General features: G+C 38.1%; 5 protein-coding genes, 4 non-coding genes and 2 pseudogenes across 14 annotated transcripts; 8 read left to right on the top strand and 3 right to left on the bottom strand.

Annotated features, from left to right (window-relative positions):
- The first annotated feature begins 134,678 nt into the window (after positions 1 to 134,678).
- Rhoj (ras homolog family member J) lies at positions 134,679 to 220,432 on the top strand. Its single transcript, XM_047539555.1, has 5 exons — positions 134,679 to 135,409; positions 194,567 to 194,625; positions 204,224 to 204,388; positions 206,222 to 206,317; positions 214,955 to 220,432. The coding sequence occupies exons 1-5, from the start codon at positions 135,232 to 135,234 to the stop codon at positions 215,099 to 215,101; spliced, it is 645 nt and encodes a 214-aa protein (XP_047395511.1). The 5' UTR covers positions 134,679 to 135,231; the 3' UTR covers positions 215,102 to 220,432.
- A 9,383-nt stretch (positions 220,433 to 229,815) lies between these two features.
- On the bottom strand, positions 229,816 to 234,547 carry Gphb5 (glycoprotein hormone subunit beta 5). The gene is made up of 2 exons (XM_047541445.1): positions 234,344 to 234,547; positions 229,816 to 230,004 (listed from the first exon to the last, which is right to left on the bottom strand). The coding sequence occupies exons 1-2, from the start codon at positions 234,545 to 234,547 to the stop codon at positions 229,816 to 229,818; spliced, it is 393 nt and encodes a 130-aa protein (XP_047397401.1).
- Positions 234,548 to 249,824: 15,277 nt separating this feature from the next.
- LOC124973776 (mitochondrial import receptor subunit TOM6 homolog) lies at positions 249,825 to 250,050 on the top strand (annotated as a pseudogene).
- A 30,460-nt stretch (positions 250,051 to 280,510) lies between these two features.
- On the bottom strand, positions 280,511 to 441,459 carry Ppp2r5e (protein phosphatase 2 regulatory subunit B'epsilon). 3 transcript variants are annotated; one of them, XM_047538891.1, is made up of 14 exons: positions 440,866 to 441,459; positions 438,250 to 438,410; positions 351,663 to 351,859; positions 325,899 to 326,000; positions 319,261 to 319,353; positions 298,293 to 298,423; positions 298,076 to 298,135; positions 296,952 to 297,060; positions 295,296 to 295,349; positions 295,130 to 295,180; positions 293,177 to 293,296; positions 290,163 to 290,290; positions 287,321 to 287,422; positions 280,511 to 282,380 (listed from the first exon to the last, which is right to left on the bottom strand). In XM_047538891.1, the coding sequence occupies exons 2-14, from the start codon at positions 438,404 to 438,406 to the stop codon at positions 282,281 to 282,283; spliced, it is 1,404 nt and encodes a 467-aa protein (XP_047394847.1). In that variant the 5' UTR covers positions 438,407 to 438,410; positions 440,866 to 441,459; the 3' UTR covers positions 280,511 to 282,280. The 3 variants fall into 3 exon arrangements, with proteins under 3 accessions (XP_047394847.1, XP_047394848.1, XP_047394845.1); XM_047538892.1 differs by having other exon boundaries at positions 287,336 to 287,422; positions 438,250 to 438,413; XM_047538889.1 differs by having other exon boundaries at positions 438,250 to 438,413.
- On the top strand, positions 373,565 to 373,985 carry LOC124976127 (40S ribosomal protein S26-like). The gene has a single exon (XM_047538893.1). The coding sequence runs from the start codon at positions 373,569 to 373,571 to the stop codon at positions 373,914 to 373,916; it is 348 nt and encodes a 115-aa protein (XP_047394849.1). The 5' UTR covers positions 373,565 to 373,568; the 3' UTR covers positions 373,917 to 373,985.
- LOC124973998 (60S ribosomal protein L29-like) lies at positions 397,274 to 397,744 on the top strand (annotated as a pseudogene).
- Positions 417,715 to 417,835, top strand: LOC124978525 (small nucleolar RNA SNORA40). The gene has a single exon (XR_007107505.1). It is a non-coding gene; the product is annotated as a small nucleolar RNA SNORA40 (small nucleolar RNA).
- Positions 441,460 to 482,703: 41,244 nt separating the features above from the next.
- Wdr89 (WD repeat domain 89) lies at positions 482,704 to 514,905 on the bottom strand. Of its 4 annotated transcripts, XM_047540357.1 has the most exons (3): positions 514,313 to 514,741; positions 505,604 to 505,741; positions 482,704 to 484,977 (listed from the first exon to the last, which is right to left on the bottom strand). In XM_047540357.1, the coding sequence occupies exons 2-3, from the start codon at positions 505,660 to 505,662 to the stop codon at positions 483,783 to 483,785; spliced, it is 1,254 nt and encodes a 417-aa protein (XP_047396313.1). In that variant the 5' UTR covers positions 505,663 to 505,741; positions 514,313 to 514,741; the 3' UTR covers positions 482,704 to 483,782. The 4 variants fall into 4 exon arrangements, with proteins under 4 accessions (XP_047396313.1, XP_047396314.1, XP_047396315.1 ...); XM_047540358.1 differs by lacking the exons at positions 505,604 to 505,741; positions 514,313 to 514,741 and adding an exon at positions 514,822 to 514,905; XM_047540359.1 differs by lacking the exons at positions 505,604 to 505,741; positions 514,313 to 514,741 and adding an exon at positions 514,835 to 514,885.
- On the top strand, positions 499,239 to 499,343 carry LOC124978410 (U6 spliceosomal RNA). Its single transcript, XR_007107436.1, has one exon. It is a non-coding gene; the product is annotated as a U6 spliceosomal RNA (small nuclear RNA).
- Positions 510,895 to 510,969, top strand: Trnat-ugu (transfer RNA threonine (anticodon UGU)). Its single transcript has one exon. It is a non-coding gene; the product is annotated as a tRNA-Thr (tRNA).
- Positions 514,906 to 521,395: 6,490 nt separating the features above from the next.
- Positions 521,396 to 521,499, top strand: LOC124978357 (U6 spliceosomal RNA). The gene has a single exon (XR_007107392.1). It is a non-coding gene; the product is annotated as a U6 spliceosomal RNA (small nuclear RNA).
- Positions 521,500 to 558,906: the final 37,407 nt, after the last annotated feature.

Genomic DNA, 558,906 nt, shown 5'->3' on the forward strand with positions numbered 1-558,906 from the left:
TTCCCTCTAGTGGGTCTTAAATGACTTGGGTTAAAAGGTCCTAAGCTAATCAGTTATTCATTGACTGAGTTAGTAAACAGACAGGCTTATTTTAAATATATATATATATATATATGTATATATATATATATATATATATACACATATATATGTGTGTGTGTGTGTGTGTGTGTGTTTTCTCACAGATTGCTACCTAGATGTCTAGCATGGTATGATAATTCCATCGTCATCATTAACAGGGGATATTTCAAATCTATATGTTCTTTTGCACATCATCAGCTGCCCACATCTAGCCTCTGGGTACTGATTTAAAATCTCGGCTTCCCAGCATTTCCCATCTAGTATAAATATCCCTGTTCCTAATCATTCCTCTGTGGGTGTATTAGCTCACACTTCCCAAAGAGGAAACTCTTGTGGACTCCATTAAGACACAGTCACACAATTACTGGTAGAACGTCCTCCTTTATTTCCATCTGTAGATTTAATTACAATGACATTTGTCCTTTCTTCTTTGTCCTTCATAACTACCCAGCATTGTAACTTTTGGATTATTTTAATGACCGTAAAAAAAAAAAAAGCCATTGGTGGTTATAAAGTATCAAATTATTGGATGACACACTTTTCTTCATCTTACAGTTTAAATGTTCATTTTGTAAAGAAAGAAAGTGAGACATGGAAAGATGAAATGCCTTGTGCTAGATGACTCAGTGCACTGGAACACTCAGCATAGAGGCTACGATCAGGTCTCCTGATCCTGTGAGAGTGGGTTAGTTTGCAACAATCATCAATATCCAGCGATCTCTATTGCCACCAGTGCTCCTGCAGCACAAGAAAGGAGAAAGCCCTGGCAACAACTTGCAACAGCTCCCAATCAAAACAGAGTTAAGGAAAATGGAGCATCAACGCCGTATGGACTGCCTGACCCTAAGGATTGTACTGGCAGATTGCAGCAAGGTGCCAATACAGCATTTTAAAAAGTGTTTTGCAGACTGAGTCCATATGTTACAACCAAACCACAGGATTGAACAGGTGAGACAGGAATTTAAAAGCTTCAATGTCACATAGAGGGCTTCTTTTTGTTTATTTTATTACCAAAAAAAAAAAAAAAAGTCCATTTTAAAGTGAAATCATTCATCCTTTTTTTCTGTCTTGATGTATGGCAATTAGAGAAGTGTTATCAATGAGAACCAAGGGTTCCAATCCCTGGAAGTATTTTTCTGATTCCAAAGACACAAGAGAATGAAGGCAAGCTGAACTGCAGGTTTGTTCCAGTTTAACAGGAACCAATATAAAAGTGAAGCTTAGAAAATCGATATATTAGGATCTGCAATTTGCCAAATGATATTTCTTATCAAACACTCCTCCTTTGAGGATTTGGAAATATGCCTTATTTGACAGTAGCTATAATTATACATCCATTTTCAGAAATATCTGTTAATGTTTGATCCCTTATGTACAAATGGCCCAACCACTACTCTCTAAGGGAATGATTTTTCTCCTTGCCCCTGCTCTCTTTTTCTAAGCAAATCCAGTGCAGAGCCAAGGTGCCATCCAACCGGCAGATGCTGAATGGGTGACTCTGGTGGAGGAATGGAGGAAGGGAAGAAGGAGGGGTCAGAAGTCACTCTCCAGGGCTGGTCTCAGCAGCAGCAGCAGTCCATTCCACTTCCTCCTCCCCAAACCTTACTCTGAGCCTCCCTCTGGAGCACTCGCAGTGACATATACAAGCATTGCTTTGTACCTTTGCACACACAAAATCCTGCCTTATTCTTACACTTCCACCTCCACACTTTCCCCTGCCACCCACAGAGGATCTAAGCTAACAGCAAGCAAAATAGCGAGGCTCAGCAAAATAGGGTCTCAAACTTTGACTCTGGACCTAGACTGCCTGGATTTCAATCTCATCTCTGCTACTTATGTGACTTAGAACAAGTTATTAAACCTCAATTTCCCCTTCTGAAAAAAAATAATGGACATAAAATCACCTTTTTAATAGGGCCGTTATGAGGTTTAAATGAGTTCCTATTTGAAATCCATTAAAATGATATCTGGCATGCAATAGGCACTAGATAAGGGTGTGAAAGTAAATACATAAGCCTGCTTCTCCCCTTCCTTCATTTCAATAAAAGCTCTATGTAGGTGGTGGTTATTACTAATGTTCACCAATATCCAGTTGCCTTTTCTTCCTCCTTGAAATTAGCTGTAGCCGTGCAACTAGTGCTGATCAATGAAGGATGACTAAGAGGCGATGGGTGTTACTCCCTGGTAAAAGGGTGTAAGAACTGTGACTCAGTTTCCCATGCTCCTTTTCCTCTGCCTCAGAGACTAAGGAAGGCCAAGCAGCACAAGAACTGCTGCCCCTGTGAGTTGTCTAGATCTGCAGTAGACATTAGGTAAGCAGAAAACAAACTTTCCTTGTGTTAAGACACTGAGATTCTGCAATTTGTTACTGTCTTGTGACATAGCCTATCCTGGATGATAGAGGTTCTGAACTTTCTTTGGGCATAGAAAATTAGTGGAACAAAACTTCTCTCCTTGACTGACCTTAAGAATCATCTGGGAAGCTGGGTAGTTCATAAAATCCTAAAGTCCAGGCCATATCCCAGACCAACCAAAGTAGAAGATGAGATGCAGATGTCAGGGTTTTTTTTGTTTTGTTTGTTTTTTTGTTTTTTTAAGTCCTCAATGTGTTTTCAATGTGCATCAGGATGGAGGGTCACTATCTAGAGCAATGCTCATTCTAGAAGTATCTCTGGGATTTAGATATTATGCCAAGAGCCTCAGCTTCCAAGGATCAAATCTTCACTAACAAAGACTCAGCAAAGTCCCAACCCTAACATACCCAGGTCTTTCTATATTTGTAGCTGCTGAGAATCTCAGGAGAGAATCAGAAAACCTCCAAGACCGATGAACTATAAATTCCAGACCTCCAAACTTAACTAGACCCTTTCAACGCACTCAGTTCTGAACATCCTCTATCAGCTGCATCTTCAGTTCTCTGCAGTAGCTTTCCCAGCGCTTCTCTCTCTTCACACTTCAGTTGTCACCCTCTCACCTCCCGATCTCAGAAGATGACTCACAGAGAAGAGATCACGCTATTAATCCTTAGACTCTTGGCTTTGTTCTTTTTTTTCCTTCTCTTCTTTCTTCTGAGCAAATAGGAAGCCACTTTGGTCTCCGTCCCTCCACCTCTGCTCTGGATCCTATTCATTTGTGCCTCTGGAGAGACCTCACTTTACTGATTAGCCCCTCTTTTCTCTCTTCAATTTTTAACATGCTTTGCAAGTGCTTTCATTGGGATGGAGATGTAGCTCAGTGGCAGAGCACTTGCCTAGTACATGCAAGGCCCTGGGTTCCATCGCCAGTACCGCCAAAATAAAAACAATTTAAAAAAAAGAAAGTAAATTTTTCATAACTGGCTGTCTCCCCCCCCCCCCCCCACTTCTTGGACAATCTCAGAAGCGGAGTCTGTACAGGGTGTTCCGATCCTTGCCTCCTAATCACCCCTCAACCCACCATGTACCTGTGTCCACTCCACTTCTTCCTGAAATTACCCCCCAAAAGGGCATTTTTTTTTAATTTGGCAAATCCAGTGAGGCAATTTCATTCTTCATTTTACTTTACCTACCTATGACATTTGACCCTAATATCACTCCCTTCTTCTGGAAACCTTCTCCTACCTTAGACTGACTGGCTTCAAATACTGATTATGTGACCTCAGCACTTGAACCTTTCTGTGCCTGGGTTTCCTTATCTGTGAAAAAGGGAATAGTAATAATGCCTCACATGACTAATATAAGAATTAAATCAGATAGTACAGAGAAACAATCCTGTGTCCATATTTACAATGCAGAAAATTTTGATTTAATTTTTCAGAAATTTGCCACAAATTTGTTTGCCAGAAAAACCTGACCTGAGCTGTCATGTAGGTATCTATATTCTTTCTTTATCCCATTTGCTATGAATATTGACTCTTAATTCCACTTGCTGTGAATATTGACACATTTTGCTGCTGAAATATTAATGTGTTTGATAACAGGAATTTCCACCCCTAACCCTGAAAAAGGAGATACGAATATACAGAAATCCACAAATTTCTTAATTCTAAAACACAGACCTCCTTCCTACAATTTAGACCCCCATACCTATGTCCTAACTCCCAACCCAATTCCACAGGGATCCCTAATTCAACACATTCAAAAAAAATGCATCAATTGTAGCCTGCCCAAATTTTCTCCCTCAGGATTGCCCCCTCTATCCATCCAGGTATCAAAGTCAGTAACTTCAAGGCTTCTGCAACCCTGCATCTGATCCTGTTCCATTAAACCTCACAAATGTCTCTGAGAATTATCCCTGACTCTCTCCCTCGATTGGTGCTGCTCAAGGTCAGGCCCCCTCATCTCTCCTGTGAACTCCCCAACAGACTTCTCACTGGTCTCCCTGCTTCCCGTATGCTCCTGCATCCTCCACTCTAACTCCAAACTTCACCCAATTAATTCTTCACCCTGCATGGGGGCTAAAGTGATCCTCCTAAAGCACAAATCTGTTTACATCACTCCCCTGTTTCAATACCACTAAGATTCCTTTTTTTCCCTCAAGTCCAAAGCCCTTACCCCATCTTTTTACATCCTTCCCTACTGACTCCTGCTTACCTGTCCAGTCTTGACTCTGGCTGCCACTCCAATCCCACACCCTCATCCTTCTTTGCTGCCTCTTGTCCTCTTTATTTCTTCCACTCTCTTCTCCTCCACCAACATCCTGTATTACTAGCCATACCCTTCAGATCAGAGGAAAAAAATGTCACTTCCTCCAGGAAGACTTGGGTTCCCCAAGACATGGCAAAAAGAGCTTCCTTTTTCTAGTTCTAAGGCCACCCTGTGCTTCCTCTTCCAGCATTTGCTTCACTGCTGATGAGAAAAGTTTACAAATACAGTTGAAACTTTATGTACCTCCTTCACCAGAACTGCCACTGGCCCCTGTGGCATCTTCATGAGAATTAGGAAAAGATGCCCCTTACAGATAGTGGTAGGACCAAGTCAGAGCACGCTGATCTAGGAGAAGATTGGGTTTCAGAATCTATTTGCCCCCTTTCTGGGCAAACTCAGGGAGAAGGGGCCAGGGTGGGGGGTCTAGGTAAAAGAACAAGGAAAAAAGAAAAATCATTATGAAAGAAAAGTTTTTCATATGTGACAAGAAGTAGAAAATTTATATTTAAAGTGAGAGAGATGCTTGGAGGCACAGCTGGGGGTTTGTCAAGTCAACGTAAGGAGTTTGGGCTTTATTCTGTGTGCAATGAAAGGCATGTTTTCAGCATGAGGTGACATGGAATTTTAGGAAAAGAAATCTGTATGAAATTGGAATACAAGATGCTTTGGGGAGAGAAAAGTCCAGGATTAGATAAACCAGATAACAGGCCAGTGCATATGATGAGTTGATATTTTTGAAACATTAAATGTTCCCTGACCCCCATATTTACTGTTACCCTCTTGATATCACTGTATTTCCACTCCTCGCCGCAGCTCACCTCTTCCTGGCATTTGAATCTCAAAAGCCTAGGCATTAGACTAACAGAAATGCAATAAGAAAAGTATTATAATAAAGGCCATGTACATTCTTAGCAGGTGTTAGACATTGTTCTAAGTACTTTACATGCATTTTCTCATTTAATTATAATAGAGTAAAATTGAATTTAATTCAACTCAACAAATTCTTATTGTACATCTGTGCACCAGGCACCATAGCAGGTGTTTAAATTATCCCTATTGAGCCAAAAATAAAACTAGGGCACAAAAATGTTAAATAACTGGCATAAAGCTGGTATGTGATATAGCTGGTATGTGATAAGGTATTCCACCTTCAGAGCCCAAGTTCTTACTCATTCTATTTAACCACTGCACCATAGTGTCACTCAAAAGACAGGAAAATATCTAGTAAGAAACAGCTTTTTCATACTCTCCCACTCCATCCTGGATGAGAACATTTTCCCTGGGCTGAAGGAAGGGAGACAAGTTGGAGAGGAAGTACAGAGTAAGGAAGTTCTGTTCCTGTCCCACCTCCAAACCTTGACTTCCAAACCTTGGATCTACAATGACAATAACCCAGATACAAATTTTGGTGAGACATAAACATTTAAACCATAGAAACATTGTAAATAACAAAAATATGTCAAGGAAATACTATTTTAATATTCAAAAACTATTATCCTACTCAAGAAAGAAATTGCTGATAGCATTGACAAACATATAAATTTCTAGCACATAACTTTGTTTCATTTTCAGCATTAAGATAAATGAAAATACTAATCCATGTTCAGGTTGGAACAAAATCTGTATCCCTTGTAACCAGAGGTTGACTATAGATCCTGGAATTGGGCAAAAATCAATGAAAGTTTCCCATGAGAATCAAAGAACTAGATGAAATATTCAAAAGAGTTGACTATTTTGATATTATTTGAAAAGTATGTGTTATACATCTTTCTATCAGAATTTATAATGAATTTAAGTATAAATGTGTATACATACATATGCATTTTTTTCCTGAAAGTCAGTCATTTACATATTTACCTACATACCACAGCCCAGATCCACCACATCTAAATTTAGCTATCTCAATGTAAAAAGAAACTTCTCTATTTCTCAAATCAAATTATAAAGAGAAATGTTTACTTTGGCTTACAGTTTGGGATGTTTCAGTCCATAACCAATTGACCCATTGCTTTTGGGCCTTCGATGAGGCAATATGTCATGGTGGGAGACTTGTTGGATGGGGGCAAAACTGCTCACCACATAATCAGGGAACAAAAAAAAGAAGAAGAAGGAGCTGGGAAGTCCCACAGTCTCTTTCAAGGGCATGCCCCTAATGATTTGGAGACCTCCCAGTAGGTCCCATCTCTGAAAGTTTCCACTACCTCCCAATAGCACCAAACTAGGAACTTTAATACTGGATCATTGGGGAACACCCAGATCCAAACTATAGCAATTCCATCATCTAAACCTCAGTCCAGAGAAGACCCTGACTTATCCTAATGCAGTCACATGTCTACACATCAATGTCAACACCAGGAATGGTGCAAAAGATATGCAGTGCTATCACTAGCTTAGTCTGGGCTACGTACTCTGTCCTGGTTGCTGAGCAATACCATATCGATAGTCTCACTGACTTTGGAGGCAGGCCCAGTTCGCCAAATGCAAGAGAGAGTTAAGCAAGCAAAAAACAATAGACACCCATTATAGGAGGTTCTCAAGGAATGGGAACCACTGTAATCTCTGATCATCTCCAGAAAAGAACCTAGCAAAAATAAATTCACCCTGACATTTTAAGATTAAATAATCCTGAACTCATTTAAATTTATAGAGTTCTAACCATTAGTTGTTCATGCATTCATTCTTTCTCTACCAACATTTATTAAGCTTCTGTTGTTTAAGAAGCCGGGGTAGCTGCTAGGGATCTTCTTCAGTTTACTCTAAATTTGATAAATGGCAACAGAGCCTGATTACAAGTTCATCTAATGTGTCACAAACATTCCATCCTGAATATGGTACCAGTTCTTTAAAGAACAGTTCATATTACCTCTTTCAGTAGATTAATTAAACTAAACATGTTCAAAAGAGCAAACTAAGAAAAAGTTCTCAAACATCAACACTATCTAGGAGGGATTAAGAAACATATGGAATCCCAGTGATTCTTCAAGTTATGCATGCCAAGGTGTCTGAGGGGGTTGAGCTCCAGAGAGCAGTTTTATGCCTTCCAGAAAAGTTCTATGGTCATGTAATTCCAATTGCAACTTTGAAAAAAATAGATTGTGCATATAAAAAGTCATTCCAAAGAAGTTTCTTATCACAGTCATTATGTTGCATTTCATTTGGAGAATAAAGTCATTATAGCGTTAAAATTCATCCAAAAATATCTCCAATTTTAAGAATGACCTTCTCATATGGATGTAATGACTGATGTCCACCCTGTACCCATCTTTGGGGAAACCAGGCCAACATCTTCTCTGTCTACAGGGTTCTTTGAAAAAACTATGGCATGTATCTCACTTCCAAAGGTGAAAAATGGCTCTTATGCTAGAAAGAAATAGATCAAAGTGGCTTAGATGTATGAACCAGAGCTAGGATTTTTTTTAAGAGCTTTTGTTTAAAGGATATGTACAGGCCAAAAGAAAACAGAAACTCAGGAAGTTAAAAAAGTCAGCTCAGTTCACATTCAGAGAGAAAGAACAACCTGAAATAGCCAATGTGACTCCTTGGACATAGGCCAAAACCTGCATCATGGGCTAGTGGGATGGGAAAGGAAACTGGGAACACTTTCTTCAACCAGTTCTGTGCTAGGTTCTGACCAGATGCTTGTCATGGGCAATCACTTATTACTTTTCAATGTAGACATTATTTACCACTGCATTACAGATGAGAAAACTGAGACTCAAATAAGTCAATAATTTGCCGAAGATCATGCAACTAATAAGTGGCAAAACCAACATTCAAATCCAGGTCTTTTCCCATAAGTTGCCTCCAATGAAACTGGGCAGCAAGCAATTCAAATCCCCAAATCCAAAATGACAGTGGTGAACTTGAGTCCAGTTTAGGCTGTCATCCATACCTGGGGTGAAGCATGGCAGAAGTCTCTAGAGAGTGGCAATATTCTCAGCTAGGTGAGTGTAACAGGCAGGGAGGGGTAGAAAAGCAAGGAGAGGAGACAATCTGTCTGATCAGAGGCACATCCTAGCCAAGGCCACAGATAAGCTTAGGAACAAGTCCAACTTTTGGAGAGGGCCTGGTATGTCCTCAGGTAAGGAACCAGGAGTCTTAGCCTACAACTTAACTTCAAACCCACACCAGAGGCAGAAGACCCATGGTTGGAACAGGCACTAGGAGGAGGGAACGAGACAGAAAGGGAGATGGGTGGAATGGAAGTTGTAGCTCAAAAAGCTGCAAGCCCTTAGCAATTCATCCCCAATCACTGGGCCTTGAGCTTTGGGTAGCAAGACCTCATCTGGTAGGGACATTTCTCCTTAGGGACGAAGACTGCCTCAGCGTTGGAGTGGGGTTGAGCCTGCAGTTAAAGCTCTTTGACTCTGCTGTCCAAGTGTGGTTGTGTAAGAAAACCCCCAAAACAACAAAAATCACCAGATTGGTTTTTGAGAGCCTGCTGTGTGCTTGGCTCTATGCTGCAGTCCAGAGGTGCATTGGTGAATGAGACGGACACAGCCCTGCCCTCATGGAGCCACCTGCAAGTAGAACAGTTAGACAGCCAACAACAACAGCAATAAAAGTTAACATTTGGCACCAAGGAGGCAAAGCCCAGAGATGGACACCAGGCCCGGCTCAGCCCAGCCCCAGCCTGCGGTCTAGTGCCCATCTGTCAACACGTGAGGGGGTCTCTGCCCACTAGCAGGAGTTATACCCCACCTGGAGGCCACCATCCTTAGAGGGGCAGCTCCCTTCCTGGGATTCCACATTATCAAGTTCCTCTCAGGCAACAGGCTACTGAAGATTAGGAGGTTTGAACAGTACTGTATAGTTTTATTGTAGATTTTCTTTATTAGTAGTAATATTTTGATTATTTCTATTATTCCTACTATTCTTTTCTTTTATTAATATTTTTCTCATCCTCTCTATTTTCCTCTTATCTCTCCCCTTGGAGACTCTCTCTCTCTTTTCACATGCTAACAACCAATTTCTTTTAATTTCATTTTTACTACTCCTATGACATAGAACCTATATAGATGCACTTCTTATCTCATTATATCCTATACCCCTCCCCATCCTCTTTGTCCACCATTAGAAATCGTGGAACTTATTGCAAACCTATTGGCTAAACTGTAGATAATAATTGAACTCATAATCTCTGTTTATTAAGACAATATGGTTAATATATTAAAAGGGACTATTTAAGTTAAGGATGCATATTGTTTCTATGGTGTGCTGCTAATATTGATTTCTCACTTCAAGGTGAGGTATTGGAAACCTACAGGGACACCATAAGTCTATGGGGGGGAAACTACAATACCTTAGATTCGCATTCCTAGAGGGGAAGATACATTAACAACATGAGAAAACAAGGGAAGAAGGTGTCCCAAACAAACCTAGATGTTATATCAATAGAATCCAATGACAGCACGGCAGAAAAAATGTCAGAAAGGGAGTTCAGAATGTACATAATTAAAATTATCAGAGAAGCAAACAATGAGATAAGAGAGCAAATGCAGGCAATTAATGATTGCACCGATCAATAATTAAAAGAGCAAATGCAGGAAGTAAAAGACCATTCAATAAAGAGATAGAAATTCTGAAAAAAACAAACAGAAATCCTTGAAATGAAGGAAACAATAAACCAAATTAAAAACTCAATAGAAGACATAACCAATAGGCTAGATCACTCAGAAAACAGAACCTCAGACATTGAAGACAAAATATTTAATCTTGAAAACAAAGTTGATCAAACAGAGAAGAGGATAAAAAATCATGAGCAGAACCTACAAGAATTATAGGATATCATGAAAAGACCAAATTTAAGAATTATTGGGATTAAGGAAAGCACAGAGATACAAACCAAAGGAATGAACAATCTATTCAATGAAATAATATCAGGAAATTTCCCAAATCTAAAGAATGAAATTCTCAGTAGCATCAAAAAAAATCAAATACTTGGGAATTAATCTAACAAAAGAGGTGAAAGACCTGTACAATGAAAACTACAGAACATTAAAGAAAGAAAATGAAGAAAACCTTAGAAGATGGAAAGAACTCTCATGTTCTTGGATAGGCAGAATTAACATTGTCAAAATGACCATTCTACCAAAGGCACTACACAGATTCAATGCAATTCCAATTAAAATCTCAGTGACATTCCTCATAGAAATAGAGAAAGCAATCGTGAATTTCATCTGGAAGAACAAGAGACCTCAAATAGCCAAAACAATCCTGAATAGAAAAAGTGAAACAGGAGGTATCACAGTACCAGACATTAAACTATATTACAGAACAATCGTAACAAAAACAGCATGGTATTGGCACTGAAATAGACAGGCAGACCAATGGTACAGAATAGAAGACACAGAGACAAAACCACATAAATACAGTCACCTCATATTAGACAAAGGAGCCAAAAACACACAATGGAGAAAATATAGCCTGTTCAACAAATGGTGCTGGCAAAACTGGAAATCCATATGCAGTAAAATGAAATTAAACCTCTCACCCTCACAAAACTCAACACAAAATGGATCAAGGACCTAGGAATTAGACCAGAGACCCTGCACCAAATAGAAGAAAAAGTAGGCCCAAATCTTCATCATGTTGGTTTAGGATCAGACTTCCTCAATAAGACTCCCAAAGCACAAGAAATCAAAGCAAGAATCAATAAATGGGATGGACTCAAACTAAAAAGCTTTTTCTCAGCAAAGGATACAATCAAGAATGTGAAGAGAGAGCCTAGTGGGAGAAAATCTTTTCCACATGCACTTCAGATAGAGCACTTATCTCCAAAATTTATAAAGAACTTACAAAACTTTACAACAAAAATACAAAGAACCCAATCAATAAATGGGCCAAGTACCTGGACAGACACTTTACAGAAGAAGATGCACAGGCAATTAATAAATATATGAAAATGTGTTCAACATCTCTAGCAATTAGAGAAATGCAAATTAAAACAACTCTAAGATTTCATCTTACTCCAATTAGAATGGCTTTTATCAAGAACACAAACAATAATAGATGTTGGCATGGATGTGGGGAAAAAGGCACACTTTTACTTTGCTGGTGAAATTGCAAATTGGTGCAGCCACTATGGAAAGAAGTATGGAGAATCCTAAGAAAACTTGGAATGGACCTACCTTTTGACTCAATTATCCCACTCCTCGGTTTATACCCAAAGGACCTAAAATCAGCAAATGACAGTAACACAGCCACATCAATGTTTATAGCAGCTCAGTTCTCAATAGCTAGGTTGTGGAACCAACCTAGATGCCCTTCAACAGATAAATGGATAAAGAAACTCTGGTATACATACACAATGGAATACTATTCAGCCATAAAGAAGAATAATGTGGCATTTGCAAATAAATGGATGGAATTGGAGAATATCATGCTAAGTGAAATAAGCCAAGCCCAAAAAAACCAAAGGCTGAATGTTTTCCCTGATAAGTGGAGGATGATATATAATGGGGGTGGGCGTAGGGAATGAGAGAATAATGGGGGAACTTTAGAATATGTAGAAGAAAATGAAAGGGAGGGGGTTTTAAAAACTGTGGAATGAGACAGACATCATTGCCTTATGTACATGTATGTTTACATGAATGGTATGAATCTGCATTGTGTACAACCATAGAAATGAAATTATGTACTCCATTTGTGTACAATGAATCAAAATGCAGTCTGTAAAAAATTAAATGCTAAATAAAAATAATAAAATTTAAAAAAAGAATGAAATGCAAAATCAAATACAAGAAGTTTACAGGACACCAAATGCAAAAAATTACAACAGATCCACACCAAGGCACATTATAATGAAAATGCCTAACATCCAAAATAAAGGTAGAATTTTAAAGGCTGCCAGAGAAAAAAAATCAGATTACATTCAGGGGGAAACCAATATGGATATCAGCAGATTTCTCAACCCAGACCCTAAAAGCTAGAAGGACCTAGAACAACATATTTCAAACTCTGAAAGAAAATGAATGCCAACCAAGAATCTTATACCCAGCAAAACTTACCTTCAGATTTGATTACAAAATAAAATCCTTCCATGACAAACAAAAGCTAAAAGACTTTACAAATAGAAAGCCTGTGCTACAGAACATTCTCAGCAAAATATTGCAGGAGGAAATGAAAAACAACAATGTAGATCAGCAAACAGAGGAACTAACCTAAAGGAAAAGTCAATCAAATGAGAAATCAAATCAAGTTAAAAACCAAAATAAATGAAAATGACCAGGAATACAAATCATATCTCAATAATAACCCTGAATGTTAATGGCCTGAACTCATCAATCAAAGGACATAGACTGGCAGATTGGATTAAAAAGAAAGACCAAACAATATGCTGCCTTCAAGAGACTCATCTCATAGGAAGACATCCAAAGACTAAAGGCAAAAGGATGGGAGAAAAACCTACCATGCACCAGATTCAATAAAAAAGTGGGGGTTTCCATTCTTATATTAGATAAAGTGGACTTCAAGCCAAATTTAGTTAGAGAGGATAAAGAAGGACATTTCATACTGCTTGAGGGAAGCATAAATCAGCAAGACATAACAATCATAAATTTTTATGCCCCAAACAGTGTCTCATCCATGTACATCAAACAAATCTTTCTCAATTCTAGGAACCAAATAGACCACAACACAATAATACTAGGTGACTTCACACACCTCTTTCCCCACTGGAGAGATCTTTCAAACAAAAATTGAACAAAGAAAACATAGATCTCAATAACTCAATCAATAATTTAGACTTAACAGACATATATAGAATATTCCATCCATCAATGAGCGAATACACTTTTTTCTCAGCAGCACATGGATCCTTCTCTAAAATAGACCATATGTTATGCCACAAAGCTAATGTTAGCAAATACAAAAAGATAGAGATACTACTTTGTATTCTATCAGATCATAATGGAATGAAATTAGAAATAAATGATAAAATAAAAAACATAAACTACTCCAACACCTGGAGATTTAAAAATATGCTATTGTATGATGAATGGATAACAGAAGACAACAGGAGGGAAATAAAAAATTCTTAGAGGTAAATGAGAACAAAGATACAACATATCAAAATCTCAGAGACGCTATGAAAACAGTACTAAGAGGAAAATTCATTGCATGGAGTGTATTCAATAAAAGAGGAAAAGTCAACAAATAAACGACCTAACATTACACCCTACAAAAAGAAGAATAGATAAACATCAAAAGTACTAGAAGACAGGAAATAATTAAAATCAGAGCTGAAATCAATGAAATTGAAACTAAAGAAACAATCAAAAAAATTGACAAGACAAAAAGTTGGTTCTTTGAAAAAATAAACAAATTGATAAATCCTTAGCCACACTAACAAAGAGAAGGAGAGAGAAAACTCAAATTACTAAAATTTGTGATGAAAAAGGAAATGTCATGACAGACACTATTGAAATACAAAAATAATTGGAAGCTATTTTGAAAATCTATACTCCAACAAAACAGAAAATCTCAAAGACATCAACAGGTTTCTAGAGACATATGATCCACCCAAATTGAACCAGGATGACATACACAATTTAAACAGATCAATTTCAAGCAATGAAATAGAAGTCATCAAAAGCCTACCAACAAAGAAAGTCCAGGACCAGATGGGTTCTCAGCCGAGCTCTACAAGACCTTCAAAGAAGAGTTCATTCCAATACTCCTCAATGTATTCCATGCAACAGAGGAGGAAGGAACCCTCCCAAACTCATTCTATGAAGCTAATAATTCTCTGATACCAAAACCAGGCAGAGACATCGAGGAAAGAAAATTTAAGACCAATATCCCTAATGAACATAGATGTAAAAATTTTTAACAAAATTATAGCAAATCACATACAAAAACATTAAAAAGATAGTGCACCACCATCAAGTGGGTTTTATCCCAGGGATGCAAGGTTTGTTCAACATCCGGAAATCAGTAAACGTAACGCACCACATCAACAGACTTAAAGTTAAGAACCACATGATTATTTCAATAGATGCAGAAAAAGCATTTGATAAAATACAGCACCCCTTCATGCTCAAAACACAAGAAAAAATAGGGGTAGTAGGAACATTCCTCAACATTGTAAAGGCTATGCTAAGCCCACAGCCAACATCATTCTAAATGGAGAAAAACTGAAAGCATTCCCCCTAAAAACGGGAACAAGGTAGGGATGCCCTCTTTCACCACTTCTATTCAACATTGTCCTCAAAACTCTAGGCAGACCAAAGAAATTAAAGGGATACAAATAGGAAAAGAAGAACTCAAACTATCCCTATTTGCTGATGACATGATTCTATATTTAGAAGAGCCAAAAAATTCTACCAGAAAACTTCTAGAACTCATAAATGAATTTGGTAAAGTAGCAGGATATAAAATCAATACACATAAATCTAATGCATTTTTATTCATAAGTGATGAATCCTCTGAAAGAGAAATTAGGAAATCTACCCCATTCACAATAGTCTCAAAAAAAAAAAAAAAATACTTGGGAATCAATCTAACAAAAGAAGTGAAAGACCTCTACAGTGAGAACTACAGAACACTAAAGAAAGAAATTAAAGAAAACCTTAGAAGATGGAAAGATCTCCCACGTTCTTGAATAGGCAGAATTAATATTGTCAAAATGGTCATACTTCCAAAAGTGCTATATAAATTCAATGCAATTCCAATTAAAATTCCAATGATGTACCTCATAGAAATAGAGCAAGCAATCATGAAATTCATTTGGAAGAATAAGAGACCCAGAATAGATAAAGCAATCCTTAGCAGGAAGAGTAAAGCAGGTGGTTTCACAATACCAGAGGTTCAACTATACTACAGAGCAACAGTAACAAAAATGACATGGTATTGGCATCAAAATAGACAGGTAGATCAATGGTACAGAATAGAGGACACAAACACAAACCCACATAAATAGTTTTCTCATACTAGACAAAGGTGCCAAAAATACACAATGGAGAAAAGATAGTCTTTTCAACAAATGGTGCTGGGAATACTGGAAATCCATATGCAGTAAATGAAATTAAACCCCTATCTCTCACCCTGTACAAAGCTCAACTCAAAATGGATCAAGGACCTAGGAATTAGACAAGACCCTGCAACTAATAGAAGAAAAAGTAGGTCCAAATCTTCATCATGTCAGCTTAGGATCAGACTTCCTTATCATGACTCCCAAAGCACAAGAAATAAAAGCAGGAATCAATAATTGGGATAGATTCAAACTAAATAGCTTTTTCTCAGCAAAGAAAACAATCAACAATGCAAAGAAAGAGCCTACAGAGTGGGAGAAAATCTTTACCAATCATACTTCAGATAGAGCACTAATCTCCAGAATCTATAAAGAACTCAAAAAACTTTACACCAAGAATACAAATAACCCAATCAATAAATGGGCTAAGGAAATGAGCAGACATTTCGCAGAAGAAGATATACAGGTGATCAACAAATATGTGAAAAATGCTCACAATCTCTAGGAATTAGAGAAATGCAAATTAAAACCACCCTGAGATTTCATCTAACTCCAATTAGAATGGCTATTATCAGGAATACAAGCAACAATAGGTGTTGGTGAGGATGTGGCGGAAAATGTACACTCATACATTCCTGGTGGGGTTGCAAATTAGTGCAGCCATTCTGGAAAGTGGTGTGGAGATTCCTTAGAAAACTTGGAATGGAACCACTATTTGACCCAGCTATCCCACTCCTCCATTTATACCCAAAGGACTTAAAATCAGCATACTACAGTGACACAGTCACATCAATGTTCATAGCTGCTCAATTCACAGTAACTAGATTGTGAAACCAACCTAGATGCCCTTCAATTGATGAATGATAAAGAAACTGTGGTGTATAAACACATTGGAATATTACTCAGCCATAAAGAAGAATAAAATCATGGCATTTGCAGGTAAATGGATGCAGTTGGAGAATATCATGCTAAGTGAGATAAGCTAATCCCAAAACCCAAAGGCAGAATGATCTATCTGATAAGCAGATGATGATACATAACTGGGCATGGGGAGGCAAGAATGGAGGAAGGAGGGATTAAAGAGAGGAAAAAGAGGGGTGGGGAGAGTTTGGGGGGAAGGAAAAATAACAGAATGAGACAAATGTCATTATCCTATGTATGTGTATTATTACACAAATGGTGCTGCTCTACTTCATGTACAACCAGAGAAACAACAGTTGTACCCCATGTTGTACAATAAATCAAAATAAATAAATTTTAAAAATTTTTTTCAAGAAAAATAGTTCTAAGATGGCAGGGACAAGAGGCTCAGATCAAAGAAAAAAATAAAGGTGGGACAGAACTTAGACTAGATGCTCCATAAAAGTATCTCTGTGGAGGGCACTAGTAGCAAACTAGGGGAAAGAAAGAAGTCCAGAAGAAGAGCAGGCCAGGCAGTGGAAACCACTGATTAAATCACATATGAGTGCCTTGTCATTCCAAATTTGTAGACCAAAGGAAAGATCTAGAACTTTTTCTTGAAATCAAAGTATAAAGAGAAACCATTGAGACATTTTAAGATAGGCCATGGTGTGATCTTTTCATTGGGAGAAGTCACTATTAATGTTATTAATATGCAATTGATAAAAAAATTTTTTCATGACAAATCAGTAGTATTAAACATAAAAAGGAAAACTATTCAATGCATTAATTTTTCATTTTTATAGCTGTAAGCACAAGTAAACGTTGTTCACATAAATAAGGAGATAGGAATGAAAGAAATCTTGTGATAGCGGAATGGGTGAGTCTTTATACAGCATGATGGCTTTTGCTGCTGCGTGGAAGAAGCAGAGGGAGGACAGGGAGACCCTAGGAAGGTTGTGGCCCTCACCTAGCAAGGAACAAAACAGGTGCAGAGACAGGGAGAATAGGGCAAGTGGAGGACGCATCGTGGAGGGAAAAAAATATCAACAGAGGTTCTCCGATGGAGTCGGAATGGATGTGGAAAGTTAAGGGAGGAAACAGGGACCACAACTTCATTCCTCTGTTAGCAAATGGATCCGCAGTTGCTATTTTTTTTATTCAAATGGGAAAGGCCAATAAATGAAAGACCTGTTTCAGGACAGACGTCAGGAGCTGCAGTGGGGACATTTTCAATCTGATACAGCCAAGTGGAGGCCTTGGAGGCAATTTGGTGCTTGAGTCTAGAGCTCACAGGGAGGTTCTGGTTTCTGGGAGCAGATGGACATGTGCCAGTCAAGAGGAGTCTGCAAAGATCCTCAGAAGACATCAACATCACCTCTGCAGCCACAAGCTCCACAATTGCTCCATATCTTATAGAGCTTGCGGGTTTGCATCCGTCTTGTAATTGTACCTAAAGAGATTAGAAATGAAAAGAGGGATAATGTGACAAGAACCACAACAAAGAGACCAACTGCTCACAGCACGTTCACATAGGAAAACACAAGAAACAATCTACTTAGCATTAGCAGAGGCTTGGATAAATAAGTTACTGTACACTCCTTAAATGAAATATAATTCAGCTACTTGAAATTGCTACTATAAATCTACATTTATTTTATTTTCTAGGATGAAAAAGTATCTGCACTATATGGGATGGAAAGGCTAGTATAAAAAATGTGCTATATAAATCATGACTTTTTTTTTTGGTTAGGGAAAAATAAGTTGATAACTGTATTGATATGGCCTTCCAGAAAAATCCTGAAGAAAAATACATACCCCAAAACTTGCATAGTGGATACTTTTGAAGCCAGAATTAAAGACAGGCAGTTAGGATAGATAGGTGATTGGGTGGAATCAAGAAAATGGAAACCAATTTGGAACCAGAAAGTTAGAGACCATGCCTGGGAGATTGGAATGTCAGGGTCTCCAGAGCCCTTTGATTACCAGGATTACCTGCCTATACTCCCCCTCCCAAAAGGTTGCAGACAGGGAGTTGCTAATTAATGCCCCCTGGGCAGCTACCTGCCTGGATCACTCCATTTGGCCCTCCCCCTGCCCATCTGCTTCCCACCTTTTGGCCATCCCAACGGCATCTCCTGGGCCTAGTCACATAGATAGGAAGGAGAAAGATAGGGGAGAGAGCGCAGGAGAACAAAGTGAGGGTTCTCTCACTTCTGGGGATACCAGAATACCAGCCATCGCCCGCCTCTCCCTCCCAGGAGAAGTCTGTGTTACTACCTTTAAATAAAACCTGCTCTATATGCTTACCTCTAATAAAAATGTGTGCTTCTCTAATGTTCAAACTTCAACATTTGAGGAAACAGAACTCATCACTGATAACTGGCGGTATCACTTTGGGTGGGGGACCTCTGGGTGAGTTTTATTTGTTCTTTCCCCATGCTTTAATGCTTTACCAGATTATTTATACAATTTTTACAATGGTTTACCAAATTACATTTCTGTATCTGTATGCTTTTACTTCTACTTTTACATAAAAAGAAAGAACAACAACAAACAAGTCATTTTTCTTGGGACAAACCAGACAAGCGATAGTCTGGAAACTTCAGGTGTCAGGTTGGCAGCCAACCACTCTGCTACTGCTGTGATCAAAACATAGTCAGTATTTGTTCAGTTCAATTCAACAGTTCTGCACACCTACCCAGGGTGGGCTCTGGTTAGGTGGGGAGGAAGAAGATGAGTCCACCTTAGTCCCTGACCTCTATAAGCTCAAGAGGAAACAATGTGGCTTTAAACATACATTTATAGAAAATTATGAGGGCTATCATAACAATATACCCCAACCAGGGTGGCTTAACAAAAATCTATATCCCCACAGTTCTGAAAACTGCCAGTCCAGACTGAGGTACCAGCAGGTCTGGTTTGTGCTGAAGGCTCTCCTTGACTTACAGATGCTGGCTTCTTGCAGGATTCTCAATCTGTACACACCTGTGTCCTAACCTCTAGGTAGAATGAGGGCTCACCCTCGGAACTTCTTCACAAGCTAGTCACCTCCTTAAAGGCCCTGTCTCCAAATAAAGCTGCATTCTGAAGCACTAGGTTAAGACCTCAACACCTAAAATTCAGGGGACACAATCTAGCCCATAACAAAGATCCACATGATTTATCTAAGATTCCTGCCTACAGAGGTCTCAAATTTTCTTTGTAAAATCTGAACCAGAGATTCAGAAATACCTTATAAAATAATTAGGAATGATTATATAAAGAAAACTAATCTGTCATCTTATAAAGAGGGTAGGTGCTAGATGACACATTCACTTTTATTATTTACATTCAAAATATGGAAAAATCGACCAAAATACAACAAAGAAATGAAGAAGTTTTCATTTAGACACCTACACGACTTCAAAAAGGAATACTTGAAATGAAATTTCCAGAGGACGAGTTCATGTTTATTAATGTAATAGAACTTTGTAATCTATTAGTAGCTCCTCAGATCACTTTGTCTTGTATGTAACAAAGTGAATAGACCTAAATAAAATCAGGAATTAAAATGCTAACACCACTCACAGAACTTAAAAAATATTTTACATATGTCATGTTCATAAAACCTCTCTTTTTTCAGGAATTCTCAAAATCCATTCTGCTTTAAACTATATTCAATATGGAAGGAAACAGAAAGTAACCCCTAAAACTGGAGAAAAGGCAGCTTCCCAAGGGACTTACTGGAGAAAACACCTAACAGCTGACAGTGATGTCAAAAATTAAATGAAAGAAAAGGACTCTATTCTAAACTAAAAGTAAGCTCATTCTTTCTTGGTAATATCCAAGATGATGCTAGCAACAAGTCCTATTTAGTACACATAAAAAAGAAGAAGAAGAATACCCCTTCCCACACCCTTGGCATTCTCTTTTTTTCAGGTGCAAGATTCTACCTGAGAATTGGAAGTGATATTGCCAAAAAATTCAGTGTTTCCACCACAGTTCCAGGTAACAGGGTAGGTGGTCAACAGATGTGTACAGGACATACGTTGGTGCTTTCTAAACTGTATCCCCTGTTGCCTCGTGTCTTTTTGGAATTGTACCCAAAATTTCTTTGGCACCATCCCTCTCCCAATTTCAGTCACACTGTGTAGATTGCCTCTACCCTACTGCACCAGGAGAGGGATCCATTGGAGCTGAAGTTAATCAACATTTTCTACCCATTTTCTCCACGATTTGATTTAAAGATGAGCACACTAGTTAGTCAGAACAAAGAAGATACAGAATGATTTTATAGAACATTCTTGGGAAAGAGAAGCTTTCTCTCTCCCCTAGTGAGTGGATTACAAATAATTAAAGCAGTCGTTTTGTTATGTAAAAATAAAGAGACTGGAACTTTGTAGGTCACTAGTCGGAGTTTCAAACTGAAGTCCATGCATGTACCCTTAGGATGTGTTAGGATGACGTATCGTATCGTTCCCTTGAATGTTCAAACTAGTTTGAATTTTGTTTTTTGTCCATTGCAACCAAAAGATTTGTAACTGGTTAAAGTGAAAAACATGATTGAACTAAGTGAGAAACCAGACATCTAGCCCCAGTAAGTACACAAGGGAAAGATTGCTATAGATGCATCTTAAATTCAAGGTACACAAGGTGACAAATCTAAATCTACCCAAAAGTCCTAATTCCCACCTCTTCCCTTGAACAATTTCCAATTAACGTATGGATGCCTCATTTTGTAAACATACAATAGCAACTATTTAATCCCAGAATAATTTTCTTTTTTCCCATCCCATCATCAGTTCCTGAATTTGATTATTTTGACATAACTGCACACATATTTTGCAGTTAGGGATAGAACTACTTTTATCTAGAAGAAAAATAAGCTCTGTGTTAGGGACTTCACGTATGTAATCTCATTAAATTGCATAAATAATCTTCTGTGGGGAAGATTTTAACATCCTCATTTCATAAGTAATGGAAGGAAGGTACAGAGAAGGCATGTAGCTTGCCTAAGATTACACAGCAAATAGGCTGCAGAGCTGAGATTCCAACTTAGGCCTAATTACTAAACCTGTGCTTTTGAGTCATTTGTTAATTCATTCAATATCTTTTGCATGTTGCTGTAATAAGCAATGGGAATGCAAAAGAGAACTATTACAAGATTCTCTCCCCGAGGAATTTATAGGAAAAGAAACACATGTATGTAGTCCAATTATCACAATGCACAAAAAATTGCTATTACAGAACAACAGACAAAGTTTGGTGGGAATGTAGAAGATGGAACCTGGGTGTAAAAGCAGAATGATACTAAGTAAAGAAGAAAGAAATAGCAAAGCAGAAGTCAAGGCACTGAGGGAAAGAGAAGGAAAGAGGCAGGAAGGGAGGGACTAGCATCTGGACACCAAATACTCACTGTGATTGACAAACCAGGAAGGGTGTGGGCAGGAACGAGAGGGAAGAAATGAAATTGGAAAGATCCACCACACAACGGACAGAAGAGGTGGGGAAGTATTGATGCTGATGTATATGTTTCCTCTTTTTAAGTAGGTATGGATCCTGGGATGAGCCTAAACCAGTAAGACTTTAATGTATGTAATCATTTTTGCTACCATTACCGTTTTAGAGAAATCCATCTGTCAGTGGGACAGGAGCAAGCAATGGGTATTGTGAGAAGGGAGCATGGTGCTGTGGAAGACACCAGACCTTGGCTCTAGGGTCTGCGCCACAGTGGAACGTCGCCAACAGGGACAGCACGTGCTTTTCTTTGCTAAGAAGAGAGAGCAAAATGATCAGATTGTGTGTGTTTTCTGCTTTAAAACTTGGAAAGCAAACTGCATAGTTTTGGAAAACACTGTTGGAGATGGAAGTTTTCAGGAATATTCAGCAATTACTGGAAATTTTCAAATGCAAGAGTTTCTGCCAACCATAAAAGTGTCTACCTCTGATGTATTAGGTGGTAAAATAATGATTCATTTAATTCGATTGCAACGGAAATAGTCAAGTGTTAATTCACCCATGTAGGCAAAGCTTTTAAAAAAATAAAATAAAGTGATTGCAGGGTGAGTAGATAACACACTGCCTCTGGAGCTCTGAAATCTCTGATACACTAGATCTGCTTCTCCTTGGAATTCTTAAACCCAATGATGCAGCTTCCTCATATAGATAGTGATAAGAGGAGATTTACAAAAAAATAAAATTATTATTCTGCTCTCTTTGCTGCCTCCTCTGTTGAACAATAGCACAATATTTTCAGTTACCAACATTTAACAATGCTTATCTTCGTGGGATTATATTTTCTCAGAGATAGCAAAAATAAATTACATGACTAATAAATGTCACCAGTACCTATTTTAAAGCTAAGATGAGGTAGTCCTAGAAAGTAATTTGATATGAAAGTAGGAATGCCAAAACATGAGCAGAGATAATAATATTTCATTTCAATAAACAGTTATCACCAGTCTACTATAAGGAAGACGTCATCTCAGGTGCTGGGGAGCCATTACACTAGCTTAATTTATAACTCATGTTATTTGCATGTGTTATAGAAAGACAAGTTCAATAAAAAGTGCTTTTAAAACACAGAGTTTGGAGAAGTTAGTGCCAGTAGGTGGAGGGAGAAGTTTAGGGAGAGCCTCATGGAGAGATACAAAATAATCTGGGCCTCAAAAGATGGGCAGGATTTCAATACATCAAGTACAGCGTGTGGGCAGTCAAGAGTGGACTCAGTGGGACAGAGTTATTAAATCTCTGCACACTACAAAGGAAAGACTAACCCCTGGTCAGTTCCTGGGGAATAACCTCTGAGTTCTTAGAACATCCTATTTGATAAAATTGTCTCTGTATACCTGGGGCCTTGGGAACATCAGGAAGTTCAGGCTAACATTATGATTTATGGCGAGGGCTTTGGGCCATGCTGCAGCAGGGTGACCTCTGCGTGAGCCAAGACTGAGTAAAGCCAGCCCCATGGGTGCCCCATGCTGACATAACTGACCCACAATGAAAGCTCCTAACAGCCAGGCTCAGTGGGCCTTCAGGTTGCCCATGCTCTGTACGTGCCATCACTCAACGATCACGGGAGAAATAAGCCCTGTGCATCCAACTCCATCCTTGAAGTTCCTGTTCATTTGTCATCCTACATCAGGGGCCCCAAGACTTCACTCAGGCTCAGGGATTCACTAAAAACTACTCACAAAACTCAGAAAAGTACAACCATGGGAACGAAAAGTTGTTCCCCATTTGTGTACAATGAATCAAAATGCAGTCTGTAAAAATAAATAAAAAATTAAATTAAAAAAAGACAACTCAGAGAAGCTGTTACATTCACAGTTGCAGTTTATTACCATGAAAGGATACAAATTGGAATCAAAAGAGATAAAAAGTGTGCATGCTGGGCAGAGGTGTGTGCCAAGGGCAGGATTTCAGCATTTCAAATATGGGGTAAGAGGCAACAGGAGGCATGAGAGAGACACCTGTGAAAAACAACACTGTAACTATTTCTATGTCGACACAGTCTCAAACTGAAAATGACTTTCAAGCATTTGAGACATATGGATCTGTGGGCACTATTACCAATCAACAAATCAATTTTTAGCAGAAAAAGATATATAATTTTTAATTATTTAAGAACCATCCTACCAGATTTTCCTTCATGCTTTACAGATCACAGACATTAGTTCTTCTTATTATTAAATATAAATCATTAAATATTTTTTCTATAATTCTCATTTTAAAACATGATTTTCCTTTTTGTATAGGATTAATGCTTTTTTAAAAAATTCAGGAAAATTATGCTCAAATATTGATAAATACGTATTTAGCAATTTCAATGAAAATTAATGTGCAATAAAGATTTATATAATGTGATAAAAATACTTTTCCCCAAATTAGGTCTGCTTTGCAAATCAATAAGAGTAAGTTGGGCAATGCATCCCATAGCTATTCAAATTATTTCCTTAAATATAAAATGTATGGTCCTTGCTTTAGTTGATACTAGTACTTTATCAACAAAAATATAATCAGGTGTGCTAGAATAAAAGTTTAGCTCAGTGTTTGGCTTTTAGTGAGCCCAACAATATTTAATGAATAAGTACATAATGGACGAGAAGAGGGGAAAATTAAAAATATACTTTGGAAAGAAAGCTTATGAAGTTTATTGAAGGAACTCAAAACGGGATGATAGTCTACAAAAATAATAACATGTAGTGGGAAAATGTGTCTTGGTAATTATTCTAAATATTATATGACAAAGAATTGGAGAATAAATTATCTTCATGGTTGTATTTTATGATAATAAATATAAAACACAAAATGATCTATTTACATCTTAATTATAGAAAAATAGATTCATGCCATAAAATTCACATGGAATCTTGAGGGACCCCATAGAACTTCACTGGACCTGGTGACTTCAAAGAATGCATAACGAATTGCTCCAAAATTTAGTGACTTGAAGCAACATTTAATTGGCCTATAGATCTTCCATCTGAGCAGGGTTTGGTAAAGCCAGCTCATCTCTGCTTTACTGGGACAACCTGAAGGATAAGGGTTGGTGTCATCTAAAGTTCATTCATTTCTTATCTGATGGTCTATACTGACTGTGAGTGGAGATGTTAGCAAGAAATGCCAGTCGGAATGCTTTGCATATGGCCTGGCTCACAACAGAGTGAGGGAGGGATGGAACCTGTTACAATCCCTCACTCAGATTCTTTTTGCACATTCCAAGTCCTAATCTTAAATTAGAGAGCTTTAGGTGAATGTAATGTGGTGATCTATTGCACAGTGTGGTGACTGTAGTTAATAATGTATTGTTTACTTCAAAAAAAACTTAAAGAGAATTTTAAAGTTTCTCATCAAAAGGAATAATAAATATCCAAGGCAATGGATATATTGACTAGCTTGATTTGATCATTCTACAATGTATATATGTATCAAAACATTATATTATACCCCATAAATATATTTTTATCATTATTATTTATCAGTTAAGAATGAAATAAACCAAAAATAAAGAGCAGAAAGCCCTGCAAACAAAAAGATTCAATGATCTTGTTAATTTATTATAACACCTGATAATATCAGAATGAAGAATAGAATCTTCGACCAAGCTATAAGACAAAATCAATTATATAAAGATTTAGTCACTGATTATGCTGAAAGAAAGATTATATTTTAGGAGGTGAGAAAAAGACAAATTTCTGGGTCTTTAATCTTTCCATAAACTGTATTATGTTTATCCTTGATTGGCAAGCATATTTAAACCTACAAACAAAAACTTTCTGGAGATAATGGGTCAGTCTTTATAAATGAACATGCTAATGTTTATTTTAATATGAAAGATGCACAATCATCTAATCTATTCATATTAACATTTTATTTATACATAAATATCTCAAGAAGGCTGAAATTCTATTTTGATTCATCGGTTTCATATATTGCTCCTTTGTCCTGAGTTTGGCAAACAAAAGCACTTTCACAATAAGCTTTGAATTAATTAAAATCTGAAGAATGCTAAGCAAGCACAATAAGAATAAGGGGGAAGAAATCTTTGTGTTTCCTGGGGTCCATTCCAGGAAGCTCAAAGATATTTTAAACATAAGGGTCATCCTATCAATTTTATCATTGTAAGTTTGGGGTCTACTTTTGGGAAAGATAAAATCAAGAAGGCTGGGCAGAGAAGATAAGAACATAAGTCATAAGTATCCAAAAACAAAATAAAATAGTTACATATGATATTTTCTTAAAAGTAATGATTTTAGCATTTTTAACCTTAAGAAAAATAATCTTTTTTTCAAAATAACTTGCATATCCAAAAACAATTATTTAATTAAAGAAATCTCTGTTATCTTGATACAGAATAAGTTTTCTACATAAAAAAAGGCAGGAAAAACCTCAAATTCTAGTTTCAGTCTTTGTGAATACAATCTATTTGTCAATTTGCAATTGAGGATTTGTAAACCTCTCATCATTTATATATAAATCCTTTCAAGTTTGTCAAAAATTTTAACACATTTCCTTACTGTTTTCAATTCATTAACTGTAGACATTATAAATCAACACTATATTATTGCTTCAAATTTCTCCTTTTTAGTATTATGGTTTAGATATGAGGTATCCCTCAAAAAACTCATGTATTAGGCAATGCAAGAAAGATTAGAGTTGAAATGATTAGGTTGTGAGAGTCTTAAACTGATCAGTTCATTAATCTGCTTGAATGGATTAACTGGGCAGGTAGGGTATGGTTAAAGGAGGTGGGTCACTGGGAGCATGTCTTTGGGGTGTACATTTTGTCCTTGTTGAGTGGAGCTCTCTCTCTGACTCCTGATTATCATGTCGTGAGCTGCTTTCCTCTACCACACACCCTTCCACCATGATTTTGTGCCTCACCTTGGGTGCAGAGCAATGGAGTTTGCCATCTATGAACTGAGACCTCTGTAACTCTGAGTCCCAAATAAACTTTTCCTCCTCTAAAATTGTTCTTGTCAGATCTTTGGGTCATGACAACAAAAAAGCTAACTAAAACATTTAGCTTTATCAAGGCACACAGTCCTCAGGAGAATAGTTGCAAAATTCTTCAAGAAAATACTACAAAATAAAATCTATGATACATAAAAAGGAAAACACTGAATCATCACTCAGATTGTGCCCCTGAAACGTTTGGTTTGTCATGCCAAAATCAATTGATGCAATTCATCATGTTAAATGAATAAAGAAGGAAAACCACATAATCATTTTAAAAGGTGCACAAAAATAGCATGTAACAAAATCCAATGGTCATGTATAATAAATCTTTGCAAATTATAAACAGAAGGGAAATTTTTAACCTAATAAAGGGGTATCTAAGAAAGACACTTACCATCAAACAAAATTGATTGCTCTCTCATAATTGATCAAGAAAAAAGCATACGTGTCCACTCTTACCACTTCCATTCAACCTTTGATGGAGGTATTAACCAGGGAAAAAAGACATGAACAGAAAATACAAGACAGGATTAGGATGAAAGGAGTAAAATAGTCTTCTTAGACTACATGACCGTTTAGATAGAAAATTGTAACAATTATAAATGAATTCAGCAAAGTCTCAGGACAGAACATTAATATACAAAACCAAAGTGAATTATTTACCATTGGAAAATATATTTTTTAATATCACTTACAAGAGGGGAGATCCAATATGGTGGAACAGAGGAGGTCACAGTCCTGGCTACTCCGTAGCATGAAACCAAGAGAGCAGACAGGCAACTTCTCCACAGGTGGGTGAACAAAAAAACAGGGTGGACCAACTTTACTGGAAATGGAAACTAAACATTCAAAGCAGAGCAGGGACACAGGAATTTGGATATAATAAAATAACTAAAAAATCCCCAGTGACACAGTCACTATCACACCCAGCTGGAAGCTCCAGCCAGAGAGATTCTTCTGTGAGCATAGTAGAGTGATAAGGGAATTAAAGGAACCCACATTTTTGGGGCCTGAGGCATACAAACCTGAAGGACCTGCTGCACAATATCCACATATGGGGAAAGAAGCTGCCATCTTTCCAGGTGGTATGAGGAGGACACAGGAAGGAACAATTTTGCAGCTTCCATCCTGGGGGCCAGCATGGGAGGAAGCCAATTCCTGTCAAACCTGACTTTGGCCCAAAATACAGGACCAGGGACATAGAGAGTGCTTAAGTGACCAGAAGAAAATGAAATGCGGAGAGAGGTTTACACAGGGGACAACTGAGTGCAGAAACCCACCTGGCTCGACCCCTCCTGCTCCAATCCAACTGCTTGTAGGACCAGCCGAGAGAGACATTATCTGGCCTAGAACTTGGAAGGGTGCGGGAGGGAGGGATTGTTTACACTGAGGAAACATGGGGTCTGCAGGTGACATAGGGAACTAAGAGTTGGCTCCCCCACTACACCAGTAGAACCCAGGGGAGATCCCTGGGGTAAAGTCTTACAGTGTGAACCAGCAAGTACTGGGCGCTAGAAGTGCACTGAATTAAAATCTCCAGATCAATTAGCATTCAGGAAAGAGCCTGGAACCTGCCTGAGCCTAAACCCTGCATCAAGGAACTCTACCTGGGGGACTACCTCTCTCACTCCAGCCATCCAGAGGGCGGAGCATCACACTCCAGACCCCACCTAAAACTGCTGAGAAGCTGAGAATATTTTGAACTCCAATGGAAAGAACGCTTTAACTTTTCCTCAAGATTTTTTTCTTTTTCTTTTCTTTTATTTTATTATATATTTTAAAATTCTTTTTCACTGTAATTGTGACCAAGAATCCTATATCCAGCAAAATTAAGCTTCAGTTTTGAAGATGAAATAAAAACCTTCCTTGAAAAGCAAAAATTTAAAGAATTCACAACCAGAAAGCCTTCACTTCAGAATATTCTCAACAAAATATTCCATGACAATTTTTTTTTAAAGTGAAAACCAGCAAAGGGAGGAACCACACATGAAAGGAATAGTAAATCAAAGGAGAAACTAATGCAAATTATAAACTAGAAGTAAACCAAACTGACCAGGAACACAAATCATATCTCAATAATAATCCTGAATGTTAATGGCCTAAACTCATCAATCAAAAGACACAGACTGGCAGACTGTATTAAAAAACAAAACCCAACAATATGCTGCCTCTAAGAGGCACCTTATAGGAAAAGACATCCACATGCTGAAGGTGAAAGGATGTGAAAAAACTTATCACTCACATGGATTATATAAACAAGCAGGGGTTTCTATCTTCATATCAAATAAAGTGGACTCCAAAGTTAATCAGAAAGGACAAAGAAGGACATTTCATACTGCTTAAGAAAATTATACATCACAAGACATAACAATCATAAATATTAATGCCCCAAACAGTAGAGCCTCTGCATACATCAAACAAACACTTCACAATTTCAAGAATTAAATAGACTACATCACAATAATACTGGGTGACTTTAACACACCTCTCTCACTACTGGATAGATCTTCCAAACAAAAGCTAAACAGAAAAACCATAGAACTAAATAATACAATCAATAATTTAGACTTAACAGACATCTAGTATATTTCATCCATCAATGAACGAATAAACTTTCTTCTCAGCAACACATGGATCCTTCTCTAAAAGAGAATATACTCTTAGCAAATACCAAAAAAAACCAGAGATAATACCTTGCATCTTATCAGATCATAATGGACTGAAATTAGAAATCAACAATAGAGTAAAAAAATAGAAGCTACTCTAATACCTGGAGACTAAATAATACACTATTGAATGATGAATGGAAAATAGAAGTCAGGGATGAAATAAAAAATACTTAAATGTAACGAGAATAATGACACATCATATCTAAATCTCTAGGACACCATGAAGGCAATGCTAAGAGGAAAGTTCATTGCATTGAGCTTATTCATTAAAATAAAAAGTCAACAAATAAATGATCTAACATTACATCTCAAAGTCCTAGAAAAAGAACAAATCAACACCAAAAGCAGTATAAGACAGGAAATAATTAAAATCAGAGCTGAAATCAATGAAATTGAAACAAAAGAAACAATTCAAAAAATTGACAAAAATAAAAAATTGACAAAAATAAATAGAAGTGATAAACCCTTAGCCACACTAATGAAGAGAGAGAGAAAACTCAAATTACTAAAATTTATGATGAAAAAGAAAATACCATGACAGACACCACTGAAATGCAGAAGATAATTAGAAGCTCTTTTGAAAATTTATGCTCCAATAAAATAGACAGTCCTGAAGACATCAACAAATTTCTAGAGACATATGACCTACCCAAAGTGAACCAGGAGGACATACACAATCTTGATCAAAGGAATAGAAGACACCATCGAAAGTCTACGAACTAAGAAAAGCACAGGACCAGATGAATTCTCAGTCAAGTTCTACAAGACCTTCAAAGAAGAATTAACACCAATACTTTTCAAATTATACCATGAAATATAAAATTAGGGAACCCTTCCAAACTCATTCTATGAAGCCAGTATCACTATAATACCAAAACCAAAGACCCAACAAGGAAAGAAAACCTCAGACCAATATACCTAATGAACATAGAAGAAAAAATTCTCAATAAAATTCTGGAAAATCTCATACAAAAACACATTAAAAAGATAGTACATCATGATCCAGTGGGGTTCATCCCAGGGATGCAGGTTTGGTTCAATATACAGAAATCAGAATGGAGGAAGGAGGGACTATATAGAGGGACTATATAGAGGGTGGGAGGGGTAGGAGGGAAGGAAAAAATAACAGAATGAATCAAAAACTATTACCCTATGTAAATGTATGATTACACAAATGGTATCCCTCTACTTCATGTATAAACAGAGAAACAAGATGTATCCCATTTGTTTACAATAAAAGTAAATTTTAAAAAAAGAAACCAGTAAACATAATTCATCACATCGATAGACTTAAAGGCAAGAATCATAGGATCATCTCAATAGATGCAAAAAAAGCATTTGACAAAATACAGCACCTCTTCATGTTTAAAACACTAGAAAAACTAGGGACAGTAGGAACATACCTCAATATCATAAAAGCCATATATGATAAACCCAAGGCCAACGTCATTCTACATAGAAAAAATTGAAAGCATTCCTTCTAAAAATTGAAAGAAGACAAGAATGCCTCCTTTCACCACTTTTATTCAACAATGTCCTTGAACCTCCAGCCAGAACAATTGGACAGAAGAAAGAAATTAAAGGGATACAAACAGGAAAAGAAGAACTCAAACTATCACTATTTGCCAACATGATACCATATTTAAAAGATTCAACAAATTTTACCAGATTAGTTATAGAAAATCAATACCCAAATGTATTCCTGTATATCAGTGATGAATCCACTGGTAGTTAGGAAAACTACCTTGTTTACAATAATGTCAAAAAATAAAATATTTGAGAATCAATCCAACAAAAGAAATGAAAGACCTCTACAATGAAAACTTAAGAACACTAAGGAAAGAAATTGAAGAAGACCTTAGAAGATGGAAAGATCTCCCATTCTCTTGGATAGGCAGAATTAACATTGTCAAAATGGTCATACTTCCAAAAGGATTATACAAATTCAATGTAATTCCTATTAAAATCCCAATGGCATTTTTCATAGAAAAATAAAAAGCAATCATGAAATTCATCTGGAAAAATAATAGTCAAAGTAATCCTTAGCAAGAAACATGAAGCAGAAGGCATCACAATACCAGAACTTAAATTTTATTACAGAGTCATAGTAACAAAAACAATGTGATATTGACACCAAAACAGATACATAAATCAATGATACAGAATTGAAGACAGAGACAAACCCACCCAAATACAGTTATCTCATACTAGAAAAGGTAGTCTTTTGGCAAAATGGTGCTGGGAAAACTGGAAAGTCATATGTAGCAAAATGAAATTAAACCTTTATCTCTCACCCTGAACAAAAATCGATTCAATGTGATCAAAGACTTAAGCACTAGAACAGAGACCCTGCACCTACTAGAAGAAAAAGTAGACCTGACTTCCCTAATAAGATTTCTAAAACACAAGAAGTGAAATCAAGAATCAATAAATGGGATGGAATCAAACTAAAAAGTCTTCACAGCAATGGAAACAATAACATGAAGAGAAAGCCTACAGAATGGGAAAAAAAATCTTTACCACATGCACCTTAGATAGAGCATTAATCTTCAGGATACATAAAGAATTCAAAAAACACCAAAACAATAAATAGCCCAATCAATAAATGTACTAAGAAACTGAACAGACACTTCACAGAAAAATAATTATGATCAGTCCACAAATATACAAAATAAAATGCTCATCACCTCTAGGAATTAGAGAAATGCAAATTAAAACTACACAGATATTCCATCTCACTCCAGTCAGAATGGCAATCATCAAGAATACAAGCAACGATAAATGTTGGTGAGGATGTGGGGGAAATGGTACACTCATACATGTCTGGTGGGACTCCAAATTAGTGCAACCAGTATGGAAGGGATTATGGTGACTGGTTTATACCAAAAGAACTTAAAAACAGTATACTACAGTGTTGCAGTCACATCAATATTTATAGCAGTTCAATTTCCAATAGCTAAACTATGGAACTAACCTAGGTACCCTTCAACAGATGAATGGATAAAGAAACTGTGGTATATATACACAATGGAATATTACTCTGCCTTAAAGAAGAATGAAATTATGGCATTTGCTGGTAAATGGATAGAACTGGAGAACATCATGCTAAGTGAAATAAGACAATCCCAAAGAAACAAAGGCCAAATGTTTTCTCTGATAAGCAGATGCTAATTCACAATAAGAGCAGATGGAAAGAATAGAGGTATTTTAGACTAGACAGAAGGGAGTGAAGGGAGATAGGGGGAATGGGGGTAGGGATGATAATAGAATGAATTAAATATTATTACACTATGTGCATATATGATTACATGACCTGTCTAACTCTACATCATGTACAACCAGATGAATGAGAAGTTGTACTCCATTATGTATCATATGTCAAAATGCATTCTACTGTCATGTAGAGCTAATTAGAACAAGTAAAAAATATATTAAAAATATATCATAGGGACTGTATAGAGGGAAAAGAGGGGAGAGGGGGTGGGGGGAAGGGAAAAAAGTAACAGAATGAGTCAAAAACTATTACTCTATGTAAATGTATGATTACACAAATGGTATGCCTCTACTTCATGTATAAACAGAGAAACAAGATGTATCCCATTTGTTTACAATAAAAAAAAAGTAAAAGAAAAAAAATGGTATCTACTGATACAGAAAAATATATATGTATCATTTAAAAGAGCATCAAAAATAGTAAACAAATAGGCATGAACAAAAGATATCGACAATAAAACCCACTGATATTGAATAAGTCCTAAATAAATGAAGCAATACACCATGTTCATGTATTGGCAATAATATTGTTAATATGTTAATTATGTCCAAATTATCTACCAACTCAGCACAATTTCAATCATAATCCCTGAAAGTATTTTGCAGAAACTGAGGCAGTTTTTCTAAAATATATATGAAAAAGCAAAGAACTTTAAATATCCAAAGCTATCTTACAGAGGAAGAATAAAGCTGGAGGACTTAAATTACATGAAATTAATAATAATAATAAGCACTGTAATCAAGACTTTGGTGTAGTGGCATTCAGGTAACCCAATAAATGAATATAAGAAGGAATCATAGAAACAGATGCAAAATTTTCTCATCATTTGATTTTAAACAAAGATCTAAGCAATCCAATGGGCAAAAGGAAGTTTATTTATCAAATAATGCAAACATATGTATATGTAGATGTAGATATATGTATGTATAAATATATACACACACACATATATATATAAGATATCATCTATGGAAAAAATAAGTCTCAACACACCTCCTCAAGAATATTTTTAAACGGATCATAAACTTAAGCAAAAGGCTTTGCCAATAAATCTTTAGCTCTAAACCTGCTGAAATAAAGAAATGGAAAAATATCTTTGGAACATAGACATAGGAATAGGATATTGAAAATAAAAATCATAAAAATAACCTTAAATTAGACTATCAAAATGAAAGATTCTCATCAGATGATACTATCAAGAAAATGAATAGGCATGCCATATAACAGGAAAAAATGTTTGCAATACATACTTCTGACAAAGAATTTGTATCCAGACTACATAAAGAACTTCCAAGTTAAATAACTTTATATCCAAGTTATTTCTTTAGATGATGTATACTGTCAAATAAGGAGGTCAATCCACCAAGAAATCATAGAAATTTTAAAAATGTAAATTTAATAAGCTTCATGATTCTGAATTAGGTGTGATAGTGGTGGGGGGATAACTATAAAGGTCATTGTCAGAAGAATAAAATTGTATCATCAACTGTGAACTAGAATACCACTTAATCAATGTTACATTTTTGATTTTGATATTTGCACTGGAGTGCTATAGGGAAAACCTTCTTTTTCTTAGAAAATATATTCTCAAATATTCAGGGGGCTTGACATGCCAAATTTTACATTTACCAGAGATGAGTGCAACCACTCTGGAAAGCAGTACGGGGAGTCCTCAAAAATCACATATACACAATGGGGTTCTCCTCAGTCATAAAAAAAGAATGGAATCATGACATGTGCCACTACATGGATGGAAATGGAGAAGATCATGCTAAGTGAGATCAGCCAAACTCAGAAACTATAAGGTCAAATGTTTTCTCTCATATGCAGAAGCTAAAGTGAGGAAATGGGGAGGGAAAGATAGGATAACACAAAGACAAAGGAAAGATCAATAATGTAGAAGAAAGAGATCAAGAGACAGAGTGCAGGGGAGGTGATGCAGAATGAGTTCTTAAAAATCATGTTATGTACATATATAAATACATGGCAGGGAGCTTTACCTTTATGCATAGGTAGAAAGAACCAAATATAAATTAATAGATGAGCAAAAGGAAGTCTAGGAGGGTAAAGGAAGAAGAATGAAAGAGGGAGGGAGGACCCAAGGGAAAAGGGGAAGGGAAAAGGGGAAATCCTGAACTGAAATCAAATTCCACACCTGTGTGAGTTTGTGAGAATGAACCCAACTATGATGGGTAACTATAAAACTCTAATAAAAAAAAAAGAAAAGATAAATGATGTGTGTATTTTTTATAGAGAGAAAAGATAATGCAAGGGAATAAAATCAAAATATAAATGATCAGTGAATCCAAATAAAATGTTTATGGGAGTTCCCTGTACATTGCAACTTTTCTGTAAACTTAACATTATATCCAATTAAAATGTTTTAGGAAAAATCAATGACCTAGAAGATTCTGGAAAGATAGCAGAGTAAGAACCCCTAGGAATCTCTCTACCAACCTAGAATTCAGTTACACTGGCAGAATGTGTCCTGTGTAACTATTTTGGAACTTAGGAGTTATTGAAGGTTTGCAACTTCTAGGGGAAGACTTGGATGTAAACAGTGGCTAATTTTAGTCAATTAACAGCACAGTAGCAGATACCCACACCCCACCCCACCCCACCCCATCGCAGACAGCTACAAGTATACATGTTCTTGGTGTAACCTGCATACATTTATTAGTACGAACATACAGAGAAATGGAGAGCTGTCCCTAGGGCAGAGGGAGAAATGATTTCCAGAGTTAACTACATTATTTGATTCACATGTCCAGCTTTCGACAAAAAAAAAAAAAAAAAATCACAAGGCATACAAAGAAATAGGAAAGTGGGAAAATATCAATAGAAATTGTTCCTGAAAAAGACCTAAGGTTAGCTGGGTGCAGATGTGATCCCAGCCAACTAGGAGGCTGAGGTAGGAGGCTCACAAGTTCAGAGCCATCTTCAGCTATGCAGTGAGATCCTGTCTCAAAATAAAAAGGGCTGGAATGTAGCCCAGTGGTAAAGCACCTCTGAGTTCAATCCCCAGTATCGAAAGGAAATTAAATAAACAGAACATTTTAACAAAGTTTTTAATACCTCCTCTGGGGAGGGAAAAGGTGCTAAAGGTTAAGGTTAGTCAATAGCCAATGGTTTGATCAACCACACCTGTGTAAGGAGACTTCCCTAAAATTTCAAAAAGACTGGGTTCTATGAACCTCCATGTGTTGAACATATGGAAGTTTCTAGAGAGTGGGGCATCTGGGGAAGGCAGGGAATCTTGTGAAGCTCCCTATGTAGCTCTTCCACCTGGATGTACATCTGTACCTCTTACAAGATTCTTTACAATAAACAGGGAAACAAGCAAGTATTTCACTAAGCTCTGTGAGTGACTCTAGCCAACAAATCAACCCCAAAGAAGAGGTGGAATCCTGAATCAACAGGAAGTGTGATTATAAAAGGGGGATTTATTAGATTGGTTTACACTACCAGAAGCTGGATACCATAGTCAGTTGGTCACAGACACAGATCACAACCTGTGCTCCCAAAAGGTTTCTGAGGGTGAGGGAGGGAACAGCCTTGTAGGACTGAGCACTCAGTCAGTGGGAGCTACCACCACTCCAGGTAGCTAGCATAAGACCTCAGTTGAGTTAGACAACATCTAGCTGGTGTCTGCTGGAGACTCTAGTAGAGCATTGCTTGGCAAGTATATTAGTCAAGGTTCTCTAGAGGAACATAATCAACAGGAAGTATGATTATAAAAGGGGATTTATTAGATTGGCTTACACGACCTGAAACCGGATAGTTCACAATGGCCACCTGCAGCCTGGAGAGCTGGAAGAACCAGTAGCTGGGCAGTCCAAGAGGCACAGCCCCAGAACAAGAAGGATCAACGGTGCTTCCCTAGTCCAAGACCAAGGCTTCTGAAAACTACCTAGAGAATCACTGGCAGAGTCCTCTTTGAAAGAGTGAAGAAGCGAGAGTCCAATATCCTTAGACTATCAAAGCTACAATCAAGAACCCGTTCAAGAAGAGTTGCGCTTGAATCTGCATCTGCATCTGCATCTGCTTCCTTGTTCTTCCAACTTTCATTCCATCCAAGCCACCATCCTATTGGGCAGTGCTGCCCATGCTTAGGGAGGGGCTCCACTTCGGTTCACTATCCCACATTTCAATCATTCCTAGACTCCTCCACACTGACACACCCAGAAGCCTCTTAATCATCATCATCTCTTAATACAATCAAGCTGACAATTCAAATTAACCATTACAGCAAGTGAGGAAAAAACCCACACACATCTTCTGTCAGAGCATTCTGTGTTGGTTGTGTGAAATACAGTAGAGAAAGAACAAACACTTTGGTTTGGTTTTTCCTATAGTCTTTCATTTAGCCCAACATCTAAATTCAAATAGAAGTTCTGTCATCTAGTATTTTGTTTAGTAGGAAACTGGAACAAACTGTCAAAACTTTCTGCTCTTTGTTTTGTTTTGTTATGTTTTTCACTTGGATAATGAGGACAATAGGTCATGCCTCATAATATCCCTCTATAGATTAAAGAAGATAATGTAGATAATGCACCTAGCATAGTGACTTGCACCTGGCAGGCTTAATAAATGTTCAGCCCCTTCAACTAAGAATAGAAGGCACTATTAAGTTCACAATGGTAGGACTCTGCAAAGTAGACCACCAACTGACATTTGAAAAATATACTGAAGAACATATGGAGGCAAAAACATACAGCAACAGTACAATTCACAATAGCCAAAGTATGGAACCAGCCCATACTTTGGAACTAGCCCATACTTTACCAGAAGATAAATGGATAAAGAAAATGTGGCATATATACAGAGTGGACTTTTACTCAGTCATAAAGAATGACATTATAGCATTTGCTGGCAAATGGATGGAAACAGAGAACATCATGCTAAGTGAACTAAGCCAGACTCAAAGTAAAGGCTTAAATGTTTTCTCTCTTATGCAGAAGCTAGAGCAAAATAAGGCGGGGGAGATGGGGTGGGATTCCATGAAAATAGAAGAGAAATTAGTGGAGTAGGGGAAGGGAGTTGAGGGGAAGGGAAGAGGGATGGGAAAAGGGAAGAATCATAGAATGAAATTGACCAAATTATGCAATGCACACATATGAATATACGACACCTTTATGTATACCTATAAAGCACCAATTTAAAAAAAAACATTAAGTAAATAGTAAGAAGAGTACAGTAGAGTGGAAGAAGAGGAACAGGGAGAGGGAGGAGGGGAGGGAAAGAAGAAGTACTGGGACCTGAAATGGAGCACATTATAGTCCATGCATATATGATTAGGTTAAAATGAGCCTGAATATTACGTATAATCATAATGCACTAATAAAAACATTTTCTTAAAAGTAAAAAATAAAATAAATATACAGCAAATACCTGGAAAAGCATATAGAATATGTAGAAACTCAGAATAAAATGATCGAAAATCAAAATAACCCCTGGCTCTCTTTCTATGAAGAAGAATTATAAGTTTCAGTTTCAAATGTATCTTTCTCAGGAATTTCTCTCTCAGCTATTTTTGCTTTAAGGCACAGATTTAAAGAGTTTGGTTTTCATCAACTTGAACCTTGCAGCATAAGCACCTCTTAAATTCAAGCAGGAACCCAAAGAATTTAACTGTAAATGTTCCTTACAGATAGATCATAGAGAAAGGCCGGTCTGCAAATTCACAATATTGAAGATGAAAGGAAACAGAGAGTATGGCCATGCCATGAAGTGTTTCATTTTCCAGGTAAGTATGACGTTCTTTTTTTAAAGTTTTTTTTTATTGTAAACAAATGGGGTACAACTTGTTTCTATTTGTACATGAAGTAGAGGCATACCATTTGTGTAATCATACATTTACATAGAGTAATGGTGTTTGATTCATTGTTATTTTTTCCCTTCCCCCACCCCTCCCACCCCTCTTTTCCCTCTATACAGTCCTTCCTTCCTCCATTCTTGCCCCCCTCCCTAACCCTAACTCTAACCCTAACACTAACCCTTCCCACCCCCCATTATGTGTCATCATCCACTTAGCAGCGATATCATTCGTCCTTTGGTTTTTTGAGATTGGCTTATCTCACTTAGCATGATATTCTCCAATTTCCTCCATTTGCCTGCAAATGCCATAATTTTATTCTTCTTTATGGCTGAGTAATATTGCATTGTATATATGTACCACAGTTTCTTTATCCATTCATCAATTGAGGGGCATCTAGGTTGGTTCCACAATCTGGCTATGGTGAATTGAGCAGCTGTGAACATTGATGTGGCTGCATCACTGTAGTATGCTGATTTTAAGTCGTTTGGGTATAGGCCAAGCATGTATGACATTCTTTAGGGGACCATATAATTTCTAGACTGGGCAGTGTCTCCAGGCTGTTGTGGGTTTTGTTGCTCTCAGGCCTGGACTCACTCAAAACAACTCAAATAGGTGGGAACTCTGTCATTCTAAGTGAGCATTGTCCTTAACACCTATCAGTTCACAAACCTAGATCATAGCAACAAAAGTCCTAAGAGCAAGCTCCCCGAAAAAACCGGATAAGGTCATTTGAACAAAATAAAGCAAGTGGTAGTGATGTAGATACTTTTGAAATGCCATTTGTCCTGCAAATAAATTCAAGGAGTAAGCAAAAGTGGACCTTGGCAGATGAGGGAGTCCAGCCTTCAGTGTGCTTCCTTTGTAGCACGGTCACAGACAAGGGCAAGCACGGTGCACGCCGGCCCACTTGAACCACGTGACTGTGAACGCGGGACCCACGGTGGGAAGATGAGTTTGCAAAACCATCGGTGGACATCTGCTGCCCTTCGTCTACGCTGGAGTCTTGATGATCCATCTAGGAAAATAAATCATATAGTCATACTTTTTGGATTCATAAAAATAAACAAATATGGGCATAAAGGTCATTGATTAAGAAGGACATTTTCAAACATTGGTCAATACTGAAGACCGGTCCTGGGTGTGTCATGTAGGGTCAAAGTTGCTCTTCCCTGAGACTCTTCCATTGGGAGCTACACCACTGAGAAATAAAAAAAGCTAATTGTGAAAGCTAAACATAGAAAGAAGTAGGGGCTTTTAACACAGTGAAATTTTGATACCAAAGTTCCACTGAATCCTGATGGAGTGTTCTAAAAACCTGATTATTCAGTAAATGATAGGAACATGTTTCTCTAATGACTGTAATCATTATCTCATTAGGGATAATTAAAATAACTCATGTCTGTATTTTGCATCACATGGTAAAACCTATTTTCACACTCATGACTTTTCTCAAGTCTCCTAAAACCTCTCTCCATGTGTTGAGCATCAAGAGTCCCATTTTACACATGGGGTTATGGAAGCAGAAGGAGTTAATTAGCCTGACCAAGACAACACAGCTAGTAAACGTTCCAGCTGACATTTAATGTTTTATGTAGTCTCACAAGTACACTTGAAAAGCATAGACCTGACATATATGATAATTTCATTTAAAAATGTCTTGGGATAAGAAATATAAACACAAAAGGGTAACAGAAATACAGAGGTCATCAGCTGGCTATATAAGATCAGTATAGAACAATTATTATCACTCATTAAGGGAAAATAATTATTCTCTGGACACACCAAACATAATGTTATGTTATTAAAGATTAGAAAACCCCAAAGATGGTTTATTGTGTAGAAGCATTGTGCATTACACATAAAGCAAGGGAATGTTCTTGCCTTGGTTGCCTGGCTTTTCTTTTTAAAATTCATTGTCTTTGCAGGGCTCAGTTAATTACACTTTGAGGTTCCATAGCTCAGAGAAGCTGATGTTGCAACTAAGCGGATTCCAATAGGTTTTTCATTGTTTCTCATAAAGACATGATTTGCGGTTGCAATGTTTTCCTTTACACAGTGCTTTCAGATGATCAAATCCTCCCCTCAAGAAAAGAAACAAAATCAGCCAAATTGCCAGCATTTGTCACCTCTGCCACCACTCCATACAGCTAATTTGCATGTTGCAATGAAAGCTTTTATTAGCTCCTTTTTCTCCAAGAGTCTTATCTTGACTCCAGAATACTTTAATGTGATCTTAAAATAAAGAGACATACCTCAAGTTCTATGATTTTGATAATGCCCATCCTATAAAGTTTGTTTTGTTTTGTTTTGTTTCATTTGTTTTGTTTTTTCTCTACTGGGGATTGAACCCAAGGGCGCTTAACCACTGAGCCACATCTCCAGTCCTTTTTTATATTTCATTTAGAGACAGGGTCCCGCTAAGTTGTTTAGGGACTTAAGTTGCTGAGACTGGCTTTGAATTCACGATCCTCCTACCTCAGCCTCCCGAGTCACTGGGATTACAGGCCTGTGCCACTCTGCCTGATCTATCCTATGAAGTTTAATGCAATCCCGACACTGTCATTTTAGTCAAACTAGACTGTGAGACAATTTATAAGTATTCTTCCTCATTTTTTAACAAGTTATGAAATATCTCTTTAGTACTCAGAATGAGCACCTGCTGGAGTTTCTCCTTAGCTGAAGTTTCTCACCCTCCCTTCTTTCTTAATCAATGTAACCAAGAGTCTACAATATTAAGTAGATGCAGTCAGAATCAAAAGACCCATGCAAAAATTAAATTCTCCAATAGCCTAAGTAACACCCGAGCAAAATGGGACACTTCTGAAGGGAGATGGGAAAGGATGGTACATGCAGTGCTGGCTTTCTCATCTTTGAACTGAGCTTGGTGATGCCCAGACACCAGGAAGAAGTCAGCAAAACTCAGAAAAGTAAAAGCCAGGGGAAGTCTCTATGAAGGTACAATCTGGAACCTGAGGCAGCAGGAAATGGGAGCAGAACAGACCCTGCCACCATGGACAGAGAACAGGCTGGAAGAAGTTATTTTCCCTCCTGATAGGCTCTGGAGGTCTAGTAGGGCTCCCCTGGGAATAGCCAGCTGCAGGAGGAAGCCAAAACTGCAGGATGGGCCAGTCCCTCCTCCCACCTCCGTCAACCTGGTTATTGCAACTGAGGGATGCAATTGTTAGAAAAGAACAACATGGGGGACAAAGGTGCAAGGAAGTTCCCCAAGAGGAAGGATGCAATGGCATAAGTTCAGGTAGAGAGCAACAAGGAACTGTTAATATCAGATTGAACACAGGCATTTCTCTGCCTTCATGCATGTTCAATGTAAGCAGAGGAATGGTAATAATGAAGATAAGAGCACAAGAAAAACACAATAAAAAAACAAAAAAGAGAAAATAATAAAAACAAAAGTTAACCAACAAAATTAAGGTCTAACCACACTAATCAAGAACATGAAAGAGAAAATTACCAACATCAGGTTTGAGAAAGGATCATAACTACAGTTCCTACTCACATTCAAAAGAGAAAAAGGGACTATTATAAATAATTTAATGCCAATAAATGTGAGAACTTAAATCAGATATGGTAATTATTTGAAAGACACAAACCTCCAAAGTTTATCCAAGAATAATCTCAAAAGTCCAGTATCTATTACCTACTGAATTTCTGCCAATATGGTTCAGATTCTGGTAAGGGCCCTCTTTCTAGCTTGCAAATGGCTGCCTTCCTGCTTTAAAACTTTCCCCATAAAGAAAAATAATCCCCCAGAGGAATTATTGATTAACTCTGACAAATATTTAGAAGAAATCATCACAAGCTCTTCCAGAAAAAGAGGAGGAAACACTTTTCTACTCATTCTATGAAGCTAGTCTTACCTAGACACCAAACCAAAGACAGTGCATAAAAGTAAATTACAGACAATTCCCCCTCAAAAATCCACAACAAAATCTTATCTAGTTGAATCCAAAAATATGTGAAAGGGAAATGACATCAAGACCAAATAGATGTCATGATGGCTTAACATGTGAAAATCAGTAACTTCAACTTATTATATTTACATGATTGACTCTTGGTGCAGAAAAATATTTGACAAATGTCAACATCAATTTATGATTAAAAAAACTTTCAGCCTACTAGGAATAGAAGATGACCTCAACCTCAAAAAAAAGAATATTTTGAATGTTTGAGAAGGTTCTGAATGTTTGGATGAAATTCTGGTGACATTCTGAATATTTGAATGCTTTTGTCTAAGATTTGGAACAAGTAATGAATATCTTCTCTCATTACTTCTATTCAACATTGCACTAGAGGTCCTAGCAAGTAAATGTTTTTAACATATAAAAGACATGCAGATTAGAAAAGAAGAATTAAAACTTTTTTAATCACAGAAAACTGATCGTGTATGTAAGAAATCCTAAGGAATCTCAGAAGTGAATTTAGCAAATGTCAGCTCAGGCTACCATAGCAAAGTACCACAGATTGGGTGGCTTAAATAACAAAAATTAATTTTCTCACAGTTCCGGAAGCTGGAAGTTCAAGATCAGCATGCCAATATGGTCGGGTTCTGGTAAAGACCATCTTTCTGGCTTGCAAATGGCTGCTTTCCTGCTGTGTACTCAAATGGATCTTCCGCAGTTCATGCACATGGAGAGAGCAAGCTTTCTGGTGTCTCTCTCTGAACGGGAACTAACCCATCATGAGAGCCCCACTCACAGGACTTCACCTAAACTTGCTTACCACCCAAAGAATCCATCTTTAAATACAATCGCATTGGGGCTTAAGGCTTCAATATATGAACAGAGACGGGCATGAGACAGTATGTAGCAGAAAAGTTTCAAGCAATATAGAAAACTCAATGGCATTTCTCTATAATAGCAAAGAACAGTTGGAAGTTAAATTTTAAAAAAATACTAGTCACAAACAACAATGAAAGAAGTTCTTAAAAACTTAACAGATGTGTAAGACATGTAGCTTGAAAACTATTTAAAAATAATGAAATTCTAGAGACCTAAGTATATGAGTAGATTATCATTTTATGGATCAAATAGATCAATATTAGTAAGATTTCAGTTTTCACTAAGTTGGTTTATAGATTCAACAAAATGCCAATCTAAAAGCCCAGTATATACATATTTATATGTATTTTTCCCCAGAACTAATAGAGTACCAAAATGAACACATACATATATGATCAGATTGTTTTTGAAAAAATGACAGGGCAATTTGATGGGAAAAGACTATTTTTAACAAATAGTGCTGGAGTAATTAAAGAGCTATATGCAAAACAATGTATGTGTGTGTGAACATTGTCTCACGCCTCATAAGATATAAATAAACTAACTTAAACAGGATCAGAGAACTAAACATAGAGCTACAAAACTTCTAGAAGAAAACAAAGGAGAAAATCTTAGTGACCTTGGGTTAGACAAAGATTCCTTCAAGAGGACCACAGTAGCACAAACTATAAAAGAATGAATCAATAAACTAGAATCCACCAAAATTAAAAACACAAAAACAAAACTCAAAACCACAAACAAAAATCACACACATTAAGATGGCCACTACCAAAACACACACATGCACAGAAAAATAAAGTAATGTGTTGATGAGAATGTCAAGAAATTGGAAACCTGTACATTGTTTATGGTCATGAAAATAATGCAGTTGCTATGGAAAATGGTATGGAGACTCCTCAAAAAATTAAAAATAATTAAAATTTAACCCAGAAATCCCACTTTTAGAGATATATCCAAAATAATTGGGAACAAGGTTTCAAAGAGACATATGTAAAGCCATGTTCATAGCAGCAATATTCATAATATCCAAGAGGTGTAAACAACCCAAGCATCTATCAAAGGGTAAACAAACAAACAAAATGTGACACATGCATACAATGGAACATTATTCAGGTTTTTCTTAAGAAGAAAATTCTAGCACATGCTCCATCATAGATGAAACTTGACGCCATTGTGCTAAGTAAAATAAGCCAGTCACAAAACAACAAAGAGTGTATGATTGCATTTGTATAAAGTACCTAGAATAGTAAAATTCATAAAGACAGAATAGTGATGACCAGGGGCACGGGAGAGGGAGTAAAGAGGAGTCACTGCTTAATGGATGCAGAGTGTTAGTTTTACAAGATGAAAGGAGTTCTAGACACGGATGGCGGTGGTGGTAGTCACATAATAATGTGATTGTATTTAATACCACTTAACTGTGCCCTTAAAATGGTTATGACAGTAAATTTTATGTTATTTTACCACAATTTAAAATGAATAAAAATTTAAAAATAAAACATTTCATCTTCAAAAGAACAAAATGAAATGGCAAACTACAGTCTTGAAAAAATATTTGCAAACCTGTATCTGACAAATGACTCGTATCCAATAGACATAAAGAACTCTTACAACTCAATAACCCTCCAAAAACATATAAAATATTTGAGCAGACACTTCTCCAGAGAAGATATATAAATCGTGAATTAAGTACATAAAAAGATGCTCCTAGGCTGGGTACAGTGACACACACCTATAATCCCAGCAGCTTGGAAGGCTAAGGCAGGAGTGTAAAGCCAGCCTCACCAACTTAGTGAGGCCCTAATTAACTCAGTGAGACCCTGTCTCTAAACAAAATATTTTTAACAAGGGCTGAGTATGTGGCTCAGTAACTAAGTGCCCCTGGGTTCAATCCCCAGTACCAAAAAACATAAAATAAAATAAAAGGATGCTCCAACATCTTTAGTCATCTGGGAAATATAGGCAACAATCACAACGAGATCCAAGTGCACACCAAAACTGATTAAAATTTAAGACTGGCCATACCAACTACTGGCAAGGATGTGGAATGAGTGGAACTTACAAGGGAATCTAAGATGGTACTACCTCTTTGAAAAACAGTTTGGCAGTTTCATACAAAGTTAAAGATATACTTAGGATATACTGACCTGTTTTACTCCCTATACATTTACCAAGTAGAACTGAAAACATGTCCACAGAAAGACTTGTTACATAAATGTTCAGAATTGTTATGGACAAAATGCATATGTCACTCCGTCCCACTGTGATGGTATTAGGCTGTAGAGCCTCTACCAGGTGATTAGGCCGTGGGGTGAAGTCCTCATGACTAGATTTAATGCCCTCTTACAGGAGACCCAGAGTGTGCCAGTGTTCTCTCCCCCTCCTCTCTCTCTTTCTCTTTCTCTCTCTCTATCATTCTACCATGTGAAAATGCAATAGGAACTCAACAAATCTGCAACTCAACAGACTTCCATCCTCCAGAACTATTAGAAATAAAGTTCTGTTTTGACAGGCCACTCAGTGTATAATTTTTTTATTGCAGCCTGAACTTAAACAATAAAAACACTATTTGTAATAGCTAAAACCTGGAAAAAAACAAATATCCATGAACAAGTGATTAAACTTGTACAATGTATGGTACATCTATACAATGTAAAAAAATTGACAATTGAAAGGAACAAATTAATGATCAAACCATTATGCTGAGTAAAAGTCAGAAAAGATTATATTACAGCATGATTTCATTCATATAAAATAACATATCATTTAAAACTAGAATTATAGAAACTAGACCTGTAGTTGTCTGTGAATGGAATGGATGGTGTTATGGTTCAGCTTTGAGGTGTCCTCCAAAAGCTCATGTGTGAGACAATGCAAGAAAGTTTAGAGGTGAAATGATTGTATTTTGAGAGCCATAACATAACCAGTGCATTAGGACCCTGATAGGGATTAACTAGGTGATGACTGTAGGCAGGTAAGGTGCAGCTGGAGGAGGTGGGTCATTGGGGGCATGCCTTTGGGGTGGATATTTTGTCTATGGTGTAGGGAGTTCTCTCTCTCTCTCTCTCTCTCTCTCTCTCTCTCTCTCTCTCTCTCTCTCTCTCTCTCTCTCCTTCGTGGTCTGATGTCCCGAACTGCTTTCCTCTGCCACACACCTCCAGCATGATATTCTGCCTTATCTCAGGCCCCAAGGAATGGAGTTGGGCATCTATGAACTGAGACCTCTGCAACTGTGAGCCCCAAAATAAACTTTTCCTCCTCTAATTGTTCTTGTCAGGTCTTTTGGTCACAGCAGTTAAAAAAAAAAAAAAAAAGTTGACTAAAACACATAGAGCCAAGGATTATAAAGGAAAGTGAAGAAACTCTGGGGAACAATGAAATGCTTACTGTTATTTGATATAGTGAGTTCATGAGTCCCACTTCAGTTAAAATTCATCATGCTGTAGTTTAAATATGTGCATACATTACACATTGCTTACACCTCAATATAACTGTATTTTTTTACAAAACACTAAATGTGAAAGGGTAAACAATAAAGCTAATAGGAAGGTACGTAAGAGAGATTCTCTCAACTTTGATGCTGGGAAGTCTTTCTAAATTGTTACCTTTCCCCAAAAAAAGCACATACCAAAAGTTGAAAGAGTCAAAAGTTAATATATCAAAAATGTGAATTTTATTAAACAAAGACACTACAGGCAAGTTAACATACCTGAGATGATAATTGCAATGTCAAAAACCGACAAGAAATTTCTATATGGAATGTAGGAGGAATTCCTTAAAATCAACATGATTAAGTTAAGCAAATACTTCACAGAAGGCAATCAAATGACCAACGAATATGAACAGGTGCTCAGTATCACTCGAATCAGAGAAATGCCACTGTGGCAAAAATTCTAAAGTCAAATAGTATCAACATGGGCCAAAATGTGTGAGATGGGAGCTCTCTCACATGGTTAATAGGAATGAGAATTAATATATAATCATCCTAATGAGAATTTTATAGTATTTAATGGAATCAAATACCTGTTTTCCCTACAACCTTCTAACATTCTTTTCAGGATTCTCAAAGAAACTCTTGCCCATGACCCTAAGGAATATATCCAAAGATATTTATGATACAGTGCCTCATGAGATTGTTTGTGGAAGGAAGAATTGAAGGCCAAATAAGAGTCATCAAAAAATATTATTTGTTCTCAATTTCACTTGTAACCAAAAATAATAGTAATGATAGACTGATTTCATTTAATCAAGGCAAAAACAGGATTTAGATTGGAAAAGGAGGCGGGAGTGAGAAAGAAAACATTCTGATCACTTTGAAAATAATAAGCATTGTTTTTCTTTTCCTGGGTATGTTGCTAATGAGCTGTGGGTGAGGAATGAGGTCAGGCAGGGAAGACAATTTCAGTTGTTTATGTGTTCTCTAGAAGGCTCTGGATGTTTAAATGTACATACAACTGATTCATGTATGGATTTATACATGCTGAATCTGTAAAGCACCTGTTGGCCATCTTCACTGCAGGCCCAGGTCTGGGCATGTCCCTTACTAAAACTCTTGAGTCCACCACCATAAGGACAGGTAAATAAAATGTGGACAATAACATATTGCACAGCAACCAGACTGTGACCTAGATCTATATTTCTTAAGAGAAACCTACTAAGAAATAGAATTTGTAGAATGTTAGCATGAGGAGAAACTATAAATACATACACACAATATATATCCATGGTATATATGAGAAGAACCTGGAGTGGGAACAGAGAATAAAATAGAGATATGAAATAAAACAGGACTAGAGACCACATTGCATAAACAGCCTTGAAGGTGCACTGTGAAGAGAGAAGTGGGTTTCAGCAACACCTGAGGTGTAGACACCAACACAAAAACCAGAAACTAAAGGGAGATGGTCTCTGCCATGGAAAAGGACTCTGGGTATGAATCAATAATGAGAGCTCCAGTAGCTAGAGAGAGGAGGAAGGCTTGAGGGGATCTGTAGAGAATCCTGCTGGAAGGACAGTTGGCAAGGGAAAGGACCAAAGACTTTGTGGCAATATCAAGAGGGTTTTAGGGGGTCCAATGCTACCATGTAGTAGGCCATGGGTCCTCAGTCAAGAAACCTTAGCTTACTGTGCTTCCAATTCTCTTCAAAATAGATACTCAAGACACCTCACCTTGAGGGGAAAAAAAAAAAAATTACAAAGGATTTAAGTGGTTCCTGAAACTAAGATCAATATTTTACCTAAGTTCAGCCTTCGTGGCTACAGGAATTTTTATATCTGATTTCTGCTTTCTACCAAATGATGTCCTCAGAACATTTTTCTGAAATCTCAGAGGTAAAAGATAAATGCAAGCCAGGTCCCCCAAGCATTTGTTTAAATGTTTTGTGTAATCCATTCAGTTTATTCAGTACTCTTATGGAGTATCTATCTCAACATGATAATAATTAAATGAAATAATGTATTTCAAGAAGGCTTCACAGTGTCTGAGATATCATCAAAGTTGAATAAACAGATTAAAGATCCAAATGGCAGACTAGAGGGAGGCTGTGTTCCTTGTCACTCTGTAACTCAGGTTTCGGGCAGAGGAAAATCTATTTCTCTGTGAAGCAGTCTTTGTTGCTCAGCAATCCCCTGCTGTTTACCCCATTTGTCCACCTCCATCACCCAAAGTCTGCCAGCATATCAACTACATTTTGAGTGCAGATCACTCACTGACTGCAGCCTATCATTCGCCAGTGACCATTTGCCGGCCTCTTGCCGGCCCATCTCTTGTTTTTCACCTACCCATCACCCACTGCCAGAGATCTACCTGCCAATCATCCACTGGTAGCCTACAGACCACCCACAGACCATCAATGGATCACCTGCTGCCTGCTGTTGCTTGGAAGTCCACTGTCACAGTACCTGCAGGTTTGGTTACACATGGCTGCTGCCATTTTGGGGCAATAGTCAGGAACTGCAGGACCCCAGACCAGACTGACCGAGCCCTGTCTCCAGGACCTCTCAGTCCAACTGACCCCACTCCATATGGACTCAGTTCCCATGCCCCATGCTGCAGTTCCCCATTTGCCAACAAATTCGAAAGCCAGTGTGACCATTTGGATTATCCTGAAAGCAGAAGCTGCCATCTTTAGGTGGGGCCAATCCCATCCTGAGATGCCTGCTGGAGACTGGAAGCTCATGGTCAGGTACCTCTCATGCATCAGGCTACTAAAGACTAGGAGGTTTGAATACTATATGAATGTTATAGTGTAAATTTTTTTCTCCTTTTTGAAAAGGTTTTTTATTTCTTTATTTTTCTCACTCTCTCTATTTTCCTTTTCTTTACCTGTTTCCTCAGAGTCTCTTTCTCCCTTTTCTCATGCTAACAACCAACTTCTTTCAATTCCACTTTCATTTCTCCTATGATCTAGTACTTCTATATACTCTTTTCTTATCCCATTAACAGTTACATCCCACACCCACTCTCCATCCTCTTTGTCCACCATTAGAAACTGTAGACCTCATTACAAATCTATGTGTTATGCTGTATATAATAATTGAACTCATTCTCTCTGTTTATTATGACAACATTGTTAATGTCTTCATAGGGATTATTTGGTTTAGGTCTGCATATTATCTATACTGAGTGTTGCTAATATTGATCTTCTCCTTAAAGAAAAGGTTTTGGGAAAACTGCAGGGTCACTATAAGCCTATAGGGGGGAAACTGAAATACCCCAGATCTGCACTGCTAGAGGGGAAGATACATGAACAACATGAAAAAGCAAGGGAAGAAAGTGTTTTAAACAAACCAAGATTCTATATTAATAGAATCCAGTGACAGCATGGTAGAAGAATTGTCAGAAAAGGACTTCAAAACATACTTAATTAAAATGATTTGTGAAGCAAAGGATGAGATAAGAGAGAAAATGCAGGCAATGAACGATCACTCCAATAAAGAGTTAAAAGAGCAACTGCAAGAAGCAAAAGGTCATCTCAACAAAGAGAGATTCTGGAAAAAAAAAAAAAAAACAGAAATCCTTGAAATGAAGGAAACAATAAACCAAATAAAAAACTCAATATAAAACATCACCAACAGGGTAGATCACTTGGAAGAAAGAACCTCAGACAATGAAAACAAAATATTTAATTTTGAAAATGAAGTTGAACAAACAGAGAAGATGGTAAGAAATCATGAACAGAACCTCCAAGAACTATGAGATATCATGAAAAGACCAAATTTAAGAATTACTGGGATTGAGGAAGGCACAGAGATAAACACCAAAGGAATGAACAACCTATTCAATGAAATAATATCAGAAAATTTTCCAAACCTGAAAAATGAAATGGAAAATCAAATACAAGAAACCTACAGAACACCAAATGCAAAAAATTACAACAGATCCACACCAAGGTACATTATAATGAAAATACCTAACATCCAAAATAAAGATAGAATTTTAAAGACTGTGAGAGAAAAGCATCAGATTACATTCAGGGGGAAACTAATATGGATATCAGCAGATTTCTCAACCCAGACCCTAAAAACTAGAGGACCTAGAACAACATATTTCAAGTTCTGAAAGAAATTGAATGCCAACCAAGAATCATATACCCAGCAAAACTAACCTTCAGGTTTGAAGACAAAATAAAATCCTTCCATGACAAACAAAAGCTGAAAGAATTTACAAATAGAAAGCCTGCGCTACAGAACATTCTCAGCAAAATATTCCAGGAGGAGGAAATGAAAAACAACAATGTAGGTCAGCAAAGGGAGGAACTAACCTAAAGGAAAAGTTAATCAAATGAGAAATCAAGTCAAGTTAAAAACCAAAAATAAATGAAAATGACCAGGAATACAAATCATATCTCAATAATAATCCTGAATGTTAATGGCCTGAACTCATCAATCAAAGGACATAGACTGGCAGATTGGATTAAAAAGAAAGACCCAACAATATGCTGCCTTCAAGAGACTCATCTCATAGAAAGACATCCAAAGACTAAAGGTGAAAGGATGGGAAAAAAAACCTACCATGCACCCAGATTCAATAAAAAAGTGGGGGTTTCCATTCTTATATCAGATAAAGTGTACTTCAAGTCAAATTTAGTTAGAGGGGATAAAGAAGGACATTTCATACTGCTTAAGGGAACCATAAATCAGGAAGACATATTGATCATAAACATCTACACCCCAAACAATGGTGCATCCATGTACGTCAAACAAATCCTTCTCAATTCCAGGAACCAAATGGACCATAACATAATAATTCTGGGTGACTTTAACACACCATGGTCAGAATGCATGAGAAAAAGCTTTCCCCTCCAGAGTCCTATCAATAGATTATGTTAGCTAACTTTGAATTTTGCCAGTGGAGAGAGAGAAAATGGTCCTTCATCCACAGTTTTAATTTACATTTCTTTTTTAATGAGTGAAGTTAACTATCTTGTTTATTAATAGCAGATTTTATTTCCTTTTTCTATGTTTTGAAAGAGTTATGATTTTGTCAATTTACATGTTAGGAAGGATAGCTGTTTGTAATTTGAGCTGTAAAAATCTCCCTCAGGTGTCTTTTTTTTAAAGTTTGTTTATGATGCTTCTTTCCATAAGAAATTGATTTTTATGCAACAAAAAGTACCAGTGAAATAATTTATGACTTGGGGATTTTGAGTCATAAACAGTAAGATAGTTCTTGCTAACTCCAGATTTGTAAAGAAAAAAATTTTCAAGTTTTCCTCTTATTTTAATGGTTGTGTTATTTAAAAAATATCTTTGGTACATATGGAATTTATCATAGTATATGAAGTAAGGCAAGGATATTACTTACTTATCCCTATAACATTTATTGACTACTTCTTTTTACCAGTGATTCGAGATGATGTCCTCTTTATACATTCAATTTCTATACGTATCTGAGTGTACTACATCTGGGCATTCTGTTTTGCTAACAGACAAGTAAGATACTCTTAAATTATTTAGGCTTTTAAAAAACCTTAATGTGTCTTAATGCTGGTCCCACTTCTATGTTTATTTTTTTCACTAAATTTAGCATCAGGTGATATAGCTTTAAAATGTTAAGATTTCATTGAGATTTTGTTAAATTTACAAATTAATTTACACAATAATATGGTCCAATTTCTAAAAAGATTATTTTTTTGGCTTCAGTGGTATTTTAATTTTTGTTATCAATAGAACTCACATTTTTGTTGACACACATATTAATTTATTTTTGTTACTATTATATATGAAAACTTTTCTTCCATTAAATCTTCCAAAACATTGTTTGAATATAGGTAAACTACTGATTTTTGTATGTTGATTTTGTACTTGGTGATCTAATTGAGCTGTCTTACTGTTTGTAGTAGCTGGTAATAAAATATCTTAAATTTAAAAAGTTTTTTTTTATTTTTTTAAAAAGCTGAATAAACATCGTTGTTGAAATTTTTCATAGTTGCATTAACATGGTTTTTAATTGTATTTTAATAGGCTGGAGAGCACACACTGGTTGTGTGCCTTCTGGGCTACCTCCCCTGTTTCTAGAGCTCTATCTTGGTTTTTTCCTTTCCCGTGTTGTTGATGTTTATTTTTGTTGCTGTTGACCCTTTTTAGTTATACATGGCAATAGAATATACCATGACATAATTATGAAAGCGTGGAATATACATTTGTTCTAATTTAGTCCTCAGTACTTCACCCTCCCCTCCCTTCCTCCTACCCCCTGTTCCTTTCCCTCTACTCTGTTGATCTTTCTACTGACTTATAGTTTTATTTTTAAATTAGTTCCTTGTGGATGTATGTGATGGTGAGAGTCACTGTGGTATATTCATATATGTTCATTGGAAAGTTAGGTCTGATTCATTCCACTGACTTCCTATCCCATCTCTCCTCCCTTCCTTACATTCCCCTTTGTCTACTCCTCTGATCTTACTTTTATTCTTTTTTTATTCACCCACCCATCCCCCCCTTATTTTGGATTAGCCTCAATCAGGAACAGAAAAAGCAGTCATGAAATTCTTCTGGAAAAATAAGAGGCCTAGAATAGCCAAAGCAATCCTTGACACACCATATTCTTATAGGAGCTCAATTAAGTGATCACTGTGCTACGTTCTTATAAGATCACTGCTATAATCTGATGTGTTAGAAAAGCCACAGCCAAGTCCCAACCCCCATTCCTGTGAATGTAAACTGATTTAGAAATGAAGTCTCTAGACCTAATGAAGGTAAGGATCTTAGATGAGATCATCCTGGATTAGAATGGATCCTAAATCCTAAATCCAAAAACAGTTGTCCTTAAAAGACACCAAGAAGTAGAAGATTCTCAGAGGCACACAAGAGAGAGCCTCCTGGAGATAGAAGCAGAGACAGAAGCCACGCATCCACCAGCCAAGAACATCATGGATTTTCCACAGCTACCCAAGCCAGAGCAGGTATGGGGCAGATTCTTCCTCAGAGCCTCCGGAAGGAACCAGCCCTGCAGACACCTTGTTTTTTGACCTGCAGCACTGGAAAAGAATAATATCAGTTGTTTGGAACCACCAGGTCTGTGCTAATAGGTTAAAGCAGCCCCAGGAAAATGATAGAGCAGTGTGCCAAAAATCCCCTATTGTGATAAAAATCCAGGCCACAGGGTGTTCCTGCAGCCTGCAGGGCCTCCTTCTCAGTCGGTCAAGAGGAAGTGATGTCTTGGCTAGAGGATCAAGGAAGTTCCTCTGTGCTGCTATGGGCCCGCCTTTATATTTCCTTCCTGTTTTCACACTGTGACCAGATAGCCACCTGAACCTCCAATGTTCAGACTTCAGTGTTTACTTCACCTCAATGCCAGTACAGAGCAGGGAGAGCAGATGATAATGAAGGTAAAATGGAAGAAGGAGAGGAGAGGAGAAATGGATGAGCCACCTCCCATGACTTCCCCTATCTCGGGTGAGCGTGTCCTGGACTTTCACTGGAGAAACCCCATCTGCCAGTATTAACAGAAACCACTGTATGCTTCATACCTGTCATGTACCAGGCTCAGGGCCCCTTGATTGTCAGATAAAATTCAGTACAAGACCTTGGGCAAGCATCACTGTCCTTAATTCAGAAATGGGGAGTCAAACTTTTTTTTTTTTTTCCTTAAAATTTGGCCAAAGTCATACACAGATTCTATCTTTTCAGATCCAGTATTTAAACTCAGGTCAGGAGGGCCCTAAAGATTATTCTCTAAGTATGTTCTTTACCACCGAGTCTGGAATTTCTTTTGGGAATAGCTGACAAGCAGGATCCATGGCCAGATATAATTCAGATGCATTCTGAGAATAAGAGGTTGCTGTCTTGACCATCTCCCCTGAGGTAGGACCAAGCAGGAGAGATCATAAGAATCGCTTGGTCTTTTCTAGCCCCATTCACTCTGTCCTCCCAGTTCTGTCAGAGAATGAACATAACTCCTTTTCTTTGATTTCTATCCAAAATACAAGACATGAAGATTGCTACAGATTGAATCTTAAATGTCCTTCAAAGGTCTGTGTGGTAAAGGCTTAGTTCCCAGCGTGGCACTACTGGGAACTAGCATAAACTTCAAGAGTTGGAGGTTTTAGGTTATTGGGAGTGCTTCTTGGAGAGAACTATGGGATACCAGTCTCTTCCTATTTCTTCCTATTTCTCTCTCTGTCTCTCTCTGTCTCTCTCTGTCTCTCTCTGTCTCTCTCTGTCTCTCTCTGTCTCTCTCTCTCTCTCTCTCTCTCTCTCTCTTTAGCTTCCCCACCATGAAGTGAATGACTTTACTCCTGTATGCACTCTCACCATCATGCACAGCCCAAAGCAACAGGGACAACCAAATCATAGACTGAAATCTCCAACACTGTGAGCAAAAATAAACCTTTTCTTTTTTTTAATTTTAATTATTTTTTTTATTATTTTATTGTAAACAAATGGGATACATGTTGTTTCTCTGTTTGTACATGGCGTAAAGGCATACCATTTGTGTAATCATAAATTTACATAGAGTAATGCTGTTTGATTCATTTAGTTATTTTTTCCCTTCCCCCCGACCCCTCCCACCCCTCTTTTCCCTCTATACAGTCCTTCCTTCCTCCATTCTTGCCCCCCTCCCTAACCCTAACTCTAACCCTAACACTAACCCCTCCCACCCTCCATTAAAGAAGAGCTCATTCCAATACTTCTCAAAGTATTCCATAAAATAGAAGAGGAGGGAACCCTCCCAAACTCGTTCTATGAAGCCAATATCACCCTGATACCTAAACCAGACAGAGACACATAGAGGAAAGAAAATTTCAGACCAATCTCCTTAATGAACATCGACGCAAAAATTCTCAACAAAATTTTAGCAAATCGCATACAAAAACATATTAAAAAGATAGTGCACCATGATCAAGTGGGTTTCATCCCAGGGATGCAAGGTTGGTTCAACATCAGAAAATCAATAAATGTAATTCACCATATCAATAGACTTAAAGTCAAGAATCACATGATTATTTCAATAGACGCAGAAAAAGCATTTGATAAAATACAGCACCCCTTCATGCTCAAAACACTAGAAAAAATAGGGATAGTGGGAACATTCCTTAACATTGTAAAGGCCATCTATGCTAAGCCCACGGCTAATATCATTCTAAATGGTGAAAAACCTTTTCTCTTTATAAGTTGATTACCTCAGGTATTTATTACAGTACCAGAAAACTAACACAAATATTAAGTAACAAATATTGAGTATGCATGACAAATTTTGAATATTAGTCATCCCCTAAAGACTCCAGACTTCTCTGATTCTCAAGCAGCCCTTCCTCAGGGATTCTTTAGAAATTCACCTCCCAATTCAATGTGCAGAACACTTTAGCTCTCCGCTCCCTGTGGCTGGATTTGGGCATATCACTGTTTTTCTAAGAGTGGTTTGCTCATCCTGGACAAGAAGAATGATGCAGGAGTTATCACAATACCAGACCTTAAACTCTACTATAGGGCAATAGTTACAAAAATGACATGATATTGGCACCAAAATAGACAGGTAGACCAATGGTTCTGAATAGAAGACACAGAGACAAACCCACATAAGTACAGTTATCTCATACTAGACAAAGGTGCCAAAAACATACAATGGAGAAAAGATAGCCTATTCAACAAATGGTGCTGACAAAACTGGAAATCCATATGCAATAAAATGAAATTAAACCTCTATCTCTCAACCCATACAAAATTCAACTCAAAATGGATCAAGATCTAGGAATTAGGCCTGAGACCCTTCACCAATTATAATAAATAGTAGGCCCGAATCTTCATCATATTGGTTTTGGAATCCAATATGATTAACAAGAATCCCAGAGCACAGGAAATAAAAAGCAAGAATTAATAAATGGGATGGATTCAAACTAAAAACTTTTTCTCAGCAAAGGAAACAATCAATAATGTGAAAATAGAGCCTACAGAGTGGGAGAAAATCTTTCCTACACACACTTCAGACAGAGCACTCATCTCCAAAGTTTATAAAGAACTTAAAAAACTTTACACCAAAAATACAAAGAACACAATCAATAAATGGGCTAAGGAAATGGGCAGACATTTCACAGAAGAAGATATACAGGTGATCAACAAATATATGAAAAAGTGATCAGTATCCCTAGTAATTAGAGAAATGCAAATTAAAACCACCCTCACCCTAAGATTTCATCTAACTCCAATTAGAATGACTATTTTCAAGAACACAAGAAATAATAAGTGTTGGCATGGATATGGGAAAAAAGGTACACTCATACATTGCTGGTGGAGTTGCAAATTGGTACAGCCATTCTGGAAAGCAGTATGGAGATTCCTCAGAAAACTTGGAATGGACCCACCATTTGACCCAGCTATCCCACTCCTCGGTTTATACCCAAAGGACTTAAAATCAGCATACTACAGTGACACAGTCACATCAATGTTCATAGCTGCTCAATGCATAATAGCTAGATTGTGAAACCAACCTAGATGCCCTTTGATTGATGAATTGATAAAGAAACTGTGGTATATATGCACAATGGAATATTATTAGTCATAAAGAAGAATAAAATTATGGCATTTGCTGGTAAATGGATGGAGTTGGAGAATATCATGCTAAGTGAAATAAGCCAAGCCCAAAAATCCAAAGGCTGAATGTTTTCTCTGATAAGTGGATGATGATACATAATGGGTGGGACAAGAGAAGAATGGAGGAACTTTGGACTGTGTAGAGGGAAATGGGGTGGGAGGGAGTGGGGGAAGGAAAGATAGTGGACTGATACAGACATCATTACCTATGTACATGTATGATTACATGAATGGTGTGAATCTACATTGTGTACAACCATAGAAATGAAAAGTTGTACCCCATTTGTGTACAATGAATCAAAATGCAGTCTGTAAAAATTTAAAAAAAAAAAAAAGATTTGCTCAACACTAGACTGACTTTTCTAGGTTCCCTGATGTAGGTGTCCAGAAAATGAGGACAGAGTCTCAATTGCTTTTTCTTTCCCTCCCCTCCATCAGTTCCCAGTACAGGTTTTACTCCCTCACCTTTATCAAGTATTCTACCCACTTAAAAAGTCAGCTGATGCTCACTGTAATTTGGAAAAGTTTTTTTTTTTTTTTTTAACTGACTTAGACCTTAGTATGTGTTTATACCTTCATCTTCCCAGAAAGGAAGTAGGAAGAAAAGCTCTTACTAATTCTCCAGGAGCACTGGCAAGTCAATGCTGTTCTCAGGTTGTAACATTTTGGAGGGAAAGCTTCATGTTCATTCCAACCAATGCTGTCAATACACCCTACAGTGAATACTTTCCCACAAAAGCTTCAGAGATAACTGATAACTGTTCAGTTACAGAGGGGCTGCTGTATATGCTGGCTAGGTTAGATGAGAGGTAGTGTCAGAACTTTGCATCCGACAGTGGAAAATAGGATGCCCCCATGTCCCCGGTGTGAGGAGAGCTCTGGAGAGACTATGGCTGGGAAGCTCAGCTCCTCACTTGTAGCTTACAAAGGGAAATGGGGAGGGGAATGAGCTCCTTTGAAAGAGAGGGGAGAGTTGAATATGGAACAGAACCTTAAAGTGCCCTATTTCCCCAACGCAGGAAGAAGTAAGACTATTTCTACTATCTTAAAAAAGAAGCCACACGTGGTGGCGCATGCCTATAATCCCAGCAATTTGGGAGGCTCAGGCAGGAGGATCACAAATTCAAGGCCAGCCTCAGCAACTGTTTCAAAATAAAATTAAAAAGGGGTTGGTGATGTGGTTCAGTGGTTAGGCACCCCTGGGTTCAATCCCTGGTTAAAAAAAAAAAAAAAAAAAAAAAAAGAAGAAGGATTTAAGTGGTTCCTGAAACTAAGATCAATATTTTACTAAGTTCAGCCTTCACGGCTATAGGAATTTTTATATCTGATTTCTGCTTTCCACCAAATGATGTTCTCAGAACATTCTTCTGAAATTTCAGAGGTAAAAGTTAAAGGAAAGCCAGGACCTCCACATTTGTTAAAATGTTTTTTTGAGTAATCCATTCAGTGTATTCTGCTCCAGGCAGGCTGATTTTAATCCTCGCATGCAGTCCATTGTGACCCTTCTGCCCACAAAGATAAGAGGAGCAAAGCTTTTACAATAATGTAATATCATATCTGGAAAGGATTCCACAAATCCTCCTGTAAGATTGCTAGGAAAAAAATCCAATTTAGCAAAAGCTTTAAACACACACGCGCACACACAGGATATGGTATACCTCCAATCTGTGAAGCTGATGGCTGACAGAGGTCGGGGAGAGACACCAACCTATATCCCCCCCCAAAGCAAACCACTTCAGCAGACAGTCCTTACTGGGCAAATTTTTAATACACATTGAACAAGTTATTAAAGAGTATTCAAATCTTTAGATTTTCTTTTTTCCCCTGTATGTTCTAAATATAAATTGGGGGGATTTACCCGAGGGATTTCCCAACTTTTTCAGGGAAAACAAACTAGCTTTGACAAAATCCATTTTGTTTTCTCTTCTTCCTTAAGATATATTTTCACGATTTCAGAGTAAATTCTGAAATTTTTCTGATTTTTAAGCTTACAGTTTTATGCTGATGGCATTATCCAGATTTAACACAGAATTAACAAAACACATACAAAACCAGTTTGATGGTCTGCAGACTGACAGCAGGACAGATAAAAGCGGTTTGCCTCTCCTGGGCAGATTTTGACCAACATTAGTCTTAAAACAAAGTGATCGCCTTCCCCCAAAGCAACGGCCCTACTACCTGCTCAGGCTGATCATCTCTTTTCATTACCTGCACTTTTAATCCACTTTGTGCATATCCATAGTTACCTTTGAGCTGGTGGAAAAGAGCTGTAGCCATATAGCCACGTGCACCCAAGGAAGAAAGAAAGAGCTGGTGCTGTGTGTATGGTGGGGAGGTTTGGTTTGGTTTTTAGGGGAAAAAAACCAAGATCCTAGAACCTTAGCTTCTCGTGACAGCTGAAGAGTGGCATAAACATCTTAAATACAATTCTGTCTTATTTTTGGAGAAAAATGCACTGCTTATTTTTTCTATAGTGATTTCTTCCCTGAAACCAAGTATTATTTGGTAACAGGGCTAAGGGCATCCTAACTGATCTGTTGTAGGTCTAGATCTTTATTGTTGGTAAGGTCTGGTTTACTCACAGAGCCAATCTACATCTCTTTTGGATTCTATCACCCGTTCTACTGACGATTTCAGTCCCATCCTCTTCCTCACACACCACAAACTCACTCACTTATTCACAAATCTATCTCCAGGGCCTTGGTTCTTCACCGGCCCTTCCCTGGGCCGTCTTCACTCCCCAGGCCTCCTGACCTGAAGCCCTCTGGCTCCGTGTCCCACTGTGTACTGCCGCCAGAAGTTCCTGTGTCTCATTTCCCTTCCAGATGACGGTCACCAGCACCAGAGCCCTTATATCACCGAGGGCTTACAAATAGGTTCTTAGCGTCACAACATGTAGAGACCTTGTGTGGCATGTAAGGCTGACCAGGTATTTGCTCCAAGTCAGCCTTATTATTAATCTCTCTTATCCACCACCAACTACCCATGGACCCATACATATTCTAAAGACCTGCTTGTGTCCCCTGAGGCAGATGACTTATCTAAGGTACAAGCATTCTGTCTGTGGCTAATTGTGCTCAATGCTAGTTTCCTTTTTTAACTGCTCGCCCTCCCAGCAGTTCTCTCTCACACCTCCGTGCTTTTGCACACTCGCCCGCTTCTTGGAAGACTCCCTGCCTTGACTACCTGTGCACTGACCCCTCCCCCATCATTCTAAGGACCTAAGTTACATCTCTGATCCAAATTCTCTCCTGACCCCCAAACCATGCCCCCAGCTGCCTTCTTGGCAGCTCTACCAAAGGACCCTAGAAGCCTAGGGCACTGCTCTAGATGAAATATGATCGTGACCTCATTTAGGACTGTAGTCGTGAAGACGGTAAAAGAAATAGAATCGGGCACTCGTGAATGTACGTACTGGAAGGAGTTACGACAGGGGAGGGGTTCTTAATAACAAGGTCTACCTACCCTGAAGTATTTAACAAGTTCCCACCCCTTGAAAATATACATGTTTATAAAATGAAAACCGTAATAAATGTTTTGAATATAAAAAAATTAACCTACAGAGGAAAATTAATGGAGAAAGCTATTTGCCTTGTACTTTTTCCACAACTGTTGCTGTTAGTTGTTCACATCTCTAGTCCAGCTCTTGCCCATGGGATACTCATCAATTAGGTTTTATTTTTATTTCTCTCCTCTACCCCCAGAAACAAGTCTGTTATTTTTTTCCCCCCTTTTCCTCTGGCGACTGTGTGGTGAATCCTTTCTTGCATGATCAGGTCGCGGATAGACTTATAAGGGTGTTTGCTACATACGGGGTAAGCATTGTGACCACCAATAAACTTCAGTGGTTTCTACTGGAAAAAAAAAAAAGAAAAGAAAGAAATAGAATTGGGGATCCATTCTGAGAGTCGTGTCGACAGGTGCTCTGGTGACATATGGATGCAGATTAATTCACATTATCTGCAGCCTGACAAGGACCCTGAGAACACAGACTCAATCCCCTGTTAATTTCGCTCCTCGTTATGTTTTAAGATCTGTTGAGATTCCATGAACACACATGTCTTTTTGGCATGCTTTAGGCACAGAAATTTGACTACAAATCACAAATCACTATGTAATGGAACACCAGATCATTTAAATTCTTGGTCTTTTTTTTTTTTTTTTTTTTGAGATCTAGGCTCACATGCCCACTTAGTATTTCCACTTGAATGTCTCACACTTACCTCACAATTAACAGGTCCCAAACTGAACTTTTGTTACTTTGATTTGCTCCCTTTCCATTGTTCCTTATCTCAAAAACCGTACCATCATCCTCTGGGGGTCTCTCCAATGCAATGCAGGTCCAACCGATCACCATGACTAATAATTCTACCACTAAATTATACCTTGAAGTGGCCTCATTACCTCCATTTTTATGCTACACCATTTTTCAAGTCAACTTCATCTCCCCCTGGACTATGGTGAATTACTGCCCTTTCTGCCTCCACGCTAGACTTCCTTCAATGCATTTTCTATACAGAAGCCAGAGTATCTTTTAGAAGTGCAAATCTGATTATGTCACCCTCATTTAAAATTCTTCGGTGCTTCCTACCCTTTATAGAATAAAATTCGAAACCCTCAACCTGACCTACACTACTGTGCATAATTTGGCTCCTGTCTCTCTAACTGAACCTCACAACACGACTCCCTATGCTCCAGCCTCACCAGGTGTCTGTTTCTACTCTGTTCCATGATGTCAGCTCCTTATCTGTGCTCTTCTCCACGCTCAGCACCTCAGCAATGCTTGCCACGAACAGTTTCCATTAATATTTATTGAGTGTATAAAGGAATGAATGGGTTTTCAGGATCATAACCTTTATGACAAGAGAAAAGTTAAATCAGTTATGATCCTTTTAGCTGCAAGTAATGGAGGATCCAACTAGCAGAGATCTAAACAATAAAGAATTTTATTATATCATGTAACTAGAAGCCCAAGGATAGGGCAGCTTTGGGTCAGTTATTTCAGCTCCATAATAGCATCTTCAGGCCTCCAGGCTCATCGCTTCTCTCTGCTCTGTGATTCTTAGCAGGCAGCCACACCCCTGACAGGATGGCTACAGCATGGACATCACAGGTAGACAACAACAGCCCGCTAGTAGCAGGTGTGCTCACTTCATGCAGCTCTTTTTATGAATGAGAAAGGCCTTTCCCAGGGCTCCTCAGCACGATTACAGACCAAGATGGGTCACACACCCTCTCCATTCCCAATGAGAGCACCATAGCTGACTTAGAGCAGGTGTGGTTTATGCCCTGGAGATGGGAGAAAGTGGGCTTTTCTTTAGCAGTCAAAGAAAAACAAAGAAGCACTCTCAGAACTCTGCCAACTGTGGAAAGTTGAAGGGTGGGGAGAAATGAGAGGAGAGGGACAAGAAAGGCTGGTGGGCAATGTCCATCACAGAAGACCAGCATTGTCGTCACCGTCATTGTGCTCTGGTTATGGATAGCGTTCCCACAGGTCCGTGTGCTGAAGGTGTTGTTCCCAGGAGGTGCGAATTGGAGTGGTGGCCCTTTAGAAGGCTGGGCCTTGGCGGAAGTCCTTAGGTCATTGGGGAAGAGGCATGCCTTCCAAGGGGATTAGGGGACCCAGGCTCTTAGTCTTTCTCGGCTTTCTGGCTCATAACCAGAGCAGTTTGCTCTACCACATCTCCCCACCGTTGCTGTCTGGCAAGCTCCCCAGAAATCCAAAGCAATGGAGCCACCAGATCTTGGACTAGAATCACCAAAACTGTGAGCTAAATGAAACTTTGTTCTTTATAATTTCATTTCATTTCATTGCAGTAAAATAAAACCAACTAATACCACCATCATCAAATATATGATATTGGCCCAACCATGTTGCTCTAAATGAACCATCAAGACTTGGGTCTACTTAAGCAAAAACTTAACATTTAGTTCTAAAAAACTTTATTGAGATAGCATGCTATTTAAGAGTATAGGTTTTGGTTACACATGGCCCTATTTCAACCAAAGCAACTACAGCTTTTTCTCTTTAGTGTATTGAGGTTCTCACATAATATATCATTTGAGGGAAGAATTATATGACTAAAATAAAATTACTGATCCAGTTTGTCTAATATTTTTTGAAATGAAAAGTTGAGTCCTGGAAAGGTTATATCTTTTGTTTAAGTCACAGATTGACCAAATATCCTGGTAAAACAGGATATGTACCGAAGTTCAAGTCCCAGAGCAAAACAATATACCAGACTCAGGACCAATAATCAAAGTCAATACCTGGTAAAGGCATATATCACCCCAAATTTGCAGGATGGCTCATGTTAAGCTTCCAGATGATCATAACACTGAATCAAATGGGAATATTTGAGTGTTAAGATAAACATGGATATCCATCACTTCTTTCCCAAGCTTTGGACTTGAACTTGCAATCACCTACTGTTTGTCTCCAAGTGACCCACAAACACCCCACATCCATACATCTAAAGATTACACCCAGAACATACAGTCTCCCTACTCCACCCAGACTTGTTCTTCCTCCAGGGATCCCAGAAGTATTAAAATGTCTTCCCATCAATTAACATGCAAGTCATTGTCCAGTCCCCTCTTTTCCTTACCTACACATTGAAAGTTGCCAATGTTGTCACTTCACACACAGATTTCTCTCACATCGATTCCTTTCCACACTATCTCCCACAGGTTACTTTCATCATTGCTTATCTAACTTTTTGTAGTAAATCTTCTGGCAGTACATCTACCCCTATAATCCATCCCGCATTATAGGTGCATTATTGTGCATCATTAACCACAGTAATATTTCTTTCTTTCTTTCTTTCTTTCTTTCTTTCTTTCTTTTTTTTTCTTCCCCCTTCGGTACCAGGATTGAACCCAGGGGCACTCAACCACTCAGCCACACCCCCAGCCCTTTTTTGTATTTTACTTAGAGACAGGGTCTCACTGAGTTGCTTAGAGCATCAGTAAATTGCTGAAGCTGGCTTTGAACTCACAGTCCTCCTGCCTCAGCCTCCCAAGCTGCTGGGATTATAGGCATGCACCCCACGCCCAGCTCCCCCAGTAATATTTCTAAAATAAACATGCAAAATTATTTTCTGTCTTGAAAGCTTTTTCCTCAACTTCAAGATAAAATTCAAATTCCTCCGAGTTCCCAGCAAGCCTCTTCATGATTTGGCTCTCATTTCCTCTCCAGTCTAACTAATCTTTCAGCCTTTCCTATTCATGGCAAGAGGTAGCCTTACCTATTGATTTAGGGCCTTAGCCTAAGTCAGACTTCCTGAGCATGAATCTTCCAGAGCATGAATCTGTCATTTACTGAGTTACCTATACAATTCATTTAACCTCTCTGTGCCTTTGACTTCCCATTGGTAAAATGGAGATAATAAAATTCTCAAAAAATTAAGTGATACAATCTTTATTCGTCAGGGTTCTCTAGAAGAACAGAATCAACAGGAAGTATGATAATAAAAAGGGGATTTATTAGATTGGTTTACACAACCAGAAGCTGGATAGTCTATAATGGCTGTCTGCAGCTGGAGAACCGGAAGAACCAGCAACTGCGCCGTCCAAGACGCAGAAACCCCAGAACAAGAAAGATCAACAGTGCTACCCTAGTCCAAAACGGAGATTTCTGGAAACTACTTGGAGACTCACTGGCAGAGTCTGCTTTTCTCTGATAAGTGGATGATGATGTATAATGGGGGTGAGGGGTGGGGGCTAAGAGAAGAATGGAGGAACTTTAGATTACCTAGAGGGAAATGAGAGGGATGGGGGTATGAAAGATGGTGGAATGAGACAGACATCTTACCCTATGTTCATGTATGATTACACAAATGGTATGAATCTACTTCATGCACAACCATAGAAACAAAAAATTCTACCCCATTTGTGTACAATGAACCAAAATGTAGTCTGTAAAAAATTCAAAAAATAAATTAATTAAAAAAAAATAATGAAGAAGCCAGAGATCAATATCCTCACACAATCAAAGCAGCAATCCAGAACCCATTCAAGAAGAGTCGAGCTTGCATCTGCATCTGCTTCCTTGTTCTTCCAACTTTTATTCTGTCCAAGCCACCATCCTATTGGGCAGGGCTGCCCACGCTTAGGGAGAGGCTCCACTTCAGTTCCTGTCTCACATGCCAATCATTCCTGACACACCCAGAAGCCTCTTAATCATCAGCACCTCTTAGTTCAATCAAGTTGACAATTCAAATTAACCATTATGCAATCCATATAGAGTATGTGGAAGGGCGCTGGCACATAGTCAGTGCTCCACTGCAGTCACCACCGCTAACTTTAAAATCATCAGTTATCTATAAACCTGATGCTCTGCTCCTGTCACTTCATCTTCCTAGGATGTTTTGTTTGCTAAGCAAAGAGCCCTGTTCCCTGTTCCAAGTCACTTTACTGGAATCTCAATACTTCAGGAACAAATTATTGAGACTGTATCTCCAATCGGTTTTTTAATATGAGATTAAAAACTTATGGAAAACTTATTTCAGACTGCTGAAACATCATAAAGAAATTCTTTGTCAATCTTTTTCCATTCATTTATTCAACAAGCATATATTGAGCACCTATTAGAGGCACTACACTAAGGGAAGGGAAAACAAAGAGTATTAATACAGGAGTTCACAGTCTAAATTCTAGAGTAGAGCTGACCACAAGAACATCTGTGATTGTAGAAATGCTTTGCATCATCTCTGACCAATATGGTAGCCATAAGCTAGATGTGACTGTGGAGCATTTCAAATATAATTTGTGTAACTGATGAAATGAATATTTAATTGTATTTCATTCTAACTAATTTAAATATAAGTAGCTATATGTAGCTAGTGGTTAGCTTATTGGACAGGGCAATCTAAACCAATATATAAAGAAATGGTTACCAGGTCACTGAGGTAAGATAAAAGAAATTAAAAATAGGTAGAAAATAGATACAAAGGAGGGAAATAAAATTTTAATTCAGAATTTCCACATAAATTTTCTAGGCCTGTCATTCCCTAAGTCAGTATTATTTCTAGATCTATCACTCCCAATTTCTTGGGAAATCTTTAAATTTACCTGTGTACTATTAATTAACCCCCCCAATAAAGAGATTAATTAAAGAGAGATATGATATTTTCAGAAACCTATAATTTAGGGGACTTTCCAGTACTATTTACTGATCAGCTAATTAAGATTACATCAGCCTAAGAATTCAGAGATTGACCAGACCATCAGAAACTACCTTAAGATGGCCAGATTGATATTTCTACATACCTCCCTATTCCCCCTCTTCATGAAGTTTCCTTTAAAAGAAGAGTCAGGAACCCCAGAACATCATCTCTCACTCTCAAAATGGCCCACATGCTCCCTTGAATGTGTATGCCTTACTTTACCCCAAAGGCCTCTCTCTCTTAAGATTCCCTGCATTCTTTCTTGAATATGTGTCTACTTTCCCAAATAAACTTCTATCTCTGCCTCTGAATGGCATGTGCTGAAATTTTTTTCCATCACATAAACAAAGGACCCCACTGGTCCTGAGCCAAGTTCCCCCTTCTCTCCAGGAGCTCCTCAGACATTTCCTTGGAGACACCTCTTCTCCCATGACATCACCAGGACCATAGAGGAGATGTATAAAGTAACGTTGGAGCACAGAGGAAGGATTGTAAGAGTTGGGGTGAAGCTTAAAATATCTGGTCATGAAGAATGAGTAGGTTCCAGCATTATGTATGAGTGGCACAATTAAAAAAACTAAATTCCTCCAGCTCAGGTAGACTATTTTTTAAAAAACAGTTGGTAACTGAGAACTTAACAAAGCCCTTAGAGCTGGGACTGTGTCACTGGATGCTTTCTTTAAGAGCTATATTATTTGCTTTGTTGTGATCGTCCATGGTATGGAAGGGGCACCATTTAGAGGGAATGGAGAGGAATGAATAAAGATGAGTAAACTATGTTTTGCTTGATAAAGTGAAATATTCAGTTTTAAAGGAGTAACCTCACAAATTATAATGTAGTTGTGAATCTTCTTCCATCTTGTAGGTTTATATTATACTCTATTGTCTCTGAGAACTTGCATTGTTCTCAGGGGTGAGTGTGCACTTGAGAAACAGAGTGCTAGAGCATCAGAGGGAGAAAGAAAAGAAGCAGTCAATCATTCAACAAGGAGCATAAAGGGTATATCTGCTCTTTGCTATAATGAGGTCTGAAAATGTAGAAACTCTGGAACTGAGTAAGGGGCAGAGGCTGAAAGGGCTAGGGTGGGAATGCTATAAATAGAGGTTATGGGTGAGTCCAGTGAGAAGACAAGGGGACCAAGAAGGAGCTAGAATGTCTTAGAGATTAGCTAAGTAGTCATGAACAGAATACTGATAGAAGTGAGGCATCTTCTACAGAAAGTCGGGGAAAAGGTCATCCTTATTATGAAGTAGAAAAGAACTTGGCTGAACTGTGTGCATACACTAGAGCTTTGTGGAAGGCCACAGTTAAAGCAGTGAACCAGGATATCTCGTGGAGGAAAGATGTAAACAAAGCCTTAAACTGTGGCTCAGCTACTTTTAACTGCATACAGTGGACTTCAGGAGCAGAGCCATGAGCTAAAGCCAGCTTGTGTAATTTCAAGGGAAGCAGAGTGGAGAGATTTGGAGAAGTCTCAGTCTATATCAAGTCTATATCTCATTTAGGAGAGAAGGGTTCCATTTGCTAAAAATGATTAGGACAGATTAAAGGGAGCCAGGTACTAATCATCAAGGGCATCTCAGAAATGCTTGAGGCTGCTCTTCCCATCTCAGACCCAGAGGCTTCGGAGGAAAAAACTCTTTCAAGGAATGGGCCCCGGGCCCTTTCTCTGGGCTCAGTGACCAGGACTACCTAGGGATTCTGTTCCCTGCTTTCCAGAAAAGTGTTCCACAGCTGCTCCAGCCATGTTTCACGCAAGCCCAGGTATAGCTCATGCTGCCATTCCAAAATGAGCAAGTGACCAACTTGGGGACATCCACGTGATTGTAAATTGTGCAGACACACAGAACACAAGAGCTGTATAGCCATGGCGAATCCCACTGAGATTTCAGATGAAAGCCTGGGAAGCCCAGCAGAGACCAGCTGCAAGGTCAGAGTCATTGCCCAGATTCTCCACTGCAATATCTAAGGGAGCTACAGGAGTAGGGCTGCCACTCTGGAGACCCCAGAACAGTGGAGCCTCCTGCAGAGTGTTATGCCAGCTTTAAAAGGTCACAGACATCAGCAAGCCACCCGAGAGAGCAGCTGTATGGGCTGCAACCAGCAAAGCCATGGGGTGACGCAGCCTTAGGCCTTAGGGACCCATCCCTTTGAGGTAGGAGTTTAGGGACATCAAAATGGTAGAGATAGGATACAAGAAAAATGCCAACTGGAGGACAAGAAGACCTAAGAGTCATCATATCCCTATTTACAATGGGACCCAGCACTATAGCATCTCCCACCACAGGTTCTGTATTCTAATTACGTGAAAATAACCAACAGGAAGAAATGAGGCCAGGTAGTCAATCAGGCCCACGTGGAGAGAACAATGCTCAACTCAACATTAAGACAAGACCAAGACTGAGGCAGGAGGACCACAAGGTCAAAGCCAGCTTCAGCAATTCAGTGAGGCCCTGTCTCAAATTTAAAAAAAAAAAAAAAAAAAATTAAAGGGCTGAGGATGCGGCTCATTGTTAACTGCTTCTGGGTTCAATCCCTGGTACAAAAAAATTGTTTTAATAAAATAAATAAAATTAAAATAAGACAAGACTCACCCTTGAGCTTATCTCTAACTGGGTCGCTCCACTCTATAGAGTACTACTTCTGCTTTCATTTTAATAAATCTATGCTCTGCCTGTTATTTCTGTGTGTCTTACTCAATTCTTTAGTGGTGATACCTGGGGGAAGCCATCCTTTTTTAGCAGAATCAGACTAGGTTGAGCCTGGGACACAGAGGCCTAACTTCTAGGAACTGCCGGGAAGCATGTGGCACTGCATGGGAGTGGTTCCCTGTGTCCTTCTGGAATTTTCCCTTTAAGAGAATGGCTCCCCTAACTCCACCCTGTCCTGTCCATCACAGAAGAAGCTCCTCCCAGTCCAGACCTCCTTTACCTGTATATAAATAAAAGAGAGCTGGGCGAGTTGTTGTTAGAGGCCAGAGCTGGTATGGCCAGACCCGGCATGCCCCCTCTCATGTAAAAAGAGTATTGGCTCTTGTGTGTTTATTGAGTAGATAAGTTTTTGGGTAATAGACAGAAAAACTGCCAACATCATCCTCTGGCAGTTAACCTTTTTCTCATTCATTCAGGGCACAGCAGAGAGGTCCCCCATAGATGCCAAGAACCTGAACCTCTACTGGACACCCCACCAGGATCACCCTGCCTCTTTGTACACAGGAAACCAGACCTGTGTACAAAGAAGGTTTAAGATTTAATATCTACCCTGCTAGGTTCAGTCTTGCTTTGGATCTATTGCTCCTTTATACATCTGTATTTCCCCCTTTTGGAATAAGAATGTTTTTTCTACCCTTATTCCACCAATCTATCCTAGAAGATAACTTTTTTTTAAAGTTCACAAGTGGAAAGAGTTCGCTTTGAGCCTCAGATGACATTTTTTTTAAGCAATGCTGGTACAAATTAAGACTTCTGGACTGTTGGGTTTGGAATGATTGTATTTTGCATTGTGAGAAGGATATGAGTCTGAGAGGTAGAGAAGTCTATGGTGTGGATATGGTTTGAGTCTGTCCCTCAAATGTTCATGTGCTAGAAGCTTAGCACTCACTGTGGTAGTGTTGAAGTGGTGTAACTTAAGAGGTGGCTTCTAGAAAAAGGCAATTAGGTCATTGGAGCACTGTCCTTGTCCTCAGAGGGATTCATGCTGGTCTACAGAGTAAGTTAGTTCTTGCAAGACTGGGTTGTTACAGAGTAGGGCCACACAATATACCTGGTCCCTTCTAAATGCACTTCACTCTCTTCCCACCACATTGTGATGTAGTTAGGGAATCTTACAGACTACCAGAACCATGAGGTTTAGAGCCATCAAACTCTAGAATCATGAACCAAATAAATCCTTCATTTTTTATAAAGTCCTAGTCCCAGGATTTTGTTATAGTAACAAATAATGGACTAATACAAAAGTAAAACCCAGGGGAGCAGTGATATCAAGTAAATAGGAAAGGAGGAAACCCAAGACTCTCTTTTAACACACACATGCATATACCTATACATATTCACACTCACAATTATTTAAATGCCCACTGAGGATTATGATCCTCAAGCAGAGAAAGAAATGCTAATACTCTAATAACATCAGAAATAGATTTTTTTTAATACCAGGAATTGAATCCAAAGATGCTTAACCACTAAACCACATTCCTAATAACCCCCCTTTTTAAAATATTTTATTTAGAGACAGGGTCTTGCTAAGTTGCTTAGGACTTCCCTAAGTTGCTGAGACGGGCTTTGAATTTGTGATCCTCCTGCCTCAGCCTCCTGAGTTGCTGGGATTACAGACATGAACCACTACATCCTGAGAAATACATTTCAATGAGCTTATATGCAATACGTGTAATATTTGAGAATTATGCCTAAATTCATATACCATAATACCTAGTTGAAGAAAAATACCCATCTGAATTAGTGAAAAATTTGAGCCTAGTAAAGATATACAATCACATTGCTTTTTACCAAGTTGAACACACCTAGCAATTGACACAACTCTGCCAAGAGAGGCCTCCAAGAGCTACATTAATGGCTAGCTTACTTAGCAACACTGGCAAAACAAAACCATTTACAAGCATTCTGCTAAGGCACTTAAAAATGTACTCTTGCTTCTTGTTTGACTATTCATTTAGTATTCTTTGTTTTTCATAAATGATATACAGGTAAACCAGCATTTGTTCAAATTTACACAGTGGTGGAGTCTAAGTTAATGAGATTTCTCTCTATTTATCTGAAAAACACCACCAGTTTAGCAGTCAACAATGTGATAGGCTGGCAAGAAAAAGTGATTTAGTAAAATTATTTTACTGAGCTGGTGGACAATGCCCAACTGTCCATGTTCTAAAGAATACTGCTGCCTCTCTTATATTCAAAATCAGCTATTACTACAAATTTCAACTTTTTTTATTCATTTTCCTCAGTTTGATCAACCTTAGAAAAACTGGAGCAAAATTAGAGCCAAATAAGTGGGCTGTGATGTGTATCTGCATGCTTGTTCATCAGGGTGTCTGAAAGTGTAATGAGGGGAAGTTCCAAACGCCCCGTAAGTAATGGAGAAGGAATGAGTTAGGAGTAATGGAGTAGGTAGGTCCTCATGACTGTCCAAAAAGCTGAGGTCCACTGCATGGAGATCGAACATAATCTATCAACTACCTGTTTTTTTATGAATGAAATAAAAATAACCTGACTTAAGAAAACCACACACACAAAGGAAGGAGTCAGCAAACACAGTGCCAGGCAAGTTTATTCGAGACTAAGAGGCAGGTATAAGTTAGAGGCAGGGTCCAGCGATGTTGGGTTGACTATTGGTCATGAGCATGATTCTGAATTGCATTTTGGTTTGTTTTGGTTAATGTTAGTAAGACAATTGCAAAACAATTAAACTGTAAGTTGAAACTTCACTAGTCCATCATCCAGGTGAATTACTTCTTTGCTGAACAAAAGGATAAAGTTTCCCAATACCAGAACATTTTCTCACATGGGGGGCCTATACACAACAAAACCTCACATTTAAGTTGAACCCACATTTATTAGCATCTTCTCCATCACCTTCTTAGATTTAGATGAACAATCAACAAAAGAAAAACTCAAGCATTATCTAAGAGCCTTTGCTAATTTCCATGGTATCAGGACTCCCCCCACCCCATGGCCCGTTCCAGTTACCAACTTGATGCCATCAGAATAGGGAGCAAGGGGCAGCAGCACAGCTTTATATAATCTTCACCATGTCATGGGCATTTTAGAAAACACAAGTAAACAGATAAACATAAATAACGTCAAGAACAGAGAAAATACAGAGTGGAACAACCAGGAAGTGATCAGCTTTGTGTGTTTATTTCCTTTATTTTAAATATACAGTCATGCACCACTTAATGATGGGGACACATGCTGAGAAATGTGTTCTTAGGCAGTTTCATTTTGTGCTAACATCCCAGTGCACTTACACAAAGAAAGACAGCTACACCACCACTAGGCGATGTAAGCTATGGTACCACCATCATCTCTGTGGTCCACTGTTGATCAAAATGTCATTAGGCTGTGCAGGGCTGTAATTTATTTCATTGTAAGTGTACATGGTTCAGTTTTCAATGATGGCTATGTTTTTAAAATGGCTTTAAAAATTACCAGAACCTTATAAATTACCAGTACTCAGGGCCAGTAGTTCTACCTCCAGCATACCACTGGTCCAGGTATGGCCTAAATATGTAAAATATTATCCTAATAGAAACACATGATCTCCTTGTATGAATACAGATGAACTTCAGAGATTTCAGAAAACAAGGACCTGTAGGAAAGAGACTCAAGGTCTACCAAAAAAAATTATAGAGAATTTTTTTTTTAATCATACAAGGAAATTTATTTCAAACATATAAAGGAGTATCTACATTTAAATAAGGTGATAAACAGGAGTTTTGCAAAGAAAAATGAATCCATGGCAGGAAGTTTTTCATTCCGTTTTTAAGCAAAAAACAACAACAACGACAAAAACTTAAAAACCTAAGTTGTGATCAGGAAAGGAGAAAGATGAAGAACTAAGGGAAGGAATACAGTTAACTTAGTAACTCAGTTTCCAATTCTGCTCAGCTTGGAGTTTATGAATATGCTTAAAAAATATACAGAGGAAAACTTACACTTAATGTTTAAATTGATATAGCTGTAGTCCCAATATAGTTTCTGTCCTTGACATGGCTTTAGGTTACTGGCTGATCTGTCTCCAAGGTCCAGACTAAGTTGGTCACAGTTTTCAAATGGCAATTTCATGGACCTTCTGTTCAGATTCCAAGGGAGCTTAGGTTCAGTTCTGTCTTTGGAAAATGGTTAGCTTATTGCCATCACTCCACAGGCAAGCTGACCACCTTCTTATGCTCACATGTATCATTCTAGCCTTTAAAAAATACTTTCCCCATAAACATGTGCAGGGATTCAAACAAAGGGGCTTGTAGTAATAATGATAACAAAGATACTGCATTGGAATCACAAACTATTCCTCAAAGGGACATAAAACTACTAGAAATGTCATTCTGGCATTGCTTTGAACAAAATCATTGGACAGGGAAGATGAATTATGGAACAAAAATGAATGCAACATTCAAATGTAAAGCAAAGGGTCGATGCTGCCAAAAATGTCCATGACTTTAGACACTTCATAAACCTTCCATCTGTTATTTAAACCTAAAGATTCTATTGGCTAATTTATACAATAATTTTGTTAATAACCTGAAAAGTTAAAATCTTAAAAGTGGCAAGGGCAAACCAAGAGAGCACAGTTACTTATTGGTACTAAGTTATAAATCATTTTTCCTGGGTAGCCCTAGTTATGAAATCCCCAAATACTAGATTCTTCTACCTCATTCTGAAAATCAATATGCATATCACCTTTGACTGTATTTCACCAACAGGGATCTTCAAATTTCATCTTTGAATATACAGCCCTTATTTTTAGTTTTAATTAACAATAGTCACGTAAGTGCAATAAACTAAAAATTCTTCTCCACTGGAAGTAAAATCCTAGATAACAAGTCAATAATAATTCAGCCTCAAATGGATAACCATCATGTCAAAGGCTACCCGATCCTAGAATTTAAAATATTCATTTGTTGTGTACTCAAGTTCCACAGCATGAATACATACACATACATGTGATTATGTATGTATGTATGTTATATTATACATATTTCTATTCAAGTAATAACATCCCATGTTTGAAAATTCTATCCCAATATATGGAGAAAAGTAAGCAATGCAAAGCAACTTACTTCTTCCTAAAGATGTATTGACATAAGTTCAAAGTCAGGTTCAGCAAAAGCAAGGCACTAAGTAACTCAGTGAGACCCTGTCTCTAAATAAAATACAAAATAGGGCTGGGGATGTGGCTCAGAGGTTGGGTGCCCCTGAGTTCATTTCTGGTACCTAAAAAAAAAAAAAAAAAAAGAAGGGAAGAATATGACTATGACACTAGGTATGAATGCTGTACCATTGCCTAACAGTTTCATTTTTTAAAAAAATGAAAATAAAATGTTTAAGATTGACCACTACTCCCATGGAGAATATTAATAACCAAAAAACCACGGGACTAGATACAAAGCACTAAGGATGTAGAAAAGGTGGGGCACTAAGGACCACACGGGTGAGACTTCCAGTTCCCCCAGCACCTATTCACCCGTAGACAAGCTGCCAGCTGCCCAGTCAAACCCATCCTCACCTTCTTTCCTGCCAGAAGAACTGTTCGTGTTTGGAACCCAACTAAATATTGTACGTTCCAGCCTCCTCTGGAGCTAGGGGAGGTTATGTGACAACCAGAGCTAATGGGAAATAGGAGAAGTCACTGGATGGGGCTTCCAAGGAGGTTCTCTAAAAGGATTCACTCAGCTGGCACCTCAGCTTCTTCCTCGCTCTTTAGTTCTGTCTGTGTCAAGACCCAAAGACCTAGAGGTTGATTACCATGCCTGACACATTTAAGCAGAAAGACAGAGGAAGCCAGGTCCCTTATCACATCCTAGAACTACCTGCAACCCTACAGAACCCACCTTGGTTTCTTCATTTCATGAGAAAAAAAACAATAACAAAAGTAATTAGTTGAAGCTACTGTGACCTGGATTTCCTGCCACATGCAGCTGACCTAAAAGAAGTCTGATTAATAAGGAATCAATGCGTGATGACTGAAAGATTGTCAAAATGAGAACCCCATGAGTGGCTGGGGAGAAAGCTCAGTCGGTAGAGTGCTTGCCTTGTAAGCATAAGGCCCTGGGTTCCATCCCCAGCACCCCCACAAAAAAAAGAAAGAGAACCCCATGAAACTCAGCCATCAGCATCACCGTTCCCATCTGAAGCTTGCCCACCTGAGAATCCCTCATTGACTCTCACACAACTGCCTACTAAACATTTACAAGAACCAGAGAGAGAAAACAGGCTGGCTGTTCTCGTGCGGCAACAATCTGTGAGGGACTTCAGTGGCCCAAAGGCAGCCAATGTAGGGACAAGGAATGATGGATGTCCCATACGTCCTTTAATGTCAAAAGTATACATAGCAAAATGACCCAAAGAGTCACTGCTCCTTTATTTCCAATTGAATAATTAAGTTGGATGATAAAAATCCAACTGAAATGAGCATGATAGTGCAGGCAGAACTCAATCCAAGGTTTGGAATGATATTAAGTCTCATTTCCTCTTCATCTTTTGGTTCTGTATTTTCTTGTATTGGCTGAATGGATCTCAGGCTTCCTGCAGTGGCCCTCGAGGTCTTACTGGCTCCGCTTGGGTCACATCTATTTTTTGAATGAATCACCACAATGCTTTGGCCAGACCAGACCAACCTGCCTCCACTCTGGAGCCAAAGAAGCACAGGACAGAGTGAAACAGCAGCCTTCACCACCAGGTTCCACCAGCGGGGACAGAAGGGATGTGCAAAGCTGTGCCTTTGCCACCATCTCTGTGGATCTCATTTTCTAAAAGAGCATCACTTTGAGCAAAGGTGCTCTAGTGAATATGTAGATCCCTGTTCCCACTTCATATTAGCCCAGGAGAACAGAGAGGGGATGGTTTTCTTTAAAAAATAAATACATAAATCTGGCACCAGAAAACACAGGGCATGGCAAAAATAACGTCAGGTATACAAATATGTTTTTGTAGGCCTTGCATCTCTTTCCTATTGTCTGCACCCCGCCACCCCCCAGATCAGAAATTCAGAGATTGCACAAGTAGAAAACTGAGCAAGTCCCTCTCCCTGAGACACCACTGCCTGGATTTCTAGAACATTACTACATCTCATTCTGCATCTATCAGGCTACTGCTTCAAGGAAACAACTAAATAGATGGAGGAAAGGAGGCAGTATTTCATCCTGAGAGGCAAAACCTTGAAGCAAAGTAAAGGAAGGGAGAAACCTGGATGAAGAAGACATTGGGGATTATAATTCCTCATGTGCCACAATGATTCATTACAGTAAGCTCCCCCTCCACCACACCGCCTCAGCGCCCAATAGACAAGAGAATCCAGCTGGGGCACTTCCTGTCAAAATCTGGAGGATGGTATCATACATATCAGGTAGACAGAAACAAAAGGTAAGCCAGGGACACACACCAATTACAAAGACTTAAGTAACACAAAGAGAGGAATTTGAGTTGACAAATGGACCAAACCACCCTAAATTTTTATAAACCAACTATACACAACAAAAAAAAGTATTATGTAATAGAAGTAAAATTGATTAAAAAGATTACTAACAAAAATAACATCGCCAGCTGGATGGGGTGGCACGTGCTTGTGATCCCAGTGGCTTGGGAGGCTGAGGCAGGAGGATCACAAGTTCAAAGTCAGCCTCAGCAACTTAGTGAGGCCCTAAGCAACTTAGCAATACCCCGTCTCTCAATTTAAAAATTTTTTAAATGGCCCAGGGATGTGCCTCAGTGGTTAAGCACCCCTGGGTTCTATCCCTGGTACCAAGTAATTAATAAATAAATGAATAAATAAATAAATAAATAAATTTTTAAAAACCACTACATGTCAAAACTTACCAGCAATGTGGTGTTAACATAGTAGAGGACTGGTTTAGTTATTTATTCCATGAATGACAGGCTTTTAAACATTCCCAGGACAGACTTTTTAAGTCAGTTCTCTCTCCTCTTTTATCTCCACCGAGTCTTTGTCCCACTGTATTCTTTATCTTCCTCTTTATTGACTTCCAGGCTACATTCTACTTAACGCCTATATCATTATTTACTTAATACCATCTCGCTGATCTATAGTTTTGACTTGAAGACATTTATTTTAAAGGAGAATTGATGGATAAGAAAATATCAGACCAGGGTAAAATATGAAAAGGTCCAGGCCCTTGGAGTTAGAGGACAGGGCTAAAGAAAAGAAAAGGAGGCAGGTGCCAGGCATATTACATTGTTAGCATTGCTTTAACCAACTACCACAACCTGCAGGCTTTGACCACAGGAATATACTGCCCTCCAGTTTTGGAAACCAGAAGTTCAAAATCAAGGTGTTGCCAAGGTTGGTTCTTTCTGAGGACAGAGAGAGAAGGGGCTGTTCCAGGTTTCCCTCCTTGGCTTGTAGATGGCTGTCTTTTCCCTGTGTTTTCACATCTTCTTGCTGTCTACATTCAAATTTCGCCTTGTGTAAGGACACAGGTCATATTGGATTAACACCCACCCTAACTACCTTGTTTTCACTTGATTACCTAGGAAAGGACCTTGTCTTCAAAGAAGGTCATGCTTTGAGGTGCTGAAGTCTAGAACTCCAGGAGATTTTCTTTCTTTCTTTTTTAAAAATAGGGAGACGTCTCAAGGGAATACAATGAGCTCATAACAGAAGGGATGGGTCTTTCTGAGAATGGACAAGAGTAGAATTGGTGCTTCTTGCAGTCCGCTGCCAACACCATGATTTTAGACTTCTGGCCCCAGAACCATGCAGCAATATATTTCTGTGGCTTAAACCATGTGCTTGTGGTACTTGGTTAATAAGCCACTAATAACCATCAAAATTTAGGACACTCCCCCTTGGTTTTTGCATTATCATTTCCCAGTTCACACCACCTATCTCCCCTCTCAAATAACTCAACTACATTTGTATTTTCCTATCATATGATGAACTCTTTGTCACTTGAAGTTACTTCTTTTTGACAAAACAAAAGCAAAAGCATCACCCATGGGCATGAGACCAGTGTGTAGCCTCAGCTGCTTGTTACAAATGGAGCCACTAAGTCTCTCCCCGACTCTGAGACCAATCTTGGTCCTACACAGGGAAGATGGGAGTCTGACCTCCAGTTTTACATCTAGTCCCACTCATGGAAAACTTTAGTTTGTCAGTAATTAATTTTTGCCTTGACATACCAAGACCAGTGACTGGATCCCTACCCTGGCTCTTTACTGTTGTTTATCTCAGTTCAGAACTTACGGTCCAAAACCTCATGGCTAGGGGTTTTTTTTCCCTTCCAACAGTAAGATTTACAATGTCTGAATTCTCTGCCTGCTATCTCAATCTACCCAAGAGATTATATTCTTGCCCCTGGACTTCATTCTCCTTAGAACTGGGTCATTGATACAGTTGCCAAAGTTTTATACTACTGGGGGGCTGGTCCCCTTGAAACTCTACCTATTATTGGTCCTGTCCCCACTTGGATATCATAGCACCTGCATGTGAAAGGCATTAAAATATTTTTTGGTTGCAATTTGAATTGATGTTAACTTTTGTTGGATCTTGAATATTGGTTAATGTCCCTTCTTTCCTATCAAAGGACCAATGCCAACACACACTTTCCTTCAGACTCACATCACTATCTACCCATCCCTAGAAAGTCATACTTCACTCTCATGTACAAATCTCTGGCTTTTGCTGGAATGGCAAATGTCTCCAGACTAGATTTCAGACTTGTTTAGACTAGGATTCATATCAATTCACTTCTGCCCTGGTGAGACACTGGACTCCTGGTGTTCATTATGGTTCCATTTTATGAAGTAATAGAAATTGCTCAGTCCTAAAACAAAGAAAGGATTGAACAGCCACCAAGTAACCTTCATATCTCCTTCTCTTCAAGTGGATCAAAACCCATGATCACAGAATCACTCCAATGAAGTTAAGAGTGTATTCATTAAAGGGTTAACTCAGACATTTTGCATTCCTGGGGACTTTGACCAAGCTACATCAGTTTGACCAGATGGTTTATGCTAGTCATGTGATGTGTAGCGAATGCCTTTTGTAGCACGCCTAAGGTCTTGGGCTATACTGGATCTGTTTGATCTGGTGGAGACTAGAACCTGAGGTCAGTCACATGGGTACTGAGTATCTATAAGACTGACCTAAAACATTGCAAAGTTAAACACCCAGGGTACAAGGCTCAGGTAGGCTCCCCTGGTTGATCTGTTTCCCACACGTTGTCACATCTCATTGCTGGGAGAATTAAGTGTCTCCGTGTAACTCCACTGGGAGGGGCTGCCTGGAAATTTGTGCCTGGTTTTCCTTAGACTTCACCCATTCGCTTTCACCTTTGCTGATTTTAATCTGTACTGTTTCATTGTAATAAACAGGACTTCTCCATGTCCCACAAGTCCTTCTGGCACATCATCAGTATGAGTGTGATCTTGGAGACCTGTGGGCTCAGAGCCACATCGAGTGAAAATCAAGATAAGTCAGAGTGGCCAACTCTTTTAGTGTCTGTATATCTATAAACTTTGTGTACTTAGAATATTCATAACTTTTAGATAAAGCTACCCCTTGCCTTGGATTTCAGTTCTTTATCAAATCCAAAACAGAAAAAAGGGGGGGGGGGGTGCGGAAAGACTGTATCTAGACAAATTTTAAATGCCTCAATGCTTTGATCAAAAAATCTGATCCTCTACAGATTCAGCAAAGGAAAGGTTCACACATGTTCACATGCACATGTATAGAAGGACATTAATTCCAGCTCTACTTAAATATTAAGCCAAAAAAAGGAGGCAATTTATGTGTCCTTCAACACAGAAAGATATAGTACCTAGTAGAATATCCTTACTATGAAACATTGTCCAATTAAGAACAGAATGTAATCCAAGAAAGATTGTTGGGGGTAAAAGAAAAGTATGTAGAATACAGTTCATTTAAAAAAATTTTTTTAATTTAAAAAAATTAAAGTTAAATAAAATAAAATTTTAATGCTTTCATTCACACATTAAAAACAGCCTGAAATCTTACCACTCGGATGCCAGGGGGTACCAGGGAGAAAGAAAGGAAGGATAGGGAAAGAGGAGGTTTCTTCAGTGATATTTAAATGTTTTTCAACCAGCACATCATTTTTTAAAATTTCATGGATTTTTAAAATATTAAAATTTGCAACTTTAATCACTTTGCCTTCGTGTGCAATGCCAAAACTTCCTGGTAGTCGTCAGCAAAATTCATCAAAGTTAGAATTAGTGTTGCATTTAGCTCTCCCTCTCCCTCTGGGAAAATCCCTCCTGAGCTGCACTCCTGGAGTAGCAGATGGGATCCGGCTCACCAGGTGTGAAAACAGTTAACTGGAAAGGAGCTGGCAGACATCCTGCATGAGAAAGTGCTCATTCGACGTTCCGATAACTTGTCGCAAAGATCTCGAAGCCAAGTCCTAGTTTACCTGTGGTCATGGAACAACCAGGGAAAGGTAAGATTTTCTCCCAAGACACTTTCTCTACACCCTGCAGTACTGTGGGACTGAGCATGGGCTGAGCATTCCGGTGATAAAGAGCACCTTTCCTGATTAGTTTCTGCTCAGCCACCTGGAGGTACAAGTCTACTATCACTTTAAATCTGTTTTCCACGTCTGTAACGATGGGATCATGAATGGATGGTCCCCAGTGTCTTCTGCAGCACTACACTTCTCATGTGCTGTCACACTAAGGTGGTTCCACTGACCTTCACCTAGACATACCTTCCCCTCTATATGGCTATGGTGTCCAACCAAAGACCCTCGCCATCCACACAAGAGAAAGAAGAGGCAGGTTTATAGAAAGAAACCTTGCTTCCTCTCAGGCAAGGATCATAACTCACCATACCACCCTTTTCTATCATGAAAATAAAGAAATGAGTTAAATGCTTTTACATATTTAAAATAAGGCTGTCCACTTCTTTTCAGTTGCATAATACAATTCTAATTCTGATGTAGCAATTTGTCTTTTGAAGTCTATCAAGAAGATGAATTAAAACTTTGATTAATGAAAAGCAAATGTTTCATATTTGTATGTCCTCTTTAATCTTTTGTACAAAAAGGGAGGGAACATTAATCTCTGACAAAAGAGGAATCCTCAGTGTGGACAGAATAAGGAATAGATCTTGATGTTAACAGAAAAGTAATTCAAAGAGCTGGTGATCATTTTTAATTTCTAGCACCAACTCCTAGATATTCCTTACATTTATTTTTGTCTCTCAATTTGAAATCTTGTCAGAAAATACAAGAAGAAAAATATTCATTTAGAGTCTTCGATTTCCAGAATAAATTGAGTCTCATTATAAAATGTCCTTATTTTTCTACTGCAATTAATCGGCTCGCAAGAAGGCCAAGGGCAAAAAATTAATGGTTCACAAATGAGGGCTGTTCTGCATGGCAATGACTATCCCACCCCAGACATGACACAGCACAACCCAAGCAACCAGCTCTGCAAAATAACCACAATGCTCATGCTGTGCCACTCTTTCCAAAGAGGCGTAGTGCTATAAATTCTTGCATCCTTAAATGTAATATGTATATATATATATATATATATATATATATATATATATATACTATTTTACTGTTGAAATTATAAGTCCCTGAAGGTGAAGGTCATAGGCAAATGTTGGCAAAACCTGTTCTTTAGCACTGCTTAGGCAGTTGCTGCCATGTCAAAACATTGATGGTGTCCTTGAAACTTTTGTATTTCAAAATGTTTACTGAAGGAATTAATTTTAAGTTAAATACCAACAACACTGGGAAAAAAATAACCTTGAAAAATCATACATATGGCAACTCTGAAGGTGATGTTACTTAAATCCAAAATTTAACTAGTGAGCACATTCATGGAACAGCTGGAACCAACAGACTGTTAACATCTGAGGTAGGCACCAAATGTACATATGACCAAGTCCGTTTCTTGAAGAAATTTACCATTTATCTGGGGCACAGAGTTTAGGAGGTAACACTGCAGTTTGCAGTCAAACAGAATGTAAATGCTGAGTCCATCAAAGGATATGTAATCTACCCTAAAAAGTGCCAAGCATGTATGGCGCCACATTTGGAGTACCTTGGTTAGCGGGGAGAGGAAACAAATGGGAACACTTCATGACAGGTGTTATGGTTTGGATATGAGGTGTCCCCCAAAAGCTCATGTGTGAGACAATGTAAGAAGGTTCAGAGGAAAAATGATTGGGTTGTGAGAGTCTTAACCTAATCAGTGAATTGATCCCTGATGGGATTAACTGAGTGGTAACTGGAGGCAGGTAGGGTGTGACTGGAGGGAGAGATTCATTGGGGGTGTGGCTGAGGGGTGTATATTTTGTATCTTGACAGTAGTCTCTTCTCTCTTTTCTCTCTCTTCTCTCTTCTCTCTTCTCTCTCCCTCTCTCTCTCTCTGTTTTTCTTGATCACCATGATGTAAGCTACTTCCCTCCACCACCCTCTCCTGCCATGATGTTCAGCCTCACCCTGAGCCCCGAGGAATGGAGCCGGCCCTCTATGGACTAAGACCTCTGAAACCGTGAGCCCTCAAATAAACCTTTCCTCTTTTACAGTTGTGCTGGTCAGGTCATTCAGTCACAGCAGCAAAATAGCTGTGTAAAACAACAGGGGAAATAGCAAGGGTCTCAAACTTGGAGACCAAAATTTTAAATGACAATAGGAATGTCAGACAGAGGTAGGAATAAGTAACTTCGTGGTTGAATCTTCCTTAATTGTTGCCTGGGGTATTGAACAAGAAAGATTCTGTCAATGGTATTCAGAGTACCTAGTCTAGACACTTGGATCAAAGATAGGGGGAATGACATTAAACATTCACTTTATCAAGAGATTTTTGTAAAAGCTATAGTGTTAGGGGTGTCTTGTGTGTATATTCACTTCAGGTTTCACTTTGGAAAGTTTAACCATTATAGAATGGTTAAGAGAATACTACTAATCCCTAAAATTTTCTGTGATTAATCCCAATCACTTTTCGAACTGGTTGGTGTGACCAAACACTTGTAAACATTTATACCAGAGCCCAAATCATAAAGGAAAGGAAAGGGGTGAAAATTATTTGTACAAAAATTATTTGTAATCTCAGTTTATTTTCCTATTTCTCTCACTTAAAATGCATTTCAAGCCTTCCAAACACAACTGTAATGGATAAACTGGTATCAAATTAAAAAATCTGCACACAATGTTTTTAAATAGCTATTGGTAAGCACTGGAAGGCAGTTCGCGAAGGCAGTGTTGCCCAAAGCTCGGTCCTTGTCCCTGATGCCGATTCAATAACGAGGACACAGTTTTGAGAAAAAAGAAAAAGAAGGCTTATTGCTTTGCTAGCAAAGGAGAAACACAGGGGACTCCTCTCCCAGAGGCTGTGAGTCTGCCCATCATCAGGAACAGGGGGCTTTTGAAGAGGTGACTCAAAGGCCACATTCCATGTGTTCTCTGTTGGAGTGTAATTCACTTGCTAATTTGGGAGAGAGTCGTTTCTGAGATCTTCTGGTTCCATCCCCAAAGTCTGGATTACTTCATTCCTGTGGTGGGTGTGCTCAGGGACAGATAACTCTGCCCAGAATGGGGAAGAAAGGTAATCCTGTTTCCCCTGAGATTATTGAGGGGGAGAGATTAGGGAGGAGCAGGGAGAGAGGAAGAGAAAGAAACATGTCCATTTTGAAAATAAGTCACAGTGGCAGAGCAGCGAGGACTGTATTCAAAGTATAAAGTGGACCACTGTTACAGCAGGATTTCAGAGACTTAAATGTGCAACAGAAGGAAGGTAGTCTTAATACATTTATGGAAGAATACACCATCAAAACTGAATTGTCAAGAAATAGAAAATCTGAACAGATCAAAAACAAACAAGGAGACTGAACCAGTAAACAAAAACCTCCCAAGGAAGAAAAGCCCAGGACCTGGTGGCTTCACTGGTGATTTGTACCAAGCATTTAAAAAATTAATGTCAACAACTCTGGAACTCTTTTAAAAAATTGAAGAGATGGCAATACTCCCAAACCCATTCTATGAGACCAGCATTACCCTGACTGGACAAGGATATTGTAAGAAAAGAAAATTACAGGACAGTATCCCTGATGCAAATAGATGTTGCAAAATACTTACAAACCAAATACACACAGTCAAGCAGAATGTACTCTTGGGATGCAACCATGGTTCAATATACACAAATAAATAAATGTGATACACCATAGTAGCAGAATGAAGAATATGATTTTCTCAATAGATGCAGAAAAGGCAATTGGCAGAATTTAATACCCTTTTATGATAAAAACTCTCAAAAAAAAAAAATAGGAACAGAGGGAATTTACTTCAACACAACAAAGTCCATTTATGATAAGCCCACAGCTAACATCATACTCAATGGTAAAAAAAAACTGAAAGCTTTTCCTGTAAGATCAGGAGCAAGATAAGGATGTCCAGTCTCACCTCTACTGTTCAACATAGTACCAGAAGACCTAGGCAAAGCAATTAGGCAATAGAAAAAACAAGGGACATCCGAACTGGAAAGAAAGAAGGAAGACTGTCTTTGTTTGCAGATGACATTATGTTATAAATAGAAATTCTAAAGATTCCACAAAATAAAATGTAGAACCAATAAATGAATTCAGTAAACTTAGAGGTTACAAAGGCAACATATGAAAAATCTATAGTATTTCTGTATACTAACAATGAACTAACCATACTCTCTCTCTCTCACACACACACACACACACACCAAAAAAAAAAAAAAAAAAAAAAAACAAGAAAAAAATGCAATTTATAGTAACATCAAAAAGAATAAAATAATTGGGAATAAATTTTACCAAGGAGATGAAAAACCTATATACTGAAAATTTCAAAAACACTGATGAAAGAAATCGAAGTAGACTCAAATAAATGGAAAGATAGCCTATGTTCATGAATTAGGATAATGAATATTGTTAAAATGTCAGTGCTATGCAAAGCAATCCACAGATTCAATGCAACCCCTAACAAAAGTCCACTGTGATTTTTCCATATAGAAAAGAAAAACAACTTTAAAATATGTATGGAACCACAAAAGATTCCCAATAGTCAGCACAGCTGGAGGCAGCCTACTACCTAGCTTCAAAATATACAACAAAGCTGCAGTAATCAAAACAAACAGCTAGACCAGCATAGGGGGACTAGAAACAAATCCATGTATTATATCAATTAACCTTTGATTATAGTACCATTGATACATGATGGGAAAGGATAGTCTCTTCAATAAATGTCATAAGGGTAAATGCGTATCCCATGAAAAAATAAAACTGAACCCTTAACTCACACTATATACAAAAAAAATCAACTCAAAATAGTGTGAAGATTTACATTGAAGGCCTGAAACTTAAAACTCCTAAGAGAAAAAAAAAACAGGGAAAATTTTTGTCATTGGTCTGGCAATTATTTTTGTAGATAATTCCAAAAGTATGGGCAACAAGCAAGAACACACAAACGGGATTTCATCAAACCTTATGCACAGCAAAGGAAATAATCAACAGAATGAATAGACAACCTAGAGGTGGGAGAAAGTATTTGCAAACCATCCTCTGATAGTTAACATTCAAAATACATAAGGAGCCCAAAGAACTCAACAGTTAGAAAACAATTCTATTTTAAAATGAACACAGGGCTTTTATGTTGACATTTCTCAAAAGAAGAGAAAAAAATGACCAACAGATACATTAAGAATGCTCAACAGCACAAATCATCAGGGAAATACATATTAAAACCACAATGAGATATTACTTTTCACCTGTTAAAATGGCGATTATCAAAAAGACAAGGGACAACCAGTGTTGGCAAGGATGTGAAAAGAAGGAAACGCCTTTACACTGTTGGTGGAATATAAAGTAGTATGTCCATTATGGAAAACAGTAGGGAAGCGCCACAAAAAATAAGAAAGAGTACTAATATTTGATCCTGCAAACCCATATCTAGATACATACCCAAAGGAAATATAATCAGCATGCTGAAGAGCTATCTGTACTCCCATGTTCATTGTAGCATTAGCCATAATAGCCAAGATATGGTACCCACCTCAGTGTTGAAAAGGCAAAGAAAATTTCACACATATGAGCACATGCACACATGCATACACACACAGTGGAATATTACACAGCCTTTAAAAAGAAGGGGACCCATTATTTTTGACAAGAATGAACCTGAAGTATTTTACAGTTAGTGAAATAAACCATGTACACAAAAACAAAAAATACTACACGATCTCACTTATACATGGAATCTTAAACAGTGGACTTCATAGAAGCAGAGAAAGGATGAGCGGTGGTTGTCAGGAACTAGAGGAGGCAGAAGGATGGCAAGATCTTGGTCAAAGGGTACAGGTTTAGTTAGGACAGATAAATTTCAGCGATGTATTTTATAGCCTGGTGACTATCATCAGTGGTAATTTACTGTGCAGTTGAAAATTGCTGATGGAGTAGATCCTAATTTTCTACACACACACAAAAGATAACCATGTGGATTGATAGATGTATTAATTAACTTCATTGTATAATCATTTCACAATGTATAAACTAATCATATTATATACTATATATACAATTTATGTGTAAATTATATCTCAATAAAGAAAAAATCAAAGATGGCATTCAGTTATAATATTTTTAATAAAAGTATTGCTATTGTTACTTTGAAAACAGCAAATGAAGAATGTCACTGGGAAATGACATTCAGTGTAAGAGGAAAGAGATACAAACATAAAATCAAAATTATTGCCTTTTAAATTTTAAAACCATGTCATTGTTAGTGTCAATGAGGAATAACTATGAAACCATTATTTATTTTGCTCTTTCCAAAATATAGGAATTATCTAGTTCTAGTCACTAAAAAGAACTAGGACACCAACACCCGATAGAAATATAACACAAGCAAATTTTCTACTAGTTATATTTTTAAGAAATAAAAGAAACAGGTGAAATTTATTAATAATATATTTTATTTAACTCAATATATCCCAAATATTCTCATTCCAACATATACTGCATGTAAAAAAAAAAAAATGTTAGGACTGACATTTTTATACCAAATTTTTAAAACCCAGTGTTTATTTTAAATTTAAAAAACACTTCAACTTGGATTAACCACATTTCCAGTGATCAAGCACCACCTGTGGCCAGGTGTGGCGGCACACACTTGTAATCCCAGTGACTCAGGTGACTGAGGTGGGAGGATCTCCAGTTCAATGCCAGTCTCAGCAACTTAACGAGGTCCTAAGCAACTCAGTGAGATCCTGTCTCTAAATAAATTTTTTAAAAAACGGGGTGGCCTGGGGATGTGACTCAGTGGTTAAATGTTCAATCTCCCTATACAAAACAAACAAACAACAACAAAAAATAAACCACCTATGGTTTCTTTAATTATATTAATTTAATATATAAATCATATTAATATATTAATATTAATTATATTAATAAGATAATATGTTAATAATATAATAATTAATATTAATCAGTTATATTAATTTAATGAGCTTTAATTATATTAAAGCTCAACAGACAATGCAGGTTAAGAAATAAGGAAAACCAAGTAGCAATGAGCACCCCTTGTGGCCGAGCTGGGCATAACACAGTCATGGGAAGAACAGTGAAGAGTGAAAAATGTTCACTGAAGAAATTACTAAGACCAAGGTTGGGTTTATTTTTTATTCCTTATATAGCAATGATACACATATTATATTAAGCATAATAAAAATAGTGCATTTTATGTTAAATGATGTAATTTTGGGATTCGTATTAAACTTTCATCAAAAAAGTAGGAAGACAAATGCTTCAAAAAATAATTGTCAATCTAAGAGTTTTTATTATTTTATCCTCGCTACTTGTGTGTGCTTGAAAATGTTCATATTAAATGGTTTAAAAATAATATAAATTGTTTTAAAATATAAAGAAATGCAAAACAAATTCTAGTTAAGTAGTTCCAGATTATCACATTTTAAGGTTACTACTATTAACTTGGAATTCTCTTTAAAATTAACAGCATTTGGGCTGGGGTTGTGGTTCAGTGATAGAGCGCTTGCCTAGCACATGTGAGGCACTGGGTTTGATCCCCAGCGCCACATATAAATAAATAAGTTAAATAAAGGTCTATCAACATCTAAAAAATTTTTTTAAATAATAAAGTTAACAGCATTTATTATGATGTTGTATTAACCTACATAATGTGAACGCTGTCCTAACAAAATGTCCAAATGAATAATTAAATTATTCATCTAAGACCCTAAGCCAGTTGTTAGCATAGAAATGTAGTAGAAAGCTATAGAATCTTCAAATCTCTTATTTTCTAGGAAGTAAACCAATGTGGAAATGAATGTTAAATTAGGGAGGAAATAAAGTAGGGATGGAGAAAGGAAGAAAAGGAGGGAGGGGAGGACTGGTGGAGGGAAGGGGAGAGGAAGGGAAGAAAAAAGGGACGGAACTATGGAGTCTCAGAGTAGAAAACCATTGATTAGATTTTTCTTAACAATGGATATTGAAGCCTGGAAACTGCCAGGTTTTTCAGAACACTTTTTAATGAAAATAAACTGAGAACTTTGAAGCCCATATATCATAACTTCTCCTTATTAAAAATCAATTCCATCCTTAAACTGATACGAGCATCTTGCTTAACAGTGAGGAACTGGAGGCTGCCTCAGAGTCAGAAGGGGAAAGAATGTCCCCTCTCACCACCTCTATGCAACACTGAGCTGAAGGTTCTACCCTGGGCAATAGGCAAGAAAATTTTAAAAAGTCATCCAAATTGGAAAGAAAGAGGTCTAACCATCTCTATTCATAGATGACACAACATTTATAGAAAAATCCTAAGAAATCAACTAAAAGTCTAGTAGAACCAGTAAGTTCAGCAAGGTTGCAGGACACAAGATCAATACACAAAAACTAACAGTGTTTGTGCACTGGAAAGAAACAATCCAAAAATAATTTTTTTAAAAAAATCCATTTATAATAGCTTCCAGAAGGATAAAATACTTGTAATTAATTTTGGCATGCAGAATTTACAGTCTGAGAATGAAAAGAAGTTACATAAAAATCTAAATAAATGGGGAAACATCCACGTTCATGGGTAGGAAGACGAGATATTGTCAATGCCAATACAAAACTACAAGTCAATCCTAAAATTCATATGAAAATGTAAGAGAACCAGAATAACAAAAAACAATCTTGAAAAAGAAGAAATTTGGAAGACTCACATTTCCTGTTATCAATGCAGTCATGTGTTGCTTAAGGACAGGGATACATTCTGAGAAATTTGCTGTTAGGTCATTTCCTCTTTGTACAAAACATCATAGAGTGTACTTACCTGAGCTACCATAGCTACAACAGCACTAAGTGATTAAACCTGGTGGTAATGGCACTGCCCATCACTTAAGTGTCATTATGCTGGGTATGACTGGACTTACTGCCACTCGACACAACAAAGACAGTACAGAACTGGCACAAAGACATACAGATCAGAGGGATATAATTAGAATCTAGAAATATGGTATTCTAATCCTGTGATCAACTGATTTTCAGTAAGGATGCCAAGATAATTCAATTGGGAAAAGAATAATGTCTTCAATAAATAGTGCTGGAAAATTCACATGGGAAAGATTGAATTTGGACTCTCTATTTCACATCCTATACAAAAATTAACTCGAGGAAATCAAAGATTTAAATATGAGATCTAAACTATAAAATTTTTAAAAAGAGGTATAGGCATAAATCTCTGTGAACTTTTAATCTTGTTATGACACAAAAGCACAAACAAGAAGAAAGAGATAAATTGAAATTTATCATGATTAAAAATGTTTGTCCTTGAAAAGATATTATTAAGAAAATAAAAAGACAATTTAAGAATTGGAAGAAATATTTTCAAGTCATATTTGCTAAGGGACAAGTATCCAAAATATAAACCCCCAACTAAACAATGGGCAAATGATCTAAACAAACTTTTCCCCAAAAAACATATGCAAATAGTCAATAAAAACATGAAAAGATGCTCAGCATCATCAAATGCAAATTGGAAATGCAAATCCCAATTCTGAGGTATGACTTCACAACCACTAGAATGACCACAATAGAAATAAAGTATTGTGGAAGAGATAGAGAAACTGGTACCCTCATATTGTTGATCAGAATGAAAAATAGTGCAGTCACTTTGGAAAACCATTTGGTAGTTACTCAAAAAGTTCGATCTAGAAGTTGGGCGTGTAGCACAAGCTGTAATACCAGCAACTAAGGAGGCTGAGGCAGGAGGATTCCAAGTTTGAGGCCAGCCTCAGCAACTTAGCAAGACCCTGTCTCAAAACAAAATTTTTGAAAAAGGATAAAAGTGTAGCTCAGTGGTAGAACACTTGTCTAGTATGTGTGAAGCCCTGGGTTTAATCCTTAGTATTGAAAAAAAAAAAAAAAAAAAGTTGAACATAGAGCTACCATATGATCATCCAGCAATTCCACTCCTAGAAACATCTAAGAAAATTGAAAGCATATAATCCAAAGCAATTTGTAAGTGAATGTTCATAACAGCATTATTCATAATAGCTAAAAGAACTAAAATCAGCCTACTGTAGTGATAAGTCACATTAATGTTTATAGAAACACAATTTCACAATAGCCAAATTATGGAACCAGTCAAGGTACCTTTCGACACATGAAAGAATAAAGAAAATGTGGTATATGCACAATGGAGTTTTACTCAGTCATAAAGAAGAATGAAATCAGGGTGTCTGCTGTTAAATGGATGGAAATGGAGAACACCAAGCTAAGCGAAATAAGCCAACTCAGAAAATCAAGGGTCAAATGTTCTCTCTCACAGGTATTAGCTGGGACAAAATAAGGGAAAAGGTGGGAGGGGTTCAGATATTAAGAAGATATAGGGAAGATCAGTGGAGTAGAAGGAGGTCAAGAGGGAGAGAGGAGGGACGAGATAGGGGAGGAAATGTGGAGTGAATTTAACAAGATCACATGATGTACGTCTATAAATACACCACAGGGAATTCCAACTTTATGTGTATGTATAAAGCACCAAAGATAAATAAGTAAATGAGTAAAAGGAAGATGAACATGAGAGAACCTTGAAAAAATCATACTAATTAATTAAAAGATACAGAGGACTACATGTTTTATGATTTCATGTACATGAAATATCCAGGCTGGCCAGTCCACGGCAATAAAAAGTAGACTAGGTCGATGGCAGGAACTCAGAGGAGGAGAAAGTGGGGAGTGACCACCAATGGGCGTAGGATTTCTTTGGGGGATGATGGATGTAAAACAGTGGTAACAAGTGCACAATTTTATAAATATGCTAAAAACCAGTGAATGGTGCACTCCAAATGGAAATTCTATAGTACACAAATCATATCCCAATTTTAAAATCAATTGCATATTTACCAGATTATACCTAAGTTCCTATAAAATAAAAAAAGAATATACATTGGTTCCCTGCATGTCCAAAAACTGAGATAGAGTCTGTTTTTGTCTGAATCCTTATGCTGCATTTCTTAAAAATAACTGTTATTCTTTACCTCAGTTGTGGCTTTTGGAATATGTTTGCAGTTCTGGGAAATGGAAATGATATTTGAAAATTGACGAGCACCACATTATACTGACTCTGTTTATCATGAACAAGAACCCAGAAGAATTCTGAATTTGGTAGGAACACAGCCACCATTTAGTTCTGAATCTTCCCTTCCTAAAAAGCAGCAAGGAAACAAAAAAGGAACACTCAAACTTTGTTTTTCAAGAAAATAAGAAAGAAAAATCAGAAAACTTCAAATTGACTACCAAAGGTGGAGCAGAACAGGAAGTGAGAACGGAAGCACAAAGAAGGCTACAGAGTCATCTCAGAGAGAGCTGGAAATACACAGAATCGCAAAGCGGGTGGCCTTTGAAGACTTGGTTGGACTCTATCTCTTGTTGGGTTACCTTGGTGGAAAGTCAAAGGCTGACAGACCCATGCATGTAGGCGGACCGCACAGGAAGGCCACAGGCTAAGAAATCTGCCCGGGCTGGGGTTGTGGCTCAGTGGCAGAGCGCTTGCCCAGCATGTGTGAGGCACAGGGTTCAATCCTCAGCACCAAATAAAAATAAATAAAGGTTCATCAACAACTAAAAAATAAAAATTTAAATGAGGGAATAGGCCCTCCCATCACACAGAGACATGACAAGGGAGATGAAAAAGCAATATCGCCTTCTTACAGACAGTGAGAAGGCCAGAGAAAGCACCGACCGAAGCAGATGAAAAGTGCGGCCTAATGTGACAGCAATGGAAACCATGAGGGAGAAATAGCAAAACTCCAGGAGAGCTAGACCAGAGGAACCGACTATAGATAAGAAACTGAAGGAACTTAGGCAAGGAAAAATACTACAGGGAGTACAAGAAGGAAGACACCTCAGAAAACACAGTAAGGATATAGGAATGTACAGAAATAAGAAAATCAAAGTGCTAATAAAATAGAAATAGGGACAGGAAAGTACTTCGTAATTTTTTAAATTAATAGAAAAATAGGATAAGAAGGAGATTATTTATATCACAAATAAATGGAGATAGAGATTATCTATACACACACACACACACACACACATACACATAAAGCATTTAAAGTTTTTCAATTAAAAAAAAAAACCTTCCCAAAGGACTTAAAATCAGCATACTACAGAGATACAGCCATATCAATGTTCATAGCTGCTCAATTCACAATAGCCAGACTGTGGAACCAACCTAGATGTCCTTCAATTGATGAATGGATAAAGAAACTGTGGTATATATATACAATGGAATATTACTCAGCCATAAAGAATGATAAAATTATGGTATTTGCAGGCAAATGGATGAAATTGGAGAATATCATGCTAAGTGAGATAAGCCAATCTCAAAAAACCAAAGGACGAATGATTTCACTGATAAGCGGATGATGACACATAATGGGGGGTAGGAGAGGGAAAGAATGGAGGAAGGAAGGACTGTATAGAGGGAAAAGAGGGGTGGGAGGGGTGGGGGAGAAGGGAAAAAAAATAACAGAATGAATTAAACAACATTACCCTATGTAAATTTATGATTACACAAATGGTATGCCTTTACTCCATGTACAAACAGAGAAACAACATGTATCCCATTTGTTTACAATAAAAAAAAAAAAACCTTTCCTAAAATGGAATAAAGAAAGGCAGACATGACAGGACAGAGGGAGTCGGGGAGAGGTTGGCACACTGAATTGAATCTACTGATAGGAAGGGCACACAAAGTATCAAGGGAAATTGAGCCAGAATGATTCACACTGAGACATACCCAATAAAATTATTTGAATTTTAAAATAAGAAAAATAATATTTTGGGCCATCAAGTAAAAAGAACAAGTCAAATATAAGAGAAAGAAATCAAGCTGGTTCAGATTTATTGATGAAAATAGCATTCAGTGAATGCTACAGAAGACAAGAGAGCGGCACCTTCAAGATATTTGTGATTAAGAGGGTAAAAGCCAAGGATTTTAAATCCTGTTCAACTCTCCTCTAAGTATTAAGGCCACAGACAACTATAGTTGTACTAATTTGTTTGCTGTTACTATAATGAAATGCCTGAGGCTGAGTACTTTATAAAAGTACATGGGTTTATTTAGCTCACAGTTCCGGAAGTTCAAGGGCATGGCACTGCCTAGACTTGGCTCTGGTGAGGACTTCACAGTGGATGGCATCCCTATGATAGGAGATGGAAAAATCACATGGTGAGATAGGAAGCCAGAAAGGAGGTAATGGTCAGAAATGACCTCTCACAAGGCATCCACCTCTCAAAAATCCTACTGCCTCCAACTATCACTACACTGAGGACCCACCCTCCAATACATGAGCCTTTGGAGGATAAACCACTTTCAAACCATAGGAACAGTCAATTCTACCCCCAGTGTTTTTGCAATAGATATATTTGACAAAATTACTACAAATACTAAACCATTATTCCCAACAGGGTTAGGTTCCTATAAGCCTCCAGTCACATTTCCATCAACTGACCAATACACAGCCTGGTTTTCTGTGTGCTTCTGCTTAAAGACGCCTTACTGATTTGTACAGTTGATTCGTTAACAGTCACTTCATGGCTAACGGCAGTATATCTCCAGCCTGAAGGAAGTTCACCTAACACGCGTATCCATAGGGTACCTCCCTGCTTTCTTGTACTCAGGAACACTAGCAAGCACTTCAGCACGATGCCTGGGGGCCATTTTAAACAGCGAAATCCCCAACAAAAGCACAAAACTGCCACACAAAAAAAAAAAAAATTGACACTAAATTGATCATGCAAAAGATACTTAGCTGCAATATGAGAGTTTGGGGGCCAGCGGGTGGGGACGCAGACCTCAGCTGAGACAATGCCCATTGGACACCTTGGGCGACTCAGACTTTCTGCCACCCTGCACGTGTCTGTGCGTGACCCCAGAGGGATGGACCTGGAGAGCGCCGATGACTTCAGAAAGCAGGTTCGTTCTCAAACACAGAACCCAACTCAAGTTCTAAAAATTCATCAGTTCCGGAAATGCTGCTCACTGGAAAGTTTCTTAAGGAAAAACTCCAGCAAACAAAAATATAAATTGGATTAATTAAAATGTGATGGTAAGTGGAGGGGGAGAAGAAGAAAACAAAAATTAATTTTTGCTATTTCTCATGTGGGAAAGGTTACCATTTTAAATGAGAAGAGAATGAAACCATTAGTAAAGGTAATCCCTGGGTTAAAATCAACACTTCCTGTATATGAAGGGGAAGGAACTAGAACTGAAAATGCAGAAAAGGCACATATTGTAAAATTCTTTTTAAACGCTTGGACATAAGCACAGAAAACATAACGTAACATGAGAGAACAAAGACCAAACAACACATAGGCCTATTGCTGGGCGCCGTGGTGCACACCTGTAATCCTAGCAGGATGTAGTGCAGGGTGGAGTGCTTGCCTAGTGTGCATGAGGCCCTGGGTTCAAAAGGAAAAAATAAAATAAAAACAGAGGTTGAGATTGTCATATTAAACAAGGTAGAATTCAGGTCAAGCAGCAAGAGAGACAAAGAATGGCACCCTGTTCCTAAGGGTACAATTCACAATGAGGACAGCAGCCACGAATATCTGACACACAGCAATCAAGTTGAGTTTATTGATTATTGATACCATTGTTGTATGGGAGACCATTGATTATTGATATCATTGTTGTATGGGAGGCCATTGATTATTGATACCATTGTTGTATGGGTGACCATTGATTATTGATACCATTTTATCTTCTTTTATTATTATACCTTTTTATTTTACCAGTTTATTGATTATTGATACCATCGTTGTACATTGATACCATTGTTGCACAGGAGACCGGGCTCCCTGGAGCACTAGGTACGTAAGATAGAGGATTGGGATCTGTTAGGTAATCAGGAGGCAGATTCAAGAAAGTGTGGTTTTGATCTGAACAAGGTGAGGTCAGAAAGTGGGTCGACTCCTGTAACCAGGCGTCTTGATGACATTTATCTGGAGGCAGGAGGACCAAGGAGAGCTAAAGGTACAACGGGCAGTGAAGCAGCACTCACTCATGCTAGCGGGAAGAGGTGACGTGTGGTCATTTTTCTTACAGGCGCAGGGTTTTTATTTTCATCGTTGCTTGCACATGATAACAGAGCGGCCTTGTTTTTGCCAGTCCGATGTGGCTAATCTATGAAACTAGGGAAGTTCAAAGCAGGACAGGTAAGGACAGGTACCAACTGACATCTAATAGGAACTGCTCTCCTTCCTCGACACGCATACACTAAAAAGCAGAGTAGTGACTTTCCTGAAACAGAAGTTATAGGAAAATGACATATGAAGGCACTAATCAGAGGAGACAGTTTACATCTCTTGGTCTAAGGTAGTTAATTTGAGCAAAAAAGTAAGGCTACAGAATATGCATTAACAACATAATCTATCTTGTAGAACTGATGGGTAAGTGCCAGCTTTTGTATCTGAAAATAGAAAACTTACCTTATCTTCAAGTGTCCCTGGAGCATTCATGAAGATTTATAACAGATCAGCCCACAAAGAAAACCTTAATAAGTTTCCAAAAAGATGAAAGAACACAGAAAACTTAGTCTCATCATAATTTATAAACTGGACTCTGATTACAAATTTTAAAAATGAGAAGACTATTCTAGTCAGAAAACAAAATAAAATCCCTACTCTTTTAAGTCAAATGGAAAATGCAAAGAAAACCTACAAAACATCTAGAAAATAATAGTAATGAAAATAGTAAGGATACTTCAGGATAAAAAAAACTAAAGTAATAATCAGAAGAAAATTCATGGCCTTAATACTTAAAATATTAAAATAATTATACCTTGCAACTCAAACTTTTTTTTTTTTTTTTTTTGGTACCAGAGATTGAATCCAGGGGTGCTTAAGCACTGAGCCACATCCCTGACCCTTTTTTGTATTTTATTTAGAGACAGGATCTCACTGAGTTGCTTAGCACTCGTTTTTGCTGAGGCTGGCTTTGTGATCCTCCTGCCTCAGCCTCCCCGGTCACTGAGATTACAGGCGTGTGCCACTGCCCCAGCTTTAAACATTTTTAAATAGCAAAATAAACCAAAAGAAAGCTATGGGATGAAATTAACAAAAGACAAAGGCAGAAATGAATGCAATGGAACAAAATATCAATTGAACTAATACCAAACGATGAGAATATTAAGAGTTACTATTTACAATCTCTGTACTAAGCCCTGGGAGTAGAGAAATGTAAAACAGTTCCTGACTTTAGAAAGTTTTCCTAATTAAATTCCTTTTCATAGATATGTTTTACAAATATCATATATTGATACTTGATACTTCATAATGACTTTAATAGCCACCAAGGACTCTCTTTGTTTTGATGATCACTATAAAATACTTCTGAGATAACTCTGTAAACTTTCCTATCAGCCTTCCTAGACAGAATCATAGGTTCCATATAAATCTCCCTTTCTCTCGCATCACCAGTTAAAATATATGGAACAAAAACATCTCTCTGAAAACACAAAATTGGCTACTGCCCATGGGGGAAACAGTCCTGCTTTCCAATACCTTAATGTGAGTTGGATAGAATGATAGATAGATACAGAAAGGAAGGAGAGAGTGTTTGAGAAGAGGCATAAATTTATTGTTCATTTATTTTTCCATTATCTGAAAGAATATGAGTCAGCTATACAATTCTTTTAAGCAAGAGAAAAAAAATGAAAGGATGTGAGAAGACCCTGGAAACGAACTCAATAATCAAGAAAACAAAGCATCCCCTTCCACTGGGTGTTCCCCTCAGTCTGTAAACGACTCGTTGCTTTCTTTGCAAGGATCGCTGTGAGCCTCACCAGCAATCCCATGAGGACCACGTGCAAGGCAAGCAGTGCCAAGGGGCCAGAAATGGTACACCCTACAGGGCTTCCAAGCTGGTTCCCAGCTAGTCCAACCAGGGCAGCCAACTGGTTCAAAGAAAGACAGGAAGCCTTGTGAGGTGGGTCTGCAGGTATGAGAGGTAAGAAGAACTCACTGAGCAAATTCTGGAACTTCCCACAGCTTTCTAGGTACCACCTCCCCCTCTAGTGTGGCACGCTGGAGGGGGACAGCTGAAAGCAGTTAAAGCGGCAGGACCCCTCGTTTCTGTCTGGTGCATCAGGAAAAGGCACACTGAGAACCAATATACCGCAGATGTCAAAAGTAACCCACCTGCTCGCACAGAGTCTCGGCAGGCATATTGCCTTGTGGTCCAGAGATAGAATGATTGACAAATAGATAGAGGGATGATAGATGGATAGACGGGTAGATGGACAGAGAGAGAGAGAGAGATAATAGATAGATGATAGATAATCCACCCCCCTCCCCTGCCCCCCCGCCCCCCCCCCCCCCCCCCCCCCCCCCCGCCAACCTCTTCCTCAGCCTAGTGCACTCTGTTCCATTTCCATCAATATCTATCTTGGTTCTCTCTGATATTCTGGTTCCCATTCACCTTTCAACCTGACATGTGATAACCTTTGCCCCCCTTATTCCTTTTTTTTCCCCAGATTTATTGAGGTATACATTGACAGACAAAAATACATTTAAGGTATACAACATGATAGCTCGATATATCCATACATTGTGAAATGACGATCACTGTCATCAAGCTAACACACCCATCATCTCACACACTTACCAGTGTGTGTGTGTGTGTTGAGAATACTTAGACCTACCCTCCTAGCAAATCTCAAGCACACCTGCAATACACCATGACTAACTACCATTACCATGCTGTGCGTTAGGCCTTCGTTCATCTCGTTAGACCTTCGTTCATCTCGTAAATGAAAGCTGGCACCATTTGACCAGCCTCTCCCCGTTTCTCCCATTTCCTTCTCCTCTGTTTCTCCAGGTTGGATTTTTTGGATCCTACCTACAAGTGAGATCACATGGTGTTCACACAGCACATCTCCAGCCCTCTGGACCAGCTCCTCCTCACCTCATCACCCCTCATGTGCTGGCCGGCCTTCCCGGGAACTCACCTCGGACTGCTTCCTACCTCTCATTTCTTCCTGGGTCCTGCATCTGCTCCAGTGACTACAACTATCTACCTGTGGACAATATCCAAATTCACATCCCCCTGGTGCCTGATTTCCATTCGATCCTGTCATTTTGACTTCCTGCAGAGGGTGAGAGAGGCGTGGTAGCCGAGAGGACTCCGAGTGTGGACTCTGGAGCCAGCTTGCCTGGCTGTGGGCTGTGGGGACACCATCTGAGCTCTGTGCCTCAGATCCTCACCTGAAAAATTGGAGAGGGGAGGAATAATAGTACCCACCTCGTATGATGCTTGTTCAGATTAGGTAACTATGTACATATAGAATACCTGAGAGACTGCCCAAAACATAAAAAGCTGCTATGGTATGTTTGGTATTTTTTTAACTAGGCACCATTTTCTAGAATTCCCTGTAAACAGCTCAAGTTTATTTACACACTCCATCTTCCATACACTCATTTCTCTCCATCTCATGTGCCAACACTCTGTCCAGTTCCAACTGTCTGGGATGTCAACGATCAGGCCATATGGCTCTCTCTAGCTTTACTTCTCGCATTTCTTCACTACCCACCCCGACCTTAAGCCTCGACTGCACAACAGAAACTGGAATCCAGAGTTTGGTTCCTTAGTCATGTCATGTTCTTGCCTCAGAGCCTTTAGCTTTTCTTCCGGCCAACTGTGCCTGGAGCCTCTCCCTCTTTTATTCCTCTCTCTGTTGAGCATCTAATCCCCACTCCATAAAGGGCCACTATGTGTGGGTCAGGTTGTGCATTGAAGAACTTTGGGGGACTCCATTCACACCTTAGTCCGTATGACCAGTGTACCTGGAGTTGTGTAGTGGCTGTAGTTAAACATGGTGGCCCTGCCTTATTCAGGTAACTTTTGCTCTTCTTTTAAGTCTTTACTTAGAGGTTCTCTCTCTGGACTTCTCTTCTGGTCAAATTAAAAACCTGTCTTCTGCCCTCCTTTGGCACCCCATGCTATTAGTCACAGCCCTTTCAATGAAATATTGTACCATCTCTTTGTACATCAGCACCAACTAGACTATCAGAGGCTGAACAAGTTCAACCAAACCCCCTAAGGTCTCTTCACCCCAATCCCTTACCCAGTTACCACTCACACTCATCCTTCACCACCCAAATTTACCATCAATATTCTTTATTTAGATGGACTTATTTATTCACCCAATTTTTCAACCCATCCTCTGACAACTTTCTATCTTCCAACCATAATTAGTTAACACAGATGGCATTAATATATAGATTTCATACCACTGCATTCTAACCAGGTTATATTGTAATTGTTTATTGTTTGTTTGTTTGTTTTGGTACTGGGGATTAAACTCAGGGGCACTTAACTACTGAGCCACATCCCCAGCCCTTCTATGTATTTTATTTAGAGACAGAGTCTCACAAAGTTGCTTAGCATCTCACTAAGTTGCTGAGGCTGGCTTTGAACTTGCAATCCTCCTGCCTCGGCCTCCTGAGCCCCTGGGATTACAGGCATGGGCCACTGTGCCCAGCTGTGTAATTGTTTCTTTATGTGCTAATGTCTCCATGAACTTAATAAAGGTACAGCATCAGCTCCCTGTCAAAAGCACCTGGCATAGTCACTAAAACTGTGCTATATTAATATCTCTAAATATAAAAATAAATATGATAAAATAATTCTATGGAATTTAGGATAAACTACAAATCCAAAAAAACTATTGTTAGGACACCTAATTAATCCAGATGCCTTGAGACTTTTACTATTTTTATTATACTTCATTCATTTAAAATAGTGGTTTACATTCAGAAAAATATAGGAATGGGAATTTTTCTATAATTAAATGAACATCTTTCCCCTCTGAGCAAAAATTATTTTAGTATACACTCACATATGTCACTATTTGCAAAATCTATTTCAGTGCTGAACATTTAACTGGTATAAAGTAAATATTGGCAATTATGGAAAGAAAAGGAAGTTGCCTTGAAGAACACTATAAATAGTAAAGCAATTCAAAAATAAAATCCAAATTCTAAAAAGTATTCCAAACTATAAAATGTTCCCATAACTTTTCTAATAATAAAATATTCTTATTGCTTGTAGATATAAAAACATAAATGTTTCTTTTTAACAATAATGCATGTCCTCCAAAAATGAAAGAAAAGGAAAAAACCTACTATGTTTGAGTCTGGGCTCTGACACTAATTTTGGGGTCTTGGATAAATCTTGCAAAGATTCAGTTTCCTTACATGTAAACAAAAAGAAAGTGATAATAATTTGATCTCAAGAAGTTAAATATCAAGATTAAATGTGCCTTGGTATATGAATGTTAAACTCTAAAGTGTTAGAGAACCATTATTACCACTGTTTATTTCTACCAAACAAATCAATTTCCAAAGAATGACTCAGTCCCCAAATGAATCCAGTTCTTGTGTTTCTTTGCCTCTTTATTGCTGGAGTTCACTCTGGAGAATAAAAGTAGCATTGTCTTGAAAGTGAGAAGAAAATGTAATGTATATAAACAAAATAGATGTGTACATTACTATTTAGATGGCTGTCATATTTGCATTAGACATTTTAGTAATTTTTTGAAAACAAAGCCATAGGAAATCAAAGCTCCAAGTCACCAAATAGTATAGAACAGGGATCAGCAAAGGTTTTCTGTAGAGTACCAAATAGTAAACCTTTTAGTTAGGCTTTGAGAGCCATATGGTCTCTATCACAATTACTCAACTCAGCCATTGTGCAAAAACAGCTATAAACAGCTATGCAAATGAATGAGTATGATTGTGCTTCAATAAAACTTTATGCACACTAAAATTTGAATTTCATGTAATTTTCATGTACATTTTAGTATGATCAGGCTACAACAATGTTTCAGTCAGCTTTTTCGCTGCTACGACTAAATGATCTGATCAGCACAATTATAGAGGAGGAAAGGTTTATTTGAGGGCTCACAGTTTCAGAGGTCTTAGTCCATAGAAGGCCAGGTCCATTCCTCAGGGCTACAGGTGAGGCTGAACATCATGGCGGAAGAATGTGGCAGAAAGAAGCAGCTCGCATCATCAGGAAGCAGAGAGAGAGTTTCCACTCTTCAAATACAAAATATATACCCCAAATGCACACCCCAATTCCAGTCTCCTCCGGTCACACCCTACCACTTCAATTAATCCCACTAGGGATTAATTCACTAGTTGGGTTAAGACTCTTACAAACCAATCATTTCTCCTCTGAACCTTCCTGCCTTGTCTCACATGTGAGATTTTGGGGAACACCTCACATCCAAACCATAACAAACAACAAAATACATTAGCCTGGGTAATTTGTAAACCACAGAGATTTATTGCTCACAGTCCTGGAAGCTAGAGAGTCCAAAATCAAGGTGACAGCAGGCTGTGTCTGTGAAGACCCATTCCCCATGGATGGTGCTTTCAATGTATCCTCACATGGCAGAGGGAACAGACAAGCTCTCAGGCCTCTTTTACAAGAACCTGAATCCCATTTATCAGGTCTCCACCCTATGATTTTCCAAAGACCCTACTTCTTCGCACCATCACATTGGGAATCAAATTTCAACATAAGAATTTGGGAGCAGGGCATAAACAGACCATAGCAACATGTCATGAAATATTATTCTTCATTTTGATTTTTTCAATTATTTAATAATGTGAAAACCTATATTTCATGGGATATTCAAAAAAAGGCAGCATATCAGGTTTGGCCTGTGAACCAGCCCACAGTATAAAATAACAGCCCATATTGGACATTTGTACATTTTTTCTGATAAAGGAGTAATGCAAGTTAATTCCTTTTGCTGTGGTAATTTAGCCACGGTTGGTAGTTTTCTAAATTAGAATAGTTTTCAGATGATATTACAAGTAAAATTCTTGATTGCTCCTGGGAGCATTGCCAGAAAAATTTGAAGGTACAATTCTAATGGAAGTCATCATCTATATTAACTCAAGGTCCACCAAAATGGTATTTGTGCATATCCTATAGCACACCGTCTGCCTTCGGTGGCTTATCACGGACCCTAGAAAGGGTTACACATTTTAAATGTTTATTTTAAGTTTGCATCTGCAAAATCCTTATACCCTGGTCATGTATTCCATTTCTCAGGCAACATAAAGAATATGGTTTGGAAAATCACTCAAACCAGGATTGCTATGCTCTGTGTTCTTCCAGAATTCACCAGTGGAAATACAATCACCAAAGATGACCTTAGTAGATGGAAGCCTTTTGTAGATGATGAGACAGGAAGGCAGAGGCTCTAGAGAGCCCTGGCTACCATGTGAGGTAACAGTGAGAAGATGCCACCCATGAACCAGGAAGCAGGTCCTCGCCAGACACCAAATCTGCCTGCACCTTGAACTTGCCAGCATCTAGGACAGAGAAATAGACTTCAGCTGTTTAAAAGCTACCCTATTTTCTACACACACATATACAACTTTATTTCCACCCAAAGACAGGGCTTAATTCCCAGATTTTCTACTTAATAACTGCATGACTTAAATGGATCTTGTCAGATCCTTTAAGCTTAATTCTTCATTTGTAAAGTGAAAAAAGTGATTAAAAATGCTTGCATGGCCACTGAAGAATGAAAGATCCCATAGGTAAAGCACCCACAGCAACACGAGATTCCTTCTCATTCTATTTCCATTTTCAAAAACTCAAAACCTACCTGCCTACCTGAAATTGTGTCTTTTATTTCTCCTTTTGTATACTGTCGGAATGATCATATGAGGAACCACTAATGTTTCTAAAACTCTTATCATACTTTCATATAAATTATCACATTTGCCTATCTTTAAAACTGCCTTTTAACTATACTCCCAGTGGCTCAGGAGGCTAAGGCAGGAGGATTGTGAGTTCAAGACCAGCGTAAGCAAATTAGCAAGGTTCGAAGCAACTTAGCGAGAGCCTGTCTCAAAATGAAAATAAATAAATAAATAAAAAGGGTTGGGGATGTGGCTTGGTGATTAAACACGCCTGGGTTCAAACCTTAGTATCAAAAAACAAAACAAAACAAACTGCCTTTTAACAATGAAACTGAGTACCCATTCTATGAAAACATTCTGGGTACATCTGTCCTTGATCAAGGGAATTCATAAGAACATGTAAGCATTAAGCGTAAGTATACAAAGTATCAAATTTTTCAGAAATCGTGCATATTCCCCTTGTGAAATATTAATATCCTTTAAATCGGTTGAAAGTGTAAGTCTTCTTTGCTTTCTTTTTTAGATGTACCATTCTTTAGAATGTAAATCTTTCCTGTGTACTGGACATCAAACCAAAAATTTGCTGAGAATTATCATACTGAAAAAAGTTGAGAAAAATCACCTCCCGCCATTGACGAGACAGTGTATAGATACGTGACCCTTCGGTTACACGTGCCTAGTGTCCCGCTGGTAACTTACTTGCCTCAGGTCAAGTTGACAAGTGGGTTGACAGCAGCTTCTGAAGTCAGAGGACCTGTGCTCAAATCTCAGCTCTTCAACTACTAGGCTGAATAACTGTGAGAGTGTGGTCACCTCTGCAGTGCCTCAGGCGCCCCATCCCAAAAGGTTAGGGATAGCATCAGCACTCTGGCTCTGTTGCCAGGATCACAGAGTCTTGTGTCTCAATTCAGGTTCTCTCAGAAAAGCCTGAGTGGGGACTTCAATTCAGATGGCTGGTTTGGGAGGTGCTCCTGGAAGATGGGAGAGTAAGGCAGCTGGTGTGTTACCACACCTACCGAAGACATGCTGTTTAAACTGTTTACCACTCTGGCAACTGCTGCTCACTCCCACAGAGGGACTTCTGAGGAGACGTATACAATGGCTCTCAAGCCTCAGAAGGATGGCTTCCACTCCCCATTTGCTGAGGTTCACTCCTGGGAACTTGAACTTCTCTGCACAACAGAGGCTTATTTGCTGACTGAGCAGCCTTCCACAGTTTCTGAGGACTCACTGAGGCAGGAGAGCTGAGACTTGTCCCTCGAGGTGGGATGATGACAATGAGCACAGAGCTTATCGCCACAGCTGCCCTAAAATCAAGCTGAGCTAGGCAGTGTGGCGTGGGTTCATCCATTATCTGGTGTGATGTGCAGAACACTAAGCTTGAGGTGTGGAAAATGGTGACAACCTGACAAATTGTACTAGTAGTAGTAAGAGCAGCAACACTGAGGTGTAAGAAGGATGAAACTGGTGCATCCTTTGGGTCTTGAAGACTGAGTAATATGAACAAACACCCAGCTAGGAAATGCTGACAGGCTAGCAAGGAGCAGAAAGGTCCAAAAATAATGGACTCAATTAATATTGCACAAGGTTCCAGGTGCCCGCAGGATATTGTGGTGGAGATATTAAACAGGAAGACAAATTTGGTTTGGAACTCAGGAGAGAAGGAGCGAGAGCTAGAGGTGGAGACTTGGGAACCATAAGTATCTACATTAAAGTTCAAATATTGACACGTGAGGAAGACAAATGAGGTGGAGAGAACAGCGATAGGGTATTTAAGGGACCTTGAAGGAGTGTGACACTGGGAAGCAAATGCAAAAGAACAATCCTACCAGGGAGGCAGGAGGCAAGCAGGAGAGGGTGGATGTCATGGAAACCAGAGCAGAGAAGAGGAGAAAACTTTCCAGAAGGAGGGAGTGTTCAACAATGTCAAATGCTGTAGAGAACAACATGAAAACAACTTTTAAATGCTCACTACATGTATTTAAAAAAAAAAAAAAGATGTATTCGTCTTTTAAAAATATTATTTTAGTTGGAAACTTTAGAAACAAGAACAGCAATGCATAAAAATTGAGAGACCAGAAGCCCCTATCAAACTCCATTCAATACAATATCCTCTTATTAAACACCTGCAGTGTGCCCAGAGCATAATAGGGACTGATTACCTAAAAATCATGTAAAATTAATAATTAAAGATCCTTTAAATCTTTCCTTCTCATCCCTTTTGCTTCTTGAAAAGAGGGTTCCACGACGTGAACAGTTTGCGATATGAAGCTCACCACGGGCTTCACCAATCGTGAACACTACTTGATCAGCAAGTATTCCGGACCACTCTGTCTCCACTAGAATGCTAAGCATGTCATCTGAACAATAGATGCAAAGTGAGCCAACCTCATTATTAATACACCCACTGCCTTTTCCAAACATATGCTTAAATATATTCTTCGTTCTAGGATTTGCAAAACAAGAACCCTCCCTTGTTTCATTGCCATAATAACCAATTGTCTTTTAGCTTTGTGGTCGGGAAGCTCTGGCCACTAGGTGGAGAAAGATACCCAGGGACCCCCTAGGCAAAGGCGGGAACTGAATTTTTAGCTCCCCAAATTCACTTAGTAACTCTCTAGACAGTAGGTTGGATTCAGTCGGGAACAAAAGGAATCTCTATGAATGGAGATGGCAAGTATTTCATGCACTCAGGGGTCATTACTGTTTTCCCTGGAATGTATGCATTCACTTTCCAAGAATGAGTTCCCTGCTCTTCTGATCAAGATAACCCTCAGAATTTGAATTAATGAGTCTTATTGTTGTGCCTCTCCGCCTTTAGCCTCCCGCACAGCCGCAGGGAGCGGAACTCAAGCTACATCTTTGAAATAAGATTCTGCCCCTTCATCTCCGCCTCCAGTCTGCAGCTACCCTCAGCTACCACCTTTGCCCTCAGGAAACATGAAGGACTGACCATCCCATCCAGAAATAGCTGCATTCTTAACGGGACATCAGAAGGACAAAAGGTCTTAGGATCTAAAGGAATAAAATTCTTAAGGGTAAAATTTGAGAAAACCAGGACCAACCCAGTCCTGACCCCTCCTAAGACCAGCTTCTAATCAGTAGATTTCCCATTATCTTTGAATAACTTATATAAATAATATTTTATGAAAACATCTGTTTCAAAAGACATTTATATCCAACCAAATTTGAGAAATTAATGAAACACCCTCAGCTATAGGTTTTCTCTCTCAACTCTTTAAATCAGAGCATGATCTTGTATTCTTTTTCTTTCTAATCTTTTCCTGATTACACATCTGTCCTGTTTTTAATGCCTCAGTTATTTTCACAAAAGATCTTCAACATAGACTCTAAACTTCTCTTCAAATAAAGTTATACACTTATTATTTTCTTATCTCTCATCTAGTTAGGCATGTCCAAATACGCGCACTTTTTATTAGACAATGTTTTCCTGATTTCTTATTGATCAACGTTGGCAGAGAGGAAAAGAGTCACAACTGTTTCACAGACATGATTATCTTCTTGCCCAAAAATGATCCATTTTATATAAATAAAAATAAAAAGGTAAAAGTGTATGAAGGGATGAATGACATTAGGAAGAGGGATGATAAATCTAAAAAAGGCAATTAAATGAGAGAGAATCTAATTCTGGTCCTATCACCAGAGGACAGGACACTTGTGCCTGGAGAAAGAAGCACCTTCCTCCATGTCTCCTAACGATGCTTGATGGCTTCAGACCTCATTCCTCATGCTTGTCTCATACCATGACCTTCCTGAAATACTGATCTTTCACTGTCAGGGCTTATATGAGAAGGTAGGACAGCTATTAGCCCAGTCTCAAATTAAGACTTCACTTTATCTGCAAATGAGGTCAAACATTTAGTTACACAAAGATAGAAAGACTGAAAGAGCATGCAACTTTGAACTTGGGTCCCTTCCAGGCTTACCTTATAGAGCACCAGGAGCTCATGAATAACACAATCATGTTGTGTGATACTTTGTGTGTGAGCCTATACATTAACAGCATTCACTTGTTAACATGCACTTATGTAAACTAGATATATGCTTTGGTACTTCATTTTTCCATATACCAGAAGATTCAAAAATTAAAGTGTTCTGAGCTTTTTGGAGAAACTCTGCTAGCAGAAGCATCATGTTATTTTGTGGGAAAATAGGGAATTCCTCTAATAAAAAGAGAGGAACCATTCACAAACACTTTCCCTCCACTATAATTTGGAGCATATCATGTGATATTATATGATCTCAGGTGCAATCCTCAGAATACCCTATAGCAATGTCCTGTTATTACACCTAATTCACAGATGAGGGAAGTGATGCTTAGGTAAGTGACCAAGCACATACAACTAGTACATGCTTGAGCCAAGACTAGAGAGAACCTAGTCCTAGCTTCACCAAAGCCAAGACTGGCCCCTCTGGACCACCAGCAGCCAGGGCGGGTTAATTTCCATAAAGCAACACCAGTGCTTCAGGAAAATCACCAGAAGGTCTTCAAACTCCTACTTGGTGATCTGCCAATCACATATTAAGTTCTTCCCCTTGACCCACACAGCTCACACTAATGACATTGAGGAAGTGAGGAGTTCGAATTTGTCCCAGAGGGGAGTGCTTGTGCGAGGGTCAGAATGTCACTCAAAGCCTAATGTACTGATGTGAGCACTGCTATTGGACTTGCCTGTGATCCTACATCCTTTCTCCAAACTTCATTCTCAACTCATTTCTAATGCTAGCCATTTTTTGTCTTTTGTTTTTTATATTATAATCTATTCAATGGTATAGTTACGGCTCATTCTTCAACTTTTCTCCCCGTTTCCATTCCCTTCCCCAGAGACTCTAAAAGACAATGCTTTTGTCCAGTACTCTCTCAGAGTCCACAAATTGCCAGACTACATCAAAACCTAAAGTTATACAAGCTGTCAACCCAAAACCAGGACAAAGTCAAGTCAGAAGACAGGAGGGTTTGTTTTCAGTATCTCTCCCTACTTGACTCTGTATAAGTCTTTTCTCTTCTGCTCCCCCTGGTCCTTCTACACTCCCATACTTCCCTGAGTTCTTGCAATTAGTAAGATAATGATAATACTATCTTACAACCATATGTGCTGAGACCGAATTGTCCCTGTCCCTTGTTCCTTCAGAGGACTCCTGGGAGGAGTAAAGGTATTGGTAGAATTTCAGACATGGTAGAGAGATATTTTCAGGAAAGAGTGTCCACTGTGACATGCAAGTGATGATTTGCTCTGACATCCACGGCCGGTGTGTGCCTTCTTCCCCGCACAGGATGAAGCAAAGTCAAGAAAAGAGCAGACATAAAACCTGACCCACCCAACGCAGAGAACTCAAATAAGAAAAAAAAAAGTTCAGTCCAAGAAGTCAAAGATAGTGTCCAGAAGATTCCAGACATCAGAGAAAGGAAATGGTCCAGGCAAGCCGTCCACTTCAGGAACATGCTCCAATTGGCAGGCAGGTGGAACAATAAGGAGATTCATCCCAGAGCAGGTCACATGCAGAGATCCAAGTGGAAAAGAATCTTCAGGGAAACAAGGAGCAGCAGCCAGGCCAGGAAGCTAGAGCGCTGCTGGAATCTCTGGCATGCCTGTGGCCAGACCAAGACAAATCCCTGGCTCCGAAAGAACCGATGCGCCAGACAGATATCAGAGATGTCGATTTAGCTAAGGAAATAAAACAAGGATCTATCTCTTGAGTGTAAGTGGAAGGCCTGGATCTCAAGAAGAAAACTCCCTGATTAGGATGGAAATACAAGTTCAGGGCCAGACTTGCTGCTTTGACCCTGGACAGAGTCCTGTAGACTCTGATTTGCAGTTAGAATGGGTCCTTCCTTGAGACTGGGTGTGACTGGCCTAAATGAGACTGCAGTTACTCCAGGGAAGAGGTCTGAGATGGGCTCAGGTAGGCCCCACGTAACCCTTTCTGCTACCCTATAGACTTCCTCCTACCCAGGAAAAATAATCCTGAGGGCACAGGGCCTGGTAAGTAGATAGCATCTTTGTGGTTTAGAAATAAATGCCACTCCCATTTGGGCACAGACCTATATGAGGACAGCGCAATGTGTAGAGAACAGGCTGGAAGATGGCCTCCTACACATTCCTCAACCAGCCACCCTTGGTCAGTAAACAACCTGTCAAACCACTCCCAGCAGACCTGGAGGGGACAGTGGATCAGCAGAGGAAGAAAGCTCATTCTAGAAAGAGCAGGGGAACTTCTCTTAAGTACAAAGCCTCCTCCTAGAGTCCTATGGGACCTGAAAAGCAGAATCAAGCGGAACCTACGTTAGAAGCTAATCGCCAGGATTCTTTCCTCCCAGAAAGTTTCTTATAATCTGAATTTAAACTAAGAAATCTGAGACACTCCAGAATAAATGTTTTGGCAAAAACATTAGTACTTCATGACTTTCTTCTCATGGTCGAGTTATGTTCCTGCTGTTTTTTTTCCAGGCCTTCCTAGCAGAGTTTTTGTTATCTAAGACCAAGTGGAAGATAAGTTGGACAGAAGTACCATTCAGAGGCCAAGTTGTGTGCAGCACTTTTTCTTCTAGAAGCAACATCTGGTTCTGTGACTTTCATCCCCCTGGAGACTCCACGGCTGTGGACGTGGCTGGCTGCTTGGCTGGCTTTGCAGCTGTGGGGCTGCGTCCCAAGTCACATTTGGCATCGGCTGCAGCTGTGCAGCATCTGACTTCATCTTTCCACATCCCCGCCTGTCTTTTCAGGCGGACCCTAAAGAAATTACGGGAAGATTCTGGAAAAGACCGGATGGTGTCAGCATTCTGGCCCTCAGCGCTTGGTAGGCATCGAAGTGAGACCTGGCCATGTGGGGACTGGTATTCTGTCACCATGCTGTAGTTGGGAGATGAGGTTTGATCCCTTCCATCAGGCAGGATGGGGGGGGGGGGGGGTTTATGATCAAGTTCCCTTTCACAGGAGAGAGGAAAAAAAATCTTTTATGAGAGTGGGGCCTTTTTTTGTCACTGAAACCAGAAGATAAAAAACAAAGAAAGGAGCTCACAAGGATATTTAGGAGAGAACAGAGAACAATAATCCCAAAGGAATTCAGAAATACCTTTAGATTGGAAGGACTCAGCTCTAGTAACTCTTTCAAAACAATGTTTTTTATTTTTCAGAATTCCATACTCATAGAAAAAAAATATGTCTGTGTGTGCCTGTGTGTGTGTGTGTGTTTGTGTGCGCTCACGTGACTGTGTTCGAGAGAGAGCAAGAGAGAGAGAGGGAAAGCGCCATGTGGGGCATTTCCTTCCTAACCCTTTTTTCTAGTATGCAAAATGGTAAGAATTTTTCCTTTTAGATTTGGTCAGACATGACATTAAATTATATATAATTTTTGCCATGCTATGAACATTCTTTGTAACACTTTCCCATGGAAGCTTAATCAAGCAGTTTGATCAATTTTCTAGAGCATCCTAAGTTAGGTTCAGTGAACATTAAAGAGACATTCTGAAAGAGGAAACAGAATCAGAAAAATTAAAAAATGATTAGGTTTAGACAATAAGAAGGGAGAAAGAGCTAAACCCAAAGGATGATATTGCCTGGAGACTGCAAGTATTGCAATACCAACGGCAGAAATACTGAGGCCAGAGGGAGCCTTCAAGGTTGCCTAGTTCCTGGCTACCCAAAATGTGCCATGAGCCATCAGCATCAGCATCACCCAGGAGCTATTAGAAAGGCAGGATCTCAACCTCCACTCTGACCTACTGAGTCAGAGACTGCATCTTAAAAGGACTTTTCAGAGAGTTTATATGCACAAAAATGATTGAGACTCGCTGGTCTGGTATAATGCTTTCCTTGGCCAGAAAGGTACAGCCTAACCACAGTCACCCAGATAAATAGCAGAGATGGTTTCTGGTTCTTTCCACTAAATCAAAATTTATCTTATTCAAATAATAATAAGAAGAAAAAGAAAGAGAAGAAGAAATATTTATAATGACTATGCACCAGAAATTATTCTAATTACTTTATATAAAAATTATTCTAATTGCTTTATATTTAATCTTTTTAACAACCACATTAGTACCTCTGTTTCACAGATCAAAAAACTGAGTGTTTAAATAACGTGACCAAAGTCATATGGTTAGTAACTGGCAGAACTGAAACAGAATTTGAGGAGTCTGGCTCCACAGCTTTTCTCCCAACCACTAAACTGCACTGGATGGACAGTCAGACAGAAGGATGAACAGATGGACAATGGACCCTCTTGCTACACTTTAGCCTCCCAGCTACACTGACAAGTATCACATTTCAGTGTGTTAAAGACATACTTAATCATGCTAGAGACAGTATGCATAGTGATATGAATTCCAACCAAAGAAGTCTAATTTCCAAGCCCCATCCTGCTCTTAATCAATCACTTCACCAGAACTGCAAAGGAAAACTGTACACGAGGGTGCTGTGCCTAATGATTAAAAATCATTATCAGACAATGTAATGAGTTTTACCTCTCCAAGGAGTTGGCTAAATGTTATGCATCAATCTACAAGGCCTTCTCTTTTCTACTTACCTATCAGTATCTGCTCCCAATTTACTCATTCTATAATCTTCATCCTGCCCATTGTCAGTTATTATGGGATTACTCAGGATATTGTGATACACAAAACAGACAGTCTCTGCCCTCATAGAATTTGCAGTCTAGAAGGAAAGACATGATTAAATAAATGATTATGCAAGCATATTTTCAACTCCAAGTTCACATATAGTTCACCCTCTTCCATTGTTGTCTCTCCATCCAAATATCAAACTACTTGCAAATGTTCACATTCTTCCAATGCCTAACTCCTCCCTTTAAATTCAAAAATGATACTAGTTTCCTACTGCTGCTGTAACAAATCACCACGAGATTACTGGGATAAAAAATTAATTTATTATCTTATAGTTTAGGAGGTAAGAAATCCAAAACAGACCTACTGAGCTAACAGTGAGGTGATGGTAGGACTGTGCTCCCTCAGGAGGCTCTAGGAGAGGACAGGTCTGCCTGCCTTCTCCAACTTCTAGAAGCTGCTCCAGTCCCTTGGCTTGTAGCCTCCCTCTACTGTCCATTTGATCACCCCAATCTCTACTTCAGTCATCATGCCTCCTCTGACAATTCTCAAGCCTCCCTCCTTCACTTCTAAGGGTCCCTATGATTACACTGATCCCACCCAGACAAGCCATGATAATCCTCCATCTCAAGATCCTTAATTTAATCATTTCTATAAAATCCCCTTGACTTGAGCAGTAACATACTCACAGCTTCAGGGGATTACGACGTGGCTCTCCTAGGAGCCATGAATCTGCCTGCCACAGTGTTCCTTTATCTCCTTGCCCTGTTCCTAAACTCTATCAATTTATTCCCTTCATCCTGTTACCCACTGTGTCCTTCTCATTCTTTGTCTCCTAACAAAACCATGTCATGATTCTAGTAACACATGGGCCAAACAGGAAGAAGGAAGTGTTCTGGGTCAACCCCTGAGTCATGAATTCTCCACTGGAGCATCACCTCGCTTCTTTTTTTTTTTTTTTTTTTCCAAACAAAGCTTTTGTCTTGGATTTGATTTTGTAAAAATCAAAACAGCACATTTCCTGGTTCAGAATGTGCCTACAGAACAATAGAAAGGCTGTCATTTTTTCCAACCATTTTTATAGAGGAAAAAGTTACATTGAAATAGTTCATTAGATGGTGTAGCCATTGAGAAGACAATTAGGAAGCATGTATCAAGAGTAAATGCAATCTCAAAAATCTTATTTAAAAATGTAATTAGAAATGGGCACCAAGAGAGGCACAATGGTGAATAATGATAAAGAATATAAAACCTAAATGCTCAAGGTTACAGAATTGTATGCATTTAATGTACATCTGTGTAGTGATTCACTAGGCAGTCTTTAAATAATATTGTAGTACACATTAAGTGACATGGAATGACATGGAAATATGGCAGTGATATTAATTTTCAAAACATTACAATATGGTTGGCTAATATATGTGATTATATTACAACCACCATAGAGATTTGGGGGAGGGACTTTATCTGTGATTTTCTAATTGTCCTGCAATAACTGATATTAGTAAGTTCCATGGTTTACTGATGAAATCATAGAAATATACAAAAATTTAAAATAACAACAATAACTCAAATGCATTTAGTACTTAGCAGTTTGAAAAGCAGAATCTCACTCAAATTTCAGATCTATAAAGTAATTCCTAGTCAGGAATATGTATATTCAAAACAATAGGAGAATCCTTACCACATACATAGCAGATACAAGATTACCTTCTTCCCCTGGCCAGCTGTACTTTTGACATCAGTATTGTGAGATGTTTTCCCACTGGTCTCTAACATTTTTTCTTATCTTGCAGAGAAAGACATTGATTCTCTTTGTTCCAGGCTATCTTTTCAAGGATGTTTGTATAGCAAACAGCCTTGGAAGACAGAGATAGTATATCCACATGGAGCTACGAGCAGGTATGCTACAGCCTATCATAAAAATACTTGAATTCCCTCAGCTCAGCATTCCTTTCCCATAACAGAACTTACTGGCTGTTCAGACATCATCTCACTCTCTGTGTATCACCCTGTGGGAATTGGGACCTGGGGAACTGACACAAACGTGCTGATTCTCTGGCTACTGCTACTGCTGCAAGTAATAAGCTGTTCTTCATCTTTGATCAAGGAGTTTTGTATCACCTATCTGCATCCATGAAACTGTGGCAGGCTAACTTGGTAGTCTGCAGTGGTAAGACCTCAAACACTTCAAGCTCTTAAGAAAACCAGGGAAGTGTTTGGGCTTCATGTACAAATATGTTTTATACACCTGTATATTCAATGCTGGTCAAGCCCTGGAATCAGTGTCACAAGTATGTGTGAAACAGTACAATCTCTCTCTGCTTTCTAGACCCTCATCCACTGTGACTTTCTCGACAATATTCAAGGACCGTAGATGAGGGCATAATTTTGAACCTTGAAGTTTGCTCGCCTTTAGAGTTCTTCCCAGACTCCAATCCATCTCACCAGCCCATGAAGTCATTTAGTACTTGACTGATTTCTCCTCATGCCTACCTCTTCTTCTGTGACAGGTTTTCAGCTCCATTTCCGAAACCTAGGGTGGAGACCTGCCCCAACTACAGAAGCTACCTCACTTCTCACTCACTAAGGGCTTCTCTCTGTTCTCCCCTCTTCACTAGCCCATGTAAAAATAATAATTTTACCTGGGTTTTTTTGTTGCCATGGAAATGAATATCTTCCTTCTTCTCTATCATAATCAGAAGTGGATTTTCTATCCTGGTTCTGATATATACCTTTGTAATAAAACATACAGAAACTCCAAAGGTATTTTATACAAATAGTCAAGGGCTGCACTATTGTTCTTGGGTGCATGTGTCCTACTGCGGTTCAACAATACAGAATCTTTTGATATAACCAGTAGATCATAATAAACATTAGACAATATAAGTAAAAGGTTATTGAGAGCTGCTAGCAATGTTGATCACTAACAGTCCACATGGATTTTTACTTTGCATAAAATGATAAACATCAGTGACCAAAAAGAAGAGAGAAATTTTAAAGTTAGATTTAATTGCATGCTTGAAACTAAGGACAGAAAAGGACTATAGAACCAGTTAAGAAAAGGCCTTTTTAACATTGTCTTACTGAAAAAGACTTTAAAATACTGAAGTGGTTTTTGAAAGTCAATAATTCAACACAGCTGGGATCAGCCACCTTCAAAATTTGGGAATTTATCTGTATGCTTTAGAAAAACCCCTTTAAAATACCTCAATATTTGAAAAGTTTGTGTTTGAGAGACAAATTATGTTGTAGAAATACCCCATGATACATTTAGAGAGATTTCATTTCTGGTCAGATCAGAGGCTATAGCAGAGAAGTATCAAGGCTCTTTTAAATGCCCCTTTCCATAAAATGGGCAAAGACAAATCCCACCCTGATTTTCAAAATCACAAATTCTGACCATCAACAACAAATAAACCTCCTGGCATTTTCATTAGTACTCACAATTTGACTCTATCAGTTAGGAATTTCTCTCTTCTTCCTCACTGTGAAATTCATTTATTTGAATAAATGTTTATGAATGACTACCATATGCAAAGCATTAGCTTGCATCTGGGGATGTGAGAATAAATAGGATACACTTCCTACCCCTGAGGAGTTGGGGACTAACATCTCATGTTTCCATCTGAACTTTCAGTTCTTCTCACTGTCCTCCTCTTCCCACCCCTGATAGTCCACCTCCGCTGTCATCCCAGTGAGCCTCTCTCCCGCTGTGGACTGCCCTCCGCATCCCTATTTGAAACAATACTGTCCCTCCATCTTGCCCTAGACAGCCCAGGTGCCTGATTTCTCACCAACTGTCTCCTCAGAGGCATCCCGGTCCCCACGATCCAGGTCTTTTAATTTAAGAAGGATCTTCCCCTGGTTATACCCTCCATGAAGTCATTCTCAACTTTGTCTACCCTCTCAGGAACTCAACTAACAGGATTCACTAGCTAGGCTCTGAAATCCTTGAACACACACCAGAGGTAACACATTATGCCACAGGAAGCCAAGGGTGTGTGTGTCACTCATTCTGACTTAGTCTCAGTCTAATCCTGCACACTTCCTGTCCTGACCTTCCCTAGAGTAGAATGAGAACGAGACCACAGAACCTCTATACCTCCCATGTGAATTTCCGTTCTGGATCAGAGACTCTCTCAGATTATCATCTCCCCAGGTGCTCCCTATAATCTCCCTAGGTCCTAGAAGATTTTGAGAAGTAGAATAGCCTCGTAGTGGTGAATCGTTGAAAAAGATGGCCTCAACAGTAACTCCCTATGGCAATTCCAGTTTTCCACTACTCTCATAAATCTGTGGAGTTTCCCCTTAAATCTGCACTTTGAATTGATTTAACGAAAAAAGTACAATAGAAGTGAAGATGTCAGGTTTCCAATGCAGGCTCTCAGAGGTCTCATAGTTCCTGGTTTTATGCCCCAAGCACACACCCTCTTCAAATGCTGCCTTGAGAACCCCATCCTGTGGGGAAGCCCATGCCGATCATATGGAAAAGTCACAAAAAGGACAATCCAGTTTCCCCAGTTGACAGTTCCAGATGAACCCAGCCTTAACCAATCTGACAGCTGAACACAGCCCTATGAGTGGGCCAGATGACAGAAGAACTACCAGACCACCTACAGAAGCAAGACAAATAACTACATGTTGAAAGGGTTGCCTTATAGCAATAGAAACTGAAACGGCATTTAAGGGTAGGTTCTCTGGAATAAGACTTCCTGGTTTTGAACCCCAGATCTTCCCCCTTACAAGCTACACAACCATAGGCAACTTCTCCAACCTCTCTGTGAAGTTCAAAGTCCCTCTTGGTCTAAACCCACAACTGAGTAGGTATACAACTGCCCAGGTAGACTACAGTTCCTAGGTTTCCTTACACTAGTGGTCACGTGACCAAAGCATGTAAACCGAACAAATGTGTACCATTTCCTGACCTAGACTTAAGATGCTGGGCATGAGCCTCTTCATACTCTGCCATTTCCAAGTGCTAGAAAATAGATGTGCCCACAACCTAGCTTTAATCATGAGATATTGGAGACACCAGATGAAAGGAACATGGATTCCTGGATGACTACATGGAGTAGACATGCCCACCCTAAACCCACCAGATTACAGAAGAGATGTAAGCCTCTATACTCTTTAAGCCACCGAATCATTCCATCTTGTTGTTATAGAACTTTACTCTTTTTCCTAACTAATATGCTCTCTGTGTCTTAGTTTCAAATAATGCTTGAGGTCAATTTGAAATTGACTGATATTATCTTCATAGTGGAAATAATAGGAACATCATGAACTTATTAGAGTTTTTGATACTCCCCTACAAGAAGAGTATATTGCTTCAATTGAACACAATAAGATAGTGTGACAATGTTATGCAAGAAAATCTCTTATAACTTCTCATGTATTCCAGGCTAAAAATGTTTTTGTAATTTTGACTTTAATTGAAAAATATTCTATGAGCACTCAACCGATTATTGGGCTAAGATTAGTTGCTCATGTTAGCAATGCATATTTCTGATGTGTTCAATCTCAATACTTGACCAAATGAGGTGCTGTTTTCATTAGGATATTCAATATTTTTATCTATTAATGACAAATAAGGTGATTGATTTTTTTACCAGTTGATACACCACTCAAAAGCATCAGGACACCTTCCTCTCTATTTTGTGGCTCCTTTCAGCACCTCAAGGGTCAATCATGGGAACTATTTTTAAAATACTCTCACTCATTTGAGTATTAAACAACTGGAAACATCAGAAAAAATGGATACTTTTTATAAGGGAATTATGCACAAATACTTTATTTACATATTCATGATTTAAAAGAATTCTCTCTGAAATCTCATATTTAGCGTCATTCTTACACAGCAGAGTTTTGGTAAATTTGGTGCAAGCTTTGAGCAGCTGTGGGACAAGACAAAATATGACCCATGTTACCAGAGTGTGAAAAAATTGCAGAATTGTGCTATTTTACACTAGTCTGCCAAAATTCACCATTGGTGACTCACTTGAAGTTTTTAAAATTAAAAGCGGATAAAATATGCATGAAGTCTTCCACAAGTATGTTGTTCCTTCTCATGTTTTTGTGGTTGTTACAAATTTTTTTAGTAACCCATGCCATGCCTAAGAGAGTAAAATGAAAACAAGCATAGTTGTTTACTTCTTCAGCTAGATACACCTTCAGATAGACAGATGTGGATAGAGGTTCTTGATGTTTTAAGGCCCGTTTTAGTACCTTCAAGTTGATAAGTGTGGAAGAGTTAAGGAGGAAAGGTCAATACCTAATTCCAAAATATTTAAAATATTAGAATCCCTAATATAATAAGAGGGAAGAGAAGGCAATGATAATTTTTGCAAAATAATTTGGATCTTAAATAAACTCTTTTAAATTGGGTCATGGGGAGAGCAAAGATGGTACAAAGACTAAATGTTTTCTTCTGACTACCCGAATGGGCTGGAAACACATCAGGAAGATGGTCTTCTCTCACTACCTTCCAACCTCCACCTAAATATGATTAAATAACACACATCAGAAGTTGAACATATCACACCACCATAATCAGTCACCAGCTGCAAGACTTCTAATGCATCCTCTTCCTGGCAGTTAGGAAGCCAGCTCTTAAGTCAGAGATGTTGCTACTGGGGGAAAGGTTTTACTTTAAAAACAAAATCCTTCAGTTTGCTTGATATTTATAAAGGAACAAATTATAACTTTATAGTGAGAAAATTTAGCAAATGTCATCTGATCAAGTGACCAAAGGTAATCATCTTTTTCATAGGAATCCTACCAAAAATACAAGACCTGAAGATAATCTTATTATGCATCATGAGTAAACATCAGATAAACCTAAAGTTAGAGACATTTTACAAAACACTGACCTATATTCTCCACAAATGACAATGTCTTAAAAGGCAAATAAAAGCTAAGAGACTTTCCAAACCAAAGGAGGATTAAGGAGACATGGAGGACTAAGTACGAGCATGATCCTACTTTAGATCCTCTGTTGAGAGGGTAATTGCTACAAAGAAATTTAAATCTGAATTATACAGAATAAAATGGTATTATAAAAATTTAATAGTTCCTAAATTTGATAATTGTACTCTGGCTATATAAGAGAATGTGTTCATTCCCAGGACATACATGATCAAGCATATGGGAGTTAAGGAACGCCATGGTTGTAACATATTCTCAAAAGTTTCAGAAAGTGTTAGTGTTATGTAAAGCAAGGAGGTATGATAACGCAGACGTGGCAAAATGTTAACAATCAGTGAATCTAGATACAAAATTTGTGGGAGTTCTTTTTTACAATTATTTCAATGCTTTAGTTTTAAACTTATTTTACATTTAAAAGTGTTTAAACTTAACTTTTAAAATATGAGGTTATTAAGACTCAAAAGATAAGAAAAACTGTCATTAGTTTCCAATACCCACTATCTTGGTTAATAATGTTGGTAAGTTCAGGAGAAAAAAAAAATGATTTTTATCTCTTAATAAACTAATTGCACAGTTAATTAGAACCATGCATTACACTGACCATCTTAAGTGTTCTTATACTTGCTTGAACAAATATTTTTCAGAGCACTTTTCTTTCACAGTGGTCTCATTGGAAATATCTGAGAAGAGAGATGTTTTGAGTAGACTCTATCCACCTCAAACATCCAGAAAGCTAAACTTTGAATATCAGAAATGCCTACTATAATAAGCACTGTAAATCGGAAGATCCATGGCTTCCCTATAAATTCATTCCTTCTGTACTACTGGGTCCTTGGTATATTTCTGGCACCATGTCCTCTGTGGATCATTCTAAATCACAACCATAGTCTCTGATAACGCTGTGCATCTCAGCCCAGGCCTCTCTCCTGAGCTGCAGATCCACATGGATCACAGCCCACTGTGTAGCTTCACTTGATACTGCATGAACATCTGTACCTCAACCTGACAGGCTGAACTCTTGATCTCCCCACTCCAAATCCATGTCTCTTTCAGTCTTTCAGTATTTCAATACATACTGAACCCGTCTGGTCAATTCAGAGAGAAACATCAGGGTCACCTCTGAGTGTTCCATCTTCCCACTACCCACATGCAATCAATGGCCAAGTTCTCCTGATCCTATCTCTAAATATATCTGTAATCTATTGACTTCTCCCATTTTCATCTAATACTGGCAACTAAGCTTGGTGATTGAAAGCATGAAGTCTCAAATCAAATTAAATGGATTGAAATCCAACCTGCAACCTCATGGCCGTGTGACCTCAGACAAGTTATTTTGCCTCCTGTCATCTGTAAAATTGGGACCAATAATGGTATCTATATTATAGGATTCTGATAGTGAGTCCTCAACTATAAGAGTAGTAAATCTTACTGCATCCACTGTGGTCCAGCCATCATCTGTTCACTAGACTAGCTTTTTTATTGGTATGCTTAACCCCACATTTGTCTTTCTCTAATCTGCACGACTACTAGCAGATCTTTACAAAACACTATTAGAATCATGCAATTCCCCTGTTTACTGCTTTTCAGTGATTCCCCACTACTCCTGAATAAAATCCAAACATTTTTCCAAAGCCACCATGTCTCTGCATGAACTTCTCTAGTATTTCTCCAACTTTTCACTTTTGCTGAAGATCACATCATGGGTCCTCAGCACAGTGCTATCAATTTTAAGTAAAGAGAGAGCGAGGGAGAGAGAAAGAGAGAGAGAGAACACTAAAGGCTCATCCCAATATCAAGTAATGAAAATATCATTTAAAAATAAGAATGATAATGGATGTACAGAAGTGAGAGATAGAATATGGTTAGCCATTTCCAGTGAAAGGCATCCAGCTCCACACAAATTTAGTTCAATTTCCATCCACATGTAGATGGTTTATTTTCTCATATTTTATTTCGAATAAACTGTAAAATCTTAAATCACAACTACAGATCATCAGGAATGCCAATTTAAAATGAATCTCTCAGAGAGTTCATAATTAAGTAGATAACCCAAAAATTACAGGGTAATTTTTCACTGAAGATCACTTTCAAAGCTTTCAGATGCTGAGTCAAGGAGCTTATCACACACAAAAGCAGAAAGGTGAGCAGTATGTGTCAGTTCCCAGTTCACTCTGACAACATTCAATTTTGGCAGCATTTCCTCTGGACCTTTAATAGCATTTAGAAACAGTTTTCAACTGTCCCCAAATAATATATTATCATTTTTTTCTGGGACGAGAGAAGTATATCATCATGTGCCAGGGAGAAAATAATCAAATTTTTAGCAATCAAGCCCTTTTTACGATAGGTCAGTCTTTGTAACAAATCCTGTTATTTTACCCTCCACATTAAAAATCATGACATGCCAGCTTTCCAACAATAGATCAGATTGTTGGAGATTATGAGATCGCTAAGACGCACCACTTGAGCAAACCATTTGAAAACATATTCCAATGACATAATGCTGTCATCAGATCATCACGAAGAAATATTTTTTATCTCTTCCCTCGCTGCACAAACTTGTCAGCACCTTTCTTTTCCCGGCAATTCTCCATCTCCTATTAATTTTTTCCTTTCTATTAGATCATTCACATCAGCATAAAAGCATGCTGTAACTTTTTCTCAAAAAAAAAATTTTTTTTAATTCCTCTGATCCCTCCTTAAGCTTCAATTCTACAAAACTACTCTTGTCAAAAGTACCAGTGACCTCCACATTACTAAATCCAATGATCAGTTCCCCTCATTCTTGAACATCAGCAGCATTGGGTGGTATTTTCCTTTTTTAATTGACACATAAAAATTGTACATATTTATGGGATACCATCTGATGTTTTGATGCATGTATGTATTACTTAATGTTCAAATCAGTAAAAGCATATCTATCTCCTTGAATATTTATCATTTCTTTGTGGTGAAAACATTCAAAACCCTTTCTTCTAGTTTTTTTGAAATATATAGTACTATTGATCACTGCCAACTCCAAGAAACACTTTTCTTCACTTGGAGTTTTTAATCCATTTTCTGCTGGTATAAGGAAATGCCTGAGATATAAATAATAGAGCTTCATTTAGGTTCTAGAAACTGGGAAGTTCAAGAACATGGACATCTGTTCAGCATCTGGTAAGGGCTTTCTCGGTGCATCATAACATGGTAGAGGGTATTACACGGTAAGACAGAGCAAGCAAGCACGATAATTCAGGTTTCTCTTCCTTTTTTCTTTTTCTTTTCTTTTTTTCTTTCTTTCTTTCTTTTCTTTTCTTTTTTTCTTTTTTTTTTTTTTTTTTTTTGTTGTTGTTGTTTCGTTTTGCAGTGCTGGGGATCAATCCTCAGGGCCTTTCACTCTCTATTAAATGTTCAAACTTCAAAACCCCTCTTCTCTTCTGGCCAGTTATCATTAGCTTGCTACAGGCCTCTTATTTTCCCATAGCACTTATCACTATTAAGATAATTTATATATTTACTATGTTTATTATTTATCTCCTTCCACTAATCTCAAAAAGTACAGTGATGCTTTTACTGATTTGTTCACTATAATATCCTGGGAACTAGTAAACACTTGATGAGTATATGTTACGAAAATAACAGGTCTAGGTAAACTATTCTAGATATTTTTCTGAACCTATACTATATATCTGTACTATATATTTTAAATCAAATAAACAATATTTAATTTCATAAAGGCTTAAAGAACATGTGAGATAGGGTCTTAAAATTCAGACTTGGATTGAATCTCTGCTCCATCACTTAACCGGCCAACTGTGTCCCATTGGGTCTGAGCTTTCATTTCCACTTAGGAATAATGAAAATCCTGACTCCCACCTCTCTGATTATTGACAGAATTAAATGTGATAATTGCATAAAATTTCTAAACACAATGCCTAACACCTAACATTTGTTCATTAAATGTTCGTAAGCTTCATTTCTCATTTCTCCTTCCTCTTTGATTCCAGGGGAATTTTTCTGTCTAATGAAAGTTGAGCAAGGATGGCAAAGAATTTTACTAGTTTGAGACGGGTTTGGTGGCCAGGTCCAGATTCAGCCATGATAAACTACCTTGACATTGCAGGAGAGGATAGTAGCAACTGAGCAGAATCTACCATACTGTATTTAAAGGTTCAGCCTACTGCCTCCTAGAAGAACTTTCTCCTCAAAATGCTCATTTGGTTTTTCAGTGCATAATTGTGAGGGGAGCTGTGTTATATCAGCATCAATTGTAGAATCATTTCTGAGATTCAGAATGGCTTAAGGAAAGATAGTGGAAAATCTGTATTTCTACAGAAGCTTATCAAACCAATTGGGCTGTCACTTCATTTTATGGAGTCCCTTCTTTCAGACCACAGAAGGCTAGCTAATCAGGCTTCACAAATCCCATGCCTTCAATAAGATTTGAAAGGCCACATCTATTCCAAGGAAGCTTTACTCAATGACATAAAGAGAATTCCAACACTCTTTAAAAAGATCTTCAGTTCAGAATAATCTAAGATTAAGTTTTATATTGATTGTGCTGGTATAAAAAAAATACTAAGAACGAGTACCTGAAACAGATGCTAACTGAAGAAAAGAATGTCAGACATAAACATAATCATTCTCCTAAGACACTACAATATTCATCAAGTTGACCTCTTCATGGTGTAGAGGATGTGATGGTTTAATTTTTAAAATATATATATCATGTCCAAAATGTATTTTGGAAGAAAGAAAAGTAGATAAAATGGTATTTAGTTCCCCCGAAAAATGTTAACAAAGGTAGTCCACTTTTCTGGCCATGAGCTTTTGTAACCCAAACAGAAGGAAATAAACATTTCCTATTATGTATTAAATTTACGTACCAGGAAAAACAAAACAAAACAAAAGGTTAAATAGCTCCTTTTCTGTATCAACTCAAGAAATATGTTGTTAAAGATGTAGTCATCATATCCAAGCAATGAAGTTTCACACTTACAATCCCAACCCTGTTTTCTTTGTATTATTTTTACAGACTACATTTTGATTCATTGTACACAAATGGAGTACAACTTTTCATTTCTATGGTTGTACTTGACGTAGATTCACACCATTCATGTAATCATACATGTACATAGGGTAATGATGTCTGACTTGTTCCACCATCTTTCATAACTCCTGCCCCTCCTCCCTCTCATTTCCCTGTACATAATCTAAAGTTCCTCCATTCTTCTCTTACCCCCACCCCTATTATGTATCATCATCCACTCATCAGGGAAAACATTCGACCTTTGGTGTTTTGGGATTGGCTTATTTCACTTAGCATGATATTCTCCAGTTCCATCCATTTATCTGCAAATGCCATATTATTCTTCTTTATGGCAGCCACTCTGGAAAGCAATATGGAGATTCCTCAGAAAACTTAGAATGGACCCATCTTTTGACCTAATTATCCCACTCCTCAGTTTATACCAAAGGACTTAAAATTAGCATACTACAGTAACACAGCCACATCAATGTTTACAGCAGCTCAATTCACAATAGCTAGATTGTGGAACCAACCTGGATGCCCTTCAACAGATGAATGGATAAAGAAACTGTGATATAAATACACAATGGAATATAATTCAGTCAGTCAACCCTGTCTTGATTATGTAAAAGATAGCCAGGAAAATGGGGGCAATGTTATTTAAGTGTCATCCTTAATTAAGAAATAGTTGGCATCAGCTACAGAGATTAACATAGCCAACCAAACAGTACAAGGTCTATAGCCAGAGGGAATATTTGAGTCCTGACCCTGCTGCTTCCTAGCTGTGTAAATCCAATTGCTCTGTTTTAATTACCTTATCTATGAAATTATGACTTAAGGATACCCAACTCATAGACTTTTGATGGGGATTAGATGTGTTAATAAATGCCAACACACAGTAAGTACTGGATTGTTAGCCATTATTATCATTGTTATAAATACTACTACTGCAGAACTATTGTTACTATTACTAGTACTATTATTTTTCACTCCCCTCCTAACCTCAATATCATCAATAATGAGAGATGGAGATGAGACTTTCCTCTCCCATCTCCATTCATCATTTGCAGCCCTGAAGTTTGATGGACACCAGAGGTGGGGTCTGATTGACTTAAACTCATCAGCATATCTCAACCCAAAACAGAAGAATCTGGCCCTGTACAGGAAATGCACAATGTATATTCTCCCCCTTTGGGGGCTGAAGATGTGAAACTTACCTCCTTGTGACTGTGAGTGACCTAGAGATGCCAGGGGCCCACTTGCAGAACCTGAGGATAGAGCCAACCCCAAAATAAGAAGTCAAGAATGGATCTTAGTGGCAACGTTGATCAGCTAAACCCTAAGCCAGCTTCCCTAGACTGTCCAATCACAGGACTATAAAACCCTATTATTGTGCGAATGTTTGTGTTCACCCCCACACATGCACAAATTCATATGTTGAAACTCAGTCACCAAAGCACTAGTATTAAGAGGTGGGGTCTTTAGGAGGTGATTAGTTTATGAGGGAGGAGCCCTCATAAATGGGATTAGCATCCTTAGAAAGAGGTCTAAGAGAGCTGGTTTCTCTTCCGCCATGAAAGGACACATAGAAAGTGCCTGCTATGATGAACAGGGTCTCACCAGACTGATTCTGCTAATGCCTTTATCTAGAACTTCCTAGCCTCCAGAACTATAAGCAATAAATTTCTGTTGTTTATAAATTACCAAGTCTAAGATATTTTTATAGCAACCTCAATGAATTAAGTCAATATCATTTAATTTAAGCTAATTTAGATCCTTATATCTTTTATTCTTATAAATTCATGACTATATTCTATATGAATGTAATTAGTATGCTTTTAATAGACAAAAAGTCATTATTTAATGAGAATCTATCAGGAGTATACACAAACCAGGGTTTAAGAGATTTGGATCTAGGTCTTAACCATTAAATACAAAAGAGTAGATTTGAGAAGAAAATCAACTTAGATCATCGTCACATGTGCCAGGATGCTCCCCCAGCTTCCATAGCTGGCTTAAACAAGCATGAACTTGCTAAGCAAGTCATCTCTACATGCATTGTCTCAAATATCACATAGCAAAGTAGAGTTTACCCAAGACGTCCCATTTTTCATTCATGCATTATTCAGAGCTCTTTCAAGTGCAAATAATGGAAATCCATCCCAAATTAATTTAAACCAAAAGGGAATGCATTGGCTCATTATAAAGGGAAACCCCAGACTACGAAAGAAATAGCTGGGTCAAGGGCTCAAATGATGAGATCAGGGATCTGCTTTTCATTCTCTTTCAACTGTGTTTTTTTGTTTTTTGTTTTTTGGTTTTTGGTTTTTTTGGTTTTTTGGGGGTTTTTTTTGTTTTGTTTTGTTTTGTTTTTGTTTTTGTTTTTTCTTTTTGTAGTACAGTGGTTAAAATCATGGACTCCAGAAGCAGGCTGCAAAGTTTAGAATCTTGGACCCATTACCCTCTAGCTGTTTTACACTCACCTTATCGCCTAACTGCACCTCCACATTTTTAATCATAAAAATGAGGATAATAAAAAATGTTTACCTCCTAGGTTTTAAAGGGAGGATTGAATGAATTCAAAAATATAAATTACTATGTCATAATTCATTATTATCCACATTAGGAAAGTTCTTTTCATCTGGTGGCAAAGATGACCCCCAACAATAAGTTTATGTGATCCTTAGTGTGAGAAATTCCATAGGACAAGAAATTCTCTTTCCAGAGAATTTCAGGAAAAAAACCCAGAGATATTTCTAATCTGTCAACCTAGATTGTGGGCCCACTCCCAGATTACAGGGTTGGGCGACAGCCCCAACTGAACAACGTGGACTGAGAGTAGAAGAGATGGGTACCTCAAAGGAACTGAAATGCTATCACCAAAAAGGGAAGAGATCCTGGGCAAAAACAACCAACATCCATGACAGAGACAACTCCACCTTGATTACAAAAACAGTAAATAGTTGTTGTTGCTGTTTTACACAATGAATAATGGTGTTCATGAAATGGGTAAAGCCTATGATCCCTATTTTTTTTTAATTCCTTTATTGCTTGGGAAAATGGATTTAATAACTCTAAAAGAACTTTTAAGATTCAATGAGATTTGGTATTGGCACCAAAACAAACATGTAGAACAATGGTACAGAATAGAAGACACAGAGATAAACCCTCATAAATACAAAGGTGCCAAAAACGTTCATTGGAGAACAGATAGCCCCTTCAACAAATGATGCTGGGAAAACTGGAAATCCATATGTAGCAAAATGAAACTAAACCCCTATTTCTCACCCTGCACAAAACTCAACTCAAAGTGGATCAAAGATTAAGGCACTAGAACAGAGACCCTGCACCTAATAGAAGAAAGAGTAGGCCCAAATCTTCACCATGTCAGCCTAGGATCTGACTTCCTTAACGAGACACCTAAAGCACAAGAAGTAAAATCAAGAATCAATAAGTGGGATGAATTCAAACTAAAAAGTTTCTTCTCAGCAAAGGAAACAATCAATAACTTGAAGAGAGAACCTACAGAAGGGAGAAAATATTTACCACATGCACCTCAGACAGAATATTAATCTCCAGGATTTTTAAAGAACTCAAAAAGTTAACACCAAAACAACAAATAAAACAATCAATAAATGGGCTAAGGAACTAAACAGACACTTCACAGAAGAAGAAACACAATTGATCAACAAACATGAAAAAATGTTCAACCTCTCTAGCAATTAGGGAAATGCAAATCAAAACAATTCTAAGATTTAATCTCACTCAAGTCAAAATGGCAATTATCAAGAATATAAGCAACAATAAATGTTGGTAAGGATGTGGGGAAAAAGGAACACTCATACATTGCTGATGGGACTGCAAATTGGTGAAACCATTATGGAAAGTAGTATGGAAATTCCTCAGAAAACTTGGAATAGAACCACCATTTGACCCAGCTATCCCACTCCTTGATTTATATCCAAAGGACTTAAAATCAGCATACTACAGTGATGCAGCCACATCAATGTTTATAGCAGCTCAATTCACAATAGCTAAACTATGGAACTGTTAAGGTTTGGATATGAGGTGTCCCCCAAGAGCTCACATGTGAGACAATGCAGGAAGATGCAGGGGAGAAATGACTGGGTTGTAACAAAGTCTTAACATAATCAATGAATTAAACCCTGATGGGATTAACTGAAGTTGTAGGGTATGGCTGGAGGAGGTGGGAATTGGCACGTAGCTATGGGGTATATATTTTATATGTGGAGAGTAGAGTCCCTCTCTGCTACTGCTGATGTGAGCTGTTTCCCTCTGCCATGCTCTTCTGCCATGATATTCTGCCTCACCTCAAGTCCTGAGGAATGGAGCCAGCTGTCTCCGTACTAAGACCTCTGAAATTGTGAAATAAAACTTTCTTCCTCTATAATTGTGCTGGTCAGATCATTTAGTCACAGTAACAAAAAAGTTGACTAAAACAGGAACCAACCTAGGTGTAAATGGATAAAAGAAATGTATATATATACACAAGGGACTATTACTCAAATTGAAAGAAGATGAAATTATAGTATTTGCCAGTAAATGGATGGAGCTGGAGACGATCGTGCTAAGTGAAATAAGCCAATCCCATAAAACCAAAGGACAAATATTTTCTCTTATATGCAGATGCTAACTTACAGTAAGGGTGGGGAACTAAGGAAGAATAAAGGTGCTTTGGATTAGGCAGAGGGGAGTGAAGGGAGGAAAGGGGGTAATGGGGAAGGAGGGACAGTAGAATGAATCAGACATTAGTACCCTATGGGCATATATGACTACACGACCAATGTGAATCTACATCATGTACAAGCAGAAAAAGGAGAAGTTATACTCCATTTATGTATGATGTGTCAAAGTGCACTCTACTGTCATGTATACCTAATGAGAACAAATTTTTAAAAGATTCAAGAAGATTAAGGTTTAGAAAGATTTTGAGACATAATAAAAAATGAAAACAGAAATAAATCTTTGGATATCCATAACAAATGATACTACTTTGAGTTTGCTACACTTGGAATTAGCCAATGAATGCTTTCTACATGTAGGCAGTTTTGAAGGATCATCTTTCTTTTGATATGTAAGGATGAAATGAAGGTTGGATAAAAGAGTATATGTGAAATTTACAAAAACCAAAATATTTTTGGATAGGTAATAGCATATTATCTATCCTCCCGTTACACAGTCAATAAAAATTAGATTATCATACAAAATTAAAGCAAAAAGAAGTTACTTCAGACTTCTACAGTAGATAAGAGAGATATTCCACAAAAACAATTACAATTTTTTTTTAATTCTCCAAAAAGTGAGGTAAAATACCAAATAGTCTCCAAATACAATATGGTCTAAAACAATAGAAGCAAATAAAAAACCACTATTTAATATCAAAGTACCCAGAGTGCTTTCAATTAAATAGCACAATAGTAGAAAGAAAAAAAAGAAAGAAAGAAACTTCATGAAGTCATCTGCAAAATAAACACATTGCAAGAATGCTCCTTCTTGACAATAAGGGGTGGGGGAATATTTTCTGGGACTTAGCCTGAACACTATCCATACTAAAAGCCCATCCACCCTCTCTCCCTGGCTTCTGAAGTTACAATCATGGAAATGTTTAATTTTCTCCCTTCTTTTGTCCTGGGAGTTTTAATAAATTTATTTGATGGTATTTTCTTACTTTACCTTTTTCTTTTTCTACTTACTCAATTCCAAAATCTTTGCTCACAGTCCCTATCATGCTCAAGCATAAAATCTGAGATTTGAGCTATAATCTACTTTAAATTTAGATTGTCTTTATATCTCTCTTTCTTCTGATGCAGGTGAATTTTAGATACAGATTAACCAGCAAATGAACTGTTCAGATAGTCTAATCAGACAATTCAGTCCACAGAGACTGTTTTCTTCCATATTTAGTGTTTTACCAAATAGAGGGTTGATAGTGTCATGCAGGTTCTCAGAAGGACTCCTTTTGTGTTTAATCCAGTCATAACTACAATACATCCTTGTATACCAGAGTTTACCCATTTACCCAGCCATTGTTGAGATACTTGATGTTTTCAAGTCCTCATCCTATGTATTATTTTTATATGACATTGATGCTACCAATGTATCCAAATCCAAAGGCAAGTCTGAGTTGTTTTTATAGCAAAAGTGGAAAAATTCCACCAATTTTTCTCACTTTACATCCCACATACAAAAAAAAGAACAATAGACTATAACATGCTGTGTCCACAGAAGTTCAACCTGTGGACGTGACACCATTGTCTACCAAATGACCAATCCAATGAGTCTAGCCTTCTTGGGTACAAATCACTAAATAGACAAAGCAAACACCAAAGATCTTTGTTGATCTCCAAGAGTGCTATTTCTGCAAGCTATTACCGTTAATGGCATTGGTGGAAGAATAACACCACCATCATCCCAACCTCAAATCTTCCTCCTTCCAAAACATCTCTCCAATCTGGAAGATCAAGAATCAGTGGTCGGGTGCCATGGCACACACCTGTAATCCCAGTGGCTTGGGAGGCTGAGACCAGTGGATCACAAGTTCAAAGCCAGCCTCAGCAAAAGCAAGGTGCTAAGCAACTCAGTGAGATCTTCCTTCTAAATAGAAATACAAAATAGGACTGGGGATGTGGCTCATTGGTTGAGTGCCCCTGAGTTCAATACCCAGTATGCAAAAAAAAAAAAAAAAAAAAAATCAGTGGAAAGTTCTCTCTAAACTGTTATTCATCTCCATATTTTCTGGATAGGAGGAATTTGAATGGTTTCCTAATCTCTGTGTTTCTACAGAAGACCAAAAACACCCAATGGATAACCCACAAGACCCTCTTTCCTCTTAGACAAGGTTTGGTAGTCAGAGTTAAGCTATGAAATATTGCAATACACAAGAAACACACACCCAGCCCTTTATCATTACTGACCAAGTGGGCCTCTTTCTTCCTAGAACAAAAAGAAGTCCCATTCACCCATGATTTGTGAGTAACCCATCTCTCTTGGAATTAATATATTAGAAGAGAAAAGGGAAGTCTTCTCAATAGGAAAAAGACAGTCATTTCTAAAATTGTGGGAAGATCCTACCCAAGAAACTGTGGCTGATAGATGACGTACATGACATGATACAATGCAGGGAATGGGCAATAGCCAGAGACTGAGGGCCCACGGCCTGGCAGATGAAAAACAGATTCGTGAGCCTCCCTGAGGGCAATGGCTCACCCACCTTGGAGAGGCCCAGCTACAGGCCAGGCCAGTCCTAGGACGGTCTGTTCAGTTTTAACATCCCCAACTGGTCTTGAAGTTTAGGCTCAGAGGGGAGGTGGATCAACAGCCTTAGAACTATCAAACACTGACCCTCTCAACTCACACCATACCCAACCCACCACCATCAGAGATCTGACTTCAGATTAGGCCCAGAGAGGGTTTTCTCTGACGTGGGATGACTCGTGACTCTGCTGAGCACCCTGGTATCGTTGAAACACAGCACATCTCACTTTTCTAAAACTAAAGGCAAAGCATCCTCTACACAGACGGGTCCAGATTCAGAGTGTCTGATCCCGCTGCATTACTTCCCCCACGTAACTTCTAGTTTTAAGCACAAAAGGAAAAAAAAAAAGACTAGGGAAGTTTAAGCTCTTCTACTAAGTTTTCTCTGAAAACTGGAAGCAATCAAAGGAATCAGAATGTTATTGAAAAAAAGAAAAAATAGCCCTGCTGGTATTTAAATTCTTGGGAAGCCAAAGCTCAGAGGACAAGAGGGATTCAGTGCTTAAGATCTCTTGAGAAAAGCAGAAAATATCACCCAATGCGATTTCACCACATGATGGTAAGCTTGTATAAACTTGGTGGTGAAGTAAACCAAATAATTAATGGCTATGTAACCACCACTCAATCATTTACATGACCCAAGACCCAAAAGTACAGGCATCTGGCAGAGTATTTTACACAGTGGTCTTCATACCACTTCCAAATTTATTTACACATTTAAATCTTTGGAATCAAAGTATATTCTTGACCATTCTACCTGGGCAAGCAAACATAATGCTATGAGCTCCCAGACGTATGAGAACAATGCTGACTTGTTTTTAAGAATTTGTTATTCAGGTTCATGTCCATCTTTTGATATTTAAATATTTCAAATATTTAAAAAGATTTATTCTCATGGACAATGTGATCCACTTTGCAAGCTGAGATATTAAGATTTTAACTTTTTTCATTTTTACTAGGATGTCTCAAATTTTTTTCTCCATAAATATTAAATTTAGGAGGCAGTAAACAATGATAAAAACAAGTCTATTTTGAGATATAGAGCCAACATTCTCTATAGCCATAACCAATCTTTGTATATAATCCAACTGGGCAGATTGCCAATCCTTTGAGTTTGAGATAAAGAACCCATAACTAGCTGCTTCAAATCTCTCAACTGACTCAAATCACAGTCCATGTAGTAATCAGAACAGACTTGAATATTTCTGTCTGATGGTGTAAGGTTTAGGTTATACACAGATACAGCAAAATTTCACCCCAATACAATGTCTCAATTTTTTTTCTAGGCCAAGATCTCAGCACACAGGGGCACATTTGTGGTGTAGGGACACAGGCTTTTAGTTGGCGAGGTTGGGTAGCTATGTTTCAGTGTTCCACGAATGACGTATCATGTCACATTTACTGCCCAAATCTCAGGAGTAAGGTCAAAGTTCCACCAAACACTTATCTCCACACTGTGCTTGAAATGATCCCACTCATCCTCAGGAGGGATGGTCGACGCTGTCAACCACTCCCTCACCTACACAGATTTATTTGGCTACCACCTTCATACTCAAACCTTTTTTCTAAAAATAAAACATGCATTTTCAAATTGAAATTTTATTACCACATATTCCAGGTGTTCCAGGAAGACCAAATTAAAAGAAAATCATATAAATCACATGTAATCACACATCTTCAAATGCTTCAGAATGGCACTGAACATGAACTATTCAACTTTCATATTGCAAATATAACCTCAACTCTCTGGTTGTCATTCAGACTGTTCACCAATATATGGTCCCCAACACATGGCAGGATTAAACTTCTGACCCTCCTGTTGACCCAGTATGGGCACATCACTGGTTTTAGTCAATAAATGTGAGCAGAAGTGTGACATCCAAGAGGAAGATTTACAAATTGATGCCACTACGATATTCATTTCTTCTTCTGCCTCAGTGATCATCAATGTTCTCAGCATGACCACTTTATCAGCCTAGATCCCTGAGTAAACATGACAGTGATACAAAACAAAAATACAAGGGAAACAAGAAATATATGTTATTTTAAATCATTGAGGTGTGGGGGTTGTTTGTTATTGCAACATAACCTAGCTACCACGCCATAACGTAACTGAAACACCTTTCCTTTTTAGGAAAGAAATGTTGGGACACTAAACATTATTGAAACTACTACTATAATCTCAAACAGAAGAAATTTGGTACTATATCTATTATACGATGGTATGCATATGAAACATGGGTATAAATACTATAGATAACCACTTAAGAAAACAGACTTTTCCCACCTCGCTCCCACCCTGAAAAACTTTTCAAAGCAATTGAATAATCTGAATCCTTCAAAATATCAAAGAAAAACTGAGTTCCCTCATTTTAATCCATTTGACAAAATCATTTGCCGAGTGCCACTTCTTTTCCAGGACCAAGTACATTAATCAAATGCAGAACTTCAAAGGGGCTTCATTTTGAGAGACCCAACAGACAAATAAATTAGCTGCCAGTGCCTCCTTTGTAATTGAAGAGGGCCAGGCTGACCAAGGAGAGAAGACTAAATCAAACAGTGATGGTCAAGCCAAAACAGCCCTGGGGACCCAAACCAAGAAGCCATCCTTCACCCTCTTGTTTCCAAGGGTGTTAAAAAGAAGCCAAGCACATGTGTGTTTATTTACTAATAAGAAAATGCAAACATCCCACATCTCATTGATTTCTTCTGGGCTACAACCTTAAAAAATGTTAGTGTCTGGAATACATATTTAAGCATTGCACTTAAATGTGGCAGCTTATAAACCCGATCACAGGTACTGTACATATCTATGACCTATAAAAAATTTTTTCTTTTGAAACTATGTAACTCTGGGAGATTGTCTTCTTTATGACAGAAAAGAATCTCCTGAGGTTTCTCATTTTAAGTAAGTTTTAAAAAAAAAAAAAAAAAACTGTCCGTTTTTAATTTGCGGAGCTTTTCCCTGGTGACTCAGTGAGGGATGATGTCATGTGTTATCCTTCAATTGCTGGTGTGGTTCTCTGCTCACTCAGACCGTTCCCCGGTTTCCATCCTTTCGTCAGCTTCTTCCCAGCCAGCCACAAGCAAACAGCCTGACCGGCAGCGGACAGAACAGGAAGTCTGACGGCTCAGCCTGCAGTGGGACCCCTAGTGTTCTCCCACTCCACGTCCTGGCATCCTCCCCAGAAGTACAAACACACACACACAGAGCTCCCATTGTCGCAGCCTTCCCCAGCCCACTGATCCTAATATGGAATGCAGCAGGAAACCCATGATTTCCTGATACTCGGCAAGCCGGAGGAAGCAGGGGGGAAACTCCATTAAAAACCCCAGCTTTCCTCCATGTTAGATGTGAAGTGGAAAATGGGAACAATTCAGCAAAATTCCGCCGTGCCTTCAGCCAGGTTGGAGAGGGGGAGAGCAGAGTGAAACCCTCAGGCTGCTGAAATTTCTGAACTGCTGGGAAGCCTCTAGAATTCTGTGGAAAGCTGCGCTTCCTAAATGAACCTGATAGGGAAGAGGGATAGACGGACCGTTTTAATAATTCCCCAAGTGTCTGTTACCTTACTTTACTAGAATGGTAAGCAACAGGGCATATACCAGCCCCAGACATGCCTGCATGACCCAAGGTAGCCAAAGTAAGGCAGGGTAAACTCCAGCCTGGAGCTCACTTCCCGCCGCTTCATGTGCTTTGGAAGCAGCAGCAGCAATAGCAGCAGCTGGAGCAGCAAGAATGAACTGCAAAGAGGGAAATGACAGCAGCTGCAGCTGCGGTGGCAACGAGGAGAAGAAGATGCTGAAGTGTGTGGTGGTGGGGGACGGTGCTGTGGGGAAAACCTGCCTGCTGATGAGCTATGCCAACGATGCCTTCCCCGAGGACTACGTGCCCACTGTGTTCGACCACTATGCAGGTAAGAAAAAATGGGACTCCCTGCATCCAGATGCACAGTGTGGGAGGCCGGACCCCAAGTTCAGAGGGGCCCAGCTGAGTTCACTGTCAGTATTAGGTAGGAGCCTGGCAGTCACTGTAGAGACCAGCAAAAAATACACCCAAGGACTTTTGCCAGGATTGTGGGGAGAAGAATTTGTGCATCAAATTGTATTATAACACCCCACCACCACCACCACCAAGGCAAATGAATAACCCTTGGTAAAATACTCTGAACTGCCCTCTAGACTTTGGGCCAGAGATTTTAGTCATTTCTTTGAAGATTCATCAACTTTTTATTGTGAACATTTTAAGATATAGTGTAATCGCATCATAATTTTTCCTTTCCAAAAAAAAAAAAAAAAAAACACCTGATGAAAGAAATGTCTTGCTACATTTCATCTCTTCGTCTCATGCTGTTTACAAGTGGGAATGCTCAGATTAATAAATAAAACACTCATCTTTTCTAGAGTACTTGGTACCAAAATACTGTACTTTCACTTTCTTGGAATTTTAGATGGGGAGAAAAAGTTTTTGAAGTTTTTAAATATTAATTAGGTAATCCGTACCTTGGATTAAAAGAAACATTTTTAATTGATGTGTTTTTTAAAATAAAAGTACAACTAGAATTTGAATATCTTAAAACATGTCCCAAAAGGACAAGATTAAGTGTAAGATATTTTAAAGCATCGCAGTTAAGATATCGTAGTCATGACTTTTTTCCGTGGACTTTCAGTTTTTGAATATTCTGAAGTTTATAGATGTTACTTGTCAGTGCAATAGCATGATTTGAATTTTCCAATTTTGACTCTGACTTGTTCTCTTAATTTTCAAAACAAATATTATGAAGTTTCTCACATGCAAATTCATGAAATTCTTCAAACTTACATTAGTGTTCATTTTATAACTTCTTTTGAACAGTGTTCGGAATGGAGAATTGTCAGAGTTTGAGATTTTGAAAGAGGAATATTTTTTTTTCTTCACCTTGGCTTTGGATCAGTTTTACAAAGAGGAAATGGCCCACAGGAAGCCAGTGTGAGTGTTTGCTTGGCTCTGTGGCCATTTGAAATCCTCCTTCCATAGGAAGTAGCTTCTTTTCCAGAGTTGGATATTCACCTACGTCTTTCCCCACCTTCATGCACATACATAACCACATAGCAGAGGAGGAAAGAGCCACACTGAGTACAGGATCCATTTCCCAACAAATTTTCTACACTTGATACTATGAGAAAATTTTAATGCTGCATTCCTTAAACTTTGCTGAAAATATAATAATTATGCCCTGAAAAAAGCACTTTAAAGAGAGTAGAATATAGAGAAGAGCAGATATACTTTCATCTTGGAGGGAAAAACTAATTATGAAATTCATGGCTGTATGCCTTCAGAAAGTTACTCACAAACTGGTCCTGAAAACATCATAGCAAAAGTTATTTATGCTACATCTTCTTTGTGCCATGAAGAGAAAAGTGGTGAGCACCTTATTTCAGAAACTTTTAGATCAAAGGTAGAACTCAAAATCTACCAAAAGGGGAGGCTTCAAATGCTTAGAAAAATTATATATCCCAAGCCTCATCTATTGGGTAAACCAATTACAGTGGTGTCAGGAAGAAGATAAAACGATCGGGGGCTGGGGAGATAGCTCAGTTGGTAGAGTGCTTGACTTGCAAGCACAAGGCCCTGGGTTCGATTCCCAGCACCCAAAAAAAAAAAAAAAAAAAACCATCGTTAGAAATAAAATCGACCTCTTAAAAGACACATTAGAGATCAAACCAAGACTGAACCATATCTAGATTCTGCTAGGATCCAATTATCTTCTATTTCAATTATGCACACACTGACTGGGGTTTGAGCATCAAAACATATCAGACTTTGGCCACTGTATTATTTAAGCACCCTGGAAACCACAGCCACTGTACCCAGAGCAATCCCTTGCACATAGTAGGCATTCCTAACCACGGTTGCTTTGCCTTACATTTTGTACTTCTTTAAATGTGAAATCATCTCCTGTGCCTTTGGTAAAGTTAACAAGGAAATGAAGGTGTGGACCCCATGCATCTGGAATCATAATGCGCTAGTCACCTCTATCAGCAGAGGACACTCTGTCACAACACTCTTGCTGCTTTTGCTACCACCCTCGTCACACATGCTGTGGTTGAACATAAATCCGTGCACAGTCATGTGGCAATCTACAATCAATTGTTAAAGACCTAAAGGTACTCTTCTCCATTTGGATCCAGCCAATGTCCAGTTCCTGGGTTCCCCTGACCCACTCTGAAATGACAACCTGTCATCAGGGTTCTGAGTCTTAAAAGATTGCAAATGAAATCAAAGACAGCCTATCTCTTAAAGATTTTTCCCTAATAACTAACTGCTCATCCCAGGAACATAGAAATATAACAGTAAGGATGGAGGTACAACATACTGTTCTGGATGCAATATGATAATGAACTCCAAAGTCAGGTGACCAGTTCTAATCCTGGCTCCGTCACTTATTCTGCAGTCTTGAGCAAGTTACTTAACCTCTCTGTGCCTCAGTTATGACAAAATAAAATCAGGGACAATAAAGGTATTTAAATAGGTTGTGAGAACAAAATGAACTACTGTATAAAGTTCTTAGAACCTCACATGTGAGAAGCAATAGTGTTTTTAGCAGTTATTATTTAGAGTAAAGTCTATACACTTGTGTACCCCTGTGAAAGTGAATTAAAATGTAACTAAAAGATAAAGGTCTGACAAGGGAAGATGTAATTCCAAGAATATCCTATAGAAGAGTAGAGTATGGTGGAATGCATTATTGTCCTTACAAAATAATTGTCACATATGCTGATAATTAGCAACTGTTTGTGAAGTTGTAGCAGTAGAATATTAATTTGGGAAAGGAAATACCAGTTTTGTAAAATGATGGCAGAAAAAGCAACAAGCAACTAAAAAAATTTTTTTAAGTTCTATGAATCCTGGTTTTGAAGCCCTTCTTCCTAAATACCCAGAATCCAAAAATACATCTCCTCCATGTGGCTTTCTTTGACTCTCTAGGGACAATCCCTGCTCGGTCTTCAGTCCATCTCCGGAAGTGTGTTTGCATCTCTGAGGCATGACACCATTGTATCACAATTTATGTTTCCTTATTTTCCCATCCTCCTCTGTGCTGTGAACTCCTTTGAGGAAGGGGCCATGCCTTGCCAAATCTAGTCCTCATCTTGGAAGCCATTTGTATGGTTTATTACTCTCCTTCTTGAAACATTTTCTGCGCTTTGTTTCTGGGGTACCGCATTCTACTGGTGTTTAGTACACTCACCAGCAACCTCTCTTCATCTCCTCTGCCTCTGCCTCCATCTCTTTCCAACCACTAAATGTTAGCATACCTCAGTCTTCAGTCCACTAGTCCTCTCTCCTCTATTGAGGTTCATGCCCTAACCAGGTATCTAGTTTCATGGTATCTAGTTTCATGACTTAAAATTTCATTTATATACTCATAACTCCCAAACTGATATCTATACCCCCAGAACCCGGAACACTCAGATACCGAACTGACCATTTAGGATATTTAGTGGGCATCTCAAACTTAATCTGGCAAAGAGAAGTTTTTAATGTCCCCAATTCACTCTTTCCCTACTCCTCCCCCATAAGAATGTGACCATTACCTTCTATGCAGTGACTGGGAACAAGTGCTATCCTTTATTTCTTTCTTCCTTTGAAACACCCTTCTCTCTCTTCATTCAAATCATTAATTTCTAGGCCCTGCTCCTACCAATGAGTTTAACATTCAAAACACAGTACATCTCAAACCTGATCACCTGACACCTATGCTCTTGTCTTTTCTCCTGTCCCAAACCACCACTGTCTCTCACCCAACTACAATGATCACCTCCCGGTTCCCTTCTGACAATCTTGCTCCCCCTATAGTCAATTCTCCACACGACTGGCAGAGGGACCATCCAGAGTCTCACCTCCTCCCAGGGCTTCCCTCGGCACTCAGACCCCATCTTTCATCAGGTGTGCAAGGCACCCCGTGACTCTGTCCCTGATTTCTCTCCCATCTGATCTCCTAACATTCCCCACACCAGCCATCTCGCTATTCCTCAAAAGTGCCAAACTCCTCTTGCCTTGAAGACTTTACACTTGCTCTCAGCCTATCCTGACACTCCCCTAGATCCCCTTAGCTTCATTTATTTAATACATATCACACACACACACACACACACACACACACACACACACACACACACACATGCTCGCTTTGACTTCCTATTCTGCTACATCTTTTTCATGATATAGAATACTACATATTTATTTGCTATCTCCAACTTCTAAAATCAGCACCTTCTGAAAAACAGTAGACTCTCAATAGTCATTGAACAAATTAATTAGTATGTCTTAATTATCTTGGTGCCTTCAGCACTTAGACAGTTCCTGATCCATTTGGACTTTGATGACAAAAGTGAACAAATTGCTGGTCCAACAGATATTTCTTTAGAAATAAACTTATAAAAACAGTTATTAGATGTGTTCTATTTTTGAACTATTTTGTTCACATTTTGGATAGTCATTTTATCCCTACTGTGATTATAATACAGTATTAAATGTCTTGACCTGTGTGGACAGTATCAGATCTGTCTATAGTGAAACTCCATAATGTGTAAATGTCACTTGGTATTCCTCCATTTGCATTTCATTCAAAACCTAGCCTAAACTTTGGATGGACCATTCAAACTCTTGTAGTTTTTTATAGAGAGCACATTTCAGAATCACCCAAATTCAAAGAGGGCTAGGGCTACAGAGTAGCTACATGCAGTGGGTCACTCACGTTTGTTACACATGTACCTAAAAAAAAACATCTCTGGGCCCTGCTTCCTGCTCGCTCCTGGAAAGATACAAGATGTTCTCCCAACTTAAAGCTTTCACAGTTTACCAGAGGCAATCACATTTATCTTCCCACCCTATCCTTATCTATAGCTTTAAATTTCATAGTGAACCCTTTCCTGAAAAAATATTCTTATCTATTAGTGTTTCGTGTGACACATGACATAAGACTTGAATTTTGAGTTTAGTTTGATCATGTGCTGAATAAGTTAGGTTGAACACATGGCTTTTATGTTTGGGCATACAGGTATATAAAATAAGCCAAATCCAGTTGAAAACTATTTATGAGGTTTCTGACTTACCATTGCTACCATCCTTTGAATTAAAATGTATTTTACCTAAGGATATTTCTCCAAAACCCATCCCTCTTAACAGCTCTTTTGTCAAAAACCATCAAATTTGAAAATTCTCATTAAGCCAATTTTTTCAAACCCAGACGGCCTAGGCAGGAAATAAACACAATTCATGGAAAAGAGGAAAATCCAGCTACTCTATCAGCTGAGTGAGGTGTAAAAGGAAGCGGCTCTCATAGGGAGCTGAAAATCAGTGCTAACCTTTTCCACCAAATTGAACAGCAGTCAGCCAAGGTGGATACAGTCACAACCATAATGACCAGAGCAGGAGGGAAAACAATGTCCAGTCCACAGGCTGGGGGCATGGGAAATGACATAAAAATAGTAAGAGGGAATAAAAACAGTGTCCCAGGCCTATAAAGAGCTGTGTCACAGTTCTGCTCAGATGGGAAAATTTATTCAGGAGTTTCACTTTTGTTCTTTCTGAAGACACCAAAGAAATGATGAGTATTTTTTGTAAGCCATAAGAAAACCTAAAGCAATTCTTGCGGACCTATAAAATAAATCATCAGGTTCCTAACCTTAAGTAAAAGTATATAAGAGACCTGGGGTTGTGGCTCAGTGGTAGAGTGCTTGCCTAGCACGTGTGAGGCACTAGGTTCGATCCTCAGCACCACATAAAAAGATGTTTTTTAAAAAAAGTATATAAGAAGTTCTTGAAAGAGAAAAAGAGAGGACCAATTGAATCACCTACTCTGTTCCTTCTAAATGCAATGACACTCAAGAACCCAAGTCTTATAGGTATCCCATCCCACCCCAAAGACCCAAGTGTCTCTTTCTGGGGCAGGGTGATGTGTGTGGAGGCTGTTTCTGGACTCTGGGAGGCAACGCTAAAGACACAATGGCAGGAATCATACAGCAGCTCTTTAGTTCCTTCCACAGTCTACCTTGTGATGCTTAGGAGGTAACCTTCTCCAGAGGCTTCCAGAGTGGAAACTGCACTCAGAAAGTGAACTGTTGCAGAGATGGTACAATGTGGGTTTCTTTTCCTGCTAGTAAGAAAGACAGACTAACAAATGAGGGGGAAAAAGAAATACGTATCTATGACCAAAGTAGCATAAGGAAAACCCACCTCAGGGTTGGACACTGCATCTGCTCATCCCCCTGTGTCCTGCATTCCAGCTTTAAACAGCAGCACACCAAGGACAGCAACCAAGGCCTGGTGGACAGGTGCCCTCTGAGCAAGACTTAACTCTACACAGCTAGGGTCCCTTGACTGTGCAGGTTAGGAACTGCTTCATAAAGCTGACCTTAGGTAAACAGCTGCTGGGAAAGCTTTTATTAAACCACCCTCTTCTTCCTGTGGGGCAAACAGCAAATATCACTTAGAGTCAGCTCAGTACATTGAACCCCCATGTTTTGGGATACAAGTGCCCGGTTCTACAAAGGCAGCATGAAGACAGGCAACAAACATAAGGACAGGGCAGAAAACTCCAAGAAAGTACCTCCCTCATTAGTCCCAAGCACAAAACCCACAAGGATCTGTGGAAGTCCTATCCTCAATATTAAGATGCAGATTCTCGTATGTTTGAAAATCTACTTTCCCACAAACAAATACTATCTGGGTTAGTTAGCAGAAACCAAATGTTTTCTGGGAATAAGTCTCATAGTGAATTCAATAGGGGTCAACTCTGAGTCAGAGTGGCCTGACATTGTCCCTGAGTCCACTCTGAAGTCCACTGACTTTTTAGATGTGCTAATTTTCACAAAAGGATGTGATTAGTGTACTTTTGCTCAGCCTTTTGTTTTGGTCCATAGTACGGCTTTTATCTATGGTATTCTTTGCTCTCAAACACAGTATCCCTTTCATTATTGCCACATATGCACACACAAGCAGTGTGGTGATTTGAATCATGAAACTGTGATGCCAATGGAAAATATGTCAACCAAATGGCAAGAGCTATCCACTTCCACAGTCTGTGCTACGGATTCAGGCATATTTGAAGTATTTTTTAATCTATTAATTCACCGTGTCCTCACAACGACCTTATGAGATGCCATTATTTTCTCAGTTTTACTGTCGAAGAAACCAGTGCACAAAAATATTAATCAAGTTTCCCAAGGTTAAAACCTGTAATGGAGTAAGTGGGGACCAGAGAATAACAAACAACATAAGCAGTAAATTAATTATGTTATTATAACTAATAACATTAATTTAAAAGTCAATGTTAGGGCATACTAACTAGCTGTAACAAACAGACAGAAACATATAGTGGATTTACTTAGTGGCAGGGTATTCCTTGCTAATATTGTGCGTCTGGTCCAATATTCAAGTCAGCAGGGCTACTTTCCTCCTTTCCTTGATGTGGTTACCTAGGGACTCAGAATACTTCCCTCTAATCACCAGGATGGTATAGTTCATCTGCATTCAATGATCCTAATGAGAAGGAGCACAGAAAAACCTAATGGAAGTTTCATCTACCAGGCCTGGAAGTAATAGGCATCATTTCCGGTTCCTTTCCACAAGAGATTCCAGTCAGAAGGCCACACCTCATTTTAAGGGAGGCTGAGAAAAAGACAATCTATGTGCCAAAGAAGAGAGGATGGATTTTTATGGTAATGAGCAATCTCTCCAGCCACCAAATGTCCTTACGCACTTTTCTCACATATAAAACAAAATCACCCTTCTCCCCAGAATCCCACCATTACTGCCACCATGCCAAGTCCAGCATGAGTAGGGATGCACAGTCTTCTCAATTTGATCAAGAGGTGGGTCCCTCTTGTCCAACAAGAGATTAATTATGTAGGACATATGCACAATCACCCCTCATACAATGGTAGGATAGGAATGGAAGGACCAAAATAAAAAGAAATTAAAAAAAAATACCCACCTTTAGAAAGAAAAGACTGGGAGGCACATATCAGTAATAAAATCCTAATGGCAAGCATTGGGATTCTTCATTGGGAAGGTTCTTGAATTAACCCTGATGCTGTGGCCTAGGAGAAATACCTTTCCTCTTTGTCCATTACCCTCTATGACCCACATGTGAATTGGACCTTGGGGACTACACAACTTTCTCAGCCTGCTTCTTGCTTGTGTAATTTTGGGGGTTTAACTGTCATTTTATAGTCATAAGCATATTCAGTCCAAGCTTGGAGATTCTTAGGAAATGTAACTCCCTCAAAATCTTACTAAACTAAAACTCAGAAGGTCAAAGGTCGTATGTTTTCTCTCCTATGTGGAGAAGAAAAAGGAAAAGAAAAGAGGGGCTGATCTCATGAAACTGAAGAAAGAACCATAGACTAGAAGAAAGGGACCAGGGGAAGGGAGGAGGAGAGGAAGAGGGTAACTACAGGGTAATGATATTGGCCAAATTATATTGCTATACAGTGTGCATGTGAGAATAAGTAACAAGAAATCCCGCCATTATGCATAACTGTAATGTACCAATAAAAAATATTTTTAAAAACTTTAAAAGAAATTTTAAAATCTTACTAGGTTAGCTGGGCATGGTGGCCACAATTGTAATCCTAGCTACTCAGGAGCCTGAAGCAGATAATCACAATTTCAGGCCAGCCTGGGCAACTTAGCAAGACCCAGTCGCAAAATAAAAATTTTTAAAGGCCTTGGGGTGTGGATCAGTGATAAAGCACTTGCCTATCCTGGACGAGGCCCTGGGTTCAATCACCAGAACTGCCAAAAATGAAAAAGAAAAAGAAAAATGCTTACCAGGCTTCTGGTAAGTTCCTTGTACCAACAACTGCATCCAAGACCAATCAATGCATGTCCTTCTTAGATGTACTTTTTAAATATGTTTTGTGTGCTTCCTTTTGCTCTCAAATTAACAATAACCACATGGAATCTGAAACAGTAGGCTTAGACAGAGAGCAGATTTAACAGACATCTTCATGGATATTTGATGCTCAAATTCTTTCTTAATTATATCTACTATTTGTGTAGAGCCCAGAATCCATTTTTTTTTTTTTTTAACTCTGTAAGGTCACTAATGTCTATCAATCTCTGCTTTAAAAAAGCAACCAACTCAGCTCTTGCCTTTCTTCAATGTCCTGCTAAACATATAAAGTACCAACTAATACACATTGACATTCTGCTTATTTAATCTTTTCATAGAGTGCTCTGAACTCAGTAGGAACTAAGTTTATTACCCAGGTTTCACAAACAGTTTTACAAAATCATGTATCCAATCATCTGTTTTCTCACCATCTGCCACTTAACAGCTAAGCCAATGGCATGCTTTTTAGGTTTTTGAAATGATGGTATCACACTACCAGGAAAGTGAGGATGCTGTAACAAATAGATCCAAATATATAATGGCTCAAACTATCAGAATCATGTTTCTTGATCATGTAAGAGACCTGAGCAGGTATTCAGGTTAGAGAGATGGTTCTAGTCCATGTGGTCATTCAGGGATCTACCTCTTTCCATCTTTGACTCTGCCATCACTAAGTCCTTGTGGTGCTCTGTATCTAGATGGCAGAAACTGAAAGACGATGGAGTCATGAAGGCAAGGAGTGGTGGTGAGGGCCAGTCCCACACATGGCGTGCCTCCCTTTTGTCCACATCTCACGAAAAGAATGTGAACTGTGGGCCACACGTTTCAAGGGAAGCCAGCTATGTGCCAAAAAAGGGACAGATTTTAACTGACACTTGGTAATCTTCACTAGTCACTAGGCTGAAATTGCTTCTATCAAATACAATTGTCACATATAACCAAGACAAACTGCCCTAAACACCATTTTTTTAATTAGCTACTTACTCAATATAGATGATATATGTGTATTTTCTAGACTTTTCTGGTCATAAAAAAAAATGATTTTCAAAAATGCAGATGCTGAAATCCATGTCCAGGCTGCTAAACTGGACCCAGTAAAGACAGAGCTGTGATGATGAACTTCGACAAGCACCTTGGGCATTTCTTATTAGATAGAACCTGTGAAACTGCCATTTTGTAGTTCAAAACCACTTGAATATCATAAATCTATATAGTTCAAGCTAATTTAATTTGGCAAGTTTGGCGAACCTTTCTCTATGCTATGAAGATGTCTATAAATCAAGCCAAAAGGAGCAATTCTATAATCAAACATCAATCAGTAAAAAACAACTTAAAAACAGAGAGGCATATGAAACTGCTTGACTTGGGAGTTTCTAACAGATTGTGTGAAACAGATGAGGCCTCTAGAGTCTGTCAGAAACAGCCAGCAGATTCCTAAATGAGGAAACAGGGTGCTCTCAAAAAAGATCTGTACCCATTGTTGGGACATGGAGAGAGACCCTGGAAGGAAGTGAACTCAGAAAACAGAATCAGCAAGTATTGGGAGAGGGCTGGTGCAGGGAGGGTAGAGAAGCCTCCAAATTCGGAACAGGGCACATGAGAATCATCAGGCATAGCAGTGAGAGAGTGACCAGGTCAACTCGAGTGCTTGGAGTAAAGTCTTGACCTTCAGCATGACCTGCAAAGCTGCATGAGTGTGGATTCCTTTTCCCTGAGACTGCGGCACATAAAAAAATCAGGGCAACTGTAAAATCTCTGGAGGGGTCACCAAGGGAAGTTAGAAAACACTTACTCTCCTGGGAAGAAGCAAAGGAGTTTTAAACAACAGGAAAGAGCCTGGAATCCTTGGGGCAGTTTGAGTGCGGTTCTGCCTTGGAAACTATTATTGTTCTTCCATATCCATCCAGCCCTGTGATTATGAAACGAACAGTAAACATCTGTTTCCCCTCTGCAAACCCTTCTGTTCTGCTTCATGCTTTGACCTAACATTTGGAGGAGGAAAAAAAAACAAAAATGGAAAACCTCCTACAATACAATTTCTCTGAGTCCAAAAAGGCTTCCACTTAGGCTCAAACGTGGTTCCTGAAAAAGAGAGTGAACAAAATCTGGGAGAGGCAGAAATTGCATAATTGGAACTCAGCCACCCTTATCTGGACAACCGTTGACAAGCCCTGTGCTGGTGGGGACCAAGCCTTCCCCTGGAGTCTCTCAAGCTGTCTTCATGCAAATTGGTAAACCAGGCCTCCAAACATGACCCTACTCGCCAGCTAAAGAAGAACACAACAGTGCTGTGTGGCCCCAGCAGAACATTCCACAATGAACAAAATTGGCTCCTGATCTTTTTGCAGTAATAGTCACAGTGAACAAATAAAATCAATAATTAACTAATATTAAATAGCAGAGTAGGCCCTGTGTACCGGGCCCTGTGTGACCTCTGCTACCATGCTTGAGCTTCACCTTATCTCCGAGTAGTAGAGTTCACAGGTGAGGAACTAGAGCTCACAGAAGCAACCTGTTCAATATCACATGGCTAAGATGTGGTGGAATTGGGATTCAGATCTATTAGTTCACGTGTTACCTCCTCAGTGAGGTCAGACCACCCTGATTAAATTGGTCTCCTTTGCAAAACTTGTTTATATACTCCTTAGATTTTATCTTGCTTATTTAATTGTCCATTGCTATTCTCCCTCTAATATGCTTACTGAAGGCAAAGTTCTCTCTGCCTTGTTTCCTTTTATGTCCCCAATACCTGGGGATGAGCATTTTTTTTTTTTTTGGCGGTGGTGGGGATCGAACCCAGGGCTTTGGGCTTGCAAGGTAAGCACTCTACCGACTGAGCTATCTCCCCAGCCCAGAGAAATGTTTATTGAATGAACCAATGAATGACAGCCAACAGCCCCACTATCTTAGCCATGAGTCTTCACTGAAGTTAGTACCCTGGGTGAACAGTTAGGATAATTTTCTATATTGAAATTATTTTATTCTCCTATGTCCTAAAAAAGATTCACAACTGTATCTTCAAAAAGATTGTATTGACCTCGTTTAAAACTCATTAAAAAAATTTTTGGTTTTCTAGGAAAAAAAATTCCAAAACTTTTTGCTTCCAAATTTCAAAGTTGTGAGTTCTGAGTGCTTTAAATAGGCATAAAGTTGTTTTCCTAATTCTATTAAGGAGTGGTTTTATCTCTGTTTTTCTTATGCTATATCCTAGAGGAAAAAAAATTCCTTAAGTATGTGCTATATAACTTTTCTTTCAAATAATGAGATTAATTAGGAGGAAAATAGCAAGCAAGTGATCTCCTTAATATGCACCATGTATAAGCCTCCAAAGAATTATGAGTGATGTTTATATAATGCAGCTATTCATTTCTTAGAAAGTATAGCAATTTTCAGCTGGTATGCTTGCAAGAGATGCAATGAATATGTTCATCTACACTAATAATGGGGCACTTTATACTTGTCAAAGCAAGAGGTATTAGGAGAAAAGAGGTTGTGCTCTCTCTCTCTCCAGAACCTTCCCTCTACTCATATTGGATTAGTATGCACTAAGAGCCCAAAATGCTTCTCTCCTCAGTTAAAATGAATTTCAGATGACATTTGCAATAGTTCAAGCTGGTAAATAAGAGCCCTAAGAACTTTCCATCCTAAACATGCTTTTAACCAACTTTTCAAAAAAGACAGAGAGTGGATGCTAAATCTCAAGTGTCAATATTAGGCATAAACTTTGCGGTAGATGTTCTGCTCTATTCATTTCACTCATTTATCCCCTTAATAATACTCCATGCCATCTTTTTTCTTTTTGATAAACAGAATCTATTAAGGCTGCAGATCAGAGTCATTTCCTATCCCTCGAGCTCAGCAGCAATGGAGAAAACCCCATTATCATCCCCACAATACTGACTTTTGGTGTATTTGAAGACCGAGGAAATTTTCATCCTTGTTACCCACAGACTATGCACCCAGATTCTTCCAACTCCCATTATATTTCACCTATTCTTTCCCCTTTTTTAATGGGAAGCTTCTCATGAATTCTAGCGATTCACAATTTGCACTTCAAACCCACAGCTTTTGCACCTTTTTAGGAGGATTGGGCGTCCTGTCACATGCTTAGGCACAGACCTACAGGATGGAAAAGCCCAGACTAAACAATCATTTAGATCATAGATCACTCTGTCTTCTGCTCTTTACTCTTGACATTCAAATTGATTTAGGTCAGCTTAACTAAAGGTAGAGAACTGAAGTCCACCAATACAAGAGTATTACATTTCTCTCCCAACATTTTAATAAATCTCAAATTATCCCCAAGTTGATCTATATTGGAATATCATGCTAAGGCTATCAAAAAACAGAATTTGTTTGGATCTTAGTTTAATGTAGCTATGAGATCTTCATATAAGTACAAGAGCCACACATTAAAGAACACAATCTTGACTCAAGTTGATACTTCTTTTTTTTTTTTTTTTTGGTGTTATAGGAGACATTGTGGTCACCACGGTTACCATGGATCACTGTGTTTTACAGTACCGAATACTCTTGTCATTTTAACAGATACTCAGGTCTTACAAGATTTAGTATATAGTAATTCGCAAACCACCCTGAGTTATTCTTCTGCTTCACTCCCTTCTCACAAGTTAACACATTAAAAGCTTCTTAAGGATATTGCACACCAGCCAAACTTAATTTAGCAACCTCATCATTACTACAGACTTTCAGTAGTATAGAAAAGATATTTTCTATCCTGGGGTGATTAGAACTCAGTGCATTTTTATGGATCCAGGAAATCATGAACTCCAGACTAAAAACAAACCTCAAGGCACTTAGAAGAGACCATGCCTTATTTTGGACTCTACTATATTATCAACTAACCTTAAGTATAGTAATACACACAGTGAAAGAAATTACTTCACATTGTATCTTTTTCTACATGTGGGTCCTCAGGTAATTTTCAGAACGTCAAGTGATGTTCAGGTGTTAGCTCTTATGGTAGTGCAAAAGAGTAGCAGGGGGCTTGGGTATAAATAAATGCCTTCAATACCTCATACATTTGGAAAAACACATTTCATTTGCCTTCTGGGTCACAAGGAGTTGGTAAAGCCACCACAGTTTTCTTTTCTGGTATCACTACTGCCTCAGTTTTTGCAATTCAGGAGCCTGTCTCCCTGAAGTAAAGAAGGAAACTCTGCAGATGAGACACTTAGCTCCACTTTCACAGACATACAGTTACCCCCACAAATCCTGCAATGAACGTAGACCCAGAGGGATATGAAGTAAAGCATTTGGAGAGAAAAAAAGATCAACCCACAGAATAATCTATTTGCCCATTAAAAGATGCTAACTTTTTTTTTTCTTTGTAAATGGGCACCAACAACCTTTAAACAAAGTGTCTGTTGATGGTGACTGTTTTCCCTCATGGTTCTGAAAATCAATAACCTGCTAATCAAGAAAAATTGTGCTTGTTCTTATTTGGTCTTTTTGTGCTCTTTTACTCCTTTTCTAAAAACTCCTAAATTTTCTTTGATATGTGCATGAAGAGTTTTCCTCTTCTGGATTTCCTCTAGCTGAATTCCACATGGAGTGGAATGCGTGTCATCTAAGGGAAAGGTTGTAGTATATCAACTTGAGGAGCAGTTTCTGATATGCCAAATTTCATGCTAATGCTATTTAAATTTTTTCCTTTATCAAGGAAAAAAAAGACTCAAGAAACATTTTAATGGTATTTGTGAGAATCATAGAAATTCAGTTATGGAAATTATGCTCTGATGCAAGGGGAACTAGGAAGGACTGCCTATTTCTTCTTTGGTGAATTAATTGGGAATTCAGAAGATAGAACATGAGTCTGCCCCAGAGCAATGTCTATCAAATCTATGGAAAGAAAAAATTAAGTAAAAATTTTTCCTGTGATTATTCAAGGACAAGATTCTTTCCGCCTCAAACCCTTGATACTTTTTCCACTAAGACCCGTTAGTGGGCTGGGGAGATAGCTCAGTCAGTAGAGTGCTTTCCTTGCAAGCACAAGGCCCTGGGTTTGATCCCCAGCACCGCAAAAAAAAAAAAAAAAAAAAAAAAAAAAAAAGACCCATTAGTTTCCTTGCTTTGGTGCAAGACAGCAAAACTCCTCTTATTTCCCCTTATGTCTGCTCCTGTCAAGTCTCAGAAACAAGAGGAGTCTGGGTATTCTAGGGAGTAATATAAACACAGGAACCTCCTGGCCTCTGGGGTCCCTAACTGGAACATACCATCTTACCACCCAAGAGAAGGAGTTTCGAAAGCAGGATCTGCATGGAGACCTGGTCTATTAGATAGAGGACGCAAGGAACTCAAGAGAGTGGGATATTTTTAGAAAAGATTCAAGTGTTCACAGAAATATAAAAGTGACATCTTAACCATCCTTCCAGGATTCCTTCCCCCTTTATATATACTATCATACAATAATTTAAAACACTGAAATCCAACAAGCAAAATTGGAATTTTTTCCTAAACCGTGCTCTTTGTCTAAATATCTATATTGTCATGCTTGGTCTCTAGAGCAATAAAATCCCCCACACTTTCCTCCTCCCTCTCTATTTTTTCTCAACTACAGACCCCTATTAAGGTTGCTTCCCCTGTCAAACAAGGGCTTAGAAGCAGGTACTTGATAGTAAATGTTCATCATATATCAAACTCCAGAGAATGGTGACAAAGAATATGGCAACTTTTCCAGTGTGGGGAACATAATGTATGCCCAAGGAATGAGAATTGTGTTATACCTCCCCTTGGACATGCCCAAGGGATCGTCTTTAAAAAAAAAAAAAAAAAAAAAAAACTTAAAAAAAAAATTCTTATAATTATATATAACAGGATTCATTGTTAGATATTCAAACATGAATACAACATAATTTGGTCAATTTCATTCCTTAGTACCTCCTCTTTTTCTCCCCTCCTCCATCCCTCTCACCTTCCTCTACTCTACTGGTCTACTGGTCTCCCTTCTATTTTCATGAGACTTCCCCACCCACCCCACTTTCCTTTTACTTTCCTTTTTTCTCTCTAGCTTCCACATTGAAAAAAAAAAATGATCTCCGACCTGAGTTTGACTTATTTCGCTTAACATAATGCTCAAGTTCCATTCATTTTCCTGAAAATGACATAATTTCATTTTTCTTCATGGCTGAATATAATCCCATTGTGTATATACCCCACATTTTCTCTATCTACTCATCTTTTGACAGGCATCTAGATTGGTTCCATAATTTCACTTGTGAATTGTGTACAAATGTATGCAACAAACATGGGTATGCATGCGTTGCTATAGTATGCCGACTTTAATTCTTCAGGATAAATACAAAGGAGGGGGACAGCTGCATCATTTGGTGATTCCATTCCTAGTCATCTGAAGAACATGCATACTGATTTTTATAGTGGAAATCCCACCAACAGTGTAAAAGTGTTTCTTTTTGTCCACATCCTTACCAAAACTTATTATTTGCATTCTCAATGGCTGCTATTCTAACTGGAATGAGATGAAATCTCAGTGTTCTTTTTTTTTAAATTATGATTTGTATGCAACTTTTATTATTTTATATTATGCAGTCCTGGGAACTGAACCCAAGGCCTTGTGCATGTTAGGCAAGTGCCCTACCACTGAGCTACACCCCCAGTCCCTCAGTGTACTTTTGATTTACATTTCTGTAATTGCTAGATATTGAACTTTTTTATATGTATATGTTTATTGACCATTTGTATTTCTTTTTTTGAGAAGGTGTCTAGTTCATTTGCCAATTGGGTTATCTGGTTTTATTTTGTCCATTTTGGTGGTAAGTCTTTTATGTTCTTTGCATATTCTGGATATTAATCCTCTGTCAGAAAGATTGCTGGCAAAGATTATCACCTGTTTTATAAACTTCCTCTCTACACTCTTGTTTCCTTTGCTCTGCAGAAACTTTTTTATTTGATGTCATTCCCTTTGTTAACTCTTGGTATTATCTCCTGAACTTTAGGAGTCCTATTGAGAAAGTCATTGCCTGCACCTGTATGTTGGAGTGTGAACCCTACAATTTCTTCTATCATTTGCAAAGTTTCTTCTCTGATTCCTAAGTCTTTAATCCATTTTGAATTGATTTTTGTGCAAGGTGAGATGTGGATCTAATCTCATTCTTCTATAAATGTATATCCAGTTTTTCCAGCACCATTTGTTTAAAAGGCTATCTTTTCTCCAATGTATGTTTTTGGCACCTTTGTCAAGGATCAGATGACTATATCTAAGTGAGTTTGTCTCTGTGTTCTATTCTGTTCCATTGGTCTACATGTCTGTTTTTATACCAATACTGTACAGTTTTTGTTACTATAGCTCTATAGTATAATAGTATAGTATTATAATGAGTCCAACATTGCTTTCTTTGGCTTAGAATTGTTTGGGCTACTCTGGGTCTTTTATTCTTCCTTAGGAATTTCAGGACCTAGTTCTGTGAAGAATGCCATTGGCTTTTTGATGGGGATTGCATTAAATCTGTATGTTGCTTTTTGGTACTATGTCCATTTTAACAATATTAATTCTGCCTATCCATGAACATGGGAGAGCTTTCCATCTTCTAGTGTCTTCTTCAATTTCCTTCTTCAGTATTTTATATTTTTCATTGTAGAAGTCTTTCACTTTCTTCATTAGATGCACCCAGGATTCATCTTAAACTACAAAATGTGGAAGTTAATTGAGCATGGTGACTCACACCCATTTACTTGGAGGCTGAGGTAGAAGGATCATCTGAGCTCATGAATTCAAGACCAACCTAGGTGACATAGCAAGATCTCATCCCCCCAAATAAATCAATAAAAAAAGTTTTAATATAAAATGAGGGACTTAAACTAGACAGGTTTGAAGATGACATTGCTGTATAATTTCCAAAATAGTAGCAGCATCTCCCTTCAGAGGATCTGATATGATATTGGTGTGAGTTGATTCACTTTTCAATGAGAGCAGCCTTGTAGTGTATCATCTCTGAATCTCAAGAAAACAAAAGCAGAAGCATGCAGTTCTTTCAAAGATCATTTGATATCTTGCCTTTGTCAATTCTATCTGGATAACACAGAGGGGCAAAGGAGGGAGGAAAGAAACAGAATCACCTGTCCTACTCTCATCTCACCTATAATTGTTGAATGATAAGTGACAAGATTGAGTCAGAGCAGAGTTTGGGGTTCACGGACAATTACATACACCTGAGATTTATTTTCCACAGAATTCCAAGGTGCAAGTCATCTGTGGTATTCCATGGAGGTACTTACACCAGGTCTCATGCACTCTGTTGGGTATGGTTGAAAAGTAAAAATTGAAGGTTATACACCTGGATTATTAGTCCTGGCAGGATCTATTAGCATAGGAAAGAGGTCCAATCATTCCCTGTCATTAGGGCCCTACCAATCTTCTTTGTGCCAAATTTATCTCCATTGATAGATAGCTCTTCCATGGTGTTACAGGTCATTTTTATTTCCTCTTCATTCAAGTTCTACATTTATGCATAACATGTTTGGTCATTGCCCTTTGCTGCCATCATCTTAAGTGATCCACAAAGTTGAAGAGAAGGGGGAGCACATTCAGTGAGTTATTTCCTAAAAACCATTCGAACCTATTCCATCACCTCTTCTACCAGTGTTTCTTTTATAGGGAGATTACTCCATGCAAAGTTAATTATTAATGTATTCCTCGATGTTGCCCTCCAGTTACCCTACATAGATCTGTTTTTTCAAATTAGGATTCAACCTCATTCTTAAAAGATGACTTCAACATGTTTTGTTTTGTTTTGTTTTGTTTAAAAAAAAAAAAAAAAAGGTGATATGAAGCTAGGCACAGTGGCACAAACCTGTAATCCTAGCAGCTCAGGAGGCTAAGGCAGGAGATGGAAAGTTCAAGGTCAACCTCAACAACTTAGCAAGACCTTGTCTCAAAATTAAAAAAATAGAAAGGGCTGGGGATATGGGTCAGTGTTCAATTGCCCCTGGGTTCAATCACTGGTAAAAAACAAAAAACAAAAAAAAAAAAAAGAAAGAAAGAAAGCAAAGAAAAGGTGGTATGATCCATGAAAGCTCTTTAAAAGTGTTTATAATCTCTTTTCATAGTCCAAATTCACTCAACCCTGAGAGCCTCTAAAAATATTTTGTTGAGTTTATTACCACAACTCTCTCTAATGTAATTTTGCACTGAAATCAAGTAACCCTGTGACAACTCAATGCTGCAAGGGTCCCCAAGCAACTTATCTGTGTTATCCAAAAACCCCCAAACATCACAAATTATATAATGCACATGACAGCATCTGTGTGCTTGAAAGCACTACAGAATATTGTTTCTTTTTAGTTATAAATCACTTTATTTATTAAATGTACCATGAATGTAGAATGACATAATGTACCATCAGCCACAAGCTACAGCAAAATCATAAAACCAAAAACATCCTCTTTCCCTAACACTACATCCCTAAGAATGTACTTAATCTTATTTGTTCCTTCACACATGCATAAGCAATATGGGCTCAGAACTGAAGGTCTCTGCTTTGTGTGCTGTAACTTATACACATGATCCTCCGGTTCCTTTTATGGATAGAAATGCCTCAGAGCTGTTGGCATTATCTCAGCGGCAGTGGGGATGGAGGAGGGGATCTCCACAACACAGATCATCCAGCTGCAGTGCTAAGAATCGTTCCTAATCAAGCATGTAAATCCATTTTTATGACCTTAAGAAGACTCACAATAAGAACATTTGGATATTAAAACACTCTATTCTAAAGACATAATTGTAATTATACTGTTTACTGTTGATACTATACCTCAAGCAATGTGTTGCCTAGTAAAAAATCTAGGCCTGCTTTATACCAAATTCAGCGTACTTACTATAGTAGTCCCCCTTTATCTATGGAGGATATATTGCGGGACCCCAAATAGATGCCCAAAATTACATATAGTATCATATCAAATCCTATAAATACCATTTTTCTTATATATACATACCTCAAATAAAGTTTAATTTATAAATTAGACACAGTGAGAGATTAAAAATAACTAATAATAAGATAGAACGATTGGGGAATGTGGTCTCTCTGCCTCTCTCTTTCTCTAAACATTCTTCTTGTGTTGATGTGAGATGATACAATGCCTACGTGATGAGATGAAGTGAGGGGGACAATGCAGGCATTGTGACTTAGCGTTAGACTACTAAGTGAGGGTTACTTGGACAAAAGTACTGCAATATCACAACAGTCAATCTGATAACTGAGATGGTTACTGAGAGATTGATGGGAGGGTGACATGTACATCATAGATACACTGGAAAAATGCACTTTTCACCTCCTGGAAAAGAAAGAGTGGGCTGGTGTAAGATTTCATCTTACTCAGAATGGTATCTAATTTAAATTTTATGAATTGTTTATTTATAAAATTTTCTATTAACTATTTTCAGATTATGGTTGACCATAGATAACTGAACCCACAGATAACAAAACTATGAATTAAAAGGTGCTACTATAAGTAAGAGTTCCTACTAGAATAGATCAGAATTTAGTGGGATGGAAGATTTTTGTTGCAATTGCTTCTTTTATAATTTTCCTAGCATTCTGTGACTTCTGAAGTTAGTGCTTAGTTTTACCCTACAACTCCACTCTGGAAAACTCTCACTAATGCCCCCAACCTACCTAACCTCTTAACCCCACTGAAGTTTTGAAAGTGAGATCAATCTTCAAGGAAAGTCATTTATCACTTAAACAATCCTTATGCACTATACAACTATAACCGACATACTTTTAAGCAAAAGGTAGAAGTTGACAAGGGGGGAAAAATCCCTTAGAGCAATATAAATTTCCTCTAGTTTTCCAGATGATGGTTATATTTACTATCAAGAAAAGAAGAGAAAATCACTTGTAAATAATCTCATCCCTATTTTCATAAATATTGAAATGTCTCATTTCTCAAGAAATTTCAACTCTAAAATGCCTTTTGATAGCTTATGAGAATCAATTTCATGTTTTCACTTTTACCTCTGTAAAAATAATATCTCACTGAGACTTTTAATATGATGATGATGATATAAATCTAATTTTCTCCTCTCTTGCACTGAAAACTATCTAAAAGAAAAAAAGAGAAAAATACAAACTATATTTTCAGTAAAAGTAGGATAGATTCTAAGATATTTTGAAAACAGGGCCAAACCAGCAGAATTCACAGAAAAGACAATAAGAAGAAATAGAAATAAGCTGAGGAAACAAAGTTCCATGGGAGAAGATCTCAGAAACTACAAATGAAAACTTTTTTTTGTTGTTGTTGTTTTGGAAGGAAAAAGAACTATATCCCACATATAGAAGAGAGATCCAGAAAAGAGATTAATCTTACAGGAATCAGCAGTCTCCATATGCCTGGTTCAGATCACAGACACTAAGGGCATCAGGAAGAAAAACGCAAATAAAGCCATATTTGCTGGAAGATGTAGGTCTCTATATCAACTGAAACAATAAACCTTTTCGTTGTAAACATTGACCAACCTGGAATATCAGGTTAGCCCATTCTCAATGACCACTTACAAATAGCTGGTACAGGGAACTTCATTGAACTTCATTGCTTTACACAATAATTCATTTTTAAAATAAACTAGCACTGCACCCAATCATAGATGCCTGAAGAAATAAAGAGGAGAAAGAGCAGCAAATTTCTTAACTGACAAGGCTTACTCTTAAGGAAAGCAATGCCACATGGCAGATGGTTATTGCAAACAATGACTTAGAAAAAGTTAATAAAATGATCACCTCTATTATGAAAGATCAGAAAGCAAAAATGCAGGAAATCAAAGCAGAAATGGAAAGACTGCTGGAGAAACTGGAATGTCAGCTAACAGAATCCAGAAAATAATCAGAAGGCAAAGTAAAATCATCAGAGAAATGAAGATAAAAACTGGAAAAATCACAGAAACAAAAACCCCATAGAAAACACATAAAGATATGAAATGTAAATGAAATCTAACGTAGTTTAAAAATATTAGAGAGAAATTATATGTGAAGTTATATACAAATTAAATATAAATATACATAAATAAAATGATATATCAACAATTAGGCAAAGGAGATCCAACATGTATGTAATTGGCATCCCCAAATAGTTTTTTTTAAACAATAAAAGCAAAATAATGTCATAAAACAGATGAGAATTAAATTATTGAGAAAAATGTTCTGGAATGGAAGACAATAAACCTACATTTTGAACAGATTGCTCTAGGATAATTGACCTGAAAGGCAACACTAACACATCTCCTAGAAAATGCAAAGAAGGATTGCTTTGAAGAGCCAGACAAAAGCCTCAAATTACTTAATTAAAGGAAATAAATATGTAGTCTTAAATTTTCTCCTCAGTGCTAGGAGATAATGGAGTAACATTTAAGGATAATCAAAGAAAGGTATAAGCCAACCATGTTTATATTCAGTTCAGTCCTATAACAACACTGCAAGTAAAGTTAAGCTGATTTTAATGTGCAAGAGTTTCAGAAATATTGGTGTCATGAGATTTTGTTGAAGGAGTAAATGACTGTAGAACAAACTTCATGCAACAAATACTATCTGCAAAACAGCACTAGAAGTTTATCATACATATTTTTAGCAGAAAAACTAAGACACAACAGATGTGGAGATTAAACTGACAGAACAGAATGTAACTGTAATAGCCTTTCCAATGTAGAAATGACACAATTAACAACTGGGAACAGAAAGAAGAAATAAGTGGGAGTAATATATACATAAATATATATGTATACACACACACACACACACACACACACACACACACACGTCTCAATTACTTTCTCCATAAAAACCAGAAGTGAAACAAACAAACAAAAAAAAACCCAGAAAGCTCACCAACTTAGAAACAGAAATATGATAAAGACAATACTATCAATCAAAATCGGGCAATGCACAAATGAAGTGAAGAGAAGAAAACAAAAAAAAATGTTCATTTTATCACTGCTAAAATGACAAAGAATAATAAGTGCTCTCTAAAAAATTAGATGAAGAAAAGATTGCTTTATAAAATTAACAATAATCACTTGTACAAAACTATGAAGATTCCTATCAAACTTCCCTGTCAATCCTGTGAAATTCAAGGCATACAGAAAGACAAAAATGAGAATTAAGTCACTATAGTTAGCCATCTGGGATGTCCCAGCCAAGCCCACACGACTGCATGCTGATCTATCGTGAGACAGAAAAAACAGCCCAGCAGAATCCAGTCATTGCACAGAAATGTGAAAGATAACAAAATGTTGTTTTAAGTCACCAAATTTTGGTGCAGCTTATTATGCAGCAATAGGCAACTTAAACGTATGGATATTTTCTGGATATATCTATCTCAGTCCAAAAGCCAGGATCAGACTTAAGGGAGAAAGGCTAGAAATGTTTTTCCCTGAATTTAGGAATAAAGCTGGGATTCCCTTATTATCTTTATTATTTAACATTTTATGGGAGGTACAAGATGATGTCATTGGACAAGAACAAGATATTAAAGGTAAAAAAGGTTGAGAAAGCTAGAACTACCACTCTTGGCAAATAGTACACCTGGAAAAATCAATTAAAAAGCTACTACAAAAAATATTTTAAATTAGGGAACTAATAAAACTTAGAAACAATAATCAATGCCTTTAATTCATATATGTGCATTGCTTAGAAAAACATAGAAGAAATTACTCCATTTAAACACAAAGGATTAGCTATCTGAAAAAAAAGTATAAGATCTCTATAAAGAAAATTTTAAAATATCCTTAAACATCAAAACAATTAGAACAAATAGAAATATCTACCAATATAACAAAGATGAACTCCTCATTGAGTAATGTATATATTTAACACTGTCACAATAAAAATTCTAACGTTAATGTTTTTACATGAAAAACAAAACAAACTGGAATTGCTGCAAAAAAAAAACCTAAAACAAAACAAAACAAGGAACAATAATTCTATCAAATTCTCAAACACAATTGTAAAGTCTCAATATTAAACAGCATAGAACTGTCACATAGACTGACATCTAATAGTGTGGTATAAAACGTCAAAACAGACAAATGGGACTTTAATGGAAGAGAAACAAATTGCCCAACAAATAGTTTTGGACACCATATCTGACAAAGATCCAAGTTTAATTACTCACTCAACTTGCAAAGCATTGAACACCAGAGGGAGATTGACAGTGAAGCTGATGAAGATTAAGTTGCAGAGACCTTCATTCAGGGCTACCTTCCAAGGTATGGATGGTCTAGAAAGGTGCTCACATGGCCACACGCCTTTGTAGCATTTGCAGAAGATACTTTCTAAGTTACTTTTAGTGTTGTAAGATAGTTCTCTCTTGCCCCTCTTACTTTATCATCTTCTTATCCTTGAATTAGTGGGATGTTTTAGACTCCAGTTAAGGGAAAGACAGGTTTTAGCTTCATGAATTAGGGTTTAATCACTTCCGTGTATGGTTTAGCTACTTTTATGTACAGTTATTGCTAATCTTCCTAGTGTAGGAATGACTGCCAGGAACATTCCTAAGCCTACATACCAGCTTAATTGGTGATGTAAGACAAAAATAGGAATCAAATGCTCAATTGCCATACACACATGTTAAACATTTAACATTAGCCGTGTAAATTGTAGAGGTAGTACAAGATTTGATGTGGTCGGATTTTCTTCCTCACTAATATATACTTTAAAAAAATATTTTCTAGAAAGTTTGTTTTTCATCTAAACTTTCTTCTCTCCTCAAAATCAGGCATCTTTCCCCCTCTCATTTAGTTGTTCCTTATTTCTTTTAAATTTTACCTAACATCATAAGTTACTCTATTTTGTAACACTATTAAAATTAAACCTACTCTCCCCAAATAGCACTTTGGATTACAGTCAAGTAATTATTTTCTATAACTCCCATTATCTATATCGCAAACCAACATCCAACAATGGGTATATCTCTAACTTAGCTGAGTTGCACTTTCTTCTCTCCTCCCCCCCAAATCATCTGGTTTCTGCTGTTCTTTGAAAGCAGATTCCCTTTTAGAGATTTTGCTTTTGCTATTCCCACTGCTCAATAGTTACATCCCCTATACCTATGTCTGTTGCAGAGGCTATGAGTCTTGTGACTGGCCTGCTTACCTCCTCTCCTTCGGGGCTCTGCCCTAATGCTGCTTTAGCACCAAGATTTTCTCTAATCACACCATGTAAAAAGGAGCTGCCCTTCATTTACCTTGCTTTATTTTTCTATACACTCTATCCTCATCTAATATGTTGCACACACCAGTATGTTGAAACACACATGCAATTTCTCTGTCTTACTCTCTCTCATGCTTTTGCAAAAGAACATCTTACAATTATGAGACACACCATATTAGGAATAAGTGCATACACATAGAGCAGTCAAGAAGATGTGATTTGGCATCGAATATACCTAAATTAAACACTCGCCTGTGTAATTCAGTGATGGTTTGATCTTAGCCAAATTGTTTACTTTCTAATATATGATTTCTTCATTTGCAAAATAAGGATACTAATGGAACTTATTTCATCTAGGACTTATGGGGATTTAGAAAGCTAGCCATCAGTACAGGTAGCAGAGTTTAATAAATGTGAGTGGATTTGGCTATTGTTTTTTGTTGTTGCTATTCAGATGGTAGATACACTTGATCCAACTTCATCCTTCTGTGACATCTCATCTCATAAACAGTATTTTCCCTGCTGTGGTCAGCTTCCTACATCCACAAAAGAGTAGATAGCACAAAGAACCTGGAGAGTAAAGCAGTATGGATTGATGTTGCTTTGTCTGTTCATAAGACCCTGAAGTGAGGGTGGGAGGTATGGCACCCACCTGAAGAAGAAAGGCAGGTACTTGGGTCGTTAGCACACTGACATGCCTGAGGCAGCCGGTCACAGGAAATGACTTCTTCGGGTCCCCCCCAGACTTTTTTTTTTTTTTTTTTTTGGTGTAGTCTCCCTACGCTGTGGGTTTCATCAGATCATTTTCAACTAGGGAGGCAAGGTTGCCAGTTTCAATTCTTAAATTCTTGGGCATTTATGTATACTCTTCCTTTCTGATGTTGAAAAGATTGCTTATCAACTTTAAATTCAGAATAGGAAAATCTGTCATATCTGCCTACAATTATACTTTGCTGGTCCAAAATAATCTCAAGGGGTTTTAGGTGATAGCACATGAGAGAAAGTTCTATTAAGATGCCTGGGAAGAAGGCAATGGAGAAAACAGTCTATTTCCTACCGCCACTCTCCTGCCTAAGCATTCAGGTAGTCTGCCAGAATAGAAAAGCAATGCACAGTCAGACCCCGCAGGAAGCTCTTCCCTGTGCAATCTATGTCCAAACTCCATAAACCACAATTGGTTTAAAATTCAGAATATCATGTTTCTCATTCAACATTGAGAGGCAATAGTAACTATAGTTTTAGTTATCATAATAATTATATAAATATCTATGCTTTTCAAGTAACAAGCCTTACTCAATTAGTTGAGTGATAAACAGGAATCATCCCAACCCACTTTCACAACAGAGTTTATCCCCCAGCTCTGTCTGACAGATAGGGAAACAGTGAATTATTAATATTACCATCTCTTTAAAAGGACATAGTATCATGAGTTTTCTGAAATCTTCAAATGGCGAGGCAAGTAGCCAAAGATAGATAAGACATTACAAATTGAGAAGAATGTGAGGATCGTGAGACATGTTCTCTAAGATGAATGAGAAAGTAACTGGGGAGGAAAACTAGAGTCTGGGCTTTGTATCCTCAGATATGGTTAAAAACATAGCCTTTGAACTCAGGAAATAAGTAATTTTCTGCCTAATCCTTAGAGACAGAAAATAGATTACAGATGCTTCTCAATTTACAATGGAGTTGCTTCCCAATAAGCCCATCATAAGTTGAAAATACCCTAAGTTGAAAAGGCACTTAACTAACCTGCAGAACATCAGGGCTTAGCCTCACCAACCTTAAACAAGATCAGGACAGCACACCAGTCTACAGTTGAGCAAAACTCAACTGACACCCATCAATTGTATAACAAGGTGTTGAATATCTCACGTAGTTTATTGAATACCTGGATCCTAAACATACTGGTGACATGCTACCTGGGTGTTGGTAATTTACCTTCACAAACTCATGGCTGCTGGAAGCTGCAGTTCAATGCCACCGTCCAGTATCCAGAGAGAGGACTGTACCGCGTGTCACTAGCTGAAGAAAAGATCAAAACTCAAATGTATTCATTCAGTAGAAACAACATTCAGTAACTTTCAAACCACCATAAAGTCAAAAGTTGAACTATTCTAAGTCAGGGATTTCAGGAAATACTGTAGGGATTTCTATGAACTAGGGAAAAGGTGCAATTGGTGCCATTATTAATAGGTGTAAGATTTCTTTTTTGTTAATAGGTGTAACTATTTCTTTTTGGAGTGGCTTCAAACTCTACACTAAAAAACTATTGAATTGTACACTTTAAAGGAAGGAACTACATAGTATGAATTATATCTCAATTTTTAAAAAGCTGAAAAAAATGTATTAGTCCTCCCTTAACTGTGGGGAATTTGCTCCCAGACCCCCAGTGGATACTGAAACTAGGAAACACTGCTGATTCTTACTTATACTGTTTTTTTCCCACATATATACAAATTCCAAGATAAAGTAGTTTATAAATTAGTACACTAATGGCTAATAACTAATAATAAATAGGATAATTCTAATGATAGACTATAATAAAAGTTACTTAAAATTATGAATTGTTTATTCCTGGAATTTTCCACTTAATATTTTCAGACCATGATGACCTTAGATAAATGAAATCACAGAAAGCAAAACTGTGGAGAAGGAGGCACTACCGTAATTGGAAATGAAAGAAAGTATAAGATGTTGTGATTCCTTTGAATATAAAACTGAAATTCAAACCAAATTGTTTGCTAATCCCTGAAATGATGTAGGGAAATTTTTGCTTCAGCCCCTTATATAAATTCATCTAGGTTCTCAGTCCCTAAATGCACAGGCAGGGTTTTAGCTAACAGCTACAGTATCACCTGGCTACCAGGCCAACTCACTCTTGGTCTGTCATCTCCACTGCTGTTGTCCCTGACATTCAGCAACATTTTCTGGATGCTTACAATAGACTTTGTTGTTGTTGTTGTTGAACATACCTTCTTGGGTTTTTTTTTCCTTTTTAATTTGTTCTAACTAGTCATATATGTCAGCAGAATGCATTTGGATTCATTGTACATGAATGGAGCACAACCGTTCATTTCTCTGGTTGTACGTGAGTGATCACACGAATGGTATGGAATCTACATCACTTGCAATAGACTTTTAACCAGCCCATGTCCTCCCTTTCCATTCTTCACCACCCTCAGGAAGGTTTTCTAAACAAGCCAACAAACCCAGGTATGTCAGTCCTCCAATCAACAGCACTCACTGGTCTCACAACCATTTCTAGAGTAGAGGTAGAAAGTTCTAGAAAAACTCAAAATGCCCTTATTTTCTGTGCTCCTCTTTTCACCACATTCCAACCCCCCACCCAGGGTGAACCCTAGGGTTGGTCAAATGGCACTACACATCATCTGCTGCTCTCATCTCCACGTGTACAAACTGCCTACTCTGTCCAACTGTGCTTGTCCACTTCTAACACTCCTGTACGTCCTTTAAGATATGACTCAATCTTCTCTATCTCCCCATCTGGGGTGACTCCAGCTCATGATCTTTACTCCTCTACTGATCCCTCAGATTCTTTCCCAGTGCCTGATGTGGGCCAGCACATGACACCTCATATGTATCTTTATTATGGCAGCTCTTCACAGCTAGAACTTTGTACCTTTCTGCTTCCTTCTGCTAAACTGTGACCTCTCAAAAAGAGGGACATGTGCTAATGTTCCTCCTTGCATTCCAGCCCTGAGTATACCACCTGACATATTGTCAGTGCTGAAGGATTCCTTGGATAAGTGAAAAAAAAGGGAACTAAAGAGATTATTTGAATATTGACATTACCTTCAAACCATCCTTTCACTTGAGTACAAAGAACCTGACATGAAAGATAAAAATTTTGTGTTAGTAACAGTAATGCCAGTTTTATGGTTGTTCAGATCCAAAGTAATTGAATATGTAGCCAGACACAGTGGCACACACCTGTAATCCCCGTAGCTTGGGAGGATGAGGCAGGAGGATCGTGAATTCAAAGCCAGCCTCAGCAACTTATTGAGGCCCTAAGCAACTCAGTGAGACCCTGTCTCTAAATAAAATACAAAAAAGCACTTGGGATGTGGCTCTGTGGTTAAAGTACCCCTGAGTTCAATCCCTAGTACCCTCCACAAAAAAAAGTAGTTGTGACATTCACACACTTACACATATATTTGTACATGAGTTATCATACTTTCATATTTGAACATGAAAACATTTAAACATATTAAAAAACCATTACTATAAGAGAATAATTTCTTTCACTTGACTTTCATAAATATTTTTTTCTAAAAATCATGAATTCATATACATGAAAAGAATCCACAGATCTCCATTACACTATTATATAGATAACTCTTTAATTTAACCACAATCTCTCATTTAAGCCCAAATCAACATTCCCAAACATTGGCTAAAAATATCCACTGAAGGATGATGACCTGTTAAAGAAGTTAGTTCCCTTCTGTTTGATTTTAGAATATCTAAAAACCAGTAAACTTGGAAAAATTGTGATCCCAAAATAGTTATGTTTTCTGCCAAATTCCTTCTATCCAATCAAATCTCTTGGGGTTTCCATGCTAACATGAAAGCACTTTGGTGTCTCTTTACTAACATACCAAACTAAGTTCTTAGGGCTCTCTCTTCTTTTGAGACTCTAAATTATCAAAAGGCATATCAAAATTTTTTCCTGTGACACATTGCACAGGAAAACTTGCCTAACAGGCAATATCACAAGAGAAGAAAAAAAGTGAAGAGACTGTTATAGATTAAATGCTGAATTTCACCTGATTGAATCCTGATTTTTTTTCTTTTTTTTTTCTTTTTTTTTTTTCCTAAGGATTGAACTCAGGGGTGTTCAATCACCAAGCCACATCCCCAGCTCTTTTTATTTTTTACTTAGACACAGGATATCACTAAGTTGCTTAGGGCCTCAATAAGTTGCTGAGTGAGGCTGGCTTTGAACTTGCAATCCTCCTGCTTCAGCCTCCAGAGGTTCTGGGATTACAGGCATGTACCACCATACAGACCTGGATCCTGATTTAAAAAAAAAAAAATTAAAGATATTTTACAGGGCTGGGGTTGTGGCTCAGTGGTAGAGCACTTGCCTAGCATGTGTCAGGCACTGGTTTCAATCCTCAGCACCACATATAAATAAATTAATTAAATAAAGGTCCATCAACAACTAAAAAACAATTTTTTTAAATAAAAAATTTTTAAAAATACATTTTACAGGCAACTAAGGACAGTTTAAGATGGAATCATTTAGGTTATATTAAGAAATTAGTGTTAATTTCCTTGGATATGTTATTGCTATTGTGCTGATATAAGAGAATGATCTTTTTCTTAGGAAATTCTGCTAAGAATTTATGGGGAATATGTCACCATGTCTACAATTTATTTTCAAATTGTTCAGAGGCAGGTGGGGAAGGAAAAGATACGGGGTGTGTACAAGTATCAAGAGAGAGAAAACATTTGTGGCAAAATAACTGATGAATCTAGGTGGTGGGAAGGTATTGGGTGTTCCTATCATTCTTTCAAGTTTCCGGTATGTTTCAAATTTTTAAAAATAAAACGTTGGAATAAAATCCTCTTTGAAGGAAGATTTTTTGAAATAACCCCTGTTGTGAGTACTACACCTAGCACTTTGTCAATTTGAGGTCATTTGGTATTAGAGCTAAGTAAGCTTGTTCTTGGTAACTAATGGTACAAAGATGCCAGGGTTTGTTTCTGATTATTAATACTGACAGTATGTTTAAGTCAGAAAAGTACCTTCTGTAATCCTACTCTAGAGTGTATCAAACAGACCTGAGGTTAGAATTATTTTCTCCTATGGAGGAAAGAGCAAAAGGCAAGTTAATGTCTGTCTCTAAATGTACATATGGAAACATGGAAGAAATTCCCCTTCATAAATATACTTCATTATTTTAATGTTCTAAAAACTAAACATGGCATTCATTAAGCTGTTTCTGAATTTTTCCACATATGTCAAATCTCTCCTTCTATGTCCATCTCTTCTTACTCTCACCCCACAAGTTTCAGGTTCTAAAAGAGAATGAAAGTTTCATGAACCACTTGACATAGTATCTTTTCTATGAATAAGACCTCCTCAACAAAGCCTGATGTGTGAACCAGATGTGTTGGTAGATGACCCAGCTAATGCCTTCTAGAATACCCTTTCCCAAGTCTACATGTGACATGGAATATTTTCCAGTAGCCAATAAGAAACAAAAGATCCAGAATTCTCTTTTTTATTTTACTTTGTTTTTATTTGTTCATTTTATATATATAAAAGTAGAGTATATTTTGACATATTATACACACACAGAGTATTGCTTATTCTAATTAGGATTCCATTCTTGCAGTTGTACATGATGTGGATGTTCACTTGGTGTATTCATATGTGAACACAGGAAAGTTATGTCAGATTCATTCCACTGTTTTTCCTGTTCCTGTCCCCACTCCCTTCCTTCATTGCTCTTTGTCTAATCCACTAAACATCTTTTCTTCCCCTACCTGCCCCTTGTGGTGTGTTAGCATTCGCATATCAGAGAGAACATTTCTGGAAATCCATATGTAGCAGAATGAAATTTAACCCCTATCTCTCCCCCTGCACAGAATTCTCTCTCAATAGAGTTTTGAAACACACATGTACACACACAGTGAGGAACTTTATCCCAAAGGACCTTTAGCAGATGTTTCATGAGATATAATTTGCCTATAAAAATAAGAGAAAATATGAGCAAGAGAAAAAATAATCAGTCCCCCCCCCCTTTTTTTTTTAACACTGAGCTTGGTCCTACGAAGAAACAAGATGACATAACCTAGAAAGTATGATTTGACAAAACATTAACCAGCTCCAGTTTATCTCACAAGTAAAGACTTTAAAATGTAAAAAGGATGATTTTCTTTAGTTTCCAAAGTTTTCTACACAATACTTTAAACAGTATGAATGTCAGATTAATTGCAGTCCCTAGAAATTTTTAAATTTAAAACATTAAAAGTGTCTGTTCTTAAGAGTCATTATCCTTTCCTAAATCCCCCTAGTTTTCCTTAGGCCAAGAGCAAGAAAATGGTGTGTGACATGCATTCTGTTAGCCATTAGTCAAAAACCCCAATTACGCACTTGTGAAGTTTCTGTTTAACTTAAAACTTGATGGTTCCAAAGGGCAATTTCTTCATCTGGTTTCCCAATTAGCATCCAAATATGGTAGACACAAGAGATAGAGAAATGCTGATGAAATTTTAGCTCTACATTTTTATCACTTTGATTTTTGTCATGGATTTCTACTGGATTTGAAGGATAGACTGAAGGAATTGGTGTGTGTCCTCAACTCTCCATCACACCTGGTCTTGTTATCATGGCCACATAGTGAGATAAAGGGATTTTTCACATGCTTCTCATTCCTTAGCAAGTACAACTTAGGTGTGAAAGGAAATTTTCTTGCCACTGAAGCCTGGCTGTTCTCCCACCCTGCTCTGTCCTGCTGGTCCTGCAACTGCCAAGCACTGGCAGGCTTCAGACCAGATTCGCCACACTCCAGAGTCACGCTAATGAGTTCACCTCTTGGCTCAGGTTTCCACCAGCCGCAGATCATGGCTTCACCCAGCAAATCTTTCACGTAGGGAAGAAATTTTTCTGGATAACTCATAAGTGAGAGATGAGAAAAAAATTGTAGCGTTCAAGTATATTTAGAAATATGAAGTCAAATTTATTTTAGAAGTATTATGAGAGGTAATGCAGCATTTTTTTTTCTTGCTCACTTGCTTTATTTCCTTGTTTTCCTCAGGCATATGAAAAAAATGTAGTTCGGACCAGAGGACTTTTAGGAAGCTGTCTAAATTGTTGAAGCAACAGTCACCATTGACATGGTATGAGGCTAGCTCTAGAAGATTCAGGGTCAGGAGAAAGTCTCCAGCCTTGTACATTTAGCTGTGAAGGGGAGGAGAATAGAGACGGACCATCCCTAATTTGAGAATCAAAAATCCAAATGCCCCCACATCTGAAACTTTTGAGCATGACATGATGCCTCATGTGGGAAATTCTGAAGCACAGTCAAAATGCAGGCTAAAAAATATCCTATAAAATCACCTTCAGGTGTGTGTTTAAGGTATACATGAAACACATATAAATTTTGTGTTTAGATTTAGGTTCTCACATCCAGTTATCTCATTATGTATTTTAAAGTATTCTGAAATCTGAAACACCTCTGGTCCCAAGGATTTCAGATCAGGGATAGTCAACTTCTATGGGCATGGAGTTTGTTAAATTCTGCTGGTGCTTGTGGAACTATCAGGAGGATTTTCCTATATATCAGTACACATTCCTTGGGGTCCTGGTAGGTAAATTGTGATTTCTCCATTTCTGGAAATAAATACAATACAACACAACTAGGAAACATGACATGGTCACATTCCATATGAGTAAGCAACAGAGTGAATCGCAGCCCATGCTCACAACCATAAAACCACACAGGCATATCATACCCTACACTGGATGCTAAGTGAGTGGTAGCCCAAACTTAGCCCAGGGGTCTTTCTAGGTTATTATACACGGCCAAGCATGACCTATTCTAAAATGAACTCTCATGCAATAAATTTGACCCATGTTATCAGAGAAAAATTGGGGTACCCCAGGGACTTTCCATGGTTCCCACATTATTCTAAGAACATTAAAGCCAGGAATGCAAATACTTTCATTGACTTCTGTGGGATATTTAAATGACTCTCAGCTTTTTATGAAGGTTGCTTTGACTAGAACTCACTAACTGGGTTGTCAGACCCAAACTTGACCGATTTCCTACACAGATGAAGTAGCTCAAGGGTGAGAAAGCCAGGTCAGGGCATCTTGACTGTAAGCAGCATTACAGCAGCCACTCTTGTCTACTGCAGGACAGAGATACAGACTTCTCTAAAGTCTGTACCTGTGAAGTTTCCTGGAATTAAGGGCAGAGAAAAGAGGAGGTTATGAACCAAGTCAACCCTTGTGAATATCTGAATCTCATTACTGGTTTTTTGTTTTTTGGTTTTGTTTTTGTTTTTTAGTACAGGTGGAATCCAGCAGGCACTTTACCACTAAGCTAAATCCCAGTTCCTTTTATTTTTTTATTTTGAGATAGGGTCTCTCTAAGTTGCTGAGGTTCGTCTCAAACTTGCGATTTTCCTGCCTCAGCCTCTGTTGTCACTTGGATTACAGGCATGCACCACCACACACCTGGCTAGAATCTCACTATATTCAACCCTTGGAGACAAGGACCCTCAACTTACATTTCCAGTATAAAGTGTCACAGATTTTTATATTTTATTCCATACAATAAGTACTCCAAAAATTTGGCACAATGGTAAAATGAATAATTTGTAACATTGAAAATAGAGAGAAAACACTAAAGAAGTTGAATTTGATTAATAGGAACCAGTAAAGTCTGGTGATTAAACAAAAACATTAAAAAGTTTTCATAATAATAGGATATGAATATACTTTCTTTCTGGAATCGTCCAAGTGTAGTTGTGTTTTTTAAAAAGAAGGTAAATATCCCATCCATTTCTAAGGTACATATTTATTATGGTAATCAAAACCTCTAAGTACTTTCTGGCATGAGCTACTTCTATATTAACTGCTCTGCACAGCAATTTGGACTGAAATCTTCCCCATTCCTTTAGGAATTATAGTCTAATTCCTGCAAATCCTGCTACAATACAACATAACAAACACTTGCTGGTTGACTGATCTCAGAGAAAGAAAAAAGAAAAAAAAAATCTGGATGAAGAAGGAGAGGGCTCCAGGCAGCAGAGAAGAAACAGCGAATAGATAGATATTAGAATATTCATACTGAACACGATAGAAGCAGTGAGGAAAAGGAGTAGATGATCAATGCCCGGCATTGATCAAAAATAAAATTTAAAATAAAAGTTAAAATTTATTTAAAGTATTTACAATTATTTAAATTTAAAATAAAAAATATTTTTTAAAAAAGTCAACCCTACAAACTACAAGATCATTTCTTTTACATTTTTCTTATTAGATCACACAAGAGATACTTCATAAATGCCCACTGGCCTTTTCAGAACAAGTAAAAATATATCAAAATCAAGTTATGTCAGGATTTTTCCCCAGGAAATTAGGTTTCTCAAGAAAAATTATTCAACTCATTTAATATATAACTAAGACATCTTAACAGGATTCTGCTGTATTTGTTTTCCTATGTTTTTAATGGTTCCATGAAAATAGAAACTGTAATTTGCTAAGAATGTGTTCAACAGTGGACTTCATACATAAATAAAGCTTTCGATAACAAATTCAACCCCCTGGCAAGCCCTCTCCCAATATTTCACTTGTTTTCTTGCCAGAGAGCTCATGAGAGATAACTAATATAAAGAAACACCAGGCGATGAGGACATTGCCCAGCAAAGTTCCTCTGAGAGTATTATCAGTTCTGGAGCGGCTCACAAAATACTGCTGGGCGGGGCGGGGAGTCGAGTGTAATGGGAAGTCCCACCATATATGTATTCTTTCCATAGTCATTGGAAGCCCACATAAATAAAACATGGATTTTAAATAGCGAGTTAAAAATACAATGCCATCCTAATAGTATTGATCATCCATCCTCTAAGCTTTCTGAGAAAGCAAGTACCAAAAATCATTTGCATCCTCCTGAGCCTTTGAGATAGCCATAAATACTCAGAGCACCAAGATAAGCAGAGAGGAAGAGATTTCTAATTTCATCAAACTTTTCAGTTTTATTTTATATCTTAAACAAATACTTCTTCCCCTGTCTCTGGGCACACATTCAGAAAGATGACCCGCCAGTAGTTTTTGGTGGCTTCAAGGGAGGGTTTAGGATTTACTGATATAAAGAAAAGCAAGAATAAGAAAAAGACACTTATATTAACTACCGTTATGTGCTTTCTGCAGCTTTACAGACGACAAAGACATCAATATCCTTTTAGCTTTGCAAAGCAGTTAGTGATGTTGTTAAGGGGCTAAGAGGACAAAAGTGCAGGCCGGTTCCCAGAACCAACTAGAAAATCAGCCTGAGGCCTGCAGAGTATCTTCAGGAGAAAAGTCCCTGCAGGAGCTGGTTGATCCAGTGGCTAAATGTCAAGCTAATTTATATTCAGGCCAGGAGACTCCATGGAATAAAGATAAATGAGTAAATGGTAGGAGGATACCATTTTAAAGACCACATTACCCTCTGGTGAATTAAAGGGGCATGGGTGAAATTACCAGCACCTCTGGAATTTTTCCACCAAATGCCATTCTTTGGTAAGAATATGACTGCAAAGCAAATCCTTTGGTAGTAAGTCCAAGGGAAGTGAGTGACTTGGAATGCTGGGGAAGGAAGGGGGGCAGTGGATAAGAGTGCACCCAGCAGTGGCAAGGATAGAAGTTCTTTAAAGTTGCAAGTTTTATCTTTAATACTCTTGTGAATGTGGCATTCTATCCCATAAGATATCTTTGTTTTAATGTCAAAATGAAATGCTATTTGGTGGTATTGTTGGATGTTGATGTAGCAGGAAGAAACACCCTCTTCACTCCTTACCACTCAGATTCAGTTTGAGAAGCCAGGTTCCAACAGGAGGGCACAAACCAGGCCTGTCCATTTCTGATGGATCCTTCAGCAAGTTCCATGGTCAGTCCCTCCTATTCCCCATAGGTTTCTGTGCCATGATTCTCTTTAAGTCAATCACCACTTCCATTTTATGTGAAAAATATATAAGCTCTTCCAATGTTAGAATTTATGCTGAATGGTATCTCAAAGATGTAAAATGGAATGGTCACAACTCTTTGCTACACGCAATATTCTTTATATAAATGGAAACCTCTGACAAATGGGTCAAAAAAAGAAAGCTTCCATTTTCTATTGAGCTTTATTTAAGTTCAAGTCAATATGTTGTATTATCTATGTCACCCAATACAAGGAACCTGCTAGATTCAGGACCCATGGAAATGTATATTGTGGGCACAGAAATATTTAAGATGAGAAGATGGACAAATGGAGAACTACAATACTTACACATTCTGATAATTTTTTAACTGAAATAAAAAATGAATTGAAGAAAAATTCGAAGGAAAAAAAGTGGGCAACGTTCAGACTTTCACCATTCCAATCTGAACAAGGCCTTCTAAAATCCAAGAAAAGAATTTTTTCTCTTAGGTCTTGAAGGAATCCAGCAGGCCTTACCATCTTGGTGAGGTGGTAGTGATGGACCCATTAGGAAGTACCATGGCTAGCCTCTCCTATTCCTCTGCTCTTTGGAGTGGCATATAACATGGAACAATATTTCCAATGCACCAGAAAGAACTTGACCCAATGACACACATAATTGTGAGTGATCTCCATTCAGTTATAAGAGCTCAAGAACTCTTCCAAGGCAAATAACCATCATTTACCTTGTGCAGAAAGCACTTTCTCTGACCCCGACAGTGAACATGGTAAAAAGCACATTTTATAGATGAATTTCTGTAACTAATGTCAGTTGATTAGCTGTACATATCCCTACTCAAAATATTCATTCATTACTAAAACAGATGATGCTATGAACTTCTTATCCCTGGGCCCATCATCTCTAAGATGGGAATGATAGAGCTCTGACCTCGTAGGTTTGGTGAGAGGAATACATAAGATACAGTGTGCTCAGATAAAATGCTTGGCAACTGGCATATTGCAAGAAGACAATAAATTTTAGCAACTATTATAATTATTGTTATTATGGTTGCTTGTGAAGCTATTAGGGACATTATCAAGGTACCAAATCTAAGTAATGTTTGGTAGAAAATGATGAGGTTTATAAATTAACAATGGCTACCATTTTTTTAACACCAATTAAGTTTCAAGCAGTGTTGTGATATTTGTGCCCAATATCTCCAATCCTTACAATAATATCACAGTAAGTATTAATATCCCAATTCAAAATCAAGGAAACAAATTCAAATATATTAAATAATTCATCCAAGGTCATAGAACTACTTAAAATTAATTTTCCACAAATAAATAAAGGAGTTTTCAGGTGAGCAAAGTCTCAGCTTTGATGTCATTGTGTGAGCCTCTGGTTCTGTCCACTCACACACGGGTATTTGTGTGTACACATGCCACACACTCCAAGAACAGAGCACATTGAAAGCAACCTGAGCTGTAGAGTCACACAAACATGAATTTAAATACAGTGTCCAGAATTTATTTCTGTGTGACTCTGTATATCAACATTCTGTGCTATAAAAATCTCTGAATAATGAAAACTCAAACATTTCCCATCACCTCCATCATATCTTTGGAAATATAAAACCCAAAGCATCTATCTTGTTCTAAACAACTCTGTAGGCATCAAATTTTTCAGGACTGTTGTTTCTGAGCTTTACTTTGCCTTACCTTTGTGTTATCTCAGTACAAACTCAAAAATGGAAAGAAGTTCAAAATTGGCTCGTCTCATTACAAAGAATGACAGAAAACACACTGGCTCCATCAACACAGAGCCCTCTTTTTCAGGGGAAAAAAAAATTTTTTTTTAACTGTACAAATCTGACCTATATATCAACCAGTATATAAATCTGGGACTGATTTCATCATGGGTAAATGCCTACAAACAGAAAGGTCTGTGACACTTCTAAGCTCCATAGCCACACTTGAGATGGACCTTGTAGAAGATGCCCATAGTCACAGCAACTCAGACCATCAAAGATGTCAAAAGGAAGGGAGGGATCTGAACCCAGGCTTTGAATATTCAGACCGGCCAGAATTCTAATTCTAGTTCTGTCACCTATTATCCATGTTACTATTAGAAGATTTATGTCACTATTAGATGATTTATGACCTCTTTACAAACCCAAAAGAGACCCCTAGTGCAAGGATTCTTTATATTTCAAAGACCCAGCTTAGGAGTGTCTCCTGCTTCCCTCCTCCCCCACTTCTCTCCTGGCAACAGCCAAGGGCCCGAGACAGGTTCCCAGGAAGGGCACAACCCCACGTCTGCTACCCATCCCTTGCTCAAGCACTGGTCCCCCTCCTTTCCCTTCTGTCTTCACTGCTAACCACGCCTACTCCATCTTCAAAATACTTTTCTTTTAGTCTCAGGCAATTTATCTTTGCTTCCATTTCCTGTGTAAGTGAAAAGCACAACCTAAAACAATAAAAATATTAAAAATTAAAGTCTTGGGTATTTAGGGAAATTGGGCTTAATAAGAAACTAGTGACATCAAGAGCCTTGTAAGTGTCCAGTGGTTTTTTCCATGATCTTTATAAAAACCACATAGTAAGGCAAACCTGGACTCTGAAACCAGACAAAGCTGTGCTCTATTCTCAGTTCCAACTCTTACTACTAGTACATTCTCAGAAAAATCACAAAGCCTGAGGTCCCTTTTTCCTTCACTGTTAAAGTAAGAAAATAATTTACATGAAACACTTAGCAGTGTCTACATGGTAAAAAGCATGCAGTGAACATTAAGCTCTTATAAATATTATTTCCCTCCTCCAATCTCTTACACCTTGCTTTTCTTTGACCACTAGGTTTCAAGATAAATTTTTAACAATTTGTAATAATATATGGAGCAAAAAAATCTCCAACTGTTTCTTATATGTATTTATAAAAAGTCACTTTATCATGTGCTATTGTGGGCTAACCTTGAAAGCCCATCACTGAGCAGTGGTGAGGTGGGAGGATGAACATATTCCAAGTTTCAAGTTCAACTCGTCAAACTAGATCAGTCTGTTCAGAGGTTTATAAGATAAGGCTTTGAGACAGATCTTAGTGGAAAGAGACTCATTCATTCATTTTAATTGTTCCCTGGGTTCTTACCCAGATCCATGTTATAGGTTTTGAGAGAACTGGAAAGAGCTATAGAACATGTCTGGGATTAGGAAGAATCAGAATTACTCAGGGTGACTTGCAGGAGACATATGAATCTCGGTCTTTATCTTGAGTGAAGTGAAGAACAAGGTGAAGAACAGAGTAGCCAGGTCAAACACTAAGCAAAAGTTGGTGGCATTATGTTGAAATAGTGCTCAGTTTTTCCCATTGTACACACTCAGTGGTATGTAGACTCCTCAGCCCCTGGCAAGTCTCCAAAGTGGTAGATGTGACAGGGATAGTTTGCATCTCCAAGGGTGACTGCCAGCTCACCAAAAGTTTCTGAGTTTTCAGACAAGAAATCTTTAAAATTAAAACGTTTCCTTTTTCTTCTGTTTCTACTTCCTTCTTTCCTGTAGCCTTAGAATCTGGTATGTTTTAGTGAGGCAGGCAGAGGGGGACGGAGGAAGATTGAAAATCAAAAATCTAATCTTAAGGGAAGAAATGATAAAATTTTTCATTGTCTGAGAAGAAACTAATAAGTTTTCATTAGCAAATGCAAACTATGCCTATTCTTTAAAAAGTGAATTGTGTCTGTGATCTGAATGTGTCCTTAGGTAAAAGCATGATTCAGGCTTCATCATGATCATCAGACTTCTGGTAGGACCTGTGAAAAAATTAATAAATTGTAATGTGAAACTCTGATGAGGTATGTCAGTCTTGAGTAGTGTATCTAAATGTGTACATATTTTTCTTCATGATCCAGTGATTCTACAAATTCAAATATGGGTACATTTTAATCATTTATGTCAAGGTAAAAAAAGAAGAACATTTGTAGAGCTGAAGAAATAATAAAATACTTAGGTTTGGGGACTCATTGACTTACATGCCTTAAACCTGAGTCAGACTTCCCTGGGTACTAGTGTTATGGAAAAAGAATTTGCTCCCTCCCATCCATCCATAGCCAGACATTATTTATTACTGAACTTTTCCATTTTAGCTCCTTTTGTCATTCTAAGATAATCAGAAGGGAATTCCATATTTTGCTATTTTGAGTACATTTCAGAGACAGAAAAATCATGGGAGTTTGGCTGTTAATATAATGGTTTTTTTCTTCCGTGGTTATATAAACTCAAAACTGGCTTCTATTTCCCAACACTGTATCCTTTTCTCTCTTCACCATTTTTTCATTTGACACATTTATTGGCATATTGGTGCCACAGAGTGAATAAGGCAGACACAGTCTCAATTACTGTGAGTTCTAAGAATAGTCCAAGCTTCAGATGAAGCCTGGCACCTTGCTCACAGGACATCTCTCTGCCCTGCCTTCTTGAGTTTCTTCTCACAGTTCCAAGATGGCTGCCAGCAATTCCTGGAGCTACTCCATTCACTTCTAGTCACAAAAAGACCCATTCCCCCATTGCTCAAATAAAGAACCTAGAACAAAATCTTGTTGGTCTCTATTGGTCTGACTTGGGCTATGTCCCAACTCCTAACCAATCAGGGACATAGGACATGTGAAAGGTTCAAGCCAATCAGAGTGTATCCTTACAACCCAGTCAGCACCCACTCCATATGGCTGAGAAACTTGGGCACTTTTAGGAAGGAGAAGAGGGCATGGAGTTAATGCTGGAAGGAACAAGACATGTAAGGTCCCTGTCCTTACAGAGCTAATAGCCTCTAAAGAGTTGGTGGGATGAGGGGAACTCAACAATCAGTGTATACGTGACTCACTTCTGATGCCCTGGGAATCTTCCCAGAGCAACAGCATGCAGACTGCCGTTCTGTTAAAAACTACCACTGAGCAGCCACCATATGCTCAAAGCTGCTGGCCTCTGGCAGTGATTTAGAGGTGAAACCTTTCGTGTCCAATTAGCCTACACTTTGATTCATGCCGTGCCTAAGAATTCATCTTTATTTATAAAGTTCAGGGTTTCAGATAAATTTGACAAGAGCTGCTGAAAGTTAAAGTGTTTGCAAGGATGTTAGTTTCCTCAATTAATCATGATTTAATTTTCCCCATGTACAGCTGGTTAGAGAAATTTGCAAAGAGCTCGACTCAAACTCAGGCTAGTAGAAATATTCTTCCTCTACCCTGTTTCCCACCTTGAATGCTATATTTAATTCTAAACTCACTCTTTATACCTCATCATCAATCTAATGCTCTCAGTCAGTCAGTGGTTCTCAACCTTGGTCTCACAATGCAATCACTTAGGGAGCTTCAGAAAATAGCAATGCCTGGTCTCAACAGACTCTGTTGTAAAGGGTCCAAGGTGCTGCCAAGGGTAACAACCACTGCTCTGAGCAGAACCTCGATACAGATGGAGATGTCTCCTTCGTAACATGCCACATTTGCACATGCAACTACTTTAAATGCTACAGCCAATCAGTGAGGAAACAAAGTTGACTCAAGATCAAATCAAATTCAGAAATCAGGAGAAATGTTTTCCACGACAGCAAGCCACCTTCCCGAGCATGCTTCTGTCCCAGCCCACACACCTCCCCACTCTACACTGGAGAGGATGACCTGAGCTACCATCATCTTTTACTGAATTCAAACTATACAACATGCAAGCTCACTGCCTCTAGTGCATTCCACTCCAGCCACACTGGTCTCTTTTTTTATTAACATCTTTCCCATCTCAGGGCCTCTGTATGTACTGTCTCCTCTGCCCAGAAAGTTCTACATACATTCACCTGACCTCTTCCCACTGAACACAAAATGTTATTTGCCTTGCTCACTCTACTTATTGCTCGGGGTTCTGTTTAAATGTCACATCCTCAAAGAGGTATCCCTGGTGTCTAATCAAGAGTGAGTCTCCTTACATTCCCACAGCCCTCTTCATATTTTCCTAGTGAGGGGTTATGTGTACAGTATCTGGCTCCCCCTTCACACTGTAAGCTCCCCAAAGACAAGGGTGATTCTTTTTTGCTCACCCAGGTATGCCCTAGGACCCAACCTTACCCCTGACCCACAGCAGATGCTCAAAAAATAGTGTACATGAAAGAAAAGTTCTATTCATTTGCTTCTGCTGAGAGACGTTGTAAGAAATAGCTTATGAAATATCTAGCAGTATTCACTCAAAATATTTAGGACCCTGTCCCCTATACTATATATGTTCTCCCAGAGAGAAAAAAAAACTCTAAGAGCTTTTCACAATCTCCATTTTAGGAATAATTTTATTTTTCTTGAGTATCCAGTTGGTACTTGTCTACTATATTCATAAATCATGATATTTTGATTCCATAACGATTCTATAAATCATTCACCAATCAGATTTCTCTCTTTCCTTTGACTGATTGAGAAGCTCCGGGCCAAATTCATGAACCTCACCTACCCCAGCCCCTGACAGCACCAGAACAGGCTCTCCTGCTCTGTATTTTGCATTTTAACATCTCTCCAATTCCATCTAATCAGCCCTGCCTTCATTTGCCTTCTATCTCCTTATCATTTATTCTAATATGTTTATAAGCCACCTTATATACTCTCTGGAACTAAGTGAGACACAGTAAATAAATAATTTTTTAAAAACTTATTCAGGGAAATAAGAAAGCATAGCTGTGTGGCAGGTTGTGTTTCAGGGAATTTGAGAAATAGCATCTTTCTCCTGCTTGAGAGAAAGAAAACAGAGTCAGAAAAAGATCAGCTGTGAGCCTGGTGCATGGGAGCAGTGGGCTCCCCCAGTCCATCACTAAGAGCTCTGGAGAACAAAGGGGGTTGGGGGGCTCCTTCACCACTAAGCTTCAGCAAGCTGTGTACCTACAGATCCCAAAGAGAAAGGGGGAGGGGCTGAGCAGTATGCACCAGTTTATTGCTCCCAAGCTACCAGAGAATTCTCTCTGCTTCGCTGGGGGAAGTCAGACCAAGAGTGCCTTCTCACAGAAGCACTAAACCAGAAGAAAAGCTGTCCTTTCTTCCCAAATATCATTGACTTCATTACCTTTATCTCAGCTAGCAAGCTGTAACAAGTCATTGTGTTAACTTCCTAATACTGGTGTAACAAATTGCCACAAATTTATCACCTTATTGATCTGAAGCTCAGAAAACCAAAATGTATCTCACTAGGCTAAAAGCAAGGTGCCAGCAGACTACTCTTGCAGGCTCTGGGGGAGGATCTGTACCTGGCCTTTGCCAGCTTCTTGAGGCTGCCTGCATTCCTTGGCTCATGGCCCCTTTACATCACTCCAACCTCTGCTTCTGTTCTGATATCACCTTCTCTGACTTGATTCTTCTGTTTCCTTCCCTTGTATGGAGTTCACCAGATAACGCAGGATAATTTCCCCTAATCAAGCTCAGGAGACTGAGGCAGGAGGATCACAAGTGCAAAGCCAGCTTCAGCAACTTAGTGAGGCACTAAGTCAACTCAGTGAGAAACTGTCTCTAAATAAAATACAAAATAGGGTTGGGGATGTGACTCAGTGGTCGAGTACCCCTGGGTTCAATCCCTGGTACCAAAAAAGAAAAAACAAATCCTTAACTTAAACAACCTTCATAGTCCCTTTTGCTATATAAGCTTCTGAGAATTAGAACATGGGCGTCCTTGAGGACCATTATCCCATCTAACACAGCTTCACTAAACAATTAGTTGTCTGTGGATACAGACATGAATTTAAGATGTGGTTAAAATCATAGCAAAGACCTATCACTACTGTGCGGTACTAGCCATTTGAGCCAGTTCATGAATTCAAACAATTCAGCCCAAAGACATGATACCAAATACTTTTTACCCTGGCAAAGTAGCCCAAGGTTATTTCCGAAAGCTAATTTTCAACTCTTAAAAAAATCTTCATTGCTTCCTAATCAATAGCCCTCTAGCCTGCACTGTGATTAAAGAAGCTCTTTTGTCATTCTTCCTGCCTGGAATCCGCCACCCTTCCTGTTGTCCCTCAAACCCTCCCCAACCACCCAATAATGCAGTAGCATCAGAACAGAGTCATGAAGATGAGATAAACAGCCTCTCTTAAGAAGAACATGAAGCTGAGATGATATTTAACAGAGAGATTAGGAATTTTTGTAATCTTTCGAAAGGGATTTGACTTGATTTTTAGACAATTTTTCCAATCCTTCTTTAGCTCCAGGTATTTTAATATAGTCATCGCATATTCCTCTTGCCTTTCCTTACTCTTAATGAACTCTAAAAAAGTCCAGACCTCTCTCATTCTCAAGGTAAATGCCCTTCAAGATCCAGGGTCATTACAGGCAGAGAAACAACATGTATCCCATTTGTTTACAATAAAAAAAAAAAAAAAAAAAAAAAAAAAAAAAAGATCCAGGGTCATGTCACACAAAGGGTCACTGGGATGAGTTTTTGCTCTTACTCCTGAGCATCAGGCTGGCACTTGCCTTCATGTCCCCATCATAATTCACCCATCTGCTAAAAGTGCCCTTCCCTGAATACCTCAAGAGCACATAGGTTTAGATAATATTGTAAATCGTTTTTTTAGCAGTTTCGTTAGTTCTTTCCTTTCTTTCTTTCCTGCCATCCTCTGCATTCCTCTAGCCATTTCTATTTTGAGGCAGGTCAGCACTTATTGATTTGTAAGGCTACTCCCTTCTCACTGTTTCTGCGATCACATGTGGAAAACAAGTAGCTACAAATGCCACACCTCACGGTGAGCTGGAAGAGCTGAGCCATGTATCAAAGTCTAAAAGAGAAGACTTTTTGCTGACACCTGCAGTATCAAGTGAATATGAGAATTTAAAAACAAAAAGTTGGAATTTGTCTCAAGATGGTCATTTATACTCACTAGGTTTTTTTAAGTCTGGAACATCATTAGCAGATGAGCTCTGCTATTTTTCTCTTTGCTTCCTGCCTGGGGAGCAGAGAGGCTGTAGCTGTGGGACGCAGCACCGTGCAGAGCCAGGGCAGAGCCAGTCCCTTGCAGAAGTTGGGGTCAAGGGCTTGAGCTGCTCCTCTCAGGCCCTGAAACTGACAGCTTCAATGGCTGCCTTATGTCCCACAAGACTGTCAGAGGCGCCTGGCCTGCCTGGGCTGGGAGCTAGCCAAACACTCCATCACTGTCTATCTTGGAGTATGCCCAAGCCATGGCTCAATGGCCTTCTTGTTTTCTAGAATTGATCAGTTTCAATTCAACAACTGTCTCTCCTGGCATCCACACCAGAAAGTATCACCAGCACCTTCTGCTGCCATTTCCTGAGTGCTGGGAAAGCTGTAAGACTCCACGCCCTCCCCTCCCACCCACCAGATGCTCCTGAGATCACTATTTGCGCTTGATCAGTTTGCAGTGATCCTGTTTGAAGCAGATGCCCTCCTGGAGACTGCAAGAGGACACTTATAGACCCACTGACTGATTATCCATCACTCATAAGATGCTAGGCTGGGCCCTAGGGGTTTGTCTTTGTAAGGAGTCCACAGTCCAGTGAGTCACTCACCATGTATATGGTCCCTCAGTGTGTGGGAAATAAGGAAACAGGATCGATTTTAATGAAAAAGAAGAAGACAAGATGCCAACTGCCAGGACCACAGAGGAGAAAACAGGGTGAGGGAACTCACCCAGAGAAGATGAGCAAGCTGACATCACCAGCTACCCCTGCAGATGTGTCCACACCACCGTCAGGGGGACACATGGACACACAACCAAAGCAGGGACTCTCACAGGTCCAAAAGCACATTTTTAAAAATTAGGTCACAGAACTTCAAAGAGATACTCAGAAGTCTCCATATAAAAGAAACTGTGTTGGCTTTTTATGGCCATCCAACCTGCTGGGTACCATCTCCTGAAATATTGAAATAAACGAGTAGGAAAAGCAGCCCTTTCCACGGTGTCCTTTGCCCTGGTCGTTTGCCTCCCTCTCTTTATTCGTGCTCTTGGATTTTGAGATGAACATCCCCTTCGCGATGACCCGGGGGAGTGAGACTTTCCAAACCCCAAGACTGCTTGTTTATAATTTCATCTCTTTCATCTCTTCTTGGCCAAAGTCCCTCCCAGGCCTCAAGTCCCCACTGGGAATCCAGCAGCCCTCCCAGGAGGTGTTCCCTAGCAGGCCCTGGGACTCCTTGCAGGACTCTTCCTGGACTTACGCCCACCCCTCCTCAGTTTCTGAAGACCAGCGAGGGGGCAAATAAGAATGAGTACTTCAGTTGTGCTCAGATCCAACATCCTGTCTGTGTTTCCTCTGTGGACTGCACTTCCCCCTTTCGTACTTGTCTGCCAACCATCTGAGGGGCTCAAAGAGGTCGTGGTTAAGAGAGGATGAGCCTTGTCAATACCGAGTGATTTGCAGACTAGCAGCAGGGGCACCACCTGGAAGCTTATAAGAAACGTAGACTCTCAAGTCTCCCAGAGACCAACTGAACCAGAATCCTCACTTAATAAGAACCAGCAGTACCATCCCAGCCCCGGCTCCACCTCCCCACCCCCATCCCCAGCACACCAAAGCACGCTCCTGATTCAAGGGCACCTTTTGGTCACAGCAAGGGATGAAGAGAACTCCAGCCTTGCTCTCTGTCCTGTCTCAGACTCCCCTGAAGGATTCTTCCTTGACCACTGTTCCAAGGGTTATCTTCTCTCCCTCTGTTTTGGAGCCACACCTCTTGGAGTCTTCAGAAGTGACTCTTGCCTTGAACTTCAACAAGAACATTTCCTCCACCATCCATAGAAGGATGCTTTGTGTCAAGGGTGGCCAAGGCCCTTGCAAATCAGTGTAGCACCTTGATTTTTTATTCATCAACCTCATGTTTCTATAGCTCATGCCCTGTATCACTTACCCCCTGCGCAACCACAAATTGGCAGCTGGCATGTTATCATCTAATGAACTCTGTCACTAAAAATATTCTTCTGTTTATTATCCATCTGTTGAATCCCTAAAGCAAGCCCCAAACTCCACTGACATTTGTCCTCTGGGAGCTTGTGGCTCAGACTGCACAGTCCCACCATAGACCTCATTAGACACCAGTGATTGAGGAAAGAGAAACTCGAGCTTCACAAGGTAGAGGTGCCCAGCCACAGTGAAAGTAACAGATGTGTCCCTGTGGCCTTCTTCGCTGTACCAACACTTCACCCCTCTGTGACACCCTGGCCTAACCTTGACCCTTTCCTAGCTTCTTCTTGGAGGACAGGGTTCAGTGGTATGAGAGTCCACCCAGAAAAGAACAGGCCAGACAGAGAGGACAAGAGTACCTCTGTTCTCTCTTCACCCAGTCCCTGGCACTCCTGAGAGATCTCCCCATAAGATCCAAGCCCCGTATACTATTCTGCCACAACCAGCTCCAAAGTGGTTTGCATTTTCCCAGCTAAAGGGTCATAGGTCAAGACTTGGGGATGTACAGAGAGGCCACAAGTCAGAGAGCTCTCTAGGTGACCAGATCAGTTTAGGATGACAATGGAGAGGTCACAAAAGCTGTGAGCCCAGATAGCCTGGGTAATTGAACCAGCTCCCTGAACCCACCTGGAGCAGGGTCTGTCCTGGAATGAGCCACCCCATCTTCCACAGATTGACTCAGAGTAACCCACTCCCTCCTCATGTCCCCCTTCCTTCCTCTTCATCTTCTTTCCCTAACTCCATCTTTTTTGCTAGCAAGTTTTTTACTCCCTGATTTTTTTCACAAGCTTGTCACTTCTCCATGGTCCTGGAAACCACTGGATACCACCCTTCACCACCTTACTGCCATTAAGGCCCTCATGATAGACTTCACAAGGAAGAGCAGAGCAGATGATTCTGCACCCTCCACACAGGGCTGTCCCCACCCCACGACCACAGGACTCCTCTGGCATAACTTCATTTTGCCTCTGAGCTCCAAGAGGATACCATCTGATCTCCAATTCCTTTTTCCACCTCCAGCCTTTCTCATGGCCTAGCAGAGCTTGCAGTAGCAGCTAGTCATAGTGCTTTGACAGCATCCTTTAAACTACTTGGGCTCTAAGAAAGAGTTGTAGTAGTAATATAAAAGAATTTGGAAAATGACCCCTTGAACTTTTTCTTTTTTGAGGTGGGGGTGGTGCCTGGAGCCCGGGGCTTTACTCTGCTGCCAGGAGGTGCAAACATTGACAGGTGGTCTGGGGAGGAGCAGAGGGTAGAGGTGAAGCTTTAAGACTGTGGCAGGCTTTGGAAAACACAGAGAAGAATATGGTTTTCAGAAGCCGTGTGATGGCTTATGACTTGAACCCTCCCTTGGTGTCTGTTTTCAGGAAAGATCAGAATGGTTAACAAGCACTTTGGGCCGTTGGCCCTGTGTCTCCCTGAATGTGGACACACCTTGGGATTGTACCAAATGATTCCCCACTCATATTTGAGTTACATTGTAGAAATCCCTTAAATACACAGATAAAACATACTTCACTACAACATTGCAACAATAACAACAAAAAAAGCATCAGCAAAACCAAGAATAACAATTCAAAGTCTCAGATTACTAATCCATCAACACAATTGACCCCAGGTGTCAAACACTGCACACATCATCTTCTTGACTTTGAATGACAGTGCATCCCATGGACTCTAAAGGTAGACAATGTTCGGTGTGTCCCTTATGACTTTGAACCTCACCTTAAAGATAGAATGGGCTAGCTGGGCACTGTATGTTGCTGATAAGCATCCCTGAAAATATATGTTTATTTTTAGGTGGTTTGAAGAAAAACAATTAGGGAAAAATACGTGAACAAGGACATAAAAGCAGTAGGCGTTACCTTATACAAACTCTGAGCTCACACTTCTTAGTTAAGTTACAAGGAAAAGATAGTCTCGCATATATTTATTGCAGAAAAGATCCAAGAACTGTTTTACCTCAAATTATATATAATACATATACACTTATATATACATATGCACACATCCTTCTTGGATCACGATTAGCCATCAAATAGTAATCAAATATTTCTTGACAGAATATTTCTTAACAGAGATTAAGAAATGAAAAGTAAGGTTATCTTATTTTTTACCTGCAAAGAACTCCTATTTATTACCTGAAAAGAACTTCTATTCTGGTTGGGGATATTAGATGAAGATAAATGAAATTTTAAAAAAAACACAAATACATTAAATTCCTAGGACTTTGAATGACAAAAAGGCAGGAAAATAAATACAATCTTAGGATAACAACCACACACAAAAGTAAAAAACAGAGAAATCACTTAATGTTCTCCAAATTATCTTGCAACACTTTGGAAAAGAAGTTATTGAGAGCAGAAAGACACACTCTAAATATCACTTGGCTAGTTTATCTCCCTCTGCCTAGACATCGTCAATAAAGGACTGTATCTGGGACCAATTTACTACTGTTGTCTTACAGCCCATATACTTCTTTCTCTTTGCAACTAATACATTGTGGTAGGCTCCAGAATTCTCAAATGCACACTATTTTCCTGGTACCTTTGAAAAGCAAGTATAGGTAGAACATTAGCAGTTCATCATAATTCTCTGAAAAAGATGGGTTCTTCTACAACACAGTTTATAAACCTCCACTGCTGCACACACTCATTCATCACACTCTCTCCTAGTAAACCACTGGCATGGTCCTACAGCCTAAAATAAATCTGGACAAGCCTAACACAAAAACTTCAGAGAGCGAACCTCAAAGAAATAACAGAATTCACTCAGATGACATTTAATCCAATCTATTCGTAACAGTAATAGCAACATAATAACCACAAATTTTTTTTTTTTTTTTGTAGTACTGGGGTTTGAACCTAGGGCCTTGTGCATGCTAGGCAAGCACTCTACCACTGAGCTACAACTCCAGCCCCTTATTTTCTTTTGAAGTAATCATTATTGATTAGAAAATGTGCTAAGGTATCAAATACAATAAACGTCTCTGACCCTGCATATATTGTGACTATTTTTTCAGAACATCTACCTTCCTTTTTTAAAGTCAAATGTATCAATCTTTTTCTTTATGGTTCTTTCCAATACGGAGCTCTCATTCTAGAACAGGAACTATTTTAACAATCCTTTTATGTATCTCAGCAAAGTGTTGTGCTCTTTCTCCATAAAGGTCTTGAACATTCCAGGACACTTTATAGTTTTTGCTGTTATTGTAAAAAAGAAAGTTTCCACCATATTTTCTAAGTAGTGATAGCTGGTACCTGATAGAACTTTTATGAGCCTAATAATTCTTTGAAAACCCTTAACAGTAGTAATTCACTGGCCCACTTTATCATCACCCAGGTGTTAGAATTTCTTAGTGACCACTTCTGGACAAGGAAAGGTGAGCCCTGTTCCCTGCAGGCTGTCTCGCTCTTATATTGTGTGTTGGATATGCTCAAAAGAAGTAATGTCTGTGTAGCGCCTTATACATTTTAAGTTTTCCCCCATATGTTAGCTCATCAGAGTTAGTATGATCCTCATCTTAAAGGCAAGGAAACTGAGACTCAGGTCTGAATCACTTATCAAAGATCTTAAAAATGCAGACTTATGGGCCCTAACCAGACCTATTTCCTCAGATCCTTAGGGGAGATGTAAAACCAGGAAGCTGTTTTTAACTAGCTCCCCCTGGTGACAGCTATGAAACATTTACATCACCAAATCAAAGTCAAAGTTAACATGCAAAGTTTCGGGCTCTAAATCAGGTACTTACTCCACCACACCTCAGTGATGGCTTCCTTACTGTGAGGCTCCAGCAATGTATAAATATGATTAAAGGAGATGGTATAAATTTTTAAAATATCTATACAGAGGATCTTAACAAAAGGCACACTGGTTTGTGGACCATGGCCCCGCGAACAGATTTCAATTAAAATCCAATCACTTCTTCCCAGAGTCTTACTTTAAAAACAAAACTTCGGGGCTGGGGATATGTTCAATCCCCAGCACCACAAAAAAAAAAAAAAAAAACAAAAAACAAAAACAAAAAACTTCTCTGTGCTCTGGTTACTATGGGAACCTCAGGACAAGAGGTAGAGGTCCTGCCCCACTGGTCCAGCCTTGTAGTTGGTGAAGTTGGCTAGAGGACAGCCATGAGCCGAGATGCCACCCAGCAGAGCCAAGTTTGCTTGGTGCCCCCTCATAACAGGTGCACCCGCTCTAGTGTAGGGTGTCTGGTTGGGGGCCCCATCCTGCCATTTAATGTCCGGAAAGCTAAGGATGACCTTTTGGGGAATGCCAAAGACTTACCTGAGATAATAGATGCCTCAAAGAAAATATTCACTTTGGTTGGAGTTTAATGCACAAGTCAGTCACTCAACCAATGCTTATGGAGCTGCATGCCCAGCCACAGCTGGATCCTGGGACATGAGAAAAAAATAACATGCAGCCCCCTTGTGGGAAAGTAAGCATGGCAATAGGTATGACTATTGGTGGGCATCAAGGAGGGATTATGGAAGTAAGTTTTCCAAGTATGGAGAAAATATTCCAGAACTACTTTACCAGAATTCCAGAGGGAACAGTTTAAGCAAAGACATCATGAATATAATAGGTTGCAGAAAGTTTGGATTATAGGAAGGTTAAGAAAATAAATAAAAGAGTTACGTGGTAGCACACTCCTGAAATCCCAGCAGCTCTGGAGGCTGAGGCAAGAGGATCACAAGTTCAAAGCCAGCCTCAGCAAAAGCGAGGCACTAAGCAACTCAGTGAGACCCTGTCTCTAAATAAAATACAGAACAGGACTGGGGGTGTGGCTCAGTGGTCGAGTGCCCCTGAGTTCAATCTCCAGTACCAAAAATAAATAAATGAATGAGAGTTAGAAAGGCAAACCAGGGGCCAGACTTCAGGGACTTTGTGTGCTCTTAGAAGATGTGTGGATTTTATCTTGCATTGCCTCTGGTGACACTGAGAAGAAAGCAGACTAGGAGCCTTTTCCAACTGATGAGGTTGGGGGCTACGTGGGGACAGCTCTAGGGATGGCAAAGAAGAGTGAGATTCTGAAGATACTGCGCAGGTAGAATTGGCAGGATGTGGGCAAAAATGATGTTGAGAAAGGAAGGGTAGAGCCAAGCAAGACTGAAATTCCAGAATGTGGATGTCTTGGAATCGTAGCTCCTTCTTAGGCCTGGCCTCATCCCCAGTCAGTTTCAAGAGTCCAGAACTCAGAAAATTCTCCCCACTCCCCTTCCATCATCAAACAAGTACCTGACGAGGGAAGACCTTTCCCTACACCCAGAACCAGGGTAGCATCTTTCCAGGAAGCTCCATTTCCATAAATGCCGTTAATTCGGAAGCCATCTGCTCAATGATGTCACTTGGGTGTACAAAATTTTCACATCCACCATCTTCTTTGTTCCTCGAATAAACCTCAATTTGCCAATAAGAAAACGGAGGCTTAGGGAAGCTGTCACTCGCACAAAGTCCCAGAGTTTGTTCACAATGAGTCCAGGATGCCAATCTGCTCTTCCACCTTAAAATTCAGGGAGGTTAGAAAATGGTATGACCACAAGCCAAATCACTAGTCACAACAGAGACACCTGACAGGTAAAAGAAATGGGACCAAGGCTAGAAGATGCATGGCAGTTATGCTGCCTGTTCAAATAGGACTCGTGTCTTTGTGGGATGAGTAGACAGATCTAAGGAAAAGAAGCCTTCAGCTCAGAACCTAGTGGATTCTCAAGAAACCTGTTTGGTTTTCACCTGATGGTTCCACAGAAATAGGACCTCATGCCAGCACATTAAATAAGAAACTTCCCCAGCCACCTTTTTTTCCCCACACACACAGAAGAAAAATCCTTTGCAAGAAAGGAGCTGACTGAGGCAAGCTGGTTTCCATGGGCGAGAAGTTGCTTGAGCAGGTTTAGGGGGAACATAGGTGTTCCCCTCAGGGAGGAATTCGCCCCCATTCATATTTAGGAAGATGCAGTGTTGTTTCTAATTTCCTATGAACTGCTTTCTCACTTCCTGTGATTGCTGGGGACTTTCCTCCCTAGTACTGCTGCATGTATCCTTGATAAAATGCACATGCACGTATGTGAGGCTTAAAATAGGTAGAAAGCGTGCCTAAGCAGACTGTGGAAGTGGACACCAGAGCAGGGTAGGGCTGCTGTCTATGTTAGTCAGGGTTCTCTAGAGGAACAGAATCAACAGGAAGTATGATCATAAAAAGGGGATTTTTTAGGTTGGCTTACACAACCAGAAGCTGGATAGTCCAAAATGGCCATCTGCAGCTGGAGAGCTGGAAGAACAGCAGCTGCGCAGTCCAAGATGCAGAAGCCCCGGAACAAGAAGGATCAACAGTGCTACCCTGGTCCAAGACCAAGGCTTCTGGAAACTACCTGAGCATCACTGGCAGAGTCCACTTGGGGAGAGTGAAGAAGCAAGAGTCCGATATCCTCAGACAGTCGAAGCGGTGATCAAGAACCCATTCAAGAACAGCTGAGCTTCCATCTGCACCTGCTTCGTTGTTCTTCCAGCTTTTATTCCATGCTATTTGGTGGTGCTGCCCACGCTTAGGGAATGTCTCTGTTTCAGTTGCTATCCCACATTCCAATCATTGCTAGACACACCTCATGGACACACCCAGAAGCTTCTTAATCATCAGCATCTCTTAATACAATCAAGTTGACAATTCAAATCAACCATTACACTGCCCCAGGCAGGATCTTCCAGAATACAAGGAAGGAGAGAAAGCAGGGAAGAGGTGGGAAAGGGGCAGTGGACGCTACTGAAGATCTCCAGACAACTCGAGGCAGGGAGAATTGTGAATCCTCATTTAAATTCCCCAGTTCCTAAAGCCCCCTAAACAGAGACAACCTGTTGCAATGACCGCCCCAGCCTTTGGAATGACTCTTCTGCCCCTTTAGAGTAAAGGTGATTTGTTCATTTTCAAATGAGACATAGGCCCACTAACTGCTTGCCCAACACCTCAACAAACAGGTAGCAAAGCACAGACTTGAATTCAGACATTAGGAAAAATTATCTAGAACTTAGATATGAGACCATGAGCATCAAGATGCCTTTCAAGGTCCTGCTGGGTGTCGTTAACACGTGTGCCTCCCAGGATTAATTAATTATCTAGGGGAAGATTACTAACTTTGTTTCATTGTGCTAAGAACTAAAAGTTTAGACTGTGAGGTTACATGCTAACTTGTAAATCTTGTTGGGAAGAGAAGCAAATAATTCCTTTTCAGTCAAAAATTATCAAAGGTTATCTTTTTTATAGGACAATAACCAGTTTTCTATTGAACCCAGCCATTTTATTCTACAAATTGCTTTTTATATACCTATAAATACTGAGTTCCTCAAAATGCTCTTTGGACAAGATTTACTATCTTACTGGTCCTCTTATTAATGAGTTAATAAATCTTTGACGTACTCATTTTACATTTGCATGAGAGTCATGTTTTTAAGTTTTTAAAAATTCTATTTCTCACTACACTGGAAAGCTTGTGTTTCTTCCTCCAAAATAGCATTTTTATGGTACCACACACACCACACAGTCAGGAAGGCCTCATCCTACTCACCAGATAGGGGACACTGAACACAAGGGATGCAGACAGTTGGCTGAAGGGTATTTGAGGGCTCCATCCTCACTGACCCACATGTCCACCATTAGGGATCTCCTGGGACTCCTCATGTCTCATTCATTGACCTCAAAACCCTGCTCTTGGCAGCTGAGACAGCCCACCAACAAATAAAGAAGGGGCCTTGAACCGGTTCCCTGTGCAGGTAATGGACTGGACCAATGGTCTGAGTTCCTTACAAGGCATCACCAATACCTCCTCAACTAATCTGCCTATGACACACAGTTTTGTGAGATAACTGAAATGCTTAGGGAAGGAGATGTAGGTCCTGCCTGGGATATTTTTTTCTCTGGGCAAAACTAACTGATGCTGCAGAGAGCAAACCCATGACTTAGGCTTCACTAGTACCTCACAAGTGCCTCAAAATTAACCACTCCAATTCACTCAAAGAAAAAACACAAGGAAGCAAAGAGTTTAATGGATTTGAGAAAGAAGGCCTTCATTTTACATACTTAACAGGTCACTGACAACTATTCACACTTTACTGAGAGAACCATCTGAGCTATTAGCAGGTCATTTCACCTCCTCTCTTTAAAACCTCCCTGAGCTCAGAAAACAACTCTGATAGCTCCCAGAATAGAAGGTGATCTGGGATTTCAGCCTGACCACTGTCTGCCAGGCAGTTTTGCTGGCTATAGATGCTTCCCAGCAGTTAGCATCTTGCCAGGGAGTATCGAGCTGCAGACTGCACTGTCTGAAGGGCTTCTGTTGGCCTGAGTTACCCCCAGTGCTCCATCTCTGTACTTTGTATTCAGCATTGACCATGTTCAGAAGGAACCGTGCTGGGTAATATGGAGCACTTTGGATATGGACGTCCCAAGGGTCTTCCTATCTAGCAAGGATATAAGACAGACCTAAACAGCTACCACATAGGGCAGAAAGTGATTAGTAATTCACAAATATTAATATCCCATTATGTGTCAGTTAATGTGTACCAGGTATTCAGTGGAAAGCAAGGGACAGTGCCCTTGTCCTTAAAATGAGTTCAATAAACATTTGTTGAAAAATTGTTCAGCACCTACAATGAACCAGGCATTCTCTAATTTCATTTCCTCCTCACCAGTTCTTTTAGCAGATAAGGAAACAAAGGCTCATAGATGTTAGGTGACGTTCCCAAGGTGACTTCCATGGTGAATAGCAAACAGGATTCAAATGCAGAACTGTCTGACTTGAGAGATCCTCCTCTTTCAACCTTACTACATTTATCATTAGCATTTTATGGACACATCTTCCTTCTGTGCAGTTGTGACTGGTGCTTTTCCAAACCAAGGAGCCTCACAGGACACAGGCTGGCAAGCAGTACTGCATCCACTGCTAGTCCCAGATAAGGACTCACAAAGCCATGACTGATGGATACAACCCACAGGAATGCTTGGATCCGTCTCTGGCTGTCTCTTGGAATCCTCTGGCATAAATGTGATCCACTTATTTTCCTTCCAACAGAATGAGAGAATGAAGGGGCAGAGAAGAAAGTGTAAAGTGATTCTAGAGATAGGGCACAAGTTCCACACCCTTCTTTCAGAATTCTTCCAGCAGGGCTGACCCCACACAGAACAGACAGCCACTACACATCATAGCTGAAACTCCAACGCGGCTTCCTCACCAAAAATGGTATTCTCTCCACTACCATCATTTTGCATTAACCCAAAAGAATTGCTTTAATCCCCTTTCTTTTACTTTCTTGGGGAAAAAGAAGAATTTGGGACTTTTGCAGCTTAACAAACCTGGGTTAGTGAACTAGGGCAAGCTGACCCTGTACATCCAGTTCTTCAGCTCCATCTCCCCCGGCGCACCCTGGGTAATTCTGGGTGATTCTTTGGGACTCAGATCAGACATCTCCTCCAGAAAGCCTTCTCTGATCCAGCAGGTGTACACATTTGCACACACAGTAGTTCTGCCATGAGCTCCCACACCTCTCCACGCTGCCCCCAGCATTGCTTATGCTTCACTGCCTTGTGCCCAGGCCTTTCCCGTAAAACACACCTGTCTTCATGCTCCGTAAAAGGAGGAACTGTGTCTGGTCTTCTACTTCTGACAGTCTAAGGGTCTCAGGAACAGCTGCCCTGACCAACTTGTACTAGTTCCCTAGAGGCAGGAAATTTCATGTTGTAATGGCTGGATTTCTTCCCTTCATTCCTAATCCATGACTAGGCAGCCAATTGGTCATGAAAGAAATAATTTGGGCAGCTTTCAGGAACATCTGACCCAGCTCTCTTCTGCAAGTATACACAAACAGGAAAATAAAACAGGACAAAGAACCCCAGGTCACATGGTCTCACCTTCATTTCCATTACCAGCTTAACTTATGAACAGAAGTAAAATGTTTAAATGCCCTTCCTCTGTCAGCATGGTAACCAGGATTCAATGGAGCTGGGTTCACTATTTTAAAATGCACCTTTAAAAGCTCACCTGGGTGGCTAGAGCCATTTTATCAAACTGAACACAGGTTAATCTGAGTGGATTAGAAAAATAGTTCCCTGTGTCTAGAAAGACAGTACCTTTAAACAAGTTCTTTTCAACAAATGGCATTAAGAAATGTTTTACAGGAGTAGGGACGTGGCTCCGTGGTAGCACACCTGCCTAGCATGTGTAAGACTCCAGGTTCAATCCCCCACATTACAAAAGAAATAGAAATAGAAATAGTTTGAATATATTAAGCCCACAGACGTAAAAACAAATAAAAGTAAAACTCAGTACCAGATCAGCAACCCTGAGTCGCAAGACTAGAGAACCTGGCTGGCACAGATAAGAGATATGGTTATCAAAGGTTGCTATAAAGTTTATCTTTCATTTCCTGCACAGCTAATGATGGAGGAATCACAAAATATCTTTACGTTGCACTTGCGCATTTTTTAATCAACTAAAGAAAAAAAACTCACCTTTCCTTCATATTTTATTTCCTATTTCCAAAAAGAGATTTGATTTTTCTGGAAATTTAAATTTACTCTTTGTATTCACTCAGAGAATTATCTAACTTCTACCTTCAATCTGTTCCATCTCAGTTTATTTTCAAGTGGAGACTTTATTTCATCTCCAGACATGAACAGAGTGCTTTGTATCCCTGTATTATTTCTCACTCTCGGACACAATTGCTTAGCGAGGCAAGAAGCCTGCTGGGTAAATCAAACTGACTACTTTTCACTCTCTAGATTCCCTTTAGGTATGTGAAATCGAACCCATACAACATCTCCTTCTGCAACCAAGTCTCCAAAATCATAACAACTCTGTTGGACTAAAGCACGGGATATGTTTTCTATGTTTTTAATCAAGTTTATATTTAACTAAAAAAGAATTTTTTTAAATAAATGCTAAGCTGTTCTCAATTAATTATTTGCTTTGCTTTGTAGACTATAAAATATGGAGGTGGGTTAATATTCTTTGTGTTCAGGGTTTTATTGACATTTCAAAGGCAGATAAAAGCTGAGAGATTTCTAACAGAGGAGTTGTGTACACAATACTGTCTCCCAAAAGGTGACTCAAACCAAAGAAGACAATAACCTAACCTGAAAGGCGTCAGCTTCCGTTTTCTTCCCTCAGGAGCTTGATATTCTAGAACCTAAAAAGGACCAGGGAGCAGCCTACAGAGGCCCTCATAGCACCAATAATACCCATCTCGGTGGAGAAATTTGGACTTGGCTCAGCCCATCTGCTGTCACTGCAGCCCAAGGTTGCCTTTCATTTGGAAATCATGCTGTCAACTTGGTTTAGAATAAACATGGGTGAAGCATATGCTTATCCTTGCTGCCCAGAGAGATTCTGGCATGAGGAAATGTGAGAGCTCCTGATTGAAGCTTGTGTTTATGGATTCTCCTCTTCTCTTCTCCCCTAGTTACAGTGACCGTGGGAGGAAAGCAGCACTTGCTTGGACTGTATGACACTGCGGGACAGGTACATTTTTATTATCTGGATTCATTAAGGGTTAGGGAAGAGGGTGTATGAGAAAGAATGGCCCATTTGCCTAGGCATATGGGGACTAACCAGAGGGGCCAATTTATTTGCTACCTAAAAGACAATCAAACTCACATTCCTAATTTTTTTTAATTTATAATTATGAAAAGCTAAATCAGTATAATATCCAAAGTATTGATAATGATTTAGTCATTTACTGATAACCATCAATAACCAAAATAATATATTTGACCAAGAGCCTCAATTTCCTCCTACCCAAACCTAATCCAGAATCAGGCTTAATGGGGTGATCTCATAAATTTTAGTTTTACTATTTTTTTCATGTTATTTTCTTTGCCCATCCTTCATTTGAATTGCCTAATGGACTGTGAAAGGGTCTAAAAAGAGACTGGTAGAAGAAGTATCAGCAGCAGGGAGACAACAGATTAAGTGTTGGAAGAAAAGCCAGGATTCTGGATGCTTTCCAAAGTGAATAACTAGGAGTTGACTCTAAATTCTCTAAGATTCTTGAAATACTTCCACTCTTACAGAAATGTTTCTTCAAGCTGGAGAACCTGGGCAAACAATAATATAAAACCATGAACTAGAATCTTCAACTCTTATGGCACAGTCTACTTGGGTAAAAATATCACCTTGGCTCTCTTTCCTAGTGCCTGTGCATCCTATGGAGTTTCTAATGCCCTAAGTTCATAGGCTGGAGGAGGAGAAGGCAATAAGCAGTTGGTGGCAGTGGCCCAAATTCTTGGATAGAGCTTGTTATCATATGTTGTGGGTCATTTATTTAGGTCAAAATCAGCGGGTTATTCAGCCTGTCCAAATTCATACATCTTAAGTCCTTTGGAATGAACATTTGACCATGGTATTTCCCACTGTGGGTTTCCTAGTAATTGTTATTACTTACCCACTTGCCTAACCCTTTTTCCATGATTATTTGAAGTTATGTCATTTTGCTCAACCTGAAAACTCCCCATCAGAAAATAAATACATGGAATCTCTTCGAGGAGTTCCATGTGCATTTGCAAGGACCATCGTATAAGATGTATGCAGGATGGCAAAGGTTGGTGTTATGCAGGGAACCTGGAAAATCTAGCACCAGACTCAAGGCTCCTAGGAGCATCCAGTTGTCCCTCATGGGCAGCTGGGAGTGGAGGTGACCTCTCACACATCAATAGCAAGACCCATAACTAGAAAATTATGCCACCTTCATTTTCCTAGAAAAATCAGCTCGCCTTCTCTGCTTTAAGGTCAAAGGGCCTCAGTACAGGTTGTATCCTCCAACATAAAGGCTCCAGCCATATCAGTGCACTGTTTTGGGGACTGGAATTGCCAACTGTTATTCAATCACACAATCATCGAGATGTCCCCATTCATCGGGATCTTGGAGCCTGAGAGAGTTTACACCCTCCTCCCTCATAATCTTTTTTTTTTTTTTTTTTTTTTTTTTGTACTGGGTATTGAACTCAGGGACACTTACCCATGGAACCACAACCTCGCCTTTTTTTGTATTTTATTTAGAGACAGGGTCTCACTGAGTTGCTTAGCGTCTCGTTTTTTGCTGAAGCTGGTTTTGAACTCTCAATCCTCCTGCCTCAGCCTCCTGAGCCACTGGGATTACAGGCATGCACCACTGTGCCAGGTTTATAGTCAAATTTTATGAACATAATCCAGTTTGAAAAATTCAATACAAGAATTCTTTCATGACTCTGAACTCTGTTTCCCTTGCCTTCTCCAAAGCCCTCTGTGCCCCTGGTGCCCAACCTGTGTTCCACTTTTTCTGTCACAATAGTCGGCTCCTGTACATTAATTGCCCTAAGAACCTCCTCCTTGGGCCACCATTCAATTTCAAATCCAATAATACTGTTTAAAAGCTCTTATGGAGTTTAATTATTCTTTTCCATTGCTCTTGCCCTTTATTAATTTTTTTAAAATAATACTAGTATAAGGGTTGAAGCTCTCAGACATTGTAAAAATATCAAACTCCAAATCAAAGCAAGCAGATTTGCCCAAACCTTTGACACAGAAGCGATAAATACTAATAATAGACTAACAAATGGGTTCTAGATATTTCTTCAATTTAACTTTGACTTTAATGCCTTCCACCAGTTATTTTGAAAGCTCAGTGGGGAACAAGGTTCACAGCAGGTATAAAGCATAGGGAAAAGGAATAAGAATATCTCTTAAGCTTCCTTCTATGCCTAAAATTCTATGATTAGAACTTTAAAAAGATAATTTCAAGAAAGTCTAAAAGAACTTGAGTATTAAGCAAAAGGATGAGGCCAGACTCAAGGGAGAACTTTCAGTAGTGAAAGATTTCAAATACGAGGATGTTATACTGAAGGATAATTCATCATTCATTTTCTAGAATGGTAGTTGTCAAACCATAAGAGTCACCTGTAGGGTTTGTTAAAAGCCAGACACTGGACCCACCCCCAGAATTTCTGATTCTATAGCTGGGTCCCAAGAATTCACGTTCCTAGCAGTTTCCTGGTGCTGGTGTTGCTGGTCTGTGTGGCACACTTTGAGAACCACTGTTCTAGAAAATTGCCATTCAAAGTTTGATCCACTGACCAGCAGACCAGCATCACCAGGAGCATGTTAGAAATGCAGATCTGGGACCTCTCCCCAGAGTCAAAGTGAATTTGAAAATTCACTTTGTATGCACATTAAACTTTGCAAAGCACTACTCTTGAAGTCTTTGGTGGTTGAAGCACTGTTCCCAAAGTTGATTCTTGTGATCCTACAATACAGCCAAGAAGGCTTTTAATAAATTTAATTTGAAACATTGTTCCAAAAGTTCCATTCCCAGTCCTAGGTAGGATAATTCACCCCTCCTGGGTTAGATTCTATCTAATAAATGTTGCTGAGGTCTCAGGACTAAGGACTATTTATAACTAATTCAAGATTACTCGCTTGGCCAATTAGTAATGAAGAAAGATGATCTCCAAACCAGTTGATAATCTCTAAACAACAAAAAATGAAATAAGTCTCTGAATCTGGCTATGGAGCTCCATCTTGTTTGAATAATTAGATTTTCTTACATGAATAAACCAAAGAGCAGTGTCCCTCATCTTTGTCTTGAGCTAACCATGGGTCAGAGTCAACAAAAACCCCCTTAAGAAGCAAATGTGTTCTGAAAGATAAAGTGACGGGAACTCATTACTTCTACACACAAAATCAGCCCTGCACAGAATCATTTGACCCGTTTCCCCCTATTCTGAGGTACTGGTCTACCTCAGGCATGGCTTCAGCAAAGCCTTGGCTCCAGACACTCCTGCCCCTTCACAGTTGAGCCAAGCACTTGATAAAGACATTTCACTGTGAAGTCACACACATACACTGTCAGCACATGGCAGCTGCCTCCTCGACCCCCAGAAACAAGCTAACATGTGGACTTTGAGCAGAGACCTTTGAAGATAAAGAGTCTGCAGAACTCTGGTCCATCTGTTGGGTAGAATTCCAAACATTAGGTTAGACAATGAAGTGGGGGATTTACTCCCCAGATCATGCTAGGGAGGCAATAAGGCCAATCCTCCAGCCAAATCCATTTAGGTAGAGCCAGCTGATCCTCTAGAGCACATGCCTCTTATGGTGTGTTACTGAAAGTCTCTCTGAAAAGAATTTCTAGAGCTCAGATCTTCAGCTCTGCTGCAGAAAGAATCCCAGAGCTGACTTCCATGATGTGCTCTGTGCTGACCAGTTTGTTTAAAGCATGTCATGAGGAACCGAGTGGAGAGAGGAAGGTAGAGTGGGCATGCTGCAGCAAACCCTGGGCTGCCAATCTGGAGGAGGAGTCATTCCCAGGTCACGCTTCTGAGCCAGGCCACCTAGAGTGGAGCCAGCAAAGGTACCAAGACACCTTGCATCCCTCTCAGTGGGCCCCCGCCCAGACGAGCGACATGAGCACACCCTGCTCAGATGATGGCCTCTTGGGACAACCTCCAGAATGGAAATATCTCAAAGAGCATTCGCAAAATGGCAGGTAGCAGCATTGCCAGGGACAAATGAGCATCTCCCGGGATCAGGAGCCAGGGGCAGCCAGCTGTCAGCCAACCCAGGCCCCAAACTTCCCAGCAGGGTCCATCCCAGAGTTTTCTGCACACCAGCCTGAAACAGTAGGGGCGGCGTGTGGTGCTGCCACCAGTGATGGTGGGGACAGGAAGCCATCAGCCCAGAGCCTCACTCACCCAGGACTGCAGGCCACACTGCTCCACCAGCATCTGGTTTCTGAAGCTCCTATTTCCCCCAAGGGCTGAAGAAGCACACAAGCCAGCAGGAGGGAAGTACAGCTGGGGTTCATTAATGGAAACCCAAGGTCCACTTGGACACACACAGGCCTTTCTCTTAGCTATTGGCTGACCCAGTGGAGCCATCTGGAGCACGGGATCTGGCCTCAACCCTCTGTGGAAAGTTTGCCTGAAACCTCAGAACAAATGATTTTCCCTCAATAAGCAACTCAAACTTCCTTGCTCACAGGCATTTACTGCGGTTTCTAGGGGGATTAGGGAGTAGTTAGCCCACATGACAGGTTATTGGTAAAAGTAACCGAGGACCCATCTTACTTCTCCACAAACTATGAAAAATGAAACTGGAGGGATGTTGACCGAGAGACACAGAGTTTACAAACATGTGGATCTCATTACTACTCAGTTCAGAAAAAGTCAATTTCAGTGTCAGCCTTGGTATCCAGTGAGGAGAGGAAAACAGTGCCAAGAACTGCAGCTGTTGTTGACATAGATGGAGGATGGACTCTTTCACTCAGTCATTAAAGTGCTTCCCATGCTCAAGACACCATTCCAAGTAGTCTACGGATACTAACGCATTTCGTTCTCACAACAACCCTATGAGGCCAACACTATCATCATTTACATTTAATGATAAGGAAACGGAGGCAGAACCTACCCAAGATCACATCATAGTCACAGGCAAGGTAGGGACGTGAACCTGGAGAACTTGTCTCCACAGTTTATGTGCTTCAGCACCATCCTATGCACCCAGCCCTTGCCGCATACCCATGTTTTCTAAACCAAGCCTCCCCTGTGGGAGAATATGAAAACAAGATGGTGCTGAAAAATGCAGGATAAATGTCCCTATAACCACAAAGAATTGGACGTAGAATTCTTTTCCCAGTTCTTTAATGTGAGTATGGAACAGGGAGCCGGGCTCAGTGCAACTCTTCTTGCTACTCAAAGTGTGGTCCCTGGACCAGCAGCATAGGCACCCAAAAACTTGTTAGAAATGCAAATCCTTGGGCTTTACTCCAGACCTGCTAAAATAAGAATCAGCACCTTAACAAGTATCCCAGGTGATTCAAATGTATGTGAAGTCTGAGAAGTGCTGATCTAATGGCCTCACTAATCCACCACCTGTACCATCTTGATGCAGCTGTTCTGAAACATTTTTAGGAGCCAGGTGTTTGTCCAATCTGCTGCTGAGGCTTCCTCTGCACTTTTTAAATAATCACCCATAGTCCCCCACCACCACCTCAGAGCATCAGATCCACCTTCAGACTGGACACTCTCTTGCCCATGGGGCGAAGTTGGGTGGAAAACACTGAAAACCCCCAAATCCCCAACCCCTTTGTCCACTTAAGCCCTCCAAAGTCCCATCAAGTGGCTCTTACAGGTTAAAACATTGTCTCTTCAAGAAACTCACAAGCACCTGTCTTCTATTCTCAGTTTCAACATGAGAAGGGGCCTCAATACAGCTGGATCATTCAACCCCTCCTCAGACCCCTTGAAGTCATCTTAACACGTGATCATACAAGCTAGGGTCAAAGTGTGCTGCGTCACAAAAATCATTCAAGCTCTTAGCTAGCATCAGTTCAAAACCTCCCACCACCAAGCCCACAGTCCCAAGGGAACACTTTCTTTTATCAGTCCTATAACCTTGCCATGTTTCATAGCCATAGCCAAGGGCCAGCCCCTGCCAGCCCAGGTAGAAGCCTTCTCTGAAAGTATTTTGGTTCTGTAGTCCTGTTTAAATCCTCAGTACATCAGTCCTTGGTTTCTGAAACTATAAAATTGGGGGGGCTGGGAGAGATAGCTGTAACCTGTACTTCTGAAACTTGAAGCAGCTTCTCCCCCGGCCTCATCTTCAGGAGGGCTGGGCGAGGCCTGAGGAGCTGTGTTCCTGATCAGCTCCTGGTGATGCTGGTGCTGCTGGTCCAGGGACCACGGTTTGGAAATCACTGCACTAAGTCATCTCTAAGGTTTCATCCTCCAGCCTTGACATTGTATTTTCTAATTCGGTCAGATTGTACCTTATCAGACTAGCTAACAAAAGGCAAGCAGAAGTTCACCTCATTTCACGTAAATTAAATTTTCATGCATTTCTTTTCCCAACTCAATGCCAATTCTTACTTGCCTTGCATAATTCATATAGAATCCCTGACAGTGCTATACATTCAGTGACAACAAACCTTTTTTCGAGGAATTACGCAACAGGACTAAGGTTTCCACAGATCAGAAACACTTCTCTCGCCTTCACACCTACACTTAGCCCAGCGAACCCTGGTCTCTAACTTTTGCATAATGTAAGCAGGATGAATCTGATAGTTGCTGAGTAAAGAATCAAATAAACATGATTCTTTCAGTCCAATTATTTGCTCCTACTTAACCTTCAGACATTTCTCTCACTTGCATTTTGGTTTGGTCTGGGGCTTTGAGGTTTTAAAATACAGTGTCTGCTGCCATCGTGTGGTGGTTTTGAGCAGATGCAGCCATCAAAATACACAACGTGGGGCTGGTTTTGTAGCTCACTGGTAGAGTGCTCCCCTAGCAAACGTGAAGCCCTGGATTCGATCCTAAGCACCACATAAAAGTAAAATAAAGGTACTGTGTCCACCTATAACTAAAAAAAAAAAATTTTTAAATACACACATACCCTAAGTCTACCATTTAGATCCCTGGGCAACTCAATAACTGATTCCTTGATAAGTGAGTTTAAGAAAATGCCTAATCTGTCACTTAAATTCTGAGCTGTAACAATAGCGTGGTCACAATTAAGAGCCAGATCTAGATGCAGCTAACTGCCGCCTTCTGATATCCAACAACTCTGTGGCATTGGTCCATTATGGAAATTGTGAAACATGAACTTGATTCTCTAAACCTTAATTTTTTCTTCCATTGATGGTGTCATATTTCCAGTGCCACTGTGAAAACCCAATGAGATGGTTCATATAACTGCTTGAAACAATGCCTGGTCCTTAGCTACAAGCCCTCCGTTGATGGTAAAGATGATGATGGAAATCAGTTGGAGTCAAGCCCAGGCCCACCTCAATTCAACTGATGCAGGATTCACAGTCACCCAGGTCCACTCTCCAGAGATTATGATTTAATTGATCCCAGAATTGCGAGTGGCTGCTAGTGATTACCTGACAGCAAGATGTTTCAAAAGCTCCAATTAAAGCCATGGTAGTAAATGGTCCATAGGAAAACTTTGAGTTCATTTGAGGTCACTGTAAACCCCCTTTCTACCACTACATTCATGGAATATTTGCCCTAGAAGAGTATAAGTGGGAAATGGGGTGGGGGGTAGTTAACATGAGCTCTGATCCACTTATGACAATCCAGATGGAAAGTGTCAGACGGTAGGTAGTGTCATGCACAGTCGTAGATTATAACCTCAGATTTCTTAGCATGCTGCTTTCAGCAGGAATACTCAAGGGAGAAAGGAGCAAGGCAGAGACATCATGGGAGAGAAAGTCTGGTGTTGTGGGTTAGATGTATAAATAGGAGAAGGTAGTACCACAGGATGAACTGTCCCAGCTGTCTGCCCTACACCACATGCGACACAGAGTCAGACATGGGCATGAGTCACTGAGAGGCAGCCAGTAGGATTGGCCTAATTTCCCAGTATGACCAATGTTTATTCATCAATGTACCCAACTTTCAATTACTTGCTTTAATAGAAATGTGGTAAAGGAGCCCACGGTCACAGAGTTGCTATTGGTTGGTTGGTTAAGTTTTTAAGATTCTATTTTGCTCCATCCTTGCATTGCATTCTACTTAGGTACCTAAAGTCTTTGCCCGAATTTTAGTAACTGTGGTGACCATGCACACTGAGCCCTCTGGATACTTTGAGTAGCCCAGTGATAGATCAGTACATGTCCACCAACCAGAGATGACCACACTTTGCCTTCTAAGCTAACAGCCAGTCACATGTGTACTCCTTTTTATAAACACGTTCAAGTCAGTACAAAGATAGTGAAGTCCATATGAAAAATATGCTCAGGACCTATTAATTTTTTAAAAGTAAGTACCGCACATGCTTAGAAGGGATTAATGTGATTCTTGCAGAACCCAGGACCATGGTTAGTTTCCTTGAGAGTGAGTTGTTATAAAAAAAAAAAAAAAAAATGAGCCTGATATTGTGATATCATTGGTCACAAGGCCCTCACCAGAAGCTGAAGCAATAGAACTGCATAATCTTGGATGTTCAGCCTCCAAAACTATGAGCTAAATAAAGTAATTTTTCCAAAAAAAAAAAAAAAGAAAAGGTACTGCAAGAGTATATCAAATTGTTCTTCAACTAAACACGTATTTATTATATATGTAAGTAAATATCAAATGTTTAGAAGAATAACTAGGCATTTATCATCTTCCACTAAAACAACAGATACGCAAATGTGAAACCAGGAAACTTTCAATCAGAAACATTCTGATCTGAAGAGTCCACAGAAAAAATAATCTGGCATTTTATTTATTTGGCCACACTGTGCTATTTAGAAAATCTTAAAAATAAATTTGAAATTCTTAGCTCTGAACCCTCATCCAACCTATTTCTTCAAAAACTGTGGTGTCTGATTTCAACTTTTTTTATTTTGGTTATCTTGTTCTTAAATTAAATTTGGAAACTTTTTTTTTAAAGTTACACAAGGAGGGGATTTCTTTGCTCTGGTCAACCGCCTACTAATTTAAACCCATGTCCCATACACCACCAGTCCAGTGTAACAGGGAAACTGCACTGATCCTTATTGGATTATACCCCTTAAATGGGCAAACTTTTGAATACACAGAAGCAGAGAGTAAGAGGGTTGTTATCAGGGTGGGGGAAATGGGAGATACTGGTCAAGGGTACAAAGTCCCAGTGATGTAGGATGAATAAACCTAGAGAGAAGTAAACACACTGTGAGGACTACAGTTAATAATATCTGTGTAATATTCTGGAAATTTGCTAAGAAAGTAGATTTTAGGTGCTGTCATCAATTAAAAAGATAACTGTGTGAGGAGATGGATATGCTAATTTGCTTGACCGTAGAATAACAAAACCTCCTTAAACATATACCATTAAAAAGTGAAAAATAAGTGGATGAACTTTATGATAGGTAAATTATATCTCAGTAAAGCTGCTAAAACAGTTTTTAAATTCATCTAAATAAGGGCGATACAAATCTCTATCCACAACACAAAGCTGCTCTCCTGCCCAGGGGCCCCTGTATTCCTAGCAGCAGAGACACCAGACTCCAGGGCGGGGAGGAGCGGGTCACAGTGCCTGGAGTGGAATCCAGGAGTCAGCACTCCCGGGAGCCACGTGTGACCTCCACAGCCGCGTGTACTCTTGTCTGCTCTCCCCGCAGGAGGACTACAACCAGCTGAGGCCGCTCTCCTACCCCAACACCGATGTGTTTTTGATCTGCTTCTCCGTCGTGAATCCTGCCTCTTACCACAATGTCCAGGAGGAATGGGTGCCAGAGCTGAAGGACTGCATGCCTCACGTGCCTTACGTCCTCATAGGGACCCAGGTTAAGACGGGGCGATGGCAGAGTGGGTGGGCTGCAAGAAGGAAGACTCTAGGTACATCACTGACATTGTGTTCTACCAAACACTGAGGGAGGTGGTTTCAGACATGTCATTCCTATGATCGGGAGTCCTTCAGGTTATGCTTGATTAAAGGCTTATGGTCAAAAAAGACCACAAATGTTTAATATGAACCACTAAGTTTTAATATGTCCTTTAAAAATTGTTTTTTGTCATAACAGTGATCTTTTTTAAATAGGCACTCCTCCAGCCCTGAATCAGAGTAACAAAATGAGGGTAGTATCATCTAATATTTTTGTAGCTAAAATCCAGAATTGTTTTAAAATCACAAAATAGGTGTGGGTGTCAAAACAACCCTAGCAATCCAAATGGACATATTATGACAGAATTCCTTGGTAACACTCTTGGAGAAGGAAGACAGAAATTCATGACTCTATTGTCTTTAAACCTCTCAGTCTTCCACATCTTAGAAATGAAGTAAAAACCCACATGCAAGATAAACAAACCTGGACCATAAAACCCTTTAAAGAGTTTTGAAAACAAATACAGTTGCATAGTTTGAATTTCTGGCAGTAAGTCAGTTTGCACAAATGAATTAAAGATTGTTCACTTTTTGTACTTTTAGAAGGATTTTGTTTTTTGCTTTCTCGAAATCTGGAGTACTATTCCAAAGTCACAGGAATGTAATGACGCTGGAGGCTTTATGGTTTTCTGCATCATAAGCTGCTTCTTTCTATTTCTCATTTTACATTCTGCTTCACAAAGAGAAATGTTTAAAAACCATAAAGAAAAACCGCCTGATGAAGACATGGACAGATAAAAAGTATATGTGTTTATTTGAACAGAGACAAAGTGAAAGATTCACTTATCCACAGATCAGGGCACACAATTAATGCTTCTGCCCTGAAAGACAATCATTTGTTTAAATGAAGTCTTTTGCCTTAAATTCCAGATGATAATGTTTGTCCACACTGATGGAGCTGGATCCCTCTGCCAAAATATGATTGGACACCCAAACTCTTTAGTGAAGCTTAAGCATACTTTATAACAGATAGGCACTTAAGCAATTAAGGTCAAACACAAAAAACAAAAATCAAATACCACAACTTAATGAGCTAAGCACTGGGCTTATCCATGGGACCCTAACATATGAGCACATTGTTTTTGTCTTTAAGACACAAGCCCTGTGTGCTCACATTCAGGTTCATATAAACAGCAAAATTAAAGCAATCAAAACACTTTATTAAATTATCAAACCTGACATATGTTCCCTTCAAGGCAGTTTTACTTTTGGAAAGATTCTTCATTAAGCAAACTCTTTGGAAACTCCTCCTTGGGACTTGCCTTCCTGAGCTTGCAGAGTTGGATAGGTAGCAAATCTTCATCCATTTGAGAGTGAATATTTGATATGGAAAAGCAAAAAAGAAAAAAATAAGTCAGGGAATAGGATAGTAAATAGTGAATAATATAAATTGGGATCTGATAAATCATCCCTGAAAGGTAACAAAAGTGTCTGGTTCTTGTATACCCTATCAGTGAAAACTGCAAATAAATAGAAAATTTCAAAATCACTAGAAGCGAGTATCACTGAAGTAGGCCACCTGCACTGAAGGAGCAAGTGTAAGGACATCCTGGTGTGGCCAAGTGCAAATCACCTAACCTTTTAGACTTAACATGGGCACGTGCAAGTGCTTTCTTAAAGAAAATTCAGCCACTTCAGAGATGTTCAGGGGAAAGAAACTGTGATGGCAGAGTTTAAAACATCCAGTCAGGTCCTGAAAAAAATGAATGACTTTGTCTCACGTGTATTTTGCCAGATCGATCTCCGCGATGACCCCAAAACTTTGGCCCGCCTGCTATATATGAAGGAGAAGCCACTCACTTATGAGCACGGGGTGAAGCTTGCAAAAGCGGTACTGTTGGATTTTGATTCAGCTTTAAGTGGTTGCTAGAGAAGAGTGTGGTGTGTGCTTTGGGGTGGGCAGGCTCCCTAAGGGTTTGCTTTAAGCTGCAGTGTGTTTAGAATCCTCTCTCTGCTTCATATACTCCCCTCATTTCTAGAAAAACTGAAGGGGCCATTTGGTTAGCGTTCTTGTCAGCCAGGATTGTCTGTTTTTCATTAGGACAGAAACTTTGTGAATTTAAACAGCTGAAGTAGTTACCATTTTGATTTATCAACCTCTAAAAAGAGGTTGCCATACAAAATAGTTGTCATATTTAGAATGAATTAAAGGGAGTCCCGTCTATTTGTAAATCTCACTGCTTATTAGCAGTGTAACTCATTTAAATGACCCTATTTACAGCATTTGTGATTTTTCTTGGAAGAGACTTAGATTCAAGTTATATTTATACAATATTTCTCATTATATAATGAATAGCCACTTAGAAAGGCTAGGTTGTGTAACAACAGCATATGGAAAAATAACATACGGCCAAAAAGTAACTAGGTGGGGAATCTAAGCAGTTGCTCAACAGATAATGGCAACTTACTCAGAGCTGAACTATTTTCATAGGCCCTTTCTCAGTCTTAAGAGATTAACATTTATAGTGATTTCATTAGGAGAAATGCTTCAACAAGTGTTTGCCAAACACCAAATCTCTGCCTCTCCATTTTCACCAAGTGTATGCAAAGCAGTCAGTAAAATGGACACAAGAGAAGTATTTTATGCAAGAGAAAGCTTATAAACCACATTTCCACCATTTGAATCCCTTCCTCAATGATTTAGTTTCAAATTCATCAACACAAGTAGGAGGCTTTAAATTTTTGTTTTACTTTTTAAGTAACTAACGCTGTTAAACGCATGGCCCTCAGCAGCTGACTGCCCTCTTAGTGGAGAATCTTAATAACTGAGTTGTGCATTGACAAAAATGTACACTTTTCTCATATTAAAACTTGTTTATAGGCACCAAAAATAAATGTGATACACTTAGCTAGAAGTGAATTAAAGAAAATTGTTTTTATGATGCAAAACCTGAGAATGTCTCCCAACTTGAAGTCTCCCTCTTCTGCCCAGTCACATCAATGTCACCAGGATCAGTCACTCAATTTTTAGAATGCTGAACATTTTACAAACTCTACCTCACTGCATACTCAGTATAACCCTCGTTAGTGGATAGTGTTCCTCTCGCCTTACAGGTGAGGAAAGACAGTCTTGGGGAGACAAGCATGTTTGATTCAAGCCATTAATCCTAATGAAACCAGAGAACCTAATCCAGCTCTGTGGACATCTCTACCTGTACCCCTGACCCTGTGTAAACTGTTCTCCAACTCTTGCTGCATATCCCCAGTGGGCAAGGGAAAGGGTTCCTGTTGGAGAGATGGGCTGGTGTAAATTAATCGCTAAGAAATTTATTTAATAGAAAAAGCACAGGAGACAATTATCTTTTGAATCAGGGGGCGTGACGGGCTGAGCCATGCTAAAAGGACTGACTGTAACAAAATGGAGGAGCCCACGCTCTCTTTATTTGTAGTGATACAGGCCAAAGGGGGACCTGGAGGAACTTCTTCAGTGAGAAACAGGATGGGGCAAAATTAAGCAAGCCATTTTGCTTTAGCAGGTTATTGGCACATCTAGGGCCTGCAGATTCCGGCGGTGAACCAATCTGCTCAGAAACCACATACTCCAGGCAATCTGGAACAATATTTCATGACTGTCAGTTCCTGAGAGCCAGATTCCCATGTCTGATGGCTCAACCAAGCGTGGTTTTATTTGCAGGCCATGGATGGTGCTCTGCATCCAACCATTTACTTTTCCTCTGGGAAAATAAGTATGTATCTATAGGTTCTTCTACCTTCTCTCCCAACGTTCTGCTTCAAATGTTCTCATTAACACATATGAATACATGGCTCCATAAAAAACTGTGACTGGTAGCAGGAGGTCCCGGGTGGCTCAGCACCAGCTCCCTGAAGGAGCTTGGTCTCCTGGCTCCCTGCCTCTAAGTCTGTCTTCCACCTTCAGCCTGTCAGCTTCCTAGCCCCACTTCTCACTTGTGGAGTTGTTTCTTCCCTCTGAAAAGAAGCCACTCCAAAACCTCCCATCTCATTTCAGACTTATTTTAGGAACAATGGCTGAGTTCACCACTGTATTGCCTTCTGCCAGTTTCTCCTAGCAACTGCTCTCAGATACAGAGAGAATCATGTTTAGCTTACAAAACCCAATTTAGGAGAAAAACCAAGCGAGGTTTTAACTTGTTTCATCACAATTCATGTAATTATAGAGATGCTCTAAGTTTCTCTCCTCTTTGATTTTTGTCAAGTAGTTTATGATAACAGCCGGCATTTATGCAGTGTTTATAATGCACTGGGCTGCGTGCCAAGCCCTTCGCATGCTTCATCTTAATTAATCCTCACGGCCACCCCCCAGGAGTTGTCTGTTATTATCTCCACTTGCCTAGAGGAAACTGAGGCCCAGAGAAGTGAGGCGCACAGCTAGGATGCAAAGCAGTGCTTTAACCACGGTGCCTCCTTCCTACATCTGAACAGAAGCCCTTAGTGAGGGGTTCTGTTTTCGTGTGGGGAAGACCCATATTTGACTGTGCATACTCTCCTCAGTACTTAAAGTGCTTTGTGAATTCAGAGTTCTCATACCTGAGTCCTTTCGTTCAGTATTTTTCATCTCTTTTTTTGTTCTCAAAGGGCATTTTATTTTTAAAGGATGTTTTAGTCAGCTTTTTTGCTGCTGCGACTAAAAGATCTGACCAGGACAATTTTAAAGAAGGAAAAGTTTATTTGAGGGCTCACAGTTTCAGAGGTCTTGCCTCAGGGCTCCAGGTGAGGCTGAACATCATGGTGGAAGAGTGTGGCAGAGGGAAGCAGCTCCGCATCATCAGGAAGCAGAGAGAGTCTCCACTCCCCAGATACAAATATATATATATATATATATATATATATATATATATATATATATATACCCATAGCCACGCCCCCAATGAACCACTCCCTCCAGCCACACCCCACCTGCCTCCAGTTACCACTCAGTTAATCCCATGCAGGATCAATTCACTGATTAGGTTAAGACTCTCACAAACCCAATCATTTCTCCTCTGAACCTTCTTGCACTGTCTCACACATGAGTTTTTGGGGAACACCTCACATCCAAACCATAACAAAGGATATTCTCGTAACATCCATATTTACCATTCTTCAACCTCCAAAGCCAACCACAGTCACATAAATATTTTGCATCAATTTATCATAAACATTCCTTGCTACCCTTTAATTTGTTCTATCCTTCCTCGTCCTTCAATTATTGTGTTTCTTAATCCTCAGCTGACACATTCATAAGTGTCCATAAAACTACCAGATTTTTTTCCAGAATAATTGATTAAACACCTACTATGTGCAAGGTGTTATGTTGCATGTTACACATTAGTTCTAAGATTATGGTACTCTGTGTGTTCTCTATCTCAATTCCATCCCATACAACCTAAGCATGATTTTCTAAATCCAGACTCCCTGAGGTATTTCTTTTTTTGGGGGGGGGAATGTGGGGGTGGGTCACGGGAGGGGAGGTAACAGTGGATTGAACTCGGGGGCACTCAACCACTGAGCCACATCCCCAGCCCTTTTTGTATTTTATTTAGAGACAGGGTCTCACTGAGTTGCTTAGCACCTCGCTTTTGCTGAGGCTGGCTTTGAACTCATGATCCTCCTGCCTCAGTCTCCCATATTTCTTGATACCACACGTTCCTATTTTTCTTTTTGCTCTTTGGCCTCTTTTCGCCCTCTCCTGACATCTTCTTCCCCTGGTAACTTTTGTTCTTATTGTCACTCTAACTTCACACCTATTCCCTGTTGCCTTTTTGATATGCACAGGTGGAATTTAAAGCAGAAAAACAAATGCTATAATCAGTGTTAGGTCTTTGAAGGTACCACTGGCATCCGGGTTACAGAGGCCCATAGGCTGGAAGAGGAGGAGACAGGCAGGCAAACACACACAGGCTGAATGAGCGAGCAAACCATGAGTGCAAATTCTAAAGCAGCAGAGAGCAGGGGGTGACTGACATTCAGGGAAGGAGGAGTCAGAGTTTTCTAGAAGTGGTTGACATCTCAGTCAGGTTTCATGAAGGATGAGGATGAGTTTCTGCAGTAGACAAAGTTAGGGGACAGGAGACAAAATTCCAGACCAGGACCTTCAAAGGCATCCTTTAAAGCAGAAGAGAGTAAAGTAGCAACCAATGGGCCAAATTTCACCCACAAATCTCTTGATCAGCCCCACAGGTATTTTTAATGCAATACAGTGGCCAAAAATTAACACTGTGGAAACTTTGCACAAATATACGTTGTTCTGGCTTCTAAAAAAAAAAAAAAAAAAAAAAAAAAATCCCGAAGGCCTGGCAACACTAGGGCCAGTGTTTCCTCATCAACTGAAACTTTTAAACAGACAAGTATGTACCCTTCAATTTACCACAATCCCCAGAGATGAGTGGTCAAGACTCTGGCTCAGAAAACAGACAAATGCTAATCTCTGCCCTGTCTTAGTTGTGTGGACATAAACTGCACTTACTTTATCTACTTTTTTTTTTCTTTTTTGGTACTGAGGACGTATTCCAGAAGCACTTTACCACTGAGCCACATTCCCAGCCCTTTTTATTTTTATTTTTTTGTTTTGAGATAGGGTCCCACTAAGTTGCTTAGGACCTCACTAAGTTGCTGAAGCTAGCCTCAAACTTGCGATCCTCTTGCCTCAGCCTCCTGAGTCACACTGGAATTACAGGCGTCCGTCACCATGCCAGAGAATTATCTATTCTCGAGCTGGCAATCTCTGCTTTATACTCTTGAAGCAATCAGCATCAAATTCATCCAACCCAGAAATGCTTTTCCTCTTTCATCAATCTGGTTATGATACTGATGGATCGAGATGACATTTCTTCACAAGGGATTCTGTTCTTGTTCCTTCCTTTGGCCAGTTTCCCTCTCTGTGTACCTCTTCTCTTCCTTTATGAGAAACGCCCTACTTTTCAGTCCCTTTTCCTATCACCCTTACTAAGTTCACAACACTTTCCCATTGGTTCAGGAGACAGACAAATATTAATCCCTGTCCTTTCTTAGTTGTATGAACATAAGCTGGTACTTCACCTCTCTGGACATCAGTTCTCAGGTTGTACAATGAGGGTGGTGATAGACTCGCCTTGTAAAGTCCATGTGGTGGTGAAATGCCCTCATGTTCTCCAAGCTCTAGGTCAGCAGGCTACAGTTGTTGAATCAGTGCTTCCCTTCAGACAGCTGGGAAGGCCTCTCTGCTTTTATTTCTTCCAGTTACTTTCAATCTCATTCCCCACAGCCCCTACCACATTCCCCACAGCCACCAGGACGATCCAGCAGAATGAATAGTTTTCACTTGACTGGTCATCAATCCCTGGGCTTGTTGTTGTTGTTTGTTTTAATTCCTTCTCGTCAGACTCCTGTATCTTTGTTTCCTAGCTTTTGAAACAATAAGCTTTAGCCATTATAAAATTATCAGAAAAGGGTTCTCTCTGTCGAAATCCTCAATCTCCATTTTTTCCTTGAAAACATGTCAGTTTGCTAAAGCAGGCTCCAGATTGTTAACATGTGGATCTAAACAAAATCCTGAGCACTTACAGATGGATTCTACATATTTGACGGAGTAAGTCATTTTGCACCAAGAAGCAGATGAAATCACTGCTATAAGAAAAACTATATTTCCCTGAGACAGTTTTCCATTTCACACCTTTGAGGACATCAATGATTTTATTTTTCCCCCACAGTCCCTCTAACGGGCTCTGCCTGTTCCCTGAACCAGGATGAATTCTTCTCTCTGACCCTCAGAGCCCTTGAAACATGATAACAGTACTTACCTCATAACCGAGTTCTGTTTCTCACACATACTTCCCAAATCACACCCAAAATCTCTTGGCTACTTTTCCTGGAACTATCAGTTCAGTATGATGTTATGTTAACCTTGTTACACAACAAGGCCTTTATCTACTCTTTCATATCTTCAGTAATGTTGGAATTGGGAGAGACAAGTTTGGGCTCCTCCTGCATCATCAAAGGCAAACTCTGACAAGCCATCCACAGCACTATGCGGATGGGGACAGAGTGCCCCACCCATCTTGCAGGACCCCCGGCCTAAACATAGCTCAGCCCAGCTCTCCTTGGAATTTCCAGAATCAGTCTGAGGCTTGTGGTCATTTGTGGGGAGGTTCCCCAGATAGAATGTTCCCATGGCACTTTCTAGGTATTTTTTCAGCATGACTGACACGAGCCATCACATCACAAGCAGTTAGTCAGTTGGCACCTTGGTTGACATGAGCCATCACATCACAAGCAGTGATTCAGTTGGCACCTTGGTTGAATTTCCATCTTAACCAATTAACATATCAAGCATGGCCACAATCCCTCCCCAAAAAAGTTGACATTTCATGACATTATTAGGAAATTTTTCTTTGCTCTTTATTCCCCTTTTGTAACCTACTGTTTTCATTTATTTTCTTAAAAAGTTCTTTCCTAATGTAAAGGCCATCAAAAGCCATAAAATAGGCTTTCCATTGATGGTTTCAATATCATGCTTTTGGTATTTTCTTTTGGTTCATGAAATGACTGTTTTTTTTTAAGTACACAATATCTATTGGACATATTAGGAAATAGTCTCTGAACGCAATCAAAATAACATTATTTCATTCTTAGTCTTCATAGCTGTGGCCTTTCAAATAAGCGAGCAGCCTCATTCACTAACTGTCAACTTGAACAGCTTCTTCCAGAGTAGAGCAATAAGCGTCACAGTTACCGTCATGGAACAAGGAAAAGAACACACATCAAGAGATCCAGATTTTAGGTCTAATTCTTTCACTTTCTAGTTGAATCCCCTAAGCAATTCATTTTACCTTCCAGGGGCTATTCCCACTCTTGTCTAAGCTAAACCCCCATTTTTCTTTAGTCCACACACTGCAAACTAGCTAGTTACGCATCTCACATCAGGGTCTGCATGGCACAGAGAAGGTTTTAAAAATCAGTAAATATTAAATAAAAATTTAGGGGCTAGACATGGATCAGTGGTAAAGTGCTGGCCTTGCATGCATGAGGCTCTGGGATTGATCCCTAGCACCAAAATAAAATTAAATTAAAAATTCCAAATTTTCAACTCCTCTTGAAAAATACAAAAATAGACAACCATCTCTGTAAGACTGCCCACCCTGGAGGGGGCATGAACTTTACAGTCAGTCCACCACAGTCCCCACTTCTCCCTATTGCCTCGCACCTACGCTGCTTTCCTCATATATGTATGTATTGGCCCTCATAGACCTATGATTTTGCTGCCCCATTTAGCCATTTATCAGCTATAGTTTCCAAGAGCTCACCATCCAGTCAACCTCTTCTGAATCTACTTTAATTTTTCAAAGGTGTTTGCATAATGTGAAGCAAAAAATAACCCAAGTATTTCTCCAGATGTCCTTAATCTTAAGAGGTCCACATCATGTTGTTGGCTCAATACTGAGCTTGCAAGCAATTTCTACCTCAGGTCTCCTACATTGAGGCTGACTGGTCTTAATGGCCTCTGATTTTCTTAATGAGAACCTATAGTTCTGGCCTGAATGTCTGTGTTTCTCATAGAAATTTTGTGATTACCAAATGACATCATTAAAAAGTTTTGAAGTAAAGCTGGGTGTGGTGGTGCACGCCTGTAATCCCAGCAGCTGGGGAGGTTGAGGCAGGAGGATCACTGAGTTCAAAGCCAACCTCAGCAAAAGCAAGGTGCTAAGCAACTCAGTGAGACCCTGTCTCTAAATAAAATACAAAATAGGGCTGGGGACGTGGCTCAGTGGTCAAGTGCCCCTGAATTCAATTCCCAGTAGCCCCACCAAAAAAAAAGTTTTGAAGTAAAGCCCCAAGCAAGTACAAATTGTACCATTTAAAAATACAGACTGTACCCTGAGAAGGAAGTTGTCTGTCAGTAAATGTATTTTTGATTTTTTAAAAGTATTTATATATCTTTTTAATTTCTTAAAATGTGTTTAAAGTATGTTGAAAGCAAATGATAATACCAATCAGACATCTCCTTCTTGAGAGACAGCTTATCAGAAGTATTTTCATTAAGAATGACCCAGAAATTCTATCACCCACGCCCTAGCTGGGCACTCTGTCCTCCAGGTTGACTCTGCATTACTTCATCCAGGAGATGCCTTTCACTTGAACTTGATTTCCCCACTGCCATACCAACGAGAGGATGTTAAAAACAATAGCATGCAGTCCTGTTGTTCACAACACATATTCAAATCATATCACAGTTTCCAATCCTCTCGATTATATTTTCCTGTGAGGAAAAATGTTTGTAGATCACTTTCTGAGTTATTGTTGACCAAAAATGATCCACAACCACTTATTGCTAATGCAAGACTATAAGAAAAAAAAAAAAATAGAAAAAAAAAATTAGGACGGCAGATGCAAATTGAAATGCAGAAGAGAAAACGTAATCTAGAATCTGTCCGTGGGACCGGCAGGCAGAAGACCTGGCGGGGCAGAGGGGTGACCTGCGGCTCTTTGCTCTTCTTTTCCTCCTGCTCAGGCCTGTCTCTCTTTTGTATTTAAGATCGGAGCACAGTGCTACTTGGAGTGTTCGGCCCTGACTCAGAAGGGTCTCAAAGCGGTTTTTGACGAAGCAATCCTCACCATTTTCCACCCCAAGAAAAAGAAGAGCCGTTGCTCTGAGTGTCACGGCTGCTGCTCAATCATCTGAGGCTGCTGGAGCCTCGCCTCCGCCCCACCCAAGGGTGCACCGGCAGCCAATCTCTGCCACCCGGCTGCAGCCAAAAAGGAGGGCAGGACCAGAAATGAATTCCCTCGCACAAAGGCCGCTCCACCCTGTGAGCTCCCCAGCACAGCCTCAGCCAACTGCCACGTCCCCTGCCGGCCAGAAGCACCCACGCTGCACGAGGAGAACGCGGAGCCGGGATCTCAAACAGCTGCACTGCCCAACCCGTGGGGAAGAGTCAAGGGCCGCCTTGCACTTCACACCTGCCTCGCCCACACGCACAAAGCTGACAGGAGAGGAGGAGCTCAATTCCTGTATCGGTGGCCTTACATCTTTCACAAAACTTGGGAATATGATTCCAACGTGTTCTTCTGAATCTGCTGGTTTACGCGTGTGTGTTATGTTCATTTGCATTCTTTCAAGACATTTCCTTATTTCCTCAATTTACTCAGGCCTTTTCAAATCCATACCAAAGTAGCCTACAGACAAGATGGTTTATGTTCATTTCTGTTTTCAGCATGTTTCCACCAAAGTTATTGAAACCAACATGTACCTCTGAATGCCTGATTATACGAAGACATGAGAAACTTTAAAACTTTTGGAAATTTACAGAGCAATAACTTTTGAAAGAAAACATCATCTGAATTATTGCAGGTCCCCATTTTGGCCAAAAATTCACTCTACAAGGGCTTAAATTGTTAAGTGACCTGCTTTTTTTCCACCTAATATTGCCAGGGCAAACTAAAAATGAACTGAGTGGAGGAAGAAGATGGCAGAACCCATCCTTTAAAATATTAAGCAGAACAGACTTTCCTACTTCCTGTCTCCCCTGTGCATGTCCTTTTCCTCCTTGATTCTACACGTTCTCCTGTGCCCCATTCTTTTTGTTCTTCCCAGTCATAACCTGACCTACAAGAAAGAGCTGCACATTGTCGGTGAAAGAGTGTTTCCAAATCCCCCAGCTCAAGCAAAGTGCCTTGATTTTTCTACTTGCTTCAACTGAAGGTGCTTCTAGCTTGCCCCATGGACACTCCAGTTTCATTTAAGTGACATTTTCCAATTACAGCAGGTATTAAATTACTGCCTCTCTCTCCATATTCCTTGTTCTGAAAGTCGGTTGAGGAACCAAATTTGTGGATACCAAGTTCTGGATCCATTTTCAAAATGATGTACGACAAGGACTTTGGCCTAGGAGAAAGGAAATCTCCCAATAGGGAATGGTGTGCCCTTTCTGTATGACAATTCAAACATCCAGAAATTCCTGTGGCACAGAGCAAGCTACTTCCTCTCTTCTAATTAGAGACTATGATGACTTCTAATTAGTCTTATTTGCTTACACATACCCTGAAATCACCCAGGTAGTCACTTAATTGTTTTTATATTATTGCATAAGCAAAGCCTGTTTTTACAGTATAAAATCATACCAATTTTTTCCAGATTCAAGCTCCCTGGGTTGAAAAAAGCCCATGTTTCTGTCCCTTCGGCTCCTAGAAGAACCACATAGAAAAGAATTTTATGATGGGTCTTTTCTCTTAAGATCTTGCATGATACCTCTTCAGTCTTTTGGTTTTATTGGTTAATTGGTTGGTTAGTTTAAATTTCTGAAATGTGTTTTCATTTCTTCCACATTTCAAGTACTATTCTTCTTCTCTCCCATCTAATTGCTAGCATTTTCTTAAATACTACACACACACACACACACACACACACACACATACACACACACACCACCTAAAAGGAAACAGGAGCTTTGTAAGTCAAAGCTTGACATTTAGAGAGCACAAGAACTTTCAGCCTTTGTAAACGGAGATCAACCATGTATGAACTATAACTGCAGAGGTTATGGGTTCATCCTTTACAAACAATAATGAGCATTTAGCCCTGTAATAAAGGAAGTGTTGTTAGCCAGTTTTGTTACATTATTGTATGGTTACATCTTGCTAAAAGGCCACTCCTTCTCATTGATGTGGATGAAAAATTAAAGGCAGTACGTTGGCTCCACCAAAGAGAATTTTCCAGATGTGTGCACTGAACAGGCACATAGCTTCCCAGGTCATCACCTCCCTAATGGGCCACTGGGATAAAATCCTTGGTAATGGGAAGATCACGCTTGCATAGAGCCAGAACCTGGACAGAGACCGTTGATGTCTGAATGAAACATAGACTCCTAGAGACCTTAGGATTTAATTACCAAATAGAACAAAGCAACTCAAGTGAATTAGCAGCCCACCAAATTAACCATTCATTCCCTCTTTGATGTCAAAACCTAGTTCATTTCACTAAAAAGCGGTTTCTTCTGTAAGATTGAATGAAATGCTCTGAAACCAAAAATATAAAAAGACATAGAAATCTGAAGAAGGATCCTTTAATGGTTCACACTATCTCCCAAAGTCAAGAACCGGCAGTGGATCTCTATGTGAGGGTGGAGTCTTAACTTTGCAGAGCTAGAAAAGGTCTCAGAAACTCTAGTCCAGTCCTTCCTTGCACATATGAGAGACTCTACTGAAATGGCTTAAGAGAGGTGTGTCATGGCAGAGCTGAAACAGATCTTGGTCTTCTTCCCATTCAGTGCCCTTAAGTCCACAGTCCAATTGATTCATTAACATGGATATTAAGTTGGAGTTTCGTAGGTATATCTTTGGAGTTACATCATTTATCCTGCAGACCCTGACACATTTTTTGACCACATAAATATCATATTATTAATAATAATTACAAATTTTATAAAGACATCTGAAAGGTAGTATCCCGTGTGATAGATTTTATACCCTACAAAATGCATTTGACAGTACTTTGTCCAAGCAAGCAAAGAAAATAATAGAAGATGAAATTTTTAAGGTTACTATCCAGACACATTTTGAACCCACAACTTCTTGTAGTTAAGTCACTTTAAATAAGATAATCCATCAAACTACTGAAAAACTAGACATAAGAATTCAATCTATGCTCAACAATGCCTGGAATCCAGGGTATACAGCAACGTAACTACAGCAACATTAAACTAGGAAGCTCCAAGTTGGGAAGTCAAAAAGTAAGTCATATGTACATGGCAAGAAGGCTTTAGTACTGAGACTTTGATGGCAATATGTCTGATTATGATATGCAAAGTAACTTTGGGAAGATGTGTGATCCATCAGAGAAGTGGGTGCGACCACCAATATGGAAATAGTATTAGAATGGCAGCAAAAGAGCAATCACAATTATACTCACAATTTTAGGAGAAAACAAAGCTCAATCCAAAATTTGAATCCAATAAAAAGGTCATTGTTTCGGTTTGCTTTGAGCTGTATCCTTGCAAAGTAGAGCATCTTCAAGAATAAATACATTTACTGTCATGTATAACTAAAAAGAACAATAAAAAAATTTACAAAAAGAATAACTATGTTTGACTCAAAGCAAGCATCCGAAGATTGCATTCATAAAGGCAAGCTCATTCATGAGACCAAAGAGATAGAGGATTCCAAATTGAGGGTTTGCTTTAAAAGCGTATTGACGTCATGCTGGAGATTTTTATCTAACCAGTTATGTGTTCATTTTTAAAACCCACCCTTGTTTAGTTTGCCAGGATTTGAAACATGCATTCTCTCTCAACTGAGAGAACCGGAGGGCACCAGCTGTTCTCAGAGTCATTGAGTAGGCTGCCCAGTATCCAAAAGGAAACTGCACCAAATAGTGTCATTTCCAGGACCATTAGAAACAGAAAGGAAAAAAAAGATCAGGGAAACTGAGTTTCTTAGAAAGGAAGTTAGGCCTTTTGGAAAAAGGTAACAGAGGATGGAGAGGAAGCCCCAAACATACACAGGTAAAACACACACCTGAGAATTCTCCTGGAGAGTGGTCAACTTCTGCCTGGTCTCTAGAGGCAGGGGGACAAAGGGACCATGACTGTGAAGAGCACTCCATGATCATCAGGGCTACTCGGGTCATGATGCTAGGTGATTCCACTCATGATTCGCCACAAATGAGTGAAATCCTGGGCAGTGCTCTTTGGGTCCTGAACAGCAGGGTGGGACTTCAGCCTCTTGCCATCTCTGTTTATACAGAATGGACAATTAAGGAAAACCTAACCAAGAAATATGATTGAACAAATGAAAGTTTCCCTAAGCTCGAACATGACTTAAAAATCTGAAAAGGATGACTTTGGAGTATCTGGAAAGACAGTTACTTGTGTGAATAGCATTTATTCATCCATGGAGGGATATTTCTAAAAGAAAGATTATATTTAATGGGTACAATGCAATCGCATATGATAAAGCAATAATTCATGGTGCTTCGATGGTTAACAAAGACCAGAAAGAAAATCAGAGCACCAAGCTCTGTGTTCAGCATCGCTTCAGCCATCAGGGGCTCTGCCGTGCTCTTTGGGTGGCCCTTTGGGTCAGGGAAGGAAAGAGTCAAAGAGAGTTTGGTTCATCTGTGAAATGGTGGGTGCAAGTTCGCCAACTGTTCTTGGCTTTGAAATTCCACTACAGGAAATTAGAGTAAAAGCTGCAGGATTAATCCTGCTCACAATCTATTTTTCCCCCTTAGGGGATATTATGTCAAGAATCAGGATTGCTTTGGTCTGTGTGTGTTTTAAACGCATCCCACCCTGGAAGTTTTACTTTGTTCTATGAGTTCTGTGGTAGCTCAGAAGCTTTGTGATGCGACAGCTGGAATAATTTTGCTATATTTTTAGCTACGTCCTCCAAGTCTCTCAGTAACACAGTTATCTTAGCTGAATAGGATCTGATCAGTGTTACAGGGGATGTAATGGCTGGGACACCTTGAGGAGAAGGTTCCCATAGTCAGTAACCTTGCTCAGCATGCTTAGCTTCCCTGGGATTCCACACAAGGCAGTCTTCAGTGTGTCAGTTCTTTGAGGGGAAAAAAAGAGACAGAGCTGGGACAGCTTTGTAAATACACTCTACAATGACCTCTACCTAGCATCGTTTAATTTTTTTGTTTGTTTGTTAAGCAGACTCTTTTCTCCTCCAGGAGCAAACAGGCAAGAAAGTTAATGAATTCTACATTCTCATCACCTGGTTAAGTCGTCTTTCACTCTGAGGAAACAGAAATTACTGTTTAAGCATATCTCAGCAGAGTATTTCCCAATTGTAACTGTTCATCTTCTACTCAATGTAATCTCTGCAGTCAAGGGAAGTCCAGCTGGCCACCTCACTGGCCGGTGTTCCTACAGTCTGCTTCTTATGTAATGGCTGATCGACATACCTTTTTCATAATTAACGGAATGTTATTTCATGTACTCTTTAACCTTGCAGTTTATTTTGTGCCATGTCCTGACTTTCAAATCATTAAATAGTCTTTTTCCTACTGTCCCTTGTGAATCATCTGAAGGTGTCTCCATCGATAACTCAAGTAAACGGCCTTTCATAGGTTGCTTGTAGAATGGGAAGTTGTCCGGCCTCTTGCTACTCTTGTGGTTCTGAACCCAGGAGCATCGGCATCACCCTGGAGCCACTTAGGACCATACAATCTCAGGCCCAGTCTAGACCTACTGAGTCAAACTCTGCATTTTAATAAGAACCCCCTCACTGGTGATTTGTGTGCACATTAAAATTGGGGGAGAACTGGTCTATGAGACACTCAAGTTCATTATTAGTCTCTATATCCAAACACAAAGCTGCCTGACGAAGAAGCCATCAACTTAGCCTGTCTCTCAGATACTTCCTTATGGGTATCCCATAGCTTAATATTGAGTCATTTTCATTTCTTGGATGAATGAAAGGGCTGCCAGTAGTCCTTTCTTTTTCTTATCATGTGCTACCCAGCTGCAGTAAAGGAATATGCATATTTTGGAATTGAACAGAAAAGCAGCATCTGGTTTGAAAGATCTGCTAAATCTAAAGTATTTCTGTTCTGTAAGTCTTTGGGGTGTTGATAAGGGAGAAAGAAAAAAAATGTCCTCTAAAATTACTTTTCCTGGACTGGGGTTGTGGCTCACTTGCAGAGCACCTGCCTAGCATGTGTGAGGCACTGGGTTCAAGTCTCATCTCTACATATAAATAAATAAAATAACGGTCCATCAACAACTAAAAATATACATATAAAAAATTTTTTTAATAAAATTACTTTTCCTGAAGAAATAAGATTCATATCACATGAAAGTATAAATTTATAAAATGAAGATAAAACAAATTTCTAAGGCATAAAACATTTGGCAAAGCTTCTGACTTCATTCAAAGCTAGAGACTTCATCTCTAGATGTCAGATAAAGATTGACCACAAACAACGTATCCTCTGGGCAGGGCATAGACCCTTTCTGCAGACCCATTTCTCTGTTGTCTTAAGCACAGATCAGTCTTTATTCCCTCACTCAACATATCTTCACTAAGCATCACTGGGGATCATGCTTTGATCTCGCCTTCTGTACAAAGTCCTTAAAATCACACACACAAATACACACACACACACATATACACACACACACACACACACACACACACACACACATGCACCCACTGAAGCCTATGGCCTTATTCAAATCCCACTGTTGCTGAAGAAGTTCTGAATGCAAATCACACCTCTCTTCAGATAAATCAGCAAGAGTACAAGAGTGACCACTCCCTATGCAAATGACCTAGCTAATTCTCTGGCTAGAATGCCAGCGATTCGATCTCAGAATAAAGACCTGACTGCATTGACAAGGCACCATCACTAAGGGCCTCCCTCCTCTGCAGCAGGTTTCCCTTCACACCACGACAGAGGCCCTTCAGTGCTTGTAATCAGGTGTCCTCCTTCAAGCTCTAAGCAATAGGAACCCCCACTGAATCCTGGGAGGATCCCTCACTGAGAAGCTTTTGAACGAGACACCTTTTACCTCCAGGAGCAGCTTGGCTAGTCAAAGTAGCCAGCATTCTCAGAAGGCTTTGATCAAATTCAAAAACGGGGTCTTAACCAAAGATTATTTCCATTGCTGCAAATGGGTCCCCACTGATGCAAACTGCCAAAAAGCACTTTTTATACCAGGGACTGCATGTCCTTCCACAGCCTGGCAGGACACACGGCACCCCCTTCATCCTTCCTTCTCCAGGCCACAAAGGAGAGTCCATTTTGATGCTCTTCATGAGAAACCAGGAGGGGGAGAAAACTCTCATCAGCCTTGATTTCTCATCAAGAGTCCTTTGACTTGTAATTTTTGAGTTTGATTCGTAGTTCCTTTATTGTGACCGTGAAGTCCTAGTCTGAGCCATCTGAAAGCCTCTCTTCTTTTGAATAGAAAGGTTTCTACTAAATAAAACACATTGGAATAATCAAGCCTGAAAAAGAAAACCCTCCCCCCCCCTCACCAGGGCCTTCTCCTTTCTTCTCCCTCTGCAACTTTAAAGCGTGGAGATTGGTGTGGGTGAATTTATGGTCCTTCCCATCTTCGGCCTTGTCCTGAAGTTGGCTTAAATGGTTTTAATGCTGAAATGCACAGTTTATTTCAATTGGACTTTGTTTCTAAAAAGTTGGACCCAAAAACGGAACAAAATCTTCCTCTTAAAAACACTTCCAATGTATTTTCAAAAGCTAGATGCTTTAATTCCACTCAGTAAAATCTGTGCCCCAAATTATTTTAATTGTAATATACTGAATCCAAGGGGAATTGGAAGAGGGAGGGTCAGAACAGCCTGGAAACTCAGGTCACCTGACTTCGATGACACTCCTCTCCACACAAGAGATGTCAGCTCAGGGACCTTTCCATAAGCAACACAGAAACGCCAAGAAAGCATGATCTGCTCACAATTTCATTCAGAAGGAACTTGAACCTAACATTCCAAGTGCATAATCCTCATGTATACTTCCTCAAGATAACAATGATTCATTAATATTTTTTATTGTATACAAACAGGGTTTATTTTCAGTTAATCACTCTCCTTTCTAAATGATTAAATTGTCTTTGTGACCTGGGGATTTTCACATTTATTCTTCGGTTGTAATCCTATCTTCAACATCACCAAAAGAAAATTACCATTATGATTTTGGTATTGTTAATATTCTTGTTAAAAAAGATGCTTTTTGTCCCCTGGGAAATGTCTGCCCCTGGGGAGGGGGCAGGTTGTTTGTCTTTTTGGCTTGACATGATTTTCCAAAAGTCGCAATGGCTCACAATCAAGGCCAGAGCATATAACTTATCCTGTGTGTCAGGAAGCCGCCTTTTTTTTTTTTAAATTCAATTATTCAGTGCCTGAAAGAAATTGTACAGCTGGAGGAACTTAGGGACAAAAATAAAGCCAACAAGCCTGGGAAAGGTTTACTTTACTTCTGATAATGAGGACCTGGAAAAGAGAATAGAATGATTCCTCTAAATTCCTTCACGACGGAGACAAGTCTGCTTGGCACTCTCAATTACAGCGCTCTGCACCTACCCCCACCCCAGTTCCCTTGTCCCTTCCCTATTTATTGTTCCTGTCTCTAGATACCACCTGCTCAAAGGACTTTGCCACCTCCTTTAGGTCCTCCATGATCCCACGATCTTCCAAGCCTTCCTGACTTCCCTGTTCACAACTCCAAATAATTCCACTCATTAAGCCAAAGGAAGATTTTTTTGTAAAAGAAATGAAGATCCATCTTGCCACTGAGGAACTCGATTCTTATAATCCAGGAGACTGTTTCACGAGTAGAACTTACAACAGAAAATAAAATTGGAAAAGTTTGCTAAAGAATGGTTTAAAAGTTACCTCTTAATAGTTTACTTAATGCTCCACCAAAGAATAGCACCCAAAAGGATAAAGCACACAATATTTTGAAGAGAAATTCTCTTGGATGAAGAAAACAGTCCTCATGGAAAATTTTATGAAATACAACTTCTCTCATCAAGACTACATTATTTGCAATTAGATACATAGTTCATTTGTTATGTCTGAAATGATCTTATTACTTTAAGAATCTAATTAATCTGAAGAGTTAATTGGGCCACCACTGAAGACTTTGGTACTTTCCTAGTGGCTCATTCATTTCCTAACCCATGGTAGAAGGGAAGTGTGAATCACCACTTCAGCAATGGATCTAATCAAGCCAGAAGTAGAATCAGCTATGAAAATTTATATTCTGCATTCAAAAACACTCTCATGGAAAAAAAAAAAAATCCAGGAAGACCCCCCCCCAACACACAGACTCACTCACTCCTTGCCTTTCATTAACTACAAAATAAACATATTTTCAGAATAAGGAGTTGCCGAGAGTTAGTTTACCTAGAGCCACCCTAACAGGCCCTGTGTCCACCACTGCCCGGCCCCAGTTTCCACACTGCCTGGGAAACAAGCACAGGGCCCGTCCTCAGCTTTGCAGGGGACCCTGAGTCTCCCTTTGAGCGTCTGCTTCTTTGCTCACTCAGTGTTTTCTGTTGTAACATTTGATTTGAGCTCAGCAAAACAGAATCTTACTAGAGGTTATACAAGAAACCCAAGAAAAATTCCAATCCCCATAGAACAACCTGACCTTGCCTTGAGCCACCTCCAGGAAAGACTGACAAAATGCTCATCAATGGTGTGAGATCCTCTAACATGGATACATTCCAAGACTTCTCCAAGCAGGAAAGACTTGGAAGAAGCATTCCCCCCAAAAATCATCATGTTCTAGTGGGAAAGTTTTCTTGGTCAGAGAAACCTACCATGTGCTGATTGTTAGCTATGTTATTTGAGCCAGTTACTTGACCTCTCTGGGCTTTTGGTTCATCCTCCATAAAACGGCAATCGTAAAATGTCAATAACAATGCTTACTAGTGTGGTTGACAGAAAATAAAAAAGAATTAGTATAAAGGGTCCTGATTACAGTAGGGGTTCCATAAATGATAATGATATTTATACCTTTATTTCCCAATTCTTTACACAAAATTGTATTGAATAAATATTTGTAGGGCTGGGGTTGTGGCTCAGTGGTAGAGTGCTTGCCTAGCATGTGTGAGGCACTGGGTTCGATTCTCAGCACCACATATAAATAAATAAAATTAAGGTCTATCAATGACTAAAAATGCATTTAAAAAGGTAAATAAATATTTGTAGAAAGAAGATAAAGTTGTAAAAGGGAAGGCAGAGGAAAAAAGGAAGAGGAAAGAGGGCCTTTGAAAAAAATTCGAGTTTAGCACTGGTATATAATCCTGATATATATTTCCCTCTTTTTTTCATTAATAACCTTTCTGATTATGATGCATGTTTACTATAAAAGTTTTTTGAATGCCACAGCCTAGGAGCACCGTGGACCAGCACCACAGAGCCTGCAGATCACAGCGCTCTGGTTGCCACTGTGGCCCTGCCACCTGCTACAGCAATTAGGTCTGCTTTGCCTCCTATGGCCACTTGTCACCACCTGGTGGCTGCTAATTCAGAACCCCATCACCTCTACCAACACCAGGAAGCCAGGTTGCCAGGCAGCTTCCCCAGCACCTGCCCAGACTACAGAGAAGAACCGCCATGAGGCTTCCCTGCGATGCAGTACCCTCGCCAGGGCGATCCTTCTGTTCTACTGAAGGGCGTGTTCTCTGAACCTTTCAGATGAACATGGCCAGCTGCTGAGCTCTCTGGTCTCCTGCAATAAACCCATGCTAGACCCTCCTTCTGTTCCTCAGTGCTCTGCCAGGACAGTTCAGACAGCTCTTCATTAATGCCAGCCGCCATTTCCCCAGGCTCAAAGGAGCCATCCCAGCAGCACACTGGGACCAGATCCTGCACCCTTATTATGGTGAAGGGAAATGCAGAGGGTGCTCCCTAGAGGTAAACTCCTCTCATTCAGTCACATGCTCTGCCACCCTCCTCTCTATCCCATGGTGCACTCTCAAGATCCATGACCAAGTATATCTACCAATTCCTCCTGGTTACACGGGTTACAATTCCTAAAGCTCCTTTGAGCAGGAACTCCTTCCCATGACAGGGCAAGCCTTTCCCCAGCCTGACCATCCTGAGACTTGATGCTAATTATTCATCTGGAACAGCAGTGGCCGTGAGCAATATTTGAGAAGCGCAAGTATCACCACGTAAAACATCCTCCTTAGATGGGGGACCTTGATAGTCTCCAAGGAACAGCAGGTGAGCCCCTTCCACAGGGAAACCTCAACACCTCCACCTAAGTGCCCCATTCCAGATCTCCGTGTACCTTTCCTTCCCTATTAGGACCATGTGATAAGTGCAGGAGATCTTCCAGGGTGGCAGATTCAGTCTCTTTAATAATTGAGCTGCAATAATAAAGAATACAAATAATAAATGCTGGTGAGGTTACAGGAGAAAAGAAACTTATACACTGTTAGTGGGACTGTAAATTAATACTACCACTATGAAAATCAGTATGGAGGTTCCTCAAAAGACTAGGCAAGGAACCACCATATGACCCAGTTATACTGCTCCTTGGTAGTAATCCAAAAATATTGTATTATAGCAATATATACATACACACATTTATAGCTATGCAATGTACTACAGCCAAGGTATGAAAAATAGCCTAGCTGTCCATCAACAGATGAATGAAAGAGAAAATGTGATATATAAACACAAGACTTGTTTAGACCTAAAAAAGAACAAATTATATCATCTGTAGGAAAATGAATGGAATGGAGGAGAATTATGTTAAGCCAATAAGTTTGACTCAGAAAGTCAAGGGTCGTATGCTTTCTCTCACACGTAGAAGCTGGAGAGAAAAGAGGGAATAAAAGGGACCTCATGAAAATAGAAAGGAGACAAGTAGAGTCGAGGAAGGGATTCAGGGGGAGGGGAGCAGCATTTGAGGAGGGCAAGTGTCTTCATGAAAAACACCCTCCTCAGACGGGTCCCTTTCTGGTCTCCAAGCAAGGGAAGTCTGCAATCACTGGCAATTGTGTTGTGCACATGTACACACAGGCCACAGGGAGTCTATTTTGTATAATTAGGATGCATCAATAAATACAAAAATATAAAAAAAAAAAAACCCTAAGGTATAAACCTTAAGAGATTGATAGATCTTACTACATTAAAAACCAACAATTTACATACGGATTACAAAATATGATATACTTATATAAAATGTACATGATGTTTAAAACCAATACACATGTTCTGATTATATGTAGTAAAAATATAAAGATATGCAGATGGAAAAAAAATTGAGCTGCTCTCCCAATCAGATCTTAGGACTAATTTTCAGCACAGTCCACCTTCTTGCTGTATTAGGAGAAAGTTGTTTTTTTTCAAGTTCACCTTTCCCAGCATGCCCTGGGGGCTGTGATTGAATTTAACAAGCTACTAATCCCACATTGACCCCATATCGCCCCAATGTTATCCACAAGATACTAGCAAGTACCTGCCTTCCCATGTGCATCCCCAGTCACCTCGGGAGGCCTTAGTCACTTTGGCACTAAGCATGCACCGTAGCTCTCACAGCCAGCATTACCACCCTTCTGCATTGCCGCTGAACCTCCCAGAAGGAACGCTCTGCTGGATTTGATCATTTGCCCCTTTAGATCCACTCTCCACCCTTCCATAACCCCCTGCCCAGGAGGCCAACATTTAGAGACCAAATCAGGGGTCCCTCACTCCATGCTTTACCATTTGACTCAACAGATGATCAGGGGGTGGAAGGAGAGTGAGGCTGGGTCATTTGTCCCCGACCCCTCCCACACACACACCCCCACACACAGACACTTCCTACCTCCTGTCAGGGTCCCTCTCTGGAGTTCCCTCTGGAGTATGGTAACCACTCCCTCTCGTGTTCCTTCAGCCTAGGGTGGCCATTGCTTCCAGGCCAGACGTGTTTCACCCTGCTTGCTGGTTTCCCTTCCTCTGCCCACACATTTATAAACAGCCTCTTTATCAGACTCCTCCACATCCCACGAGTCTATGCTGTTAGGACCAAGCTGCAGTCATCTTTCCTCAAATTCTAACAAGTTTCGGGAAATCCTAAAGAAGATTCCTAGAGATGGGGCAAAAACATTTGAGTGGGGCCATCCCATGTCATCCCCAATCATCACCCATGGTCCCAGCAGAGACCACAGCACTCAACTCCTTCTTTCTTTCTTTTTTTTTTTTTTTTTTTTTGTTTTGTTTTGTTTTGTTTTTTTGGGGGGTTTTGTTTTTGTTTTTGTTCCAGGTATTAAACTCAACCACTGAGCCACATCCCCGGCCCTTTTTTGTATTTTACTTAGAGACAGGGTCTTGCTGAGTTGCGTAGGGCCTCACTAAGTTGCTGAGGCTGGCTTTGAACTCATGATCCTCCTGCCTCTGCCTCCCGAGCCACTGGGATTACAGGCATGTGCCACCATGCCTGGCTGGACTCCTGTTTATGTAGAGTGACTTCCTTTTCCTACCAACAGGCCTGCTAAGGGTTGGGGTGAATCATGCCCATGCCCTTTGTTCCCAGACTTTCAGCCCCGCATCCCAGTCCTTGACCATCAATCTCAACATGTTTTTTCATGGGGACTCCTTGATTCTTCTTGCCAGAAGACTCATAGCTCCCAGTTGCAGTGTGCCAGGGTTTCACTACCTTTGGGATACCCAGAGTCATCTCTCTGTGTCCCTTACTGACCATGAAATCCCAAGTTAACGCTCCAGAGAAAACCTCATATTTCCTTCTAAGTGTTCTTTGTAACGTTAGAGAAAGCATAGTGAAGACTAAAAAGACTTTTCTGAAAATCTGTATGAATTCAAAAGAGAATGCACTTTATTGGTATTAATATAGATTTTCCTGGCATATTATGAAAAGTGAACAAGGTTAAATTCAACCCCCAGAATGACAGAATGAAAGACATTTGCATAAAATTGGAGTTTAAGAAAAAAGTCACAGAACCTGCTGCTGTAAGATTTTAGAGAGGGCAAGAGCTAGACAATCACAGACTTTTCTCCTCTAAGCCAGCAGTGCAGTTTTACCCCTACAAATGTAAAATTTCTGATTTTAATAAATTACAATTCAAATTTTAAAATATGCTAAGGAAGGAAGAATATTTGTAAATGACCATTTTGCCATAGCTTTGAGAGAATATCACACTCCAAAAACATGAGATTCAGAGGTTTTTATACCTAAATGATAGCTTCTAGCTAAATTTTTTCCTGGTTTTTTTTTTTTTTTTTTTTTTTTTTTTTAATCACAAAGTAGCCTCTTTTTAGTAAGGATCTTACAGGAACTTAAGGAATATTGCTGGGGAAAACAATTAGCCAAATCCAACCTTCTACTTTGAGCTCCTCCCTTTATCAATTCCCTGCTCTTTATCAATCTGAGCAGTCTATTTCTTGGGTAGATAATTGCTCATTTAAAAAGGAAATGGAACATTTTTTTCTAAGGAAACTTGCAGTTGAGATTCTTTTTTGGGTAATGAAGACTAGTGCATTGGTGTTGATAACTTTTAGCCTTTTCATCCTAGTCAAAGGTCAGTGGTTAAATGGAACGTAGGAATTTTAACAGACTTTACAGCCCCATTTCCTAATTATATCCAGTGCATTTAAGTCAGTGGCATATACCAGTACAAATTGGGAGAGGATTGTAATATACAAACTGTGCTCCAAGACTGAAGGCAAAGTAAAACTAATTTGAAGGTGTATGAACCAGAGAAATTCTTCTGGGAAAGGAACAGATATTGTTTTGCATTTTCAACATTCGTATACTGCGCCTAAGTAAAGGGAGACAGGTAACCACCTCCACAGGGATGGCCAAATTAAACAGTCCTTGAGCAAAGCCAGGGGTAGAGCTGTCTGTGCTGCCCATGCAGGTAGGTCCGTGAGGCTTGAGGCCACCAGCTGCGTCCTGCAGGTCACGTCGGTTCAGATGGTCTCACACTCTGTGGTGGCCGTGGAGCAGGTCCCGCAGTCACAGCGGACAGCCACGGGGTAGGTGTAGAAGGGGTCGACCCCAGGGGTGCAGTTAGGCAGCTTGACGGTCACCTGCTTGGTCACATTGTAGGTACAGACTCGATGATGGGCTTCAATGTAGGGGGGTTCCAGAATGGGTTTCTGTCCCCACAGGGAGAAAACAGAGAACCCATTAGAACACACCACCCTGTTTCGTTTTCTTGGCACCATTTATCATTACTCGACATTAACTTGGTTTTCTTCTGTTTACTTATTGCTCTGCCTCCTCTCAGTAGAAAGCAAACTCCGGAAAGCAGGAAGCTGATTTTGTTCACTACCATATCCTGAGCTCCCAGAAGAGTCCACAGCACACAGGAAGTGCTGGAGGAATATTTAGCCAATGAATCATTTTGATCACTACAAACGCCTTCTAACTGGCGTCCCCTCTTCCACTGTAACCCCTGCCCTCTGTTTGCAACATGGTATCTGAGTGACCTTCTAAAGCATCAGACATGGCCCCCCAACCCACTCCCCCCCCTCCAACCCCACCCATTTCCCATCTCACCCAGTAAAAGCTAGAGAACTTGTGATCTCCAGCCAACACCTGCATCAGTCTTCCCCACACCTTCACCTCCTGAGGGGTTTGTGACGGTCCCCACCTTGCTGACTTCTTCACTAGGCTCCAGTCATGGTGGACTCTATCATTCCTCAACCCACCAGGAACAGTCCCAGTGAGGGTCTTTGCACTTGCTGATCCCTCTGTCTGGAACATTCTGCCAGAGGATTTGCTCCTTAGGTTTTTGTCCAAATGCTACCCTCTCAGGGAAGCTTTTCCTGACCATGCTATTTAAAACTACAACGTCCCCCCTCCACACCCTAGAGCTTCCTCTTCCCCTTCCTGCTTTTTCTCCTGACATGATATCTTAGGTATTTTATTCCTTTGTGTGACATTTCTCCTGCTCTGGAGAGTAAGCTCTCTTAGGATAGAATTCCTGCCCATTTGCTCCCTGTGGTGCTCTAGTACCTAACCTGGGAGGTCCTCATAACTATCTGCTGGGAGTCAACAAAATAAGAGTGCCAGGCAGCTTCCTGAACACTCGAGGGCCCCTCTGACAAGCAGAGGACTCACTTCCTTCCCTCACTTTTTATCAACTTTGAATTCAAAGATAATTTTGATAAACAGAGCATATGGACCAGAGAAAACTCAACACAAGGTAGAAGTTAAAACTCTCCAACCCTTACATCATGTGCATGCACAAATATGTATCAACAAATGCCACCATTATGTATAACTATAATACACCAAAACGAAATATGGATAAAATATCTCTGGTCTTCAGCTATTCAAGAGGCCAAAGCAGGAGAATCATAAGTTCAAGGCCAACCCAGGCAATTTAACCAGACCCCTGTCCCAAAATAAAACAAAAAGGGCTGGGGATGTGGCTCAGTGGTGGAGCCTGTTAGCATGCACAAGGTCCTGGGTTCCATCCCCAGTATCACAGGGTGGGGAAAAAAAAAAAAAAAAGTTAAAATATAGCTGAAAAAAAAAGTCAAGGGAAAAAAATCTCGAGCTGTGTAGTCAGACCTGTCAAGCTTGATTTCCGCTATACAACTTACTTACTGGAGACCTTGAGAAATCAACTAAACTCCTTAAAGTCCCAGCATTCCCATCTGTGAAACAAGACATCTGCCTCATGGTACTGTTGTGGAGATAAGGTGAGATGACACGTGCCTAGCACAGATAAGTCTTCAATAAATGTATTCCGTTACTGTTGTTAGAAGTAATGGCAAAAATGATAACATCTGTCAAAGGACAGTGCCTTCACTTGTTCTAGGTAAGTGGATGGATGGATAGACGGATGGATGGGTGGATGGGTAGGTAGATTGATGATAGATACCTAGATGATAGATGATAGATAGATACATAAATGATAGATAGACAGGCCCAAGATGAAGTCCTTGCATGATGATGAAAATAACAACCTCGCCTTCAACAAGGACCAGGTAGAAGAGCTGAATTTGTCCCAGGTTGTTTTCTCCTACCTTCCTCCATTTACTCTGTGTCTTCCTACCCTCCGTATTCTGGGAACATGGGCGGACCAGACACTCAGCTCCATTTGTGTTTCAGGTAATTAATTCTTTAGTATAAATCTGTCCCAGGCAATATTTGAGACAAACTTACACTGAAAACATTATTTGTTGTTTTATCTGAAATTCAAATTTATCTGGACTTCCTGGTCTTTTGTTGGGTTTCACTCTGGGTTTTTTTGGTTCAGGGTTTTTCTTGGAGGGTGGGGAGCAGAGATTGGTGGATATTTGGGTTTTGTTGATTCATTTTTTTGTTTTTCGGTTTGGTTTTGCTTTCCTTTTGCTAAATCTGGCAACTCTAAACCCAGGGTATGAGAAATCACTATTTGCAGCAATAGCTCCACTTCAAAAGTAAATTCAACCACTTTGTTATCATGAACATCCTTATATTCAGACATGCTCCCCAGTATGGCTACAAAAAAAAAAAAAAATAGTGCTTTAATCTCAGAAACCTCTGGTTGCTAGGAAAATGAATCTCGAATCTGTATTTATTTCCCTAGGTAACCTTCAATTTCCTAACACGGTAAAGGTACAAACAAAAGTTGGCTAAAATTAAGGACATTCTTCTTTCTTTGACTTGGTGCTTCCATTTCTCCAGTGAGAGCACAGTCTCTGACCTCCTCGAGGGACCATGATCCAGCTAAAGACAGTCACCAACGTGTAAGAGAAGAGGATGGGAGAAACAGGAGCTGAGAACATGGCACACCAAGGGCTAGCTGCCAATAGCCCAGGGCCGGACAGTCAACCAAAGGTGGCACTGGGAGGCTAGGCCCTGCACATGAGAAGGTGCCCACGTTCCCTGAGGTCATTAGATGGCAACAGACAGTTACTTAGCAAAACTGAATTTTCACCTGGCTATTAGCTCTTAAGCTCCGATGCAAAAAACGAAGCCAATTTGATGGGATAGTTTCATTTAGTTGGAGATTTCTGCATCATAACCCAATTCCATTCAGAGGTCCATAATTTTATTTAAGAAATAGCAGTTTGCTCTCTGAGTCCCTGAAAAAAGCCTGCTTTTCCTAGTGGAAGAGTCCTCTAGTGATGTGCACGTGCTTCAAAGCTGGCTTGCATTAGATCAGAGGACAGACACCTCTGGGAAGAGGTCAACCCCTTCTGAATTAACAAACATTTATGGACTGCCTCTTCCATGCATGGCACTTCAGCAAAAGCTGTGAAAGCTGCAAGCACGGACTTCTGTCCTCAAAAACACTTAAAATTATGTGGTGGGGGTCAAACAAAAGGTAGAATACAATCAAGGAATTACCACAGAGCCAGACAAGGCTTAGAGAAGTTGGCACTGGAATTCAGCATTGAGGAATAAATGTAATATGACAGAAATGAGGCGGGATAGGAGAAGAGGATCAAAATGAGATTTCGTGAGGGCTGTCTAATAAAACATTTAAAACTCAGCCTGACAAAGCCAAACCTAAGAATATTGGTAGTCTCTGGGAAAGCAGGCAGATGCCATGTTGCTGGACCTTGAAAGTTGGTGACTGAATTCACAGGAGCGAGTGGTCATTAAAGTTTGGTAGCTGGGGTTGACAAGATCAGAGCTGGTGCTCCGTCAGTTACCAGCATGGGCCTTGGTGAGAAGAGTCAGCTAACCACGAGGTGGTGTGGTTTGAGGGGTACTCAAATGCCCTCTTCCTCTTTAAGTTAACCAACTCCTCATCTCAGCCCAGTAGGATTCCAACTGTGTTTGAGATTTTTATCCCCATTTTAACTGAAAGGCCAGATCTACTTGAATATAAAGGGGCTTCATAGATCTGTTCGTGATGATCCCCAAGGGCCCCATGGATCTGAGGGGACAGGGCTGTGAAAGCAGCCTCTTTCTTGGCAAATGGTTGACTTTATCACAAATGAAGGAATACAGGAAGGTGATCTGGTCACAGGCTTGAGACAAGAATTTATTCCCAACTGTGCAGTGACTCCCTCCATGACTTTGAAGTCTCTTACTCCTTCAATCCCTCCTTGTGATGTGTAAAATGCGTGAAATAGGAGCACATATTGACTTCCCAGAGACCATAAATAAAGCTATTAATCTAGCTGGTTGCGGCGGCACACACCTGTAATCCCAGCAGCTGGGGAGGATCACAAGTTCAAAGCCAGCCTCAGCAAAAGCAAGGTGCTAAGCAACTCAGTGAGACCCTGTCTCTAAGTAAAATACAAAATAGGGCTGGAGATGTGGCTCAGTGGTGGAGTGGCCCTGAGTTCAATCCCTGGTCCCCACCCCCCTGCAAAAAAAAAAAGCTATTAATCTTATCCATGTTTGTTAGAGGGGCAACATCATGCAGATCATTTTTAGCGATGCTGTTGGGAGTTTTTAAGTCCACAGGAGAGGGCAGATGTCCAGTTCTACCTCCAATCCCTAAAGCGGTGAGCGCTGCTCTGGAATCAGGCCTGAGCCACTTACCTCCCAGGTCTCACAGCGGCCCCAGCAGGCATCCGTGGTGATCCGAAGGCCCCTGCAGCCCGGCTTCTTGGCCAGGAAAGTAAACTCCCTCACAGCACAGCCCACAAAGGTCCGCAGGTCCCCGCTGGAGGTGCTGAGGACAGAGCTACAGCCACACAGAAGCAGGAGGGCCATGGCCCCGAGGAACAGGTAGGCCAGCTTCATGCTGCTCCTCCCGAGAGGAAAAGGAAATCAAGTTTAACAAATCCAGCTGCCCTCAGTGTGGTGACCAAGAGCACACTGGCCGCTATCAAAGGGACCTTGCTCTTGGCATTTCACGAAAAAGGGGCCAAGAAAGAGTAAATACCCACAAACTCCAAGACGGGTGCCCAGAGTTCTCTGTAACCGACTCCAGTTTAGATTCCCTGGACCTTTCTGGATAGCCAGTCCTTGACAGGCATTCTAAAGCTTTACCTTACTGTAACCCAAGTGCTGGAGTTGACTTGTATATTAAAGACTTGTGTATATTTGTTTTCTTCAAAATGAACACAAAACATAAGTAACAACAAAAGAATTCCGTTTCTTGACATAATACATGAATACACATAAGTTATTTTTATTCTGGTCTAGGGTATTTGGGTCCCATGCTACACGCTTTGATCAAAATTTTATTTTTGGTGTCATGCCTGAGGAATGAATAGAGAAGTAGATAAATAATAAAGGTAGGCCCTGCATGTGTCATTACTGACTCAATCCACCACACAACGTGGATATGCAGAGGATTTTATAAAACCAGGCACCTGTCTAGATGGCCATTCATAAAAATGTGTCCTACTTGTGACAAATTGCCTCTGCTCTCTGCTTCTGCTCTAATAAGCACTTCATCATGATTCAAATTAATTCAAATGCTAGAAAGCATCAGAGTATTAAAAACATGATCCCAGTCTACTGTCAAGTCTACCCTCTCTGGATAGGATATCTGGAGGATCCTCTAGAGAATAGACCAGGATCATTTCCCGTGGTCTAGTCACCAGAATGGGCCCTTCATGCTTGGTCCATAAGGCAGAACACATGTGGATGTTGAAGTGAGGCTGGAAAGGACATTTACGAAATGCCCCCCAGTCCCTATTGCTTAAAAGGGACTGCATTTCCAAAACTGCTGCCACAGGTCTGACCTGTCACCACGCAGGGTCTCTAGGCTTCCCCTTGAGAGGAACGAAGTCGCAAAGATGGAGAGGCCCTTACCTGATCTTGCTGGACACTTAGAGTTGACACTTGTACCCAGGGTTTTACGAAGCAGCAATGAGTGGTGAAGTTAGTTCTGGATAAATATTTCTTCCCTCTGTTACTGGGCTGCTCAGTTGCTCAAATATATAGGAAAGGTCTTGTCAATCACAACAAAAGAGAGGCCGATTCTTACAGGAACTACTACGCACATCAAAGCCATGGAATATAAAGCCAGTCTCTATTTTCCAAAACTGATTAACTTAAAGGGTGTTGTTTTGTTTCTTAACATCACCTACTGAAACAGAAAGTTGCCCTGGTGGGTGACATAATCCTAGGGAAATAATCAGAGGTAGTTCACCTGGTTTTGAGAGAACAAATGCAGTGGCAAAATATGGATTAACTTTTCCTTCATGGTAACTTTTCAAAGTTTCCTTTGAAGCAGGGGAAGTCACCAGCAGCTCATGGCAAACTCTTTCCTTGAACTCACCATGTGCTTCAATACATTGAAAACTAACAAAACATTAGTGCTTACTGGGAAGAATATGGGAACCCTAACTAGAAGAGAAAAATCACAGTAAGAACAATTTTTGAAAGTCTTAAAATTAGTTAAATAGGAGATATTATTAATAACATTTTAAATGAATCATATAGGAAAAATATGACTTCATTTTTTCTCTATGCTTTTTAAGATTTTTCACATTTTCTACATTGGCCAGATTTTTATTATACAAAATCAATTAATATTATTAATATTTTTAAATTAAAATAAAGCAATATTTATGCATTTGTACTTCATAGATTGCTCTAGTGGAAATGTTCCATTAGATTTCTGATCTTAAAAGGTTAACAAAAGACTGGAATAATTTTTATGGGTATGGAACATAGTTTATATTCCAGTCTGCAACAACAACATGCAAATGGGTTAAAAACCTTGTTTGTGGCATTTTTCTGGTTGCTCTAAAAAGCAAACGAAGCAGACATCATCTCTGCCCTTAGGAGTTTTCATATCATAGTAAATCATGACATAGCCATAGACATTTAAGACGCATATTAAATAACTAATGAAACTAAATGAAAAAGTTAAAGCATCTCTGTTTTCTGCAAAGAAAGTTATTCTTTAAATGTATTCATAAAAGATTTGAATCTTCAAAACATATAACAACACTCAGATGTTCATCAAAGCACCACCCCTATTTCCAGAATCTGATTACCATATGTATTTTGATTTTTTTTTTTGGGGGGGGGGTGCTGGGGATTGAACCCAGGGCCTTGTGCTTACAAGTCAAGCACTCTACCAACTGAGCTATCTCCCCAGCCCACCATATGTATTTTGAAGACAGTGGAACTAGGCTTAAAATTAAGGGCTTTCTGTGATCCTTCAGTCTGTGAGTAGCAGAACCAGGAATGGGACACCGTGGGGACAGACTGCTGCATGGTGTGATCTCCCTGACTTGCTAGGCAAAGAACTGGCCAGCAAGCCGAAAACTGTTTCTGAAGTGTGCTGCTCACGCCTCTCGGACCTGAAACGTGCATACCTATGTCTGCATATCACAAAATAAAGACAGACAACAAAGGGAGGTCAAGAGCAGCTTTCTGTCAACATTCCCAACTGCCTTATGAAGCAGAACCCTGGCATCCTTGCCCTCTGCCCCGTCAGCTTTTAACCTTACAGTAATGAGCATCTGCAGTGACCACTTACCTGTTACCAGGAATCTGCTGTGCTCTTACATATGGCATCTCTAAACCTTCCAAAAATTCTGTAAGTCAATCATCATTTCTCCTTTTTACATTGGGAGAAGTGGAAGACTGAGTCATTTTGTAACGTGCCTACTTCCAAAAACCTTCAACCACATTGGGGACGACAATTGGTCTCCTCTCTGCAACCAACTATAGTCCATCGAAGTGGCTGCCTGGAGCATTGTATCAAGAAGGTGTCTGAAATCGCTCTACATGCAGACGGCAGTGGCCTTTCAGCTGCATCAGGGCTACCAAGAAGGGTAGTGGTGTCTGGATGCCACCTTTTGCAGTCCTTGCACTCTGCCATGCCATGTACCCCTCCACAGGCAAAGTGAGAGGTGACAGCATGACTGTAAAGGCTGCTGAGGGCCCTGATCCTACAGGATACCTCAGCCACCATGGTCTGTGCACCTGCCACCTCTCTTCCAGCTACATGAGCTCCCTGCTTTCTTGAGATAGCAAAGACGTAGGTCATGTCTCCAAGCACAGGCCTGGGAGAAGCTTCTCTTACTCTGCTCCATTATCATCTTCATGGGGATTCATTGTCACCTTGGAGGACAAATCAGAAGATAAAAGTTCAGTAGGGGAAAGGAAAGGGGAGAAGCAATGCTATGGCTTGGATGTGACCTGAATGTGTGTCCCCCAAGATTTCATGCATTAAAATATATTCCCCACCGGGAGATAGTAAGAGGGTGGAAACTTAATCTGACTCGGGTGTTCAGAGATAGGGCCTGTGGGAGGTCATCGAGGTGGAGCCCCTGTAATTGAATCCTAGTGGCTCTATAAGAAAGAGAGAGAAGACCAGAGGACACACACCTGTATACACACTCCCCTTCTCTTGCCAGGGATTCTGGCACCAAGAAGCCCATTACCAGATGCAGCCTCTTGACTTTGCATCTCCAGAACTGGGAACCGAAGTATTCCTCTCTCTCTCTCTCTCTCTTTTTTAATAATTCACTCACCCTGTGGTATTGTGTTATTGGCAACAAGAGATGGACTAATGGAGGGGTGGGGTGTGAGCGATCATCTTGAGGTCTGGGGGAACAGGACAACAGAGCAGGAATGAGCAGTGCCCAGGAGTGGCTGAGCACCCAAGCCTGGTCCCCAGGACCTCACTGTGCCGAGATGGAGGCATTGAAAGAGACTGAAGAATGAATCAACCAACATCATCCTATGTAAATTTATGATTACACAAATGGTATGCCTTGACTCCATGTACAAACAGAGAAACAACATGTATCCCATTTGTTTACAATAAAAAAAATTAAATTAAATTTAAAAAAAAAAAAAAAAGAAAGAGACTGAAAATCTCCCATTCCTGGCTCAGCCCTGCTGATCCTCAGTGGCACAACTTCCTTTACCTTTGGTGAGTGGCTTCTCTTGGCCTCACTTTCCTCATCTGTAACATGGTGGGTTGGACCCCATGACTCATAAGGTGCTTCCCGCTCCAAATGTAAGGATCTCCAAACTATTTTATAAACACAACAAGCCGAGGGCAAATCTGATGGAAAATCTGAGAGGTCATTTGACTACAATAAAGTCATCCAATTTATGTCCAAATCTTGACTCTGACAATTACCAACTTGCTATCTCAGACAAGTCTTGTAACCCTCCTGAGCCTCAGCTTCCCACACATTCACACGCCTCCTTCATAGGGGTCATGTGCACATCCCAGTGCTTGCTGGGTGCCACACAGGCGATGAATATTACTTCCCTTTCCTTCCCAGGAACTGCATCACCATCGTAAGAAATCAAAAGCCGCCAATAAAAATTTGGGTCATACCAGCAGTTATTAAGCATATCCTGATTTTGAAGGTATGAGATAGCGATAGAGTGGGGGAAATACAAGTCTGAGAATAGACACAAAGTTTGAAAAAGGATCAAGGGTGCTCTAACTTATTACCCCACTCAACCTGTGAGGCTTTGATCTGACACTAAAATTAACATGATTTTTGGTAGGAGAAGAAGTTTGAAGGTTTAGATTTAATTTTTAAGGTCCAAATCTTACACAGGAGGAGGGGAACAAATTTACCATAGTTGCAAAATTCAATATATGAATTGATTTTCACAAATACTACTAAAGAATTTCAGTTCTGACTAAAGACGGAGTCCAACTGACAAAGCTAACCAGCACTTACTGAGCACCCCGCCCCCATGCTCCACAGGTACCAAAGCCTAGAGGAACTAAGTTGTTTGCTGCATCCCTTAAAATGATCCCTTAAGAGTTCAGAAAGCTACTCCTGCTCCAATGTGGCTTTCCCCACTTTCCTCTCAGAAAGCACAATGCTTTGCCCAAGGGTCCAATTAATTACCATTATGCCTCCTGTGGGTGAATTAAAAAGCCACAAATGAAGCTACGTGTTTCAAGGAACTAATAGAATTAATGATTTTCTTCAAACAGGTACAAGAAAGGTCAGCCTTGGATCTTGCAAAGTTGTATATTGCTTTTAATATCTCTTATTTACAGGGGAAGAAAACTTCTGGGTTTGCAAATGAAGATGAATGGTGAAGACTCAGAAGAAATTAATCTTATTGGAAAGCCATTTCTTCCTCTGAAAGCACTAGGTATTTGTGGCTGAGCTCCTCGTGTTATTGACTTAAAGAGATAACATTTGCCCTAGATGATGGTGGTGTTGCCATGGTAACATTTTTTTAACGAGACTAAAAATAATGAAGCCTGTGTCTGATTTACTAGGACAAGTCAAGCCTTTCTCCACGACTGTCTGAAAGAAGTATCTGTCGGTTGTCACAGATTTATTTCAAATTAAGGGGCACATGGTTTAGGCGCTGAAGTGAAATGTTTTTATTTCCGCCTGACTCTTCCACTTTGGAGTGTCATAGATTTGCAGGGCATGGCAGACACATGCCTAATAGAGAAGAACAGAGAGGAGTTTAATGAGTCACAAAGAAGCATTCTTCATTTCAAGTGCATCCCGTATTCTCATTGGAATGCATCTGCAAAGCTGCTGGGTCCCCAAGCCCCTCATTTGTAATTCCCCAAGTAGTCACACTGACAAGGCCCAAGTTGTTGTTAGCAAGCTTTGAAGCAACAGCACTCCATTTGTTAGCTATTGACTTTGTTCCAGAAAAGACTCCTGGGATCAAGGCCCCAGAGTATGCATACATATGTCTGTTTGTGCCCATTCCTGTACTGGTGGAGCGGGTGGAGGCAGGAAGGAGAGAGGAAAGGAGAGCTGGTCTACTCTCCAGAGTATTCATTACATCATTTAGTAAATACGTATTAAGCAGCCACTGTGTGCCAAGCACTATCTTGCTCTGGGGTCACTGGGTTCATTAGAAAACATTAAAAGACAATGATGTTGGTTAGCTTGGGGGTGGGAAGAGCTAACAGACATGACAGATTTTGTTTCTTTTTCTCTTCCTCCTTCCTTCTTCCCATCCTTCCATATATTCTTATTATTATTTCATTGAGTGTTACCATATGCCAGATACATAACAACCAGATATGATATAAGTACGAATAGAGCTAAGAATCCGACATCAAAGAGCCAATACCCAGTAACGATGATAAATAAACCAGCATGCTTATGACTAAGAAATAGCATTCTTGGTCATTTATCCTGAAATGGAAACTTATGTTCACATTAAAATAAAACCTCTCCTTGTTCAAAGCAGCTTTATTCATAAGAGCCCAAACCTGGGTACTCCTTTCAGCAGGTGAACCGTTAAACAAACCGTGGCCTACCTATGCCATGGACACTACTAGGCAATAAAAGGGAAAGAACACACAGCAATTTAGATGACCATGGACTGGGGGTGTAGAGCCCCTAGCATGCACAAGGTCCTGAGTTCCATCCCCAGCACCACCTAAAAAAGATAGAACAAAAAATTAGATGATTATCCCAAGAGTTATGCTGAGTTTAAAAAGCTAATTCTGAAAGGTTACATACTGTGTGACTCCATTCATATAAATTCTTGAAATGACAAAGAAATGAAGAATAAACTAGTGTTTGCCCAGGATTACGGAGGGATGGAGTGGGAGGGAAGGGGCACGGTTATGAAAGGGCAACATGAGGATTTTCATGATGACAGCAATGTTCTCTGGACTACAGTGGTAGATACATGAGAAAAACATAAAATAAAAGTGCACGTCTGTAATCGAGCGGCTCGGGAGGCTGAGACAGGAGGATCGAGAGTTCAAAGCCAGCCTCAGCGATAGTGAGGCACACAGCAACTCAGTGAGACCCTGTCTCTAAATAAAATACAAAATTGGGTTGAGGATGTGGCTCAGTGGTCGCGTGCCCTTGAGTTCAATCCCCAGGACCAAAAAAAAAAAATAAAATAAAATAAAGATAAATGACACACACAAATACAAGTAAAACAGAACATCTGAATAAGATCAGAAATTGTATCAATGTCAAGAACCTTGTTGTGATATTGTGCTATAGTGTTACAAGATGTTACCATTAAGGAAAACTGATACAGGGTACCTGGAATCTCTGTATTATCTCTTACAACTGAAGGTAAATCAACAATTACTTCAAAATAATTTGATTTTAAAATATCAATACAATGTAAAAATGTGATCAATGCTATGATAAAAATGAAAATAGGATCAATGGGAGCTTAAGAAGGCGGGTGGGAAGGTATGTTGTTAGGAAAAACTTCCTTGAGAGGTGACTCCCAGGGAAGGTGAGAAGATATTCATTCCAAGTAGAGGAAGCTACTGTAGATCGGGATCTTTGTCTATCTTGTCCACTGCTGTTTCCCCAATGCCTAGAACACTGCCTGGCTGACAGTTAATTATCAAAAACCATTTATTGAATGAATCACTAAAGACACAACAGAGGGTCTGGCGAGTTTTCAGTTTGTAATGGTTCAGCGTGGCATGAGCTCAGGAAGAGTCAGGGAAGAGGAGGGCAGCAGCGTTGGGGTGCAGGTCAGGACTGTGGGAGAACCCAAGGCCTCAGCAGGGCGAGAGACTGGAGCAGAACCAACTAGGGAGAGCGCTTGACCTGAGCTGCGGACCTTAGCCCCCCTTCAGGATAATCCTACATCGACAGCAGAGGCATCGGATAGAAGCAGAACTCAAGGAAGTATTACTTTTTCCAGTAGCCACATTAAAAAGGAAACATGGAACAGGTGAAATTAATTTTAATACTTAATCCCAGTGTGATCAAAATAAAACAGATTTTATTTAACACAACGTTCTCCAAAATGTTCACATTTTAACGTGTAATCAATATAAACAGCGACTGGTGAACTATTTTATACCCTTCCTGTCCTTTGTTTTATGCAGTAAGCCTTTGGAGTCTAATGTGCATTAATAGCACATGTAACTGGCAGCAGCCTCATTGACACTAGCCACAGCTCAGGTGCTCAAGGACTACGCCTCATGGCTGCCATGGTGGACAGTGCTGTGCTCCCCAGCAGAGAGCTGTTTTCAACTCCTTCCAGATCCTTTTCATGTGGCATATTTATTTATTTTTCCAATAACAATAACCCTATTAAGTATTAATATCTACCCTTCATGATGAGGAAACTGAGCCCAAAGAAGTTAAGCAAATTCTCCACAGCCCCCCAGCTAGTCAGTGATGGAACTAGGATTTGAACTCAGCTGGGACTGACTGATTTGGGCTGCGTCTGGCGGCTCCAGAAACTTTGTTCCAACGAGAAACCCATGAGGAGATTATTAGGTCAGCCTTACAGAAGTATCTGAACCCACGCCAGCTGAGCCCAGGCCGCAGTGCACGTAAAGTTTCAAAGCTTAAAGCAGCAAGGAGTCCATAACAGAGAATGTTTTTCAGAATGTATCAAAATGCTTATTTATCCAGAACGATGATTTCTGATCTGCTGAGCCCAACGACTTACTTGAGAGTCTCCATCTTTGGAAACGTGCCTGTTTGCCTGACTGAATCACTACTCCTTACCTTGAGGTCGCTGAGGAGGCTGCATTAAATTGAATCAGAGAGAGATTCCTCCCAAGTAGAGATGGCCTTGACATTTAGTGAGCAGTGAGGCCAGAATAATAATCAGGTCCAGAGAAGGGAAACTAATACAATCAAGAGAGATTTCATCATAAAGGATAGAATTGGGGAAAAAAAATTACCACCCAGGCTGGACAGGCAAAGGCTGCGGAGAAGGAAAATACCAAAAGAGATCCTGAAGCATGAAAGGGGTGAGTGTATTGAACAGCAGCATTTTTAAGACTGATCTGAGGCTTAGTTCTGCCTGCCGCTGTGGCTATTGGGTCCTGGCATCGTTATCTGTTGAAATTAGTCACCCTCCTTTGTAATGCTGGCCAAAGATTAGAGAGGTGGGTCAAGACTTAAGAAATGAGCAATATAAAGGCCTCAACCCCACCACTGAGTTAAGAGGCTCCGGATAGAAAACCAACAAGGCCCTGAACACACAGCCCAAGCCCCAGCAGGAAGTAGGAAGCACTTCAACATCCAATACCATTCATCCATTTCCTCACCATCCACTCCTGCTCCTTACTCAGATGTCACAGAAACAACCTGCCTGATGTCCTTAGTTTCCAAACAAAGCCCGCTGTCTTTCTCCTCAGACCCATTCCTGACCTCTTCATCTTGCATTTCCCATCTCTGTAAATGAAGCCACTGGATATTTATTCTAGACACGTCCCTGCAACATATCCTGCACCCCCAGACACACACACACACACACACACACACACACACACACACACACACCTTGTCAGCTTGTCAGTTCTTTCTCCCAAATACCTCAAGACTCAGTCTCCCTAATTCAGAAACATCAAAGACGCTCTACTGATATCTTTGACTCCTTCTCCGTCCACTAGAGCTAGAAAGTTCTTTTGTAAATGTAAACCTAACCCTGGTCTGTACATTCTGGCTGAAACTCTTCGCTGTTCCTGGGCACTCAGGATAAAAGACACACTCCCTGACAAAGCAGGCTCCTGGCCCCTCTCCTCTGACCTTGACACCTGCCCTCTCCTTGCCACAACTCCTTCCTCTGCATCACCTGCACTTTTCCTCTGGGACCTGGTTGAGCTGCTACCTCCCTTGGGAAGTCCCCCTGATCCTCCAGGTCTGAGCTGGGTGCCTGTGTCACCTGTGCTACCCCTGAGATTCCCCTGTGGTGTCTCCTTCACATCACCTCATCACCAACAGCTCACTTGTCTCTTAACCTACTAGACCATTGGCTCCATGTGGCTGTCCTGTTCACCCTTTCGTCTCCAATGCCTGCCCAGTGAACAATCAACACCTAGTAAATAAACAAACAGCTCAATGATTGTGGACAACACCAAATATTTTTGTCCTGACTTAAAACTTTGTCAGTCTCCATGAAAGTTTTGACATCTATTTTCAGAAAATTGAACCATTAGTCTGACAAGATTTGTCTCCCCAGATCTAAAAATGAGAACTTAGTGGGCCAGTATGGGTGTCCCCATGGAATGGCTAGAACTTTGAGGGTGCAGTGCAGGCCCATTCACACACCATGGACCCGCCCAGGCAACAGGGGTCCTGGAAGCACCGGCCCACGCAGCTGGGTCAGCACCCACTCTCCCTCACCTCCTTTCCCACACAGGACATTAAACCTGGTCACTTAAACCCACACCAATTTGAACAGATTCCTCTGTTTGGACAGGCATCTGCCTCTTGGCACTCCTTGGCACCTTGGTCGGTTTGGCTGGGTTTTATTACTAATGTCTATTACTTAGGGAGATAAAAACCAAGCATTTTTCCCTCTTTGCAACTTGAACTATCTCATCAAGGAAATGCAGAGAGTATGGAAATTAGATTTGATTGACAGCCAGCTATTTGCTTCCATCACGTTGCTATTCTGCAGCTCTGTTGGGATAAAGGAAAAAAAAAAAAAAAAAAAAAAGAGTTTGGGCTTTTCTGACAGCCTGATGGGCAATGACATAATTGTAATAATCCTCTACCCTCAGGGGCAAAAGTAAAGAAGGAAACTTCATAATGAAATTACTGTGCCTCAAAGATGTCATCGCTAGATTCATCCTTTTTGCATTGTTCTTGTCCAGGGCTCTGGAAACAAAATGCCTACTTCAGGCATGCCTAACACTCTTGTTAATGCTCTGTTTTCTGAATTGCCTTGAAGATCCATGAGGCCTGCTGGAGACTAAGCCGAAAGTGTGAAGCTTTAGGAAGACTGTCGGAACACACACACACACACACACACACACACACACACACACACACGAGCTTGATTCAACTCCATTTATCATATAAAAATAGAGAGCTAAGTCCCAATTTTTAAAAATTACAATGCTCTTTTAGACACTAATTTTTTCCTTCCAATGTTTTTCTTCCTCATCAGGCTTGGTGAGGGAAACAGGAGACTTATCTTCATTCTCATTTTTCCATAATAGGCAAATGAAAAAATAGAGAATATTTGGCCTCTGTCTCTCTGCTCAACACTCCCACCTGAGTTTTTAATCTGATGATGAGGTTGGAGAATGAAAATGGTCCAGGTGGTTCAGCATCCTGGAGTCCGTTCAGTCTCAGCTGGGATGGGTTCAAGTACTGAAGGTGGAATGCAGTTTTTAAGTTTAAATAACAAGAATCCCAGAGTTGGGAAGATCCAGTGTGGTGGTGCTGCTCAGCAACATCGTCAAAGACCCAGGTGCTTCCCTGTTTTCTGCTCTGCCACCCTCAAGTGTCGACAAGCCTCCCAGCTCAGACTTAGTGTCCTGAAGCCACAATGCCCAAACACAGAAAAGAAAGAGAATAAAGGGAAGGCGGCATCTTGTCACAAGCATCTCTCTTTTAAGAGACAAAAGTTTTAACAGAAGTTTCCTGCAGGTTTTTTCTTTAATAACTTTTATTTTTGAATGCAGATTTCCCCATTGATCACCTTGGCCAGCATCAGGTCACATGATGGCGACCCGCCGTGAGGGAGGCTGAGAATGAGAAAGACCACCCGCATTTCAGCCTGGAGAGTTGGGGACCAGGGAGAAAGGCAGGGAATTGCTGTAGGGTGGACAACCACCAGTGTCTATCAAGTATCCAGGCTCAACTCAGGGCAAAGGCCAATCTGATTACATATCAAGCTATACTCTCTAATTTGACTTCACTCAACAAGAAAGTCAATATTTTATCTCCTCCTGTCAGATTCTCTCATCTCACTTTCTCATTTCCAAGCTCGAAGCAAGCAGAGGAACATGACTACTTATTATTCCCAACACTAACAATTACTGCCAGAAGCACTGTTGATGGTAGAAAATCAACCACCCACTTTGAGACACATCTTCTTTATCTGGAAAGCACCCTGGCTTTTTGGCTTTTTAGCTGGAGAGCATCTCCAAGCCCCAAGAGTCTGTGAGCCCATGACTATATTCAAATGTCTCCAAGCAGGAAATTGAACCACAAGTAGCCTAAGACAAGTTGAGAAAGGAACAAATTTGACTTACATTGGCCTTGGGGATTCAACTTTGCACTCTGAACTTTGAAAGCAGTGTCAATAAAAGTAAGACCTAGCAAATATGCTCTGGCATGTTGTTAACTCTAACCATATTGATAGGCTTACAAGAGTTTAAGAAAATGCTGTCCTCTTTGAAAATTATTATTTCTCTGTAAAACAATCTCTAATGTCTACAGAGTACAGCCCTAACACCACCTTGACATGACTTATAATAAGTCTTTCCCAACTAAGTATCAGCCTGTGTCCACATGAACTCAATAGCAGCTAATATTTTAAAACTGTGTTCTGTGTTCAACACGCAGTTCTTTATATTGCATCCTCTCTTTTAATCCTGTACGTTTTACATACAAAGAAACTGAATTAACTTGCCAAGGTCATAACGCTAAAAGTGGTAGAGCCAGAATTTGAACTTAAAGATTATGTGTTCAGAGTTTATGCTTTTAGCTGCTATGTTATATTGCTCTTTTAGTGTTTGAATATTATTTTTTTAAATGTTTACATTTCTATGTCTGCCATTAATCCATATGGGGAAATTTCCCCTCTATTCCCTAGAGATTCTATCTAATATCTAATAGACTCAGTAAGTGAGTGAATGAGTGACTGGTTGCGTGGACTTCTTTGTCCTTCGAGCACACTCTGCTCTCTCACACCATTGTGCCCTGGCTTATGCTGCCCTCTCTGTCCAGAAGATTCCTTCTCGTCCTTCAGGACAATGTCCAAATGTCATACCCAGGCTGTGTTCCTCACATGGAAAGCAAGTCACAGGCACAGGAACTAGAATGAGAACGGCAGAGGACTTATTCATCCATCAGGACCAGCTAAAAACAACCCTAAAATATCATAATGTAACACAATAAAATGGCTCACGGTCAGCAGAAGCGGTGAGCAGGACTCGGCAATCATTTAGGGACCGAGGATCCGGCTGGTGGCGTCACCATCTTCAAGATGTAGCCTCACCAGCTTCAAGATGTGGCCTCTACCACCATGAAAGGGGAAGAGAAATCCTATAGAATTGGGTAAGCCTGGAACTGGCACACAGCTTCCACCAGTTCTATTGGCCATAACTCAGTCTTATGGTCTTGATCTAAATGCAAACAAGGCCGAGGAATGAGGTTGACGTACGCACCCAAGAAGATAGAATAAACACATTTAGTGAACACAGTATGTTCCCACTGTTGTTCCCTTCATAGTAATATGGGTCCATACCTTCAAAGGTTCTAATGAAAACAGTTTTCACCTTAGCATTCCATACCCAACCAAACTTTCAATTAAGTGTGAGAGTACAATAAAGAAATATTTGCCAGGAGTAGTGTTGCAAGCCTGTAATCCCAGCAGCTCAGGAGGCTGAGGCAGGAGGATCACAAGATTGAGGCCAGCCTCAGCAGCTTAGCGAGGCCCTAAGCAACTCAGTGAGACCCTGTCTCTAAATAAAATGCAAAAAAAAAAAGGGCTGGGGATGTGGCTCAGTGGTTGAGTACCCCTGGATTCCATTGCTGGTACCAAAAAGAAAAGAAATATTTGAAATGAAAGATCTCAAAAATTGTATTCTCCACATACCTTTTCTCAGTAAGTTCCCAAATAGTGTAAACAAGGAATTAAATAAGGGAAGAAGAAAACATTTTATCTAAGAATCCGGAATCTAAGGCTGGAAAGAGTTGAAAAGCAGTCCAGAAATAACAGGTGTAACAGCAGGCCTGGAGAGTGACAAATCCAAACCAGAATAAGTTTACCTGCATTTGAAGGATGGGAAAGGGGAAATGGACTGGTGACCTATTAAGCCACCATGCCCTGGCTTATCCTGCTCCCTCAACTTTCATCTTATGAAGTATTTAATGTCTAAAATGTATACACCTGTAAATAAGAGTATAGGCATGTTCTTTGGAAATGGAGAAGTAAATGACAAGAGAAACAACTAAAAAGAACTGAAGATATTTGCCCCTGGATAGCTGATCTTGGAGTCGGAGTGCAATAGAGAAAGAGAATGTTAGTATAGAACTTGAATTTTTAACCATGGAATATATTTCTTTGCTAAAAATTTTACATATTTTAAAATAAAAGTGAGAGGGGGAAAAAGAAGTTTTTATAATCTTTTCTTTTGTCCTAGCCAAAGGTCTCACCAAGGCCCTACAGATGGCCTCATAAAAAAAAGGGAACACAGCAAATAGATGACATATTCTCTGAACCCCTACCAAAGTAGTCTCCCATTCATTCAAATCTTTTTAAAAATACTTTGAATGGCTCCACCTTCCCAAAGAGATTCAAAGGAAGAAGGGAAGGTGTGGAAAGAACAGATTGGGCTACAAACAGAGCTCCTGGAATATCAAGTATCCACCACATATGTTGGCTCTCTCCATTTTGCCAAAAAAAAAAAAAAAAAAAGGTATTATTGGACATTTTACACATTTTCCTGAAATAAAGATGCACTAAATCCTTCTCATCTAATAGCTGCATAAAGTTCTCAGAAATATTGGAGGGCACAGTGGCATGAAACTGTAATCCCAGCTATTTGGGAGGCCAAAGTGAGAGGATTGAAAGTTGGAGTCCAACCTGGAGAACAGTGAGATCCCATCTCTTAAAAAATAAAATATAAAAATGTTTTAAAATTTTTTGAGTTCAGCATGATTTTTGGTGAGCTCATGTTGACCGCCAGTGAGTATTGCCTCGCTAAGTACTCACACAGCCATCAGGATTATTTTTCTAATTTCAATAACTCATCTTCTGATGTCTTTTAAAAATTTGGGCAACATTTGTTGATCTCTTGGTTCCCTTGCTGCCCTGTCTCAAAAATTCACTAGCAATAGTTCTGCATACAGTTCTGTAAGATCCGCTAGAAGGCCGTTTGCCTGGTCTAGATCCGTGAACACAGTCGCTGCATGTGGGGGTTTCGTTGTCTCTTTCAACATCATCACCCTGCGGTCATCTACTGGGCACTACTGTCATTGGGACAGTCCCTGCCTCTGAGGAGCTCTTAGTCTAAGGAACAGATAAGTCAGGAATTACAACAGTGATAAACACCACGAGAGATGCGCACAGGCGACTGTGGGTTTGGAGAGGCACTAACCTAGTCGGGGGAGGGAGAGAAGTAATGTCTTCCGAGCAAGTGAAGAACTTGGCATGCAAGTGTACAGAGGAGGGATCGAAAGTACTAATGGCTTCCAGTGGGGTTCCGGTGAGCGCTACCAGCTCGACAAATGAAGCCCCCAAAATTCTGGACAACATAGGAGACTAGTTTCGGGGGGTCTACTGCTTTGCTATCAATAGGAATGATTTCCAGAGGAACTTGATCCTGAATTTGGGGACTCTTTGCAGCGGGAGTCTGGCTGGCTCAGAACTTGAATGACATTGACCTAATGGCACCTCAGCCAGGGGTTTAACCAAGTACACAAATGGAATTCCTGTGCTGCACCCAAACCTTCCAAAAACAGCCAAAATCTGTGACTGGCACAAGGTATTCCCTGATGGCAGCTGAAGTTGGATTCAGAGGTCACCTTCACCTTCCCCAGCTGAATTCCAGTCACTGGCCAACATTCATCCTCTGCCCAGTTGCCTCTGTTCTGTAAAGTTCTGTACATCGTTCCTAAGTTTCTACTTAGGTAATCTTTGTTCTTGTTCCAAGGAATAATAATGGTGTTATAAGAAATATTTGAAATAAAGATCACACACAAAGATGAAAGAAAGAAAGAAAGAAAGAAAGAAAGAAAGAAAGAAAGAAAGAAAGAAAGAAAGAAAGAAAGAAAGAAAGAAAGAGCACAGAGGAATGAAAGAGGCATCCGGGCAGACTTAGAAGTGAGAAAAAACTCGAAAGCCATTCAGGCATTGGGCAACGTGACATGAGATGGAGGGTACACCCGAGGCAAGCAAGGGCAAGGATCCACTGGGAACACACTAGAGGATTTTACTCAGAGAAGTAAAATGATCACATGAGAGTTGTAAATAGATCCCTCTGACCCAGAGGGCTGAAGTGTGTGTGGCAGGTGATGGAGGGTGCGAATGGCGAAAGAGACTCCATGACCCGACATGAGACCATCCAGCTAATGAAGGGAGAAATTCTGAGAGTATGGACTCTGACAAGGGGAGTGTGGGTAAGCGGGGAGGGAGCAACTGAAATCTAACAGGGAGGTGGACTCAGCAGGACCTAGTGATAAAGGAGGAAGAAGGAGCAGACATCTCAGGCAGCCCATCTGTCACTGCCAGCTAGCAGGGAACCTGGGGGAACCTGGTTTGAGGATAGCTGAGCTGACTTTGTGCTCACTTTGAGATACCTGCCAGGCATGGGAACAGACACGCCTCTTCATGGGACCACTCAGTTTTGCAGCCCAGAGAGAAGTCGGGGTGAGAAGACGACCTTGTCCCTTGCATCTGGACACTGGGGAGCCCTTGGGGATGAACAAGATCTCCCAGAGAAGATGTGCATTGAAGAAAAAGGGCAAGAAGTGGGATGAGGAGTCCCAGAACTTAGCACCCAGCTAACCCTGGCCCAAGTGCTTACCTTCGTAGGGTCCCACTGTTCCATCACCCGACACCTCATTTTCCAGTCCATGTATTTCCCTCCACATTAGACATAATTCACATGAAGGTAGAGACCAAACTTCATTTGATTTAGTTTCCTCAGGTTCAAATGTACAACCAAGAATATTTACATGCTTAATACATGCTGACTAAACAATGATATACAATCATTGTTCTATAATTTCTTGAAGAGGCAGAAAAATAGCAAGTCTAACATGCTTCAAATTCAAGAAATTACAAGTCTTAGCACATGATTCCAGAATTTTGGTCTAAGAACACACCTCTTGTCACTGCCCCTCTTGCTCTTATTTCAGAACAGAAATCTGATTTTCTACAGAACAATGTTTCCCAGAGTCTGGGAAGGGAATTGGGGGAGAAGAGATGGATAAGGATGGTTACTGGGTGCAGGGGTTGCAGTTGAATAGGAGGAATATCTTAGTGTTTATGGCACAGTAAGAAAACTATGGCAGACAACAATCAATCGTATATTTCAAAAGGACGAGTAAGTGGACTTTGAAGGTTACGAACACAAAAAAATGAGAAATGTTTGAGGTGATGGGTATGCCATTTGCCACATCTGATCATGTGCATTGCATACATGTAATGAAACGCCACACCGGACCCCATAAATATGTATAGTGACTATGTATCAATCAAAATAAATAAATAAGATAGAAATCTGGTGAGACCTGGTCTCAAAATAAAAAGGACTTAGGATGTATCTTAGTGGCAGAGCACCCTGGGGTCAGTCTCTAGTAGCAAAAGAAGAAGAAAAGCTTAGGCGCTTAGGCTTGTCTCATGCTTCTCCTTATTGAAGGTTCATGAGTGGTACCAAAATAGAGTCCAATAAAAGGGCAGGTGGATTTCCCAGAGAGGGACCAACAGAAGTTTAGAAGTATGCATTTCATGCTATCATTTTTTTTCTCTGAATTGGAAAGAAAGTCAGAGAGAGGATGGACTTGTACTGGGAGTTCACAGAAAATGAACTCACCGAGGACCCCGAGGGCTTGAGCCGAACGTAGACAGACAAACTGCGTAAGGACCCAGGTGAGCCTGAAGCTATACTTCTGCAGAGAGGCTGCTTCCCAGGTCTGCAAGACTATTCCACAGCTGTCAGTAGCCCAGGTCAGCAAGGGTGCAGAAAGAAGAGCGTCCCACTGAGCCCAGACTAGACGGTCTTCAGGTCAGCTGGACCCTAGAGGGCCGAGAACACCATTGCCCTCAAAGTGGGGAGGGAATGAGACGGGGTGTGAACTAGACAGAGAGGCAGTAAAGGACAGGAGAGGGCTGACAGGCCACAGGGTCCTTGCAGCAAGGGATACGTCACATTCATCCTTGAATTCCCAGCACTCAGCATAGTAGATGCTCAATATTATTGACTTTATGTATAAATGAATGAATGAATTCACACATTGCCACCGGTGCGCATGCAAGCATGCACAGACACACAAAGCCCTATGTACCAGGGTCACAATGAGGTAAAATTCACCATTAGTATTAACCTTTGTTACCTATTTGGGTTCTTCATTGTTTCCATTGCTTCGTCCTTTAAAATCTAGAACTTTAACTCATGCTCTTCATATGGAGAACTCAAGTAAAGACAGGGATGTCTCCTAAGAGACTTCTAGAAAAATGTTTCCTCTCTGATGAAGAGAACTTTAGGTTGTCTTCCTTCGTGATTCAGTAGGATGAGGGCATGAGGCCAGGAACTGTGTGGCAGTCATTTGCACGCAGGAGGGGACAAGCCTATGGATGAAAGTTGGTGTGATAAGGACAGTGGAGTGGTAAGAATGAAGTCCGTGGGTCTCACCGATGCACCACCTTAACCAGTTCTCAGATGCCTGAATTTATAAACGCTCTCGTTTGTAAGCCACTGTTTCCTGCTACTTGTAGCCCCATCTCATTGGATACGATAAGACCAACAGAAAGGAACTCCTCACCTGCAGCTTCACATCACACTCCGCTGCCGTGACGTGGGAGGGAGTATTTAACTCATTAAAACTGAAATATTCGTGTCTTTCTGTTAGAAGGTTCAGAAGCACAATCATTGGGAGTTGGTTCATGAGAAAATCCCTGACAAGCAAATTCAGGAGAGATGGATGGAAACATGAAATCTAAGCTTCGTTTCAGTCAATTATGCAACCCCAGTCAACAAAACAAGTTCACATGAAATGGTTTGCAATTCATATTTGTTAGTCTTACTTTGTACCAGGCACCATGCTGAACATTTTACACATATTATCTGTTTTAATGCTCAGGATGATCCTATGGAGTAGGGAATATTAACATTATAACTGAGAAAAGTCAAGCTAATTGTAACCATCGGACTCCCATCTTGCTGCGAGTTCTGTGTTGTCTTCATCCTTTTGGTATTAATGTTAAAGAAATAGGCAAATATCAGTAGGTAAAAGTAAGAAGACAGAAAAGGGAGACACCCCCAATAATCCTGCTACAATAAACCCAACCAGTGTCTGGACAAAGTCAATTTAAGAGAATAAGATAATATGGAAAAGTTGACTTTTAGGTAAGTTTCTCCCAAGTCTATTATTCAGTTTTTCTCCAGAAGACTCTGTTGGGGGGCGGGGCAGGGGGTGATTCTCATCCTACTTCTTCCATGACTGGATCCTGGGAAAGTCTCCTTAAGGATATTACATGTTAATGGAACATTCTCCAGCCATTCCCAAAATTTCTCTTAGATAATTAGCCTTCTACCAATTTATGTTTATAAGCTGTCAATTAAATGTCAGCATTAAAACATTGAACTTTGAAAAAATGCCTCTGTGTCAAGAAATCACAGACAGCAGAGAGGCATGTTTACTTATTTCAGAGTTAACATAGTAACTCTATGTGGTTTGGTCAACTCTTCAGCAAAACCAGGATTTCTATTATTCATAATCATGACATTTGATCAAAGGAAAAGACATGTGGCTCATCTTTCTGCACTTTTCTTCCTGGTAGTTAAGCCAAACACAAATATCATGATCTGGTTTCTAGTCACAATAATGAGCCACAGTCTGTTCTGAAATCTCAGACATCAAAGTCAAAGATTTTTGAATGAGGCCATAGATGAATCTGAAAAGAACAGAAAATAGTAGTAATAGTATGGTTTTTAGGAATCATGTGTCAAGTAAAGGAAAAAAGAAAGGTTGTGAGTAGGGATTTCTCAATACACTAAAAGACTTCCATAATCTCTCCCATTAGGAACATGTCACTCAAATTCACTGAGGTTCCAAGATAGTATAACCCTCCCTAAAAAATATTCTGCAACAAACTTCTTTACCTTTTCTTTTTCAAAAAGTGACAACAGTTGTTACTTTGGAATTGGACTCGCTCTCCTCATGGGGCATGAAGAAAAATGTCTAAAAATACTTCCTATGTGAAATTTTTATTCAATGAAAAGGAGAAAAACTTAAGGACTCCACAACCACACAGGTATGTGGTAGCAAAGCCACCAGAGAGGAATAGAACCCCAGCTAAGCCAACATGTTCAAGAGTATATACAAATATACTTGAAAAATAATAATCAAAGCCATTGAGTGACAAGCGTAGCCATGTGTTTTACATATGCCATCTCTTCCCAGTGACCCCAGGAGTTTGGTGATATTAACCCCATTTTATAGGAAAAGGGAATATTATACTATCAAAGGTGATATTTAAAACTTGAAATGTCTCAATCGTTTGTTGTCCTATATACATATTAGCTTAGGCTTCACTTCAACTGAGAATTTTTAAATTAAAGACTTTATCACATGAACTTATTCAGTAGAAGAGAAATCCTACATGTGCACATGAATGAATACAAGTTTTGGTGAAGTCACTGGTTCTCAAGTCTTTGGTCACAGGATCCCATTATTCCTTTTAAAATTATTGAGGACCTCCAAGAGTTTTTGAGGACCCCCAAGAGTTTTCTGTCAATATTTACCATAGTGGAAATTAACCCTTGAGAATTTTATAAAGCATGGAGCTACTCGTTCATTTCAAAGGAACAATAATAAACTCATTACATGTCAACCTCAGTATATTCCATCTGTCCCCTATTGCTTCCTTGTCTTTAATCTTCTGCTACCAGAAAGCACACTGCAATGAATAACACATAAAACTGCTTTTAAACCTTGTCTTTCACCTCCTGATCAGGAAAAAGTGTGAGCTTGCTTGTATTCAAACCCCACAATCAGCCCCTTGAATCCTTTAGCTTCCAGTCTTTCATTCTAGAACTCTAAGAAGCTTAATTTTATCATATTGTTTACACAAAATTACACAGTTGTATTAAACAACAGAAACCAGCGTTGCCAGACTTCAGAGAAAGGAGGGGGAAAGCTGGAGAATAGGCTGTCGTTAACAAAGTCAGACTGATCTGCTCCAGATGACACTGTTGGCCCTGGACAGTTCAGGTCACCACCATACTGGACAGGTCTGGACCATCATCACCTGTCACTGAGCTGCTCTGCTTGTACCTTCTCCAGTGGACATCCAAGCTCCCAGCAGAACCTCCATTACAGCATGATGAAGGAATCCGAAAGCCTAGGAAAGGGGTGGGAGATGAGATCTGGATTTTTCCAGGCGAAAATGGAGTTCTCATATTGGACAATCGAAAAATCTAATAAATGGTACCAAACAAATTAGTAGCACAGCTGTAACTGAAACCCAGTCTCCGGGCAATCTCTTTCCTCTGCTTCTAGTAACTGTTCTAGTTCAGTGAAGACAATACATCTATGAGCTTGTCCCTGGCTAGAACTCAGATTTTCTGGCCCTTCCAGAAGCTCTACTGATATCATTAGGAAAGTTCATAGACTCTCCAGCACGGCTGACCAGGAATTAAGATCAGTCATTTTTTTCTTCTCTTCTCTATTAAGATTAACACTATTTCCAAATTTTTCCCTGAAAGGATCAGGATGTGTGAGTATTTGAAGAGAACTCTGGATGATAAAATATCAAATAATTCAGGACCAGGGATGTAGCTCAGGGGCAGAGCACTTGCTTAATATGCACCAAGTCCTGGTTCAATCTCCAGTGCAATAGTAATAGTAGTGTTATAGCAATTTGGGGCTAGGATGAATTCTGCCACAGCATTAGATCAATGAGTCTTAATACAAATATATCCAGAATGAGCCTGGGTAACTCTTTTCTGACTAGCATTACTGGCACAAATTTTTTTATGATCCCTAAGGGGGAAAAGTATATATTCCAACTCTCCAAGTGAGAGGAAAATGGTAGTTTCCAATTCAGTCTCCCCACCGACAATGGTTATGATCATGTTCCCTCCAAATTATCTAAGGATAAAAAAAATCTTATCCCAGCAGCATGAACTGGTCTCTACTCAGAGAAGCATACTCCTCTGGTCATCTTTCAAGCAATTGCCTGATATTATTGGGCCAAAGCAGCCTTCAGCTCCTGTCTTGGCATCCTTTGGTTTCAAAGACCTTGTAACAGCCACTCTGGGCCCCTGATGCCAGCTCCAAATAATTTCTCACCTCCAGAACTTTTTCTTGAAGGGAAAAAATATTATCCCATGATACCAAATGACACTGCAAATACTAACATCTCTGCCACGTGCCCTATTCATTTATTTCCTAGAACTGTCATTATGAATGACCACAATCATTTATCCTTTTAGGGTTCTGGAGGTTAGAAATCCAAAACCAAGGTGTGCACCAGGTTGCTTTCTTCTGGAGCCCATGAGAAACCATCCATTTTGTCCTTCTCTTAGCTTCTGAGAGTGGTTGGCAATCCTTGGTATTCTTGGCTTAGAGCGTCACAACTCCATTCTTTGTCTCTGTCCTCACCTCACCTTCTCCTCTCTGTTTCTACCTCTGTCTTTCTCGTACAAGGGCAACTTTCATGGGTTTAAGCCCACCCTAAAACCAGAATGATCTCCAGATCATTAATTTAAGCACATCTGCAGTAACCCATTCCAAACAAGTTCATGTTTACAGGTTCTTTGTGGACACATCTCTTGGGGGACCAACATTCAACTCACAACACTCAAGGAGAAGAGAGGAGAATGCAGCTGCTCACAGAGGAGATGGGCAGAGAAAAACAGTAGGCTTGCCTCTGCTAAACTACATCTAGGCTGTATGATCAGAAATAATGATGCCATTCTACCTGAATGCAAACCAACTCTTATAGGGTTACTAAAATAATAAGTGGCCATTTGAATCTTCCTTTAAAGAATTTGAAATTTCTACTTAACCTGATACTTCAAGACTGCCTATTTCTCACATCACCTAAAAATACTGTGACCCATATAACTTTGTCCCTGGGATTCCTCTTTCCTATTCACCCCAAAAAGGAAAACAGATAACAGATTTTAATTTAGTCGATTAGAAAGTTGGACAAAGGCTTTCAGGAAGGGACACCATGATTGAAAGAACCTCTCTAAGAAATGAGCAGTAAGTGTGAATCCTTCAAAAGAGAAAGAAAATACATTCACATAACAGTGGAGGCCAGGATCTTGGTTAGAACTAAGAAATATATTGACCTGAATGAAACGGAAACTTCTATAAGAATGGATGTTGCTCAGGCAATAGCAATTTCCCACGCAGAATGATTCACTCAGTCAACCGAGAAGCAAGGACACCAAGATATAAGGACATGCCTGTGGCATTCATGACATCATGCTGAATTAAGCTCATGAGATACATACCAAGTTTGACAGCCATGATCCTCAGGGAACTGGGATGCCTATGGGTATGTCATTTTGGTATGTGCTATAGAGAAACATCCCAGATTAGCCGGGGTCAAGCGTGAATGCCAAGCAGCACTCCTGAGCTGTGGGAGGCCTCCGGCTGGAATCTCCAGGCTCCTCTTCAGGACGCAACCCCAGGAGTAGACACAGGCCATGGGACCCACTGACAACATCACTTTTTAGAAGCTATATAGCGTTGCCAGGAGGGTTTGCCAGCCTGAAGCTTCTTTATCATGTGTCAGGATTTTTGTGCCCTGGCTGCCACTCCAGGGGACAGTCATCATAGGAACTGCTTCTCCTGCTGGAAGGTCAGACTGCTGGAGGAAACGTGTGGGCTGTGGTCCAAGGGCCTGCTGGGTAGTCCACATCTTCCAATGGGTTGGAATCATGAAGCACAAGTCCATCTCCAAATGTCCCATTCCCGATCCCCCCTAAGTCATTCTCACCCAATTGTGTCTTCCTTGATGCTAATACTTCCCAAAAGTCCCAGAATCCATATCCACTGGCTTGGCTTCAAGGGAATTCAATTCATCCTACCCAAATCCTGAACCCCAAAGGCATATAAATGTGCAGGGAAAATAAACCTGTCGGAGGTGATGGAATAACAAGGTCAGGACATCAACATCATCCTTGCCCCAAAAGATGACTACCACCAAATAGCTTCTCTTACACCTGACACCCTGTTGAAAGAACAGTAAGCTTTCACTCAATGCTCTGAGAATCAAAGTCACCCAAATGTTAACTTCCCTTACTCCAGCTTCACGAGCAGCCTGCACAGGCCTTATCAATAGAGACTTTGGTACTTGGAAGCAGGGTGCTGTTGTAACAAATGTCCCCTAAAGTGAGAGTGGCTGTGAAATTGGGCAGAGGCGACAAGAATTTTGAGTTATACAGAATAAAATAAATCTAAACTGGCTCAAAAAGAGTGCTAACAGAAGGGGTTTTGAGGATGCTGCTAGTGAAGGCTCCGAGGGAAGCAAGAAGGAAATAAAGAACAAGTTTTTGGAAAGGAGAAGGAAAGACTTGCTGTGTAGTAGCAGGAACTTAGCAAAGTTGTCTCCTGTGGTCTTACAGAAGGCAAGACATTAAGGAATGAACTTCATCATTTAGTGAAAGAGATCTACAAGCAAAGTGAAGAAGGTACCCCTGAAACCTCCTTACTACCTGTTTTATATGAGGAGACATAAGTCAAGAGAAACATGTTAAACAACAACAACAAAAAAAAAAATAGGACTTAATCACTGAAAATTATTAAACTTTCCAGATGGCAAAAGATACTAGAATTAAGAAATTGTTTCTTACTAGCACAGAGAAAAAGCCAAGAGTGTGACTGCACAGCCTGTCATTAAAATCTCAAGGCAGAGCAGAGGATCAGAATCATTCTCAGGCACACAAAGAAGCCTTTCAAGACATTAAAGGTGTGCCTCACCAATTCTCTTAATCACATCAGAGGGACAGTGGGAAACTTAGGACCCTTGTCCCTCAGCTACCTCAACAAGAGCCCAAGGTAGGAAGGGTCTATCTTAAAAAGATCCGTAGGCATGACTTTTGTTGAGAGATGGGCGCCACAGTGAAATACTCAGAAGACCTACAAGGTTTTCAAGAAAGTCATGTCAGCAAAAACACTGCCCTCCTGGACTGAAGGGAATAGAGATAACTACAAACTCAAAGAGGCATGTGGAGTCCCCAGCTCCTCCTGCAGGAAGCAAGTTGGTAAGACTACCAAACTATATGTGCGCGCTATCTGGTATAAAAAGGGGTGAATGATTCAGAGGGTGGAACACCACCTCAGAGGACAAAGTCAAGAACCAAAAAGAATTATTCCCAGGATGCCTTTGTACCTCCCATCACCTACCATTCTCATCCTACAACTAGTCCACAATTGCTTGCTGGGGAACAGGGTGATAACTTGCTTCTCTAGTTTCAAAAATTCATAGAGCCAGGGAAAGTTCACCCAGAGAGCAAGGTTCCTGATTTAGACGATGAGATTCTGGACTTTGAACAGATGAATGATCCCCACTTCTTGTATGCACACTCTTGTGTAATCCCCTCCCCTTGACTTCAGCCTGGGCTTAATGATTGGTTTTAACAATAGAATGTAATCAAGGCGATGATCTGCCGCTTCTGGGATTACAGCACATAACATGGCAATGTCCATCTTGCTAGCACACTCCTGGCTGTCTTCATGTAGCCGGCAGCCATGCTGAGAAGGTCCACTGGCAAGGAACTGAGAAAAGCCTCCGGCCAGCAACCAGCTAAAGGCTGACAGTAGCATTCAGCTAATGGCCAGCCAGAAACTGAGGTCCTCCGTCTTATAATTGCAAGGAACTGAATTCTGTCCCCATGAGAACTTGGAAGCAGAGCCTTCCTGTCAGAGACCACAACCTTGGCTTTCTTGACTGAAACCTCATGATAGGTCCCAAGAAGCAGACCTAGCTAAGCCAGGCCCAGACTCCTAATCCACAGAAATGATAAGAAAATAAATGGGTGTTTTAAGTTGCCAAGTTTGTGGTAAATTATTATGCAGCAATAGTTAACTAATAAAGAATTCAATAACCCCTTTCCAGGGGTCTGAAAGTAGAGCATCCAACATCTTCAAGGCCCCATGGGGGCTTCCAAAGGAGAAAGACTTGGGCTCACCCTGAAAATACCTTAGCCTAGTATATGTTTATTATGCGTATCACTTATTCTTGCATTCTAAGCAAGTAAATGCTTACTAAGTATCGACCATGTGCAAAGCATTATTATTTTAGTGGCTGGGTTACAGACTTGAGTGAGGAAGACAGTCTTTGCCATTAAAGAGTTAATGTTCTAGAAAGGGGAGGTAGCCAAGAGGCAAGTGAGCAAGTAAGCAAATAAATAAAATGTAGTTCAAATTGAGATTATCTGTTCAGTCAATGAACAAGAGGGTGAGATGGGATTGATCTGGGAGAAGGGATTCTGTTTTCGACAGGTCAGAGTTGTGCACTGAAGAGGCAGCATATAAGAAAAAAAAATTGAAAAAAAATTGAAAGGTGAGAAGAAGCCAACCACACAAAATGCCTAGGGCAGAGGAAACAGTAAGTGGTCATGGTCAAGAAACAGGATAGGACCAGCAGGATCAGGACAGGTGAGTAAGGGAAACTGGAGTTAAGTAGCACCAGGTAACTTGGCACCAGGAAGACTGTGGTGGAGAATCTGGTTTTATTCCTTGTCTATCAGGTAGTCATGGAAAGGCTTTAGGAAAGAGAGTGAGATGATCTGGCATTTAGAATAATTCACTGCCTTTCCTTCAGGCTTTTTCACCTATTTGAATCAGTAATGAATCATGGGATGGAAATAAACCATGAGTTTCCTGGAAAAACCAAGCAAGGTCTTGACATTTATTTCTTACTTGTTCCTAGTCCCATTTCTTTTATAACTTGGGCCTGAAGACTTCTCTAGCATTGCCAGGTGTGCCTGGGTGCAACCTCAAAACTGGCCAGGATGTCAGGTGCTGTGGGCATCCCTGCAGAGGGTCACACCCAAGGAAATCCCTAATGGTCCTTCTAGGAGTGGAAAAGATTCCAGGGAGATGCAGCCACACCTGGCCATCAGTGATATCCTGGCACATCACAGCCTCTGGTCACTAGAGAGTGACCGTACAGAACACAGTCTCTCCTAACCTGTCTTCTACACACACTGGTTTCCTGTTCTTATCTTTATAAAGAAATCAGTACAAATTCAGCAAGCTGTTCATGTATGGCACATGCACTTTTTTGCTAGGATATCTACACTTCAATTGACAGTAAGAATGAAAGAATGCATGCTTTCTTAATGAAAATAAAGCCTCCCAAATTGATGTGCTTTTAAAATGATTCCCCCCAGCACATCCCTCCCTCCCCCGCCGGCTATAATTGAGCTGAACTGTCCTTGTAGTGTTTATGGATCTTCAGAGGTTTCTCTCTGATAATTCCTCATCCAATTGCCAGTAAGAGGGATGCTGACCCCACACGATGCCTCGTGACCTTTGGCTCTCAGGTTTAGTCTGCAGAAACAAGAAAGCTCCTCTCCCAATCTTGGTGGCCCCCTCTCAGGCCCTCCTCAAGTCCCCTTCCCAGCCAGACATTCCCCCTGAAGCCAGCAATGAGTTTTCTAAAGAGGCAGTGCTGTTCTGGGGTTCTCACAAAGAAATAGGCCTTCCTCTGATTCCACAAGCTCAATTTGCTCCATCATCCCTGACACCTCAGATCGCTCGCCGGTTATATGAAGGCACTATTGTCTGAGACACTCCGGGTGCTGAAGTGTAACAGAAACGGTGATAATATCCTTTTTGTGTCAGTGAACTTGCTTGTCAGCTCCTAACTCATTAACTTCATCTGATGTTCACATTTCCTCATTCAGGCAAGCTAGGAGGCTATTTGTGCCAGGTTTCTTTTAACCTACAATATAATAAACACAATGGTACAGATCAATTTTTGACCCTTGCATTCTCAAAAGCTCAAAAAAAAAAAAAAAAAAACTAGTTATAAATTGGGGAAGGGGATGTCACTAGCCAAACCCATTACTTCCTGATGCTTGACCTGAATCTGCCATGTCCTTACAGATGTAATCATGTTAACCTCAGAGAAAGTCCTTTATACCAAGAAGCACGTCTCAACCTGCTGTTGAGGTCGGGTAAGGACTGCTACACTGAGCTTTTGAAAAAAGAATATATACCATTTGTTTGACCTATTTTTTTAGGTGTTGAGACTTTACTAAAAGATAGTATGCCTCCTTAGCATGATCCTCTTTTCTCCCCTTTTGACTACATTTAACTAATTTTAACTTAAGCTGTCAGCAATTACTCCCACATTTCCAATTTGCTTATCTTGCTACTTCTTGATTTAGCAACTCTACGCACATTATCTATTAAGGATTTAGCTCTTTTATACCTCCTCCCTCCCCTTTCTCATCCTAATACAGTTATTTCACCATTTTTAATTAAATCAGCAATCAGTCTCTGGTAATGTGACTGTGTAAACACTCTCATCAGTCCAGCAATATACTATGATTACATTTCTCCCCGTGAAAGCTGTTCATTCCCCAGGAGTCTCTAATTAACTCTCCTTTTCTCTTACCCTATCTGCCAACTACATGTCATTAATCCTTTCCAAATGTTACATCAGTTTTTCTACCAAGTCCCTTGGCTTCTGGAACCAGTTCTTCCCCTGTTCCAGTCGATGCTAGGGCTCTGTGCCTGCTCAACAAGTCTTCAGTTGACCTTTGTTCTCTTCCTGGGGGGAGCCACTGTTTCCTGGTCCTGTTTCTTCTGCTTTTTTGTTCTGCTGGAATAGATCTTTAAGCAGTTTTGAACTGAAGTAAAGTGCATGAATGTAGAGTGATACAGGCCAAATTATATTGTATTTTGTGTGCATGTACAAATATGTAACAACAAACCCCATCATTATCAACAGCTGGAGGGCACCAGGGAAAAATACAGAAAAAAATGCATCAGAAGTATTTTCTGAATATTCTTATGTCTAAAATCTCTTACGTTGATTTATCATTCTGATTCTTAAAATATGTTTTTACCTCCTGATTAAAGTTTTTAGAATGTCTTTTTATTCCATGTTTTGAACATTTCATAAGCATGTACCTTGATGAGAATCTTTTTCATTCATTTTGATGGGCACCCAGGGGTGGCTATATCTTCTTCTGGGTACTCCTAGATATCTATCAAAAAGGGGGGCAAAAAAACAAAACCTGTTTCACACAGTGGTCCACATTGTTTATAGTAGCTTTATTCATAATACCAAAGTTGGAAACAACACAGATGCCCCTTAACTGGCAGGTAGACAAAGACTATTCAACAATAAAGGAATAAACTACTCACTCATACAATACCATGAATGAACTGCAAATACATTTTGTTGAGGAATTAAGTCAGATCCATTTATATGGCTATACATTGTATGATTTCATTTAAATGACACTCTGGAAAAGCAAGACTATGAAGAGGAAAACAGATCAGTAGTTCCTAGGACTTGGGAGTTGGAAGGGCTTTTTATAAGGATGATCACAAAGCAGCTTTCCTGGGGGCAGGTAGTGGGACTCTTCTGTGGTGTGATACCAGACTCTATGCATGGCAAAGCCATAGGACTCTTTAACACAAAGAAATGAATTATGCTATTTATGAATTTTAAAATATTAGGCAGGATGTGGAGGGAAAGATGGAAAACAATGACAACTATATTACAAATGAATCATACAACTACACTGAAGGGCTGGGGAAGAAAGGAGCTAACCTAAATTGCTATGGGAAATAGTGATTTAAATTAAGATAGTAGCTGGGGAGAAGAGATGGCAGAGTAGAGGAATAGTGTGCTTCCCAGCAGTTCCTCAACACCAGACTTACAAAATGGGAAGATTGCTTCTCAGTGAGGTGGGTAAATAAGGGAACTCAATGAAACTTAATACCGAATTGTAAAAATAAATAGTCACTGTTATGGTTTAGATGTGATATCTCCCAAAAGCTCATGTGAGACAATGCAAGAAGATTCAGAGGAGAAATGATTGGGTTGTGAGTCTTAACCCAATCAGTGAATTAATCCCCTGATAGGGATGTACTGAGTGGTAATTGAAGTGGAGGGTGTGGCTGGAGGAGGTAGGGCTTTGGGGGTGTGGCTATGGGGTATATATTTTATATCTGGCAAATGGAGACTTTCTTTCTCTCTGCTTCTGATCATGATGTGAGCTGCCTCCCTCTGCCACACTCTTTCACCATGATGTTTATTCAGCCTCACCTTGAGCCCCAAGAAATGGAGTCAGCCTTCTAGGACTCTGAAACCCAGAGCCCTGAAATACACTTTTCCTCCTCTATAGTTGTGGTGATGAGGTCATTTAGTCACAACAGCAAAAAAACTGACTAAAACAGTCACAGAAGAAAAAAAAAAAAGTACATATAAAAAAATAATACATTAGAAAAGCTCCATTTTGGGCACCAGTGCCATCCATGAAAGGGAAGGACAGCACAGACAAAGGAGATGGTGCAGCCAGAGGATAAAGAAATTAAAAAATAAAGAATTGATTCATGGTAACCTGCAGATTAGAGAGGAAGGCTAATTTTAACAGACACAGAATCAGTAGGGGGAGCAAATCAGTGAAAGCAAATTCAAAAACAACTCCCCTGGGAGGGGAAGCATTCTGGGCATGGAAGACAGCCACTGGGCTCCCCATGGTCAGTGAAAACAGGCACTTGGGTTACAGGAGAAAGCAGATTGGAAACTCCTGCAGCTGATCAAAAAAATAAATAAAATATAAAAATTTAAAAATCCTAGAGTGTGCCTGAACCAGAGAAACTGAAATAGGCACAAAGAAAATTTTGCCTGGACCATTCAGGCTCTGGATCCCAAGGAAGAATGCTCCCATTGTTGCTTGTGCTACAGTGACCACATAGGAGTGCCTGCACTCTAGGGCAGAGACCCAGTATTTCATATTCATAGTGGTGAAGGTGAAATCTATGGAGGTTTTGTCCCTATACCCTAAAAGTGGATTTTACCAGGGACCCTAGAGATCTAGATGTCCTGCAGAGACAGGCATCTCCCCAACAATAGGGAGTGTGGAGCAATTCTCAAACACCTACCCACAGAGTTCCAAAATTTGGTCTAGGCCAAACCCCAATCGCTAGAATCTCCACCTTAGAACTTCTACAACACCCCCATCACAGAAATATACAATTGTCAGCACCCAAATTGTGCTATCCAACTGGAAGGTGAGATCTACTACAACCAGCTGTGCCTCCTAGCCACAAAGTGGGGCAGCTAAGTGAGGAACAGAAAGATGTTGGGCTTAATAACCTCCAACACTTGACCCAAGAGTTACAAAGTCCAAAACAAATAGAGAATGAAAATTCATTCAACACCATGGATTTGATCACCTCAGCAGAAATAAGCCCTTTGTTTCTCAGCAACATTTTTTTTCTTTTCTTTATACTCTCATTCTTTCATCTATTCTTTTTATTCCTTTTAAATTTTAACTACTTAGAAATTTTTTCAAACATCATTCCATCATACTGTATTATTTTTATTTTCTTCCAACATGTATGATTTTGTGTGTGGGTGGGGGGTATGTGTGTACTCACTGAGCAGATAGGTTCAGAAAATACATGTATACTTATATAATTTTACTTTCAAATTGATTGCTTTCTTCTGCTCCTGTTTATTATTTAACCTTGTTCAATTATATGTAGGTTTGAGTTGCTGGTTTGTCCCCACCTGGGATATTGTCCCTCTTGTCTCCCCTTCATCACTCTTATCCCCCACTAAAAGTCAAGTTTTCCTGTTCCCATGTCCTCTCTTTATTACTCTCTATGAATATTTTATTCCTTCTTCTTTTCAGTTGCTAACTACCACCTACCTCTCCTCTGACCACTTTTTAAGAAATATTTCTTTCTCTCACCTCCCCACTCTATAATCTCTTAAGAAACTATAATTCCAAAAAATAACAGAATTATATATAGTTATGTAAGTCATACGGCATTCACGTTGTGATTATTAATTTAGTGGATGACACAGTAGATACTTGCTGTGGAATGCCTAACCTAGTTCACAGTTTTCTATGCTGGTACTGGTGTTAATTGCTGACCCTACCATTTCTAAATAGGTGGCAATCAGTGTTATAGATGTCAGAGTAGACACCAGACATTTACCTCAAAACTACACATCTGTTGCTGACATTAGAACTACTCCTGGCTCCCTCTACCTCTAAGAGGGGCTGTAAAATGATCCGGGTACTTCAAGATCACAGAGTAGAGATCCTGCTGGCAAGAAACACAATTCAGCTAAGGAACAGTGAATCTCACCCCACACCTGCTCTAACCCCACCCGAGCCTAAACATTATTTCAACTCACAGAACTGGGGAAAGAAAAATCCCAAACCAAAAACCAGGTTCCAAGGAAGAACAACCAGAGGGGAACTTCAGGTTCCAACCCTCAACATCTACCTATATGTGAAAAACAGAGAAATCCTAGAATAAAAAATAAATACACACATAGGACACATCAAAGCAATCGTTGTTGGCAGTTGTTTTCTTTTAGAACTTGGAATATCACCTTCTAGACCCTCCTTGCTTTTAGTGTTTAAGTTGAGAAGTCAGAAGTGAGCCTTATTGCTTTGCCTCTGAGTGTGACCTGATGTTTTTCTCTTGTAGTTTTAAGTGGAAGGGAATCCATCTCAATTGATGTACAAGTCCAGGACTTCTGAAAACATGAGCCAATGGGCAAACAAATCTCCCCCCAAAATTCACAGTCCCCCAATAAAGGACCCCACAGATATAAAAGAGGATGAAATTCCAGAGAAAGATTAAAAAAACTAATTATTAAAACATTCAATGAACTAAATGAAGATCTAAAGAATGGATTATGAGAGCAAATAAAGGAGATGAAAGAACACATAAATAGAAATATTGATAAGAAACCAATCAGAAATCCTGGAAATGAAGCCCGGCACGGTGGTACAAACCTGTAATCCCAGCGGCCTGGGAGATTGAGATGGGAGGACTGTGAGTCAAAGCCAGACTCAGAAACTTAGTGAGGCCCTAAGCAACTTAGCAAGATGCTGTCTCAAAATAAAAAATAAAAAGGGCTTGGGATGTGACTCAGTGGTAAAGCAACTCTGGGACCAATCCCTGGTACTAAATAAATAAATAAATAAATCCTGGAAATGAAAGACACAATGAGCCAAATTAAAAATTCACTTGAAAGCATCACCAATAGATTAGACTGTGTAGAAAATAGAACTTCAGTCCTTGAAGACAGACCATCAGGACTTGAAGACAGGATATATGAATTTGAGTACACAGAATACAAAAAAGGGGAAAAGAATAGAGCATGATCAGAATATTCAGGAACTCTGGGACAACATCAAGAAACCAAACCTGAGAATCACTGGGATAGAAGAGAACATGGAGATAAAAACTAAAGGCATTAAGAACAGTTTCAATGACAAAAGTCATAGAAAACTTTCCCCATATCAGAAAGGAGATTGACATTCACATACAGAAGGCATACAAGACCCCAAACAGACCTGAGCAAAAGAGAAGTTCCCAAGACACATCATAATCAAAATGCCTAACAGAAAATAAGGAAAGACTATTAAAAACTACAAGAGAAAAACATCAGGTCACATTCAGAGGCAAACCAATAAGGCTCACTTCTGACTCCTCAACTTAGACACTAAAAGCAAGGAGGGTCTAGAAGGTGATATTCCAAGTTCTAAAATAAAACAACTGCCAACAAAGATTGCTTTACCCAGCAAAGCTCTCTTTCATAATCAATGAGGAAATTAAAACTTTCTATGACAAGGATTAAAACTTTCTATGACAACCAAGCCAGCACTACAAAGAATTCTCAAAGATAAACTGCATACAGGAACCCTGAAACAAATCCCAAAACTCCCAACTGGATGAAGATTAATATAAGATAATTATCTAAGTAAGAATCAAGACAGAACTAAACATAACAAAAAGTTCAAAATGGCAGGAAACCACAAACACATATCCATAATAACACTGAATATCAATGGTTTTAACTCCCTAATTAAAACACATAGATTAATTTATGATTGATGATAATTATGTATACTTATATATAAATTACTTCTAAAAATAAAGCAACCTGACAAATTAAAAAACCAAAAGACACAGATTAGCAGAATGGATCAAAAAATCAGATCCAACTATAAGCTGTCTGCAAAAGACTTATCTCATAGGCAAAGACACTCACAGGTTGAAAGTAAAAGGATAGAAAAAATATTCCATGCAAACAGAGTCCATAAACTAGCTGGAGTAGCTATTCTCATGTATGTCAAAGTTGATCTCAAGCAAAAATTAAAAAAGACAAAGCCCATTACATCCTAGTATAGTGAACAATCCAAAAAGAAGATATAACAATAATAAATATGCCCCAAATATCAACATACCCAATTACATTTGAAAAATACTCCTTGACATTAATTCCCAGGTAGAATCTAATACAATAATACTGGGTGACTTCAACATACCATTATCACCAATAGACAGGTAATCAAAGCATAAAATCAATAAAGATATATCCAACCTAGATAATAGTGTCAATCAATTAGACCTAATAAACATCTATACAATATTTCATTCCAAAACAGCAGAAATTTACCTTCTTCTCAGCAGCCTATGGAACCTTTTCTAAAACAGATCATATTCTAAATCATAATGTAACTCTAAGCAAATAAAAAAATAATCAATATAATCCCTTTTCCTATCAGATCATAATGGAATAAAACTAGAAATCAACAGCAAGAAAAATAATAGAAGTCACACAAACATCTGGAGATTGAACAATACTCTCTTAAATGAAGAATGAAACAAAGAACAAATGAGAGAAGAAATCAAGATATTCTTAGAAATGAATGATAACAGTGATACAACATATCAAAGTCTTTAGGACCATATGAAAATAGTACTAGGAGGAAAATGTATTATAGTGAGTGCCTAACTCAAAAAAATTGAGAGATCCCAAATAAATAAGCTTATGCTCCACCTCAAGTCCTGAGAAAAAAAGAACAAACTAACTCCAAAATCAGAAGACAGACAATAATAAAGAACAGAGTCAAAATTAATGAAATTTTAAAAAAAATACACAGGATCAGTGCAATAAAGAGTTGGTTCTTTGAAAAAATAAATAAGATGATAAACACTTAGCCAAACTGAAAGAAAGTCCAAATCAACAAAATTAGAGGACTTTTTTTTTTTTTTTTTTGGTGGTGGTGGTGCCGGGGACTGAACCCAGGGCCTGTACATGGAAAGTAAGCACTCTACCAACTGAGCTATACTGAGCTATATCCCCAGCCCTTCAACAAAATTAGAGATGAAAGAGGAGATATCACCACAGACACTTCTGAAATTCAGAGAATCATTAGAAACTATTTTGAAAAAGTGTGCTCCAATAAACTGCAAAATCTAGAAGACACGGACAAATTTCTAAATACTTATAACCTGCCCATATTGAATCAGGAAAATATAGAATACCTAAATAGACCAATATCAAATAATGAAATTGAAACAGCAATTAAAAGTCACCCAACAAAGAAAAGTTCAGGACCAGATGCATTCTCACTGAGTTCTATCAGACCTTTAAAGAACAACTAACAGTAGTCTTTCTTAAATTATTCCATGAAATTGAAAAGGAGGGATCACTCCCAAATACATTCTATAAAGCCAGTATAACCCTGATACCAAAACCAGACAAAGACACATCTAGGAAAGACAATTACAGACCTGATGGACATCGATGCAAAAATCCTTAGTAAAATATTAACAAACCACATTAAAAAACATAGTAAGAAAATAATACACCATGATCAAGTGGGCTTCATCCCAGGGATGTAAGGTTTATTCAACATATGCAAATCAATAAATGCAATTCACATTTAAATAAAATTAAGTACAAGATACAATCATCTCAAAAGATATAGAAAAGGTCTTTGATAAAATACAGCAACTTTCATGTTAAAAACGCTGGAGAACTAGGGACAGAAGAAACTCACCTCAACCTTATAAAAGCTGTATATGACAAACCCAAAGCCAACATCACACTGAATGAAGAAACACTGAAAGCTTTTACTCTACAATCAAAACAAGACAAGGATGTCCACTCTATTCAATATAATTCTCGAAACTCCAGCCAGAGCAATCAGGAGAGAGAAGGAAATTAGAGGGATACAAATAGGAAAAGAAGTCCAACTATCACTGCTTGGTGACATGATCCTATATCTAGAAAACCCATAAAATTTCCCCAGAAGACTCCTGGAGCTGATAAATGAATTTAGCAAAGTGGCAGGATACAAGATCAACACTCATAAATCAACAGTTTTTCTGTATTCCAATAGTCATTCAGCTAAGAAAGAAATCAGAAACAACACCCCTTTTACAGCATCTTCAAAAAATAAATAAAAAACCTAGGAATTAAATCTAACCAAGGACATGAAAGATCTCCACAATGAAAACTGTAAAACTCTGAAGAAAGAAATTGAAGAAGACATCAGATGATGGAAAGACCTCGCATGTTACTGAAAAGGCAGAATACTCTCAAAATGGCCACACTACAAAAGCAATAAACAGAATCAATGCAATCCCCATTAAAATGACATTCTTCACAGAACTATTGAAAAAAGAATCTTTAAATTCATTTGGAAGAATAAGAGACTCAGAATAGCCAAAGCAATTCTGAATTTAAAAAAGTGAGTGGGTATGGTGGCACATGCCTATAATCCCAGGGGCTTGGAAGGTTGAGGCATGAAGATCACAAGTTCACCAGCAACAGCAATTTAGTGAGATCCTGTCTCAAAATAAAAAATAAAATGGGCTGGAGATGTGGCTCAGTGGTTAAGCACTCCTGGGTTCAATCCTGGTACCAAAAAAAGTAATGCAGGAGGCATCACAATACCTGATCTCAATTATACTAGATCTCAAATTATAGTAGCAAAAGTAGCATGGTATTGGCATCAAAATTGACACGAAGACAGAAGATACAGAGACAAATCCATATACTTATAGCTGTCTAATACTTGACAAAGGTGCCAAAAATATATGTTGGAGAAAAGATAGCCTTTTTAATAAATGGTGCTGGGAAAACTGGATAATATTTCACTCTGCACAAAAGTCAAATCAAAATGGATCAAAGACTTAGGAATTAGATCAGAAAACTTGAAACTGCTACAAGAAAACACAGGGTCAACACTCCATCATATAGGTGCAGGTACCACCTTCCTCAATAAGACCCGTAAAGCTCAAGAAATAAAACCAAGAATCAGTAAGAGGGATGCCATCAAATCAAAACACTCCTACACCACAAACAAAACAATTAAGAGAGTGAACAGAAAGCCTATGGAATGAGAAAAAAAAAAATCTTTGCTACCTACTCCTCTGATAGGGGATTAATATCCAAAATATATAAAGAACTCAAAACACTCAATGCCAAAAACAAACCACCCAATCAATAAAGGGGAAAAAGAACTACATGGAAATTTCTCGAAAGAAAAAACACAAATGGCCAACAAATATATGAAAAGAAGTTCAACATCTCTAGCAATGAAGGAAATGCAAATCAAAACTACACTAAGATTTCATCTCACTCTAGTAAGGATGGCAATTATCAAGAATACAAATCAATAATAAATGCTGGCAAAGATGTGGGGGGAAATGTATACTCATACATTGGTGGTGGGACTGCAAATTAGTACAACCACTCTGGAAAGCAGTGTGGGAATTACTTAAAAAACTAGGAATAGAACCATCATATGACCCAGCTATCCCACTCTGTATTTATCCAGAAGAACTAAAATCAGCATACTATGGCAATACAGCTACATCAATGTTTATAGAAACACAATTCACAAGACCCGTATTATGGAATCAACCCAGATGGCCATCAGGAGATGAGCGAATCAAGAAAATGCAGCATGATGGAGTTTAACTCAGCCATAAATAAGAATGAAGTAATAGCATTGCTGGTAAATGGATGAAAATGGAGAAAAAGCATGTAAAGTAAAAAAGCCAGACTCAGAAAAACAAGGGTTGAATGTTTTCTTTCACATGTGGAAACTAAAGTAAAGGTGGTGGGGTAAATCCGATACCATAAAAATAGAGGGAAGATCAGTGCAGTTATAGGAGAACAAGAGGAAGGGAGGCAGGAAGGGAAAGAGAAAGAAATATGGAAATGAATTTAACAAAATCATATTATGTACATATATAAATGTACAAAAGAGAATTTTACTTTTATATATATGTAAAAAGTACCAATCAAAAACAAAGAAAGAAGTAAAAGGAAGATCAGTAGAGTAGGAAGGAGAAAAGTGGAAAGGAGAAATGGGAACTGAAATCAAATTCCTTGTATGTATAATTTCATCAAAATGAACCCAAATACTATGTATAATTATAATACGCTAATAAAAATAATTAAGACTTTGAACCTGAGGGAAAAAAAGAACTATACACAGATATCATACTTTAAATGGTAAAGTTGTTTCTTATAAGGTACTGGTTACAAACTCTGAAAATACTTCATCTGTATAATAAAATTGAACAAATAAATTACTCATAATATTGCTAGAATTTGTTTACAGTTGTAGAGAGGAATTATAAACAAGGAAAGAAGAGGACAGAATGAACTCGGTAGTGCTGGTTTTATTCACAATTTAAAAAAATATACACAAACAAATACAGAAATATAGATATATGTATACATGAATTAGTATACATACAGATATATCCTAGAAATATCTACTGGGAGGGGCTAGGAGTAGCAATGATCATGTTTCCCTTCCAGATCTTGGTTTCTTAGTACCATTCTCCAACAAAAGAAACCAGGACTTATAGAAGAACTGGTTAAACCCTGAAGTTCACGCAGGGACAATACATTTTGTGGTGCCAAAAGTAAGAAAGTGTTTTAAAAAAGGAGGTGGGGGGTACATCAAAACATCATAGGAGTCAACCTAAAAACTCCTAATGACCAAGTTGGAACCTAGAACAACAAAATGATGACAGTACTAGATTATAACCCAAAAGACAAAATATTAATGAATTCACATAGATTTAAATAAGAAGCAAATAGTCTTCTTTATAGAAAAAATTAATAAATTTATTAGCAACGAAAGAAACAGAAAATCACCATTTAGAACACTACTCAAAGTTAGTGGACAAAAGCTTAAGCCCAGATATTTGCATAGTCATAAAGTATTTCCCCCTAATTATTTAGTAATCATAAAAAGAAACACAGTCATTTTCCAGTGAAAAAAAGTCTTGCAGTTAGAACTTCAGCAAATGATGAAGGTTAACATCTCCAGTAACTAACAGGGACGTCACATTATTTACTCCCTGATATCATGCACTGAGAAGCACATCACATCTGAAACATCCTTCCAAATAATGCATAACTTCAATCTAATCATGAGAAAACATCAGAAAAGTCCAATTTGAGAAACTTCCTAAGAAACAACTGAAAGTTGAACTAAAGAAAAGTTCAAAAGTGTCAGGTGAGAAAGATAAGATTGAGGAACCATTACAGAGTAGAAGAGACTAACGGAGACATAACAACTAAATATAATGTAGACTCTCAGTTGGATTCTGGAAGAGAAAAGGCACATTCATGAAAAGACTGGTAAAACAGGAATAAGTTCTGTATGCTAGTTAATAGCACTGTATCTAAGATAGCTGTACCAAGGAATGATATCCTAAGGTGTAGATACTATTATAAGGGGAAGTTGTGGGGATGGTACCTATGAATTCACCAGGAAAGCATTCAGAGCCACATTCTGGAGGAAAATCTATTGCAAAAGGAAATCAACTCTTGAAAGAAAGGATGATATTGATTTTCTATTTTTATGGGCTTTTGGCTAGGGTCAACTTACGTGAAGCCGAATACCAATTGAAAAACCCGTCTTTCTAGCCTGAAGAACCAAAGAACGGAGTTCAGGACAACCAGAGGCACTGGAAAGTCAGGGAGGGGGCTACCCCGAAGAAAAAGTCCAGAGGAAGAACTCAAATCTTGTGTATAACTAAGCCCAAATCTAAGGCTAACTCCTGATCTCTGCTTGCATGGAGCAAACTCTAAAGAAAGATAAAGAAGTGAACTGAGATTGGAGCTGCTGACTCAGAGGAGTTTGAATTTTGAATTCTTCCAAGTTAACTGTTTGCTAGAGCAAAATAATCAATATTCTTCAAAGGAATATATAAAATCCAGAGCTTCCATGATGTAATTATTCAAGATAACCAGGACAAAATCAAAAATTCCTCAACACATGAAGAAACAAGAAAATGTGACAAATTCCCAAGAAAAAGACTATTAAAACAGACATACTGAGATGTATGACCAAGATATCAGAATTTGAAAATAAGAATTTTATAAATTATTATAATTAGGGTTAGTGATGTTTAGAAAAACATACAGCAAATGAAGAGATACATAATCTCAACAGAGAAAGAGAAACTGAAGACAACCCGAGTAGAAATTCTAAAAGAAAAAATTCTACACAAATTAAAAATAATTACCATATGGGTAATTAACAATCAACAAAAATATAGTAGAAAGAATTTTTAAGATAGGTCAATGAAAATTATCCAACTGGAAGAACATTGGAAAAAGGGTATTTTTTTTTTAAATTGAACAGCATATCCACTAAGATGATAATGATAATAATACTAAACATAAAAAATAACAGTGCACAGACGTGGAGAAATTAGAACCCTTCCACAGGCCAGAATGTAGAACAGGGCAGCTGCTGCAGAAACAGCATGGCAATTCCTCAACAGATCAAACAGCAACTTCATTCCTACAAAAACACCCAGAATTAAAAAGTGTTCAAAAACAATGAATGTTCATAGTAGCACTATTCACAGTAGCTGGAAGGTAGAAATGATCTAAATGTCCAACAGCTGGGGGAATGAAAAAGCAAATATGGGATTACACATAATAGAATTAACCCTAGGAAATAATGAAGTATCAACTCATGCTACGACATGAATGAACTTCAAAAACATTACACCAAGTGAAGGAAGCCAGACACAAAAGGTCACATATTGTATGATCCCGTTTATATGAACTATCCAGAACAGGTAAATCCATAAAGACAGAAAGCAGATTAATGGTTACCAGGCGTGAGGGGAGAACAAGGGAATGACTGCTTTATGGGTACTGGGTTTCCTTTTGCAGCTGCCACAAGTATTTTGGCACTAGATGAAAATGATGACTGCACTATATGACATTTTTAAGTTATTAAAGTAATAAGTAATTTAAGTATTATTGAAGTAATAAAGTATTAAGTAATTTAGCAAGGTTGGAGAATGTCAGTTAATATACAAAACCATCTGTATTATTACATAACAGCAGTGAAAAATGGAAAAATAAAAAACCAATTCCACTGATACCTTCGAAACATACTTAGTAATATATTTAACAAAAGATATATGAGACCTGTGTACTGAAGGTGCCATATTGCATAGAATACCGCTGAGAAAATTTAAAGGCTAAATAAATGAAGATATAACATGCTCATTATGTCTTGCGTTGTCACAGTATACCCAAGGTAATTTATAAATAGAAACTTCTCACAGTTCTTGAGGCTTGAAAGTCCAATTTCCAGGTGCTTGCATCTGGTGAGGAACTTTGTGCTGTATCATCCCATGGCAGAAAACAAAAGGGTGAGAGAGGGGACATGGGAGAAAGAGAAGGGGACTGAACTTGCCCTTTTATAATGAATTTACTCCACTTTGATAACAGCATTAATCCATTTGTGAGTGCGAAGGCCTCTTGTCTGATCATCTCTCATTGGGCCCCACCTCCTGTATGTGTTCAGGATTTTTTCCAACACAGGCTTTTGTTGGCGGGCACATTCAAACCACAGATTTTAGGACTCAGTATTACCAAAATGTCAGTTCTTCTTGAAATTATAGATCTGATGTAATCCCAATTTCAATGACATTTATTCTCTTTTGTAGAAACTGGTACCCTGCTTCAACAAAGGACCTAAAACACTGAGAATAATTTTGAAAGACAAAATAGAAGGGACATAGACAACTTGATTTAAGACCATTATAAAGCTGTGGTAATCATGACAGTTTGATTCTGGAATAAGGACCAACAAATCAACCACTGGACCACAGAGAACCCAGATTTAGATTCACACTTTCATGGGAGTTTTTTGTATCACAATCAGGAAAAAAAAATCCTATTTTAATTTCTCTTAGCTAATCCATACTTTAGTCTGCTAAAAAAAAAAAAATGTCTAAAGAGAACTAATCTAATAGAACCTCTAGGGCACATTTCTTATGTAAAAATCTTGGAATTAGGAATTGGACCATAGACCATGAATTTATTTTGCCTCCCTTCTGATAAATATTTATTTACAGGCAGGAAGAGACATTATGCAATGGATTAGACATTCTGTTGAAGTCTCAAAACTTTGAATTCTAAAACATTTTTGGTACAAGTTTCTTCTTTTAATTTGCCAAGAAGTCGAACTTCAGATGCTACAAATAGTTATGCTTTGAAATACAAAATTGCTTGAAACTTTTAAGAGCTTTTCCCTCCTCTTCCCGGATTAACTGAATATGAAACATTTAACTGTTTAACTCCACATGGTTCCAAATTTGATGTGACTTAATTAAGAGAATATATCCCACCTAAATACTTTACATATAAACTATTCTATGATAAAGATGCCTGCAATTTATTTCACACCCTTCTCAGATTCACAGTGAGTCTGTGTCCCCACCACTTGAATCTGAGCAGGCTGGGACTGTTCAGATATGTGGGAGACGATGCTTTGACTGTCTGGGACAAGGCCTCAAAGCACTGGCAGTTTCTACTTCCTGTCTCTGAGCACCCAGCTGCCATACTGAGGAAACCCAATAAAGAAGTAATGTGAGGAGGACCTGAGACCCCTGGCTAAACTCCTGGCCAAGTCAGCACCAACTTACCAGTCATCTGAGTGAGCCATGTTGTTACTAAAAGTAAACTCTCCTGTCCCACTTGAGACACCCAGGTGATACTGAGGATCAGAGACAAGACATTCTTGCCTACTTGTTCCCAAATTATAGATTTGTGGATAGAATAAATATTATCATTGTTTGAAGCCACTCTTTTTGGAGTATATAATACACAGCAAGAGACTGGATCATTCTCCAATGTTACATACTCCTTGTCATGAACCGATTTTCTCAAAATGAAAGCCTGAATGCACCAAACCCATTAACTTAATTGAATCTATCATCTGTATGACTCCAGAAGGCTACGAGGTCAGAAACAAACAGAAACAGCCAGGCGCCTTCGAACTCTTCACTGCTGCTTTATTGTGATGCACCCACAGTACAGAACCTCTCACACAGCTGTGAAGGGGAAGGTTACATTGCTTTTTGGGAGCACCTTCATTTTTTGTTTCTATTACCACTATGAAGAAAGTAAATCATTTCCAAAGAACATTTTAAATTCCAAGAGTTTTAAGACTCAGCTTGCATTTTGTCATGTTTGAAAAGAAGTAGTATGTTTCAGCCAGAGCTGGAAAATTGGTAGCCTTTTCACTTTGATGTGGATCAGAAGTCTTCACTGTCTGGTTGAACCGGTCTATAATTTTCATATTTAACTTTTCATATCAAAAATGTTTCAATTTTTACCTCTACCTACAAACAGATGCTGTTTAAAAAAAATACACACACACTCACAACTAAGTTTAAAACCAATCAAGAACCACAGCATTACTAACAGAGAAAATGAACTTTTGCTGCCCTCTCCTGCTAAAACAATGAAGTACTAAAATACCAAAAGATTTATGAAGCTGAAGCAAAATCCTCAAACTAAAAACAATGGACATATCATTCCCATTATACTTCAGTCAAAAATCAGACCACAACCAGAAAATGTATTGGTAATATTTATATTTGAAAGTTCCCCATTGATACATGAGGTCTGGATTACAACTTATTTACAATAAGTGATTTCAAATTTAAAAAAAAAAAGGAAAGAGGGAAGGGGGAGAGAGGCTGGGAGAGGAAAGAAATAGAAGGAGAAACAGGGGAGAGAGAGAGAGAAAGGGAGGAGGGAGGGAAAGAAGGAGGGAGGGAAGGAGGGAGAGAAGAAAAGGAAACCTATATTCATAGACATCATAATATGGGATGTTCATTTCCAAGAGAGATACTACTGCTGCTATCGTGCACAAGAAGCAGCACAAATTAACATTCCGCTAGATCAAAGTTTACTCAACTTTCTCTCAAGATGCACAATCCTTCTTTTAGATTTTCAAAATTAAATATAGAGGAATATAAAATGCATTGCCAATATACCTTTTACAAAAATCCTTTGTGGCTCATTCCTTAACTCCACTCAGAGAAGCAGCTGAGCCAGAATACAAAAATAAAAATATTCATGTGCAAATAAAACATCACTGATCATGTCTGGTGCCACCTTTTTGCTACAGGTGACTGTCACTTTGTGATAACATTGGTAACAGCATCAAAAGAGAGAATCTCTTCATTTCCTGGGCAAGGTCAGTGCATCCAATTAATTGGGGAGGGGGGGCGGGAAACAGGAACAACAACAACAAAACAAAATCCTGCAACACATAAAAATGCCAATAACATCCTAACATCCATACATCCCTTTCCCACCCCACCCCATCCCCACAAAAAAATAAAAAAGCTTTTAAAGCTCTAAATATACTTTTTTTTTTTTCTTTCCATAGTGTGATTGAGCCTAGGGCTATACATTTAAGTATAGCAGGTGCAATTACAAGCAATTCCTGGCTCTGCACCCTGGAATGCCCCACATATAGGAGGTACAAAATCAGTGAAATCCTTCCAATTAGGCAAAGAAGCCCAAGATGAAGGAGCATAACCCTGCTTGTGAGTATCCAGCGGCATCGAGGGTATTATTTATTTTTTTAATTTTTTTCTTTTATTAAAAAACAGTCAGATGTTAGGGAGAGCAAAATATAACAAACTTGGAAAGGACAAAAACTAAACACTGAAGACGAACAGCTGGGGACACTTGTACAATAAGAAAAAGGAATGCATGCTTGATTCAAAGGAGATGGGTCACTTCACTCACATAGTTGTTCTGGGCCCACAGCCTAAGGCCTCAGCATCATTCTAAACCACAGGGTTGTGTGTATATTTTTTTTCTTCCAAGGACACTCAATCTTATCCCTGAAACCAATATGGTAGGGATAAGGTTGGAGTGATCATCACTAACTACAATATTTGCTATTTAAAAAATATATTTATATATAGTTCTGAAAACTATGAAGCAAACAAAATATAACACAAAGATGCATTTGTCACAATTAACTCAAGTTGCAGCAACAGCAGAATTGCGGGAAGGGACAGAGAGAGGGCTGCTGCAAATGCAGCAAGTACGTCCTTAAATATGTCACATAGTGCAACAGTCAGATTACCTAAGTTACTCCGTGTCACCGCACACAACATGACAAATGTCACATTGTCACTTTCAGTTAAACAAAAAACGAAAAAGACAGTGTTTCTTCTCAGAAGTTGCTCTAGAATTTTCAACAGATAGTTCCAATTGCTTCTTTAAATATGTCTTAAAACTTGGCTTTATTCTTCCCATTTTGGAAGGGTCAACATACAAAATTGACATCAAGGATATTGGTGTCATTTTCCCTAACAGGGTAAGGTGCAAAAAGGGAACCTGGGCTTTCTCATTTCATAAACCTGTGATTTTTAATGCCTTCCATCTAAAAGATGAATTAATGGCAAACAAAAGTTTACATGTAAAAAATAACTAATGCAGAGTCAAAACTGAAGGGCTAAAATCAAAAGGGCTAAAGGAGAAGAATTTATTTTTTATCATTAGTATGTGAACTTGCACCTTTGTTCCAGCATTGTTGAAGTAAGCTGTTTCATTTTTGGCAGCCTCTGCCAACATTACACTGAGTCCTCATCAATGTTCTTGTTCATTTGTTTAAAATAAAATTGAAAACTATCCATTCCATTAAACCATGTTGTGTTGGAGATGCATATGATTTTTTTTACTGCTATTTCTTTTTAGGAATAACAATGCCAAATTTTGCTTTTGATTCACTTTTTTTTTACAGTTACCTAGATGACAATATCCATAATTAGCTGACTTTTATGTACACACAAGGACCTGATAATCTGGCAACACTTCATAGGGGGAAAGGTCAGTGGCATTTTTTTTTTTTCCTTTTTCTTGGAAACAATAAAACTGTATATTCTACTTTATATCTCAATGGAAGGAAGAAAATATACAAGCCCATATTTATATTATATTTCTACTGAGAGCAACGATAGTTCATATGTTCATGTTTGCTACTACCATAACTCAACATATGAACAGAGAATCAGCTCTATACCATGAACACTGCTGGAAGTGATGGTTTAAGATTATCAACTCACTGCTGCCATGTCCACAGAAAGCAAAAGCATCCTAGAAACAAATCCCAAAACATATCTTCTCATACATAATAATGCAACCACAATAGGTAAGTACATGGTGTACACAAGTTTTACCAGCAATTTACCTACCCAAGATGTAAGATTCCTCTTTTAATACAAAGCAAAGAGCCAATAAAATCTATCTATAATACAGCCCTAGACTTTGTTGTTTTTTTTTTTTTTTCTTAAACAATTTGGTCACGATGCACCTTTGATATAAAAGCATTTTTAAACTTTATTATTAATACTCAGGACATTAGGAATTTCCAGCTTTTTTCAGTAGCATTTGTAGAACCACTTTTGGTAACAAATACAGTAGTTAGGAATATGCATCCAATCAGAATGCATAATGTTTATCCTGAATCCTTTCTGGCTAAAAACAGGGCTGGCGCTGTGATGAGATATAGAACGAGAATCTACAAAAAACACTGTAACATGTTTGTTTTTTCCCAGAGGCTACATCCTCTTTTGCTGGAATACTTTATAAATACATATTAAAAAGTAAGGCAACAACTCCAAACAGTCCAAGCTGTTTGCTCAACTCTTTTCCCAATTAGATTCGCAATCCTGGCGATCAATTTCATGGTTTTATTGTTTAGTGTTTGTCTTTATTTCATATGGTCCAAAAGGATGTCTTTCTGACATTTCAAAAATGTCTCTGGTATGTATGTTCAATGATGTCTACAACTAATACTGGTCAGGTACTGAAGCCTGTGATGTCCCAGTGCCTGTTTTCAAAGGATTCAAGACATTGATTTGGATTCACCATAAACTGATGCATGAATCCAAAATTCCCTTCCCTACTATGTTTATCACCTCTTCTCTTTTTACTCCTAATTTTAAAACTAAAGGAGTACCAGGACTACCTGGTTACTGGAAAGATGTTCACCCCAGTAGACAAAACTTTCATCAGGGACCTTTAAAATTCAGGGTCCCATTCAACGTGGACATTCAACTATGAAGATGTGCAAAAGGAAAAGATGTCAAATTACAGTCAAGTTATCCAGAGGAAGATGTTATACAAACTTAGAAGGAAATGACAGTCTTTTTTTCTTCCTTTACTATAAATACATTTAACAGCTTAGCAGAAAGACAAGCTAAATTTAAGATTGTTCACATTTGAAAATTGTATCATACTCTCTGCTAGTGATAAATAAGAACTCCTGATAATGGAATTTTAACATAACAGATCTTTCATCAACAGATCTTTGAAGACTGCTTTTTTTTTTTTTTTTAAGAGGGTTAGAACAATGATTATGTTTGCAAAGTTCTGAGAAGTCCATCTACTGTCCAAACTTTGGATTGAAGTCCTTATTTTTTTCCTTTACTTAGAGACAGGTATATACAGTGCTGTTGTAATAATGAAACAAATGTGAAATCTACTGTAAAGTTGCACAATACAGAAAACTGTTGCTCCATCTTCTACTACATAAATGTGACTCCACAGGTTAGTAATGTTGCTGTCATATTTTTGTTAAGTTGGAATTATCCCATCACGTCTAAGACCTCTCTTTAACTCCAGATCCTCTAATTTCTTCCACAATTCTTCACGCTCTTTTTCTTTCTTTTTCTCACTGGGAAAGAAACAGAACACAATGTAAGCAGCTGAGAAGGTTTAAAGAGATTATTCAACAATAACTGCCCCTTCACATATTTTCCCTGAGGTGTGTTGTAAATGTCTTTGAAAAGTTTGGCATTAAGCTTGTAAGTTTTTCTTTCTCATGGGGTTTCTTTTCTGACATTTAAAAAAATATAGACACAAAAGTAGTACTAATGAAGAGAACTGGAAAAGAGACTATTTTAGGGCTGGGATTGTGGCTCAGTGGTAGAGCACTTGCGTAGTATGTGTGAGGCACTGAGTTTGATTCTCAGCATTATAAATAAATAAATAAATAAATAAATAAATAAATAAATAAATAAATAAAATAAAGGTCCATGGACAACTAAAAAATATTTTTAAAAAAAGACCATTTAAAGATTTCAAAATAATTTCCTTTATATTTAGCTTAATACAGAAAATTAAATTCAAATCACTGAGAAAAATTAGGATGATTTATGTGTATCAGTTGTTCTAAAACCAAGGGTACTTAGTGATTTTTACATGGGGCCTAGTTAGAATCTGACTTCCTCTTTGTTCCCAAATAGAGGGACTCATCTCAGAAAGGATGCTGGAAATGACACTAATACAAACTATCAAAGATCAAGAAAATGCAAACTCTATTACTCATATCAATTTTTCCTATGCCATATATACTGAAACTCTGGCAGTTTCTGAAAACTTGCAATTTTAGTTTTAATTAATGATCTGGATGGAACTTTGCTGATAGTATTTTATACATTTTTTTAAATTACTAGGACTTCAAATTTGGTTCAATATCAATTTTACTAGTAACTTCCAGACTTTCAGATTTAATTGTTTGGGAAAATTTACCAAAAAACCCAAACAATACAAAATAGGGTCAATAAATTTTACTTTGCCAAAGACATTTGAAATAACCATATATTTAAAACTAAGGAAAAATGTTCTTAATATCAACCAAGTGGGAATTACATAATCAAAGAACTTATGACTATGTTGTAAATTATATAAATTCGTATTTATTAAAAATAATTCAGCCAGGCATGGTGGTACATGCCTATAATCCCAGAGGCTCAGAAAGCTTAGGCAGGAGGATTGCAAGTTCAAAGTCAGTCTCAGCAACTTAAGAGAGATCCTAAGCCACTCAGCAAGGTCCTAAGCAACTCAGCAAGACCTTCTCTCTAAATAAAATACAAAGAAGAGCTAGAGATATGGCTCTGTGGTTAAGCGCCCCTGGGTTCAAACCCTGGTACCAAAATAAATAAATAAATAAATAAATAAATAAATAAATGATTTCATTGTACTACCCCTAGTTTTCTCATGTTGTAATGAGCTAGTAAAAACCATGTGAATCCATGAATTCAAATAATATCTGAAAATGGTTCCTCTGCCATCTCAGGCACGAGAGAATTGATCCCTGCACAATTTTACTTTGCAAAGATTTAACTTCAGCCACTGCACAATTTTTTACTGAGAGAAGTTCATACAGGTTAAGTGAAATTTCTACATAATTCCAATGTCTCATACTTTTTATGGTATCATCAAAATTTTGGAAAAGTTATTACTAACTTCTATAGCAATAGACATTTATCTTCACCCTCCACTCCCCCACAAAAAAACTCTAGAGAAACCTAAGTAATTTTTTGTTCTCATTCCACTTGAATCTTGCAGAAATATTAAATTACACAATATTAGATAAAATCTGTTTCATAATTGCTACTTTGAAAATTTAGGTCTTGTTTATTATTGGTTTCAGCTATCTCAAATGCAATTTCCATAATATGAATTTCAGTGGACACAATCATATTCAAAGAATTACCTAGTTCTTAATTTTGACCCTGAAAAATTGCATTTACAGGGCAATAAGGAGCAAGATTTGATAATCCTCCAATCTTTATCCAGATTCTTCACTGTTAAGCAAGCTCTCTGGCAAATTATCACTTTCTATTTCTCAATACAGTTTGGGGATAATATTAATCTAAATAAATGTTCTCAGAGAACACTGATTTGAACACATATAAATTCATCTATAGATCCTGCTGAGTTTTAATGTATTTTACCTTTTTATGAGGAGGGAAAAGGGGACGGTGAGCAAGGGCTTGGGAATGTTACTGAACTGAAAAACAGCTCAACATATGTCAGGTTTGCATCACCCTAATTTTCAATTTAAACTAAGTGTTAATATCATTACAACACTCATCCTGTTCTTACTGAAGCACTTCATTAATGTTTTTGATCAGTACTTTTACAGCATTCCATGCAGCTTGTCTTGTGGAGTTTTTCTTCCAGATGAAATTTATGCTGAGTTCTAATAAAGCCTTCATACAACTTTAGCTTCAGAAATTGTAAATACAAACATGTTTATTGTCACCCTATTCTTCCCCACTTTCTCCTGCCATATCATTGTAGGTGAGAATTTTAAAATCTAATCACATGCTGAGATATTGTCAGATTCTCTTCCAATTTCAATTTTACAAAGCACCAGTGTTGGTGTATGTATCTAATGGTGTTAGATACCATATTCATATTTCTAATAATTAAAAATATGCTCTGAACTGAAACCATTAACTTCTAGGTTATTCAGAAAAGAAATTCATTCAGTTTTTCTCTGAGAGTACCAAATAAATCTCTTCATTCTCTTTTCCTATTCCCAAATCTATGAAGGGATCAATGTTTCCATTTGTTTGGTATAACTGTCTACTGATCATTTGACAAAGGTATTGTCCTTGCTTTAAAATAATCTTTCTCAGCCAGGCACAGTGGTGCACACCTGTAATCCCAGCAGCTCAAGAGGCTGAAGCAGGAGGATCGTCAGTTAAAAGCCAGCCTCAGCAAAAGCAAGGTGTGAAGCAACTCATTGAGAACCTGCCTCTAAATAAAATATTTAAAAAGTGTTGGTGATGTTGCTCAGTGGTTAAGCACCCCTGGGATAATCCACAGTACCAAAAATAAAATTTAATCTTTCTCTCATTAAGAAAGTCTACTCAATATAAAGTGATTTCACTTTATTATGTCAGACTATCAGAATCAACCTCACAGTTTTATGTATTCTTGCTCCCCTTGGTTAATTCTTATCTTTTTCAAGGGATCTATTTAGTTTAGATCATAAATGATTAGTTTTATTGTTCATTCAATATAAAGCAATTAATTTGAATATTTTAGAAATAAGTTCTTCAATAACTTTTTTTTTTTTTTTTGGCATGCTGGGAACTGAACACATTGCCTTGCACATGCTAAGGCAAGTGTTCTGCTACTGAGCTATTAGCCTCAGCCCTTTCAATATTATTGATGGGATTATATAGATTTAATCCTTTTTCAAGAGAGATAATATTAATAAGCTTTCTGTTGCTCTATAAGACAAATGCTAGGCATTACACACCCTTTAATGTTGTACCATGGTATTAAAATGTGCCCTTAGTTAGCATTTTAAAAAAATTTCAGCTGGGTACAGAGGCACACGCCAACAATCCCAGAGGCTCAGGAGGCTGAGGCAGGAGGATCACGAGTTTAAAGCCAGCCTCAGAAAAAACGCACTAGCAACTCAGTAAGACCCTGTCTCTAAATAAAATACAAAACATAGGGTTGGGGATGTGGCTTGGTGGTCGAGTGCCCCTGAGTTTAATCCCCAATATCCCACCCCTCCCACCCCAGAAAAACCAAAACAATTCAATTTAGGTTTGGGGCATGGAGGGTCATTAAAAATTTAATGATTTACAACAACTGCTAACAGAGTGAATTTAAAGTTTGCATGTATAAATATGTAATAACAAATCCCACTATTGTGTGTAATTATAATGCACCAATGAAAAAGAGAAAAAATAATTTAAATTATAAGTGTGGCATGACATATCCCATAAATGATATTCATCCCAATATTGCAGGGAAAAAAAATAAAATCTCAGACTCTGCCTGTTGCTAAATACTTCCACATTCTAAAATAAAGTTGTTTATCATAAGCCATATCACTGGTGAAAACAAAAAAATATCACTGTAACGGTCCTTTGCCCTCTGCCACCAAACCTTTCCCCGCATTGCTCTTTTTAATCAATAAAACACAAGTAATACATTCAAAATCAGGCAGAGCAAAAAAGCAAGGAAATGACAGGCTTTTGTCCAGGAGGTTTAGTAAGGTCCTAGGTAAGAACATTTACATGCACCTCTGAAATTCATGGTTTTATGATCTACAAAGCTTATATTCGTTTCTTGGTTATCAAAGTTAAATCAGAGGTCAAAACTACTAAGAGTTCTCTAGACTCCTTAATCTCTCCATGTATGTCTTTAGGAAAATTGGGACACATTGGACAAGAAATAACAAAACTGGAGAACCGTGTAAATGAAGTCAAAAAAGGCTTTACTAAGTCATAAAGATCTACTATAGAGGTATCCACTGGTTTTTCTCCCTACGGTCTCAAACATATCAAGATTCATCTAATACCAGACTATGAACCTCCACATTCTTTTCACTGACTTTAAATTGTAATGAATTTTTTGGATTCTAGAACAGAAGGTAAGTTCTGCACCAAAAAGCTAGATGATGGGGCCTCATCCTTCCTGCTGCTGGAGTATAGTAAAACATCAGTCCAATTCTAGTCCAAGCAAGTTAGGAATGGGAGTGAATCCAGATGGCAAACTACCTGATGGTCTCCTTACGTGGGCCTGAAATACCAGTTATGTGCCAGGCTCTTAACCCTGAGGCAGAACTGAAATAAAGGAAGGGAGGAAAGCAGGCTTTATCAAAATGACACTGTCACAAAAGCTTTATTATTCAGTGGCACACTAATAATGACACAGCTAATGAGCATGCAAAAATGAATATGTAAATAAACAAAATTGTGCTGGCTATGATTTGGAGTAAAACTAGGCAACTTCAGCAAAGAACAAGGAAAGAACTCAATAGTTCAATGCACTGCAGACAAAAAAGCTTTAAAAAGTTACCGCTGACGATCTGACTTGTATGTGGCTGTCAGCTCATCAAACATGGTGCTGTTCATTTCCATAAATGCCTTCAACACATTGTACACTAATGCCACAATAGCCCTGTGAAGCAGAGAAAAGGGAACATATTGGTTAGTCTTACATAATGGAATGTAGAATGAAGAAAACAAAAGCACAACTTTTGTCTGAATGAGCTTAAATGCAAACTGTTCCCATCCTTTTAGAGTTGGAACAACTAGAAGTGACCTATAGTTCATGTCCACATCAAGGGATTTAAATTCTGTTCAAGGCAAGATCTTTCTGAGGGGTTGCAGAATTAGGTGAGAAAAAAATCTGATTTTACCCTTCAAATCATTAGTACCCAGAAGAGACTTGCTCAAGGCCACCTGATAATTTTGTTTCACTAAAAGGCAAGTGTAAAAATAAAGCAACTTAAGTGTAAAAATAAAGCAACTTCAGTTGCATGTGGTGCATGCAACTGTAATCCCAGCATCTCTGGAGGCTGAGGGAGGAGGATCACTGAATTCAAAGCCAGCCTCAGCAAAAGCGAAGACCCTGACTCTAAATAAAATACAAAATAGGGTTGGGGATGTGGCTTAGTGGTCAAGTGTCCCTGAGTTCAAACCCTGGTAACACTGCCCCCCGCAAATAAATAAATTGATTAATTAAGCAACTTCACCCTAAAAATAAGCACTTATGGTAGGACTAACCTTAAAGACCTGAAATTACATAAAATTTCACTTTTGAAGTATTAATATACATTAAACCAAAATCGGAAGCTGTCCCCATGGAAACAAATCAAATACATAGATATATGCATACATAGATAAATGCATGTATCTATGTATACACATAACACACACACATATTCATACTCAAAGATATGATGCCAAATCCCTATAAGCTGGGCAGTTTAATGTCCGTTATTTTTCCAGTTGTGATTTGCATCAATAATCCATCTATTCCTGCTTAGTTCCTTTGCTGACCAACATTGAGGCGGACAAGATAGATAACTGGCAAGCTGATGGTGATGGTCATTATTAGTTATATAACATATACAACTAAAAGCCAAAATGGTGACCAATGCTTAATAAGTGGGAGAATAAGCCCTTAGACAATGTGAGAACTGTGTCATGATGGTTTTGACAGACTCATATTAGAATCTAAACAGCTTTACCCTTCACAAAAACATAAAATGTTATTTCCATACTCCCAATACTACTAAGAAGGCATTGGTAAAATTAAGTCATTTATTAAAAAACCATGAGTCTGATTTTTTAAAAACATTTATAAGAAAGTGTACTTGCTGAAGTGTTATCTGCCCTGTATCCATCAAAAGGAAAACTTAAATTCACTTCTGCTAAAGTTCCAGATTGATCTTCCTCATAAGGGCAGTGCTGGAGAAGCACCAAATACTGAGCAGATACAGAGATTCCAAAAAACTACTCTCCAGGTCCTCAAGAGACCATTTATATAATGAGACTTAACTGTTGACCATTCCTTTATTTTTTCAAGTTTTATTTTCAAACTCAGCAAGTTTGAAAATAGAGAAATGTGCTATTTTACTATAATATGCAAAAATTTTAAAAACATGATACACCAAATACATCTATTAATTCTTTAATTCTACAATAAATTTTCCTTCTATTTCATGTATGAGTAAGTAAAGTCATGCAAATAGAGAATGCTTTAACATTCACAGGGCTGGATTAAACTTCTTTAAGATTTTTAAAGTTTTTTCCCCCGCTATAGAATATGTCTAGTAACCAAGTTAGTTGTTAAAAAATAGATCTTGCTATAAAATGCAGATCTATTCAGACTACTTCCCTCTTTGCAACCTTTCAGTATCTGCTTATCACATAATTGGTAAAGATTAGTGTGGGCCTAATTCCCCTTCCTTCCTTCCTTCCTTCCTTTCTTTTTTTTTTTCCCTTGGGGGGCGGTGGAAATAGAGATCAAACCCTGCAGCACTTAACCACTGAGCCATGTCCCCAGTCCCTTGTGTTTTTATTTTGACAGGGTCTCACCAAGTTTCTTAGAGCCTTGCTAAATTGCTGAGGCTGGCCTTGAACTTATGATCCTCTGCCTTAGCCTCCTGAGTCACTGGGATTACAGGCATGTGACACCACACCCAGAACCCACGTCCCTTTGCTAACTTGATCTTCCAGCACCTTGGTCCAAATACACTGTGGCTTAGCCCTCCCAACCTCACACAGGTCTCAGAACTTGACAGGTAGGTGCTTTTTACATCTTTGTGTCATTTTACATGATGGATGGACCTCTGTCTGAAAGGCATTTTCCCATCCCAAATTCTTTTAAGATTTAATTTATGGGCTGCCATCCCATCAATATTCTCTCAGTTTCAGATATCCCCAAAATATATACCTTCATAGACAGGTCAGAAAGTCTCACAAGTAAACCAAAACATAGCTGTTTTGTTAAAATATCTATTTACCTGAGAGTCTCCCAACCAGTCAGCAAATTCCTAAAAGTAGGGATTTCATCTTTTCATATATCCATCTTTAGCAACAAGTACATCATGTGGCACATAGTGAGCATTCAAGACATTTTATTATGCAAAAGAGAAAGAAGAGGCCAGGTACAGTGGTGCACACCTGTAATCCCAGCAGCTTGGGAGGCTGAAGCAGAAGGATCACAAGTTCAAACCCAGCCTCAGCAAAAGCAAGGTACTAAGCAACTCAGTGAGACCATGTCTCTAAATAAAATACAAAGAGACGTGGTTCAGTGGTCAAGTGCCCCTGAGTTCAATCCCCAGTACCCAAAAAAAAAAAAAGAAGAAGAAGAAGAAGGGAGGAGGAGAAGAAAGAAACTAAAAACCTACGGATTCCAATGCTCTTTTGAAATCCTATAAAGACTGGAAAACATGATGGGAAGGATGACATTAGAGTTTTCTTCTATCAAACTCATGATGTATTCATTATTCCAATAATAGAGTGCCCTTTCTGCCACCTTTGGGAAAAGAAAAAATAAGTTATAATCTTTCCAAATAAAAGTATTTTAAAATACTATTTTAAAATCATTCAATCAAAAGTAAAAATTAAACATTAATCACACTTAACATTTTTATGGATTTAAAATCTCTTAAAAAGTTACAAAGTAGTTCATCAAATAAGGGAAGGGAAAAATATTGGTTTTCCTACCTGTTATTTATATTCTCCTTTAATTCTACCATCTCATCTGATTACACATTTTCCCCCTACACAGCACTCACACTCCAAACATCTTTATACTACTTTCACATACCACACTATTTCCCCATCACTTCATCCCATCTTACAGATCCCCTTTCCTGGCTTACCTCTCTCATCCCACATATTTTAGAGCAACCACATGGCCTAGCATATGGTTGGCGTAAAGCAACAGATGCACAGGAAAACCCACAGGTGCCCATCCCTGTACAGCAGCCATGTTTATTAAGTACCTCCTGTGGCCACACAGTGAGCCTGCACTGCAGGTACAATGTACCATCCTCACTGCCATCCAAGAAGCAGGTTTCAAGAGGTTTGGAGAGATTGGGTAAACTATTCAAAATCACACTGCTAGTAAATGCTTAAAGCTGAGGATGCTTAAAGCTTAAAGATGGCTGCTTAGTTTCTGGACTCAGAGACGCTGCTACAGCAATATCAGCTTGCTGTCTTAGATCCCCATTCTCTGCCTACCACATTACCAACTTATTCTTACTTGGCCTGTTGGGACTGAATTGCTCATCTTGGATTTTATTAATTCAAAGGATTGCCTCAAAAACAAATCTCTAAAAAGAGTAGTTATATGGAGAAGGAAAAAGGAGAGTAGTTTCCTTCATTCATACAGATTAAGAAATTATGTCTTACACAGACAAAAATGGTACAAGATGGCCCTATTAATAGACTGAAAAATTAGAACCTTTCCATTTACATTATTTCACTTGGTTCAAGAAAATTCCTGGGATTCACTAGGTGCTAGACCCTAAGAATACAGAGAAAGTAATCATTATTGAATGTTTACTACATGCCAGGTACTGTGCTAAGTGTTCCGCTCCTTTAAACTTCAGAACCAACAGAGTTGGTACCATTATTTCTATTTTGAGGATGGGGAAAATAAGGCTTAGAGGAGATAAGCCAGCAAGTAGCAGGCTCCAAAGTCTCTGCTCTTAACTTCCTTACTTTGTTATCCTTAAGGTGCTGATCACCTGGTAGGGGAAAGAGGCATCCATGGTCCAATCCAATATAAACTGTGTTAGAGGCTGTATCAGATATAGTTTTAAAAGTACCAGAAGGAAGAGCAGAATGAATAATCTGGACTGAATGAATAATCTGCACACATATACCAAAGAAAGACCATGGGAAGACAGAGTGAGGAGGTAGTGTGCGTGCCAGAAAGCAGGGCTTCACCAGAAACCAACCATGCTGGCACTCTGATTTCAGTCTTCCAATCTCCAAAACTATTAGAAAATGAATCTCTGTTGTTTAAGCCACTTAGTCAATGCTATTTTGCTACAGCATCCTGAGCAACTATATTGTCTATTCTTTCTAAGCTTCTGAGCATCATTTAAACCTCCCCAGTGATGCCCATTTAAAAGAGAGCCTGGCTTCTTGGCCTCTCTTACACCAAACATCCCAATGAAAAGGAAAAAACAAGGTGAATGATCCAGACGTTTAAGCATTACAGGTGTAATATGCAAAGCGCCTATATACTATTCTGCAGTTTTCTATTTTTATCCAGATACATGTTATGTCACCTGAAAACTTCATGTAATGGTTTCTGCTTGTTTTCCCCTTTCTTTGTAGCACGACCATTAAATTCTCATAAGATAGCTGCTTTGACAAATGAATATGTCTCCAGGTCAAAAATTAAAACAACAGCAAGAGCCAACCTCTGCCTCTGTTGGATAATGACAGCTTAGGGGAAAGTTCCCCATCAAATGACTCCATTTGAATGTGCTTTTGTGTTGCAAACCACAATCTGAAAAATCTCTTTGACATGACAGGTAGTATGTAAAGTCAATCCTCTAGGTTTATGAGATGGATCTTCAGTGAGACAGGCAGAGGATAAAACCAAATGTGTCTTTCGACTCTGATCCCCATTTCTTCTCTAGGTAGGTTCCACAGCACTGCAGCAAGGGCTCTAGCAAAGAAAGCTGATGCCAAGGTCTACCTTCCCTGTGTTCTCCCTCAGTGGCCACAAGGAGGCAGAGCAGGCCACAGGAAGGTCATGGGCTTCAGTAAGAAGCTATGTGTAAGATCAAAATTTTAACTCCATGCTCTATTAATTTGGGACTTTGTGCAAAGCATTATCTGAGTCTCATCTAAAAAAAATGGAAAAGAGCCTCATACATAATGTGAAGTTTATAAATAATGTACATAAAGCATCCAGCACAGTATAGAATATTAGGGTTATCTTTTTTTTCTCTCTCTCTTTTTTAAGTATTATTTAGGCTTCTTTCTAATTCAAACGGAACCCAACCAGCCCACTTCTTATCCAGCAATTTCCCTGAGATAAATTACTTTACCACTTCGAGTTTTGGTATTCCTATCTGTAAATCTATAAAACACAGAATGCCTTCCTTATAGGTATTACAGGACTTCAAGATTCTGGACAGAAGGCACCATCACAGTGGCCATTAAGCAGAAGGTGCTCAAGATAGGGTGGCTGTTAAGATAATTGATATGTGAGAAAATTCAAATAAAAAACCAACAGCAAATAAAACAACAAACAAAATATAGCAAATTAAAAAAAAAAAAAAAAAAAAAAAAAGCAGCTGGCATCCATTACACCTCCTTCAAGACAAATAAAACTCTAACCAAAACAATTCATGTTGCATAGGTCACTCTGGCTCATGTGCTCTTTACTACCAACCTGAAAATGGGGGCTAGATACACACTTGGCAATTTGTTTAAACAAAGGTTCTTGAATTTTAACAAATTGTGAAGGTTCAATCACATCCAAAATTTCTTCCAGCTCCCCAAGGAACATGACCTATAAGTAGAAGCAAAACATAAATGTGAGGCACTTAATTTAAAAATCAACATGATTGGGGTTGGGGTTGTGGCTCAGTAGTACAGTACTTGCCTAGCATGTGTGAGGCACTGGGTTCTATTCTTAGCACCAGATATAAATAAATGAATCAAATAAAGGTCTATCAATATCTAAAACAATTTTTTTTAAATCAACATGATCATTGAGGATTAATGTAGTTTACCCCACTTTGTGAAAAATGTGCACATAAAACCAAAAACATATGCATTATCCCATGTTAGAGATGTTCATTTTACAAAGAATTCACACCACAGGATATATGTCAAAAATTCCCTACAACATTGAAAATAGAATCCAACCTAGTTTGAAAAAAGTAGTCTACTTGCTACACATGACAGGGAACAAGGGGTGCTCACACACTGCACCAGGACCCTGGGAAAAAGGGCTCTCCCTGTAGGGCTTTCCCATCTACTGCTAGCAACCTAACTATCTCTACCTCTCCTACCCCACCTTTTCTTCTTTTTTCAAACAATGGGAGGGGGGCCTCCTGCGTAGACATGCAGAAATACATAGTGGCGCAGGCAGCCATCTGCCGAGAGGGTGTGATCTCTGCTGTGCAGTAGATATACCAATTAACAGAATAGAAAAAAGTCAAATGAACAAGACAAATGAGCAAACTCACCCACATGAAGGTACCACATTAAACTTGTCAACATACACTGATCCCATCCTCTGTACTTACACACACACACACACACACACACACACACACACACACACACTAACATAAGCCCTCTAGAGAGCACAGTGAATCTCATGGCCTCAGCACAATGTACCTAGAGATCAGAACAATTCGATTATAAGACGGAGCTGGAATAATAGTTGATTTGATCAACTATATTAAATATAATGGAAAAATGATGGGGAAATTTAAAAAGGAACTATGGAAAATAACTAGGAAAAAATTAAGTATGCAAGTAAAACATGAAAAATGATCCTGCTGGCATATCTTGGGATGTTTTGGGCAGCAATGCACAGTTTAAATTTTACCTAACAGATATCATGAAATTACATGACTTTTTGAAATTGCATGAAGCAGGACTTTGAACCTTGCCATTTGTCAAGACAAAAAGTTCAATTAAAATTCTCACAAAATATAAACCTAATAGTTGACTTTAGTTTCTAGGCCAAGTTCCACATAGGTCTAACCTTTCAGCAGAGTGGCTATAGATCGGGGGCAGATTCAGTTAGGCTCACCTCCAAGGTGTGTGCTTGAGGACTCATTCCCCAAAACCTTACACAGCAGTATGTGCCTGCTTAGGTCTCAACAAAGATACAAATGACTCTAGGTCAGAACTTCCTAGGGCTACTTGTGAATGAAACTAAAGGCTATTACATAATTTAAGATTATACACATTAAGATCCCATCCATACTGTGTTTTAAGTAGGCGTGTGAGCAGTTTGCTATAGCTTCTATATCTAGTGAAGAGCAAAATCTAAATACTATGAAGGGGACAACAACAGAACTAGGCAACTGGACACATGAGTGGGGTCTCATCTGGGATTACCTGAGACCATCAGCACAGTGGATGAAAGTCCCAAGTTCAGGATTTAGGGAGGTGGGTTCTGATCAACTCACCTGTTGTTAGTATGCTTGAGTGGGCTACTTCCCCTCTAAGTCTCAAATCATCACTAATAAATGAGATGGACAGTCCTGCCTCATAGAGCTACAAATGAGCTTTGGATGATTTACATTTACATGCTTAGCCCAATGCCTGGCACTCAGCAAAGCACTTAATAAGCTATTGTTACTCTTTGACAGTAAGCACTTACCTCTTTTTGACTGCATGTTTTAGGCCAAAATTTCATTAGTCCCCTAATAACCTAGTAAGAAAGGGAAAAAAAAATGTGGTATTTACTTTTGAATACACACTTTAATGAAAAGTTATTTTTCTGAAGTTAAATTCTGAACTTGAGGTGGGGTGGGAGGAAAGCTTACTGGTTCTGTGAGTGAAGGATCTTTCTCCAGAAACTGGACTATACAATACGCCAACTGAAGAAACAAAACAGTGAAAGACAAAATTGTGAACTCTTTATACCAAGGCCTCAAAAGATAAGACTATTAAAACTTCCTAAAATGTCTCCAGGGTCTGGTCTTAACTTCACAATGAATTCATTTTAACTCTCATAAAAATAAAACATATCAAGCAAAATAAAAGCTCTTCTCTTAAAAAAAAAAAAAAAAAAAAGACAAGGTCTTCCTATGCTGTGTTGCCCTGGCTGGCCTTGAACACCTGGGTTTAAGTGATCCTCCTTCCTCAGTCTCCTGAGTGGCTGGGACTACAGGTACGCACCACAATGCCCAGCTAAAAGCTACTTTTCCTAATCAAAAACCAACACTAATATGGTCCTAAGAGGTTTTTTTTCTTTTTTAAAGAGTACTGAGACTTGGAAGCATCCAGCTAATGAAAAGCAGAGGTGAAACATCACATTCTAAAAACATATTCTAAAAGTATCACATTTACATACAGTTTGGGCTACATCTCATGGCTTCCTTTCTCTCTTTGCTAACATCAATAGTACTAGGTTTTACTGTGCTTTTCAAAAGAGTTCTACCGGGGAGGTAGGCACTTTCTCAAGACCCAGCTGGTTGCCTGCAATGGCAAACACAAACTAACAGTTTCACAAAAAGAGATAAAAGGCTATACCTCCCATAGTTAGAACCTAGAGAAATGCGGAGTCCCAATCTGATACTAACACAACATCTAAGAAAGAATTCTTTTAAATGATCACCAAATGTGATAGACAGCCTATTGCAAAAATAAAAGGCAAAATGTGTGAAGGGCTTGTCAGATTCTTGGACAAGAAGTCCACCCTCAGAAACACCATTTTGATAGTGTTCTAAATTAGAAACATAATGGACTAATTTTTCCTCAAAACACAGAATTTCACATTTAAAGAACATGATGCAGAAAACTGTGTTACATTTTTATGCAAACTCAAAGCATTTCCACTGGAGGGAAGGAGTCAGAGCCTTGAAATACTAAAATTAAAAATACCACTAGACCATTTATCTGTCCTTTAGTGACAAGCTTTCCATGCAAGGTAGTGTTAGCACAGACATTAGAATGGGGACAAGACAGGATATGCTTTCTAAAGTAATCAAGGTTTTTAAAAAAATGTAAAAATACTGAAGACTTGTTTACTTGTGAGAATGTTCATTTCTGTGTGAAAAGTGAGAAAGAAATGGTGAATGAAGTAGAAGAAGGGGCAAAAGGGCACCTGATGGTCCAATGCAAAGGGAGGTAGGACAAAATATTCGAGAACATTAAAAAATTATTACACAATGTCCAAAGATCTAAATCTGAAGAGCCCACATATATTCTATTGTAGGCAATATGCTCAATATCTGGATGAACTTGGGCAAATCATCAAAGAAACAAGACTGAACATCAGTTGCTCCCATCTTAAAATATTCCCATGGTTCTACTGTGAACAGAAAAAAATCTATACATCCTAATTATCCTCAGGGATATTTTAAACTTTAACAAGACTTTAAAAAAAAATAAATAAAGGAACTATCAATATCAGAAGAAACACTGAGTTTGCAAACTTTTCATCTGGCTTAAAAAGTAGTTGTACTTTAAAATTCTACCTGGGCATGGAAGAGTGATAAGCTCCTGACAGTGTGTAAAGGGATCAACACTTTCACCAGAAACTGTTTGTGTTCTGCCTTAAGAGGTAAAGCAAAGCCATTGATAATACTAGGAAAAAGAAAAGAGACATGAATTAGCAATGTTACCACAACATGTGAGACTGAAACAAACTGTTCTTGAGAGTCTGATTAAGTCTTAATCAGCTGTTTGTCCAAAAACACCAAACCCAGAATGGCAGTCAAGACTTTTTAGTTACTTCAAAGAGTTCATTTAAGTAGGAAGAAGTTTAAGAGAAGTGAATTTGCTTATGATCACCCCTGAACACCCAACAAAGGCTCCTGTGCTCTTAAAACTAGTACAATGGTTTCCAAAAGCTTCCTATTGAAAAAAAAAAAACAAAAAAAACCCAAACTTTATTTTTCCTTCCTTCTTCTTCGTCTTCCCCATATAATGCCTGCTTTGCTCACTTCCTCCTTTAATATATCTCTTTCCATTTCCAGATATTATTCCTTCTCATTCCTGAAATCTCTGGCCAACCTCAGGAGGTCGATGAGAGAAAATTGGGTGAGTTCGCTTTCTTTTTCTCCTCATATCAGGAGGAAAGACTAAGTAATCACATTGTCCAGCAACGTTAGGCTCCCTGTGTATAGAAACCTGCATAACAGCTGTCTCTTTCCAATTTGTTCCACTACGACAGGCAGCAGCTGTTCTAGAACTACACCTGAGTACATAGTTCCACTGAAAATGGCAACCTTTCCAATCTATTATAAATTTGCTTTCAACAGATATGGCAAAGCATGGGTAGCCTAGAAACTATGCTAGGATGAATAAGATGTTTTGATGTGACTGGCCTGACCACAATGAGATATACTGTCTCTACAATAATGAATGGACTGTTGGCTCTTTCAGTCATTCTAGAGGAATGAGCAATGCATAATTGTGGAACAAGAAGAAGAGGAAATGGTGTCTTGTAGAGTCAGTTGGGAAACATGCTAAGCACAAATGAGAAAGACCCAGTGTATATACAGCAAGACAACTAGGTCAGCATTTCTCTGTGCCACCTGAACCTAATCTTCAGAATGATATTTCACCTGAGATTAACAATTACATAGAAAGTACTTACCTTCCTAATATTTCCAGCAATTCAGCTACCCCATTGAAGTGTTCTGTTTCATAAACAAACCTTAAAAGCAAAGAGAGGAGAGGGCAGGAAAGAAAGGAGGGAGGGAGGGAAGTAAGTGAGTTGGAATAGTCAGTACACTATGTTCAAATACTGAAATACTTAATATTTCTATAAAAACATCAACTTTGCTTCCACTGATCCCCCACCCTCCACTTACCTTAGAAAAATATTGTTAATCTGTTTTCGGATAAATGCTCTAAGACCAAGAAACTTGCCATAAATTCTGTGTAGGACTGTTTTTAAGTAGTCCCGTTCCCGAGGGTCTTCACTGTCAAATAGCTCCAAAAGCTGTGGTAAATGAAAAACAGTACAGTTGTCATTTCAGGAAAGAATTTAGGCATATGATCATTCATTATTTAAAATCCCTCCCTTCATTTCTTTCTTCCTCAAGAAAGGTATTTAGTATCTATTATGCACCAAGCACCATGTTAGTCTGCAGGAATATAGGGATAAATAAGTCAGACAAAGGGCTTATACTGTTGTGAAGAGAAATACAATAATAACAATAACATTAATATTAACAGCCAACACATATAGCACTTACTATGATCATCTGGCACTTTTCTAAGCAATCTACATCTGAATTTTCCCAATGAAGTAGTTTATATAAGCCAATTTTACAGATAAGAAAACTGAGGCACAGAAAGGTTAAGTAACTTGCTACGGTGTCAGAGATAATAAGTGGTAGGGTTGAGATTAGAACCCAAGCAGTCAAGGCCTGAAGTGCATGACATCAAAACACCGTGCTATGTTACCTACTAATATTATGTTCCAAATACACAATTATGATAAGTTTTCAGTTCTACCAGAAAATAAGGTAAAATATCAAAAGTCCTCAGTGATACCTATATTGTTCTTTTTAGATCTGGGTTCTTGTTACATAGGTATGCTCATTATATAAATAGTCATCAGAGTAAACATTCATTATTTCAGTATATTTGTTATAAGAGAATAACATGTTTTATGTTCTTCATCATTTATAATCTTTTTTTCAAAAATATTTTCAGTTGTACATGGATGCAATACCTTTATTTTTTATGTGGTGCTAAGAACCAATCCAGTGCCTCACATGTGCCAAGTAAGCACTCTATCACTGAGCCACAACCCCAGCCCCCTCAATCATTTATAATTTTAAGTGAACAAGAGAATCCTGATAATATCACATCCACATACTCATAATGAGACCATGCCTTAAAAGATGTAGTCCAAAAAAGAAAATGAGCTAAGGCCCAGGTCAAATGACAGTGTGCACTACAGATTCAATGCATTCCCTGTCAAATGCTTTGTTTTTACAGAAATTGACTAGTTGATCCTGTAATTTATATGGGAATACCCAGGAAAGCCAAACCAATCTTGCAAGGAAGGCAAAATTGGAGGACTCAAACTTTTCAATTTCAAAACTTAGTATAAAGCTTCCAGTAATCAACAGAGCGTGATACTGTCAGGACAGGCAGGCAGATCACAGAATAAAACTAAGGGTCTAAAAACAATCCCTCAAATTTAGTCAAACGATTTTCAGCGAGGGTGCCAAGACAATGCAGAAAGAATAATCTTTTCAACCAGTGGTGCTGGTAACAACTGGATACCCACATGCAAAAGAATAAAGGTAGACCCCTACCCCACACCCCATACCATATAGTCAACTCAAAATGGATAACTGAACCTAAAAATGTGTGTTCAATGCAAAAATGGACAAAGGACAGGGTTTTTTTTGTGTACATTCCTAAAGAATGTACACAAATGGCTAAAAGACACATGAAACAGTGATCAATTGTACTATTACAGAAATGCAAAAGAAGAAGATACTATTTATTTTGACGGCTATAATTAAAAAGAGGGATGATAAAAAGTCTTTACCAAGATATGAAGAAACTGGAACCCTCATATATTATTTGCAAGGATGTAAAATGGTATGGGCATTTTGGAAAACAGTTTGACAATTCCTCAAAATTTCCAGTTATTCTGTGATGAAACAACATCACTCCCAGGTGTACAATGGAGAGAAATAAAATCAAATATCCATACAAAAATCTGTTCACGGTAGCAATATTTAAAACAGTCAAAAGGTGGAACAACCCAAAAGACCATCAACTGATGAAGGGACAGATAACATGTGATGCAAAGGAGTACTATTCAGTCATCAAAGGAAAAGAAGTAGTGTGTTACCAGAGTATTTTTACAACATGGATGAACCTTCCAAACATCATTTTTAGGGAAAGAAACCAGACACAAAAAGTCATATCATATATGATTCCATTTGTATGAAATACCCAAAATAGGCAAATCTATAGACTAGAAGTACAATGGGGAGTGACTACTAATGGGTATGGATTTGCTTGGGAGATACCTACAATTACATGGTGGTAACAGGTGCACAACTCTGTAAATATTACTAAAAACCAATGAACTATAAACTTTACAATGGTGACTTTATGTTCTATAAATTATAACTCAATAACCTGTTACCTTATAAAATGATAGTGGGCAAGTCCCTTTGGCTAAAGAACAAACTTGGAAATTGGTCTGATTTTTACTGAGTTTTTAAATATATTCATTACTATTGCTATAAAACAAAAGTAATGTCTTTCATAGCAAAACATTGCAAGAACATAAAGAAAGCACATAAGTGAAAGCAAATTAATACCAGCATCAAAAAAAGCTATCGAGACATACATAAGCACAACTTCAAGTGGTTAAAATATGAGGCTAAGATTGACAGCAGAAGCATAACTGGGTAGGCAGTAATAAAATGAATGTGCTTCAGTTTGATGCTTTTCTTCAAATGAAAGAACTGTGAACTTTTTAAAAAATGATCCTTCATATATGGCAAGAAGCACAAACTGAAGGGTAGTCTTCAAAACTGGGCAGTAAAATAGGATAACATTTTTGGTTCTACAGTGCCATCCATTTATTTAAAAGAAAATTAGTATTTCAGCTAAATATGTATTGTGTGCCTAGCAAGAGCCAGTCAATGTCAAGGAGCCAGGGATATAAGATACTAAACAGACCTAACTACTCTATTTGGAAGAAGTGTAGTAACAGGGAAGGCGTCTAGAGGAAGTGATATCCAGGCTGACCCAAGAAGAAATAGGAGTTAGAAGAGTGGGATGGGGCAAGAGTGTTTGTATTTGTCAGTTCTTTACCACTATAACAAAATACTTGACACAGGATACTTATGAAGAAGAAAAGGCTTATTTAGCTCACAGTTTTAGAGGGTAAAAGGTCAAACATCATAGCAAAGACTCTATGACAAGGGCCACCCCTTAATGGCATCACCTCATGGTGTGGATATCAATTATGTGGATGCAAGTAAATCATTAAGTCTCCAACCAGGAGGAAACAAGGAGAGACTGGTGTCCCATAATCCCTTCGAAAAGCACACACCAAATGACCTATGAGCTTGGTTCCCACCCAGGGAACCAAGTCTTGAAGGACGCTCAAACCATAGCAATGTATATGAAAGATTCAATAGTACACACACACCCTCACCAGCAACCTATCTAAATAGAAGATTCGGTTGGTAATACCTATCATCTCTCTGCCCACTTAACACAAGAGTTCTTTCCATGTGCCAGGGATGGTTCTTGTTGCTGGGCACACACAAAGTGCTGAACAAACTTGGAGCTCACTACAGGAGGCAATAAGCAAATTAACAATTCATTTCCACAGGCCAATATTCCATGTACAAAAAAAAGACATGAGGCTCCAACAGTCCCGCCCAACCCCCGCAAAAAAAAAGACCCAGATGGAGTCTGTATCTCTTTATCTATGGACTTACTCAAAATGACAGAAGATACCTGATCACCCCATTTCATTCCTTATTAATAGAAATGATTAACATTTCAAGTTCTATTTTTTAATTGGTTTGTATTTTTAAGTGTTGCAAAGAGTTTAATGAGAAATTGAAATAAAAGAAACAATTTAAAAAATTGACAAAAAAAGTTGGTTCTTTGAAAACATAAATAAAATTGGCAAACCCTTAGTCACATTGACAAAGAGAAAGAGAGAAAACTGAAATTGCTAAAATTATGATGAAAAAGGAAATATCACAATGGACACTACTGAAATACAGAAGATAATTAGAAACGACTTTGAAAAACTTATAGTCCAATAAAATTGAAAAATCTCGAAGACACTGACAAATTTCTAGAGACATATGATCTACCCAAACTGCAGCAGCAGGACATACACAATTTAAACCAATCGATTTCAAGCAATGAAATAGAAGATGCCATCAAAAGCCTACCAACCAAGAAAAGCTCAGGACCAGACGGATTCTCAGCTGAGTTCTACAAGACCTTCAAAGAAGAATTAACAGCAATACTCCTCAAATTTTTCTATGAAATATAAAAGGAGGGAACCCTTCTAAACTCTTTTAATGAGGCTAGTATCACCCTGATATTAAGACCAGACAAAGACACATCAAGGAAAGAAAACTTCAAACCAATATCCCTGATGAACAGAGACGCAAAAATTCTCAATAAAATTCTGGCAAATCACATACAGAAACATATTTAAAAGATAGTGCACCATGGTCAAATGGGGTTCATCCCTGGGATGCAAGGTTGGTTCAACAGATGGAACTCAATAAACGTAATATATCACATCAGTAGACAAGAATCATATGATTATCTCGATAAACACACAAAAAAGCATCTGACAAAATACAGCACCTCTTCATGTTCAAAACACTAGAAAAACTAGAAATAGTAGGAACATACTTTGTAAAAGCTATCTATGCTAAGCCCAAGGCCAACATCATTCTCAATGGAGAAATATTGAAAGCATTCCCCCTAAAAACTAGAACAAGACAGGAATAACCTCTTTCACCACTTCTATTCAACATCGTCCTTGAAACTCTGGCCACAGCAATCAGACAGAGGAAAGAAATTAAAGGGATATGAATAGGAAAATAAGAACTCAAACTATCACTGTTTGCGGATGACATGACTCTATATTTAGAAGATCCAAAAAATTCCACCAGAAAACTTCTAGAACTCATAAATGACTTCAGCAAAGTAGCAGGATATAAAATCAATACCCATAAATCAAATGCATTTCTATACATAAGCAACAAAGGGAAACTACCCCATTCACAATAGCCTCAACAAAAATAAAATACTTGGGAATCAATCTAACAAAAGAGATGAAAGACCTCTACAATGAAAACTACAGAACACTAAAGAAAGAAATTGAAGAAGACCTTAGAAGATGGAAAGAATTCCCATGCTCTTGGATAGGTAGAATCAATATTGTCAAAATGGCCATACTATCAAAAGTGTTATACAGATTCAATGCAATTCCTATTAAAATCCTAATGACATACTTCATAGAAATAGAAAAGCAAACATGAAATTCATTTGGAAAAATGAGAGACCCAGAATAGTCAAGGCGATCCTTAGCAAGAAGACTGAAGCAGGAGGCATCACAATACCAGACCTTAAACTATACTACAGAGCAATAGTAACAAAAAGGGCATGGTATTGGCACCAAAGTAGACATGTAGACCAATGGTACAAAAAAAATGACACAGAGACAAACCCACATAAATACAGTTATCTTATACTAGACAAAGGCACCAAAAACATACATTGGAGAAAAGATGGCCTATTCAACAAATGGTGCTGGGAAACTGGAAATCCATATGTAATAAAATAAAATTAAACCTCTATCTCTCACCCTGCACAAAAATTAACTTAAAGTGGATCAAAGACCTAGACACTAGAACAGAGACCCTGTGCCTAAGAGAAGAAAAAATAGGCCCAAATCTTCATCATGTCAGTTTAGGACCTGACTTCCATAACAAGACTCCTAAAGTGCAAGTAGTAAAATTAAGAATCAATAAATGAGATTCAAAATAAAATGCTTCTTCTCAGCAAAGTAAACAATCAATAATTTGAAGAGAGAGCCTACAGAGTGGGAAAAAAATCTTTACCTCAGATAGAACACTAATCTCCAGAATATTAAAGAACTCAAGGAACTTAACACCAAAAAAAACAAATAACCCAATCAATAAATGGGTAAGGAAGTCAACAGATAATTCACAGAAGAAATACAATTGATCAACAAATGAAAAAATGTTCATCATCTCTTGCAATTAGAGAAATGCAAATCAAAACTGCTCTATGATTTCATCTCACTCCAGTCAGAATGGCAATTATCAAGAATACAAGCAATTATAAGTGTTGGCGAGGATGTGGGGGAAAAGGTACACTTAGGCATTGCTGGTGGGAGTGCAGATTGGTGCAACCACTCTGGAAATCAGTATGGAGATTGCTCAGAAAACATGGAATGGAACCACCTTTGACCCAGCTATCTCACTCCTTGGTATATCCAAAGGACTTAAAATTAGCATGCTACAGTGACATAGCCACATCAATGTTTATAGCAGTTCAATTCACAATACCTGAACTATGGAACCAACCTACATGCCCTTCAACAGATGAATGGATTTTTAAAAATGCAGTATATATGTATGATGGACTATTACTCAGCCTTAAAGAACGAAATTATGGCATTTACAGGTAAATGGATCATGCTAAGTGAAATAAGTCAATCCCATAAAACAAAAGGCCGAATGTTATATTTGATAAGTAGATGCTAATCCATAGTAAGGGTTGGGTAGGGAAGAATGAAGGAACTTTGTTCCTTGTAAGTAGAGGGGTGGGACACTCATACATTGCTGGTGGGGTTGCAAATTAGTGCAGCCACTCTGGAAAGCAGTGTGGAGATTCCTCAGAAAGCTTGGAATGGAAACACCATTTGACCCAGCTATCCCACTCCTTGGTCTATACCCAAAGGACTTAAAATCAGCATACTACAGAGATACAGCCACATCAATGTTCATTGCTGCTCAATTCACCATAGCCAGATTGTGGAACCAACCTAGATGCCCTTCAGTTGATGAATGGATAAAGAAACTGTGGCATATTTATACAATGGAATATTACTCCGCAATGAAGAATGATAAAATTATGGCATTTGTAGGCAAATGGTCGAAATTGGAGAATATCATGCTAAGTGAGATAAGCCAATCTCAAAAAACTAAAGGACGAATGATCTCGCTGATAAGTGGATGAGGACATATAATGGGGGTGGGAGGGGTTAGCATTAGGTTTAGGGTTAGGTTTAGAGTTAGGCTAAGGAGAGCGGTAAGAATGAAGGAAAGAAGGACTGTATAAAGGGAAAAGGGTGGGAGGGGTGGAGGGGAAGGGAAAAAAAAGAAACATCATTACCCTATGTAAACGTAAAAAAATAAATAAAAAAAAAAAAGTAGAGGGGTGGGGCAGCGGGGATGGGGGAAAAATAAATAAATAAATAAATAAATAAGTAAAATAATAAAGGGGCTTAATGACTAATTTGCAGTCAACATAAGAGAAGGTTTGAGGGGGTATAATATTAGTAAAACTTGAATCAATTATGCTTTATGAAGTTAATCTTAAAGAGTTTAATGAACATATAATCAAATAAAAATTATTTAATTAAAGTTTTCATTAGGTATGGTTAGGACTTTAAACTCATTACTGGATTAGTCCATTATGGATTCATAGCTGAATGGACAATTGAGAGATGATGGAAACAGGGGGAGGTGGAAACTAGTTCAAGGGAGCTAGTTTGGGGGACGTGTCCTATTATATCCCTGGTCCCCAGCTTTTGCTCTCACTCAAGCTCTCTTGCATTCTCATACTCTTTCCCCTTCCCAGCAGACATGAGGCAGCAGCTTTGCTCTGCTACATGCTCCCCACCATAATGTTGTGCCACAAAATAGGCCCAGTGACAAAAAAGTAACACAGTTCTCAAAGAAAAGGTATCACCAGGTCCCAGACTAGTATTACAAAGTCACAAATATTAAATGTATTCTGTTCTATGAAAAAGAAGGATGAACTACAATATTAAACTACTTTTCTAGTGCTCTACAGAACATAATTTTGATGATTTTATGATGTATAAGACAAAAGAAAAAGTATAATAAGCAAAGACCAAAAGGGGGTTTCTAGAATATATCATAAATATAACACAGAAAAACCAATAAGAAATATTAACCTGGCATTTATAACCGTGCCATCCATAATATAACAGGCAATCTGTTGTCAAAGAAAAGTAAGAGAGTTTTCTGACGTGATTACAGAGCAAAGACAGACTTGTCAACACATTTGACTCCAGATTTAAAAAGAAAAAAAGCAGCTTTCCTCAGGCTAACAAGGATGAATTGCATAGAGATTTTGCAAAAGAGCCCTTCTTTGAACTTTATAATAAATCTATAGTGAAATGAGGATAGTAAGGGTCTTCCAGTTAGACATAGAGAACTGAAACTTCCCTCAAAAAACCTCCCTGAAATGACAGCGAAGGAAAAACAATGGAAGAAACCCAAAGAGCAGAGAACACTGGAGGACAGCAGATCCAACATACTTGTAAATTTTTCACAGATGGAAGTAGAAGACAAGAGGTAACCATCTTTGGTTTCCTGTTGCTCCATTTTGCTAGGTGTTCTTCCATTTTGCTGGAAGGGGAACACTGATAAGAAGTGTGCCAATTCACATCAGGGTCCCTTAAAGGACTTAAGAATTGAAGGCATGCAGATATGTTTGATGATCAGGGTGTGAGAAGTATGCAAACAGGAGGATTGGTTGAAAGCCTGTAGCAGAAACGAGCCCCCTGGATCCCTGTCCCATGCAGCATTACAAAGTCTAGAGAGAATAAATGACCAAGTATCTAGTCTTGGAGCTTCATACACTGCTGATGAGGCATTTATTGAAAATAACAAAATTAAATGAAACCCTACATATTTAAGCCTGAGACCTTTGCCAGCCTTCCTTAATTAGGCTCTCAATTTTGGATAAGGCAGGAAATCAAAAGCTCTCTGGGGAAACTAATAACCTGAAGAGGAAAGACCTACAGGTAAACTAACATCTGAGGGGTTCTCAGTAAAAAGACAAGATCCCTGCCAAATTATCCTATTGAAAGTCACCAGCTGCTAAGTGTCACATAAATAAAACATATATACCTGCGCGCGCACACACACACACACACACACACACACATACACACAGGTTCTAATTAACTTTTTGATAAAATAATATGTAAAGATGACTACAAAGTCAAGAATCACTAGAATTAATAGCAAAGATCAGAAAATAAAAACAAAACAAAACAAACATAGGGAACTCAAGAGGAAACAGGCACTAGGCAAGGAGTAACTGCAAAAAGGAACCTGTAACAGTCTCAGAGACAAAACAAATACATTGGATCCCTGAAACGAAATCAGTGCATTACAGATGAACATTCAGAAAATTGAAAACAATTTTTAGAAATTTAAAATATAATGTAAATAAAAATTTCAGAAGGACTAGAACATTAAAATGAGCAAATCTACTCCCTCAAAAGTATAACCAAAAAAAAGAAAGAAAGAAATAGCATACAAAAGGAAAAAGAAAAAGATAAGAAAATGAGGATTGATTCAGAAGTTCTAATACATTACTAAAAGGTTATCCAGAGAGTCACAGGGATAGAAAAACAGAAAATAAAATAACCCAAGGAAGACATCAATTCAATGCAATATTTTTTTTGGGGGGGACATGATTTCAATACAGATATGGCCCATTGGATGCGATACGCAATGAATAAAGACCAAAACTAGGGCAGGGGATATAGCTCAGTTGGTAGAGTGACTGCCTCGCAAGCATAAGGCCCTGGGTTCAATCTCCAGCAGATGGGGGGCAGGGGCGCAGAAGAAAAGGAAAAAAAAAGACCAAAACTAAGGAATGTCACTTGGAAGTTTCTGGACTTGGGAACAAAGAGAAGATCTCAAAAGGTTACAGAGAAAACCAGGTCCTTGTAAAGGGTAAGGCATTCTGCTGGCCCACACCGTCTTGATTCAAAATTGGAAGCTAAAAGTCAATGAAGCAATTCTGTAAATGCCTCAGGGCAGATGAATCAAATGATATAAATTTGTACCTAGCCAAAATGTTAAATCACGTATATGGGTAAAATAAAGATGTTTCAGACAAGTACTCCATGAAAATTAACATCTCATTCATGCTTTCTTAAGAAGTACCTAGAAAGAGTGGAAGTTAAGCAAGAAAAGGCAAAGCCCAGAAGAGTGGCAAAAGGAAGTCTCAGTTTGACCACAGGGAAAACAGCCTAGGAGCAGCCACCAGTGCAATCAAAGCAGGATGACCAGAGCTCCCAGGAGGAGGCCTCCAAAGAAGGAGAAGGGGGGCAAAAATAAAGAACTGAGAGATTAGCTGATGTGTGGGCCACACTGAGAACAGCTGTATAGCCATCTCAGAGAACTAGGGGATAAATTAGTTGCCAATATACAGAAAAGCAAGCAAATATTATGACTGATAGGTGGCGACATGGGCAGTGGGAATATGAGATTGCAGGGATGGTGCCATGGACTGGACACACTGTGCTGACCCCCACCATCCTTTCTTTTGAACGGCAATTTGCCTGAGGCTGCTCTAGCCCTCTTGGGCTTGAGAAATGCTGGCCCAAGGTGATAAGCAGAGTATGGTCTGCCCTGAAGGTAGACTTTTATGACCTTTACACAGATCAGATAGGGGAATCAGGGAAACAGGATTACTAGAAGCAAAGCCCCCCAACCATAAAATCTCTTAAGAACAAGTTTCAATTAGAATTGGATATTTAGCATGCCATTATAATAGTAAAATCTACCCTACATAGGGTAAAACCATGCACAGTGGATATCTGAAAGTCTGATGCAATCCTGCTGTTAGGAAGAAGTCAAGAGATGTCCTGGGTAAGATTCTCTGGAAGCTTCTCTGAAACCTTCAATAAAATAGGAAGACAGGAAGGGAGTGCTGTCCCAATCCTCTGAGAGGACCCACTCTCTCCCTTTTTCCCTTGAGAATATTCTCTGTTTCCCTTTTCATATCCTTTCTAGTAAATTCATGCCTGCTACCCTGAGTGACTTGTCTAAAATCCTTATGGTGTGATCACAAAGAACTGTTGCCCAAGGACCTCTGCTCTAGCTCTAGTCTTTTCAGCTCTGTGTATGGCCTTGCTCTGCAATAAGGCAACTATTAATTCTGGGGTTTTGTTTTGTTTTTAAAGCTCCACAAAAAAAGAAAAGTAATTATGAACAACATGTATACAGTCATGCTAAAGTCAACACTAACTTTGATTTAGTTGAATTTTGTGATGCATCTATAAAAATTTTGCCTGTGAATGTCTAATGGGTGGATAAAGGCAGGATTAAAGACTTGACATCTCGAGCTGGGGTTGGGGCCCAGTGGTAGAGCACCTGCCTCACATGTCTGAGGCACTGGGTTTGATCCTTAGCACCACATAAAGTAAATAAATAAAATAAAGCTAATGTGTCCCTGAAATATTAAAAAAAAAAAAAAAAAAAAGACGACATTTCTGCCTCCATTTTGCACTGGTCTCCTTCATTCTGCAGTATCTTGAATTCTAGGAATAATATGTGATTCTATAAACATCTTGGGATAAGTGGAAGCTACCCCCAGGCAACAGCAACTTTCTTATTGGGGAGAAATCCCACCTGGCCAATCCTGAGATGATGGACAGACCACACCTGATCAAGATCACCTGTGTTGGCAGCTGTAAAAAGCCTCCAGCTGTGCAAATCTCTTAATCCTTGCCCTCATTCCCCTTCCTAAAGCCTCAGGGTCATTGTCAGTACCTCAAAGACAGGGCTAAGAGCATGGGTCCCTTGTCTTCCCAGTGTAGCTACACTGATTAAAGTTCCTTTCATGTTTTTCAACTCTACCTTTTCTGTTTGCTTTTCGGGACAAGGGGCCAGACCTGATTTATTGGATCCCCACAGTCAGGTCTCTACCTAGGACTCTGGGAGCACAACTACACTGGATGTGGAGTGGGGAAATACAGAAGAAGATATACAACAATTTCTAACAGGAAGTTGATAAATAGATAAAATCTAAAATGAAAAATCAAGAAACAACAGTATAAGCATAGTATTTAGAAATATGGAGGTAAATACATGGAAAAAATCTAGACTTGAATGACTAGAAGAGTTTCCAGGGAAGGATGAGGCAGAGGATTGTTACTTTTCTTTATAAACCATATATTTGAATTTTCAGAGGATATAACTTAGTTGGTAGAGTGCTTGTCTTGCAGGCACAAGGCCCTGGGTTCAATTCCCAGCATCACCAAGAAAAAAACAAACACTACATTTGAATTTTGAATTTTCAAAGTAGACATTACTCTGTTAATGAAAACTATTTTTAAAAATCATTGAGAGCAAAAGACTTCAAGCAAAACATCCAGTTGCCTTCTACTACAATAGAAAATTGCTCTGCTTCATGTAAAGTAAGATTTTAAAGAACACAGAAATCTTTAAGTAAATAACCATTCAAATAGGTATTCTAAATGTTTTCATCCAAACTGACAAAAACACTAAAATCAGACCTCCACATTTATGGCTTTGTTAGCAATATTAACTTATTCTAACACCTGAAAACTGAGTCGAATAGCCCAGAACCAAGAAACAAGAGCAAATGGTAGCCCAACTCCAAAGAATCAAGAGTCAAGGAAACCACTACATAAAATAAAGCAACTATGGGCAACCGCTGAGAAAAGCACAGCAGGGACAAAGGGTCAAAAGTTTCTAGCAAGTCTGATGTCCAGACCCATATGGAAATTAAGTATAAAATTTTCAAAGATGTAAGTCATACAAATACAAACAACTCTACCAAGTCACACTGTTCTCCTAATTTCAGGAATCATTTCAAAACACTAGGTAAGTCCATCCTCCCTCTTTTCCTTAAGTATTCTATCTGATTCAAGAATACCTTGTGATTTAAAATTTTAAGACAACTAATCTGGACAGCATTTGAAAAAGAGCTGTTGTATAAATGATGCACTACTGGACACAGAGACCAGCTATGTAATTCATGGGGGCCAGGGTAAAATGAACATCCGGTACTAAGAATTTCAAGGGTTGGGGAGATAGCTCAGTTGGTAGAGTGCTTGTCTTGCAAGCACAAGGCCCTGGGTTCGATCCTCAGCACCACAAAAAAAAAAAAAAAAAAAATTCAAGACAGCAACTATAATATAAAGCTGCTCCCCCCCTCTTTACAGCTGCATTCATTTCCCCGCCTCCCAACTTCTTGTTGCTCCCCTCACCCCCCCCACCCCTCACTTTCCTGTGCAGTCATTTCCCTGCCTCCTAACTACTTGTCAGTCTGTGAACATCCTAGTTAGCTATTGGTTCATCAGTCAGCTTGCAAATATCCTTCTCTGGTCCCGTTAACTCAGAACTTGACTGCTTGAGGATAGCTCCCCACCATTTTCTCTCTCTTCTCCTCTCCTCACTTTCATGTTTCTCTCTCTCCTCCTAGCTTTCATGCTGTCTCCTCCATTTCTCTCTCTCCTGCACGCACACCCTTTCTCTTTTCCTCTCATTTTCTCTCTTACCCTGCAGGTAGACACTGTCTGTGTGCTTAATAAACTCCCTTATGTGAGTTCCCGTTTCCGGCATGGTTTTCTGGGTTCTTACAGCAATAGCAGAGCATTAAATCAAGCACAAGTCCCTTCCATTCAGAGGACTGAGGCAACGGTATATAAGGTGTGACCATGAAGCTGGCTCTGGATGCAGGAGCCAGAGCAGCAACTCCCTTTTTTAAGGTTTTGAAGTTACATATTGGACAGGGTAGGATGAGACAATTTATTGTTAACTGCTAGTGGCTATCTGATAAAATTCCAGGCAGAAATAAATTCTTTAAAGTTTGATTTGCTGTAGATCTGAGAGAGTAATGTAAACATTTTGACATATTCGAGGAACTTGTTTGGAAAATAACTTTTATTGGAGCTAAAATTCAAGGCTTCATGGAATTTCAGTTCAGAACTTTAAGTTTTTTAACACCTTGGTCTGTGTCATGTCCAATTTGTCTTGAGTTAAAAAAAAAAATCATCTTTAAGGACAGGCTGGGTGATTTGCATAATTCGAATGATAATTACAGCACCTTTCAGTTAAATATAACTAAAAAAGTGAAATACAAATTACTAAATAGCAATCTTCAGCAGTACCAATGTTTATGGGGATATCTGAATTGTATGTCTCTTAGCAACTACTGTTTTTCAGATTTGCAGTGGTTGAAAGCAACCTTTAGAAATATGCTGCTAAAACTCTGACCATAATAATCTACTCAATGAAATAATCCAAGGTTTGGCAATTTATTTGTCTCTAAAGAAGGAGCAGAGAAAATCATAAAGAAACCCAACCCTCCTAACACAGATGAAAATGATCTTTATTGAGAAGAGACAAAATTAATCCATAATCCTAGAGTAGTCTACAACCTGTAGCTTTAGAAGGCAGATCACCATGTTATGTAAGTCTAAAATCAACATTATCATAGACACAAGGGCACTATTCAATGAAATGACTACCTGAAAAGTATCTGACAGCCTTCTATGTAAAGCCTTAGATGAGTGCATGAAAAATGCTAAGGGTTATGTAAATCTAGATTTAATAAAAAATCACAATGAAATTCCAGTAGACCAGTCATAAAAACCAACAAAACCCTTCAAATAAGAACCTTCAAAACCCTTGTTTAAAAAAAAAAAAAAAAAAAATCTGTTTTGTCTGGCTCATACACAATCTGGATTTCCAGCTTCTCTTGAAAAACCTGAAGATCCAGAAACACTTGGCTGGTTAGCGGGAATGGCCAATTACCAATTTCTAGCACTCCCTTTGATCCTACCAAGACTACTTCATTATATACCACTTGTCTGTCCTCTGTAAAGATCTGAATGTGCTATCCCTGACTTTCACACATTATAATTTATATGCTCCTGGCATTAATAAACATTCATTTCTAACATCGACTGGAAGACACTGACTGGCAATGTTGACTTGGTAAGAATCCAGGGATATGAGAGACCACATATAACATATGAGAGGTCCTGAGAGCCCAAGAAGAATCACGTAAGTAGAGTCCAAATGGTACCAATGATTTTTTGAGTAAGAGTCAGATATCAAATAATTCATAATACTTGAGACATGATAGAAAACAGTGTTTTGCTTCACAGACTGAAGCAATTCAAGAAAATACAACTAAAGAAGGTTCTCAAAACAAGAACTGATTTTAATAAAAATATTAGTGACAGACCAGCACAACATTTACTGACCACTTACCTGTGTCTGTAACTATTTTAAGGGTTTATATGATATTCACTCTTTACAACTCCACAACCTTATGATCTAATAACCATATTAAAAATATTTTGCATCTACTAAGACACAAAAAAGTTACAGAATTTGCTCAAGGTCACACAATGAAAAAAATGTCAGATTCTGAGTTCAAGCCAATCTCTATACTTCACTGCCAATCTATACTGCTTCCTGATGGAGAAGAAAAGCTCAAGGATTGAAAAGACTCTAGAGATAATACAGGAAGCTTTCTTGAGAGCTTCAAATTTTAAAAGGGCATATCCAAATGCCAAAAGGAAGGAAATAAAATGAATACTGGACATAAAAGAATGGTACACACAGTCCTACCAAAAAAAGGTTTATGAAAGCTAATTGCACAAATTCAGATCAGGTTTATGAAAATTGCAGAGCAATAAAAGAATATAGAATGTACTCGCAACTGAATTCTGTTTACAACTCTTACTGATTATAACACATATGTTCATTATTTTTTAGTTACAAGTATATATTTGTGTATGTATATAAAATAGAAAGTGATAATCACACATAATTATACCCTTCCAGACAATTAACAATCTGGCTTATCTCCTTCCAAAATTAATGCATATTGCTAGGGTCTGCAGGTATCCCCCAAAATTCACATTTTGGAAACTTAGTCCCCAATGCACAATTTTAGGTGATGCCTTTTGGGAAGTGTTTAGATCATAAGGGTTCCACCCTTATGCAGTCCACAAAAGCGACTGCACAAATGGGTTCACTCTCTCTTGCCTTTCTGCCATGTGAGGATGCAGTAAGAAGTCCTCAACAGATGCTAACACCTGGATCTTGGACTTCCTAGTTTCTAAAACTGAGAAACAAATTTCTGTTCTTCATAAATTATCCAATCTCAGGTAACAGCAGTCCCCTCTTAAGTGACTTCATTTCAGTTATACATAGACAATCATGATCTGAAATTATTAAAAGGAATTCCAGAAATAATTAGTTTTAAATCGCATGCCATTCCAAGTAGCATAAGAAAAATCTCAAAAATCCCACATCATCCTGCCTGGCTGTGAATCATTTTTTGTCCAGCACATCCACACTGTAGAGGATACCCACCCATTCGTCACTTAGTAGTCGTCTGGGTTATCATATCAACTGTCTTTGCACCACATTGTACATAAGGTTCAATACTATCTGCAGTTTCAGGTATCCACTGGGGATTCTTGGGACATATCTTTCATGGATAAAGGGGGATACCACCATGTTCTGTTACTGCAGTACGAACAGACTAAGACAAAAATACAAACATTCCTTTTCCCTAAAATAACAGATGAAGGCTCAAAACCTATCATGTTCTATAACATACATGCTTCACTTTAAAAACAAGTCTATGTAACTCTATTGCATTCTCTTTACTGATGACTATTTCACTATATGAATGTCCAGTTTATTCAATTAACTCCTACTAAGGAATTATGTTTCCAATTTTATAATTATTATTAATTCAGTATTTTTATGTTTATCTTTTTATACACAACTGATTATTTCTCATGGACTTGCTGGGTCAAAATTTAATTTGACAGAATACTACCAGGTTTCTTCTTCAGAACTTATACCAATTTGAGATATATATATATATATATATATATATATTCACACACACACACACACCCCATCTATTATTTATTAGTACATCTTATTATGGGTTTTAGAGCATACTCAGAAAAGTCTTCTCCACTCGAGCTTCTATTATGCTCCATTTTCCTGTTCAAAAACCAGTTTTAACTGTGACTATAAAGTATGTTTGATTTTATTTTTTGCAGTGCTGACAAATGGCTTGCTTTATTATCTAATAAGTAAACTAAACTACCATCAGTCATCTTTCTCAAAAATTTATTTCATGAACTCTAAATATTTCAAATAAAAAAGCTACTGGAATTCTAATTAGAACTGCACTAAATACATAAACTAATTTGAAGATTTTATAGGTATCTTTATTATGTAAAGTTTTCCCATCTAGAAATATGTTACATTTGTGCATTTATTCAAGCATGCTTTGCAAAAGTTTAGTACAAGTTTCATATGGATTTTTAAATTTTGTTTCAAGGCTGGGGATGTAGCTTAGTGGTAGAACACATGCTTAGCATGCACAACAACATGGGTTCAATCCTTGGCACCAGAAAAACAAAAAAGGGTTTCAAAAGGTGAAGATTTGTAAATTAATATTGGCAAGAAAAATAAGATATCCTGCCAATGTAGGTAGATAATATAAGGATATGAAAAGAATTAATATTTAATGAGTAACTACTATGCCCATACACAATACAATACCAAAAGGCACTTTTACAAGACATCTCATTTTATTTTACTTGTGACTTATAACAAAGGTGATTCTTACCACCATTTTATAAAAGAATACAGTGAGTCTCAGGGTAGTCATTGACAATTTGCCCAAGATTTTCAATCTGTTTAAGACTGAAGGTAGGAATCCTGTTTTTGTGTCCAAACTGCAAAGTGAACTAGGCAGACTTAACAGTTATTAATTTTGAGGTGTCTCCTATTTTACTTAATGGTATCTCATTTATCCTGCTATTCCCACATCACAAATGAGTAGATTCAGATTTAGTAATCAAGTGTACGTACTGGAAAGTTTCACTGCAAGTACACAAAAGAACCAGAACTGAAATGCAGCTTCTTCTGTCCCCACAGTTCACAGTCTGAGCTCCTAAAATATACTTACAGTACACAGTGGAGTCAAGATTCAAACCCAGAGTGTCCTAACTTTCTACTACATTATGGCAAAATAGCTCAATTCTTACTTTATTTTTGTATTCAATGACATGGGGGCTTAAGAGTCAGAAAAAAGCATGTAAAGAATACATCTAACTGCAAGAGAAAATAAGTTTAAATCTCATGGCTGGAGTAAATTATATTTAATGAATAAAGAAGTTTTAAGTTCAACTCACCAAACTCTTTTAGGGATTATTGAGAACCTACAGAAAATAAGAAATTTTCCCAAAGAAAATAAGGCAAATGTCATCTGGATTGCCAAAAAATTAGTAAAAGGATTTCCACATCAAGACTGAAACAGGTACAAAACACACTAGGACCAAGCAGCACCAAGGGGAAAACAAGCAAGGAAAAAGTGAAGGTGTAAAACAGACCTGAACTGGGAGTGTAGAAGGGGGAAGAAGTGGCCAAAGCACAGGCAATTAAGATACTGTAGGGGATGGGAGGGATGTGGGTCAGATGGGGGTAAAAGAATGAAATGTCAGCAAAAACCTCTCAAGCTCCAAGGTCCCAGAAGGACCCACGTCAGCCAAACCATCCAGGAAGGGAGCTCAGAACCAGGTAGGGAATTGAGGCTTCACTCTTAGAAGGTGTTTGGATGCCAGGTTAAGTCGTCAGCAGACTAAAGGGTAAAGAAAGGAAGTGGAAGGAAAATAAAGAAGGCAAAGGTTGGAAAAAATGAGGAAGGCATTGAAACGGTAAAGTATACAAACGATATTTGTACTTTATTTCTTATCTCTGGCAAAACTCTGGGATACACAGACAATTCCATGGTTTGTCAAGTACTTAGAGCATGATCAAATAGCAGTAGCCCTGGAAGTTCACTAACATGGACATGGCAGATGAATGGCATTCCTTTTTATGATAAACTTATAACAACTCATAAATGAGGGGAACACCTATCAACAAGTTCTGGCTTTTACCATAGCATCTAACAAGATTTCTCCTTGTGATCAAAACTACTGCAGGAAAGATGATAAATATTTAAGTAAATTTCTAACTACTTCAAGAAAAGAATTCAAAGATTACTGATTAGTGAATCTATGTTAAAATAAGGGCATTTCTAAAGACATGTCCAGTCTTGGTTAAGTTTAACAATTTTAATCTATGGCTTAGAGGACGCCAACGATTAGCACATTTAAGAAGATATCATAAAGATGCAAGGTATAGAAAATAAGATCGATGACAGAATAAAAGATACAGAAAGTCCTCCGAAGACTAGAAAGAAATGATATTCCATGGAAATATATGCCATGTTCCTATACTTACTTTTTTTTTTTTAAAAGCTGCATAACAAGAACAAGGGAAAACACTTTTGTAGCAAAATATGCAAAGGTCAATTATAAGTCAGTTAGGACCACAAGTTTAACATAAGTTGGCAAAGTCATGCAAACTCAAGAATGTTAATGAGACTTTCCATTTAAGAAACTGATTACGGCCAGGTGTGGCTGATGCCTGTAATTTCAGAGGCTCTGGCTGAGGAAGGAGGATCACAAACTCAAAGACAGCCTCAGCAATGTAGCAAGGCCCTAAGTAACTTAGCGAGACCCTGTCCCTAAATTTAAAAATTTTAAAAAGGGATGGGGATGTGGCTCAGTGGTTAAGTGCCACTGGGTTCAATCCTTGGTGGAAGGGGAGGGGAAGGGAAATGGGAGAAACTGAGTCCAGACAAGGGAATGGGAAACCTAGATCTAAGCTGTTCTGGCAGGACCAGGACACTGTGTTCCAAGGTAACATGACATGCATGAAGACAAATGGACATTCAGATGTTACAGACTTCAAAATTAGACAAATGAAAAAAGGTTGAAAGAATTAAGTACTTAGTCACATACTGGCAACCAATGACAGAGAATATATATTGACAACCAATAGGTCAGATCCAAAGTCTTCCATGTTAAGGTGTAAGCCATGACTCACCAATGCTGTGCTAAAATTCTCAAATGTACAGCAAAGCTCAATGATCTGCCTAGAAGGGGGTTACAGGTGCTAATGAGTTATCCCCACCACTCTTCCCCTGCAAGACACCAAAGCTCCTTTTTAGTTCTGAGTTGAGCTCTGAAGTTTGGGTTTAACTCTACTCAGTCACATTACCCAGTACGTAAAGAAGCCTTCAAGATTCTCAACTCTCTGTACCCTGCATCTGGCATTCTGTTGGAATGAACCCTATGATTCTGCTACATTCTGAGTGTCAAAAGCAGTCAAAATAAAAGCTATGGCTCAACCTGTCTATCCTTAATTCTAAATTTATTAATTTAATTAGGAAAGGAACATCAATGAAGGTTATCAGTCTTTATCTTGTCTGGTATGGCAACAGACATCAATATTCTGCCAAATTGATGTTTTTATTCTGAAGTTATATTTCTGGCTCCCTAGGAGATAAGATATTTATTCTTTTATACCAAACTGACTCCACTGTCCATTTTTCTATTGATGAATATCAACAAGAGGAGCAAGGATATTCTAAAAATTCACTGCCATAAAAATACTCCATATCCCAGGTAAAAAGGAATATAAAGTCTATGATCATAAAACATAAAATGAGAAGTCAGGAAAAATACACTCACTCAGAATTTCCAAATGCATAGGGTAGAGTTAATCCTTCTGGGAAATTATAGTGTTAAGCTGGGCAATTTTCTAGTAGGGAAAGCTCTCCAGTACTCTCATTTTGAATATTTATTAGGGGCTGGGGAGATAGCTCAGTTGGTAGAGTGCTTGCCTTGTAAGCACAAGACCCTGGGTTCGATCCCCAGTACCCAAAAAAATAAAAAATAACCCTTGTTGAATATTTATTAAAGGTTACTTATGCTCTGCAATATGATCTTTCCAACTCAGTTTTAACAGATCCATGCAACAATTCTTTAAGAATCCTTATGCAAATCTAAGTTTTTAGCTACATAAAGATTCACACATACCAGGGTTATATAATTGAAATTCCTTTATAATTAAACTTTAAAAAAGAACTACAGGGGTTTAGGCATTAGCATTTCTGGCTGTTTAAAATGTAATATATTTCTACCACAAATAAGTGAGATGCCTATTACTTTAAATAGTACCAGAAATTAACATTGTGTGTGTGTATGTGTGTATTTATGAGGTGCTATAACATCAGTATGAGTTATTTTTTTAACAAATATCCAAGAGAAAATGAAACAAAGTATTAACAACTGAATAACAAAAACAATCACAAGCATTTGCTTACCTGTAATACGAACTTCTGATCTATGTATTTTTTGGCAATGCTGGGTTGGAATTCTTGGCTTTCCAAAAATCGTATGAAAAATTCATATACAAGCTGTAACAAACAGATTAATATCAAGTTATAATTCTCTAAGAATAATATTAAAAACTATTTAACACTAGCCTGTTATGCCAAAATTGACAGCACCTTAAACACTGGGTTTTGATATTAATGAACCATGCTAGTTCTTTTTTTTTTTTTTTTTTTTTTTTTTTGTGGCTCATACTTCCTGCTATATTTTTGTTTTAAACCTTTCAGAGTTAAAAATTCAGAAATAGAGTCAACAAAGCAAATAAAAATTCACCATTAATCTTATGATTCAGAGACAACCACTGTTAACATTTTAATTTTAAACCTCATTCTACAACATATTAATATACTATAAATATATCTTTATATAGACTGGTAAACTACTTTTGCCATTTAAACAATATACTGTGAACAACTTATGTCAATAATATCTAAACCAGGGCTAGGGCTGTAACACAGGGACCTGTGTGAGAGACTGGATTTGATCCTTAGCACCACACAAAATAAACAAATAAAATAAAGGCACTCTGTCCATCTCCAACAACAAAAAAAATTATAATAAAAAATATATCTAAGCCATCATTCTCAGCAGATATAAGTAGATCATTATAATTTATAATGAATAATTCCATTACTCATAATTAATTTAACCAATCTCCTTTGCTTAGATATTTTTTAAGTCTCTCTGAATTATTTCTCTATCAAATCATGACATAATGCAGAGCACTGAACATACATCAGGGTGCACTTCTTCAATTATTTCACAAGTAAGTATTTCTAAAAGTGGAAATGCTAGTTCAAAAGATATCCAAACATTCAGAATTTTTGATATTCATGGCTAAATTTCCTTTCAGAAAATGTATAGCAATTTACATTCCTCCAATCAATATATGGTGGTGTGACACAATATCCTCATTTAAATAAATGAATAAGAACCAGGCATGTAATCAATCCCAGTGGCTTGGGAGTCCGAGGCAGGACCATCATGAATTCAAACTCAGTCTTGCAAAGGCAAGGAGCTAAAGAACTCAGTTGAAAGCCTGTCTCTAAATAAAATACAAAACAGGGCTGGGGCTGGGGATATGGCTCAGTGGTTGAGTGCCCTGGTTCAATTCCCAGTACTCTCCCTCCCAAAAAAAAAAAAAAAAAAAACAACCAAGAATAAGAATATTCTCATCTACAAAGAGGCAACCTCAAATAACTTTTGATAAACAGTGGGGAGTTACTTTTTTTTCTCTTATTTTTTGAGTAATAAATCCATGTTAAAGTTCTATTAAATGCTGGTGTACTATACAACAGTATATCAAAACCAGAACTTTAAAGAGACCGACAAAGAGCTTAAAAAGCCCACTGTATTCCTTACTGTGTAATACAAAGCAAGTTCATTTCTTTGAAACATTTCTTCAGTTTTATAATGGGGATGATAATCCCTAAGATCAAATGTGATATTATACACAAAGCCTTCTGCACAGTGACTAACACAGAGATTCACTGTCATATTGCCTAAATTGGCATTTGCAAACACATCAATCTTACTCCTTTACATTTAGTAAGTAACAAGGACCTCTAAAAGCTTTTATTTTTTTGACAGATTTATGTATTGTATATCATTATTCTTTATATTTAAATATAACTAGAAATAAAAATAGATACTTATATAATTTTAAAACAACAAAATGCATTACATGTTAATGTACATTTATTTTTATGAAAATAACTATTTTCCGAAAAAGTTATTAAGAAGTATTATTTTATATTTTGGCAAATTTCTTTAATGGCTGGCTTAATAAAAGACACAGTCTCATCTGCTTCTGTATTCAATCTGTTGTGGTGTATTTTTTTGGTTAAAGTATGTTTTTTAAAAATCCTATTAGGGCTAGGATTGTGGCTCGGTGGAGCACTTGCCTAGCATTCCTGAGGCACTGGGCTCTATCCTCAGCACTATATCCAAAACAAAATAAAATAAAGTTATTATTTTTAAAGATCCACTTTAAAAAAACCCTATCAATCTAGAAGTCGGAATATAGGAGATTATTTGAGTCTTTTCACAAAATTGTTGTATTTTTTCTCATATTACACTAAAACTGGAAAATTTCTCATTTCTTAAAAATTAGCTGCAACACGGAATCTGAAATGCTATCAGTGACCTTTTCATATTTTGTTACACTAAAATTCAATCCTCTGTCTTGCAGTTTGAATGGCCCTTTATCCATGTATGGTTTCCTAACATCATTCATTTGCCAATTGGAAAATATCAGTTCACAGAGTTAGGCAGATCTTTCAAAGACTTTCACATTTCATTAAATTTTATTCTTAAAAAAAAAAAAAAAAAAAATCACATTATATCTGCATTAAACTTTGGGAAGCGGTAATACTTAAGGTGACATGTAAAACGGATACAAGTATTCTGAAATTCTATTTCTACATTTTGCTTTGAATGCTCTAATTCTATCAGTGGAAATAAATGTTACCAACTGGTTTCCTTGTTTGTTTTAGTTAGAAAAAATATCTATCAGATACACATATCTTAATAACCATAGTTCTTAGTTGCTCCTTCAAATAAAAATGATGTTTCATGGAAAAAAAAAAAAAACAGTTCAGTCTGCAGCTCAAAAACAAACCCAAGTGTCTTTCCACAAGATAGCTCACCATCTTCAGCCCACAGTCCATGATTCACGTAGATTCCATTTCATCATGCAGAATATTTTTTAAAATGTGTGCTCAAGGGTTAAAATTTAACAAAATTAACAATTTTTACTACTTCTTCAAGGACTATCTCAAGTGAAACTGGCTTTTTTAAAGTATAAATACGTGGTAGTGAGGAAAAACAGTAACTACTTGACCAGTTTGACACAACTCCTTTCACTGATGCTAAAGCAACAGCAGTCTTAACCACTATTGCTTTTACAACAAATACTACAAATAGTACAATGAATAGTCAACTCAGTGAAAAGGGCAAGTAACAGTACTGACCTTGCAGGCCACTGGAAATAAACTCTCAGGTCCCCCTAAGAATCTGCAGAATATCATTAACTTAAATACTTTCTAAAGAAGCCTTGTAACTTCAGACTTGGTTTTACAAATAGAATGTCAGCCTTCTTCAAATGACCTCTTCAAAGTGGTTTTCAACCCTCTCTTGGTTCCCACAAAGTGAAAAATTCTCATCTTTCATGCCTGACCTGGAAGGCAAGGGTTTCCAGAGGGAATGGCAGTGTGTTCTCCCTACCTCTGGTCCCTTGAAAGAAGTTGTAGTTCAAAATGGTTTGGTGGAAACACTTCAGACACATTTATTAATAAGCACACATGTGCCCTGCACTTAAGAGATAGATTAAACCTTGGAATCAAAAATCTCCCTTTTGAATTTCTAAAGGGAAAGACCAGGGGGAGAGGGGAGATAAATTACTTCTCAAGGAACATAAGATAATTCTCTAAGGAACATAAGCAACAAGAATTCAGCATCCATGTTTTTCAGTCTCAAGTATAAAGCACGACCATTTCATTCTTTCTTTTTTTTTTTGGGGGGGGGGGATTATTTTTGGACACCAGGGATTGAATTTAGCACTTGACCACTGAGCCACATCCCCAGCACTATTTTATATTTTATTTAGAGACAGGATTTCACTGAGTTGCTTAGCACTTCGTTTTTTGATGAGGTTTTCTTTGAACTCTCGATCCTCCTGCCTCAGCCTCCCGAGTCACTGGGGTTAAGGACTGTACTACCATGCCCAGCAAAATTTCTTAATTATAAACAGAAGTCCTGCAAATTGTACTCTACTGGAAAAACAGACCTAATTTCAGAAGATACATAAACAATAACCAAGGTAACCACATGATACCAGTTTAAAAGACACCAATATAGATAGTAGGAAAGATCAAGTAATCTACTAACATATATGAAGTAAAAATTTATGGATTTAATATTATTTTGACTATTTTTAAATATCTCCAAAGATTGATTTTTTTATTATTAGTAATTCTGTATGGACCACAAATTTAAACCAAAGAAGAGATATGCAGGAACAGTAACTATACAATGAGTCTGGCCAACCACCCTATAATCACATCTCAATGTTAATTTTGTTCTTAGCTATTATTCTTAGATATTTACACTTTGCTTCCTTGTAAAATACAGTCCAGAAGAGGAAGCACATTGCTAATTATGAAGTTAAGAAAAAGTGAATAAAATCTAACATCATGCTATTTTGGTCAGAAAAAGAGTACTCAGGGTGACTATGATACAAATGACCTATAATGCATAGAAAAAGAAGATTTCTGAAATTTTCAGTAAGTGCTCTCAGTTAAAACCACCTCTCAGTGACTAATTTTGTGCAGGAAGACTGTATAAAGGAAACATCAGCCTCTTGGGACAAGTCAGGAGCCTGTACAAAGATAACCACAAAGCAAGAGATGAAGAAGATAACACCTTCTGGCCTGACCTTTACTATGAATAAAGAACAATTTATGAATTTTAAAAGTAAATTTCCTTCAGTTAATCCAGTCTTAGTCATATTTCCCCCTGAGCTAAAGACGGGACCTGATGGATTATGGGCTTGAATAGGATGTCAAAACAGATGAAACCAGCCTTTTTGAAATGGTTTGTGACTACATCCAAAAAGGCATAGGTCGTATCACTATCTTTTTCACCGTTGCTTGGGTTTTAGGGTTTCAGATGAACTAATGGTTAATATTCTCACACACGTAGGCTAGAAATTTTGGTGGCAAATTTAATAGCTTCAGAAATTAATTTAATTCTATTTTTATGAAATCATTCACCATAGGGAGGATTATCTGAAATACTGACTTAAACTTTATTGTATTTTAGGAGAAATTTATACCTATGATGATCATGATTTATGGTGTTCAAAATGCTCTTCCAAATGACAAGAGTGATCTCTTCTTTGGAATATAGAGAAAACAGTAACTTGAAGTCTTGAGGCTATCTCTCTCTGTCTTTTCTCCCATACAATGTGGGCCTTTCCCAAGGAGATTCTCTTTTTCAAACTAAATTGCAACCTAATGAACTGGAGTCAAGCAGTAAGAATATGACAGAACAAGAAGCCTACCCATTCCAAAGAGTCTGATTGGATTTTGTCACAATCTGGGATATACCTATGAAATGCACAGACAGTATGTCTGGCATGTTAAAAAATAAATAAATAAAACTCTGACAGTGGCACATGCCTGTAATTCCAGCAACTCAGAGGCTGAGGCAGTAGGATCACAAGTTCAAAGGCAGCCTCAGCAACTTAGCCAGGCCCTAAGAAACTTAGTGAGACCCTGTCTCAAAATAAAGAATAAAAAGGTCTGGGGATGTAGCTCAGTGGTTAAGCATCCCTGGGTTCAATCCCTACTGCTAAATAAATAAAGTGAATTTTAAACAATTTTTAAATCAAACAACTACAGTGTTTTAACTAATTTAATCTACCAATCTTGGCACTGGTGAAGGATCACATATGTATCACATGCCTGAGTAAGATTTGAGACAACAGCTCTGGAAAGCTCTGGTGTAACCAGGGGAAGCGGCATACATATGAACCTGTAGAAACCTGGAGCTGCAAAAGCAGGACGGACCAAGTTGCAAATTTATGTCAAAAATTCAGAAGTGGGGAAAAATATAAATTCATAAAAATGTCTAGATCTAGGCTTCATCACTCTCTGCTGCACAATCCTCAGCTCTTCAAAACGTCAACTAGTAACGATCAGCATACTTCTACAAAGAGGCAGTGAGTTCTGCCTAGGGGTGGAGATGTACAGGGTTCTACTCCTTCTCTTCATACCTTCCCTCCTTGCTATCTGTCGCCCAGCCACTGCAGACATTCTAACTCAATAGAAAGATGATTCTGGGGTTTGATACTTTCAAATTTCCTTATTCTATTCTTTTGAGAAATTTTGGCCTTGAGAAAAGGCAGCAGAGAAAGGACAAGTTGGAAAATGATCAAGAGTACAATATAGATGGGCCTGGTGCTAGAAAAGGAGATATAGTGATACCTCTAATCCATCTGGCACATGAATATGATTGTATGACTTGGCCTTCTCGGTGCAACAGAACACAACAGGCCTTCACCCAAGCTTTCTCAGTTGTTTCTCATTCTTACAACCTGGGGAAGAAATAGCTATTGCAACTGGGTTTTTGCCCTTCTGGATTAAAGAGACACTTCTGTGGTTATCACAAAGGCACAAAGGCATACAAAGTCACCAGGATACTTACTGCTAAAAATGAGGTATGTACTCTGTGACCTAATCATATACAACTAATGTTAATGTGAAAACAGTTCTGTTCTTGTTTAAAACTCCAGTGTGTACGATGGCAAATAAGCTCTAATAAAAGAGTAACAAATATTAGCTGGACCTGCAACATGGGGGAGCCCCACACAAAAGCACTGCATTGAAATTATTTTTTTAACATCCTAATTATGAAGAGTAGGAAACATAAAAAGCATTCTTCAGTTTTTCCATCAATATATTCTAATTTAACTTCTTGGTGAATAAAGGCCTTCAAGGAATTCCCATGCAAATCAATGAACAAGTTAATGGATCTTTCCTTTGTAACATAGGTTAATTCAAAGTACCTGTAAATGTGGCCACGATGCCTCAAGGGTAGGTTCATCTTCTTCTGGATCAAATTCATTGCTGTCACTAGGAGGGAGAGTTCTGAATATATTGCAAGATACCTAAAAATAAACAAGCATCAGAGTTAGCTGGAAGCACATCCTGGGCAGACTTACTTGTGGCCAGCCAAAGGGAAACCAGACAATTCGCCACCAAACTGGAATAGGAACTTCTTTCCACATATTTTGAGGCTGAAAACGCCACTAAGGCAAAGCGGCAGTGCAGTACCTTCCTACCCTCATCCTTATTTAGCAATCCCCATCCCAGGTCCCTGTGATTCTAGACTTCCCATCAAAGCTCTTGGCTACTTAGCAGTCAAGCATGCTTCTAATTAACCGCTTTAAAATAAGATATAAATAACTGTTAATGTTCCCTTCTCAGGCTTTTTCACAATTTATAAATTTATATTTGAGCTAATGGTCAAATTTCAGGCATTCACATACACTCATGTACATATACATACAACACACACACAAATCATAAAAGATATTTCAGAACATTTCTAATATCCTTAAATATCACACCTAATTTGTTCTCAGTTGGTTTACAAAAATAGTAATGATGCCCAGGATAAGGCAGATCTGTGCTATAAACCTCTATAAACTAGACATTCTTTTGCCATAGGCAATATCCAAATTAAATGCTAGTTGTTCAAAGAACAGCTGTACATTGATGACTATTGAAACAGTGTGATAAAGAATGAAAATTTATCGTTATCTACTACTACCAGATTTCTAAAGTTAACGCTTATTTTAAAATTGCTGTTAGTAGCATTCTCAGGGTTCCTTTCTAATTTCCATGTTACTTTGTTTCCTACCTGCTCACCTATCTTCTCCCAATGATCCAAATATCTTCTGATCTGATGACTAAACCAGGGGTAGGGGGAATATGTGTAGAAGGTGAGAGGGAAAAGGAAGGAGACATCGCACAGAACACTTCCACGGACTTTCTGAGTAATGCAGACAAGCTGCGCTATGACACAATACTTTGTAAGAGAAAAGAAGAAAAGCTTTGGGGGCTCCATATAAGCTGAATGTGTTTATTCATCTGATAAGCATTTATTGTCCATCATGTGCACACACTGTTCTAAGTACAAGGAAAATGATCATGAAGGAAGCAGACAAAAAAAAAAAAAAAAATCCATTCCTGGCTGGGCACAGTGGCACACACCTGTCTAGCAGATCAGAAAGCTAAGACAGGAGGACCACAAGTTCAAATCCAGCCTCAGCAACTTAGCAGGGCCCTGAGCAACTTAGCAAGACCCTGTCTCAAAATTTAAAAAGCAGCTGGGCATGGTAGGTGCATGCCTGTAATCCCAGAGGCTCAAGAGGCTGAGTAAAGAGTTCAAAGCCAGCCTCAGCAAAAGTAAGGCACTAAGCAACTCAGTGAGACCATCTCTAAATAAAATACAAAAAATAGGGCTGGGGATGTGGCTCAGAGGTTGAGTGACCCTGAATTTAATCCTTGGTATTAAATTTAAAAAAAGAAGAAGAAGAAATAAAAAAGTAAAGGGGATTTGGGGTTGGGGTTGTGGCTCAGCACCACATAAAAATAAATAAAATAAAGGTATTGTGTCCACCTACAACTTAAAAAAAAAAAAAAAATTTAAGTGGGGACTGGGGAAGTGGCTCAGTGGTTAAATGACCCTAGGTTCATTCCCTGGTAGCAAAAATAAATAAATAAATCCATGCCCCTCATGGTAATTATATTCTAGTTAAAGTCACAATGTCCCCATTCCCTAGCTATGAAAACCAATATCAGATGTATAAGCTTCAAAAAGGAGATTTTATTTTACATACTACAGGAAAATAGTAGTGGATCTTAAAACAGATAAAAGACATCATCTGATTTGTGCTTTAAAAAAAAAAAAAAAATCACTCCAGTAGCTATTTATAGAATGAACAAGAAGGTGACAACCTGGATGTTGCTGTGGCAAGAGATGATAATGGCCTAGAATAGGATGGTGGCAGAGGAAACATGATATAAATTGATTCTGGAGGTAGTACCTGCTACAGGCTTGAATGCATGGCGTGAAGGAAGGGAAAGAATGAAGGATGAGTCATAGTTTTAAGGCTATTTACCCAAAGTAGAGATAACTAGGAAAGGCAAATGATTGTTTTTTGCTTGTTTTGATGGAAAGATCCAAAAGTTCTTCTAGGGATGTATTAAAGGAGTAATATCTAACAGAGAACCAGGCATACAAATATGGACTTGTGAACTGGATAGGTCAGGAATGGAAACACATCAGGACGCATCAGCACCATAGAAGATATCTGAAGCCACAAGGAACAGACAAATAAGGGAACAGAAAAGAGTCCTTAACCATCCTATATTTAGAAATGAAGTAGAAGTAAAGCCAAGAACAATAAATGAAAAGGAGCAGGAGGAGAAGCACCAGTTTGGGGTCTCAGGAGCTGAGAGAGAAGAGTGTTTTAAGAAGGGAGAAGGCAACAGCAGCAAATGCTTCTCAAAGGCTAAGGAGCACAGAGCAATAGCTACTGGATACTGTGTACTACCACTGTCCCCAATTCACCACTGAGGAAATGATGCACAAGTGTTTTAAGCTCCCAAGTTACAATCAGCAACCTGCAGAATTACAATGGGACCTAGATTGTCAGGATTCCCACAGTGTTCTAGAAAAATAAGGAGACCAATTTTTTTGCTCTTTAGTTTGAAAGACAGAAAAAAGGGATCATACTGGATTGTCTTGCTATGGCTAATGAAGCATGCTCAGTTGTATTATTTTTGTCCCTGCTAATGATTATTAGAAATTATGATTGTGAAGAAATCAGTGACATAGTAGATAATCATCCATCCACCTGTGACTTCCTTCAACCAATCAGCCATACTGCACTTGACAATTCACAAGTATCCTTTACTCAATATTGAATCCTCATTAAACTGTACATGTATTTCAAAAACTGAGTTTTCATTTTCCATGTACCATACTCTTTAACGAGTATCCCCTGAAACCCCCACCAAGGCATGACAGTAAGCCATGGAAAGGGGGGAAGGGTGGGGGAGACATCTCTAGAGTGAAAAATCTGAGTAAAGAGACCTCAAAACTTCTATTCCTCTGTACCCTTGGACAAACAAACTCAGTTACAGTGCTCACCATCTTCTACAGCAACTATCTGTTCACTTTTCTGTCTTCTCACCCGAGAACTAATCAAGAATATGCAAAACATTTTTTTCCTAATATATACTTGGAATTCATTCAACAAAATAAAAGTTCATTTATATTGTTATTTATTATGATTTTTACTATAATCAAATTTCAATTTAAGGTTTTCTAGGTGATTTTAATAAATCTAGGTTATATTTATAAGAATATAATTTATAAGAATTTATAAGAATATTTAAGTCTGTAGAGTTTGATTTGGTCAAAATTTCATTTCTCAGCTATAACGTCAAAACAAGGTCAAGTTGTACAAATAATCTTAACTACTAGTAGGCGTAGAGACACACTGCTGTTTAGATTTACCGTCCTTGCATGCTTTACAATGTTTACTTGTAAATGTAAACATTCACCAGATGAATGCATGTCTGTTGGGCCAGATAAATCAGAGTTGACTAGACTGGTAAAGAAGCTCTCAAGCACAATGGGAAAGAATAATAAAGCACATTAAGTGTCAAGTAAATGGCCAAACCTTTGGTCCAGCCTGGCACATAGTAGGTGCGCAAGAAAATGCCATGAAATAAATGAATCCTTACTTCCATCCTTGAGAATTCACCATAAGGAACCAATCTAAGACAAGACTGAAAAAGCTAAATAAAGCTGTCATTTATAACATTCTCCAAAAAAACATAAAATTGGAATAAACTTGTCCTGCACACATACATACATCAACTCAGTGGACTATGGTGCCACTTTAAAGATTATAGCTATATGGAAGCACAACAAAAGTTTATAATAGAGATTTAGATGGAAAGGCAATAGAAAGCTGTGTGACTATGAAGAATGTAAATGGATAACTAAAGGGAAATTAAAAGCTGTACTGAAGTGAAAGAAATAAGGATGATAAACTACATAGTTGTTCTTATTCCTCTTGGGACACACCAAATAAATTCTAAATCTTTAAACACTAAGTTAGAGGATGGGGATGGGAATGCAACTCAGTGGTACAGTGTTTGCCGAGCAGCAAGAGGCCCTACATTCAATCCCCAGCACTACAAAAAAATTTTTAAAAGTTTAAGTTACGACACAGCATATGAGTTACACTTTCCATGTCAAGATGAAAATGGGCTCTTAAGTTTGTTATATAAGACTATTGTCCAGAAAGAGCTAAAAATCAGATTCTGCTATGCCTCAGAGCTTAATAGTTCATGAATGAATGACTTAAGGACTGAATGAATGGACCTATTTAACTGTATAGTTGAGTTCCAAAATCACAAACTTAAAACCAAGACCAGTACCTTTTCAGATCTGCAAAGAATTCCAGTATCTAAAACAGGTTAAAAATCACTGTCCCAAATAATAGATTTGCTTCCATTCAATTGTCCTTTATCACTGGCAATCATTTTTTATTTAAAGTCCAGGGTTGAACGAATTATTAAATAAGTAATGGCAGCTACATGTTTATGCCAATGTATCATGACCTCAAGTAGCCACCAGCATCACTCCCCAGCACACAGCAGTTTTGTAATGAGTCTGTGTGGCTAGATTGAAATGCATTTCAGGTATTTCCAAAGTTGGAAACTGCTTCCCTAATATGTCAAAATCTATGAAACTATTTCTAAGTCTTTTATTTTATTCATTCAGGAACAGATAATGAAAAATGAACAAAAGAAAGAACATTAGGATTTATTTTCAACTCTTTTAATTTACATTCATAAAGCAATGTCTTTTGAGGAAGTCCAGTTTATTTTCATTCCAAAGACATAATACACACTGTGTGTTGGAATCAAACTAAAGGCTTGAAGACATTAGTTTGACCTCCAAAAACGGGCTCTAAGGTCAGAAGGCAAGACTGAGAATATGGGACGAACAGGTGTTAAAACCTGGAAAACCCTTCTTCAAAGGTGGAAACCCTAAGATTAGGAACTCGGCTGCTGAGTTTCTAGAATCAGGTCAGGTCTGAGACTCTGATTCAGCCCCTCTTCCTTATAAAGAGGAAACTGAGGTGCAAGAAGATTTGAGTTCTGCAAGGTAGCAGGAATCTCAGAGTTCCTTCTCTGAAGGACCAAATCCACCCCAATTCTGGCTCTGGTGACCATAGTTGAACCTTACTTCTCTATTTCTCTCCTTTTACCCTGACTTCCCCCATCCCTATTCATTTTCTCTTCTCTCCTGTTCCATAGTCTCCTCGGTTTTGGGCCTCCAAGTACCACTCAAAAGCACCTAAAGGCTCTGTTTACCTACCAGATGACCCTGCTAAGCATTAACAAGAAAATGTATCGATCTCCTTGTCAAACACCTCTTTACTGCAAGGTCTCCACCCTGGTGTTGCTCTTCTTCACATACCTTCTTCTTGTCTCCCCCCAATTAGATTTTAAGTACCTGAAGGGCTCCTTACTCATGTCTCAACACCTGGTACCTAATATACAATACATGGAAATAACTAGTGTTGCCAAATAAAATTTACAACATCAGTTAAATCTCAATTTCAGAAAAACAACAAATATTTTTTAAAGTCTGTTTCATGCAATATTTGGGACAGTCATACTAAAAAATTAATTCACTACCTGAAACTGAAATTTAACTAGGTGTCCTATATTTTTATTTGCTAAATCTGGCAACCCTGAAATTACACTAATATTAAGAAGTTCTTAATATTAAATAGATATTAAACAAAGGGGGGATAGTACTGCAGGCAAGGTGTAGAACCTAATGGCTGTTTGTTCTAAAAGCCTGGCTCTCTGTTATTATTCTAGTATTTTAGTTTACTGCTCTCTACTGTTAACTGTGGTATAAAAACATAAATTTCAAAGATTTGGTCAAAAGGTATTGGATACTACAGAGCTTTCAAATCTATGGCTTGATAAACAAAAGAGCAAGAAATGTTCAGGCAAATTTTTATCAATTTTTGATTAAATAATTTAATACTTTTGTACCTATAACAGCACAATACAACAGTTAATATGTCTAAACAGTTATTTAAATTACTGCAGAAAAAATAATTCATTGTTACCAAACCCTTTATCCTTATAGAAACTATAAATTTATACCATGACTCTGGTAGGCATTTTTTTATTACTATTGTTGTTTAGAGAAAATAACTAGCAAAGATCTAACATATTGTAATAGAAGAGTGTGACTGTTATCTAGTAGCTAGCTACTCACTAAATATCTGCCAAGACTAATACCAAACCAAACAAAAAAGGACAAGGTACTGAAAGTTTTTAAAAATTAATAAATACTTTGAATTTCCTTTAGTTATGTAACTTTTAGCAGGGAATTTGCAAATATATCTTCTAATATATTGCTAAAACAGGCATGTAATATGATTGGTGGACCCCTTGTACCACAGTATAACAAATCAACCTAAACCATCATCTCTGTGCTTTACAGTATATTTTCTAGATGACTGGGCATTCATGTCTGTCTTGGAAAAAAAACAGATAAATTCATTGACCCCCAAAACATCCCTTCCCTTTATCTATGAAGGTATAATTTCATTTATATACCAAACATATCAATTATAAAAGCAAAAGTAATGACAACAGAGCTATAAAATGAATTTTCTTGAGTTTACAATTAAAAAGTAAATTTTCTAACAAAAAAGAATTACAGGAATGGTATTAAACAGAATATTCAAGCAAATTAAAAGGTGCCATTATTTCTACTCATTCAAGTAACAACTTTAGTGATATCCCCGAGTTCTTTTTATCCAACTTATTCATTCAATAATCTATTGTATACTGAAAAGAAACCAAAATAATTTCATTAAGCATCTACAACCACAGGGAAACCCGGTAAATTCAATGTTGAAGCTAAGTTACCATGCTTTATTCTCAAACATTTTAGGTTAACACTAACAATAAATCTAAGTAGATATGGTAAAACTGATTTTGAAAGAAAATAGGCAATCTCATAGGAGTCCATCAACATTTACCATGAATACCAAATTTTAAAAACAGTTACAACTGAAACAATATGTGGAAGATATATCTCTAAATTAGATAACTGCACATATAAACTTCAAATTGTAGGATTTCTATTAAACATTGAACTCTTAAGAATGAGAACTAAAGTTCTAACAAAATTTGCTAAAATAATAAATAATAAACAATATTCGTATAATGCAAAGTTGCTTTTGGTAACACCAAAGTTCAGAACTTTTAATGGCCCCAATGATAACTTTCAAACCTGACCCTCGACCCTTTTAAATTAACTGTAGAGAAATAATCTATGATAAGTAAAAACAAGTAGAAAAATTCCAAAGTAACTATGCTCAAGGGGGCTTAGAATCAAATGGAGATAAATATCTTTTAAGATGACACTTGATTAGGAAACAAACAGCAAAAACATTAAGTTTCCAATTAGCACTTATTTTAATTTACTGACCAATTCATTTAATCAATAAATTTCAAAGTCAAATTGTCTTTTAGTTACCACAATAAATCTGTAGTTTTCAACTTCAGACAGTCTAAATGCTTTATAAACTTTGTTATCAACATGAATGATCACAACCACCTAAAAGTAATCTGAACTTGTGGAAGCAACAAAATACTTTAGTATTGCATAATGGCATGTCCTTAGCACCCTAGTCTAAGGGGCAAAAATTTAATCAAATCAATTTGACAATTTCCTGGGCTTTGGCCCTCTACTGCAGGTCTAACTTTATTATCTAACAAACTAAAAACGATAACTTTTATGTAATATTATCAATACAACTATAATTTTCAGAAAAGGATTAACAGAAGTTATTATTCCAAACAAGTTCACTTGAGTTAAATATGATTCCCTGAGCCAAAACAATTTCCACTGCATCCTTGTTTATCACAAGTGCAGGCTGAAGCAGCACACTGACCATTTCAAACACTGTGGTGCCTGCGTGTGGTCAAGCCACTGAAGCAAGGTTGTTCCCACTGTAAGGATAAAACTGCATTTGTGCACAAAGCTCCATACCTTTGAGAAAACACCCACTCAACCAAATACACAGTACATGATTTGCATGGGGCTAAGAAACATGCACTTTTGACAGTTCTAAGATTTAAAAGATTTCTAAAGTGAGTGATCACAGTCTTAGTGTTAACACGTGCATTGTCATACTATAATTCTGGATTAACAGGCTCTCTAGGACAGTGATTATTTTATTACACCTGATTGCTGAAAAGAAGAAGGAATTTCCTAAAATGACAAAAATAAGCTTAACAGGTAATTGAACAAAGAAACACACACACACACTGCCCAACTGGCATTTTTAAATACACAGCCAACATTCAAAAACAATATTAAAGTAATAGAAATTTTTGGCATGTACTATTTTCCTAACTCTCCAACAATATATTATTTTTACTTGTTTTTCCTTTATTAGGTATTTCTTTTTTACCACACTGGGTTTATGATATTGTACAGGTTCACAAAGACCAAACAAAGAAAAGAAATCTGTTTTTACTGTTATTGTTGCTGCTGCTATTGGTAGCAGAAACATTCAGCTGATAATTGTTATGATGAATTGGTACAATTTGATTTTACATGTACTGATTGTTTCTGCAAATAATTTGATCCCTTTAGATGCTGAATTTCATTCAGAAGATGAGAGCACTGCCAACTGGAAAAAAAGGAGCTGTCCTCAGACAGCAAGAATAGAGAATCAATAGAAACTGAATACAAATCAAATGTAAACACAAAGCCATTTTAAGGAATATGTCAACATTTCAATGTAAAAGGACAAAAGGGGGAAAGTGGGTGAAGGAAAGGACTTTCTTTTGTTCCACTCTCCTTGACCTGTGGCATAGTCATCAGACTTCAGAGATGCCCCAGGTCAGGAAAATAGACAGGGGGTTGGGGGAGGAGATTCAAGGTAAAGAAGACATTGCTGGGCTCCCTCCATTTACAGCCATTATTAATGTCAACTAGCGTTAAGAAAGTCCATAGAAGCAGCATTCATATCAGCCCCCAACTGAAAACAACCTAGGTGTTCAATGAACAGTGAAACAAACTATAATACATGCATATAATAAAACAGTAAATAGCCATGAAAATTAATAAGCTATAGGTATGTAACAAACAGGATATATTTCATACATATAATTGTTAAATAAAAAGAAAGCAGACACCCTCAAAAAATATATCACAGGAGGAGAACAAGGGGAGGGAATATAAAGGGAAGGAGTAGCACTCGGAATTGAAATGGAGAAAACTATCTTACATGAATTTATGAATATGTCCAAATGAACCCTAGTGTTATATATAACCACACTGCACTTAAAAATAAAAATAAAGGGGCTGGGGAGACTCAGTTGGCAGAGTGCTTGCTTTGTAAGCACAAGGCTCTGGGTTTGATCCCCAGCACCCAAAAAAAAAAAAAAAAAAAAAAAAAAAAAAAAAAAACACAAAAAAAATAAAAATAAAGCCAACCCCAAAGAATTATATATTGTATGGGTCCATATATCTGTCTATTTATCTATACTTTTTAAGAGGCAAATAACAGAAACAGAGATACAATGTTTTCCAGTGGCTCAGGGAGGGCTGGGTGTGGAATGAACTTGGGTGTGGCTATGAAAAAGCAAGGGAGGGACCCTCCTGGTGAAATACCTGTTCTGTGTACTGACTATATCATGTCAGCATTCTAGTTGTGATAGTGTATTATGGTTTTGCAGGATTATTTTTAGGAGAAACTTAACTAAGTTACCTCTGTATTGTTTTTACAATCATCTAATCTCCTGCACATGAATCTTTGAATACCTTAAAATAAAAAATTTAATTTGACAAAAGATTTATGCCATACCACTATCTGATTGTTTTCTTTAAAAAAATTAAACCCAGTCAAACTACACTTAATTCCATCTTAGAAGAGAAAAAATATTGAGCCAAATGTTTACAAAGGATACACTGTGGACTATGACTGACTGAGTGAATACTCTATTTAAAACTACAAGTGATAAACTTTGATTTGCAGAATTTTTGATGTTTAAAAATATGAAAAACATTTCTATATTTATATGTATTGAATAGTATGGGTTTTTCATTTGTACAGACCCTTGAGGTCTGTGGCCCAGATATTAGCAATAAAAGATTATATTTTTCTTTCTTCAAAAAAATAAAACATACATATTGTTTAATTCATGTTATATAAAGTTCAAAATCAGATAAAACTAATTAATGACATTAATGTCACAGCAGTGTCAGGAAAGAGGACTCAAAACTCTGAAACTCTGTGCTCTTAATCTCAGTGTCACATACAATGATATTTAAGACAGGGGCTCTGTAGGAGACTATTGGGCTTGCCTGTAGTGAGATTGGTTGGGCTAATTCTTGATCAACATCACCCTTTCACCCTCTAAGAATTCCCCCTTTAACTTGTGTAGTTAGGCCTTTGCTCCTGGGCATTCTGGGTCCTTCAGAGAAAAATCATCTATCTCCCGACTAGAAAGCATCCATGATCAGTGAGCTGAGTGCGGAAGATGGTGAAAAAATTCTTCTCAAAATAGTTTTCTACATTCAGAAAGATACCCATTGTTCTCAGTTGTGCCTAAAGTTCCCAAGTCCAGATTCTTCCCAGTTCAACTCTGCAGAGAGTAAGCCTGCAGTCTTTTACACAGATTTGGGAGTGGGGGGGATAGGAATTCTGGATACTTACACAAACTCTCCACAACATCTTGTTTTCACCCCCATGTACTTTTTATTTGAGAGGTGTGTTCCTGAAGCTCCTTAGGGTTAGGCGGCATGATGTGGCTTACTTCCAGATTTCCCCTGCTGCTGCTTCAGGTTCAGCTTTCTCTGAACAATTAAGGTAGTAACTGCAGTTCATTTGCTTGCTATCTTCTAAAATGTTTATTCTGAGATCTCTTCATTCTGCTTTTTCTTAGGGGTTTTACATCTTTCCAATAATTTGGTGAGTCACCAAAGAGTTAAAGTAAAGGTACATCTGTTCGATCTACTCTATTTACTCAAAATTTAGTAATTATTTCCTATTAAATTATTTCTTCCTTTCTCCAGTAACTTCTGCTAATTTAAGTAATTTCATTTCCTTACACAAGTATGCCAATCCCTTTTTAGTGGAAAGAGCCCAGCAGAATTAAAAAAAAAAAAAAAAAATCAAATGATAGTTACTCTCATTTTAGGCATGGCAAAACAAGAGATCCACATTCACTTTCTTTCTCAGAATTAGCATCAACCACATTAGTAGTAGGTATAAGTATTAAAGTAAATTCAGGATCTCAGAATATTGAGTACAGAATTCAAATGAATGCCTCCAAGTCATCATTTCATCCAAAGAACAAATGGACAAAACTCAAAAAACTAAAACAAAAACAAAAACAAAACAAAACCAAAAAAACTCAGCATTAGAACTCAAAGTAGAACAGGTTCAGCCCTTGGTAAACTGCTCTTCTTTTCTCACTACTCAGTTTTCTATCGCCTTTCCCACTATGGCCTCTGTTTCCAGGGCACATGGATATTCTGAATTCCTAAAGTCCTTTACTTCCAATTACACACAGAGCAGCTCCCTATCACCTCAAATTTGGTCTGGTTAAAACCAACCTCATCTTACTGACCTCCACTAATTCCTAAAGGAGAATTCTCTTCCTACCTTCTCTATTCTCACAATGGGTCACAATTCTTGTAACCCTTGGGAGTTGTCTTTAACTCTTTTTTTCCTTTTCCTACTGTCAACATTTTTTCAACAAGTCATATGATTGCTTAAAAATGACTGGTGTTCATGGTGCTATTATTTTTCATAGTGGAAATTTGAAGATTGTTTAAATATTCCAAAATGGAAAAACAGTTAAGTGAACAGTGATAAATAATGGCAGCCATAAGAATAATAATTTTTTTAAAATATTGAATTACATGAAAGCATGTTTACTTCATAATGCTCAAGACATTTTTTAAAGCATCCAAAATTATTTATACTAAAATCAGGAAAAACAGAAAAAGAATGTAAGGGAATTTTCTGGGATGGTGACAATGTTCTAGGCCTCACTGAGGTAATGCATATGAGTGCATTCAATTATTAAATTCATCAAACATTCACTGCCTAAGACCCATTCTTAAAACTTTACTGCAGCTGGGCATGCTGGCACATGCCTATAATCCCAGTAGCTTGGGAGACTGAGGCAGGAGGATCAAAAATTCAAAGCCGGTCTCAGAAATTTAGCAAGGCCCTGAGCAACTCAGTGAGACCCTGTCTTTAAATAAAATATAAAAGGGTTGGGGATAAGGCTCAGTGGTTGATCGCCCCTGGGTTTAAAAAAAAAAAAAAAAAGTTATTGCATATGCATATTAAATGTTTAATTTTTTTTAAATTAAGGGACAAACTCATTTAAAAAAGAGTAGGAAAAATTGGTCAAAATGTGAATAGTGATTGAATTGAAATAATGAAACTGTCAATGATTTTTCTTTCTTTTCTTTGATGAGCCTGGGGAAATAAATACAGGAGAAGGAGAGTTTCTTTACATATTCTTCTCCATTTCTTCTTCCTGACTAGATGAAGACAAGAGTCCTCCTCAACTATTCATCATCTTGTGTTAAATGCCAGTCTCATTCTCCTTAGAGGAGCAAAAATTTTCTTGTAGGAATTAAAGAAAGAAAAGTAAGAATATCATTTGCATTTCACGTCCTATTCAAAATCCCTTACCACTTCCTGCTCACTATTGACAAGATCATGTCTAACTTTCTCTACTTGGCTGGCCAAGTCCCCTCTAATCTGGACCTATCCCTGCCTCCCCACCTCATCACTCCCTAATTCCAACTAAAAATCCTCTACTCCCAGTAGACTTCTATTTCAAGATTAAACGTTGCTCAAATAAGAGACATCTTTTTACCTGCTGAAATGATGACTATAATGTTATCTAGAGTCTGTCATTCCGTACACAAAACTATCACAGGGAAATGACATTTCACACAGAAACAATTATATTTCACTCTCTCCAAAACTGGAAATGTAGCAGTGAATTGAAAAGTAAAGGTTGTTGATATTAAATCTTAGAATCCAAAAACAGAGATGTGAACACTGCAACAGTCATAGTGCTTACTGTGTAACTGCAGCACAGGGCACTCCTATTAGTCAAGCTCCAGTGCCCCCCACATCCACTAGCATTATGGCTGTAGAGTTTTGCTGCACTTTACACTCTGTGGACTGTGGATCCTAAATCCCAGAAAATTACTAAATCTGGTGAAGTAAGTGATTTCTAAAGTACACAAGCTGATAAAACAATACCAACACTGGGCTTTTATAAGAACACAAATTTTAAATAGCTGCTCTGAACATCTTATAGTTCAAAATCAGTTAATACTACAAGAAAAATTAAACCTCTTGAATTTTGACTTTAAAAAAGCACACACAAAATACATAAGCTCCTAATGTATACTTCTGACTACTGGGTATGTGTTCTTGAAATCACTAAAAATAAATGGGAAATACTGTCAAAATTGTCACTGTCTCTTACTCTGGGTTGGTATGACTATCTCTGTGACTCCTCATTAGTAAAACAAAGGCCCTGAACTGGCTGGTGAATAATTAAAATGCACCTGACCTGTATGCGACTACAGAGTCTGTCCATAGATTAACAGCCTCCTTACTCTAAATCTAGTGCTCATAATAAATTGGGGAACACATAACACCACTCCAAGGGAAGGCAGCTGATGTGTGCTAGTTTCATCTTAGGGAGCAGGACAATTCCTCTGGAGTTCAAGTTCCTCTACAGAAAACCAAGAAAGGACTCTTGGGATAGGGACTGACTACAGTTCCTATTAGCTTCCATTTTTAATGTGCCCTTAAACATCACTGCTTTCTAAGTATTCTGTCTCTCAAATAACTACTCATATCCTTCCAGAAAAGGATATAACAGATTCCCTGCTTTGTTATTAAGAGCAGCACAAATATAAAACTCAATTTCCCAGCTCTATGTTGTCTAAGTTTAACAATTTTTCAAACTTTTCTAAGAGAAAAAGCCTAAAGTCCCTCAAAAGGAGGAAGCCTGCATGATCCCAGATGGTGCTTTACCCTATTCTGCTAAAGGATTTAACTTCTGCAGGAATCCAAAGGTGCCCATTAAGTGCCTCATTCTACTTGTTACCTATACATCCAAAGTAGAGCTTGCTTACCCATTTTATTAAAAAAAAATACGTAGTTCTCCAACTTCTCGGATAATTATAACCAGTCCTATTTTTACTCAGAAACATCTTTTCCTGTACCTGTCATCCCTTGCTCTCATAGCTAAATTCTTCCTTGCCAGAAACTCATCCTATTTTCTTTTCTCTACTGCCTCCCTGTATTTAACAGTGTAATTGTGGTTTTCCTCTCATAGTGCCTTATCTTCTCCCCATTTTTCAGAAGCAACTTTTTAAGAAGTCACTGGATAGTGGATACATATTTGTTTTATTTTTATTTTTTCTGTTTCTTCTTCATTTACAGATAAAGTTTGACTTTAAATATTGGTCAGTTATCAACTACCTCCTGGAAATGACCTGCTCTTTTGTTTTCTTGCCTTTTTTTGGTGGGGGGGAAGTTGGGGGGTGGGTACTAGGGATTAAAGTCAGGGGCACTCTGCCACTGAGCTATATACCCCCAGTCCATGTTTTTATTTTGAGACTATCTCACTAAATTGCAGGGACTGGCTGCAAACCTATGATCCTCCTGGTTCAGTTTCCCCAGTAGCTGGTATTACAGGCATGTACCACCACAGCCTTCTCTTTTGCCAAATTCTTGCTTCAAGAATTCCCGCTGGGTGAGGTGGCCCATGCCTGTAATCCCAGCTGCTCAGGAGGCTGAGGCAAGAGGAGTTCAAAGACTCAGCACCACCGGGGAGGTTCTAAGCAACTCAGTGAGACCCCGTCTCTAAGTAAAATACAAAACAGGGCCAGGATTGTGGTTCAGCGGTTCAGTGCCCCTGAGTTCAATCCCCAGTACAAAAAAAAAAGGAATTCCACATTGAGGGGGCTGGGGTTGTGGGTCAGTGGTAGAGCCTAGCATGTGTGAGGCGCTGGGTTCAACCCTCGGCACCACATAAAAATAAATAAGTAAAAGTACTGTGTCTATCTACAACTTAAAAAAAAATTTTTTTTAGGAATTCCACATTGATGACAATAGGTTTCTGCATTTTCCCCCCACTAAAAATACACCACTATGGTGTAACTAGCTTCCTCCTTAGAGAATGAATCAACACATCTCTCTCATTTCTATCAGGAGAGAGACAGCTAAACCATACAAACTAACACCAAGCACTAGAATTATCTAAGACCCACTTGTACATACCACGGGCAGTATTTCCCAACCACTTTATCATTTATTTTCTTGGTAGATTTTTCTAGAAGCATTGCTTAAACCTCTAAACCACATGTTCACTTTCAAGGTTATATTAAAAGGTAGGAAAAAAAGAGAAAGCAAAACTTGAATGCAGTACTATAACTTATCCTGCAAATTCTGCCAGTTCTCTTCTTGGGGGAAGGCAGGAGACAGAAGGCACGTATTATCACTACAATGAGATGATATTATTGGATATATCAGCACTAGACAAGTCACAGCTTCAAACAATTTTAAGTATATTGAAAACTCTGAACAACCTTTAAAGCAGTTAAGCCACAAGGACTACAGCTTGTAAGTGAAGCAAATAGTTGCTTCCTGAGTAAAACCCCTCTCTTTAGCATATTTAAATTAAAACTAAACACTTTTAAATCACTGTCAAACTCCTTAAGAGAGAATTCTTATGGGAGAGAAATGGTAAACTATTAATGTAGGAGAGACATGAAATTTTTTTATTTAGGTAAACTAAGGGCAGTATATACACAAACATATATAATTATAAACACATGGGCACATGCCAATTTACAGGGGGTCCTCTCTCACAAAAAGAAATGATAAATTTTTTTAAAAATTTAAAAACCTGAAATGAAATTTCACAAAAGGCAAGTTTAAAATTAACAGCCAAGAAGTCATCTCAAAGATGACCAAAAAAACAACAAACAAACTTGCAGGCCAGCAAGACCTCACTGTAACCAGGAAAATGTATAAATTCATCTTAAAGGAAAAGATAGGTCTATCAGAGATATCATAGGTGGTAGCATGAATAACGATAACTGTGCTAAACTTTTTTCATATTTTAATTTTTACAACAACCTTCTAAAGTGACCACACACCTAAAATCACACAACTAAGTGGCTAGGTTGGGTCCAGGTCTATTTGTACCTCTTATCCAAGCAGGAGAATAAAAAGGAAAAGCAGGTTGTACGTATATTAGTGCTTTCAAGGATTACAGGGGCCATCATAAAGATGGAATGATGATGTGCAAATCATCAAACTCCCTTGCTCCAAATGCAGGTTGACCAATCAACTTAAGAATTCCTTGACTGCCCCAACAGCTTGCTTGCAGGGAGAGAAGGCATAGTTCAAATACAATCCTTGGGTACCTATGAGTGATCGGCTCCAGGACCCCTCTATGGACACCAAAATCTGCAGATGCTCAAATCCCTTAAATAAAGTGGTATAGTGTTTGCATATAACCTACCAACATCCTTCCATATACTTTAAATCATCTCTGGATAACTTATAATACCTAATACAATGCAAATGCCATTGAATACTTGTTACATTATTTAGGTAATAAGAAGGGGAAAAGTCTGTATATGTTTAGTACAGATGCAATTTTTTTCAAATATTTTTCTATCATCAGTTGTTTGGTTGAAAGGGATACAGAACCAATGGATTCAGATGGCAGACTACATATGCTAACAACTCTCTACTGAGAAGTGCTTTTCTCACTCTAACTTCATACACTGGCCCTTTGAATTCCCTTCTGAGTCTCTTGTGAGCTCAACCAAGTCAACCACAAACAAGACTGCAAAGATGGCACATTACCAAGCTAAATCAGCTACATGAAGCTTGTAATGGTGGGACAGGGAGGCAAGTGGCATGAGGGAGCATGTGAACTTAGGGAACAGAATCATCTCAAGTACTGTAGTTTGGTGGAACAGAGTGAGGTTTGAATAGCAAAACCCTCCTCCTGGGCTCCTCCTTAACCCAAGTCAATATATATCTTCCAATACTAGGAAAAGACGGTTAGGGTAGGGGAAAGGCTGAGAAGCAGTGTTATCAATATAAGAATTACGCAGAGGTCATGTAAAGTTATTGTATAGGGCAGTGAGATGGTGAAAGGAGAGGGAGTAAAGGGGGAAGCTGTTTAACCCCAGAACCTACTATTTTAAACTAGCCTTGTCAGAAGTAGCAAGAGATACAGGGAAGGACTTTTCATCTATTTAGAACAGCTCACGGGAAAAAGAAAAACAAAACAAAACAATACCAAGGTAGGAATCCAACCTTTAGGACTTTAGTCCTCTGTGTGTGTGTGTGTGTGTGTGTGTTAGCATGCACACACAAACATACATGCTGCACACTTGGAGATCAAACTCAAGGCCCCACATGTCAGGCAAGTGCTCTACCATGAGCTACAACCCCAGTTCAGTCGTCATTCTTTACAGGAAAGAATGATTATAGGGACACATTATGGCAGAGTAGCTAAAGTATGGTATCTAGAGCCAGATTTTCGGGATTCAAAGCTGTTACTCAAGTGAGTGGCATGGCTTTAGACAAATTTCTTAACTTCTCTACTTCCTTTCCCATATCTATAAAGTGGTATCTATAATACTACCTATCTCAGGGTTGTTGTGAAGATTGAATTAATTCACGCACTGTAGTTGCCACAGATTATTGTGCTGCTAACAATGGAAAGTATACAAGAGCTGGCAATCCTCTTTTATTACTACACATCTTCGTGAAGAACTTGTAAGCATTCAAATAGGACTAAAACTCTAAGCTGCGTATTCTAACAATTTATCAGAACCATCATAAAATAGAAAATCTGAACAGTCAAACATGCATTTAAGAAACTGAATTCACTACCAAAAACTTTCCCAAAGAGAAAACTCCAGGCCCAGATGGTCACTGGTGAAGTCATTCTAACACATTCATTTTTCATCTTTAGTTGCTGACAAAATTGGGAGAACACTATTTCTTTCTAATCTTTTTCCAATTAAGCAATATCTAGCATAGATGTTTAGTGCATACATGGCAAAATCAAACAATTTTGAGTCAGATATACCTTTGAAAGTTTAATCAGAAGCGAATGATTTTTCTCCCACAAAAATACCTAACAATATACAAAAGTTTACATATTCACTGACCCCATGAAACCAATCTGTAGGCACCCCAAGATGCTAAGTAAATATTGTTAAATGAGCATTAACTTGAATAGTACAGAGAGACAGTTTACGACAGTAATACAGGAAAGAACAAAGTACCTCCCAGTTTCACTACACTCTGACAAATTACAAAGGCTAATAGTCAGTTCCGAATCTTGAGCAGTGAATTCTTCCTGATCTTCTAAAAATGTCTTTGGGGTAACTTTCATTATTAAATCTTAACTTTTTTCCTATGTACTGAGGAAATCTTAAATTTTCTAATCTAATTCTCAGGTCCTATCTCTTAGCTTTATCCTGTCCTCAAAATTTCTCAATAACTTCAGTTACTAAATGTGCTTCTCACCTATCACTCAATTCTCCTCCATTACTTTTATTTCCAATCTTAAACAATCCACCACCACCCACTTACCTCCAATGGCTCTATGCTATTAATACAAGACTGTAATTTCTTTCTTTTTTTTTTTTTTTTTTTTTTTTTTTTTTTTTTTGGTAATTGTAGATGAACAACATATCTTTATTTATTTGTTTATTTTTCTGTGGTGCTAAGGATGGAATCCAGTGCCTCACGCAGGCTAGGCATGTGCTCTACCACTGAGCTACAGCCCCAGCTCTAGCCTGTAATATCTTTGAATCCATTAAGGCAAATTCTAGCCAGAATATATAGTTATTTTCTTAAACAGATGCAGGAAGAGGGAAAATGAAAAGTTCTTATTTTTCCCAGGTCATCATCATTCATTTAGATAGTCATGATCCTATTTAAAAAAAAAATCCTCTTTCCTTCAGCCAATAGCATATGTAATGGAGTTAACAAAGCACTCTAAGAATATGTACAGGCAAACCCTGAGATCTTTAATTGTGACTTCATAACCTCCCACAAAACAATATTATTCTATTAAGAGGCTAATAAGAGCTATGATTTCTGATTAAATCAAAGAATTTATAAAAGATAAAGTACTTAGATAACCAAGTGACATGATATAATCTGAGATTGGGAAAAAACAAAGTTAGTGGTGGCCAAGAAACAATATAAAGGGAGTAAAGGAAAGAGCTCAATAGAAAAGAAGAAAACAACCATTCACCATATTTTACTGAAACTACATTAGCTTTGGGAAAATCACAATTTGAGGTGTACAGAGATTTTACCAGACTGGGAGTAAGGCAGACTTAGAAATGAAGAAAAGCCCATGTCATAACAAAATAGGTAAATAATAACAACAGTGAACATGTGATAAGGCTGAATACTTTTTGTAAGAGGGAAATGCTATAGGATTTTACTCTAATGAAGATATTACAACAAAATTTCTGTCAGGGGCGGGCTCTGAGGGCCCCAGAGCCGCACTGTGGCCTGATCTCTAAGATGGCGCCTGGCAGCTTGCCAGACTTAGCTGCACTCATATACAAGTTTTAGGAAGTAACTCTGGTTGGCTGTTGTACATGAGGCAATCCTGGTATCTGCCTGGAGACTGTTCCTTGATAGGCTGACTTTCCTGGTAGTCTACTCTCTGATAGGATGATGTTCTCAATATAAGTCTGAGACTTGTGGAATAAAGTCCTTTTGGTTCCTGTGATCAAGAAGAGCGTACGCCTTGTGATTGTCCCCGCGGGTGGTGGGCGATCATAAGTTTCCACCATTGCGGGAGCAATCTATCAATCGTCACCATCTCAACTTCCTTAAGTGATCCACTCTCAATCCACTGGATTGGCTCCCCCCTGTACCACTGCACTGAAACACAGTGATTCTATGGTAACATCTGGAGTATTCTCATTGGTCTTTCTCTCCCCTGCCCTACTCCATGCTGACAATAATCCATCTCCCACCTCTCCACATTTAGGTCTCCCATGGGAACCTCAACATTAACATACCAAAAATCAACTCCTTGGCTCTTCTATCCAAAATTTGCTCTCCCTGGTACCAAACTTTTCTCACACAACAGCAAGCGCTTACCACTGAGAGACATTTCCAGCCCAAGTGTTAGCCCTCCTGTCCTTCTCCCATTCCTCACCTATGCTAGTCTGCATTCCACATCTTCTGTAACAACACTCCCCTGAATGATTCCCCTCTGTCTTCAATGTCAGCCCCTTCCATTCTATCTGCCCTACTGCCATTATAATGCCAATCCGACCCTATCACTCTTTCAGAATCTCATGTGGACATCTTCAGCTGCCACTATTCACTTCCTCCTGCTCCCCAAAACGTGCACGCGCGCATACACACATTCTCTCTCTCTCTCTCTCTTTCTCTCCCTCTCTTTCTCTCTTCCTCCCTTCCTCCCTCTCTCCCTACCTCCCTCCCTCTTAAGGCTGTAACAACATAGCACTCCTAGTGTCTCCCTGTATTCATCATGTGGTTTGGGAATTCCTTTGTATCATATAATTTGTTTTTTTTTCATGTCAACATTTTCTGCCACTTGGAAAACACATGTTCATTTTTTAATACTCTACTAAGGCTTCACTCATTCTATAAAGTCTGCTTTGACCACCCTACATGGCCAATCAATCACCCACTCTCTCTACTCCTTCCTTGCCTTGTACATACTTCTGAGTGTACATGTGACACTATCTTATAAGGTGCTTATATAAGTGTTCTCTCCATCAGATTGTGAGCTCCTTGGCAGAGCAAGGCCATCTTTTTTTAATAATTAAAATGCAAAAGCATGGCAGTAAGTCATTTAATAAATATTACCTGGAATTAACAAAAACAATGTCTTCACCAATAAGAATTCATCTCACATTTGAAGTATCCCCCAACAGAAATATTTTTGAAAAAGATGTATGAATATAAAGAACATAAAATATGCCAGGTGTAGTGGTACACACTTGTAATCCCAGAGGCTCAGGAGGCTAAGGCAGGAGGATTTGAGTTCAAAGCCAGTCTCAGCAACAGTGAGGTACTAAGCAACTCAGTGAGACCCTATCTCTAAATAAAATACAAAAAACAGGGCTGGGGGGCTGGGGGGCTGGGGAGATAGCTCAGCTGGTAGAGTGCTTGCCTCACAAGCACAAGGCCCTGAGTTCGATCCCCAGTACCACAAAAAAAAAAAAAAAACAGGGCTGGGGATGTGGCTGAGTGGTTGGGTGCCCCTGAGTTCAATCTCCAGTACCCAAAAACTAAAATATACAGATTTCAGATTTGGGTAAATAAAAATTTACACAGGATTACTTGGAGAGCCAGAAATTCTAAGAAATCTTTCAAATAAATACGAAGCAACAGAACCAAAAACAGTATTAATGTAATGTAATTTTAAAACACACCTGTGCACACACACACATACACACACACATGCCTCAAGGACAAAAGTTTGACACTGGAAATGATTGAAAGCATAAGATAGCTAATCTTAAAGAAACTTAAAGTCTAAGTTCTTACTTTTCCATCAGATATGACCCCATGAGAAATACATGAAATATACCACTTACCTAATCATATATTCCAGATAATGATTTGTAAACTTACAGTCAGGATCCATCATAAATTTTTAGACTATGTTTATCAATAGACTTGGCAGTTTTCAGAGTTGGAAAGATCATCATCATCATCATCATCAACTCCTTCCAACGAGAAAATGAGACTAAAAGAAGAAATTACTTAGCCAAGGTCTCAGTGCTACAAAAGTGAAAGATAAAAAATGAGGACAGCTTCCATATTCACTTTCTGAGGCTCTTTCTACTATTCCCATACTTTTTACTATTCCCATATTTTTCTACTATTCCCATATTTTTCTGTGGGTAAGTTATGTACTATTTTGTTATGTTTTGTTTTAAAGAGTTGGTTTTTTCCTTAATTCTAGCAGTCTGCAGGTGGTATCCAGACTTCATTTAAACATCAGAAATGACTTCCCTAACTCATAGATTAGTTTCATCTGTCACTTTATTTCCCATTAACAGGAATACCAGCTTCAAAGTATGGGTCCCATCAGGCTGGATGAGCTTTTGGTGTTGATGCTTACACCATACACCATGTGGTTATAAGTCAGTATCCATTATGGCCTGTGAAACAGTCATTGATACTGCATTAAAAATACTATCATTGTCTTCACTAATCCTAGTCAGGTAGTTTCATTCTATAATACCAAGACGGGAAGAGATGGGAACAGTAACTGTTCAATTAACAGGATCATCCTGGAGTTAGGGAATCTGAGAACCACTAAGGCAATGGAAAATGACATATCTGAGAAAGCATTTTAAGTCCACAAACAAATCATGGGTTCCACCAATGATTATAAAATCAAATATCTAATAACAAAATTATTGAAACAGAAAAATATTAACTAATTCGTGTCATGTGTTAGGTACTGTTCTAAAAGCTTTACATAAGTTATCATCAATCCTCACGAAACGCCCCCTAAAGGTGGGTAAGACATGGATTAGGAAAGTGAATAGCACCAGAATTTCTACACATATACAAGTGGTCACAACACAGAAGTAGGGAGGATCAAGGGAGACTTAGTTCCCAGTCTTCCTACAGAGCTTTAACTGTTAATGTCAAACTGTATGTGCACCTGAGGTGGTGAGAACCTTGATATGCAAACAAAGCAGAATTATGTTATTTACATGGAATATTTATGAAGTGGGGTAGGAAAGACTAAGACCATCCTTCCCACTGCCCTATGGACTCTTTAGCACCACACAAAAAATTGGAAATTAGAAAAACTAGGTAAGTGTGTAAAAGGACAAAACCAAACAAACTCCAGAAGGATAGGTTGCCAAGAAGCAGAGGACCTAAAAGAAAAAGAAAGCACTGGGCTTTCTGAAACAGTGGCAACACTGTAAATAAGCTCTTGAAAGGAAAATGTGAATCAGAGGCAGGGGCTGGAACGTACATGATAGGCCAGAAACAGGCTATTTAAAAACAAATTAACACCAAATGCTGGAGAAGACGTGGAGAAGCAGGAACTCTCACTTACTGCTGGTTGGGAATGTAAAATGGAACAGTTACGCTGATAGACAGTTTGGTGATTTCTTAGAAAACTAAGCATAACTGCTGCCATGAGATTCAGCAATTGCACTCCTTGCTATTTACACAAAAGGAATTAAAAAATGTATGACTACACAAAAGCCTGCATATGGGTGTTCACAGGAGCTTTATTCATAACTGCCAAAACATGGAAGTAACCAAGCTGTCCTTCACAGTTCAATGGATAAACTGTGATACACCCTCACAGTGGAATATTATTCAACACTAAAAAGCATGAGCTATCAAGCAATGAAAAGATATGAAGGAAACTTAACACATATTACTAAGTAAAAGAAGTCAATTTGAAGAGAGTATATACTGTATGATTCCAACTATGTAATACTCTGGAAAAGGCAAAACTATGAAGATGGTAAAAAAAAAAAAAAAAAAATCAGTGGTTGCCAAGGAGTTGGGCATGGGGATGATAATGAAAAGACTGAACACAGTGGATTTTTAGCGCAGAGAAAATATTCTGTGAGATAACTGGTAGATACACATCATTACATATTTGTCCAAACACAAAGAATAGATACTAATACCAAGCACGAACCCTAATTAAACAAAGGGCTCTGGGTGATTATGATGTGCCAGTGCAAGTTTAATCAATTATAACAAATGTACCATTGTGATGGGGGAAGCTATGCCTGTCCGGGGCAGGGATATATGGAAAATCTCTGGACATTCCCCTCTGCAATCATAAAACTGCTCTAAAAAATTAAAATCTTTAAAAATGAATAAACAAATATACAGATTATTTCCATACAAGGGCAAACTGATGTGGTTATGAGCATATTCATAGGGTACAGGTTAAATATGGTACAGTCATAAAATGAAATACAATGTAATCGGTAAAAAGACATGGCAGCTTTAGATGTACTGATATATATTACTAAGTGAAAAAAGCAAGGTGCAGAAAGGGTATACAGTATACCACTATTTGTGCTTACAAAAGACAGTATTTATAAAAAATTATATTCTTATATATTCATAATTATCAATGGGAAGATTTGGAGAAAAGTTATAAACAGTGTATACCTCTGCTGACTGAGGATACAGTTACATATAACAAAGGGACTGGGCTCTGGGGAAGGCAAGTAGACTAGAGAAAATTCTTAGTTTTAGGATAAAATTTAGAAAGCATACACACTCAAGAGCAGGAGTCCCAACAGTGCAACTACTGATATTTGTGATCAGATAATTCTTAGTTATGTGGGCTGTCCTGTGCACCATTAGACATCTTAGCTGTGAAACACATCCTCCTGCTGTGCCTGGTTGTGACTACCAAAAATGTCTCTGGACATTGCCGAATGTTCCCTGTGAAGTAAAACTGCTTCAGGGTAAGAAGTACTACAAGAGCCACAATAAAAGTAATTTACAAAACACTATAGCATTACATTCTTGTATTTACAAGGATGTATAACAACTCCAATACCCATTCATCTATAGATCTGGCATATTTGGCATAGTTTTGAAACGACCTTCATATATCAGTTTCTCGAGCCAAGATAATTCAAGCCCCTTCCCAAATCTGGATTATCACTTCTAACCGTATCTACTCCATCACAATTGTTTCTTTTCTGCACCTATTGAATACAAATAATAAACTAAATAATAAAGCTAGATAGATGTTCAGCAGTATACGAGAGTATGCCAATTCCCCCAATGGGCTCCCCAATGATACACTGACCTTTTCGTTACCTCTGCAGCTTAATTTCAGGAGTAGGTACACCAGCCTTATCCTCCATTCTACCCACCCCTAAATAGCATGTTTCTAGATCTAAGATCTTCTGAGATGTCAAGGAAGGCAACCCTCCCAAAGAAATCTAACAGACAACCATATTTTTGCTCAACTTTTGAAAAACTAATAACTATTGACTCAATAAGAACATAATTACTCACGCTAATGTTTCTTCCTATTAATTCCTAACAAACACACAAAGTGTAACACACCGTTCTAAAATCGTGAAAGGCATCACCCCTGATTTCAAGGAGATTATAGAGAGGATTAGTTCTAAAGCCAAGAGAGGGCTTTACTACAGTCTACAATCACAATTTTATTAAGTGTAAAGGCATTTCTAATATACCACAATGAATGGGAAGGACAAAAAGCAAGATATCCAACAGGACTGAATATTTTTCAAACACTGATCTAAAACTTTGGTTGATTTTCCTGTGTCTGTTCTTTTTCCAAGGCCAGAAATCCAATAATACCCTGGCAATCTTGGCTTCATATTTTGAGGTTACTGATTCCTTCAATGCTGTTGTAGTTGAAAAGTTCTGGATTTCATCCTCATGAAATCATGCTCTTCGGATTCTAGTATTGTGCCGACTACTTTTACTTAGCTCTCAGAAGGTTGGCTCTCATTTGTGAAGGTAACCTCCAGAGACCTCACTCTGTAATAAATACATATGTGAGTCACTACGGAAGATGCTTAAAAGTGTCAGCGGCGGAAAAAAGAAACTCACCATTCTAACTACTTCAGGGTAAGTCTGCTCTGTCAAACAGCCTCTGCTTATTGTAATGTAGTCCACCAGTTCATTAAGAGTGGAGCGCTTGTATTCTTTCATTTTAAGATCAGATAGCGTGTCCATGAAGTCAAAAATGACACAGCACTGCTGAAGTTTCTTTAGGAACAGTTCAGGCTGCTCTGAGGTTGGAACGTCTAAGAAAAAAAAAGGAAATGGTTTAAGTCTGTCATCAATTTCTAAGTAACAGGAATTCTCTGCGAAATTTACTTCAAAAGCAAGCTCAAAAGAAAAAGAATTCACATGACAATAGTGTTCTTTTTAACAGTTACACATGGGGGGAGGGGATAACATATACACTACTTCAGAGATCTTGGTTCTAAAAACTACAATGTACCCACACAATTGACTGTGTTTGCTATTCTGCAACCAAAGATTGACTAAAATCCCAAGAGCCATTAGAAGGTTGAAGCAAATTTTAACAACAACAAAAAACTGATGTCAATACCCTTAAATTCAAAAACACTGAAAAATGTCAAATTTCCCCTTATAAGGTGAAGTCAGAAGTTTTCACTGTTGGTTTAAATTAGTTTTACTAAAAAAATTTCAAAGCAGAAATGTCAGTCTATCCATTTTAATTTCATGCTGACATCCTTGGTATTTAAAAAGCAATTATTGTGTGTGTTTTTATTTTCTGTTTTGTTTTTGCGAAGTTTCTTTGTCAAAGACACTTGAAAACCCAACAAAATGAAAAAATAACAACTCTCTAAAAAAGAGCACACTACATGAGTGTGGTGGCACACATCTGTAAAGCCAGCAGCTCAGAAGGCTGAGGCAGGAGGATCATAAGTTCAAAACCAGCCTCAACAACTCAGCGAGGCCCTAAGCAACTTAGTGAGACTCTATCTCAAAATAAAAAATAAAAAACATTTTTTTTTAAATAAAAAGGGTTGGGGATGTGGCTCAGTGGTAAAGCACCCCTGGGTTCAATCCCTGGTACAAAAACACAAATAAGTAAAAATAAAAACCGACAGGCACGGTGTTGCACGCTTGAAATTTCAGAGACTCAGGAGTCTGAGGCAGAAGGATCTCGAGTTCAAAGCCAGCCTCAGCAACCGTGAGGTGCTAAGAAACTCAGTAAGACCCTGCCTCTAAATAAAATATAAAATAGGGCAGGGGGTGTGGCTCAGTGATTGAGGGCCCCCAAGTTCCATCCCTGGTACTAAATCACACACACACACACCAGTAGTAGGAAAATAAGAGCAAATTCTCTTCATCTACACTCTCTTTTGATCCACCTTCTTCCCTTACATTGGGGAAAAAAACACTAACGTCTTTATTAATATGTTCTCAGAACAGACATCTGTTCTTTTTCAAGCAAACAGCAGGTCAGGCATTTGGCTTGGTTAAAAAAAAAAAAAAAATGTAGAAATTTTTAGGTTAGTTTAAATTCTCCAGCTACAAAAGAATCTGCTCTACAGTTGGATCTGAAATACACAATTGAGCTACAGACAACCAAATCCACTCCTATATTCTCTACCATTTTATTTCCCTAAACTAGAGCATCACTGAAGAGGCAATGAAAATTATGACCAAGGTAGGATCTGCTGCCTTTATCCAAGACAATTAACTCATTACTCCTCAGAACATCCTTAGAGGTAAGCAGGTGGCATGGTTATTCTTCATTTTTCAAAAAGAAAATTAGACACAGTCATTGAGATCAACATAAGAATGAGCTATGGAGCTGGACACAATGCCCAGGTCTCTAGCCATACTCCCAGGTTCCCATACTCAAGAAAGATCTTAACAGTGTTTGGCCAGTCACTAGCAACCATCCTCACTCAGTCTTCCAGTAAATGCTCTAGAGTGGCCTTGCAATGCAGGTCACCCACTCTCTGGAGGGGATTGATACATCCCCTAGAACCCACCTTATAGCCAAGAGCCCCATAGAGGAGGGCGGGGATAAGCCTTAGGCTGATATACACAGGATCCACATAACTAGCTCCATTAACTCCCATCTCCTACCCATATATTCCTCAACCCAAGCTCCAGGGCACCAGCCAAGTCACCCTGGACCTCATAAATAATTCCCCCAACCACAAAACCTAGTTGAAAGGAAAACAGACCTTTTCCAAAGGATATTAGGGAATAAGAAACAATAATACATTTGAAGGTATGTAGTATCACCACTATATACTCAGCATAAACAAGTTGTAAATTTAGTAACTGTTAAACAGTGAGTTTCACTTCACCCCAACACCTCCAAAGGTCCCCAGCAACTTAATATATCTTAAAATCAAATACTTTGGATTTAAGGCATAATAAGCAGCTTATTCTGTGCTCCTATAATCAATCGTTTTTAAAACATCTAGCCTGAGACCATAAGAACTAAACATAGTCAGATCAAGCTTTCTCTTTAAGCCATACCTGTTCAGGTATTTAAAATAAATAAATAAGCAAAAACTAAATACAGCTGCTTATGAATATGACTGCAGAGTCTTAACTAGTATGTAATTACATGCACAGGACCAACATAGTCCAGACCCCACACCTTAAGCTGAATGGAAGTTTTCATGCTGTTTAAAAAAAAAAAAAAAAAGAAAAAAAGAAAAAGCTTATTAAATGGAGTATTGGTTAAAGGTTAAAATCTTCAGGGGAAATTGCAATTTTTGAAATCATGACTTTAATAAAGCCTAAAAATCAGAATGTTCACATGGAGACCTCCTTAACACAGCACACAAGAATAACAAAACATCTGTAAATGATGGCCTTTCTAAGAGCAAATCAACATTTTTAGTAGTAACAATTAATATTTGTAGTTACTGCAATAACAGTCAAGAGATTCATTTACTTAACAATTCAAAAATTTGGGCCATAACATTTAGATCATTTTTAATGTCAAGCAATTGGAATTTATCCTTTGTTTATGCAAACTGGTATGTCACAGATAAATGAGAACCAGGCTAACCACTTGCCAGATGGAATAATGATAATAGCACACATTTACTGAACAGAGTGGGTATACTTACTACGTACTATTCTAAACATACACATTACATCTCTAATATCTACAACAACCCTACACAGTAGGTACTATTTAGAATTTACTAGATAAATAAACCAAGATAGATTGATTCAGTAATCTGTCTTATAGCTAATAAGCACTGGAGACAGGTTTCAAACAGGCAATCTGGCTCCAGGCCTGGGCTCATCACCACTAGGTACCATTCAAACACAATCAATGGCCAGAAAGTTACTATATTCCAGAAAAGGGGGGGGGGGGGGTAGATGAAAAAATAAAAAAGCAGAAAGAAATTAACAAATTAATCCCTAGTGTGCCCTTATTCATAAAGTATCATGCTGAATCCCTTCTGTCTCCCCTCCAGCCCATTCCCCAGAGATTAATATGCAGAGTTAAAGTTATGCTTCATCCTTTATCACAAACTAAATTCTTCTAAAATGAACTCCATTAAATTGAAGAACTTAAGCAGTCAAGAGCAATCAAAAGCTGGGATGGGTGCAGGGCAGGGTGCGGGGGCCTTTACAGTAATGATTTAAAAAGGACAAGAAACTATTTCATTGTGGGGAAAGAATGACCTATCAAAACATTCCAAGAGCCAGGTGTGGTGAAACTCACCTATAGTTCCAGCTACAGGAAGGACAAAGTGAGTAGGTGAAGCAGGAGGACAGCTTAAGTCCAAGCATTCAAGCAGGCCTGGACCAGCAAGACCTTATCTCTTTTAAAACAAAACAAAAACCACAATTGCTCCAAGCAAGAACCAGTAACGGCTGTCCCTTGAACTGGCTGTCCCAGGAACTGTCGTACTCCTCCCCCATAGCTATGTTGCTCCCAATCCTTCTGCTCTCATCTACCTAGCCCCTGAGGACTGTGAAAAGGTAGAATTAATAGGTAGGACAGGCCAGGGATCCGAAGGTACACTCTGAATAGTCCCAAGGGTTTCAAAAAAATTAAAGAAGTTTAGTATCTATGTATGGAACCAGTTCCAGAAGCAGATATAAATATTCTTTTTTTAAAGAGACATTTATAAAAAGGATCAGTTACTAAGCCATAAAGAAAAAAATCTCATAAATGACAGAAAGCAGATAGTCAGTAAATTCCAATCACAATGCATTAAATAAATAACACTACCTACCCACCTCCCAAATCCAAATCACCTGAAAATCTAAACACTTCTGAAGTAACTTAAAAGAAAATTAAAGGTCATCATAGAATCCCCAAGCAGATCAGACAGTGGGTACTTCTTTCTATCTTCAAATGGAAACCCCTGGTCTACAAAAGCTAGCCTGCCCCCAGGGAGAAAAATCCCACAGAATCATACCATAAATAACGAGGAATCAATAAGTGGTTATGTAATAATACCATGAAGGTCATTAGCACAATGACTATCCATCCAATGTTAGTATTTGTTTAAAGGGGAGAAAAATTGATCCAGTCATAACAGGTGATAAAATCATATTAGGTCAGACTCCATGAATCTAGAAGAACACTTAAAACTGATTTCCAAAATTTGCTTCCCACCAAGAAAACAGTGTAGGGACAAACTAAGTTACATTTCTCACTGTATTGTCTTACTCTCCTTTTTAGCATTAATCATTTTTTCCATATATCTTTTAGATCACCATCTCCCAGCATTGCTAACAACTGTCAACAATTAGAGCAAATGACTACCGCCCCTTCAAGGTGTTCATACACAAATAACTTTAAAATTTACAAGTGTGATATGCAATGGAAAAATGGACACAGTCAAAGAGTAGAGAAGAGTACAAATTCAGATTCAGTGGCAACAAATGATTCTCCTTATATCTAAAGAACAGTCCACAGGATCCATTATGTATTTTAATCACAGTCCCTCTCCCTGGCCCACATATCATAATAGGAGTGAGAAAGAGAACTCCCTTCTCCCTCATTATGACTTAAAAGGTTGGTTGTTATTTACCATTTGCAGAAGCTCATTATTCCCTAGTCATTAACTTCCATTATTGTATCCTATCTAATGTTTAGGGTACAAGATCATGGATCCAAGATCAGCTTTCTCTTGAGGCTTGGCTCAATCAGAACTATGAAAAGCACTGGCAATCTGAAAAGCAAACAAGTAGCAAGGAAGAAGAAATAAAATTCAAGTTTAGTGTCTTTTAGTTTTGGTGCTATCAGACTCCAATCAACTAAAAATCAGAATGTTAAATTCGCATTTGCAAATATGCCAATAAAATAAATAAAGAAGGTAGAAGGTACATATCACTATATTTATTAGCCATATCATAAAACAAGGCAATTTTTTTTAAAAAAATTAATTTTTAAAAAAGATGTGGGCTAGAACTTATTTATACATAAGCTATTATAAAATACATTGGGGTGCTAGGGATATAGCTCATTTGGTAGAGTGCCTGCCTCACAAGCACAGGCCCTGGGTTCAAATCCCCAGCACCGCAAAAAAATACATGGGGAACAGGCTGGGGATATAGCTCAGTTGATAGAGTGCTTGCCTCACACAGGCCCTGGGTTCAATTCCCAGAACTGCAATCAATCAATCAATCAATAAAAATGAAAATAAAAAATACATGGGGAAATATAATAAAAGCAAATGTTGCAGGGCATGGTGGTGGTATATGCCTGAAATCGCAGTGGCTTGGGAGGGAGGAAGGGAGGGAGGGAGGGAGGGAGGGAGGGAGGAAGGAAGGAAGGAAAGAAGGAAGGAAGGAAAGAAAGAAAGAAAGAAGGAAAGAAAGAAAGGAAAGGAAGAAAGAAAGAAAGAAAGAAAGAAAGGAAGGAAGGAAGGAAGGAAGATTGGTTTTGAATAAACATTTACTTAATAAATAAAGGCATGGAATTAATATTTCCATAAGATGTTTGCATTAGAAGCTAAACTATTACATTACTGAACTCCTAATGAACAGTATCTGTTATTCAATGAAATATATTTATAAATTATATTTGTAACATTTCCCTCCAAAAGATCTAAAATAGCATCCTTCTAAATTAACAATGCTTTTCACTTCGAAACATTCTAAGATATTTATCACTCAACTCCTTTACTTCCACTTCTCCAACTTAAAAAAAAAAAAAAAAAAAATCAGGGATCAACACAGAACTAGCGTGGAAATTATGATCTCTTAACCCTGCCACCCTAACCCTTAGAACATTGCCGTTTAGTGTTCGTTTATGCATCAGTCTCTCATAGGTAACCCTTTGTAAACTTAAACAAAATCCATGAATATTTTACTTACTAAGTCTTACATGAGTTTATATTTAGAGAAAACGAAGAATAATATCTCTTGGGTCTAAGAAGATGCTTAGTATAATACTAGATTACCAGCACACATGGTAAAATAATTATGTCCCTGGGGTTCATCCAATTCATTGTCACCAATGTTACCTTTAAACATAGACATAGGCAGAGTCATTCCTGTATATAGCACGTTATTACAGGAAATCTTAAAAGAACCTCATTTTATTAGAACTGTGCTTCCATTAGAAATTGATTTTGACACCTGATAAATCACAGATCTAACCAATAACATTTCATCAAAACAAGGACATAATTGTAAATCTTCATATTGAATCAAATAATAAAACTAGGCTTCATGTCCTAGGAACTGGATCCAAACATGACATTCGAATCACACAAGGTACTTCAACATACAACCTATTAACTAAAAATAAGCATTAAATTCTTGAACATTTCAATTACTATATTACTATATTCAAATTAGTGGGTTCAAAAATGTTTGCTGTTGGAAAATGGTGGTGGTGGTTATGTTTTTTCCACTGTCAGAAATTTATATCCCCTCATATGATTTCTGTGTGGCTAGGGTTGAGAACCACTGTTTTTAGAGCAAGAACTTTAAAATCCTCTTTCATCTCCTTTACCTTTGAAAGTCTTTCTCTTAGTTTACTTAAAGTTGGCAGTCAAAACTTTCAGCTTCCAAGTTAAGGAAGACCCCTGGAAACATCTGTTTTCTTACTGGCCTTGACTATAAAAAAGTAAATGAAGACTTGGGTGCTTTTAGAACTCTTGTCAATCTATTAGAAAACTGAAAACACTTCATTAACTATTAGCACACACTTTTTCCATATCAAAACATATATTACAGAAAGGCTAGCACAAATTTTACAGCAGGATCAAAAGCATGACACCAGCGCCAGCCGAACATGGAGGCGCATACCGGTAATCCCAGTTACTCAGGAGGCTGAAGCAGGGGGAATAACAAGTTGGAGGTCAGCCTGGGAAATGTAGTGAAACCCTGATTCCAAAAAAATTTTTAAAGAGGGGGAGTCTGAGGATGTGACTTAGTGGTAGAGCACTTACCTACCATGTGCAAGGTTCTGGGTTCAATCTATAGTACCATCCAAAGGGGGGAAGAAAAAAAAAAAGACTACTGAAAAGCAGAAAAGGCCAGTACTGAAGTTTCAAGGTAAAAAGAATGGCAATAACCTATAATTAACATTTACCTATTGTAAACCATTGTACTAAGTTAATCCTCTATTTATTAGTGGCAACTATTAATATTCCAGTTTTTCAGATGAAGAAACTGATATCCAGAACAGCTGAGTCACCTACCCAACATCACGCACTAGGAAGAGCTGCATTAGTATCTGATCCCAGGTAGTCTTATCCCAGGTTCCACACCAATATCCCAGGTTCCACACCAATAACAATAATGATAACAATGATGGCTATAATAAATAATAGTGACTAACAGTCATCATTACCACCACTGGAATTATAAATGTATTTCCACTGCCAATCTAAAAGTAAAGGAAGCCATACACAGGGGCACACACCTATAATCCCCAGCAACTCGAGAGGCTGAGGAAGGAGATTCGCAAGTTTGAAGCCAGCCTGGTCAACTATTAAGACCCTGTCTCCTACTAAAAGGTAGAGAGGACTGGGTATGTAGGTCTATGGTAAAGCGCCCTTGGGTTCAATCCCCAGCACTGCATAAATAAATAGATAAATATATAAGGAAAATTTAATAGATATTTCTTCAAATACTTAGATGTTTTAAAACAATAGAATCAAATCAGCCCTAAACAAGTAAACAAATGTAGGTGGATAAATTTAATTTTTAATAATAATATATTAACTATTTTTCCCAGCTGAGATAATCAACATGTATTTATTATTATTCTTTCATGGAGCTCTCCAGTTCCATTTTCTAAAAGGTAAAAAATACACACACACTGATTTATAAGCAAAACTCAAAGGTCACTGCAGACAAGTATGGCAGCCTCAGCAGCAAATTACATGATTCATGTTATTCTGACACTATGTTTCAATCAAAATAAAGAGGGAATATATAAGCACACAAGTACACACACAGATACACACGATAAATATTTGTTTCCAACACTTTATTTTCTATTCCCCGTGCGTTATCTTCTAATGCCAAGGGAGCCATTGAAATTTGTCAACACAAGAAATAAAATATTTAGAAACTGACCAACTTCTAATTATAGGTGAAAATTACTTTCCTGTTACCAAACTCACCACAGGACAGGGGCCACCAAAGCCTCTGACTCTATTATTAAATCATTTCCTAAGGGCTTATTCCAGGCTCGGAGACATGAGCAGCACAGAAATCAACACTTTTTGAACACGAGGAATTCCTGGACCTTGCTGGGTGTGCCAAAAGGGTTCCAAAACTTACATAGTATTCTACAGTATCCATGTCAGTGGTTCCCTCCTTCGAGGACTTTACATAACAGTAAATTAACAAACAAACAAAAAAAAGTACGTTGCCATTTTTTTCTCTTTCAGTTAGGCGTTTTTAAAAAAAAAAAAAAAAAACTGGTCATGATTTACTTTCACTATAGTTTCATAAAAAGAAAGACCACCACCACCACCACTGGTGGTACTAGGGATTAAACCCACGGCCTTGCTCATGCTAGGCAAGTGCTCTACCACTCAGGAACAATTCCAGTCATCCCCAACCCCCAGCTGCTAGCTGTTTTTTCTCCCCACTCCAACCCACCCCCTCAAAACAGGGTCTCATTAAGTTACCAAGGCCAGCCTAGAACTTGCCATCCTCCTGCCTTAGCCTACTTAGTAGCTGGGATTCCAGGAACGCACCACCAGACCCTGCAGAAAGGACCTTTAAAGTAACAACGAAAAAGAAAGCCCAATCTAAGAATAAACAAAAATTCCTTTTAAAAAAAAAAAAAAAAAAAGGAGAGCTGGCAACCCGGCACACACATGCACAAATACACAGATATGTATTTTCTACCTGGACCTTTCCTTCTCGTCTCCTTTCTTTTCACTTTGCCCCTTAATGGTAAATTCTAGATGTGGGGACTCCTGAGCCACATTATTCCCGTTTCCCCTTTTTCCTAGAAGCATAAACAGCAGGCTGTAACTACAATACTAGTTTCAATTTTATTTAAAGCTGAGAAGATAACCATATGTTCTGCAATATAGGAATGGCAGCCATGTAGCCCTTAAAAACTAGCACAAAATCACCACAAAACTTGTACATGCCTCCACTTGAGCATTTGCAACATTATATTGTGATTTTTTTTTTGTTTACTTATTTATATGTGGTGCTGAGAATTGAACCCAGTACCTCACACACAGCCCCAGCGCTTGACCTTCTTTTTTAAACCAGCACCTCACATGTCCTATTTACCTTTTAATTCTCAGTTCCTGGTAGGAGTTTCTAGAATATAGAAAGTATACAAAAATATTAGTTGAGTAAGTAAACACACATTGAATCTTATTTCTGCATGTATCCAAATTTAAATTAGAACTTATTTCTCTAGAAATAAAATTATACTAAAGAAAGAAAAATGTATCATACATTACTTCCTAATACATTAATACAAAAAGTCCTTAAGTGCAAATTTAAAACTACAGTTGTGTTTTGTTTTATTTGTTGGCAGTACTAGGGATTGAAAACACATTTTAATGATACATTTATGATGCACAAGATGGGGTAGAACCTGGGCGCAGCGCGTGCCTATAATCCCAGTGCCTGCAAACCCAGGTTCTGGAATAGAATCACACCCTCACAGTTTACCAAATAGTTGATAGACTATTTAGTAAAGTCACTTGCTTCTCTTAGCATCAGTTTCCTTATCTAAAAAAATGAGAAAATATGTTTTACATGGTTAAGTGAGATTAAGTAAAAGTCATTTATAAGGAAGTGCTTTTCACAACAAAATAGTATTCCTTTCACAAACATTTATCAAGCATCTTCAATACAGAATGAAATCAATTTCCTCTTCTATAACTGTTGTTAAGACTACCTTCTGGAGAGAATTACTTATGTTTATTTTTAGCACACCTTCAAAATTATTTTAAAAGCATTTAGAAAATAAATTCTGAAGTCTTTCTAGAAACAGTAAAATTTTGTTAAAAAAAATTTTATTCTAGTTAAACAAAGGCTATCTACCTACAACCTGCAAATAATTATAATTTGTCTTCTCATAAATATTTGACTTGTAAGACAAGAAGCAAATCATAAAATCATAAACTGATAAAAAGAAACAGCAAACTTCCTGGATGTGCCCAAGAGCATCAATGAAATTCAATTTTCATCCAGATTCAGCAGTATGAGCAACAACAACAAAAAAAAACCTTCAAAAAAGACTATTTTTACTTATGTCACTGCTATAGGTAAAGAAATTAATTAAGGATTTTTAGCAAGCACTTAACAGTCAGCTGAACATCACACACATGCACACACATAAACACACACAAATTTACAATAAAAGAACACATTATTTTCAACCATTTCTGTTAATTGAGGATCCTTTCCCAAGAGATAACTTCTACAGGGATAAAAATGGCCTATGTACTTTCCATTTGTTTTGAGGATTAACACCAATACAAATCATTTCAGAATAACATGAACTTGCAGCTGTTTTAACAGGATGTTTTTAAGTTAAAACAGATAGATAACACATTAACATCAATTAAGTCCGACGTCTGTTAATTCACAGCTTAATAGCTACTACCACTCAAAGGCACCATTAACCTTTTTATTAAAGGTTTAAAATTAAAAAAAAAAAAAAAAATCAGTCAATCCAATGATGCAATGCCAGCTTAGAGATGCCATTCCTGATCCTCAGATGGGAGTTTAAAGATGAAACCTTAAGCTCCTGAGAGTGACATTGGACTGAGTACAGAGAAATGGTCTTTAATCCCAAAAAGTAGTAAACAGAATACATTTATAATTAAAGTCATAATCTGGGCAATAAAATCCATGACAGCATGTGGTACACCACCCTAATTATGTATGCTTCATACAAAAAATACTAATATAAATTATATACAAATGTAAGTCCATATATGAGTTGAGAAAATTCAAGTCTGAAATATCATATTAACAGAAATGAAGTTTATTTCTTAGCATGTATAAAAAACAGTAGTGTTCAAGCATAAAACAATAAAGAGAAACTTCTATGTGTGTACTTTAAAAAAAAAAAATGTGAGTGCATGATTCCAAAACCAAAACTTGGAGAACAGTAATACAGAAATTTTTAAAAGGCAGTGAATGTTCCTGGAAAGTATAATACTTCAAATCATTGAATAGTAAGATTTGATACTAGCTACAGCTAAAATATTTACAAAGTAAGTTCCTTCTATACTGCTGGCTCCCTGGCCACAAAACACAATGTCTGCAGGGTAGGAGGAGGTACTAAAAAATCTAAAGATGTGTATGCTAATAATGCATTTCTAAGAACAGTCTTCTCCCAGATCTTGATGTAATTCGGCATTCTATGTCCAATGGTGGACTCTAGGGCTTAACTAAACAGGCCACTGAGTAGTACAAACATTTTCTCTTCTTCACTGAAAATGACTTTCCCTTTCACAAAACATATTGCTATTCATTACCATATCTTTCACTTAAGAAATTAGACCAAATATGAGACGTACGAGTTCATCTTATTAAATGTAATAAAATTAAAACCAAACTGGGCAACAAAGTCCACTCTTACAAACGTCTGTCCACTGTCATTATGGAAAAACATCAAAGAAAGTTTTAAGATGTCAAACGAATTAGATTGCTTTCAGCATAATTGGGAACTTGGAGGGAAATGGAAATCCATTTTAAATTCTTCCAGATGGCTAAGGTGGTCCTTTGGGGCCATGCACAATCCTAATAAGGTGCCACTATGTACCTGCTGGGCAATCTGGGGTAATGTAGTACAATGTTGAGATAATGGGCACAGAGTCAGACTGCCTGGATTCCAAGAATGGCCTTGCTTCTCTGTGCCTTTCCTCATGTATAAATCAGGGCATAAGAATAGTACCTACCACACAATGTAGACTTAAGAATTAAATGAGCAAATTAAAATAAAAACACATGGAAGTATATCTGGAACGCATTTGGAGCTCAATAAAATTTAACTGCTAAATTAATGTTTTAAAAAAGCATTGCAAAGTTTAAGTAGCCTTTACAAAAATGAATTTAAGAATATTAGTTCTAGCTAAAGCAATCCTTGGCAGAAAGAGTGAAGCAGGGGGTATCGCAATACCAGAACCTCAACTATACTACAAAGCAATAGTAACAAAAACGGCATGGTATTGGTACCAAAATAGAAAGGTGGATCAATGGTACAGAATAGAGGACACAGACACAAACCCAAATAAATACAATTTTCTCATACTAGACAACGGGGCCAAAAATATGCTATGGAGAAAAGATAGCCTCTTCAACAAATGGTGCTGGGAGAATTGGAAATCCACATGCAACAGAATGAAACTAAACCCATATCTCTCACCATGCACGAAACTAAACTCAAAATGGATTAAGGACCTCGGAATCAGACCAGAGACCTTGCATCTTATAGAAGAAAAAGTAGGTCCAGAGCTTCAACATGTCGGCTTAGGACCAGACTTCCTCAACAGGACTCCCATAGCACAAGAAATAAAAACAAGAATCAATAACTGGGATAGATTCAAACTAAAAAGCTTTCTCTCAGCAAAGGAAACTATCAGCAATGCGAAGAAAGAGCCTACAGAGTGGGAGAAAATCTTTGTCAATCATACTTCAGATAGAGCACTAATCTCCAGAATCTATAAAGAACTCAAAAAACTCTACACCAAGAATGCAAATAATCCAATCGACAAATGGGCTAAGGAAATGAATAGACACTTCACAGAAGAAGATCTACAAGCAATCAACAAACATATGGAAAAATGTTCAACATCTCTAGTAATAAGAGAAATGCAAATCAAAACCACCCTAAGATTCCATCTCACCCCAATTAGAATGGCGATTATCAAGAATACAAGCAACAACAGGTGTTGGCGAGGATGTGGGGAGAAAGGTACACTCATACATTGCTGGTGGGGCTGCAAATTAGTGCAGCCACTCTGGAAAGCAGTGTGGAGACTCCTTAGAAAACTTGGAATGGAACCACCATTTGACCCAGCTATCCCACTCCTTGGCCTATGCCCAAAGGACTTAAAATCAGCATACTACAGAGATACAGCCACATCAATGTTCATAGCTGCTCAGTTCACAATAGCCAGATTGTGGAACCAACCTAGATGTCCTTCAATTGATGAATGGATAAAGAAACTGTGGTGTATATATATACAATGGAATATTACTCAGTCATAAAGAATGATGAATTTATGGCATTTGCAGGCAAATGGATAAAATTGGAGAATATCATGCTAAGTGAGATAAGCCAATCTCGAAAAACCAAAGGACGAATGATACCACTAATAAGTGGATGATGACACATAATGGGGGGTGGGAGGGGTTAGTGTTAGGGTTAGAGTTAGGGTTAGGGAGCGGGGCAAGAATGGAGGAAGGAAGGACTGTATAGAGGGAAAAGAGGGGTGGGGGGAAGGGGAAAAATAACAGAATGAATCAAACAACATTACCCTATGTAAATTTATGATTACACAAATGGTATGCCTTTACGCCATGTACAAACAGAGAAACAACATGTATTGCATTTGTTTACCATAAAAATAAATAAATAAATAAAAAGAACATGAGTTCTATCAGGGATAGCTCAAGGATTTCATGAGGTATTATATAAAATACTTCGTACAATGTCTAGAATATGGAAAATGTTCAATAAATGTCAGTCTTCAAAAAAAAAAAAATGAACCAGTAAACATATAAACTGCTGAGATACATAGGGTTTCCCCCCTTTCTTGTGTGTCCAGTTGGATAAAACATATTTGAAGAAAACAAAATTGAGCTTGACCTACTAATAACCAGTGAGAATACTTCAGAAAAAAATTGTAATACGATTAGAGGAAAGGTGAAGGTGCTGACTCAATGTGAAATGATTCAGCTGTGAGGACCTGCATCAGATTCGTGCCAAAATCCTGGAAGGCAAAGACGTGAGCATTTGGATGAATAAATGGCAGAAAAACTGAGCATTTGGGACAGAGAAGCAAAAAATTATAAAGGAGCATTGCCAAGCCCAGGATATACCAGTTCTCATACAACCCATCCCCAAAGATTCCTTCCCATACAATTGGACTATGCAAGGGAAAGAAACAAACAAGCAATGTTTGGCATCTTCATCCTTGAGTATAAATTTTAAATTAATATCAGTACTCATGGATGTTAATGCTTACAATTACTAACTAAAAGTAGTAATAGTGATTTACACTTAAGAGTTTTTTACAACATATTCAAAACAAACATTATTGATCTTCCACTAAAATAACAAAATACTGAACCACTTCAAAGTATTTTGTAAACATTTTTTCTCTTTCACCCTGTTATTTAAAGATCTAAGATCTTAGCTAAAATTCTACACTTTTAATATCCTCCTTTATGGCTTCAGGCTAAGGAATATGATAGGTAGTTCCAAACTTCCCAGAATAAATATTCGTTTAGAATCTATCATGTGTAACTTATTCATTCATTCTTTCATTCATTCATTTCACAATTATTTGCAGAACACATTTTTACATGCCAGGCACAAGTCTAGGCCTTAAATATCCCTTACTGAGCAAAACCAAACAAGATTCTAGCCTTCAAGAAGCTTACAGATCAAAAGGAGAATATAATTAAGCAGTCATTTAAATAAATATAAAAGTCAAATGGCTTGCACTGTAAGAAAAGATTAAGGTATTACAGAAGCATGTATTGTGTAGAGAATGAAAAAGAAATAGTACTTGCTCTCAAAAAAAGTATAGTCTGGTGGGAAGCAAGATTAGCATATATAAAGAAAAAGAAAAAAAAGTCTTCATTTACATATAAGTTAAATGGTTAAATGGACTAGGTTAAGAAACAAGAAGGTAAACAGCACCTGGCTGTCTGGTTATTGTATATAGCTATACAATATTATAGCTAGGATACTCCTAAGTGTCTTCTCGTTGAAGCTTTGCAAAAATCCTGCAATTTAGACTTAATATTCCCATTTTACACGAAGAAAACTGAGGTTGCAAGATATTCAGTTTTTACTATATGGGTCAATGCTCGGGTATATAAATAGCTGCGTGACATAAAACCAGAATTTATCTGAAAATGGAACCCTTTCTCAACATTTATTTAGACCAGTGTATGTGGTAGCAGGAATTTAAACTGCAGGGCAATGAATTTGTCTTCCTCATCCCCTGCCTGCTTTTTTATAGCCGACCTCCAACGTCCCAAGGCACACGCAAGTACTTTCACCATAATCACATACTGCACTCACAATCTGCCCACACTTTAAAAAAAAAAAAAAAAAAAAAAATTCTGCCTTACCCTCTGATAATGTGGTAGTTGTTACCCTAGGACAAAGTGTATCTGTACTATTTACAAGAACTGCATAGTAACAATAACAAAATAGCATCATCCAATGGGCTAGTTTTAACAAAGAAAATTTCAAGCATCCGAACGGGCAAATTATTTTAAGCCACTCCAGTCACACCTATTCTACTTTTCTACTATTCTACTTTTTTGAAGACAAGTCTTCACCAACAGATTTTTTCAATTACCTTGATAAAAAAGAAAATATCTTATTCTGGAGTTTGAGCAATTGACATTGCTAGCTTATAACATTGATCTACCATGATAACAAAAAGTTGACCAACCAACAGCTTCTGAGCCACTTCCCTGAAATCAAAACGCTCATGTTATGAAGCACTGCATGTTGATGACAGGTATGTATCCTTGCAAAGGGCCAAATGCAGCCAACTCAGAGGGAGAGACCACTTTGAAAGACATCCATCTATATTCCAGAAATTCTTGTATTACACAAGTCTGGAAAAAAATACACCAGGCTCTCTGTAGGAATGGAGAGAATACATCAAAAATACGTACATTTCAAATTCAAATGAAATCAGATGCTTTGTGTACAGATGGTTCCCACATCCAGATGAGCCAGAAGATTCTCATTCATATAATCCTCACTGGAGTATTTCTCAGAATCTATCCTCAATCAAAAATATGATGGCCTCTAATATAGAATCATTAATACTATAAACAATGTCAAAAGATATGTGTTACTAAATGTATAAACCAAAATAAACACAAGCCGCTGAGGGCACGTCAGTTATGAAAAAAGAACTCACAGTCTCAAGAGCCATTTCCTGTTTCAGAATAAATAGTTCTTTCTGAAAATGAGTCATCCTTTCCCAGTCATATCATATACATATAATAATAGTAAAAACTTAGTAAGCACTTACTCTGTAGCAGTCCCTATTCTAAGCAGTTTACACGTATTAACCCTGCTGTGTGAGATATCATTATCTATAGGATAATTTTACATATAGGAAATTGAGTTGCAGAGATGTTTAGTAACTTACCCACCATCATACAGCTGGAAATGGGGCCCTCTAAGCTTCGGAACCAGGCATTTGGTACCTATATACAGTATACCACTTCTGCTAAAGAGTAACATGAGTGGGTTTATCAATAACCACTTTCATTTTTTTCATCTAATACTATAATGTACACTGAAGGGACCTCTTGGAAGAATTAATCTTTTTAATAGACTCTAAGGTGGACTAAAGCAGACAAGCATGCAGTCATCTATGTCCTTTTTGTACCAAGCAAAATGCAACTACCAGAGGTGACCACAGAGTCTCCAATTGGCTTATTATTTCTCTTAGTGTTTAAAGAACCCCTTCATGAGCCCAGGACCAGACGGATTCTCAGCCGAGTTCTACAAGACCTTCAAAAAAGAACTCATTCCAATACTTCTCAAAGTATTCCAAGAAATAGAAAAGGAGGGTACCCTACCAAACTCATTCTATGAAGCTGATATCACCCTCATACCCAAACCAGGCAAAGACACATCAAGGAAAGAAAATTTTAGACCAATATCCTTGATGAATATAGATGCAAAGATCCTTAACAAAATACCGGCAAACCGTATCCAAAAACATATTAAGAAAATTGTGCACCACGATCAAGTGGGGTTCATCCCTGGAATGCAAGGATGGTTTAACATCCATAAATTAATAAACACAATCCATCATGTCAATAGACTTAAGGATAAGAATCATATGGTTATTTCAATTGATGCAGAAAAAGTGTTCGACAAAATACAACACCCCTTCATGCTCAAAACACTAGAAAAAACAGGGATAGTAGGAACATACCTGAACATTGTAAAGTCTATTTATGCTAAGTCCATGGCCAACATCATTCTTAATGGAGAAAAACTGAAACCATTCCCTTTAAAAACGGGAACAAGACAGGGATGTCCTCTTCCACCACTTCTATTCAACATTGCCCTCAAAACTCTAGCCAGAGCAATTAGGCAGACTAAAGAAATTAAAGAGATACGAATAGGAAAAGAGGAACTTAAGCTGTCACTATTTGCTGATGACATGATTCTATATTTAGAGGATCCAAAAAACTCCTCCAGAAAACTTCTAGACCTCATCAATGAATTCAGCAAAATAGCAAGCTATAAAATCAACACACATAAATCTAAATTTATGTGTATATAAATATGTGTATATAAATGTGTATATAAATTTATGTGTATATTTTTATATTTAAAATATAAATCTAAATTTATATTTTAAATATAAAAATCTTGCATTTTTATATGCAAGCGACAAAACAGCTGAAAGGGAAATGAGGAAAACAACTCCATTTGCAATAGCCTCAAAAAAAAAAAAAAAAAAAAAAAAAAAAAAAAAAAACACTTGGGAATCAATCTAACCAAAGAGGTAAAAGATCTCTACAATGAAAACTACAAAACACTGAAGAAAGAAATTGAGGAAGACCTTAGAAGATGGAATGATCTCCCATGTTCTTGGATAGGAAGAATTAATACTGTCAAAATGGCCATACTACCTAAAGTGCTATACAGATTCAATGCAATTCCAATTAAAATCCCAACGATGTACCTTACAGAAACAGAGCAAGCAATCATGAAATTCATCTGGAAGAATAAGAAACCCAGAATAGCTAAACGAATCCTTAGCAGGAAGAATGAAACAGGGGGTATCGCAATACCAGAACTTCAACTATACTACAAAGCAATAGTAACAAAAACAGCATGGTATTGGCACCAAAACAGACAGGTAGATCGATGATACAGAATAGAGGACACGGACACAAACCCAAATAAATACAATTTTCTTATACTAGACAACGGGGCCAAAAATATACAATGGAGAAAAGATAGCCTCTTCAACAAATGGTGCTGGGAGAATTGGAAATCCACATGCAACAGAATGAAACCAAACCCATATCTCTCACCATGCACGAAACTAAACTCAAAATGGATTAAGGACCTCGGAATCAGACCAGAGACCTTGCATCTTATAGAAGAAAAAGTAGGTCTAGAGCTTCAACATGTCGGCTTAGGACCAGACTTCCTCAACAGGACTCCCATAGCACAAGAAATAAAAACAAGAATCAATAACTGGGATAGATTCAAACTAAAAAGCTTTCTCTCAGCAAAGGAAACTATCAGCAATGCGAAGAAAGAGCCTACAGAGTGGGAGAAAATCTTTGTCAATCATACTTCAGATAGAGCACTAATCTCCAGAATCTATAAAGAACTCAAAAAACTCTACACCAAGAATACAAATAACCCAATCGACAAATGGGCTAAGGATATGAACAGACGCTTCACAGAAGATGATCTACAAGCAATCAACAAACATATGAAAAAATGTTCACCATCTTTAGTAATAAGAGAAATGCAAATCAAAACTACACTAAGATTCCATCTCACCCCAATTAGAATGGTGATTATCAAGAATACAAGCAACAACAGGTGTTGGCGAGGATGTGGGGAGAAAGGTACACTCATACATTGCTGGTGGGGCTGCAAATTAGTGCAGTCACTCTGGAAAGCTGTGTAGAGATTCCTTAGAAAACTTGGAATGGAACCACCATTTGACCCAGCTATCCCACTCCTTGGCCTATACCCAAAGGACTTAAAATCAGCATACTACAGAGATACAGCCACATCAATGTTCATAGCTGCTCAGTTCACAATAGCCAGACTGTGGAACCAACCTAGATGTCCTTCAATTGATAAATGGATAAAGAAACTGTGGTATATATATATATATACAATGGAATATTACTCAGCTATAAAGAATAATAAAATTATGGCATTTGCAGGCAAATGGATAAAATTGGAGAACATCATGCTAAGTGAGATAAGCCAATCTCAAAAATCCAAAAGACAAATGATGATCTCACCGATAAGCGGATGATGACACATAATGGGGGGTTGGAGGGGTGCAAGAATGAAGGAAGAAGGGACTCTATAGTGGGAAAAGAGGGGTGGGAGGGGTGGGGGGGAAGGAAAAAAATAACAGAATGATTCAAACATCATTACCTTATGGAAATGTATGATTATGCAAAGGGTATGCTGTTACTCCATGTACAAAAAGAAACAACATGTATCCCATTTGTTTACAATAAAAATAAATTTAAAAAAAAAGAACCCCTTTATGTTGATGTTAAATCTCTCAAAAAAATAATCTCAAGTTTTCTCTGGCCTTCCAACATCCTCCTGTGCACCTAAACTGGCTTACTTCAAAGACTTAAACATTCTTTGTTTAGATTTAATTTACTCTTCAGGGATATGTAACTACACAGAGGTTTCGTTGTTCCATTTTGTTCCAGAACACCTGACATTTGTTGATCCCTCCTAAGTTTTGATAAGTGGAGTCTGAGTATTCTAACTTGAATGGTCACCTTCACCTTCACAGCTTACAAGAAGACATCCGGGTAGGCTGAGCTGTTCCTAGTTCAAGATGGGAATGAAGGAAAGCATGAATAGGACAAGGGATAAACAAAGAGAAGGTACAAAGACATTTGAGACAAAAATAGCACAGAAGTGAAAATGAGCACACTATAGAGGAAATGAGAGAAGATATACATGTGTAAGGCACAGGAGTTGACTGGAAGTAGTAGGAAACCAGAGTGAAGAATTAGAAGCACCTTGATAAACAGAGAAACTATCTGGCCATGAAGGATTTGGAAAAATGTTGTGTAATATGGGTATCATTTAGCTGAAAACAGAGAAAGTTAGGTACAAGCAAACGTAATGAAGAAGTGTTTTACAGGGGCCTGAAGAGAGACAATCAAACTAACCAAAACACTGTCACCAAAATCAAGCCTGAAGAGTTATGAGGGCCTACACTGAGCTGATGGCTATGAAAGAATGGAAAGAGTCTGAGACACATTTAGAAGGCAGGAAACAGGGTGTGTGTGTGTGTGTGTGTGTGTGTGTGTGTGTGTGACACACATTAGCCACAATGGAAAAGAAAGATAGTCAAAAATCACTAATGTTTCCAGGATGAGAGAATGATGATAGTGCTAAAAATGATATCACCACACAGAGAAGTTGGTTGATTGAAGAAGTTCATGAATTTTAGTATTGGAAACAACAGAATGTAAGGTAACTCCAAGGCATCAGAGGAAGGAAAGATTTTTTTTTTTTTAATATTTTTAGTTGGGAATGGGGTTGTAGATCAGTGGTAGAGCGCTTACCTGGCACATGTGAGCACTGGGTTCAATCCTCAACAGCACATAAAAAAATAATAATAAAGTCACTGTGTCCATCTACAACTAAAAAATATTTTTTAAAAAACATTTTAGCATTTTTTAAAGTTTTTTTAAATATTTAAAATATTAATTTTTTAAAAAACACTAAATATTAAATTTTTAAAATTAAATATTTAAAATTATTTTAAGAAACATTGAATTTTTTTTAAAATGTTAAATTTTTAAAAATATTTTTTGTTGTAGATGGACACAATAACTTTATTTTTTCTCTTTTTAATTTAAATTTTTATTTTTACAGATTGCATTTTGATTCATTGTACACAAATGGGGTACAACTTTTCATTTCTACGGGTGTACACAATGTAGATTCACACCATTCATATAATCATACATATACAAAGCACAAGGCCTTGGGTTCAATCCCCAGCACTGCAAAAAAAAAAAGTAAATAACTTTATTTTTATGTGGTGCCAAGGATCGAACCCAGTGCCTCACATGTGCCAGGCAAGTGCTCTACCACTGAGCCACAACCCCAGCCCAAGGGAGGAAAGTTTTTTTAAGGTAAAACCAGAAATATATGATCTGTATTGTACAAATGAAAAGTGGGAAGATAAAAAGTAGGGAAACCAGTTAGGAGACTACTGCTACATAGAAGGCCCATAGTAAAAGTCATGATAATGATTGAAAACAAAGTGGACAAAGTAGAGATACATAACTAAAGTGAATCAATTATACTTGTTGATAAAAGGTATTCTGAGGAAAGGGTACAGAAGTAAAAGATGCAAGAGAGTCAGGAATCAAAGACCACTGTTGATTGTCCATCAAGTAAAAGGAAAGAAATCACTTGGCAGAGGACATCAGGTGCTTCACTAAGAGCATGTTGTTAGAGATGGTTAGGAGACATATACATGGAAATGCTCAGTCAACAACTTTAAATTAAAAAAACAGCACTTAAAGAGTCAAAGTGAGCTCTCTCGGGTCCTCGCTTCCAAGATGACCAAAAAAAGAAGGAATAATGGTCGTACCAAAAAGGGCCGCAGCCATGTGCAGCCTGTTCGTTGCACGAACTGTGCTAGGTGTGTGCCCAAGGACAAGGCCATTAAGAAGGTCATCATTCGAAACATTGTAGAGGCCGCAGCCGTCAGGGACATTTCCGAAGCAAGTGTTTTCAACGCTTATGTGCTTCCCAAGCTCTATGTGAAGCTGCATTACTGTGTGAGTTGTGCCATTCACAGCAAGGTGGTCAGGAATCGATCTCGTGAAGCCAGGAAGGACCGAACACCCCCACCCCGTTTTAGACCTGCTCGTGCTGCCCCACGACCTCCACCAAAGCCTATGTAAGGAGCTGGGTCCTTAATGAGTGAAGAAAAGCTATCTTCTGGAAAAAAATAAAATGGGAATTATAATTCATATAGCATGTTGTATCTATAGGCTTTGTGTTTATACTACATATTCAAGTATGTGGTACCACAGTTTTCATGGGGAACCTTAAGTTTTAATTCTTTTGAATTCAATTCTAGGTCTTACTAATTTGCATAGCTGTATGCAGCATGGAGGGTTTAAGTATATGGTAAGTGTTGAGTTAATTCCACCTGTATAAGTTTAAGTTGGCACCCTGAAATTGAGGAAGCAGCTGGGAGTTTGGCATGTATGAGGCCCTATGTTTGGTTTGATACCCAGAATCAAAGCCTGGGCTCTCAGCAATTTAGTGAAACCCTGAATACAAAATGGGAATGTAGCTCAGTGTTGGTGTTCATGGGTTCGATCCCCAGTACTGGGGTTGGGGAAGGAGTGACATGTTCATAGTCCCTAGTCGACGACTTTATTTGGAAAGTCATGATAAATAGCTTCAAACAAACTTGTGGGGAGTCAGGCATGGTAGTGCACTCCTGTAATTCCATTGATTTGGGAAGCTGAGGCAGGAGGGTGGTCATTTTAAAATATTAAGTATGGGTTGGGGATGTAGCACAATGGTAGAGCCCCTATAGTTAAATCCCCAGTACTATATACACATTTTTTGAAACTGGGTCTTGCTGGATTGTTGAGGCTGGTCTTGAACTTGGGATTCTCCTGCCTTATCCTTCCAAGCTTCTGGGAATACGGGCATGTACCACCACACCCAGTTTACATAAAGCTTTTAAAACTAGCTGGGTGTGGTGGTGTGTATCTGATCCTAGTGACTTGGGAGACTGAAGCTAGAGGATGGCAAGTTTGACTCTGGCTTAGGGAATTCAGCAAGACCTTGTCTCAGAAAATGAAAGGATAGGGTGGTAGCTAAGCAACAACCAAAGGTATCCTGAAAGTGTCCTTAAGAAACAGCTGTAAGGGCTGGGGAGATAGCTCAGTCGGTAGAGTGCTTGACTTGCTTGACTTGCAAGCACAAGGCCCTGGGTTCGATCCCCAGCACCACAAAAAAAAAAAAAAAAAGAAACAGCTGTAAACTCATGAGGTTAGGGACAATGTCTAGTTGGCCAATAACATTGTTTGACGTACAACCAGTGCTTACCATTTTGGGGTGAATAAGTAAACTCAGTCTATGGATAAGTCAAGAGATGATTGAAATAATCTATGAATAAGAATGACTTGTACCATTTGAACAAAATGCCTAGAGTCCTAAAGCCACACCTTCCAAAAGCATGATTCAGATTAGAGTCCAGGAATCCGTGTTTTAACAGCAATGTGACTACTAAAATTGGTCTGTAAATTATACCTTTGAGAAATATTTGGGTCTTTTGTATGTATCCCCAGCCCTGCCAAGTCTTGCTTCGAACATATTTCCTACCTAAGGCTGGAACTACAGGTACACAACACCATGCCTGGCTGTTTACTTTGAAAAATACTAAACAGTTAATACTGGAGGAAAAGACTGATTTGTTTACTCTGGTTTGCAAATATAAACTTGTAAATCATAGTGCTAAAAAAAAAAAAAAAAAAAAAAAAAGAGTCAAAGTGAAGCCAACAGTATGTAGAATGAACTTAAAGCCAAGGGGATGGATGTAACTGCCTGTGACAAGAGCAGAGAGTGAGCCAGGAGCCCTGAAGTAATCTAACATAAACTGAGCAAAGGAAGTGCAAACAAAGAGAATGCAAAAAAAAAAAAGCAGAGGTAGGAAGAAAACCTGGGTAATGTCACCCAAGCAAAAAAAGAGTGTTTCCCCAAGGAGAATGTAGACAAGTATCACCCACTGTTGACAAGTACTCATTTGGAATCGGCCCTAATGAGAGTAATTTCAGTGAAGCAATGATAAAGGATGATCACCTTCCCCATCAACATTACTTTTTTTTTTTTTTTTTTTTTTTTTTTTTTTGCTTCATTTTCTTGTGTCTTTCAACTTCTATTCCTGTCTTCAACTCTGTGACAAAATTCAAACTTCCCTAGAGAAAGGTTTTAACTGGACCACCACGACAATTTCATCTGTCGGGGAATCTGTTGGGGCAGATTACTGCTTTGACTAGAGGTTGGATAGTCTTCAGTCAGGAGGTCATTCAACAAGTTACCTAAAACCAGAGCACTTGGTACCACATGGCATTCATTAGAAGAGTCTGTGGGCATGAAGGTATTCTAAGTCTGTGTCTAACACACTTTACTAATATGTAAAACAAAGACCAATGTACACATTTACTGATGAAAGTCTAAGGAAGCTTATAAGTTACAAGCAGTTTACTTGGTCTTAAGATGGGTACTTAGATGTTCAATATGACTCTGGTTCTTTATATCACAAAATTAGTTTACAAAAATTACTTGTAATCTTTCAATTTGAATGACACATTGAAGACAGTGATAATTTTAGAAGGAAAAACTATAATAACAAAGAAAAGTGTTTATATATATGGAATTTCAACATTTACCTTTATTTTATTTACTTTTATTTTTTTAATGTGGTGCTTAGGATTGAACCCAATGCCTCTCACGTCCTAGGCAAGTGCTCTACCACTGAGCCACAACCCCAGCCCATGGAGTCACAACGTTTAATACACTTAATGATATAAAGAAATAAAATTACCTGTAAACTTATTTTTAAACCTTTTGTGATAAAATGCTATCAAATGAAACTTTTTTTTAATAGCACACATTCATTACTTACTAAAGAGAGAAAAAAGTTTCCATCTAAAAACATTCAGGCCCTATTATTTTATCCCACAAGAAAGTCAAGCTAAAATTTAAAACACAGCCAAAACAAAGTTCAAAGTGGAAACTCTGACAAATGCTTAACTATAGCACTGCTGCCATATGCATATGTCCATATATCCAGACTTAAATATATATATTCTTCATTACAATTAGTGGTTTAAAAAAAAAAAAAGAGGCTTATACTGGCATTGATGAACCTAAACAAAATAGCAAAAAAATTAAAGCCATAAACATACTGGTGTCAGAACACTCTCCAAACAATGCCCCTGCGTTTGAAAGCAGAAAGAATGCTAATTTACATTTGTGTAGTACCCAAAAATTTTTCAAGCATCCTCAAAGTGTATTATTTCATTCACTGATCCAAACAACTTTGTGAACAAGGCTCGCTCATTTGCAATGAGGAGTGTCGATTACACCAAAGATTCATGATTTGTTCAAAATTATACACGGTATAAGTAACCAGGACCATATTCAAGTCTATATCTTGTACATTACAAGTGCTTCTTCCACTGAAGTTTTTATTAATATATCCCTTAATTAGGGATCCCTGCTGAAATTGGTTCACATACCACATACCAAACTCTTGACTTCTAAGTCACACTCAACTATTTACTCAATATTTACATTCATCATTAAATGATTATCAGTTCAGAAGCACTGGATGCTCTACTACATTGGTATGTTACAATTCATTAATTATGTTGCTAGACTTTATCTTAATGAACACACAGAACCCAGACTGCTGGCATAGAAATCATTATAAGACACTGTGCTCCCATCCTTTCTAAGAATTTCAAGTGCTTTCATGCACACTTGTAATTCCAGTGGCTTGGGAGGCTGAGGCAGGAGGATCTCGAATTCAAAGCCAGTCTCAGCAAAAGTTTGGTGCTAAGCAACTCAGTGAGACCCTGTCTCTAAATAAAATATAGGGATGTGGCTCAGTGGTCAAGTGCACCTGAGTTCGATCCCCAGTACCCGCCCCATCCAAAGAAAAAGAATTTCAAGTGCTTCCAAACCCATTAACAAGGAGTAGTCAGGGCTGGGGAGATAGCTCAGTCAGTAGAGTGCTTGCCTTGCAAGCACAAGGCCATGGATTCGATCCCCAGCACCCAAAAAAAAAAAAAAAAAAAAAAAAAAAGGAGTAGTCAATCTACAAAGTATTTTTCAGGATATCATGAATAAGATCATATATTTAACACAAATGTAACAAAATATAAAGCTGCTTTATTCTCTTTGACAAGTGTCCACTAATAACTGAAAATGAGAATAGGATGAATCATTTGGACCATAGAGTATTAGTCTTTTGTTCTATGACTTTAAAACACACACACACACACACACACACACACACACACACACGAGCACATCCAATACATCTGCATTTTGAAATGGTTATTTACAAGGACTAAATCTCCCCAATCCCATTTAAATAATGGGCTATTCTCAGGAATATTCTTATTCTTTATGAAGGCCACAATATCTATTAAATATGACGATCACAGACATGAAGTATCAGCTTATGCATCATTTCATTAAAAATTTTTTTCATTGAAAAATTAAGAAAACAAACAAGAATACTATTTCACATTTACCTCGGCCAAACTCACTATATCACTCAAAAGCAAACATAAAATATAATAATATTAATAATGCAAACAACTACCACTCACTGAGTACTCAGTACGTGTCAGGAAATGCCAATCTGCTTTAATGGTAAAAAATAAAATAATAGCAGCTGACATATACTGAATCTTTATAGTGTGCCAGACAATGTTCTATTCGCCTTACGGAAATTATCGCATGGCATCACACTTAAATTGAGAAACCAAGACATGTAGAGACGAAGTATTTTACCCAGGGTCACAACAGTGAAAAACCCTGCACCAGAAACCCTGTTCTTTCTTTATCATGTGCAGATGAAATGGGCTAGTTCAAATAAAGTGCTTAAACCATGTCTGGCACATGAGAATCACTCAATAAATGCTAGTAATTTTTACCAATATTATTCCATCTTCACAACAATCATTAAAAAAAGAAAACACTGAAAAAATAAGGAAAGCAGAGAAAAGAAAACAGATCTACAGACAACACCTCCAGAATAAAAAAGAAAGTCAAAACTTTAAGAAAGAATATCAAGTTAAATGATGCCTGCCAAAGGTTTACTTTAATCTTTGTATTAAAATGTCTTCTATCATCTTACTGATTCACTTTTGAGGAGGAAGGGAAGAAAAGAGGGGAGAAAGGAAGAAAGAGAGAAAGAAAGGAAAAGAGAGGAGAGGGAGGGAAACAAAACATGGCAAAGCAGTGGCAGAGAAAGGAGATGAAAAGGGGAGAGGAAGAGGGAGTAAGGAAAAAGAGGGAAAGAGAAGTTAGACATATTACCTATAAAAGTTAACTTCCAAATAAATTCAAAGATTAATTTTAAGGCAGGCTCTTTCAAAGAAAAGTATAAACATAAGGAAGCTACATAGAGTATCTCATCTAATGCAATACAGGATCCAATTGAAAAAGGTCTGTTTCATTTAATTGTGCGTGTGTGTGTGTGTGTGTGTGTGTTCCTAGGGATTGAAACAAGGGCCTTGTACACGCTAGGCAAGTACTCTACACTGAGCCACACACCCAGTGCATCATTTAATTTTTATATTGGTTGCATGTGTACTTTTGCATTTATATATATGATGCGTGTACTGCAGTCAGGATGTAAAACAAATTCTTTACTGCAAATATAAAAAAAAAAATTAAAAAATACCATTCTAGATTTTCCAGGAAAGTTCTACTTTTATGCAATCTTCTATTTTCCAGGTAAAATGAAGTATATTAATTAAATGGGATCTGAGTTGTATACAAATGTATATAAAAATTCATGAAGAAAAGTAAGTTTCAATCTATTGGTTAGGAAGAATACAATTACAGTACCCACTTAAAGTCTAGGGCTTGAAAAAAATACATCCAGAATTGGTGGCATAGTCTATCATGGCAGCAGCTCATGGGAGAGCTCTGTTCACTTCATGGCTACCAGGAATAAAAGAGAAAAGAGAGGAAAGATCAGGATCCCAGAATCTCCTTCAATGGCACAACCCCAAGGGCCTAACTTACTTCCACTAGGCTCTACTTCCTAAAGGTTCTTCCACCTCTTAACAGCATCACAGGCTGGCAACCAAGCCTTAAACACACAGGCTTTTGGGGGTCACTCCAGATCCAAACTACAGCAGTTCAGTGGTGGTGTTCAAAACTTAAAAATTACCTAACAGCTTCAACAGCCCTTGCCATAGATCTTTCACCATAGATCATTTTAAGGAAATCCATTTCCAAAGGTGGTTTTGTTTTTTTTTTATATTTTTTTTAGTTGTCAGTGGACCTTTATTTTATTTATTTGGTGCTGAGACTTGAACCCAGGGTCTCACACATGCCAAGCAAATGCTCTATCACTGAGCCACAACTCCACCCCCCCATATTTCTTCGTAAAACCCATCAGCCTGAAATCTTGTCTGAGACTGAGTTGAAGACCTCCTTGTCCAGATACCCTTTCAAAATCTAACATAAAATTACTCAAAGCCATTTCCAAGCACCATTAATTCTTTCACAAGATAATCGTACATCATTTCTGCAATTCTCCAAGTGAAGTTGAAAATAGCAAAGCGAAGTATACATCAAGTATTCAAGAAGACCAAAGGTGGGGCTGGGTGGGGTTGTGGCTCAGTGGTAGAGCACTTGCCTTGCATGTATGAAGCACTGGTTTCAATTCTCAGCACTACATATAAATAAATGAATAAAATAAAGGTCCATCAACAACTAAAAAATTATTTAAAAAAAAAAAAAGGTAAAGTTCTTTACTGAGCTCTGACAAAAAAATTTCGAGGCTAGTTCTATATTATCACAAAAGCCAGAATATTGTCTTAAATTATGGCATATGATACTTAAGTAAGCAAAAAAAACACGTTAAATGTTTAATGTCCTCTGTTAAATTTTTAAAAATTAAAGAAACTAAATTAACATGTAACTAAAAAACCAGGAAATTCTAGGGCAACAATTTTCAACCTTTTGTTCTCAGGGTCCTTTATTATTCAATATTATTAAGGACTCCAAAGAGCTTTAATGTGGAGTAAATCTATCCATATTTATCAAATTAGAAAATTTAAAAATATTAATTCATTTAAATATAACAGGGCACTATGACTAATAGTATTAGTGGTATCAAAGAAAACGGTCCTCAAACTGGAATGCTCAGAGTAACACTTTCCACAGAATTGTTGCTTTGTTTCATTTTACTTTTTATTATACAAATATTTAAATACACTCAAAAGTACAAAGTATAACCCAACATACCCACCACTCAGCTTCAACAGCCTTTGCCAATCTTTCACCATACATCATTTTATGAAAATCCATTTCCAAAGTTTTAATTTCCTTATGTATTCCTTCTTAAAACCCAACTGCCTGAAATCTTGTTGGAGACTGAGCTTAGAGACTCCTTTTCCAGTTTCCCTTTTAAAATCTCCTTTACCACTTCATGAAGGGGAGAGACACACCAGTCACTGATCCCCAACCTTAGCACAGCTTACTTCCTTTGCTCTCATCAAAGGGCTAACTGAGATCCTGATGCCCTATCAAGAAAATGAGTAACCAACAATTTGAAAGCAAATTCTTTTTTCAACTCTGGCAGTTTCATTGCTTTTGAAAGAGTCTAGTCAGCTGACATCAAAAATAGTATTTGGTGATAGATTTGATTTTTTGACATGTACCTCAAACAATCTGAAGAATTTAATGACACTACAATTACAGAATTCTGACTATGCCCATCTTTTATTTATATAAATAGAATTTGTGAGTGATTTTTAAAGACAGAAGAAAAAAGCAAAAATATGAACTAGAATCCTCAGTCTGGCAAAAATCAAAATTCATCCAGATACTAAAAGTTTATTTTTTAAAAAAGAAGCGGAGACTTGTTTACCTCATTAACAGATGTATTTCTAATAAATTCTCAATTTCTATTTTTAACATTTATCAAAATATGTAATAACTTTATTTGGTTTATTTATATGGGAATACCAATAAGTTCTGTTACTTCTGGACTGAATTAACATTTAGAGCCTTATGGTCACAAGACATTTTCATATTTTTTTAAGCCTCAATTGATTTTTATGAGAAAGTATAAAAAGGTTTATCAGTAAGACTTTCAAGTCTAAAATATGTTTTTTATTCTGATAAAATTTTGCAGAGTCGAACAGAAATATAACTTCCAACAAGAAAGGACTAAAGAGCTTTTTTTCATTTTTTAGAAGATAATGATGGTAACAAATTCCACTGGCTACATATTTATGAATAAAACAGTATGATCCTTAAATACTGATTTTTATAATATACTGGAAATGACAAGCTATGCAACATGCTATGTGAAAAAAATCAGAATCAATACAAAACACAAAATTGTTCCTAGCTTATACAAGCAAAAATCCTTGAAAAATGCTGCCATGGGGCACATGTGATTTTGGACTCCATGTGGATGGTATTCTGAAAGCAGGAGCTTTAAGGAAAAATTGTCTAAATTATTTAGTTGTTGAGTTTCAGCTTATAGAATAAAGAGAGGTAATATGAGTAGGCATGAAACATCTCAAAGTAAGACATATGAAACTAATAGTACCTCAGACTTGTACAAAAGGAGAAATGTTTTAATGTATAAAAATCCTTTAAAGTAGTTAATTAAATGTACCTCTAAGTACCAAACAAGAGCACAGACAGACATCACCTAGAAAGTCTAACAGAACAAACTGCTCACCATCAGTTCAATTTACCAATGGCTAATGGGAGTGGGAATCTGGACATACAAGAACATATTTCTTCCACAAATATTTGTGTGTATTTTCTAAGTGTGACACACAGTAATAGGCAATAATATTATAGCAACAGACAAGGAGATGAAGAGCTCTGCCCTCAATGTTGTGTTATAACAGGGTACAGATAATAAATATTATCAAGAAGAACTTTATACGGTATGTTGAAAGAAGACAAGAGCAATAGAAAAAAGAGAATAAGGAAAGGAAACAGGGAGGGGCAAGCTCACAATTTGAAATAAAATAACTTCATAGATTTATGGAAAAAGCAGACATTTACCTAATTATAGCACCAAAGCATTAAGTACCATAGGAGATTAAAGCTAATGGGAATGTTGAGGAGGAAACAATTCCACGTCTTATATATATCTGAGCCAAGTGTTGGGAGAGCCAAAGAAGTTGGCCAGAAGCATAAGAGGAAGACAGGCTCTCCAGGGCAGAAATCAGCCTTGTGAGAGCAGAGAGGAGTATGAGATGAATGCATTCAACCCAGACAGCTCCTGGCAGTTAGTCTAGCAAATTTGTAAATGGATATAGGAAGCCACAGAGAGGAAGGCAGGGGCAGTCAAAGGGGTTTTCATTTTCTATAGTGGAAGACCACAGACATTCTATCAGCTCATGAGGCAGCTCTGTGAAAGGTGGCTCCAATGGGGCCAACCTGGAGGCAGAGTCCCACTGGGGGCTCCAGCAATAGGAAAAATGAAAGGCAGTACAGCAGTGGTGGGAGAACAAGGCAGGAGAGGTTCAAAAAGTCATTGAAGGCTCAGCAGAAAGACTCAGGACCAGAGAGATGGAGCTCAGACCACAAAAAAGGGTGGCACCTTTACCCAAAGTGGAAAATCACAAAAGAAGAGATCCTGGAGAAATTTGCCATGCTAAATTTGAAGTGCCAGTCAATAGCTAGAAAAGCAAATCTGGACTGGAGAAAATTCGAGCCTTAGAGACATAGACTTAAGCATCTAAGAGGGGAAAATGAACGTGCCCAAATGGATGATAACCCTCCCCTGACAACCAGGATTGAGTATAAAGAGTACCAAGGAATTCTAACCATTCCCTTTTCAGAAAGAACTGGTCTACATTAACACTACTATTAATATTTTTTCATCTGTCTTAAGCATGCACTGATTCCATTAAAAGCAGCTCCTGAAGAATGAGACGATGGCAAGCATAAGGCTATACAAATCATTTTCAGTACCATAGACATAATATTATAATTCAAACCAAAAAGAAATATTCAGAACTTACTCAAAAGATCAAGAAGGTCAAACACAAATTCTAAAGCTAGGCCAAGTATATTTTTGAAGTCCTTCACAGTTTTCTCAGGCTATTAAAGATACAGAGAGGTTTAAAAACAACTGAATCAGCACCACAAAGTTTAATTTTTATGACCTAATATTTCAATAATCTACAATGAACACATGTACACCAATGATTTTTTTTTAAAATTCATAGTAAGACTAAGCAGAAAAAAAGAATTGCCCACAGCAAATTTGGCAAGCTTACTCACCTTCTCTCAGAGGATACACTTCGACAATATTCCAATATTAAGGAACAATGCCTTTTTAAGGTAAGGAACTCCTTACTTAAAAAAAAAAAAGAAAGAAAGAAAGAAATCTTTCCCCTGAAGCAATTATTATATCCAAACTCAACAGTGATTTCTTTAGCTTCTCCACCTTTCTTGTTTTTACAAAAGTAAATGTTCTATCCACTGACGCAACAATTTCTTTTGTACAATTTTGGCCTAATATCTCTCAGATTCACAAGTAAGCTGGTAGTGCTGCTGTTCAAATCAAAGCATACTGGCAACAAGGTCAACTATGAAATGTGAGTAGCCTCTTCCATGCTTTCTTTTTATTCAAGGAAAAAAGTCTACAGATAATGTATAAGAATTAATTTCTTATTGTCTGTGTAACCATACAAACATGACAAATATGTGACAGATAAACCCCCTAAAGGCATCTCCTCTAAAAGGTGTACCCTAATTACCTTTAGTTCTAGCTCCTCCCTCTCAAACCACCTCTTTCCTTTCTGTTCTCCCTTCTCCTCACCCCCCTACTTTCTCTTTCTCTCTCTCTCACACATTCTATAAACAAATATCTATTAGGTACGTATACCAGCATTCTTACTGTGTGATGTGTACTAAATTATACACATACTAGATATAAAACTACTACAAGTGTTTATTAACAGCATTATTAGGATTACACCATAATATAAAGCTGCAAAACACATGAGATGAACAGTACTCCACTATCCCTCCCTTCCCATTTCCTTTCCTATCCCATTCTTGCTTTCTTGGTCCCTCCTTCCCTGCTGTCCCATATAAACCCATACCCTAATCAAACTGGGGTTAGCATGGTTAGGTTAAAAGCTCGTGCAATAAGCTGGGTGCAGTGACATGTACCTGTAGTACCAGCACTCCAGAAGCTAAGGCAGAAGGATCACTGGAGTCCTGAGTTCTAGGCCAGCCTGGGCAATTCAGCAAGAACCTTTCTCAAACACACCCCATGCAAGCCTTCATTCCCCTAGTCTGGTGGTATCAGATGCTCTTCCCTTCCTCATCCCTCTCCACTCACATACATAGATGCCCCCTCAAATGCTGCTTTTTCTTTAAAGACCTTCCTAGCTGATACCTAAGCCTAATGTGATTTCTCCCTTCCTTTCTGCTGTTGGGTCCCTCACTCACACCTCTCTTATAGCACTTAATTTGACCCACACTGCAATAAGGTATGACCTTTGAGAATTAAATTAATTATATCTATGTCCCTACAGTATCTGTGATACTGGCATATAATATAAACAGAGATAAACTGTCTCAAACCCACATTTCTATAACTAGTAATTTATTTTAAATACAGCTGCCCATAAAGCCACACCTGTACCCAGGCCCTGTGAGAAGCAAAGTTTCTAACCCCTTTCATTTCTTATAAAAAAAAAAAAAAAAAATGAAAACCTGCCCAAAAGGCAGCCAAAAAGATCTAAAGAATCTAATTAACTTTAACTTCTGGTTTTGCAAATGAATCAAAAGAAACTGGTACATATTAACAAACTTACCCCAAATCACACAGATGGTTAATGACAGAAGCAGAATTATAATTTAGGTCTTCAAACCTCTTCACTTTTGTGTACTATTAGTGGTTTGGGGATCTAAATTTTTTCTTTCATTTAGAATTCCTTCCTTTAATTCCTTGAGAGTTTATTTCTGATTTAAAAAGTAATACAAGCCCACCAAACAACATTTGGAAGATAAAAAAAAAAAATGAGCATAAAATATTAATTCAGAGATACTGGCCAAATTATATTGTTATGTTGTATACACATACTAATACGTAACAACCAATCCCATCATTATATACAAATACAATGCATCAATTTAAAAAAATGGAAGGAAAAAAACACATTGATTCATCATTCAAGTGTCACTAACTCTCACATACCTCACTCAATATAAAACATCTTTGTCCCAAAACTCCAAGTTTCATTTACTGAAGTTTAAATCCAACTTAGTCCTATCTTCAATTTATAAAGTCATTAATGAAAGCCCATTTCTTCCTTCAAAAATTTATGTAGCATCACACTCAATGCTGTTCACCAAATACCCAACTTCTTTATTTCACTGATGAACAAACTTCTTGATGACACTGAGGTTCTGAATGTTTCTATCAGAGTATTTATCAATTTAATTCAACTAAAAGTTATTTTCCTTTTCTCTGGGTGATGCTTTATTCATCTACAAAACCTGTTTTCAAAGAACAGGTCACTGCAAAATTGGAACATGCACAGCTACAAATAAAATGAAAATGGGGTGGCAGGGGGTGGGGGATGGAAAGAGAGTAGAATGAAACAGTATTACCCTACGTATATTTATGGTTACATGAATGGTTAAATCTACATTTTGTACTACCATAGAAATGAAAAGTTGTGCCCCATTTGTGTACAATGAATCAAAATGCAGTCTGTAAAAATAAACAAATTTTAATTAAAAAATTACATAAACCAGGGTAATAAAAATAATAATAATAAAATAAAATGAATAAAGTCCATACCAGTTTATGCCATCACTACAACACTAAAACATGAGATATTGTTGCAAACAATTGAGGTTATCACATACAAATATATGTATTTTTCTTAACACTGTATGTGCTAACATATGAAAACCTTTGCCTAAGAGTCTTAACTAGTAAGTATAAAATTCTTTCAGAGGGGAAATAAACTAAAATTGTGCTATCCAATATGGCAACTGCTGGTCCACATGCAACTACTGAGCACTTGAATATAACCTATAACTGTATGTGCTATGACTCTAAAATACACATAAGATTTCAAAGAGATAATATTAAACAAGAATGTAAAATCACTCATTTTTGTATTAGTTACATGTTAAAAAGGTAATACAATCAGCCCTTCATACACACAGGTTTATTAGTATCCATGGATTTAAGGACCTTGAACCACAAACATTTTGGAAAAAGAAAATTGTGTCTGTGGTGAGCATGTACAGACTTTTTTCCTCATTGTTATTGCCTAAAAGATTGAGTATATCAACTATGTACATAGCATTTACACTGCACTGACAAGTAATTTAGAGATGATTTCAAGTATGTGGGAGTTTAATAGGTCATATGCAAATACTATACCATCTTATTTAAGGGACTTGAGCATCTAATGATTTTGGTATCTGCAGAAGAACTGGAACCAACCAACCATATTTTAGATCTATTGAATTAAACAAAGTATATTATTAAAACTAATTTCATCAGTTTCCTTTTTTGTTTTTTTAAACCTGGCTCCTAAAAAATTTGAATTATATATGTGGCTCACATTTTGGGTTTGTATCACATTAATGTGTATTAGTAGAGAGCATGAAACTAAGACAATGAAAGAAACAAAGGGAACAAAGAAAGACAACAGAACACAAAAGGGAAAACTTACATTCCTTTGGGTCTGGGTAACCCAGAAACTTTCTCCTCTATGATCATAAAAGAAACTCAATGACTCTTTTTTCTTCAATAACATAACTTAGTTTAATATCTCTGAACAAGAATTACAGGTGTATCTTAAGTAAATACAGCACTAAAGTTTTACACCCCTCATATACACTTCATATGTTAACCTAAATCTAAATTGTCTTGGGAAAGGAAGAATAGTCTATCTTATTTTCCAATAGAACAGTGTACTTCTTATTCAAAAGAAAAAGAACTTCATAAGAATCTCTGCTCCAAGTGGCTGTTCTTTCCAGTGAAGAACCCAAAAATTCCTGTTTCTTTCATACATTATGGTTGATAATATAAGAAATGTGGTCAAATATAAATGTGCCCTTTGAAAGACTTCTACTAAACAAACAGCATTCCATGTTATTATAGCTCTGAGGCTTCTTGTGAAGACTTTTTAAAGGGTCATAACAGGTTTAAATTAACCCCATGGAAAGAATCTGGCATTTTAAAAGGATCTGATGACTCAAAACATTCTTTTGAACTCTCCCAGCCTCTTCACTGGAAATGCACTCAGGACAGTCATACCAGTTAGGTCTCTCTTATGCTAACCTAGGTCAAGTACAAACATGAGGGGCTGGGGAGATAGCTCAGTCGGTAGAGTGCTTGCCTTATAAGCACAAGGCCCTGAGTTCGATCCCCAGCACCCAAAAAAAAAAAAAGTACAAACATGAAATGTGGTATAACAATAGTTAACTTTAGGCTCACCTTGCTCACCAGTATCTTACTTTCATTTTGGGGTATTTTGTTTGATTTTGGTTTAGGGGTTGAGCTAAATGATTTTTTTTACTTCTGCATTTGAGTGGAAAGGTATACCATCAAAGTAATGATAGCCAACCTTCTAGCCCAAAAATTACCAAAAAGGCTTACCAAAACTCAGAAGCTGATTCTTTAAACAACTCAGAGAAGAAACCAGGCTTCGCTTAGTCAAGATTTACCTAACGACCTGCCAGTCTCAATTTCCAGTCTCAATCTCTGAGCAATACATTTTTTCAAACTAGAAATTACAACACAGTCTTCAAAAGTAACCACGTTAGTCAGCCACTCTAAAAGTCAGTCTGCCATGTAGTCACAAAAAATGGGGAAGAAATAGTTTAAGAAAAAAGACAACTCGCTGGTATAGCACTCAGAATGTCAGCTTTCTATCCCTATAACAAATTCCTGAGATAATTAACTTATGAAGAGAAAATGTTTGTTCTGGCATACCCTTTTGGAGGTTTTAGTCCATAATCATCAGCCCCACTGCTCTGGGCCTGCACATCATAGCAGAAGTAGTAGTGAAGCAAAAGCACACACCTCATGGCTGGGAAGTGAAAAGAGAGGAAGAGGAAGAGACTGGGGTCCCATTCTCCCCATCCAGAGCATGCCCCCAATGACCTAAAGACCTCCCACTAGGCCCCACCTCACAGTAGCACCACTTTAGGGAACAAGCTTTCACACATGGACCTCTGGGGGACACTTAAGATCCAAACTATAGCACAAGGTTTCTCAACCTCAGCAATAATGATGATCAATTATTCAGAAGAGAGAATGTTCCTGCTCCTAATAGTTATCTGTTCAAATTATTTGTTCTTTTTTTAAACAAGAACTTTTTTAAGTTTTATAATAAAAATTAGATACAACTTTCTGATCCATCCAATTAGTAAAAATTAACAGGACCAAGAATATTCAGTGATAGCCTGACTGTAGGGAAAAGCACAATCTTTATTTCTGTAAAAATAATATGCACATACATATGTATATCCATAGACAGAGTCTGAACAGATATATACTAATTTGGTTTGTTTGGGTTTTTTCAAGAATGTGAGATGTTTTTCCTCTTTTCCCCACAATTTTTATTGGTGTATTACAGTTGTACATACAGATGGGATTTGTTGTTACATATTCATACATGCACACAATACACAATTTAACAACATAATTTGGCCAATACCACCTCCCAGCACTTTCCCCCTCCCTGTCTCTAGCCCCTTGGACCCTTTCCTCTACTCCCTTTGATTTTCATGAGATCCTCCCCCAACTTTCTTTTCCTTTTTCTCTCTAGTTTCCACATAACAAAAGAAAATATAATGACCCTTACTTAACCTTCTGAGTTTGACTTATTTCATTTAACATAATAGTTCCACCCATTTTCTTGTAAAATGATCTAACTTCATCTTTCTTTATGACTGAATAAAACACCATTGTGTATATATACCACGTTTTCGTTATTCATTTATCCACTGATGGACACCTAGACTGGTTCCATAATTTGGCTATTATGAATTGTGCCACTATAAACATGGGCATGCATGTATCACTGTAGTATGAGATAAATACTGAGGAGTGGTATAGCTGGGTCATGTGATGATTTCATTTCTAGTCTTTGAGGAATCTCCAGGCTGATTTCGATAGTGGTTGTACTAATTTACAAATCCACCAATAATGTAAAACTGTTCCTGTTTTTCCACATCCTCTCCAGCATTTATTATTATTTATATTCTTGATGACTGCCATTCTGACTGGTGTGAGATAAAATCTGTTTAATTTTGATTTGTAGTTCCGTAATGCTAATGATGTTGAACATTTTAAAATGTGGGTTTTTTTAAGCCAAAAGTCATTTTAAGACTTTAAAAAGAGTTTGCAGACCTCATTTTTCAAATATAAGTCTCAGACTTGCTTTGGTGAATGTCACCACTTTCATAAATCAAGTTTTGTGGATTATTCTATATCATACATTGGAATGCATTGGTGTTCATTATTTATCCATCAATATTATACTGACATTGTTAAGCCCTTAAGAGTGATCCACTTAAGGGGTAATTAAATATGCCAAATCAACCTCAAAGAGTTAAGAAACCTCACCCAGCTGCCCTCTTGAACCATAAGCAATCAACAGCTAAGAAAATACATACAGAGTAGGTTAATTTAGCAGAATGCTTATTTTTTATATTTACTAAACATTGATAGTTTAATTTAGAAAAATCTTATATGCAAATTTAAATGATTCTAACTTTCCCTTTCAATTTATGGACCTAAAAGATCAAAACTAATTGATGAGGTTTTTCTTCTGCTTAAATCTTGAATGAATAATCACAGAAGCAAAATGTCTGAAAGATTGACAGACCTGGCAATTAATAAAAAATTAAAATCTTAATTCTAGATTTGGAATAAAAAAAAAATTATCTAGGTGCACAGTAGAAAAGGCAGTTTTCCAAGAAATTTTTCTGGTTCTAAAATACACAGGCAGACACACTTCAAAACAAAATGTCAGGCACTCACCATAATAGCGATGGCCTTTAAACCACTCCAGAACCCCTCCCCCATCCACAGCTCTAGCCAGTTTAACTGCTTTTAAATGGAACATTCCAAATTGCTAAAAATAAACTCTTTTCTCCTGCTTAAGTTTTTCCATTTTTCCATGACATTTTGACCTTAATCAGAGAATTATCATTACAAATGTACAATACCCATCTCATATCATTTCTAAGCATTTTATACAGAAATGCATAAATGTTAGTGTGACAGTATTTCCTATCCTTTGAAAATGCAAGGAAGTAAAAGAATTTTGAAGAAAGTCTTTAGCCAATTAGAACCCTGGATCTGAAGACTGGCTCCGTGGGATTTTGACAAATGTTGGCTCCTCATCAAAAGACCACAGTATTTTCTTCCCTGACTGTGAGCAACATCGCTGAATTTAACCACACCTCTTCCCCTCCAAACAGAATACAGGGAAAGTAACTGAGAATATCACATGAACCTGCTCAAAGTTAATCCAGAAACTGGGAAATCATCAATCAATTTAAGCTGTCATGGAACATGCTCCTTTAATGGTCAGAAACACTCTCATGGTAGTGGTACCATCTAGCATCTCGTTTCTCTACTATTCAAATTCCCAACAAATTTCATTTTCTTATTCGCAAAATGATAATATATTGGGTGTTACTTTTGACAGTAACTGAATTTAGTTTCTACAGTTTATATCTTATTTTGAGCGAAATGCCAATAGTGTCAACAAAACTAACCATCTTAACATAAATGGAGTTACTATCTTTTCTTTATAACTTAGCATGTCTAGATAGGGTCAACCAACTCTTGAGAGCTTTTCTGAATGTTTATTGTTTTTATCTTGAGACTTTCTGTTAAAAAGATAATGTGGGTTTTATTATGTGACAAAGCAAAGGTTGCTTAAATTCTCTTACGTTTTTGGTACTTAAAACAGAAACTCCTTAACACGTGCAAATAGCTAAGTAAATATATGATATCAGTGGTCCTTCTGATCACTTTACAAACTTCTTGACATAGTTTTAGAAAAAAATGTTTTTAAGCTTCATGTATGTGACTCTGGAAAGTTTTAAGGTTTTCCTGGATCTTCATATAATAGTAACTGCATCGTTAATATCATAAAAGAAAATATGACAGATTTTAATAAATCCAATAAGTACTTTTAAATAAAACTTTTTAAATCACATGTGAAAAATATCAATGCATTAACACCCAAGACCTATTATTTATTTAGTCTGTACTTGAGGATTCGTTTGGATGACTGACCCCTTACAATAACTTCGCATACCTCTTTAGTTTTAGTGGACTACAAGTGAAAACCAGTGTCAGAAAGTATGAAATATAAAACCTCCCAATTACAAGCAGAATAGATCTTTAAAGTAAACATTCACAACTTTAAGTGAAAAGTTACTGTGTATTAAGTGTCAATGATTTTCCCCCATAAAACTACAAATCCAAATTTAAAATCAAAATGTAACAAAAATCATTTATATACAGGCAAATACTTCATAGGTAATTTTTAAGAAATGCAGCTACTCGAAGAAAGGCTTCAAACACAATGGAACACAGAAGGTGCCAACTTCTACTTCCACCACCAAAGAAGGAAGGTAGTTTAGTCCTGTACTCCACTACCCAGCTAGAGCATCAGTAACTAAAAACAAAGCTGCCTGAAAAAGAGAGAATACACATGGTGGCATATATTTAAGAATACAAATCATACAACACTGTGAAACTAGAAAGGCTATGGCAATAAACACGGAGCAATGAAAAGTACAGCAAAAATACACATTTAGGTATTTCTCTTCCATATCCTTTTCTTACTAATGCACAGAGAATTGATCAGCAGTTCGTAGTATCTTGTTACTAATCATAAGAAATAAACAAATTAATTTTCCTCTGGATAAGCCCCAAGAGATCATCTATTCCAATTCAACTGTCTCATTTTACACATGAGGAAAAATGTCAGAGAACATTAGGTGGCTTAGCCCTAGGTCGTTCAGCAGAGTGGTACCAAGTCCTGATCCTAGATCTCCTGATTCCGAACCCAGTGACTTCAAATTTTTGTCTGGTATTTCACAATCCCTCTCACAAATTCTAATCTGAATTCAATTCATATTTATGTTGAAAATTATTTTGACAATGAATTACTATTTTCAAGAGGTTTTTCTCAAGTTTCATTGAACTATCTGGCAGATCACTTAAATTATCAGCAGTTTTCTCAGGTACGGAGGTGGTGGTGATGGCTACATTTTGGGCACGGTGAGATTTTTCTTATAAGAATGCACCTTCTCTTTGATCTGGGGAAGTCTGAGAAATAAATGTTATTTTTTTTTTTAATTAGTTTCAAAAGCAACTTATCAGGAAACAAATTCACTTTAATGAAAAATAAAACACTGGTTTTCAAAAACCAATGCCCTAGATTTACTCTGACTTTTACTAAATCAGATGGGTGCATCATCTCTCATTCAAATAAATTCACCAAGGTGCCAAATGAGGATGCATAATTACACTACCAAATGTTGCAATTCTCTTCACCAACTAAGTCTTCGTGACAGAACATAGTTTACAATGACTAAATTCTAAACTCAGGATTTAGGACACAACATGAAAAATGATCTGAATAATTTTTATATACATACTTGAAAAGTTAACTGTTAACAACATAAACAATAAACACCAATATGGAAGACTACAAAATGAATCAGTTAGAAGCATGACAGATCCTAGCACAATAGTTAAGACTGCTATTTATTGGGGTCAGAAACAGCCTTAAGTGCTTTCAAGTTAATGCATTTGTATTCACAACCCTCTATACACATATTATTATCTCCTACTTTACAAATTAGGAAACCAAGGCAGAGACAAATTAAATGTTAAATAGACAGGCGGACACTTATAAGAGGGAGATCCAGGTTTTAAATGGAGGCACTATAGCCCTGTCGTCTACATAGAATATGTCCATCAGATACAAAGAAGGTAGAAAACTATATGAAATGCCCAGAATAAGTAAATCTAGAAATAAACAAAGTAGACTGGTGGTTGCCTGGGGCTGGGGAGAAAGCAGAGAGAGGAATGGGGAGTGACAGTTAATGACCAGGGGTTTCTTTCTGAGGTGACAAAAATGTTCTATACTTAGATTGTGGCTATAGTTATACAACTCTGTGAATATACTAAAAACTAACGAATTATACATTTAAAACGAGTGAACTGTATGATGTGTGAAGCAGTTTGAATTCTTTACTTTTACAACTTCTTTTTTGTGGGGGAGGGATACCAGGGAATGAACCTTAATCACTGAGCCACATCCCCAGATCTTTTTATATTTTATTTAGAGACAGGATCGCACTAAGTTACCTAGGGTCTCACTAAGTTACTCAGGCTGACTTTGAACTTGTGATCCTCCTGCTTCAGCCTCCTGAGCCACTGGGATTACAGGTGTGCACCATCATGTCCGGCTCTATTTTTGCAACTTTAAGCCCAAAATTATTTTTAAATGAAAGCTGTGGGTACCAGGGACTGAATCCAGGGGTACTTAATCACTGAGTCACATCCCCAAACCTTTTTTTATTTTGAGACAAGAATCTTGCTAAGTTGCTTAGGGTCTCACTAAATTACTGAGACTGGTTTTGAATTCAATTCTCTTGCTTCAGTCACTGAGATTACAGGCATGCATCACTGTGTCTGGTGTTTTTTTTGTTTTATTTCTTTAATGGAACCATCAATGCACCATGTAGTGGAGGGCACCAGATTTAGAGACAGAAGGTACACCCTGCCTCCTAACACCCATGAGGGTGATAATACTAATCCTGTTTACTTCCTCACTTCTGTAAGAACCCAATGAAAGGTAATACAATGAAAATGCTTCCCAAATAATTGCATACCATTATTAGGAAGACTAAATGTTCCTGTGTGGAGATTTCATAAAATCAAAATTACCAGAAGATTAACAGAAAGTACCTGAAAGCTCATTAAATATTTCATAAAATCAAAATTACCAGAAGATTAACAGAAAATACCTGAAAGCTCATGTAATATAGTAATAAAAACAATAAATAGCTAATTCTGAGTGAGCACTCACCATGTACCACATTGTTCTAAGCACTATTCACTTATTAGGCCACTTAATTCTCACAATAATACTATAAGATAAATACTATTACTGTTAGCCCCATTTCAGAGAAATAGCAACTTGGGACCTTGCCAAAACAGCCACAGGTTGAGCTGAGGTTTGGGTTTAAGCAAAAAGGTCCCAGGAGTTCATCATGGTCCATGGTCCAGAATCTTAGCTCATTTTGAATATTGCCACTAAAGCAAAACATTTTTTTCTGTTTGTCTGGTTTTTTTTAGACAGCTGTTTATTCACCACTGATTCTATTCATTCTCCTAGACTCTACATAAGATAAATAAGATACTAACAAAGTCCACAAGGAGCTTAAAGTGAGTGGGGAAATCAGGCAAGAAATCCCCAAAAGCCATTATTGAGGAGAATGATATTAAGAGAACTGGGGATGCTGCGAGAGTACACAGGAGGGACAGGCACCTCCCTGAGGCCAGTGAAGGAGGCTTCCTACAGGTAACATCTGAGGTGAACCTTGTCAGATTAATGAAGGTTCACCAAGAAGAGGAGGAGGAAGAAAGCCAGGATAACAGAAGAGATGAGCAAAGACCAGCAGCAACACAGAAAAATCCAGAACATGGAAAATGAATTTTACGGAGCAGGATGAATACCTTCTTCACCAAAATAAGAAGGAAAATGTAGTTCAAAACAATTCCTACCTGCTGATCATCACAAGGAGATAAGTTCATGGCAGGGCACAGGAAGAAATAAAGGAATGAAATGGAATGGGACTGCAGACTTTATCAAATTAAATCTTTTCTGTTTGGGCTAATTCCTGTCTTATAAATGAAGATACCTGTGACTCAGAGGGGTTAAAATTGCTGAAGGTTACACACAGACAGAAGCAGCAAATCTCCAAGGCTGTTCTTCTACTATTATCATATTCCTTCTATGAATTGGTGTCAATCTGTGTATTTACATTAGTCAGCAATTAAGAGGATTCCTGTCTGCCTGGAAGATGGGAAGCATGGGAAGATACCTAGTGAAATGTACATATTATGTGGTAAACCATCTTCCAAAATACAAGTAAGTTGAACATGAATACTCTCATTCCTCAAACCACAAGTAACAAATGTTCTGGAGTTCGATTTCCTATTTAAAAAAATAAAACAACACTCAGTGGGTCCCAAAATGGATTCTAGAAGCACTGCTTTATATTCAAAAGTTCCTTATCTTTTGGTTTAAGACACTGATCTAATCAGAACATATTCTGCTAACTAGATAAGCTAATTACTTAATTTGACTTGAAAAAGACAGTAATATAAGTTATAGTGATGACTTTTTAAAACTTTTATTACCAGACTACTATACTGCGATAGAGCAGCCCTCCAAAATAGTGTCTATTTAGAAATAAATTCAGAATTACTTTCAAGAACATAAAAATAGAGCCATCACCACTAAAATAAATAAATAAATGAAGTTTAAAGAATACACACCAAAATGGTTGGAGTGGCAATCATCTCCAGAGCTGAAAGTTTTATAATCTTCTTTAAGGTTTACCTGTATTTTCTATAAGAACACATGTATGACTTCTGTATCTTTTAAAAACTTTTTGAAGGTAAGACACACACATACATACATTCAGCTATTTACATATTTTAAGTTTGTACTTTCTTTTTCTTTGGGTGCTGCAGAGGATGGAACCACTAGGGTTCCACTGATCTACACCCTAAGCCTCTGATTGACTTATTTATTTATTTATTTATTTATTTATTTATTTATTTATTTATTTATTGGGCAAGATTCAGAAATACCTGTCTGACGGTTTCTAACAGGAATCTTTACATCAAAATATTTAGCAACTATACATTCCATAAGATAATATTCAATCAATAGTACTTCAGTGGTTCTACTTGTTACATGCTTATCAAAATGTAACAGATATGAGGTCTGAGGCTGTAAGCTCCTAACATGTGTGAGGCACTGGGTTAGATCCTTAGCACCACATAAAAATAAACAAACAAAATAAAGGCATTCTGTCCATCTATGACTACAAAAAAATTTTTTTTTCAATGTAACAGGTTAGAAACAAGTAGAAAAAAGAACTCTATAAAAAAAACTTTTAGACACATTCAACAAATTGAAGGCTCTGTGGTCAATCTTAAATCAATTTGTTAGCACAATTCTATTCTAATTAAAAGAAAATCATATTATCCTATTTTTCTACTGGAAATAATAAAAACTTTAGAAGTAAAAAACTAAATATAGTTACTGGATACTGTGAAGAACAAAAAAATTGAAGGTTATTCCTACGTTTAAGGCATTTAAAATCTCACAGAGAGAAATGGATTATTCTACTTTAAACAGAGAGGAAGCTTCCGGTCTCAACCGCTCTGGGAGCAGCAGCTTACGGTGCAGACATGCCCAAGTCCAAGAACCACACCATGCACAACCAATCCCAAAAATGGCACAGCAATGGCACCAAGAAACCCCAATCACAGAGATATGAATCTCTTAAGGGGGTAGATCCCAAGTTCCTGAGAAATATGTGTTTTGCCAAGAAGCACAACAAGAAGGGCCTAAAAAAGATGCAGGCAAATACACCAAGGCCATGAGTGCACGTGCTGAGGCTGTCAAGGTCCTGGGTAAAGACAAAGGAGGTTAAGCCCAAGATGCCAAAGGGTGCCATCTTCAAACTTGATCGCCTTGCCTTGCTTGCCCATCCCAAGCACGGGAAACATGCTCATGCTCACATGGCCAGGGAGCACAGGCTCTGCGGGCCAAAGGCCAAAGCCCAAGCCAAGACCCAGGTTACAACTCCAGTTCCAGTATCAGCATTGGCTCCGGCTCCCACCCCCAAGGGTGCCCAGGTCCCTGAGAAGGCTCCATAATAAAAAGTTGTGAATGTGAGGACAGAAGGACTGGTGTGACCCCTGAGCCCCTGTCTATGGGGACTGGTGTCCTCCTGTACTGTTTGTATAAATAAATCTAGAGGCAGGAAAAAAAAAAGAGAGAGAGAGAGAGAGAAAGCCAGGGTAGGGGTGCATGCCTGCAGTCCCAACTGCTCTGGAGGCTAAGGCATGATGATTGCCTTAACTCATGAGTTCAAGACCAGGAGGGGCAAACAGAAGTTTTGAGACTCCATCTCAAAAACAACCCCCCCCAAAAAAAAAAAGCACAAATTATACCATGTACACCTGACACTGTATATGGGAGCCCTGAAATAGATAACTAATGTAGGACAGTAAATGGGAATGGTCTGATGAGCACTACAGACCATAAATCAAAAATTATACAATGAATACCTATAAGAACCCCATAGGGAAAGTTAGTGATACTTTTTAAAACTGCCCTATGCATAGAGAAGGTCAGAGGAAAGAACCATCAAGGTGAACTAGATTAGACAAGACTTCTCAGGAAACCTACCTCCTAGGAGACAGAGGATACATTTCCATCTTTGGGAAAATGAATACAGCAAAGGCACTGAGGCCATCAAATATGGGGTGTGAAGCACCAGCAGGCCCATGTGGGATTAGAAAAGAACACTGTGAAATCTCCAAATACATGGCCAATCTGTGGTTCATGGCATCTAAACCATCCGGCCTACACCTCCCCAGGTGAGATCTACTGAGTAAGAACCACTAGGAAGTACAGATGAAAAGCAACAACTGGAACCATTTCCTCAGGTGTTTCTTCAGCACAGTGGAATTTGAAAACTGTTCCAGAGCAGAAATGACACAATAAGAAAGTAATGAAGGCAACCGGGCATGGTGGCACACACCTGTAATCCCAGTGGCTGAGTAGGCTGAGGCAAAGGATCTCAAGTTCAAAGCCAGCATCAGCAACTTAGCAACTCAGCAAGACCTTGTCTCTAAACAAAATATTTTAAAAAGGGCTGGGGATGTGACTCAGTGGTTAAGGCCCCTGGGTTCAATTCCTAGTACCAAAAGAAAAATAAATAAATAAACGCAAAAACAGTACACTAAAATCACACATTGACACTGCAAGGAAAGACACTGTATTAAAAGATATTGTTTTAATACTTCCTACTGTTATCCTTCACCTAAAGCATTTTAAAATACTACATACTTTAATGACTTTCATACCTGAAAATCAAAATCTGTCTCCTCTTAGATATAATGAAACTGTGAGAACTGCATGAGGGCTTTGAAAGCCCTTATTTAGAAGGTTTGGATGATAGAATAAGAGGGAAACATTTGGAAAAATTCCCAATCAGCTCAAGCACCCCTTTAAAGCCCAAATGGGCTTTACTAAGAAAGGCCTGGTTTTAAGAGCAAAGCAAAGCAAAACAGAAAAACCCTTTGAAGTTCTGATTAAGCATGCAGTTCTGAAATCACATGCCAGTGTCCTCTGAGTCCAAAATTTAAATACCTAAGTTTATTATTCAGAAATGAAATCTTTTTAAAAGGGCTAGGAAGTATGAGAAGTTCTGAATGATTCTGTGAGCTACTTCCAAACTTATCTTCCAAAAGAATCTGTACAGATTTATTCCTACCATACTACCTGAATAGTCACTTGCATTTAATCCCCTGAACCTACTGTACAAATTATAAAGTTCTGTTTTCTTCAAACACCATTTATGTTTCCTTGGCAGAGTTTTTCTTGACAACCAAAACAACTCCATCTAAGAAGTCAATCAAGTAATTCTTAAGAATTATTTACTCAGCATGTTAGATGTCCACAGGAATGAAACAGGAAAAAAAAAAAAATCTCATAGTCTAATTGGGCAAAGAAAACCAATACCCATAAAAAGCAACAACCTGCAGAATGCAAGTTCCTTGCCCTTCTTAGTCACACTCCATCCCCAGGGCATAGCATAAAATATGTGTTCAATAAACGCTGTTGAATTGAGTCATTTTTGTCACTCCACCATCTTGCACAAAGTTTGTGGAATAAATGATACCACACTGTTCATATGAATAAGTCTTGTATGACTTAGGTTAAGAAGCCAGAAATCACTGAGGATTAATAATCAAAAAACGTTTCATGGGGAAGACAATCTTTTGAGTCATGAAATCTTAGAACTGAAAGAAACTTTTTTGGGGGGGGCGGGAGGTACTGGGGATTGAACCCAGAGGGTACTTAACTACTGAGCTACACCCCATAGCCCCTTCACTTTTTTGAGACAGGATTTCGCTAAGTTGCTTCAGGCCTCACTAAGTTGCCAAGGTTGGTCTCAAACTGAACTTGTGATCCTCCTTCCTCAGCCTCCTGAGTTACTAGGATTACCAGCACTATACCACATACTGCTCCAAAATAAATCTTAAAACATTAGTAAAATCATCTAATCTGGTAAATCCCAAAGATGCCCAAAGCAGCTTTATGGCTCTAAAGATAAAAGTGTAAACTTGATGGTGACTTCTTTAAAACAGAAGAAATTCACATGCACTGTTGCTATCATAATATAGTAACAATAACAACCTACTCACACACTGAATGTTTCACCATTCACTCTGTTCTCATCCCTCCCCAACACTCAAAAGACCAGGCAAGGAGGCTGTGGTCTTAGTGCCAACAACCTCCAAACATACTCTGATAGTTTGGAATGCAACCTGGAGAATATCCTTTACCGAGCATTTAAGTCTTCATAACCTTCTAAATATACTCTACAATTATAATCAAAGTTGGCTCATGAAAACTGAGAACCAGTAATCTAAAGCAAACGTGTTCCTTTTAACTTGACAAGAGTTTCACAGAGCAATTTAAGCATTCTCAGATGACATTTACTGACCATCTTAATCTATTACACATGCCAAAAACTGAGCTGGGAACACAGCGTATAAGTTATCACTGGGTGAGGAAGAAAATATAAATAAATTACAAATCAATCTGAGGATTATTATAATATGAAATATATACACCCTAGGAACTCAAGAGAGGAAATAACAACTTCGTATAAAAAGTCAGGCAAGGCTTTCAAGAACAGGTAGTATTTATTTCATTCGTTCACTTAGCTAAAGGTACTGATCATGTATTATGCACCAGTACATAGTACAATGTAAACACTTCTCTACTACATAATACACTGCATAGTACAACATAAACATTTCTCTAGATTATAAACAGAGAATTTGCTGCACAAAAAGAGGTAGGGGATGTGGAAGGCATTCTTAGTGAAGAAAAAAAATTCATAGAATCATGAAGTAGGACAAGGATATAACTGATTAGGTTTAGGTGAGACCTTCAACATGTTTGAGATGGAGTGTAAAGAAATAGAGTGGACCAGTCTGCAAAAGTTTTAAATGCCAAATAAAAGCATTAGATTTTATCCTTTATGGACAGAAAACAGAAGGATGTTAGCGTAGAGGGAAGAAACACAATCAACTTGGGTTTTTTGGGAAAAAATCTCCTTGGTAGTGGGGAGGTGATTTGAACCCCAGGGCACTTTTTAACAATAAGCCAACAGTCCTTTTTATTTTTAAGACAGGATCTCACTAAGTTGCAGAAGCTGCCCTCAAACTTGTGATCCTCCTGTCACAGCCTCCCAAGTCACTGGGATTAAAGACATACACCACCATGCCCAGACAAAAAGACAGACTGGTGTGGCAGGGCAAATGATGACTTTCCCACTATCAGCATGATCATGGCAAAACTTACCAAAACCCAGGTATTCTGAGTCTAAACTCAACAACTCAAAATAATTAGGGGTTAAAAAAGCAATGAGCAAAAAACAGTCAACAAAAGAAAAAATATGATAATAAGGATATAGAGAAGGGACAAACCACTGAATGGGAGAAAATATCCACAAGTGATCTTTCTGATTAGAGACCTGCTCCCACAATACAAAAAGAATTCTTAACCCAGGGTAATAAAAACAACAACCCAAAAGAAGGCAAGGGATTTGAATAAACATTTCTCCAAAGGAAGATATACAAATTGGCCAAGAAGCTCATGAAAAGATGTTCATCAGGGAAATGCAAATCACATCCCAGCATGATGGCTATAATCAAAAAGAAAAGAGCATGGGTTGGCAAGGTTGTAGAGAAACAGAATCCCTCAGACAGTATTAGTGGTAATACCAAATGGTGTAGCAGCTTTAGGAAACAGATTAGCAGTTCCTTGAAAGGTTAAACAGAGTTATCTTATGACCTAGCAATTCCACTCCTAGGTGTTCACCAAAAAAAAAAAAAAAAACAAACAAACTTGAAACTATGTCCACACACATGAACATTCATAACAGCATTATTTGTAACAACTAAAAAGTGGGAACAATCCAAATGTTCATCAACTGATAAATGGATAAACAAAATGAGTATGACAGAGTATTAACTGACCATAAAAAGGAATGAAAAACTGATTCATACTAAAACATGAAGGAACTTTGAACAAGATGCTAAGTGAGAGACCTTAGTTAAAAAGGGTCACATATTACATTATTCTGCTTACATAAAATGTCCAGAATAGGCAATTCTACAGACAGAAAGTAGATCAGTATTGCCCTAGGGATGGTATGTCAGGGATGGACCTAAGAGAATAAGGAGTGATCAACAATGGCTAAGGAATCTCTTCTAAGAAGATAAAATGCTCCAAAATTGAACCATAGTGAAGCTGTACAAACCTGTGAACATACTCAACATTATAAGTGGGAGAATTGTACGGTATCTAAATTATGTCCCAATAAAAATGTTAAAACGAGAAGCAGTCAAAAAGAGATTGGGTATTTTACGCCAGGGAAAAGAAGATGGAGGGTGGAGAGAGGTCAACAGAGTGAGTGGCAGGAACCACCTCAGAAATGCAGCTTAGAAACATCACACTGACTGACACTGACAGAACAAGAATATTAAACACACCCATTTCTTCCTGTTCTGGGTGCTAGTACAGGCTAGGGAGGAAAAAATTCAGTAGCTCAGGTAAGCACTGAGCAATAAAGGACTATGAATGGGCTTTCAAATTCTCCACAGATGCATTACAGGAAGTCATCTGGGGCCTAAGAGGCCTACTTCCTCTGAGAAGGAAGTCAATGCTAAAAAGCCCATCTTTCATGCCATCCAACTACCCTAACTGCTAATTACCTTCAGGGACCCCTTTCAGAAGTCACAGAATAAACCTGGCAGTCCTCCCTGAAACAATTAACTTTACTAAAAACACCAACTTTCAGAATGAAAAGAATCTACACAATCTCACCCCAATTAGAATGGTGATTATCAAGAATACAAGCAACAATAGGTGTTGGAGAGGATGTGGGGAAAAAGGTACACTCATATATTGCTGGTGGGGTTGCAAATTAGTGCAGTCACTCTGGAAAGCAGTGTGGAGATTCCTTAGAAAACTTGGAATGGTACCACCATTTGACCCAGCTATCCCACTCCTAGGCCTATACCAAAGGACTTAAAATCTGCATACTACAGAGATACAGCCACATCAATGTTCATAGCTGCTCAATTCACAATAGCCAGATTGTGGAACCAACCGAGATGCCCCTCAATTGATGAATGGATAAAGAAACTGTGATATATATATATATACCATGGAATATTACTCAGCCATAAAGAATAATAAAATTACGGCATTTGCAGGCAAATGGATGCAGTTGGAGAATATCATGCTAAGTGAGATAAGCCAATCTCAAAAATCCAAAGGATGAATGATCTCACTGATAAGCAGATGATGACACATACAGGGAGTGGGAAGGGGGCAAGAATGGAGGAAGGAGGGACTCTATAGAGTGACAAGAGGGTTGGGAGGGGTGGGGGGGAGAAAAAAAATAACAGAATGATATTACCCTAGGTAAATGTATGATTACACAAATGGTATGCCTCTACTTCGTGTACAGAGAAATAAGATCTATCCCATTTGTTTACAATAAAAATGAATTTTAAAAAAAAGAATCTACAAATTGAGCATTCCTAATCTGAAAATCCAAAAAATTTTCAGTGTATACATGACCGCACAAGTGGAAAATTCCAAACATGACCTATGTAACAGGTCGCAGTCAAAAAGTAAGCACACTAGGGCTGTGACTGTGGTTCAGTGGTAGAGTGCATGCCTAGCATGCGTGTGGCACTGGGTTTGATCCTCAATACCACATAAAAAATAAATAAAATAAAGGTATTGTGTCCATATACAACGAAAAAAAATTTTTTTTTTTTTAAAAAGCAAGCACACTGGGCTGGGGTTGCAGCTCAGTGGTACAGCACTTGCCTGGCAGGTATGAGGCACTGGATTCAATTCTCAGCACCACATATAAATAAATAAAGTTAACATCTAAAAAAATTTTTAAAAAAGCAAACACACTAAAAACAGTGCATAAAATTATCTGTGTGTGCGTGGTGTGCTGGGGATTGAACCCAGGGCCTTGTGCATGCAAGGCAAACACTCTACAAACTGAGCTATATCCCCAGTCCTAAAATTACCTTTTATATGCATAAGGTATATATGAAACATAAATGAATTTCATGTTCAGACTTGGGTTTCATCCCCCAAGATGCCTCACTATACATATGCAAATATTCAAAAGTCTGAAATACAAAACACTTCTACCTCCAAGCATTCAGATAAAGGACACTCAATCTATAACCAATTATGAAATGCAAAACTCCCTGTATTTTTAAAATAAAAACAAGACTTCATGAAGAAATTGCAGGGTAATTCTCTTATGCCTAGGGGCACTTGACTGGTTAACTTTGAGAAGCACCACACTAGGCCTCTATCATAAACCAACGGAAAAGCTCAGGTCTTCCTCATCCTTAGTTCACATCATTCCTGTTTGTGGAAACCTAGCTTCAGTGGCTTCTAATTGCCTTTGGAATCCAAAGTGATTGCCTGATCCAAGCCTGCAAATCCCTCAGTCAAATGCCCATCTAGCTCCACTTTCAAACACATGCTCTTACACACACAAGGTTTCTCTCCCTGCCCCTATAGCTCTTGACCTCGATTACCAGTGTGGGTTCATCTCTCCTTGTATATATACCACATACTTATTTGGAGCCACTATGCACATGTAAAATGTCCTGCCCATTCCTCTACAAAGCATCCCATTCACTATTCCCACCAGCTGCAGTCTTTCTAAAGACTAAGCAACCTCTTCCTTCTGGCTGTTACCTTTCATTTTGTCCCTCTCACAAACTGTATTCCATTTTCTTGTAGGAGCCAAAATGTCCCAGAAGACTGTGCTCTAGGTAACCATTTAAGCCCCTCTGGTATCCTTTTCCTGAATTCCTGAGAAAAATATGTCTCCTCTAAATATTAGCTAATACTTATTGCGTTAGCATCTACTATGTGCCTATGGTAGTAATAAGCCTTTTACCCAAAAACCCTTAATCCTTACAACAACCCTAAGATACAAACCCTCTCAACAACGCCCACCCCCTTTTTTTAAACCAAGGAAACTGAGACAGATAGAGGTTAAATAACTTTTCTAAGATCATTGCAACAAGTAAATGGTACAATTGGATTTAAAACCCTAGCTAGTCTGATCCCAGAATGTATATTCTTAGTCCTTTCCCTTCCTGTCCAGAAAAGTTCAATAATCCCTGCAGTCATCATCAGCACCTTCATTTCACTGAAATATTTGCCTTGTTTCCCAGCTTCCTAACTCAACCAGCATGCCAGATGCAGTGGCTCATGCCTGTGATCCCAGCAATTCCAGAAGCTAAGGCAGGAGAATCACAAATTCTAGGTCAGCCTCAGGGACTTAGTGATATCCCGTCTCAAAATTTAAAACCCAGTTTTAGGACAACAAAACATAGTACACACCCATTCATCTCTGGATCAGGAGACAGCCCCAAAGAGGATTACCCAAATGGTCAGAGGAAGGAAGCCAGGACAGTAAGTTTCATGCCTTAGTTCATCCTCTTCAAAATTTACATTTTAGACATTTAGTACACAGGAGCACATTTTCAGATACTTACAAATTGGGAGGATTCAATATGAAAATCATTAACTAATTCAAATCAAAGGTTTGAAGAAATCAAATTTCTCAGAGTCTTTGGATTGCCCTTCAAATGCTGAGGCAAATAACTCTTAAAAAAAGACTTTGCTGCCAGGTGCAATGCCGCAGGCCTGTAATCCCATCAGCTTGAGAGGCTGAGGCAGGAGGATCGCCAGTTCAAAGCCAGCCTCAGCAAAAGTGAGGCACTAAGCAACTCAGTGAGACCTTGTCTCTAAATAAAATACAAAAAAATAAGGCTGGGATGTGGCTCAGTGGTTGAGTTCAATCCCCAGAACCAAAAAAAAAAAAAAAAAAAAACTTTGCTGATGATCTAAAATCCTTAGATCATTCCACTGTGAATTATAAATACTTCCATTATTAGACCAGTAGAGTAGAGGAGGAGGACCAGGGAGATGGATGAGGGAAACGAAAGAGGAAGCAATGGGGACTGAAATGGAGCAAATTATATTCCACACATGTATGATTATGTCAAAATGCACCCCCCTTATTATGTATAACTATAATGCACTAATAAAAGCATTAAAAATAAGGGCTGGGGAGATAGCTCAGTTGGTAGAATGCTTGCCTCACAAGCACAATGCCCTGAGTTCAATCCCCAGCACCGCAAAAAAAAAAAAAAAAAAAGCATTAAAAATAAAATAAAAATACTTTCTATTATTGTTGCTTCCATGGCTCATGTCCCAATTATATCTTAGTCTATCATATGCACTATAATTTTTAAAATCATGTAATTGTCCTTATTTTTAAATATTCTGTGATTCAGATTATTTTATGAGGCCAGAGTGCCCTTCCTCCTATTCATTCTTATCCCATATCATTATTCCAAATAAGAGTTTGGTTAGATTACAAACACATGCCTGCATATGGTAAACTGTGGATGAACTGAATCCAGATTCAAAGCCTGAGAATCAATTATGGGAAAGTCAAGTGAGAGACAAATTACACTTGGAGAACAACAACTCCATGCATGGGTTAGGTAAAGCTCAGGGGAAATTTAGCACAGTGGGACATACGTACTTTGATACATAGGCCTGAGTAAAAGACTTTGGGGCTTGCAGGAATTTCGAGAGTACAAGGAGATAGATATTAACAACTACCTGAGCCTCCAGGCCAGTTTAGGGCATCTGCTCCCTGTACCACCTCCTTCACAATGCATACATATGTATATTCATGCATTTATATAAACCAGAAGCACACTATCATTATATTCCTAAATCCAAAAAGACAGGCATTTATAAAGAAAAATGGCAAAAATTCATCAAATTAAAAATCTGTTAAAAATTTTTAAAGGGGATAAGATGAACCCTTCATTAAGATCACTACGCTAGCCAGGCATGGTGGCACCCAGTACAAAAGGAAAAAAAAAAAAAAAAAAGATCATTAGGCTAGTCTAGCTGAGCATCAGACCAGGGGAGATCAGCTGCCTCTAGCAAGGTTGAAAGATTCAGCCCTCACCTCAGCTCTCATGACAAGCCACCACTAACACGATAAGGTGAGTTCCAAGTTTTTTTTTTTGTTTTTTTTTTTTTTGGTACTGGGAATTAAACCCAGGAGCACTTTACCACTGAGCTACATACCTGGCCCTTTTCATTTTTTATTTGCGCCAGGAACTGGCTAAGCTGTTTAGGGCCTCACTAAATTGCTGAGACTAACCTCAAATTTACAATCCTCCTGCTTCAGCCTCCTGAATTGCTGGAGTTACAGATGTGTGCCTCAATGCCCAGCCTGAGTTCTAATTTTAAAAATTTACCATGGCTGCTCTGTGGAGCACAAGGACAAAGATGGAAGCAGGGACCCTGTTATGAGGCAAAAGATGATACTGGCTTAGGAGGTGACAAAGGATGTAGTAAAAAGTGACTGAATTCTAGATATATTTCAAATAGAGAATATTCACTGAACCAAGATGTGATGCCATCAAGACAATCTATAGCAGACTGCAAAAATGGCCACAGATTCTTTCCCTCCTTACAGTCATGCCACTGTAGTTGAATTTTAGAGCTCCTCCATGATGGCAGGGATCTTTTTCTACCCTTGGAATTTTCACAGGTCTTGTAACTGGCTTGGGTCAGTGAGATAATAGCAAACATAATGCAAAGAAAGATGTGAAAAGTACTTAACATGTGCTTTTCCCTCTCCTGCTGCTCTAGAGAAGTGTACAAACACCATGTGGAGAGGCCCAGGCTAACCTGCTAGGTAACAAGACACAGAGCTCAGGGACTCCTGCAGCCCTAGCCAACCAACAGTCAGCCTCAGATACATGAGTGAGGCCATCGACTGCCCAGGTGACTATAGGTGCATGAGTGAGCCTGGAGAAGACAAGATCCATTGAGCAGCTAATCCCAGTCCAAATTGCCAAATCACAGAATGTGAGCTAAATAAATGGCTGTTGTTTTAAGCCACCAAGTTTTGGAGGGGTTTGTTAAGCAACAAAATCTGACTGTAACTAACTATCCCTCAAATCAAACGCAAACCACTAAGCTCTCTTGATTTCTCTAATGGCATTACACACACAAAAAAAAATTCAATCCTAAAGTCAATTTACACAGAATGGGCACGGCATCGATGAGTTGATCAGAAGAGGAAAGAGCATAATTACAAATTACTGTGTAGCTCATTAAAGTGTGGTATGACAGTCAGGAAGTTGAGTACTTTGTGCAATAAAATCACTAAGCTAAGAATTTCAGAAAACAGAAAGAATAAAAAATTTCATATGAAAAGAATTTACTTTTTCGAAGTCCTACACACTACTTCTTAAAACTACCAAGTACTTTACCCTCCTGCCCAATATCAAAAATAATACTTTTCCAACATTACCTGTATAGATGAACAATTTAGTTCTTTCCTTACAGAAAAGAAATGAATTTTATCAAAGAAGTCACAAGTTGTACTTCTTTCTTAGTTGATATAGATGGATAGGCAGAAGGATGATGGGTAGATAGACGGAGGATGGAAGGACAGACTAACATATATACCTCAAATAATAGAGCAGAAGCATTTAAACTATATTCAAAGACTCCAGTAGGTATTTCCTCACATTGTAACTTACTATATAAAGGTTTAATCTAATGATCACCAATGTTCATATATTTTTGTTACCACTAATTTGTTCATTTCCTATTAGTTGGAAAGCAGACATATCTAAAACACATGACTACTCTTCTGCTTTTTAATTTTTTTAATGTCAAGGTAGAAAATAAAATCTTACATTCCTATTTCTTAAAGATGAACACCATTAAGAGTTTCCTTGAATCTCCTTCTATGCCAATTCAACTTTTAAATCTAATTATCAGATGCTGCAATTTTCAAAACTAAAATATTATATATTGGGCTGGGGAGATAGCTCAGTTGGTAGAGTGCTTGCCTTGCAAGCACAAGGCCCTGGGTTCAATCCCCAGCACCGCCAAAAAAAAAAAAAAAAAAAAAAATATATATATATATATATATATATATATATATATATATATATATTATATATATATAATTAAGGGGCTGGGATGTGGCTCAGTAGTAATGCACTTGCCCAGCAGGTGTCAGGCCCTGGGTTCCATTCCCAGAACTTCAAAAAAAATAAATAATAAAGAAAATATTTATATGTAAATACATATATATAAATATATATACACCTCCCCACACATAGTACCCCTGTGGTCAAGTAGAATGGTCCTATACATGAGTATTCTGCCATCAGAACTTTCCAAACTCTATAATCTAACATTAAATTCTATGTTCAGTTTAAGCATTAAAATGGCTTGATTTCTCAAACAGTTCATCCATGATCACCCAAGAGAAGCCAACAGCAATAAGACCCTACCCTCCCCCCACCAAAAAAAAGGAAGTAACAAAAAAGGAAACCTAACTATTGAATGGCTTGGGGGAAAATTACCTTTTTTGGAACTGAAACTGAAATTGTTTGGATGGCTAAATGAAAGTACTCACCAGAGTTTATAAGCCCAGTTTATATTTGACATGTGGAAATGAATCTCCTGGAAGAAAGAAAATTCCTGGAGACAGATCCTGATTACCTCTGCTTCTGAATATATACTCACCAAAGAAAGGCCTCTCGGGGTCATGCACTAGCCTATTCAGAATATACCATACCGCCTTCAAGTACAAAGCACAAGGACAGATTAAGTCTTATCAAATTATGCCCAGGGAAATGAAGAGCCTGAGAAATGAGGTTTCTAATAAAAGAAAATCTCCCCAAATACTGTAAAATCTTTCAAAAATATGAGGCAACTAGTATGCTTCTACTGTTAAGAATTTAGAAAACCACATTAAATCCTTCTACCTCTTAATTATACACCATAGTGAAGGAATAGAAGCAAAGATTACCTAAAATTCACTTCTTCCAGTGTATTAAAAGAAAGGTAATCTCCTCCACAGGCTGGAGATAGCGGAAGGAAAGCATTCCCATCACAACAAACACAAACTTTTCCCTTTTACTTTTTTTTTTCCTATTTTATTTATTTTTTCTTTTCTTTTTTTTCTTTAATATTTTTGCTTTTTTAGGGCTGGGGAGATAGCTCAGTTGGTAGAGTGCTCGCCTCACAAGCACTAAGGCCCTGAGTTCAATCCCCAGCACCGCAAAAAAAAAAAAAATATTTTTGCTTTTTTAAAAAAACTTTTCCTTGATTGGGGATATGGCTCAGTTGGTAGAGTATTTGCCTTGCATGTTTGTCCTGGGTTCAATCCACAACACCAAAAAAAAAAAAAAAAAAAAAAAAAAAAAAAATTCTTTTTTAGTTACATTTGTTTAAAGTTAAAAGAAGCTTTTTAAATTTCCTGAATACAAATCAAACAAAAAATATACAGGTTATGCATCTAAGATGAAAGAGAAACTACACAGAAGACCAGAATAGGAACTTTCATATAGCTTATCTTTCATTAATCATGATAAGTCAGAATTGGTGTCTGAACTGACATAAATCCATATAAGGCAAGAGGGGCCAGGGTAAGATAAAGTTCTAGAATATCATCCCCTGTCCCACAGCTCACTCCTCCACTCACACATGCCCCATGTACCCAGCCAGGAGAGACAGTAGGAAGACAATGCTCTTCAAGTCCTGGGTTCCAAACAAGTGTTCCCTATGGTGTATTTTAGGAGAGGAGTTGCCAAGTGCCAGGTTAATGCCAGCAGCAATTTTTTTTTTTTAATTTTTTTGGTTGTAGACAGATACAATACCTTTATTTTATTTATTTATTTATATGTGGTGCTGAGGATCAAACCCAGTGCCTCACACGTCCTAGGCAAGCACTCCACCACTGTCACAATGTCAGTCCCAGCAGCAATTCTTTTTCTTTTTTTGCACTTTATTTTTTTATTTAAATTTTTTTTCATACATGTATAAAGAGTAATAATGTCTGTCTCATTCTACTGCCCTTCCCATTCCCACCGCCCCACCCCTCCCCTCACTCCCCTCTGAATAATCCAATGTTCCTTCTTTCTTTCCTACCCACCCACCTCACTATGGATCAGCATCCACTTATCAGAGAAAACATTTAGTCTTTGGTTTTGGGGGTTTGGCTTATTTCACTTAGCATGATATTCTCTAGTTTCAACCATTTACCAGCAAAGGCCATAATTTCATTCTTCTTATGGCAAGTAATATTCCATTGTGTATATATACCACTGTTTCTTTATCCATTCATTCATCTATTGAAGAGCACCAGTTTGGTCCCATAGTTTAGATATTGTAAATTGAGCTGCTATAAACATGGACATAGCCGTGTCATCACAGTATTCTGATTTTAAGTCCTTTGGGTATAAACCGAGGAGTAGGATAGCTGGGTCAAATGGTAGTTCCATTCCAAGTTTTCTTAGGTATTTCCATACCAATAGCAATTCTTAAGGAATGGCAAATACCTACCCAGTCTAAAACCAAGATGTGACAGGATACTGAGTTGGTCTTATTGTCAAGGCTGCACTGAAATTCATTTAATGCTTGTATACTGTTTTTTGTTTTTCAAAAGTGATCAAATAAACACTACCCAAAAAAGACCCCACTAAATCTTAATATATGAATCACTGCCACAGGCTGGGGATGTGGCTCAGGGGTAAAGTGCCCCTGGGTTCAATCCCTGGTACAAAAAAAAAAAAAGAATTTAAACCACTGCCACATTCATTTATTCAATAAACAATTTATTCCACATCTCCTACATACTAGACACAGTCAGCCTCAGACACAGCTGAAAAGAATGACAATAAAACCAGAAGAGCCTTTCAACAGAAGGCCCAGAGCTGTTCAAAGTGTTTGGAAACCTTTGACAATCTCAGGTCTTTCAAAGATCCTCCTCTGTCCAAAGCACCACCTTCCCGTTAGCAGAGCAGGTCACAACCACAAAACTTTGTCTTTAAATCTATATTCAGCTTATTACACAAATGCTTTACACAAAACACTCTCTACTTAAAATTAAAAAAAAAAAAGGAACTCTAGAAGATATTTAAGATGTGAACTAGAAAAAAAGAATGAATACTGTACTAAGAATTAGTATAGTTTTATATACAATATAAAAAGGATGGTTTCACTCAACAAGTACTCACTGAGCAGTAAGAATGTGAGGAGATACTATCCCAGACACTGGGAATGGACATGGACCCTGACCTCATCAATGGAAATAATATGACAACTGTCAATTAGCAAGTACCTACATACGTCAGGTACTGCTCTTGGAATTTCACATACATTACTTCTCAATGAATTGGTGAAGATATTGTCACCAATTCAAGATGAGCAAACTGAGGCTCTGAGAAGGTCATTGGTCTGACTAAGGTCATCCAGCTTACAAGGAAAATTGGATGCAATTCCAAGATGTCTGTCTAACTCATAAAGTTCTTCCCAGGGCTGGAGTTTTAATTCAGTGGTAGAATGTGTGCCTAGCACCTCACGGCACAGGGTTCAATCCTCAGTACCACATAAAAACAAATGAATAAAACAAAGGTATTTTGTTCATCTACAATTAATTTTTTTTAATTTTTGTAAATAAATAAACCTCTTCCCATAACTCCAAACATCTTATCTTAATCACCAACCTCCCTAGCATCCCATGATGCTTCTTGTATTTCTGACATGGCTGTGGTTCTGTATGGCCTAAGCAAGCCCTCAAAACAACTAAAAGAGGGGAAAATACAAAAAGAAAAAAAGAAAAGTTAAAATGTATTTTTCAAATAAAATTCTAAGTCTCTGTCTCTGTCTGTGTCTCTCTCTCCCTCTGTCTCTGTCTCTGTGTGTGTCTGTCTCTCCCTCTCTGCTTCCTGGTTCCATGTTCTGAGCTGCTTTCCTGCACCATGCCCTTGCACCATGATGTTCTCCCTTACCTGTGGCCCAGAGCAAGGAAATCAACTATTTGTGGACTGAGACCTCTGGAACCATTACAAATGCTGCTGACAGGGGCTGGGGTTGTGGCTCAGTGGTAGTGTTTGCCAACCATTTGTGAGGCACTGTGTTTAAGTCTTACACCTCATATAAATAAATAAATAAATAAATATCTACCAACAATTAAAACAATAAAAATTTTACAAAAAAACAACAAAAATGCTGCAGCCAACTGTACTGGTCAATGACTCTACATCTCCAATCTTTGCCCATGGGTGTGGAGGGGGTGAATTTACTCAGCTCAACTTTGATGGCTGCATCACTTCTGCCCTATGTATTCTAGAAGCTTTGAAGACTCATTTTTAGTACCTGTATTCTTACTCTCTACATTTACTTTCAGTTGTTTTGTTTTCACAATTTTCTGCTATTGATTATTTAGCTTTCTATTTTATAGAGAAAAATTATTGGGAAATTATTCTTTACTTATTGTCATTTCTCAGAGTATAAAATCAATTTTATAGTTTTGAAAAAAAATGTTAAGGAATGGAGGGGAAAAAAACTACAGAAGCTGTCCCAAACTTCAATAAAGCTAGATTCAAACAGTACCCACCTAAAGTGACTAATGCTTTCACTTTCCAGTCTCGGTGTTTATATAAATATATAATATATATATATATATATATATTTTTTTTTAATGGGAATTGAACCAAGGCACTTAATCACTAAGCCACATTCCCAGTCCATGAGACAGGGTATTGCTAAGATGCTTAGAAATTTGTTAAATTGCTGAGGTTGACTTTGATTTAAACTCACGATCCTCCTGCCTCAGCCCTCCTGAACTGCTACGATCATAGTCCTGTACAACTGTGCCCTCAAATTCTTTAGTAGAACATAAACTTCAGCATCTACCAGCTCAAGAAGGAAACATGGAAGAAAGAATTCTGGCTGACATCTCAGTTCAATCACACTTACCAAACACTGAACTGTCAGTGCTTTCTTAAAGGCTTGATTTCCTTTATTATATGCACACTTCAAAAACATGTACATGTTGATTTTATGAACATGTTCATTAGCCCACTTATTTTATTTGAATTTATTATGAAAGAAAAAAATCCACAAGGTGAATACATTCTCTAGCCTTGACAGAAGCTGAAGACATGTCAATGACAATAGTCATTATTTTGAGATAAGTATGAAAAATTAGTGTTTGGGACACTGTAAAAACCATAGCATCCCATGAGGGAGAAAAAAAAAATATTTAAGTGTGTATAAAGACTAAATACAGGTTTCACCACTAATCAAAATTACATGTGCACAGTCCATAATTTCAATGCATAAAAATAGCTCTAAGTAAAAATTCACAGATAAAAAAAATTTAACACATGAAACTCATATTCTAAGCCACCTGCTTCAAAGATACTTTTTTGTAAAATTCCTAGTATCTTCTTTCAATTTTTTTAAGATTTCTCTCAAAGCTCCCACTTGATAAAAGTGCAAGATTAATAGCTATTTCCCAACTACTGCTTCACAGTGAAGATATTCATTGTCATCATATACATTCAATTCCCCAATCTCTAACTCTTCCAACTCACCACACACATCAGCTGGGAAGACTAGGTGGACACAATGCTTTAACATCTGTCGTGACGCAATGCCACTCGCACTTGGCTAGATTAGTCCTTGTGTTTAGCGATGTACTAATTTTGATATTTTTCAAATGTTACTTCACTCAAAAATTCTTTTTAAACACTTTTTAAAGTTTATCAAGGAAATGTACTAGTGATATATTATTTTACTTACTATAATCAATGGATGAACTAAATTTTTTTAAAAAACAAACACCCACCTTCCTAAACACAATATACAAAAAGAAATCATCTTACATGATATATTTAAGAACCACACTTAAGACTCAGATAACAGTATTTATAAATAGATAATAACAGCAATAATGAAAAAGACATTTATTTATATATAAATAAATATTTATATAAAGATATTTGTGTGTGTGTTTGTCACTTACCATGAGCTGGGACATGTTCTAACCATTAGCTACATTAACTCATTCACTCCTCATAGCCACCAGGTTCTTAATCATTCCACATCTCCAAATCAATCAAGCAGAACTTCAAGACTAGCCCATAAGGAAAGTGGCAATTACCTGGTCAATTATCCTCACATTTATGGGTAGAAATGAGTATAAAATTGTTAACTACGATACCCTGATGGGGAGACATTATTCTCTTAATAGAGAATACACAACTGTAGCTGGGTGCGGTGGCATACACCTGTAATACCAGCAGCTTGGGAGGCTGAGGCAGGAGGATCACAAGTTCAAAGCCAGCCTCAGCAAAAGTGAGGCGCTAAGCAACTCAGTGAGACCCTGTCACTAAATAAAATACAAAACACAGCTGGGGATGTGGCTCAGTGGTCAAGTGGCCCTGAGTTCAATCCCCAGAACCCAAAAAAGAAAGAGAGAAACAGAGACAGAGAGAGAGAAAAAACACAATTGTAAACAGCCTTGCTCAGAAAAATAAATAAATGCACACACACACACACACACACAGATATTCTTCTAGTCAAGAAATATAAGTGGAATATACTACATTAACACAAATGAAAAAAGAATATACCACTAAGTAAAACTGCAAAGAAATATAATTTCACCAAGATTATTTTAATATTAAGTATAGATCTACACTCACCAGAATACACATTGTCTGACTAACCAAGACTAAAATCATTTTGAAATACATTGACCATTTAGGTACAAGAGTGATCATTTAAGAACTGACTATCAAAAAACTCCAGATTCAACAGTCTTTTTATTTATGTTGTTAGACCCCCACAGGTCAGAGACTGAAATAATCATAACTGATGCTTTTTTTCCATATGTAGACCATCACAAGTCCAGTTCCACTTCATGCACTGGTATTAAAAAACACTCCAATTTTCAGCCCTTACAAAATGGAGTAGAGAGAACTTTCAATAATTTACATCACAACAGTTCACAAAAATTTTAAATTGGCAAGTGACAAAGAGGTGTATTCAATTATTAAATTCATTCTATTTGTCAAATTTGAAATACTTTCAATTATTTGTTTTTCTAACCTTCACAATAATTATAACATCATAAAGTTTATTGCTTTGCCTGTGTATGATTTTAGTACTGCTTATATACTCATTTATTGAACTTCAACTGGTACTGACAATTTTAGCTCTAATCTTCTAAACGTAAGTAAATCTACTGTCCCCACTACTCAAACAGTAAATCACAAAACAGAGAATTAAAAATATTCGAAAACTTAACATTATGCACCTTACTAACACAGTACCAACTACAGAGTAGAGATAAACCTACAGATGAATTTCACTTATATTTTTAAAAGATCTGATATTTTTTCCATTTTCAAATTAAAATTATTCTTTTTTTCCTGAAGAAAACAATGATTAAGTGATTTGTTTTCCAAAAAACCACAAGACCATAAAATATGACAAGCGTAATGCTATCATGACAAAAGAACTTTTTAAAATTCCACCTCCAATAATAAACTATCTCAAAGTAAGCTTCCAACATAATACTATTAATCATCACATTGCACATCAAAAAAAAGCAGAACACAAGAATATATAAACATGAGGGGAAATGTTACTTCTCATAACTGACAGGGGGTTCTACAGGTGATAGATATATTTTGTGGTTGTATTATTTATGGATGTACAAATGCCCTTAGGAGGAAGGACAAACTCTCTACCTCAGCCTGGATAATGTGGCCCCTGACAACTTTAAAAACCTACCCACCCTCTGACCTCCAGATCCCATGACCTTTTGAGAAGAACCGCATCAACCTATAAGCTCCATCTTTCAAATCTCAGCTAAATATCACTTCCTCCAAGAAATCTCCCCTGAGGCTACCATAGTTCCCCAAAAGAACTTAGCATTCTTGGAATTGTCCATTTAGTTAACTCATGTCTTCTCTCCCTAGAATAACAGACACCAATCCAACTTTGCTCATCACTATGTTCCCAGAACAGTGATATACCAACTGCTTGAAAGAAATTTATGAATGAGTGAATCATAATATGGAGCTCATAAGTACGTAAATAAGAATTTACATTCCTGGGAGGAGACTACTAAATTAGCCAGGTCATATGTAGATTCCTTTATTAGGTGTTTACTTCATACATGCTTTGAAAAACATTTACACACAATCTGTTTCAATCAAGCTTCCCCATAATTCAAAAGTATAAGTGGAGTCTACCATTCCCAAGCTTGAGTATCTCAAAAGTAGAACATCTCACTAAACCAGAAAAGTCAAAACTCCCCAAGTATTTGAAATATATTTTACAATGTTATGATATAAATGTAAATACAATGAAATACAGCTCTGTCCCACATTTTTTTAAATCAGAACTATGAGAAGTGCAAAGTTTTCTCAACAGCCCAAGTCTACATGAGGGTTCCTCACAGTTGAAAAGTCCCAGACAGATCTCTCAAGACTCAGCCACACTCCAGACAAAAGCTATTGAGTTTTAGAACTTCATTTTAAGTGGTTTTGATTAAAATATCTTTAAACTTTCTTAAAGTAAAATGAAAATTATTGTTAAATGCCAGGTTACCATTAAAGGCATTAGTAGTACTTGGGTGTGGTTTTTAACTTATGCACAGACTTACAGACAGGTGCAAAAACTAAATCCCTTTGTAACCCAGAAGTCATTGTTCAATACAAATCTTAATTCATATAAGGGGGAATATTATGATACCCAGGACAGTTCAAAGTGATGAGGGCACTGATAACCATAAGAATTATTCCAGGACTGAATTGTTGATAATAATCTAAAAACATAGAGCCAGGCACAGTGGTACAGTTCTGTTCATCCCAGCTACTCGGGATGCTGAGGCAGGAAGATTCTATTCTAAGGCCAGCCTGGACTACTTTGCAAGACCCTGTCTCAAAATAAAAAATAAAAAAGGCTGGTGATGTAGTTCAGTGGTAAAGCTCCCCTGAGTTCAGTCCCAAGGCCAAAAAAAAAAAAAAAAAGCACAGGATGTAAGGGAAATCTCAGTTATATTGATTTAATATTCCAATTTTCAAGGGAACATCAAGATTTTTTTACAGTTTTAATCCTGAGAACATGATGTCCGATTAAAGATAATGGCAAATTCCATAGATGTATACTACTTGAGTGTGACAGTTTAGAAATCAATGTGACTTGAATGCATTCTTGTTTAGGAATGGTGTCAGTCATTGAGAACCAAGCAGATTCATCTACTCTAAAAATGATCTTAAAGTAAACTGCTTAAAAAAACAGTTCCCAAAGATCTTCAGTGGAGAATTTGAATTCATCCTAAGTATGTGCAAAACTCAAAGGGAAATAAAAGAAGCTACATAAAAGAACTGTGCACTGACAAGGATTAACTGTGGATTAAGCACAGACTCTTTACAAAAGGGCTACCTTAAAGATGTGCCTTGACTCAACCTTTAGGGAAACTACACGGGCAGTGGAAGGAATCAAAACGTAACATTCCTCAAAAAAATGTATTGACTTTTCAGCATACCATAGTGACGCAGCCACATCAATGTTCATAGCAGTTCAATTCACAATAGCTAAGCTTTGGAACCAACCTACATGCCCTTCAGTAAATGAATGGATAAAGAAAATGTGGTATATATAGACAATGGAATATTACTCAGCCATAACAAAATAATGGCATTTGCCAGTAAATAGATGGAACTGAGGCAGCTAAGTGAAATAAGCCAGTACCCAAAAACCAAAGGCTGAATGTTTTCTCTGATACTCAGATGCTGATCACAATAGGCAGGGGGAAGGGGAACGGAAGTTCACCAGATTGGACAGGGGGCAATGAGGGAAGGGAGGAGAGATGGGAATGGGAAAGACAGTAAAAGGAATGAGACATAACTTTCCTATGTTCATATATGAATAACCAACATAACTCCACATCATTTACAATCACAAGAATGGGAAGTTATATTCCATCTATGTATGATATGTCAAAATACATTCTACTGTCATGTATAAAAAGAACAAATTTTTTAAAAATTTTTTAAATGTATTCACTTGGCTGGGCACAGTGGTGCACACCTGCAACCCCAGTGGCTTGGGGGGCTGAGGCAGAAGAATCACCAGTTCAAAGCCAGTGTAAGAACAGCAAGGCGTTAAGTAACTCAGTGAGACCCTGTCTCTAAATAAAATACAAAATAGGACTGGGGATGTGGCTCAGTAGTTAAGTGTCTCAGAGTTCAATCTCCAGAACTCAAGATTTAAAAAAAAAAAAAAAGAAAGAAAGAAAGAAAAGAAAAATGTATTGACTTTTATCACAATATCACATTAATAGATACCATTTTTATGTTTTTATGTACCAGTCAGAAAATAAATATAAGCTGAGCAAAGCACCTTGTTCCTATAGTACCAGCTACTCAGCAGGATGAGATAAGAGGATCACTTAAAATCAGGAGTTTGAGATCTGCTGGGTAACACAGGGAGACCCTGTCTCAAAAAATACATAAATAAATTTAAAAAAAAACAATAAATATAATTTTTAAAATGTATTGGCTTTAGGGGCTGAAGATGTAGTTCAATGCTAAAACATTTGCTTAGCATGCTCAAGAGCTTGGGTTCAATCCCCAGCACAAAAAAAAAAAAAAGAAAAGAAAGAAAGAGGAAAGGAAAGGAAGGAAAAAAATAAACAAACTACATACCAGTTAGTTCCATCAGCTATAGATAGAGCTGAAGAGGTTAAGATAGCTAAATTAAAGACAGTACAGAAGGAGGACTATTAAAACTTCCTTTTTACTCAAAAAGTCCCGTGTCAATCTGTTTCCAAGTTATTTTGACTGTTGCTCAAAATTAGAGATAAACACCAATCTTACTGATTCATGTCTATCTTTCTGAAAAACTAACTTAATGAGACAAAGGCTGAAAGTAGCCTTCTGACCCTCAAAAACTTCCCTTTTCCTACAAATGTCTTAGTTTCAAAATATTCATTCAAAAAGAAGTGTTGTATGCCTATAATGTGCAAGGCAGCAACAGCTGCGATTGCTACACTGTTAAGACAAGACAGCTCCTTAGAAGCCTGCTGAACTCACTGTGAATTCTCACTGAATTTCCTCATAAGGTATGGTAGAAGAGAAGCCCCTATCGCCGTTGCCCTTGGTCAAAGGTCAATTCCAAAGCCTATATTTCCTTATTAGAAGATGATACTTTACCTGAAATGATGCCAAATCCCAATCTTTTTCCATGTTCTTCTTAATGTTTTATCATTTTACTTAGAACAGTGTCCTAGGCAAAAGCAACCCTGAATTAAATTAAAATCTGACATTGCTGAGATAAGTTTTTCTTGGTAACTACATAACAAATGTACTTTTGCCATACCTCTTTTCTCACAACACTGCATATTCTGAACAAGATCTGCGTCCACAGGGCTGACTCCAAAAAAGATGAATGGCAAACAGAAAGAAAGGGAAGAAATATTTCTAAGCAACTAACCATGCATCATGCAGTTTGCCCACCCTACCTCCCTTACACCCCACAACCACCCCGGGGAAATATGATTCCAATTTTACAAAAATGGAAATTAAAGCCCAAAGAGGTTAAATAAGTTTTCTCAATTCACAAAGTCAGAATTAGTGCCCAGCCTTGAACCCAGTCCTTTATCCACAAAAAGTGGGTTCCCCAAAGAGAGAAGAAGAATGAACGATAAAGGACACTGCCACGGTGTACCAAACCCTTGTGCACTACCCTGTTGCTGTCATGCCTTTATGGGGCCAGTCTTGAATCAAATAGGAGTCAGAGAAGCATCTTCTCCCTCTCTACCCACCCCACTTCCTGCTCAAGGAGCCCAGAGTCCTGGTCCCCTGCTGTACCATGACTCTTCCCCATCACCGACAGCGTGTTGCTGCTGGTTAGCTGCTCCCATGACTCTTCTGATTTCTTTCTTACTTCAGTCTCCTCACAATTTTCAGGGTTCTTATAAAGAGCTGGCAGTAAGATAATTCACTTAGTACATCATCCCAGCACAGCATGAGTGAGAGCTAGGTTAGCTTCAATTATTATCTGGGTTCCTTTATTTCTACTGGCCAAAACAGAAGATGCACTGGCTTTGGAGCCAGTAGCCTGGAGTCCCAACCCCCACCCTCTCTGCAGGAGTAGGCAAGTTACTTGGTTCCCAGTTAACAGCAACAGCCTTGCCACTGGTGTTGGAAGGCTTAAATGAGACACCATGTGGTACAATGCCTGCAATACAGCAGTCAACAGATATTACTTCTCTCATTCACAGATTGCCAAGCTATTTCTTTACCAGCAAAAACAACCTGAATGTCCCCTCTCAACTTCTAGGTCCACAGCTGTTCTGGATAAAAATGCTCTTTTATAGGTACACTCAATTTTACCACTGGTACTCCTATCTACCCAACTTAATTTTTTCAAATGATCAAAAAATCTGCAAATAATTACACTATAGTCACACAGTAATTTCTATCTTTGAACATCTTTTTAAATTCTGTTGGGTACCCAAACAAATTAAAAACTGGAACCAACATACAGAATAAGAAACTCCTAGTCATGAGATCTCCCTATACAGACCTGAGTTATAATGACAAATTCTCTGTGCTCTGAGTGAGAAAACTGATGCCCTCCCACCCAGAGCAGTAGTTCTTTGCCTTTGGTGAACTCCTTGAGAAGCTGTCTGCACAGAGATCCCAAATACTAGCTGAAATTTCAAGAGGATCAAGGGCCCTCTAAAATTCACCCATCAACCACAAGATAGGAACCCTCAACTAAGAACCATGGTTGATACTTCTTACACTGGTAAAATTCTCAATTCAGATTTTGTTTCTTTGGGTATAATAAACTCAAAAGCCCAGACAAAAACTTCAAGAAGGCAAAGACAAATGTTCCCATTCGACTATTCCTGACTGTGGTTTAAAACAAAATGCAACAAAACTAACATGTTTAGCTTAAAACTTGAAAAGGTTTTCTCACATTTTTTGTCAGGGTTGGGGATTGAACTCAGGGCCTCACACACGCTAGACAAATGCTCTACCACTGAGATATATCCTCAGGTGTTTTCAGAAATTTTTATTTTAAGACACGTCTCACCATGTTGTCCAGGCTTCCTCAAACTTGCTGTCCTCCTGCCTCAGCCTCCCAAATGACCGAGACTACAAGCTTGCACCACCACACCCAGCAGAAGGTTCTCTCTTTAAAGCAAAATCTCAAAGCTGTGCTCTGGCCAGTGGAGGATGAGCAAGGGAAAAGGCAGGTGCAAAACTTAAGTATTAGAACATCTATTTTACTCTTTTTTATCATCTTTTTAAAATTTGTGAATTTTTAATGTATATTATATAGTTGTATACTAGCACAAATGTAAGGGAAATAGTTAGAAGTAAGAATTACAGGAAAGTCTGGAGATCCTTCCCTGGTAGCCAACTATCAAAATTAGTTTATCTAACAATAATTTTACCTCATCACTCTCTACAAATGGAATTTCCCTTAAAAATAACTGTAATAGCCACTGTAGGTTCTCATTTCAGAAACAGGAAGTCAGTCTGAAACTGATATTAACAGAACAGTAATAGTAATATGATTCCATAAGAACTAGTTCTCCTTTTTGCTTTAAAAGTCTAATTCTTGGATGGAGGAATAGAAGAGGTCACATTCCTTACTACTTCGTGGCATGAAACCAAGAAAGCAGACAGGCAGCTTCTCCACAAGGTGGGTGAACAAAAAAAACGGGAGGGGCTTTACTGGAACTTAAAACTGGACATTCAAAGCAGACCAGGGGCACAGGAGGTTAGATACAATAAGGAAAAAATCCCCAGCAGCACAGCCATGCGGAAGCACCAGCCAGAGGGGTCCCTCCATGAGCATTGTAGAGGGATAAGAGAATGAAATGAACCCACACTTTGGGGAAGCCCAAGGCATGTCTGGTACCAAGCATTCAGAGACCGAGGACACTGCCCAACAAAAAGACTAAAGGACTCGCTGCATGACATCCTTGTGTGGGGAAAGAAACCGCCCTCTCTCCGAGCAGCGTGTGGAGGACAAAGGAGGGAACCATTTTGCAGCTTCAGCTCAGGGGCCAGCAATGGAGAAGGCGGATTCCTGGCAAACCCGAGTTTGGCCTGAAATACAGGCCCAGTAAACACACGCTGTCTGATATAGACTGTGCTTAAGTGACCAGGAGAAAATCAAACATGGAGAGAGGTTTACACAGCAGACAACTGGTCACAGAAACACACCCAGCTCTACCCCACCCAATCTACCCCAATCTCACTGCTTGCAGGGCCAGCTGGGAGACCCATAAGGACAGGAACTCGGAAGGACTGCGGGGAGACAAACTGGAGACTGAACCTGAGACCAGGAAACATGGGGTCTGCAGGTGACTTAAGGGGCTCCCCCAACACATCAGTGGAACCCAGGGGAGATCCCTGGGGTAAAATCTTCCAGCAAAGACCAGCAAGTACTGGGCGATGGAGAGGAGGTGGCTGATTTAAAATCTCCAGACCAATTAGCTTTCAGCGAAGAACCTGGAGCCCGCCTAAATCTAAACCCTGCCTTCAGGAACTCCAGCTACGGATTTCCTCTCACTGCAGCCATCCAAAGGGCGGAGCATCACACTCCAGAAGACCCCACCTAAAACTGCTCAGAAGAGAAGCTGAGAATATTTTGAACTCCAAAGGAAAGAATTCTTCAACTTTTCATCAAGATTTTTTTTTCTTGCGGCAGGGTTGTGGTTCAGGGGTACAGTGCTTGCCTAGCATGTATGAGGCACTGGGTTCGCTCCTCAACACCACATATAAATAAATGAATAAAATAAAAGTCTATCAAAATCTTAAAAAAATGTATTTTAAAAAAAGAAAAAAAGTTTTTCTTTTTCTTTTTTTTAACTCTTTTTCACTGTTTAATTATGACCTTCATGGTACATGGACATTTATATAGTTTCCTAGTTTTTTCTTCTTATCTCAAGCATTTTTGAAGTCAGTTATTTTACATAGATTAGTTTTTTCTGAACCAGGATATTTGATTTGTATGCTTTAGTTTTGTTTTGTATTCTTTTATTTTTAATTTTAAAAATTTTTGCTTTATATATATTTTTCTCCTTTTTCCCTTGATTCTCTTTTCTTCTGCTAACAGTCAATTTCTACTGTTCTTTCACTCTCCCTTTAATCTTTTACTTCTGTCTTCTCTCCTCCCTCATTATCATCACATCCTATATCAGTTCTGTTCTCTCCATGTCCACCATTTGAAAAGGTAAACCCTTTTGCAAACTTGCCATTTTTATTACAGGAAATAAATGATCATATCATTTGTTTATTGTGATAATTAACATTGTAGATGTCATAGTAGGAACTATTTGGGTAATACTATGTATTGTTTGCATTGGTCATGGTATTATTTGTCTTCCCCTAAACAGTGAGGTACTGGAAACCTTCAAGGACACTCTTTAAGTCCACAGTGTAGAAACTCTACTGACTCAGATCCATTCTTTTAGATGGGCAGACACACAAACAACATGAAAAAGCAAGGGATCAAACCATCCCAAGCAAACCAAGATAGTCCAATAACAGAATCCATCAACACCACAGAGGAAAAATTGTCAGAGAAGGAGTTTAGAATGTACACAGTTAAACTGATCTGTGAAGTAAAGGATGAGGTGAGAACTAATACAGGTAGGAAAAGATCACTTCAATAGAGAGATGCTGAAAAACAAACAGAAATCCTTGAAATGAAGGAAACAATAAACCAAATCAAAAATTCAATAGAAAGCATCACCAACAGACTTAGACCACTGGGAAGACAGAACCTCAGGCAATGAAGACAAAATATATAACCTTGAAAAGAGAGGTGACCAGAGAGATGATGTTAAGAAACCATGAACTGAACTTCCAAGAAATATGGGATAACATGAAAAGACCAAATTTAATATTTATTGGGATAGATGAAAGTGCAGAGATTCAAACCAAAGGAATGCACGATCTTTTCAATGAAATCATATCAGAAAATTCCCCAAATCTAAAAAATGAAATGGAAAAATCAAATACAAGAGGCCTATAGGACCCCAACTGTGCAAAATTACAACAGACCCACATCAAGGCACATTATAATGAAAAGGCCTAGCATACAGAATAAGGATAGAATTTTAAAGGCTAAGAGAGAAAAATAGCAGATTACATATAGGGGAAAACCAATCCAGATCCCAGATGATTTCTCAACCCAGATCCTTAAAGCTAGGAGGTCCTGGAATAACAAATACCAAGCTCTGAAAGAAAATGGATGCCAACCAAGAATCCTACAGCGAGGAAAATTAAGCTTCAGATTTGAAACTGAAATAAAAACTTCCATAAGCAAAAATTAAAAGAATTCACAACCAGAAAGCCTGCAACTCAGAATATTCTCAACAAAATACTCCATGAAGATGAAATGGAAAACAAAAAAAGTTAAAACCAATGAAGAAAGTAAATACACTAAGGAATAGTCAATCAAAGAGAAACTAATTCAAGTTAAAAACTAGAAATAAACCAAAATGACAAGGAACACAAATCATATCTCAATAATAACCTTGAACAATAATAGTCTAAACTCATCAACCAAAAGACAGATTGGCAGACTGGATTAAAAAACAAGACCCAACAATATGCTGTCTCCAAGAGACGCACTTGCAAAGAGCGTCTTCATCGCAAAAACATCCACAGACTGAAGGTAAAAGGATGGGAAATAACATCATTCACATGGATCGCATAAATACGCAAGGGTTTCTATCCTCATTCCAGATAAAGTAGACTTCAGATAAGTTAATCAGAAGAGACAAAGAAGGACATTTCATACTGCTTAAGGGAATTATATATCAAGACATAACCATCATAAATATTTATGCCCCAAATAATGGAGCATCTACATACATCAAACCCTCCTCAACTTCAAGAATCAAATAGACCACAACACAATAACTGGGTTTGAACATTTTTATTCATATGTATAAATACAAATGTGAATATATATGTAAAAATATATATGAATATTTAAGTAGATATGAATTTGTATATAGTTACTTTTCTTTTGAGATGGATGTTTACAGAGTTGGTAAGATGGATATGATTATGTACCTGAATATATATGAAAATATATGGATAGGACTCGGGTTGCCATTAGAACACATATACACACATATATGTATATATATGTGAATATATAAACATATACAGAATATATATGTGAAACAATATATATGGATCTTCAGTCATATTTATAAATTTTTGTTTAAAAGACTCACGATTATGGATAGGGTTAGGTTTAGTTCTGAGTTACAGTTTTGGTTTAGGGGACAGATTACCTCTGGAACATATATATCAATATATATGAATATAAATATGAATACAGAGATAATATTATATATAAAAATTCATAAATATTATTTTACCTATGGATATTTTTAAGGTAAGCAATATTGTTATATTACATGTGAAATCTGGGTTATGCCTATGGAAATGAGTAGATATATAAAATATCTATATGTTTTATGTGAATTTATGAATTTATATCCCCAAATACATAGGTACAGTCATGTAAAATGTTATGGTTTATATGTATAGCAGTTTCTCTGAGGTGTATTGGTAGGTATAGCACTAATGTAGAAAAATAGGGTTAGTTTAGGAATTGAACATTTTTATCCATATATAGGAATACAAAAATGAATATATATGTAAAAATATACATGAAAATATTTAAATGAATATAAATTTGTATATAGTTATTTTTCTTTTGAAATGGATATTTACAATTTGTTTTATTTATAGTTTATGATTCTGTAACTGAAAATATATGAAAATGTATAAGCAGCAATTTGGTTGCCATTAAGGTATATTCATATATACATGTATATGAATATATATAAACCTATATAGGAATATATATGTGAAAATATATATGGATATTCAAACTAAAAAAATAAATTAAAGTCTAATTCTCACAGCTCTATATGCTCTTATTTTTTTCCTTAAATGGGAATAAATCTATGTAATATATTAAAGGAATAAAAACAAACTGGAAAACACTAATAAGGATTTGCCATTGCACAGTTTTTCCAATAATTACGGTAGTTCATATTCTCTAGTTCCTATAATGTACCCAGACAGAACTATATTTTACCTGTTTCATGTCATTTAATCTGATTCTATGAGGTAGGTCCTATTACTCTCTCAATACTACAGATAAGAAAATCAAGGCATAATAGTCAAATAGGTGTGAGCAGCAGACCCAGAAATTAAACCCTGGTAAAGTATGACCCCAGGGTCTACATTCTTATGTGAAAGAGACCATCTGCCTTGCTTGAGTAATACATGCAAATTACACCATTCAATTAAGATGCTCATTACAGTCAGTGACTCGGGAAGCTGAAGCAGGAGAATCTCAAATTCAAGGCCAGACTCAGCAACTTAGCAAGACCCTGTTTCAAAATAATAAACAAAATGTGTTGGGGGTGTAACTCAGGGGTTGGGCTCCTGGGTTCAATCCCCAGAACCCCCCCAAAAAAATTATGTTCATTAAATGCTCAATTCTACTATAACATGAGAATAAAATTCCATATTTGATTTCAAACAATCTTCAAATACAAAAGGTGGAACAAAACTTAATAGTAATAGGATGCCATCTTTGTAAACAAAAGAACTACCCAGAGCCTTTTTGAAGTTATGTAGAAACTTTACTGATCTTTTTCAAGCACTACAAAATCTTATTACTAAGATGAACCAACATTATTAAAAATGTAAGTTTTACAAATGAGAGAAAACTGATCATAAAATCCTGCTCTAAAAGTCCATTATAAATTTCAGATATGCTAATCTCTCTTGCACTATATGAAGTCTGGTCATCTGATTAGCCTATAATTGATCCCCAAACACCAACAGATAAAAGGGATTCATTGTACTTAATATCTTTACTTCTGCAACACAAAATGATAAACCCCAAAGTAATGGACATAAAATCTACTCCATCCTTTCTCCACAACATATCACTTCTTTTTTTAACCTGAAACATGTGGAATTACCAGAGCACAAAACCACTCTCAGACCCTATATGTATATATGATTAAATGACTGGTATAACTCTACATCATGTACAACCAGAATGAGAAGTTATACTTCACTTATGAATGATGTATCAAAATGCATTCTGTTGTAGTATATAACTAATTAGAACAAATAAGAAAAAATTTTAAAAAACACTCAAGATTTTAAGTGAACAATCACAGCATTTGATCCTTTAAAAATAAAAAGGCTTCATTAAATAGATTCATATGATTTGGTGCAAGTTATAAGTTAAAACAAAATTTACATTAAAATTTATTTTATTAAAATAAGCTGGCCTGGATTTTGAAAATGTTTTATTATTTAGAAAGGAAAAAATATTGTGCCTATGTTACTATTACTTAACTAGTCAATTTCCACCTAGATGTCAACTAATAAGAAATATTTATTGAATGCAAACTACATACATGGCTAGATTATAAAAATAAGGTTTCTACACCAAAGATTATATTTCTTAACGGGGGGAGACAGATAACATACAAGTAACAAACAGATAAAATAATTTCAGATAAGAAACAATAGGAAGATATAAACTTCAAAGAAGACTGTTCTTAAAGATCGCCAAGGAAGATACCAAGGTAGTTTCATTAAGGTAAAACTTGAAAAATGCTATGGAGTCAGGGAAGAAAGTCCTAAGTAAAAAAAGGACCAACTCACCTATGAGAACACTCATTTGGCAGTTCAATATTTACATGCCCTGTTTTGGTTACATACTGGACAGACCCAACTCGTGATTTCTTTTACAGTTTACAATGCTTAATATAAGTGTCCACACATACACACAAGTAACACAATACTCAGAAAACAACGACAATAATTCTAATCTTTTAATCTAAGTCAAAAGCTATGGGGAAACTACGGGGAAAGAAAAAGAATGGAAGGGCTGAATTCTCTCCTCCAAAATAAAAATGCCCACGGAAGTAACCTTTACATAAAATTCTGGAGATTCTTGGAAACTTGAAGCCCATCCATGATGCATTGTCCCAACCAAAAACCATGTACATTAGGTTAAGAACTAAATGTAGGTTGAGCATCCCTAATCCAAAAATCTGAAATCCAAAATGCTACAAAACTGAAAGCTTTTCTAACACCAAAATGATACAATGGAAAATTCTATACATGACTGCACGTGACAGGCTGCAGTCAAAACATTTGTGCGCTAAAAATATTGTATAAAAAGTACCTTCAGGCTATGTATATGAGGTATATATAAAACATAAATGAAATTCATGTTTAGACTTGGGTCCCATCCCCAAGAGATCTCATTATGTAGCACACTGACCCTTGATTTAAGCTGTGTGGGTTCACTTACATAAGGAATTTTTTTTTTGGGGATTTGCAACAACTTGAAAAAAAAGAAAGATGAAGCTCCTAGGCTAGAAATGTCAAAAAATTAGGAAAAATGTATGTCATGAATGCATAAAATATATAACACCCTATTTTATAATTTACTACCATAAAGCATACACAAAATTACAAAAAGTTAACATCAGAACTTATGCACACGAACACAAACATACATGGCACCATTCACAATCAAGAGAAAGGTAAACAAATGTAAAAATGGGATATTAAAGCAAAACTACATAAAATTTACTGTTGTACACCTGTACTACTGTAATAATTTTATAGCCATCTCCTATTGCTTCTGCATTGAACTCAGGAGTAGAGTATTGGTTTAAAGTTGTGTAATACCTCCATGCAAACACTGCCTTCCCTCCAGTAAACTTCAAAGTGCCATCAAACGAAATCTCTTGGGTCAGGGATATAGCTCAGCAGTAGAGCATCAACCTAGCAAGTGTGAGGCTCTGGGTTCATCCCCAGCAACACAAAAAGGAGGAAAAAAAAGTGGTATCTCATGCTTCTTGTATATTTTTCACTACATATAATCCATATAACATTAAATATGTGTAATTGACTGTTCATGTTAAGACTTCCAGTCAACAGCATGTCATTAGTAGCAAAAAGTTTCTAGACAATCAACATTACACTGATGCTGGGTGCAGTGGCACACACCTATAATCCCAGTGACTCAGAAGGCTAAGACAAGAGAATAACAAGTTCAAGGCCAGCTTGGGCAACTTAGTGGCATCTTGTCTCAAAATAAAAATTAAAAAGGGCTGGAGCTGAGTGGTGGAGCACCCCTGAGTTAAATCCCCAATTTACCAAAAAAAGAAAAATATTTCACCAAGTTCATTTGGTAGCAAGCAGAACCCAGATTGCCCTATGCTCAGCCAATAGCCTAGCTGCCATCATGCCCAGAGAAGGAGGAGCACCTGCGCTGGCCACAGTTATCACCACCAAAAGTGTGAGCAGTAAGGCCAAGCCCCAGCAGCAACCAACCCTGTCCCATGCTAGCCCAGCACCACGGACAGCAGTACAGGAAACTGGCCCAGGAATAACTGCTGGCAGAGACAAGAAAGTCATCACAAGGAAGGTTTTTGGTTTTTTTCTTAATTTTTATTTAATCATTTTAGTTATACATGATAGTAGAACCTATTTTGATATATTTATACAAACATGGAATATAACTTATTCTAATTGGGATCCCAGTCTTGTGGATGTACACAACGATGAGATTCACTGTGGTATATTCATGAGAAAGTTATGTCAGATGCATTCTACTGTCTTTACAAGGAAGGTTTTACTGATATGCTTTTATAGATATGCTTTTATCAAGACAAATGACACCATAGCAGATATACCATATACAAGACTGCCAGAAAGAATAACCCCAGGAAGTACCTGCACAGATTAATAGACTGTGGAGCTTCATGTTGCTGAAGGGGAAAAGGACGTAGAGGTAGCAAATGTTACAGGCCTAGATGGAGTTCTAGTTTAAGGCAATAAATATGCAGAAGACCATAACCATTACAGATGCTATTCACATCAGAGGCGTTCTCTAGACAATTATCAGAACAGTAAGAATGGGAAAAGAACAAGGAAATGCTCTGAAGGCTAGGCCCAATAATGCTTGCCTTATCACAGGTGAAGGTTCCCACCTCATTACATGTGAGGCCCTTATTACCTGTGGGCCTCAATCACAGTATTGCAACCCTCCTGTGTGGAAAGTGAGTGATGGAGAGCGCCAATAGCCAGGTACTAGAGAACAAGGCTTGGGGGTTATAGACCCCCAGGGCCCATCTCACCAAAAATTCCTAGAGAGGAAAATAATGAAGAGAATAAGGCAAATCATACAGATGAGACCCCAGGTGAGCAGTCACCTCAAATACCAGCTGAGTATGTGTGCACTCCCTTGGCTAAGCAACAGGAGGCTCAGTAAATGTGGCCTTACCATCTCTGCCATCATCTAGTCACCCAAGAAGAAATGAACAGGAAATGCATGAAATGCAAAAAAGATGGGAACTTAAACCAGACACAGTGGCACACATCTGCAATCACACAGACAGGGGCATTGAGGCAGGTGGATCACAAATTCAAGGATAGCCTAAGCAACACAGCAAGATCTAGTCTCCAAATAAAAAAGGAAAAAAGGAAAAGCTCCCCTGGATTCAATTCTCAGTGCTAAAAGAAAAAGTAAATACAGACTGGAACTCAAACCAGGCGCAGTGGCTCACACCTGTAATCCCAGTGGCTCAGGAGGCTGGCAAGAAGACTGCGAGTTCAAAGCCAGCCTCAGCAACTCAGTGCGACCTTGTCTCTAAATAAAATACAAAATAAGGCTTAGGATGTGGCTCAGTGGTCAAGTGTCCCCAAGTTCAATCCCTGGTACCCAAAAGAAAAATGACTGGAGCTCAAGACCTTAAGAGCTTGCTTTTTGCAGGTTAATTACTTAAGATCTTTATTACCTATAGAGCATGAGGTTTTTATTATTTTTATTCAAAGACAGCTCTTTTTAGTAATAATAGATAGGTTGACTTTAAAGCCTGGTTTTTCCTCACTACACTCTTTAAAGTTTTTAAATTGTTTCATATCTGATCAAGTTGAGATTTTTTGAAGTTCATTTTCAATATGCAGTAAAAATTCCCAACTTGACTTTTTCTAAAAGTCAAAATGCCAAGTACCTATTAATAAAGGTCTTTAATATTTCTTAAATGCTATACTCAGATTCTCAACTGCACAGGGGAGGAGGTAGGTAGTCAAGGGACAAATATATATATGTAAATATTCCAAAATCCAAAAAAATCCAAAATAGGAAATGCATCTGGTCCCAAAGCATTTCACATAAAGGGTACTCAACCTGTGATTATCAAACACAGATAGAATGGAACATGAACACATGCCACTACTATACTTTTAAGTAATAAATAAGACAGGAACACTCTCGATATTGGCCTATATAACTATATGGAATTTTTTCAGTACTATAGAAACAAACTATTAGGATATATAAAGAAAACATACTCCCACCTAAAAATACATATTTGCTACAACTAAGTGTAATCATTCATACATGAAAATAATGTAGTTTGGCATTTGATTTTGGGCAAGATCTTTAACTCCTTCCCCAAAAAAATATATTACCAGAGTCTCTCAAAAGTGCATAAAACTAAACTTCAACACATTGACTTACAGATGTTCTTCCAGTTCAAAAGCAAAGCTTATGATTATTTTTTAACACACACACACACACATCAATTTAGATGCCAAAAAAACATACATCTTGCCGGGTACAGTGGTGCATGCATATAATCCAAGTGGCTAGGGAGGCTGAGGCAGGAGGATCGTAAATTCAAAGCCAGCTTCCGCAACTTGGCAAGGTCCTGAGCAACTCAGTGAGACCGTCTCTAATAAAATACAAAAAGGGGCTGGGGATGTGGCTAAGTGGTTAAGTGCCCCTGGGTTGGATTCCCAGTACCAAAAAGGGGAAAAAAAAAAAAAAAATCATTAATCCAAGGCACAAAGAAATCAATGGTTTTCAACCTATTTAGAGTTATATACCCCATTGAAATCTGAAAAATTGTACTGAATGACCCCACTTAAAAAAGACATATGCATATAATATGTAAATATAATTTTAGGCTGCTCACTGCATTTCAAATTCAATCAAAGTTTTAAGAATCTCTATACCTACTACAGAAGAATATTATGACTGTTGCTGCTAGGAAGGGAAGCTAGAATAAGATCAAGAGGAAGGAAGATTTTTCACTACACATACTTTTGTACCTTTTGAAATTTAAAGCATGTATTTAACATATACAAAAAATGAGTAAATTAAAAAGTTACACTAAATATTATGGCAAGATATCAGTGCTATATATGAAAACCTGCTGATAAGGTTATTTAGAATAGCTAGCATACTAAATTCAAAACATTTACACTTTTTTTAATGTTTTGGTTGAAAGGAATCATGACTACAAAACCATGCTTCAGTTTATAATTTTCAGAGAAATTTCCAATTTTGATATTTTGCTAGGAAAATGTCAAAATAATTCCATATTATTCATATTCTAACTTCCAAAATCCCAGATAAAATAACAATAGCTAGTGTCTATTGAATGTGGCACCACCACAGCTATTGATTTGCATCATCCTCTTCATTTTATAGATAACCAAGACTTTCAGGAGTTAACTCACTTGCCCAAGACAAACACAGCTGTGGGTGAACTAAGACTCTTTCAGGCCAACAAAGCCCATGCAATTTTCCCTGTACCACAACGAATCACAAAGCACAAAGATGGTAAACACTAAAACATTTAAGAGATTATTATTATAAATGCACCTTAGTGCATTAGCTCTTTATAGAAATCTGGAATTATACTGCACATTTTAGTTTTACACTACACAAAGCAGATACAAAAGACAAGACTTCAATCATTAGAAAGGCATAAAAACCACCTTTAAATTGTAATTCTTACAAACTATCACCCTAAAAAATAAAAATGTAAGCTGAATATTAAGCTTAATTTTTTTTTTTTAGTGATTTTGGGGCTGGAGATATATAGCTCAGCGGTAGAGAGATTGCTTAGTATATGCTAGGCCCTGGGTTCGATCCCCAGCAAGGAGAAAAAGTGGAGGGAAAAACATGCATCCCCTAACCAGGTATTACTATTACTTATTAACAGAAGTATGAGCATTTGTGTGTGGTGTGTGTGTATGTGTGTGTTTGCCTAAGTGTTAATTTTGACTGTCATTATTCTGTAGTCTTACCTAGATAACTGTCAAAAACTGCTGCATGTCCTGCTGTGTAGACACAAAGAAAATGTCCAAGTCTTTACTTTCTTATCAAAAACCTAAAATGTTAAACTTCTACTGGGTTTTCCTCATCAGGAAAAATGAGGAAGAGTCATTCAGGTTAAAAAATGTTAGAACTCTCCAAAGACACATTCAGAAGTAAATCAAAATCGAAAAATTCAAAATGTCTGTAATTTGCAAAGTTCATGTAATTCATTACACATAGCTGAGCCAAGTCACTCACTAGATATTTATACAGAACTACATGGTGCTGTTACTGTCTACAGAAAATAACAGTGATGCAAAATTCAAAACCCCTCGTACAAGGAAAAAAGGGCAAAATACAAAACTTTCCCTTCGCTTTGTTACAGTATTGTCAGAAAACAAACTTTTAAAATGCTAAGAATTGGGCTGGGGAGATAGCTCAGGCGGTAGAGTGCTTGCCTTGCAAGTACAAGGTCCTGAGTTCAATCCCCAGCACCGCAAAAAAAAAAAAAAAATGCTAAGAATTAAAGTAGTATTATAAGTGTCAAACACTGTAATGCATAAACATTTGGACAATACATATACAAATCAAGTGATTATTAACGTTTGATATTTGCAAATTTCAAAAACTTCATATTAAAGACAATTATGCTTACACAATTTCCATATTCAAACACCTCTGAAGTTAAAGAGTTTGATATGTCTTTTACTTTATTCTTTAAAGCAATTCATAAAATTCAATTGCAACTTTAATGTATCCCAAATAAAGTTAACTCAAACCTTCTAAATTAGTAAAGAAATATTACAGAAAATTAAATTAATTATCTATTCTTCAGCATGCATATACAATTTATTCTGGTCTTTCCTACTTCAAATTTTAAAAAAGACTGAAAAAACAAATTCCTATGTTCTTTCTGTATTCTATAAAATTACTTCCAAAAAGTTAGTGAAAACAGGACACACAGAATTCACTATAAGGAAAACAAAGGTCATTTAACAAACTCTACATTCACTATAAAAATCAACAGCAAATACGTATTTCTACGTATAATTGTACTTCTTTATTATTTTATAGATATGGAAATCTTATTTGTGGAATATTTTCCAGAATATTTACCTAGAACATCCTTTCTACACAATAATCAATTTGAGTCAATCTAAAAACAAGTTTGTGGGTGTCTAGTCCTATTGTTTTCTAATTCTCCCACAATAGCAAAATACACAAATTCACAAAAAATAATATTCTTGAAGAATTCTCAGAAAACTTTTAATTTAGCCTCTAAAACTGAGAAAAATATTATGTACAGACAATAAGCACATGAAAATATATGTTCAACATCATTAATCATTAGGTAAATGCAAATCAAAAGCACAATGAAATGCCACTTTGCATCTTATTTTTAGAAAAAAATAAAAAATGGAAAATAACAAGTGTTAGAGGATGTGGGGAAATTAGAACCCTTGTGCATCACTGATGAGAATGAAAAATGGTGCAGCTGCTCTGGAAAACCATATGGCAATTCCTCAAAAAAATTAAACATGATCCAGCAGTTCTATTTCTAAGTATGTACCCAAAAGAAATAAAAGCGGGGACTTTCACGGATATTTCTACACCCATGTTCACAGCAGCATTATTCAGTCAAAAGGTGAAACCAACCCAAATGTTCACTGATGAAGGAATGGGTAAACAATATGTAATACATACATATACTGAAATATTATTCAGCCTTAAAAAAGAATAAAATTCTAGTTGGGCAGAGTAGTGCACACCTGTAATCCCAGGACTCGGGAAGCTGAGACAGGAGGATCACAAGTTCTTAGCATGGCCCTAAACAATTTAGTGAGGCCCTAAACAACTTAGTGAGATCCTGTCTCAAAATAAAAAATAAAAAGGACTACGAATGTAGCTCAGAGGTAGAGGGCCCCCAAGTTACATTTCTAGTACCAAAAATAGTAATAACTGTAATAATAATAATAAAATTCTAACATATGCTGCAACAAGAATGAACCTTGAGCACATTATGCTAAGTGAGCTAAGCCAATCACCAAAGGACAACTGCATGACTCCACTTAGAGGAGGTACCTGGAGGACTGAAATTCAGAGACAAAAAGTACAATGGTGGTACCAAGAACTAGGGGTTAGGGGAAAACAAAGTGTTTAATGGGCACAGAGTTTCAGTTGGGGAAAACGAAAAGATTGTGAAAAATGGATGGTGGTGATGGTTACACAACAAGGTAAATATATTCCATACCACTATATTGCAAACTTAAAAATGGTTAAAATGGTACATTTTATATTGTGTTTTACACAATTAAAAAAGGGACAGCAGAGTATTAATACAGGTTCAAGTGTTTCTCATGCATGTCTCTTTCACTACCTATAAAACCAACACCTTGGCTATGAATAGTCAGTTAAATTCTAATTGAAATGTTTACCATGAGCCCTGAGAAATTAATGCAATAATTAAGTTTTCAAATTAGTTTAATCTAGGCTTTCAAAAAATAAGCCTTCAGGAGGGGGTGGGGGAAGGAAAGATAGCAGAATGACACAGTATTACCCTATGTATATGTATGATTATATGACTGGTGTGAATCTACATGGTGTACAACCATAGAAATGAAAAGTTGTACCCCATTTGTGTACAATGAATCAAAATGCAGTCTGTAAAAATAAAAATTTTTTTAAAAAATAAACCTTCACCAGATCTAGATGATCATACCAATTACATGTCTACTTCAGATTCAATGGTATTAAAGAATCTAATGCATCTCCCCAATTGTGAATTTCAAACATTGGTGGTTTTATCCCAGAATTTTTCCTTAATTTTCCTTCTGAAGCCTCATACAAACTACTGTCATTTTGGCCACCAAAATCTTTATAGGCAAAAATCTTCTCTTCTCCCCCAAAGTTCATAAAAGTCCATCTTTACTAAATGACAGATAAATCATCTTTACAGTATTAGTTTTATTTAGTTTCCACCAACTGCAAATATAAACATTGGAATCTTATTTATGAATTGCCTTCTCTCTTTAAAAAAAAAAAAAAAAAGTGTTCGCATGGGAAAAACAGGCTTGAAATATCCTAGGTTAAACAGTGAGGATCTTTTCCTGTCACATTCCAGTTTTTCTTATATCATCTGAAAATAAACATGCATTAATGAACTAGTAAATGTCTGGTTTTCCTAAACTACTGAAATCTATTGTGTTGTTCATGTTCCCTTCCTCCCCATTCAAATATTCAGCAGTCAAAATTCCATCTTCAAAGGTAGATCCTAAAAGTTTCCACATTATAACAGCCATTGTCCTAATACATTTCAAATAACATCTGTTCATAAACATGAGGCAAATACATGAATATTTAAAAGGACAAACACTATCCATATACTAAAACAAAAGATTAAAGATCTTATTTAGAAAAATAGCAGTTCTTAATGGACTCCAGAAGAACTATTAGGCAAGTATGATCATCATATACTTTTTTTATTTCTACTATATGAAAACAAGAATGCATTACTCAATTATAAATTTTCATTTTTAAAACTAGCTTTTTTCAAAACCATTTTCTTCATGTTACCATCTTCTTTACTTCCTAAGACAATATAATTTGTAGTTGTCATTGCACACAGTGCATCCACCTAAATGTCAGCAAAAGAAAAAATGAAAAACACAAACCCAGACTCTGCCATTAAGTTTTTTAACTTAGTTTGAGAGTCTCCTCATAAGTTTCTCTTCATTTGTCCACAGCTATTTAGAATGAATTGAGCTTTTAAAAAAGGAAAATAAGTATACTTGGTCACACACACCAGTAACTTGATGTGTCTGAAGCCTCCCATCCTTTCAATTTGCAACACAAAATTTTAACAGATATGAAACTGTACAAAAAAGGAAATTACATAGATACAAAAAGATCAACTGAAAAAGAATCACCTGGTCATGAGCCTTACCTTTTAGCAGCGGCAGAGGTGTTAACTCAATAGGCTTGCCTTGAGACCTAAACTGCGAGGAACTTTGTGACCTCTTCTGTCTGGCTTTTCTGACGGACTTCCGAGAAAATCCGTCTACTTTATCCACTGATGGAGGAGTAGTTGGTGCTGAGGACATATCCCTACTGAAGAGAAAGAGGTATCATAAACACTTTCCCAAGGTGGAAGCATACATGGAATTACATAAATTCTAAAATTCTCACATATAATAATCATGAAAATAAGAATATGTGCTATAGTAGGTAAATAAGGCAAGCACAGTGGGGCATGCCTATAATCCCAGCAACTGGTTGAAACTGAGGCAGGATTATAAATTCAAGGCCAGCCTCAGCAACTCAGCAAGGCTCTAAGCAACTCAACAAGATCCTGTCTCAAAATAAAAAATAAAAAGGGCTAGAGATGTAGCTCAGTGGTAAAGATCCCTGGATTTAATCCCAGTACCATTAAAAAAAAAAGGTAAGTTATTTAATTAAAGAAAGTCTTACAAGAAAACATGAGAATTTTGTGAAAAACAGTAATTACTATCATATAAACAATATCATAACCCAAATGTTTGTGCTACTCCATTCAAAGCAATAAAATGATGTTCATCTAGACTTGAAGACCTCTATGCTATCTGCCCAATTTAATTGCAAAGCTCGTCTCATGGTTGTTGAAGTAATTTTGAAGTTATTCTGCAGCTGAAAAATTCCCACAGATAAATTTTCCTAACATATTTAATATTATGCATAGACTTTGGGGTTGAAACCCTTACTGTACTTCAAGAATCTACACCACTGTAACATGGCAAGGTGCATTTACAGTTATTGAAACTAAGTATGACTATTAACACAACTTGCAGTGTTTGCTACCATGAACCACCACACTGCAAATGAGGACAGGCTAGATCCCTCATAAGCAAAACACACAAAAGGCATAATTAAAATCATTTTAAAGAAGTCTTCCTTTTGAATGAAGCCATCTTAAGTTATTAAAGCATAATAATCAAAACCATTAGAAACCATGCACCAAGGTGAACTGAAAACATAATTTCACAGCCTTAGACAACCAAGTTGAGTTCCCTTGGGGTTTAGACTTTGAAGTTCAAATACCAATTTCATTCCATCAAACTGATAGAACTGAACAGTTCTTTTACTTTTTAACCCTCTCAAAAAATTAAAATGAAGGCTATTAAAGGCTGTTTCCTAAAAGTAACAAGTATTAGGCTCAATTTCATTCACCAAGTTAAATAGATGCACGGCACTGAGATTCCATGCAAGATTAATGGCAGACTCTGATAGAAATAAAATATACAGGGGAAATGCTGAAATGCAATTACTCATGTGTCATTCCAATACATAAAACAGTGGTTTTTAACTTCTACATAAGAGCAGAGAAGAGGTTGTGATTGTGGCTCAGTGATAGAGCACTTGCCTAAAGTGTGAGGCACTGGGTTCGATCCTCAGCACCACCTAAAACTAAATAAATAAAATAAAGGTACTGTGTCCATCTACAACTAAAATAAACAAATAAATAATAACAGTATGGGAGTTCCTTCCTAAATGTGCAAGACTAAAAAAAGTTACCTGAATTATCTGCATTCTGGCAAAGTAAAAACAAAAAGCACAGAGAAGTGCAGGATACCTATGATGTCAAGGAATGGAAATTTGAGGATTTCCTTGATAGTCTTTCATTAAAAACTGTTTTTAAATGTAACTTATCTTTCAACATAATGTGACATTCAAAATGGAATTGCAAACTATGAATACTATAGAAAATGTATGCTCATTTTAAAATAAAATGACTGCATCAGCAAGAAGCGCCACATCACATTTGTATGTTGTAAATTTAGGAGCGGATTTTCCAATCTTGAAAGTGAATTATTTAGATTTCATTCTAACCCTAACAACACAAGACTTCTGCAAATCCTGTTCCTCCATCACTCTGTCTCTTCTTTATTCATCTCCCACCTCTAAGGACGAAATGAAGTTAGCTTTTTTTTTTTTCTTAAATCATTTGCCACTTATGTCCCCAACCTAGAACAAACGTCAAGGATATCAACCCTAAAAAGCATAGCTGAATCGAATGTAAGGGAACAGCGGGTCCGTGCAAAGCCCAGAGAAACAGGTTTCACCTAAGCCAGGGAGCCCAAAGCTTTATCATCCTCTCAACAGCGGGCACCGGGCAGTTCCAAGGCTCAGGATAATCCCGCGGGGGGTGGGGGGAGGTTTAGCTCTAGGGATGCTTACATACACCCCAAGCCCTGGAAAAGACACGCTGCTACAGAATCCTCCTCACTACACAACCCCCCCCCCCTTTTCCCCACCCCCGCCAGTGGAAAAAGGGGGACAAGAAAACGCCTCCAATCTCAAAAGGTGGAGAAAAAGGGGAGAGGGAGGTAGAGTGAATGAGGTATCATCAGAACCATCTGCAGGTAAATCAGACAAGTGCGACCGGCGCTCCTCTCCCGCACCCCACCCCACCGCACCCCTCGCCTGCCTGGGCCAGGCCTTCCCAAGTCCGGTGCCCTGCAGGTTCCCCAGGAGAACCGGGAGGAAGGGAAGCGGGCAAGCCGCGGTGCTGGAGGAACGAAGTTACCTTGAAGCTTCTGGGGAAGAATCCAAAGATGATCTGTGGTTTCGAGGGGCGGGATAAGGGCGAAGGGGCCGCAGCGGGGGCGAGCGGTGGGACCCGGAGGTGCAGGGGGAGGGAGGTCCGGGCAGCTGCGGGGAGCCCGGGGCGACGGCTGTCCGGTGCGGTGTCCCTCCGGTTCCGCGGCGGCGGCGCTTCTAGGCCTCAGGGCCGGACCCGAACCTCAGCGCTCCGGCGGCAGGGGCGGCGGCGGCCTCACGATCCTCCCCCGCGGGCCCGTCCCATCAAATCGGCACCGACCCCGTTGCGGCTCCGCCGGTGGTTCCTCGCTCACATTCCCGGCGGGCGGCGCCTCAGCTCGTAGCCCCGGACCCAGCGGCGGCGGCGGCGGCGACGTGGGGAGGGGGGGAAGGGAGGGAGGAAGACTGGATCTGCAGCAGCAGCAGGCAGAGGAGTCGGGAGGAGGAGGAGGAGCCGCTGGAGCAGGAGCCGCCGCTGCCAGAGCCGCCGTTCGCTACCCGCGGTGGGTCCTAGTCAATGCCCCTTTCTCTCTCCTATTGTCAATATCACCGGGCGGCTGGGTCCATGGCACACGCTCAACCGAACCTCCTAACTAGCAGAGCCCGCCTCCGACGCCCACCCACTGGAGACTTCAAACGGGAAGCGAGGCCTCATTGGCCGGCGTCTGCCTTCACTCCCCTGCCAGCACGTTCGGCTGAGAGCTGAACAGGGACTGGCGGCGGGGGGGGGCGGAGAAACAGGAGGGTGGGAAGAGAAGAGGCCCAGGATTGGGCCGAGGCGTGAGGGACCCGGATGCAGCAGCGAGCTCGGGCCGCGCGGCCGCAGCTTCCGCCAAGCGGCTGGGTGGGCTGAAGTGGTGAAAGTAGGGTGCCGCGACTTTGGCTGAGTCTGAGAGGCGCTCCTCAATTCCGGAAGATGTGTCACTGGCATATCAGCAAGAAAGGCTCGGTGCATTGGGAGCCTTTGGACTGCTGTCCTCTTCAACCGGAGGATTCCGAGGGCTCGGGTGGGCGAGACCCTGGGCCTTGATCCGCCCCCTTCAGTGGCTAGTGTGTCCCCTGGGGGCTCCAAGAGTTCCATTCAGGACCTAACCACACGCCGCGTAGAAAGAAATGAGATGCCCCGCCCGCGCTAGCGTGCCACTGCTAGTATAAATGGGTCCCTTGAATCCCGCTGGGAAAACCCCTGCAGCTTCTCCCCACAGAACCTCGTAGGAGGCCTGAGCCTGACACCGAAATTTAAACCCCCAGGGTCTGGGCGAGAGTTGAATAACGCTTTACCTTCTCTCTCACCTCATCTCCTTTCTCTAAGTGTCTGTTTTGAATATTAGCTCCCTGAAGCTCGTTGCAGGTCTTCGTGGTGGCCAGCGTTCATTTAGTTTTTGCAGAAGGGAACACTGTCACCAGGCTAACCTCATTGGCCAGCTGGCTGCTTCAGAGTCAGGAAGACCCAACTGCAAACTGTGGGAGCTTTTAATTGACAAGTGGAGTCCCTAACAGTTTAACGAAGGAGACTTCACGTACCTCTATCTAGAACTTGTGATAAAATATTTACAAATGTGCTTGCATCTTCGGTGAACCCTAGGCCAAAATGGTGCATTTCCAGAGAATATTCTTAGATTGTCCGTCTGTTTGAATGCATGCTACATACATTTTTTGAGGAAAAAAAGAAATCCTGAATGCAGACTACAAACATCAGGCTGCCAATTGTTTGAAACGCGGACCATGGGGGAGGGGTGGATAAAGAAAAAAATAAACATTCCGAATTCCTCAACTCAGTGATAACCACCGTTTGCATTTTGGTGTACTTCCTTCAAGAATAGTTTTCCTTTTATGTTAACGTGGCGTTCTGTAGCATAATTTCCCCCCATGATATAATTATCATGTTTTCTGTAGGGTTGGGTAATGGAACTGTATATAAAGTTCTGTGTAACACATATACAAATGACAGCAAAAAATGCATTTGTGTTTCTCTTGTCTATCTAACGCTCAATTGTTGCAAATTTATATGCCTGCGCCCAAAAATGACTCGAGTGGAAAAATGATTTTTGTGCCATGAAAGATAAATATATTCCTGCTAAAAACTCAAATGGGAAATGCCAAAAGGTGACTCTTAGATGGAAACCGGCTCCCCCTACTGTCTCCAGATGATTGGCCACTGTATAAACTTATGCCCATTTTTGCTCCGATAGATATGGTTACCTGTAGACCAGATAAAACTGTATAGAATACCACCAGTCTGGTGTCTACCTTCAAGAAACTTATATTTCCATATCTTAGTCTTCATGAAAGTTCAGTATCCCAGCCAAGCAGAACCTATTTCCTCAATCTCTTGATTGAGGGTAAATGTAGGATTAAAACCAAGAAAGATTTGAAGCCAACTCAATTTCCCTTGGCAACAGTTGAACCGTTAAAAAGTAGTGCATGTTTGAAATGCTCACAGCTGTTGCTTAGAACATTTCACATTTTGTAGAGTGAGGGTTTTGCTTGCAAATTATGGATCTCTATAAAGACAATTCATTTCAAAGTCATTTCATTTTCTATAAAATGGCTGAGCAACTGAAATGAGCAGGTTTTTTTTTTAATGGAAACATCCTTGCCTATGTGAGAATTTATTTTCTGAACCAATAATTTTTAAGGCAGTCCATGCATCCAAAGGGTGTGTATACTCCAAAGATACTACCAAGCAATTTATTTGTTATACAGGAGAAAAAAATAATGAGGGCATCTACTTATGCTTAATTCTACTCAAAAAATAATAATAATAACATTAAGATAACTAATATATACAGAACAAGCAGCCCTTCTCTTGGTCCATGAAATGGTCCCTTTGCAAGAGCAGCATAAGAGATTGTCCTGAGGGAAAAGAGATACTCATTCCCAGAGATTGGTAGTGGTGATCCCATCTAGTAAACCCCCATCAACCTGTTGTAATTTACTGCAGTTTTCTGGATTAAATTAAGTGTATTTACTAACTATATTATCTAGGTTTCATTAAATTAAACCCACAAAATAGACAAGTGACTTTACAAGAGTTTTGCAAGGAAACCACAATGTATACAAATAAATGATAGAACTAAGGCTTTTAGTATCAAATTTTTGACAGTCACATTTTAAAGTTAAAATGACATTCTAATAGGTCTAACCAAACTTTGACTAAAAGGTAACAAAATCATCAAAAAGACTATTTGAAATGTGGACTTACATTTACTACCATTAACAACTGTATATCATGACTTATAAGCTAAATGATGGTACTGTATGTGTACTTTATGACCAAATACACACATAATTAGAAGAATATACTCAAAAAAATATACTGATAAGAATGCATGATTTAAAAGTTTAGAGACTGCTATTCTAGATAATATAAAAAGAAATACTTTATAACCATTTGGGAGATGATTATCAAGTGACAAAATGCAGTTCATTGTTATCAGATGAAAGCATTCACTTCCCAGATATGAAAACTGATCTTATCATTAATATAGATTAATCTATTGGTAACCTGGCCATGCGATTAGAAGACACAGACTATCAAATTTTGGCTGACTGGTGAACTAAGGAAGGGCTAAGGTAATAAACAGAAGTAGCATCAAACCAATAATCAATAAGACACCAATCTTCAGAGTTAAAGAAGCCCAAATTGATTGTGTGGAGGACAGGAGTACATGAGGCTGGTTGTTGTAAATACAGTGAAAAAAAATGAGGCAATGACTGTTTTCTTTGGGAAAAAAAAATCATAAACACGCACACACACACACACACACACACACACACACAATTAGTGTAAAAAAAGGAACATTTGGTATCTTTTTTTTTTTTTTTTTTGGTTGGGGGTACTGGGGATTGAACTCAGGGGTACTCAACCACTGAGCCACATCCCCAGTCCTATTTTGTATTTTTATTTAGAGACAGGGTTTCACTGAGTCTCACTGAGTTGCTTAGCACCTCACCCTTGCTGAGGCTGCCTTTGAACTCATGATGCTACTGCCTTAGCCTCCCAAACCACTAGGATTACAAGCTACAAGCGTGTACCACCTCACCTGGTGTGGTATCATCTTTCTTTGAGCCACATCTACTAGGATATACCTTTAGAAGTCAATTTCTTGGGTCATAATTTAAATATTGCAGTTACATTTTTGGATGTGCTTCAAGGGTTATAGCTTTTTCATAGCTTTCCATGTGATTAATATACATAATTATTGCTTGAAGTTTAAAATGTTTAGGTTCCAGTTCTCTACTTAGCAGTTTGAGCTGCAATCCAGAATGACTATCAGAAGACCTTTGCATTGTCTTCAGGAGAGGACCCATGTCATCCACCAGGGTCAAGGAAGGGAGAGCGACCTTCCATCACTAATAGTGAAGGAAAGTTGGTGGGGGGCAGAAAGAAGAGAAAACCAGTTTCAATAGCATTTTATTTCATACAGGATAAAATAATGTGCCAGAAACAATACTTTTGCCTGTAAAATAGCCAATTTAGATAATTAAATGGCCTAATTATAAACCTTATGAGGAGCACACAGACTCTTGAGATCAGAGGTTATCCAGCTCTGACAGGAGCTAGAGCAAATTATTCACTCCTCCCAACCTTGGTTTCTTCACCTATAAATAAGCAAATTAACAGTTCCTTTTTTTTTTTTTTTTTTGGTGCTGGGGATCGAACCCAGGGCCTTAGTGCTTACAAGGCAAGCACTCTACCAACTGAGCTATCTCCCCAGCCCCAAATTAACAGTTCCTAACTGATAGGATGGTCATCAGATTTAAATGAGGTTATACATTTATGCTAGTGCCTACATATGTTAACTGCTTGATAATTAGTTATTACCATAACCATCCATTTACTTATTTTTGTTGTTGTTGATGGATCTTTATTTTTATTTATTTATATGTGGTGCCGAGAATCAAACCCAGTGCCTCACACATGCTAAGCAAGTGCTTCACCACTGAGCCACAACTCCAGCCCCCATTTTCTTATTTTTAATACTCTTTATCCATCTAAAATTTTTTCCTTAAGCTTCCTTCCCCTCCCCCTCAAAATTTTATTTTGGCATACCTCTTGTAGCACGAAGAAAACAAAGAGCAAGGAAACCAGAAACATGCCTTTCAATCCACTTCCTCACTAACTGATAGAATATGTGTAGGAGCATTCAATAACAATAGCTCATATACTTCTGAAAGTTAAAAAATAAAAAAGTTGACAACATCATTTCAGAGCTTTATCTTCGTTTCTAATTTATATTCCCTTAAGAAGCTCAAATCAGTTTTGTTCTATTTTTCTTCCCTACCATAACTTCTAGAACTGCACTAGGACCAAAAGCTCTGGTGTCTAGTCTTAGCCCTGCCTTTAATGATGGTCTAGTCTTAATGTGATAGTCATGTGCTTCCCACACATCCCCTTTTTTCTTTGAGGACCACACTCTCTCACATTTCACGTGATCCTGGAGGAACTCTTGGTCACAAGGCTTCCCTCTTCCTACCCCCCAGAGAAATGGGTACATGAGTCAAAGGAATTAGTTGGATCTTCCCCAAGATTTGCTGTTTACATGCTGGAAGAACAGAGAGTGAGATCAGAGGTTATCCACCTCTGACAGTTAGGAACTAAGGCAAATTATTCACTCCTCCCAATCATGGTTTCCTCACCTGGAAATAAGCAAACTAACAGTTCCTAATTCATAGGATAGTCATCAGATTTAAATAAGGTTATACATTTACTACAATACCTAGCATATGTTAATCTTCAAAAATTACTCATTATTACTAGTTATTACAATCATTCATTTTCTTATTTTTAACATTCTTTATCCACCTAGAAATTTTTCTTTATGTTTTCTTATCTGCATAGAAATGATGTAAATTGGAGTCATATGGAGTGGCACACACCTGTAATCCCAACAACTTGGGAGGCTGAAGCAGGAAGATCCCAAATCCAAAGCCAGCCTCAGCTTTGCTTAAGTTGCTTAAGGCCTTAAGCAACTTAGCCATGTGGCTCAGTGGTTAAATCCCTAGTACCAAAAAAAAAAAAAAAAAAAAAAATGATGTAGTTGGAACTACTTGTGACTAAAGCCACATCTTGTGGGAAGCCAACCCCTTGGAAGAAATGCAGCATATACCAAGTTCTAACAACATTGTTGGAACTGCTGGATTTTGCTATTGCTGAAACTCATTTCCCATATATAAGTCAAAAACAATTTTTCCCTTTTAATTTAATCCACTGTGGAGTTGGATTTCTATAATGTACACCCAAAAGAATTCTGAATAATATAATAATATGCAGGCAAGTCCCACTTAACTGCTTCATGCTTCAATTTATTTTAAGCCTGGAACTTGGGGTTTTCTACAAGTTGAACAAAATGAAGTATTAAAATTAAATCTAATCTTACCAGGCAAGGTGGTCCACACCTGTAATTCCAATGTCTTGAAGAGCGAGGCAGGAGGATCACAAGTTCAAGGACAGCCTCAGCAATTTAGGGAGGCCCTAAGCAATTTAGCAAGAGCCTGTATCAAAAATAAAATTAAAAGGCTGGAGATATGACTCGATGGTTAAGTGCCTCTGGGTTAAATTCCTGGCACCAAAAACTAAAAAATAAACAAATCTAATCTTATGCACGAAAGGGAATCATTTAAAGTGACCCTGCCAGGAATTCTTTCCTAATGTAACTCATCAAGTTTATTTGTGTGGTTTTTTTTAAAGTCCAGATTCAAAGTAGGTATTCTTAAGAATTACACTTGCAGAACTGAGTTGTATAAGTCCTTCTAGAACACAGATATGTAAGATAGGAATTAATTGAACAGAGATCTACCAAATGTGAAAATCAGCACTATTCTTTAGCAAACTATCTGCTAACTTCGAAAAGTTTATTTTTACCTTTTTCTCTTGAAACACTAAGGTCATATTTTCTATAATTCAATCTGTAGTTGAAAGCTACAGTTAGGGTTCTTATCTATTTCTTATAGAGAAAGAACATTGTTTTTAAGGTGATAAAATTGGGTAAAAATCTGTGAACATACAAATGATAACTAAAGTGTTCTAAAACAGCAAGATAACAAAAAGAGGGTACAAACTTAAATCCGAGCACACTGATACTAAAACAAAATAAACATTTAAGGTCAATGTATATAATCTTGCATGGTACTGGTAATTACAGTTGCAAACATCTGCATAGCAGTGCAGTGCAGTTTCATATGTGCTATTTAGTTTGAGCCTTAACTGTTGGCACATATTGTTTTCATCTTATAAGTAAGTAAGCTGGGCTGGGGTTGTAGCTCAGCACCACATAGAAATAAGTAAATAACATAAAGGTATGTGTCCATGTACAACTAAAAATTATTTTTAAAAATAAGTAAGAAAACTGAGAATCAGGGAGGTTGCCCAATGACAGATAGCTAGTATGTAGTAGAATCACAATTCAAATACTTCCAAGGGCCAAATCTCTTCACACTCTACCAAGTTACCTCTGTTTGCTAACAATATATCCAAGTAATCGAACATTATTATTTCCTTCTTACAGAAAGAAAGGCTACTAAAATACGCAGGTTAAATATCTTCTATGAGGTCATAACTTAAAGAAAGTAGAAACAGTGGGCCACATCTTCCCATTGGCATTACTGTGAGCCAAGAACTTTGGCAAACACCTTATATGTATGATATTGTTTACAGCTCAAAATAACACATTGACAGAAGTATTTCATCCCACTTTACAGATGCAGAAACTAAGATTCAGGAAGCTGACAGTTCTCTTTCAAGGTCATACATCTAGTAGCAAAGCTTGAGAAGGAGTGAAGACTAGAAGTCAGGCACTGAAATTCCTGTTTTACTGCCTTTCCTCCCCCGACCCCCAGAAAGTCTCCATACAATGTGGTTAGTATATGGTGCTGTGTAGAATATATAGAAAACATGAAGCCTTTCCAGCTCATTTTCCTTGATATTTAAGTGTCTCCAAAAACACAAAGAATCTCCATTCTTTGATGAGAAGCAGGTAGAGTTAGGTTGCAGAATGGATCCAAACCAAACTTCCTCTTAATTTTCTAGAGAATTTAGGTTTAAAGAACTTTGAAAACAAGGATAGAGACTGTCGTCATCTCCAGTATTTGAAAATGTTCTGTTTGATGGTATTTCTAAGTCAAGAAAGCTTATATTCTCAGAATTGGGAGGTTGGTGACCCAGTTAACAAACCAGTTGGCAACTAGAACAAAGTATTTATGAAAAAGTATTTTTGAAAAACAAGCACTGGAAGAGACTCATTGAAAACATAAAATTTCAGCTGTCCTGACCCCTAAGAAAAATACAGTCAGAATTGGCTAAAAACCACTGACTTCACAGGCAAACTATAGTAAATGTTCAAGAGAAATCATTATCCTCATGATGATCAGGACATTTCTACAAATATTTCTAACACTTAATATAGGAGAATTTCCCTAACCACATTTTTATTATTTTATTTAACCATTCTTTCATACATACATTCTAAACATTTAGGAAGCCACTCTGTACTCTAGGGAAATTTAAATATGACTATGAGACTGTAAGTGCTATCATTCTAGTGTATTATGAGATGTTATGATCAAGAGCTAATTATTATGAAAGCCTGGTACAATGCCTTAAGACCAGGAGGGGAAAATAGAAAAATAATAAGAAAAAAAAATATGATACTGGTAACACTCAGAGTCATGTTCACTTCTGACTTGGGACATGCTTCTTTGTTTTTGTTTGTTTAAGGTGTTCTTTACTGTGGAACAGGAACTATCCAAAATGGCTCACAGAGAATATTTATTTCATCTTACTAAGTGTGTTTGTTAGTCAGTTTTTCATCATTATGATCCAAATACCTAACAAGAACAATTTAGAGAAGGAAAAGTTTATTTTGGCTCACGGTCACAGAGATTTAGTCTATGGTCAATGGAGTCCATTGCTCTGGGTCTAAGGTAGTCCAGAACATTATGGCCAAAGGACATGGTGGAAGAGTGCCACTCCATTCATGACAGCCAAGGGAAAGAGGGAAGGGGAAATGGAAGATGCATCCTGCCAGAGCACACCCCCATTAACCCATCTCTAGCCATGCCCCAACTGCCTACAGTTACTACCTAGTCAGTCCATTCAAACTTTAAGATGGGTGATTATGTTGCTCTCACAGTCTGGTCATTTCACCTCTGAATATTCCTGCATTAACACAGGAGCTTTTGGGAGATACATCAGATCCAAATCATAACAACCAGTATTAATGTTCTTCTCTTTTTCCTTCAGAATTGGAAACTAGAAGAAAAAAAAAAAAAATGGGAATTAGAACCCTCACTTTCCTTGCTTTCTATGCTTTGTGATATCAAGGTACTGAATAGATTTGGGGGTTCTTGTTCTTCAGTTGGAGCTCCAAGAGTCTTACTGAGGACATACTGGAGTTGATGTAAGCAAAGGGAGGAAGTTATAATTAGAATTCCAGGCAAGGATGCACTTAATCTCAGGGAGCAGAGACTAGTGGTAGAACAGGGAAGATCAGATCGCAGGCCCTTTTCGGCCTCTAACCCTTGCTATAATTGTACTTCCTTCCTTCTGTTGCTTTCTTTGAGGGCCAGACTCAGTAGTACAAAAGGGCAGGTCAAGTTCTCACATTGCATCGCCTCCATTTAAGAGAGCAGCCAGAACTTAGACTAGAATCCTTTAGTTTTAATTTAAAGTTCCTGGGAAAGATACCCTTACCTGGTCCAATCAACTTTGGCCAGGGTTTTGGAGTCATATTGCACAAAATGAATGTTGGTCAATAAAAACTTTGGGATTTTTTTTTTCATTGCTAAGCATAAACTCTGATATTTCCATATGTATTAGAGGAGGAAAAGAGGAAACCATATCTCTGAAATGCACCCAATTGTTGTCTGCTTACAACATCTTTGATTATTTCTTCAAATTAAATTTATAATAGTAGGGGTGGTTGTTTTGTTTTTTTATTTGTTTGTTTGTTTGGGACATTGGGGATTGAACCCAGTGGCCACTTTACTACTGAGCTACATCTCCAATCCTACAATAGATTTTTTTTTCTCTTTTTTTTCGTTTATGAATGTTTTGTTTGTTTGTTTTGTTTTGTTTTGCGGTGCTGGGGATCGAACCCAGGGCCTTGTGCTTGTGAGGCAAGCACTCTACCAACTGAGCTATCTCCCCAGCCCCCTACAATAGATTTTTAAGATTTATTTATTTATTTATGATTTTTTTTTGGGGGGGGGGTTACTGGGGATTGAACCTAGGAGCACTTACCTACTGAGCCACATCCCTAGCCCATTTTTTTATTTTTTATTTTGAGACAGGGTCTCACTAAGTTGCTGAGGCTGACATTGAACTTGGATCCTCCTGCCTCAACCTCCCCAGCCGCTGGGATTATAGGTGTGTGCCACCACATCTGGCTGTGATGGTAGATTTAACAGTCTAAGAATCTGAATGTTTTAAGTTCTTGATAAAGTTCTGCCACATTATCAACCCTATGACTCACTTTCTCACCTTGTCTAAATTTATGGACCAAAAATTTTGAAACTAATTATAACTCTCATCACTTTAATTACACAGGTAAAATAGTTATAAATATTTTGCATGGATTTAGCAGTCATTTGTATTTCTTTCTCTGCAAATTGACTAATGGTGTTTTTTGCTTATTCTTTTCTATTACAGTTTTATTGCCTTTGTGATTTATTTATGTGAATTTTGTACACATTGATTTTACATAGAAGAGTATACTTTATTTCCTTTGGGATTTTTTTTTCATTGCTAAACATAAATTCTTAGAAAATCTTTCCCTTAAAAATTTCTTCCCCTGGAAATCTTTCATATAAAAATATTCCTAAGGTTCACAGGGATGTTCACTGTAGAATTTTAATAACAAAAAAATAGAAACAACCTAAATATGTATTAGCTGAATGATAATAAAAAATTATGGTGCATCCAGGCTATGGGATGTTATGTAGGTATTAAATATAAAGGAAATGTCTATCATATGGGAAAATGTCCATGATATTAAATGGAAAAAGAGCAAATCACAAAGTTATAGGTAAAGCAGAATCTTAGTTGGGAAAACCTGAGATATGCAATACATCCATAGGTCTACACAAAATAAATCTGGACATTTATTTAGAGTAGATGTAACCCTGTAAATACGTAGAAAAAGGTCGGAAAAGCTACATATGGAATACAACAGTAAAGACTTTTGGGTATTGATTGAATCCTTTCTGCCATAATCCTTTAGTTTTAATTTGAAGTTTCTGGGAAAGGGACCCTGGCCCAGCTTCGATCAGGCACCCATACCTGATCCAATCCATTACCTCTGGGGCAGTGGAATCATATTGCACAAAGTGAATGTTGAGTAGGGGGATTCATGCTGTTTCCATGTGTTTATATTTTAGGATTGTATTTAGTTGGTATTATACTGTATGTTATCTTCTGTAACCTAATTTTTCATTCAACATCATATTTTTGTTGTTGTTTTTTGTGGTACTAGGGATTAAACCCAGGGTTTTTCTATCATTAAGCTAGGTCCCCAGACCCTTTAATTTTTTATTTTGAGACAAGGTCTATCTACATTGCTCAGGCTGGCGTCAAACTTGAGATCTTCCTGCCTCACCCTCCAGAGTGTCTGGGATTACAGACATGAGCCACCATGCCAGGCTCATCATATTTTGAATTTAACTATATTGACATGGACACTAGATCATTCACTCTCACTGCTATGTAGCATTCTATTTATAAATGCTCTGTAGTTTATTTATCCTCTGTTTTGTGTGGTTTGGATTATTTCCAGCATTTTACTACTTTGGACATTCCTGGGCACGTCTCCTTGTGTACTGTGGTTTGTCTAGTGTATGTATCTAAAAGTGGCAAATTCCTTTCCTTAACAATTGTACCAATTTACAATCTCACTAGCAGTATCTAAGAGATTCTAATGCTTTTTTAAAAGCCCTTACTCACCCAGAGTAGAAATTTATCTATATTATCTTCTAACTTTTGTTTTTATTTTTCTTTTTACTAAATTCTAATCAACATTAAATTAATCTTAGTATGTGGTCTGTGATAAGAACCTAAACTGATAACGTATAAATAACCAATTCTGCTATCATTTATTGACAAATCCCGTTCTTCTTCATTATACACTCCCCTGCCCCCACTACTAGGGATGGAACACAGGGCCACATATGCCAGGTAAGTATTCTACTCAGAGTTACATTCTCAACCCTCTATTTTATCTTGGGACAGAATCTCAGTAAGTTTCCCAGGCTGGCCTCAAACTCACAATCCTCCTGCCTCAGCCTCCTGAGTAGCTGGGATTACAGGCATGTACCACAGCACCCGCTTATATCTTTTTCTTATCCTCACTTGATGATTCATCTAATTGAATTTCAGTATCATTTTGTAGACCTGCCCTAAAAAATCCTTTGGAATTTCACTATAATTACTTTGGGTCTATGAATAATTTCAAGACTGATGTTTTGGTGTTCTCAAACTTAAATGACTAAGCTCCTCACTGCATAAAATCCAGTGCCCTCAGCCTGTAACACAAGTCTCCCCCACAATCATGTTTCAGATTCAAATTTTAAAGCAGACCGGTGTCCCCTTCTCCTTATCCTCCAAGCTTTCCTTATTTATTTTCACCCCAAACTTTCGCCCCTGAGTTTCCCTCCCACCAAGAATTTGAACCTTTCCTTCCACTTCTCCATGTTTTGTTTATTCAGACCTTTCCCTCTTCCACAGGTTGGCCTGGGCTGCGTCTGGGTCCTCCTCAGAAGTTATCTCACTGTCTCACACTGCAGTCCGCTTGCCTCACACGACTGTCTTCAAACTTTCTGATTCTGTGAGTTTAAAGTTAAACAAGGAAAAGGAAACACGGAGAACTGGCCTGGAGAGAAGTCGGTAAGAGCGGTTGCTGGTGTAGGGGGCAGCAGCCGTGTTAGCATTCCACTTTCAATGTCTGGAGCCCTGAAGTAGAGGAAGTACCAGGATAAACTGGAAAAGGATGAACTGTTGGAGCTAGTCCCTCAACAGCTTACCAGACCCAGCTAGGGCCAGACACTACGGTGGTGAGGCCAGGTGACAGAAAACCACCGTCCTTGCCCTCAAGACGCCTTCCACTTGAATCAAGTTCTGATGTCTGCCCACTTGCACACACACCACTTCGTTTAACCTTTGCAACACTCTATGCAGTAGGTAGCATGAGGATAAAGAGGCTTACAGGGTAAATGCCAGGTCACACAGCTAGGAATTGACAGTACCAACTCTGCAACTTGACCTTCTTTTTTTGTTGTTGTTTAAATTTGTTCTAATTAGTTATACATGACAGCAGAATGCACTTAGACACATTGTTGACCTTCTAATTGACTCCAGTTCACCATTCTTTCTACCATACCCACAGCTGCTTCTATGTTAATCATGCTATTTTTTAAACATGTAGGATTTTTATTTTTAGTCACGGTAACAAAACCTATATAACCATTTTATTTTTTCTGTTTGTTTGTTTTTTTTGTTTTGTTTTGTTTTGTTACTGGGGAGTGAACCCAGGATCCTTAACCACTGAGCCATATCCCCAGTCCTTTTTTGTATTTTATTTAGAGACGGTCTGACTGAGTTACATAGGGCCTCACTAAGTTGCTGAGGCTGGCTTTGAACTTGAGATCCTCCTGCCTCAGCCTCCCGAGCCACTGGGATTATAGGCATGCCCCACCTTGTCTGGCCCCTCTTAACCATTTTCAAGTAAACAGTTCAGTAGTGATAACTGTATTCACATTGTATAACATATCTCCAGATCTTTTTCATCTTGCAAAACTGAAACTCTATAATCATTAAACAACTTTACATTTCTTGCTCCCACCAGCCCCTCCCTGAGAACAACCATTGTACTTTCTATTTCTAAGATATTGACTACCTGAGATATTTCATATAAGTAGAATCATAGAATATTTGTCCTTTTGAAACTGGTTTGTTTCACTCAGCATAATGTTTCAAGGTCCTTCCACATTGCAGCATGTGACAGGGTTTCCTTCATTTTTAAGGCTGAATAATGTTCCATTGTATGTATATACCACATTTGCTTTATCCATTTATCTATCCGTAGACATTTGGGCTGCTTCCTCCCCCTGGCAGTCGTGAGTCATGCTGAAATGAACACAGGTGTGCAAATATCTCTTTGAGATCCTGCTTTCAAATTTTTGGGGTATATAGAAGTGGGATTGTTGGATCATATGGTAATTCTATTTTTAATTTTTTGAGGAATTATGTTCACTTTTGAACAAATAGCCCATTCTCATGGACTCTACTGCAACATGTTAACAGGCGGCATATTGCCTTCCCTCTAATTAAATTGAAAATAGCAATCATGCTCATATATAACCATTAAAATATGTTTAAACTTCTTACTTAGGATGCATCAATTACACTGTTGGCAACTGTAGACGCTTCCATTTCCTCCCAGTCTCAGTTAACAAGCTGTTCTTCACTTTTAACAACCCCCGCCCCCAATATCCAGGGTCACTAGAGCAGAAGATTCAGGATTGAAGGACCTATTTTGTTCAATATCGCGCCCCAAAGAACTGGCATATAATAAACACTCAGAACAATGGATGAAAGAACAAGTAAGTACATGAATGAAAAGCCATGTTGCCGAGCATAGTTTAAGAAATCAAACTTAACCCTGGAGGGGGGAGTATGTGGAGCAGAGAATAGTTTAGTACCTCTTGTTCCAGCAAGCAGGAAGTAGAACACAGATGGCAAAGAGACAGTCAATGACATGATTTTTGCCAGAATGACGCTACCATCCCTGAGACAAATTCAGACTAAAGCTCTGATGGAAACATAAGATCGTGCCAACCATGAACAATTGGGAGTTTGGGAACCCGTGGAATCCTAATGATAAGGTCCTGCCAGGTTGGTAGAACTGCCCTCCAGGAAGGAAAAGGCAGAAGAGAGTGCTAACAGGGCAGGACCACCTTTCCCTTCTCTCCTGACGGACCACTGGAAGCAAAAGCATCATCACACCTGGTGGCGGATTCCTTGCTGGCCAGTTGGTGACCACAAGGTTGACTGACACTCTCCAGTGGCACCTGGGGCATGAAGGTGGAGAGAGAATTAATTCAACACATCAAAAGTAGTTATTGCCTCGTGGAGGGAGCAAGCTCTCCTACTCTCCTTCCATCTTTAAACTTGATGCATAATCTTAGGAAAGGAACTGGAGGAAATGGGATTTTATTAATGGCATTAATAAAAATTAAATTCACACTGAATAAAAAGTACACAAATTATAAACAGTGTAGACCCTGGAGCAAATTATTCAGTAGAAATTATGCTTGCACATATTTTAGGAGTTAATGAATTGGAAACTCTCTTCCATTCAGAAGAAGGGACTGAATTCAAGAGAAAACTATTTTGTCCTTCAAAAGGAATGAAAGGCAAGGTTAAGTTGCTTAGTGACTATGTGGATCTTTTCTCATTCTTATTCAGGAATTTAAATTCACACTAGCAAATCAATATAGTAAATAGTGAGAACCTTCTATATATTTCTTTTAAAGGAGACAGCATGGCTAAGTAGAAAATCAACTAAACTTGGGGTCAAAACACTTAACTTCAGGAACTGGTAGTGCTTTGACCACTTCAGAATTTTAGAAAATCTTCAGATTGTCAGTACAGATTATCCACATCACTAGTGGTATGATGCAAATCTGATCATGTTTCTCCCCCACATTTGCCTTCAGGGCAAACTCTGAATGTATAGGACATTCCTTCATTTTCACACTGCAGCTTATGGAACCAGCCTTAACTTCCATCATTTGTCTCTCACTTTAATCAAGCAAAGTGTATAAACAACTTAACTCACACCTCCTGTGCTCCAACACCTCTTGATTGATTTGGCAAACTTATAGTCAACATTTCTGTCTCATCCCTGACTTTCCTCCCAGACTCCACTAACCCTTGTCTACTCCTAAATAAAGATGATTGTATTATAATCAGCTATTTGCATGCCTGCCTCCCCAATGAACTCCTCTTCTCACGAACTTCATTTTTGACCATAAAAGTTGTACTTTATATATGTGTGTGTGTGTGTGTACATATATATATATATATACACACACACACACACATACTGGGAATTGAATCCAGGGCCTCTGGCATGCTAAATAAGTGCTTTACCAATGAACCCTTTAAAGTGGTACATTGATACATTTGTGTCATATAAGTTCAGAGTATAGGAGGCAAAATATCTCCCGAAAAATCTCCCAAAGACCATTCTTATAAACATAAGAGCAGAAACCATGAGTTTCCTTCTTCAAACTCTTAGAACATAGTTCCTAGTAAATGAAAGTCCTTAAAAAACAGTAGCGAAGAAATGAATCTATAAAATGAGGGTGATATAATTGTACTAGTTAAGAGTGTTGCAGTGATGGGATCATGCAAGATAATGATTGTGAAAGTTCTTTGAGAGGAAAGCATTGTGCAAGTACCACATCATGCAATCAATGACTAGTACCTCTGCATCTGACTTCATCTGGCTTCCACTACCTGGCAAATTTGGTTTCAATGATGATCACAGTGGTTGTGGTGGCCAACACTTATTGAGTACTTTTCGGGTCCACAGCACCATGGAAAGTGTTTTGCCCACATTGACAGGTTTAATTCTTATAACAACTGATAGGGATAAGGAATATTAATTTTCCTTTTTTTTTTCAGACAAAGAAACCAAAGCCCAGAGAAGTTATGTAATTTGTGCCCCCTGCCCCCCCAAATCACAGAAATAGAATTTATATATATATATATATATATAAACATATATACACACACATATTTTTTTTTAGTTGTATGTGGACACAATACCTTTATTTTATTTTATTTTTTTATGTGGTGCTGAGGATTGAACCCAGGACCTCATGCATGCCAAGTGAGCGCACTACTACTGAGCCACAACCCCATCCCCAAGAAATAGATTTAAATCTAGGAAAATTGGCATCCAAGTCCACACTTAACCACTTCATGTGACTACCTCCTATATATGACTCTAAGGATGAGCCCTGATCCTAACAGGAGCCAATTATTTCTCTTTCCTACATGGCTTGTTGTTCCAGTTTTGGAGTCAGAAGCAACATCCCTATAAATTCTTGTCTCCTCAATATGTAAAGTGAGGATATTAGTGGTTCCTAACTCATGAGGTTGTTTGCAAGGATTTTTTCTAACACCACCTCAGGTCACAATGATAGGAAAGGAATCAAACCTAGAGCCAGGGCCAGCAGCTGATTGCTTTGTAACAGGTACAACAGTAAAGAGAAGCAAAGGACCATCAGACTATAAAGCAAAATGTATACTAATTGGGGAGGAGCTAACTCTCTACTAAAGCGTACATTTGCATGACCAAATAACACTGAGGTCTAGCAATCTAACCTTATCAGTCGTGGCCAAACAAACAAGCTCTCATGAAGAAAATAAGCATTCAAACGGTGGTGCACACCTGTAATCCCAGCGGCTTGGGAGGCTGAAGCAGGAGGATCGCAAGTTCAAAGCCAGTCTCAGCAAAATCAAGGTACTAAGCAACTCAGTGAGACCCTGTCTCTAAATAAAATGCAAAATATGGCTGGGGATGTGGCTCAGTGGTCGAGTGCCCCTGAGTTCAATCCCTGGTTACCTCCCCCGCCAAATAAAAGAAACATTCAAAAGAGTAGACATTCATTTCTGAATTCGTTGGTGGTAATGATTGATGGTTACATACACCAGATGGAACAGAAAGAAATGGTTTTATCCATGGCATGTCATATGCATGCATAACAGCAAAGGTGTGAGTAAAAAACAATGGAAGCAGAGAGAAAACAGCACTAACAGGTGCTTACAGACGGTGCTTAAATCCAGATTGGTCTTTAAGCCTTGTTTAAAAAAAAAAAAAAAAAATCATTCCACTATTAAAAGGAGTTGCCAGACAAAGAGTTGCAGCTCTGTCCAGCCAACTGAAAGTAAGATCTCTGTGATCTCTGTGGGAATCACAGCCACTGAGGGTCTCCAGTTGAGCGAATTTGGTTGAACTTCCTACTGGGACTTTATTCAATTTCTGAACCAAGGTACATTATTTATAAAGGTCCTAAGGAGCTTTTTTTTTTTTTTTTCAATCTAAGTTATTTTTTTTTTTAAAGCCATATCCCCCGACAAAGGGATGGAAGATCAGTATAATGGGCATCATTTGTTACAAACAAAGTGAGCTTAAGTTCCTAAACGCTTTTCTGGTCTTCATACAGAGTAATGGTCCAAACCAGTGCTGTGGTCCTGGTGCCTGGGTAATGGTCCAGATTCTCCATTCATCTTCATAGCCAGTTGGAAGCGGATTCACATGAGGGTTATAAAAGAGTATGGTTACCATTTCCCCAGGGGAAGGGCTTGGTTCTGATGCAGAGATGGGGATAGACCATGAACTCGGTGTCTCATGGTCTCCGTGGTGCGACTTGAGGACAACATTCAGCATGCTCACTCCCACTCCTGGGAGCGCAATGAAGTGAGGGCCTTCCACACAAGTAGACCCCTCCTCCCTGTGGGCACCACTCAACACAGGCTGCCCCACTTACCACTGGGACCGACCTAGGAACCTAGAAAGCCAAGATGCAGAAATGGCTGCTGCCACCATTTTGACCTGGATCTAGTTTAACAGTGGTCCCCTTTATGCTTTGACTATAGACCTTGCTGCTCCTCACACTGCAACTTATTCTCAAAATGGACACGTTTCTTTCTCCTCCTCTCTCCCTGCTCCTCCCTAATCTCTCCCCATCCCTAATCTCAGGAGAAACAGGATTACTTTTCTTCCCCATCCTAGACAGTGATCTGTCCCTGAGTACACCCACCATAGGAATGAAGTAATCCAGACTTCAGGGGGATGGTACCAGACCTCAGATAGGACTCTCTCCCAAACGGGCAAGTGAATTACAACTCCATCAGAGAACACATGGAATGTAACCTTTATTATTATTATTTTTTTTTTTTTTTTTTTTTTTTTTGCGGTGCTGGGGATTGAACCCAGGGCCTTGTGCATGCAAGGCAAGCACTCTACCAACTGAGCTATCTCCCCAGCCCGGAATATAGCCTTTAAATCACCTTTTTAAAGGCCCCCTGTTCCTGCTGATGGGCAGAATCACAGCCTTTGGGACAGAAGTCCCCTGTGTTTCTCCTTTGCTAGCAAAGCAATAAATCTTCTTTCTCCTTTTTCTCAAAACCGTGTCCTTGTTACTGGATTGGCATTGGGAACAAGGACTGAGCTTTCGGCAACGTCTGGAGCCTTTATTCTGTCCTGGAGAAGAGATCTGAAGGCACAGAGGCAACTTCACACATGTAGTCTAGTCTAATTAATGAGGAAGCTACAAGAATCAAAAAGAATGGACTCCAGCTAGACCACTGCAAGCACTGCCCCTAGGCTGGGACTACACACAGAGGCAGGAAGCAGAGGAACCTGCCATTAACCAAAAATGTGCAGGTAAAAAGTAATCAGGAAGTGTTTACAAGGCATTCTTGCAGATGCTCTGAATATTAGAGAAAAGAGTGAGCTTTTGGAAGGAATGTACACAACTTCAGGATGAGTCAATGGTAGGCCTTGAATTGGCACTAAGGAACATTTTCCCAGAAATAGTAATATGAACAATTTCACCTAGTGGTATTGAATTTAGGGAACAAGCTTGGGGAAACATTGTCCTCAGAATTTAAATAGTGCAAAAACAAGACATAAAAGATGACATGAGCCATCTGCAGAGGTAACTCACCCTAGGAAATGTTTATTGAATGTGTTTGCACAGAAACTTGGGAAGACCTGAGTTCAATCCTCGTGATTAAAATTAACCACGTATTTTATGCCTCTGCACCTTTGCACATGTCACCCCTTCTGCCCATTTTATCTTCTGTTACCCTTTTCTTTCCTTTTCTCACTCTATTGGGTAAACTATGTTCCTTTCAAACAGCAGGCCAGGCATCCTCTTTTCATACCCTGTGGCTAAGAAAAGAATGACTCATTCCCTTGTCTCTTCTACTTCTGCACTGTATGCCTTATATTATTATTTGAAGATCTCTCTAACCTAGCACACTGCAGATTGTAAAGGGCAGAGACTAAACCTTTTTCCTTAGCACTGCCTACTACAGTGCCCAACTCAATAGGTACTTTTATTTGTCCATTTTTCTGCTGCTGTAACAAAATCTCCAAGGGTGGGCAATTTCTTTTTAAAAAGAGGTTCCTTTAGCTTACAGTTTTGGAGACTGAAAGTCCACGATTGGGCAGCACCATCAGTTTGGCCTCTAGTGAATACCCATGGTGGACAATGTCACAATGTCAGCAGTTTGTGTGGAGGAGATCACCTGGTGAGACAGGAAGCCACAGAGATTCAGGAACAAGGTCTCTCCTTTTATAACAACTCCCAACTAAGGGAACTAAATGGAGTCCTGAGAGAAATACATTATTCCCTCCTAGGCCATGTCCCATTTCTTACCTCCCACTAGGCTCCACTTCTTAGTTTCCACTACTGTGTTAGTCAGCTTTCCATTCTGTAACAAACACCTGATATAATAATCAGCTTATAAAGAGGAAAGGTTTATTTTAGCTCACAGTTTTGAAGGCTTCAGTCCATGGTGAGTTGGCCCTGTTGCTTCTGAGTCTGTGGTGAGATGTTACATTGTGGCAGGAAGTGTGTGGTGGATCAAGTTGCTCACTCATGAAGCCAGGAAGCAGAGAGATAGTATCCCACTGTCCCCTTTGAAGGCATAACCTCCCAAAAACCACCATCTCGCTAGTCCCCACCTCTTAAAGTTTCCACCACTTTGCACCAAACTGCTAAGACTTTAAACGCATGGGCCTTAGGCCAACATTTCAAATCTAAACTGTAGCAGCTACCTCTCAGCAGCACCACATTGGGGACCAAGCTTCCAGCCCATCAATCTTTGGGAGATACACTTAAACAACATCCAGATCATAGCTATATTCATCTCAACCTATCAGTTGAGCAGACCAGGAAGGGGAAAAAGGATAAGCCTACCCAAAGAGGTGCATCAGAATCTGGGTAGGTAGGGCACTGGCGTTGTGGCTCAGTGGTAGAGCACTTGACACACATGTGTGAGACAGTGGGTTCGATTCTCAGCACCGCATATAAATGAACAAAAATAACGATCCATCAAAAAAAAAAAAAAAAAAAGAATTTGGGTAGGTAGCAGTGGTTTGCAGGGTGGGCACATTGAATATTAGAGTAGGTTTGAAAGCAGAATCACAATCCACATAAGCTGGGATACTTTATGTTAATTAAGGGAGAACTCCAGTAGTGAAAAGAGTGGTTTAGTAGGGGAACAAATGTATAAACAAAAATGTATTACTTGCTATAAAAGTATGCCCAAGATTAAGAACCATAATGAAGCAAAGGGGGATTTAAATCCCTCAGCGGGTATCAGAAAATGTTTCATAGTAAAGGATATGACTGATCTATTGATCTAGGTGTTGAAGGATAAATTTGTCAAGTGTGATGATTAATTTTAGGTGTCAACCTGACAGGATTAAAGAATATACAGATAACCTGGTAAAGCATTCTTTCTTGATAATGTCTGTGAGGGTGTTTCCAGAAAAGATTAATATCTGAATCACTGAACTGAACAAGGAAAATCTACTCTCATCCAAAATGGGCAGGCACCATTCATCAGCTGAGGGCCTGGATAGCACAAAACGGCAAAGGAGAGGAGAGTTCTAACATATTCTCCTCCCCATCCCCCTCCCCGATCCTCTTCTTCCTCCTCCTGCTCCCCCCCTCTTCCTCCTTCCTCCTCCTCCTCCTTCTCCTCCTTCGTCTTCTTCTCTCTCTCTCTCTCTCTCTCTCTCTCTTTCTCAACTGAGACACCTATCTTTTCCTGCCCCTGGATATCAGAACTCCACTTTCTCTGCCTTCAATTTCTGGGACTTGCACCAGTGTTCCTACACTTTCTTAGGGCTTTGACCTTGAACTGAGTTACTCCATCAGCTTCCTTGGTTCTCAAGCCTTCAGATTTGAATTGAACCATGCTATTGACTTTCCAGTTTCTCTTGCAGATAGCATGTTGGGGGATTTCTTGCCTTCCACAATAGTGAGAGTCAATTTCCCTGACATATCCCCTCTCCATCCATCCATCCACTCATCCATCCACCCATCCATCCCATCCATCCATCCATTCATCCTATTGGTTCTGTTTCTCTCTTCATATTTCAGATAGCAGAAAAGAGAGCAAAGCACACTCAACAACTGTCATTTATATAGGTTCTCAAAAGCTTCTGTATATATCCTATAACCCCAACATAGTCTTATAACCACAATCAACTGCAAAATACTCTGGGAAATATACTATGTATTCTGGGTGTAACATCGCCTAAAAATTGGGGGTTCTATAATTATGGAAGGGGAGAATAACTGATGGAGACAATTATTTATTTATTTATTTACTTTTAGTTGTCAATGGACCTTTGTTTATTTATATGTGGTGTTGAGAATCGAACCCAGTACCTCACACATGCTAGGCAAGTGCTCTACCACTGAGCTACAACCCAGCCCCGACAGTTATTTATTTATGTCACATACTCTACATAGACTTAAGCCTGTTTTTTTAGAAGACAAAACCAATGCAACGAATGGTTGTATTATTATCATGGTGCACTCAGGAACTTTTAAGTAGTTTCTTTCGGTTTATTCATAAAGTGTGAAGCAGGAAGAATGCCTGCTAGAAAGATAATCAAGAGATCAGATCATAAAGGTATGACTTTGTATGCTATTCAGGGTATTCAGTGACTCAGTAATTTGATCAATTCTATAAACTGAGCTTTAAGATGTTCAGAAATGGAGACTCTGGATAGCAGTGACCATGTCACTAACCACCTGCGAGAAACAGCCTGCCTCTCCATTCCTACTGTTACTTCTCTTTAAATGCAAAGAAACCACAGCAAAAATGGGAAGGGAGACAATATCTTGCCAGCATGATTTTGGAAAGAGAATCAGTGAAGGACAACTGATCAATATTCAGTGAAATAAATCTGTACTAAGCACCTGCTATGTGTATATAGCCAATTCAGTAGCCATAGGAGTCTATCAAAATAGTAGTGCTACTGCCCCAGATGTAGAACTAGAAGCAAGGTCTTTTTCTTTTCTTTTTTTCTACCATTAACTTACATCCCCAACCCTTTATTTTATTTTATTTTATTTTTAAAAATTTGTGACAGGGTCTCACTAAGTTGCCCAAGCTGATCTCGAACCTGTGATCCTCCTGCTTCAGCACCCCAGGTAGAAACAAAAGATGTTTCTTGAAACACTGGAGGAGAGTGAAGCTGACTTCAATAGGAGCAGGTGGAATTTGCAGCCTCCTAGCCCAAAACATCTACTTTAAACTCTTGACCATGCCCATCCTGCAGGTCTTAATGTGTTACAGCAAGACATCATCAATTACGTTGGGAGCAAGGTATGACTTAACGAGATCACATAACTTTTCTGGCTTGCTTATCTATGAAATGAGAGGACAAGACAAATTGAGTTCTCAGGGCCCTTCCTGCTCAAAGGTTCTAGAAAGGAGAAGTCAGAGTAACTAATGATATCAATGGTAATACAGTAGTCTTTTCCCAAATATACTTCCAAGCTTTGCAACTATTTCTTTTTAAAATTGGCATGTAATTGTACATATGCATGGGATAGAGTGTGATATTTCCATATATGTATACATTGTATAATGATCATATCAGAGTAATTAGCATATTCATCACCTTAAACATTTATCACTTCTTTGTGGTGAAAACATTCAAAATCTCTTCTAGCTATATAACTTATTCTTATAGTAAGCTGAGGGTTGGCAAGTGATTGGGCAGATGGCAATGAGATCTTACAGGCTTTGAGATAGCAGATAATTTTATTTTAAGAAATTGGTTGTAAAATGGATCTATTCTTGTTAGTCCTATGTAAATGATTTGGGATAGCTAGAATGAAAAAGGCAATTTAAAACAATATCTAAGGACCCTTATCAGATGATCCTTACAAAAATAACCACAGTTTAATACCAAAAACATTAGCAATAAAAGAAAAAATAGGACCATGGATGTAACTCAGGGGTAGAGTTTGCCCGGTATATACGAGGCAAAATAGATAACTTGAACTTCATCAAGATTAAAAAATTTGTGCTTTGAAGAATACAATCAAGAAAGTGAAAACACAACACACAGAATGGGAAAACATATTTGTAAATCATTTTATCTGATGAAGGAGTTAAGAGATTTATATCCAGAATACACAAAGAATTCCTATCACTGAATAATAAACAGGCAAATAGAAGTCAAATGAAATTCAATTTCTTCCATATGCAATCACTTGAAGGGGGAAATGGGCATTTTTTTGTAAAGTTGTCAATGGACCTTTACTTTTTATTTATTTATTTATTTATTTATTTATTTATTTATATGTGATGCTGGGAATCGAAACCAGTCCCTCACACATGCTAGGCAAGCGTTCTACCACTGAGTTACAACCCCAGCCCAAAAATGGGCATTTAAGTCCATATTTTAAGGAAACAAGAGTAAGTTCTTGCTGATAATGAGTACAATGTCTAAGTGGCCTCTCAACCACCTTATTTTTCCATTCCCATTATCTTTGCCTAATCTAGAGTCGCATCTCATTTCAAATTGTCATGTATTAGAAAGTTAACTTTACCTCTCTAAGTCCCAGTTTTCTTATTTGTGAATAATATAAAACTGCCTCCTGGGGTTATGGGAACATCTCTCTAAGAACCTAGCTTGACTTCGCAGGGTAGGCACTTCCCTTGTTTGTCATTCCTTCACCCCTTTGATAAATAAGGGGCATAATTTCTCAAAACTGAATTGTGGTTTAAGTAAATAGGAAAAATAAAATGACATTCCTGGAAAAATTAAAAGGAGAAACTAAAAAATGTCTCAGATGATTTTGTTGTCCACCTGGCAAATTTTATGTCATCTTTTGCCACTATCAACAATGTTATAGTGAATCAATTTGCTCGCCGATTACCGACCCTTGGGTAAATCCATCCTTCAACTCCACAAGCCAATACTTAATTTTCTGGCTTAGATTTTCCTCACACATTGTCTCTTCTGTACTTCAGCGCTTGCCTGAGTTTTGTGCATTTCATTGCCCATTTTCTTCTTAATCATGTAACTGTCAGAAGTCAAATCCTATAACTTTGTTGCCAACAGATTAGCAAATATTACATATTTTAAAATTTAAATGGGGAGTGGGTAAGGGAAGAATGGAGGAACGTTGGAGTGTGTAGAGGGAAATGAGGGTAGGGAGGGGGTGGGGGAAGGAAAGGTGGTGGAGTGACGCGGACATTGTTACCCTATGTACATGTATGATTACACGAATGGTGTGACTCTTCATTATGCACAACCATAGAAATGAAAAGTGGCACCCCATTTGTGTACAATGAATCAAAATGCAGTCTGTAAAAATAAAAAATATTAAACAAATAAATAAATAAAATTTAAGATCGAGGTGGTTTTTATTTATTTATTTTTTGTATTTTAGTTTTTAGTTGTAGGTGGACACAATACCTTTATTTTACTTTTATGTGGTGCTGAGGATTGAACACAGGGCCTCACACATGCTAGGCGAGTGCTCTACCACTGAGCCCCAACCCCAGCCCTCAAGTTGGTTTTTAGAGCATCTCCGATGATTAGGAATGGTCTTAAAACCTTAAGCAGTTACTCCTCATTGAATGCAGTTCCATTAACTTGAAGGAACGAGAATTGACTGACTTGTTTAATCAAGCCCTGCTAGTAAAGGAACATAATTTGTATTGTCTTACTCCTGTGTTCATTTTTCTTCCTTTTTATTTATTTATTTTTTCTTTTGGTACTAGGGTTTAAATCCAAAGGTGCTTTATCACTGAGCCACAATTTTTTGTTTTGAGACAGGGTTCACTAAGTTGTTTAGGGACTCACTGTTACTGAGGCTGGTCTCCACCTTGTGATCCGCCTGCCTCAGCCTCTTGAGCCACTGGGATTACAGATGTGCACTACCTGGCCATGTTCATTTTTCTCTGAGGCAAATACTATTAACAAACAAATCCTAATTTTTGGTCTTTTTTATTTGCATTATTAACATCTAACCAAGTTTTCTCCATTAGGATAAAATGTTTGAGAGTTCCAATTGGTCAGGTTAGTTTTTTAAGTTTAACTTCCCAAATTTGACTTTGTTTCTCCTTTGGCCCTTCTCCCCAATATTAATGTTTAATTTATAGGATACTTTCTTCTAGAGCATGGTAAATGCAAAATTACAAATTATTCCATTTTCTTTTTTTTTTTTTTTTAATATTTTGTTTTAGTTGTAGGTGGACAGGTGGACACAATACCTTTATTTTTATGAGGTGCTGAGGATCAAACCCAGGGCCTCGTGCATGCTAGGCAAGCGCTCTACCATTGAGTCACAACTCCAGCTCCCAAATTATTCTTGCTATTCAGTCTGCTAATTTCAAATCTGAAAGAAATATATGTTTTACAAGATTCAGTTAACCTACAAATATTCACTAATGTATCAAGCATTGGCTTGAGACATAGCAATCAGCAGTGGACAAGAACCTTGCCCTCAAGGACTACATAATTTCAGGAAGTGAGATAGCATTAAGCAAGAACACTAAAGTGAAGGTTACGCACATTGTTCAGAAGGGAACAATCAGAGTGGTGTAAGAATGATCTCAAGCAGGGGTTTCTTGGATCATATTACAATATCAAAAATGTGGCTCAAATGCTAATATTTTTACCTCTCATTGAAAAATGAGGGTATGTAGCAGCTACAATATAGTCATCTTCCAAGAATGTATTCAAGTTATTTTCATTCTACTTCAGGTTTGCATATTTGCTGTTTCCTCTGCCAGGAATGTGCTTCCTTTAACACTTTGGAATAACTGACTCCCTCTTATTCTTCAGGTCTCAGTTCAAATGTCATCTCCTTTTCAGGAAGTTTGCAAGGTTTTCTGAAAAGTTAGTAAATCTTATGTGTACAATGCTACTATTTCTTTTCTTTTACCTACTTGTTTGTGCTCCATCCCTACCTGCCAGTACTTGGGCTTGGAACCCAGGTGCCTTGCACATGCTAGGCAAGAACTCTACTACTGCGTGCATCACCAGCCCTTTGTATTTTATTTTCAGACAGGGTCTCGCAAAGTTGTCCAGGCTGTCCTTGAACTTGTGATCCTCCTGCCTCAGCCTTCTGAGTAGCTGGGATTACAGGTGTAGACCATTACCCTGGATTCTCTTTTCCTCCTTTTAAGACAAGTAATGAAATATTACTTACTATTCTACTTCTGCCTCTATTAAATTGGTATATTCTTTCAGTTGTTAACTTATAAACTACACCATGCATCTTAACTTATTACCATCTAAAACAAATCTTTACTTTGACTACCTTTTTTTTTTTTTTTTTTGGTACTGGGGATTGAACCCAGGGGCACTAACCACTGAGCAATATCCCCAGTCCTTGTTTTTTTTTTTTTTTTTTTTCATTTTGAGACAGGGTCTCACTAAATTGCTGAGGCTGGCTTTGAACTCATGATCCTCCTGCCTTATCCTCCTGATCTGCTGGGATTACAGGTGTGTGGCACTGCACCCAGCTACCTTTATTGCATCTTAACAGTCCTACAGTGTTAGATACCTAATTCCTTGTATTTCCTCCTTGTCTTTTTTCATTGCTTTCATGCATCTTAGTTCTACACAAATTTTTAATTCCACAAGACCTTTCTAGTACATCTGTGTTAGTCAACTTCGTATCACTGGGACTGAAATACCTGACAAAAACAACTTAAATCAGGGAAAGTTTCTTTTGGCTCATGGTTTCAGAGGTCTCAGTTTGGACAGCTGACTCCATTGCTCTGGGCCCAAGATGAGGTGGCATATCATGGCCAAAGGGCATGGTAGGGGAAAACTACTTACCCCATGGCAGCCAAGAAACAGAGAGAAAAGGAGGGGAAGGGGTTGCTGGGAGGATGCACACTTCCAGGGCATGCCCCCAGTGACCCACCTCCTCCAGCCATGCCCCACCTGCCTGTAGTTATCACCCAGTCAGTCCATTCAAACCAGATGAACTGATTAGGCTACAGCTTTTGAAAAGGGAGCTGAACCACGGCCATGACAGGCTGCGTTTAGGGCATGAAAGATTCCAGGCCTAGGTTTCTATCAGGAGCTAACAAGACAATGCCTAACATTCCAAACCACATATGTCAATATGGTAAGACCTGGGTACCCTAAGCCAATGGAAACATGCCAAACCACACATGCTGAAAGATCAGCCAATCGTGTACTTTGCTTTGTTCAAATTTCCCACTCTACTGTGGAGCTCATAAAAATCCCGCTGAATCTAAACTTGGGACTCACAGCCAGTACCTGCTGCGTCAGCGAACGCTGTGAGTCTGAGCTCCAGCTTGCAATAAAGACCCTTTTGCTTTTTGCATTGGAGATGGCTCCCTGGTGGTTTTGGGGATTCATGATCTGGGCACAAAACTCTCACAATCCAATCACTTCACTTCCAGAACATTCCTGCAGTAACACAGGAGCTTTGCAGGGGGAGTGGGGGACACCTCAGATCCAAACCATAACATCCTGCCTCTGGCTCCTAACTCACATCCATTTCACATTGCAAAATGTACTTATTCCATTTCCAAGAGTTCCGTTGTCTTAACAGTTCCAATATTGCCCCAAAGTTCAAGTCCAAAGTCTTCTCTGAGCCTCAAGGCAATCCCTTGGTTGTGAGCCCTTGTGAATATCAAAAGCAAGTAACATATATCCAATATACAGTGGCACAGAGTAAACATTCTCATTCTAAAAGAAAGGAATTGGGACATAGAAAAAAGGGATGACACCAAAACAACTTCCTGTAGTTCTGCCTCCATGATGCAGGGCACAGGGTGGTGATATGTTCTCTCTAAAGGGCATTGGGCAGTCCCACTGCTTTCATTTTGATGTTTGCAGTGCTCACAGGCTCTCTTTAACCTTGCTCCCCCAAATCCCCTTCAGTCAGAAGCTTTCCTTGGCAGGCAGTTCACATTACTGGCATCTTTTAACTTCTGGGGTCTCCATTCCTGCTTTAGTTTTAACTTCACAACTTCATGCATTGCCCTTTTAGGGGCAACCTGCAAGGACTCTGACCCCGCCGCATGTTGTCAGGTCACCCAGGCCTTCCTTTGAAATCTTGGCGTAAGCCTCCCTGACCCCTTAACTTTAGTATTCTGTATTCCTGCAAAACCAGCACCATGTGGATGATGCCAAGGTCTGCTACCAGCTCATGGCTGCAGCAGCCTCTGAGTGGCTGAGACAGTTAAGCAGGGTGAAACAAATTCCTAGACCCCCTTCTGTGCAAGAATTTTTCCCTTACTCACCCTAGAGCCTGCAGAGGGTATGATCTTGCAAATTCCTGAGATGCCTTAGGTATCTTTCCTATTGTCACTGTGCAAAGTACTTAGCATTTCTTTAGGTGCTGTAATCTTTTCAACAAGCACATTTTCCTTGACCCCAGTTTTATATGCACTCTAACCAAACTGTAAGTTTTTAAAAATCCTTTCGCTCTGCTTTTTGCTTCCATTTCTCATAGTAAACCTGTCTAAAAGCTGCCAGCAATATCCATCACCCATCACTCTGATAGAAGATTGCCTCTGAACATTCCTACATTAACACAGGAACTTTGAGGGGACATTTCATATGCAAAGTATAACTTCTTTTTCTAGTCATTTTTTTTTTTTTTTTTTTTAAGCTGGGGATGTTTTATCACTGAGATACATCCCCAGTCTTTTTTTTTTTTTTAATTTAAGACAGGGTCTTACTAAGTTGCTTAGGGCCTCACTAAGTTGCTGACACTGGCCTCAAACTTGCAATTGTTCAGCCTCAGCTTCCTGAGTAACTGGGATTGATTACAAGCATGCAACATCACACTTGGCCTACAGTCAATAATTAACTTATACTTGCCCACATGTTACCTAAAGCATGGTCCTTGTCCCCAATGCCAATTTAATAAGAAGGATACAGTTTGAGGAAAAGGAAAAAGAAAGTTTATTGCTTTGCTAGCAAAAGGAGCACAGGGTACTTCTGACCTAAAGGCTGTATTAGGAACAGAGGGCTTTTAAAGAAGCTCTTCAAAGGCTGCATTCTAGGTGTGCCCTGACAGGAGGGTCCCAGATACACCCTGCTGGTGTGTTGAAATTCAGTTATAATTTGGGAGATAGTCATTGCCCAGATCTTCCAGTGACATCACCTTACTGTGATAGGTGTGTGCTGAAGGACAGATAATTCCCCTTTAGGAGGGGAAAAGCAATCTTGTTTTTTGTCCCCAGGTTAGGGAGGGGGAGAGAGGGAAAAGAGGAAAAGAAAAACACGTCCCTTTTAAAATAAGCCCTGAGAGCTCTATTGAAAAGGTAAAGTGAACCACTGTTATACACATACTTACCATTCACAGTCTCTTTATTATTTTTATTTCTAGGTTTGTCTTAAAGAATTTCCCTTTAGGAACCACAAATCAGGGAGACAAAACGATCATAAATATTTATGCCCCAAATAATGGTGCATCCCTGTACATCAAACAAATCCTTCTCAATTCCAGGAATCAAATCAGCCACAACACAACAATTCTGGGTAACTTTAACACACCGCTGTCACCACTGGAGAGATCTTCCAAACAAAAACCAACCAAAGAAACCATAGAACTCAATAACACGATCAATAATCTAGACTTAATAGAAATATATAGAATATTCCATCCATCAATGAGTGGATTCACTTTCTTCTCAGCAGCACATGGAACCTTCTTGAAAACAGACCATATGTTATGCCACAAAGCAGCCTTTAGAAATGCAAAAAAATAGAGATACTGCCTTGTGTTCTATCAGATCATAATGGAATGAAATTAGGAATCAATGACAAAAGAAAAAACAGAAATTACTCCAACACCTGGAGGCTAAATAATATGCTATTGAATGAAACATGGATAACAGAGAACATCAGGGAGGAGAAAAAAAAATTCTTAGAGGTCAATGAGAACTACGATACAACATATCAAAATCTCTGGGACACTATGAAAGCGGTACTAAAAGGAAAATTCATTGCATGGAGCGCATTCAAGAAAAGAATGAAAGGTCAACAACCAAATGACCTAACATTACAGCTCAAAGTCCTAGAAAAAGAAGAACAGAACAATACCAAAAGTAGTAGAAGATAGGAAATAATTAAAATCAAAGCTGAAATCAATGAAATTGAAACAAAAGAAACTATTCAAAAAATTGACAAAACAAAAAGTTGGTTCTTTGAGAAAGTAAACAAAATAGACAAACCCTTAGCCACACTAACAAAGAGAAGAAGAGAGAAAATTCAAATTACTAAAATTCGTGATGAAAAAGGGAATATCACAACAGACACCACTGAGATACATAACATAATGAGAAACTACTTTGAAAATCTGTATTCCAACAAAATAGAAAATACCGAAGACACTGACAAATTTCTAGAGACATATGCTCCTCCCAAACATAACCAGGAGGAAATACACAATTTAAACAGATCAATATCAAACAATGAAATAGAAGAAGCCATCAAAAGCCTACTATCCAAGAAAAGCCCAGGACCAGATGGATTCTCAGTTGAGTTCTACAAGACCTTCAAAGAAGATCTCATTCCAATACTTCTCAAAGTATTCCAGGAAATAGAAAAGGAAGGAACCCTACCAAACTCATTCTATGAAGCTAATATCACCCTCATACCCAAACCAGGCAAAGACACATCAAGGAAAGAAAATTTTAGACCAATATCCTTGATGAATATAGATGCAAAGATCCTTAACAAAATACTGACAAACCGTATCCAAAAACATAAATTGTGCACCACCATCAAGTGGGGTTCATCCCTGGAATGCAAGGATGGTTTAACATCCGTAAGTCAATAAATGTAATCCATCATGTCAATAGACTTAAGGATAAGAATCATATGGTTATTTCAAATGATGCAGAAAAAGCATTTGACAAAATATACCCCTTCATGCTCAAAACACTAGAAAAAATAGGGACAGTAGGAACATACCTGAACATTGTAAAAGTTATTTATGCTAAGCCCACGGCCAACATCATTCTTAATGAAGAAAAACTGAAAGCATTCCCTTTAAAAACAGGAACAAGACAGGGATGTCCTCTTTCACCACTCCTATTCAACATTGTCCTCGAAACTCTAGCCAGAGCAATTAGGCAGACTAAAGAAATTAAAGGGATACGAATAGGAAAAGAGGAACTTAAGCTATGACTATTTGCTGATGACATGATTCTATATTTAGAGGATTCAAAAAACTCCTCTAGAAAACTTCTAGACCTCATCAATGAATTCAGCAAAATAGCAGGCTATAAAATCAACATGCATAAATCTAAAGCATTTTTATACACAAGTGATAAAACATCTGAAAGGGAAATGAGGAAAACAACTCCATTTGCAATAGCCTCAAAAAAAATAAAATACTTGGGAATCAATCTAAGCAAAGAGGTAAAAGATCTCTACAATGAAAACTACAAAATCATTGAAGAAAGAAATTGAGGAAGACCTTAGAAGAGGGAAAGATCTCCCATGTTCTTGGATAGGCAGAATTAATATTATCAAAATGGCCATACTACCAAAGGTGCTTTACAGATTTAATGCAATTCCAATTAAAATTCCTATGATGTTTCTCATGGAAACAGAAAAAGCCATCATAAAATTCATCTGGAAGAACAAAAGACCAGAATAGCCAAAGCAATCCTGGGCAGGAAGAGTGATGCAGATCTTAAACTCTACTATAGGGCAATAGTAACAAAAACAACATGATATTGGCACCAAAATAGACAGGTAGATCAATGGTACAGGATAGAAGACACAGAGACATACCCACATAAGTACAATTAGCTCATACCAGACAAGGGTGCCAAAAACTTACAAAGGAGAAAAGATAGCCTCTTCAACAAATGGTGCTGGCAAAACTGGAAAGCCATATGCAGTAAAATGAAACTAAACTCCTATCTCTCACCCTGTACAAAACTCAACTCAAAATGGATCAAGGATCTAGGAATTAGACCTGAGACCCTTCACCAAACAGAAGGAAAAGTAGGCCCAAATCTCTATCACGTTGGCTTAGGACCAGGCTTCCTTAATAAGACCCCCATAGTGCAAAAAATAAAAGCAAGAATCAATAAATGGGATAGATTCAAACTACAAAGCTTTCTCTCAGTGTGGGAAACAATCAATAATGTGTGAGCACTGGGTTCAATTCTCAGCACCACATGTAAATAAATGAATAACATTTAAAATAAATGATCAACATATAAAAGGTTTTTTAAAAATAAATAAAGATAAATAAATTAAGGTATTTACATTTTTTTCTCTCCTTTATCAGAATAACCCTCATAGTGGTGAAACCAGAACTGGGGACAGGCAGTTAGTGTAGAAATAGGGGATCCCGTCAAATGGAAGAAATAGAGGCCACGAAAGCCATCTGCCTCTGGAAGTTGGAGACTGCCCTGGGAGAATGGAATGTCAAGGATCTCCAGAGCCCATTGATTATCAAATTTACCTGCCCTTGTCAGGCAAGAGGCTGCTAATTAGTGCCCTTTGGGCCCTTACCTGGCTGAATCACTTACCCCGCCCCTTCTCACTTTTTACATCTTACCTGCAAAACCGGGTCTAGTAAGTAGGCAGGAAGGAGAGCTAAGTGGGGAGAGATGGAGAACAAAAAGAGACCTTAACCTATAGAAGATGTAGGGCGTGCTCACTTCTTGGGACTCTAGAACATCAGCCATGGCCCCCTTCTCACTTCAGGGAGAAGTCTGTATTATTATCTTTAAATAAAACCTGCTTAATATGCTTGCCTCGGTGTGCTTCTCTGATGTTATACTTCTCTGATGTTCAACTTCTCTGATGTTCAACCCCTGAGGAAAGAGAACCCATCACCGGTAAATGGTGATATCAGTGGTTTTTGTTTTGTTTTGTTTTTGGTACTAGGGATTGAACACAGGGGTGTTGAACCTCTGAGCAATATCCCTTGTCCTTTTTATATTTTATATAGATACAGGGTCTTTCTGAATTGCCAAGGCTGACTTTGAACCCAGGATCCTCCTGCCTCAGTCTCCCGAATTGCTGGGATTATAGGCATGTGTCACTGTGCCCAAGTCTCTCAGTGTTTCTTTTAATACAGTTCAGATGATGATTTTGTCTAAAAAGTATTTTAATTTCCTTTTAAAAAATATTTTGTTTTAGTTGTAGATGGACACAATACCTTTATTGTTTTATGTGGTACTGAGGATCGAACCCAGGGCTTCACGCAGGCTAGGTGAGCGCTCAACCACTAAGCCACAACCCCAGCCCTTTAATTTCCTTTTTAACAATATTTTTTTCTGCTTAAAATTCTGTATTGGCTGGGTTATTTTTCGTTTTATCATTTTAATTATTTTCTTTTCTGCCCTCTGGGTTCCATTTTTTCTCTTAAGTTAGTTGTTAGTCTAATGTTATAACTGAGAAGGGAACTTGTCTGTTCTTCAGGTGGATTTCAGAAATTTGATAATGAAAACATGCATGCTTTTCTTTGTATATATCCAGTTTGGAGATACTAAATTTATTCAATCTGTGGATTGATGATTTTCAACATTTTTGAAAAATTTGTGACTGTTATCTTCTTAGATATTTGATTTGCTCCATTTTCTCTCTCTCTGGAGCTTCTACAGCTCAAATTATACAAATGTCAGACCTTATTATGGTCTCACATGTCTCCTAACATTTTTTCACGTTTTTTCTCTTTACTGCATTTTATATATATTTTTATTGACTTGTCTTCCAGTTCACTAATACATTCTTCTGCAGCATCTGATATAAAATTCATTCATTGAGTTCTTAATTCAGTGATAGAATGTCCGTGTGTGTGTGTATAGTTTGATGTTGAGGGCTGGGATGTAGCTCAGTGGCAAACTGCTTGCATTGCATGCATGAAGTCCTGGGTTTGATCCCCAGTTCCAAAAAAGACAAGACAAAACAAAAACAAAAACAAAAAAACCAAAAAACATAGTTTGATGTTAAAATTATCCCCCTTCTTAATCTGTTATCTATTTTAATATACAGTATCTAGTAATTCTTTGTCTGAGACTATCTAGATCAGTTTTTTTCCACTGATTTTCAGTTACTTTTGTCTTTTCATTTGCCCATGTTTTTATTATTGAATATCAGACATTTTGTGTGTGATATTATCTTCCACCAGAGATGATTCATCCCTCCATGAAGAATTTAATAGACAATTGGAGGTTAAAATAACCATTGTAATTTGTAAGATATTAAATGTCAAGTATTTGCGCTGGTGATTTTAAAGTTCATAAGAGCCTTTCCTGAATTTGTAGGAAGTATCATAAACTTCTCCGAAATCAGTATAAAACAGCATAAAAAATGATTCACTGAAAGCTCAACTAGAAGGTGTTTTAAAGTTCACATATGTCCATTCATCTGCCTAAACCTATCTTTATATAATAATATTCTCATTCTTTTCTGTCTTTCAAAACTCATATGAATACCTCTTATTAGCAGATTTGCCAGATGGATGGAGAAGAGGGTTCTGAGGAATGTTCCTAAATTTTCTACGATGGGAAAAAAAAAAAAGGCCCTTAAAATGGAGGTGTTTGTGATGCCAAGCTGACGACAAATAATTCATCACAAGAGAAACACCTGATCCAGTGTCAGAGTTAGTGATCCCAATTTTTCTTCATCATCATTTTATTACAGAAAGTATCACAAATAGCTTTAGCATTAAAATCACAAAAAAGGACTGTTAGGATAATCAGTAGAATTCAACTAGAATACCAAACTTCAAACCAAAACTGTATTATAAAGAATTTTTTCTTTTTTTTTCTTTTTTTTTTGGTACCAAGGAGTGAATGCAGGGGCACTTAATCATTGAACCACGAAACTTCCAACCCTTTTTTACATTTTATTTAGAGTCAGGGTCTTGCTAAAGTTGCTTTGTGCCTCTCTAATTTGCTGAGACTGGCTTTGAACTTGCAATCCTCCTGCCTCAGTCTTTCAAGCCACTGGGATTACAAGCATGTGGCACCGTGCCTGGATTATAGTAAATTATTTCTCAAGAACTTTCTCTTCACATACTTGTCCTTGGTTGAATACTCTATAATCCAACTGATAAGAGGTAGCTGAAAGCAAATATGTATATATGTATTTCTGATTTCATCTATTTTTTCTGTTTTTATATGGACAAGCACATCAGTACTATAATGGTAAAATTACAGTGGACAGACTAATACAGTTGCTTTCAACAACTGACAGAAATTCACCTAATAGAATTGGATGGATATGTTACTACATACAACAATGGCTGAGCTTCAAGCTTTTTAAAGGAATATAGGATTTTCCAAATTATCATATCTTTTTTTTTATTGATTTTTTGTGGTGCTGGGGATTGAACTTAAGGCCTTGTGCTTGCAAGGCAAGCACTCTACCAACTGAGCTATATCCCCAGCCCCAAATTATTGTATCTTTAAAGAAGAGAATAAATTAATATGATTGACTCACAGAAGTAATTTTAAGAGTTAGATGTGATGATGCATGCCGGTAATTCCAGATACTTAAGAGGCTAAGGCAGGAGGATCATGAGTTTCAGATCAGCCTGGGCAATTGTGGTTTTCATCGTATGACCAAAATACCTGACGAGAACAACTTAAACAAGAGAAAGTTTATTTGGGGCTTATGGTTTCAGGGGTTCAGTCCATGGTTTGGTGACTCCATAGCTCTGGGCTGAAGGTGAGGCAGAACATTGCAGGGGAAGGACATGGTGGAAGGGTGCTTTTCTATTCATGGTGGCCAGACAGAAGAGTGAGCTCTCTTCATCAACCACAACTTCTTTGGTTCCAGTTTTACCTTCACTTTTCTGGACAATCTGTACGTTTTGAAAATTCTTCAGCTCTGCTTTTTGTTCTTGATTCTCACAGTAAATATGGCTAAAAGCTGTCATCAAAATCCATGCCACTGCCTGAACTCTGTGTTGCCTTAAATTTTTCTCCACCAGATTAAACAGTTCCTCATTTTTAAAATTCAGCTTCACACAAAATCTCATAACATGGGCAAAATGTAGATAAGTTCTTTGCCATAATGTTCTATGAATGGCCTCTAGTCCTATTTCCAACAGAGTCCCTGTTCTGAAACTACATGAACAGTCTTTACTGTCTGCTACACTCTTAACATTCTGGTCATCACCAGAATTGCCTATTAAGCTTTGCATTTCCAAAATTTTTCAAATTCCTTTGAAAAATCAGTTCCAAAGACTTGGGAACCACATGGTCAGGTTAGTCACAACAATGACCCCACTCCTGGTACCAATTTTTTTTTTTTTAATTAAAAAATTTTTTTGTAGATGGACACAATGCCTTTATTTATTTATTTTTATGTGGTGCTTAGGATTGCCCACACACTCCAGGCAAGTGCTCTACCACTGAGCCACAATCTCAACCCCCTGGTACCAACTTCTGTGTTACTTAGGTTTTCATCATTGTGACCACAATACCTGACAACAATAACTTGGAGGAGGAAAAGTTTATTTGGTGCTCATGGTTTCAGATGTTCAGTCCAAGGTCAGTTGACTCCTTCGCTCTGGGTCAAAGGCAAGGAAGAACATCATGGCAGAAGAATGTAGTAAAGGATCACTGTTATGTTCTTGGCAGTCAGGAAACTGAGTGAAAAGGGGAAGGGCTTCAGGGAAGATGAATACCTTCAGGGAATGAACCCAGTGACCCACTTCCTCTAACCATGTATTCCACCTGCCTACAGTTACTTCCCAGTTAGTCCATTCAAATTAGGATGGACCGATTATGCTACAACTCTCATAACACTATCAATTTATCTCTGAATATTCCTGCATCAGCACTCAAGATTTTAGGGGACACCATACCCAAAACATAATGACAACTTAGATCCTGTCTTAAAAATAAAAATTGAAGTAATATTAAGGTTAGGAAAAAAAGGGCAGATTTTAAGAAAATAGAAATGGCAGCAGATATGAAAACAACAAATGATAACATTAACACCAGTGTCAATAAGATATGCAATCTAATATATTCAACAGATTAAGATGTTATCCAGGGTTGGGGTTGTGGCTCAGTGGTAGAGCCCTCACATGGCATGCATGAGGCACTGGGTTCAATTCTCAGCACCACATATAAATAAATGAAATAAATAAAGGTCTATTGACATCTAAAAATATTAAAAAAAAAATGTTATCTATATCCATGGTACCTTCAATTCTTGCTCTTTTGTAGACTTTGTTTTCAACTTGATTTTTTATTACTTAGAGGAGGAAAGCAGCTATCTGCAGGTATGTGTGTAGAAATATACAGGCTTATAAATGAGGCAGGGCAATAGTTTCAGAGCCTACCTGAGACCAGCTAGGGAAAGACATTGAAGCTTTGTGTGGAAACAGATTTGTGGTGGTATTTTGACTAATACAATGTTGAGAACAAGTCAGAGGAAGCGCAAGATCTTTTAACTCCAAAGCAAACCTTTTAATCAATCACTATAAGAGACTTCTGTCACTCTGAACACTAAAAGGAGAGCTAAAGTATACCTACTTGACTGGGAGGCGTAAGAAGAAAGGGGAAGGAGGAAGGCAGGAACAGTGAACAGTAAATGACAAAGGAGAGAAGTGCGTTGCCACTACAGTGGTACATATTGTGGCACTTTACCGTCTAGGTTTCATACAACATTTTGTTCATGCTCTTAGCACTTACGATGCTACATTTAAATGTGCTTTATGTGTCTATCTCATAATCTGTGACCTCTTCCAAGACAAAACTGCATCTTACTCCATGATATCCCCTCTGCAGGATTCACAGTAAACACTGGAACAGAGTTATATTAACGTACATCATTACTTAGGTTGTCTACTTCTGTGAACGACAGTCCAATAGGAGTCCACACACAGCTTGCATTTGATGCACATTGATTAAAGTAAAATAGTGCTGTTTAATTATTACTTTTTTTTTTTTTTTTGGGTGCTGGGGATCGAACCCAGGGTCTTGTGCTTAGAAGGCAAGCACTCTACCGACTGAGCTATCTCCCCAGCCCCTAACTATTACCTCTTAAAGGACATGTGTTTAATATAACATTTCCCCATTAAGCATAATGGTTACAATTTATATATAATCCTTCAGCAGAGAAACAGGTGTGTAGTATACATCTGTAGACCCAGCAACCTGAGAGGCTGAGGCAGGAGGATCACAAGTTCAAGGCCAACCTCAAGAACCTAGCAAGGCCCTAAGAAACTTGGTGAGACCCTGTCTCAAAATAAAAATATATAAAGGGCTGGGGATGTGGCTCAGTGGTAAAGCATCTCTGGGTTCGATCCTTAGTACTGAAAAAAAGAAAAAAAAAAAAAAGAATTCTGTTGCTAGTTTGGTGTTTATATTTTTTTGTTTTTATTTGTTCTAATTTATTATACATGGCAGTAAATGCATTTATACATTTTGATAGATCATATATAAATGGAGTATAATTTCTCATTTTTCTGATTATATACATTATAGGAACACATCAGTCATGTAGTCACATATGTACATAATGCCGGTTCCACTCTACTATCCTTCCTACCCCCATACCCCTTCCACTCCCTTTACTCACCTCTATCTAATATAAAGTAACTCTATTCTTCCCTATCTCCCTCACTTATTGTGAATTAGTATCCATATATCAGAGAAAACATTCGGTCTTTGATTTTTTGGGATTGGCTTATTTCACTTAGCATAATATTCTCTAACACCATCCATTTACCAGCAAATGCCATAATTTCATTCTCATTTAAAGCTGAGTAATATTCTATCATATATATATATGTATAAATACACACACACACACACATTTTATCCATTCATCTGTTGAAGGACAGCTAGGTTGGTTCCATAGTTTAGCAATTGTGAGTTGAGCTGCTATAAACATTGATGTGGCTGTGTCACTGTGGTATGCTAATTTTAAATCGTTTGGGTATAAACCGAGGAGTGGGATAACTGGGTCAAATGGTGGTTCACTCCAAGTTTTCTGAAGAATCTCCAACTGCTTTCCATAATGGTTGCACCATTTTGCAGTTGCACCAGCAATGTATATCTTTTTCCCCTCATTCTTGCCAACATTTATTGTTGCTTATTATATTCTTGATAATTGCCATTCTTATTAGAGATGAAATCTTCGTTTTGATTTGCATTTCTCTAATTGCTAGAGATGTTGATCATTTTTTCATATAATTTGTTAATTGATTATACATCTTCTTCTGTGAAGCATCTGTTCAGTTCCTTAGCCCATTTATTGATTGGGTTATTTGTTTCTTTTCTTAAATAGATATAAAACCTTCCCCTATATTTTTCTGTATCAATTAAAATCATCTTTTTTCCTTTATGTATCATAGATTTTCTGATAGTTACTGACATTACCAGGTGAACTACATTTGGTCATAATGGGTTACTTAGTATTTTTAAATGTTCATATATACTCATAAACAAAATAGACCTTTTTCTAATTCATAAGGTTGAGGCAGAAGAAATGCAAGCTTCGGCAAAATCATGAGACCCTGTCTTAAAATAAAAAGGTTTGGGGATGTAGTTCAGTTGTAGAGCACATCTGGATTCAATCCCTACTACTCCAAATTTTTTTTTTCAAAAATTTAAAAAAATTACCATTTACTAGTTTCTAGTATATTCACAATTGTGCAATCACAATCAGTCAATTTTGGATTTTTACTTATCTCCAAAAAAAACCTCATACCCTTTAACTATTACTTCCCCAACCTCCCATCCTCCACCTGCTCTCAACTCCAGCAACCACTAATACATATTCTTTCTCCATACATCTATACTACCCTTCACATCCCATATGAATTGAATAATATGATATATAATCTTTTGCCAACTATTTGACCTTAGCATGTTTTTAAGATTCATTCAAGTCAAAGCATGTACCAGTTCTTCATTCCTTTTTTTTAACGGCCAAATATCCTACTGAATGGATATACTACATTTTGCATATCCATTCATCTACTGATGGACACTTGAATCATCTCTACCCTTTGGCTATTATGACTAAGGCTTTCACATGTTACAAAATATTCTTTTTGCTTTTGCTCCTGTTTAAAGATGTGAAAACCATTCATATGTCATAGGTCATATAAAAATAGGCAAGGAAGCCAGGGACGTAGCTCAGTGGTAGAGCGTCGGCTTAGCATGTATCAGTCCCTGGGTTTGATCCCAGAATCACACACACACACACACACACACACACACACAAAAAAAAAAAAAAAAAAAAAAAAAAGAAAAAAAACCAGAAAAAGAATTATATACTTTGAATATGTTAAACTATGAGTTATCTATTGTGTAGTCTCAGGTGAGCTATTCTAGATCATAGCCGAAATGTAAGTTACATTTTCTACATAAAAATAAATTTTCTCCTAGCATCACAGATTCGAAGATGCCGTTATTAGTTCACATTTAAAGAGATATAAAAGGTTCTAATGCAATATTTGTCTTTCACAATATTTCTAGTATCTACAGAAAGATATTCTTACCTTTTAGAAAAGATACCAAACCTTCAGAATAATCAAATTCTTTTATTAAGACTCTTTACAGAAATATTTTTTAAAAGACTGACAAAATTAGCAGTAAACAAAACTTCAAGGTTAAAATTAAGAAGCTGGGGTGAGGGGCTGGGGATATAGCTCAGTTGGTAAAGTGCTTGCCTTACAAGCACAGGGCCCTGGGTTCGATCTCCAGCACCAAAAAAAAAAAAAAAAAGAAGCTGGGGTGTGACTCAGTGGTAGAGCCCTTGCCTGGCATGTGTAAAGCACTGGGTTTGATGCTCCGCACCACATATAAATAATAAAGGTCCATCAACAGCTAAGAAAATATTTAAAAAATAAAGTTAAAATTAAGGATGAAACACTGTAAAAGAAAATTTTGCCACAAATATTATTGAAAGGATATTTTGAAATAAAGTCTTATTATAGATATTTTTATTTTTATACTTTTTCTCAAAATAAATTTCACAAGATAATTTCATCAGTACCTATTTAACTAAAAGTAAACAAATATTTACTAAATATATTTTTCTCTTTTCAGGTAAATGCCTGTGATTTATTTATTTTTATTTATTTATTTATTTGTTTGTTTATTTATTGTGCTAGGGATTGAACCCAGGGCCTCATGCAAGCCAAAAAAAAATTAATTCTATTTACACTCATTAGAATTCTTACATTTAAATATTCCATGGTAATATATTAAGTACATTAAGCAAGTAGAATCTCCTCAATTGAAGAAAATAATCTGACTTTGGTTTTATAAACAATGAAGATAATTTATAATGTAAAAAAACTGACCTTAAAAAACAATCAGCCAGGTGTGGCAGGTGCCTGTAATCCCAGCAGCTCAGGAGGCTGAGGCCCTGAGCTATTTAGCAAGACCATTTCAAAAAAATATTTAAAAAAGGGCTGGGATGTGGCTCAGTGGTTAAGCGCCTCAGGTTCAATCCCTGGTACAAAACAAACAACCAAAACAACAACAAAAAACCAGCTCAAACCACCTGTTTTATTAAGATTCATCAGCTATCTACTTCTAAAAAGTCCTTATCCGAGCTATTTCTTCATACCCAACATTTACTAACTCAACAGATGGGTCTTTAAAATGAGGCATGTAAATTTGCTTTCAACTCATTGAATTTCATATTCAACTGGAGGCTCGAAAAATATTTAAGAATACAAACAGATCTCTTGAATTAAACCATTCTCAACATTTGTCCAGGATTGTTTGCTAACTCATCTGTTGTTACATACAAGTTTAAACATGCCTATTACAGGTATAGACAGAAACAATTACTCGAAACTATAAAACCTGTCAAGTAAACTTCCAATGTAACATCACGGCTTTTTCCTTCTCCTGTAAGAATCATTACTGTGAATGCGTACTCGCTGGTGCACAGAGGATGCTATTTTCATGCTGTCTTTCTTCGTAAATGTCTTCTCTACTGCTCCAGGTTTCCAAAGTAACAACTGTGCATCTTCTCCCCCTGTCAGCAGAGAATCATCCTGTGTGTTCCAATAGAAAGAACGAACTGTGGCAGCATGCCCTCCCTGAAGGGTCGTCACATGGGTCAGTCCCGACGTGGTGCAGTTCATCAGGTGAATCCTTCCTGTGTTTGTTCCTCCAATAACAAACAGTTTGTCCATCTTTTCATGATAGAGGCCACCAATCAAATAGTCCAAATTACCTTCTTTCACGTTAATTATTTCTCTGACATCCTGGATGTTCAAACGTGTAATCGGTTCATCAGTGTCCAAATGATTAAGATCCCACCAAGAAAATCCTTCATCATGTGTCATGCAGTAAATCTGTTTATAATCCTTCCCACACCAACCAATATAGCTTACTGATGACACTGAGTTACAGGTTGTAACTAGTGCATCTTCTTCATTATCAACATTAATATCAAATACATTTACCAAGCCATCAGTTGAACCGGAGACGACCATGTTGGGATTGCTGGGATGGAAACGTACTTGAGTGATATCATCACTGTGTGTCTCTGAATATGCACCAAGTGGGTCTCTAGTACTAGACGAATCCTGAGAATTAACTCTTGCATCCCAAAATACCAACAATGCATCATCATCCATTTTTTCTGTACCAGCACAAATGACATGATCGTTACAACTGATATCAAAACTGATGAAGACGTTGGAAGTGTAACCCTTGAACAGTTGAACAGGTTTTTCACTGGCTAATCGAGCGTCCCAACATTTTACAGTGCCCTCAGTACTTGCTGAATATACACTGTCACATGAATTGGCAAATTTGACTCCATTAAGAAGTCCAGGATATCCATTAAATTCTCGTAATATGTTTAATGTTTCTTTATCATATATCCTTATTGATCCATTAGAACATAAAACAGCAACCAAGCTCCCTTTTTCTCCTTCTATAGTCTTCGATGTGTCTATGTCAAGAAGATAAGTGGGTTCCTTAGGTTCCGAGGAACGTTTAATAATATGCAGATTAGAAAATTGTTCCTCAATCTTCTCCATATCAACAGTAACATCCAATGGTAGTAAAACTCTGTAATAGACATATAAAAATTAAAATTAAACTAAATTAAATTTAGTTTCTCTAATGTTGCAATTAAATAATAAAAAGAGCTAGGGATGTAGCTCCGTGTTTAAGTCCTCTGGGTTTGATCCGTGGTAAATGGGGGGGAAAAAAAAAGCACAGAACAGAAATAGAAGCTGCTCTACTATTTTAATCATTTTCCTATCACAATATAAGTAAAACTCAGTTGCCTTCTAATTTACTCTTCAATGCTGCATTTACCAAGTGTATTTTATGTTAGTAAGAAAAGGTCAATATATATGTATATACCATTTAGTAGTTCCTTTTAGTTCAAATCCAATTATTGGTCCTGCTCACAGTCCTCAGTTTTGGCAAAGACTGTGAGTCATCTTCTGGTCCCAGGTACCTCATACAACTTTAGAATTTAAGCAGGGATGTGCAGGCCAGGGAAGCGGGGGAGGAAGTTCCCCAGAGATGTTCATGCCTTAATCCCTGGAGCCTGAGAATATGTTAGGTTACATTGAAAAGGAGAATTGAGGTTGCAGATGGAATTAAGGTTGCCAATTAGCCTAATTTAAAGCTGCCCTTAAAATAGGGAGATTACTCTAGATTATCTGGGTAGGCCCAATATAATCACAAGTGTTTTTAAAAAGTAGATGAGAAACACAGAAGTGTCAGAGGGAGATGTTACATGGAAGAAAGGCACAGAGAGATATAACATCACTGGTTTTTAAGATGGGTGTCCTAAGTCAAGAAATGTAGGTAGCCTCTAGAAACTGGAAAGAGCAAGGAAACATTCTTCTCCAGAGGATCCAAGCAGAAATACAAGTCCACTGACACCTTAATTTTAGTCCAGTGACATCCATTTTGGGCATCTGACGTAAAGAACGATAAGATAATAAACATGGTTGTGTTGTTTCAAGCTATCAAATACGCAGGTATTGGTTATAGCAGCAATAGGAAACCAATATAAGTTCCCAGGATAAAATCCTGGAGAAATGTTTCTCAAGCAGTAGCAACTTATAAATGGTGGGACTTGTATCTGAACATGGACATTCTGGCTTTAGGAAATGAACTCATAACCACCACATTAGATTGCCTCTCCATAGTAGGTTTTATGTACAGCAAGTTCAAAGCCAGAAAATTATGCATGCCTAGTGACTTTATCACAGATTTCCTTTTTTTTCTTTTTTGGTATTGGGGATCTAACCCAGGGGTGCTTTACCACTGAGTTATATCCCCAGTCTTTTTTATTTTTTATTTTGAGACAGAGTTTCACTAAGTTGCTGAGGCTGGCCTTAAACTAACAATTCTCCTCTCTGAGCTTCCTGAATCCTTGGAATTATAGGTGTGCACCACCATACCCAGCTATCACAACCTTTTCCTTTTTTTTTTTTTTTTTTGGTTCCAGGGATTGAACCCAGAGGTGTTTATAACCACTGAGCCACATCCCCAGTCCTTTTTATTTTTTATTTTGAGACAGGGTCCCATTATATTGCTTAGGGCCTTACTAAATTGCAAAGGCTGGCTTTGAATTTGAGATCCTCCTGTGTCCCCAGTCACTGTGATTACAAGTATGCACCCCCATGTTTAGCTCATCACAAGTTTTTCTGTTACTTTTCATTAATGAATATTCTAGTGTGCTTCACAGATTCACATCTTCATTCTTAAATTTTTTCTGTTGCTTTAGTGATAACTTTTTAAAAAAGATGTCTTTTCATCTTTAAGAGAAGTGATTACTAACTCAACAGTTAACAGGATTAACCGAAATAATGTGATGTTTTGTGCACAATGTCTGATAGAGCATAGTACATATTCGATAAACATTACTGTAAAAATGACCAGTATCACCACTACCTTTGCCACTAACACCAAATGATAAAGAAGTTGGATTTATCAGAGTGGCTTCAAATAGCAGAATTAAATCAGTGGACAAAAATAACAAAAAGCTGCATTGAGTTCAAAACTGGTACATGAACTACCCCCAACTTTTAATTTTGAATATTTATAAACTATAAAAACTGCTGGGCATGGTAGTACAGTTGTCTGTAAACCCAGTGACTGGGAAGGCTGAGGCAAGAGGATTGTAAGTTTGAGACGAGCCTTGGCAACTTAGTAAGGCCTAAGGTCCTAGGGGGATCCTCTCTCAAAATAAAACAAAGAGCTGGGGATGTGGCTCAGTGGTTAAGTGACCCTGGGTTCAATCCACAGAACCTAAATAAATAAATAATTAAAAAATTAAAAAAAAAATCTAAAAGCTGAACACATATATACATACACATAGTCCTTAAGCTCCCGAAGTCCCCAACTGTTAACTTCTTGCCACATTTGCTTTCTCTCTTTATCTATACACACTCCTTTTTTTTTGTGTGAGAACCATTTGAAAGTTAGTCACAGAAAAAAATGCCACTTCATTTCTATATACTTCAGCATAAGAAGACTCCCCAACCTGGTTTTTCATAACACTGAATGTTTTCTCCAGGACAATTGTCTCAAAAGATATCCCACATTCTGGATTTGTCCATTTCCTCATGACTAATAGTTTAACACGTTGGGTAGGGACACTATTTAGGTGAACTAAGTACTTTTTGTTGGGTCACATCAGGGAGGAATATAACGTCAAGTATGAGCTCTTGGTTAAGGTGGTCACTATCAGAGTTAAATACACTTTACATCAGATAAATTAAATACACTTTAACTTCTCCCTTTGTAGTTAGTAAATAACCATACAGTGATACTTTGAGATTATATAATAGCTATTCTTCAACAACCTTTCAACTAAAGATTTTGGCATTCTTTGATTACCTTTGCCTTAATCAATGATTATACTGGGATCTGCTAGGCAGTCATTCAATCATTCTTTCTACCTCATCTGACATTCATCTAGGGGGAAAAAAAGATTCTGTCCCCCTCTCTATTGTCACTAAGAAATTATATTTAATAACTGTGTAATAGTCTATTGCTTTTTTTTTTTTTTTTTTTGAGATGGGAATTTGTTTTAGTTAGCTTTTTCATTGCTGCAACCAAAATATCCAACAAGAGCAACTTAGAGGAGGAAAAGTTTATTTCACAGTTTCAGAAGTCTCAGTTGTACATAGGGCTGATTCTATTGCTCTGGGCCCAACATGGGGCAAGGGTCCAGTGAAGGAAAGACAGGTCAGGAAGCAGAGAAAGGAGAGAAGAGGTGGGATGGGACTCCCAGGGAAGATGAACCCTTTCAGGGCACACTCCCCCTGCCTACAGTTACTACCCAGTCTCCATTCAAACTAGGATGGACTAGTTTGAATGGAGGTCTTAAAATCTAATAATTTTACCCCTATATATTCCTGCAGTAACACAGCTTTTGAAGGATACTTCATATATACAAACCATAACTTAGTCTGGTTATTTTGCACAGGATGGCCTGGTATTCCTAGGCTCAAGCAAATCCTGCTTAACTTCCCAAGTAGCTGGGACCACAGACACAAGCCACCACACCGAGCTTGTTGCCTTTGATGTCCAAACTGTTTTGATTTGACACTGAGAAATACTTTTTGTTTTTTAATAACATTATCCCATCAATCTATAAGTCCTACATGGAAAAACTATGGAAGAATTACCTTAGACTAAAAATAGAACTTCATTCAATTTAAGTATTCAGAGCCTACAGAACCACTGACTAGTTATGCTGTGGTAGTTATCAGCATAACTGCTGGTTTTCCAACCAACAGGCTAAAATGGTTTTTTTTCTGGAACGTATGGTTTCTCCTACCTCAGTACTGTAACAATAGCTGTTTCTCTGCCTGGAATACTCTTCCCCACATTTTCTACATGAATAACTCCTTCCTGTTATTCAGATCATAGTATATGTCACCTCCCTAGAGAGAACTTCCCCATCAACCAACATAAAGAAGTTCTCTGTCACACTGCCTATTCTATTAATTTAATTATAGAAAACTTCAAATGTACACAGAGGTGTAGAAGAAAGTATGACAACCAAATAGGTAATATCCAGATTTAACAGATGCTAACATTTTTGCCACATTTGATTCAGAATTTTTAAAGAAATGAAACACTATACACACAACTAAAACGTTTACCCCTATGATTAAGAATTCACAAAAGGAACCACATTTATGTGTATTTTCTTTGAAGTTTACACTATACATTCAATATAATTTTTGAAAAACTGTATTTTATTAATGAATATGATCTGACTCATGTCATTAAAAACTGGTCACTGAATAAATCAATGCATAATTGATATGATTTTCATGCATTAAGAGCCTACGAGTTCTAGGAGCAACAGAATAAACCTAAAAGAATATTGCATGCATCTGTGTTTGCATGGGGAACTCCACTCATGGGAATTTGTAAAATAATGGCAAAGTACAAAAGGAACTACTGAGATTTTACATTTGTGAAGAAAAACATTATTTGACATAAATTTTTACCACAACCTATTCAAAATATCCTAAAATGTGCATTTAACTTTTCACTCCACACTTACAGTGTGACCTCATTTACACTGATGTTTTCAAGTGCCTCCTATCAGTGAACAATCCTATCTAACTCTACTTAAATCCATAGGTCCAACTTGTCTACTGGCAATTTCTCCTTGGATGTGTCCTATTATACTCCCAAACAAAAGTGGTTATTCATGCTCCCCTCTTCCCAAAACCTCCCCCTTAAAAAATATCAAACAACTTATATGTCTCAATTTTCTCCATTTTGTCCAATGGTATTGGCATCATGATGGCAGTTGTTTGACCTCGTTATCCAAGGTTGAAATACTCATAAACATCTCCCTCTCCCATTCAGACCATTCATTCAATCTCCAAATCCTACTTTTGGGTTGCAGGCTGCTTAGAGAAAAATTAGATTAAATCTATTTCTGTAGATCAAAATGATACTGACAATTTCATATGACTCAACCTAACCAACACACCTGGAGAACAAAATTAACATAATTTAAATCGCTTTTTATGTTTGTTAGATGCATAAAATAATGCTTAATTTGCATTCTAGATCTCAACAGTTTGTGAGACAACCCAAGAACTGAGGTGAAATGATGAGATTATGAGACTTATAATTGTATCACTGGATTGATCCACTGATATGGATTAACTGTAGGCAAGTAGGATGTGGCTAGAGGACACAGGTCACTAGGGGTATGCCTCTGGGGTTTATATTTTGTCCCAGATGAGTAGAGCTCTCTCTGCTTCCTGATTGCTACATCCAGAGCTGCTTTCTCCCACCATGCCGTTCTTTTTCTTTTGATACCAGGGATTGAATCCAGGGGTACTTAACCACTGAGACAGGGTCTAAGTTGCTTAGGTTAGGGCCTCACCACATTGCTGAGGCTGGTCTTGAACTTGCAGTCCTCCTGCTTCAGCCTCCTGAGCTGCTAGGATCACAGGCATGTGCCACCGCACCTGGATCCTACTATGCCTTTCTACAACGTTGTTCTCCCTCACCTTGGACCCAGAACTATGGAGAGGGCACCAAATAAATTTTTCCTCTTCTAAAACTGTTCTTACTGCCGGGCATGGTTGTGCACTCTTGTAACCCCAGCAACTCAGGAAGTTGAGGCAGGAGGACTGCAAGTTCAAGGCCAGTCTCAGCAATTTAATGAGGCCCTAAGGAACTCAGTGAGACCCTGTCTCTAAATAAAATACAAAAAAAGGGCTGGGGAAGTGGTTCAATGGTTAAGTGCCCTTCTGGGTACAATCCCCAGTATTAAAAAAAAAAAAAAAAAAAAAAAAGTTCTGTTATGTCTTTTGGTCATAGGAGCAAAAAACTGACTAAAATAGACTTTATTCTATCACTATATATGTATGCACACACAGAGGGAAAGAAAAGAGTACCAAAGGAAAGAGTAATGAAGACAGGCAGAAAGAGAACAGTAAAGAAAAGTGAAAGGGGAGTTACTGCCACCACTCTGCTGTTCATACCTTTCCCAATACTGACATTAAAAGAAAAAAAAGTCCAGATAAAGAAAAAGGTAGAAAGTCATATGCTGTGGTAGTTTGCTTGGCTGAAAAATTTTTTCTTCACTGAAAAGAAATTCCTCATCCTTGAGTTAGAGGATGTAGCAAGCAACCACAACCCATTTAAATATGGACCTACATGTTCTGGGAATGGAGGTAAATACAAATATCTCATCTTGCCTATAATTCCTTCAAAGAGTCACCTAGTTCAGATGAAGAATAGCAGATGGGCTGGGGAGATAGCTCAGCTGGTAGAGTGCTTGCCTCGCAAGAACAAGGCCCTGAGTTCGATACCCAGTACCACAAAAAAAAAAAAAAAAAAAAAAAAAAAAAAAAAATAGCAGAAAACCCACAGTGCCCTAGCACTGAGTCATTGCTGCTGTTGTGGTTGTTACTGGAATACAAAATTCTCTGGTATGAATATAATGTAGTAGTTGGAGAGATTTGGAAAGATACCCCAATGGACACCTTGGAACAAGCTTCCAACAGTAACTATATGATGAATGGCCACCTGCAACATTCTGGGGGAGAGATACTAGGGGTTGAAACTGGGGTGCTTTACCTCTGAGCTACATCTCCAGTCCTTTTTTGAGACAGGGTTTCATCAAGTTACTGAGACTGGCCTTGAATTTTCAATCCTGTCTCAGCCTCCCAAGACGCTGGGATTACAAGCATGCACTACCTTTAGCACTACTGTGCCTGGCCCATCTTGCAAAATACTGCATGAGAAATGCTGACTAACTTCTGATCTGAAACACTGTTCTTAGCTAATTAAGAGTTGACTACTTAGTAACAAAATAACTAAACCTAAGTAAGTAGGAACTTCTCTTGAAGTTTTTGCCTAAGTAAAATTTAAGCTATTTTTTTATCACATTGTTTCATCTTATTTCCTAAAAGAAAGCAAGTAATATGTTTTTCCTATTTATAAAACACATCTTAAATAAAATAACTGCAACTGAGTATTGCTTATTCTTCAGTTGGTTCAGTTTGAATATGATATATGAAGGCCTAGTTTAAATAACTTCATAAAAGGGGAAGTAGACAAAAATTATTAGAATAAACACCTGTTTAGAAACTGATTATGAAATGTAGTATATGAAATCTTCTGCATATTACTTTTGCATAAAATATTAGCAGTCCCCTAAGAAGCCAATTTTTATTTTTCAGATAGGAACATTCGTCATAATTGAAAGATTCGACAACATAAGCGGCACATATTACTAGCTTTTTAATATTGAAAAGTAACAATTGCCTGGGAAGTATTTTTTTTTTTTTTTTTTTGAGACAGTTTATCAGATGTGGGTTAGAATATCCTAATTCCCCACAACTGATACTCAATATTGCCTATTGACTATAAGGACCAAGCTCTGATGATTGTGAAATATATAATGTCCCCAATACAGAGAAGTATAATGGGAAAGTCATTCAGGAATGGGCTCCAAAAATTTAGCAATCCATACTTAGAATTTAACAATAATAATGCCACTACATCTATTAAATTGGGCCAGAATAATTGAGTCAGAGAAGAAAATCACAATTGGAGTTTAAGAAATGCTCAGTTATGTGCCAGAAACTTATCTCTGATATATATATTTTTTTAATCTTAATCATTTAACTGTGTGAGACAGTATCACCATTTTACAGAGGAAACTGAAGCTGAGAGCCCGCTTGTTCATGCTCTCAGAGCTGAGAGTATGGGTGAGCACACAGGGGGAATCTGGTTTGAAATTCAAGTAACCTCAAAACCTGTGAATCTGTATTCATTCAAATACTAAGCTATTGCTGAACTACTGTACTATAGTTTAACACCCCTAAACCAAAAACTCGAAATGCTCCAAAAACCCAAAGTGCTCTAAAATTCAAAACCTTTGTAGAACTGGCATGACAGAAAATTTTATGCTTGATCTCATGTGTTGGAGCACAGTCAAAATACAGGTGCACTAAAAATATTGTATAAAATTGTTTTCAGGCTATGTGTATAAGATGTATATGAAACAAATTAACTTTGTGGGTTTTTTTACTTTATTTTTATTTACTTATTTTTATATGGTGCTAAGAATTGAACCCAGCACCTCACATGTGTGAGGCTGGGGCTCTACCACTGAGCCACAACCCCAGCTCTAATTTTATGTTTAAACTTGAGTTCCAACCCCAAGATACACACACACACACACACAATCTTCATTATCAACTTTAAGAATAAGCACATTAGGCTTTGAGAAAAAGGAAGCAGTATGATGGAGAAAACACATACCAACCTAGAAAAGCTTACAGTGGGCAACCAGCCCCCGCTCCCTTTTTTTTTTTTTGTACTGGGGATTGAACCCAAGGGTGCTTAATCACTGAGCCACGCCCCCAGCCCCTGTTTATGTTTTGAGACAGGGACTCACTAAATTGCTGAGGCTGGTTTTGAACTTGCAATCCTCCTGCCTCGGGCTCCTGAGTCCCTGGGATTACCGGCGTGCACCACTGTGCCTTCACCCAGCATCCTCTTTTACTTTTGATTTTTGTATTCCACTTTTATTTTAACAAACTTTCCATTACGTAATAGAGAACAATAAAAGAAACCCCCTGTACCTCTCATCCAGTACAAATAATTATATTCTCCAAAAGTTATTGTTAGTAACAGAGGGGTCAGTTGTGTGTAATATTTCATTTGAAAAGCAATTAAGAAACCTGAAAGGACAGAATGATGGTATTCCTCTAATTTCTCCTTTTCATCCCCCATGAGCCCTAGAATGGTTTCTGGACTTGACTCCACCTCAAGGGACCAACCCTGATTAGCCTAGACCAACCACAGCATCTTATTCCTTTTATCATTAATTGGTTCAGAAACCTTACAAATATGCTACTCTGCATCCATTCCCCTCCCAACAAGAAGTTGTCCAGATGTAGAACTCTAACTTTCAACTGGAACCAAGCCAATAGATGAGCAGAACTTTTGCACCACAGTATGGGACTTGACATCTCCTGATTATTTAAGTCAGTTTTCTGCAGAATTTTTAATGCAACCAGAATCATCTTAATTAGAGATAATCAAATAAAATCTTAGATCTATCACCAAGTTCTGACCTAATTTGGAAAATTATAGGGAACACACAGGAGTCAATTTCATTCATATTAAAGACAGGAAATTTGATCATTCATTCTCCCTCTCTTCCACTCTCCCTTTCAATTGCTTTTGTTTAAAAATAAAAAGGTAAAAAAGATAAACAAAGGAATTCTCAGCAGACTCTATTATAAAATATGCTCAGTAATTATGGTAGAAGCCCTGATTCTAAAGACAGCAACAAAATAAACACACCACTGAAATGATAGATTTTAAAATTTTTTTAATATTCAATTCCATCTGGGAAGTTTCTGTATGTTCTAATAATGTTTACATATATTTATGAATAATAAAGTCAACATGGTTCAAAATTCAAAATGCTCCAAAACTACTGTTTTGGAATATTTCTGTTTTCAAGCATCCTTCCTATCCTAGGAGGCAATAAATGTTAACAGTTTCTTATAAATACTTTCAGAAATTGTCAACTTGGATTTAATGTAAATATTGCAGTGAAGTATTTTTAACTTAACAGAAACCTGCCAGTGTGGTACAATTAAAATAGCAAGGGGTTTAACCAAAGCAAAAATTCTCATTTTAAACTCTTGTTTTACCACAAACTAGCAAAGCAGCCCAACAGAAACTCCTTCCCCAAGCCAATATCCCCTTTGCTGAAGCATTATTGAGACAAGCAAAAATAAAGCTCAAGAATTCTAACACTCCTGACCTGGGCAATAGCTAGTTGGGGGAGTGGGTGGGCAACCTTGGAAAAACTCAGGAGTAGACCTTCCTGTCTACACTGAGGGCCTCAGTAAAGAACTGTGAGGGATGTTATTTTTTAAGATCTCCACGCCAAGTTTGAGAAATGAGAAACAGCCCACAGGAGAGGAATGCCTTGAGGTGTGGTGAAGTAGAACCTGCTATAGGGAACTTATTGGGACCTCAGAAGAAAGAACTGGAACCCAGATGCCCCAGCAAGGACTGCTGCAGCGCCAGCACAAGAATAGATTTTGCCAGTGAAAGGGATGCTGTGTCACATTTAGGCCAGGTGATTAAGAGGTGGTAAGTCTTTTCTTTATCTACCTGCTGGCATGATGCAGAGGGCTCCAGGGCCCACTGGATGGAAGAGTCATGAAGCAAAAGAAGGCCAAGTCCTTTCAGCACCCTTTGAGAGGGTGAGAGTTGACCAGGAACCGACACTTGAGTGCATCAGTTAATCAGTTGTGTATATATCTCTAACATGTAGTTAAAAAAAATAAATAAATAAAAATAAAAATTCCAACCTCTTAATATTATATCTTTTTGAAAAAAACTTAAATTTGAAATAATTTTCAAGAACCAGAATCTTGTACTAAACACTGATTTTTAGTCATTTTTTTCACTTTTGTGTATTAAATCCAACTTAAACTAAATAGAATGTTAAAGAAAAATGTATAACTATATTTCTAGTCATGCATATTCTGTCCACTGCAAAGGAAGGTCTCTAGAACAAGGTTCATAAAATGTATTTCAAAGTAACTGAAGTAGGCTGGGATTGTGGCTTGGTGGTAGAGCTCTTGCCTACCATGTGTGAGGCCCTGGGTTCAATTCTCAGCACCACATGAAAATAAATAAATAAAGATCCATCAACAGGTAAAAAAAAAAAAAAAAAAAAAAAAAACAAAGTAATGTGTGTGTGTGTAGGGGTAGTATGCTTTCTAATTTTTCTGTATTGTTGAACATTTTAATGATCATAATAATATCCTAACACTCCCCAAGTATTATATATCCATTTGACTCATGAGAAAAGCAGAGCCAATACACAGTAAAGTTACTTTCTGAATTAATCATTCTTATTCTAGAGAACAGGCTATTAATTCCTACACTAAAATGCCTTTGTAGTAAGTATATTATACTGTAATCCCAGTAGCTCAGGAGGTTGAGGCAGGAGGATCACAAGTTCAAAGCCAACCTCAGCAAAAGCAAGGTGCTAAGCAACTTGGTGAGACCCTGTCTCTAAATAAAATACAAATTAGGGCTGGTGATGTGGCTCAGTGGCCAAGTGCCCCTGAGTTCAATCCCGGGTGCCAAAAAATAAACAAAAAAAATAAAAATAGGGATATACTATTACCTTTATATAAGCATATATCATTAATTTTAAATGTCTAATGTCCTGTACCTATGGCAAGGTCAATGGCAAAACTGAAAAATCTAATGGTGGTCATACTGGCTCTACACTGGAAGCTAAAGAGAGGTATTATTTGTCAAGCATATCTCTAACGTCAGCTTATCTGAAAAAAAACTGCACAGGGGAGCCTAGGAATCTGGATGTTAACATTTCAGAAAAACTGGGAAGACTACAGAGGCACAAATCACTCCTGGGCATATGCAGTGTGTTCTAGAGGGAACGATACCTTGGGATAAAAAGCATACATTGATTTAACTTTAGTAGAACCTTTCCAAGAAGACATTTATATCAACAATTTAGAGAAATTTGTGTGACATTTTAAACTAACATAGAATTGGCTTTAAACAACTTGCCAAAGAACCATTTGTTTTAAATTGGGAAGAAGTGCTGAATATTTAGTAGAAGGTATTCTAAAATGACATCTGGTACAATTGCAATATAATTTTAAATTTCATGTTCATTAATGATTGAGACTTAATGTCTTTGTAAATTAATCCAGTTTAGTGACTGTGAATATGTTATTCTTATTCACATAAATGTTCAGGATACTGGTGGTAGCAACATATGGCACCCCATGCATTAAGTACACTAAAATTCTAAGGAAAAGCACAATTTTAAAGTGCAGGAATCTGTTACCAAGGAAAAGGGGGAAGGGTAGAAGAGAATGACACATGCTTTATCACGTAATGCAAGATTATCCTTCAGGTTCCAGACACGACATTCGAAACACCTTTTTAAAAACAAACACATTTTCCTTGATAACATCCTGATTTGCCCAATTTCTCAATTAACTCTCCTATCCAAAGTCACCCTTTTACAGTAAGTCTATGAGTGCCCAGCTTCTTTCAACAAGAACAGTGAACTGCCTTTTCCTTTCCAGAACAACCAGCTGGTTAACCAAACACAAAGAAACCAAAACTTCCCCAGTCACCAGATGTCTTAATTTGGAACAGTTAGAAGCAATGTGGAATAACTCAATTCTTGAATTGGTACTATATGTTTACTATTTCTTTTTCTAATTCTGAAACGATGCTTTAAAAAAAATTAAACAAATGCTATCTTTAATATCTGCAAAAAAAAAAAAAAAAAAGACAGAAAAAATAGAAGGGCACGATGGCACACGCCTATAATATCAGTTGCCCAGGAGGCTGAGGCAGGAGGATCTCAAGTTCAAAGCCAGCCTCAGCGATTTAGTGAGGCCTAAGCAACTTAGGATGTGGCTCAATGGTTAAGCGCCCGTGGGTTCAATCCCTGATATCAAAAAGAAAAAAAAAAAAAAAAAAAAAAAAGGAAAAGGCCTGTTACAGAATAATAAAATTATGAAAACGTTAAATAGCATGCAAATCATAGTTAGAAACTGATAAGCTCTAACATTAAATCTACTCAAAAGTCTTATATGGGAATTCAAAAACAAAGCCAGGCCTGGTGGCAGACTCCTATAGGCCTATCTACTCTGGAGGCTAAGGCAGGAGGACCACTTGAGCCCAAGAATTCAAGACCAGCCTGGGAAACACGTTGAAACTCCATCTCAAAAGATAAAAACAAAACAACAAAAACCCAACCAAAAAAAGGATTCAAAAATAATTTATGAAGAGTTATGATATGACAGGCCTAGGACCTAACTAAATTCAGCAAAGACACAAAGTCCCTGTCCTCAGGGAAGACAGCGAGAGGACAAAAAGACACACAGGCAAATAATTTATTATAACAGAAATAGTTAGTGATAAGTGTAAGAAAAGTATAGGATAAGGCAAGAAAAATGAGGCAGGAAATTCTTTTAGATTTAATTATTAAGGAAAAGGCTTTCCCATGAGGTGACATTTGATTTGAGACTAGAATGAAATGATGAAACAAGGTATTGGACTATGTGGGGCAAGAACCTTCTACGTAGAGGAAAAAACAAAACAAAACAAAACAAAAACGAGAACGTCAGTGCAGTTAAAGTTGAGTCAGAAAAGGAAAGCATGGTGTAGGAAAGTAGGTTAAAGAGTCAGGCAAGAGTTTTGTAAGCCACGGCAAGAACTCTAGATGATATTCTTGAGTGAGAAGGCCACTGTGGGTTGACAGTAAGTGAAGGATACTATGAACAGATTCTTCTAGCTACTGAGCAGAGAACAGACCTCAGAGCAAGAGTTATGATGTCATAGTAAGAAGTGGCTGACCTCAGATCAAATCCTCTTTCAAGGATAAATAGAATTTTCTGGTAAGACTGAAAGTGTCAGAAAAGGGGTCAAAAATAACTCCTAAATTTGTAGCTGGGCATGGTGGTACACACCTGTGATCCTAGTGGCTTGGGAGGCTGAGGCAGGAGGATTACAGATTCGAAGCCAGTCTCAGCAATTTAGCAAGGCTGCAAGCAATCTTGTGAGACCCTGTCTCAAAATAAAAAATAAAAAAGGGCTGGGGATGTGGCTCACTAGTTAAGTGTACCTGAGTTTGATTCCTAGTACAAAAAAAAAAAACCCCTAGATTTCTAGCCTAAGAAACAACACAAATACACTGCATATTAGTTTTAGGATAATTAAAAACTTTTAAGATAATTATAAAATGATAAATTAGACAACATATTATACGATAGTTTAAATAGGTTTTATTGGTAAATAAATAAATTGTGGTTTATTAGTATAATGGAATTCTACAGGACAATGAAATATACTATTGGCATGTGCAAAAATTTGGGGGAAATCACAGAACTGCTTACTGAAAGCTGCCTGACACAGAAGTGTACTACTTTATGATTTCATTTTTATTTTTTGCTTTTGATACTGAGGATTTAACCCAGATGTACTTTACCACTGAGATACCTTCCCTTTTTTGAAACAGGGTCTCACCAAGTTGCTGACATTGGCATTAAACTTGTGATTCTCTTGCCTTAGCATCCCAAGTCACCAGGATTACAGGCATGTGCTACCATGCCTGATTATAATTTCATTTATACAAAGTTTAGGAACAGGTAAAATAAATCTACAATGGAAGTCAGAATACTAGTTATCTTTTGAGGGGATATAGACTGGGAGAGAGAATAAGGGAACTTTCTGGGTGATGATTATGAACAAGAGTATATATTTGAACATAAAAAATCATCATAGTACTCATTTTCAAAGCACATATCTAAAATTGGAATGATACAGTAAAGATTGGCATGGCAGTGCACCAAGATGACACACACATTCATGAAGCATTCCGTATTCCTAGGTATATTTTAACAAAGACTGGGGACACAATTCAGTGATACAGTACTTGCCTAGCTTGTGCCAGGACCTGGATTTGATCCCCAGCACCAAAACAAAAACAAAAGGAAATACAGATAATCCCACACTAAGACATAAATGTCTTGAAATCTCAGCAACTGGCAATAAAGGAAAGATTTTTCCAAATTATTTATTTACTTATTTTCGTTAACTTTTTGACAGTGATTTTTTTTTTTTTTTAATTTCCTCACTCCCCTCTGTACAATCCAAAGTTCTAAAGGAAAGATTTTTAAAGTGTTCTAGGAGGGCTGAGGATGTAGTTCAGTGGTAGATTTAGCCTAGCATGTGTGAGGCCCTGGGTTTGATCCCCAGCACTGCAAAAATATAAATAAGTAAATAAATAAAGTCCATGGAGAAAAGAGGTCACATAAAAAAACTGAAGAACTGAAATAGCATCAGATATCTCAACAGCAAAATTGGGTGAGGGTGGGGGGAAGATAAACTAATGTCTTCAAAATTCTGGATCAAAATTATTTTCTTTTTTTGGTACCAGGAATGGAACTCTGGGGCACTCAACGACTGAGCCACATCCCCAGCCCTTTTTGCATTTTATTTAGGAACAAGGTCTCACTCAGTTGCTTACGGCTTTGCTAAGTTGCTGAAGTGGCTGGCTTTGAACTCGAGATCCTCCTGCCTCAGCCTCCATAGTTGCTGGAATTACAGGAGTGTGCCACCACACCCGGCTCAAAATATTTTCTAACTAGGAATTTCCTTAGCCAGTCAAGTTAAAAGATGTGGGAATAAGTATATTTATATATAAAAAAGAACACAAACTACAACAAACCAACCAACCATCATGGAGAATGACTCCCAGCCTGTGACATAAGTCTCCCACTGAGTAAAGAATGACTCTGATGTCAGGGATTGAGTTTTAAAGGAAAACAAAACAAAACAAAACAAAAAAACAATGGGGAAAAAACAAACAAACAAACAAACCCCAAATTGTCAAGAAATGAAGCAACTGTAACAGACACCCTGATGATGGACTTAAAAATAACTATGAACTGACTATTTTGTGAAAACTCAGGCTGGTGGAGCAGTTCAGGGGTAGAATGCATGCTTGGTGTGAATGGATTCAATACCCAGCATCAAAAACAAAAGAACAAAAACAAAATACTAAAGTCTCATGAAAAAGTGAAAGATAGAAAATACCAAGTGTTGATAAAAATGTGAAGAAACTACAGGCCATTATGGAAAACCATATGGAATTTCTTCAAAAAATTAAAAAAAAATAGAACTATTATATGATCCAACAACCCCACTACTAAGTATATAGCCTAAACATTTAAAATCATATATATTTTTTTTAATTTTAAAAACTTTTTGAGATGAGGTCTTATAATGCTGTCCAGGATGTTCTCAAATTCACAGGCTTTAAGTGATTCTCCCTCCTCAGCCTTGTACGTAGCTGGGACTGAAATTAGTTATGTTGAAGAGCTATCTACATTCCATGTTCACTGCAATATTATTCACAACAGCCAAGACACGGACTCAACCTAAGTACCAATGAACAGGTGAATCGATAGAGAAAATGTGGTGTATATACGGAGTGGGATATTAGTCAGCCTTTAAGAAGAAGGAAATTGTGTTATTTTGAAATGAGGATAAACCTGGAAGGTATTACCATGGGTGAAATAAGCCAGGCAGAGACAGATACTACATGATCTCCCTTATTTGTGGAATCTAAAAAAAGAGTCAAACTCCTAGAAGCAGAGAGTAGAACGGTGGTGACTGGGGACTGTGGATGAGGAGTACTGAGGAGATGTTGATGAAAGAATTGAGGACATGTTGATGAAAAAGATGTCCAATTTCAGTTAGACAGCAGGAATATGTTCAGAAGCTCTTTTTTTTCCGCAGAAGATATACTGTTATACAAGTGACAAGTATAGTTAATAAACATTAACTATTTGAAAATTGCTAAGTGTGTAGATTTTGAGTTAAAAAATAAGTATGTAACAGAAATGTTCCTTGGCTTACTTTAACATTTCACAATGTACACCTATCAAAACATGTTGTACACCATAAATAGATTTAACTTTTTTGTGTTAGGTTTTTGTCACTATGACCAAAATACCTGACTGGAACAACTCACCAGAAGGGAAAGTTTATTCTGGCTCATGGTTTCAAAGATCTCATGGGTTCCAAAGTCCATACATGGTCAATCAACTCCCTCCTTCTGGGCTAGAGGTAAGGCAAGTTTGAGGCCAACCTCAACAATTTAGCAAGACCCTCAAGCAACTTAGTAAGACCATATTTCTAAATAAAAAAAGACTGGAGGTACAGTTTAGTGGCAAGGCACCCCTAGGTTCATCCCCAGTACAAAAAAAAAAAAAAAAGATACACAACAAAAATTATCCCAACTGGGCATGGTGTGGCACGTCTGTAATCCCAGCTGCTCAGGAGGCCAAGGCAATCAAGAGTTCAAAGCCAGTCTCAGCAATTTAGTGAGGTCCTAGGCAACTGAATGAGACCTTGTCTCTAAATAGTGCCCCTGGTTTCAATCCCTGGTACCAAAGGAAAAAAAAAAAAAAATCCCAACTAAAACACCAAAAGGGGTGAAGAAAGGTGAGGGGGACCCACAGGACATCATCTGTTATCAGTCAGGTTTGTGTTACTACAACAAAATATCTGAGGCAGTTAACTTATAATGAGAAAAGGCTTGTTAATTTAGCTCACTGTCTTGGAAGTACTGGCATTGGCTCAATTCTTAAGCCTGTGTGGGAGTAACAAGTAATTACATCTCCAACTAGAAGCAAAGAAAGTAGAGTCAAATTCAGGCTTTAAGAACAATCCTCTTGAGAGAATTATTGAGTCCCAGGAGAACTACCATTTGAGGGCATGCCCACCATGACCCAAAGGACCTCCCATTAGGTGCCACCTCCTAAAGTTTCCACTACTCACCCTCCACCCCCAATAAGGCCATCTTGGACTAAGCCATTAAAATATATGAGCCTTTTGGAGACATTTAACATTCAAACCACAGCAGCATCCAAAAAGTATGGGGAAAAAAAAAAAATCAAACGGTCTAATATAAATGTTACTCAAGTATCAAAAGAAGGAGTTAAAGAAAAAAAAAAGGAGTTAAAGAAAGTGGATACGAATTTTCCAAAATTAACAATAAGACAGCAAACTATAGATCTAGGCAGTTCAAGATAAAATACACACACAACTCTGGATGTACTATAAAACTTCTGAAAACCAAATAAAGTCTTGAAGGCAGTCAGAAAAACGTTTAGAATCAGAGAGAGAATTATAGACATTCCTTGATACCCACTGGCAGAATGGTCCAGGAACCCCTACAGACATCAAAACCTAGGGTATTCTCATCCCTTATACAAAATGGTATGGTATTTTCATATAACCTACATATATCCCTTCATATACTTCACCTCTAGATTAGTTACAAATGCAAATACATTTTATTTTATTTTATTTTGTGGTGCTGGGGATTGAACGTGGGCCTTGTGCTTGCAAGGCAAGCACTCTACCAACTGAGCTATCTCCCCCGCCCCTTACAAATGCTAATACATTTTAAATGCTATGTAAGTAGTTGTTACACTGCATTGTTCAAGGAGCAATAACAAGAAAAAAAAAGTGTATATATTTAAAGCAGATGCATTTTTCTCCCCCAAATGGTTCTGGATCTGTACCTCACTAAATCTTGTTGATGTGGAGCCCTCAGGTACTGAGGGATGAGTGTACCACAAACTTGTCATCAAAAAAAAAAAAAAAGCAAAATGGAAAAAGAAAAAAGTATGCAAGATGGGCCTGGTGGTATATGCGTATAATCACAGCTACCTGGGAGGCTGAGTCAGGAGACCAAGAGTTTGAGGCCAGCCTGGGCAACTTAGCAAGACCGTGTCTCAAGAAATGCAGGAGACAGAATATAGCTGAGTGGTAGAGGGCTTACAGAGCACATGCAAGACACTAGTTTCAATCCCCAGTGTGGCTAAATACATAACTTTTTTTTTTTTTTTTTTTTTTTTTTTTTGTGGTGCTAGGGATTGAACCCAGGGCCTTGTGCTTACAAGGTAAGCACTCCACCAACTGAGACATATCCCCAGCCCATAACTTTTTTTTTGGTATCGGGGATTGAACTTGGTGGCATTTGACCACTGAGTCAATCTGCACCTCACTTTTTGCTGAGGCTGGCTTTGAACAGGTGATCCTCCTGCCTCAGCCTCCTGAGCTGCTGGTATTACAGGAGTGTACCACCATGCCAGCAACCACAAAATCATTTTTAAGTGGTAAAACATTTTAAAGAGATACTTCACTAAAGTCTACGAAGAACAAGCACAGGAAAACAAGTTGAACCTTATTAGTCAGCAGGGGTATGCAAATTTAAACCACAATAAGACACTAGGACATATCTACTAAACTGACTATAATTAAAAAGGATTGACTTAAAAAAAAAAAAAAGACTGACAATACTAAGTGCTGGTGAGAATGCAAATCTACAGGAACTTTACCACACTGATGGTACAATGATACAGCCACTTTGGAAAGTAGTTTAAGTTAAATATACACTTACACAGCAATACCATTTTTAGGTATTTTTTTTTATATAAATGTATATATTTTTTAATTTTTTTAGATGTTGATTGACCTTTATGTTTATTCATTTATTTATGTAAGATGCTGAGAATCAAACCCAGTGCCTCACACATGCTAGGCAAGTGCTCTAGCACTGAGCCACAATCCCAGCCCCTACTCTTAGGTATTCACTGAAGAGAAATGAAAATGTGTCTACACAAAGACCTGTATACAAACGTTCATCGCCATTTTATTCATCAACAGTCAAATGTCGGGAAATAACAATATCTATCATCTGGTGAATGAAAAAAAGAAAACTATGTTAAGATTCACATAATGAACTTTGATTCAGCAATAAAAATGAATAAACCTATGATATAAACAACACCAAAAAGATACATATTTTATATTCCATTTATATAAGTTTTCACAATAGTATAAAACTATTGCAGGACAAACTATTAGATTTCTACACACACACACACACACACACACACACACACACACGTAATTAGATACTTCTAAAGTGAATTCAGTAAACATGCCTCCAAAAATGCTACCCTGCCAAGCAGAAAGATACTTTTTAACGTATTTACATTAAGGATTCTTTAAATTTCCACTGTTAACCAGCGACTGAAACAAGATTAAGCCAGAACTTCCTGACACTGGATAGCTTATAAACATGTTAGCATATTTTATACAATAAACTTCTTTTTTTTGGGGGGTGGTGGTGCTGGGGATTAAGCCGAGTGCTTTGCACATACTAAGAGGCACTGTACACTGAGCTACATTCCTCAACCCAGGCAACATTTTGAGGTAAAAATCACTACTTAATAACTCCAAATTCGTAGTAAATTCAAAAGGAATATATTGAAACAGAAATCAAAAAAGTGGTCAAAGCCTTAAACATAAATATTTATAGCCTGTCTAATACTTGTGCTATAAAGTATTAAACACTTGTGCTGTGTCATGGGAAGATCCGAATCTAGGAAGTTCTAAACTCATTTCCTCTCCTCTAAGCACAGTGGAGGACCCTGACATCAGAGGAATAACTAACAAAAGACATAATTCTGTAAAAGCCGGATATTAAGAGAAAAAACTTCACACTTTTACAGAACTGACGAGATGGACAAAAAGGACTACAAATAACGTACTGTCAGCTGCATCTTAACTAACTTACAAATCAGACTGCTGCTATGAAACTGTTTCAATACTTGCCTTCTTTGCCCTTGGCACTGATTACTACTGCCATCTAGCAGCAGGTCTAAAAATAAGAGAACTGCAAAAATCAGATGTAACTCCGATCTCCAAACAGGATATTTTAACATATTAATAATTAAAGTTCTGCTGTTAATCATGATAACTGAAATTGAACTAAACTTTTCTCAGTTCTTCTCTTCCCTGAGCAATGTAAAAAATTATGGGCTCCATATGAACTAGTCTTTTACCTTGACTCTGATCTGCCCCAAAATCCAATCAGTATTTCTGCCTAGAACCCCTCATCTGAACATGCTGCCAAAATTTCAAATTAAATATATGCAAAATATAACTTGCATACCTATAATCTCTGTCAGCTGCACAATCTTTTCAGTCACCTAGACTCAGAATCAGAATCATCTTTGATTAAAGGGAAGCAAGAGACAAGAGTCAGTTAGCTAATAAATCCTACCTTGAAATCCGCCCTTCATACCCATCTGCCGGCATTCCATTATCCTCTTTGTTTCTCATTATCTCTCATCTGCAAGTGCAATAACCTCCCTCATTTCTGACAGAGGGCAGGAAACACTACTTAACATCCAAATGGCTCCTGCACAAAATGGCAAGAATAGGATAAATTCTTACAACTCACAGGAGAAATTTCAAATCTAAGAGCTTTATTCTTTGAAACTAATTTCATGTCATAAAAAATATGAAAATTTGGGATGGCATTACCTGGGAAAAAAGCAAATGGGTGATTTCACAAACAATGCTTAATATTTGTAAAGTATCATAACATTCTTTTCTTGTTTCTGCATGGTCGCAGATATTGAATGAAAATCTGACCTTGTGAATTTCAGTATTTTGTAGACTCATCAATATTTTATTCAGTAAAATGTATTACTTTGGTCAGTAAAATGTATTACTTTGGTCAGTAAAATATTTTTTTCCCACAATTAAACTAAAAAGTAAAGGACTGCTAGTCTCTCCAAGAATCCTACATCCTACCCATACCTCAAGAGCCACTTCAAATTCTACTATACCTTTATTAATCCAGCACAGAATGAGTTTTTACTTGCTTTGAATGCCAAAATACTATTTATACAGCAATAATCATATGCTAAATATACTGAAGTGTTCATATCTCTGTTTTACATATTTTTGTTTTTCCCATTTACAAAGTATAAAACTTGAAAACAAGGAACATGTTCTCCAATTCCTTAACATCAATCCTACTACCAGTCTAAGAAATCTACTTCCTGTAAGAGGAGTATACATACCAACCCACACGAAATATACTCAGTAGAGGAAAACAAGGGGGCAAAGATAAGAATTACATACATATGTGATACAATGGCAGTTTAAACAGGAAACAGGTCACAAAAACAACCCTTGAGCCTCAGAGGCAGTTATCTTCCCCCACCTTTTTTAAGAAAGTAAAGTTCTTACATAAGAATAAATTGAATAGTAACAATATCGATAGAACATCCATAACCATAACTTTGAGAAGATGAATTTGCCCCAGCCTCCTGAAGTGTCAGGAAGCTAAGGAGAGGGTTAGGATTTGGAAACATCACCTTACAGTCTTACACAGTAACCGATGAACAGCAAATATTCAATAAACATTTGTAGTATCTAGCGAGTTCTAGAAATTCGAATAATATATTCAAGATGCTACTTTGATCTCACAAAATACCTTATAGACTCAAACTACCTCAAATTTCAGGATACAATAAATATTATATGACATAAACATGTTTTGATGCAAAAAATCCATATTATTAATCATTCAAGACTTAAAAAATAACCCAATAAATCACAAATTATATTCCTCTTATTAGAAATGGCTCAGGGGATCTGTGATTCTCAAAACTGCATAGCTCCCAAGAAAAACATTAATTTAATTTTATAATCTCAGGGAAAAATAGGGAGGATGTTTAGGGGAAATAACATAACTTTATAAAAACAACTCAGTATTACATTAAATAAAAATGAGTGAGAGAACATAGGTGGGGGATGGGACTCAACCACACAATGTGAAAAATTTAGCTTCAATGCCTATTTTTCTTTTTTTTTTTTTATTTACTTATTTTTTTTTTACATTTACATAGGGTAATGATGTTTATTATATTTTCCCCCTCCCCCCCACCCCTCCCACCCCTCCCACCCCTCTTTTCCCTCTACACAGTCCTTCTCTATTTTTCTTTTTTGAAAATACATTGCTGTTACACATGCTAACAGCTCCAGGTCTCAGTAATGCAGGGCTGAAGGATGGAGGAAGAAAGGCAAGGGCTCTGACAGAATGAGAACTGCCACACACAAGAACTGGAAAACAAAATGGGAAAGGAAGGTGCCATTCCTGGGTATTCAAGGGGAGCTGAAGAGGGGATGCTGTGGGAAAAGAGGCAGTGTTTGTATAGGAAAACATCTGCACAAGAGGTGAAACTTGATGGGGCTTACTTTTTTGGGGGGAGGGCTGGCCTCCAGTAAATCTCAGATCCTACCTGAACCTTGGTTTTTTCACAAACCACTTTTTTTTCGGGGGGTGGGGTGGCAGGTACAGGGGATTGAACCAGGGGTACTATACCACTGAGCTAAAACGGCAGCCCTTTTTATTTTTGAAAGAGGGTCTTGCTAGGTTGCTAAGGTTAGTCCCAAACCTCATATCCTCTTGCCTCCCAAGTCACTGGGATTACAGTCAAGCACCACCATGCCCAGCCCCATACCATTTGTTCTACTGACTGGTTCTTTTGCGTGCATCAGTGATACAACAGTAACTAAGATGGACTGAATTCCTGCTATATGCCACACACTGTTCTGAATGCTTTATTATGCAGTACACCTCAGTCTTCCAGACAGATCTATAAATTAGGAACACTCCCCTCATTTAGTAATTAGGACAGGAAAGCTTAGAAAGGGTAGGTGATTTCCCTAAGGTCACTCAGTTCACAAATACAAAGCAAGGATTAGAACTCAAATCTGGTTGTAGGAGCCCAAACTCTGAAACACTTGCTTATACTGCTGTTCGAATGATACAATGGACCTATTACCAAGCATTTTCAGATGTAAAGTGTTATTACAATTCTTATTTACATTAAGGAAACAATCATAATTCCAACAACCATACAGTTAAAATACTGAAGTGTATTCATGTGAAAAACCTTGATACTAAATAAAGATATATTATTTTTAGAAATGGAAATATCAATGATGTGAAATCCAATGCAAATTGTGGTTACCTGTAACATACATACAAGTTTCTAAATGCTTACAGGCTTAAAGATTTTAAATAGTTTCAGTTGTGAGATGTAATAAATTAAAAAGAGCCATCATGTGTAGCTTTCCTTCTTATGTCACATTAACAACACTTGATTAACACTTCCAGTGGGGAAGGAACATTTAACAGTATTTGTCAGGCACTGTTTTAAGCCTTTCAAATATTCACTAATTTAATTCTGATGACATCCTATGAGGTACTTATTGTTACCAATTTCACAGATGAGGGAACTGAAGCACAGATCTGGTACAAATAAATAACCCAAGATCACATATAGTTTGTAACTAGAGTCAGGAATCAATACAGGTAGGTGGGCTAAAAATCTTGCTCAACCTCTAGCTCTGCTACCAATTCATACAATGGTAAAATCTTTATTCAGGAAAAAAAAAAAAAAAAAAAAAAAAACATAGCCAGGCAGAGGTTGTGTATGCTTGTAATCCCAGTGACCTGGGAGGCTGAGGCAGGAGGATCACAAGTTTGAGGCCAGCCTCAGCAAATTAGTGAGGCCCTAAGCAATTCAGTGAGATTCTTACTCAAAAGAAAAAAAAAAGTAAAAAGGGCTGGGGATGCAGCTTGATGGTAAAGCACCCCCTGGGTCAAACCCCAGTAGCTGCTCCCCCAAATTTTTAAATTAAAATAAGTAAATAAACAAATAAATAATGATCGAGATGAATGTTCACAAGATTAGAGTCATCATTTATTTCAATAGATACCTACTGCTGGGCAAGGTGGCACACACCTGCAATCCCAGCAGCTCAGGAGGCTGAGGCAGGAAGGTCCTAAATTCAAAGCCGGCCTTTGCCACTTAGCAAGACCCTATTTCAAAAACAAAAAAGGGTTGGAGAATTGGCTCAGTGGTTAAGGGCCCCTGGGTTCAATCCCTGATGTAAAAAACAAACAAACAAACAACAACAAAAAACCCCAAAAACCTACTAACACCAAGGAACATATAAAAAAAATATCTAGACCTGACAGACTGAACTAAATTATCAGGGAAATGTCTTTGGTTAAGATGGCACACCAAGCTTATTAGCTTTTGGAAAAGGTTTCTTCTAATTTCCCCATGACTGCAGTGTTTGCAAAGCAAAATGAAATTTGGAGGCACACTGATATCAACTTAAAACCTCTGATAGACCAGATATTTTACATTTTTTGATCCAGTCAATTTATGAAGAGGAAAACTGATAGAGCTTTAAAAAAAATCACATACTAGGAGAATTTAAAACAGAACTAACACTAAATTTGACTTCTTTTAAGGTAAAATAGAGGTGCTGGAGAGAGAGCTCAGTTGGTTGAGCGCTTGTCTCACAAGCACAAGGCCCCGGGGTTCAATTCCCAACACTGCAAAAACAAAACAAAAAAACCCAAAAACAAACAAACAAAAAAAGGTAAAATAGACAATATATCCTTATATTTTGTTTATGAAAGAATTTTACATTTTGCAAAGGATGACAGCATTTGTCATTTTGTCGGATTCTATAACTCTGAGCGTAGGACAAGTACTTGTAAAAATTATTCTTATTTTACAAGTGAATACACTAAAGCTTAGAAAAGTTAAACATTTTGCATGATTTAGATATATCTTCTGACTCAAAGTGCTTCTTTGCACACCATGCTGCCAACAATTTTATGATTTATATTTTTCAAATTGTTTCACAACAATTAATGCTTGGCCAAGAAAATGTGGAAAATACAGAATACAAAATGGAGTTTTATGATCTTTAAAATGTTAATAGAGTTTTACTAATTATCATTTGCTGTACAATCTAACTGACTAGAATGGTGTACCATTTAGTCCTGCCAAAATGAACCTGGAACCCAAGAAAAATCTGCATTTAAAACTAAGTGAATCCAATTTTAAATGCTTAAATATGAAATAATGTGGCCCTGCAACAGTATGGATTGGATATCCCTTATCTGAAATGCTTGGTGCCATAAGTGTTTTGGATTTTGGAATATTTCCATATTCATAATGAGATATCTTAGGATCCAAATCTAAACATAAAATTCATTTATGCTTCATACACACCTTATATACATAGTTTAAAGGTAATTTTAGTTTTCAGTGATTTTCTACATGAAACAAACTCATGATGTGAAACTGTCCATTTGTGGCAAGTGTTCTCAAAAGTTTTAGATTTCAGACTGCTTATCTTAGTCACTTGAAGGCAATTTACTAGATCAAGAAACAGGGCTAGGGCTGGGGATATAGCTCAGCTGGTAGAGTCGTGCCTAGCACATGTGAAGCCCTGGGTTTGATCCTTAGCACCACATAAAAATAAATAAAGGTTAAAAGAAAGAAACAGGGCTGGTTAAAATAAAAAAAAAAAAAAAAGGCCTAGTGAACCCAATGTGAGCATTTAACAAATAAGTGAAATAGTTTAGGTTCAGATTACTGCAGAGAATTATTTTAAATTTATATAATTAGATAATCAAGAAAACTCTTCAAAAAACCAAGGTACATAAAAATTAAAATTTTCGGGGCTGGGGAGATAGCTCAGTTGGTAGAGTGCTTGCCTTGTAAGCACAAGGCCCTGGGTTCGATCCCCAGCACCCCCCCAAAAAAAAAAAAAAATTAAAATTTTCGCTGGGTGATGTGGTACACACCTGTAATCCCAACGACTTGGGTGGCAGAGGCAGGAGGATTGTGAGTTCAAAGGCAGCTCAGCAACTTGGCAAGGCCCTAGCAACTCAGCCAGATTCTGTCTCTAAATAAAATATACAAAAGGGCCAGGGATGTTGCTCAGTAGTTAAGACCCCTGGGTTAAATCCCCAGTACCAAAAAAAAAAAAAAAAAAAAAAAATTAAAATTTGTGGCCTATAATTGTATACTATATCCTCATACTCTGAAGTTGAGGGGTAGACCACTTACATTGGGCTTACAAAGGAGGTGGCCCACACAACTAGTTTCATACTGACACCTATGTTGAAGAATATTCATACCAGAGTAAAGAAGTTGTAAAAAAGGATCTCTTTGGAAGAAGCTGTTTATGGGACTATTGTAGAATTTTTTCCTTGTCTCCTACCATGCATAAGCATGGTTTTGACCTGGCCTCCTGAAAACTGCTGATATACGATTCATGCTGAAAAATTCGGAGAAGGCTGTGTTGGCTATCTGCTCATATAGCACAAGGAGAACTGGCTGTACTACACTGTTATGGGCCTGTATACTCAGACTTTATTAGAGCAAAGGATGAGAGATTTAAGCCAGGCATGGTGGTGCACGTCTATAATCCTAGAGGCTTGTTCAAAGCCACCCTAAGCAACTCAGGGAGACCCTGTCTCTAAATAAAAAATAAAAAGGGCTGGGGATGTGGCACAGTGGTTAAGCACACATGGCCATGTTCAATCCCCAGTAGCAAAAGAAAAGAGAAAAAAAAAAAAAAAAAAAGAGGCTTTTGCTGTGGCTCTGTCAGCATCACAGGTCCAGAAACAACTTAAAAGGGACTTTGCCCAATAGGGTTATCTAGAGAAACACTGAGATGACAAGGGAAGTTTTAAAGAAAACAAAAGTTGAAAGGGCTGGAAACTAAGGGCTAAAGGCAAGTTGTAAGTAGCTGACTAGATGAATCACCAGTATATCCTGAGCCAGAAGACAGCAGGGGATCCCATCAGTCCAGTTCTCCATAATGTCTACTACGCATTCTGGGATAGATGCAACAGGACTCAGAGGCTTGACTGGATGGTCTGAATGGTTTCCTTATCATGAATTCCCATCACTTGACATCATGCTACTTAAACTGACAAGACACAAACCTATGACTACAGTAAACTGGGAAAGAAACCACAGAATAAATAGTAATGTCTCTCCCTCAAACTGCAATGTTATGATGTGATAAATAAAAACAGCATCAATCATGAGCATATTATGAAAGCGAATGCCTATGTCACATGAATTTTTAAGGTAGAAGATGAGAATTTGGTTAAGGTTTATTCTTCTAAAAGAATTCAGGTTTTGAGTGCAAATATCATAGGAATATTCATTTACCTCAGCTGGAGATAATCCAGTGGAAAAGTTGGAGAAGCACCAACTCTTTTAACTCTGAAAGTTCTTTTCACAGCAACCTGAAAGTCTAATTTAACGGTCGCTTAATGTGTTTTTTTTTCTTCCTATATCCCCTACTAAAACTTTAGATACTTTGTGGGAGAGTGAATAATGATACTCAAGATACCCAGGTCTTAATTCCTAGAACCTATGTTTCATTATATGACAAAAATGGGGGGAAAAAAAAATGGAGGAGGAGGGCTTTACAAACTAAGCATCTTTTTTTTTTAAGTTGTAGATTGACAGAACGCCTTTGCTTGTTTACTTTTATGTGATACTAAGTATTGAACCCACTGCCTCACACATGCTAGGCAAGTGCTCTGCCACTGAGTTACAGCCCCAGCCTAGCAATTATCCCTGATTATCTGGATGGGCCTTATGTGTAAACATGAGTGCCCTCATAAAAGGGAAGCAGAGGGAGACTGGACCACAGAAGAGAAGGTGATATGATGATGGAAACAAACACTGGAGTGATATGCTTTGGAGGAAGGAGCCACAAGTGAAGGAACATAAAAAGACAGAAGCTGAAAAAGACCAGAAAATGGATCCTCCTTTCAGAGTCATCGGAAAGAATCCAGCCTGTAACACCTTAACTTTAGCCTGGTGAAAATTATTTCAGTCAGGCTTCTGACCTTCAAAACTGAAAGATAATACATCTGTGTCATCAGCAAGTTTGTGGTAATTTGTTACAGCACCATACAAAATTAGTACACCTTTTTGATACTTCAGCAGTGACATGCACATGATGCAACCTACGTTAAACTGAATTAACGAGGATTGCTCCTATTTCAGAAATAGAGAAATTTTGTTTTTGCTGAATAAATGAAAATACATAGAAATCACTGCAAATATAGTTCTTTTAAAGCATTTTGGTGAAAAAGCAAAATAGTTGGGCGTGGGGGCACATGCCTGTAATTCCAGTGACTTGGCAGGAGGATTGCAAGTTCAATGCTAGCCTCAGCAGTTCAGTGAGTCCCTAAGCAACTTAGCAAGACCCTGTCTCAAAATAAAAAATAAAAAAGGGGTGGTGATGCAGTTCAGTGCTTAAGTGCTCCTGGGTTCAATCCCAGGTAGCAAAAGAGCTGTGATTTAAAATCTATTTATAATACATAGAAGCTACAGAAAGGGTACTCAGAATTTGAGGTTAAAACAAAAATACAACTTAAATACTGATGAACACAAGGTGAGAGAAAAGAACTCAGAAAAGCAGTTATGTGAGCTGATTTACTTTTCCCTTAGACATAGAATAGTCTAAAGAAAGAATACAAACCAGACACTTCTCAGTTCTGCACACCGGAACTGTCCTGAACCCTGGACAAGGAGGTAAATGGTCTACATAACCTTAAGAGGTATTTCACACTATGCTACATGCTATCATTGTTCTAGTCTGTGCAGTGGGTTCAAATGACAGTCAAGATGTCAGAAAAGAATATGAAACACAGATTCAGTCAGGTGCAGTTGATATGAGTAACACGTTTTATAGAAACTTTCTCATCTGATCCTCACCAACTGTATGAAATAGGCAAATGTGCTACTGATTTTAATTCTACAGTTGAAGAAGCTGAGGACGACTTAACCATAGATCCCAAATTGCCTCCACGTTGATGTCTTTCTACTTGATCAGTTTACCACCATTACCATAATCAATTTAATTCCAAGTACGTTGTACTGATTGCAAATAATCTCGGTAGAAAACACTAGTAATATTTTACAAATAATATCATCTTTTAATTTTACATTCCTGAAAACTGAATGCCACACTCAATAAAGTTATAGGAGACAAGCTAAACACATGGACAGGTAATTTAGGGTCTAAGTCCGTTTCTTTCTGTGAAAATGAACATATTAATAGCACCTACCTCTTCAGACTGCTGTGCGGATTCAGTGTTATAATACACATACTGGGCTTAGCACAGTAGCTATTATCATAGCACATACTATATATACTATACGAAGTCTCTTCCCTAGTGAAAATCTGCTTTCTAACTTGGAAAAATGCCAAACGTAGAAGGTGGGAGGAGAGGGAGAGTGAGGAAAAACCGGTCCTCGTGACTCTTCCTTGGAAACTTAGCTTTTACCAGAAAATGACCCAGAGCAGAGGAGCTACGGTCGGCGTCGGCAACACCAGCCTGACCTGCACAAAGACCCGCAAAGCAGGACCGCTGCAGGTTTGACCCAGGGGCCCCGACCCCATGCGAGAAGTCCCAACACGTGCTCCCTCCTCCCGGCATCTGCCATTTCCCTCGGAGTTTCCCACCCTAGAAGTTAAGTGACTCGGGCTTTTTAGACTCTACTGGGGCTACAGTCGCCTGTCAAAAGAAACCTGCCCATCCCAGGACCGTCGCCCGCCCACTTCTGGAAAAAGTACCTCTGCTACAAACCCCAAACTGGAGCTGCAGAAAAATCACGAGTTCAGCAGTAGCTTAGAGCTGACGTCCGGAACTCCGCCCTCCACCTCTTCGATTGGATAAAAGAGCAAAGGAAATGCAGAGGATTGGTCAGCAGGAGAAGGCGGGCCAAAATCCCGGAAGGAAAAAGGCGGGGCGTGAAGGCGCCAGGAATTCTCCAAGAGCGGTCCTCTCTTGCTAGCTCCCGATTGGACGGGAGAAGGACATATGCGCCTGCGTAGATCCAGCGCCTCGCAGCACCGCCCACACGCTACGCTAACGGAAGTTTGAACGACCCCATTGGTTGGGATGGAAGTTTAGTAAAGGGCAAGAATAAACAGGTTTCTCCTCTTCCCCTGCTCCCCGGAGCTTCCTGTTGATACTGGGATGTGTGGGTTCTTTTCAGCGTTTAGACGCTAGGGCGTCCACTGGTTCAAACACGGGTGACTAAGAGAATAATACTGAGGGTGAGAAATAATTTGGAAGAGTCAGGCCCTGAAAAATCACGTGGGCAGAACGCCTAAGTAATTCCGTGTTTGAACGCGGAGGAACCATTCAAGTCCTCACAGGCGCGACTGTGGTTTAGGGACTCTCTGGTTGTCATTGGACGAAAACTTTGTCAATTTGGAAATAGCTCCGCCTCAGTCCCAGGGTACTCTGGGATTTGTAGTCCCTGATGTTAAGGTCCTAAAAGGATTAGTGCGGTTATTGCTACTGAGTTTTTCCGTATTGTTCTTATACCTGCTGACGTTTATTGTGGTTTTGACGTGATGCGTTGTGCTTTGGTTTATCAGCACCATAAAGACAAAGGCAAAGAAAATGGAAAAATGTGTGCTCGTAAAAGATAAGTGTGTTTTCAACAAACTTTTTACTTACAGCTGTGCCTAGCACTCTGATAGGTGTTCATAGTTACTGTGCATTAAAATTGTAAAATTTTTGCCATTACAGCAAAACGGCCTTTGAGTTTCATATTGGTGTTCATTTGAAAATATTTGAACAGCCTGCTGTGATGGTACACACTTGTAAACCTAGCAGCTGGGGAGGCTGAGGCAGGAGGATCAGGAGTTCAAAGCCAGTATCTGCAACGTAGGGAGGTCCTGTGTCTAAATAAAATATTTTAAAAGGGCTAGGGAGTGGCTTAATGGTAAAGTGCCCCTGGGTTCAGTCCCCAGTAATCCCCCAAAACAAAAACAAAACCAAAAATCTAAACTTAGTAATTATGTATAATATGACTTAGGTAGCAACTGCTTACGTATAAATCAAATGTTGATAGGCCATGAAGTGGAACTTGCCTGCTGTCCTGACAGGAAAATAGTGCTGTAAGTAAAATGTCAATTTTGAAGGATGTCAGGAGGATCACGTGTATGTTATGAAAAATTGTGTTATGAAGTTAATTTTTAACCTTTATTAAGGTAGAGTTATCCTGCCTTACTGAATTATGAACTCTTTTTACTTCCACAGCCCATTTAGGAATTTCATCATTTTTGTGTCTTGCAGAAGTTAAAATCAATTTATAAATAGAAAAACTTTTCTTGAGTAGACTTCTTTTGACAAACTATATTTTTTTACTCTTTCATCTGTAATACAAAGTGGTTCATTTATGTAAAAAAAAACAAAACTGTGATGTGGGATATATAAGAATTCAATTTTTCAGCTGGGTGCAGTGGCACATGTCTGTATTGCCAGGGACTTGGGAGGCTAAGGCAGGAGGATGGCAAGTTTAAAGTCAACCTCAGCAACAGTGAGGGCCTTGTCTCTAAGAAAATATAAAAAAGGGTTGGGGATGTGGCTCAGTGGTTAAGTGCCCCTGGGTTCAATCCCAGGTACCACAAAAAAAAAGAAAAATTCAATTTTTCTGGATTTAAAAATGACACACTTTATAGGATTAAGGTAAGCAAAAACCGCTTTTATGACTGATGGTTGGAATTACATCTTTGTTTAAAAAATAAAATTATTAAAAAATCTTTGCCCCCCCCTTTTTCAAAATTATTAGAGGTTCTAGGTTGTTTGTAAATGAAACATTACAGATGTAACTATTACCAATAAATGAAGAGTCAAGTTGGGTGTAAAAACCACTGTAGTTCTACTTTAATATTCTGTGCAGTGTACTAAGTGAAAAGTGCCATTATAGTAAGAATAACCCGTCAAAAATGCAAAATTGTTTTAATGCTTTCATTAACCAGCATTTTAATAATATTTTATTTTTGCCTCTTGTTTTATATTCTTTTGTTTGTTTTTGCATCCTATTTTAAATCATTGATCCATTTGGGATCTAAATTGAATATTCCATGACTAAGAATAAAACCCATTAAAAACTATATCAAGGCTTCTGTGGTTCAAGGCATCAAGGCTGTTATTGTGGTTAGCAGTGATTCGCTGAGTGATAAATCAACTAACTGCAGAAATTGTGTGCATTTTTGGCTGTTGTGTATAAACTTTTCTAAGTTCTCACTGAGCAGGGCTTTTGGAGGATCCCAGAGTGTTCCATTTCATTTCATTTTTAAAATTTAATACGTGTTTAGTGTGGGTTTCTATTTCTCTCGGGTGCATAACTAAAGGTAAAATTGCTGGTTTGTTTGATAACTGTTCATTTTTTTTTTTTTTTTTTTTTTGGTGCTAGGGATTGAACAGAGGCCTACTACATGCTAAGCACACACTCTGACACTGAATTACACCCCCAGGCCCTAAGTATTCATTTTATTTATTCATTCATTCTTTGGTACTGGAGATTGAACGTAGGGGCACTTTCCCACTAGTCACATCCCCAGCCCTTTTTATTTATTTTGAGACAGGATCTTGCTAAATTGCTTAGCGCTTTGCTACATGCTGAGGCTAGTCTTGAACTCTTGATCCTCCTGCCTCGGCCTCTGGAGACACTGGGATTACAGGTGTGCACCACCATGCCCAGATACCATTACTGCTTTTAAAGGGATGAACTTCTTAATCATCTTTGTACACTATCTGTTGAACTATAGTTTAAGGAGTGCATCAAAGTAAATTCGAGGTGACTCTTGACATGCAGGGGGAGAAATTAGTACCCCTATTTGTATTTTAACCTTATTTTTCTTTTCATTCCTGTGTTTTAAAAATCTTGTACATGATATAACAGTGTAAACTTTTTGATGTATATGTAAAAATATATTGTATTGGAGTAAGTGGTAATTTTTTTATTGAGAAGTAATGTGATCAAAAAGTAAATCAAATCAGTACATGTATGATTACACTACCAGTGTGACCATATTCAGAGGAAGAAGTTATGCTCCATTTGTGTACAGTATGTCTAAATGCATTCTACTGTCATGTGTAACTAATTAAAACACATTGAAAAACTAAAAAACTTAATAATAAATAAATAAAGGGAGACCAGTGGCTCACACTTCTAATCCCAGTAATTTAGGAGGGTCAGGCAGGAGGATCATAAATTAGAGGACAGTCTCAGCTTATAGTGGGACCTTGTCTCAAATAAAAAGGGATGGGGATGTAGCTCAGTGGTAAAGCCCCTGGGTTTAATCCCCAGTAAATCTTCCACCTACCCCCAAAAAAGAAGGAAAGAGGCTATTCATAAATTTAACTTTATCACTGAAGAGCTAACTAAAGTTTTAAAAAATAGTTTTAAATTACATTATGAAGGGGTAAGTTATAATTTAAGAAACTACCATTAAAATGGTAAATAATGAATTATATATTCCCATATACACACATATGTGAACAAAATATTTGTATTTGCTACTATTAAAATATACTATATAAAAAAGAAAATGTGCCATGAAGCCCAAATTGTACTTAATACTACTTTCAAGTTCTTACCCTTAATCACTATACCAACTCAGGCAGAGAAATGGAATCCATAGGAGAGATACTGTAAGGAATTTTTTTCCCCCAAGGAATTGACTTATACAATTTTAGGGACTGGCTAGGCAAATCTGAAAAGAAGAGCAGCCCATCAAGAAAGGCAGGCTGGAATTCTCAGGCATGACACTAGAGTCCAAGAAGAATTTCTTTGGGCATACCTGTTCTGCTGTTTTGCTCTGAAGGCCTTTCAACTGATTGATTCAAACTCACTCAGATTATCAAGGATAATCTTAAAATTCACTGATTATGAAATATTGATCTCATCTACAAAATACCTTCCCAGCAACACACAGATTAGTGTTTAAATAACTGAGCACTGTAGGCTAGGTACATTGAAACTGATTATCAAGTTTAAAACTGATTATTACAGTCCTATATATAGAAAAACTTCAGATCATTGAAGAGTAGGGCTTGAGACTTGGAATTCACTTCAGAGAACAATGATATTTTGCGTTACATTTGTGGGAGCAGGTTAATATAAGCATATAATATATATAAACCATCTCAGTTTTCCCTTTCTGGTAAAATACCTCTGAAAGGAACAGCCCTAGCCTTGGCTCTCTACCTCCATGCCTTATTCCACTGACTATCCTTGAAACTCTGGCTTCTGAAGGGCTAGTCCTGAACACCATGTTCCTTTGTCCAAATCTTGAATCCCAGAGCTCTCTGAAGGTTGCCCAATACATAGAGGCCTACATTTAGGCATGCCTCTACTTCTGCCTCTGCTACAGAAGGAGTACTTGCTGGCAAGTCATCAACTCTTGAGCTTTCAGAAATGTCAACAACGCTGTCCTTGAAACCAGAGGTTGGGGGTGGTGAAAACATCTTGTGACAGGTACTGGCTGGTTTTATACCAGTCACTATGACAGACTGCTCTTTTCGAGATAAGAGGTGGTGGTGTTAAAACTCCTTCAGTTTAAAGATGGACTTTATTAACCTCTTTCAGTTTGTACAGATGAAAGTTGAGGAGGAGGTAGGGCTGGTAATGAAACTGATAATTATGCTAATCAAAAACACCACCTACCTCCAGAAAACTTTCACGAAGCTACTGAAAAGTGGGTGAATTGACTAGTTTAAGTTTCATTATTCTTTTCTTGCCACTTTGAAATTAAAAGAATGAACAAAGATCAAAATAGCTACAAATGTATGGAGTCAGGAGGAAAAAAAAGAAAAAACCCAGAGTCTGGGTCTTTTGTTTAATTAAGGATTAGGACCAGACTTTATTTTAAACAGAGAAATATGGTAGGACCAAAAGGAATGGCTTGGGATCTTAGTAATTATATGAAAAAAAAAATTTTCATTTCTCCGTTACATAAGATGTGAAAATGCATATTTACCCTTTTGTGTGAAGTTGATCAAAAGATTATGCCAGATTGACTCTAACATATATAAATGAAAGCTGAAAGAGTTATTGGAGTGCTGCCTGGCACAGTGGTACATACCTACAATTGCAGCAACTCAGGAGGCTGAGACAGGAGGACTGCAAGTTCAAGGTCAACCTCAGCTATTCAGCAAGACTGTCTCTAAATTTAAAAACCAAAGGCCTGGTGATGTACCTCAGTGATAGAACCACCCCGTCCCCACCCCAGCTTCAATCCCCAGTACCAAAACACAAAACCAAAGTTATTCAGTTGCTAGAGGAATATAACTACACATTTACACTTCCCTTTTTTTTTTTAATACTGGGAATTTAACCCAGAGGCACTTAACCACTGAGCCACATCCCCAGCCTCCTGAGACAGGGGCTTGCTAAGTTGCTTCGAGTCCTGCTAAGTTGCTGAGGCTGGCTTTGACCTTGCGATCCAACTAGCTCAGCCTCCTGAGTTGCTGGGATTACAAACATGCCCCACCACCGCCAACTCTAATTCTATTTTTCAGATTATTTATTTTTACAAATTTTTTAGTGTGCAAAGTTTCCCCAAAAGTAGAAAAAAAACAGTGTCGTTAACCTTTGTTATACTTTTTTTTTTTTGGCGCTGTGGATATAACCCAGGGCCTCGTGCGTGCTAGGCCTCCTGCATGCTCTGAGCTACACCCCTCGCCTTTGAACCTTGATTATAGACCCTATCACCCAACTTTAACTTAGAGCCAACTTTATCTATACCTTCACCCCCATTCCCACATTTCCTATCAGATTATTTATAACCAAATCCCAAATATTATTTCACTTGTAAATATTACTGTTCGGGTGGTAGAATGCATGAGGCCCTGGGTTCAATCCCCAGCACAGGCAAAAAACAAAAAACAAACAAACAAACAAAAACAAACTTCACACTAGGCAGATTTTTTAAATAAGGACTCTTACTCAAAGCTGGGTGTGCTGAGTAAAATTACCTTATCTCTCCCCAAACATCAAATTACTGGTCAGGTGACAGTATCTCCCATTCAGGAATTTTATAAGACTAAATAACAATGTAAATAATATACTTATCCTGTAGCATTCAGGAACTATGAATTCAGTTTCCAAACTTTGCTCCACCTACACTGCTTTATGAGATTGTAGGAAGGATGACAAAAACAAGGATATATTTCTGGGCTTTTTAATTGTTGAAAGTGATCCTTGGGGATAAAAAGAAAAACAGGTTAAATGATAGCGCTAGGAATGTACAACAACTGGGAAATAGAATTAAGGAAGAATAAGTGAAAAAGATCAGTTATAGGCAGAGAAAAGTTGAGTAGTACACAATATTTAAAGGAGAATTGATGCTTACTTTGGTAGCACATATACTAAAATTAAAATGATACAGAGATTAGCATGGTCCCTACACAAGGATGACATGCAAATTCATGAAGCATTCCATATTTTTTGTTGGCATGCTAAATAAAATCTGATAGTTTCAATTAAAAAAAAAGAATTGGTGTGAAATTGAGTTACATTTATGTGAAATAAGACTACTATACTAATCTAATATCCCTAGGATTTTTCCTTCTTTTTTTTTACATGATTTCTAACTGATGTATGACATATAATACAAAACTATTTATCTGAGCTATAAAAGAAATATGAAAGCCTTCCATTTTCTTTTGTAGGATTTCTGGAACCATTGAACCACAGACTCAAATACCAATGGTATCTCTACTCATTGTCTATCTCTCTTTGGATTTACATCTTATGTGACTCTAATTTCTTATCCTGGAAAAGAATTTATTAGGAGGTTGGATTTAATTTTCTAAGCATTATATTAAATTAAATTCTATGCCAGATTAATACAATATCCTAAAACATACCCAGCATTTTAAAGATAGATCTAATCATGTTAGCCAGGATTGTGTGTGTGTATGTGTGTGTTTTGATGGAATTGAAGCTGGGGATGCTCTACCACTAAGCTACATCCTCAACCCTTTTTATTTCTTTCTTTTTGAAACAGGGTCTCACTAAATTGCCAAGGATGGCCTTGAATTTGTGATCCTTCTGCCTAGACCCCCTCAGTAGCTGGAATTATAGTCGTGGACCACAGCACCCAGGCTTGATTGCAGGGATCTTAATAATATGAGCAATAACAGTAGTATCATATCGAAATAATGACATGTTTTCTTTCATTTTAAAAAAATACATTTAAGGTGAGCATGGTGGTGCAAACCTATAATCCCAGCTGCCTTGGGAGGAGAAAGCAGGAGGATGCGAAGTCAAGGCCAGCTTGCTGGGTGCAGTGGCACATGCCTGTAATTTCAGCCATGGAAGCTAAAGCAGGAGGATTGCAAGTTGAGGTCAACCTCAGCAATCTAGTGAGATCCTGTCTCAAAATAAAAAATTAAAAGGGCTAGAGAAGTAGCTCAGTGGTAAAGTACTCCTGGATTCAGTCCTCAGTACTTAAAAATAATAATAATAATCAAGGCCAGCCTGATAAACTCAGGAAGACTCTATCTTAAAATAGAATTAAAAGGCTGGAGATGTATCTCAGTGGAAGAGAGCTTGCCTAGCATGCCTAGATCCCCTGGGTTCAATCCCCAGTACTGAAAAGAAAAAAAAAAAAAAAAAAAGCTTAAAAAATGTGTTTTGGCACATACCTTTAATTCTAACATCTAAATGGTTGTAATTCAAGGGCAGCCTCAGTGACTTATCGAGGCCCTAAGCAATTTATGGAGACCCTGTCTCAAGATAAAAAAATAAGGGCTGTGGTTGTGGCTCAGTGGTAGAACACTTGCCTAGCATATGTGAAGCTGTGGGTTTGATCCTCAGCACCAAATAAAAATAAATAAATGATGGTATTATGTCCACCTTCAGGTAAGAAATGTTAAAAAACTAAAAAAAAATTTTAAAAATAAAAAGGACTGGGGAAATTGCTCAGTGGTAAAGCACCCCTGGGTTGAATTCCCCAGTACTAAAAAAAAAAGTTTTGATGAAGGAGATAAAGCAGTCACCATGAGAGCCAGCAGCTTGAATAAATTTGTAATCAGATGATTACAAATGATTATAGATGATTGCTGTCAGGCTCATGAAGTGAATCTTATTCCTGGGTTTGGTAGAAGATAAAAGGAACAATAAGTAGATTACAGTCTCAACATGAATATATTCATTTAATTAATTAACATTTCCCACCCTTAGGTTTAAATATTAAAAATTGATGCATGATAATTGTTGGTTTGTGCTACAATATTTATTACTTTTGATAAGCATTTCTTACCTAAACTTGTAGCATGTAATAACTTCTTCCAGAAATCTTCCACATTAAAAAAAAATACATTGCAAAAACTTATTTGACTACCACTTAGAACAAAATGAGCAGTGAAAAAAAAAAAAGAACAAAAAGGAAAGCACTTCTTTCAAAAAGCAAAATCACGGGACTGGGGTGTAGTTCTATGCCAGAGTGCTTGCTTAGCATATTTGAGGTCCCGTATTCAATTCCAGCACCAAACAGAAAAGAACAAAATAAAAATAAAAATAAATTCATAAATATATACCAAGTGGGATAAATTATACTGTTTGCTCCCAAACTCTAGAATGCTCTGGATAGAAGGTAGGCAGTTCTTCCTCTTTCCCTTTATAGATGCCATGATAACTATTTGGTCAGCTAAGGTAAGGAAAAGCAAGAATTCAAAGGTTTGCTGGATCTTGGAATAGGTGACGGTACTCACCCTAGGTGTAGTGACTATGATAGGAAATGGTCATGAGTATGGTCCTTATTTGGGAAGGTGCGGGGTGCTTGGAATGGAACCCAGGGTCTGGGGCATGCAAGACACAAATTCTACTACTAAGATACAGCTTCATCCCTGATCCTCATTCCTATAAACAAGTAGAACTTTGGGCATAAGTAGAAGACTGGAGGGTAAAAAATGAGGAACTGACACCTGCCCTCACACAGCTTGTGTTCTAGTAGGCAGAAAAACAATGTTGATAATTTATATTTAAAACTACATAATGTAATTTTGGCTATGGTAACTGTGATGTGGGGATTGAAAATCAAATTATTTAACATAGGTATGGCCAGCTTAGTATCACATCCTCAGTGCTCCCTTATATTTGCTCTCTCCCTTCTCTGATTCTGTTCCTTTTTCTTCTCACACCAACTTCCTTGACATTGAACTTCCCAATAAATTGTTACCATACAGTAGTCCCCCTTATTCCTGCTTTCACTTTCTGCCCTTTCAGTTACCCATAGTCAACCATGGTCCAAAAATATTAAATGGAAAATTTCAGAAATAAATGTAAGTTTTAAATTGTGTGCCATTCTGAATAGCTCAGCAAAGTCTTACACTGTCCTACTTCATCCAGCCTGGGACAAGAATCGTCCCTTGTCCAGAGTATTCATGCTGTATAGGCTATCCACCTATCAGTCACTTAGTAACCCTCTTGATTATCAGATTGACTATCATAGTATCACAATGCTTATGTTCAAATAACCCTTATTTTACTTGATAATGGCCCCAAAGCACAAAAGTAGTGATGCAAACTTTTTACAGCATAACATTATAGTTCTATTTCATTATTAGTTATTATTAATCTCTTATGGTGTCTAACTTATAAATTAAACTTTATCACCAGTATGCAAGTATAGAAAAATATACTGCTGTCCAATATTTCAGGCATCCATTGGGGGTCTTGGAACATATCCCCTGCCAATAACAGGGAACTATTGTATAAATTTGAGCTTGTGACTATGTTCCCACACACTCCTCTCCTTACTCCCACCTTGCCCCTGGTCAGAACATGGGCTAGTCTTAGCCTCCTTGTGACTAAGCATTATGTCTTTAGTTGCTGAATGACAGGAAGATCTAGGAGATGCTGGAGTAGGAAAAGGGGTGGATGCACTCAGGATCCAAGACTATTTCTTACCAGATTGGTAGTAAAATATTCCAATAATACAGCAACTGATATAACCATGCTAAAGTGTATTAGCTGAAGATTAACCATGGTGTTATGAAGAAAAATAAAGCAAACGAAGAGGATGGAGAGTGATGGAGTAACTCGGTACTTTCTGAGAAGTACAGTGGACTTGGGAGCTTGTGTGTGTGCTTGTGCCTGTGACATACAACAGTTATCTGTTGGATGACTGGAAAGTATGAGAAACATCTGTTTACTCCACAATGATGAAGAGACCTCGATGGTGACTAGAACTGGGAGTGCCAAAGTTAACCTTAGAACTGACCCAATCATATTCTTATATTGTGTGCATGTACAAATATGTGACAATGAATCCCACAATTGTGTATAATTATAATGCACCAATAAAAATAAAAAACAAAAAAAAAACCCAAAGTTAACCTTAGAATATTCTGATGATGCCCCCTTAATGTTGCTCTGTACTGAATTTATACTTTAGGATATGTATTACAATGAGTTATTGTTTCCTACAGATTAAAATGGTGCAAGACCCAAACCTTGTGGGTGGGTGTGTTTTAAGGAGAGCAGAGTTACTAGATGGGAGATCCTAGGAACCTCACAAGTGCACTTCTTTCTAAAGTTGATCTCATTCCATGACCTTGATCACATGTCTTTTGAGGCCTTGAACTAACAATCATATCCTCATTTTATTTTTAGCCTATTTTTTAGGACTAGATTTGTCTTCTTCCTGCAAATCTGCAAGTCTCTTCCGTTCCAAAAGAAATTTTCCTGTTGGGTGCGGTGGCACATGCCTGCAATCCCAGAGGCTCAGGACACTGAGGCAGGAGGATTGCAAATTCAAAGCCAGCTTCAGCAACTTAGCGACGCCCTAAGCAACTTAGTTAGACCCTGTCTCAAAATAAAAAATAAAAGGGCCTGGGGATGTAGCTCAGTGGTTAAGCACCCCTGGGTTCAATCCCCAGTACCAAAAAAAAAAAAAAAAAATTCCAGTGACTCTTAACTACTCAATTTATTATTTCATTTTCTATGAAATTTTATATGCTGCATCATTTCCCTTTGATCTCCTAGAATATAGCTTTAGTCTCTAGACTTCTATGAAAACCTCTCTTGAAGGTCACAAATCAACTCCTAATGATCAAATACAAAAGCTTTCTCTACTTTTATCTGACATGACTGTCCAGCCATCTTGTGAAAGACCATTCCCCTTTGGTTCTGCTACATCCCAGTCTCTGTGTGTGCGATGCTGGAGATTGAACCCAGGGCCTTGTGCATGTGAGGCAAGCACTCTACCAACTGAACTACACCCCCAGCCCTTTTTTAAGCCCTTTTGTCTCTCCTAAATGTAAGTGTCTCCAGAGTTCCACAAACCCTTTCCTCCTTCTGTGTTCCCTATCTTAGTGGTTCACCATCCCAGTCAACTACACTGAAAGCCTTGACATCATTTTTAACCCTCAGCTTAATCCTCTGCGTTCAGTTACTGGTTGATGGTGCCTAGGGAAGAAAAAGCATTTTCCTGTACTCTTGCTGGACTTTTGCACCAAGTCAGTCCCTTGTCATGCTCTGCTTGGACTTTGCTGTAGCTTTAGACCACCTTTGTCTGCCTGCATCTTGCTCTTCCTCCAATCTTTTCTCTATAGTCACCGATGTTTTATCTTTTAAAAAGGGAAAACAAGGGTCTGGGCATGTAGCTCCCTGGTACAGCACTTGCCTAGTGCAGAGCTGGAAGGGGGTGATCCTGAACACCGGGTACAAGTGCCCACCCAGCCCTGGCCCCCAGAACCCACCCATCCAGTGATCCTGTCTTCTCCAAGTTCTACCAGCTTGTAGTGAAGATCTGTAACAGCACGTCATCAGGAAGAGGAAGACTTTCTGTTGGGTATCTAAGGGAGATGAAGATGTTGATAATGTATTTTTCCAGAAGGAGGATTTTCATAATCAGTCTTTTTTTTTTGTACCAGGGATTGAACCCAGAGGTGCTCAACCACTGAGCCACATCCCCAGCCCTTTTTAATATTTTATTTAGAGACAGGGTCTCACTAAGTTGCTTACGCCCTTGCTAAGTTGCTGAGGCTGACTTTGAACTTGAATTCTCCTACCTGAGCCTCCCAAACGGCTGTGATTACAGGTGTGCACCTCCATGCCCAACTCATAATCAGTCTTAAATTGTAAGAATATTGTACCTATGAACTTAAATCTAATTAACTGGAGGATCTGACGGCACACTGATTTGTAGACATTATGCAATGCCATATTTTGTCTTCTGTGTGGATTCTTCAGAGAGTGATCTTGGCATTTTTTTAAAAAATATTTTTTAGTTGTAGATGTACACAATATCTTTATATACTTACTTATTTTTATGTGGTGCTGAGGATGGAACCTAGTGCCTCACACATGCAAGGCAAGCACTCTACCACTAAGCTACAACCCCAGCCCCCATCTTGGCATTTTAGGTCCAATTCAAGTATTGTTGGAAACATTAGACAAATCTTTTGAAAATGTCTGTGAACTGGATTTGATTTTCCATGTAGATAAGGTTCACAATATTCTTGTAGAAATGGTGAGGGAATGGTATTGGAGACCAACATGAATGAGGTCATTATACAAATTAATGCACGAAATTGGAGAAATTTGAGAAATATTAACTTTGGCAACATTTGTATTGAAGTGCCAAATCTGCCCTCTTTTAAACAAAATATTAAAAAGGCCACTCCCAGGTAAAACCCAGGGGCGAAGTCATCTAAATTTACCTTGTTGTTGTTTACCGCAAATAGAGGAGAGTCTTAACTTTTGCTCTTGGATTTAAGTCAAGGCACTGTATAGAAGTTGTGTAACATCGGTAAGGAAGCTCAGTGCTGCTTTTGTTGCTCAGTGATTTTAAAGAAATTGAATAGTTCTGATGTGATTTTTTAAAATTTCTTTTTAACTTGCATCCCTATACCCACCTAAGACATTCCTCTAAGTATTTGCTATCACAGTATTTCAAAAAGTGATATATTTAATTATGTTCAACCCAAAATGTTGGTGTTTTGTATGGATCACAAGTTCAGCTTTCCTTCTTTCTGCTTTTTGTCACAATTGTTATTTAAAGAACCAAATATGTGTTGCAGGAAAACATGACCTCTTCCTCTTAGTTTAAATAAACTCCAAGGCAACTGGGTTTCTAAAGCACCTTTCTGTTTGCTTGATATCAACCTTAGAAATAATTTGTGTGACCCTTTGATTCAACAAAGTAAATAAAAGTGTATGTGCATGTGTGTATTATGTGTGTGTGTGTGTGTGTGTGTGTGTGTATTCTTTTTTTTTTTTATTGGGCATTGAACTCAGGGGCACTTTACCACTAAGTTACATCCCAGTCCCTTTTATTTTTTATTATTTATTTTTATTTTGAGACAGGATCTAACTAAATTACTTAGGGCCTCACTAAGTTGCTGAGGCTAGCCAGGAACTTGTGATCCTCCTGCCTGAGCCTCGCAAGTCGCTGGAATTTCAGACGTGTGCCACCACATGCAGTTGTTTTGTCTCTCTTTAAAAATAAAAATATGCAGCAAATGCCTGACTCTCCTACTTAAGTAAAACTTCAGTGGACTTTTGGTTTAAAACTGTGGAGTCACCCAAAAGTTTCTTTTCCCTCCCATTTTCTAAAATGACCATAAAAGAATTTTTAAAAGTTAATCCTTAAGGACAAAGCAAACAAGAAAGAAGAAAAAGGTGTTTTGTTTGTTAGTTTTGGTGCTGGAGAGTAAATCCATGGACACTTTGCCACTGAGTACCTCCTCAGCCCTTTTTACTTTTTCTTTTAGGTGTAGATGGACAATGATCGAACCCCGTGCCTCACACGTGCTAGGCAGGTGCTCTACCACTGAGCCACAACCCCAGCTCCCCTTTTTACTTTTTGATTGTGGGACAGGGTCTCACTAAATTGCTGAGACTGCCTTCAAACTTGCAGTCCTCTTGTCTCAGCCATCTGTCTGTCCTGAATTACAGGCTTGTAACATTACACCCAGCAATAAAAAGATTTTGATGGATTTATAGAAGACGCAAATTGGAGGGAAGTGTGGTAATTGATATAACAGGGTTGAGGAAGTCACAATTTAAAGAACAAAAATCAAAGATGTTAATGAAAAGCAAGCTAATTAGCCCCGAAGAAGGCTTCAGAGGCTCGGCATCAAGTCTGCAAGAGAACATTAGACACAGGACCAAAAGTCTGTGCTCAAAGTGATTGGAATACCAGTTCCCCACCTCCCATTTTGTAGCTCCTCACTCAAAAAAAAAAAAAAAAAAAATTGTAGACATTTGAGAAAAACCTGTGACATAGTCTTCATTAAACAAATAAATATAGAAAAATAACTGAAGAATAGGGTCAATTAAGGGAAAGCTTTAAAATAATTGTACTTATAATTTGCATCCTCAAAACAGTAACAGGTATATTATGTAATATATATATGTAAATGTATATTATGTAATATATATATGGAATAAATATCTAAGCTTTCTTATTAATTGATACATGTAATTGTAATGTATATCTCGGCTAACAAAGAATTTGGCATGCATTGTATATTATATATTTTAGTATGTATATATAAATTAACAAGAAAGTTCATGGAAATGGGAAAAAAAACTCACGGAAAGCAGAATAGAAAGAAAAAAGAAGGAAAAATTCTTAAAGAGAGAATCTGTTCAGAAGATTAATTAGTATGAGGTCTGAAATAGAAAAGAGATAAAACAGAGAATAATAGTTTATCAGAGAAATAACATAAGAATGTGTCTGAAAACAGGACTGAAGGCTCCATTGCTTGACCAAACAAAGAGAACACATACTAAGACACGTTCTGTGAGATGTCAGTAACCTTGGCCTACAGAGAAGACCTAGAAATCACCCACAGTAATGAAAGGGGTGAGCCATGGCAGAACAAAGTCCTCATCCGCTTTGATATGAAAGAAATATTTTAAAATAATGTCAAGCCAGGTTTGCACCACAGGAGGCTGAGGCACGAGGATCACAAGTTCAAGGCCAGCCTTAGCAACTTAACAAGATCCTCAGCAACTTAGCTTAAATCTCCACATCGCTCTCTCTAAAGTCAGGCCTTCCCTTGCCTTCTGATCTCCTCTGTCAGCACTCTGCCTCCGGCTTCACACACCTAGTATGATGACCCTTCATTCCTTTAAAGACACACACTGAACCCCTTATCATGTGCTAGCAGGTATAGAAAGATGAATAAAACATTTTCCCCATCCTGAAGGAAACCTTAATGGCAGGAACAGAAGCATAAAAAAATCAATATGCTTCAGTGAATTTGATGTAAAAGCAGGGACAACAACCTTTTGTGGGAATCCAAAAGAACCACACATTTCCCACGTTTGTGTCTCACTCACCACTCCATGCCCCTGATGATGCTGATCAGTGTGTTGGGGTTGTGTGTGTGTGTGCGCGTGCACGCGCGCTCATGCCTAGGTACAGAAGTACAACATGAAGCTTTTCTTACTAATCATGCCCTCTCCCTCCTTCCAGGGACAAAGACTTTTTTCCCTTCCTCCCCAGTCACTTTGCCCATTAGGCTCTGAGCCTATTTCAGCTGGGAAGCAGTAATTACAAGGCAGTGATTAAGAACTCCAGTTTCAGGGTCCTAAAGACTCTCATCACTTCCCAGATGTGTAATAGGGAAAGCTACCCCATCCACTGAGCATTCAGTTACTTCATTTTGTTTTGTTGTGTTTTCAGTACGGGAGGTCGAATCGAGGGCACTATCTGCCTGTGTACACTAGGCAAGCACTCTACCACAGAGCTACACCCCCAGCCCAGTTACTCCATTTCTCAGACAGGGGCACTAGGACCTGTGATCTAATAGGCTCATTTTAAGAATAATGTGAGATAATGCATTTAAAATATTTGGAACATAGTATTTATGATCATCATGTCTGTCTCCCCAAATGTCCTGATGATCACAGGGATTATATGCAGCTGATTTTCTTTTTTTTGGGGTGCTGGGGATCAAACCCAGGGCCTTGTGCTTACAAGGCAAGCACTCAACCGACTGAGCTATCTCCCCAGCCTTTGGCTGAGTCTTTATCACTAGTTCCTATCCCAGAGCCTATATCTCCAGGTTCATGTTTGCTATGATGGTATGGGAGGAAAGAAAGGAAAATTCAAGAAGATTTCCCGGAGACGGTGGGATCTAATACTGGGGTGGATGGGTGGCATCGAGCCATATGGTGGGAGAGGCCAGGGCAAAGGTGTATTTTGGAAAGGTCATGGTGGGAACCAGTGAGGCTGGCAGCCGGACTTGGAGAAGGTGTTCTGCTGGGTTAATGGAATGGTAGGTGGGGTAAAGCTGTGAACATAAACACAGGCAGAGGCATTTATACCTGAGGCTGTAAACAGTTACATTATAGGCTCTTGAGCAAGAATAACAATACCAATACCAATACTTGAGCAAGATGAGTATGTTAATTAACAGGAAACAAAACTGAATTCCTGGCCTGTTTCCTTCCCACACTCCACACTGGATAAGACAACACACTTGATCCGGAGCTAAGAGAAGGCCAGGTATTTGAGAAGTTTTAGCAATAAAAGGAAAAAGAGTCAACAGCTCTCAGTAACAAGCATCAGAGTCAAGCAAAGATGAATTTGAGAAGGAGAGTAAATTTATAAGAAAACCAGGAAGCATTTTTAAAAAAATTCTGTTGTTGAGCCTCTACTACATGCAAAGTATTACTGAGTACTGTGGTGAAGAAAGTCCCTTCTTTCAAGTAGGAGGAATGACACAGGTATGCAAATCTGCATGAACAAGATGGAACATGATAGTGCTGGGGAGAGGGAGAATGTGAATGAAGTAGAGACTTTTCTAAACAAGTGAGTCTTAAACGTTTTGGTGTTAGGGACTCTTTAAAATTATGAGGCCAGGCGTGGTAGTGCATGCCTGTAATCCCAACAATTTGGGAGGCTGAGGCAGGAGAATTGCAAGTTCAAGTCCAGCCTTGGCAATTAGCAAGACCCTCGGGAACTTGGTGAGACCCTATCTCAAAATAACAAATAAAAAGGACTGGGGAGGTGGTTCAGTGGTAAAGTGCCCTGGGTTCAATCCCCGGTATCAAAACAAACAAACAAACAAACAAACAAAAGATTGATTACCCTATTATTTAAGCAGGTTATAGCTATCAATACTTACTATTATGTTAGAAATTAAACATTTGAAAATCAGTATTTATCCATTTTTAGTTAGCAGTATTAAATCCACTATATGTAAACATTTTATAAAAACGTATCTTCTAACATAGAGAAGAATGGATAGTAAAAAGAATTGTTCTGTTTTATGTATTTGCAAATCTCCTTAACGTCTGGCATGTAGAAGAAACCTGGGTTTTCATACTTGCCTCTGCACGCAAACTATGTTGCTTTGATTAAAGAACCTGAAGAAAATCTAGCCTCACAGAGACAAGGAACAGGAAAGGGGAAGAAATTTTAGATTTCCCTTCAATGGGTCTTGGGAACCTTCCAGAGTCTTTTGTCCACAGTTGGACTCCCTTTTCCAGGTTGTACTAGTTATTTAACTCTCCAGCAGGACCTGCTTGTCAGGTAACTACTCCCACTCCCAGCTCCTGTGAGAGCTAACAGAGAATGGAGAACTTGTGAGGTTTTGTGGTTTGGTTTGGTGCTGGGGATTGAACACAGGGCTTCATGCATGCTAAGAACCTTTTTAAAGGTATTTCAAGCACATGGTTTAAAAGACATGCCTGTCCCCCTGTCCCTCAGCCAACCAGTTTCTCTCGTAGGAGGCAACCAGCATTATCAGTTTCTTGTCTATCATGCAGAAACATTCTGCCTGTGTTGGCTAGTGTGTGGCATAAACCGCCTGTTTTACACTTTTGCTTTTCTTCCGTTAATAACACACCTTAGAGATTTGTTCACACGCAAAGCAATTGCTGCTTATTGTGGCTATAACATTATTGCTTGATCTTCCATTATTATAAAGAATTAGTGCTTTTATTCATAACTTTGTGAGTGTGGTGCTGGGGACTGAACCCAGGGCCTTGTGCATGTGAGGCAAGCACTCTACAACTGAGCTATATTCCCAGACCTTACTCATACTTCTTCACGCATGCATATACACAAGTATTGTTTCATATATTATTAGAAACAGAATTTTTGAGTCAAAGGGATGTACCTTTCACAGTTTGATAGATACTACTAAAATTGACCTCCATAAATGATCTACTTCTCAGACCCTATTAATACGATGTTTTATGAAATTATTTTCTGTCATCTGCTAAATGAAAAAAAAAAAGTATTGCATTATAGTTTTCACTTGCATTTCTTTCTCTTGGCGGGGTGTACCAGAGATTGAACTCAGGGGCACTCAACCACTGAGTCACATCCCTAGACCTATCTTGTATTTTTTTTTTTTTTTTTTTTTTTTTTTAGAAATAGGGTCTCACTGAGTTACTTAGCACCTCACTTTTGCTGAGGCTGACTTTGAACTGGTGATCCTCCCATTTTAGCCTCCAGAACCCCTGAGATTACAGGTGTGGGCCACCATGCCTGGCTTGATTTGCATTTCTATTATGATTTTTCCATTTCAATGAATGATTTCTTACACATTTATCTGTTGGATTATTGGTTTTACTGGCTTGTGGAAACTTCATATAGGAAGGAAATGGAGGATTCTGGCAAGCTTGAAGATATACATATAGTAGGAAGACACTGGGAAAATTTGGAACAGGGTGTCCAAAGCAAAAAGACACTGAAAGGACAGGTGGAAGAATGTAGATCAGCTTCTTCTGGTTCGAATTTTATAGGCCTGTATTTCCTGGTCACTAAATGACTGGCACAGTGATCTCCAAAATGGAGTTTGCAAAATGACTCCCTGGGGTTCATGAAGAAAATATTAGAATTTCTATTTATATATATATTATTGTTGTTTTTCTTTTCTATTTATATATAAATATTTTAAAATCTAACAACTGAAAATTAATTTTTCCTGAAACTTAGTATGTGGATTGACATTGTTTCTTTACCAGTCAGAAGTTTATATAAGGTGGGGGGTTTTAGGGACAGGAGCACCCTCACTTGTTTGCATCTTTTCAGCACATTATGGCACACTGTACAATGGTTAAGTAAAAGATTTACTTACTATTTATGATTATATTATTTAGCTTTAACTAAACTTACCCCATATAGTAGGTGTGGGTGCCCTGCCCCATCCCACTAACGGGTCAGTGCCCCTACTCTCCACATGCCCCACTCGTTGCTAACAGCTCACAACCTGCATCTGCTTGGGAGAACTATGTAAATGAAGGGAGCTGCCTAACCTGAAGGTCAGGCACTTACACCCTACCCGACACTCCTGGGTGACTTGTAGGACCGAATGATAATGGGCGGCAAGAGGCTTGCTTGTGACCTCAAGGTGAGAGACGTCTGCAGGGCCATCCACACTCCAGGGCCGTCCACACTCCAGGGCACCTTCTGGGGTCAAATTTAGGAGAGACTTCAGTGGAACCCACCTCTTCCCCTATGCTATTCTGTTCCATTCACTCCCTTCCTGGTTTCAGCTGAGCTCACTCCAAAAATCCAGGTGCAAGAATCCCCATGTCAGGCTCTGCTTCTTGAGAACCTGACCAAAACCAGTAAGCATATGGTTCTGAATAGTCATTCAAAGAAAAGAAGGATTGGAAAGATCAGTAACGAAAACCACAGCCACAACGCCACAATGGCAGAAGGAGTTCTTGTCCTACTTCCCTAAACCTCTTCCTGGCCAAAATGTATGACAAAAATGGCAGTTTAACGAAATCTAACAAGAAGTCAGCTAAAACAATTTGAAATTACAAAGAGGACTAATTGAAAAATGCATTTCTACCCACTTTTCTAACAAGCGAACCTTGCCCTAGTGACTATAGTGGTTTGATCTATTACCTAAAGAGAAAAGCATCACTATTAGCAAAATGTTTAATATGTATGAATCAATGCAACACTTGAAACAATTTTACTAAATTAAAATACTGATATTTCCTATTTCCAAGGTTTCTTTTCTTTTTTCTTTTCTTACTTTTCATTTATTTTTATTATTATTATTATTATTATTATTATTATTATTATTATTATTGTTTTGATACCAGGGATTGAATCCAGGGGCACTAGCCACTGACCATATCCCCAGCCCTTTTCATGTTTTATTTTGAGACAGGGTCTTGCTAAGTTGCTCAGGGCCTGGCTAGGTTGCTGAGGCTGGCTTTGAACTCTGCAATCCTCCTGCCTCAATTTCCCGATTTGCTAGCATTACAGGTACGTGACACTGCACCCAGTACCAAGATTTCCTAACGAATCACAAAATTAAAAAAAAAAAAAAAAACTAAAAAGAAAACAACTTGTATACCACTAAGAAAATATTTCTTTTCTGCCACAGTTAAAATAAATAGGGACTGGGGAGATAGCTCAGTTGGTAGAGTGCTTGCCTTGCAAACACAAGGCCCTGGGTTTGATCCCCAGTATCGCAAGAAAAAAATAAAATAAATAAGGTCATTTATAGAATTGTTTAAAAAGTAAAACTCGACTCACATCCTTTAGTTAATGTACACTAAAGGAAATCTGTTTAGGAAATATGGCAAAATTATAGAAATAAGTAGAAGATTAAATTATGCAGTGTGGGAAGTTCCTATTCATTATGATGAAAGCGGAAGTGTATCTAAGTCCCAACTTACATATTTGCTAACTTCTGAGTCAATAAGGAAATACAAGACAGATTTTTTTGTTAGTCATTAAAAGAAAGTTATTCCATAGTGAGTTGGTAAGTCAGTGAGTGAACAAAGGAATGAATAAACCCACATAATTAAGATCATAGTTCTTGTGCTGGGCGCAGTGGTGCATGCCTGTAATCCCAGCGACTCAAGGCTGAGGCAGGAGGATCTCAAGTTCAAGGCCAGTTTCAGCAATTTCGTGCGACCCTGAGCAACTTATGGAAGCTCTGTCCCAAAGAAAAAGGACTGGGTATCTGGTTCAATCCCCACTACCAAATAATAATAATAATAATAATAATAATAATAATAGTAATAATAGTACACTTACCAAGGGAACCAAAAAGATGATCTAACTTGAAAGCAGCCACTTGCTTCTTCATCTTAGATTTCCCCTCATTGTCAGAAAAATTCTTCCTGTTTCTGATGTCTATGGAAGTGACTCCTCTGACCACTCAAGACTGCAGTGGAAATGACTTTTCTTACCATCTTGGAAAAGCCCTGCCCCCTTTTTGTTATGTTATGGATATGGGATAGGGGCTGGAGAAGACATGGCCAACCACTGGGATGACTTTAATATTTTTAGGATTTTCAAGGAAGTGCTACGTGTTCCATTGACAGCTAGAAGTTTTGCCATAAGTAGCTTTGTTTCTTGCTCGCTGTTTCTGTGGCTATGACATATGGGCTGATAAGAGCCCTAGGAACTTTTTGCAACCTGCCCCATGTTATCTATGTCTTATCCTCCCCACCTTCACCATAAGAGTGATGTGCTTTTTAGTGACAGAAATGCTATGTTATTCATCAGTAGGGGCGTAATGTTTAATAAATGCCCAATAAATATTGGTTGAATCAATGTCTTCATTATTTGAAAAGTTAGATATTATGTGTCATTTACACCCCCACCCCCAATTCTAGCCATAAAAATCCCAGTTTTCCTGAATTAAACATTCTTTTCCTCCCTCAATTTTCAGTCATGTTCTTTCTTTTGTTCTGGATTATGTCTTAGTTCCTGCTTCAGCTGTGGAGCCAAGAAAAAAATGATAATCAAATAGAGATTTGATTAGAAGAAAAGAAAGTTATTCCAGAAAGGTTATTTTTTCAATAACTCACTGTTTAAAAAAACAATTTTTTACTATTTATTCATGGGAAAATAAAACTGATTTTTTTTTTTTTAGTGGAGCAGCTGACTTCATTAAAACAAATGAATTTTCTGAAATTGCAATGCTAATACATACAGAATCAAATCACTGCAGTCTTGTCTAATATTCATTCTTGTCTGTAATAATGTGTCTTCACCAACAAGTTATAACCAGAAGGTTGGAACCACATTACACAAACTTCTCCATGGTATCATTGATGTAGTTGTTTTATTTTTTTATTTTTTATTTTTTGGTTCTAGGGATTGAACTCAGGGGCACTTGACCACTGAGCCACATCCCCAGCCCTATTTTGTATTTTATTTAGAGACAGGGTCTCACTGAGTTGCTTAGCGCCTCGCTGTTGCTGAGGCTGGCTTTGAACTTGTGATCCTCCTACCTCAGCCTGTTGAGCTGCTGGGATTACAGGTGTGTGCCACTGTGCCCAGCAATCTAGTTATTTCAATAAAAACAATATTTAAATGCTTAGTATAGCTTCCTTACAATACTTTTTAGAGATCTGTCAAATAGACTGTGCATCATCCTTAAGGAAAAGGAGGACAGTAAAACATCGAGTCCCTGAATGCCCCCTTTCTAGTCCCAAAAATCTAGCCAAGTTAAGGGAACAGTGAGAGCAAGCCTGGGCCAGAATGTCCAGATACATATTATCTTGAAGGACACAGGCTTTCTCTATGCACCCGGGGAGCTAGGACAAGTGAGTGTTATCTGTAGAAAGCTACTTTCTTGCATGTACCCCAGGCCCGTTGCTCCCTGGGATGCTGGTCACACAAGCCAACTAAGCAAGCTCGTGCTGATGCTGTCACTGCTTCTTCAGTCGGACATATAAAACCCCCACTCTGAGAGGAGATGGGCACAGAACTAAGGGTTCTGTCAAGAGGGTATGTACCAGCTGTCTAGCCAGTTGCCACTGGACATAGTGCCAGGAGGGATGGAGGAGATTTTTTCTGGAACTGGGTCGTGAGGGACAGAGGTGCTACTGGTTCAGCCTGTGGCCACTGAAGTCTTCTTGGAGCAGTGACTGCTCTCTTGTAAGCCTTTCCCAATAAATCATGTGTCTCCCATGCCGTCCCTAGACTTTCTTCAGCCTTTCAGTACCTAACCAACTGGCCTGGCACAACTGTGCTATGGATGTGGCAGCCTTAGTTATTCAAACAGCAGAGAGATTCACCGATAGTTTATGGCAAAATACTTAAGAAAATATGCCAACGTGAAGATAAATAATGCAATTTCCCTTTATGAAAAAGAAAAGTATTTTATATTTCCTGACCTTTCCTGTTCGAACAAGTGGGTCTCAGTGCTGTGCAGTGTTGGCAGATAATATTTTGGGGAATCGGAAAGAAAAAAAAATAAAAGAACACTTATCTGTTCCTTCAAGGTAACAGGGACATTTTAACAATGAATGGAAAAATAATTGCTTATCAAAAGCAAGTATGATTTGAAGTGTTTGTATTACTCTGTGATTTTATTGCTGAAAGTTATGTAAGTTTGTCACCAATAAAAATTCAAGTACCTTGAAATTTAGAAACAGAATTGTCAAATCTGTTTGACTTTTTTTTCAAATGAAGACTTACAGTGGATTTGAATTCATTTTTCTAAAGATAAAAATGCAGCCAGGCATGTTGGCACATGCCTGTAATCCAAAGACTCAGGAGGCTGAGGCAGGAGGATTTCAAGTTTGAGACCAGCCTCAGCAATTTAGCAAGGCCCAAAGTAACTTCATGAGATCCTATCTCAAAATAAAAAATCAAAAGGATGGGGGATGTAGCTCAAGGTAAAGTATCCCCAGGTTCAATCCCCAGTACCAAAACAACAACAAACATAAATACCCCAAATCTTCTGATTGACATTAGGGAACCAAAAAAAATGAGTATCCTGATTTTATATCATTCTCATGGGCTGGGGTTGTAGTATAGTGGTACAATTGCTTACCTAGTATGCACAAGACCATGGGTTCAATCCCCAGCACTGTAAAAAAATCCAAAAAACAAAATATATACTTCCCTTTGAAGTTGATACCTTTTTGAGGAACTTTTGAAGAATGCTTTTCATCTACAATAAGACATTAAAACCAATAATTGAATTGAATTGAATTGAAAGCTCCTGAATAAAACCAGGAGCTTTATATCTGAGATGTTAAACCAAGATTCTTTTTTAAAAATCTATTATTACTAATATTTTAGTGAGAGCAAAATATTTGAAAATTATTAATAAAATAATTGGAGTTCACTTTGTTGACTATAGCGAGTCAAAGAGATGGGCCTTGTCGGTGGCACATCCATAATTTCTGTTACACAGGAAGTAGAGACAGAAGGATTACAAGTTTGATGCCAGCCTGGGCAACATAGTGAGACACTATATCAAAACAAAGTAGGGCAGGGGTTGTGGCTTAGTGGTAGAGCACCTGCCTAGCACACGTGAGGCCCTGGGTTTGATCCTCAGCACCACATAAAAATAAAATAAAGGTATTGTGTCCACCTACAACTAAAAAAATATATATTTTAGGTATACTTATATACCTAAAGACTAAAAATATATTTTAAAAATAGTAAAAAAGGACTGGGGATATAGCTCAGTGGTACAGCACTTACCTATGTGCAAAGCACAGGGTTCAAGCCCTATACTACAGAGAGAGAGAGAAAGGAGAGAGAGAGAGAGAGAGAGAGAGAGAGAGAGAGAGAGAGAAAGGAGAGAGAGAGAGAGAGAGAGAGAGAAAGAGAGAGAGAGAGAGAGAGAAAGAGCGCGCACAATAAGGAAAGAGAGATGGGTAACGAGGAACCATGGCCTTTCACAGGACAGTTCCACCCAATAAAGAAAGATGACCCAGAATATTCTCACCATTTAACCAAACAGGTAAACCACTCTTGAACTCACACAAGTGGAGAGATGTCAGCAGCAGCTCCTTAAATTTCCAAGAGGATGGAAGTTTTGATAGACATCTTATTGGCTGAGGCAAAAATGTACAAAAATGAGAGAATGAATTCCTTGAAAAACAAGAAAATCCTCACATCAAGGAAAGAAGACTATAGATCAATATCCCTGATGAACACAACTGTGAAAATTCTTCATAAAATATTAGCAATCCACATTCAAAGACACATTAAGATTGTTCCCCATGATCAAGTTGCATCCCTGAGATGCAAGTTTGGTTAAAGATATGAAAATCAATAAATGTAATTCATCACATAAACAGAATTAAGGATGAAATCATAAGATCATCTCAATCAATGCAGAAAAAGCCTTCAACAAAATCCAGCACCCTTTCGTTTTAAAAATACTGAAGAAAGTAGGGCTAGAAGGAGCTTACTTCAACATAATAAAGACTCTTTACAAAAAACCCAAAGACAATGTCATAGTGAACGGGGAGAAAATGAAAGCATTTCCTCTAAAACACAGAACAAGACAAGGATGTCTATTCTTACCCTTCCTTTCTCAATATAGTTGTTGAAACTCAGCAATCAGGCAAAAGGTGAGATGATTAGATTATGAGAGTTATAACCTAGTTCATGGATTAATCCATTTGACGGACTAATAATTTGAAAGCACCGCTTTTATCTGTAAGCAGATAGGGTGTGTCTCGAAGTAGGTCGCTGGGGGGTGTGCCCTGGTGGTTTGTATTTCCCTTGGCTCCTCACTCTCTCACTGTGTGTTTCCTGGCCACCGTGAGGTGACAGCTGTCCTCTGTCTAGCTCCTCTGCATTGATGTTCTCCTTCAACTCAGGCCCAGAGCAATGGAGTCAGCTGACCATGAACTGAACCTCTAAAACTGTGAGCCCAAATAAACTTTTCATCTTCTAAATTGTTCTTGTCGGGTATTTTGGTCACAGTGACAAAAAGCTGACTAACACAGAAATTAAAGGGACACAAATAAGAAAAAAATAAGTTAAATGACCTGTTTGCTGATGACATGATTATATACTTAAAAGACCCAAAAAACTCCACCAGAAGACTTCTGGAGTTGATAAATTCAGCAATGTAGCAGGATATAACATCATCATACAAAAATCAATACCTTTCCTATTCTCTAACAATGAGTCTGCTGAGAAAGAAATCAGGAAAACTGGGCTGGGGTTGTGGTAGAGCGCTTGCCTGGCATGTGTGAAGCACTGGGTTCAATCCTTGGCAACGCATAAAAATAAATAAAAAATAAAGGTCCATCAACAACTAAAAAAAAATTTTTTAAAACACCAATTCTTCACAGAACTAGAAAAGACAGACCCAAAATTCATATGAAAGAGTAAAAGATCCAGAATAAACAAGGCAATCCTGAGCAAGAAGAGTGAGCAGGAAGCATCACAATACCTGGTCTCAAATTAATAAGTCTCCAAAAGCTCAAGAAATAAAATAAAATGTGAGATGGTATCAAATTAGAAGCTTCTGTGCTGGGTACAGTGGCACAGGCCTGTAATCCCAGTGATTCAGGAAGCTGAAGCAGAATGATTGCAAGTTTAAGGTCAGACTCAGCAACTTAGTGAGACCCTCAGCAACTTAGCAAGATCCTGTCTCACAATAAAAAATAAAAAAGACTGGGGACGTAGTTAAGTGGTGAAATGCCCCCAGGTTCAATTCCTAGTACAAAACCAAAACAAAACCAAAACTTGGTGGAGGGTACCAGGGTTGAACTCAGGGACACTCAAGCACTGAGCCACATCCCCAGCCCTATTTTTGTATTTTATTTAGAGAAAGGGTCTCACTGAGTTGCTTAGCACCTCGAGGTTGCTGAGGCTGGTTTTGAACTCACTATCTTCCTGTCTTAGACGCCTGAGCCGCTGGGATTACAGGTGAGTGCCACAGTGCCCGGCCAAAACCAAAACTTTTGTATAGCAAAGGAATAATAATTCTGAATGCAAAGAGAGATTCTACAGATGGGAGAAAAATCCTTGCCAGCTACTCTTCCAACAAGGAATTGATACCATAGTGTATAAAGAATATAAAAAAACTTAACACCAAAAATAAATAAATAAACAAACTTGTCAATAAATAGGCAAATGATGGACTGGGATTGTGGCTCAGTGGTAAAGCGCTTGCCTAGCATGTGTGAGGCACTGGGTTCCATCCTTAGCACTGCATATAAATAAATAAAATAAAGGTCCATCAGCAACTAAAAAACATAAATGGGCAAATGATCTAAACAGACATTTCTAAAAGAAGAAATGCAAATGGTCAATAAATATATGTTGGGAAATGTTCAACATCCTTAGAAATCAGGAAAATGCAAATCAAAACTATACTGAGATTTCATTGTACTCCAATTAGAAGGGCACTCATCAAGAATACAGATCGCAATGCTGGAGAGGATGTGGGGGAAAGGCACACTTAGCATGGTTGGTGGGACTGCAAGTTAGTACAAACACTTTGGAAAGCAGTGTGGTGACCTAAAAAGAGTAGCAATGAATCCACCAGATAACCCAGCAAATCCCACCTCTTGGGATTTATCCAAAAGAATTAAATCAGCATATTATAGTGATACAAGCACATCAATATTTATAGCAGCACAGTTCACAATAGCCAAGTTATGGAACCAGATACCCATGAACAGATGAATGGACAAAGAAAATGTGGTATATACACAAGGGAGTTTTACTCAGTCATAAAGAAGAATGAAATTATGTCATTTGCTAGTAAATGGATGGAACTGGAGAACATAATGGTAAGTGAAATGAGCTAGACTCTGAAAGTCAAAGGTTAAATATTTTTCTTGTGTGAAACCTAGAGAGCAAGAGGAGGAAAAAAAAGAATAAAATAAAAGTGAATCACAAAAATTAGAAGGGAAACCAATTAAATAGAGAAAAGGGTATCAAGAGGGAAGGAAGAGGGGTGGACTTAGGGAAGTACTAGGAAATGAAATTTACCAAATTATGCTATGTTCATGTATATGACATTAGGACTCAATTATAATACATAATTATAACACACTAATTGAAACAATATTAGAAAGGAGATCAGTAGAATAGAGCCAGCAGATCAGGAGAGGGAGGAAGGGGAGGCAAAAGGAAGTTACTGGGGAATGAGACTGATCAAATTATGTTATATGCATATATGAATATGGCACAATGAATCCCACTATCATATGTCATTATTATGTACCAATAATGAAAATTAAAAATATAAAATCCTAAAGGCAGCTGATTACAAATCTCATATACAAAACTCAATAGCTTTACCATAAATTGAAAAAAAAAATGAAAGTTAGAAATAAGACAAATAGCTGAGCACAGTGGTTACTTGGGAAGCTGAGGCAGGGCAAGATGAAGGCCAGCCTGGGTAGCTTAGACCCTGTCTCAAAATTAAAAACTAAAAGGGATAGGGATGTGACTCAGTGATAGCATCCCTGGGTTCACTCCTCAGTGCTGAAAAAAAAAATTGAAAGAGAGAGAGAGAGAGAGAGAGAGAGAGAGAGAGAGAGAGAGAGAGAGAGAGGGGAAGGAAGGAAGGAATAAATGTATGGGCTGGTATAAAGTCAATTAAAGATATTGAAGATGACTTGTGCGTATTTTTCAGAGTCAGCTCAGTTGTCATTTCTTCAGGAAACAGTCTGGACCCCACTCCCCATCATAGAAAAAACATCACTTAATATAAACCTGCCATAAGAACATTTATCTCCCTCTTAGCATTGCATTTAAAACCTGATGTTTATGCTTACTGGTACAAATATATGTTTAATCCCTTTCTTCTCTTCTGGATTTCATAAAATCCAAGATAACAGGTATATTTTTGGTACATTTATATTTCCAGTGCAAAGTAAATTCCTGGCATACTAGGTACTCGATATTTGTTGAGTGAATGAATGAATAAATGAATGAAAAGGAAAGACATGTATTGTGCTTGGTGAAAAAGATTTAATATTGTAGGAGCATATGTCTATGTAAATTAACCTATACATAGAATATAATGGTGAATACCAACAGCATTTTTTTTTTCGAACTTGACAAAATTTTCTTAGAATTTATCTAGATTCCGGAGATGGATGGTAGTAATGGTTGCACAACAATGAGAATGTACTTTTAATACCACAAAACTGCACTTACAATGGATGAATAAAAATCTGACTGATAAAATGTTTAGAAATACAAAGTATTCCCAAAACACTTTTAAAATAGCAGTTGGCCAGGTGCGGTGGTGCACACCTGTATTCCCAGTGACTTGGGAAACTGAGACAGGAGGATTGCAAGTTTGAGGTCAGTCTCAGTAACTTAACAAGGCCCTAAGGAACTTAGCAAGACCCTCTCTCAAAATAAAAAATTAAAAAGGGCTGGGGATGTGGGTCAGTGGTAGACTGCCCCTGGATTCAATCTCCAGTGCCTCCTAAAAGTGAATATCCCACTCTGTCTCCCACTCTTCATCCCAAAAGCAATCACTACAACCAATCTCTTGCATATCATTCCGGAGATATTCTGGGTGTGCGCGGGGGCACACACACACACACACACACACACACACATGCACACACACACACACACATTATAAAACGAATGTAGGTATAAATATAGATTTATATCTGGTTTTAGTCACCAAGTGGGAGCATACTTTTCTTCCCTTTCTTTTTTTTCTTGAAAATGCTTTGGAATTAATTCCACGTAAGTATGTATAGAGTTGCCCCCTTTGTTGTTATTATCTCTTCAAAATATTCCTTTATAATACTATGGATACAATATTGCATAGGTGTAATATTATATAAGTATATATTATATATAAGTGTTTTTAATATAAAATATGGTAAATATTTCTATGAGATAGGTATCATAGAGAATGGGATAGTATGCAAAGCGCTCTCACAAACCAGCAAAACAAAAAAACCCTAAGGAAAATTTAACAAAGACATGAATATATAAAGCAAAAAATAAATAAACATTTGGGAAAATGCTTAACCTTATAAATAAGTAAATGCAAAATGAAAAAATAAAAATAATTATAAAAATGAGGCATTTTTAATTCAGAATGAAGATCAGGAAAGTTCAACAACATCCAGCCAAAGCTGGTGGTGAATGCAGAAACAGTTCCTCTCATATACCATTAAAGGCAATGTAAATTGATACAAGATATCTGGAGAGCAATTGAAAACATCTGTTGACATAAAAAAAAATCCACAGAAGTTCTGACTAATCACTTCCACTTCTCATAAATGAATAAAGTATGTTTGCATTAATGGTCACTGTATGACTCTCATTTTTACATTTTTTTCCTTTTTCCAGTACTAGGGATTGAACCTAGGGCCTTGCATGTACTTGGTAATACTCCAGCTGAGCTATACTCCATCTCTTTTAATTTACTTTGAGACAGGGTCTCACTTAATTACCCAGGCTAGCTGCAAACTCTCAATCTCTTGCCTCAGCCTCCCAAGTCACCAGGATTACAGAAATGTGCAACCATACCCAGCGTGTTGCAATTTTGAAAAGCAACAAAATCCTAAATGTGCAAATAGAATGCTATCTGAATTATGCTATAAGAATAAAATAATATGCAGTCATTAATATTACATAGACACTTCAGATACATTTCTAAATGAAGAAAACTACAGAATCATATATGTAGCTCATTTTTACTTAAAATAACTTTCAAAGGGATATGCAAGCCAACGTATAAACTTTTAAAAAGTCAACAGAACTGGTTAACAGTAGTTACCTCTGAGGTGTGAGACTATTTGACTATAAGAGGGGGGAGATTTTAATTTTTCCTTTTTTACCCCTTAATTCTGTTTTAAATTTTTACTTAACCATATGCAAGTTTTATTAGCCAATGATAAAAATTTAAAAACATTAATACAATCTGGGCACACGCCTGGAATTCCAACCATTTAGGAGACTGAGGCAGGAGAATCTCCTGTTCAAGGCTAGCCTGGGGCATCTTAGTGAGATCCTGTTTCAAAATAAAAAATAAAAAAGGACTGGGGATGTATCTCAGTGGCAGAATGCCCCAGGTTCAATTCCCAGTACTGCAAAATAAATAAATAAATGCATCAAAACAACTGCATAAAATAGTTACATGAAAATATCAGGTACTAGGCTAGGGATGTAGCTCAGCAGCAGAGTGCTTGCCTAACATGCACAGGCTCCTAGGTTCCATCCCTCAGCACTGCAAAAAGTCATCATGTATCAAAGAATAAATCATTGCTGAAACACCTGTTTAGAAAAATTTGCCTCTAACTTCCAGGTCAGGGTCTAAAGACTTTTTGTTCCAGATACCGACTGGGGAGGGGATTAGACTCTCCATTGTCAAAGGAAGATTAGAGTTAATTACAAAATCATGAAGTGTTTATGTATAAATTTAAAAGGATTTTCATCAAAAAGGACTTTCTTTTTAATACTGAACTAATTAAAAATAAGTTTATCAAATCCCTTCAAATCTCAACATTCTGGTTAGTTTTAACTGGTATGTAACTCTAACTTAATACACTTTAACAAGGAGATATGGTAGAATTTACAACTTACTCCTGATTATTTTAGGACTACTCTATCAAGGACAATGAAAGTAAGTTGTGAATGTTACTTTCTTAATTTTTGCAGACCTCCAACACAGTGTTTTGAACAACTGCAAGAAATAGTAATTTGGGGGAGGGGGGAGCAAATATTGTTCCTCTCTTGAGCTTAAACTGGGTACTAATTTTTCAAAATCCAAATGTAGTTTTTTCTATTGAGAAATTGTTATTCTAGAAATGCCACATCCAGAAATAGAACAGAATCTTTTTAAGACATGCCAATGTCTAGCAACAGAATTTGTATTAAACAGTTACTTGTGAAATATTTATGTAGCAAGAGCTTTTAAAAAGGTAAAATATGCAGGTTAATGTCCATCAATATTCCTCGTGACACATTGGGATATAAAATATTGGAAATTACAATCAAAGCATGACTCACACTCTTTTGAGCAGGAAGAACTGAGGAAGCCTGACAAGAGTTAATTTACAATCTAGTAATTATACATTTTAGGCCAATTGAACTGGTAGTTGTTAATAAACAATTCACCCTCTTGTTACTGCTTTGTTTAAGACCTGGAAAAACATCCCCCCAACTCTGCTCAGTCTTTGAGCAGATGAGATTTCACTGGAGTCTTACAGAGCTCCAATAAGGGAAGAGCATTATATGTTTCCAGCTATTTTACTTTTATAAATATTACGTTACCATTCCACAATAGAAATGAATTGTCCTTCCCCTTCCCTTGCCCAGAAGTGTTTTTAAAGTCTAATACTTCAAGTTCAGAACTTTGAGGAAAGCTTGCATAGCAGAAAAGAAAATGCTCTTTTGGTAATCTGGATAAATTTAGATGGAAGTAAAAAATTTCAGTTTGTTCAATTTATTTTAGAAGAAATTAAATTTATTAAATATATATTATTGAATGCACTAGATGTAGGATTTTGTTTTGTTTTGTTTGCAGTACTGTGGATGGAACCCAGGGCAACCACTTCTACCCCTGAGCCTCATCCTTAGGGCCCCCCATCCCCTCCCACTCTTGTACTTAGAACGAGTCAATGTTACTTCCTGATTTTGCAAAAACTAGGCAAGAGCTTTGCTAGGCAAATGCTCTGCAACTGAGCTATACCCCAAACCCTTATTTATTTACTTTTTTATTTTGAGAAAAGGTCTCACTAAATTGCCCTGGCTGGCCTGGAACTTTCGATTTTCCCTGCCTTAGCCCCCCTACTAGCTGGGATTACAGGCATGTACCCCTGTACCCAGTTATGAGTATTATTTTTGAGGTGGGAAAGTTATTGTTTTATATTGACATGTTTTAATAAAACTGTCAATTTAAATATTTAGAAGATTGTTTGAAATGTGGTAGTTTGTGCTGTGGTATGATTATCAATAAACATTAATGATCTATCATTGTTCATACAACTAATTGAAATTTGGATTTAAAATATAAAAAGAACAATGGACTTGCATTTGATTAATGGTAATAAACTTAAAACATATCAGGTCTGGGGTGGTAGCTCAGTGGTAGAGCACTTGCCTTGCACGTGTGAGGCACTGGCTTCAATTCACAGCACCACATAAAAATAAATAAATAAGATAAAGGTGTCCATCTACAATTAAAGAAAAATATTTAAAAAACAAAAAACATGGGCTGGGGTTGTGGCTCAGTGGGAGCGCACTCGCCTAGCATGTGTGAGGCCCTGGGTTCAATCCTCAGCACCACATAAAAAAATAAAATAAAGGTAACAACTAACAAAAATATATTTTAAAATAAAAAATGAATTATAGCCAGATGCAGTGGCACACACCTGTAATTCCAGCTTCTTGGGAGACTGAGGCAAGAGGATTGCAAGTTTCAGGCCAACCTGGGTAATTCAGCACGACCCTGTCTCATAATAAAATTTTGAAAAGGGTTGGGGATGTAGCTCAGTTGTAAAGCACTTGCCAAGGAAGCATGAGGCCCTGAATTAATTCCTAGTACCAATAAATAAATAAATAAATAAATAAAAGTAAATATGTTGAAAACATGACTTTAAAACTTAATCATAAACACAATCAAATATTGGAAGGTTGCATGATCGTACTAAAGCATAGGTTATCTTGAGATTCATAGTAAACAAAAAAAATTGTAAGAGAAAGACGTCGCTATAAGGCTGTTTTTAAAAGAAGCACTTCACAACTTCTTTTTGTCATATCTGAATCATCAGCATCATTGTTCTTGTGGTTTGGGACCATTATTAAGTATAATAAGGGTCGAACATACGCACTGTCATAGCATGAAAGTCAATCTGATGACAAGAGGGCTGCTAAGTGACTAACTGGTGGGTAGCTTATACCGCATGGATGGCCAAAGGGATGATTCAGGTCCTGCAAGGGATGGAGCAGATGACAAAAGATTCATCACACTACTCAGAATGACATACAACTTAAAATGAATGAATTGATAGACCTCTCCATTTAATATTTTTGGATCAATGTCATAGATGTACAAATAAACATAAAAAAGGAAGAACCATTGTGGGGCAGATGTCACAAATGGGCAGTGAGCCAAAATTTTGATAAAACCACCTGTTCCTCACAGTATGTACCTTGATGTGTTAGAAGTTGGTTCTGGATGCCTGAGGCTTTGGTGTTCAAGTCAGAGGGAGATAGGAGAAGAGGTCCTCTCATTTGTGGGGATCGTAGATGATTAAAGGAATTTGTAGGCCTCCAAAGTGAAAAATTATCTTTTCTCTAGCTCAGAGTTTTTCAAATAGATTACAGCTGACCAGTGTGACCCACAATACCCTTAAAAGATCTTTAGTCCATATTGGAACACACACACACTTAAAAATCCATTATAACCACTTGAAAGGGTTTGATTTTAGAGAATCTAGGTCAAGCAGACCACATGAATTAGTAACTTAATAACTACATGGTTTATTTAATGAGAAAGTGCTTACAATACATAACTTGAACAGTAACTTGAATGTGCATCTGAATGAGCACATTGGGACTTGACCTTCAAATTTTTGATTCAGTAAGTCTGGCATGGGACCCAGGAAGCTGCATTTCTAGTAAGTTCTTAAGTGATGCTGATATAGGAATTGCACATTGAGAATCACTGTTCAGCCAGTTTAATTCCATTGACATCATTTTCAATATTTTCTCTTTGTTGTTTGAAAAGTATGTGATAAAAGTTAAATCATTGGCACTAAAATTTAAGATCTGGCGCTTCAGCAATTTGGCAGATACTGTGTGCTTTAGGTTTTACTTTCCTCTTGATTTAGATATAGTCATAATATATCCGAGTTTAGATTTACTTATAACATGTAATGTCTATGAATTTTATAAATCTACAAGTCTCAGAAGTATACTTACTGCTTCATTCTCTAATCCCCACCCTCTGATTAATTTATTATAATCTAGGGGTGGCATTGCAGGATCTTCTAATAGCTATGCTTACCTTTGAGGAACTGTCAAATTGCTTTCCAAGATTTCAGCACTATTTTATAGTACCACCAGCAATTCACTGGGGTACCAATTTCTCCAAATCTCACCAACCCTTATTATTATTCATCTTTTTTTTTCTGTAGCCAAATTAATGGGTGTGGCAGTTCCCTAATGATTAATAATGTTAAACATCTTTTCATGTGCTTAAAGGTCGTTTGTCTATCTCCTTTAGAAAATTGTCATCCGTCCTTTGCTTATTTATTAAATTGGATTTCTAAAATTGTGAGTTGTAAGAGTTCTTTACACATTCTGGGTACCCCACCCATTATCAGATATTTGACTTGTAAATATTTTTCTCCCTTTCTGTCAATTTTCCTCCCTTTCTTGATGGTGTCTTTTTTGAGGCACAGGAGGTTTTAATGTTTTAAAATTCATTTATTTTGTGGTACTAGGAATTGAACCTAGGGGTGCTACCACTGAGCTACATCAGCCTTTTTTATTTTTTATTTTAATTTTTTGAGACAGGGTATTGCTAAGTTGCTGAGGCTGGCCTCAAATTTGCAATGCCCCTTCCTTAGCCTCCTGACTCTGTGGGGGTTTGCCACAGTGCCCAGTAAGAACACTTTAATTTTGATAAAGTTCAATTTATTGCATGCTTTTGTTGTCATATCTAAGAAACTCTTGCCTAATCCAAGGTCACAAAGATTTGTCAATTCTATGTCTCCTAAGAATTTTATAGTTTTAACTTTTTTTTTCCTGGTACTGGGAGTTGAACCCAGGGGTGCTCTACCACTGAGGCATATCCCCAGTCCTTTTTCTATATTTTATTAGAGACAGGGTCTCACTGAGTTGCTAAGTGCCTTGTTAAGCTGACTGAGACTGGCTTTGAAGATCCTCCTGCCTCAGTCTCCTGAGCCACTGGGATTACAGGTGTGCACCACTGCACCTGGCTAGTTTTAACTGTTTGATCCATTCTGAGTTAAATTTTGTAAGGCCTGTCACTTTTATTTATTTATTTATTTGGTACTGGGGATTAAAGTCAGGGGCACTTTACTACCAGCCACATTCCCAGGCCTTTTTATTTTTTAAATTTTGGAACAGGGTCTCTCTAAGTTGCTTAAGGCCTCACTAAATTGCTGAGACTGGCCTCAAACTTGGAATCCTTCCTCAGCCTCCTGAGTTGCTGAAATTACAAGCATGTACCACCATTCCCAGCATTCATTATTATTTTTAATCAAGTCTTTTTTTGACCCACCAGGTATAACAGTGCATGCCTGTAATCCTAGTGACTCAGGAGGCTGAGGCAGGAGGATAACAAGTTTGTGGCCAGCCTGGCAACTTAGGGATACCCTATTTCAAAATAAAAAGTAAAAATGGCTGGAGATAGCTGCATGGTAAAGTGCCTCTGGGTTTAATCCCCAGTAGCACAAAAAGGATTTTAAAAAATTGGGAAAATGTACACGGTTCTCATATACCTCCTAATTCTCTCTTAATTTTCACTATTAATTCCTGAATTATTGTGATACATTCATTACAATTGATGAACCAATATTGATAAATTATTAACTGAAGTCCATAGTTTGCATAAAGCCTCAGTCTTTCTCTTCTACATTGAAGCACACTGTTGTAATGTAAAAATGCATATTACTAGCCAGGTCAGGTGGTACATGCCTGTAATCCCAGTGATTTGGGAGGCTGAGGCAAGATTTGGGAGTCCAGCCTGGTTAACTTAGTGAGGCCCTAAGCAACTTAACGAGAACCTAAGCAACTTAGTGAGAACTGTCTCAAAATAAAAAGGACTGGGAATATAGTTCAATGGTAAAGCAACCCTGGGTTCAATTCCCAGTACATAAATAAATAAATAAATAATTAAATAAATACATGCATATTACTAAGTCAAAGAAGCCAGTCCGAAAAGGCTACAAACCGCATGGTTCCAACTACATGCTGTTCTGGAAAAGACAAAACTGTGAAGACAATAAAAATATTGGTGGTTGCCAGAGGATTGTGGGGAACTAGGAAGAAACAGGTGGAGCACAGGGGATATCTGGAGCAGTATTCTGCAAGTAAATACAATAGTGGACACATGTCACTCTACACTGTCACACCTGCAGTATGAACCCTAATGTAAACTGTGGACTTTACGCATAGGTACTGTTGTGGGAAGCCATCCTTTTTTAGCAGAATCAGACTAGGTTGAGCCATGGGACACAGAGGCCTGGCTTCTAGGAACTGCTGGGAAGCATGTGGCACTGCCTGGGAGTTGTTCCCTGTCTCCTTCTGGAATTTTCCCCCTAAAAGGATGGCTCCCCTAACTACACCCTATCCTGTCCATCACAGAAGAGGCTCCTTCCGGTCCTGGCCCCCTTTACCTGTCTGTTATAAATAAAAGAGAGTTGGGTGAGTTGTTGTTGTTAGAGGCCAGAGTTGGTATGGCCAGACCCGTCATGCCCCCTCACTTAAAAAGAGTATTGGCTCTTGTGTGTTTATTGAGTAGATAAGTTTTTTGGGTAATTGAATGATATACCGCCAACATCATCCTCCGGCAGTTAACCCTCTTCTCATCCACAGGGGACGTGGTAGAGAGGACCCCCATAAACGGTACTGATGCAGATGGTAGTATGGGGAGGGGAGCAGCAGCAGAGGGAGGGTATTTGGAAATTCACTATACTTTTCACTGAGTTTTACTGTGAACTTAAAACTTTAAAAAAAAATGGCTCAATTAAAAAAATATTAACAATCTAAATTGTCCATTCTGGAGAAATGTATAGATTAATTGTGGTATAATTGTATGGTGACATACTATACACTAGGTTATGAAATGAATTAGATGCACAAATGACCTAATTTATGGATAAATATGGATAACATGGATATATCTCAAAAACAATGCTGAGTAAAGAAAAGGAATTTGTGTCCTATATCATTAAAAAGTTTAAAACAACAAACAAAACAATATCATATATTGGTTCTGGATACCTAATATGCACATCTAAGTGGACTGGAAGGACTCAGGTCAGTTACCTCTGCAAAGCAGGAGAAGAGAATGGGAATGGGGCAGTGATTCAGAGGTGCTTTAGCTTCATCTGTAACTTAAAAAAAAAGACTTGAAGCAAATATGACAAATATTAAGGGCAGTGCATTCCACGTAGTGGGAATGTAGATATTTATTTATTCTTTTAACATTGCAATTTCTTTTTTAACATTTTAAAAATTTGTTCTAATTTGTTGTACATGACAATAGAATGCATTTATACATTTTGATAGATCATACATAAATGGAGTGCCATCTTTTTTCTGACTATACATATTGTAGGATCACATCAGTCATGCAGTCATACATGTACATGAGGTAATAACGCCTGTTTCACTCTACTATCCTTCCTACCCCCACCCCCCCCTCCCCTCCCTTCACTCCCCTCACATTTCTACAATTCCTAAAGTATAAAATAAAACAGAGGAGCTGGGAGTGGTGGCGCACACCTGTAATCCCAATCCCTCTGGAAGCTGAGGCAGGAGACGATGAGTTCAAAGCCAGCCTCAGCAACTTAGTGAGACCCTAAGCAACTCAGTGAAATCCTGTCTCTAATAAAATACAAAAAAGGACTGGGGATGTAGCTCAGTAGTTAAGAGTCCCTGAGTTCAATCCCTCATATAAACAAACAAACAAACAAACAAACAAACCAGAGGGAATGGATGTTGAAAAGAGGAGAGAGAAAATACAGACAATTCTCAAGAAGTTAGGGAAAAGAAATGGGGCAGAGCAAGTTGGTGTACTGTTGGAAATGATTGATGTGTGTTGTTGCAAATGATAGCATCTCCTTGTTTTAAAAGACTGAATAGTATATCACTGTGTATATATGTATATTATATTTCTTTTTTCCCTTCATCCATTGGCGGACACTGGGGTTGATTCTGTATCTTAACTATTGTACACAGTGTTGCAGTAACTGAGGAGTACAGATATCTCTTAGACATACTGATTTAAATCCTTAGGATATTTTCTTGGTGGTGGGATTGCCATATAGTCATTCTATTTTTAATTTTTGGAGGAAATGCCATATTGGTTTCCATAGTGATGATACTAAGAAGGAGACTTTTGCTGTTCTTGTATCGCTTGAATTTAAAAAAAAAAAACAGTAATGTAACTATAAAAATATCTTGTATGATTTTTCATGGGAAGTAAGGAAGTAACTTCCCATTTCTGTGAAATACTTTACTATATAAGAAAACAGTTGACACCCAAGAATAACCTCATCTTTTCTAATGAAACATCTTATGAAATACAAAAAGAAAAAAGAAAAAAAAAAACCCTTTGTGCAACAAGCACTGTTATGATCTAGAAATGTTCTAATAAGTAAAGGTAGTAATTTTCTTAAGTGAAAGTGAATGAAAATTCCTCATTATTCTTTGTTAAACTTCTGAATCTTAATAAAAACAATAGACATACTCCCTCTGGTTGTGTATGTTCGTCCTACTAGAGCTTATTAAATTTTAATGTTGAATGGGACCTTAGAGAACAAGTCCTACCTCTTCATTTTATCTGTCAGGAAACAATGTGCCACAGAAGGTGGAGCTAGTGCCTAGTGGAGGGATAGCAAATTATAGAAAAGACACTACAAAAGCCTGGTCTCCTGACTTCTTTTGTGGTGCTGGGGATTGAACCCAGTGCCTTATGCTTACAAGGCAAGCATGCTACCAGCTGAGCTATATCCCCAGCCCTGGTCTCCTGACTTCTAATAATTACTTCCCTATCTACACTGTACTGGCATGAGTCTATTTCTTTTATTCAATTTATCTGTTTTGTTCACTGTATTTATTGAAGAAAAAATAAAAAGAATGAAGGATGTAAAAGTCAGTACCAGCTTGGCACCAGCATCTTCAAGCAAAAAGAACTGATGTGCCAAAATTTCATAGGAATGAGCAAAAGAGGTCTGTAAAGTGGTAGGATTAGGATTTGGGAAAAAACTCCTATTGACACAGCTCACAATTTGAAGCGAGTTATGACAGGGCAAGAATATGGTGTAACATATTGTGAAATGGCACAGCTTAACCCCACAACAGAAGTCTGTAATTTTTCCCCTCCCTGCTTATGAAGCAGTTCTATGGAAAAGCCATCAAAACTATCTTTGGGGGCTGGGGTTGTGACTCAGTGGTACAGCACTTGCCTCATACATGTGAGGCCCTGGGTTTGATCCTCAGCACCATATAAAAATAAATAAATAAAATAAAGGTATTGTGTCCATCTATAATTAAAAAAAATTTTTAAACTATCTTTGCCCTTACAGTTTCAGATGAATGTTACACATGGTATGGCTCTATTTGCGATTTGTAACGGCTAGTAACTTGTTTGGGCAACTTATAAGACCGTGTGGTTGTCCTTGTAAAAAATGGACATGAATTTATTAGGATTCATGTAATAGACAACCTAATGAGGAAGCCAAGAGCCTTCTTAGACAAAAATATTGGATCAGAAAAAAATAGGTGGCCACGGGAGTATTTCACAGAATACACAGAATATGCTTGTGGTGTCTGACTGCCAGCACCCTTCCTAGACCCACACCACAACCTTCAGGGACAGTTTGGAAGGTGAGAGAATAACTTCGCATTCAAAGTTCTCCTAACTCCCTGAAGTCTACTTTTCTAAATCACCTCAGTTACAGCGGTCATGATACAATAGCACCAAAATGCAAGGGACTTGAGATTTTTCACATATAAAATCCAGGATTTAAATATAGGATTGCGATCTTTGGTCTCAGCAGCAAGAAGCGAGATAACAAAGGGAAATGTCACGGTTTGGAAGGTGTCATGATAATATGCACACACTGTGTTGCTGCCGTGGCTCTGAGGCCTACCACCTGAGGCTGATGTGGCTGCCCTGCCAAGCGCAAGAGGAAGTGTAACTGAAGTGCCAAGGCTAAATGACCAGATGTCGCCTGGACTGGTCGAATGAGGCAACAAAAAATTGTATACAGAAAATTCAGGAGTGGATTCTATGAAGGAACAACTCCTACACCCAGGAGGGCAGCTGTTGCAACATCCAGTTCATCCTGAGAGTTTCAGCAATTAGCCACCCAGTAAATGTTCTGGTCTTGAAAAATGGGAAAAAAATATATGTATACACATATTTCTTATTTCACCTCTTAATAAGACTTAAAACACACAATTCTCTTCATTTTATTTTTTAAAAAATATTTTTAGTTGTAGATGGACACAATAACTTTATTTTTATGTGGTGCTGAGGATCAAACCCAGTACGAGGCAAGCGCTCTACCACTGAGCCACAACCCCAGCCCTTTCTTCCCCTTATTATTAGACTTGAAGGAAGAAATATTTAATAAATATCTATCCCATAATAGCTTTGATTAGCTTAGAGCTGGTGTAATTGCATCTATAAGCTAAGTAAGTAGCTCTTCTCCTGGCAGAGGCAGGCAATTCTTCTCCAGGCCTGAGGACACTTCTCAGCTGTGGATCTGCTGTACTTCTAGGTATCCCAAGGTTCTAGACAAATGGCACTCTTATTTGTTTGGCAGACATGCCAAACCTGTTCCCATTTCTATGGTTTGGTGATCCTATTATTCTCCTAAAATTTATCATGGGGCTGGGGTATAGCCCAGCACGTGTGAGACCCCTGGGTTTCATTCTTGGGACCTAAAAAAGAAAAATCCTCTGCCTCACCAAACTACTTTTAGCAAACCATCAAAATCTGATTTCATTTAGAACTATTTTTTTAAATATATCTTTTTAGTTGTTGCTGGACCTTTATTTTATTCATTTATTATATGTGGTGCTCACAATTGAACCCAGTGCCTCACACATGCTAGGCAAGCACTTTACCACTGAGCCACAACCCAGCCCCTCATTTAGAAATATTGACAATGGAATAGAACTCTTATCAAGTTGGCCTGATTGAGTACCCTAGGAATTTTAAAATATTCTACATGATAATCAGCTAATAATATTATAAGAGATTTATGAATCTAGTAAGAAGTTGGCATGTAGCTCTAAGATTCCATATGTACCTTAAATATTTTATAATGCTATCATTACCTTAAATACACAGCATACTAGGTACAATGGTGCACACTTGTAATCCAGAGACTCAGGATGCTGATGCGGGAGGATCACAAGTTCAAGGCAGACTCGGCAACTTAGTGAGACTCTGTCTCAAAATAAAAAGTAAAAAGAGCTGGGGTGGGGGCTGGGGTTGTGGCTCAGGGATAGAGCACTTGCCTAGCACATGTGAGGTACAGGGTTCAATCCTTAACACCACATAAACAAATAAACAAAATAAGGTTATCGAGTTCATCTACAACTAAAGTATTAAAAAAAAAAAAAAAAAAAAAAAACTGGGATGTAACTCAGTGGCAGAGTGTCCCTAGGTTCAATCCACAGTACCTCCCCCCCCAAAAAAATAAAGAAAAGGTAGACAAGTATTTCCAGTAACTGCCATGTTTGGGTTTATAATCAATTAATGATACTATAAATAAAAAGTTAATTTTAAAAATTTACACCCTGTGTCCTTGAATAATTTCAATAAGATTTTGGGAATATACTGCAAAGAAACAAATATGTTTAAAAATTTGTAAAGCTATTTGAAATTGCTTTTCAGAGTGGAAAAGTTGATTATCCCTCCAGTTTCTTTTTAAAAAATTTTTCGATGTAGATGGACACAATACCTTTATTTTTTATTTATCTTATTTTTATGTGGGTGCTGAGGATCAAACTCAGTGGCTTCAAACATACCAGGCAAGCGCTCTACCAATGAGCTACAACCCCAGTCCCCTTCTAGTTTCTTAACTTTTATAATTTTAAGACTGTCCTCACAAAATTTCAATCAGAAACAAGCAAATAATGCTGTTCATTTAGATATGTTTGGTGGCCAGGCCTGGTGGCATACACTTGTAATCCCAAGTTAATCAGGAGGCTGAGGCAGGATAGCACATCTGAGGCGCAGCCTGGGCAATTTAGTGAGATTTCTATCTCAAAATGAAACATTTTTTAAAAGGACTGGGATATGGCTCAGAGGTAGTACACTTGTCTGGGTGTACAGGTCTTAATTCCATCCCCAGTACAGGAAAAAAAAAAAATTGGTAGATTTTTACCTTTTTAAATCAATGCACAAAAAAGGGGGAAAGACCCTAAAATAGGAGGGGAATTAGAACACATTGTATTGCCACTGACTCCAATCAAGTCCTATTTGGGCACTGAACACCTTTGCATACCAGGGAGCCTTTTAACTTTGCTTCTATCAGAAAAATGGACATTTTAGTCTTGAATATATTATTCTTATACTGAATATACTGTTATCTAAATTTTATCATTTAAAATTTTAAATTGGGGGGAAGGATGGAGGAATTTTGGATTTGGGCAGAGGGGAGGGAGGAGCGGGAAGGGGGCAGGGGAGTGGGAAAGATGGTGGAATGAGACGGACATCACCACCCTAGGTATGATCCACGAACTGGTTGGATCTACATCATGTACAACCAGAGACACGAATACCTGGGCTCCATTTGTGTACAATGCATCTAAATGCATTCTCTAACATGTATAACTAATTAGAATTTTTAAAATGTTTAAATTAAATAGCTGGTTATATGAAAGATTTAACATCGACTGTACAAAATAATTTCTTGAGAACACATAGCTTCTTATTAGATCTGCAAAATACATCCTTATATTTGGAGAATTTTTTTTTTCAGTTAATTTTTAATTCCTAAAAAGTCTCCAAACTAATCTGGATACAAATTCCATCTATTCTATTCAACAACAGGTTATTGTAGTAATTACACACAAAGCTTTCCAAGAATCTAAACTATTAACCCTTAAATATTTGTATGAAAAGTGACCAAGTCTTACCAGTTAAATTGGAAGCATTTACTTGCCGACTTCCAAACTTTAAATAGCTTAAAATAAGAAGTCAAAGGTAGACTATTGAGCAATTTTAAGTTTTTCAGATCATTCATCTCTAGAATCTGATGAATGTTTGAGATTTTCCCCCCAAAAATGAACATACGGAAGCCTGCCCAGGAATGAAAATGCAGTGTGCCACCACACCTGGCCCAAGGAAGGAAACTTTTAAAATTAATCTGGCTTACCAGGCATGGTTAGCGCAGGTCTGAAACCCCAGACAGTCGGGGAGGCTGAGTGCAGGAGAATGAAAGTTCAGACCAACCTTGGCAACTTAGTGAGACCCTCAGCACCCTA

Source organism: Sciurus carolinensis, chromosome 2 (assembly GCF_902686445.1).
Source record: "Sciurus carolinensis chromosome 2, mSciCar1.2, whole genome shotgun sequence".
Taxonomy (NCBI): Eukaryota; Metazoa; Chordata; class Mammalia; order Rodentia; family Sciuridae; genus Sciurus; species Sciurus carolinensis.

Excerpts from the sequence above, each read along its gene's own strand:
- Ppp2r5e (XM_047538891.1), bottom strand. The coding sequence starts at position 438,406 with ATGTCCTCAGCACCAACTACTCCTCCATCAGTGGATAAAGTAGACGGA. Across the intron at positions 287,423-290,162 it reads TCAAAAGAGCATTGGAATCC|GGCTATTGTGGCATTAGTGT; the intron begins GTAGGTTTTTAG and ends TCTGCTTCACAG. Across the intron at positions 282,381-287,320 it reads TACAAGTCAGATCGTCAGCG|TGAGAAAAAGAAAGAAAAAG; the intron begins GTAACTTTTTAA and ends TTTCTTTCCCAG.
- LOC124976127 (XM_047538893.1), top strand. The coding sequence starts at position 373,569 with ATGACCAAAAAAAGAAGGAATAATGGTCGTACCAAAAAGGGCCGCAGC.
- Wdr89 (XM_047540356.1), bottom strand. The coding sequence starts at position 514,389 with ATGTGCTATGATAATAGCTACTGTGCTAAGCCCAGTATGTGTATTATA. Across the intron at positions 484,978-514,312 it reads CCGCACAGCAGTCTGAAGAG|AGTTTTACTACCATTGGATG; the intron begins GTAGGTGCTATT and ends TGTCTATTACAG.
- Gphb5 (XM_047541445.1), bottom strand. The coding sequence starts at position 234,547 with ATGAAGCTGGCCTACCTGTTCCTCGGGGCCATGGCCCTCCTGCTTCTG. Across the intron at positions 230,005-234,343 it reads GCCGCTGTGAGACCTGGGAG|AAACCCATTCTGGAACCCCC; the intron begins GTAAGTGGCTCA and ends CTGTGGGGACAG.
- Rhoj (XM_047539555.1), top strand. The coding sequence starts at position 135,232 with ATGAACTGCAAAGAGGGAAATGACAGCAGCTGCAGCTGCGGTGGCAAC. Across the intron at positions 194,626-204,223 it reads TGTATGACACTGCGGGACAG|GAGGACTACAACCAGCTGAG; the intron begins GTACATTTTTAT and ends CTCTCCCCGCAG. Across the intron at positions 204,389-206,221 it reads ACGTCCTCATAGGGACCCAG|ATCGATCTCCGCGATGACCC; the intron begins GTTAAGACGGGG and ends GTATTTTGCCAG.